The following is a 558,018-nucleotide window of genomic DNA, read 5'->3' on the forward strand; positions in this document are numbered from 1 at the left end:
GTAGTAGACCTTGCACCTCCCACCTGCCCTGCCTTTATACAGATGGTTTCCTCTATCAGGAATGCTCTACCTCTTCAATCTGCCTTTTAGAATTCCCAGCTTCTGTACAAAGCACAGCTTAGGTATCCATTCCTACGACCTCACAGCCTTCTTGAAGTCACTTTCTAAAATTTTATGCAGACTTTATAGAGCTGCTATATCCATCTCCTGCAACAGAATGTAAACTATTTAAGAGTGGGAACTGGTTTTTTTTTTTGGTCTTGGTTTCTCCGTTGCCTAGAACAGTGCCCTGTGTACAACTGAACAGAACTCCCCAGTTGTCAACGCCCTACTATGCCACCCAATCACAATTAGTTTGCATATTTTGTATGCACTTATCTGTCTATATATTGTACTTTCCAATATGATGCAAATTTTTCGAGGCCTGTGAGGCCTGTAACTGTTCCTTTCTGGGTTTTGAGTCCCCAGACGCCAGCCTAGCACATAGTAGGTTGTTCTAAAGAGCAAAGGAGCTGCTGTGGTAGTGTATTAACCTCTGCCTCAGTTTTCTCAGCTGTAAAAGGAGTGTAATAGCATTTGTCTCCCAAGGTTGCTGTGAGAATATTGAGATAATATTTGTAAAAGTTTTTAGCACAGTAGCTGCCACAGAAATGCTTAGGTCCCTCCCACCCCCTGCTCTTCACCTGCTAATCCAGAGAATCATCCCCTTGATTGATAAGGGCCTAAGAATGCTTGCTGAACCAACGAATGAACTGAATGAATGAAAGTACAGAGGAGGAAAGGATGGCAGAGTATATGAAATTACGGTAAATAAGGGCAACAGTGGATAGAGTGGCGGGCCCAGAGTGAGGGAGATCAGTTCAAATCCAGCCTCAGACACTTACAAGCTGTGTGACCCTGGGCAAGTCACTTAACCCAGTTTGCCTCAGTTTCCTCTCCTGTTAAATGAGCTGGAGAAGGAAATCCAGTATCTTTGCCAAGAAAACTCCACATGGGGGGAGAATCAGTCATGACTGAAACGAGTGAATAACGACAACAAAAATAAATGTAAAATAAGCGGGGTTATTGTATCTGCAGCTCTTTAAGGCTAAGGAGCTGTTCTTGCAGGTGTCTGTTAATTTCTGGCTCTGTAAGACTACAAATCCCAGAATTCCGTGCCCCACTTGGTTCTTCTCTCGTTTAAGTGGAAAGAGGCCTGAATACCCACCATTCTTCGCCAAACTACAAATCCCATCACACCCATGGGTTCCGGAAACTTTTCATTTCTGACGAGTTGCCATAGCATCCGGATCCGTGGCCAATTATCCGGGCCCCTGCAAGGAGCTGAGGCGGGTCTTTGGCCCCGCGGACCAATAGAACATCTATTCGCTACTGAGCATGACCGGAAGGATCCTGAGGGGAGAGCCCGGCGCTGTCTCCTTGCCGCTGTCCCTGGGGTGGCCCGTGTCTCACCCGCGGAGAAGGAGCAAGGGCAAGGGGGACCCGGGGCGGCCTCTGCTCCCGGCGGTGGGGGTGCGTGCGTACTGGACGGGAATCGGGGCCGCTCGGCTGCTGCAGGGCCACAGTGCGAGCCGGAGCCATGGGCGGGACGTCCAGCACCCGGCGGGTCACCTTCGAGACGGACGAGAACGAGAACATCACGGTGGTGAAGGGCATCCGGGTGAGTGAGGGGGCGGCGGGGTCGGGTTCCCGGGCCTGTGTCTCTGGAGCGAGGCCCGAGACCAGCCCACGTCAGAGTGGCCGAGGATCCCCGGAAGGGGCTGCGGACTTCAAGAGTTTGGTCTGGAAGGATCTTTAGATCCCAAGTCACCGCACTTAACAGATAAGGAAACTGAGGCTCAGCGAGGGGAAATGGCTGGTCGGAGACCCCTCCTGCCTCTCACTTCTCCTGGGCCTGGCGGAGCAGCCAGAGCCCTGCGTGCCCTCTCCGAGAGGCTCCCAGCCCGGGACCTTGACTGCCAGGCTGGGCCTCTGCAGGCTTCCCGCCCTGCCCCAGCTCCTCCGGGTCACCAGGGTCCCTGGCACCACGTGCCTCCCTTCCCCGCGCCACTTTGTGCCCGTGTCTTTGCGGGTTGGAGGGGTCTGGTTTTTCCTACCTCCTTATAGTCAGAGAACTCTGGAGCTGGAAAGGACCCTGGAGATCCTCCCATCCTGTCGGGCCAGCTCTCTCGTGTTGCTTCCTTTTACTTTCCTTTCTGTCTTATTTAGAGGAGAAAACCGGTCCTTCTTTAGAGAAGTGACTTGTCTAAGCTCCACAGGTGGCAGATCTGCTCGGATTCCTATTCCCCTGCCCTTTTTCTCACCTGGCACCAGCTCGTTCAACCTCTCCCCTCCCTCCCTCCCTCACCTTTTTATAATCACTCTAAGAAGCCCAGGGAGTTAGTTGGTGTGTAATGAGCAAGTGTCTGTTAGTGTAGCGTAAGACTGAATCAGCTTGTTGTGGAAGCATGTTCTTGGTTATAGCTGATCTCACATTTCTTACCTCAGTAGGTGGGGAAGGGGAAGAAGGGAGAAAATTTAGAACTCATAATTTTACAAAAAGGATGTTAAAAATAAACGAAACATTAAATTTGTGTAAAAAATATTGAATCAGCTTCAGATAAATGTTAGAATGGGATTTGTATTATTCCTGTATGAAGGTAAATGGTGTACCAGTCCCTTAGGGTGGGTATAGTCTTGTTAACTTCACCCATTATCCATCACACTTGTTTTTGGAAGTAGGATGTCTAAAACTAACAAATGAAATTATGTTTAAAGAATGTTGTAATAATAGCTATACATGTAAACACACCCTTATTTGTTCTGTTGTTGCAGAACCAGCCAGATTTATTAAAGTGTTATCTTTTAATAAATGATTACCAGAAAATAAGTTATATAAGTAGTTGGATAATTATAAGCTTTATTCTTTGAATGTGTTGCCATACTAAGTGAACCAGAACTATGAAATCGTAGATTGTGAGAGAAGGAAGCGACCTCAGCAGCCATTTAGTTGAAATTATACACAGCTTTATACACACAATCCCACTATAACATCTGATATACTGGTCATCCAACTGGTTTGAAGATTCCCAAGGAGAGGAACCCTGCCACATCTCTAGGGAGGTCATTCCTCTTTTGGATGTTTTAGGAATGTCCAGTTAGGAAGTTTTTATAGTTAATAAGCCTAAATTTATTTCTTTGCAGATTCCACCTATTGCTCCTGGTTTGGTCCTCCAGGTTCAAATAGAAGGTATCTAATTCCTTCTTTACACAACAGCCCTTTAAATACTTAAAGACAGCTATCACATACCTCTCTTCTCTAGGCTAAATGTGACTGGTCCTTCAGTTAATCCTTATATGCCATGGACTCAAGTCTCTTCACCATCCTGGTTCCCCTCCCTTAGACACCACAGTTTATCAATATCTTGTTTAAATATTGTGCTTGCAAAATGAACACAGTACTCCAGATGGTGTTTAATGAGAGCAGAATATAGTGAAACTAACATCTCCTTATATTTGGAAGCTAGGTCCCAGGAGCCTATTAGCTTTTTTGGTTGACACACCACAGCTCACTCTTATTGAACTTTCAGTTCACTAAGACCTCCAGATTATTTTTAGAATAACAGCTCTCTGTTCATGCCTGTTTAGTTCAACTTTTTTAAAAAAATTAATTTATTTAACTTTTAACATTCATTTTCACAAAATTTTGGGTTCCAAATTTTCTCCCCATTTGTCCCCTCCCCCCACCCCAGAACACCAAGCATTCTAATTCCCCTATCACTAATCTGCCCTCTCATCTATCATCTCTCTCTGCCCTTGTCTCCATCTTGTCTTTTGTCCTGTAGGGCCAGGTAACTTTCTATACCCCATTGCCTGTATTTCTTATTTCCTAGTTGTATGCAAGAACAATACTCAACAGTTGTTCCTAAAACTTTTGAGTTCCAACTTCTCTTCATCCCTCTCTCCCCACCCATTCCCTTTGGAAGGCAAGCAATTGAATATAGGCCATATCTGTGTAGTTTTGCAAATGACTTGTGTTCTGTGAGACTAACTATATTTTCCTCCATCCTGTCCTGCCCCACATTGCTTCTATTCTCTCTTTGGATCCTGTCCCTCCCCAAGTGTTGACTTCAGATTGCTCCCTTCTCCCATTGCCCTCCCTTCCATCATCCCCCCCACCCTGCTTAACCCCTTCTCCCCCACTTTCCTGTATTGTAAGATAGGTTTTCATACCAAAATGAGTGTGCATTTTATTCCTTCCTTTAGTCGAATGTGATGAGAGTAAACTTCATGTTTTTCTTTCACCTCCCCTCTTTTTCCCTCCACTGAAAAGTCTTTTGCTTGCCTCTTTTATGAGAGATAATTTGTCCCATACCATTTCTCCCTTTCTCCTCCCAATATATTTCTCTCTCACCCCTTAATTTCATTTTTTTAAGATATGATCCCATCCTATTCAGTTCACTCTGTGCTCTCTGTCTGATGTGTGTGTGTGTATGTGTGTGTGTGTGTGTGTGTGTAATCCCAATAACTACCCAGATATTCAAAAGTTTCAAGAGTTACAAACGTTGTCTTTCCATGTAGGAATGTAAACAGTTCAACTTTAGTAAGTCCCTTATGACTTCTCTTTGCTATTTACCTTTTCATGCTTCTCTTCATTCTTGTGTTTGAAAGTCAAATTTTCTTTTCAGCTCTGGTCTTTTCATCAAGAATGCTTGAAAGTCCTCTGTTTCATTGAAAGACCATTTTTTCCCCTGAAGTATTATACTCAGTTTTGCTGGGTAGGTGATTCTTGGTTTTAGTCCTAGTTCCTTTGACTTCTGGAATATCCTATTCCATACCTTTCGATCCCTTAATGTAGAAGCTGCTAGATCTTATGTTATCCTGATTGTATTCCCACAATACTTGAATTGTTTCTTTCTAGCTGCTTGCAATATTTTCTCCCTGACCAGGGAACTCTGGAATTTGGCCACAATGTTCCTAGGAGTTTCTCTTTTTGGATCTCTTTCAGGCGGTGATCTGTGGATTCCTTGAATACTTATTTTGCCCTCTGGTTCTAGAATCTCAGGGCAGTTTTCCTTGATAATTTCATGAAAGATGATGTCTAGGCTCTTTTTTTTTTTTATCATGGCTTTCAGGTAGTCCCATAATTTTTAAATTTTCTCTCCTGGACCTATTTTCCAGGTCAGTTGTTTTTCCAATGAGATATTTCACATTGTCTTCCATTTTTTCATTCCTTTGGTTTTGCTTTGTGATTTCTTGGTTTCTCATAAAGTCATTGGTCTCCATCTGCTCCATTCTAATTTTGAAAGAACTATTTTCTTCAGTGAGCTTTTGAACCTCCTTTTCCATTTGGCTACTTCTGCTTTTGAAAGCATTCTTCTCCTCATTGGCTTTCTGAACCTCTTTTGCCAGTTGAGTTAGCCTATTTTTCAAGGTGTTATTTTCTTCAGCATTTTTTTGGGTCTCCTTTAGCAAGCTGTTGACCTGCTTTTCATACTTTTCTTTCATCTCTCTCATTTCTCTTCCCAGTTTTTCCTCCACCTCTCTTACTTGATTTTCAAAATCCTTTTTGAGCTCTTCCATGGCCTGAGCCCATGGAATATTTCTTTTGGATGTTTGGGATATAGAAACCTTGATTTCTATGTCTTTCCCTGATGGTAAGCATTGTTCTTCCTCATCAGAAATGAAGGGAGGAGATATCTGTTCACCAAGAAAGAAACCTTCTATGGTCTTATTTTTTTTTTCCTTTTCTGGGCATTTTCCCAGCCAGTGACTTGACTTCTGAATATCCTCTTCACACCCACCTGGCCTCCAGATCCGCCCAGCCAGCACTTGGGGTCTGAGATTCAAATGCTGCTTCCCAGCCTCAGGGCTTTTGGCGGGGGCAGGGCTGCTATTCAGTCTGAGATTAAGTTCAGGTGCACAGGTGGGGGCAGGGCTGCCACACAGGACTCTGTTCCCTCAGGGGGTTTATGCAGAGACCTTCAACAATGGATCTGGGCTCCTGCCTGCTTGGGTACCCCCTGTCCTGCTGCTGCCCCCTGTTGCCTCCCAAGGGGGCCCGACCCCCACTCCCCACTCGGCCACCCAAAAAGACTCTCTCACCGACCGTTGTCACCTGTGGGTGGAGGGACCTGTGAGGCCGCTGGAGATTCTGTCCCTGAAGCCTGCTTGGATCTGCTCCTCTCGGTGCCCCGAGGCAAAGGCAGGGCTGGTCTCTGATCTGTCAGGTGAGGGACCCTTCTGGTCAGTTTTTCAGGGCTCTCTGCAACAGTAATCTCCTCCACTCCGTTGTTCTGTGGCTTCTGCTGCTCCAGAATTTATTGGGAGTTCTTTACAGGTAATTTATGGGCTGTGGGTTTGGAGCTAGTATATGTGTGTCTTTCTACTCTGCCATCTTGGCTCCTCCCCTTAGTTCAACTTTTTATCTATGATCTAGTTTCTTTTTCTTGATATCAATGATAATATCAAGCTTTATATTACAGTTTGAGGTTGACTTTTTTGAGTTGTGTTTATTTTGTTTTAGTCTCTTGGAATCTGTTCATTCAGTAAACATTTATTAGTCATGTCTTATGCTCCATTGTTTAGGATACAAAGATGAATCAGATACAATCTTTGAGAAATAAGGTATACTGTACTAAAGTAGTTTATTTTGTGTAGGTAAGTGATAGGAGACATAGAAGTTAAGTTCTGTGGAAGATCTAAGCAGGAAGAAATGACTTCTGAACTTGGGGATGTAGGGATCAGTGAGCTTGAGGGATAGGTAGGATTTCAAAGCTTCAAGGAGGGAGCGGGGAGATTACATTGTAAATACAGGTTGGACTGAGCAAATGAATGGAGGTGGGAATTTCTTCAGGAAAAAGTGTAGAAGATTTAAAAGGTAAGGTGTGAGTTGTTTCACATCCAGTCATAGGTGGTTGCTTATGGATTTTATTTAATTGTTTTTCTGAAAATGGAAAACTATTAGAATGTGGAGGGCCTATGAAGCAGGGAACTGTAGTATTAAAAAAGGTGCATCAAATAAATTTTACTTCCTTCTTTCCCTGAGAAAAAAAAGAAAAGAAATGTAGAGAGAGGAGTTGATTGTGAAGGTTATTAAGATTAGAACTAAAAAGTAGTTTGGGCTTTTTAAAGTATTCAAGAAAGAACCATTAAAAGTTTGAGCAGGGGAGGCATGGGCTGATCGGAGGTTGATTTAGTTGATGGCAGGTTTGTAGGGGGAGAGCTGAGAGTAGGCAAAAACTGGAATTGAAGAAATGAGGTAGAACGCTGTTGCAGCAGTCCCAATGAAAGAGACTAAGCTTGACCTAAGAAAGTAGCAGTGGAAATGGAAAGGAGTAGAAACATTTAAGAGATATTTTAGAAGTAGCATTGAAAGTACTGGGCAAATGACATGTGGTTTAAGGAAGAGAGGGGAATCAAAGATGATTCTCAGGTTTTGAATCTGAATAAATGCTAGGAGCACCATTGACAGAATTAGGAGAGTTAGGAGGAAGGCAAAGGAGGGGGAAAAATGATGAGTTTGGTTTTAGACCTTCTGGTGCAACATCCAGATAGATGTTTAGCAGAGCCTTGGAGATCAGGAAAAAAGGTCATTTGGAAGTCATTTACATAGACATCAAAGGATCTTCCATCTAGAAGTAGAAGGGATAGATGTTATCTAGATTATTTCCCTCATTTTGAAGATGAGGAAAGTGAGGCCAAAAGAGGAAGGAAGAAAACAAGCATTTATTAAATGCTTACGATGTGCCAAACATAGTGCTGAATACTTGTTTTACCCTCAAATGATTCTCTGAGGTAGGTGCTGTTGTCCCCTTTTTATAGTTGAAGAAACTGAGGCTGACAAAGGTTACGTGACATGCCCAGGATTACACAGGGAGGGAGGTGGGATTTAAACCATGGTCATATCTATTCACGGTTCTTATCTGCTTCCAGTAATAGTTGTAGGACTGAAATAAGATTGTCAAAGAAAATTGTATATAGAGAGAAGAGCAGGACATAGATCATTTGGATGAGAAAGAAGAGTTTAGATCAGGGATTCTTTTTTTCTTTTTTGACTGTTTAATATGGGAGAAATTTTTATTTTTATTTTTTCATTTTTAATATTTTATTTTTTCCTCAATTACATGTAAAACCAAATTTTTGACATTTTTAAAAAAAGTTTTGAGTTCCAAATTCTATTCTTTCCACCCTCCCTACTCCATCCCTGAGATGGTAAGCAATACACTTTAGGTTATGTGTGCTGTAAAATATTTTCATATTAGTTATTTTGTGGAAGAAAGCTCAAATAAAACAAAAAAAGAAAGAAAGTGAAAAATAGTATATTCAGACACCGTCAATTCTTTCTCTGGAGGCAGATAATATTATGTATCATGAGTTCTTTGAATTTGGAGCATTGTATTACTGAGAGTAGCTAAGTCATTCACAGTTGTATATTGTACAATATTGTGTTGCTGTGTATGATGTTCTCCTGGTTCCGCTCACTTCACTCTTTATCAGTTTATATAAGTCTTTCCAGGTTTTTCTGAAATCATCCTGCTCATCATTTCTTATAGCGCAATAATATTCCATCACAGTGATTTACCACAACTTGTTCAGGCATTCCCCAGTTGATGGGCATCTCCTCAATTTCTAATTCTTAGCCACCACAGAAAGAACTGCTATAAATATTTTTGTACACATACGTCCTTTCCCCTTTTTCATCTCTTTTGAGATAGAGACCTAGTAGTGGTATTGCTGGGTCAAAGATTATGTACAATTTAATTGCCTTCTGGGCATAGTTCCAAATTGCTCTCCAGAATGGCTGAATCAATTCACAACTCTATCAAGAGGACCTTAGTGTCCCAGTTTTCCCACATCCCTTCACATATGTATTGGTTTCCTTTTCTGTCATGTTACCAGTTTTAGATTGGGGTTCTTAACCTGGTAAGAATCTGGTTCTTAAACTTGTTTTAAAAACTATTTTGACAACTGTATTCAGTGTAATTGGTTTATGTCCTGTGTTTTTAATTTTATGCATTTAAAAATACTGTGCTGCGTAAGATTCTATAGACTTCACCAAAGAGATCCTCAATAGAAAAAAGTTTTAAGACCCTCCTTATCCAGCTAATACTTGATGTGTGGCCATTTAAGGTTTGCAGGTCCTTTGCACTCAGTCTCATTTAATCCACAAAGTTACTCTGTGATGCAGTGTTCTTATTTCTCTCACTTTATAGTTGAGGAAACTGAGACCCTGAGAAGCAGCTTAGGTGGCACAGTGTATAGAGGACTGGGCCTGGAGTCAAGAAGACCCGAGTTTAAATCCAACTTCTGGCACTGACTTGCTTTGTGAACTTGGGCAAGTCACTTAACCCTTACTTATCTCAGTTTCTTCAGCTGTAAAATAGAAATAATAACTACCTTGTAGGGTGTTGCGAGGATCAGATGATAGCACTTGTAAAATCCCTAGAATTTGTCCTGGTACAAAGTTGATTCTTAGCAAGTGCTGATTTCCTCCCTTAATTAACTTAATCTAGTCCATTAACTGGCATTTTAAATGCCAGATCCTATGTTTGGGGCTGGGGTACAAGGGAAAACATGAATCACTTCCTACCATTGAAGACCTGGCATGCTGCTGGGATAGATAAGATGTATACCTGCAAATATGTGCAAGATAACTGCCAAGTAGTACTTGAGAAGGTGATAGCTTATGGCTGCAGAGCTCAAGAAAGACTTAGGGTGGAGGTGACATTTGAGTGAGCTTTAGAGGAAACTAAGGATTCCAAGCATTAAATTGGGGAAGCATGTTCTAGGGAGTCAGCAAAGGCATGGTGATGGTAAATTGAAACTTGTGTGTGAAGGAAAATGATTGACTTGAAGAATGTGAAGTAATCTATGAAGGTTGAAAAGGTAGGTAAGAAGCAAATTGTGAGAAGCCTTTAATATTTAACAGAGGTGTTTGTATTGGATTTGTTGAGCAGGAGAGTGCCATGATTAGATCTGTGTTTTAGAAATATCTTTTTGGCAGCCAGGCATCAGATGGATTGGATAGGAGAAGGGTTGCTGAAGATTGCTGACAGAAATTAATGATCTAAAATAGTGGATGAACCCAGAAGAAAAAACAGGTTTTGGGGAAAAAGATAAAACTTATTTTTGGACATTTCAGTTTGAGTTGCTGATGGGACTTCCAGCTGGCAGTGTCCTATACAGGAATTTGGTCATGTGGTCTTGAAGCTTGTAATATAGATTTAGTAATAAAATTGATACATAAGTACTTGAAGGGTTATAAAACACTTTCAGAATCATCTGAAATCACCTTAAATTAAAGGAACCAAACGTGAGATTGTTAAAGAGTGTAGAGAGAAGAAAGGCCACATTCAGAACCTTGGGCAGCACTCAACTTAAGGGTTCCAGAAGGGGAATAATAAACTGTGAAGGGATGGTTAACTATGTAGGAAGATAATCAGAAGGCTATGGCATGTCTGCAGTGAAGAAAAGAAAAGACTAACCAGAAAGAGAGAGTAATCAACAGTGCCCACTGCTACAGTAAGGTCAAGGAAAATGAAGACTGAGAAAAAGGCCATTCACTATGGCGATTAGGAGACCTTTCCTCATCCCTGCAGCTGCTAATGCCTTTGCCTCTAATGCCACCATCTGAGGCTTCCATCTATTGTGTATGAGTCTTATATATACTGATTTCTGTATGTGTTGTTTCACCCATTATAATATTATAATATAAGTTCTTTGAGGGTAGGCACTGCCCTAGCAGCAGCCTAGAGTAAATACTTAATAAAGATGTGTTGATTGACAGAGTTGGGGATATTTAATCTGGTGAATACCCACATATGACATTTGAAAGGCTGTTACCTGACAGAAGAATTAGACTTTGTTGTCTTGGCCCCGGAACGCAGAGGAGGTGACTGGTTAGATGCAAGGCAAAGCTTTGTAGCAGTTAGGACTGTTCGAAAGTCAAAAGGGCTGCCTCAGAAGAGGGTGGATTTCTCCTTGTGGGAGACAAAGGCTGCATGACCAGTTTTTGGATACGATTCTCTTAGTTTTGGCTGGGTTAGATGGTTGCTGCAGTCCCTTTTGTGAGGTCATAGGATAAGATATTCATTTTATTAGTTGAGAAACTAGGGCCCAAAGAGGTTAAGTGACTTACCCAGGGATACCACTAGTAACCATTACACCATTTGAGTGACCGTTGAGAGTGCTAGAGGCAGAAGTCAAATTGCAAGAAGTTGACAAGTAGAGGCATTGGATAGACGTTTTCAGATTTGTTGTTTTTATGGATATCTTTTGTTTTTTACATTGCCTCAATTTTTTTTTTAAATTTTATTGCTCCCCACTCCTCTATTGAGTGCACTATCTGTTGTGGTGAAGAGTCAAAAAGAAAGAGGAAAGAAGTAGTTCAGCAGAGCTAGCCAACTTTCACCTAAGATTGGGGAAGAAGAGGTGATGTCGTAATGGGATGGGTAGAGTGTCGTGGGAAGGATTAGGAAGACCTGAGAATGTTTGTAGTAATGTGAAATGCATGAAAGATGAAGTGATAACTGGAATAAAGGTCCTGGAGAGGAGGCAGGATTAAAGAAGACCATAGAGAATTAGTGTTATAGATAATTAGGTATACCTCTTCGTCTGTGACTCAAATGAAGTGGGCGCTGATGATACTGAGAAGTGTGAAGAATTGGATAGAGGGCAGTTGAGGGAAGCCTCCTTTGGATGCCATCAGCTTTTACAGTGCAGTAGTTGTGGCCACATAGTTGGAAAGAGGTTGTCACTTAATTTGAGGCATATATAGAGTATAGAGGAATTTGGTCACGTGGTCTTGGAGCTTGTAATATAGATTTAGTAATAAAATTGATACACAAGTACCTGAAGAGTTATAAAACACTTTCAGAATCATCTGAAATTACCGTAGATTAAGGTGTTCTATAACGAATTTCTGACTTTCTTGGTTTTAGCACAATGACCATATGGTCAGCATTTAGACTTGAACCTTGAATAATTCAGTAAACTTTGCATGAAGAAAAAGGGCTCACTTCTAATCAGTCTTCTGACATGAGAATAGAGTATATTCATGGCTTAGTACTACCCTTCACTGATACAGGAAAATAGACTGAAAATTGATTGATTGAATGAGTTAGCGGTGTCACTAACATAGCATTTCGGTACAACGGGAACACAAGGCTTTCAGCTTTTATTGTAGGATAACCTTAGAATCTGTTCTCAGATTTTTCTTGCTAAGACCCTTTTGACATCTGACATTTTTAGGAATTCTTTCCATTTTTAATTAGTTTTTTTCTCCTTTCGACAAGTATTTAACAGAATTTTCCAGGATCTTGCATTTTCCTTTTACTATTAATGTTTGGGAAGGGGTGGTAAAAGAATAAGAGTTCTTTAAGTTTCAGCTATGTCCTAAAGCAGTGTGCTAAATGCATTACAAATATCTCATTTAAACCCTATGAGTAGTTAGGTACTATTTTTATTCCCATTTTACAGTTGAGGAAATTTAGCCAGACAGATTAAGTCTGCCCAGGGTCATACAGCTGGTAATTGTCTGAGGCTGTACCCAGGTCTTCCTGACTCCAGGGCCAGTGTTCTGTCCATTGTGTCGTCTAGCTGCCTAACATTTACTAGTTTCCTTCTCAAAATGTTACCTGGTCTTCTCATTCATCATCCCCTTTCCATCCTGTTTCCGGGTTCTAATGTGAATCTGGTCCCTTAAAGGGGTCTCTAAATACCCATTTATGTATGATATTTTAGGATGGATTTCCTTCAGTATAAGATGAACTTCTAGTGACAAAATTGTCAAAGCAGATCCAGGGAAGTACTCACATTGTATTTGCTTAATAGGATTTTTGCGAATACCTGCTGTGTGTGTATGGGTAGTTAGCCCACAATAGAGACTTTCACAGGTTTCTCTCAAACATCAAAGCCAGATGATGTCTAAAAGCTAATGTCAAATTCAGTAAGTATGATTTGTGAGTAATACTTTTCATGCTTTCTAAGCATCACCTGATCTCCACAACTGGGCTTCAGAATTGCAAACCAAATTAATAGGCATCAGTTATGAGACACATAAAATATGCTGTGTAAGTTACCAGCAGTGGGAATTTCCATCCCTTATGGTTCTGCCCAGAGTGGGAAGAAATGATGATGTTGGGTGTTACTGGAAGAGAGTCCATTTTATTGGCAGACATTGTTATAATATGATGGAGGGTAGGCAGTCTGCTCAGTTGGTGATATTTATTGAGTAAATAAAAACTGTGATAGTCCTCTATGTGATGAGTACTCCACTTAATAGAGAATGGAGATTTAAAAACCCATAAAATTTGAAAAGACCATCATCTCTGTAATTTATCAATCTGAAAAGATTGTTTTAAGGAGTCATGGAAAATGTGAAGGATAAATCCAAAGTCATTTATTGCATTCTCTTGTGATTGACTGGTTTGGCATACTCCCTCTTTCACTCACATTTTCCTTTGCATTAAAGGAGTGAGTAGCATTGTAACTCCCTTACCCTGGTTTCTGGAGTTTGTAACTGTTGGCAGGGACAGAGATCCTAGTTAATTGGAAGGAATTCCATATGGATGCATGTTTCACTGTGTTCAGAAGAGTCATCATAATGGTGTGGTATAGTAGATAGAATACTGGACTTGGCATCAGAAAGACCTGGGTTCAGATCCCTCCTCAGTCACTTATTGGTGTGATCAGAGCCTCAGTTTCATTTGTAGTATGTCACTTAACCTCTGTTTAGCTTAGTTTCCTCTTCTGTAAAATGGGGATGATAGCATCTATCTCCAGGATTGTTAGGATAAAATGGAGTAAAGTGCTTTGAAAACCTTAACATGCTATATAAGTCATAGTTCTGGTATCTTATTACCCAAGAACTTGAAGAATTTCTCCTGAAATAATATGGTAAACTTCATTTCATTTGGCCAATTCTACTTTTTAAGACATTCTTCTCCTCATTGGCTTTTTGTACCTCTTTTACTATTTTGCCTAGTCTGTTTTTTAAGGTGTTATTTTCTTCAATATTTTTTTGCATCTCCTTTACCAAGCTGTTGTTTCATTTTTCATTATTTTCTTGTATTACTTTCATTTCTTTTCCCAATTTCTCTTCTAACTCTCTTACTTGATTTTTAACATCTTTTTTGAGGTCTTCCATGGCTTGGGACCAATTACTATTGTTCTTGGAGCTTTTGGATATAGGGCTTTGACTTTGTTATCTTCTTCTGAGTGTGTATTTTGATTTTCCTTGTCACCATAGTAACTTTCTGTGGTTAGAATTTTTGTTTTCTGTTGTTTGCTCATTTTCCCAGTCTGTTTCTTTACTTTTAACTCTTTGTTAAATTAGGATTCTGTTTCCAGAGTAGAGGGTACATTGTCCTAAGCTTCAAGATTTTTGTGCACCTATTTTCAGAGATACTTCTAGGGAGCTGTAAGTTTTCTGTTCTTCCATGGTGGTGTGATCTAAGGAGAGGTGTGTTTACTCCTCTTTTGGCATGTGTTCTGATGTGTGAACAGCCACAAGTACTCTTCTGGCCTGGAACTGTGATGTGGGTCCCTACTCCACTGCAGCACCAAACCCTAGTGTTGTGCTTCTCCCCTTCACCCTGAGACTGCCACCCAGGACTGAGACCCAGATCTGAGTATGACCAAAGTAACAGAGTCCTGCTTTAGTGCTAGCAAAAAGACCCCTGTGATCTCCTTCTGAACAGTTTTTTGACCTCTTTACTGTCTGTGGGATGAGAACTCTGGAAGCAGCAGCTGATGTTGCTGATTTAGTCTCCCAAGGTCTGTTCCTGGTATGCTGGATCTGGGTTTTTGCTGGTGTGGTCTGTGCTGGACTGTGCTCCACTCTCACCTAGGCACAAACACATCTTTTCTGCTGACTGTCTAAGTTGTCTTTGACTGGAAAATTGTTTCACCCTGTCCTTTGTGGGTTCTGCTTCTCCAGGAATTGTTTTATGGCATTATTTAAAGGTATTGGGAGGGTTTTAGGGAGAGCTCAAGTGAGTCACTGCCTTTTCTCCACCATCTTGGTGCCTGGTTTTGCTCATTTCACTTTGTATCAGTTTATATGTCTTCCCAGGTTTTTCTGAATCCATCTACTCATCATTTCTTATAGCACAGTAGTATTCCATAATAATCATATACCACAACTTGTTCATTCATTTCCCAGTTGATGGGCGTCCTCAGTTTCTTTGCTGCCACAAAAAGAGCTGCTATAAACATTTTTGTACATATATATAGGTCCCTTTCTCTTTTCTTTGATCCCGTTGAGATACAGACCTGGTAATGATATTACTGGGCCAAAGGGTATTAACAGTTTCATAGCCATTTGGGTGTAGTTCCAAATTGTTCTCCAGAATGATTGGACCAGTTTATAACTGCCCCAACAGTATATTAGTGTCTCCATTTTTTCACATCCCTCCAGCATTTGACATTTTTTTTCTGTCATATTAGCCAATCTTATAGGTAAGAGGTGGTATCTTAGAGTTATTTTATTTATATAATGTACATTTCTTTAATCAGTGTTGATTTAGAGCATTTCTTATATGACTATGATCATATAATCATATAAGTATATATGACTATATATCATTATAAACTATATATTATATATAATTATATTACATATTATATTTTATATTATTTATTATTATATTATTTATACATTATATATTATGAATATATAATGTATAAATTTAAATCTATATTTAAAATTCTATATATAAATATATAGTTTTATATGACTATAAATATATAGTCATATAAATTTATATGACTATAAATAACTTTTATTTCTTCTTCTGAAAATTACCTGGTCATATCCTTTGACCATTTATCAGCTGGAGAATGACTTATATTTTTATAAATTTGACTCAGTTTCCTATATATTTGTGAAATGAGGCTTTTATTGTAGAAACTTACTATAAATTTTTCACCCACTTCTTTTTCTTTTAATTTTGGCTGCCTTAGTTTTGTTTGTTCAAAAGCTTTTTAATTTCATGTAATTAAAATTATCCATTTTACTTCCCAGAGGAACCACTCTTCTTAGAAAGGAGAGATTGGTGTGGGAGACTGGTAGTTCTTAATCAGTTACTGTATCTCTCTTGCAGGTGATATAACTTACTTGGCAAACTCCAGAGAATCACTAAAAATTTAATTGAGACAAGCCTCATTAAAATATCAGTATATGAAAATGAATCAACAAAATTATTGGCATTTCTGTATATTACTAGTAAAGTTAGGAAGCTAAAGTTAAGGAAGAGCTCAGGAGAGAAATTTATTTCAAACAAGTTTTATTAGTTAATTTACAAAGACATGCTCAGGGCAAATGAAGGCCTAAATGACTGAAGATATATTAGCATGCATGTCTGAGTTGTACAAATATAGTAAAAAAAATGTATTTCTCAGTTTGTTTTACAGTTCTGTTCCTGTATCAATCACATATAACCAAAGGCTACTTTATAAAATTAGAAAAATATCTTGGAAGAATGAATACCAAGGTGAAAAATGGTAGAGGATATAGGAAAGAAGTAGGAACCAGGAGTGCTTAGTGCTGCTATCAGAACTCAAACTATGTTACAAAGCAGAATTATGAAAATTATGTGGTACTGGATAAAAATAGAGGGGCCAGAACTCTTTATTCTGTGAGAACAACTAGGCAAACTGGAAAGCAGTCAGACCCAAAATAGGTTTAGATCAATAGTTTATAATATATGATACATTTAATTTCTGCTGTGAGTTTTTCATGGTATTGTAATTTATAATACAAAGATGCTTTGTGTGGATGTGAAGAAATCTTGGTATATACTATATTCAGGAAAATAATTTTCTGTGTGTAAAATTTTAACCACTCTCTATTTGTGACTCCCTTGGATTTGTTCTAGTATCTCATGACAAAATATCTTATCTCTGTAAATTAAATCTGTCTGTGTAAAATGGATTGTTGTTAGCTGATAGTTCCTGACTTTCAAAACTTTTGCTGTTTCTGTTCAGTTGGTAAATTTTTTGCTTTCCATTTCAGCTTCTTTAATCTGACCAAAATCTTTTTCAAAACTTTTGCTTCTCTAAATGTCTTTCTTTTTACTTGATGTTCATTTTCCTCTTTTTAGTTCAGTCATGTTGGACTTCCTTTGAATCATCCTTAAAACTAGCATTTCCAAACCTCATTTTTATATTCTATAAGTTTTTTTCCATCTCAAAAATTAGATAAAATTCAATATATAACATGTGTTATATGTTGTATGAGTGTGTGTATTTGCCATGAGAAATTAATGGAGGATAAGAAGAAATGCAGTACTGCTACTGTGTATTTTCAAAAGCTAATACATTTCTTATTTTTTGCTTAACTTCTTACTCATTCTGATTTTCTGTAGACCAATCTTTATGCACAAAAATGTGTTTGTGTGTGTGTGTGTATGTGTGTGTGTGTGCGTGTGACCATATGACTTGGACTTTTTGTGTCATTTGTATTTCATACTCTTTTCTAATTGATTTTATTGGGTGCTTTTTTTTCAGCTTTCAGAAAATGTTATTGGGCGAATGAAGGAATCTTCTCCATCTGGCTCAAAGTCTCCAAGTACCTCTCGTGATTATGATTCTAAAGGTATTTCCAAACTTTAAATTTTGTGAGTTTTTAACAGAAAAATCACAAGAGGGCAGGTTAGATGTGGGTATATGAAGAATCCGTTTAAAAAGAGAGATTCTTTACTGTTTTGGATTATACCTTCTTCCATTACCTAGTGATATATACACACACTAATCACTTAATAAAATATCTGAATTGAACTGAATTATGTGTGCTTTACCCTTTAACCAATCTTGGGAATTTTAGGTTCTACCTGAAACCAGTAGCAAGATTTATCTTGTAATTTTTATATTTTGGATGAATTTTTTTTCACTTCTTTTCCTTGCATCTAAAAAGTCTTGATTTCTTATCTGTTTTCTGTGCCCTTTCTATGACTTTGTAACTTTCTTTGCCTTTTTCTCTTTTTATTAAGTGAAGTCAATTCAATGTTTTTATCTACCTTACAGGCATATTGTAAGGATTTAGAGATGAATATTTACTAAGAATGTTGAAATTAAAAAGCATTACAAAAATATTTATCTTCTGTTATTTAAATTAATAAAGTACTACTTAAAATGTAAACTTACTTTTTGAATTTCAAAAGTTGGAATTGCTTACTTCTACATCTTACAAAATTCAGTTTAATTTAAAATTACTATAAATCAGTGGTTGAGTAAGTTTCCCCTAATATGCTTTGGATCATTCATGGTAATGTGTGACTAACTTCAGTTTGTATATACTTCCCAACCTCTGTTTCATCCAGTAGCTCCAATTAATTCTATCTTCATTTTACTGGAACTGAGATATAGAAAATATGACATTCTCTTCTCATCCATTTCCTGTCTTTTCTGTTGCTGGAGAAATTCAGAATTTGGATGATCAACATTAAAGAGATATTTCTGTAGTATTTGGAAAGAAGTACTACTGGAGGAAAAACCAGCAGCACAGTGTCATTGTGCTTTTTCTTGTCTGAAAACCTGATGGTGACAACAGTAGACATTGGTTAGCTCTTTTTGTCCCATTGAGGGTCAGAGAGGCTGCTGATCTCTGGAGCAGAAGTAGAGAAATAAGAGCCAGAGCCAGACTGGCACTACATGTAATAGGTGATTCACCACCATTTTTTCCTGTTAACATAAATTGAATTCCATTACAACTAACTCTAGGGGAATTATCAAGCTTCTCTTAGTGTTACTGCACAATAATTTAAGCAATATTTGATAGAAATTATAGTCCATCTTGAAAATTTTGTACTTATATAGCCACTTGGTTATTTCCCACTGCCTTCTGTGTTATGAAGGTCTCATGACTGGGTCATAAAGAGGGTACGCAGTGTTGAAAATGGTGATTGTCTGAAGTTTATGATGGAGATCAGTCAGATGGAAAGATTTGCCTCTTAGCGTTATGCCAGGTCAGCTCAGAAAAGAACTCTCATTCTGTAAATGACTTTCTCCCTTTTCTACTGGTTTTTCTAATAAGTCTCCCTGTCTGATCCTTATGTAAAGGAGACAGTTTGATTCATTTGTGTGAGTTTGTCAGGTTCTGCTTTGTGAAAATGAATGTGTAGGTATAGGGTATAGGTGGCTCAGTGGATAAAGTGCTGGGCCTTAGAGGTGGGAAGATTCATCTTCCTGGGTTAAAATCTGGCCTTGGACACTTACTAGCTCTGTAACCCTGGACAAGTCGTTAACTCCATTTGCCTCAGTTTCTTCATCTGGAAAATGAGCTGGAGAAGGAAATGGCAAACCATTCCAGTGTCTTTACCAAGAAAGCCCCAAATGGAGTTATAAAGAGTCAGACACAACTGAACAACAACAAAAGATAGTGTCTGTAGTTCTAGACTTAAAGTTGAACCTGAAGGACTTTTTTATTAGTCTGCACATAACCAGGAATGTAAAGGTAGGAAAAACCTGACACAGAGTTTGTCTCAGGAGTTCACAGGAGAATATGGGACGTTTGATAAGGACTGACAGAGTTCTCCCTGCTACTGACTCCTAAAAAATGAAAGCCAAAAACCTGTCTGAATGCTTCTTCCTTAAGAGACATACTGTTATTAGCCCATTGTGATGCCAGTGTGATCATGTTGACATTTTGGCACTGTTATTGTGTGCTAATTCACTAAGCTTCTTGGGTGCAAACTCTACATTGTTAAAACCCAGCTCTACATTGTTAAAACCCAGCTCAACATTTCCAACTAACCCTTAGGTCTAAAATTTTAGAGTGCTAACAAGCCCCTGCTGTAACCCTGGTATGCCCTTCGTTGGGATGCCTGCTTGTCTTCCTATTAATTATGTTTCGTTGGCCAGGCCACATAATTTCTCTCAACTTTAGTTTTCCTCATATGTAAAATGGGATAATAGTACTTTTAACATTTAGCTAGAAGGTCTTTGTGAACTTTAAGGTACTATATAAGTGTCAGCTGTTATAGTAGAATTCTGATACATGCATCAGAATATGTAGGCCTGGTTAACAGATAGTGAGATGTGCCTAAGGTGGCTTGTGAAATTAATTTTAGTGACAATGCAGTTAGTTTTGTAGTGAGAATAAATGAGGACAAACCTACTCTCACCCTTCTCCCGAGTGATTATTCTTCTTGCTCTAAGACCTTTAGTTGCTTGGGTCATCTAGGAAGCCAAGACTCGGGGAAGCATTCTTTTGAAATGTACTTTAGATGGTTCACATTACCTTTCTAATGGGTTTGACTTGGCCATTTAAAGCAAAGCAGGTTGTCTTAGTGTTTTGCTAGTATCATTCTGCCTTTCCCTATTTAAGAGGGAGTTAAAAAAGACATGACATATCCATTTGGAAAGGCTATTGACTCCTTCTTTTGATTTTCTTAGGATTGAAAAATTGAAACTAGATACTGATTCTATACAGTTTACATATAATTTTTCTCCTTAGACTTTTAAAAATGGACACCAGAGCTGAAATATTGGCTTCAGTAAAATGTTTCAGACAATAGGGTTAGATAGTATTGTGGGTGGGAAGTGGGAGTGTTTTTATGACCAGGATTTTGGTCAGCCTTTACTGTTTTTCTCAAAGTCAGGCAGATAATAAATATGTTGGATAAGAGTTGAGTTTTAGAATTAATTTATTTTTCCCCTGGCATACTTTTTCATAGGCTCTTGGCCTGTGGTCTGGGGCCACTTTGCATGATTGAACTGTAAGGATAATGCTTTTGAGAAACGGAGAGCCTTAGGCCTTTTATACATGTGAACTAAATATGTCTATAGTAAATTATTTTTGAGAATAGAATTTGTCTTGTAGGAGAGGGTAAATTTCCCCTGAAACTATTTTTTGCTAAACTTTTAACCAGACCAGTGACTCGTTGCAATAAGTACTTTGCATGTTAAGTTGTTTTTAGCAAAATAATGTATTCTGTGATACCCAAAGCAGACTGTGATGCCACTTTAATAAATGAATATACTCTGAAGAATTTCTGTGTCCTTACTGTCTCTTTGCTTTTTTTTTTAAAACACTACACTAGTTTGTCCTTTTACCCCATGCTGTTGCCATCTTAGTTTCTTGTTTAGACTGACATAAAAAGGTAACTTTTTATTGGAATATTTAGTAACATCTTTTATCTGTGATTTTTAACATCCACGTTGGAACGTTGACTTTCTTCCTCTTACATTGATCTGTTTCTCTTGGAACATCTGGTGAATTCAGATGTTCCATATTTGACCCTTCTTCTTGCTAAGGAAATTACACCCCAAAATCAGTATGAAGAAGTAAGTGTAGGATCAGGTAAAGAGATATGAACGAGCTATTTGTTGTTTTCTAAGCCTTTGAGATCTAGAGGAAAATGATGAATCTGAGAAAAGACAAATGAACTCACTTTCACTATTATCTTCACTGTAAGTTTCTCTATAAATTTCTTGTCACTGTGAAAAATAGGAGCAATTTATGCTAACTATATTACAGAGATCACTAAGTATTTGGCAGGCTTAAAATCTGCAGAAAAACAATTTGTATAGGAAATAGCATAGCCCCAATGAAACAGCATTACTTTAGGTAAACAAATTCATGCATACTCTCTAGGTTATTTTCTTCAGGGAACTGATCTTAGTGTACCATTTCAAGACTCATTTAGTCTTAGCTCTACATGAAGAATGAACAGTAAACAAGTCTGTCATTTTTACCCATTTTATAAGATGTGAAAATAGTAACAAAGCAGCATGGTATAGATCATGGCCATGAGAACAAGAATTCCTGAATTTGAACTTTGACTGTATGACACATACTGGCTGTTTTCTTCTAGGGAAGTCATTGAACTGGTCAGGTGGGTGGTGCAGTGAATAGAATGCTGAGCTTGGAATCAGGAAGACCAGAGTTCAAATCTGGCCTCAGACATTTACTAACTGGGTGACCATGGGCAAGTCACTTAACCCTGTTTGCCTCAGTTTCTTCATCTGTAAAATGTACTGGAAATAGAAAAGTATATTTGCCAAGAAAACTCCCAAAAGGGGTTGCAAAGAGTCACACTTGACTGATACAATGAAACTACCACACCAAAGTCATTTAAGCTTGGCTGTGTTCTAGGCAACTCTTAAGATTGTAAGTTACAGAAAGGTGCATATTTGCATTGGTAGAGGGAGTTTCCTATACTTATGAAGTCACAAATCCAGTCCCTTCCCTTTTCCTCTACAGCAAGAGCATATTTTCTTCATATCTGAGATCTTTAGGTATACATGTGAAATTCTATTGGTTAATCAGTTGAATATTTAATTCCTTTAAATTTCATATGATGGCTATTTTTTTTGTCCTAAATTAAGGATATGTACTACTGAATTCAAGGCACAGAATGGAATTTTCAAAGGTCCTGTTATTCAGTTGTTTGTCAGTAGTCATTCTCTTAGGCAAAATAGAATAAGTAGTATAAAATTATAGAATTTGTTAAAGGATGAGAGTCAGTTTAACTTGGTCGAGTGCTGGACATGGAGTCTGGATAACCTAGATTTGAATACGCCTTCAAAACATTGGAAGCCTCAGGTTCTTCATCTATAAAAGAGTGATAATAGGAATACTTAACTGATTTTTAGTGAGGATGACATAAGATAAGGTGAATAAAGTACTTGAAAATCTCAAAAGTGTTATATACCCTATCCACCTCCACCACTCTTATCTTTTTCTTTAACTCTTCTAGGAATTCTTGTTCGGTTTGTGTCTAATTTATATGTTTTGAAGCTTTGTAGCTGTTTTCTTGTTTTTGTCTTCTTCTGAATTTGTGTCTTGATTTTCCTTGTCACAATAGTAGCTTTTCATGGTCAGTTTCTTGTTGTTTACTTATTTTTCCAGCCCATTTCTTTTTTTTTCTTTCCCTAACATCAAACTGAAATTTATTGTCTCCTTTAATTCTGAATATAGGCAACAAATTGTTCTGACAAGGGATTTGTAAGCTTCACCAGATCACCAAAGTTCTGTGACACAAGCAAGGTTAAGAGTCTTTGTACCCAAGATCTTTTCTAGGTTATCTGGGATGAGAGAAGATTTAATAAACAGAACTGAGCATCCCATTTCTTGACTTTGAACTTCATATTCATGTTGTACTTTGTTCACCTGGTCAGGGTTGTGAGTGTCCCAAGCCTGAGGTGTTTTTGTGCTGATGTTTTCAGATAGTTCTGGGGGTCTGTAAGTTTTCAGTGCTCCCAAAGTGGTATGATCTGGGGAGGGGTATGATCACGCCTCTCCTGATCTGTGCTCTGGTCTTTAAGAAATAATGGTCCCTGCTCCCCTGAAGGTACAAGCACTAGTGCTTCTCTCTGCCCTGGAACTCTTACTGGGGTTCCTACTTCCTTGTACCTGTAGGTGTTCTTTTCTGCCCAGAGACCCAGAAGCAGGCATGGGCAATGGAGTTGCCTAAACATTGCCTGTTTCTGTGCCCAGTGCTGGCACGGTGCTCCCTTCTTTCTGACCAGTTGACCAATTCACTTACCACCTCTGGGCTGAGAGCTCCTCAAGCTGCTGTTGACGCCACTGCTGCCTCTGCTGCCTGTTGCGTGTGTTGCTGCTGTGTTCGCTATGGTTTGCTTCTCACCTCTCTGTGCCACAGACCCTCCTCCAGACCTCCTAAACTGTCTTGAGCTAGAAAAAGGTCTTACTCCCGCCATTCCAGAATTCTAATGACATTATTTTAAAGTTATTTTGAGGGGAATGTTAGAAGAGTTTGGTTGGGTTGCTACATCTCCTCTGCCGTCTTTTGTTTTGTTTTAATATTTTATTTTTAAAAAATTACATGTAAAAACAATTTTTAACCTTCATTTTTACAATTTTAAGTTCTAGATTATCTTCTACTCTTCCTCCCCTCTGCATTCATTGAGAAGGCAAGCAGTTTGATAAAAGTTATTCATGTACAGTTATATGAAATATATTTCCATGCTAGTCATGTTTTGAAAGAAGATACAGACAAAACACCCTAAGAAAAATAAAGTTAATAAAACCCCAGTATGTTCAGATCTGCATTCAGATTCCACAGTTCTTTCTGTGGAAGTGGATAGTGTTTTTCATCACAGGTTCTTCAGAATTGACTTGGATCTTTGTATTGCAGAGAATAACTAAGTCATTTGCAGTTCATCATCATGTAGGCAAGAGCATTCTTTTTTTTTTTGATTCTTTTATTTGTTTTCAGTTTTTCTACACTTACTTCCATATATCTTATATTTTTTCCCTTCCCTCCCCACTCCCTTGAGATGGTGTGCGATCTTATATAGGTTCTACATATACACTCTTATTAAATACATTTTCACCTTAGTCATGTTGCATAGAGGAATTAAAATGAATGGGAGAAACCGTAAGAGCATTCTTAAGAGGGAAAATAGCTTTGATGGCAGTCCTTTTGGGAAAGAGAGATGTGCCTCATGACAACAAAAGGTTATAGTGTCATTTTTGTGATGTTTTTTAGAAACAAGTATTTTTGTGTTGGGGAGCATAGGAAACAAATAATAATAATATAATCCTAGTTCCCTCCATCTTTTGGGTAATAACTTAGTTCAGCTCATATTTCTTAAGTATCTACTGTGTGAGAGGCAGTGTTCTCAGTCCTGGAAATAAAAAAAAACAAAACTGAAAGAGATCTTGCCCTGAAGAAGCTTAGAGTCTACTGGGAAAGTATTATAGTACTTAATTATAGTACAGGGACAGTTTAATAGGGAGAGACCACCAAAAATCAAGTATCAGAAAAAGTCTCAGAGATGGGATGGCACCCCACCTGAGCCATAAAGATTTTGATAGGTGGAGATGGGTGACCTTTAGGCATACGAAACAGTTTGTTCCAATGAAGGGATGTGGGAAAAGAATTTGAGTTTGGCAAATAATCTGATTTGACTAGAATGCAGAGTTTGGGAAGGGGACATGTATAAAATAGGGCTGGAAAAGTAAAATGGGAATTGAGTTTGTAATTCCTGAAATGACAGGCTAAGGAGAGAAAGAGAGAGAGAGAGAGAGAGAGAGAGAGAGAGTGTGTGTGTGTGTGTGTGTGTGTGTGTGTGTGTGTGTGTGTGTACTGCAGGTAGAGGAGTAATGTGGTGAGACCTGTGCCTTAGGAAGGTTGTTTTGGCAGTTATTTACAGGAGGGATTGAAGATAGGAGATACTTGGAAACAGGGAGAGCATTAAGTGTATCGAATTAGAGAGTGGTGGCTGTGTGAATATATAGAAGTGGATAGATGAGAGATGCGGAAATAAAATCAGCAAGACTTGGCAACTGGTTGGTTATGTGGGGTGAGGGAGACTGAAGAGTCAAAGTGACTCTGTGCCTACAAAACGAAGTGGCTGCAGGGATGGCAGTTGCTATAGCAGAAGTAGAAAGAAGAGAGACCGTTTTAGGTGTGAGTTAGTGAGTTCTGTTGTGGACATACTGAGTTTGAGATGCCTGTGAAGAGAGGGTTTGGGTTAGAAGGGTATGTGTGTGAGCGTGTGTGTGTGTGAGCGTGTGTATATGTGTGTGTGAGCGTGTGTGTGTGTGGTAGAAGGGAAGGAGGGAGGGATTATAGGAGAAAAAAAGAATTTCTGAGTGTTAAGATCTGAGTGTTAAGTGTTAAGAAAAGGTTCTTAACCTTTTAGTGTGGACAGTTTTTGCATTCTGATAAAAGATCTGAAGCCTTTCTCAGAATGACATTTTAAAATACATAAAACGCTTAGGATGCCTAAGGAAGGCAATTACATTGAAATAGATTTATTAAAATATAAGGGGAGGAGTCACTTTAGAGGGGAAGAGGGAGGGACTATAATGCAACCATGGGAACTCTGATGCTGATGAGGCAGGAGGTCAGCAAGGATCTAGCAGAGACTGAGGAGTAAGTCAGGCAGGAGAGTAAGTAGCATATCTATTGCCTTACACTAAAGTGGTAAATTGAAGCTTGAGACCTTATATGACTTTATTCAGAAACCTGTAATGCATACTTATTAGAATTATGTCTTAAGATCCTCCTGAATGAAGAGTATGGTAACAATTTACAATTCTTTTAAAGTTACAATTTATGCTGAAGTCACAAATACTAGCAACAATGTTTTTCAGTTTGTTGCTTTGTGGCTAACATTACTTAGAGCATGATAGTTTGATGGATACATAGGATTTCTAGACTCTTGCTTTCCTTACATTAACATGCACCAATTCTAATGTCTGCAAGATGTACTAGGAATAGCAAAGAACCCCAAAATATCTTTGAAATATCCTTGCCAATTTTGAGTCAGTTTAATTACATATATTTTATGCTTGAGTTTTTACAGTGTTTCATCTATACACACCAGGAACCCTAAACAAATGCCCTAAAAATTTTGGCTTAAACTCAGTAGATTGCAGATGAAGTAGAAGATGGAGAGTTCAGTAACCATTTAGGAAATTTTAGGGAGTATTCCTGACTGTTTGTCTTATCTATCTATTGTAATTTCATTCTCTGTCAGTAGACTGTTGTAGTTACTTATTTTTGTACCAACAGAATGACTTTCTTGGATATATTTGAACAGTATGTTTTTATTTTTCATGTTCTTAAAGAAGTTATTCTTCAGGGAATAATGGATTACTTTGTTTTATCGAGGGGAAAAAAATGAGCCAGTGGCAAAAAGAGAAGGAATACGGTTTTCAGTCACCTTCTGAGTCAGAGGTATAGGTAATTTTTTTCAGAATGTTAAACACATATTTCATATAATCAACTTTAGTTTTAAAAACTAATATTTGCTAAAATAGCATAAAAATGTCTCTTTGTAAATTGTATAACCTGGAATTTAGTTTGGGGAATTGTAGGAATTAGAAACTGTTTGTATAATAATGACATTGCATTGAAATGATATGCTTGGATAGTAAAGATATAGGCAATTGTCTGACCCCCCTGATGTCAGCCTTTCCTTGGGGGAAATCTGCTACAAATACAGAATGATAATATTCCTTTAAAAAAATTAAATTCATTTTTCCCCCTCAATTATCAAGTATTTCTTTTTCTTCCCTTGTGATACCATAAGCCTAGTACTTCCATAAGGGCCGTATCTAAAAATGTGTGTCTAAATCTCTGTGGGCATCACCTTTGTGTCAAGAGGTAGGTAACAGTCTTCATCAGTGGTACTCTAGAATCATTGCATTGATCAGAATGTTAATGTTCTTTTGGTGTTTTACATTCAAACTTGGAATGTTTTTTTTTTCCCCTATAGAAATAATGTTATGACTAGTGGTTAACTAGAGTTGAAATTCTATGCTCGTATACTTCAGGTGTATTATTATTATTATTATTAAATAAATTTTGTGTACTGGCCTGAGAATTTTAGTACCATTTATAAGTCTACTCACAGTTTTTACCAGTTACTTATGAAACAACCTATTTTTAACGTAAGCATTTCCTATGTAATCTTACTATTCTCTTTGTTTCTTCTTTTGTGAAAATTATATAAAAATAAGTTGAAAACTAAGGAATCATCTGTATGTTAATCTTTATTATGCTTGTGGCTTGTCAGTATATGGAAAATATGCAAGATTTTTGGTAATATATAGTGTAATTTGAAAGGTCAGTTCCCTGCCACAGAATACCATTCCCTTTATCATACTAGTTGCTTTAACTTTCTAACATTACGGTATCAGCTTGGGATTAAAGTATTATATCTCGATATCAAATGTTCATGTTATATGCTATCTGGGAAAGAAATCTGTTATCAGTCATTGACCTAGAATCACTGACTTATTTTTGCAGATCAGTTTTTTCAAATAGTCAAATGAATATGTAATAACATTGATGTGGACATTCCTTTTTTTGATACATTCATTTCTGTCTATCCTTTGAGACTATTGTAAGAATATATCTTCCTGTGTCACTTAGGGGAAATCAAAGCTCTGAGGAATTAGGGGTACCCATCATGAAGAAATTAACATTAAACAGGAGTGTGGAGAGGTCCTAAAGACAAATTTTGGCAGCTTTCTAATTTTGCATGGTGCTGACCATGATGGTTGGAGAATATGAAACAGATACATGAAAACTGTACAATTTTGATTATATAGGGGTTTCTCACTGACCTTTTAATAGTTTCTATAATATAATTTTAATAATTTATCTTATATTTTAGAACATATTTGTAAGATTATTCTGGGAGATTTTATTCTGCCCACTTTATGCTCATTTTGATTAAAAAAATTCAACCCTTTTCCCAAAAGACAGCAATTCTTTTTCCATAAGAAAGCTACCGCCTTATTTTTTAAAGCCAGTTTAGTCTAGCTCATAGGATTTATTTTTGTTTTCATGCTTTGTCAGATCGGTTATGTTCTGTACACGTTTATCTCTATGTAATTTGTCATTAGAGAGGCAGAGAATATAGTAGAGAGAATAGTAGATTGGTATTCAGGAGCCTTGGGTTGTAGCCCTGGCACTGATACTAATTAGTTGTGTGATGCTGGGCAGGCCAGCCATGGGAGGCTTCTGAGCCTCAGTTTTCTCATCTTCCAAGTGAAAAATGTGAGTCTTTAATTCTCTTCTAGACCTGTAGTCTGTGATTCAGAATATAGTGTTAAGCTTTACAAATAAATGTGTGTATACTTACACATGCATGCACACGTATAATACACAGTATATGTACATATATTCAAGCATCATTTTGTATTAACATAGACATGCCTGATTGTAAGAATATTTAATGGTTAGAGATCTTTAAATATACTTCTATGTAACTAGGAACTTGTTATTGATTAATTGTAATATCCAAACAGTTACTCCTATTTAGGTGCTTTGGATTTTAGAAATAGATGCATTTGTTCATATAATGTGTAAAATGAGAAATGAAAATCTATTTAAAAAGTTGGCTCCTAAATTACTATGTATAATGTATAATACACGTAATAAGTATATACTACGTACTAATATAACCTAAGTATGCGTTGTTGTTGAGGCGTTTCAGCCGAGTGTGACTCCCCATTTGAGGTTTCTTGGCAAAGATACTGGTTTTTCATTTTCTTCTCCAGCTTCCTTTACAGTTGAAGAACTGAGGCAGATGGGTTGAGTGGCTTGCCTAGGATCATGCAGCTAGTAAGTGTCCAAGGTTGGATTTGAACTCAGGTCCTCCTGATTGATCCCAGGTTGGCACTCTTACATACTGTGCCTCCTAGCTACGTGTGTGTCCCTAAATATATATGTAATTGTTTTTGTTTTGTTCCAGACCTTTGATATCTTTAGTACAGGGAACTTTCTTGGGATAATCCATGTAATCATGTGGATCAGCACTATAATACAGTATCTACTGTTATGGAACCATCTAGGGGTAGTGAGAGGTTAAGTGTCTTCACCAGAGTCACACAGCCAGTTTGTATCGGAAGTGGGCCAAGAACCCAGATCTTTCTGATTTCAAAACCATTGCCTTTCTCTATGTTGTTGTTCATTTGTGACCCCATTTAGAGTTTTCTTGGTCAAGAATGGGTAGTTTACTTTTTCCTTTTCCATCTCACTTTATAGATGAAGAAATGGAGGCAAACATGGTTAAGTGACTTGCCCAGGGCCACACAGCTAGTAACTCTCTGAGGCAGGATATGATATTAGAAGATGAGTCTTCTTGATTCCAGTCCCAGTACCATCTAGCTGTCAATAATAATAATATTTATAATCTTAGTAATTATTATTAATTCAGTATTGACATATATGTACATAATGTACGAAATGTACATATAAATCTTTCATTTATAAATGTTTTTGCTTTAAAGAGTCTGTTTCTTTAAACTGATCTCATTTAAGTGGTTCACTGTTTGGATACTGTGCTTAGAATAACTTCGCAAACAGAAAAACAGCGATGGCAGCTTCAAGGTAAAAAATAGATTGTAGAGAATTAGGGGAAAACAGTAATTAAAAGAGCACTGTCAGGGTTGGTAGGTCTAAATTTAAATTTGCCAGCTGTGTTTTGGTTTTGGGGGGCACATGCAACTCAGGTGCATACATGTCTCGCTGTCTCCCCATGATGCCTGTTTACTCTGTTATGAGCCCAAAGTATATTAATATTTAGCTGTTTTCTGAAACACTGCCTCAAGAGGTTGAATTCTTGCATATTTTAGTACCCTGCTGGCTTGCAAGAATCTTGTAAGTATTTGGAAAAGTGCAGTCTAAAGGATTTGAAGCTGGCAGTATAATATTAGGCCCACCATCTCAGGTAACCATCTGTCATAAGTAACTTTGCAAGGACTCTATAGAGTCTGTTACTCTGTGCTTGAAGTAGTAGCAAGCCAGCTACAAAAGGGAACTTATCCAGAGGAGCGGTGTTTTTGAAGGGTAAATGGGGTGGGGATAGGGATAGGGGAAGAAGAGCTGTATAGACACATTCTTAGCATTTCAGTTTGCATTCAGTTTTTGTATTATTGATGCTTGACTACTATCACTAGTTTTTACCTACATCCATTTTAAAAATATCAGTGTGATATTCATTTACTAGTGCTCGTGCTGTATTTATGTGACATTGCTTAATCTAAGAGTTGGAAGCAACCTCAGAGGTGTTTGTAGTTGAAGACCTGAACGTGAATCGTCTCTATAGCAAACCTGACAAATAGTTGTCCAGCATCTGCTTGAAGATCTCCAGTGAGGGAGAACCTACTACTTCCCAATACTATTCCATTTTAGCATCTTTCTAATTGTTGGGATATTTTTCTTACATAAAATCTAGATCTGATTTTCTGAACCTTCTCCCCATTCTTGTTAGTAGATCCTGCCCCTCTGGTCCCTGTGACACAGAGCAAGACTTTTCCACATGATGATAACTCTTCTGGTACTTGAACTTATCTATCGTCCTTCCCTTTGGGTCTTCACCCAAGCCTCCTACCCTTAGGAACACAGCGCCAGGGCAGCTAGTTCTGAAAAGGATGATCTTGAAACTATTCACAGTTCTTATCACTGTCCTGTAGATACTTTTTATCGATCAATGTTTGCTTAAATGGACTCCCTCAAATGAACAATAATGCTCTATATTTGATCTGATCAGAACAGGATAGAGAGGAGCTGTCACAGGATGTAGAGATGGAACAGTCCCTGCACATGCAGATATTTAGGTGCATAAAGAACATGCACAAAACAGATACAATGTAAACATATCAAACCACATAATTAAGCCCAATTTTGTAAGAAAGGGAGAGTCTAGAAAAAGCTAAACAGAGCCACAATTTCTCATTTATCAGTGCTTTCCCCCCTTGCTGGAATTCAGTGAGATTAACAGTGCTTTTTAAATAGAAATGAAGTTTTTATTTGAGGAATTTTTCCCTTTTCAGCTCTTTAGGAGTATAACTGAAATTGTTCTTCCATCTAATGTCATAGAGTGATGATTTCTTCTTGAGATCTCTACACATTTATATTCATTTGAAATGACATTAATTTACTATTCCGTTAGTTGAATATGAGTAAGATTAAGAATGAAAAGGAATTTTTTTTAGTAGATTTCCTTTGTTACTTCTGAGGTGAAATACCCAAGTAACTGACAAATAAAACATTACCTTCATTTGGTAGCTATAGAACATATTTTTGTGTATATGTGGATGAGATGGAAGAGAGATAGGTTAAATGGCAGTTTTATGAAATGGAAAGGACATTGACTTTGATGGTAGAAGACCCAGGTTCAGATTCCAGCTTTGTCGTACACTCCCTGGGATGTCTTTTGGGAAGTCACTTTTTCTTTCTGCCTCATTTTCTTTTTCTGTAATATGTGGGGAAAGGGGTAATTAGCCTTCTATAGTCCTTTCCAGGAAGGAAGCGATTCATCACAACCACCAACACATTGACTGTGGCTTATGGTATTTGAAAATTTTACACTAATTGTACCCCATTTCAGCAATGAAAGTTTAAAGGTGTGTTTTCTCTTTTCTAGGCCCAAGTTTAGTCATTATAATTTCAGCATTCGATTTTGATTTTTTTGTTTCAGTTTATATTGTTGTAATCATTGTGTATAATATTCCTGGTCCTGCTTCTTGACTCCATTAATTAATATGTCTTCCAGTGCTTCTTCGAATTCTTCATAGTCATTTCTTTCAGGGAAGTAAGATTTTATTTGCATTCATTCTCCTTAATTTCATTAGTTATGTCTTAGTTGATGGGTACCTTCTTGGTTGCCAGTTCTTTGATATTTTGTTATATGAACCTTTCTTTATGCTTTGACCCTCCCCTTTTCCCCCAAATGCCTAGTAACAGGATAATTCCTGATTTTTTTTTTCCATTTTAGGATTTTTTAGGTTTGGGAGCTTTTATAGAATACACCTGAACTTATTGAGCGTGGAATCCACTAAACCAGCCTTTCCCTTTGACTTTTCCCTTTCTCCTCTCATACTAATCATTTGCCTGGTCTTATTGATTTTTTATCTTTTAGTGTATTTTCATATCCCTCTCCTCTTACTGCTACTACTTTGGCTTAAGCTCTCATTACCACTTCCTAAAATATCTCCTTTGCAACTACTGGACTAGTCTTCCTCATACCTTGGTCATGCAGTAGCATGCTGAAAGCATTTCAATGACTCCCTATTGTCTACTGAATAAAATGTTCAAGCTCTTTAGGCTTTTCAACTGTATTTTTCACTCTAGTTACATAATCACAAAATTTAGAATTTAAAGGGACCTTAGCAGCCATCTAGTCCAAGCTATTCTCCCTGAAATATGTCCCTTTCTCTAGTCAAAATAGAAGTTCTTCTGCCTTTATGTCTGCTTACTATTTCCTTTAGCACTCCCACTCCCTAATCCTAACCCTCTGCCCCCATTTCAGCCTCTTGTTAATCTTATTAGTTCTTTAAAGCTTAGAATAAATGTCTTATTTCCTTAAGTCTTCCTTGGTCTACTTTGTTCTCTCTTTTCTCCTCCCCCCACTCCTGTTGGCCAAGATCTTCTCTTCTTAATCCATTCTATTGTGTTATTTTGGTTCTTTTCTTCTACACTTAGAATGCATTATTTTATATTTTAGTTTGTTTTGGGTAGTCATATCATTGTGCTACTAGATTTATGACTCTGTGTCCTGGGATTGTATTTTATCTTATCTTGTTGTTTAAATTATAGTAATCCTTTGCTCATAATATTTAATAAATATTGCTGAGTTGGATAGTATAATGTTCTTTTCATCTGTTATAGATAATATATTAATGATTTAACCTTTTGTTTCATGTTTTAAAATTGATTCCACGTAAACAAGGATCTTTCCATTTTAATTAGAACAATGGCTTTTGAAGTTTTTAGAATATTATATACATAATATTGGAGTACAAAGAAAATGAGATGGGCAAATAAAGGAAAAGTACATTTCCCCCTAAAATGTCAGTTGTATTCTTTTTCTTCTAGTTAATTCAGCTCAAGCCATATAGCTACTGACAAATGACAAAATCCTGGTAAATATTTCATATAAGGGAAGATAGATAGAGATGTGAAGTAAAAGATATAGTTCACTGGGTTTGGTCCATAACTTAACGTGTCATTTTTATTCCTTTCTGAGTTATCTTTGTTAATACTATGAGGGCAAGGGGCATTTGAAGATTATGAATATCTGTGGAAAGCTCTATCTTTTCTTTGTTTTGCTCTGTGAATAAACTTTTTTATACATAGGTGTCTTTTGACTATTGATTATTTAAATTTTATAGAAGAGCCATATTTTTAAGGAAGATATGCTCATGTTTTGTTCTAAAAATAAGATCATATTAAGTAATTTTTTTTTGGAGAAGAAAATAAATCTGGGTCAAATATGCTATGGCATTATTGGACTGAATTGGAATTCACATTGAATTCACTTAAAGTTATTAGATCAAGCAATCTTAAATTGGGTTTTTAGAAGACCCCAAAATTTTATTGGGTTAAAAAATTTTAGTTTGAAAAATATCCTCTTTGTTACTTTTAGCTTATTTTAATTAATTACTATATTGAGGGCACCTCACAGTATTTATTTCATATAAATAATAACTGACATACCACAAAAAGACCTTAAAATATAATAAAGAGCCTCTTCATGTAGTACTTTATGTAAGCCTGAAAAAATTTGTTTTATTGCCTTTTTCCAGTAGCTATAAGCCTGTAACTAAGTATTTTTAAAACTCATCAAATGTCAGACCAGACAGATTAAGTGTATTACAGTGCTTTCCTTCCTAAAGACTATTAGTTCTTTTGTTAGTTAAATAAGAGATAACTTCTTAAAAGCATTTGATCTCTTATTTTAGGGGGGAAATGGACAAGTATTATCAGTTCGTATTTTTGTATTTCCTGAAAGTAGCTTGCTATATATGTTGTTTTATATTTAAAACAAAGTTGTTTTTTTTTAAATAGAGTGAGAGTACAGAGGCTCTGTGATGGAGTACTAAAAGTATCATACTTGGAGACAGAGAATATGAGTTCACTTCTTGGCTCTGCAACTTACTGCTTCTGCAAGTCATTGAGTCAGTCAAGTAAGCATTTGTTAAAAGCCTACTATGCACCATGCACTTCCCTAAGCACTGGGGATGCAAAGAAAGCTAAAAGACCACCTTATTCTTGAGGCTCTTATAGTCTAATAAAGGAGAAAAAATGCAAAGAACTATGTATAAACAAGATAACATAATAAATAGATTGGAAATAAGCTGTTGAGGGAAGGCGTTCGCTTTAAGAGAGATCTGGAAAGTCTTAATATGCAAGGCCTCATTTGAACTGAGGCTTGAGGGAAGCCAGAGTAGAGTCTTGGACATGAGGAACAGCCAGTGAAAATGCTTGAAATAGGAAGGTGGAGTGTCTTATTTAAGAAACAGCAAAGGTGCCCTTGTCACTGGATTAAAGAGTATAGGGGTAAGGTGTAAGAAGACCTAAGGTGTAAAGAGGGTAGAAGAGGGACAGGTTATGGAAGGCTTTATAATCCAAATGGGGGATTTTGTGTGTTTGTCCTTCGTTGCCGAAGATCATGCCATCAGAGAAATAATGACATGACTTGCACTTGACTTTGTTTTGAGTTAGGGAGGACTGTGCAGGTCACCAGCCTCACTTCTCCTCCAGAACCATCTGAATCCAGTGATCAGATATTCATCAGGATGACTGGAGATGACCCAGGATGAGGCAATTGGGGTTAAGTGACTTGCCCAAGGTCACACAGCTAGTGAGTGTCAAGTGTCTGAGGTGAGATTTGAACTCATGTCCTCCTGACTCCTGCATTCCTCCTCTATCCACTGCACCACCTAGCTGCCCTTGGGGGATTTTGTATTTGATCCCTGAAGCAGTACGGAACCTGTGGAGTTGATTGAATAAAGGGATGACATGGTGAAACTTGTGCTTTAGGAAGATGAATTTGATACCTTGAGTGGAAAATGGACTGAAATGATGGGGAACCTGAGCCAGGGAGACTACCCAGGAGGCTATTTCAATAGCTCAGGTGTGGGGTGATGAGGGCTTAGACCAGGGTGATGGCAGTGTTGAAGGAGAAAAGGAATAGATGCTGTGAAGATGGAAACAACAGAACTTCACAACTGCTTGGATATGGAGAAGTGATAGAGAAGGAGTTGGGGATGACACTTGGGTTTTGAACCTCCAGCTTGGTCACATCCAGTTCACTTACATGTCATGACATCATCTCCCTGATGTCATGGTCCTTTTTGAGAACCCAATTGGAACTGACCAGTTGGGAAACACAGTCCTTACTCCTTCCTTTCCCTCCCTCTCTCCCTTCCTCCATGTCTTCCTGCCTTTTTTCCTTTCTTCCTCCTTCTCTGCCTTTCATTCTTCCTTTCTCCACCCACCCACCTTCCTTCCTTCCTTATTTCTTTTTCACTCTGTCTACATAGGGTATCTACCCTTACCAGTTAGAGATAATGTAGCAAATAGAACATTAGACTGAGACTCTTTGAGACTTTGAATTTGGGTTTGAATCTTGTCTCAGACCGATGAGGGGTAATATTTGACCTCTGAGCTCCTTTCTAGCACTAAGTTCATGTTTCTCAGGTGACCTTGAAAATAAGGTCTGGGTGTGTATCTGCTCACGTGCTCAGATAAAACTAGAAGCTGCTCACAGTAAATGCTAATATATGGATTAGAGGCTGAAGAATCAGTTTTCCTCTTAAGTATTAGTCTGTGAATGAAATTGCAGAATCCCAGTGTTGGGAAGGGACCTCAGAGGCCATGTAGTCCAACCCTTGCCTGAAGGGAACCTCCCTGTGTAGCATACAAGTGGTTTATTAGAGTGTTGGATTTTGACTCAAGGGACTTTTGTTTTTCATTCATTTCATATTCAACTCTTTATGACACCATCTAGGATTTTCTTGGCAAAGATACTGGGGTGTTTGCCATTTCCTTCTACAGCTCATTTTCTAAATGAGGAAACTGAGGCAAACAGGGTTAAGTGACTTGCCCAGGGTCACACAGCTGGGAAGTATCTGAGGCCAGATTTGAACTCAGGAAGATTCATCTTCCTGATTCCAAGCTCAGCACTCTATCCACTGCAACACCTAGTTGCCCATAGTCAGGGACACCTAGGTTCAGTTCTTGCTTGCCTTAGAGAAAGAGAATGGGCTGGATTGTTTTTAGAGAATTGTACAGTGTTTTTAATTACTCCAAATTTCTCTCCAAAATAAAGGTTCAGTTTGCCGAGACAGCATAGCATTATAGATAAGGGAGCCTTTGTTAAAGCCAGGACGAGTTGGCATCAGAGTACTCCCTCTGATATATGCTGGTTGTGTGACTCTAGGCAGGGAAATGGCTTAACCTCCCAATACACGGAGTAATTCCTAAAGACTGTGTATTTCATAGGAAGTGCAAATTTGCATTGATAAAGGTAGTTTTCTCACCTGGAAGTTTCCTGTACCAGTGAGATCATAGATTTGATTCTCTCCATATATTTCCAGATATGTGCCTGCAGATAGTGGATGGTTTTGAGTCATGGAATACCAGAGTCTTTGGAGAATGAAAATTTAGAGGGATATACAGATCAGTGGAGAGATATTTGTTGGCATTTGCAGGCCACAGCATGCAAATGAATTACGTAGGAGAAGCAGTGCAGAGGCTGTTGTCAGAGAGAAATGTGACCGAGGAAAAAATGATATGTTGGTGGCATAGCAAGAATAACTAAGTATTGAACCTCAACACAGACACACACGCACACACACACAGACACACAGACACATACACACACATTGTGAAATTTAGAGAGTGATCTGGAGTATATTGAATTGTTCTTTTGAACATAGTATGAATAGGTATGGATGGTAATTTATATTCTTGGGGAGTAAGAGAAAATACCCTCATGGAGGAGAGGGCAAGAATACATTGATATGCTAGTTATCTATGACACTGGTACTTTTCTTCTGGTTTGTGAAATAGAATGTAGCCAAGATATAAAAAGATATTTGTCATATTCTTGTAGATTAATTATATTGAAAATAGTTTCCCATGCTTATGAGCTGTCTTTATCAGACTACTCTGAGGCAAGTGTGCACGAAGATATTAGTTAGCATAAAGATATTAGTTTGCATAAAGATATTAGACATAAAGCTTAGTGGTTCATATCTCTGGATTCCTGTTTGGGTTTCATTTTTCCTTTTAAGAAAAATCAAAATGAATTCAAAATTGAAAGAGATGATATTTTGCATTTTGTACCCAAGCTGTATAATTCATATTTGATTAATCTTTTGGTACTTTACCAAATACTATTGGTATGAATTTTTCCTTATCCAAATAAATAAAATGAGACCAAGTCACAAGATAAAGATATAGTATCTTTTGGAGTAATCTGTCACTTATCATTGCCAGCCTGTCTCTAAAACTTTGTAACAAGTGATGTTTTTGATACTTGTCAACAAGTTTCAGCTCCCACAAACAGATATTTCATATGGAGATAGCATTAGCTTAGCACTTGCAATGTAGCATGTGCTGTGCATTAAAAAATGAAAATGAAAATATGTTACATGGAATAACATTTTTCGCCAGTAAAGCTTCAGGCCATGAAAATCCCAGTGAGAGGTTGTCATTTTCCATTTTATGGGAGTAAATCTAAATTTTGATATATATTTGTTACCAAGTATAAATCTAATCAGCAAGCAAAGAACATTAAGTGTTTTATTTTGCTAGTGGCAGCACAGAATGTAATGATGGATGTAATACAGTTTAAAGTTACTGTTGAAGCAGCATTTTCCTTTACCCTTTGCCTTTGTAGAATGAAAGAAATAGGTCTTCAGGTCTGTTTCACAGCCAAAATAGGCAGTTTGTATAACACGATTTCCTAGAACACTCAGGAACGTAGTGACTGTTTGGAATGGTGACTAGAATGACATATAGAAAATATATCTCCATAGAGACCCACTATCAGTATGCTGTGGATATTTGTTACATGATATAGAAACTATTATCAGTAGTTATCTTTCATTCTGTTTATCTAGCATAGCTTAACCTCAGAAGATTGCTCACGTTGGTACTAAGGAATTTTTCATCTACTGTCCTTGGTAGCATACCTCATTCATCATATTGGACCGTAAGGTGTTATCCCTTTAAAAATCTAAATGGAAGAAAAAAAATTTGATGCTACTTGCAGAGTGAATTGAAAAGAGATTTTTGTCTCTTTGGGATTCCCCCATCTCTTCCTAGTTTTCTTTCTTTATTAGATGATGAAATTGTGAATTCTTCAGTTAGAACACTACCAGCATTTTGGTTCCTGCTTCCCAACCCTTCAAATGATGAAGCTTTATTTTAGATGTGGGAATATTCATGTCTCCTGAAACAGAATTAAGGAGGTTGCATATTGGAGTGAAAAAGCCCTTAATTTGGGGTCAGTGGACCTGTATTGAAATCTCAGATCAGCCACTTCTCATTTATCTGTATGATTTTGGGCATTTCCCTTTACCTCTCTATGACTCAGTTTGTTTATCTGTAAAATGAGGGATCATAGGATCATAGATATCAAATTGGAAGGGGTCCCAGAGACCATATCTTCCAGCACCTTTTTTTTTTTTCAGATGAGGAAAGGTGGGATGTAAGCCTTGGTACTTTGACTCCAGAGTCTACACTGCTTCCAGTAGAATTAGAAGGTCCCTTCTAGTCCTAAATTTATAATTCTACAGCACACAGTAAAGGTCAATTCCCTCTCCCTCCTCTGAAACAAAACAAAACAAACCATATTTGAAATCAACAAAATGAGGAGAGTGAACTAGCTAGGTCCTTTTCAACTCTAAAATCCTTTCATCATAATTCAAATCATATCAGGATTTTGTACTGACTATCATAGTTTTGTATTTGGGGAAAGATTTTTAAAGTTTCATCTACTTTTGATTGGACTAGAATCTTTTAGGCTACCTACCTGGTCTAGCTTTATGCCCTTGTTCCACTCTGGTACCTAGAGCCTCACTTATTTATCTTGGATAATGTGGTTTTTACTTTCAGGTAATTAGGTTTCAGATAACTGGATTTGGAGTGTGAACTCTAAGGTTTGAACTCAATAAGGGAAGAAAAGTATTTTTCTACTAAGTTTTTTTTCTAGGAAGAATGGTTCCAGTTTTACTGTTTAGGTTATAGTTCCACCCTGGGCATTGTATAAGCTGTGTGAATTTTCCTGCATTTTCAGTATATCTGCTTCTAAAGGCCTCTTTCCTGCCTCTTTATGTTATGGAGGTGATCCTGGGTCCTTAAAGACCATAGCACCAGAGCATAAGCTTTGGTAAGTTGTAACAAGTTTGAAATATTTTAAGTATGGATCCCATGATAGAATTTATATTTGTCAAGTATTGACCTACCTCAGCTTGGAAAGGCTCATCAGCAGATAGACTGCAAAGTGATAAACTTGTCAGCCACAATTAGTCTTGAAGAACATCCCCAAGTTAAAGAGTGCTATCTGTCTGAGTGGATCTGATGCCCATGTTGATTCAATTTCAAAACCTAGAAGAACTGAAATAGTTCATTATATAATTTTGTTGTTGATTGCTCCATCTTTGTTGTTCCTGTAGTTCGTGTTGATACTAAATGGTGAGGTGTTAAAAAAATTTTTTTGAGGAAGGAAATAGAAATTTTTAAAGATGCCTAAGTGTTTAAAAATAGTTTATGTTTAATAAGTAAGTTTTAAAGTAAGTTTTATTTGACTTTGGGTTTACACCAGCTGTTTCTGCAGTAGAAAACAGCTAAGCTAAAACACAATTGATATAGTGATTACATCTGTTGATGTATACTGCCCTCCTAGGTTGCTTTTTCTTGGCAGAAGTGTTTCTTCATCTGTTACATAGTACCATTAATTTTGTTTTGTTGGTTATTCAGTGTGACTTCCTTTTTGTAATCTCCTAATTTCTACTATAGTGTTTGTGCACATTGTTTTTCTGGTTCTGCTTATTGTGTTCTGCAACAGTTTGTACAGATCTTTCCATGTTTTCTTAATTCCTTGTTTAGCATTTCTTAATGGTCACTATTACTCCAGTACATTCTCCAATTGGTGGTGACCAATTTTTTTCCTAGCTTTTTTGGTACCAAGAAGCATTTAATTGAATTTTGAGTCATTTACTTTATTCATTCAAGTGCATTAAAACTGTGATGTGAAACTTAGTATGGTCTTTAAATTCTTATTTTTAGTTTGTAGAGATGTGACTGGATGGGGAAATATGGATAAATTTGGGGAGAAGCAATTTTATCTTCAGTATTTTGGGAGAAAACCCATGGGAAACTTTCCTGAATGAATTTTCTTTAATCATTTCAGGTGATTGTGACAATGAAGTTTTAGTCATAAATGATCATTCTCAATCTTATCCATGTCTTCGCACCATCATAACCTCTAGCAACCTATGGCTTACCTCTGAGACTCTAGCAAGGTTCGAAGACAATGAAAGATATAATAAACTTGTTAGATAAAGCAGTTTTCCAATAAACATATGGACCTTGGAGATCAGAAACTGAAACATTAGGATTGTGCATGGACCTCAAGCCATTTGCTTAATCCTATTGACAATTTTACTTAAAATTCTTTTTGGTACATGATTTATATTGTAATGTTTTAAAATCTTAAATCTTAGCATCCCAACATTCAATATATAATTTAAAACAAGATTTTGCGAAATATAATTTAAACTCAGTGGGAAAGTTGTACATTAGTCAGATTTTCCCCTTCTACAGTATCATCTATTTAAATAATTATGTTCAATTTTTCCTTAAATATTTTTTAAAATGTATTTTTTATGTTGACATTTTACAGTGCTAAAATTTACTTTGTTCTTTGAAAACAAACAAAATAAATTAATAGTGTTGATGCAGTTTTCTTAAAAAGGATACTTAAATTACTTGAGTACAAACTATTTTCTAGCACCTGTGAATACTTAGGAAATACCTGCTTATATACAATAATTTATATGGTACTTGTGAATTACTTTTTAAATTAAAACTATTCATTTAAGGGGTTCTGTTAGGCAGTACTTTGTAGCTTAATTCTAATCACTCTCTGTGCTTGAAATCAACAAATCTGTATTTCCTTGAAAATGATCCAAAATTTAAAATTTTCCCTAGTTCTGACTGTTCTTCCTTTTAATTAGTCTAAAATATTGATTTTAAAAAAATGTATATACTTAAAATGATTTCATATTTAAATATTCAACTCACATAAATTTGGTAAAATGACATACTCCTTTGTATCATTAAACTTTTCAACAATTCTGATTGTCCTTCTATAACAGGACCCTGGCATACAGGAGGCCCTGTTGTCCAGGTTCTTAGATCTGCTTTTCTAAAAAGAGAGCAACTTCCTCACCCATTATTGGGCTTCCTCCTTAAGGGAAGCTTGATTAGGGGAGATTTGTTTTATAGGAAGGCCCACACCTTTTGTTAATTTCTAATGAGGCACTAGTTAATGGTGCGCTCTGGCTCTGAAAAGTGTTTATATACTCTGAGGTGAGGTTTTGTTTTGGGGCTTACTCATTGGAAGCATTTGTTTGGCCAGATGAGACTCTGAGTAGCTGCTAAGGAGCTTCCCTGGCTTTGAGAACCCAATATTGGTACTTCTCTTTCTGGTAACTGTATGTATGTATGTAATGGTGTCTGTTGAATTTGTTGATCTGTGGTGTATGTATTGCTTATGGAAGCCCTGTCCGTTGGTTTTTATTTCTCTGTATTTTCTCTGAAGTTCAGGGTGCTAACTTTTTTGCTTGAACTAAGTGAATGATATATGTGCTTGATTAAAGTAGATTGTTGATCCCTCAAAAGGTGCTTTCCTTTTGAAAATTAGATCTAAAAACCTGTATGGTAGGCCCTCCTGTGTTTGTCAGGGTCCTTGCTGTTACACCTTCTAATTGGTGTAAACTATTGAGTTGATTTTTAAAAAATACAGTAGACTTAAAATGATTTTATGTTTAAATGTTCAACTCATATAAATTTGATAGTTGAAGTGACATGCTTCTTTGTATCACCTCTTTGTCACCTTATATTTAGAATGGGAAGAATGCATATATAGGCAAGATTCTGTAAATTGGTGATACAAATTTCTTATTACCTACACTTTCTCTCACTGAGAGAGATGCCATCTTAATAAGTAAGTCCTACGTAGTTTTCTGAGGCACGTAAAAATTAAATGGCTTGTCCAGGGTCATTAAAGCTAGTAAGTGTCAGAGACTGGATGTGAACCTAGGTTTTCCTGATTCCAAACCCATCATTCTTTTATTCTTTACATAGCTAGCTTTTTTTTCTGTTCTGAATTTAACAAATACCCAAAACCAGAACATCTCCATTTATAAAATAAAACAGACATTACTTTTGAAACTGTGAATCTCTTGCATTTAGCTTGTTTTTAAAAATATATCTAATAACTTTAACATGCTACTTTTAAAGCTACCCTGCTTATTTATTTCCTTCTGAATGTCCTGTTTTCAGCTATATGTATACATATTTTAAAAAATGTTTCAATGATCTCTTCTCCTTTTTGTGAAATAATATCTTTACTTCCCCCTCTTCTTGCCCAAACTTTCCCCTCAAATGAAAAAGAAAGCCGCAGTATTTGTAACAAATAAGCATGTTAAACCAAAACAGGTCCAACCGTGTCATGTCCAAGAATCTCTTTCCTATTTTGTACCTTAAGTTAATCAACCCTCTGTGAGCAAGTGAGCAGCAACCTTCCATCACTGATTTTGTGCAGTCCTTGCTGGTTATTGCATTGATCAGAGTTCTGAGGTCTTTCCAAGTTGTCTGTTTTTATAGTTTTTCTTATAATATAAATTGTTGTCCTGGTTCTTCTCACTTCTGTCTTCAGCAGTTTGTAGGTCTTCCCAGTGTTCTCTGAAACTATCCCTTCCATCATTTCTGTTAATGAAGTGAAATTCCACTGTATTAATGTACGTGTTTAGCTAGCTTTGCCTTGAGGGGTATCCCCTAGTTTGCATGTCTTTGCTATGACAAACAAGAGTGCTATACCTATTATTACACATATAGCTCTTGTTGTATTTTTATCTCTTTGGGTTTTGGCTGGGTCAAAGATACGTGCTTTTAAGAACTTTTTGAGCATAGCTCCTAATTGCGCTCTGGAAGAGCTGTACTAATTCACAGCTCTAATCGACAGTGCATCTGTATGCCTGTGTTTCTGGAGCCCCCTCTAACATTTGCCATTTTCCTATTTTTGTTATTTTTCTTGATGGAACCTTGATAGAATTCTTACTTATTGGTGATTTTAAGTATTTTTTTCTATATAGGTATTGATAACTTGGATTTCTTCCTTTGAAAACTGCCTTTTCATAAATAGATAAATAAAGCCTTTAGTAAGTGCTTAGGCATTGTGCTAAGTGCTGAAGATACAAATACAGGCAAGAAAGATGGTCCCTGCCTTCAAGGATCTTACATCTAATGGATAAACACAGCACCTTAAAGGGAACTGGAAAGTTGAGGGGTGATCACTAGCACTTGCGACTGGCATGCTTTGAGCTGGGGGCAGGGAAGTGAAGTGACAGCCTGGTCCTGGGCAAAATAATGCTAAAGCTTATATGTCAGACCTCAGAGTAGTTCCAGGTTATGCATATTGTTTGACTATTGATCTATTGAGGAATGGCTGTTCTTATACATTTAAATCAGTCCCTAAATATCTTGAATATCAGACTCTCATCAGAGAAACTTAAGCAAAAATTTTTTTTCCTGCAAAGATTTTCACTTTCACTTCTAATTTTAATTGCATTATTCTGTTTGTACGAAATCTGTTCTTTTTATTTATTTATTTTTAGATTACGACATTCATTTCCACAAAATTTTGAGTTCCAATTTTTCTCCTCATCTCTCCCCTCCTCCCACCCCATAACACCTTGCATTCTGATTACCCCTTCCCTCAATGTGCCCTCTCTTCTATCAGACTCCACCCTTCCCTTATCCCCATCTTCTCTCTTTTCTTGTAGGGCAAGATAGATTTCTGTACCCTATTTCCTGTATTTCTTATTTCCCAGTTATGTGCAATAACAATTCGTTTCTAATACTTTGAATTCCAACTTCTCTCCCTTCCTCTCTGTATGAAATCTTTTCAGTTTTATGTAGTCCAAATTGTTCATTTTATCTTTTGTGATCCTTTCTATCCTTTGTTTGGTCGCAAACTTTTATTCATAGATGTGAAAGGTGTTTTCTTTTTTGCTCTAATTTCTTGATGATATGATCTTTTATTTCTAGGTTATCTGTTTTGGATTACTATAAGTATATACTGTGAGATCTTGATCTGAATCTAATCTGTCAAACTACTTTCCAATTTTTCCCAGTTTCTGTTTAACTTCTTGCCCCTAGTAGTTGGGGCAAATTTAAATGATTATAAAACATGATGTTCATTTGCTTTTCTGTTCTGTGTGCCTAATGTGTTCTATTGTTGTATTTATCTTTTTTTAAAGTAAATGCCAAGTAATTTTGATGATTATTGCTTTGTCGAATAGTTTAAAATCTAGTACTTCCAGGAGCCCTTCTTTCCTACTTTTTTTTTCATTATTTTCCTTGATGTGGGACCCTTGATTGTTCAAAGCCCAACATACATAACCTTGTCCTCCTCTACCCCCTCATCTTTTTATACCTTACCCCTCCTGTGCACCCCAACCCCACCCCAATATGTTCTGTAATCCAGCGATTGGCTTTTGTGCTGTTCTTTGAATATTCCATTTCCCTGTTTTGGGCATTTTCAGTAGCTGTCCCCTATGCCTAGAACTCTGTACCTCCTTTTCTCTGCCTTCTAACTTTCCTGGATTCTTTCAAGTATCACCTAAATTTCTTCCTTCTACAGGAAGCCATTCCTGAATCTGTGTTAATGCTTATACCTTCCCTCTATTAATGATCTCCAGTCTATCCAGCATATATCTTTTTTCATAGTTCTTTGTCTTTGCCTTCGCAATGTGGTTTTTTTTGAATGCAGGGCCAGTCTTTTACCTTCTTTTCAAACACAATAGTTAACTTAATAAATGTACATTGACTACTTTGAGTGTTTATAATCTTGATTTTTTTTGTTATTCCTCAAGATGAATTTTCTTACGTTTTCATTTAGTAGTCTTTAAATCATGCTTTTTTTTTTTACCTGTAAAGATGAAAATAGGATATGTAGGTCTATGGTACAATAGAATGTTCACTCTAGTAGTGCCATCTTTGAAACATACAGCTTTAATTGCCTAAGAAGAACCATATCCAGAAGATTGTATAAAGGAAAGAATGTTATTTAACTAAAATAAAATAAATTAATGTTTAGGAAACTTGCTTCTCTTGACTCAGATGCAGTAATATGGAGAGAATAAGGAATGAATCAGTGAAAATGTCAGGTGATTATTCAATAGTAAAAATAGTTGCAGTTGTTTTTGGATAGGCATCTGCATTCCTGTGAATATCATAATCATAATCCCAAGTCTGCAGGCTTTCTGCCCACATCTGTGGCATTTATTTGCATTTCCAATGTCAGCTGTCTAAGCAATATTGTACCCATCATCCTTCCTAGAATTTAGCAAATTTTGGGGCCCAGTCTGTTTCACATGAAGTGAACTAGTCACTGAATCCTAGCAAACTTTGTTCACAAGGAAGGGATGTGCAAGGTAATCAGGCTGAGACATTTAGGAGTCTGGCTATGGAAGAAAACTTACCTTTTAAACTGATATTGATAGAATTATAGGAAAACTGTAATAACTCTTGTCTTTCAACCTAGCCACCACCTGATACTTGCATGCTTTATAGTCTACAAAGCTCTTTGCATAGATGCTCATGATGACTCTTAGGTGGACAGATGAAGATACGTTTTAATAATAATAGTTGCTGGCATTTGTATTGTGTCTTCTATGTCCCAAATACTGTGCTGTTTGCTTTACAAATATTACCTCAGTTGATCCTCACAACAGCACTGGGAAGTAGGTGCTGTTATTAGCCCTATTTTATATTTGAGTCAAACAGGTTGAGTGACTTGCCCAAGATCATCCATGAGTAAGTTGTTGAGGTCATGTTTGAACTCCGGTTTTCCTGACATCAGGTCCACCATTCTTTCCACTGTACCACCTACCTGCCTTTTTAAATAGATACTTTACATCTATCTAATTTACATATTATAAAGAAACTGAGGCTAATCAAATTTAAATGATTTACCCAGGGTTACACTATTTAGTAAGGAGCTATAATGATTTGAATTCATGTCTTCTGACTGTAAATCTGATGCTCTTGACCAGTTCTGATACTTGACCTGATGGGATTATGGTGAGGAAAATGCTACATTAATCACAAAATCTTTTTAAAACGCCTCTATATGTAACTGTGAGACATTTTTGTTTTTATTAAGGGGATATATTTGCCATCAGGCAAACAACAGTAAATGAAGTCTTTTTTTTTTGCTCTCATTAACCATATTTTACAGTTGATTCATTTCTATTTTAGAGCAACGTTGAATATATGACTTTATATAAACTGGAAACTATAGGATGTTTCATTGTGATTTTGGAGACATTGTTCACCTCATTACTTCAATGAGTCACAATTTCCTGTGTGAAATCTCTCCTTTGCCGTGGATTACAACCAGTTTGTGATTTGGTTAACCTTAATCTAGAGTTTACTGTAGCCAAAAGCTTCATTTCCCCTTGGCTAACCTGGTGACGAGTTTCTTGCAACTTTTGTCCTTTGATGTTAGACATATGGTTTATCGGCGGTCCCATACGTCAAAACATTTCCAACTTGGTAAGATATGCCAGAGTTTGGACCCTGCTGGCATAGCTTGGAGATTCTGAGGTCACTTTAATATTATGTTGGGAAATCAGAATATAGTGTAGATTTTAAGTCTTTATATTGAGGAAAGCTGTACTCTTTTAAAATGGTAGAATCATGATAAACTAAGTGACAGAAGTTTCAGAAATGCTTATGAGAGAATATGTTGTTTATTAAAGATTAGGACTACTTATAGATACTTACGAAAATGGTGTTTCTGAACAGTGAGTCAGTTTGTTACTTGAGATGAAGAGGGGGAAATAAGAATTGCAATCATACTTCAAAAAAGGAGAGTGGTTTAATTATCTCATTGTATATTAAATATGAAAAGAAAGTGCAAGTTATATACTATAGCATAGTGACAAATACATAGTGTTTCTGTTTTCTACTATCCCACATGGTCTATATGTTTAAATTAGCATAAATAAAATATGAATTAACTGAGAGGGGGATAATGAAACTTGAATTGGGTTATTTAAAATGTCCCAAGAGAGGCTATTGTTTTGAAATGGTTAGTTTGTTGTATTAACCAGTTTTTCTTTTTTGGTGTCTCATTTTTCTATCCTGCAAAGTAAGACATGGAAACAAGAAATGAATTAATTTCTGTTGTTAAACAATATGCCAATACTTTGGAGTATTTAGTGAGGGTACTACCTTTTCTTTCCTTTTTAGAAGAAGTACTCAAAAGTCTTCTTATAATTTTTATCCCCATTAATTCTACATTAAAAAAAAAAATCTAAGTTTCGTGTTCATTTATTTCACCAAGACCACAGAGAAGTCTAAGGGTAAGTTAATAGACTTAGTCTCTTTTGAGATGTCTTTTGAGATGAGTTCTTTGTGTTCACTTTGATTTTTCTCATTAACTGATAAATAACCTTTCTTGACCAGAGCCAGCTTAGCTGTGTTTCTGGGGGTAGGGGTGGGGGGCATTGAGAGGGGGTGTTAAAATAATGATGATGATGATAAGAGCCAGGATTTATATAATGATTTAAGATTCTCAAAACACTTTACAAGTATTGTCTTATTTAATCCTCATAACAATCCTAGGAGGTAGGTGATATTATTGTTTTCATTTTATAGAATTAAGTGACTTGCTTAGGGGTCACATATCTAGTAAGAATCTGTGGCCAAATCTGAATTTAGTCTTCCTGGCTTTAGGTTCAGTGCTTTATCCAGTGTACTATCTAGCAACCATGTTAAAAGGCTAAAAACATTAAGTTTTCGTTAAACTTTGAAAATTTGTCATTGAAGAAAAGACTTATTAGCATATCATACACCTTGAGCAAGTCACTTAACCCCAGTTGCCTCATCCTGGGTCATCTCCAGTCATCCTAATGAATATCTGGTCACTGTATTCAGATGGCTCTGGAGGAGAAGTGAGGCTGGTGACCTGCACTGCCCTCCCTCACTCAAAACAAAGTCAAGTGCAAGTCATGTCATTATTTCTCTGATGGTATGGTCTTCTTCTTTGGCAGCAAAGGACAAACACACACACATATTAGCATATAGTTTGTCTAAAGGCCAAAGTCAGATTTGTTTATTAGAACTCTGTTTAATTTGCCATTCTTAAGCTAAATTATTTAAGTAAGAACTTGAGCTTTGATCAAGGCTTTTAACAGGGAAAGACACATTTATTTACTGATTTGCTGTTGTGTAATATATTATTTTTGTCAGTCATTCATCAAGCATTTATAAATGCCTGCTATAAACTGTGCACTATACTGGGTGTACAAACATTGGAAAAACACTATCCCCACCTTCAAGGAGTTAACTTTCTAATGGGGCAGACAATATGCAAATAATGATGTACACATAAGATATATGCAGATTCGGTGGAAAACAAAGTGATCTCTGAAGGAAGGTATTGTAAGTGTAGTCTCTGGGAAGGCCTTCTTCAGAAGACTGGTTTTAGATTGAGCCTTGAATGAAGCCATGAAGTGGAGACTAGGAAGGAAAACCTGCTAGGCCTGGGAAGCAGCTGCTTTAGAGGCCTAGAGGAAGCTGCTAGAATGTCCTTGGGGAGGAAGAGCAAGTGGGCTGGTGTTGCTGAATCAGGGAGTAAGTATAGGAGAGTAAAACTTAGGAAAATTGGAAAGACACAGAGGCCAACTTTTAAGTATCAGAGAAAGCCAGAAAAATGAGCTCTTAAAACTTATGGCAAAAATAACAAGATAAATAGTGAAAATATACAAATGGGCATTTTTCAAAGGAAGAAATTGGAACTATCAGCAAGCACGGAAAATGTTCTTAATTACTAATGGAAAAATTCATATTAAAGGAACTCCAAAGATTTGCCTCATACCCATTAGATAAGCAAATTTGATGGAAAAAAAGGCATGATGACAAATATTGGGGGGGAGGGCGTGGAAAAAATAGGTATGTTAATGCATTGTTGATGGAGCTGTGTGTGTACTGTAACCTTTGACCCAGAAATACAGCTAGTAGGCTTGTGCCCCAAAGAGATCAATGAAAGAGGAAAACAACCCATATGTATAAAGATATTTGCAATGGTTCTTTTTTTTTTTTTTTAACATTTTAATTTATTTATTTAACTTTTAACATTTATTTTAACAAAATTTTGGGTTCCAAATTTTCTCCCCTTTTGTCCCCTCCCCCCCAAACACCAAGCATTCTAATTGCCCCTATGACCAATCTGCTCTCTCTTCTATCATCCCTCTCTGCCCTTGTCTCCATCTTCTCTTTTGTCCTGTAGGGCCAGATAACTTTCTGTACCCTTTTACCTGTATTTCTTATTACCTAGTGGCAAGAACATTACTCAACAGTTGTTCCTAACACTTTGAGTTCCAACTTCTTTACTTCCCTCCCTCCCCACCCCTTCCCTTTGGAAGGCAAGCAATTCAATATAGGCCAAATCTGTGTAGTTTTGCAAATGACTTCCATAATAGTTGTGTTGTATAAGACTAACTATATTACCCTCCATCCTATCCTGTCCCCCATTACTTCTATTCTCTTTTGATCCTGTCCCTCCCCATGAGTGTCGACCTCAAATTGCTCCCTCCTCCCCATGTCCCCCCATCCATCATCCCCCCCACCTTCCTTATCCCCTTATCCCCCACTTTCCTGTATTGTAAGATAGGTTTTCATACCAACATGAATGTGCATTTTATTCCTTCCTTTAGTGGAATGTGATGAGAGTAAGCTTCATGTTTTTCTCTCACCTCCCCTCTTTATCCCTCCACTAATAAGTCTTTTGCTTGCCTCTTTTATGAGAGATAATTTGCCCCATTCCATTTCTCCCTTTCTCCTCCCAATATATTTCTCTCTCACTGCTTGATTTCATTTTTTTAAGATATGAGCCCATCCTCTTCAGTTCCCTCTGTGCACTCTGTCTCTATGTGTGTGTGTGTGTGTACATGTGTATGTGTGTAATCCCACCCAGTACCCAGATACTGAAAAGTTTCAAGAGTTACAAATATTGTCTTTTCATGTAGGAATGTAAACAGTTCAACTTTAGTAAGTCCCTTATGACTTCTCTTTGCTGTTCACCTTTTCATGCTTCTCTTCATTCTTATGTTTGAAAGTCAAATTTTCTTTTCAGCTCTGGTCTTTTCATCAAGAATGCTTGAAAGTCCTCTATTTCATTGAAAGACCAATTTTTCCCCTGAAGTATTATACTCAGTTTTGCTGGGTAGGTGATTCTTGGTTTTAGTCCTAATTCCTTTGACTTCTGGAATATCCTATTCCATGCCCTTCCATCCCTTAATGTAGAAGCTGCTAGATCTTGTGTTATCCTGATTGTATTTCCACAATACTTGAATTGTTTCTTTCTAGCTGCTTGCAATATTTTCTCCTTGACCTGGGAACTCTGGAATTTGGCTACAATGTTCCTAGGAGTTTCTCTTTTTGGATCTCTTTTAGGTGGTGTTCTGTGGATTCCTTGAATATTTATTTTGCCCTCTGGTTCTAGAATCTCAGGGCAGTTTTCCTTGATAATTTCATGAAAGATGATGTCTAGGCTCTTTTTTTGATCATGGCTTTCAGGTAGTCCCATAATTTTTAAATTGTCTCTCCTGGATCTATTCTCCAGGTCAGTTGTTTTTCCCATGAGATATTTCACGTCATCTTCCATTTTTTCATTCTTTTGGTTTGTTTTGTGATTTCTTGGTTTCTCATAAAATCATTAACCTCCATCTGTTCCATTCTAATTTTGAAAGAACTATTTTCTTTAGTGAGCTTTTGAATCTCCTTTTCCATTTGGCTAATTCTGCTTTTGAAAGCATTCTTCTCCTCATTGGCTTTTTGAACCTCTTTTGCCAATTGAGTTAGCCTATTTTTCAAGGTGTTATTTTCTTCAGCATTTTTTTGGGTCTCCTTTAGCAGCGTGCTGACCTGCTGTTCATGCTTTGACTGCATGTCTCTCATTTCTCTTCCCAGTTTTTCCTCCACCTCTCTAAATTGATTTTCAAAATCCTTTTTGAGCTCTTCTATGGCCTGAGCCCATTGAGTGTGCTGGGATATAGAAGCCTTGACTTCTGTGTCTTTGCCTGATGGTAAGCATTGTTCTTCCTCATCAGAAAGGAAGGGAGGAAATGCCTGTTCACCAAGAAAGTAACCTTCTATAGTCTTATTTCTTTTTCCTTTTCTGGGCATTTTCCCAGCCAGTGACTTGACCTCTGAATATTCTCCTCACACTCACCTCACCTCCTGATCCTCCCAGCCAGTGCTTGGGGTCTGAGATTCAAATGCTGCTTCCAGCCTCAGGGCTTTTGGCGGGGGCAGGGCTGCTATTCAGTGTGAGATTAAGATCAGGTGCTCAGGTCAGGGCAGGGCTGCCTCTCAGGCCCAGTTCCCTCAGGGGGTTTATGCAGAGACCTTCAACAATGGATCCAGGCTCCTGCCTGCTTTGGGAGCCCCTGTCTGCTCCCACCTCCGCTTCTGCCTCCCGAGGGGGCCTGAGTTATGGGGGCACCCCACTCCCCTCTCGACCCGCCAAAGAGACCCTCTCACCGACCCCTGTCACCTGTGGGTGGAGGGACCTGCGCGGCTGCTGGAGACTCCGTCCCTGAAGCCTGCTCGGATCTGTTTCTCTCGGTGCCGCGACCGCGGCAGGGCTGTACTTGGCTCCCAGTCTGTGGCACAAAGGACCTTTTGCGAGAGGTTTGCAGGTCCCTCTGGAACAGAAATCTCCTTTGCTCCAATGTTCTGTGGCCTCTGGTCCTGTAGAATTCACAGTGAGTTGCTATTTACAGATGTTCTATGGGTTGTGGGTTCGGAGCTATGTGTATGTGCGTCTTTCTACTCCGCCATCTTGGCTCCGCCCTGCAACGGTTCTTTTTGTGGTGTCAAAGAACTGGAAACAAAGAGGGTGCCCACCAGTTGGAAAATGGGGAAGAAGTTATGGTATATGAATGTAGTAGATTATTATTGTGCTGTAAAAAATGATGAAGGGACAGTTTTAGTGAAATCTGGGAAACTGGTATGAATTTATATAGTGAAGTGAGCAGAACCAGGAGAAAAATAATTTATAAATTTAGAACAATATTGTCAAGATAACAACTTTTAAAAAGTGCAGAATTCTGTTCAATACAGTGAGCAGCCATAATTCCAGGAGACCAATGATAATGTCAACTATGCACACCCTCATAGAGATGTTAAGATACAGAATGAGATATATTTTTGGACATGGTCAATATAGAAGTTTGTCTAACTTGACCATATATCTTTGTTAGAAGTGTTTTATTCTCTTGCTCTGTGGTGGGGGTCATTGTGGTGGGGGAGGTGGGGGGAAAGAGAAAAGACGTGGTTATTAATTTTTAAAACACAGTATGAAATAGCTATAAAAAGAGACTGCTGTTGCAATAAACTAACCATGAGATGATGAAGGCCATACCTGTGTAAGTGGAAAGAAGGAAAAGTATATGAGAGATACTGTGAAAGTAGAAGGGCAATATTTGATGACAGACTGAGTATATAGGGTGAATGAGAATGAAGAATTGAAAATGACTCTGAGGTTGCCAGCCTGGATTACTGGGAGGATGAATGGTGGTACCCTCAGCAGTAACAGGAAAAGTGAGGTGAGGAAAGGATTGAGTGGGTGTGATATAATGAATTGTTGTGGGTGTACTGAGTTTGAGATGCCTGTATGATATCTAATTCATGATAAATCAAAAGGCAGTTGGTGTTTTGAGATTAGAGCTCAGGTAAGAGATTAGAGATAGTAGATCTGTGAATAATCTGCATAGAAATGATAGCTAAAGCCATGGGAGCTGATGAGCTATGAAAGGAGAAGAAAAGAGGGTGATCTAAAAGAGGGTGTCAAAGGCTTCTCAAAGGTCAAGGATGATTAAGAAAAGACATTTAGATTTGGTTACTGAGCAGGTTCAGTTGAATTCTGAGCTTGGAGGCCAGATTGCTGGGAGGTTAGACAGAGGAAGTAGAGGAACCAGGAAGAGATGGCCTTCTTAGGGTATTTAGCTGAAAAGGGAAGATAGATAAATAGCCATTTTCAATAGCATAGGAGATTGGATCCAGTAAGGACTTTTTAAGGATAGAGTAGACATGGACATATTTGTGGCAGCAGGGAAGGTGAGGAAAAGTGAGGATGATTATGGGAGCAGTTTTCTGGAGAAGGCTGGAGGGATGGACGGTAGCAAGGTCCCATATAGACGGGTTGACCTTGACAAGAGGAAAGTCCACCTCTTTATGTTTGAAACAAATGAAAGAAATAGCAGGAAAGACAGCTGAACAATGCAAGGTGAACAGAAGAGAAGAGGGACTCTTCTCAGATGGCCTTAGTCTCCGCTGAAATATGAAGAGAGATCTTTAGCTAAGAGGAGAGGGGATGACATTGGAGGCTTTAGGAGAGGTAAAAGGGTTTGGGGGATAGCAAATTGATTAAGGAGACTTAAAAGAATTGCTTTACTTGTAAGAAGGTCCCAGTTGATATCATGTAACATAGATTTGTAGTGGACCTAGTCGGCAGTTTTATGATTTTTTTTCCAGTTCAGATCTTGTAGCACCTGAATGGGCTCCAAAGAATCAGATTGTGGAAGTAAGCCAAGGTTGGAATTTGGCAAGAGGTGATCCATGATTGAGTAAGGAAGCAAGGTTCAGTGTTTCAAAATGTAACATTTTTATATTTTATGTTTCACTTTCCCAAGGATTCAGAGAAAAAGACCTTTGCTCAAGTATAGTGGACAAATAGTTGATAGGTTTTCTCTCACTCAAATAAGCAGTCTTTATCTATATTATATAATGTTTTAACTGATGTAAAATGAAACTATGGAAGTGGGATAGGTTAGGGGCAGTTATGTGGTACAGTGGATAGAGTGCTGGGCCTTCAGTCAAGAAGACTCATCTTCCAGAGTTCAAATCTGGCTTCAGACATTTACTTACCACTGTGACCCTGGGTAAGTCACTTAATCCTCTTTGCCTCAGTTTTCTCTTCTATAAAATGAATTGAAGAAGGATATGGCAAACCACTTCAGTATTTCTGCCAAGAAAACCCCAAATGGGATCATGAAGAGATATGATTGAGTAATAACAACAGCAAAGGTTGGGGTAGGTAGAAAAATATTTTAAAGTTAGCCACAGGAACAGTGTTATGCTTGTTTACTCGTTTCCTATGTGTCTTATATCTTTTATTAATTCCAAACAACAGAGAAGTAATCTGAAAGCCTGTGATTTCTTTGATCCAGTTACCAAAGTAAGCTGTTTTAGGAGTCTAAGGAAAGATTTGATTTGATTTTCTCGAAGGTCCTGTTTACAGCTTGAAAAGTCTGATTTTAAAATTTTTGTTTTAGGTTTGATATCCATAAATGTGTTGATAATAGGCATTTGTTGAGCACCTCATTTGTGCCCAGAGCACGTGTTCTTCTCTGATAAAGGCCAGAAGTAATCATTATTGGTTGGGCAAATAAAACTGAGGAAGAGTGAAGAGAGTGGAGGTAAGGGATCAGGTCTGGCAGCAAAAGCTTCCCTTTATTTTTGGTTTCCTAAATTTCCTAATGCTGTAAGCATTTCTGGGGAGGCTTTTTGCTTTCACTGGATTTCTGATGTCTTGAAGGATGACTCTGTTAAACAAGTCCATGTGACATTGTGCTAAAATGATACTGACATATTCCTTGTATTAAGCTCTAGTGAATTAAATGGAGTCAGCTTTAGGAAGTTGTGGCATCTCATTTAGGGTTCTGAGGGTTTATACTATTTTAATTTATACCTTTACTCTCAGTGGACTAAATACTTTATTTTTTTCTAAAAAGAAAAAAATTAAGCAATGCATCAAAAAGCAATATCCTGAAGTAATTATTACTATTTTTAATTTTAAATTATAGATATTATTTTCCTAGAGGCTTTTTGAGGTCTCATAACCATTATTCCTGTTTTTTAAGGTGCTATTAGACATGAAATAACATGTTAGCTGTTGCACTATTTCAGTACTGATGCTTTAAGCTAACTCTCTGGAAATGTAATCCGTGGAAGGTGAGCTATGGATTTCTTTCTTCCTGGTGTGCAGAGTTTAGCAGCTGGTTGTTGATGTTTGTTTTCACATGGAATGAAATATCTGGCTGTAGCTCTGGAGTGCTTATGAGGTGTCAAACAATAAAATGAAGGTTATTTGCATATTATGTCATTCAAAATTAGAATTTTAAAATGACTTATAAATCCTGAATGAGCAATAAAGCTACATAATAAGCCATTAAGTTGATGTTGTTAATATTAGGTCGCCAAGCTGTTTTTAACACTGTGCTTTCTGATCAGTATTTATGATTTTTAACATGCAGTTAAGGATTTTCATTCTGACATCTTCATTAATGCCTGTATAGTAGTAGCTACCCTGCCAGGTATCTAGACAGATGTCATTTTTCAAAGACAGCCTTAAGATATATTATTCTTATTTGATAGTTAATGCTAAGTGTCAGTTGAATATGTTTATTGTTTGTGTGCATGTCTATCTCAGATTGACAATTATTAGTCTGTAGAGTAGATGGTGTTTGAAACCTGTCTCCCTCTATTTAAATGTGAGCTCTTTGAGAGCAGGGGCTGTCCTGTTTTTCTGTTTGTGTGTCCCCAGTGCCTACTACAGTCTTGAAGAAATACTTTTTCTTTCATTGATTTTTTTTATCACATGAATGTCAAATAATTTCATATTTCCTATAGAATACCAGATGTTTTAGTTATATCTTTGTCCTTTACCCAACCAACTCTTAATAACCTTATAGAAGATAAAGCACCAAAAAAGATTCATTTTGTAATCCATGTAATCACAAGACAAAGCCTCCCTCGTTTTATTGCAACCAGTTTTCTCCCCTACCTTTTAAAAACATCCTTGATTCAACTGTTTTCTTTTTCATTACTGTTATTTTCCCACTGAAAAATGGGCTTTGTCATTTATGCATTTATTATTGTTCTAAGCACTGGGAATACAAATTTTATCAGAAAGAGAGAAATAAAATATGAAAAATTTTGAAAAGGTGAACCTCAAAGAACTTCCATTCAAATGGGGAAGACTGTGTATAAGCATAAAAGGAAGCTGAAGTAGATATTGGGCTTTGTGGCTTGACAAAGAAAGTCCAGAATGTAGAAGAGGATTGAAGATGTGATTAGTCTGTGCCCCCTCCTTAAATGGAAATTCTGGAAGGAATCATTCAAACATAGGGAGGCACTGTGGAGGCAGAGGTACAGTTATCCTTTCCGAGGGGTAGGGGTGTGGAAACCTCCCCCCCACCCCCATCATACTCTGGAAATTTTTTGGCCCTCCTTTCGTACCAGAGAAGGAGTCTGAATTTTTTCTTTTTCTTTTATGGGTTTTTTTACACTAACTTATTGTAAAATTTGATATCATACAGTTATACAATACAAACATTGATATTATACAATACTCTACTTGCATTTTATATATTTCTGAGTTTCTAAACTTTTTCCGTGCTGTCTGCTGGCCTTTGTGGTTTCTGCAAAACTCCCAGACGATTCCCATTTAATTTCTTATGCCAATCTGTGCTATATCAAAACCACAGTGGGGAAAGTTGTGATGTGTAAGGGATAACTGTACTTCCAATGTGTGAATTCCTGGGCTAGATTGAGCTTCTAAAATGAAGAGGTTTCTGGGGCATGTAGAGGAAGTGTGGAGTGCAGCCAGTAGAGGAATGAGAGGCAACATGGTGTAGGGGATGGAACACTGAATTTGAATACAGAAATTGTTGTTCGGTTATTCAGTCGTGTTCAACTCTTTGTGACTGCATGGACCACAGCATGCTAGGCTCCATCTTTCGATATCTTCTGAGGTCTGTCCAAGCTCATTCTTCTTGTTTCTGTGATATTACGTATCCATCTCATACTCTGGCTTCCCCTTTTCCTTTTGCCTTCAATCTTCTCCACCATCAAGTTTTTTTCCAATGAGTTCTGGCTTCTCATTATGTGGCCAAAGTATTGAAGCTTCAACTTTAGTATTTGTCCTTTCAGTGAATAGTCTGAATCAATTTCTTTAAGTATTGACAGATTTGATTTTGCTGTCCCAGGATCTCTCAAAAGTCTTTTCTAGCACCACTGTTCTAACATGTCAGTTCTGTGGCACTTCATCATAGAATAGCTCTCACAGATGTATATCACTGTTGGAAAAAACATGTCTCTGACTATATGGACCTTTGTCTCCGCTTTTTAGTCTGCTGTCCAGATTTGCCATAGCTTGCCTTTCAAGGAGCAAGCATCTTTTAATTTCATGGCTGCAGTTGCCATCTGCAGTGATCTTTGAGCTCAAGAATATAAAAGCCAACACTGCTTTTAAACCAAAGACAGGAATACTTGAGTATAAAGCTCGCCTCTGACTCTCAATAACTATGTAACCCTAAGAATAAAATGAGTACCCTGAGTCTCAGGTGTAACTAACTTTCTGAGGTTGTTGGGAATGGAATGGAGAATTCTCATACCAAGGATATCATTGACCCTTGTCCTACTGACATGCTGATTTTTGTCTTTCAGTGTTTATACAGAATGAAGTTTTTAATCTATAAATGCATTTCTAATAAGTGGTTGTAGTTAAGAATTTAAGTCTAAAAGACTTTATTATTACTATAGTTTTAGACATTATTATTATTACTAATATTTATTAAGACTTTATATGAGTAGCAAAATAAATTTGGTTATATTATATAATTTGATTATAGCTTGCTTTGTTCTACCTTTGGAACAGTCAAGATTTAGAACTGAAATGGACCTCCAAGGCAATCTAGTCCAGGGGTGGGTAACCTGAGGCCTCAAGGCTACATGTAACTTTGTAGGTTCTTGGGTACAGCCTTTTGACTGAATCCAAGTTTTATAGAACAAATCCTTTTATTAGGGGGATTTGTCCTGTAATGTTTGGATTCAGACAAAGGGCCCTGTTTGAAGACTTGGAGGGCCACATTTGACCTGGAGTCCACAGGTTCCCCATCCCCTGACATTTAAAACTTATTGTTTGCAAATTTGTATTGAATTTTATGGTGATAACTTATTTTCCTACTGTAGTTTATTTTTTATGTAGTCGATTTATGACATCAAAATAGGAAGACCAGAAAAATTGAAAGAGCTGCTATGTTTCTTAAGTGCTATAACCTCTAGTTAACCAGTGTCTTTTGATGTAGACCTGGATGTGGAGTCTGAGGACCTCAGGTATGACTTTAAACTTGTCATAATTCATCTCTAATGATTAAATAAATGTCTAATTTATTATAAGAAAGTAAAGAGACAGTTAATAAACATTTATTAAAAAGCTACTGTGTCTCAGGCACTCTTTTGGGGACACAAAGAGAAAGGTAAAAGATAGTTTCTTCCCCTTAGGAGCTTTACACAGGCATATGATATAATTGGTTGTCATTCCCAATCACATTGGGGTACTTGTGTTATCTTTTTAGGAAGAGTTTGAGATCTAGTCTTTTAAGATTTAGAGCTGGAAGTTTATCTTAGAGATCAAATTATCTAAATCTCTCTTTGGAAAGTCAGATGATGGAGGCCTAGAATGGCACCATTTTTGTAACCTGAAAGAGAGGGTCAGGTGATTTGAGAATTTAAGACCATACATACTGAGAGAACCAAATTGAGGCTCAGCTCCAGATCTCCAGTTTCCAAAAATTCTCAGAATTATAGTGTAAGTTTGGGAACCTTGGCATGTTAGTTACCAGTTTGATCTTGAAATCTGAGTTTCAAAATGCATGAGTTTTGTGCCAGTCTAAGGACACTGAAAGAGTTATGAAGTATACATTCATAAATTTTTGTATCAGTAGACTTTGTTTATACCTAGAATAGCTCAAAATATCTTGTTAGTAATTTTAAGCTGCTTTTGCCCAGAGACGGCATTAAAACAATGTATTATTAAGTTGTTAAGGACCATACTTCCTGAAACTAAACTTTAGGTACTTTTTTTAATGTCTTATTTGGTCACTAAAGCCATTTATAAACAGTTGTCAAAATGCCAGTATTTGTGTCCAATTGTCTATATTTGTTTGTTTTAAAAATATATTTTTTGGAGAAATATGAAAAAATGTCCTTTTGTTTTAAAATATTTTAAAAGAAAATTTTCACACATCTTTTAATAACATAGCAAAATACTTAACAGACTTGAAATAACTTTGCTAATTTCCATAACAGATCTGATTTGTGGCATCAATCATTCTTATCTATTTGTCCTTCCCCTCCCCATTTCTCAAACTTTGCTGTTCCCTAAAGAGCATGTGGAAAATCACAGTGTGCTAACAGGGAAAGTTGGCCTTTCCCCTGTTTCTGTTTTAGTAGTCCATCCTGAAACACTGACCTTTTAGTTTTAATAAGTTTTATTTGAGAAAACGTTCAACTGTTGAAAGCTGAAAAGAATGTTTTCAGAAAAGCCATTTTTAAACAGATTTCTCCAAGTGGTAGAGCTTCTTTCTTTCTTATTTTGGATCAGCTTTATCAGCAGGAGACATAGTTTTAAATTTTGTATGATATTAATTTAATGATAAATATATATTTATATTCACTGTTAATGCTGATATACTTCATTATATATGTCTATACTTGATTTACTTTCTTAAATTGTAAACTTTTTTTGTTAGGGCTTTATTTGACTATTTTAAAACTTCTCATGTGTAGCTAATTTTTTTCTCCAGGTTTTGAGAATAAAAAGTTGTAATATGTTCCAATCTCTAGTAACGTTTTAGAAACACTGACTTTTTTCTCAATTGTGCCTGATTTCCGTTCCTTACAGGGATGTATAAACCTTTTCTGCTCTGATATCCTTTATCACTTCATAACTGTTATTTTGTTGGATTTGGAACCTTTCTTTGTGAAGCACCTAATTTTTCAGGCTTCAGTTCTTTGGTTGTAAATTTGTGAAACTTTACATAGAAGTTCGTGATATAGCTAGCTTATACTTGTTTAAGAGGCCTTGTGGTAATATCCATTGTACCATTTTTTAAGCCCTCACACAAAGGTTTGCCATCCCAAAGAAACAAATTTAAAAAAATGTCACATTGGTTTGAACAGATGGCCAAATATTAAAACATTTGATTAATAGTTCCTGTTTCTCTTTAAACTGAGCATTTTAAAGAAAAATATTCATTTATAGTCCTTATATATATTTTCTCCTAGTGTGTTTTTAGAGGAAAACAAGAAAAATTGTTTCAGCCTCACCATTTTGTATTCATTATCCTTATTTTTGAAGTTTCATTGGTAATGATCAAAATGAAAAGTGTCTTGGTTCTGTGATTTTTTAATAAAAGTGGGGGGAAGGGAATAAGCATTTATGTAGCACCTCCTATATTCCAGGTACCTTGTTAAGTGCTTTACAGATGTTATCTCCTTTGATCTTAACCACAATCCTGTCAGGTAGGTAGGTTCATTATGCCCATTTTATAGTTGAGGAAACGGAGTCATTCAGAGGTTGTGACTTTCCTGGGGTCACACAGCTGGTAAATGCATGAGTTTGAACTCAGTTCTTACTGATTCTAGGGCCAGTGCCCTATTCATTGTGCCACCTAACCCCTCAACTGTGCCCCTTAATAAAAGGATATGTTCTGTAAAACTTGTACTCAAGTCAAAAGGTTGCACACAAGGACTTTAAAGGCCACATGTTGCCACAAGCCACAGTTTCCCTACCTCTGGTCCTAGAGAACTCCCAGCTTTTGAAGTCACTAAAATTTCAAAGGAAAGGAAATCCTAAAATGATCTTTTAATCACTTTGAACTGGGTGTTCACTTGTTCTTAACTTTTTTCTTGATTTTTTTTTTTAAACACTCCAAGATAATTGGTTACCTTTGTCATCCTACATATTTTATTTTATGCATTTTAAAACATTATTCAGAGAAGAGGCCCATGGGCTTCACCAGACTGCCAAATGGGTGCGCGATACACCGAAACCCCCCCCCCCCAAACCTTAAGAACTCCTGAATCATCTTTCTCTACTTGTCTTTATTATCTATTCTGTTGGCCTGCCTTAAAATATTTTTTAATACCAACAATTGGCCTACAGCTGAGGAAAAGAAGTATTAGATTATCTAGATTATCACTGATTTTTTCTGACTACTAATAGCTGGCTTGCCCTGTGTTCTGGGTTGAGCCTGACTCAGAGCAAGTCCTCTGGATACAATAGATTTAGTATGGGAACAAAACAAGAGCTCTTCAGTTATTTACAAGTTTATAAAAAGAGAGTTCTTCAACCATAGCCAGAGAGGGATATTAAAAAAATCAGAATAAGGCATTGAGGATACCTCACATTGATTCAGTTGAGTGGAATGCTTTATGATGATGCACCAGTCCAGCTGTTAAGCTACTTCCTGCTTTGTACTCAGCTGATTATGATGTGAGGTCAGCAGCCTAGACTTGGAGTTCCCTGAGCCAACCAGGACTCAAGGATGGTCTTTAGTATCTCTTGAGGAAAAATTAGCCTATTTCAGAGCAGGGGTCAGGATATTGTTTCTACCATATTCTGTGTATATTATCTATTTAGTTCTTCAGTTGTGTCTGACTCTACTCTTCCAGACTCCATTTGGGTTTTTGGGTTTAACTTCTTTCCCGGCAAAGGTACTCAAATGGTTTGCCATTTCCTTCTCCAGCTCACTTTACAGATGAAGAAACAGGGTTATGTGATGCAAGGGTCACACAGCTAAGAGTCTGAGGCCAGATTTGAACTCATAAAGACGAGTCTTCCTGACTTCAAGGCTGGTGCTCTTCCACTGCTCCACCTAGTGTTCCTGTGGTGTGCTACAGTTGTTTATTACATGGGACATTGATGGTGTCAGAGGACTAAGACTCAGACACTAACAATTCTTATTAGAAATACATTAGGGAAAAAAGGGAAAACTTTATTCTTGTAAAATATATCACTAGCACAGTAGAGAATGATTAGGTCTTTGTTACATGAATGTTGTAGGACTTTTTAATGTAGAAAATGTGTAGGTTATTACCCTGAATTTACCCTGATAGTCATCCCCAGACATCCCCTAGAAGTTTCATGCTTATGTTTTTGTACAGTAAATCTCTAAGAGGATTCCTGCTTAAATTTATTTTTTATACATTTATGTGTTTAAATGTTGTATTTTTCCTAATAGAAATATATGGTCCTTAAGGGCAAGAGAATGTTTCTTGGTTTGTCTTTGAATCCCCAGTCTAGCAGGGTATCCTTTGCATAGTAGATAATGAATAAAATTTTAGTGAATTGAATCTTCTGTTTGCATATAAGCTATATGATTGCTTTGATAGCCAAGTGTTTATTGTACTGTATACAATGACAACATTATAAAAACTATAGTAATATATTTTGGTGCCTCTCTGGCTCCTTCATGAAATGACTACAGTTTAACTACAGAGTCATGAGTAATCTTCCACAGTCTATATATGGAAATTATATTCTTTATTTTGTAAATTTACATTCAAATAAAATAAGTTTATTTTTAAGTTCCAAAGCATATTTGAATCATGCCTGGTGAACTATAATGCAATTATGGAAAATTCTTTAGACTGTAAGGGGAAGTAGTATGATTTAACCAGAAGTAAGGCTTCTTATGTTGTAGCTCTTTATAATTAGAATTTGCTGAAGAATGTTATTCTTTGCATTTATTAGTTGTAACTGAAGACCTAAAGATGAGGATTAATTTCAAGTATGGAAATTTCCAATTTGGTGGAAAACTGGAAGTTTGTAACTCTGACTAGAGCACTGTCATTAGTATAGATGACTATTTCCAGAAACTTTGAAACCATAGAATCTGGTCTTTTCTTATAAAAAAAAAGTTTGTGGGGTGGGACTTTGGAGAAAATTGAAATACATGCTTTTTTAAAAGGTCCAGTACTGTCTCTGCATCTAAAGTAGTTTTTTTAGTGTAAGGAAAAAATGTATGTCACATGCTATATTAAATTTAAATTAAAAATTACTTAAAGTAATCACAAGTTTACTAATTAATTGTCCTTTTTAATGTTTTAAAATTTCATTGCTAATGGTACCGCTCTCTAAAAAAGTTGAAGGCATTACTTATGCCTTAGTTTATTAGAATAGTGCCGTTATTTGTATACATTATTCCCCTGGTTCTGCTCTCTTCACTTTCCATAAGTCCTTTCAGGATTCTCTGAAACAATCTTATTCATAATTTATTTGGCTCATTAATATTCCATTACATTTATTTGTTCGACTGTGTCTCAGTTCATGGGTACCCCTTTTATATGTTGTTCTTTTTTTCATTTTCTTTTAATCCTCGCTTTGAGATGTACAATTCCTTTTGCTTTGAAGTATTCCTTCTCCTGTCCTGTGCTTTCCTTTAATCCTCTCTCTCCCTCTCCTTACCTGATTCACTGTAGAGCAACATTTCTTACTTGGGACCCACAGATAGTTTTCAGGGGCCCATGAACTTGGATGAGGAAAAAAAAAATCATCTTTATTTCATCATAACTGATTTCCCTTGGAATCCTATGCATTTTATTTTATGTCTTTAAAAACATGATTCTAAGAAGGGTCAAGGGCCTTCACCAGACTAACAGAGGGATCTATGACATTAGCAAAAAAAGAGAGAAAAGGTTAAGAACACATACTGTAGAATTTCGTGTATCACTACAACCCCAAACTGTGTGCTGTGTGGGCACATGTGTTTAGCTTTCCTTTGTCCAGTTCAGATAAAAGTGAAGCATATCTGATGCCCACTCCCTTTAGCTCTTCAAGTTTATATAACTCTTGGGATATAGTAGGCCTTTTCTCCTTATTCCTCCTTTTTCAAAATAACAGTGTATTCTTTTTAACCTTTCTTTTCTTTCCCCTGTCAAAACCTTGATAACAAAAAAAGTCCTCCACCCCTAGGACCTCTGTTTTTCTTGTTCAGATTTCTCAGTGGCCTTTAAAGACTTACAATTTTGAAAGAAAACTTGTTTCTCCTCTTCCAATTAGGGAATTAGCCCTTCATCATCAAAATTTCCTTCTATGTCTTCATTTACAATTTTTTATTTTTTACCTTTCTATATTTCTCTGGATTTTTGTGTTTACTTAGTCCAGTTCTTTTCATCAGATATGCTTGGAAGTCCTCTTCCATTAAAGGTTCATTGTTTCCCCCTCTTTGCAGGATCATATTTTGATTTGAAGGGTAAGTTATTGTTGGTTTTAAGTCTGTTTCTTTTGCCTTTTGTGATCTCTTCTTATTTATGGCAGAAGACAGTGAGGTGGTGCACTGGACAGAGTGCCTGCCTGTGTTCAACAAAACCTCAGCTCAAATCTAGCCTCACACTCTAAGTCCCAGTATGACCCTGGACAAGTCACTGGACCTCCTCATTTCTCCATCTGTAAAACTGGGATCATACTAATACCTGCTTCCCAGAGTTTTTGTGAGGAGGGCTTTGCAAACCTGAAAGCATTTATATATGAATACATATTATGGTTATGATTATCATTGCTTTTATTATTACTGTTGCTTCTAGGTGTTGAATGAGCCTGACTACCATCCCATAGTATTTGAAATCTTTTTGATTGCTTGCAGTAATTTTCTTTTGACATGGAAGCTCTGATTTTGACTATGACGTTTCTGAGACTTTTCCATTCTTTCTATTTTCACATTGACACATGGTTCTAAATTAGGATTTTTAAAAAAAAATTCCAATTTCTCTTTAAAGATGGTACTTTGTTTCTTTTATTTTTGCTTAATCTCCTTTAAGGCAATGCTATTCCTGCAGGCTTTCTTCCACTTGCCTTGAGGACTTGCCCTCTCCTATTTGTCACCTCTTCTCCCAGTTTTGGAGTATTACTCTAGGACCCGGTTGAGTTTATATAATATAAATTTGTACATTTTAATTTAATCTTTTGTTTTTCCCTAGTTACATATAAAAACTATTTTTAACAGTTTTTAAAACTTTGAGTTCCAAATTCTGTCTGTGTCCTCCCTCCCCAGAAGGCAATTCAATATATGTTATACATGTGTAGTCATATAAAACATTTCCATAATAATCATGTTGTGAAAGAAAACAGGCAAAAAAACTCAAGAAAATTAAGTAAAAAAGTATGCTTTAATCGTATTCAGATACCATTAGTTCTTTCTATGGGGATGAATAGCATTTTTCATCGTAAGTCCTTCAGAGCTGTATTGGTTCATTGTGTTACTGAGAATAGCTAAGTCATTCATAGTTGATCATTTTACAATATTGTTGTTACCTTGTATATAGGACATTTTATTTTTGATAGAGAGAATCCTGCTCATCATTTCTTATAGCATAATAGTATTCTATCATAATCACGTATCACGACTTGTTCTCCAATTGATGGGCATTCCCTCAGTTTCTAATTTTCTGCCCACAGCAAAGAGCTGCTACACATATTTTTTAAAATATAGGTCCTTTTTCACTTTTTCGAGATATAGACCAAGTTGTATTTCTAGGTCAAAGAGTACGCATGGTTTTATAGCCCTTTGGGCATAGTATCATATTTCGCTGGAGAATGATTGAATCAGTTCAGAACTCTGCCAACAATGCACTAATATCTCATTTTCCCCACATCCCCTCCAATACATGTCATTTACCTTTTCTGTCCTATTAGCCAATCTAATTAGGTATGAGGTAGTACCTCAGAATTGTTTTAATATGCACTTCTCTAATCAATAGTAAATTAGAGTATTTTTTAGTATGACTACAGATAACTTTGATTACTTCATCTGAAAACTGATCATATCTTTTGATCATTTATCAGTTGGAGAATGGCTCTTGTTTTTATAAATTTGACTCAGTTCTCTGGATGTTTGAAAATGAGACCTTTATCAGAAAAATTTGCTTCAAAATTTTTTCACAATTTTTCACAATTGCTATTGCTATTACTATTGCAAACTATTTCCATCCATCCTGCTTTCCTTTTTCTTGTTTATTCTATTCTATTCTCTCTTTCCTTTCACCCTGTCCCTCCTCAAAAGTGTTTTGCTTCTGATTATCTCCTCCCCCATAATCCCTTCCCCTCTCCCCATTTCTCTTATCCCTTTCCCCTTCTACTTTTCTGTAGGGTAAGATAGATTTCTATACTCAGTTGAATGTGTGTGTTATTCCCTCTTTGAATCAATTGTGATGAGAGTAAAATTCCCCCTCACTTGCCCACCTTCCTGCCTCTCCCCTCCCTACTGTAAAAGTTTTTCTTCCCTCATTTATGAGAGATAATTTACTCCATTCAACCTCTCCCTTTCTGTTTCTCCTAGTACATTCCTCTCTCTCATTCATTAATTTTATTTTTTAGACATCATCCCTTCATTTTCAACTTACACCAGTGCCCTCTGTCTATATATAGAGGTATATATATCTATATCTATATGTCTATATCTATGTCTGTCTGTCTATCTATCTATCATCTATCTATCTATCTATCTATCTATCTATCTATCTATCTATCTATCTATCTATCTATCTATCTATCTATCTGTCTGTCTGTCTGTCTATCTGTCTATCTGTCTATCTGTCTATCTGTCTATCTATCTAATCTATATTCCTTCTAACTGCCCTAATAATCAAAACGTTCTTTTAAGTTGCAAGTATCATCTTCCCATGTAGGAATGTAAACAGTTTAACTTTTTGTTAAGTCCTTTATGCTTTCTCTTTCTGGTTTACCTTTATGTGATTCTCTTGAGCCTTGTATCTGAAAATCAGATTTTCTATTCAGCTCTGATCTTTTCATCAAAAATGCTTGAAAGTCCTCTATCTCATTGGATGTCCATTTTTTTTTACCTGAAGGATTATACTCCGTTTTGCGGAGTAGGTGATTCTTGTTTGTAATCCCAGCTCCTTTGTCCTCTGGAATATCATATTCCAAGCTCTCCAGTCCTTTAATGTAGAAGATGCTAAATCTTGTGTTATCCTGATTGTGACTCCATGATACTTGAATTGTTTCTTTCTGGCTGCCTACAATATTTTCTCCTTAACCTGGGAACTCTGGAAATTGGCTATAATGTTCCTGCCAGTTTTCATTTTGGGATCTCTTTTAGGAGGTGGTGAATTTTTAAAATTTCTACTTTACCCTCTGACTCTAGAATATCAGGGCAGTTTTCTTTGATAATTTCTTAAACGGTGATGTCTAAGCTCATTTTTTGATCATGACTTTTAGGTAGTCCAGTAATTTTTAAATTATCTCTCCTAAATCTATTTTCCGGGTCATTTGTTTTCCCATGAGATAGTTTACATTGTCTTCTGTTTTTTCATTCTTTTTGTTTTATTGTTTCTTGATTTCTCATAAAGTATTAGCTTCCATTTGCTCCTTTCTAATTTTAAAGGAATTATTTTCTTCAGTGAACTTTTGAACTTCCTTTTCTATTTGATCAATTCTGTTTTTTTAAGACATTCTTTTCTTCATTGAGTTTTTGTACCTCTTTTACCATTTTACCTCATCTGTTTTTAAGGTGTTATTTTCTTCAGTTTTTTTTTGTCTCCTTTATCAAACTATTGACATATTTTTCATATATCACTCTCAGTTCTCTTCTCAATTTTTCCTCTACCTGTCTTACTTGATTTTCAAAATTCCTTTTGAGCTCTTCCATGGCCTGAGACCAATTCATATTTTTCTTAGAGACTTTGAATATAGGAACTTTGACTTTGTTGTCTTCTTCAAAGTGTGTGTTTTGTCACCTTGTCACCATAGTAACTTTCTGTAGTCAGAGCTTTTCCCAGCCTATTACTTGACTTTTAACTCTTTGTTAAAGTAGGACTCAGCTTCCAGGGTGGAGGTTGTACTGTCACAAACTTTAGGGTTTTGTGCAGCTGTTGTCAGAGATGGGTCTAGGGACCTGTAAGTTTTCAGTTCTTCCAAGGTGTTATCATTTAAGGAGAGGTGTTTACTACTCTCCTGGCTTGTGCACTGGTCTGTGAATGACCAGAGCACTGTTTTCTGCTCTGGAACTATGACGTGGGTCCCTGCTCCACTGTAGCAGCAAGCTCTGCTGTGCCAGTGCTCCTCCTTGTCCTAAGACTGCCACCCAGTACTGCTACCAGGATCTGAGGATGGGCAAACAACAGAGTCCTGCCTCAGTGCTAGCAAAATGCCCCCACTAGTGTCCTTCAGACATCCCCCTTTCCCCGTCTGTGGACTGAGAGCTTCTAAAGTAGCTGCTGTTACTGCAGCTGCTAATTAAATCACCCCAAGGCCTGCTCCTGGTTTACTGTCTCTGGGGCTGAGCTAGTGGGACCTGTGCTGCTGCACTGAGCTCTACTCTCATGTAGGTGGGATAGACCTTTCTTGCTGATCTTCTAAGTTGTCTTTGGAATCTCTGGGCTGTGAGGTCTCCAACCTGCTACTGCTACCACTGATTCAGTCTCCCTGAGACCTGTTCCAGATTTGCTGATAGTCTGTGTTCCTCTCTCACCCTGGTGCAACAGACCTTTCCTGCTGACCTTCCAGGTTGTCTTGATCTGGAAATTTGTTTCACTCCTTTTATGGGTTCTGCTGCTCTAAAATTTGTTTATAATCAATTTTTAAAGGTATTTGGAAGAATTTAGGGGAAACCTTGGGCAAGTTTCTGCCTTTACTCTGCCGTCTTGGCTCTGCCCTATAACATAAATTTTTAGTGAACCCAGTCAACATTTTTTCCAGTTTTTCCTCATCCAGACCAACCTGATTAGTTGCAAAAGTGACTTTTGGTTGGAGTAATCCAAGGCATAATTGGCAGATGGATAAGAGGGCCAGAAGCTCACATGTAGAGGACAGTACATGATTATGTACTTATGATTATGTATTACATAATCTGATGATTATGATCAGATACAGAATTTCAGAGTTCTTGAACATGGAATTGGAATATTTTTGGATGACTACAAGATCAAGGTGTACTGGAGGCATACACTGGAATTGGCTGAATTGAGGAACTGGGAAATTAGGGGTTTTTCAAGGTTTGTCAATATGTATGTTACAATCTCGTTTTATGAGTTGTAGGAATTGAGATGGAGAGAAAGACTGTGATCTTGGCCCTGAACTCAATGAGTAAGGAAGAAGAGTGCTCCAGAGTAGATAGAACTACTAGAATTTTGATTGAGTGATAAATTTAATTGAATGAACTTCAAAGGAAAAGAAGTTACTGAGTGGTGGTAATAGAGGAAGAGTCTGGAATGGGCATTGTGGAGGAAAGAGTATTTTGATTTCCCTACTTTCACCAGTTCTGGGGGTTTCAGCGAAAACTGTTAGGAAAGGGAGGCCAGAAAATGTTATATCATTTGAAGGAAACCAGGTCTCAGTGAGGAATGAAGGAATGGGAAAGGAAAAGGAAAATGTTTAAGATAAAACAAGTTTATTGTCTATGAAACTTGCTTTCCAGAAAGTATAGTGGAAGAGGTAGGTAGATCTGGAGTAAGATATTTGGGAGATAGAATTCAGGGGACTGGTAATAAGAGATTGGACCATGGGGAATATGGAATGAGGTTTGTGCACTGAAAACTGGGCATTCTGAAACACTGATATGGGAAGAAGATGATGGTGTAAGAAGAGAATGCTAACCATTAAGGAATGAATCCAGGCAGAATATTAGTAGATTTTGAGAGAGGACCTTTGAAAGGGTGCTCATGATTAAACTATTCAAAACCTCCTTTCAAGGGCCAGGTGGAGATACTGAGTCCTGTGACACCCAGGAGAGCTACATCTTAGCAGAGTAGAGTATGCAAAGATTTGTTCTGGGGGAGTCAGGACTTCCTTTGAGATTCAGAGTACTGGCTCTTTGGGGTCTTCTCTGGCTTTCGGGACTGAGTGCTCTGAATCTGAAAGACCTAGGATTGCATTGTTTGGGCCTTTGTTCTTCCTCCACCACATTGGTCACTGCCCTTCTGCCCCCTTCTGGACCTGCTGTGGGTTCTGATCATCCTGATGCTTTCTCCGAGGAGTCCTCTATTCTAACTGCTCCAGGCTGTAGTTTGTGCTTGGATCTCGTAGAGGACCTTGTCATCAGGAAGGTGATACTGTGACTTTCAGGTGAATTGGATTTAAGTGAGGGGGGACTGTGCAAAGTCACCAGCCTTACCTCTTCTCTGGAGCCATGCGGGTCCAGAGGCTAGGTATAGATCAGAACGACTGGAGACAGCCCCCACCTCCAGGTATGTTGCTTGGCAGGCTCTGAGATTCTCTGTTACCTGGTTGATAACATCTTTTTTGCCCTTGTCCTGGCTTTTCTGGTGGCCTCCTCTCCAGTTGTCCTTGGTCTTCTCGCTAACGGTTTGTCCAGTTTTTCTTTGGAAGAAGTTGCTATAGTTTCTTATTGGATTTCTTTATTACTCAGTTTGGTGAGATTATTAGAATTTTGCTGCAGTAATGATTTAAGAGCTGAGTTGCCTGCCTCAGTTAAGGTCATCTTGGCCAAAAGTCTAAGAGACAGTTTCTTAATCTACTTTACATTTTTTGTGAATAATAGGATAAAAATTTTTGGAATAAAATGAAAAATAGATTTTATTTTTTTGGCCACCCTATTTCCACATTTCCTATTAAAATTTCCATCTTTGGCCCCAAGCCTTTTTTTAAAAAAAATTACCTGACCTTTACTGTTTTTCCTTTCTCATAGTAAAAAATGATTTAAAAACAACCTTAAATTTTTTTTCCTTCCATAATGACATTTGCTCCATCTTAGCTCAGCATAAGCAAACATATTAGGTTGTACTGAAATTCTCTCCCTGTATATGTCAGGAGAGGATTGCCCAAAACTTCTTGGTCTTTGAATGTTTTATTTTTGTATTTCAGAATCTTATGTCATTCTCAAGATTTCCTTGAAGAGTTTTGTCTTTAGTACTTGTCAGCTATCCTTACAGATGTGTTTAGTAGTAATTGACTTCTTTAAATTTTTCAAAAAGTTGTTATCTTAGTCTTTAAATTGCCTAAATTACCCCCACCCTAGGTAATATTGTCTATTTAGATATCTTCTGACATCACAAGACATTTATGGTCTTTTATATTGTCTGCCTTTCTGCCAGATGTGTTTGCTAATAGGATTCTAATGGAGTCAAAGCTTCTTACTCCTGAGGGACTTGACTGAAAAACTCCTATATTTTATGTGAGGGGGTGGGGGTAGGGGAGGCAGGGAAGGTAGAATGCAGAGGAGAGAAACAGTACTTTAATTTGCTGTTAGAACATTTGTTAGGCATCTCTTATAAAGCAGATCCATATGAAATCTCTAATCTGAAAGCCAAATGTTTAGGGTTAAGTCAAGAAGTATTTATTTAGCGTTTACTGTAACTTTAGTACTGGCCTGTGCTACTTTTTTTTTTTTAAAGCTTTTGATACCTAAATTTGAATTTCATATATTTGAAAATATGATTTAAGTGTTTTGTGGTTTTACTTAGTCAATCTGCATGATCACCATAATACCAAAGATAATTTCTCTCTAATAAATATGGAAATTTCAAGATGATAATTTTATTAAGCACCTTCTAAGTGCCAGGCACTATGCTGATACCAGTAGATAAAAAACAAAAATAAGGCTCTGTCACCTTACACTCTATTGAGGAAACAATATGTACACATAGAAACAGATGCAGAATATATAAAAAGTAAATATAATGTAATTGGGTTTTTTTGGAGGCAGCATTTGCAGCTTGGTGGGAGGGTTCAAACAAGGCTTCCTGTGGGATGGGACATATGAGTTTGGCCTTGAAGAGATCTAGAATTCCTAAAAGTCAGAGAGGAGCATGCCGTCTTTGGGGGATGGTCTGTGCCAAGCCAAAGAGGAGGGGTGGAATGTTGGGAGAGGATAAGTAGATAAGTTGGCTGGAGTAGAGAATGCATGGAAGGGAATAATATATGACAAGTCTTGAAAGTTAGGTCAGTGCTGTGTCGTGAAGAGTTTTAAACGCCAAATAGAGGGATTATTTGATTCTAAAGGTAATAGGGAGCCACTGGAGGCTTTTGATCAGGGGAGCAATATGCTTAGACCTACCTTAAGACTGTCATTTTTGTAAATGTGTGGAGTAGAGTAGGTTGGAGAGGGGAGAAGTGTGAGGCAGGAAGACTAATCAGGAGGTAATTACGTCATTATACATGAGAAGTGATTTGGGTTTGAACTAGGAAGTGGGGTAGCTGTATGAGTAGAGAGTAGATTAGGGCTCCTGTGGAGGAAGAAGGGACAAGATTTAGATCTGTGGGTGAAAAAGTGACATTGAATATGTTTGATCTTACACATCGTTGATTATTCCCCATCTCCGTACTTCTAAGACAATTTTAAGAATTGCAAATTATGTTCGCAGTAACTTGATGTAATGGCTCAGGTCCTTTTAGTAGTAAATGGTTTCTTGAGATTGTTAGACATTTTAAAATTGATTGTAGAATCTATTTATTTATAGACTGATGATAAAACTCTCCTAGAATCATTAGCAAGTGTTGATTACATTGCTTCTGTAGTGTTATGATTTCCTGATTCCTGGAACAGACATACTTACTTAGTAGTATTTGATGTGTTGTTTCCTAGTGGTGTCTTTATTTAATTACTTATGCATTATTTTTTCTTAATTCTAGCTAATGAAGAAGAAATAAGAAGAAGAGTAGCTGACGAATTGGCCATGAAAGAGTCTGAAAATCTGAAGAGGTTTGTTTTATGTTGTATGGAAGATATTCTAATGGTATAACCTATCCATTTAATATTTCTGGTGGCAGATTTATTAAGGAGTCTTACTGTTTTTTTGTATTCTGAATTAATTCCACTGGGCTTTAGTTTCCTCTTCTGCAAAATGAGGAGGTAAAGCTGTGTGGGACGTTGGAGGTTCCTTCTGGGAGAAGGAAACATGGCAGAGTGAAAAAGGGCACTACATTTGAAACAGAAATCTTGAGTTTTAATCTTTAGCTTGTTGTTTATTAGCTAGGAGAGTGTGGGTAAGTCAGTTACCCTTTTTGAGCTTGTTTCCTCAAATTTAAAATAATAATAATAATTATGCTAACTACAGGGTGTTTTGAGCTATTGTATAACTGGGCTACTAATACCTAATACCTGAGTCCTAAGTCCTAATACCTAAGATTTCCCAAATTTATTTGTCTCAACAGCAGAGTGTAAGTAGCAAATTGTTACTTGATGCCATAGTGGAAAGTGATGTTTTGGTTAGTCAGATATTCTGGGTAATTCAGATATTCCAGTGTTAATATCTGTTACTTGCAAAATTAGAAGATAATGAAGTATACTTAATAGACAGCATAGTGTAGTGGATTAGAATTGGCCTTGGAGTCAGCCTCAGGTCCTGCTTCTGACACATACTGATACATAACCTGAATTAAATGATTTAAAACTTGTGTCTTAAACTCTCTTAAGAGTTTAAACTGTAACTCTGTAAACTCTTTTAAGACTGTAAGTTATAGGGAAACTGCTGAACTTCTGCGGGAGAAGGATTTCCTGGGCAGAAGTTCCCTACACTAGTGACAATCAGGAATGGACACCCCCCCCCCCCAAAAAAAAATTCTTAATAAAAAAGTAATAGAGACTTGAAATAGAGTTAATGATAATAGGGAGATGATACCAGAAGTAAATAAGTAGATGATAAGAGAGCATTAATTGTACTTGATAATTTTATCAAGATAAACTGTATGGTAGGGGTTAAAAATACTAGAACATGGCATGTAATGCCTTAACTGTCAGTAGTCCAAAAAATTGTGTAGAATAGGAGCCATTTCTTAGGATTGGAAGGGGTACACGTCTCAATTTTCAAACAAAAAAAGAGACAAGAATCTGCAAACTGTATGGCAATGACCTTAACTTGTGTTCCTGAAAGTGTCCTGAAATGTATTATTATTACAAACATGGTTGGTGAAAAATCTAGAAAAGGAAGTTGTGATCACAGAAAAGCCAGCATGACTTCATCTAGAATAGACCACCATTTCACTATGACACTATAGTATTTCTTTTTTTTTTCCACAGGTTTCCTTGATCAGGGTAATGCCTTGGTAAAGTTTACTTGGATTTATATTAGCCAACATTTTGGCTATTATCTCTCATTCTATTCAGGTGGACAAGATAGATATGGGCCAGACAACAGTACAGTTGGGTGGATTTACAAATGTGAAAACGACCAGACCCAGGGAGAAGTCACTAATGATTTGATGTCAGTTTAAGATCTTAGAATCATAATTTAGAGCTAGAAGGAACTTTTCAGGCTCATCTAGTTCAATCTCATTTTAGAACTGAGAAAATTGAATTCCTGAGAAAGGAAACAGCTTGACCAGGATCCCACAGTAAGTGATAGAGATGACAGGTCCTAAGACTCAAATCCATTGCTTGTACCATTGTGCCATGAATACCTTAGGGATTCATGGAACATTTTCATCATCAGATTTGCAGATGTCAGAAGGCTGGAAAGCATAGCTATTGTATTGGATGAAGTATCAACAAAGATTTGAGTGGGTTAGAATGTTGAACTAAAGATCATGTGCTAAAATTTGTTTGAGGCAAGTGTAAAGTTGAATTCAAAAAAATCCATGAGGATGGCATACCTAGTCAGCAGTTCATCTGAAAAAAGTCATTCTAGGGATTTTAGTGACCTTGCAAGATCAATTTTAGTCTGATATGACAAGTATAAAGGCTGTGGAATCTTAGGTTGCTTTAAGAGAGGCCTAGTATCCAGGACTATGTGAGGATAGGCCTTCCTTACTCTGCCCTGGTCAGACATGGTTGTTGGGAGTATTTGTTTGGTTCTGGCAGGCGCATTTGAAGAAGATCATTGATAAACAAGGGGTTGTCTAGAGGAGGTCACTTGGTCGAGAATGGCCTTAGAACTTTACCTTTTGAAATTGAAGAAAGTGTGGATGTTTAGATGAGAGAAAAGAAGACCATGAGCCTAGTACTTTTTGAGACTAAAGGAACTCGGGATGGCAGAAAAGAAGACTTTGTGAATTCTGGACAACAGCATTCAAGCATTTGAAAAGCTGTCCTGTGGAAAAGGGGTTAGGTTTGTTCTGCTTGGCCCTAGGGGACAGAAATTGGCAGCCATAGCTCGGACTGGTAAAGTAGTGAATTTAGGCTTGAGAAGATAAGGAAAGAAGGCACAGTGGTTAGAACCATCCCAAAGTTGCTTGGGCTTTTTTGTGATAAGTTGACTGTTTCTGGCTTATTTGAAGTCTTCTAGGGCTAACGCTGTAGGAAATTCTCTCTCAGGTCTAATTAGAACTGGTTGGCTTCTTTTGGTCTATTTCACTTGAATATTTTATGATACTGAATACATGTAAATCATTCTTTGACTGGGAAAATACAATAGGACCTTAAAGTGTCTTCTAGTTATCACTTGGGTCGTCAGTTATTATTCATTCTAATATATGGAAGTAATTCTTAGCAGTTGTTTATAACAGTGCAAGGTAGCAAATTGTTTAATAAAACAAGATCTGCAGTTTTGTTTCTGTCGTAAAGTTAGTATGGGTTGGTGAAAAGAATATTGGACTTTGAAATCAGAAGACTGAAGTCTCCCAAATACACTCCTCCTTTCCCGCTTGACTGAGGGGAAGGCCTCTTAAACTTTCTGAGGTTAATTTCCCTTATTTGTCAGATAGAAATACTAGTGCTTAACTTGGAATATCTGTGTCATCAAGTTATTGTGAGGAAAGCAATGCATATGTATTCCCCTATAGTGAATTACTAATTTACTTATATCATTTATTAATGATTTGTTAAACTTTTGGTAAGTTTTTTCTTTCAGGGAGCAGAGAGAAAATGTGGCAAGCCCGTTTAGATAAGAATCATCTGTCAGCCTTCGGGTCAAGTGATTTCTGTTTGGATGGTTAAATACAAAATAAAATTTAAAAGGGTTATGGAGACAATTTTTTAAAAAATTTATTTATTTAAGTTTTCAACATTCATTTCCACAAAATTTTGGGTTCCAAATTTTCTCCCCATTTCTCCCCTCCTCCCAGCCCCAAATGCTGAGCATTCTAATTACCCCTATCACCAATCTGCCCTCCCTTCTAATATCCCTCCCTTCTCTTATCCCCATCTTCTCTTTTGTCCTGTAGGGCAAGATAAATTTCTATACCCCATTACCTGTATTTCATATTTCCTAGTTGTAAGAACAATACTCAACAGTTGTTCCTAAAACTTTGAGTTTCAACTTCTCTTCCTCCCTCCCTCCCCACCCATTCCCTTTGGGAAGGCAAGCAATTCAGTAGAGGCCATATCTGTGTAGTTTTGCAAATGACTTCCATAACAGTCATGTTGTGTAAGACTAACTATATTTCCCTCCATCCTATCCTGCCCCTCATTTTTTCTGTTCTCTCTTTTGACCTTGTCCCTCCCCAAGAGTGTTGACTTCTAATTGCTCCCTCCTCCCATTGCCCTTCTTTCCATCCTCCCCCCCACCCTGCTTATCCCCTTCTCCCTCACTCTCCTGTATTATAAGATAGGTTTTCATACCAAAATGAGTGTGTATTTTATTCCTTCTTTAGTTGAATGTGATGAGAGTAAGCTTCATGTTTTTTCTCTTACCTCCCCACTTTTCCCTCCACTGAAAAGTCATTTACTTGCCTTTTTTATGAGAGATAATTTTCCCCATTCCATTTCTCCTTTTCTCTTCCCAATATATTCCTCTCACCCCTTAATTTCATTTTTTTAAGATATGATCCCATCCTATTCAATTCACCCTGTGCTGCGTGCGTGTGTGTGTGCGTGTGTGTGTGTGCGTGCGTGCGTGTGTGTGTGTAATTCCACCAACTACCCAGATACTGAAAAAAGTTTTCAAGAGTCACAAATATTGTCTTTCCATGTAGGAATGTAAATAGTTCAACTTTAGTAAGTCCCTTATGATTTCTCTTTACTGTTTACCTTTTCATGCTTCTCTTGATTCTTATGTTTGAAAGTCAAATTTTCTTTTCAGCTCTGGTCTTTTCATCAAGAATGCTTGAAAGTCCTCTATTTCATTAAAAGACGATTTTTTTCCCCTGAAGTATTATACTCAGTTTTGCTGGGTAGGTGATTCTTGGTTTTAGTCCTAGTTCCTTTGACTTCTGGAATATCATATTCCAAGCCCTTTGATCCCTTAATGTAGAAGCTGCTAGATCTTGTGTTATCCTGATTGTATTTCCACAATACTTGAATTGTTTCTTTCTAGCTGCTTGCAATATTTTCTCCTTGACCTGGGAACTCTGGAATTTGGCCACAATGTTCCTAGGAGTTTCTCTTTTTGGATCTCTTTCAGGAGGTGATCAGTGGATTCTTTCAATATTTATTTTGCCCCCAGTTCTAGAATCTCAGGGCAATTTTCCTTGATAATTTCATGAAAAATGATGTCTAGGCTCTTTTTTTGATCGTGGCATTCAGGTAGTCCCATAATTTTTAAATTGTCTCTCCTGGATCTATTTTCCAAGTCAGTTGTTTTTCCAATGAGATATTTCACATTATCTTCCATTTTTTCATTCTTTTGGTTTTGTTTTGTGATTCTTGGTTTCTCATAAAGTCATTAGCCTCCATCTGTTCCATTCTAATTTTGAAAGAACTATTTTCTTCAGTGAGCTTTTGAACCTCCTTTTCCATTTGGCTAATTCTGGTTTTGAAAGCATTCTTCTCCTCATTGGCTTTCTGAACCTCTTTTGCCAATTGATTTAGCCTATTTTTCAAGGTGTTATTTTCTTCAGCATTTTTTTGGGTCTCCTTAAGTAAGGTGTTGACCTGCTTTTCATGCTTTTCTTGCATCTCTCTCATTTCTCTTCCCAGTTTTCCCCCCACCTCACTAAATTGATTTTCAAAATCCTTTTTGAGCTCTTCCATGGCCTGAGCCCATTGAATATTTATTTTGAATGTTTGGGATACAGAAGCCTTGATTTTTATAGTAAGCATTGACGGTAAGCATTGTTCTTCCTCATCCAAAAGGATGGGAGAAGATATCTGTTCACCAAGAAAGTAACCTTCTATAGTCTTATTTTTTTTCCCCTTTTTTGAGCATTTTCCCAACCAGTTACCCGACTTTTGGGTCCTTTGTCAAGAGTACGGTATATTCTGGGAATCTGTAAGATCTTGGTTCCTCCAGGGTGGCACAATCAAGCATGTACCTGGTCTGGGAGCAGAGAGAGATTTTTGTTCCCAGAATTTCAGCAGTTACCTCTCTACAGCCACCTGGTCTCCAGTTCTGCCAAGTCAGCACTGGGGGCTGATTTTCAGTTAAACTGTGGGGGCAGGGCTGCCATTCAGTTCGTGACAAAGACCAACTCCCTCAGGGCCTCTACACAGGGCTGAGGTAATATTCAGCTCCTCAGTGCCCCCAGGGGTTTTTACGTTCCAACAGTGGATGCAGGTGGTTGTATGGGCTGCTGTGTGGCCTCTGTGGCTGCTGCCTGCTGCCGGAGCCATGGGAAGGCCCTTCTCCCTTCCCAGCCATTTGAAAAAACCCCTGTCACTGACCTTTGGTGCCTGTGGCTTGAGGGATCTGCAGACTGCTGCTGCTGGGACTGGGGATTCACTGCTACTGCAACTGGGGATTCGCTGCTACTGGGACTGGAGATTCGGCCCCTGAGGTGTCCTCCCAGAGTCGAGCTGCACGGCCAAGGCTGGGCTGGGTTGGGTGCTGCTCTGGTCCCGTGCAGTTGACGTTTCCCGTGGACCTGTCTGGTTATCCCGGGCTGGAAATCTCCTCCACTCTGTTGTTCTCCACTTCTGCTGCTCCAAAATTTGTTGAAAGTCCCTCTCTACAGGTATTTTATGGGCTGTGTGGGGAAAGCCTCAGTATGTGTGTCTTTCTACTCCGCCATCTTGGCTATGCCCCCTAATGGAGACAGTTTTAAAATCTGGTTAATGCATTCAAAATTGAAATGTATAGTTTCATGTTATTGGCTATAAATCAAAGGTAATGTGTTCATACTTAACAACACTAGTCCCTTTATGTAAATGAACTATTAGCTAAGCTTTTTAAGTATGTCCCAATAATAATAGTTAAATAATATTTTTATTTCGACATAGTATAGATACCAATAGTGACTGTTAACTAACATCCTGTCGTAAAGCATTATTTGGCATTGTTAGTATACTTACCTCTCAGTATAACTGATTTGCTCCCCCAAGTATCAAAACTTTTAAAGTTTTAGTCATTTTTAGGAGTAAAAATAAATTAGTTATAACAAAAAATAAATAGGAGAAAAAAAGTTCAACGCAACTAACCAATGTAATAGCCAGATCTCATATGGTAGTGCAGAGAATGCTGGGCCTAAAGTCCAAAGGCCTGAGTTTCTAATGCAGCCTCAGACACTTACTACTAGCCTGAGACCCTGAGGAAGTCCCTTACCTTCTGTTTATCTCAATTTCTCCAGCTTAAAAAGGGAATAATAATAGCACCTTCTTGGCAAAGTTGTTGTGGGGAGCAAGTGAGATAATGTTTGCAAGAAGCACTTAGCAGAGTGCCTGGCACCAAGCAGGCTTCATTATAAATCTTTATTCCCTGTTTTCCTCTCTCCCCATTGCTTTGAAGAAGGGATTTGTGTTCTCACATCACTTCTTTGAGACCAAGTTTAGTCATTATACTATTGTAGCATTGTTTTAATTTTTAAAATTCTCCTTTCTGTTTACATTTTTGTAGTGACTGTATTTTGTTTTTCTGGTTCTCTTTTTTCACTCTGCAATAGTTTATGTTGCTTCATATTTGTGGTTTCTTAAAACACAGTAATATTCAGTTACCTTCATTATATTCAGTGTAATATTCACCTGCCACAATTACTTTAACCATTTTCCAGTCTTTTTAAACAATTGAGTATTAAAATGAGCACTAATATCTGTGATATCTTCTAGTAGTAGCTAGGTGTTGCAGTGGGTGGATGACAGGATTTGGAATCTGGAAGACCTGAGTTCAACTCCTGGCTCAGACACTTATTAGCTGTGCAACCTTGGGCAAGTTACTTAATTTCTGTCTGACTCAGTTTCCTCACCAGCGAAGTAGGAACAATAGCACCTACCCATCAATTTTATTGTAGGAATAAAAATGGCATGATATTTGTAAAGCACTTTGCAAACCTTGAAGCACCACATAAATAAATTCTAGCTGTTAAGAATTAATAGCAATAAAAGTGATTATAGATCAGTCCTTTCCTGATGAGACAGTGTGGGTGTTTGGAACATTTACTGTGTTATTATTACTCTTTGATATATAGTAAATACAACGATGCCCTCAAGCTTTTGAGGAGTCTTGGATCTGTTTGGGGTTGGTACAACCTATTCTCCACTGTTATTCACTTAGCATTAGCTATTTCATTCTCTCATCTTTGCTCTTTAATTTTCATTTATTTTTGCTGTCTCTGTGTTGCTGCTTCTGATCTGCTGTCTCATTTGTGCATTTATCTGGGTAAGGGGTTGATGATGGCTCCAGTTTTTTTATGACATAAATTACTGGGATTTTTTTAGAGCTGTGTCTCTCACAAGGTTTTCTGGCTCATGTTCAGTTACTGGATGGTTGAAGTTAATGAAAGTTGAGTTTCTGTTTGGATAGTCTGTTATTGAATGTTTTAAGTGTGTTTTCATTAATATCCATGTATAGGGCTGAGAACTAAGTACCAAGATAATTAGTTAAATATTATAATTAAGGAACTGAGGACTAGGAGTCAGGGAGTATAATTTGAGTTCTACCATCAACTTCCTTGAGACTTTGGACAAGGTACTTATATTTTGTGGCCCTTGGTTTTTTATTTTTAAAATGATGAGGGCATTAGACTAGATATTTTCTCTCTGGCAACTTTAAAAAAAACCTCTTATCTCATTTTAAAACATATTTATTATAACATTTATGAATATTAAACTAATGCCCTCCCATTCTCTTTAGAGTATATAAGGCTCATGGCACTAAATTTCTTAAATCAGCTTGTAATTAGTACTACTAAAATTATCTGCATATATTTCAGTTGTTTCTCATGTATGCTATATAATTATTTAATTGAATTAATTTGATGGAGTATATAATTAGATAACAGAGTTTAAATATTTGTAAAAGACTTCTTTGATTAAGAAGTAAAGCAAACTAATATAATTCTTATCTTTGAAATTTTATTACTATTTTAATTTAATTTAGTTCTAATCATGACTTTTTGTTAGAATAGTATATTTAGTTGTATTGTATTTCATATAGGACTATTATGCTTTCTTTTTATTTCCCGATAATATAGACTCTTTCTCTCCTTTCTGTACTTTAGACCCTCTCCTTTAACTGGAGTAAATTTTCTTGTGTATTGTTTTTTTTCTGTTTCATTATCCAGTTTCTATTTGCTGTGCTTTAGTAAAGAGCAGATGAAGACAGTCATACCTGATGGAGCCAGTTTCATATCTCTTGTGGATCAGGGTCAGCAGCCTAGTAAACTGGACATATTAACATTGACAAAAAATTTTATTTTCTGTGACCCTTTAAGAAAGCAGGAGAGATAGTATAACTTTAAAAAAAATTTGGTTCTCTTGAAGCCATCATGGAAACTCATAGCTGTCAAGTGTTAGTATTGAGATCTGTTCACCTATGTGGTAGGTGTTAGAAGAATCAATAATTTTTTGCTCCCTCTGTCCCACCTCTCCTTTTTTTTGTCCTTGGGAGAAAAACAAAATAAAATTAAATAAGCTTTATGTGAGGTATTTTAAGAATATTTTTAGTACCAAATAGCATTATACCTTACTATATCTCACAACTTAATTGACCCTGGACTTTTAAGTAGTTTTAGAAAGTAGACATTCCTCTCATTTGTATACGCCTGCATACATATTCACTTAGTGTACCTTCTTAGTGTACCCTTGGCACATACCAAAATATACATGGGGAACAGTGAGTAGGCCAGTTTGGTTGGATGATACTGTGCATGGAGCCTGGCAGTGCCAGATCTCAAATATACTGGAGAGTAGTAATTTGTAATATAACTTGGTACTGATTAAAAAAATAGATTTATCAGAGGAACAGATTAAGTCCATGACCCAGGAATGCATGTGTATTCAGTGTTTGATAAACACAAACATTTTAGCTCTTGGAATATTGTAAGGACTCACTAACTGCAGGGAAAATTGGACAGTAGTATAGAAGAAATTAGATTTAAACCATCATACCTTACGTTAAGATAAACTTCAAATGGGCATTTGACTTAAATATAAATGGTCAAATAAAAAACAAATCATAAACAATTTAGAAAAATATGGAAAAACAGTTACCAAAGAAAGAAAAGAGATTTCATGACCAAAGAAAGAATAGAGATTCACAGAAGATAAAATGGATAATTTTCATTATACGAAATTTAAAAGATTTTTTTTTTAATCAAATCTAGGCAACCTAAGATTAGAAGGGAAACAGTAAACTGAAAAAAGAAAATCTTTGGAACAGATTTCTCTGATTAAGGTCACATTTCTAGTCTATATAAAGAACTGATTCACATTTATAAGAGTAAGAGCTATTTCCCAACTGATAAATGGTCTAAGGATATGAATGGGCAGTTATTACGGTAAGACGCCCAGGCTATCTGTAGACATATGAGAGAATTCTCCAAATCACTACTAATTAAAGATATGACTTTAAAGCAGTTTTGAGATTCTGCTTCACCCACAGAGATGCAAAGAGGACCAGAAAAGGAAATGATAAGTATTGTCTCTAGAGGCTGTGGTAAAACAGATGCTTTGATGCACTGTTGGTAGACCTGTGAATCAAAACAACCATTCTGGGAAGCAGTTTGGGATAGTATACAGCAAGTTATTAAATAGTGGATGCCCTTTGATCTTGCTAGGCTTATACTCAAAAAAAAAGATCAGAGAAAGAGAAAAAAAAAGGTTACGTGTATGTATGTGTGCATATTTGTAAGAGCTCTTTTTATGGTAGATGGAAGAAGCCTGGAAACTATGGGGATCGCCATCAATTGAAGAATGTCGAAAAAAAAAGTTGTGGTATGTGAATGTGATAGCATATTGTAAGAAATGAGGAAATAGATTGTTTTAAAGAGACATGGAAAAGACTTCAATGAACTGATACAGAATGAAGTAAGGAGAACCAGAAGAATAATTTATGCTCGTACATCCACGTGATAAAAGTGAATATTTTTAAAGATTTTTATAAACTGATGAAGAACGAAATGAGTAGAACTAGGAGAATATGACATTTCCATTCCAAATGTTCATGTGAACTCTTTGTACCTGACTTGTGGTAGAGTCTTCTGAGTTTGTACAGTCAGATGCCCTGTACATTCACCTCAGCACAGCAATGTCAATTTAGTTTTCTTCAAGTATGAAGGACGACCAATATCATAAAGACAAAGAACTTAGAAAACTGTAAGAACTTGATCAGTACAGTGACGTAATTCCAGAGGACTGATGGTGAAAAATACTATCCCCCTAACATTGAGGTGAAAAATTTAGGAAATAGAATAAGACATATGTATTTTTATATACAGCCAAAAAAGGCATTAGTTTTGTTTGTGCATATTTGTTGCAAAGATTTTCTTTTAAATGAAGCATTTTTTAAAAGAGGTAGTAGAGTACTGCGGACATGTAATGTTGTATGCACTTTCAGATGAAGTCACTATGTTATTAATTTTACTTAGCTGTTTTACTTTGTAGCAGGAGAACTCAGTGGTAATCTAAAAATGTTGGTAATTTAAAAAGAAAACATTTTAAAACTTATAGAATATGAAAAGGAGTGATACCTAATAAGCCTGGAAAAGGTTGACTGGAGCCAACCTTTCGAAGAAGCTTTAATTACCATAGGTTTACCATAAAGTGAAGAGCTTTAATTACCACTGGAGATTATCTTAATCCTACTGACAACAGGGACTTACTGGACACTTTTGAGAAGAAAAGTAACATCATCAGACCTGCTGGGAAATGTCTGGACTGGAGCTCATAGAGAAGAGAGACTTGAGTCCAAGAGACTAATTAGGAAGCTGTTCCATAAAAAGTGATGAAGCTGTAAACTAAGGCAGTAGCTATCCAAGTAGAGAGGATGGAATAAGACATGCCATCACGATAGCATGAACATGACTTGGCAGTTGACTGAATTTGGAGAGTGGAGCAACAACAGTTGAGGATAGCAAAGAGTTTGTAAATCTGTGCTACCAGAAGGATGCTGTTGCCTTTGACAAAAGTGGAGAAGTGGACATAGGAGAATTGGAGTTGCTCCTATTTTGAATTTTTTCATGGGGTCAGAACCATGATGTTCCTGTTACTCTAACATCCAGTTGTCTCCCCATCCCCATTCTCTCCCTTTATAAAGGGAGGGAGACTTCTTTTCCTATCTGAAGAGTAAAGATGGAATATATACTGGGGAATGTAGAGTGACCAGTACAAAGGCAGAAAGAGAGTGTCCTGTGTGAGGAGGAGCAGGGAGACGGCCAGTTTGGTTAGATCACATTGTATAGGAGCAGAGGAGCAGTATTTAGAGAGACTGAAAAGATAACTTGGGAGAGAAAGTTGTGAAAGGCTTTAAAAGCTAAATAGAAGAGTCTTCTTTGTCTTTGGAGAACTTGGATGTTATTGGAGTTGAGTAGGGGAGTGGCACAGTCAGTTCAGTGTTAAAGGAACATTACTTTGGCAGCAGTATGTAAAACAGCCTAAAGACTTGAGGCATGGAGGCTAGTTAGGAGGCTGCTCCAATAATTTTGGGTAGAGATAATGAGGGATTGAGCTAAAGTTAGCCAAGAGATGTTGTGAAGATAGAAACAGTAAGGTTTGTAAACTGGATATATGGAGTGAGAGATAGTGAGGATAGTGGTGAAGTTATCAACCTTGGAGAGCGGAAGAATGTTGTTACCTTAGATAGAAGTAGGAAAGTTTGGAAGAGGGGAGGATTTAGGGGAAAGATAGTGAGTTCACTTTGCTATATGTGAAGTTTAAGATGTCTCTGAGACATTCTGTTTTAAAAATGGTTATGGCAGGTATTTGGTGATCAAGCTTAGTGAAAAGACTAGATATATAAATTTATTAGTCTTTTGCATAGAGATAATACTTAAAACTCATGAGACCTGTTGAGATTTCTGAGAGAGTGAAAAGGGCCTAGGAGCGAAATTTGGGTAGCGTCCATAGTTAGGGGATTTGATATATATCATGATCCAACAACAGAAGCTGAGAAAAATGGGTAAGAGGTGAGTCACGAGGGATTAATATGAAAATCCATTAAAAGAGGAGAGAGTATTCAGGAGAAGAGGGTGGTCTGCAGCGTAAAATGCAGCAGATACTTCAAAAAGGATGAGTTAGAAAAAATTTGACATTCGAGAGATCATTGATAACTTTGGAGAGGATAGTTTTAATTGAATGAGATAGAAACCCAGAATGCAAAGGACTGAGGAGTGAATCAAAAGGAAATAGAGACATGAGTGCTTTCAGTTATTTCCAGGAGTTTGGCTAAGAAAGAGACAAGAATGATGGGATGATAGCTTGAGGGAGTAATAGGTTCTAGGAACGGTTTTTAAGGATAGGGGAGAATTGGACATCTTTGAAGGCAGTTCATTATTAAAGAGTGTGCACGTGTGCATGTATGTGTGCGAGCGTGTGCGTGCATTTGTCTTTGCCTTTGTATGATTATGAGGAGTGAGATCAAATTCACATGTAGTGAGATTGGAGTTGTTAAGGAGACGAGCCACATCCTTGTCAGATACTATGGGAAAGAATCTCAAGAAGTTTTGAGATGAAGAGAATCTAGGAGAGGGAGTCTCATGGGAGGAGACATTTTAAAGTAGGATATGAGGTCCTTAGCTGAGGGAAAAAGGAGTAAGGGAAGTGTGGGAAGCTTGAAGGGGAAAGAAGAGGTTTGGAACAACTTTTGTGCAAACTGATGTAGGGAATCAATTAGGGAGGAATAAAAGGGCCATCTTGTTGCAGTGAGGGCCCAACATGATTTTGTAAACTATCTAGTTAGGAAGATTATGAGACTTCCTCAAATTTATTCAGCTCTCTTACTTTACTTCTGAGTTGGCACTTTTTGCCAGGTCCAGTCATTGCCCCTTGCTGTGCTTTTGGATGGGCATGGTGGTGCTCCATGCTTGATCTTGACTTGAGTTCCCTGGCTTCTTGCTCTGATTTACACTTATTATCATTATTGTTTCCATCTCCTGGGTTTAGGCCCTGGTATATCTTTTGAGATTAATACCACTGAACCTTTGTGGCCTTTTTGCATAGTCTTAGGGAACTGAGAGTTCTTGGGATTGGGTTGTCCCATTTGAGTGTTGTGTCACTATTCTGGACATTGGCCGTTGCTGTTCCTTGGGGCTTCCAAAGTCTTCGCCCTGGACCTTTTGACCACTCTGGGGCTTTCTATTGAAGCTGAGGTTTGCTCAGAGGAGCCTTCCCCACATTGCTGCCTCTGGACTTAGAACTTCGGAGAGTATACATATAGTCCCATAATATCTAGTTGTTTTGGGAAGGTACCCTGTGCTGGTGCTGGCTTTGCTAGTGCCTCCCTTTCCTGTTGTTCATGGACTTCTAGCTAACTTTGGGGGGAAGTATTCACTTACTGGAGTTTCTTCCTAGAATATTTGAGGATTATTCTGTTTTGTGGGAACTTCAGGGACAGACTGCCTACCATCCTATTCAGAAATCCCAAACATGACTATAATTGTAAAACAAACAAAAATCCTCATAGGAACATATTTATACATGTATTCATTCAAATATATAGAAATATAGTAACCTTATAGTTTTCAAAAGCCAGTGAAATTGAAAGAATTTCATAAGTTATCCTCATTTCAGCTATTGAGTCTCCATCCATTTAATGCTGTATTATTAAAGCTTACTTGATATATCTGAAGTCGGATGCTGTATTTTTGGTGCCACAGCAGTTTTTTAACTGGTGGAAATTATATTTTAGTATCTAATAGTGCTGTACGTTTTAAGATTTTAGTTATTAAAGTTCTTAGTACATTTTCTTAGGCCTGGTCCACTTTCATGTTGGCTAGTGTTAAGCAAGATAATACGACACTACAAAATCTTAATAGTGTCTTAGTATGCAAAAATGTTAGTACATGTAGTAAGAAGGGTCATAAAGCTTAGTTTGCATTCTTGATTTTTTTCATTGCAAAGTCTGATAAGGGCATCTACCTTCATTAGTAAATTTTCAAGCAAATGTCTGTATTCTTTCTGTGATTGTGATTTAGTGTAGATTGGATTGTAAGTCACTGATGATATCCCATTGAAATTGTTGGAGACTAATTTAGTCAGAACTAATAGATTTCAGTGTAAGCAGAGAATGTAAAAACTCAGCTTGCTTTTCACCTGCTTCCTCCTTACCCAAACCAAATTGTGACAGCAAGAAAAATGCGAACACTTTAGACCTCTAGCCTTTGACATTTAAATTTCACTTCTTACCTTGTAAAGGCAAGTAAAATTGTTACACTTTTAATAACCTTTTTGAAGATCTCAAGAGGAAAGGGAATATAATATGTTGCAACTAGTATAGTTGTATACCACGATTTCTTATCTCCCTCTAAAAATGAACTAGAGATGAGAATGCTTTTTTGTGCCCTTGAAATTTAAAAGTATACTAATTCTAGACTTAAAATAAATTTGATTCAGTACATAAAATCACATTTTCAGAGCACAGTTCCATTGAAATATTGAAGCTTAATAAGTACCATATAACTTTTTTGAATTTTATTAATTTTGAACAGTAATTGAATTTATATACATTATCTTTAGTGCTATTCTTTATATTATTATCATTAAATAAGTGTTACACTTATTTCTACTTTTTGGTTCTGTAAAGCACCACCTCATGTACAGCTTTTGAGAAGTTTCAGTAACTTAGTCAATTACTTTCTGCCACAATTAATTATGTATGGCAGTTTTATTGTGATATGATTTCTGCTATGGATGGCAGAAATAAAAAAGGAAATGATTTGCTTATGGTTGACTGCCTCAGGCCAGTGAATTTGGTACTTGTTGGCTATCATGTATCATGGTGAGACAGGTAAATCTTGGAAATAGGACTTCTATGGAAGAATTATTCTTTATTATACTGAAAATTAAAAGTGAAAGGAGAAAGGAATAGAATCTTCCCTTGAAACAAGACAGTTCAGTGATTACTGAAGAAACCACAGGTACTTGTCTTATAAATATTTTAATTTAGTATAGTGTTTGAATCCTGCTTCCAGTCACTGATAGAAATTGAAAATGGTTACTTTATGTTTACATATTGCCGCCATCCCCATTGGAACACACCAAATCTATGTAGTGTTTATGAATTAAAAAAAAAAAATAAAAGAAATGAGAAATGTTGATCATGATATTCATTATTAAATATTATTTTAACATTTTAAGGCTGGAAATGACCTTGAAAGATGTTGACAATGGATTTATCCTTTGAGTAGGGGTTAGATTGGATGACCTGTGAGGTCCCTTCCAAGTATGTGGACTAGCATCTCTAACTTTCAGTTTTGTTTCAAGGCAGTGAATAATATGAATGGCAGGATGCTTTTCTATTTTATTTTTTTAAAGACACCAAAAAAAAAAAATACCAGAATATCTGGTTATAACTCTTTTTAATAATTGGATTATTTGGTAAGCATTTATTAAATGCTTACTAGCTGGGTGCTCTTACAAGAAGAAAACTATTTCTAATTTCTATCTAAAACTGCTTACGCTTTAGGTTTAAACACATTTTTCATTGTTCAGTTATGGTGAAGAGTAGCATTCCCCATTCTCTCTGTAATAATGCTTCCTGTACTTAAAACAACCTGTTATGCAAAAATGCCATTTCCTTTAAAATTGTCTTGCTAGCCTGCTTTTCTATTCTTTTTCATGCCCATTGTTTCATGATGTTCTCTTGTGGGTTAAGAATATTCTTTTATTGAGCTTAAAAGTAGGCCTTGACCTGTATATAATAGGAAGATGACTTTATCATCATTCACTAATTTCTTTATAAACTTGCTGAAAACATGGAACTCTGTTATATTTTACTACGTTGCTACTTTTTTCCTCTTTGAGTTCAAGTGGAATATTTGCATTTTTGATAAAAGCACTATATTTTCAATAGCCAACAATTATTAATGATTATTTGTCTATTACATATACTCTTAATATTTTTAAGAATTATAGACATTTTAGAAACTGCACTATTGCTTAAAAAAATTCACCCATTTTAGGCTTATCTTAGTTTCTGTGCATTTTTCAGGACTACCTGAGCTCAAAGAGTTCCTCCTTTTTAAGAAGTTATCTTTACAAAACGTGAATACTAGACCCTGAAAAGACTCAATCAAACATACCCTAATGCACTGTAACTTTTTTTATTTGTTGTAATAGTTGCAGTGATGTGTTCTCTTGTTTAATTATATCTCTGCTGACAGTAATTACTGGGCATTTCTCCGACGTATAATGTTTGAAATGATTTCGTTCAATTTTAGGCTCTCATAAACTAGTTTCTAATTTCTTGTTCTTAAACTTCTGTGATTTTATGGTAATTTATGTTAAGACTTTTTTCTCCCTTTTTCTAGAATAATCTAATTGGTAGTATTTGTGAAGTAATGTATTATACTTTATGATTCACCGTTAAGTATTATTATCAGTATTATTTTGTCTAATGTATACAAGAGGACATTGAGTCAAACTTGTATACTTGCTGTAGATAGCTGACAGTTATTTACATATTGGCCACAAATCTTCAGCCTGTCAAGTAACAAAGACTTACTTCTTCTTAACAAAGAGTATACCACACTCTCTAAGCCCTTTTCTGACTTGAAGCCACTTTATTAGCTCTGTAGCTTTTCCAAACTTGGGATCCAAGGGGAAATATGTAAGGCAGAGTAAGGTAGGAAAGTTCTTTGTGAATTTTTGAAGGTAGACATACTTTTCAATCCCTATGGGAAAATGACCATTGTTGTATCTTTCTCTGGATATTATCCATCTTCTCCATACCTTGGTTAAGGGTAGTAGTCTAGTGCATGTTGGGACTGAACTTCACTAATTATAGTAGTAGGCTTTCCTAATGTACTAGTACAGTGCCTGACGCGTACTAAGTGCTTAATTAATAAGTGCTTGTTGACTAGCAGACTTGACTGTGTTCTTACTCTTAGGTGGCACTGTGGCTAGAGTGCTGGGCCTACAGGTAGAGATGTCTGGCAGGTAATTGGTTATAGAGACTGAGATTTATGGGAGAGCTTAGACTTGGGTTGATATATTTAGTTTGTATACGTAGAGAGGATCGTTGAACCCAGGGGAGTTCACCACCTGAGAAAAGAGTTCAGAGACACTGATGTTTCGAAGGCAGAAGACTGATGAGGAACAGACAAAAGATACTGAAAAGAATCAGGGGAAGGAGGAGAGCCAGGAATGATCAGTATCACAGAAGCCAGGGGTGCAGAGAGCTGTAGGATAGTGGGACAGGGATTGTCAGGAGGGTCAGAAGCTATTTATAATTCCAGAAAGATGAGGATTGAGAGAATCAAACCAAAACAAAACTCATTGAATTTAGTTGTGAAGATTCTGTACTTTTAATTAGAATGGTTGAGTTAGGAACCAACTCATTTGACTTTGCTGGTAGAAGAAGAGTTTGGCTATGAGTCTGCTCTGGGATATCTCATTGTTTTTGAAAAAACTTAGGCAATCCTGTCATGGGTTTAATGGTCTTTGGTAGTGAGTGGCCTTCTTAAAGGATTTAAAAGGAAACATTACTTAAGTGCTTTCTGTAGCTATACATTGTTCTTTTTTTTTTTTAACTTAGTTGGTAAATAGAAGGAAATATTTATGTCTGTTTAAAACTTTAAAGCTTTAGTAAATGAATTGACTCATGAAAGTGATACTGTAGATCTCGGAAGCTGTTTGGTGTTCTTTCCTTTCTTTATCTTTGGCATAAACTTCTTTGGTGATCAGTGTGTGAAGTTGGCATTCTCTTTCTGTTTTGATCCAGGAGTTGTATTAAGAACTTTATGCCTCTTGTGATGATGGCAGTTAGAATTTGCTGTCTTTTCTATTCCTCTTGGTAATATTTATTCAACAACAACAACAAAAACTAGCTAATTTTTGTTTTTACATTGCAATGCCTTCCCTCTCCTAGGCTAGGTGATGCAGTGGAGACAACTCTGGCCCTGGTGTCAGGAAGATCTGAGTTCAGATTTGACCTTAGTGGTGTGACCCTGGGCAAGTTACATAAGTGCTCCTTGCCTCAGTTTCCTCAGCTGTAAAATTGGGATAATAACAGCACCTACCTTAAGTGTTATTGTGAGGATCAAATGAGATAATATTTGTAAAATTCTTTGCACGGTGCCTGGTACATAGTAGGTACTTAATAAGTGCTTTTTACCTTCCCAATAAGCCATTCCATTTAAGAAAGATGGAAAATGGGGGAGGTGGGAGTTGTTCAGGAAACCTAATCAACACATCAGCAGTCTGACAGTATGTACAGTCTTTCATGTCCATAATCTCCCATCTGTCTAGAGAGGGGAGTCTGGCCATTTAGTGACATAGATTCAGTTTAGTTGTATTCTTTCCTTTCGCATTGTTGTAGTTGTCTATATAATGTTCCTGGTTCTGGTTCCTTCATTCTACATCACTTGGTCTTCTTATACTTCTCTTAATTCTCATGTTGGTTATTTCTTAGGCTGCAGTAGTATTCTGTTACATTCATGTGTCATTTTTTTAGCTGATGCTTTAATTTCTAGGGCTATTTTTGCTGCCACAAAAAATGCTGCTATCAGTATTTTAGTGTCCCTGCAACTTTTCTTTCTGATATTCCTGGGGTATTGCTTAGCACTGAGGATCTCTGGATCAAAAGATATTGCTGTTTTAGTCACTTTTCTAGCATATCTTCAAATTGCTTTGCAGAATGGCTGTACCAAAATTTGGCTCTCCCAGCAGTGTATCACTGCTTTTCTTCCCTCAACTCTTCTAAGATTGATTATTATAAGTTTTTGAAGTCTTTTCAGTTTGTTGGAGTGAGGGGAAACTTAGAATTGTTATGGTTTGCATTTCATATTAGTGATTTAGAGTAATATTTCATATGATTGTTAACAGCTTGTTCTTCTTTTGAAACTGTTGGTTCATATGCTTGGACCACTTGTTCTCTGGGGAATGACTCTTGAGCTTATATATTTATGTTAGTTTGCATAGATATCAAGGATATCCAACCTTTATAGAGCGTATTTTATGCAGAGATTTTTTAAGTCATAAGCAGTTTCCTTTTTTAGCTACACAAAAGCAACAGCATTTCTGTATAGAAGCAACAAAATTCAGGAGTGAATAATAGACGGTCCATTAAAAGTAATTGTAACATGCCCAGCACAACTGAAAGTAAATCTATCTTGGCACATTAAAGACTTGTGTAAATAGTTATATGATGGAGTAATTTCAGTATAATAAATTGATTATACTCCCCAAATTAATTTAGAGATGCAGGGTTACTCCAGTCAAACTCTAAAGGAGGAATACTTTATGGAGCTAGACAAAATAGCAACAAAATCTGGAGAAATAATAATTTCAAGGGAAATAGTTAAATAAAAAGAAGAGATGAAAGGAGATGAACATTTCCATACCTCACCTTACATTACAAAGCAGTAATAAATGGTAAAGTAGTAATAAATATTATATAGTATATATGTGTACGTATGTACAAATAACCAAAGTATTGATTAAAATATAATAATGTAAATTAATGGAACCAGAGTTGGGGAAGAATCAGAAAAGTTGAACTCAGTAACTCAGTGTTACTGAGCACATAAATTTTTTGAGAAGTTCTTAAGTGACATAAAGTTTTGGGAAAAGTGGAAAGCATTTTCATAGCGGTTATTTGACACAATTCGCCGTAATTACCTCAGAATGGCTATATGATGTATTAGGCAGAAATAAATCTTAGAAATCTAGCATCTGATACTGGAGGACAATGAAATTAACATCCACAGTAATGAGAGAAAGGATTACGTTTGAACACTTTGCACGATTCTCTGTTGCATGCTGTTAGATAGTTGTGGAACCCTGGGTGCTTATTCCAGATTCTTCTTACGTTACTTATTCTCATGCCCCTTATATTACTTATATTTCATGGTTGTTGATAGTACTATTTATTTTCCTTTTAATCATAATGAGTATATTACTGTTAAGTCATCACATTTTGCCTTTAAACTATGTTTTCAAAAATCACTTTAAACAATTAGCTGTCCTGACATTTTACCTTTGGAGCTAGAATACTGGATTCATCCATTGAAATATGTGTAAATGATAAGGGAACAATGTATTAGTTGTGCACTGTTAACAATTGCTTCCTTGCACTGAAGTTTTTAGCTCTTTCTTTAGTTGGAAATACTTTAGAGTTGTACCTTTTGATATGGTATGGTTTTTTGGCTCTTCACTAGTAGTAAAAAAAGGTTCTTTAACAATATGAATGGATCATTTAATAGCTTAAGTTTTGAAACTTTGATGAAGGAGTGAATTGCATTAATTTTATTTTTGTTTCAAGTTCCTTAGTGTTAGTATGAATTAGATCCAGGGCTTGCTCTAGAACTCTACTTTCCTGAATATATAGATGGGGAAAGGAGACAAAAGATAGCAGAAAATCATTTGTCATTATTGCCATTTTTAGACATAGATTAGAATTATGTAAATTGTACTGTAACACAGGAAATGTTAATATAGGTAAATAATTTTTAGCCCCAGCAATAGCCCCAATAATGTTCCTCTGCACTTACATATGTATAGCTATTGTATTGCTTACCATTTATCTCTGCCATCTCCTCATTTATATTGGTTTAGTTTATTAAAGATAGATTCTAAAATATTTTGCATTACTTAATTCTACATTTTTGATGGAACTGTTAAAAGGTCATTAGTTCTGTGTAGCCTCCACAGATAAAGAACTTTAAAAAAATCACAAGTATGCATTTAAAACTAGTCAGTCTATCAAAATGATGGAAAACAATATAGAAATTGAAAATTAATATGCATTTATTGACTCTAACCTTAAAGGAACTGTCCATTTTATAAATATTTCTGTCAGATTTACCATACAATTTTTAGGAAATTAAAAACAAAAAAGAACAAACATCACCCCCTATCATATCTGATTGATATTTGTTATGAAGCTGGCACGGAAATGTTTCCTGCAAGTGCTTTAGAATGTCTCCATAGCAACCTAGATTTGTAACAAAACCTATTCCTAAAACTTTGAAGAAAGCGGTTGATGTTTGTTGCACAGAAAAGGGAAAGAACAAAAGAACTAAGCTATTGATGAATGAGTGCTTGAATGAAAAAAGTCTATTAAAGAGTTAATATAAATTCTAGGACTATAAATATAAAAGGGAGTTAGTCTTTACCCTCATGAAGCTTATATTCTAATAGGGAGAAAAAATATACATAGGAGAGTGGTGGTCAGCAGAGGTCCATTTTGTTGGACTATGAAATATGGTTGTTTTGGCTAGATATTAGGAGCCATGTGGCATTCACCAGTTAGGACATTGTTGGTCATAGAGCAATTGCTGTATTGTTATTGTGGGTAAGGAGAATAGGAAAGTAGAAAGCATCCATTGTGTGTTTGTCCTTTGTTGCTGAAGAAGACCATGCTATCAGAAATGATGACACGACTTGCACTTGACTTTGTTTTGAGTGAGGGAGGACTGTGCAGGTCACCAGCTTCACTTCTCCAGAGCCATCTGAATCCAGTGACCAGATATTTATCAGGATGAGTGGAGATGACCCAGAATGAGGCAATTGGAGTTAAGTGACTTGCCCAAGGTCACACAGCTAGTGAGTGTCAAGTGTCTGAGGTGAGAATTGAACTCAAGTCCTCCTGACTCCTGCACGGGTGCTCTGTCCCACCTACCTGCCCCAAGATGCATCCAATAGACAGGAATGGGAGAAGTGACAAAACTAAAATTTGCATTCATTTTCCTTATAAAAGATGGATTATGCTTTTTCTTAAGGTGTTCCTGTATCACTGAACTTATTTAATCTTCACCATGTTTCGATTTAGGGACTTGATTAGATTTAGGATAGTGACTTCTTGGCCCTAGTCTTTATTTAAGGGAAGATCTTCCTTTTTTGCTGTCATGTCCATAGGAGCTATTGTTTTAGCTATCCTTCCATCTGAATGATCAAAATGACAGTTTGAGGATCATTAGGACAGAGTCCAATCCGTACTAGCAGTATTTCAGAGGTGGTTTAGGTTTTTAACTTTGTTAAAAATATCTTCAAACTGTGGAAAGGATAATGTCATATATTTGTATTCTAGATTACACTGATACAACATGGTTTTTAATAGGCTTGGTTTTTGTTATAGCTTTGAATTTCATTTTCATAAAACAAATAGTTAGAGTGATAGTCTTCTTACACTTTCCTTCCTACTGCACTGATTCTCTCAGCTCCCCACCTTTGTTCTGGCTGTCCCCCTCCTCTGGAATTCTCTACTCGTCCATCTCTGCCTTTTAATTTCCATGGTAAGTTTTGAGATACAGTAAAGTCACTTTCTACGGAGGCCTTTTCCGATTTCTCCTGGTGCCTTCCTCCTGAGATTGATTCCCTTCTGCCTGCTCTGTCTCCTACCCTCAGCATGCCCTTCCATGAGGGCTGGGACAATGCTTTTGTCTTTTTTTCCATTCCTCAGTGTTTACCATGTCAGGTACATATGAAATGTTTAATGTCACTGTCATCATTGTTGTTTCTGTTTGTCCTTCATTCTCAGACAACCCTGACATCAGGAAGGTGAGGCCATGACTTGTAAGTGAATTAGATTGAAGTGAGGGAGGGCTGTGCAAACTCACCAGGAGCCATCTGGGTCCAGCGGCAAGGGTCTTAAATAGGCCTCAGTTTGACTGAGGTAACTCCTAGTGATTAAATCCAGGCAAAAAATGAGGCAGAGAATGACCTTTTTACCTAATCAAAACAACACCAAAAAAAAATTAATCTGGGAGGGGAAGACCCTCAAAGTTTCTGGCCAAAATAGAACCTGTTGTTATTTACACTCACTCAAAGCCTTTGGGCCTAGATAAAGACCAAGTGCAGTTTTTACTGGGATCTATTGTTGGCCAGTCAATGAGAGTCAGAGAGATTTGTGTTTAAGGCATGGTCCTTAAGACAGAAATCTAGCCTGTGGACCCCAAGATATCTTGCAAGGTTTCAGAGATCAAAATTTACATTCCTTTGGGCAGAGCATGCACAGGTAAGGATATGATATCCTATGTGGACAAAGGGAGAGGAAGGAGGGGAACTGCGTTGCCCAAGTGGAACTGGACAGTTGGGGCCCCAGGGTGGCAGCTCCCACTGCTCGCAGGTGGTTGTTTATCCTTTGTTCTCTAAGATGATCATGGCATCAGGAATTGGATGCCGTGCCTTGCAAGTGATTTAAGTGAGGGAGGGCCGTGCCTCACTCTGTCCTCCCTCTCTCCTCCAATTATTTAATAGAACCTTTTTGTCTGAGGGAAGGACAACTACCTTGTCTAGTACAAGTATATACCACCCTTTTCAGATGATGAAACTGAGACTCAGATCAAGTCATTTCCCCAGTTACATGGTTAGTAATTGTCTAAATCTGTATTCACATTCAGGAGAGATCCTAGCCTTGTGTTCATGATACCATTCTATATCTCTATATACCTTAATATGTATCTCTCTACTAGATCAAGGGATCTCAAGCTTTTCCATTCTTTGATTTAAACATAACTTTGGCAGAGCCCTTATAATAAGAGCTTCTAAAATTGTTATTTTAATGCCTTATTAACAGACAACATAAAATTCATTAAAAAATAAATAGACTCAAAGTATTTCAGGGTTCCTTGAAGCACAATTTTATAAATATTGTGCTAGATTGTGCTGTACTACACTGGGCATTGAGAAACCAATTCCTCTGCATTTAAAATATGTTGCTCTCAGTTTTGGAAGTTGGATTATGTGGTCCTGCTGAGCTCTGTGTTTCTAACATCTCAGTGTCTCTAAATGTCCTTTCCCACACTCCCATTTCCTAGCAGCATGTCACAGGATTGACACACACTCAGCAAACTTCTTTTTGTAGACAGCTCTTTGCAGACAAGAACAACACATTCACCAGTCAGGGAACAAAGTGAAAGAAAAATGAAGAACAATATTAGAGAAGAATCCTTTGGGAAGCTGCACAAAAAATGTTATATTAAAATCAATAGAAGGGCTTGACCTTTTGTGGTACTGTATATTTTAAAGCTTTCTATTGATTCTGTTTTAATAACATGTTTATTCTAGTTTACTGATGTAGGTCTGGTGAGAATACAAAAAGAAAAGATTAAATTCCTTATTATTGTGGTCATCTAATTTTTTTCAAAGAATTTTTATATATTATCATTTTTTTATTTATAATATTTTATTCATATTCTTTGTATAAGGAAAGGATGTCATGATGGTGGTTTTAAGTATTTTCTGTTGTTTTTGAAATATCTGTGGCTTTGCTATGGCATATAACTAAGTGTTGTTTTCTCCAAAGTTAGAATTTTTGTCAAGCATAGATGACAAGAAAGTCCCGTGTGTATTTTAATCCAGAAAACCATTGGTAGCTTAATATGCTGAGTCTGAGAGCAGTGATGACATTTGGATTCATAATGGCAGCTGTCATTTACTGTATCACTAATGGTAGCAATGCAGAACAGGAAATCTTACCTGACAACTTTGATCACTGAATATAATAATTTTTTGTTTGAAAGGCAGAGATACACATTGTCTTTCAGTATATAAGTGCTTTTGTGTCTCCAATTATGAAGGCAATGATTGTAGGGTTCTACCATGGCAGTGAATCAGCTTTACTTTGTGTTCATTTCCTTTCCAGAAAAAGAACAGTGAGGCCGTTGGCCATTAGGAAATAGGATTAATTTTCTCCCTGATCTTTTCAGTCATACAGATATTAAACAAGGTTGTGTATACCAGAAAGGGTAGAGGAATACACCTAGAAAGGTTTATAAAATGAATGATGAACTAAATGAGCTTCTACCTGTAAAACATCAAGTTAATATGCCTGGGGAGAACTAGGATGTGTGCATCTGGTCTTATTTCTTTAATACAATAGTTGCATTGTTTATGGGATACTTTGATAGCCCATCTAAACTACTTAGATAGCTATTAAATGGAATATTTTATGAATTAGATGCCATTTAAAAAAAGAAAATCACTTAATCTGGAAGCTGAAATAATTAGAAGGGTGGGAAGAAATATGGTATAGCCAGGAATCTGCATCAGAAATAACATATGCTCTGGGAGGGGAGGGGCATCTAACTGGCACAGTGGGTAGAGGAAGAGCTGAGTCTTCCGGCCTCAGATACTTACTGTTTGCTTCAGTTTCCTCATCTGGAGAAGGAAATGGCAAACTGCTCCAGTATCTTTGCCAAGAAAACCCCAAGTGGGGTAATGGAGAGTCAGATGCTGCTTGCTGAACCACAACTGGGAGGGTGTTCAGAGACGAGCCCTTCCTTAACCTCTTTTTCCTCTTAAAATGCCTTTGTCATGGAGAAGGACAGAGTGATTGGCCAGCTGTGCAAAGACAGCAGCCACAGTGTTGCCCTACTCTTTATTTTTCTTTGGCACACCCTTCACTTGACCTAAGACTCCTGTCTGTTCTTCTCTGCTGGCATTGACTACTCAGGTATAGGTAGTTGATCAGGAGCTGCCAAGAACTGAAGCCTCATTCTAGCACTGTCATTATTCTTCATATTTTTCTTTACTCTCTTGTTATTTCATCCTTTAATTGTCTTAGCCATCATGTTTTTTTCCTTTTTTTTGGACACTTCCTTTTTATTTTTCATTGCCTCTTCCATAAAACCTGAACTTCATTAGAGTTAGAATAGGAAAAGACCAACTTGAAAAATATTTTGGGGTTTTTCTTGAATGTCTCTGCAATACATGTTGATCTTGTCTTTGCTATCTATCGCTTTAGGTTTTAAGTAAAAACTTGGGACAGATTTTGCCCTTTTGGCATATTATTTAGTTCTTGGTATACTAATCACTTAACCTTTCTGAACTTCAGTTTCCTAATCTACAAAATGGGAATCATGTACACTGCCTACTTCTCAGTTTTGTGAAAGTCAGATCAATGTTTGAAAATGCTTGGTGAACTACAAAGCATTGTAGAACTCTTATTTTGAACTACCATTAAAAACAATAACAGGCACTCAATAAATGCTTGCCAGACTGAACTAGCTATTGTTAGGAATAAGTGGCGAATGTTAACTTAGCTGGTGTTTGGACTTGAGAGAAACTGGTATAAAAACATAAACTAGATAAATTTTAGTGAATTTACACAGAATTTAAAAAAAAAACATTCATTGAGACCTACAGATTAAGCATTGAATGAATAAGCATAAACATTGAAATTTAGTGGTTGTTTAAGAATATGCCAGATGATACAGTAAAATTGCAGTTATTTCCTAAAGTTAAGCCAGTAAATGAGTCAGCTCTGTATTACAAGCATGAACTCAAAAGTGGGACCTGATAAAAATGACCAAAATGCATTTGAAATAGAGAATTCTAGCTTGTACTATTTTTTAGTACAGAGTAGGATGAAATACCATACATCAAGAGAAAGTATGAATTGAAGTATATTAATTAGTTAGGGCATGCCATGGAAAGTAGTCCAAATTTTGCCTCCTGCTTATCAGTATTATCTCTAGCAAATTCTGTATCTCAGTGGGCCTCAATTTCCTCATTTGCAAAATAGGGTTGGACTTGAACTCTGTTGTGGTCGCTTCTAATTCTAGCTTATCATCCTATTATCCTTTCAATTTCATTGTCAAGAATAAATAATTGGTAGGATGTTCCATTTCATATTTCATCTTAAAGTCTTAACTTTAATGCAAAACGCAGAATAATTGCATTTAGGAAGAAATATGCTGGAGAATTTGGATCATAAATAATCATAGAGCTAGAATGTTCATGGACCAACTAGAAATCTCATGCTTATACATTATAAATACTTTATTTGGGAGTAGAATCTGAAGGACCTGGACATAGCGGTGGAGAATTAAATAACATTTTAAAAATGAATTCCATTTTATTTTAATAAATAGGAAATGACTTGTTACTCATTTGGGTGTCATCCCTGAATCACCTATTTGTGTACAGTCAAATTACTGACTTCTTAGAGCAAAGATCAAAATTAGCTAGAAAGATTAAAAATGAGGTTTAAACAGGCTTCCTGTTTAAAGCTGTTTCCTGCTGATCTTCATCATAGGTTGATGAAAATATACAGAAGGAAGGATGCAGAGACAACTATAATTTCATATAGAAGTCAATTGCCATCACAGAGAAACCAAAGAGTTAAGGAAGTACTTTTGTCAGCAATCACTAGACTTCCTAGCTAAGTGGATATAGTTGACAGCCAAGGACAGATCACTAGTTCAGAGTATGTATTCATTTGTATAATCTTACAAAGAAGAATAATTGGACATCATGAACAGTACCACCTTCTAAATGACTCAGAGAAAGGTTAGTGATGGAGTGGATAAAGCACCGGGCCTGGAATGTGGAAGACCTAGGTTCAGTTTCAGCTTCAGACACGTACTGATTGTGTTACCCTGGATAAATCACTTCAGCTCTCTCTACCTTACATTCCTCAACTGTCAAATGGGACTAGTAATAGCACCCACCTCCCAAATGAGATAGTCATTAAGTGCTTTGCACATAGTAGGCACTTAATATTTGGTTGCTTCCTTCCTTCCTTCTTTCCACACAGGCAGTGGTGGGGTAAAAGTAGTTTTTACAAACCTTGCCAAGAGATATTCGCTTCAGGAGCATCATCCTGAGGAGCTTTAATAACGAAAATGGAAGGACAGCAAATAAAAGAAAAATACAGAAGATGTAAAGAGATTGTTATACAAACTTTTGTTTTTAACCGTCATGAGTTGCAGAATTACCTCACTTGAACTCGACTCTTCATTTTCCTAGATGTGCTTGTAGAGCTGATAGAATTTATACCAAAGGGAAAAAAAATAGGCAGAGGAGCTGAATTAGAGCAGTGAGAGCAGCCAGGAGGCTTAGTCTGATAGAGTGCTAGACCTGGAGTCAGGGAGACTCCTCTTCCTGAGTTCAAATTTGATCTCAGACTCTAGATATGTGACCCTGAACAAGTCACTTAATCCTGTTTGCCTCAGTTTCCTCATCTGTAAAATGAACTGAACAAAAAAATGACAAATCCCCCCCAATATCTTTGGCAAGAAAACACCAAATTAGGGTCATGAATAGTCAGATACAACTAAATGACTCAACAAAACATAGAGATAATCTTGATCAGTGCTGGATTTAACAAAAATTTAAGGATATTGAATGACCAATTCACAAGCATCCCAAAGATGGGAAGATAACAAAGATAGGACAATATTCCTATCCCTTACAAAGGCCCCCCCCAAAATGGTGACTGAGAGAGAAGAGCAACTATGTGCGTGCTTTCTCAGCTTCTTGAAATTATTAGCATCATATACACATGCAGTAAAAGGATTCTTGATCAGGCTGTTAGTAGGGAACAGTCAAGGTTTCTGGAGTCATATTCCATAGTAGACCACATATTTACCATTGCACATTGCTTAAAAGATGTGGAGAATGCAAAATACAGCTGTGCTTATTGTTTCTTGATTATAAGAAGCATTTGATTCAATAGAACAAAATACCAGCTGTTAGAGATATAACACTAAGTTGGTTGTTAACCTTAGGTGAAGCACAAAACAGAGAGGGCGACAAATATTGCTGTCATTGAGGTAATCAAGAAAAGGAACAGAATTGAGGAGGGATTACTTAGGAATCTTGTGCTTTCTAGATGTTTTCGTTTGTTAGTAATATTGTGCTATTGGAAAAAATCCTAATTATCCACATAGGTAAAATTAAGTGGATAAAGAATGCCAAATTTCCAGATTATGACATGCATTTAGATGACAACCAATAGAACTCATCCATTCATGTTTATATCTTGGATAGACAACGCAAGCAGATAATGAGTGGAGCCTACAGTTATAGGAGCAGTAAGGATCAGTCTTGGTTGGCTTCAGGAAACTGCAAAGCTCCTTTAATGTCTCTAAACTTCTCTGAGAAATAGTCCCAACTTGTAAAATACAGTATTCTGCCAATGTTGACTGATTGAAATTCATGCAACACTATAATCTGCAAAGAATTAAAAATGAGTATCTTTAGAGTGCAACAGAGAGATACATGGTGGAGGTAGAAGCAAGCAGCAGATAAGAAAAGAAACTTGAAGAAGAGCAGAAAATTTAATGGACTGATGAGGTGGTGAGAATGAGTGATAAAGTGGTCTGGCTGGCTGGCTGGCCACTAGAGTCATTGCACTATGAGGGGAAAATGAGGAAGCCATCCTTTATACTTTGTAACCCTTCTGTGTCTGTAGTCTCACAATCATTTGAGTGTTAGTATAATTAAGAATCTTTTAAAGAAATTGTTTTTGTTAATCATCGTAGTATTCTGTGGCAGCAGCTTGGTGGCTCAGTGGATAGAGTGCTGGATCTGGAGTCAGGAAGACTCATCTTCCTAAGTTCAAATATTGCCTTGGGCGCTTACCAGCAGTGTGACCCTGGTCAAGTCACTTAACCCTGTTTTCCTCAATTTCCTCAAATGTAAGATGAGCTAGAGAAGGAAATGACAAATCACTCCGTATCTCTGCCAAGAAAACCCCAAATGGGGCCACAGAAAAATCAGATGTGACTAAAATAACTCAACAACAACAAATAATATTCTGAAAAATATGAGGAAATTCTTTTTTTTTTAGTCAGATTCTCAAATTAGTGAAAGGCAGTCTGAAAAGTAATACATAGTTAACTTTTGATTTATTGTTATTTTCTGTCTTTGTGATTTTAGGCAAAAAAACATAATTTCTTTAGGTAAGATGAGATTAGGTTAAATGATCTCTAATGCCTGTTTGAGCTTTAACCTTCTGTGATTTTATGATCTGACCTCTGGTCGTTTGATTGTTAGTCCTTTCTCCCTTTCTAAAGGGAATGAACCCTGAGGATTCCCTGAGGTTTGCATATGCTTTACATTTAAGTCGCTGAATTAATTAGCTTTTCAGAAAGTATGATAACACACCCGAGGCATACTTCATGGTTCATATTTGACTAAATACTTAATTTACTTTTTATCTGTTTTACTGTTGTAGCCAATACCAGAAAATCCTCCCACCTAAAATACTTTATCTGAAAGTAAACCACCCAATACCGGTGATTCCCCAAGTCAATTTCTGTTTTTATAGTTTAATTTTTGACAGGTGTGCTTTATCTTCAGTAGAGTTTTGTAGTTTAATTTTTAAGGTGTGGCTTTTCTTTAATAGATTAATATCGACATTTCCTGTTCCATTTACATGTTTTTGTTCTTTTGTCTTTACTTATGTTTTTGTAGTTTTTTGTAAGTTACCCTTTTTGTTGCTTTTTTCATTTCTAATAGGAAAAATGCAAAGATTTAGGAGAAATGAATTGAACATGCAGTTAGGAAAACAAGAATACCAGTAAGTTAAAAGCAAAAAAAAAGCAGAAAAATTAAAGTTTTGAAAGTGAAAGGAGAAATAAAATTGAGAACAAGAAGATTTTAGTTGAAAATCAAAACACAAAGACATTGAAAATGGGAAAAATCTTTAATTACTTTCAGTCAGACTATTATAAATTTTTTTAAAAAAAAGATGAAAATCTAAATGCCAGAATATCAAAAAATCAAGTTAAAAAGATAAAAATGGGAATTCACAATGAATGACAGAAGAAAGTACTGTCTATCTAAATTCCAGCAAAGCTCTAAAATTAAGTAAAAAGGATGAGCAAGCCCAAACAGTTAAAACACTCAATTCAATAGGCAATAGAGAATCCAAACCATCTAGTCTCTGAAAGAGAAATTGAGCAAGCCATAAATTAACTTCCTATGTGTTTATTTAGGAAGGAAGCTTTGTCTAGTTGGATTTGTAAGTGAATTATATTAAAGATTAAATAGTCCCTATGTTGCATAAATTGTTTATTAAAAATATGGAAAGGGGACCCTTTACCAAATCCCACAAAAGACACAGTTCCAATACCCAGACCTTGTCAAGATAAAGTAGAAAAAGAAGATTGTAGACAGCTATCAGTAATAAATAGTTGTAAAAATATAAAATAATATATAAGCAAGAAGCTATAGCACTGTGCTTAAAAATAATTCATTATGACCAAATTGAATTTTTCCATGGGATCCATGGATCATTTAACATTAGGAAACTTATTAGCATGATTAATTATTTTAATAATAACAATGACAAAAATCATTAAATTTGATCAGTAAATGGAAAAAGAAAGTCTTTAACAATATAGCAGTCTTTTATGTTAAGAAAGCTGAAAAGAAAAAATGAATGAATCAATAAATAAATGATTTGTTAAGTGCATACCTATGTGAAAACTACTGCCCTAAGCCATGGGAATAGGAGTAGGGAGAAAAAGAAGATAATTCCCTGTTCTCAAGGAGTTCACATTCATTAGGAGGAGATACACCTATAGAAGGTTTCAGTTACAAGTCAGATTGAAAGGTTCCGTGGTCTTTATGGTATGGCAGCAAAGCAGATAGTGATACCTCTTCTTTTATGTCATTTCCGCTTATAAAATCATGTCAATTTCTGATGTTGAACCATTTGATAGAACCTAGGAATGTGGTGGCAATAAACTTTTTTGGATCTTAAATAGATGTGGCTGTAGCACCTGTAAGAACAGTTGTCACCCTGCATCTTCAGGCTTTGGAAACTAGCATTGCCATTCCTAAGATGGTTCCAGGGTGTTTTGCTCTTTGAATTAGGCTGTCTTGCCTGCTCTGTGGATCGCAGTTAGTTGGCAGTTGTAGGGAATGGCTGTACCTTTCTCCATACTAGTTACTTTCCCCATATGATGACTAGTTACTTTCCCCATATGATGACTGTAAGGGATGATCTGGAATATGAAGTGGTGATTTGGGGGTAGGGTACTGCTGCTCTCAGTTTTCATGTGCCTGTCCAACTTTTTGGTGATAGTTGTTACAGGTTGTAATGAGGAAGGTAGACTTCTTTTTCATAGTGATTTGTTCCTTTCTACGGTGACTGAAGGAGATAGACTGGACGTATACTTGGTGGTTTGGGGGACATTCCAAAACAAAATGGAATAAAAGGACCTTTCTTAAAACTATTATAAACATTTATCTAAAAATAGTACTAGCCAGCATTTGTATTTCTTACAAAACCAGAAGCTTTTGCCTCAAGTTCCAGATATTCCCTGAGAATGCATATAACAGAGCACTGTGAAACTTAAAGCCATATATAATTATGATCTGTTTATTGTCTTTATTGTTATTTCTTATGCAGTTTTCCCACTTATCACATACATGATAGCCTTAGCAAATGACAAGTAAAAGGAACAATTAAAAAAGGGTACAACATTTTTGGGCAGAATAAGTGTTTACTTAGAGAACAGTAGAGAATGAAAAAAAATTTAATGAGAGTAGGTTTTGTGAAGTGGAAGGGTAAAAACTAAGCCTACACAATTTATCACAATTCCTATCTCATTTTCCTGTTTTTTACTAGAAAAACTGCACTTAAAATAGAAATAAAATATATTAACTATCAGGGTATATATATAAGTATATGTATATACCTGTCAAGTTATATACATATCTTCTAAAATTAACTGTACAAAAAAGTTTTTATACAAATATGAATGACCTAAAGAATTGAAGAAAAAATACATTATTATGTTGTCAATAACTTCACATTCTCCAATCTTAATGAGCAGTGAATTCATTGAAACTTTATAGTTATAAAATAGTGTTGATTAAAATATTCTTAATACAGCAACCTGTGTAAAAGTGTTTTTCTCCATTTACCTTCTGACCCACATTAGACATCATCATTCTCTTATAGATCTTAGCAGAGCATTTGAAAGTAATAATTTTGTTCTTGCCAAATATAATTTAACTTTTATTATTATCAGCTTTATTAAATAATCTCAACTGGGCCTGCTTTGCTACTTGGAAGTACCATCATTCTTCGCTAATTGATAATCTGTAATTATAATAATCTTTAGTTAATTCTTTATCACTTGAGTACCAGATTTCATGAGATACAAATGTGTTTCATTGTTTTGTTTTGTTGTGTTTTTAATTCATACTTAAAAATAGATATTACTCAAAATATGTGCATAAGTTGCAGTTCTTAGAGAATATATTTTAGTAAATGTTAGAGATATGGCAACAGCTATTGTTATGATGTTACTCAAAAGATGTGCAAAAGTTTTAGTTCTTAAAGAATATATTTCAGTAAATATTAGAGATATGGCAATAGCTTTTGGTATGAGGAAGTCACATGTTTTCAGGATCATTTAAGTCCATAATGGATCTAATTTCATTGCACTTACACTTAAAGGAATGTGGTCAGAAATGGAAACAAAACAAAACCACCTAGAACTATTGCTTGATCATCAGAAAATGGGAAAAGATCTGAAGGACCTCCCAGCAGGAGAGGTTGTTATTGATTTAGACAGTAGAATGTGAATGAACATGGTGAAAACAAGTAAAAATCAGTTGCCAGCCTTTGATAAAGAAAAAAAAATACGTGGGTATAATAATGCAAATACTGGCATATTGAATATTGGAAAAACGTCATTTTAACCCATGAAAATCTCTTTGCCATTCATGACTGTGCCAGGACTGTCCAGGATTGTCAGAAGTCCAGGTAAGCATCTAAGATTTGGTCAGACAGTAAAACATTTACCCAATCATTTTTTTTCTTTTTGAAGCTTAATGTCATCTTAGAAATCTTGTCCTTTGTGATGGGAATGATGAACTGTGATAAAGATTTTGATACATTGAAAAGCAGAGATGTTCTAGAGTTACAGAAATTCCTAAATGTAGATGGGATAATGCAGCATGACCTTGCATCATGCCACAAAACTTGAAAAGTTAATAAATTTATCTAAGAGATGGAGATAAGAATACTTCTTTGACCTGGAGAGTCTTCTAATTTAAAACTCATTGAAAACTTGTGCAGTAGGAAGGAATGTCAAGGTAGCAGAGTGAGAGGAAGCATTTTTGCTAACTTAACTCAGATTTCACAGCAACCTAGAAAATGCACCAGAAGGAATTTTGTTTGGGAGACTCAAGAAAATGACCCAGTAAGTACTTTTTTCAGTGTAAGATAACTTAAGAAAACAGAGAGGTCTGAAGACACTGGGGTTGTTTGTTTAGACATATTTGTAATAGTTTTTGCTTTTTTTTTTTTAAGAATTAAATTTATTTATTTAACTTTTAACATTCATTTTCACAAAATTTTGGGTTACAAATTTTCTCCCCTTTTATCCCCTCCCCCCCCGCCAAACACCAAGCATTCTAATTGCCCCTGTGACCAATCTGCTCTCTCTTCTATCCTCCCTCTCTGCCCTTGTCTCCATCTTCTCTTTTGTCCTGAAGGGCCAGATAGCTTTCTATACCCCTTCACCTGTATTTCTTATTTCCTAGTGGTAAGAACATTACAGTTGATCCTAACACTTTGAGTTCCAACTTCTTTACCTCCCTCCCTCTCCACCCCTTCCCTTTGGAAGGCAAGCAATTTAATATAGGCCAAATCTGTGTAGTTTTGTAAATGACTTCCATAATAGTTGTGTTGTATAGGACTAACTATATTTCCCTCCATCCTATCCTGTCCCCCATTACTTCTATTCTCTTTTGATCCTATCCCTCCCCATGAGTGTCGACCTCGAATTGCATTCTCCTCCCCATGCCCTCCCTTCTATCATCCCCCCCACCCTGCTTGTCCCCTTGTCCCCCACTTTCCTGTATTGTGAGATAGGTTTTCCTACCAAAATAAGTGTGCATTTTATTCTTTCCTTTAGTGGAATGTGATGAGAGTAGACTTCATGTTTTTCTCTCACCTCCCCTCTTTATCCCTCCACTAATGAGTCTTTTGCTTGCCTCTTTTATGAGAGATAATTTGCTCCATTCAATTTCTCCCTTTCTCCTCCCAACATATTTCTCTCTCACTGCTTGATTTCATTTTTTTTTTTAAGATATGATCCCATCCTCTTCAATTCACTCTGTGCACTCTGTCTCTATGTATGTGTGTGTGTGTGCATGTGTGTGTGTGTAATCCCACCCAGTACCCAGATACTGAAATGTTTCAAGAGTTACAAATATTGTCTTTCCATGTAGGAATGTAAACAGTTCAACTTTAGTAAGTCCCTTATGACTTCTCTTTGCTGTTCACCTTTTCATGGTTCTCTTCATTCTTGTGTTTGAAAGTCAAATTTTCTTTTCAGCTCTGGTCTTTTCATCAAGAATGCTTGAAAGTCCTCTATTTCATTGAAAGACCAATTTTTCCCCTGAAGTATTATACTCAGTTTTGCTGGGTAGGTGATTCTTGGTTTTAGTCCTAGTTCCTTTGACTTCTGGAATATCCTATTCCATTCCCTTCAATCCCTTAATGTAGAGGCTGCTAGATCTTGTGTTATCCTGATTGTATTTCCACAATACTTGAATTGTTTCTTTCTAGCTGCTTGCAATATTTTCTCCTTGACCTGGGAACTCTGGAATTTGGCCACAATGTTCCTAGGAGTTTCTCTTTTTGGATCTCTTTTAGGCGGTGTTCTGCGGATTCCTTGAATATTTATTTTGCCCTCTGGTTCTAGAATCTCAGGGCAGTTTTCCTTGATAATTTCATGAAAGATGATGTCTAGGCTCCTCTTTTGATCATGGCTTTCAGGTGGTCCTAAAATTTTTAAATTGTCTCTCCTGAATCTATTTTCCAGGTCATTTGTTTTTCCAATGAGATATTTCACATTATCTTCCATTTTTCCATTCTTCTCTCTTTGTTCTGTGATATCATGCTTTCTCACAAAGTCCTTAGCCTCCATCTGTGCCATTCTAGTTTTGAAAGAACTATTTTCTTCAGTGAGCTTTTGAATCTCCTTTTCCATTTGGCTAATTCTGCTTTTGAAAGCATTCTTCTCCTCATTGGCTTTTTGAGCCTCTTTTGCCAATTGAGTTAGGCTAGTTTTCAAGGTGTTAATTTCTTCAACATTTTTTTGGGTCTCCTTTAGCAGGGAGCTGATCTGCTTTTCATGCTTTTCTTTCATCTCTCTCATTTCTCTTCCCAGTTTTTCCTCCACCTCTCTAACTTGATTTTCAAAATTCTTTTTGAGCTCTTCCATGGCCTGAGCCCATTGGGTGGGCTGGGGCACAGAAGCCTTGATTTCTGTGTCTTTGCCTGATGGTAAGCATTGCTCTTCCTCATCAGAAAGGAAGGGAGGAAATGCCTGTTCTCCAAGAAAGTAGCCTTCAATAGTCTTATTTCTTTTCCCTTTTCTGGGCATTTTCCCAGCCAGTGAGTTGAGCTCTGAATATTCTCCTCACACCCACCTCGCCTCCTGATCCTCCCAGCCAGTGTTTGGGGACTGAGATTCAAATGCTGCTTCCAGCCTTAGGGCTTTTGGCGGGGGGCAGGGCTGCTATTCAGTGTGAGATTAAGTTCAGGTGGTCAGGTCGGGCAGGGCCGCCTCTCAGGCTCAGTTCCCTCAGGGGGTTTATGCACAGACCTTCAACAATGGATCCAGGCTCCTGCCTGCTTGGGGAGCCCTGGTCTGCTGCTGCCTCTCAGCTTCTATCTCCCGGGGGGGCCCGAGCCATGGGGGCACCCAACTCCCCTCTCGACCCGCCAAAGAGACTCTCTCACAGACCCCTGTCACCTATGGGTGGAGGGACTTGTGCGGCCGCTGGAGATCCCTTCCCTGAAGCCTGCTCAGGTCTGTTACTCTCGGTGCCTTGGCCGCAGCAGGTCTGGGCTGGGCTCCGCGTCTGCAGCGCGACGGCCCTTTTGCGAGAGGTTTGCAGGTCCCTCTGTGGGTGGAGGGACCCGCGTGGCCGCTGGAGATCCTGTTCCTGAAGCCTGCTCGGATCTTTTCCTCTCGGTGCCACGGCCGCGGCAGGGCTGCACTCAGCTCCCAGTCCTGGTGCCCAGTCCGCAGCGCGAAGGACCCCCCGCGAGAGGTTTGTAGGACCCTCCGGAACAGAAATCTCCCTCGCTCCAATATTCCGTGGCCTCTGGGTGCAGAATTCGCCGTGAGTTACTCCCCTGTAGCTGTTCTATGGGTTGTGGGTTCGGAGCTATGTGTATGTGCGTCTTTCTACTCCGCCATCTTGGCTCCGCCTAGTTTTTGCTTTTTTGTGTGTGGTTTTTTTATATTCAGAGCTGAAAGTAAAAAAAACAGAATTTTAAAAATTATATATCATCTGCCTCTCCCTGCTACTTGCCACACGTCTCACACATTTCTTCCCTCTTCCTGCACTCTTCTTCTCTTTCCCTTTCCCCTCTAATACATACAAGAGATTATAGCTTTTGGGCTAGACTTGGAAAAAAGGATTCTTATGCTGCATTTAATATAGTGTCATAAAAATGTAAAATGAAGAATACCTTAATATTCAGAAGAATTAAAGATTATATGTCATTATAAGTTCAGTGCTAAATCATGTAAAACAAGGTATTACAGCAAAAAGAGAACATTACACATTTTAAGATGTTAAAAATCAGGTTTATCATGGAAATCAATGTTTATTTTACCATGTCTGAGCTAATTTGCATAACATCATATAACGTAAAGCATTAATTAAGAAGAAAAGAACAACATTGTAGCCCTACTTTAAAAAGTAAATAGATTTTTGGTGTTTTGTTTTTTTTGAGTTTGTTTGTTTGACTGCTCTGTATTCCATAAAGTACTTCAGGATTTTTTGCTGATCAAATTTAGGACATACAGAGATTTAAACCTTTTTTTTCCTTTTGCCATAAATTATTTGACATAGTTATCTTTTTTAAAGCAACAACAAAAAAGATACTAAACCTTTGTGACAAGATCGTTATGAGGCCATGTTTTTAGAGATGGAAAGGATTTTAGAGGTTATGTAGTGTAATTCCCTCTTCAAATCATACCCCCAATCCCAAGTCATTTTCTAGATGAGGGACTAGAGAGGAATCCTGAAAGAGAAGTAGCATATTAAATATTAACTTGAAGAGGCAGAGATGGTAAGGCTGCAGAGAAGACTTGTATTGGCTCCAGGATGGAACAGCCAATTTCACTCAGATGGAGTGCATGAGGGAGGCTTATGTGAAGTGTTGAAAGGTAGTTTGGAGTCTGATTGTGAAGAGCTTCATGTGCAAAGCAAAGGAGTTTCTGGCACTGGGTAAATATTGGATTGATTTATCCAGGATACTTTAGGACACAACTCATTGTTCTTGAGCATGGGGGTGAAATGTTCAGACCTGTGCTTTATGATGATTACAAGAGATATTTGGAAGTAGGGGGGAAATGTTGGCAACCTGGATAATAAATGGTGAGGTATAAGAATCCGAAATACGGTAGTGGTCTTGTGAATGAGTAGCAGGGTACAGATGGGAATGAGGATGGGATAATGTGTACAAGTTATAAAGGAACAGATTTGAACTTCATGTAAGTGGAAAATTCTTCATTGTTAGAACTAACGAATAGCATAGTTCTTCATAGCATAGACCTTCAGATAGATTTCCCTTCAGAGCTCATTGTGTGTTCATCCTTCGTTGCTGAAGAAGACCATGCCATCAGAGAAATGATGACATGATTTGCACTTGACTTTGCTTTGAGTGAAGGAGGGCTGTGAAGGTCACCAGCCTCACTTCTCCTCCAGAGCTATCTGAATCCAGTGACCAGGTATTCATCAGGGTGACTGGAGATGACCCAGGATGAGGCAGTTGGGGTTAAGTGACTTGCCCAAGGTCACACAGCTAGTGAATGTCAAATGTCTCAGGTGAAATCTGAACTCAGGTCCTCCTGACTCCTGCATTGGTGCTCTCTCCACTGCACCACATAGCTGCCCTTAGGGGCCCATCATTAAGCAACGGCTGGATGACCATTTGTCAGTTATATTGTAGAAGAAATTCTGTTAAGGTGCAATTAAGAATATTTTCACTTAAATCCATCAAGCATTTATTAAGTACCTATTATATGTATGGCAATATATTTGGTAGAAGTTGCCAATACACCTCCTCCCCACCAAAATCAGCCTCTGCCCTGAAGAAATTTGCATTCTTTTGGAGCATAAAATGTGTAAACAGACAGGTCAGTATAAGATAATTTGATACTAGTAATTAGGGACATCAGATATTGTTTTCCTGAAGACCCTTTCAGTTTTGAGTTTTTGCATATTTGGGCAAGATAGGTAATGCTTAAAAACAAAAGGATACTGGCAAGAAAGTCTTTGAAATTATTTGTTCTTAGGTAGGGTTGGCAAATGAAACAGTAAGGGAGTTGATGGAATGAGAATAAGGTGCAGCTAAGGTATTGGAAGTTGAAATTAGGAGAATAGATGCAGTAAGATCAGAGGTCATGGTCTAAGGGAATTACAGTCTTCTGTATTTTGACAGTGGAATAATCTGAATGATCAGATGATCCTTCTACGTCCATTTCTTTGGGTGTTTGAAGTAAAGGATAAAAGTCATTAGAACTTCAAAGAAACTGCAATATCCAGATGTTGAAAGTAATCCGTTTTCACCTTTGTTTATGACTATTTGGAAATAATTAACTCTGGTTTTAATATTGTTTATGTGACTTGTAGATCTAGAGGAGGAAAGCTTCAGACATTGTTCTTATGTTTGAATGAATGATTGATTACTGTGCTTCCACTTATAACATGAGTGATAGTACAGCAGTGGGAAGAATTGAAAGTGGCTGAGTTTTACTTTCTATTAGTTTAAAAGCAATCACAGTATGTCCTGACTATTCAGTAGACTTGTAATGAAAATAAAACAGACTTTGGGCCTTCCTAGTGTTTCCCAAGCCCCTTTATACTTACATTAACTTGCCATTCTCTGGCCCATTGATTAGAATTGTTAACATAAACACCGCCCTCAATACTGTTCTTATTCTTTTTTTGTGCACATAGTACCAGGTTAATTTAAAATGATTGAAGTAATGTGGGCAAAGTGTTTATCTGCTTGGCTAATATCTCTTATAAAATGCAAATGCAGATTGGGAGATGGGAATTAAAACTCATTTTCATACTTTTAATACCTTTTCATTTCGAACTAGTAATTTTAAAATACCTTTAAGGATTTCTTTAAAGTATTTTCCCTACGTCTCTGGAGGGCTTGTCATACTTAATCAGCTTTCACAAAGGCTTGTTCTTGTATTTTCTTACAGATTTTTAAGTTTGGAGGATTACTTTTGAATGAGGTAGATCTCACTTGGGATCATGTTTGCAAGTTATCTACCCTTAGGCTGAAATTAGCAGGAGAAACTAAATTTGTCCTAGGTTCCTTCAGGCACATTTCTTTGCCCCAAATAAGGGACTATTATTTAAGCCTGCTATTCTTTGACAAAATGAAGAGTGGTCTTACTCTTGAATTTGTTTATCCCATAAAAGGGACTTAATCTTGATTTAGTCGCTCTCCCTCCTTAGACTTCATTTTTTCCTTTCTTAGTTCAGATGCAAGTGGGTGAACTTTTATTGATATAAAAATCCTGAAAAATCAAACTTGAGTACATGGTTCCATCCCATGAATAATTATCATTACTAGAAGTTCAGTAGGTGAAGCATCAATTTCACACCTGAGACCATAGCTTAGAGTTTAGGTTAAAGGTTTTCTTACAGTCTGTAGCTTTATTCTCAGGCCCCATGACAACTGCAGTAATTCCAAAACCACATTTTTCTTTTGCATCACATTCAAGCAGCACTCTGAGTCATTAAATATTAAACCTTGTATTCAGGAACATTATTCACTCATTAATATTGCATTTAGACCTTAACTGCATTGTTCAAAACATTTTAGGATGTTATGCAAGTTTGTCAAAATACATTAACAAACTCACTCATGTTGAACTAAGCAAAAAATGACAAACGGTTTGCACCACAAATGTGTCATGCTTAAGTTTTTGTATAGTGTAAGCATTTCAAGTTGAGGAAATGTTAACATTTAGAAACCCTGGAAAAGAGAGGCTGGGAGGGGATGGCAGCAGCGGCCAGATGGAATGAAGATTCATCCTACACATAACATCTGCTGTACCTCTTCATGAAATTTATAGTAATTCTTAGTGTAATTTCTTTTTTTTTAAAATTAAGAGCAAGCAGAGTCAACCTGATCTATGCAAAACTAGTTGTCTATGAAACTGTGGTGTTGCTTATAGGGACCATTTTCAAATATCCACAACTATCTCTCATCTGGACAAATTTGAGTCCATATAGGACTTCCCTTGGCTGCAGTATAGTAGGGAAGCATTTGCTGTTCATCAGAGTATGAGAAAGTAACAGAGTTAAGCCTTGGTCTTTGTGTAAAGATTTTTACTGGGTTGCTGTGAATACATCTGGTTCCTTGATGCTTTCACCTCCCTGTTAGCTGTCATCAAAGGCCGTAAAATTATTTCTGTGTAAAGGTAATAGAAGAAATATTTTGAGTATAAAATATATTTATTTAAAAAAATTTGTTCTTTTGATTAGAAAAAATCATGAGTAGTTAAACTTAAAGTTGAAAATTTTTGTCATTTTATTTCGGGATATATGTAATGTTTTGGTAATTATTGATTTCTAAGTATTTGGAATATATTAAGGCAGACCAGAAGGATAATGTAGGTAGGGTTTTACATTCTTGATCATTTAGACTATTTCAAATGTAGGATGGATTAATTTTTATGAGTGGATTCAGAGTTTCAAAAAAGATAGAAATGGATATTATGAAGTAAATAATGAAGGTGGTAGAGTGAATCCCTGCTGACTGAGAGCTAAATTATTCATTTTGTTAGTTTAGCTAACATGGTTCATGCTGTGTGGGATTTCAGCACTGAGTCAATGACTAATATTGCATAATTAAAAATCCTTTATCTTTCTCCCAGTAATGCAGTTGAAATTTAGAAAGAAGTATTAACCACTTGGAAGTAGAATTTCAAGAGCTTAAGATCATGGCGGATACTATGTGGTTGTTTTTAGGTTTTTACTTCATGAAATCAGTTGTGTAAATGATGGATCATATGCCCGACATGTTTTTATAGAGAACCTTTCAGTTTTAGTCTTTGTACTGCTTGAAACTAAACAATAGCATCTTTACTAAAAATGCTATTTAATAGTCATACCCTACTCCTCAGATGAGCTGTGCTCCCATTCCCTAACCATTGCACTTCAGATTTGTCACTAGAGACAACAATCAGTAAGTATTATTAAGCAGTTGTTTCGTTCCAGGCACAGTGTATAGTAGTGCTGGGGGTACAAAGAAAGGGAAAAGATAGTTTCTACTCTCCAGGAGCTCATGAGGTAATGGAGGAAACAACATAAAAACAATCATGTTTGTGTTGGAGATCACATATGTCGTATATATTCACATATATATATGAGACATATATTCCAATATATATCATATGCAGGAAGAAAAATGGAGATTATTAGCCCAGGGAAGCCAGTAGCATTAAGGAAGATTTGGAAAGGTTTCTTGTAAAAGTTAAGACTTTAGCTGAGACTTGAAGGAATCTGGGGAAGCCAAGAGGTGAACCTGAGGAAGAAGAGAATTTCAGAAATGGGGGAATAGCTAGTAAAATGCTTGGAGTCTGAAGACGGAGTGTCTTGTTTGAGGTATAGCAGGAAGGTCAGGGTACCAGGATTGAAGAGTATGAGGGAGGGGGTAGTAGTGTAGTAAGGGATAAGAAAACTGGTGTGTGTGTGTGTGTGTGTGTGTGTGTGTGTGTGTGTGTGTGTGTGTGTGTGTATGTATACACATGGATGTATGTACAACACGTTCCAGGCCTTGTGCTTTAGGGAGATTAATTTGACAGCAAAGTGGGAATGGGGAAAGACTTGAGTCTTACAGACCAATTAGCAGGCTATTATAATTTTCCATAGAAGAGGTGATAAGTACCTGCACCAAAGGGTGACCGTGACAGTGGAGAATTTTCAAAATTCCCCTGCTTTCTGTGCTTCCGTCTTAACTTCTGTGTATTTAAGAAATTGTTAACAATTGCCCTCTTTTTCAGAATCATTTTTACTTCTGAAACTCCTTTTCCCAAAAAGAGAAACCAAAAAAATTTTAAATCATTTAATAAAAATATTTAGATAAAATCAATATACTTGGTGACCATAACCAAAAATGTGCCTTTATTTCTGTACGTTTCTGCACTTTTCTCATAGGCATTGGCAAGTATGCCTTATCATATTTGGCAACGCTGTGGTTTATCACATTCATCATAGTTCTTCTTAAGTCTTTTAAAGTGATTTTTCTTTTCATTGGTTTTGGTCTTTTATTGATTGTTCTCAGGGTTCTGTTCACTTTAGTATGAACTGCATCATTTCATACTACCCAGGATTCTTTGAAATTTTCTTGTTGTTATATCTTATAGCAAATATTCATTCCTGTAACACATTTTGTCGTCTAAGAAGAAATCTAAGGCAATCCATTAGATTATAGTCTTGTCTTCTCCCTAACACCTATCTTCTACTTCATCTCTTCTTCAGGATCAGAAATATTCTTTTGCAAATGACTCTTTCCCCCTTTAACCTCATATTTCTACACCAAACTGTGGGTATTTCAGATAGGAGTGGGGAAGGGAAGGAAATAAGAATTTATGTGGTTTTCTATGTTTCAGGCACTGTACTAAATGTGCTAAAGAAATACTATCTCATTTGATCCTCAAGCCCTGGGAGTTTGGTGCTTATTGTTATTCCCATTTTTAGTTGAGGAAACTGAGGCAGTCAGAGGTTAAGTGACTTGCCCAGAGTCACACAGCTACTAAGTGTCCCAGTCTGGATTAAATACAGCCTTAGGGACTTCAGATCCACTGCTGTAATCATATCTACTTAGTTTCCTAGATAACGGTGAAGTTCCTCTGTCACATTTGCATGAACAATAAAATCTAACCCTTCTTACTACTTTTTTACGCTAATATAGTTCTCCTTTTATCTCTCTTCTTTCCTCTCTGAAAACACTCAAAATGGAAGCACACTCCTCTCCCCAAATCTCTGCTTTTCTTAACCCTCAATGCCTTCAAAAAGTTTTCCTGATTAAAATGTTAGCACTACTTCTTCTCTGGGCTATTCTGTTTGTATTTTATCCTACTCTTTTCTTTTTTTTATAGTTTTATTTATTTATTTTTAGATTTTGACATTCATTTCCACAAAATTTTGAGTTCCAATTTTTCTCCCCATCTCTCCCTTCCTCTCACCTCATAACACCTTGCATTCTGATTACCCCTTCCCTCAGTGTGCCCTCCCTTCTATCACACCCCATCTTTCCCTTATTCCCATCTTCTCTCTTTTCTTGAAGGGCAAGAGAGATTTCTATACCCCATTACTTGTATTTCTTATTTCCCAGTTATATGCAATGACAATTCTCAACATTCATTTCTAATACTTTGAATTCCAACTTCTCTCCCTCCCTCCCTCCCCACCCATCCCCACTGAGAAGACAAGCAATTCAATACCAGCTATGTGTGTGTGTGTATGTGTGTATATATATATATTATATATATATATTTCCCTCCATCCTACCCTGTTCCCCATTTATTCTATTCTCTCATTTGACCTTGTCCCTTCCCCAAAATGTTTACTTCTAATTACTCCCTTCTCCCATTTGTCCTCCCTTCTATCATCCCCCTCACCTCAATTGTCCCCTTCTCCCCTACTTTCCTGTAGTGCAAGCTAAATTTTCATACCAAATTGAGTGAGCATTTTATTCCCTCCTTAAGCCATATGTGATGACAGTAAGCTTCACTTTCCCCATTCTCACCTCCTCCCTTTTCTCCTCCATTGAAAAAGCTTTTTCTTGCCTCTTTTATGAGTGATAATTTGCACCATTTCATTTCTCCCTTTCTCCTTCTAATATATTCCTCTCTTACGCCTTAATTTTATTTTTTATAGATATCCTTCCTTCTGATTCAACTCAATCTATGCTCTCTATCTGTGTGTGTATGTATGTATGTGTGTGTGTTTGTGTGTGTGTGTGTGTGTGTGTGTGTGTGTGTGTGTGTGTAATCCCTCCATCTACCCAAATACTGAGAAAAGTCTTAAGAGTTACACATATTGTCTTTCCATGTAGGAATAAAAACAGTTCAACTTTAGAAAGTCCTTTGTGAATCCTCTTTCCTGTTTACCTTTTCATGCTTCTCTTGATTCTTATGTTTGAAAGTCACATTTTCTCTTCAGTTCTGGTCTTTTCATCAAGAATGCTTGAAAGCCCTCTGTATCATTAAATGACCATTTTTTTCCCCTGAAGTATTATACTCAGTTTTGCTGGGTTGGTGATTATTGATTTTAATCCCAGTTCCTTTTGACTTCTGGAATATCCTATTCTAAGCCCTTTGATCCCTTAATGTAGAAGCTGCCAGATCCTGTGTTATCCTGATTGTATTTCCACAATACTGGAATTGTTTCTTTCTAGCTGCTTGTAATATTTTCTCCTTGACCTGGGAACTCTGAAATTTGGCCACAGTATTCCTAGGAATTTCTCTTTTTGGGTCTCTTTCAGGAGGTGACTGGTGGATTTTTTCAGTATTTATTTTGCCCTCTGGTTCTAGAATCTCAGGGCAGTTTTCCTTGATAATTTCATGAAAGATGATGTCTAGGCTCTTTTTTTGATCATGGCTTTCAGGTAGGCCCATAATTTTTAAATTGTCTCTCCTGGATCTATTTTCCAGGTCAGTTGTTTTTCCAATGAGATATTTCACATTATCTTCCATTTTTTCATTCTTTTGGTTTTGTTTTGTGATTCTTGGTTTCTCATAAAGTCATTAGCCTCCATCTGTTCCATTCTGACTTTTAAAGAACTATTTTCTTCAATGAGCTTTTGAACCTCCTTTTCCATTAGGCTAATTCTGCTTTTTAACGCCTTCTTCTCCTCATTGGCTTTTTGGACCTCTTTTTCCAATTGAGTTAGCTTATTAAAGTTGTTATTTTCCACAGCATTTTTTTTTGGGTCTCCGTTAGCAAGCTGCTGACTCACTTTTCAAGCTGTCCTATGGTCTGGGCCCATTATATATTCATTTTGGAGGTACTGGATGCAGAAGCCTTGACTTCTTCTGACAGTATACCTTATTCTTCCTCATCTGAAAGGATGGAAGGAAATACCTGTTCACCCAGAAAGTAACCTTCTATGGTCTTATTTTTTTCCTCTTTTTTTGGGCATTTTCTCAGCCAGTTACTTGAATCCTTTGTCAACAGGAGGGTCCTAGTGCTCCTGTTCACCCCAGGACCATGCTCAGGGCTGAGATTCAGATCCACTGCTCAGTTCCTCCAGAGGCTTTCTGGTCAGTGCTCCAACAATGGAACAATGGATGCTGGTTCCAAGGCTCTGGAAGCCTCTCCTGCCCAGCCTCTGCTACCTTGGGCCTGCTCCCTTCTTGCTCAGCTTGAAAAAGCTGTCTCACTGACCTTTGGCACCTGTGGGTTGAGGGATCTGGGAACTGCTGCTTCTTCCAGAGATTTCATCCCTGAAGCCTGCTGTCCCCAAAGCCTGCTTTGGTCCTGCTCCTCCCAGAGTCTTGCGACCCAGGCTGGGCTGGGCTCCGCTCTGCCTCCAGTGCTACAGACCTTTCCCCTTGGCCTTCCAGTTCACCCTGGGCTGGAAATCTCCACTCCATCTTTCTGTGGCTTCTGCTGCTCTAGAATTTGTTGAGAGTCTTTCTTTACAGGCATTTTATGGGCTGTGGGGGAAGAGCTAAAGTATGTACATCTTTCTACTCAGCCATCTTGGTTCCACCCTCAAGTTCCTACTCTTTTCAAAAGAAATATTTGAAAGACATCTATTCCATTTCAAATGCTTGTTTTTCCACCCTACTATGGTATTTAGCTTTGTAGGGCAAGTTATTCTTGGTTGTAAGTCCAATCTCCTACCCTTTTTGAATAATTTTGAATATTCCAAAATTACTTCTCATTTATGGTTCCAAATTTTATTTGATCCTGATTATAGTTCCTTGATACTTGAACTACTTTTTTTCTGCATTCTTGCAATATTTTTTCTTTGACATAGAAGCTCTGAATTTCCTTTATGACATTTCTCAGACTTTTCCTTTTTGGATTCCTTTTGGGAGGTGATTGGTGAATTTTTTTCCATCCTGATTTTGCCCTGTGGTTCTGATAACTCTGGGCAGTTTTCATTTATGATTTCTTGAAATGTAATATCCAGACTTATTATGCCTGTTAAATTATTTCTCTTTGACCTGTGTTCCAGGTCAGTTGTTTTTTCTTATTTTTTTTTTTTGTACTTTAAAGATTTTTTTTGATTTTGTTCTAACACTTCTTATTGTGCCATGAAGTCATTGAATTCTTTTTGATCACTTCTAGGGTTCAGGAAGTTCATTTCTAGAGTGAAGTTTATTATTTTCTCTTTTCAGCTGTGTAGTCTTCATTTCTCTAGGACTTTTATTTCAGTTTTTATCTCTTGCTTCATTTCATCTAGGTCTTCATGAGTTTTTGTGGAAAATACATTTTTTTCCTTTGAGTTTCTGTGGTTCTTACAGAGTTCATTTCCTTTTGGAGGGAGGAATATCTACGTTTGTACTATTTTTTGAAACTAGTTTATGTCTTCTTTTATTTAGTCATTTTTCTTCCTTTAGTTACTGAATCAAGGATTTCTTTTGGGGCAGTTTCTATCCTGTTGCTTTTTGGGTGAAATGGTTGGCCCTACTTGGTCTTTCCACCTTAGTCCCCTGGTTCATGTTATGACCTTTACCTTCCCTTGTTAGCCTCTTCCCCATCCCCATCCCCATCTTGGAGGTTAAGACTGCTGACTCTTTAGGGCTGTGTTTGATATCTCAGGATAGAATTAGGCAATTTACAAATATGAGCCCTAGACACAGTCTGAGGTCTTCTTCACTACTCTGCTCTCTGCTCCATGCCTTTTGCCTGGGTCTCCAAGCCTCTCTGGAACTTTTGGGGGGATAATCCCTCTTTATTACTGTCCCTGCTCTATCTCTTATTCTTTTGGGAGGCCATCCTCTGCAGGAAGTGGCTTTTCTTGATGCCTTATCAGTGATCTCTTTTGCAGTTCTGGGGTAGAAGGAGTTGTTTCACGTTGGATTCCTTGAAAATTATGTGGTTTGTTGCAATCATGATGGATTTGTCAGAATACATGTGTGCCAGCTGGGCAGTCTGCCTGCTGTTCCAGGTAGCTATCTTGATTGGAAATCTCAATTTTTCTACTAAGTAATCTAATTGTTATCTTCTGAAAATATTGGTATTAAATTGAAATAATAGTTACACATTTTATTGCAAGATAACACATGAAAATCTACATTTTCATTTGTATTATTTAGCAGATTTTAAATATGTTTTTAAGAAAAGCACTTTCCTATTCAAAAAACTACATATTGAGTGTGGTTATCCTTAGGCTATGTTTATATAAATGACATTATCTTTAGATAACATTGAATAGGATAAAGAAAATTCTATAGCCATTTTCTACTGGGAGATTGTTTATTACTGAGAGAAATGGGGAGCAAAGTATATTATTCCTTTGGAAATTAAAAAGGAACAAAAGTCTAAATGTTATAGAAAGAACTGAGACCTTGTATGGCAGGATTTCCTTATCTTACATTAAATTACTGAGGTTTTGTGTTTGCTTGAGTTCTGTGTAATTGATGAAGAGTCAACCAATGGGAGAAAAGCTCTGTAATAATATCATATTTTATTTTTCAATGAAGGCTTTAATGTTTACAGCATACTTTGTTTCTTTTAATCCTCAAAACAATATGTCAGGTAGGTAGTAGAGGGAGTCTGTTTTACAGATAAGAAACAGAATTTAATAGTTTAAGCAACTTCTCCATTGTTTTGTAAGTGACAATACCTTGATTTCCAGGAGAGGTCTACTGATTTTTAAGTAAGTTATCTGTCCAGTGTATATTGCTTCTTGGCTTAGGAATAGAGATGTTTGGGAAAAGTTTATAGCTTTGGGGACTCTTAGAATTTGGTAATGATAGTATGATTTCAGGTAAGAGGTGTCAGGAAATAACAGCTATTTTAAAGGAAAGGATAAGTAATGGGGTAATGCAAAAGTGTTAGAGGAAAGAATTCTTAAGGAAAAAAAATTAGCAGTGACTTGGCAGGGTTTTAGTTGTACTGTGGTTTGGTTTTGTTTGGGTTATTTAAATGGCATAAATAATTTGTGCTAAATCAAAATAGGAAGCATTTATTCATATAGTAAAAATTATTTTAGGCTAAATCTTTACCATGTAGTATGTGTACAATGAATGGAAAGAACTTTGGATTTGGAAGCAAGAAACCAGGTTTCAGCTCTTTGTTCTACCTTTCATCACCCTTGTAACCTTGGGCAGGTCACTTGACATTTCTGGACCTCATTTCATCTTTTGTTGGACTTGATTACTTCTGTGTCTTGCAGCTCTAGATTCATGATCTGTGACCTCTTAGGATTCTTCTTGTGGGAGATAAGAATACTTTTGAGGTGAACGTCAAGTGGTGAAATACATTCCCCTCCCCCCAATAGTATTTTGTTTTTTATAATTGCAATTGTAATTACAATTAAAATTTACAATTGTGAAGATAGTTTTCAGCATTCACTTTTATAAGATTTTGAGTCCCAGATGTTTTTCCCTTCCTCCTTCCCCAAGAGAGCAAGCAGTCTGATATAGATTATGCATGTACAATCATATTAAACATACTTCTGCATTAGTCATGTTGTGAAAAAAGAATCAGAAAAAAAGGGAAAAATCACGAGAAAGAAAAAATTTTAAAAGAGAAAATAGTACGCTTCGATCTGCATTTAGACTCCATGATTCTTTCTCTGGATGTGAGTAGCATTTTCTATCATGAGTCTTTTGGAGATGTCTTAGATCATTGTATTACTAAAAAGAGCTAAACCTGCCATAGGTGATCTTTGCACGTTATTGCTGTCACTGAGAACACAGTTTTCTCCTGGTTCTGCTCAATTCACTCAGCATCATTTGATTTAAATTTTTCCAGGTTTTTCTGAAATCCACTTGCCCATCATTTCTTATAGCACAGTACTATTCCATTATATTCATATACTACAACATGTTTAGCCATTTCCCAATTGATGAGCATTCCCTCATTTTCTAATTCTTGGCGACCACAAAAGGAGCTGCTATAAATATATTTTTATACATGTGGCTCCTTTCCCATGTTTTATAATGTCTTTGGGATCCAGACCTAGTAGTGGTAGCCCTGGATCAAGAGGTATGCAGTTTTATAGCCCTTTAGGCATAATTCCAAATCACTCTCCAGAATGATTGGATCAGTTCACAGCTCCACCAGTAATTCATTAGTGTTCCAATTTTCCCACGTCTTCCCCAACATTTATCATTTTCCTTTTCTGTCATATTAACCAGTCTTATAAGTGTGAGGTGATAGCTGAGGGTGGTTTTAATTTGCATTTTTCTGATCAATAGTTATTTAGAGTATTTTCCCATATAACTAGAGATAGCTAATTTCTTCATCTGAAAACTGCCAATTCTTATCCTTTGACCATATATCAGTTGGCAGTTGACTTTTATTCTTATAAATTTGACTCAGTTCTCTGTGTATTTGAGAATTGAAGCCTTTATCAGACTTTATCAGTCTGTAAAAATTGTTTCCTAGATTTGTTTTCCTTTTAATCTTTGTTGGATTGGCTTTGTTTCACAAATTTTTTTAATTTAACAACAAAATTATCCATTTTGCATTTCATAATGTTCTCTATCTCGTTTGATCATAAATTCTTCTCTTCTCCATAGATCTGAGAGATCTAAACAAGTCCTTGCTCTTTTAATTTGCTTATAGTGTCCCCCTTTTTATCTTAATCACATACCAATTTTGACCTTATCTTGGTATATGGTGTGAGATGTTGGTCTGTGTCTAATTTCCAGTTTTCCCAGCAGTTTTGTCAAATAATAAGTTCCTATCCTAGAAGCTGGAGTCTTTGGGTTTATCAAATAATAGATTACTATAGTCATTTACTACTGTGTCTTTTGTACCTAACCTGCCGCCCTATTTCTTATCCAGTACCAAATAGTTTTGATGATTGCCATTTTGTAATATAGTTTTAGATCTGCTAAGGCTAGGCCATCTTTCTTTGCATTTTTTGCATTAATTCCCTTGATATTCTTGACCTTTTGTTCTTCTAGATGAATTTTATTATTTTTTCTAGCTCTGTTAAGTAATTTTTTGGTAGTTTGATTGGTGTGGTATGAATATGTAAATATGTAAATTAATTTAGGTAGAATTGTCATTTTTATTATATTAGTTCATGAACAATTTAGTTTCCCAGTTTTTTAGATCTTACTTTATTTGTGTGAAAACTGTTTTGTAATTGTGTTCATATAGTTCCTGGGTTTGTCTTGGCATCTAGATTCCCAAATATTTTGTATCATCTACAGTTATTTCAAATGGAATTTCTCTTTTTATCTCTTGTTGCTGGACTTTGTTAGTACTATATAGAAATGCTGATGATTTATGGGGGTTTATTTTATATCCTGCAACTTGGCCAAAATTGTTATTTATTTCTAGTACTTTTTTAGTTGGTTCTCTAGGATTCTCTAAATACGCCATCATCTCATCTGCAAGGAATGATAGTTTTGTTTCTTCATTGTCTACTCTAATTCCTTCATTTCTTCTCATATTGCTAAAGCTATCACAATACTGAATAATAGTGGTGATAACAGTTATCCTTGTTTCACCTCCATCTTACTGGGAAAGCTTCTAGCTTATTAAGGAAAACTCCATTTATTCATGTGCTTAGTGTTTTTTTTTTTTGAAGTATTTCATTTATTTATTTTTATTTCACTTTTAACATTCATTTTCATAGAATTTTTGGGCTCCAAATTTTCTCCCCTTTGTCCCCTCCCCCCACCCCAAAACACCGAGCATTCTAATTGCCCCCATCTCCACTCCGCTCTCTTCTCCATCATTCCTCTCTGCCCTTGTCTCCATCCTCTCCTCTGTCCTGTTGGGCCAAATAACTTTCTCTACCCCTTTACCTGTATTTCTTATTTCCTAGCGGCAAGAACAGTACTTGACAGTTATTCCTAAAACTTTGAGTTGCAACTTCTTTTCCTCCCTCCCTGCCCTCCCCCTCCCTTTGGAAGGCAAGCAGTTCAATATCGGCCAAATCTGTGTAGTTTTGCAAATGACTTCCATAATAGTCGTGTTATATAAGACTAACTATATTTCCCTCCATCCTATCCTGCTTCCAATTACTTCTATTCTCTCTTTTGATCCTGTCCCTCGCTGTGAGTGTCGACCTCAAATTGTACCCTCCTCCCCATGCCCTCCCTTCCATCGTCCCCCCGACCCTGTTTATCCCCTTGTCCCCTACCTTCCTGTATTGTAAGATAGGTTTTCATACCAAAATGAGTGTGCATTTTATTCCTTCCTTTAGTGGAATGTGATGAGAGTAAGCTTCATGTTTTTCTCTCACCTCCCCTCTTTTTCCCCAAACTAAAAAAAAATCTTTTACTTGCCTCTTTTATGAGAGATAATTTGCCCCATTCCATTTCTCCCTTTCTCCTCCCATATATTTCTCTCTCACTGCTTGATTTCATTTTTTTTTTTAAGATATGATCCCATCCTATTCAATTTACTCTGTGCTCTCTGTCTGATGTGTGTGTGTGTGTATGTGTGTGTGTGTGTGTAATCCCAATAACTACCCAGATACTGAATAGTTTCAAGAGTTACTAATATTGTCTTTCCATGTAGGGATGTAAACAGTTCAACTTTTATAAGTCCCTTATGACTTCTCTTTGCTCTTTACCTTTTTATGCTTCTCTTCATTCTTGTGTTTGAAAGTCAAATTTTCTTTTCAGCTCTGGTCTTTTCATCAAGAATGCTTGAAAGTCCTCTATTTCATTGAAAGACCATTTTTTCCCTTGAAGTATTATACTCAGTTTTGCTGGGTAGGTGATTCTTGGTTTTAGTCCTAATTCCTTTGACTTCTGGAATATCCTATTCCATGCCCTTCAATCCCTTAATGTAGAAGCTGCTAGATCTTGTGTTATCCTGATTGTATTTCCACAGTACTTGAATTGTTTCTTTCTAGCTGCTTGCAATATTTTCTCCTTGACCTGGGAACTCTGGAATTTGGCCACAATATTCCTAGGAGTTTGTCTTTTTGGATCTCTTTCAGGTGGTGATCTGTGGATTCCTTGAATACTTATTTTGCCCTCTGGTTCTAGAATCTCAGGGCAGTTTTCCTTGATAATTTCATGAAAGATGATGTCTAGGCTCCTCTTTTGATCATGGCTTTCAGGTAGGCCCATAATTTTTAAATTGTCTCTCCTGGATCTATTCTCCAGGTCAGTTGTTTTTCCAATGAGATATTTCACTTTATCTTCCATTTTTTCATTCTTTTGGTTTTGTTTTGTGATTTCTTGGTTTCTCATAAAGTCATTAGCCTCCATCTATTCCATTCTAATTTTGAAAGAACTATTTTCTTCAGTGAGCTTTTGAATCTCCCTTTCCATTTGGCTAATTCTGCTTTTGAAACCATTCTTCTCCTCATTGGCTTCTTGAGCCTCCTTTGCCAATTGAGTTAGCCTATTTTTCAGGGTGTTATTTTCTTCCGCATTTTTTTGGGTCTCCTTTAGCAGGGTGCTGATCTGTTGTTCATACTTTGCTTGCAAGTCTTTTATTACACTTCCCAGTTTTTCCTCCACCTCTCTATCATGATTTTGAAAATTGTTTGGGCTCTTTAAGCCTTTTCCCAGAACTGATCCCATTGAGTGGGCTGGGATGTAGAAGCACTGACTTCCGTGTCTTCCCCTGATGGTGAGCACCTCTCTTCCTCATCAGAAGGGAGGGGAGGAGAAACCTGCTTACCAAGAAAGTAACCCTCAATAGTCTTGGTTTTTTTCCCTTTTCTGGGCATTTTCCCAGCCAGTGAGTTGAGCTCTGAATATTCTCCTCACACCCACCTTGCCTCCTGATCCTCCCAGCCAGGGCTTGGGGTCTGAGATTCAAATACTGCTTCCCAGCCTCAGTGCTTTGGGCAGGGGCAGGGCTGCTATTCAGTGTGAGATTAAGTTCAGGTGCTCAGGTGGGGGCAGGGCCTCCTCACGGGCTCAGTTCCCTCAGGGGGTTTATGCAGAGACCTTCAACAATGGATCTGGGCTCCTGCCTGCTTGGGGAGCCTTGGTCTGCTCCCGCCTCCGCTGTTGCCTTCCGAGGGGGCCTGAGTATGGGGGCACCCCACTCCCCTCTCGACCCACCAAAGAGACCTTCTCACCGACCCCGTCACCTGTGGGTGGAGGTACCCACGCGGCCACTGGAGATCCCGTCCCTGAAGTCCACTCGGATCTTCTGCTCTCAGTGCCGGGGCCGGGGCAGGGCTGGGCTGGGCTTTGCGTCCACAGCGCAACGGACCTTTTGCGAGACGTTTGCAGGTCCCTCTGGAACAGAAATCTTATCCACTCCACTATTATGTGGCTTCTCCTTCTCCCGAATTTATTGGTGGGTCTTTACTACAGATATTTCATGGGCTGTGGGTTCGGAGCTAGCGTATTTGTGTGTTTCTACTCCGCCATCTTCTGCTTAGTGTTTTTAATAGAAATGGATGCTGTATTTTGTCAAAAGCCTTTTCTGCATCTGTTGAGATAATCATATAATTTCTATTAGCTTTGTTATTGATTATGGTAAATTATACTGATAGTTTTCCTAATATTGACCCAGCCCTGCATTCCTGGTATAAATCCCCAACCTGGGCATGGTGTCACCCTGATGATAAATGCTGTTATCTCTTTTGCTAATATTTATTTAAAATTTTTTGCATCAACATTCATTAGGGAAATTGGTCTATCATTTCTTGTCTCTCTTTTGCTCTTCCTGTTTTAGATATCAGCACCATTATTTGTGTTATAAAGAGAATTTGGTAGGACATCTTATTTTCCTGTTTTTCCAAATAATTTATATAGTATTGGAATCAGTTGTTCTCTAAATGTTTGGTAGAATTCACTTGTAAGTCTCTCTAGTCTTGGACAATTTTTTCTTAGCAAATTCAAGTTGGTAGCTTGTTCAATTTCTTTTTCTAAAATGGGATTATTTAAGTATTTTATTTCCTCTTCTGTTAATCTGGGCAATTTATATTTTTGTAAATATGCATCCATTTCATCTAGATTGCCAAATTTATTGGCTTACAGTTGGGCATAATAGCTTCTAATTATCGTTTTAATTTCATCTTCATTGGTGGGGAATTCACCCTTTTCATTTTGATACTTGTAATTTGGTTTTTTTCTTTAAATCAAATTAAGCAAAAGTTTATTTTATTTTTTTCACATAAAATCAGCTTTTGGTTTTATTTCTTGGTTAAGTAATTTTCTTTCGGTTTTATTAATCTCTCCTTTGATTTTCAGAGTTTCTAATTTGGTTTTTAATTGGAGACTTTTAATTTGTTCTTTTTTTTTAATAGTTTTAGTTGCATGTTCAATTTGTTGATCTTTCTCTATTTTACTCATGTAAGCATTTAAGAGATGTAAAATTTCCCCTGAGAACTGCTTGCAGCATCACATATGTTCTGGTATGTTATCTCATTATCATTCTTTTTAATGAAATTATCATTTCCATGATTTGATGTTTGACCCACTCATTTTATAGGATTAGATTATTTCATTTCCAGTTGATTTTTGTCTATCTTTCCATGAACTTTTATCACTTTTTATTGCATTATGATCTAAAAAGGATGCATTTATTATTTCTGCCTTTCTCCATTTGATTGTGTGGTTTTTCTCCAGAGGTTTGTTATATCTAAACTTTTCTAAAATTCTACTTACCTCCTTTTTTCGTAGATTTATCTAGTTCTGTGAATTACATTTTAAATAAAGAATTGATGAAAATTGTGGTCCTATTGATAATATTAGTGGGTGGTTAATTGTTACTGCTTTAATTTGTTTTATTTTACAAAATATTAAATTTCTAGGTAGCATCATTATTATTTTGTTTAATGTTTTTTCCTAAACACAAATTTAGATTCTTAGGTGTTCTTTTTGAATGAAACATTCTAATTTTCTATGAGCTGTTTGAGAATGTAAATATATTTTCCTACATTCTCTGAATATCAATCAATTCACAGAATTTCCTTTAGTACTTTACAGTCAATATGTTTGAAACTGTTTTATGTATGTATGTGTGTATTTATTTATTTATTATTATTTTTTAATGTTTAACAATCACTGCCATACAATTGAGATTTTATCCCCCCCACCTACCCCCCACTCCCCCCCTCCCTCCCCACGACTGCATACAATTCTATATAGGTTCTACATATACTTTCCTATTGAGTGTATTTTCACTATAGGCATGCTATGTAGTCAGACTAAAATAGATGAAAGAAATCATATAACAAATCAAAACATGATACACAAACACATACACATACACAAACATGATCTGCTACATTTTGTGAATGACTTCCATATTTCTTTCTCTGAGTGTGGAAGGCATTTTGCCTTGAGAACCACCTTTGGGATTTTTTTTTTTTATAAGAAGTTCTTGCGTTATTACAAAATTCCAAGTCTACCAGAAAAAACTCTCACACACTGTGGTCGTTGCTGTGCACAAAGTTCTCCTGGTTCTGCTCCTTTCACTCAGCATCAGGTCATATAAGTCCTTCCAGGCCTCTCTGAAGTCTTCTTGTTCATCATTTCTTATGGCACAATAGTACTCCATTACATTCATATACCATAATTTATTCAGCCATTCCCCAATTGATGGACATCCCCTTGACTTCCAGTTTTTGGCAACTACATAGAATGCTGCTATATATATTTTTGTACATTGGGACCCTTTCCCATTTTTATGATGTCTTGGGGATATAGTCCTAGTAGCGATATTGCTGGGTCAAAGGGTATGCACATTTTTGTAGCCCTTTGGGCATAGTTCCAAATTGCTCTCCAGAATGGTTGGATCAGCTCGCAGCTCCACCAACAGTGAATTAGTGTTCCAACTCTCCCACATCCTCTCCAGCATTTATCATTTTCTTGTTCTGTCATGTTTGCCAATCTTATAGGTGTGATGTGGTACCTCAGAGTTGTTTTGATTTGCATCTCTCTAATCAATAGTGATTTAGAGCATTTTTTCATATGATTATAGATAGCTTTAATTTCTTCCTCTGAAAATTGCCTGTTCATGTTCTTTGACCATTTGTCAATTGGGGAATGACTTGTATGATTATACATTTGAGTCAGTTCTCTATATATTCTAGAAATGAGGCCTTTATCCCTGAGCTTAGCTGTAAAAATTCTTTCCCAATTTACTACATCCCTCCGGATTTTGGTTGCATTGGGTTTGGTTGTGCAAAAACTTCTCAGTTTAATGTAATCAAAGTTATCCATTTTGCATTTCATAATGCATTCTATCTCTCCTTTAGTAAAGAATTCTTCCCTTCTCCATAGATCTGATAAATACACTATTCCTTGCTTCTCCAGTTTATTCATGGTATCAATCTTTATACCTAAATCATGTACCCATTTGGACTTTATTCTTGTGTACGGTGTCAGGTATGGGTCTATGCCTAATTTTTGCCACACTGTTATCCAGTTTTCCCAGCAATTTTTGTTAAACAGTGAGTTCTTATCCCAGAAGCTGAGGTCCTTGGGTTTATCAAACAGAAGGTTGCTATATTCCTTGCCTACTGCGTCTTGAATGCCAAGTCTATTCCACTTGTCTACCTCTCTGTTTCTTAGCCAATACCAAGTGGTTTTGATAATTGCTGCTTTATAGTACAGTTTGAGGTCTGGTAGCGCTAGGCCACCTTCCCAAGCATTTCTTTTCATTAGTCCCTTTGATATTCTGGACCTTTTGTTTTTCCAAATGAATTTTGATATTATTTTATCCAGCTCTAGAAAATAATTGTCTGATAGTTTAATTGGTATGGCACTAAATAAGTAAATTAATTTAGGTAGAATTGTCATTTTTATTATATTAGCACGGCCTACCCATGAGCAGCTAATGTTTTTCCACTTACTTAAATCTGACTTTAATTGTGCAAAAAGTGTCTTGTAATTGTGTTCATATAATCCCTGGGTTTGTTTTGGCAGGTAAACTCCTAAGTATTTTATAGTGTCTACCCTAGCTTTAAATGGGATTTCTCTTTCTATCTCTTGCTGTTGGACTTTGTTGCTAATGTATAGGAATGCAGAAGATTTGTGTGGGTTTATTTTGTAACCTGCAACTTTGCCAAAGTTGTTTATTATTTCAAGTAATTTTTTACTTGAATCTCTGGGATTCTCTAAGTAGATCATCATGTCATCTGCAAAGAGTGATAACTTAGTTGAAACTGTTTTAGAACAGAAGTGTTAGTCTTGCTTTTCATTTTCTCAAGTGAGTGATATAAGTTCAAAGTTGTACATTTGTTTAATCAGTATTTTTTTATAGCCTGAAATAGTTGAATTACCTTGTCAGCTTTCCCATTTTAAAATATGTAGCAAACCATATTTTCATTGTTCGTTCAGCATTTTCTCCAACAAAGTATAATACATTAAATTAAAACTTGTGATTAGTATTAATGGTGACCGAAGAGTTTGTAGTAATTCGTTTTTCTTTTTGGGGTACCTGAAGCAGTTTTCTCTGGTCATTAGACAGTTTATGCTTGACCATCTGCCTCCATGATAATCTGTACTCTCTGCTAGTGAGCAGGTAAAATGTTCATGTATTTTGAAGAAATGATGCAGAGGCAGTTGCCTATACAGTTCTTAACTTAATCTTAAATCATTTAAGCCAGTAACCTCATCTCTTGGAGCAACAGTTTCTACTTATTCCCTTTCATGAAATGGAAAGATTATCACTTTTCTGTTGCATTTTAGAATTATGCAATTCCATATTTGTGGAATAGTTTTGTCATATAGTTTTGAAATAAAAATTTGTGGGGTAAGTGCCTTTCCAATTCATAGTTTAAACAGTTGCTGACACTGCAGCCAGTGTGCAGATGGACCACTGTATCTGAGAATGACCTGGCTGATACTGTTCAGTAGTGTTTGACACATAGTGCACAGTTATCATATTAGCTCTAACCTTAGCTCAAATGTGTCCAAGATCTAGCTTATCTGGGTTTTGCCTCCAGTGATATAGATTGAATTCCATCCATTGCATACTCGTCCTGTGTGACCTCTCATAAAGTTGTGGAGGAAAGAGAGATGACCTAATAGACTGAAGGTCTTCCTTGCTTTCTTTCTACATTAGGAAGATAGCATTCTGTCCCTCTGTAATCCTACTTACTCTGCTTATCATTAGCTCATTCTCTTCCTGTCATGCATTTCCCTGATGACATTTTCCTTCTATAAAAACTAAGAATAATAAATTTAAAAGAACAACAAAAAAACTCCTCCCTAACCTCAGGAATGTTCTTCTCAGTCAGGCAGATTACTGTGAAACCAGATAAAGGCACCTCTTTCCCTCCTTGGTTGGGGTTTGTTATTTTGGCTTAGCCCAGTTAAAGCCCCCCTGAAAAATCTGCTAAACAATGTTCTTGATTTAAAATGCCTCTAATGTGTTCGTGATGGGAAATTTTTGCCATTGAAGAGAAGCATATGTAACTTGGTCTGCCTCCTTTAATGACCATAAGAGATCTATATTAATGAGCAGTTTATTTCTTTTTAATTTGGCAGGTTATTTATTACATTTATTATTGCAGACAGTTTGTGTTTAAGAATTCATTTTGCTAGCATATAAAAGTATGCCTCTCACTTGAATGAGAATGTGATGAGGAAAAAAGTTGTTTCAAAAGAGCTTGAGAGATACAAGGGCAAATCTGACTTTTGTTTGTTTCATTAAGCCACCCAATTACATTTTGCAAATAAGAAAAGCTTACACTAAACTCCTACTGCTTTGCTTAAAACTCTAGGGAATTTAAATGAGGAAGGATATGTGTTTAAAAGAGGACAAATTAAATGAAATTCTATCAGGAGCTTAATGTGAGAATGATGGTAGGCCGAGGATTCTGAAATAATGTTTCCTTTCCTCTTCCTTATGTAAACCCTCATATTACTTTGGAAAATACCAAAAAATACCAAGATCCTCAAGAGATATCTTTAATCTTGGGAAACCCTTGTTAATAATAACAAAAACCCTACTTATTTTATAATGTGACTTTTCTTACTAGAAAACTGCTCTTGTATATAAAGTGTTGCTTCATTTGAAACACTGTGTGGCTACATAAAATCAGAGTTTATCTTTTGCCCCTGACAAAGTGGAAATCCAATTTTTGCCAGTCTTTTCTTTATTCACTAAAGGAACCTGATAGCCAGTTGAAAACTCAACCAGAGTATAGTAGTCTTACTATTATGGTTTAGGGAGATATTGAAAGCAAAGATATATTAATTGGTGGTAAATTATTGGTACAAGACACTGGGAATTTAGCCTATCTCATTGAAGTCTTTCTAGCTTGGCAATTAAACATAATGGTGAGAACTGACACACTATGAAGAGGATGAGATTTTGATGTTAGGAGGGACTAAAAAAACTGTAGGTGTACTATAGGGAAGAGGAGATTATGGAGTGATTTTTCCAGAGATAGATATATAGCATTCCAAAATTATGAAGGAAATGCTGAATGAGTTGGGGTAGAAGTGTAGAAACTAGAGGACCTGAGCATCACCCGAAAGTTTAGACCCAAAATGATCAGCATCAAAATTTAGCACCTTTTTTGGTGGAATATTGTTATCTGATATATGATAAACAGGAGCAGCTAAGCCAAGGAAAATGATTAGAAGAAGAATTGCATTTTTGAATAGTTAGTTTTTTCCACAATTATTCTTGATGTTTCTGATGTGCTACTTTCACTTCTGTACTTTCCTTAGGCATTGGTTTAAAACGGTACAGAGACTCTATTTCGCTGGAGATCATATTTCCTTTTTTCTAACCAGAATCTACTAGAACATAATCCTTTGTGTAGAAATGAGCAAAAAAGGTCTCCTAGCAAGTGAAATAGATATGACTAAAGCCCCAAAACTGAAATCATGTGTCTTCTATGAAAGTTTCCTTTGACCCTTCTTCAAGTCTCTGTCCTTTTATTTAACATGTTCTTATCACTTATTAAGAGAAGAAAAATGGAACAGGAGAGAATGAGCCTGTAAATTATAAGACATGGGTAGAAGTAGAAAATAGAGATAAAGAGGTCACAGAACAATTTGGAACAAAGTAGATTCACCAAAATTATCCCTAAAATTATGTATGTTAAAGAGAGAAAGTGTACGTACGTGTGTGTGTGTGTATACACACACGCACACATGCACCCCTATTGATGGAATGAAACATGGAAAATTTTTGCATGTGGAAGATAAATAGACCAGCACAACTGTAAAATCCAAGAACCTTTCTGCCTCCCAGAGCTACTACTATTTTTCTGAGAAGGAAAAAGGATTGTTCAGTGCCTCTTGACTTATGGACTTATTTTTGTTGACTTTGGTTTTGGATGTCTGGATTTGTTTCTCTCCTTCTGACTAGGCCTCTAAGGCCTAGAAGAGGAAAGGGCAGTGATATCAGTCTCCATTTATTCTTATAGATTAGAAACAAGTAGTTTATTGTCCTTACTGAGAAAGGCCTAAGCCATTTGAAAAAAAGCAGTTGAAAAAAATGATGATCTTTTTCTGTGACAAAATTCTGCAATAGAGCCAAAAACAAATTATATGTTTTTTGAAAAGTAAGAATATAAATTTGACTGACTTGTAAATATTTAAATATTTTAGTTTTGTTAATATAATTTTCATATCTTATATAATTTAAAATTGAACTCCTATAAATCTGCTGCTTTGTGGCAGACTGACTTACCCAACTTGAGCAGTGAGGTAAGGTCTATAGGATTTAAAAATTGCTTATATTTCCTACTAAAAGTATGTTATTGTAAAATGTGTGCATTATATAACAATATTTAGAACCAATCATTAAATTAACAAACGTGAACTTTGAAAAGGCTCCGAGAGATAGTGCAGAATAGAAAGGCCTGGCATGCTTATGGTCCATGGGGTCACGAAGAATTGGATATGACTGAACAACTCCACGCTCTCCCCATATTCCTTAATAGTAGGACTAGGATTAAATTCTAGAATACTGGTTTTTTAAATAAAATTATATTTCTAACTTATGAGAAAATAAAAATTACTCAAACACTGGTAAAATAAATTATATATCTAGTAAGGGGAGAAAATCACATTTCTGTAGTTTTTTAAGCTGCCAAACATTCCTGTCAACAATCTCGAGGAAAATATTATTATTCCCATATTTCATATAAAGGAATTGAAACTGTAAGAGTTTGGATGACTAGATGATCACACCGTGTGGTAGGAACTGTATTTATTTTCAATCAGTTAGAATAGTTTCCTGTTAAGGAAGTGGGGATACTTTCTCTGAGACTGGATTGGTTCACAAGACTAGAAAATCCCAGTTTTGTGGAGTTTCTCGAGGTTGGACAGAGATCTTTCTGAAGTGCAGGACATCTTTCTCATTTGATTTTGATGTCATAGCAAATAGAGGTGTAAGTAGAGGAGAACAACTTCTGTTTTTAGTATTCTTTTTAGTTGTAAGGAAGGTGTTTTGTTGCTTTACAATCCTGAGCCAGAATCATTGGATTTACCTGATCTAGGCCTGACCCAGAATTACTCAGCTGTTGTCTCAAGGGGTATTTAACTCCACATCCCCTAAATTGAGTCCAAGTATCCTACCTACATGGCATGCAACATACATGAGAAAGATGTTGGCAAACAATAAAAATAATTCTTTCCCTTGTACTTGTCTTTTAAATTGACCTGCTGTTTGTCTCTGTAAAATTATGATTATCAAAAGGCTGTGCATTCGGCATGCTCATTAGTTGACCATATTTTAAAATAGATTTTATCTTTAAATGAGTCATTTCTCATATTGTTCTAGATTTATAACTAAGGAAAATAAAAGCAAAAAAATCTAAAATAGTGACTGTATTTGACATTGTATGTAATATTCTGTCTATCTAGTCCCCTGTGGAGGTATGTTTCATTATCTTTTTGCAAGGACCTTCACATGTTTTTGATTGAGCAGACCTGGATTTTGTTTTAGGGAACTTTTCATTTACTTTGTTGTGGTTATTAGTGAATATTGCTTTCTTCATTCTGTTTTTCTCTGCATTAGTTCATAGACTTAAGAACTGGAAGAAATCTTAGAAGTCATCTAGTCCAGTTCCCTTATTCCACATATGAGGAATCTGAGGCCCTGAACTTATTTGCCCTAGGCTTTGAACTCAGGCTATTTGGCTTCAGATCTTCAAATCTGTTGTTTTTACACTGTTTTATGAAGGAGTATCTTAGAGTTATTTTAATTTGCATTTTTAAATTTTTTATTTTGAACCAGCTGTTAAAATGGTTGTTGATAGACCACATTTTGTGTTTTGAGTCCATAAATCAACAGATGGGTGGCACTGTGGATAGATATAACCCTGGATTTGAAGTTAGGATGATCTGAATTTTTATTTTTATATTTCATATGAATTTTTATAATATTTATTGTTTTGACAATATTGCACCTACCTGTATTTCTGTTCAAAATGCAACTTGATCATGTTGTATACTCTTGTTGTTATATTGATATAGCTTCCTTGCTAATATTTTATTCAGTGCTTTTGTATCGGTGTATCAGTTTTTTGTATCAGTGTTCATTAAGGTTATTGGTCCTTAGTTTTCTTTCTGTTCTTTTTTCCCTGATTTAGTTATCAGGTGCATATGTATCTTCATACATGGGTATCTTCCCGATGTCAGGCAGAGACATGGAGGACTAATTGGACAGAATGTTACATGGTTAAGTATAGTCACTATTTTAGATGTTTTTGCTTATCTTCCTTTGTCCCAAGGGAGACTTCATTCTGGAAGAATGTTTCATTCCCTATTTTTGTAAACGACTTAATAACTTTAGAACTATGTATTCTTTGAATGTTTGATAGGGTTCACTTGTAAATCTGTCTTGGTTTGAATTTTTCTTTTTACTTTCATTTTTAATTTAAACTTGTTTTAAGTTTTTTTTCTAAGAATGAGTTATTTAAATTCTTTATTTCTACTAACCTGTATATATTTTTATTTTTGTAAATGTTAATCCATTTCATTTATCAGTTTTGTTGTTACATAGCTGAATGAGATAGTTTTTAAATTAACTTTTTTTGCCTCTTTCTTTTTAGTGTGAGTTTTCTTTGGATTTACAATGTCATTCCATTTCCATTGGCAATTTGGTTTTCTGTTCTTAAACCATGATCAGTTTTGTTAATTAAAGGGAACCAGTTCTTAATCTTAATTTTGTCAATTTATTTTTTCTTCTATTTTTTGCTTAGATTGTTTTTGTTTTCTTTTTTTTTGATTCATTGCCTTTCCAGGTTTTTAAAAGTTGTACATTCATTTCATTGCCCTGCTCTTTTTCTCTTGTTGATTTCTCCTAATAACTGCTTTGGTATGTTGTCTTTGTATTTCAGAGTTTCTCCTCAGCCGTCAGTCAGTCAACAGATATTTATTAAATGTTTGTTAAGCCCCATGAGTCAGGCACCATGCTAAATACTAGGGATATAAAAAGAAGTAAAGAAACCAGCCCATGCCCTCAAGTAGCTCACAGTCTAACGGGGGGAGGAAACAAGCAAATGTGTACAAAATAAGCTGCATGGAGGCTAAATAGGAATTAATTAACAGAGGGAAAGAGCTAGAATTAAGAGGGATTGTAAAAGGCTTCTTGAGAAGTTGTGATTTTAGTTTGGACTTTTAAAGGAACCAGAGGCAGTAGGGAAAGCATTCCAGGCATGGGGCACTGCCAGAGAAAATGCCCAGAGCCAACTGATTCAGTGTCATGTTAGTGGAACAGCCAGGAGAGGCCAGTGTTATTGGATTGAAGAGTATTTGTTGGGGAGCAAGGTGTTAGATAAACTGGGAAGATAGGAGAGCCTAGGTTATAAAACACTTTCAGGGCCAAACAGAGGATAAAGCTCTGATCTTACTGTCATGAGTCTTTTCAAATCTTTTATTGCATCATGTTCCTTTTTTCCCTGTAAGGACCACATTCATTTTTATAGAGTAAAATTTTCTTGGTTATAAACTTTTTTCATTTACTTTTTGGAACATCATTCTAATATGTCCTCTTTCCATAAATAGGTCCTGTCCAGTTTTATTGTGATCCTGACTCTGGCTTGTTGGTATTTGAACTTTTTCTTTCCAGTTGCTTACAGTATTTTTTTTTTTTAACCTTGAAGCCCTCAACTTTGTCTATGATGTTCCTGCCAGTTTTAATTTTGAATTATATTTCAGGAGGTGATTGATAGATTTATTTTTCCTCTTCTCTCCCCCCTCCCCCACTTTACCCTTTTGTTCCAGTTGACCTGAGCATTTTGCATTTATGAATTCTTTAAATATTCTATCCAGCTTACCCCCCCCCCCCCTGTCATGGTTTTCAGGGAATTCAGTGATTATTAAATTATCTTTCTTTGTCCAGTGTTCTGGTCAGTCATTTTGGATAATAAATATTCTATTTTTCATCTTTTTTTTTTTTGGTCTTTTTATTTTGTTGCAGTATTTGTTGGCTTCCATTTGCTGCTTAGTATTTTTTAGAGAGCTTGCTGCTTAGGTAAAGTTCTGTTCTAATCTAGTTTATTTCCTAATTCTTTACTTCAGAGCTCATATTTCCCTTGTAATTCATTTTTTTATTTCTTCAGGGTATTATTGTAACCCTTGTGCGAAAGCCATTTTCTTCTCTGAGGCTGTACTTTAGTATTTGTGCAGTTATTGTTTTCTTGAGTTTGCCTCTTAGATATTTCTTGATTCATAATATATTCCCTAATGTTTTGCTATTTTTTTCCTTTTACTCATTTCCCTAGCCTTAGTTCCTTATTTGGGTCTTTGTTCAAGGTTCAGGTTCTTCTATCTCACATACTCTTCCATAGGGTGGTCAGGTCTTGTTTAGTCCTAACCTCAGTTTCTGGGAGACTTGACCTTGGTTTTCACCTACATCGGTATGTCTTTGCCCAGAACATTGGTAGGTTTTTGAGTTCCCTTCATTAGTCACTTGATGAACATTTACTAAGCACCTGTGTTAGTTATGACCTACTGTTGTCTCAGGTGTTGCAAACTCCAGTAGAGGCAAAAGATAGTTCAATCTCCAGGAGCTCACAGTATTATGAGGGAGACATCATACAGACAGCTATGGAAAAACAGGTACTTACAAAATAAATTGAAGGTAATTGAGGAAGGCACTGTCATTTACAGTGTTAATAAAAAAGGTTCTTGTAGAAGGTGGAATTTTAGCTGATATTTGAAGGAATCCAAGGAAGCCAGGAAGCAGAGGTGAGAAGGTTAGCGGAATGCCTGGGGTAGACTTGTGGCAGTGTGCTGCCTGTTGTTGGGCTATGTCTGAGATCAGAGAATTAGGGGCTTCCAACCTGTAGCTTCCCTCTGACCACCAGAAAGGAAGTGCTACAGGCTTCAGGTGGACAGGGAGGTTTTTCACCTACAGCACTGGCAGGTTCCTGGCTTCTTTATCTGAGCTTTTTGCTATCTTCCCTGCCAGAACCACCTTCTCACTCCATGCAGGCTTCTGGCTAGGTTTTTGTGCATTCTTGTGTTGGATGAAGAATCTTATTCTTTTTTTCCCCTTTAGATTGCTTGATCATCATTATTCACTCAGGCAGTCTTTTAGATATTTACTGGAATATATATGGGAAAGGTTGCCTCGTCAATCTTTCATTGTTCCACCATACTCAGGGAAGGGGAAATATTTTAGGTGTTAACCCCCCTTGCCCCGAGACTTTGATGGTTTCATTCAGTTTGTTGACTAAGTAGCAATGTGCACAGAAAAAAAAAATAAAAGCAATATCAATTGTTTTGTGTATTCAAATATAGTACAGTACAACAATGACCTTGATTCAGCAGTAGAAGATAAATTTAGTCACTTTTGTTTAAGAATTCATTGAAGTTTATATTTCACAGATATTTCCACAAACATTTTAAAATGTATGTTTTCTTACTTGACTGGTGAAATCATAATTTCATGGGAAATTCACTATTTTGAATACTTAATTGCTTGATGATAGACGAAATGCTATTGTGATGTAATTTCTCCTGTGACTTCTTAAATAGATTTCAGTATTGCAGAGAGAAAGCACTGAGTAGATAGTCGTTTTTTTTTTTTAATGGACCCATTTAGCAGTCTGACGAAGTTGATGGTTCCTCTCTCAAAGTAGTATTTTTAAATACACAAAATAAAAGTTTCAGAGGAAATCAAATCATATTGAATTGTAGACATCAAAATATTAAAAATCAAGTTTAGGAACCCTAGGTTGAGGACCTCTACAATAGAGAGAAAGCAAAAATATACCTATTGACTATTGGAGATCTTTAAAACTCTTCCCGTACTTATGTTTATTCATTGAATGCTTAGTAAATGGAATTGAATTCTTAGTAGGGTTGATAGTCATGCTGTTGCATTAGTTGAAGGTTTCTTGGGAAATAATTTAGTTGAATTTCAGTCGTATTAGCATAATTATTCTTGTTTAAAAAATTAATCAGTCTGTTCATATTTTTAAAATCGTTCCATTTGTTTACTATATATTGAAGAGGTTAGTGTTTTATATTTCTTCTTCTGGGGTCAACCTGTCATCTGATCTTTTTTGTCACATTATGAGGATATCAGATATTTGAAGACAATTGTTGGTCAGCAACAGTCAACAAGTGCCTTCTATGAGCCAAGCACTGTGCTAAGCCCTGAGGTAATTTAAAGAAGGCCAAAGACAAACCCTGCTCTCAAGAAGTTGTCTCCTATAAGGTTAAATGATTTCCAGTGTGTCACATCTACTGTCAACAGCACTTGATTAAGTTTTTTTGAGTTTGGACCCATTTGCTATATATTGTGATATGTTGCCTCAAATACAAAATTAAAATTTTTACCCAGAATTTGCTTTTAATAGTTTTATGCAATTCTCTTTCATGTACTCTTTTGTTGTTGTTGTTGTTTTTGGAGGCAGTTTTGGGGTTCGGTGACTTGTGCCCATGATCCCCTAGAGAGTGGTAGCATTTGAACTCAGGTCCTCCTGACTCTGGGGCTGGTGCTGTCTCCCCTGGGCCACCTAACAACCCCATGTCCTTGTTGTCTCCTCTCCTCGTTTTATTTCCTTCAAACTTCTGTGTTTTTAATCAACAATATTACATTCTAGGAGAGAACTCTGTCTCCCTCAACTCTGCTTTCAGCCTTTGTTAATGGAATATTCCTTTTTGAGGGCCTAGCTTAAGTGATACTTCTACCATGAATTTTTTCCTTGCTCACCTTTCTCCCACACAGTTGAAAGAGATCCTTCTTATAGCATTTTGTTAGAGTCTCATTAGATAGCCTGTGTGACAGGTGAAATCTGAAATAATAGGAAACAAAGGTTCAAGCTTCCAATCATATTGATGCATTAAGCACAGATTTTTATGCATTAAGAGAAAACAATTAACAGGATATAAACCAGGATACAAGATTAAGTTATCTAATTTCTTACTGGAGGAAAGATTAGGGGCTTTCCAAGTTGAAAGGGGGAGAGCAAATTGGTGCAATTCTCTGAAATCAATAAAAGAAGTGTTCCCTCCACCAGTTGTCTTCATTCAATCAAAGAAACAGTAACTGATTGACTAATATGAGGCTAGTTTTCATATAAGATGTATATGTTGCTTGACATGAACAATTGTGAGGAAACTCCTTGCATCAGTCTTTGGATCTGAATGGGGCTTTGGCAAATCTAACCCTAGGTCCTTAGTCAAGGGTCTCTAAGTGAGAGGTTGAGGTGATCCAGCTTACATTCAACCATGCAAGGCTGGATTCAAACCATGCAATACAATTTTTTTTTTGAAGTAACTTGAGTAAGTTTAGTGTTACAACTGGAACTAGAATAAACATCTGGCTCTTCACTGAAAGTATCTACATGACCACTTGTGAGGAAGGTAGATGGTGTTCTTTTTTTTTTTAATTAAATTATTTTATTTGTTTTCAGTGTTTGATAGTCACTTCCATATAGCTTAGATTTTTTTCCCCTCCCTCCCCACTCCTTCCCTGAGACAGTGTACAGTCTTATATAGGTTCTACACGTACGTTCCTATTAAATACACATTGCATAGAAGAAGTAAATGAATGGGAGAAACCATAAAAGAAAAACAAAACATAACATAATACAAAAGAAAATGGTCTGCTTCTATCTATGATCCAATTCCATAATTCTTTCTCTGGATGTGGAATGCGTTTTGCCTCAAGAGTCCATTGGGAGTTTTTTAAGTCCTTGCATTGCAGTGAAGTAATAAGTCTAAGTCTACCAGAAAAATTCCTCACACACTGTGGTTGTTGCTGTGTACAGAGTGCTCCTGATTCTGCTCCTTTCACTCAGCATCAGTTCGTATAAGTTTTTCAAGGCCTCTCTGAAGTCTTCCTGTTCATTGTTTCTCATAGCACAACAGTGTGTGGGATGGCTCAGGTCCCTACATAAATCAATTACTCAGAGGCCTCTCAAAGTGATGACAGAAAAGTTTATTTACTAGATTCTCAAGAATCGGGACAGTCCTACACCAGTTCATCTGGAGTAGGAAAGCCGAAGACAAAGAAAAGGGCAGTGATTTATATAGACCCTAACGCAAGTCCTTCCTCCTCCCACTGACCATTATCCTCATTAGCTGAGAATATGATCTTACATTCTAGACATGAAATCTAACCAATCCCTTTTGAAATGAAGACATCGAGGAATTATGTAAGTTTTATCCAATCATTGAGACCCTAATACACTACACAGTTTTATATCCTTATATGGAACTATTCTGTTCTAAAAATATTGTAACCTTGAGCCTCTAGGTCTTACCTCACCCCTGGGAGAAGAATTACAATCTGAGAAGTCTTCACTAAACCTATCCCACTCAACAGTATTCTATTACATTTATATACCACAGCTTACAGTTCCCATAATTTAATAAAGTTTTCTTACAAGGCAAAGATTGGACCCACAATTCCCTCACCTGGGTCCTTTCCAGTTCGGTGTTATTTGTTTAAAAATGAGTTTGATGGTAGACCTAACAAATCTGAAAATAATACAAAACTGGAAAGCATAGATAATACATCCTATTAAAGGATGAAAGTTAAAAAAGTTGTTGACATTATAGAACTAGTAATATGAAATTTAAGAGTAGTACATAGAAAGCTCCTTTAAGTTAAAAAAAATATTAACCTAGCATAGCATTGAAAGGGAGGATAACAAAAATAGTTCATTTGGGTGGGGGAGGGACCTTTCAAGTTTTAGTTTTTGAATAGATCCTAGACAGCCCTTATAACTTGAGGGAAAAAAATATATGGATTCAAATAACTATGATTTTGTTGACTCCAAAACCATTAAGACCCAACATTAGGTGAAGAGTTGATACATACTTGGCATGTTAAAAGTATAGTATCCATGGCCAGTGTGTGTATTTTTTTGTGGTCATGTCACTTCTGGAATATTTTTGGTTTTGAGCTCTGCTTTCTGAGGGAAGTAATGTGGCAAGCTTTCAGAGGTGGATAAGAATGCTAGTGGATAGATCTGGAATGGCTGAAGTAATTGAGTGGAAATTTTCAGTTTGTATAAGACTTAGGACATAATTATTTCTTTCAAATGCTTGAATGCCAGTCATGTTGAAGTAGGTAGATTTATTATATGTACTTTGATAAGCAGAACACATTTTAGTTTAGCTTACGGAAGGAAAATTGACAATAACCCTCTTCCATTATTGGAATATTGTCCTTTCTGAGGTAGTGGAAGCAGTGCCTGGATGACCATCTTTTAGTGGCGGGAAAGAAAGGGAAGATAGAGTACATGAAACCTAAAGTCCTGTATGATTCTCTTTTCCTATTAATATTTCATATTTGTTTGATTTCAGTACTTCAGTAAGTCATTCAACTTTAGCATATGAAATTTATCTAATTAGTATTGCTTTTAATCTTGTTGACATTTATACCTATACTGTTTTATTTGGTGACTTTCAATATTATTGTCATGGTTACCACTACTAAAGAGGATAGGAGTTAGTAATTTAAATGCTTAAAATCTAATTTACCAACTGTTGAAATTAACATTGAATAAAGAAGAAATTATTTTTTACATTATGTCCTTTCTTTCTTTGTAGAGTAAAACATGGAAAAATCCAGGATATCAACAAACTTCTGGAAAGAGAGAGGGCTGTCACCAATGAGCAGTTAACTAGAGCCATTCTTCGAGAGAGAGCATCAAGTGAAGAGGAGAAGTCTAAGGTGAAGCATTTGGTGAGTATTGTAGATTTTTCTGTAAATTTGCCAGCTTTCAAAAATTTTAATGTTTATTTTTCCAGTTATTTTTCTCATTTTCGCGTCTTATAGCTAAATTTCTGTGATTAAACAAATTGTTTAATCTCCATGTTAGAACTGTTAAGCTATTTTTGCATTAGGCCAAATGCCACAAGCGCTTCACCTTACCTAAAATAAGTATGTTTGTTGTTTTCTCTGACTGTGTTTTTTTCTACTTAAAATTGGTGGCCAACAGTTTGCTTTGCGTCTCTGTCTATCTGTTGTCATTTCCCACTAGCATAAGCATCAGTCAGTGAGTATGATAAATCACATCTGAACTTGGGAGAGGAAGAACAAAGAACAGATCAGGTGGGCCCTAGGAGATTATAAATATGTTTTTTTACTTTTATCATAGGAAACAAAAGGTAGAGGTGAAGGAAGGCATTGTGAAAAATATTTCTAAATTGGTGAAAAAATTAATACTCAGTACCCCTTATTTCTCCTTGTGCATACTGTTTAATAGTTAAAGGGACCTGTCCATATTCAGAGAACTATTTAACCAGGATCATTTAGCACTATCATAATTTTTCGATTTTACTTAAGCTCAGTCAAATAAAAATACCTCCAGTGGAGTGGAAAGCAGCTTTTTCTCTTGAGTCTCACAAACCTAAAAAATAGCCCAACTTGTTAAAGCTTTCATTGTCTTGTTCTTTTGCTTATCCAAAATGAACTTTTACTTAACATTTGCATTGTCAGATCTTTTCTCAAAGTGTTGTGAATGCTTCATTTTGTTTTGAATGACTTAAAATGGTTTTTTTTTAAAAACTAGGAAAAGTCCTATCTGATCATACTTCAATAACATCACAGTTCTTCCTAAATGATAATATAACAAAGATGTTAACATATCTATCTAGTGCTTTCTTTTATATTGCTACCCCTATAGAAAAGAGAATGATGGAAAGAAAAGGGAAAATAGTGAAGTAGAAAGACAGACCTGTAAAAGCTCTCCCCCATAGCCCATAAAATACCTGTAAAAAATGACTAAACAAATTCTAGAGGAGCAGAAGCCACAAAATGACAATGAAACAGATTTCCAGCCCAAGACAGTCTGGATGGCCAACAGGAAAGGTCTATTGCACCAGGCATGGAGCAGAGTGCAGCCCAGCATGGGCTGCATGGTAGGACAGAGACAGGACCCAGAACAGGCTTCAGAGAGCCACCTGCAGTAGCAGTTCCCAGATAGCTCAACCCACAAATGCCAAAGAGAACTTCAAATGTCAGTGACAAAGCTCTTTCACCCAGGAGAAGGGAACATGGTCTGGACCACCACCAGCAGCAGCCACTGCAGCGTCAGCTTCCATTTTTGGAGCCTTCCTGAAGAAAATAACACCTTTAAAAATATGCTAACTCAATTTGAAAAAGAGGTCCAAAAAGCCAGTGAGGAGAAGAAGGCTTTAAAAAGCAGAATTAGCCAAATGGAAAAGGAGGTTCAAAAGCTCACTGAAGAAAATAGTTCTTTAAAAATTAGAATGGAACAGATGGAGGCTAATGACTTTATGAGAAACCAAGAAATCACAAAACAAAGCCAAAAGAATGAAAAAATGGAAGATAATGTGAAATATCTCATTGGAAAAACAACTGACCTGGAAAATAGATCCAGGAGAGACAATTTAAAAATTATGGGACTGCCTGAAAGCCATGATAAAAAACAAAGCCTAGACATCATCTTTCATGAAATTATCAAGGAAAACTGCCCTGAGATTCTAGAAGCAGAGGGCAAAATAAATACTGAAAAAATCCACCAATCACCTCCTGAAAGAGACCCAAAAAGAGAAACTCCTAGGAATATTGTGGCCAAATTTCAGAGTTCCCAGGTCAAGGAGAAAATATTACAAGCAGCTGGAAAGAAACAATTCGAGTATTGTGGAAATACAATCAGGATAACAGGATCTGGCAGCTTCTACATCAAGGGATTGAAGGGCTTGAAGGGCTTGGAATAGGATATTCCAGAAGTCAAAGGAACTAGGATTAAAACCAAGAAAAACCTACCCAGTAAAACTGAATATAACACTTTAAGGGAAAAAATAGTCATTCAGTAATATAGAGGACTTTCAAGACTTCTTGATGAAAAGACCAGAGCTGAACAGAAAATGTGACTTTCAAAACACAAGAATCAATAGAAGCATGAAAAGGTAAACAGGAAAGAGAAATCATAAAGGACGTACTAAAGTTGAACTGTTTACATTCCTACATGGAAAGATAATATTTGTAACTCTTAAAACTTTTCTCAGTATTTGGGTAGTTGGAGGGATTATACATACACACATACACACACACACACACACGCACACACACATACACATTTATAGACAGAGAGCACAGGATGAGTTGGATAGGAAGGGATGATATCTAAAAAAATAAAATTAAGGGGTGAGAGAGGAATATATTGGGAGGAGAAAAAGAGAAATGGAATGGGGCAAATTATCTCTCATAAAAGAGGCAAGAAAAAGCTTTTTCAGTGGAGGAAAAAAGGGGTGAAGTGAGAGGGAAAAAGTGAAGCTTACTCTCATCACATTTGGCTTAAGGAAGGAATAACATGCTCACTCAGTTTGGTATGAAAATCTATTTTACACTACAGGAATATAGGGGAGAAGGGGATAAGTGGAGTGGGAGGATGATAGAAGGGATGCAAATGGGAGAAGGGAGTAACTAGAAGTAAACATTTTTGGGGAGGGACAAGATCAAAAGAGAGAATAGAATAAATGAGGGACAGGATAGGATGGAGGGAAATATTGTTAGTCTTACACAACATGAGTATTATGAAAGTCTTTTGTAAAACTCCACATATATAACCTATATTGAATTGTTTGCCTTCTCAGTGGGGATGGGTGGGGAGGGAGGAACAGAGAGAAATTGGAACTCATAGTCTTAGAAATGAATGTTGAGAATTGTTTTTACATACAACTGGGAAAAAAGAAATACAGCTAATGGGGTATAGAAATCCATCTTGCACTACAGGAAAAGAGAGAAGATGGGGAGAAGGGAAGGGAGGGATGTGATAGAAAGGAGGGCCAATTGGAGGAAGGGGTAATCAGAATACATGGTATTTTGTTGTGGGGGAAGGGGAGAGATGGCGAGAAAATTTGAAACTCAAAATTTTGTTCAAATGAATGTTAAAAACTAAAAATAAATAAACATTAAAAAATATAAAATTAAAAAAAAAAAGAAAAAAGCATGATGACCCAATATAATGCCCCAGCTATTTGTTGAATTACAGTTATAGTCCTTAATGTATTCTAAAACTATTTGACTATATTAGTGAAACAAGAAGATAAGTGAGATATCTCCATATCATAGCTGCCCCCACCTGATAATTTGTCCATTGGCTTACCATATGGAACACTAGTATTTTTTTCTGAAGATATTTTTTATTTGATACTTGAATCATTCATTGTTCTGGAAGACTTGATTACTGCCCCTCTCTGCTTCTAGTGACAATGACCTTCACTCCAAGGAGATTGAATAGCTATAAACTGGGTAGTCATTTCTTTTGGAAGAGGAAAAAATAATGCTAAATTCGTTTTGACCTTTCACATATGGGAAATGTGCCAAAGAATTTGTAAGCCATTTTTTTTGTAGGAAGAGAACTTGCCTCCTCTTTAATACTATAGTTTAAAATATCTTCATAGTGTTCTTTTATACCCTCTGTATGCCTTTGTATCTCTTATGTACTGCTTATCTCAGAAGAAGCTTTGAAGATATACATTCACTTCTACATAGCAACTCATTCAGTCCGAATTAATCATAGATATGCAAAGATATATATATTTAGAATGATAGTGGAAACTAGATCTTAGGAATTTTTTTTCAGAAGAGGGGGAGGGAGGTAATTAATTGGTGGGAATAAGATTGAGTTGTAGAAGAAAGTAGCTGGTAGATTATGTTTATTGAGTTAGAGTGGGTTCGAATCAAGTAAGATAGGAAAGTAAAGCTAGGAACAAGCAAAGCCCTTACAGAATAAACACAGTTGACAGAGGTAGAGTTCTATAAGTCACAAAGCAAGGGGGACCCTGCATCTATGAGTAAGGAGTAAGGAAAAACAGCAGATTTTTGAAGTTCAAAAAGAGCCACCATTGAAATTAATTAAACATAATGTATGTAAAGATGCCTTCTTAAATGTCAGAAAACTAGAAATGATACCTTTCTTGTTCTTTATAATAGTAAATGAACCATGGATTTGGAATTGTTACACATCCCAAAGACTATGGAATGAAGTTGAAAGTTGAAAGGTGTTGTTTCATTTTGCAGAATGAGAAAAAGTTGTGGAAAAGAATTTTTCAGTATTTGTTTAGCACTGTTCAGAGGTTGTCGTGTTAAAGGATTTTTTATATTGTTTAGAAGTTTTTGAACTATTGATTCTGCAAGAGATGTTATGATGGAGAAGACCTAGATCTATTTTTTGGACAAAAATATCTGTCGAGCAAAGGTTCTTAATTGTGTGTATTCCTTTTGCAGTCTGGTGAAGGTCATGGACCCTTTCTCAGAATAATGTTCTTAACGAAATACATAGGAATAAAATAGAAACCAATTATATTGAAATACAATTAGTTATCAAAATATGTATTTTTTAAAAACCCAAGGTCACAGACCCCAGTTAAAAACCTCTGTTCTATAGGGACAAGGGATCATTTAGTACAGCAGCTTGGCAGAAATTTTCTTCAAGAGTATCTAATTCAATGAATATAGCAATCTACTGTTTGATAAACCGAAGGACCCCAGCTTCTGGGATAAGAACTCACTATTTGACAAAAATTGCTGGGAAAACTGGATAACAGTGTAGTGGAAACTAGGTATAAACCAGTACCTGATATTGTACACAAGAATAAAGTCCAAATGGGTACACAATCTAGGTATAAGAATTGATACTGTGGACAGATTGGTGGAGCATGGAATAGGGTATTTATCAGATTTATGGAGAAGGGAAGAATTTCTGACGAAAGAAGAGATAGAAAGCATTATGAAGTGCAAGATGGATAATTTTGATTACATTAAACTGAAAAGTTTTTGCACAACCAAACCCTATGCAACCAAGATTCAGAGGGATGCAGAAAACTGGGAAAGAATTTTTGCAGCTAGTGTCTGTGATAAAAGTCTCATTTCTAGAATATATAGAGAACTGAGTCAAATGTATGTTACAAGTCAATATGAATAGGCAGTTTTCAGAGGAAAATATTAAGATATCTATAATCATATGAAAAAATGCTTTAAATCACTGTTGATTAGATAGATGCAAATCAAAACAACTCTGAGGTACCACATCGCACCTATCAGATTGGCTAACATGACAGAACAGGAATATGGTAAATGTTGGAGAGGATGTGGGAGAGTTGGAACACTAATTCATTGTTGGTGGAGCTGTGAGCTCATCCAACCATTCTGGAAAGCAATTTGGAACTATGCCCAAATGGCTACAAAAACATGCATACCCTTTGACCCAGAAATATCACTTTTAGGACTGTATCCTGAAGAGATCATAAAAATGGGAAAGGGTTCCACATGTACAAAAATATTTATAGCAGCACTCTTTGTGATGGCCAAAAACTGGAAATCAAGGGGATGCCCATCAATTGGGGAATGGCTGAATAAATTATGGTATATGAATGTAATGGTGTACTATTGTGCTATAAGGAATGATGAACAGGAAGACTTCAGAGAGGCCTGGAAAGACCTATATGATCTGATGCTGAGTGAAAGGAGCAGAACCAGGAGAACTTTGTGCACAGCAATGACCACAGTGTGTGACAGTTTTTTCTGGTAGACTTGGAACTTGATTATAATACAAGGACTTAAAAAAATTCCCAATGGTCTTTGAAATGCCTTCCTCATCCAGAGAAAGAATTATGGAATTCTGCAGAATGTGGCAGATCATTTTCTTTTGTATTATGTTTTGGTTTGTTATGTAATTTCTTCCATTCATTTTAATTCTTCTATGCAGCACAACTATAACGAAAATGTATTTAATAGGAAAGTATGTGTAGAACCTATATAAAATTGTATGCTGTCTTGGGGAGAGATGGAGGAGGGAGGAGAAAAAATCTAAGTTATGTGGTAGTGATTGTAGAACACTGAAAATAAATAAAATTAATATAAAAAAAGAGTATCTAATTCCAATTGATTAAATTATATGGTTGCTTTCCAATTATCTGTTTTGGAATTTGATTTCTTAAATGTGAGTCTACCTAATTGTGTAAGAATATATTTTTAGTGACTTGTAGAGATGATTGATCCTATTCTTAAGTCAAGTATATTTTCATTTCATATTAGTAAATTGGCATTTATGAATCAGTCTCTTAAGAGTTATATTAGTGTCATTCAGTCAGTTTTGACAACCTGCTCACTCTTAATTGAACTGAGTCCACAAGTTTAAGGTCCTCCAATGCTGGCAGGATGAAAAGTCACCAAAATATATCTAGAGATAATGCCATACCATTACATCACAGCAGTACATTACTTATAGGTTGGCAAGACTCTGAGGCTGTGAAGGTATGCTGTGAACTGAGATGCTGTAGAGTAGTTGGGAAAAATTATTCATCTAACCTACCTATAAAATTATGGAGTGTGTGAGTGTGTGTGTGTGTGTGTGTGTGTGTGTGTGTGTGTGTGTGTGTGTGTGTGTCCAGAGAGAAATGGATTTGGAGTCAGGAGACCTGGATTCAGGTTTTATATCTCCTTCCTGCCAGCTCTCTGTTCTTGGGCAAATGACATAACCCTTTCTAGTCTCACTTTGCTTATCTGTAAAAAGGGAAAAATAGTTGTTTTTTTCCCCTGTGTTAAAAGGTGACCATGTAAATCAAATGTGATAATGCAGACCTACTGTACTTTGTAAAATTTAGCCAGCATGTAAATGCAAGCTGTTATTACTATTATTATTTTAGGGTGAAGAAGGTAGGCCTTTATCTAAGGGAATGCTGCATATGGTGGTGAGAAAGTAGTAGCATTTGATTGATTCTTATAGTGTGAAGTTAAGGATATATTATAATATTGGTAATAATATAAAATATTTTCATTATAAGCTTAATAAAAGATCAGATATTATCCTATTTTGAGACAATGTGGTTTACTGGAAAGACGTCTGGATTGGGAGTCAAGAATATTAATATCTGTCTGACCTTGAACAAGTCACCTTAGATCTCCTTGTATTAGTTTCCACCTCATTAAATAAAAAGGGTGGATTAGATGACTACTAAGTTCTTTTTTTTAACTGTGATCCTATGATCCAGGTTTTGAATAAAGAAGAATACAAATCATCTTAAAATGTATATTTAAGAATTTAAGAATTAAGAAAGCATCATATTTAATGAAGATTAATTTCTTCTACAATTATGTCTGACTCTAATTTTCACTGACCACCTATTCTCTGTGAGAGTAAGAATTCAGAATAATTCTGAATTCCTTCCTTAAGTGGTCATGATCTATGGTTTTGTCAGTGTGGCTATTCTATGAGCACAGTTACAGCTCATCTATATAAATGAGCAGCTAAGTCCTAGGGAGTTGTATGTAGTCATTGACGAATGAAAACAAATTGTACTGTCTTATAAGGAGAGGGAAAATAACATGTGCAGAAAATTTGAGGAAAAAGAGAAGTTCTCTGGGAAGTATTATTTTAGGAATACCTATAGTGGAGTTTATAGAATTAGAAATAGCTGATATTTAAAAGAGGTGCTATATTTGTTAATTTTCTTTTTTAAATATCATCTTTCTTTCCTTCTCCCCTCAATCAAAAAAAGAAAAACCTTTGGAATGTACATTGCATGGTCAAGCAAAACTAATTCTCATATTAGCCTTGTTCCATATCATCACCTTTTTTCCAGGGTTGCGTAGCAGTTTTCATCTTGAATTCTTTGACAGTGTTGATTATCGAATTGGACAGAGTTCTGAAGTCTTTCATAGCTGTTTGTCTTTATTATATTGTTGTTATGTAACTGTTCTGGTTCTGCTCACTGCACTCATCAGTTCATAAACATCTTCACAGATTTCTCTAAAATCATCCCCTTCACCATTTCTTTTTTGTTGTTCTTAAAAATTTTAATTTTTTTCCAATTACATGTAAAAATTTTTTTTAACATGTTAAAATTTTGAGTTCCAAATTCTTTCCCTCCTTCCCTTCCCATTCCCTTCATTGAGAAAGGCAAGGTATTTGATATATAGGTCATATATTCATAGTCATGCAAAACTTTTTTCCATATTCTCTTAATTTGTTATGGAGCACTATTCATTAAATGTATACCACATAATTTGTTCAGTCATTCCTCAGTAGGACTCTTTTGATACTACTAAAAGAGCTACTATAAATATTTTTGTTCACATAGACCCATTTCCTCTTTCTTTGATCTCTTTGTGGTATGGGCCTAGCAGTGGCATTACTAGACCAAAGGGTTTGGACATTATAGTAACTTTTTTTAACAAAAATATTTTTTAATTTTTAAAAATTTTTTATATCCTCTTTTTTAATTTATTTTTTAATGTTCTACAATCACTACCAAAAAGCTTAGATTTTTACCCCCCCCGCCTACCATCCAATACCCGCCTCCCTCCCCAAGATGCCATACAATTCGATATATGATCTACATATGCTTTCCTATTGAATACGTTTTCACTATAGTCATGCTGTATAGACGAACTAAAATAAATGGAAGAAATCATACAACAAATCAAAACATAACACACACACACACACAGATACATACAAACATGATCTGCTACATTCTGCGAATGAATTCCATAGTTCTTTCTCTGAGTGTGGAAGGTGTTTTGCCTTAGAAAACCATTGGGAATTATTATTATTATTATTATTATTTTAAGTTTTTGCATTATTAACAAAGTTCCAAGTCTACCAGAAAAAACTCGCACACTGTAGTTGTTGCTGTGCAGAAAGTTCTCCTGGTTCTGCTCCTTTCACTCAGCATCAGTTCATGTAAGTCCTTCCAGGCCTCTCTGAAGTCTTCCTGTTCATCATTTCTTATAGCACAGTAGTATTCCATTACATTCATTTACCATAATTTATTCAGCCATTCCCCAATTGATGAGCATCCCCTTGATTTCTAGTTTTTGGCCACCACAAAGAGAGCTGCTATAAATATTTTTGTACGTGTGGGTCCCTTTCCCATTTTTATGATCTCTTGGGGATACAGTCCTAGAAGGGATATTTCTGGGTCAAAGGGTATGCACATTTTTGTAGCCCTTTGGGCATAGTTCCAAATTGCTCTCCAGAATGGTTGGATGAGCTCACAGCTCCACCAACAATGAATTAGTGTTCCAGCTCTCCCATATCCTCTCCAACATTTATCATATTCCTGTTCTGTCAAGTTTGCCAGTCTTATAGGTGTGATGTGGTCCCTCAGAGTTGTTTTGATTTGCATCTCTCTAATAAAAAGTGATTTAGAGCATTTTTTCATATGATTATAGATATCTTTAATTTCTTCCTCTAAAAATTGCCTATTCATATCCTTTGACAATTTATCAATTGGGGTCATTGTAGTAACTTTTTAAACTTAGTTCCAAATTGCTTTCCAGAATGGATAGATCTCTTCATAGCTCCAGTAGTGCTTTGATATTCCTTTTTTCTTACACCACCTTCAGCATTGCTATTTTTCTTTTTTGGTCAACTTTGCCAATGTGGTGGGTAGAGGTAGAATCTCAGAATTGTTTTGATTTATGTTTTTCTCATGATTAGTGATTTAGACCATTTTTCCATGTGACTATTGATAGTTTGGATTTCTTTCTCTGAAACTGACTATTCATGTCCTTGGATCATTTATCGTTATTGGAGAGTGGATCTTATTCCTATAAATTTGAATCATTTCCTTATATGTCTTGAAAAGGAGTGGGTGCCACATTTATGATGAGTATTTTCCATAGTGGGAAACTATTTTCTCAAGAACATGATTTTATCTTTACAAAGTCAAATATGACATAGGGTCCTGGTTTTTTTCTGGTCTTCCAGTGAAGGGTATTTATGTATTTGCCCAAATTCCATTACCCTCTTAATTCTCTGATATAAATTTGATTCTGATCTGCAGATCTAGATAAAATCATTCCAGGGTCAATTTGGGGGCTTTTAGTTTGTCTTTGGGAAGGATGGTATTGTCCCATGCTGGACACCATGAGTATGAAACATTGGACTTCTTTGCTGTTCCTCACACATGAAATTGTCTTTTGACTCATCTTTTCCCTGGCTTTCCATTGTTCTGGAATTCTTTCCCTCCACACGTCTGTCTTCAAGTTGATCTTAAATCTCACTTTCTGAGGGAAACATTTCTCAGGTTTTCCCACCACCTTCTTAACATCTTCTCCCTGAGATTGCTTGCTAGTTGATCTGCTATATGTTGTATGTATATAGTTGTTTGAATATTTTCTTCCCTGTTAAAATGGAAATCCTTGAAGACACACCCGTTTGCCCCCCTTATTTGTAAGTCTGCATTTGTGTGAGTGTATGCGTGTTGTATTTTTTCAGTTCAATGAAAATTCAATTCAGTATATTTTAATATCTTGCATAGTTTTTGATACTGCCATTTCTGTTTGTGTCAGTTGGTGTGTATTTTATTGTGTTTCCAGATGGCAAGTTTTAGACCTGTAAACTTGGTGCTACGTACAGATAGCATCAAAAGAGCTTTTTTTATTAAATGCTCGGCTCCCAAATTGTTTGTAGGCATTGAAAGTTTTTTTTTAAATTTTTTTGCTGGCAGGAGTTGTTTGAAGCAAAAGCTACAAGTTAATTCAGGAATATATTGTATGCTTGTTCAAGGTCTTAAAAGTCAATTTAGGACCCAAGTTACAGATATAGAGTAGTGAGCATTACTGTCTTTATCACCTATGAAATGATTTCTTCATGTTTTTCTTGTGGACTCAGTAAAACCCTGCCTGGTCTACCTGTGCTTATTACAAACCACCATACATTTAAATTTGACAGGTGCGATAGACTGGCTATATGATAAAATCTGGCATTTTAAAACAGATATATCTGCATCACTAATTCTTGGGATGAACATTAAAATATTTGGAAGATCGTGTTGGAGGCTTTTTTTCTTCCTTCATGTGGTCTTTTTTGTTGTGCTCTAGCTGTTAGTGTTCCCCCTAACAAAAAATTACTGTGTGTTTATTTTGAGTATACTTAGATATGAACAGGCTCTCCCCCCTTATAAGGAGGCCCTTTAGGTAGAGACTGATTTTTATCTTGATAACCCCTTTATGAAACACATTGCTTACCAAAAGGTTAATTTTAATAAATCCCTTTTGATTGATCATTATTGTGATAGATTTCAACCCTCTAAGTTTGATAATACATACTTATTTAAAATATAGAGCATTTTTCCATGTAAATATTGATAGTTTGGATTTCTTTCTCTAAAACTGACTGTTCATTTCCTTGGATTATTTAACTTTTGGAGAGTGAATCTTATTCTTATAAACTTGAATCAGTTTAGAGCAGAGAAGTACTCCATATTGGTTAAGAAATGAAATTTAATTTTTTATTTATGATTAAAGTCCTTTTTTGGGGGGTTCATTCTTGATTCAGGATGTTCCCAAAATCTGTGGGAGTGTTGTATGGAGATGCAACATTCCCCTTAAGAAATTTTTAGTTGATGTTATGGAATTCTCAAGATACTCGAACTCATTGGACACTTGTAGATCTTTTATATTCTTTTGACTCTTGGAATAACTTAGAACCATTCTGAGATCCTTGGGTGTAGGCAAGGATTTCCCAGTAATATGGTCAATTCACAGAAGGATAAACATTACTCTGAAGGTTGTCCAACAGCCCACTGTTTCCACTTTAATTCTTGTGCTGGGGTAAGAAGAATGTTTTTCCCCTCTTTTAATACATTACCAATCACTACATGTGCCTCTCTATTACGATATCCACATTTTTAGCCAGCCAGTAAGTAAAGGTTGGGTTTCACACATTTTATGTAATTAGAAAGCTGTCTTTCAGTAGTTTATATAAAAATTTCTGTGATGATGTTGGTTTTCTGAAATAAAACTGATTTTTAAAATCTCTTCTTCCACCCACTAGCTGTTGACATTTGGATTGCAGTGTTGTTAGATGTGTGTCCAGGCTTCCCTTCCTACAGCTGTTAAAGCAGCTGTCCTCGTTAAAGCTCTCCAAAGGGCAAAGTTACTGTTTTTCTGGCTTTCCTGGTTCAGAAGCTAGATTAACACAAGAACTTCCCTTTGAAGGTAATTTTCTCAGTTGAAGAAGCTGTTAATCCAGAGCTGGAAAATTTTTAGCTTCTGCCTTCTTTTTCACTTTCTGTTTATAGTTGTCACTACAGTATTTTAATCAGCCTTGCCTACCATGAAAAGTTTTGAGTGGGAATTGCATCAAAGAGAAGAAAGTTTGTTTTAATGAGGAAACTTGCTGATAATTTACATCCCTGAAACTGTTAAATCGAAATTACTATTAAAAGTACACTTCTTATGGACTTATATTAACTGCTGCTGATAATGCAGAATAACTGAAAGGGTCAGAATCAGTAAGCTTATAAGAACAAAGTTACTTTGACATTTCTTTTCATGTTATCTCAGATATTAATCTTCAAGTGCTTGATCATGCTGTTACTTTACTGAAAGGCACTAGGTTATTGTAATTTAAATAATAGGAATTTTCCTAATCTCTGCTATATATTTGACTATGAGTTTTTCTTCTGGTCAAGTAAAGTTATAGTTATAGTTTAAACTATTGTCTTTATTTTCCCAGCTTCTCTTTCTTGTGAAAACTAATTGAATGTTTTTAGAACCCGCACAGTTGAGAGGCATTTTATTCAGAATTGCCTGTGGTAGAAAAATCAGCATTTAACTTAAACAATATCCTTAAGTGATCTCTAGGTCATTTTTTGTGTAGTTGTTGCAAATTTGTTCAATCTGTGGTATTATGAAAACTATTTCTTTCTTTGGAATTTTTGTGAATTTCCTGCAAAGGGGACACAGATTCTCCATATTACTAATAATAAGGCAGCTAGATCAATCAGTGGATAGAGCACAAGGCCTGCAATCAGGAAGCCTTGAGTTCAAATCTAGCCTTAGATGCTTCCTAGTGGTATGATCCTCAGTTTCCTCTTTTGTAAAATGAGAATAATAACACCTGCGTCCAAGGGTTGTGCGGGTCAGTTGGAATAATAATTGTAAAGTGCTTGCCATGATGCCTCATGCATAGTAAGCATTGATAAATCTTAGTTATCATTGTTCTCATTGTTTTGGGATATTCTAAATGTTTTGTCAACTGTTGGAGGTCTCTCTTAGAGCACTTGATAGATCCTTTTCTAACTTTGATGATCTTATACAGTCTAAGGGAACTGGTGTTCTACATATGATGGAACAAAAAGGAAAAAGTGGTTGGTGAAGGGAAATGACCTTTCTGTGTTGAGATACATAAGGAAAGGGAACAGTGGGCATAGTGTGATGTCCATCGCAAGATTTTAGGGAGCAGATTTATTTGAAGAATTCAGAGAGAGGATAAGGAGGATCCTGGGGCTGGAAATTCTACAAGGAAAGTTAATTAAAAGCATAGGCAATCAACAACTAAATTGTAAGGCACAGACACAGATGATTCCGCTGAGGAAGAAAATTTAACTGCACAGGAAATTCATTGACCTGTTAGGAATTTTAAAAAGCCACACTCAGATATCGAGTCATATACAAAAGAAATTGCTTGGTACTATAATCATAGGTTCAGGCCTAAAACACAGTGAGTCTTGTGATAAATGTTAAGGAGATGACAGTAGGCTTTTTATACTAAGGGATGGGACTGCTGAGTAGGGTAGATGAACTCAACTTCCTGTCTCCTATTCTCTTCTTTTCTTCTGCCAAGGCATTGTGGTAGAGTGAAAAGAGCATCAGATTTGGAGCTGAAGGCTGATTTTATTTTCATTACCAATAACAACCACTACTAACTGTGTGGCTTGGGCAAGTCCTTTCATGGCTTTGCCCTTACATTTCCTAACTTGTAAAATGGCAACAACATTAATCTTTTATGGAGATTTTTATATATTTGGTGCCTTTCTTGTTTGTTCCTTTTGTTCTCCGTGGGAAATATGTGACCATTTATGGGATTTCAGACTTGTTGGACCAACTCAACAGTTCTGTCAACAGTGTAGTGATAGTGAGCAAGCCTGTTTTCTCAGAGCTCCTCCAACACTGACCATTTGAAATCGTTTTTGCCAAGTTAATGCATATGAGGTAAAACCCTAGACTCATTCTAACTTCCATTTTATCTTATTGGGGAAGCTAGATGGCCCAGTGGATAGAATGTGGGAATCAGAAAGAGTGGTGTTCAAGTCGTGCCACTGACACTTGCTAGCCATGTGCCCCTGGGCAGGTCACTTACCCTCTTAAAGTCTCAGATTCCAAAGTGTGGCAAGTGGAGATAAGAACACCTTTCTCATTTGGCTATTATGAAGTATAATGAGATAACATATACAAAATTATTTTCAAAATTTATCATGCTTTCTAAGTGCTAGCTGCTATTATTATTATTATTATTGATTGGGAGAGTTTTTTCATGTAATTGACCATTTGCATTTCCTTAGAAATTTTCATATTTTTGACTACTTACTGTTACTTTTTGCCTTTGTAGTGTCGCAAAGTTCCTCTGGTAGAATCTTAATATTGGGAAATACTGCAAAAGTCATCCAATCAAAATAGTTTTTCCTTTAAGTATGTATCTCCCCATATGTTAAGATAATTGATCATCTATTTTTTGCTTAGAATGATTGGAAACTGGTCACCTCCTTTATCATCATTCATTTTTGAAATTTGGAAGTTTTTTTCCAGTATAGAGTAGGCATGCCCTTCAGTGTAGTTCAGATGCATCAATTTTAGTTCTATCTCTTGGGGCAAGCAGAAGGTTCATCCCTCTTTGACATGATAGTCCTTCACATATTTGACAACAGCTATGACATCCTTTCTGTCATGTCCCCTTTATTCTCTAGTAATGAACAACATCTCAGTTATGCATTGTTCCTTGGGTAAAGACTGTACTTGTCACTACTTTTTTTCTGGTCTTCACTCCTGACCCTATAGTATTCAAAGCAGATACTAAATATTTGGTCCTGATGAGGTAGATAAATATGTTATTGTGATGATAAAATTGTTTTCACTTAGTAAGTATTTGTTGAGTGCCTACTGTGTGCCAGACACTGTGCTAAGGAGTAGGGATACAAAGAAAGGCAAAAAACCCAAAACAATCCAGAACAACAGTTCCAGCCCTTGGGAAGCACAAAATCTGATAGGGGAGACAGCAAGCAAACGAATATGAACAAAAAAACTCTATACAGGATAAACAGGAAATCATTAATAGTGTGAAGGCACTGAAATTAAGAGGGATTGGGAACGATTTTGTATAGAAGGTGAATTTCTAGTTTGGGTCTTGGGTGAGGCCAAGGAAGTCTAAATTCTACATTTATTTAATGCTTAATACAGCAGTACTGTTTGACTTTTCCATATTTTTATTATCCTCAGTAGGAAAGTCCATTGTTAATACCTGATTTTAAACTACTTAACTAAATATCAGTAAAGACGATGTTTACCGAAGACTTTTTCTTCCTTTCTGTCAGAGGCACAAATTCTGAGCACAGAGTCACACAAAATGGTTGTGGATGGATGAAGGGAGGGCATTATGGGATTTTGGATACACTGACATGTCAGGAGATTGGCAGAATGTTTTCCTAACATTAGGACCATTTTTAGTAGAACTTTGTTTCAGATGTAATTCACTTTATAGGAACTTGTATGGAAGTCCAAAATCATACAAAAGTCTAAAGAGTGATTACTTTAAAGGAGATATTCACAGGATAATTTCTTTAAATAGTAAGTTCCATAAGAGGATTAAATATTACTTGATTTGTAAAAATTATATTTACATACAACCTTTTAAGAATACTTCTCTATATAAAGTGACAGATGTTTTCAGGTGTGACTTCATAAGCTTTCAGCAGCAAAATTTCTGCCAAAGAAATCTTTATTTTCTTGATTCAAAATTCATTTTTTCTTGTCTTGTCATTCCCATACACGTAAAAAAAATTTAATCCCAAAGTTACAGCTAATCCAATTGACTTATGCCAAGTCTTGCTGAATGTTTTTTATATGTGATAATTCTGCCATAAATAGTTCATTGACATTCTGTCACTTGGTGCATTATAGGGATCAGGATTTGGTATGAAGAGCACTGAATTGAAATGCATAGATATTCAAACTACAAAAGGATAAGCATTTTTAAAAGTGCTTAACATAGTACCCAGCACTTATATGATGACCTGATTTTATTGTTAGCATATTTGCTTCATCTCCTGGGATCAAATGAGTCATCCTTAAGACCTTAAGAATTTTTTTTGAATGACTTCCTTCTGAAGAAGCTAAGAAATATTGTTTTCTGTTTGTTCTAACCATAACAAATTAAAAATTCATCATAGTCATCAGAGGCAGCTGGTGATGCAGTAGAGCAAGTTCTCAACTTGGCATCAAGAAGAACCAAGTTCAGATCTAGCCTCAGACACTTAATATAGCTCTGCGACTCTAGACAAATCACTTTCTGCTCACTTTCCTCCATTGTAAAATGGAGATGATAATAGCACTTATCTTGGACTGTTAACATGAGAATCAAATGAGATAGCGTTTGTAAAAGTGCTTAACCCAGCATATAGTAGGTACTATGTAAAAATATTTATTTCCTTGCTTTCCCTTTATCAGAAGCATCATTGCATAGAAAACAAAGATAAATATGTTGCACAATATCTTGTATTTATGATTGTAGCACCTATGCTTTTTCAGTAAGATTTTCATGTTTTCTTAGTAGAAAATTGAAGTCTGGCAGTTGTCTTTTTATATATTTTTTCATGATATATTTTTCATTGTGAATGTAGGCTTGGAGTTTCTCTGAATTCAATAGTAAATTGATCAGCAGCAATGTTTATCCTACAAGGTTTCACTTGAGACATACGTTGCTTCGTTCTTGATCATTGGGCATTCGATTTTGGAACAATAGTGAATATAATTAACCAGATATAGTTGTGTATGACATAGGATTGGGTTTGCTTTGTTTTGTCTGTGTCTTTGTTTAATTGCTTAAACATAATCCTCTGAATAAAACTGAATTATATTCTTTTTTCTTATTGCCTGGTTGTTCTTTCTGAAGTTTACCCTTTTTTGAACTTTAATTTTTATGTGTCTCAAGACTGTTCTATTTACTAAACCTTTTCTCCATTTTCTCCAGACATGGTATGCTGAGTTCTTTTCTTGACTAAGTATATTTTCAGGATGACTTCTCTTGAAAATATCATTGGACAGAATAACCAAGTGAATTAAGGCCTCCACCCTCCAGAGAGAAGGAATCTGTTTACAAACCTGCTGTATTTATTACATACCTCATTTAGCTCATTCATCATTTTAATAGAAAAATGAGTCATTTTTAGATGATTCTGAAATAATTTGAGGTAAGCTACATAGCTCTAGGCAGAATGTGATTTACTGAGGCAATACCAAACTCTTTTAAAGAAAATGCTGGTGTGATCAGCAATAATAATTTTTGATTATTTATGATGTAGTGATTGTATTAGATGGATTTGTTTTCATTGACATTTGCTGATTAGATTGAATATTTAGAGGATCTATCCAGGCCAACTTTAAATCTTTAACACCAAATTGTAAAATTCCATATTTGGGATAGGACTCTCAAATAAATGTCTTCTCTCCATTCAAACCATTAACTATAAATGTAGTTTCAGATTTGTTTTGATTTTTTTGTTGTTGTTGAATTAAAAAGGAGATAATTAGTATCTTGGCCATTTTCATTGGAGACTTACTTAGTTCATCTTTGCTTTACCTCAATACTTTTTATTTCAGCACCTCCAGCTCAAAGATAAAGAATTCTGAAATTCCTTTGCTTATCATGCCTTCCTGTTCTTTTTTTTCTCAAATTGTTTTGTTTTTCCTATCATCATTGTAACCGTTAGGTTCATCTTTCAGTACATTACCCATGATGGAATCTCATATTCTTTTTAGTCTCAACACTATGGTTGACTAAGTCAGTGAAATTAGAATATTTCTTGAATTTGATGCTCTTGCCTTTGTTCTTTTTACCACAAATGCCATGTCAAATCCAAACACTGAATTTCTTCTAATATCTAATTTTTCTATTCATATCTAAATCCTGTTTACCACTTCTAGTAAAAGCTCAACAGCTTTGCTGACTGGATCCACCACAAATATTAGGGACATGATATCTATGACATAAAGGAGGCATGCGGAAATTCTGGAGCAACACAGAGAATGTTAAGCTTATTTTCATACTGCAAACTTGGATATAATATTTTGATACATATTTCATATTCAGCATTTAGATTGGGAAACAGAGCTATTGTTGGTATCATCTCACACTAATCCTATTCATTTCATACAACACATAAGAATTCTGTTAATACATTTTTGGGAAACATTGATTTAATCTAATGTTTATTCAATTTGAGTGATTAAGACTTATTTTAATGGGGAAGAAACTTTCAGTCATAGATGGATCATTGCTGATTTCTGTAAAGACAAAATCACTAGATAGAATTGAATTTTCACTTTAATTATATTGTAAATTTAACAGTTTGTATTTTTTGCACAAAATTCATGTGGAATTTGAAGGTAAACTATTATAGATTTGTCTTTTATAATACAGTTCATCATAAATGTAGTTTGAGTAATATCTACTAAATTAATCATGCACTCTTTCATTTTAGCTGGGTCATTTTGGACAGCTTTGCTTTACACTTCATACTTTTAGCTAATTGCTGGGAAAGTTTTTCTAATTTAAAAGAGGACTTTATATATAATTTAGATTTTCTCCATTTTTACCTTTTTAGTCCAAATGAACCAGCTACTATTGACCTTTGTAAAACAAGCCAGAAAAGCAGAAATAAATATTGTTTGTAATTCTTTTATAATGAACTATCTCTTTTGCAGTTGAACTAACAATTTCTAGTTAACAAATGTAAGATTCCATTTAACTAATAAATCTTTCATTGCCTAGTACATTTGAAAAATTAATTTGAAATTTGAAAAATTAATTCCATTTCTGATATAGAATATTACAATGACGTTGGTAAATACTCTAGAAATATGAGTGTGAATATGAATATAAATGCTAGCCTCTAAAAGAGACCAGTGAAAGATTTGGTTAAGATATTTCTGAAGCAGTGTAACAGATTTGGAGCTGAAGTAGGCATGCTGGAGACCTTGGGGAGGGTGTGTGATAGAGGAAAGGAAAACTGAGCGTAATTGGATATGCACCCTAGATTAGGGAAGAGCACATTTCAAAGGTTTGAGTGAATGATAGCTAATTTTGTGGTGGTCAGCATAAGAAGGATGAGAAACCATCTGGAATGAAATTCTGAAGTCACAAAGTGCAATATTCAATGCGGGGAGGGGAGGAGGAGAAAGGCAGTTGTTTGAATGATTGTTTACATGAGAAACTCATCCCCCAACTTAGATATTTAAATTATATGTACAGAAGAATTAAGTAAGGACAGAAGACAGAAGTGGGAGAAGTTATAAAACTCAAAATAGACTGAACCTAGTTAGGACTCATAAGGAAGTTTTAAAACAAAAAAAAGCTTTGTTTTTTTCCCTTTTCTTCCCACCCTTGGCAACTACCTTGTGGAAAAGAGTAGAATTAAAGAAAATGTAAGACTGCTTAATGGACACATGGTATGGTAGCTCAAAACAGAGAAGGCAGAACTGCTTAATTATTATTTTGTTTTTGTGTTATCTGCCAAAATGATCTTTGCACTGAAAATGACAGATTAAAAATGGCTAACAGAGTTGATAACCCACGGTTGAGGAAGAAGGTTGATAGAGAGCACCTTCATTCCCTTTTGCAATAAAACATAATAAAAATAACAATAAAAACAGTGACATTTACATGGTGCCTGCTCAGTACCAGGCACTGTGCTAAGCGCTTTACAAATATCATCTCATTCGATCCTTACAACAATCTTAGAACGTGTAGGTGCTGTTATTATCCCAGTTTTACAGTTGAGGAAACTTGGGCCGTCAGTGTAAGTGATTTGCTTGAAGATATAAATCTATTAAGTGTCTAAGGTTGGATTTTAATTCAGATGTGACTCCAGTCTTAGTTTTTCTGCTGTGCCACCTAGCTGCCCAAGTCACTGTATCCTGTGGTGCTCAACTGGTAAATGTTTTTGCTGAACCACCATCAGTGACAGATTGTGCATTTCTATTTATTTATTCATTCATTTGTTCATTCACTCATTCATTCTTATTCATCTGTTTATTTGTTTGTTCATTTATTTGTTTATTTTTTTATTTTGAGTTTTTCCTGTTCTCTTCTATGAGATTTTGAGTTCCAAATTTTCTTCCCATCCTTCCCCTCCCCTCACCCAGATGTGGCATACAATTTGATACAGGCTCTACACACACACACACACACACACACACACACACACACACACATTCATATTAAACATATTTTCACATTAGCCATGTTATAAAGAAGAGAGAAAGCAAATAGCATGCTTTGATCTGCATTTAAATCTGCATAGTTCTTTTCTGGATGTGGATAGCATTTTGCATCATGAGTCATTTGGAGTTGTTTTAGATCCCTGCATGGCTAAGCAGAGATAAGTCTGTCAAAGTTAGTCATGGCACAATGTTGCTGTTACTGTGTAAAATGTTCTTCTGGTTCTTTTCATTTCATTCAGCATCAGTTGATCCAAGTCTTTCCAGGTTTTTCTGAAATTTACCTGCTCATCATTTCTTACAGAATAAGCATTCCATCACATTCATATACTGTAACTTGTTCAACCATTCCCCAATTGATGGGCATCCCCTTGATTTCCCCTTCTTGGCCACCACTCAAAAAGCTGCTATACATATTTTTGTACATGTGGCTCCTTTCCCCATTTTTATGATTTCTTTGGGTTACAGACCTAGAAGTTGTATTGCGTCAAAGGGTCAAACTGTATACACAGTTTTATAGCTCTTTGGGCATAGTTCCAAATTACTCTCCAGAATGGTTGGATCAGTTTACAACTTCACCAGCAGTGCATTAGTGTTCCAATTTTTCCACATCTTCTCCAACATTTGTCATTTTCCTGTTTTGTCATGTTAGGCAATCTTTCAGGTGTAATGTGGTACCTCAGAGTTGTTTTGATTTGCATTTTTCTAATTAGTTATTTAGAGCATTTTTTCATATGACTAGAGATAGCTTTAATTTCTTCTTCTGAAAACTGCCTGTTCTATCCTTTGACTAGTTATCAGTTGGGGAATGACTTATAATATTCTTATAAATTTGACTCAATTTTCTATATATTTTAATTTGATATATTTTATATAAAAATATATATTCTGTATATCTTGGAAATGAGGGCTTTATTGTTTCCCAGTTTTCTGCTTCTCTTCTAATCTTGCTTGCAATAGCTTTGTGCAAAAACTTTTGAATTTAATGCAATCAAATGAAATAAAAATTATCCATTTTGCATTTCATAATGTTCTCTACCTCTAGTTTGGTGATAAACTCTTCCATAGTCCATAAATCTCCATAAAAGATATTCCTTGCTCTCCCAGTTTGCTTTATAGTGTTAACTACATTGTGCATTTTTTAAAGCACTTCACATATGCCAGACACTGTACTCAGTGCTGGGGTTACAAACAATAATCACTGCTCTGAAGGAGTTTGTTTTCCAAAAGGGGAGAGGGCAAGAAGAGTAGAGGGCAGGATATGAAATAGGAAGTGACATCTGAGACTGGATCCAAACAAGATAAGGTGAAAGATCACCTGTTAGGGCCCAGAATGGTTCCAGGGAACAGTCTAAGATTTGGGGGGCAAGAGGAAAAAGTGATAATATAAGTGGCCTGATTTAAAATGATAAAGATTGGAAGAGGTACCACAGAACTAGAGAAGGTAAATGTTCTAGTTTTCAAAAACAGGAGGAGACTGGTCTGCAAACCATAAGCCTGTGATACTGACTTTGAATCTTAAAAAATTTCTAGAATGAATTCTTAAAGAAATCATTAGTAAATATTTAGAGAAGGAAGTAGTAGTTGTAAAGTACTTATCTGGTTTCATAAAGAATAGCTTATGGCAGGCTAACTTTATTTCCTTTTTTGTCAGAACTGTTAACCTGGGTGTGCTGCAAATGTAGCTTGCTTAGGTATTGTATGTTGGATGAAAGTATTTCTTTTTTAGTAATGGGTTGGATTACATGGCCACTGCGTTACTTTACAGTTATATAATGCTGTGATTTCAAACAGGATTGTAAATAGTCAGCAGGCGATATGGTTAAGGTTAGTAGTAATAACAATAATAGTAACATATTTCTTAGTTTATACTTCTCTTTAATGTTGGAAAAAGGGAATGTGATAGAGAAAACAAAATAATTTAACAATATTTTTCATAGTATACTGAGGAAGGTGAAAGAATTGTTTTGGGTAGTTCTCTTTTGATTCAAGAGAAGATAAAACTTTTTTCCAAACCTCCCACCAGTTTTTGTACAGGGCTCTAGGCTTTTACAATCTGTTAAGCTGTAGCATTTAAGAAATGTAGTACCTTGGTAAGCTGGGGAATGCTGTCTTCTTTTAAAAACAAAACAGAAACTTCAAGCATAATTAAAAGCTAAGTTGTAATTGATAGTGTTGAATCTATCGTTTTACTGTGGAGCCATCTTAAATATTTTCTGAAGTTTTTGTCATTCGGTTTGTGAGGGAAAAAATGATGTGGAAATAGTTTCATATTTTTTTTAGTAGAAGGGCTGTTTTTTTTGTAATCATGTGAGTTTTTTCTAATGACTAAACATTCTGTAGTGATCTGTGCAAATGAGATTCTTTAGGCATTTCCTGTAGTTAGGTTAAAGAATCAACCAAAGGAAATTATACTATTTGCTTGAAATCTAGTGTTTGTAAGTTTTCCTGCCATATTTTTATTTTTACATTTTTTTATTCCCATTTTAAAAAATAAAATTGCATTTCAGAAATTTATGGTTGTGGTTTGGAATTGAAATCTTGGCCACAGATTGCACAATAAAATTTGTCTTTTTTAGAAAGTTTCATTTAGATTTAACTTTTAAAAAGAAGTTGAATGGTCCCGTTTGACTCTTTTCTAAAATTAATTCATACCTTTTCTTTCCTATACTACATCTCACAATATAAGGATTTTATTTGCAAAGTGCTTTGCAAAATATAAAGCACTGTGTAAATGCTAGCTGTTATTAGCTATTATATTTACTATTTGTGATTTTTGTCATAGAGAATGCCTAGTGTGGAAGTTCCCTCCACCATTCAAGATTTAGATACTTTCCTGTGACTTAATACATCAGTTCTGGGCACTTGCCAGCTATCAGGAAGGGTCAGGTTGCTTGGAGTCAGAGGAGGCCTTTGAACCTGTTTCTTTCTAACTACCCAGCCCTCTCAATTCTGTACTTTAAGCTTCTACTTCTACCTGATGATAAACTGTTAAATGAGTTAAAATGAAGTTAACTTAAGTACTTTTGTTTTCTCCAAGTTCAAAGGGATGACCCCCAGTTTTTGAAACTCACTTTGATTGTATTTCCTTTACCCTAATGAAAAACATGCTAATTTTCAATAATCCTACTGCATAATCATTGGTCTTGCCCATTTGTGAGCTATTTGATGATCATTTTCCCTTCTGGATTATATTTGTTAACCTCACACTAAGGTGTCTTCCCACAGTTCCCCATTCTTCCATTATGCATGGCTTGGGAGAAAATGTATTGGTTCTTCAGACTTTTCCTTTTCTTTTCTTAGAGGACTCAGTGTGTTATAAAGTGACTGAGTCTAATCTAACCCTAAAAGCATTAAAAAGAACAAGTCTTAAATAATATCTTTCTTTTGAATTCCTAGCACATTTTCGTTGTATATCTCCATCTTGTAGATCTTTATCTCCAAGATATATCTATAGTTGTACATATGTCGCGCATGTATGTTTCAATATGTTTTTCTCACACTTCTCTTTCCTTGAAAATTTTTCTGCCTTTGGAGATTCCTGTTGAAATGACATGGCAAAAGTGTACTCTTGAAATAGCTTTTGACCTTGTGAATGATAGAGTACAAATGCTTGTTCACATTGGCTTAAGATGTCTCCCTGACAGAAATATTTTTTAAAGACACCATCAGTTCTAATTTTGGCAAATTTTGTTACTGAATATGAGAGAATCTGCCAAGACTAAAGTTTCTCAAACACTTAAGTTTGGCAATAATTTTTTACTTGATTTTCAGAATTTTGGATTCATTATAATCATCTCTTGGCATGCTGTATTTATCGGTTTTCCTTTTTTTTATCATCAAGATTTCTATAAGGAGGATTTGGCTTTTTTTTTCATCTGGCAAGTGATAAAATCATTTTGAGTTACTGAATCAATAATTAAAAATAACTAGAAATTGAACCTTGCATCTGCAAATTCAGTAATACATTTCTCTTAGGGTTTGTCATCTCAGTGCAACAGGATAAAAACATTTTTGTTTTCTGGAACATTTATTTCCATCTACAGTGGCCAGTTAGAGACCAGTTACACAAACCAAGGTTTAACCTCTGATTTTTCCAGGTAACTCTCTCCTGTTGTGTCACAATTGATCATGGGGCAAAAGACAATGTTGAAATTTGAACCTGTCAATAGAGGAGTGTTCCTAAACTAGTTAAATCAGATTACCAGGTAGATGGAAACTGACAAAAATAGATTAAAAAATAACTTGCAAAAACTTTCACCTTGGCCATTTTGACTGATATCTGAACTGCTTATTGTGTGAGGGAGTTCCTCATCTGGATTCCTTAAGAGACTAGGGAGACTCTTACCTCCAATAGGTCCACATAAGTAGAAGTTAAATAAAGTGAGTCCAACTGAGAACTGTATTAGTGCACCAAGGTATATTGCTCCCTAGCAGCTTCCGATTTTTAGGGTACAGATTGGGTTTTCGTAGCTTTTTGGGCTTAGTTAGAATACACAGTCACTCAGCAGAAAAGACATGAGGCAAGTGTGCAAGTGTTTGGTCACAGGGAGCTGGTAGAAGTCAGGCTTATTGCTGAGTGAGAGTGCGTTTCTCTGTGGTTGGTCTTATCAGAATTCCCTGTGTTGTCAGAAAACTCTAAGATGGTGCAAAATAGAATCATTCTTCTTCATCCTGTTGTTGCCAATAAGGAGGGAAGTCAAGTAAAAAACCCATTATTTTGTTTGCTTGTCTTCAAAAGTTGCTTTATCTGGGGAGTTATTTCCCCAAATTCATAGTACACATGTTCATTTTCCCCCTCCATGCTATCTATTGTCTGTTGTTTGTTGTCTAAATTTATGTTATTTAAGGCATTTTCTTGCGTTATTTTAAACTGGTATAATGTAAGCATCTCTAGTATATTGGTTGTAAACTTTCTAAAGGTAGGCACTAATTTAAAATGTATACAAGCATATATTTTTCTGATAGTTCCCCTAATTACAGCAGAGTAATGTTACTGACATATAAAACAAACTTCTCCAGTCTTGATACTCCTGTCCTTTACAAAGATATAATTTTTGGTCTTATTGTTGAATCCCTTTATTATACTTACTGTTAGCCATATTTATACTGGAAAATTATGAGGTAATGGTGCTGTAACTTACTCTCTCAGCTCAACTTTCTCTTCCCCTTCGATGCAAATGGAAATGTAATAGTATATACTCATTCACTTACCTCTGCCCTAATATCTGTTGCTTTTCTGGAGTATTAGGAAATTACAAGTGGTTCTTTAGTCATTTAATTATAAACTATTTAAAAACTTGACAGTACAAATGCTCAGCTAATGTGTATTTACAGCCTTGCTCAACAGGATGGTATTTTGTTCCTTTGAATGTGTCATCCATGTCATTGGTGAGTATTTGCAATGACCAAGCAGGTTGTCTTAAGCACTTACATTCTCATTAGGAAAGTGAAATTGTGAAATTTTTCTCTCCACTGAACGAACCTATTTCCTAGATCAGTCAGTCCAATTCATTCTTTTTGCTTCTTAATGTTTTTCTCTTATATCATCTACCCTGACTTTTGTATGGTGAATGCTTAACAAATGTTGGTGACTTGACAAGGTTCAGCTGTCTTCTTATAAAATCTTTTTAAAAAAGATTGTTGCTTCCTTCTACCCTACTTGCCCAATTGATTCCTTGAGCCTAGGAAGGCCCAATGTTATCCATGTGGTTTCATTCTTGGGTTATTGTGACTGATGTTCACAGTAATTAACTTTTGATTTTGAACTTAGTATGTTGAACTACTTCCTACCTCATTGACCTTTTAGACAGTTTAATTCCAGTTACACATTGTTAAAACAATATTTCACTACTTCTGATTTTTCCTAATTATCATGTAGGAAACATATATATAACAGTAGGAATCATGACGTTAGGATAAGGGAGGAACCTACGATTTTACCACAGAGAAAGAAACTCTTACTGATTTTTTCTCCGCCTTGAGCTACACAGCAGTAATAAACTGGCTAGTCTAGAGCACTTTATGGTGGATAGGTGCCTGAGCCAACAGGCCTGTCTCCTCAGCATCTGTCACAATTCAGTCATTAGGCATACCTTTAATCGTTTCTTTTCAGAATAATTTCTACTAGGGCATTTAGAATATATCAAGAAAAAATAATGAATTTTGGAGAAGGAAATTCTAAATGCAGACAAATGCTTTTCTTTCCATCATATATAATTTTGATGGAAGTAAGAAACCATATAACAACATACTGTACTATGTACTACTTTCTTTACAATATGTAATGTTCTGTGAACTACTGAGTCCATTTATTTTCAGAAACTCCAGAATAGTTGATATTTACATGAATTCATTGCCATGTAGCATGGTTTCTTCAAATACTGAAAACATTTTGGCTTTTTCTTATAGAGTATGTGGGGCCCATACACATTACTACTGGCTGACTTTCACCATCCTTTTTATAGTCAAACACTGATTAGCATTCTTTTTCACCTCATAGTTATTGATAGGGTTTGTATCATTTATACAGTGTATCCTAAAAGTCTTAGTCCAGTTTTAAGTGTATAAAACTTCTAAAACTTGAAGATACTCTTACTTAAAACTGCATTAACATTTTTGGGAAAGCCTGCATAAGTGGTCAACTTTAGGTTGGTTATGTAATTACTTATGAGGGGGAAAAGTTGCAAGGAAATAAATCTAATTAGTTCTGTTTCTGAAATGCTTTAAGAAGGGAAATAAATATTGTCTATATTGTAGAACAAATGTAGAACAAATCCTTACCTGAACTATAGAGAAAATTTGTTTAACCCAGGGGTGGGGAACCTTCAACCTTGAGGCTACGTATAGCCTTCTAGGTCCTTGGGTGTGGCCTTTTGATTGAGTCCCAAGTTTTGCAGAACAAATCTTTTAATTAAGGGATTGTTCTGTGAAGTTTGGGTTCAGCCAAAGGCCCACTCTTGAGGACCTAACAGGGCCACGTGAGGCCTTGAGGCCGCAGGTTCTCCAGCCTTGGTTTAAACTTCTTCCTTTATGCCCTATTGAAAAAGAAAGTGGATGGTAGGTTTTTTGGGGGGGAAGGGGATGGTTCAGAGGTGGTGCATTCTGAATCACTGAATTGTATTATAAGGGCAAATACATTTCTAAAAGTAACTTATCACCCCTAAATCATCCTTTAACAAAATTATAACACTTCAAATAGTACATCCAAGAGTGACAGACAGACAGAGAGACAGACAGATAGATAGATAGATGGATAGATAGATAGATGGGTAGATAGATAGATGGATAGATAGATAGATGGAAGAGAGGTGATATTGTTAAATGAGTAGAGAGCTAGCCTCAAAACCAGAGGGACCTATGTTCTAAGTCTAGACCCTGATACTTACTGGTGATGTCATCCTCTTCAAATAATAGGCAACTTAATAGGTAATTCTCTTAAGACTTTCTGAGAAGATACTGACCTGCATTGATAGAGTGAATGAGTGAGTCGGTAAACATATATTAAGTACCTGTTATGTACCAGGGGCTGTGCTAATAATAAGCACTGGAGATACAAAGAAAAGTAATAGTCAGCCCTTGGCCTTGAAGAGCTCACAATGTAATGGAGGAAGACAGCAGGTAAGTCACTGTGAATAAAATTATATACAAGTTATATGCAGAATACGTTAGAATACATAGAGAAAAGGCAGTAGAATTAAGAGGGATCAGGAAAGGTGAGATCTTAGCTGGGATTTGAAGAAGCCAGGAGGTATAGATAAGGAGGGAGAGCATTACAGGAGCAAGGGAAAACCATTGGAAGTGCCCAGCATCTAGAAGAATAGCATGGAGGCCAGTGTCAGTGAATTCAAACGTTCATGGTGTCATGTGAGTATAAGAGTATAAAAACTGGGGCAGAAGAGTAGGTTGGGAGGGTCTTTGAATGTTAAACAGAGGTTTCCCAGTCACTTTACTCCCTTTCCTGAGATTATTTCCCCAGCAGCATGTTTCTTGTACGTATCTAATTCTTTACCTCTGTTCCCCTCTAGAGTGTGAGGGGTGATGTTCTGCCTTTCTTTGTATCCTCCCCATTTAACCTAAAGCTTGAAGCTCAATAAATGTTTGTTGTTTGATCGTTGTTGTAGAATGTGGAAAAATTTTGAAAAATCTTCATATTCTTGTGGATGAATGTTAGTTTTGGGTCTCTTTGTGATGGCAATAAGAATGAAAAGTCTCAAAAAGTATTTTAAATTTGTATGACAAGGTGTTTTCAGAAATTCATCTCATCCTCACTGAGCACTATTTCTCTTGCTACAGACGTACTTACAGTTTTAAAAGCAACTAATGAGAAATTTTTTTATTTTTATAGTGCTTGGAAATTTTTGTTGCTCTATTTGGATATTTTAATTTTTTTGTTTTGGGCAGAGGAATAATGTTTTTATCATGAGCAAAGTAAAATTTTTTTATTGCAGAGACACTTTTTGACCTTTTGACTCTGAAAGCCTTCATAAGTTTTTGTGAAAGCAAATTAGGATGCATTAGACATCATGAGGTGTCATTTATGTGGTTTACTCTGCAGATTATATCCAAGATATCAGTCAGATAGTGGCAGAAATTGTGGGGATTTAGGGAAGGAACATCTCCTTTAAGTTTTCTTCTTGAACAGGAATATTTAGTAAATTTGGCATTGATATTATTTGCATGGGGCCCAAAATTGAACTTTGTTTTTATGGTGATATAACTCATTTTTTCTTTAATTTGTGGAATTATGAAATGGCAAAAGCTTGCCTGATTGTTTAGGTAGTCACTGGGAAAGACCATGATGGCAATGGGAAATGAGACTGTAGTCACACTTTAATAAGGGACAGCAGGTGTAGGGGTGAAAGGCATAGGAAGTAAAGAAAGTGGCAGAAATGGGAGAGGGATTCAGAGGCCTACTAGTGTGGACAGGGATAAGATTTTAGTGGAGGGCAGGTGGTGTAGGGAAGAGAATGGGGAGGGAGAGTCATTTCTCGATTAAGATAGCATGTACTAGAAGATTGCTGGGAGTAAGAGTTTGCCGTCTCATAGAGGTTTTTTTTTAATTTTAGACTCAAACACTAGAACTTAAATACAGAATAGAAAAAAAGAAACATCATAAACTTAAATATTGAAACTTAAATACAAAGTAAGAAAAAAAGCATGTCATGTGCATAGCAGAACATAATTGAGGATTCAAAATATATAACAATAAATTTTCATTTCAAGAAAGCCTATATTATAAATATCACATGTTTTGTTGAAAACTGTCCATCTTTTCTTTGTTTCCTTTTAAGTTTTCTTTTGTTCCATACTATATACTTTTACTTTGTTCTTTCCATATCACTACAATTAAGTACAATAGATAGATAGATAGACAGATAGATATATATATGTATCTACAGCTTTTATATATATGTATACACACATATGTATACACATATAGACATATATAGAAATATACTTTCCCTAATATAGTCTACTCCTGATCTTTGTTTTTATGTTTGTGCATATCTGTTATTTCCTGGCCCTCCTGACTCCTCTGCTTTACTTCTACGTGCTACCTTGCCTTCCTATTAAGTGGCCTACACCACCCCTGCCCCCACCAAGATTCCTTCCCTATCCTTCCATTCCCATAAATCTAAGTACCCATCTATAACCCCCTGTAATCTATTCCCTCACCCTCCTCTCCAGAGACCCCTCTTTTATCCTCTCTCCCCTCACTATTCCTTTACCATTTTATTTCTTTTGAATTTAGAAGATTTTTATACTCTTCTAGAGATATATATGTATTGATCCCTCTTCAACCCATTCCTGGTGAAAGTAGGTTACCAGAACTACTACCCCTCCTTCCTCATCTAATTCCTCTGTGTCAATTCTTCTTCTTGGACCTCATTTGTATAAAATAATTAGTCCTTTCAGCTGTTCCTAAATGGTTTTACTTTTTAGTCATATCATACTCCGGTGTAACCCAATCTTATGAACAGCTCAGTTACTAATGACAATCTTAGACATACATTTTACATTTTATATACATAAAAGGTAAATGATCTGTCTTTATTGAATCCTTTTGCACCTTAGATTTCATTGGCTCTTATATGTGAAATCTTCTGTTAAGTTTAGGATGTAGTTTTTTTTAAACAAAGTCTTTAAAGTCTTACAGTTGATCAGAATGTCCCATTTTTTTCCATTCACTATTATGCTTAACTTTGCTTTTTGACCAGATGTTTTTGACCAGAACCTCAGTTCTTTTACTCTTCAGTATATAGTATTCCAAGACCTGTGGTCTTTTCGTGTCTCTGTTACTAGGTCTTGTGTGATTTCTAATTGTGGCATTTTTTCTTGTTGCTCTTAATATTTTATCCTTGAGTTGGGGGTTTCCAAATTTGACTATAATATTCCTGTGAGTTTTCCTCATAGGATCTCTTTCAAGTGGTGATTGATAGATTTTTTCTATTCCTACTTCCTTACTCCCCCACGTTCTAATGCTTCAGGACAATTTTCTTAGTCTCATAGAAGTTTGGGGGGGGAACAGACTAATTCTTATCTGTGCCACCTTGGGGTTAGTTCATTAATGTATCCACATAATCTCAAAGTTTTCGGTAATATTTGCTGTAACTGCTTGTCTGAGGATGGATAGACAGATACATAGATACATACCGTTGTTATCTGGAACTTTTCTAAGATTTACATGTCCTGGGATGAAAAGTTCATGACAGCAAGGGTTTAAATGGCTTTCTCTGATTAGTACATAGTCTAAGGATGGGTAATATATGATAATTTGCAAATTATACACTTTTGATCTTTGGCACAATCTGTACTAATAGGTTCCCCTTTGCAATTTTACTTCTTGCTATTGTTACTTTATACTGTCTACTTATAAAGTTATCATACTGAGTAAAAGGCGGGGAAGTGGGCAGGGGGATCAGAATAAGGTACAGTTTTTAACACAAAAACCCATTTTGCAGAGATTACTTAATGATTTACATAAGTACAGTTAATAACAGCTTTTTGGGGAACACCACTCATTCTTTTCTTAACTAATACTTTTTATTCTAATATTTTATAGGTCTAAAAAGTTGTCAGTGAAACTTTAAAAAATAAGCTTTCTCAGAAATGTGATGATGCAGAAAACAGTGATTGGTTTTCAACACATTGCTCTTACATTATTACTTTACAAGAAAAAAGTGAAAAGAGCAATTATGTTTTAAAAATTCTCTTAGCAAATGAGCAGCTGTTTTAATTACAGTAAATATTCCAAATCTGCTTTGTGAATTAAAGTTTTGGCTCCAGAGAGAACTTTTCTGTGCACTATTTTGGGCAGTCATGTAACAGGAAATATATTAGAGCAAAAAGTGAGTTACATATAAGTATGTATCTATTTATACAAATCCATATATATGCACATATATGTATACAAGTTAATTAGGCATGGCATATTTGGATATTACTAATTAGTTTCCTCTAGCAGTTTTTTCCAAAATTTAGTTGTTAGAGTTGTGAATGCAATGAAGATAAAAATACTGATTATACATTTCTAAAAGGGTAAATCCTCATTCCTGTTCATTGTTGCCTAATTCAAGGTAATTTGTAATTTACCAAGTTATTTCTTTAGTAAACAAATTAAGTAGGTTGTATATAAACAAATTAGTTTTTTCTCTCTACTTTTCCATTTGGAAGGTTATCTACCTATTCCAATACAGTTGCTATTGCTGGAAACATTTTTTTTGAGTCTCCTTAATTACCTCTTGCAGATTACAGGCCATTTCTTTGGAATATTATCCAAAGTAAAAAATCCTTGTGAATGAGTTTTTGGGTTTGTTTTTTTTTAACATAACTAGAAATGTCATCAGTGATTATAATGTGAGACACTAAGTTTGATAGTTAAACTGATCAGTCAAAGCATCTGATATATGCCAGGCACTGTGTGGTCTTGGGGATACAAGAACAAAAAATGAAATAAAGGCTTACATTGCAAGGAACTTATATTCTAATGATAGGAAAGAACAGGCAGTTAAAACATAAGGAGATCAGTTTTCCCATGTGACTTGGAAACATGTTCTACATGCAGTTCCAAAAGTTGTGATCCAAAAATGTTTTGAACAGTGGCAGCATTTCCAGAATAAATGAATAGCTACTCACCTGAACTTCTTTGAAAGGCAGCGTTCATTTGGATACTAGATTGTTTATAAATATCAATAACAAAATAGAAAACCAGTCTAATTACTTTAAAAGTCCCACTGACTGCAGTTGTCTCTTATTTTTGCTGTTTTAAAGCCATCAACTTTTCCCCCTTTACGTTTGTATAGTACTTTTAAATTTTTATATTTTACTCTGTACTTTTGGGTTTGGTATTTTTTTTTTACTGATTTTTGTCTGCAGTATTTATCTTTCCATCATATTTGAATTCTACCAATTCCTCAATGGATGCCATTTTCTCTGATTGCCCTACCTAGTCGTGATATATTCTCCCCACTCCACCTTACCCCTTTCACCCCTTCACTCTTATAGCACTTTTTGCCTTTTAAAAAAACCTCTCATTAGTTTAATTTCTTTTATACTCGTATTTAAATGATTTATCATTGCGTCTAGACTGTGGAAGCTCCTTGAATCAGGAATTTGTTTTGCGTATTTTTTTTTTGTCTTCTAGACTCAAAACTTTTGTTGGTCACTTGCTATCCTACCTTTGTTAAACTGAATCAAGTCATAGTTATCTAGGATTTTAACTTTCTTATCTTGGGAACCATATTTAGTAACATCTGTATATAATTTTATAAATACTTTAATTAGAGTTTTACGCATTAGAAAGTGGAAGTCAGGCTTTGCTGAATGTTTAATGATCCAATTTGACTAGATATTGTATTTTTCTGAAATATAATGGCTGAATAACACTAGAATATTGACAGCATATTTTAATAGCTACTTTAAATAAAATATTCCTATACTTATAATACTAGCTACTTCTATATTTGGTGTACTTACAAAATTTTTATTACTTCAAGAATACAATTTAAAAAATAGAGGTGGCTGTTGACTAGACTAAAAGTAGTTCTTTTCAATATCTCTTAAATGTGATATTTATTTGAAGAGACTATTTAACCATAAAAGGTTGCCTTTGTTCTATATTCCTTTTGAAACTTGTGCAGTCCTTTACTTTGTTTAATGATACAATTTAACATTCTCATTCTCTTAAGAAGGAATTATGTGTTGCATGTATAATTATAGTCAAGTTTCTTTTTCTGTTTTCTTTGAAAAATTAAAAGAATTTGAATGAATTTGTGTTCTTTTTTAAGCTGATCTTATAGATATAGCCTTGGACTTAATATCTTTTTCTTCTGATACTCTCTAGGGCATCATTGCTTTTTTCTATTTTGCATTAATATAATTAAATCCTTTTCATTAGTTCACCTGAGAGTAAAGTTGTTTTACATTTTTAATAAAAAGGTTATCTAAAACATCTATTAACTGTGGTAATTAAGAGCCTATTTTCATACCCTATAGAATTATAATGCCCCTTTGTTTTCTTAAGATCTCTGACAGTTTGAGTTTGCTGGCCTAAATTACACATTTATTTTCTATTTTAAATAGACATATTTTTTGCTTTTGATAAAAATGACCCTTTGTTGAATTGTTTAATAATTTCATGGTGCATTCAGCCTTGCAAATATCCATTTACCTATCTTTCCAAAATAGGTACCAATTTACATTGGATTAGTAAAAATAATACTGAGTCATTAACTTTCCAAACAGTATAACTCCCCAGTGATGATTGCAGTGTTGTATCTTGTAGCACTGCTTTGCACATATTTCTTGCTGTTGTTGTTCAGTCATTTTTCCGTCATATACATTCTTCATGACCCCATTTAGGGTTTTTTTGGTCGATGTGCTGGAGTGGTTTACCATAGCCTTCTCTGACTCATTTGACAGATGAGGAAACTGAGTCAGACAGGGTTAAGTGACTTGCTCAGGATTACGCAGCTAGTATCTGAGGCTGGATTTGAACTGAGGAAGAGGAGCCTTCCTGTTGTTGTTGTTGTAGGCGTGGCACTATATCCACTGTGTCCCTTAGCTGTTTCTATTTCATGCTTAAAGGTTTAATGAATTATATTACAGAATCATAGAATTTAGAGCACAAAGGGACTTGAGCAATCCTCTGTCCAACCCTTTCATTTCATAGGTAACTAGACTAAACCCCCGAAGAGTTCTATTGTGCACATAACCAGTGATCTGAAAGTAGGATCTAGGTCACATGACTATTCGGGATTATGGCTTATCCTATATTTCTATCCAGAAACCACCTAATACTCTGTAATACTGTGGGTAGAAGCTTCAGGGTATTTTCCTGGAAAACTTAGACCCTTTTTACCCCCATTGGCCAGCTCTGTGTTTTTCACACAGAAATTTTGATATTTTCTCTCCCAGAGACCTTCTTCCTGGGCCTTCTTAGATAGGGAATCTTTGGTGAAATGAGCTCATTGATACAGTCATAGATTCCTCTCCTTATCTGTAGGATGAGTGGGTTGGACTAGATGGCCCCTGGTCCCTTTTTCTATAATCCTTGCTTATTTGGTGACATGTTGTTTGAGCTTTGCTCTACACATGTTCCTTTTCATTTGGCCAAGGAGGTAAGTTATTGGTGCACAGACCTCTTCCATATAAATGGGCTTATGTTACATATTTCAGTACTTTATTATTAAAGCGTGTGTGTGGTGTGTGTGTGTCTGTATGTATGTGTTCCCAGCCTTTCATCTTATATTGCTTGCCACTAGGTTGTTTCATAGTAGTACTGTGTAGTTAGTTTAAGACTACTACTTTTTTTCCCCTTATCTTTTATCCTCTTCTTATTCCACAAAACTATATGAAGGTTTCCCTGATCTCTTGGCAGATTATGACTTTCTTCCTCCTCTTTGCATAGTACTTACTTCTTTTTACAATTCTTTAATACATTTGTCTTGTAATTTTTGTATTCATGTGCTTAATGTTTGTTCTCTCCCTCCAGTATTGTATAAGTGTCATGATATGAGGACCATTTCTTGTTTAAAGTTGTTCCTTCCTCATCAGCATAGACTTCATTTCTGAGTGAATTTGTCATCTCTTCAATGTGAGCATTTCCTCCAGCAATGCATCTGCAGCCCATCTTGGTCTGCTCATCTTGTACAGCTCTTGTCCGTTTGCTTCCGTAAGGAATTACCGCAAGGAATTCAGCTAACATGCAGAGGCGTTTCTTAAATCTTCTTTGCACTGCAGGGATATAGTAGATTGTAGAGGCTGCCCATTGATCGTCTTTCCTTTCATGCCTGGTCCATCATTGCTTTTCATTCATACATGTTTCCAGTGATATAGATCCAACATGGTGTGGTGGAAAGAACTCTGGATTTGGAATTATCTCAATCAGAATTTGACAAAAGGGTAAAGTCAGGCAAAACTCCAAGCAAGATAACATTTATTAGCAGGGGTATATTGCCTGTCAAACACCCTGAGCAACATGAGAGTTCTTCTCATATAGATTTTGGGGAATACAGAGCAAAGAGTAGAGTAAGATAGATGACATCATGGAATTGAGAGCAACATTATTGTTCATAGAGCTGAAGTTGGAAGTTTGGTAATGTGGGACTGGCAAGCCCCCTTCTCTCATGAGACCAAGAAGTGCTCGTTATTCGAGTTCAGGTGCAGTATCAAAAGATCAGCAAAGACCAGCTGTTTCTGAATTGCGAACCAGACGTCCTTAAAGGATAGCTTGGTGGCATAAAGATATCAGACTTGACTCCCTTACTTTCTCGCATATTCCCCAAGATCAGTTAAATTCCTTGAGGGAAGAAGAGCTTAATTTTTATCCTTAACCTATTGCAGGCCAGCTCTGAACTAAGTTCCGAGACAAAGAACCATGGCTTCAACTGTTACAAGACCAAAGTAGTTATGAGACAAGATCAATTAGTTGCAAATAAAGTCAATAAATAAATGATAAAGGATCAGTCTTAATCTTCTCAATCAAAGACCTGGGTTCAGATGTTGCCTCTGCTACTTACTTCCTGTGTCACATTGGATATGTTACTTAATCACCTCATCAGTAAAATGTGGGGGCTGGTTTGGTATCATTTTAAGTTCTTTTCACTTTTCAATCTGTGATCCTCTAATCCTGTGCAATTTTCTCTGCTATTTTTGCATAATTCTCCTTGTGTACTGTAGCTTGCTCACATCATGAATGCTTCTTGTCCTGTGAGTGATCTTTAACTTCAGTTATTCAGAGACTGTAGTATTTTATAACGTGCAGCCTTGCAACATCACTGGAGGAACAATGCTGGGGTACAAACCCAAGCTAAGACCTTTGTCCTTTGGACTGGGAGGGCTTTGGTCCCATTTGTCTGAAGGACCCTGGAAAGCCTGGCCTTGGGGGCTCCTTGGATTCTACTTATTTGATTTAGCACTCTTTTGATTTTCCTCCCTTTGATGATGTTACTGTCCGCTATTTAGAATTCTCTTGAGGTCTCAGTCGCCCAGCCCAGATTGTGGATTATCTGGACTACGGGCCACTCCCATCAGGATCCTCCCTGGATTTGATCTACATTCCTGGCTGACCTCCCCTATTAAGACCATTCTTGGACCCCCAGACTACTTGGTAACACCTGGATTCTTCCCTCAGTCTTTTTCTGTATTTAAGTTCCATCTCGCCTCCATGAAGGCGCTCAGATTCATTCCAATTCAGACTCTGACTTCCTCTTTTGACTACTGTGATAGGATTAGGGATTTAGAGATGGAAGAAATCAGTGATGAAATTGAGCCATATAAAGTCTTTAAGTATTTTGCATAAGGTTATACATGTAAGGTAGTAGATACAGAATTTGAGCCTCTGGTTTTCTTACCCTTTCCACCCATGCCCTCTCATGCCATTAATGTTTCAGAAGCAAGTGTTATGGAAAATGTGACCACTTTCTGATTTCTCTCTCTCTGTCTCTGTCTCTCTGTCTCTCTGTCTCTCTCTCTCTCTCTGCTACAAGTTTATTCATAAGTGCTGTTGGGATGATCTGATTTTATTTGTTCTCTCCATAAGCTCTCTGCTAATCCATTTTGCCCTGTACTGCTTTTCCATTGTTTTATTAGATGATAATACACGTAATATTCTACCACTATATTCCAGATCTTAAAAAATATTGCTAACTTTTGTTTTCTATTACCTTCATTTTCAAGTATGTCCCTATTATCCATAGGGATATCTTATAACAAATTTTTTTTTAAAAATGCAATAAGCATTTTAAAATAAGTATTTAATAATGAAAATAAGTAGCATTTATATAATATTTGTCAGTTTATAAAGTACTTTACAAATATTATCTCCTTTAATCCTTATAACAACCATGTAAGGTAGGTGCTGTTCTTATTTCCACCAGGAGGTGAGGTGACTTGGCAAGATCATACAACAAGTATCTGAGTAAGGATTCCCTTTTAGTCGTCCAGCACTCTGTGTACTTCAACCGCCTTGTTGCCCTATAGTATTTGACAGTATATTTCCCATCCAAAAATCTTCATAAAATTTTGCAAGTCATTTTATATTTTAAATAATTGGTGGCTTTGCTGGCTCTTGTTCTCTGTTTCCTAAGAAGAGCACGTCTTTTTTTTTTTCCTTTTTTCTTTATTTCTTTGACTAATGCAATTTCCAGGCTCCTTGGAATTCCGTGTTATGGCAGTTTATAATTAGTCACAGTTCCTTAGGTGACTGGTTGTTTGGGTCCTTGTATATTGTTCAACCTATTTATGAATTTTTATAATCAATAAATCATTTTGGAGTGGTAATTACCTATACTTATATTAGTACTATTTGTTCAAATAAGTTGATGATCAGGTATATATATATTTGAAAATTACTTCTGCCAATCATTTCTTGTGGTATCCTGCTTTTATCAAACATGCTCATACATAACAGAGATAGTTTAGGACTTTTTATTTTACTTCATTTTAATCTATGAGTTTGACTAGCTGTGTACTTTATGCCTTCTACATAGTACACGTTTCTGCCTTGTAGTTTACTTTTTTCCTTTAATAAACAATCTTAATGAGTTAAATTTTGGTAGAATTTCAGTGGAAGTCAAAATTCCTCATTTTCAAAATGTAATTCCTGTACTCTTTACATTTTACTTATTTTCTTTTCTATAGTTATGGAATATATGCATGTACATATAAATACATTTACAGGTATAGCTAAAGGTATCCTATGTATTGCCTTTTAAAAATCCACACAGAACTCAAAGTTTGTCATTCACACCCTTGCATAATTAACTTTTATATGAGTTTGAAATGTTGTTTTGACATGTGATAATCTGAATGCATTTTAAATATTAAATTACCATATATAAAGCTTTGGAATATTACACAACACTTGAATAGATGCAGTCTTGGGAACATTTTCTCCTTTTCACTAGTTGTTTGATTGAAAATTTTAGATTTATGCAGTGTTGCATAAATTTCCTCATCTGAGATGGTCTAAAGCATTACAATATTGGAGTCAGTAGTTGATCCCTTATGAACTGAGATAAGCTTTATACAGTATCTGAAAGGGAATGTATGCGTAAATCAGTATTCTGAGAACCAGATGTTATTTGAGTGTCCAGGGAGAGGTCTCTATTTAAAGGAATCTTTTGTAGTCTCCATGTCCACCTTTCTTTGTGCTTTCCCCTCCTTGTTCCTGTTCTCCTTTTGGTGCCCTAACTGTGTATGTATGCATCACTGGGTAACAAGTGCTTTATGAGTAAAATACCAGGTAGAGCTGTTTGATTGATACATGATGCCTACTTGTTGTCAGAAAGATACTCTGCAATAGCTAATTGCTGTGATGTTTAGACTTGTATATTACTTTTATCTAAAACTAATCTTCCTGTGAAGTTCAGTTAAGTTGTCCCATCCCTTTTTGTTGAGAATGAAAGGGAAAACTTAAAAGTTGAATATTCTTTAGACGGATGGTCATATCTTCTACTTTATTGCTTTAATTTTTATAGATGTTGCCATTGTAGCATTATAGTGCCTATAATGTCACTGCCAGATATCATTGTTATTATTTTCAGCATATGTTTGGCTGGGGGTTCATTCTTACAAGATAAAATCACACAAGAAGAAAAGACTTGCTTTTCTCTTAAACATAAAGCCATAGGATTCAGTGATGTGAAGCTACTCAATGTTCTTTGATGTCTTCATAGAATAACAATTACCTGACATTGTAAGTAATTTTCTTCCTTAACTTGTACTTATTAGAGAACAATTTAGAAAATTGATGCATCTGTCAAAAGTCTGGATGGTTAGGAGGATACACTGCTCAGTCTGGATATGACAACATAAAGAACCCCACAACTTTTACTAATAGTGAAAAAAAAGGAATCCATTTTATACTCCATTAAACTGTTACACATCATAAATTATTTATGCCTAGCCTTGTACTTGTCTGTATCAAGGGTGATAAACTTGTCATTTAAAGAGTATTTTAATGAATATAATGGTATTCCCCCTTTCCTTTACCTCGTGCCCATTTTACTCCCCTCTCCCCCCAATCCCATGTGTGCTTGCAGAGACATACACTTCATACCAAATCCTGTTCTTCATAAAGAGAAGCTGAGCAATTTGTGATTATTTCTAGTGAAGAAATAGTGATCTAGCTCAGTTGTCAAAACCAGGCATTCCTGTCAGATTTGCTATGACATGTGAAGCTATGTCATGTACCATATAAGTGGCAAATCCCATCTTGAATTTTTACTTCTTGTGGCAGACCACATCTACCCCCAGGTCTCGGACTCTTCTGTTTTCCATTAGGTTTTTAGAATGGAAGGGATTTTGGAGGGCAGTTGAGTCCAATCTTAACATTTTGCAGGCTGCACCTATTCAAGCTTTATATTCACATTATCACATGCCTAAACAACATTTCAAGCTCATATATGGATGTTGTAGATTTTCTATGACTAGAAGTCTTCGAATATAGACCACATGACAGTTTGTCAGGAATCTATAAGAAGAGATTTCCTGTGGTTACCACCATGGTAACATACTTTGTCATCTCATGGTAGATTATGCTTTGCTTCCCTATTACCAGTTAAATGAAGCAGAGTAGTCTAAGACATTTTCTTTCCCTAATTTTTCTCTGTAATCATGCTTGAAAATATAGCACAGAATCTAGGAACTGCTGTCACAATGTACTTTTGAGCACATGGCCTCTTTCAGTTTCATAGGCTATCATCTAGTTAAGAAACTTTCAAGAATTGCTGCATGCAAATTCCTTTACTTTAGGAAAAATCATGGATGAGGATCACATTGTTTCAGTCAATATCACACTGTAATGGAAGTAGATCTTGTCAGTAATGCTGCCATTCTATATGAGAGAGGCAGGGTTATACCTGTGTTATCAGATTTGTAGCAAAGTATGAACCAGAGACCCATAAACCCTTAGATTTTCATTTAAAACACAACTAAAACCTGTCACTGAATTCTGCTACTTAGGTAGCATTCTGCCCACTGATGTAGTGATGGACAAAGAAAGTGAGGGAACCAAATCAATAAGGCCAGAATGATGTTCTGATGGAGAATAGTGCTAATGTGACAAAACCATGGAATTTTAGATTTCAAGAGACATCAGAGGGCAGTGAGTCCAATCCATAACTGCACTGTGACTCTTTCTATAATATCCCAAGTAGTAATTCATCCTTTTCCAGTGACAGGGCACTCACTGTCTCTAGAGGAATTCCATTCCACTTTTTGACAACCTTCATTGTTAGAGGAAGTGTTTCTTCACATTGATGCCAAAATCTACTCCCCTATAACTTCTTATTCATTCTGTGTCTGCTGTCTTTGAGGGCAACCAAACAAAAAGAATCTGATCCCTCTTTTATGACTTCCCTAAAATATTTGCAGATTATAATCATGTACATTCTTTCCTGCCTCCCATAAATCTTATGTTCCCTAATGAAAAAATACCTAGAACCTTAAACTAGTCCTTATACAGAGTTTACCAAAAATCTTTGCTCTTACAGCTTAAATCTGCATTAAAACTTTAGGGCCACCTTGTATTTAACTGACTTCATTTGGTTTCCTCACCAACCTAGTTGGTCTTGTAGTATCCTTCAGCTTGTCAAGTCTTTACTAACATATGGCAACTACAACCAAACACATCATATCAATTATGATTTGAGCAGATCAAGAAACACTGGAAATATTACATCCTTTCTTTTTAGACAATATATAAATGCAGACTATGCCTAAATTAGGTTTTGTATGGCTGTGTGTAATCAAACACTAGTCTAGAAATAACTAAGAATTATCCAATAGACAGTGGTTTATGGTAGGTATGAATAGGTTGCTAAGAGCCAAAAGTCCCTTTTTCTGCCAGTAGAGAATTTTGAATAACAACTGCTTACCAATTCCCAGGGTTCTCCTTTACCTTTCACCCCAGCATGTGTCAGCATCAGCCCCTGAACTTTAATCAGCACACTTGGTCCAGTTTTCCCCTGTCTCTACTACACCCCCATCCATTCCTGAGCCATGCAAGAACCCACTAGACCCTATCCCCTACATTGACTATCTTTGTACTCCTCCCACTTGGAATGCCAGTGGGATTTGATTTATGTCCATTTTCCCTGATTGTTTCTTCTAATTTTATTTCTTTTCTATAAATCTAGCTTGTTTTATTTTTTTCTTTGGACTCCTTGTGCTGTTTTGTGCTGTCTTGTCTTGTGGTGCTCTGTCCTTCCTTGTACTGCATTTTGGAATCTTCAGCCTCATTCAAAAGTGACAAAATGAGGAGACTTTCTCTTCTTCCCCTTCCCATCTTCCCCCTGGCCCCAAGTATATTGGGTTGTTTCCCTGTTAGGATATTAACAAGAGACCCATAGAATTGGCTGACATGGATGGTTTGGAACCAGTGTCATTGGAGAGAGAATCAAGATGGGTGACATCACAGATCGATTTGAGAATAAGATTAAATGAATATTTTGGTTGTCACATGACATTGTTTCCTTATCATTTGAGCCACAGTCACTTTGCTAAAACGTCTTGGTCTTTTTCATAGAAAATATTTTTTAGCCAAGCCTTTCCTCACCTATCCTTGTCCCTAAGTGTTGAACTTTGATATTTATCCCTCTTAAGTTTGACCCATTGTTCTCAGTCCATTGAGATTATTATCCATCTTGATCTATTACCTACATTTATATAATAGCTAATCTTCACTTTGTATTTTCTGTGAATTTCTTAATCATGCTATTTATACCTTCATACAAGTCAGAATAATGTAGTTGACTGTGAGAAGGTCAAGGACAGATAGAAGAAGCAGTCCACTAGAAACTTATCTCTAGAATAATAGGGACCATTTAATTAAGGCTTAATAGGCCCATTACTCTTTTTCGTTAGCTTTGAATTCATCTACCTATACAACAATAATCCATCCAAAGCACCAACTTGATCACAAGAATATTATATGAGAATATGTCAAATGCTTTACTGAAATCTGGATATATTATGTCTATTCCCTTCTACTGATCTAGTCTAGTAACCCTGGCAAAAAAGGAAATGAGTTTAATATGGCATGAATTAATCCTAATGATTTCCTGCTGACTCATAATTATTACCATTTCCTTACTACTAAGAAAAATACTCATATAGATCTATGATTTCATTGATTTGGGTGGTAGTTTTAATGATGCAGCTAGCAACTTATCAGTATTTATAAACTGTCCTTTAAAAACACTTTTCTTGAATTTTGCCAGGAATCAGTCATAATATCCCCAGCTGTACTTTGAAGGATTCCTGTATTTCAGCTTTCACATTTAACACCTGCCATGACTTTCACAATTCCATATTAAAGATATATAAAGCAGTAGCAAACTTTAACCATCTTTATAGAAGTGACATCTATTCCCACCAAAAAACTTTTCTTCTAATTCATTGAGCCATCAATGCTATTTTTAAATCTTATTAATTGTTAGATAATGGAACATCACCAGTAAAAGTCCTAGAAAGTAGTCAGTTCAACTTAATGAACCAATATGTACTACAGCACAATGTGTATGTGGACATAGAGAAGAATGTAAAGCAGCAGAGCAGTTGTTATGAGAATAGTTCTCCCATAGTGGGCTGAAGTGAGAATAATCCCAGGAGAACATGTAAGTTGTGATGTCTGTAGCACAGCTAAGGATAACTGGGTAACAAAACAAATTGGTCATTTGTTTCGTTTGTTTTTAAAACTAAAAGCTTCATTGAGCCAAAGAAGCACTATGGTCCATATGCTACAATGCCTTGCCATGCCGTACTGATACCCCTATACATTTATTATGTGCCTACTATGTGCCAGGCACTGTACTGGGTGCTAGAAATACAAATAAGAAAAAGCAATATTTGCTCTCACAGAACTTACAGTCTAATGGGGTAAAACAGTACACAAAACAAAGTTGAAAATCAGGAGGAAAGGGAAAAGGAGCTCAGGGAGGGGGCCAATGAACATGATGGAGTTTAAACCAACCAGTGCATCTGGTGGGAAATGAGGAATTGGCTAGGTTCTGAGTCCTTCTTAATGGGGCTTTGGAAGGTGGTTTTTGGTCTTCAGTCACAGGGGCAGTGGTAACTTAGGGCCTTGAAGTTTGGGTACCATAGGTAGAACTAAACTAAAACTAAAAGCAATTTTTGTGACAATGAGCATCTGATTGGAAGAGCTTGTCAGGGTGAGGAGGAGGAAGATCATGGTGGAGCCAAACCCAAGCAGGGCAGCTGATAGGATAAATTTCAGATAGTGTCTGTCAGATTGAAAACTAACTTCTTGTGTGCTTGTGGAATAGGCTGCTTGACCTTGTTTTGCACTTATATTTGAACTCAGATGATAATGCATGCGTAAGTAACATTTTTTTTTTTAAATAAAGGAAAAAATTTGTGGCTTAAAGCTTCCTGAAATTGAGGATTGTAGAAGAGTGTAGTTATTGTTGTCTAGGATGATTTTGCTTTTCACTTAATGATAAGCTGGAAACTTTTCTTTTAGCGATTTAGGACCCTGACCCCCACATTTAGAATGCGGGTTTTCAGCTTTTTTCAGACTTTTCCACATGGGAGAAAAGAATGATGTGGATTCATCAACATCCCTCCTGTTAGGAAGCCAGACTCCCACCATTCTCAGCTCTCTGAAGTACAGCCTCAGTCCGGAAGTACTGTAAATAAAGTTGAGGTAATTAGGCCTTAGAGATAGTAGTCACAGAGTGTCTTCAGTAAAGCAACAGGACTATATTTTATATAGGTCCTCACTCTAAGACATATTGACTTTCATTTAACAGACTGGCATCTTGACAATAAAAGTCACTGCTGACAGCCAGAAAGGGGATAAAACAGAATAATTAGGAGGTAGTAATTATATTAGCACTTAGTATAAATATAAAAATTCAGAATGTTCCTAGTTTTGACCTTTGGTCATCAGGAAAAAGTAAGATTTGGGTCTTTAAGTATCAGGAAATTGTATCTTGTATTTTAGAAAGTTCCATAAAATAATGGTTAGAATACACAGAAGTTTTGTTAATTAGAAGGATAAGTTTCTTATCTGGAAAATTTATTAGTGTGAAATTCCCAGAGATGCTGGATAATTGAGGCACATTTAGAAATTTGAAAGGGGCCTTGCTTACAAATGTGCATACATATATAGATTCTCTAAAATACTGAGAAGTGTTAAGTGGCTTGAAAACTTTAATTAAATATCTGAATTTGCACTGCATCTACTCTAAGTATTACTTCTTGTGGTATTGAGTGTTAAGTGCTAAAATTTTAGGCAGGAGTCTGTGACTAATCCAGTCTTTATCTGTAGCACATCAAGATTAAAAGGTACATTCTGTTTACATCTTTGCTTTTCTCATTAGCATGAATACTGCTAATGGGAGTCCTGCATGTATTATGTAATTGCACTGCATCTTTTAGGTATTACTTTCTTGGAGGAGGTAATTTCCATGTAATATATTTATGTTGGTATGTATTTAATTGTTTTGCTTATACCCTTAAGATGAGAATATGGCTCTAGGCACTCACTATTATTAGTTGATATGCTCTATAGGAAAGGACTTTGAATTAATCAAATGGACCTTTGAAGAAATTGATATGGTAGTTATTATGTATCATATTTTGTTAATTATTCATAAATTTTGTCATTCATTGGTTCCTCTATGTTATAGAATTCTGACTTTTTTCCTATTTTTTTAAATTTCTTATCTCAGTGAGATTTGTTTGTTTTGTTTTAGTGCGTAAGTATCTGAATGGTTAAAATCTCTTCATTTCTTTCCTTAAACCGCTCTCACCTTTTGAAGAGGATTCTTGAACCTATACGAATATTTTGATTTTTTTGTGAAATGTTCTCGGTAATTAAAATCATGGACAGACAATCTCCTTATTTGCCAACACTTTAGGATTACTTTGTAGATACATTTTAAAAAATCACTGCTATCATTATCTGTTCTCTCCACTACCTCAGCAGTCTTTGGCACACCCATCCCCACAATGACACCACCACCACCAACAGGATGGGGGGAAAAATATTTGAGACATCCCCAGAGTTATTACCTATTCTGTTGCCTTCCTTCCCTAAGCTACTGAATCTTGCTCTCCCACACTCATTATCCCATAAAAGGCAATAGAATTCTTTCCCTTCTTTCACTGTATGTTCTTGAGAATTCTCACTTCAGGATATATGTGAGGAATGTTGTTTCTAGGGCCTGTATAGATGGGATAGGAGAACTGGAAATTAGGTGAGTGTGGTTTCCCATAAAAAGTAATATTTTAAAATTAGGTTTAGTCATATTACATCTTAAGCTTTTGTGGACTTATATATGTAACTGAGTACTCATTACGGCAGCATTGATATGGTTGATAGATTCAGTTAAAATTAGTGCTTTCAAAATGAATTTTTGGAGTGCAACTGGTAGTTGGGGATTGCTAATATTTCTTCCTTATGTTAATGCTCAAAATACTCACTTGGAAATTAATGCTATAAGTAATTTTCAAAATGTCATTTTGAGAAGAATCTAGTTAGTAAAAGGATAATAGTTATGTTATTTTATTAGCATCCAAAATATTATTATATTCAAAGGTATTTTATTAATATTCAAATATTGCTATATTTGGAGGTAATTGTTAGAATTTTCAGAAATGACTGTTTTATAGAGCACCCTAGTGAAATGCATACAATTCTATTTTTCTGGAATATGAATTTTGAAAAATTCATGTTCTTCACTGTAGTTTATCAGTAAAGTTCTTTATAATGGAATGGTCCTTTGACAAATGAAAGATCAGTCCCTTCATGTATTACATTGCAGAAACTCCAACCACCATATTAAATTTTAATCCATAACAGTGTTTCCTTAATTAGAGGAGCTGGTTTATATATTGGGTAAATTGTTGTTTGTAAACGTTGTATTATATTAACTAACCCAGCTAATTGCCAGAAGCAGAATAAACATAAGCTTTGTTAAAAGCTTCCATCAGTAGCTTGAAGTAGTCACTGCTGCCTAATATTTCAGTCAATGTGGAAAGTAAGGTAATGACATTATGAGTACATTTATAATGCTGGCCAATTTCTTCTGAAATGCATGTAAGTATTATTGCTTTACTAAGAGTCTGTGAAATATGATTTATTTAATGCATTTCAGCCCCTGTAATATTAAAATATAATTGAGATGTGAAGTAAAAAAAAAAATCTCATGCAGTTGAAATATGGTACATGAATCAGTCTAAATTGCTTGTAATTTTAAAGGCACTTAGGGGAATTGTGAAATTTATATAATGCATTCTCATGTTTGGAAAAGGTTCTAAGAACAATAGTCTGGTTATTTTAGTATTTCAATCCTCCTTAAAATAGGAGTTTTAGAATTGTTGTGTGAACCTAGAGTTTTTTAAAAATTAGCAAAAATTCAAATTAAAATATGGCAATGGAACATAAATATTTTGCATTTTTCTTCTCATAGTAAAAATCGTTAAGCGGTGTACACTTCACATAAAGCCCAAATCTCTTTTTATAAAGTATGTAACTGGATGAGTGACAACAACATAAATATTGCCAGCATGCTTAGAAGGGAATCAGTTAAATGGCACTTGGAATTTTGATGATTATTGCTTTCACAAGAGAGAAAATCACAGGTCTTGGCTTTATAGTTTAATTACTTGCTTAACAATTGCTAGTGATTTCACTGAATCACAAGGCTTCCGAACAAATAACATCAGAAACTGCTGCCATGCCTGAGCAACTCCAATTTTCTTGACAATGGCTACCAAACTGTGTTTAGCCTAATATAAAATGTTAGTTTAATAGAAAGCAATAGGAGCTTCAAGCATGTCATTTTTGTAAGGTCACCAAATTGGTTTTTAAAATCTATGGCTAGAGTAACTTAACCCCTCAAGAAAAAAAATGATCAAAGGATATGAACAGAGAGTATTTAAAGGAAGAAATCTAAGCTATCAACAATCACACAAAAAATTCTTTAAATTATGAATAAGTAGAGAAATGCAAATTAAAGGAACTCTTAATCGATCTACTTCCTATCCACCAGCTTGGCAAAAATGACTAAAGAGGAAAATGACAAAGGTTAGAAGGGCTGTAGGAAAGCAGATACACTGCTACACTGTTGGTGGAGCTGTAAATTGATGCAGCTATTCTGGAAAGCAGTTTGGAACTATGCCCAGCAAGTTACCAAATTGTTTGTACCCTTTGATCCAACAATATTGTGACTAGACCTGTAACCTAAAGAGACCCAAGAACGAGGAAAAGGATCTGTATGTTCAAAAATATTTATACCATCTCTTTTCATGGGAGCGCTAAACTGGAAACTAAGGGAGCTATCCTCATATTGTGGGATGATTTTTGTGATTTTTAATGGGATGTAATGGAATATTATTGAACCATAAGAAATTCAACATTTTACTTTCAAAGATGTTCTGCTTTAAAAAAAGAGATTGTTCAATGACCCTTTTTTTCGGGTACCTTATTCCCTACTTCCCCTTTCTTTCTTATCCCTTCTTACATTGAGGTGGAAAAAAAAGAAGACAGCTCTTGCAGCAAATATTTAAGGAAAAGAGAACACGTTAAGGAAGAAATTCCAATATTGTACAAGTCTAAAATTATGTCTTTATTCCACATTTTGAATATATTACCTGCTGAGAATTGGTTACTATAAGTTATCCCTTCCACATTGTGGGGCTTGGGGCAATGGTGTCCCCACTATCTGGAAAATCAGTGTAAAACTTTTTGGCCCACTCTTTGTACCAGAAAAGAAATCTGAATTTTTTATTTTTCTTATTTACAGTACATTGCTATAAAATTTGGGCTAATATTATACAATACTATACATATATTTTATACATTTCTGAGTTTCTGAACTTTTTCTGTGTTGTCTCCTGGCCTTTCTGTATTGTCTGTGGCTTCTGCAAAACTCCCCACAAATTCCCATTTTACTTATTATGCCAGCTTCATGATAAATTAAAACTACAGACAGGAAAATTGTGATGTGGAAGCAGTACCTATACTTCGTCGTGAATGAATGAAGCATTTATTAAGTTCTTACCATGTACAAGGATTAAAATAGAAAAGTAAAATTGTCTCTGCTCTTGAGAAGCTCCCATTCTAATGGGGGAAGATAGCACATGTGGAAAGTTTCAGCTGTAACTAAGTTGGAATGGTCCCATGCTCTTTAGGGTATAGTAGAGCAGAGGATAATGCCTTTTCTGTAATGTCAATTCCATTGGTAAAAGGACGTCCATTTGTGATGTTGTACTATTTGACAGTGTCCAGGAACTTGGCGGCAGGAATGTTTTTTTCTGAGTCTTCAAAAGATAGAGCTGTAGTTTCTGTGGGAACAGTTGCCAGGCTGTGTCTACACAGGGGTTGCTCCTAGGGATTGTCTTTCAACACAGAAATGGAATCACTGCTTTTCCCAAGATGGTTCAGGTTATTAGACACATTCAGGGTATGAGGGAAGATGGTGGTTAAGGTGGTGGTGGCTTGAGTTGCTTGGCACATGCCACCTCCTATTTTTCCCTCAGGGTGCCTTGCTCCTTCAGGTGTCTTGTCTGCACTATAGCAAGCAGCTAGTTGGGCAGCTGATGAGGATGGCTGGTGCTTTCCCCACAGGAGTTGCCTCTCCAGTTGATGGCTGTGAAGCTCTACAAGCAGGACTGGTGGTCTGAGGGATATTGCCACTCCTGGGCCTCCTATGTTCTTCTGCCTATTGGTGGCAATTGGTCAGCTGTTGTTGCTAGTGGTGATGAGGAATATGCACCCCTTCCCCATAATGATTTCTCCCCTCAGTGATGGCTATAGGATCTGGGCTGGAAATATGTCTTTTGTTTGGGGAATACTGCTGTTCCCAAAACTCCCTGTTCAGGGTCCTGGGCTGTATCTGTCATCAGTCCTCTAGAATTGTGACCAGTCATTGCTTTGAGCAGAAGTAAATCTTTCCCAAGTTGTATTTCTTTATAATGATAGTATTATAAAAACTGTTCCCTTAGCTCTGCTCACTCTATACTATATCACTTCATAAAAGAGTTTTGAGTGTTTTTTTGATATGTTGGTGGCATCACTAGATCAAAGGCTTTGCACAGTTAGTTACTTTTTTTTTTATCAGTTTCAAATTTTCAGAATGGCTGGACCACTTCATAGCTTAATAACAGTATATTGGTATGACTGTTTTTCCTCTAGCCCCTCTAACATTTGTCTCCTTCCTTTCTTCCCTCCTTCCTTCCTTCCTTCCTTCCTTCCTTCCTTCCTTCCTTCCTTCCTTCCTTCCTTCCTTCCTTCCTTCCTTCCTTCCCTCCTCCCTCCTCCCCTCCTCCCCTCCTCCCCTCCTCCCCTCCTCCCCTCCTCCCCTCCTTCCTTCCTTCCTTCCTTCCTTCCTTCCTTCCTTCCTTCCTTCCTTCCTTCCTTCCTTCCTCCCTTTCTTCCTTTCTTCCCTCCTTCCTTTATCTATTGGTGAATAACTTTTGTTCTTACAGTTTTGAATTATTTTCTTTCATATTATGATCAGAGAAATTTTCAAAGATTCTCTTCCTCCCAGTTTGCTATTTCTCTTCTAATTTTAACTGAAATGGATGTGGGGGTGAGTGGGTACAAATACTTTTAAAATTTGTTTTCAGAATTACTCATTTTTATATTTTTTGTTACTCTTCATCTCTAGTTTGTTCATTAATCTTTCCCTTGTCGAAAGAGCCAAAAGGTAATTTCTCTCCTCCCATTTATGACTTCACTATTTATATCTTAATTTTAATCATCATTTGGAACATAAATATGTCATGTGAGATACTTGTCTCTAATTTCAGCCTTTTTGCATTGTTCAAAGAAGCATATGTTTATTAAAAGAAAACTACCTTGCTTTACTTTCAAAATTATAGAATACCAAAGTATTTTGAAAACCTTAAAATATCGATTGGCAGTTATGCATCATTTGCTCATTGAAATATAATAGCACTGTGCAGAAATATAGAAGATGTTGATTCTACCATTCAAATTAGTCTTGTTTTCTCAATTAATGGAATACTATAGGCCACTGAAACAAGAGTGGAACTAAGAATAGTGTGGACAGATCCTGGGGGCAGTATAGTTAATATCCATGGTACTAAAAAGGCCTTTCTACAGATGTCATTTGATGAATAAATAAATTATTGTATCTTTAAAAAACAACAGTGAATTTTGTGCCATTATTAGCCTGTCAGGTTCAGACTCTTAAGTATTGATTAATATGATTACAAAATATGATCACAAAATTACTATGATTAAAATTATTTTAAAATATGATCTAGACCAAATCTTGTAAAATATTGTCTTATCATTTGAATTTTGCTTTTTCAGGCAGAAAATAACAGGGTTATCACATGCATATTTGACTGGGATAAATTAGATTTCCTTCGTAGTTCAAACCTGGGAATGTTCTGTAGAGAACTGAGTTGGATAGGGCAGTTTGTGAAGAGAAAAGGCATAGTGAAATGCACGTCTGGCTCTGTTAAACATATGAGGGATTAACTCATATTAGGAAATTGATAAAAACTTTCTGAAGCTTGCTACAAAGGATGCTTAGCAGTCCAAAGAACAACTGAGAAACTTAATTTGAAACATCACTTCTTGAAATAGTTTGTTGTATGGGGAATGCTCCCTTTGGGGATTCCTGGGGGGAAATTGATGATGTCCTAAAAGACTTCAATAAAACTTATTTATAAAAAAAAGAAGCATTACTTCTTGGAGGGCTCAGATTTGTATTTATAAGGATACTCTCCCTTTCAAGTTATGGCTCTGTCTGATTCTGCTAACTTGTGAGTTCTGACAAAAAGATAACAGTTGGAAACATCAGGTTTAGTGCTAATGTATGAACATTACTGCTCTTAGGTTGTGCAGGCCAACAGGAGCATCCTTCAGGGATAGCAGTGGTTAGCTGCCTGGCTTTTCATTTTTTCCTTGTCTTGGTGTCTCTTGCTCTTTGACAAGTGAACAATAAAGCATGCCTTTTGATTCTGGACTGTTGGTGCTTTTCTGTATCCCTCCTGCGATCTTTCTTTTTTCATGGCACATTACATGAGGTTCTTTTACCGTCTTATTTCCTGGCCCATAGTTCTAGTCTTCATTGGTAGATCTCACCCAGGCTGTGCTCTAATTGGCACAAATGTAACCTGGTAGCAGCAGTTTGCTATTTCAGCTTCCTAATTGGTGTCAGAGGCTGCTGTTGAAACCTGGGTGACTAGAATTGATTGATAGAGAGTGAGCTGCATCTGCCAAGCCTCCATCTGACCAATAAGTACATTGCTTTTGAATTCTGAAATTTAATGCTAAATATACCCTATAGTGCATGTAGTGGGTCTGAAATAAAAATTACTATTCAGCATTAAGTAACACTTTTCATTGTTACCTGAAGTTCCCTTGGGTTCTCAAACTAAAAATTTTGTACTTTTTCATTCACAGCTGGTTGTTTTCTTGATTTCATAATACAATATAAAGCTGAATTATATTTCACACCAGCTGCTGCACAGTGGTATCTCTCTCCTTTTCAGAAAAGATATAGAAATTGGTAGTCAAGTCCTCTGTGTGTTTACTTTGAATATCTCCTTTTACAGAATTTTATAATTTGTACTCGTTTTTATTAGGTGAATCATAATTTACACAAGCCACCCCACCCCCTGAGCTTTCTACGTTTTAACTGTATTTAAACCTTATGAACTCTTAGGATCATGTAATATAATCTGGTTTCCAATCAGAATGTTGGTGTACTAAAATTAGTGGATTTAAGTTTTAGTTTTTGAATCAACGAACATTTATTTTCTCTTCTCCCCTCCCATTTACCACTCCACTTCTTGTTGTCATTTATTCATTTTCAGTTGTATCTGATTCTGCATGACTCCATTTGGGTTATTCTTGGCAAAGATGCTAAGGTGGTTTGCCATTTCCTTCTCTAGCTCATTTTATAGATGAGGAAACTGAGACAAACAGGGTTAAATGACTTGCCAAGGGTCACACAGCTAATTTGAACTCAGGATGCTGAGTCTTTCCCTCTCCAGGCCCAGCACTCTATCCACTGCATCATGTAACTGCCCTCACAACTCCACTAAGTGGACAAAAAAAGGAAAAGAAAACCCACGTAACAAATATACATGCACATACATATATATGTATACATACATACATGCATGCATACATACATACATTCAAGCAAAACAAATACCCAAATAGGCTCTATCCAAAAATATGTCTCTTTATGCATCTGAGCCTATCATGTCTTTGTCAGGAGATGGGTAGCATTCTTAATCTTTGGTCCCAGACTCAAGATTGTTCATTGCGTCAATCAGACTTAAGTTTGTCAGTGTTGTCGTTATGGTATTGTTTTTATTATATATTCTCCTAGTTCTGCTCACTTCACTCTATATAATTTCATAAAAGTATTTCAAGGCTTTTCTATAATCATTCATTCCCTTTTGTTATTTCTTATGGCACAGTAAATATTGCGTAGATTCGTATAACATAATTTCTTTATTCTCTAATTGATAGGCATCCTTTTAATTTCCAATTATGTCACTTACAAAAAAGAACCCTTGAGTATCTTTGTATGTATGGGTTCTTTTCCTCTTTCTTATCTCTTTAAAATATAGGTGTTAGCATTGTATTATTTTGGGTGAATGGTATGCAAAATTTATTATCTTTTTGCAAGTAGTCCCAAATTGCTTTCCAGAATGGCCAGACTAATTCAGAGCCCTAACACTCAGTGCATTAGTGCTGTAACTCCTCCAACATTTGTTCTTTTTCTTTTTTGTAAATTTTTACCAATCAGATTGAGAGCTTGAATCTTTAGAGTTCCTTTAATTTAGATTTCTCTAATTGTTAGAGATTTGGAGGATTTTTTCACATGGCTATTGATAGCTTGGATTTCTTCCTTTGGAAGCTGCCTATTTATATCTTTTGATCATTTATTATTTGAAGAATGTCTCATAAAATTTGTGTCAGTTTCTACATATGTCTTGGAAGTGAGACCTTTATCAAAAAATCTGGCTACAAAGATTTTTTTTCAATTGTTTCCCTACGTTGGTTTTGTTAATGCAAAAACTTAATTTTATATAATTAAAGTTGTCCATTTTATGCCCTGTGATCTTCTCTTGTATTTGGTCATGAACTCTCCTCCATCTTTCAATCTGAAAGATAATCTTCCTTGCTCCTGTAAATTATTGATGATGTGACTTTTATATCTGAGTCATATATCCATTTGAAACTTATCTTAGTATATAGTGTGAAGTATTATTTGAAATCTAATTTCTGCCATGCTGAATATACTGTCTTTCCTATAGTTTTTGTCAGATAATGAGTCCTTTACCTGTTAGCTAGAGTCTTTCAGTTGAATGTACTCTAGACTATTGGCATCATTAATTTCTTTGTTATGCACAAAATATTTTACTCATCTCTCTAAATTTTAATCAGTAGCAGTTTGCTTTGATGATTACTAATCTGTAGTATAGATTGTAGCATAGGTATTGCCCCGTCCTTCCCCCTTTTTTCTATTTTTTCCTTTGTGATTCTTGCCATTTTGTTCCTCTGGATTAAATGTATTCTTTTTTTTTCTTCTAGTTTTGTAAAGTAATCCTTTGGTAGTTAGATTGGAATAGCATACATAAATATATTAATTTAGATATTATTACCATTTTTATTCTGTTGGGTTGGCCTGTTCATAAACAATTAATATTGACCATTTTTGTCTATTTCCATTTCTGTGTAGAATGTTTCATAGTTTTATTATTATTGAAAGAATAGCTTGCATTTATATACCGCATTAAGATTTGAAAAGCACTTTTCATAGATAGTGAGAGAAGTGGTTATTCTATTATATTAATAACCAGTTATTAAATTAGGATTAAAATTTTTCCTTTCCATTTTCTCATTCAGGTGCCAATCTCTGTAGGTCATTTAGACAGTCTCTGAAGGACTGGGCTGATACATGAAATTGGCCTAATGCTCTGGGTACAATAGCCTCCGTCTTAGACAGGTGGCAGCCCCCCCCCCCCCCCCCCCCCCCCCCAGCTTGCTTCTGTTTAAAGTATAAACAGAATTCAGTCTAGGCAAGTTCTTGCCCTTAGGAAATTAGTTCCTGTCCTGGAAATTCTCCATTAGAATTTAGAGTGAGGCAGTTTATGAAGGAGAAAACCAACCAGAGTAGTCTGGGTAGGGAGGAATTCCTTTTTTTCAAATTGCTGTAGGTAGCTGAGTCTCATGATTGAGTCATGTTCTCAGCAGGAGAAGCTGAAGACTTTTAGCCCACCTCCTCATTAATATGTTCTCCCCCTCAAAGGGGAGTTTTCAACCCACAAATCAGGGTTGATTTTTACTTGGGGCACTCCCTATCTGAAAGGTATTTAAGTATTGAAGGATCATCATGGTTTTGTCATCAATTATTAGCTGGCCTAATTAATAAATTGATTATTAGTTACATAGAAACTCTGCCCCTTGGGATATTCATTGATTACAGCAGTCTGATTTGATCCTCATAACAGCATTTTAAAGGGAAGGTGCTGTTATTAGCCACATTTTACAGAGGAGGAAACTGAAGCTAAGAGAAATTAGTTACTGGCCCGTATATAACTGCCTTGGTTCTTAGGAAACCATGCCACTTCATTGCCTCCTGTAATTCCTATTTTTATCCTCATAGGTAGACTGTCAATTATTTTATATATTCTGTAGTTACAAAGTAGATATTTTAAATTTTAGGTATTATTCAAACTTTTTAATAATCCTACAGTTTAGCATAATGGAATTATGTAATTTCCTCAGAGATAAATATGAGTACATATTATTTTTATAAGGAAAATTAGAATAGTTTATTTTTTCTAGTTTGGCCAGTCTCTATAGGAAAGTCTAAACTTTTACACCACGATGTCTGTTGCAGAAAAGTAATACTTTTGGTTCCTACATATTTGTAGAGTGCTTTTTTGATACCTTTGAAGAAAATAGCATCTTTTGGGAATCAGATTGAGTTAGCAGGATGAAAGAGATGAGAACCAATTTTTATAAAGTTTTTAAACATTTCTTTAGTTTTAAAGCAGCTATCAAAATCAAACCATCCATAGCCCTTTATTATTCAAAAGAATCAAAGTCCAAATTTTTCTTTTTGTTTCAAATTTTTCTTTTTTGAAAAAATAATTTTCTTCAATTACATGTAAAGACAATTTTTAACATTCATTTTTTAAAATTTTGAGTGCTAAATTTTATTTTTCCCTCCCTCCTGAAGACAACAAGCAATTTTATGTTTTATATATGTACAGTCATGCAAAACATATTTCCACATTATATTTCCATGTTGTGAAAGAAGACATGGAGAGAGGAGAGACACACACACAAAATTAAAGTGAAAAACAATATTCTTTGATCTGCATTCAGACTCCTTCAGTTCTTTTTCTGGAGGTGGATAGCAATTTTTATCAATGAGTCTTTTGGAATTGACTTGGATTGTATTGCTCCTAAGAGCTAAGTTATTCAGTTGATCATCATACAGTATTGCTGTTACTACAAACAATGATCTCCTGATTCTGCTCATTTCACTTTGTGTCAATTCATGGAAATCTTACCAGATTTTTCTGAAATCAGCCTTCTTATTTCTTATAGCATAATATTATTTTATGATAATGATATACTCAACTTATTTGGCCATTCCCCATTTGATGAACATCCCCTCAATTTCTAATTCTTGGCCACTATAAAAAGAAGTTGCTCTAAATATTTTTTGGAGAACCTCTTTTTTAAACCAAAATATTTTGTGATGAATGAAATCTTGAAAATATTCTGCTTATTTTTTTTTTTTAAGAAAAAAGTTTTGCTGTTTGTTTCTCCATTGGTGAATCATTTATAACCTTTGGGGTTTATTTTAACTTCTGGTCATTCGAAAAATCAATCGTGAATTCATTTCAGTGGATGTGGATTTTCATTTCCTAAATCCAAGATTGTCAGGTTTGAAAAACTGAATAGTTATTTTAACAGTTGCTTCATTTTAGAGCTTAGGCCATTTTTAATCCATCCTTAGGAAATTCAAAGTCATACCTCTTGGAAATAAAATAATGGTTTATACAAGTAACAAACCATTAAAATTAAATCTAGCAGGTCTCCAAGTGGGTAAATTGCTGTATATTTTTTCACATTATCTTCTTACCCTTAAGCATCCACTTCCAGGGTAATATATGATACTTCCAGTCTAGCAATCAAGATTAAGACATAAATACCTTGTTTAATTCCATCAAAATCATTGAGAAACAAATGTAAGATTTCCTAGTTTTTATGAGTGAATTTAAAGCAAAGGTATATTTATCTTCCTAGTGTGGAAGATAGTGTAGATAGTGGGATAGGAAGATAGTGTAGGATTGCTACATTTCATTGGAAATTTATAATTTTATATTGGAACTTCTTTTGAATGTTGAAATTGCAAAGACTAACATTTGTTTTGAATGAATTAAAGGAAAAAAAAAAAAACATGCCAAACTCTGTGCTAAGCACTGGGGATACAAATAGAAAAAACAAAGTGGAATCATGATTCTTGTTTGCTGAAATAGAAGAGGAGGGTATGCATGTAGTGGTGGCATTATGTTAGGCTCTTATGTAGATAATAGCTGTATTTGAGGAAACATGGTTTTTTACTTTTTTGTCTTAGATGTACAAAAAGATCTATATTTCTGGGTTTTAAATAATCATTTAGAGATAACTTCATATTCTATAACAATCCAGGGCCCTTTATGCCTTGGATTAAGAAAATTTGAGGAAAAGCTCGTTAAAACAAATTATCACTGGTTTTGTTAAATGGCTAAAATCTTATGAACCAATGGTATATTGTGAGCATGATATGTAAAACAGAAATGTTATTAATAAGTTGGGTGCTCACTCCAGAGGTTGTACAATATATGTAAGGTGAGGAGGTAAAGGGAGGAATGGATAGTTGTCTAAATAGTAGAAACTTGAGGGAAGAGAATGGGAAAAGAAAAATAAAGACCTCTTAAGCATTTGAAACATTGCTACCCTGTTATTTTCTAAGAAATTTCTTAGAAAATGTGCCCTCTGTGAACAATATATTTGACGTTTCTACCTTGTGGAATTTAGTAATTTTGAAATAACTCAAAAATTTACAGTTATACAAAATAATTGATGAAATATTAGCATCCTGTTCTTGTTTCCCAAAGTAGAATGAGCAGTGCTTGTTAAAATTATTATACCAAAATTAATAATACCTCCTTTCTCATTTTTAGAAAGTATACAGCTGTCCTTGTGATATGTGCATTTAATTATTTCTTCTGCACCCTTTTCTCCTACTTCCAACTCCTTGACCCCCTATTAGTGATATTACTATTTTACAAGAATTGTTTTGTAGTTGTAAGATTGATTTTTTTTCTCCCCCAGTCCTCTCACCATCTTTCTTCCCAAATAGATCTAATTCAAAGAAACTGTAGACCTTCTTTCATCCATTATAAATGATTTTCATTTGAACATGTCATTTTACTTTTCTGTTACAACAGAGATCAAAGGAACACAATTTCACCACCAGTGTTTAGTGATTCTTTTCACTTGTGGACCTTAAAGAATTAGGATCTAGTTTAATTTGTTGCTTCCTTAGATCTCTTTCAGGGCATGTGCACCCAGATAGCTGAGTATTATTAATACTGAGTGCTTTGTGGTGGTTTTTATTTATTTATTTTTTTGGAGATGAGACAGGGAAAAATGGAAGTTGTGTCTTTACAGGCTTTTTGATTCATACCCCATAAATGTTTTCTATTGATATAAATCTCAAAAGATTATTTTCACATTGAAATATTTGTAGATTCTACTGAAATGAAGTTGTAAGGTCCTTGAAAAATAAAGTACTTTAAAAATTCTCCTTACATTTTGAACTCTCATTATATAATAATTTTGACAATATTCCATGACTCCCCTCCTTTTTTTCAAGAAATTTTTAAGAGTTGAAATAAATTTCAGATCTCTGCTGTAATCAAAACTCAGTAAAACTTTTAGCCTTTTAAATTATTTATTCCTGGTTGTTTTCATTCTCTCACTATTGAAAGATTATAGTGAAGATAGATCTTTCTTAGATTTAAAATGAGAAAAGTTGAAGTGTACATAAATAGTTTTGAGATTGTGAAAAATTCATAAACTAAAACTTTTGATTATCCTCTACCCTATATAGTTTTTGTAATATGCCATATTATATCGGAGATTGTTGCCCAGTGTCCTGCCAGTTGTCATTTTTTGTTTATTCTACTTCTTTTGCACCATCCTCTTTTCCACATTTTATCAATTAGCATGCCTTTATTAGGCACCTTTTATGTGCTAGGTATTGTGTTACATATTATCATTAACTTCGTTAGCTTTCTCTCCACATCTGTTTCTTTTCTAAATTTGGCCATTTCTTTCAGCGATATCACCAACCTTCCAGTCACTCAGGTTCACAATATTTGAGTAATTCTTGCCTCCTCAACTCTTTCTTGTTGTATATATGTGGTGAGTTGCCAAACTTGTTTCCCTGCGTACTACCCCTTGGTCCTCATACCTCTTACACATACTCTTCTCTTTCCATTTTTTTTGCATCCATCACTAATTTCTTGTATTGTTGCATAGTTTACTAATTGATTCCCCTTTTCCCAGGCTCTTCTCTTTCTAATCCATCCTTCCTACAGCTGCCAAAGTGGTTTTCCTAAGGCAGAAATCCCATCGTATCATTCTCCTGCTCAATAAATTCCACTGGCATCCTATTACTGCTAAAATCATATACACACTCTTCTGTTTGGCCTTTAAAGCTCTTCACAACTTGATACCAGCCTACCTTTCCAGAACTAATATACATTATTTCCCTTTGTATTGACCCTTTTGCTGTGAAATACACATGGTTTTCATTTTCTAAAGGCAGCTGATAGAGCATTGGATAGAGTACCGGGCCTGGAGTTAAGAAGACCTGAGTTCAAATTTTGTCACAGACATTGTGTTGTGACTCTCAGAAAGTTATTTAGCCTCATTTTGCCTCAGTTTCCTCAACTATAAAATGAGGATAATAATACTACCTACTTCACAGTGTGAAGATAAAACCCAGTATCTGGCAAATAGATCCTGGAGAGTGCTTATTCCCTTGCCTTCCCCTTTCCTCCTTTCTCCTGCACAGGCTTTCTCCCTAGACTCCATTCCTTCCCACCTCGCTTCTTCCTCCTAGAATTCCTTGCTTCTTTCAAAGCTCAGCTCAGTGACCACCTTCTCAGAGACCCTTCTTAATCCCTGCAATTGCCTTTTCTCCCTCACACCTTCCTAAAATACCTTGTGCTTAATTTGTAAATACTGAATGTGGACCTGTTGTCCCCCCAATTAGAATGTGTGGTCTGTTCATCCAGCTGCTTCCCAAGAGCCTCATGAACCCCCGCTTAGCTGTTACTGTGACATTTCTTCATGTCCCTGCCTCATGTCTTTCCCAGCTCCAGGGCTGCCTTCCTTCAGCTGCCACAGTGTTTTTTTTCTAAAGCATAGATCCACCCCTGTCACCTCCAGATTCCCATATCCTTTTGCTTGCTATCTAAAGCCCTTCATTACCTGGACACTTCTTTTACACTTTATGATGCAGCTTACCTGGGCTTCTTATCCCTTGCACATGGCATTTAGTATCTATGTATATAGCTACTGGCTGCCCTTCATTCTGAGAATGCTTTTTCTCACCTTGGCCATTGAGCTTGCTTTCTTGGCTTCCTTCAAGACTCTTCTCGAATCTCACTTTCTGCAGGAGGCTTTTCATAGGCCCAGCCTCTTCTTCCACCCCAAGTTGTTAGAGCCTCTTTAAAAATTGCGTCCCTTGTATTTTGTCTGTACTGTGTATGTACCTGGTTATTTACATATAATCTCTTCCTTTTCAATATGAACTTCTTGAGGGCAAGGAGAATTTCTTCCTCCCTCCCTTCTTTCCTCCCATCTATCCATCTATCCACCCATCCACCCTCTGGAGCCTTCAGTACATTGGGATATAGTTAGTTTAGGAAAAAAAAACTTATTGAGGACTGCTTGGGTTTTTGTTTTATTTTGCTATCTTTTTCACCTCTTTCAGTTCCTTCTTAGATATTTTCAGTCATTAAATTACTTTGAGCCACAGAGTCTGTTTTTCTCCCCATTATATGTCTGTTAGCAACACAATATGCACATAGTAAACATTCTGCTCATTGTAGACAATACCATAGTTGCTGAATTGTTGAATGTTTAGATCTGATAGTGTTCACTATACGAAATTGCTGGGTGAACAATTTGTTTTCCAGACTGAGAGTTGTGTTCTTTGGCCTTCTATCTTTCCTCACCCTTTATTTTCTAGTCTTATTCTAATCCCCTGTATTTGTCATTCTAACCCAACCTTGGTCAGGTTTCTGTACCCACAGTTTTTATCCGTGATATCAAACCTGTACTATTAACAGTATTTAACTTGATGAAGTTACTCTTAATGCCAGCCATTTCATTGATCAAACACTACAGCTATGTTTCTAAGCTTTAATGTTTAATTATTTAATAGATGGAACTGGCAAATATTTCAGTTATTGTGTTAATTTTTTATTCTATTGTATTTGAAATAATGGCCTTTTATCTTTTAATATTTTACTTTCAATTAATAAGCATTTATTTTAAAGGATATATTATAATTATAGCGTTAATACTATATTAATAATTATACATTTTTCCTCATCAATAATGGAATTTGATATTGGTATCATAAATAAAGCTTACTGAAGTAGGGAAAAGTGAACATGGACAGAGCCATGCTTTCGGAAAAAAAACAAACACCTTGGCAGCTGAGTGAAGGCACAGTAGAACTACAAAGCACATTTTCTTTTTGAAAAATGTCCCCTTCCTCCCAGAATTCTGAAGAAACTTTGTTGTGGCAGTATCCTCATTTCCTCTTCTTGATGACTTCAGAAGGTTTCTAGACCTAGTGTGAGGCAGTTAGGTGGCTCTGGATAGAATGCTGGGAATTCAGATATGGCCTCAGACACTTAATGTATGACCCTGGGCAAGTCACAGCCTCTTTCTCTAAGTTTACGGTAAAAAGGGTATTGGGACTATATCTACCTCCAGGGTTTTGTAAGGATCGAATGCTGTGTTTATAAAGTGCTTAGCATTGTGCCTGGCTCATAGTAGGAACCACATAGTTGCTTATTTCCCTTCCTCTCTCTCCCTGCTTCCCAGCAATACACATTTTATCTGTCTGAAGTGAGGTATATACTGAGAATAAAAAAAGACCTAGCTAGCTAGTGTGTTTGCTGGGTGCCTTAATGCATTTTTTACAATATCAGAGCATTAACTGCCATGGCAACAGTTCCTTCTTTTTCTCTTCATCTAGGATTCTCTAGTCTCTTAAATGATTGTTGTAACTGCCCTTTCTCCTAGGAATTGACACAGTTGTTTGTACCAGGGAGGATAATTTATTAGTTTAGAGAAATTTCCTTGCAGTTACCCATGGAAGAGCCATTGTACATTTTTATGATTTTTTTGATTTATGTATTTTTAAACCTTGAAATTAATTAGAAACAAATAAAATGAGCATTTCCATATACATAGAACTGAAAAAGAGGAACTATACATGAAATTCAGATCTTTTTTTACGAACTGTCCACTTTGATATTGTTTATTATTATTTTGTAATTCACCAACTAAACACTAGAACTCGGACTTTACTTGAATCTCAGTTTTATGACATCAAGTGCAGCACTACATGATATTTGTCATTACTCTTTGTGTGACCTTTGCTCCACTGTCATCAGAACTCAGGAATTTGCAGAGATTACCTGTTAATCTTTGATAGAAACCTTTATTTTTAAAACAGGCCTTCTGTTTCTCTCAAGTCAAATCAAAGCTTGTTGATACAAGCTTTAATTAAGTGCTGCATACCTTTTTCATTACTTATTCAGGATACTCTCATCCTTTTCTTCTAATAATATATTTAGCATCAAAGACTTTATTTGCTGTCAGCCAAAAAACATTTATTAAGTTTCTACTATGTGCCCTGCTAAAACTGGTATGCGGAAAGAGACAAAACACAGGCCCTGCTCTCAAGGAGTTCAGGTTTCAGCTGTCTCAGAGCGAACCTGTTGCTCTCTCTTCTGAGTTAGGATAGATTTAAAGGCATTGTCAACAAACTTTAGTTTGGTTCGACTCAGTCTAAAGTCATTTCTTTCCTTGACCTCATTCCCCATTTCTTTGTGAAGTTTCAGTTCAATTTTTAGAGGTATCCCAGATATTTGATGAGGCTTGTTTTTCTTTTTCAGTCTTCTTTTGACTTCTTTTGACTAAATGATACCATTTATTTTTTACATCACCTTCATTTCGGTGTATTTTTTCCTCCTTCCCCTATATAGCAAGTGGTTCCTTCTGACAAAGATTTCAGTAAAGAAGAAAAAGAAAACACTTCAACAAAGTCTGACAGAATATGGAATGTTACATACCTTTAGTCCCTGCTACCTCTGCAAAATGAATAGATGCAATTTTCAGTTCTTCTCTAGGACCAAGCCTCTTGGTCATTATAATCACAATACATTCAGTTTTATGGATTTTTTTTTTGTTCTCTGCATTTATATTGTCATTACACATATTGTTTACCTGGTTCTACTTCACTCAGCATATTAAATTCATATTAAATTTCTTAAGTTTTTCTTTATTTTTCGTATTTATCATTTCTTGCCACACTGTCATCCATTACATTCATCCTTCACCAGTTCCCCAATTGATAGACATCTAAGTAAGCTTCTTTTTTAAAATCTATGTTTCATAATACAATTTCTTTGATATTCTTTACAGAAAAAAAAGTTTACTAGTCATTAATTTTTTTAATGTTTATTTCAGGGATCCATATGAATACCCCTACTACCCTATCTTTCCCTTCTTCCCTCTCTTATGACACTCCCTGATTTGTCATGTGCAGAGATCAAATTTTGTTTCTTGAAATTGTATGTTTCTGTGAGTACATTTACCCTCCTATGTTACGCTGTTCTCCATTACTCTTCATCCTTTCTCCTAGCTTTAATAGCTTAGTCAAGTCATTGTATATATGCCAGTTTTTATTAAAATACTATGATTTGCTCAATCACTAGATGCAGATGTAGTCATCAAGCTTACTTTGGGTACCTTAACCTAGAAGAACGCAAGCTTCTCCCTTATTCATCGTAGCGAATTTTATGATAATTACTGAATAGTCTCCCTTCTGATACCGTGTGTGTGTGTGTGTGTGTGTGTGTGTCTGTCTGTCTGTCTGTCTTTGTCTTTATGTATGTATGTCTATAATACGTTGAAGGACTAAGGGTTGATTTTTTTTCCTCAGAGCATCCAATTCCCTTCTCTGTATGAAAAGCCTTACATCTCTTACTTAGTTCCAAATGTTCTGTATTGTTTCTTTTTTTCTCTGTTTCATACCTCACCTTTCATCTTCCTGATCATATTCCGTCTCCTTCCTCCCTGTCACCCATCAAACTCTTGTTCCATTTACAAAAGTATGCTTCATTTTCCCTGATAACCTAGAAGGTGGAAAGACATTTTTAAAAGTCTCTTGACCTTGTTCCTTAAGAACATGAATAGCAGTTACCCAACCATGGGAGAAAGTCCTACATTAATGCAGATCCTTGCCAAGGACACTTTTTAGAAGTGTGATCCTCAGTCCTCATTTTTTCTCATTGGTAGTTTTTATGGCAAGATACCTGATACCAACAATAGTTCTCAGTCTTCATGAAGAATTCTGCAGGGTGGTGCTGGTGGTGGAGGTATGTCTTGATCAATTGACAATAAGATGGAGTGTAACCTTAAGTGAAATTTGCCACTTTAGACTGTGTTTCTGAACACTTAGACTCTAAAATGTTTCATTTTTAGTATGCCAGGAATTGCTATCAGCTCCATACTGTCATTGAATATCTTTACTGGATTTGAGGATTTAAATCTTATTTGATCAAGAATAAAATTTTTTTATTCCTAATTAGTCATACTCATCTTGGATTGGCCACATCTAAATCTGTTATGGATGGAGGATGTTCCTGTTCAGATAAAATCTAAATAAAATGTGAAAGCAGGCTACATATCATGCAGATGACATATCATCCCTAACTCCGGGCACATAGACTAAATAAAAAATTGAATGACTTGGAAATTGAATGGATCATCTGTGGCATTTGAAACACTGAATGTGGATAAATTCTTCACATTGATGTGAAATAGTGTAGAATACTGAAGATCCTCTTATTTCAAAAGAAGAAAATAGAGCTGACAGATAAGATAAGGGTCAAATGTTTTATGGACTTAAATTTGTTTATTGAACTATAGTGGTAGGCCACTTTTTAAAAAGGGAGTGGTCCCATCTGTGAATGTGCTGATATAATTCTTTTAAAAAAAATTTGTTGGAGAGAATAGGTGGATAAGTTGGACTGAGAGACTGATAATTGGTTAATGAGTAGGGGTGTTTGCCATTGGTACTCTGGGAGCAGGCTGGACACAGACCGAGTGCCAGATCCTAAAAGTAGGAGGTTAAGCTAGTGGCTTTTCCAGTGTACTTTTCTTTTTTCTTCAGAGGCATCCTGCTTAACTTATCTTTGTCTTTTCCCCCTATCTCAGGGGCATCTAGATAGCTCAGTAGATAGGGCTCTATACCAGGAGTCTGAAAGAGCTGAATTTAAATGTGCTTTCAAACATGAGCTTTGTGACTTGGGCAAGTCATTTTTACTTCGGTTTCCTCATCTGTAAAATGAGCTAGAAAAGGAAATAGTGAACCATTGCACTTTCTCAGCCAAAAAAACTTGAAAAGGAATCATGAAGAAACGACTAAACAAGTCTTACCTCATGGAAACTCTTACTCATATAGGCACATATATACAAGTTCTTATATATACCCTCTTCCCTTACTCCCCCTTAATTTTTCCCCTTAGTTTTTTTCCAACTCTTGCCCAATTAACTTAGGAAAATTTCTCACAGTATAAAAAGTGATCCTGATTATGGCTCAACAACATAAGCATAGTGATATTTATGTCATGGAAAAGAAAAACTTTCAGTTAGAATGGCATTATTATAAAATGAGCCAGTGACATCAGTGACATGAATCCATTTTAAAGATCAGACATCCCATTCTGATTCTCCACAAAAGTAGCAACTTTCATAGTGTCTCTCTCTCTTCCCTCCCCCTTCCCCCCCCATCTATGTTAATGCTTTCTCTGCTTTTTAAAATAACAAATGGACTAGCCTAGGAACCTGTCCATCATTTGTAACATTAAAATCATTGATTATCAGATCTAGAAAAGTCTTTAGAGAACATCTAGTTGTCTCACATGTCTCTCCCTACCCTCCTTTTTCTTTAAAAGTGAGGCAGCCGAGAACTAGAGTGTATTGTTTCTTTTTCAGGAAAATTAGTAATAGGTTCTTAAATAGCATTTTAAAGTAATAAACTCTTAGTGATACAGCCCATTTGTAATTTAGGGACTGTATTTTCTTTTTTTTTCCTTCTTTTTGCCAAATATTTTTCTGATTTGAGTTTAGTGAAGTTATTTAGTTTAACTTCAGTTTATTAATTCATAAAATGAGGTTGATAACTGTGTCAAAGATATGTTGGGTTTGGTTAATATTTGCTTTTATCATGCAACTTAATATTCATAGAAATACAAATTATTAATATATTTTAGAAAAGAGTTGTAAATTTGGCTTGACAGTTGAAACTTACTATGATTTCAGTTTTGCCTGTTTATAAGCAGACAAAAATATTCTTAACATTTACTTAGAGACGACTTGTAAAGAAATAAAAGCTAAAATATTTTTTCAGTTTGGTTATATTAATTTTTCTCTCTTATATGCATTATTTTCTAATGTATGTTCCTGGTTTAAGTCATTTCTTACTAGTTAAAACTTGAAATGATAGCTGAAAAACCTCTACGTCAGCTATCCCAGAGGGGGATTACAAGTTACAGCTGTTTTCATGCAAAAATGTTCGGTGCTCTACATCAGGTGCAGACATTCTTCCCAAGCCAGTGAATGTATTTAAGTGGACAGAAGCTTAAACTTTTGCAGTTAACCCTTCTATAAACATTCAGCCAAAAAGCCAAGCTGTCCTAGAGCATCTTTTTTGCAATTCTGCTTTCATTATAGTGCAAAGGGGACAGATTTCAAAGTTGCATTTGACTGCACCTTCTTCTTGAGTATTCTGTTTTTATGCTGTTGGTTATGTAAATGAAACCATGATTTGGTCAGTTATACCCTTATTCACTAAATGGTAGACACAGATTTCAAAGGTGCTACAAATCTGACTGTGCTGTTGGGCAGTTGATGTGTGGGTGTATTATACATACCAGTAACTTTAATCACCTCAGACCTTGTCTCTGAGATAAAACATAATACAAAATTGTTTTTAAAAACTGGCTGGTTTTAATGTTTTGCACCATTTATAAAACCAACAAGCATTTATTAAATCCTTTCTTTGTCAGGTACTGTGTGCTATGTACCAGGATGTTTAAAAGGGCAAAAATAAAACCACCCTGTACTTCCCACCCATTTGGGGATAATTTTTAGTGAATTGTTTGAATGATCATTGTTAAACTTATGATAAGGTTCCAGGATATCTAAGAAAATCTCTATAAAATGTGACAATACTGAAACACATTCCCTTGTCCATTTTCAGAGGAAAAATATGTACCTGAGACCATGTGTAAATATCAAAAACATGGACACAATGCCAGAAGAAACTTGAAAAATCATCTCCATCCGTTCCTCTGCCTTGTGGAGGCACTTCAGATAACCCATTTTAGTCAGATAATTAGCTGACCTATTTTAAAACTTCTTCACAAAAAAAGATTCTTCATGGTTTCCCCAAAGTGGGACTGACAAATTCAGTTTAGGACTCTTTTAAAGTATTTGGAATAAGGGCCTATAGGTTTTTCTGGAAAGAGATGGCTTATTCCCAGCTGAGGTAAGCAGCAATTTAATTCATCATTTGAATACCAAATAAAGGGGAACCTTTTTCACTTGAAGCTCCTATATAGCCTTACTGTACTCTAAATAAGGACGGTGCCAAACTTCTTAGGAAAGAAAGAGTATCCTATTTCTTGTTTAACTGTGACTGATGGCCGTTGTTTCTAGAGCTGCCACCCGGGAAAAGACTGAGGTGAACACATGTATTTTAGACAGATAACTTTTTAAAAAAGTCTAGACTCCTCTGTTTCCCTAAACAAAGCACAGTGAATGTAATTTAGCCATTTCTTGTTGCCTTAGGGTGAGGCATGTTGTCAGGAGATTTTGGGATTAAGTAAACTCTTTTGAAGGCATCATGCTCTTATCTTCTGTCTTTTTCGTTGCTATTCTTCCCATTGTTTTATTTTCTCACTTTGCCTCTTCCTCTCTTACTTCTCCTGGCCCAAATTTAAGTTATTGAACTTAATTTCTTCTTATTTACAAATCCATTTCTTTTCCTAACATGTTTCCAGACTTGTGCAGAATGAAATGCTTGGATTTTGAAACCCATCACGGTCAAAAACCTTTGTCCTAAAACTTTCATATTGGTAGTTGTGTCCCCAAATCATTGAGATTGCATCACATCTGGCCTCCTGAAGGTAGGGGGTTAAGGCCAAGCTAACTTAATATTTTTCTTAAAAGACTTTTAAGCAAGTAAATGTCTTTCATAATGGGAAAAATGATTCCTGAATTTCGCGAGTATTTTAACCACTCATGGAAAAATTATCCTTTTTTCCCTCATAACATATCTTCAATGACACTATTTATTAGAGAACAGGTATTCACTGTAAACAAAACAGAATTCAACATGAACATATTTCATATGTCTGAAGTTTGCCCCTTTTATTGTATTGAAGCTTTTTAATCACCATTTTGTGTCAGTTTTCCTACAATGTGTTATGTCTCTGCCTCATGAAAAAGCAGGCTGATCATAATTTGGCCTTTTCTTGTTCCTTTAATCAAGTATTGATATATATTCTGGGCTATTTGGATTTGGACAGCATCACCCTGTAATGCAGTGTTTCTGTGTGACTCTTGTTGTCAGCTGTCATTTTCTTGGTCTGTTTTCTGGGAGCCCTATTTGCTAATATACTGTAATTTTCAAAGAACTGAAAGGAAAACTTGATAATCAAGTCCACTTAAATCAGTAAACTTAATTTGCACAAAATTCAAAGTCTGTACTTTGTGGCCTCAGGGCCTGACTGTAGCCTCTCTTGTGGAATAAAGTGCCTGGGTTTATGACAGCAGCTCTTTGCTGTACGTTTCTTGTCTCTTAGTTCCATTATGGAGATTTGAAATTGCTTACGTAAGTAAAGTATAACAGAAGTTTAAATAGTACTTCACATAAAGATTGTTTTCTAATTACTTTGCCTCCTATGGACAGTATCTCTAGAGTCTTTTGCTTTTTGTACGTCTGTTTTTTAAAAGAATATTTTTCTTAATACTTTTGTTCAAAACTACCCACTTAATTTTTTATTGTGATTCACTGCAGGAGCTGCAGTTTCTTCTCAGTAATCAATGGCTTTGCTTCATAATTTTAAATTTATACTTCATTGTCTTTGGCTTTCTTCTGTCCATTTTTGCTGGCCAATTAATTGAACAGCTTAACCTACTGATACTATTTCATGAAACATTATTTCAGTTCTGTGAGATTTGATTATGAGCTATGACCTCATTCCTGTTTTTAAGGAATTTTCCATGTTTTTAAGTTAAATATCACTCATGGATGACACCAGTAAAGTGATCCAGTCAAATATATTATTGACTATACCATGTCCAGATTTTGAGATTATACAGGAAATCATAAGAGCTCAGTAATCTTATTATTTTTATATCTAATTAAAAATTATTCAGTCAATATTTGCTAAATATCTGTTGCTAATGATGAGAGATATAGATATGTAAGAAGAAGGGCCTTTTTTCATATGAGAGGGGAGTAAGGGGAGAAGATGATTTAGGAAGGCGTCTGAATGATGTGAGATGAGTAGGGGACAAAAGAGCTGTAGGCAAATGGCCTCATTTTTTTTTTTCTTTTAGTGAAATAATGAGTCTTGGTTCTCAACTTAGAGAATGGGGGAGGAAAGAGCCAAAGGATGTTTGAGGAGGGGAGATAGTTTAGTGTGTTCATCCTTCATTGCCGAAGAAAACCATGCCATCAGAGAAATAATGACAAGATTTGCACTTGACTTTGTTTTGAGTGAGGGGGCGCTGTGCAGGTCACCAGCCTCACTTCTCCTCCAGAGCCATCTGAATCCAGGGACCAGATATTCATCAGGATGACTGGAGATGACCCAGGATGAGGCAACTGGGGTTAAGTGACTTGCCCAAGGTCACACAGCTAGTGAGTGTCAAGTGTCTGAGGTGAGATTTGAACTCAGATCATCCTGACTCTTGCATTGGTGCTCTATCCACTGCACCACCTAGCTGCCCCAATAGGAGGGAAGAAAAGCTTTGGAAAAGCTACAGTGGTGAGAGAGGGTTGGTGCGTCTATGAATCCTATTAACTCCCTCTGAAGTTTCCTGTGGTTCCACTCAGCTGGAGATAGTAGTTTGTGCTATTCTCATTAGCATCTATAAGATATTTTGAGTTACCTTTATACATATCTTTATACATTTTTTAATTAATTAATTGACCTATTCTGCAACACTCCCACAATATTGTAATCTCCCAGAATTCAGGGATTATGAAGTCCCATCTTTGAAGTCTCTATAGGGCGTATGTAATGTCTTACCTATAGTAGACATTCTGTGTTTGTCCCCCATATGCCACGTTACATTGCCTTACACTGTATTTACACCAAGTTTTCTCCATGCTTCGGCTGCTCACTGTTTGTAGGTCTTCTTGAACCTTTTGGTTTCTTGAAGATTTAACTCAAAATGCTGTCCTTCCCATAAGGCCATTTCTGAACCTCTTGGCTAGTAGCATTCTCTACTATTGCTTTGCATGTACTTATTTTTGTACATATTGTATCTCCACAGTAGAGGGTGGGTCTCTTAAAGGTAGTGACTGTTGTGGTTTTGACTTTGCACAGATTCTTACACATAGTAGGTGCTTAATAGATATTTATCCATTCGAAAGAGTGAATGCTTTAATTTGAACTCTTGGGGTGCAAGTCAAATGGAGGCAGCAGAATACAATGGAAAAAATGCTGATTCTGGAAACAAATCTTACATCTGATACTACTTACATGACCTTGGACTTATCACTTGCCTTCCAGGGCTTCAGTTTTCCCATTTGTAAAGTGAGAGAATTGAACTAGAGGTGGCTTCTTAGTTTCTTTCCAACTCTAAATCTATGACTCTGTGACTACAATTTTAACAGAGAAGTATATCAAAACATGTTAGTGTGTTCGTGGGAACAGAAAAATGCATGCTTCAATGTGAACGTTATTCGTGTCATTACCAGTTCTGGGGCACATTTTAAAAATAAAAAAGCTTGATTTTTGTAGAATTTTTAAACTGTACGTATAGTTTCATTTCAGTCTTTATGTATTTGGTTAAGTGCAGAAATAAAGATGAGCATCTTTGCATGGAGAGTGGGGAAAGTTTTTTAAAGTATTACAGGAACAATTTGCAGAATAGGTTAATTAATATTTTTATGTTCCATTTCATCTCTAGAGGATCTGGGCTACCTCGGGTCATAAAAATCTTCAGTAGCACAAAAGAGACCTTGTTGGTAAGACAGCTTGGCTGTCTTTTTATAGACATGTTCAGCTTTAGTCACTTCTTCCTTGATCATGTCATCATTACCACTGTATTCATCTGACACCAGACAAAAGGAAAAAGGAAAAAAGAGGAGGGGTTGGGGGGAATTCCTTCAGCGCTTAAACCAGACTTGTCGCACTGCAGGAACACAATGTCTGGTTGTAATAATCTCATGTGTCATACACTATGTAATACTGGTAAAGTATAAGTGTATTTCTTAGAACTTAACTTTTAAAAATTTTGCAGATCATAAAATATCATTCTTACTGTTCTTTAAAAAAAAAAGTGGTGGGGGAGGGGAAAGGACAACTTATTTATGAGTGTCGACCTGCTAAATGTCATTATGCTGCTTGTTTTCTGTTTCAGATTAATAGCAGGTGGTAACCATTTTTCAAAGCAAGCTGTCTTTCTTTTTAGCTCTGTTACAAAAAGAACTAATTCACTACTGTGGCCTGGAAATTTTGTACAAGTTGACAAATGATGAGGATCATAAAGCATTCAGTGCTTTATCAAATAGAACACCTGGCTAATATCCTGTGTTTTAGAAGCTAATCAAAAATTTAAAATAAAGTATTGCTTTTATCCTGCTTAGTGAATTGTGACTTACTTTTAACATGTATATCATCGAAGTACTTGTTATTTGACTCCTTTTGCTTATTTTATGGCACACACATTGTGTCTTCCATATGCTTGTGTTCCTCATCATGGTCTACATTAGCTCCTGAACCAGTGTAGGCAGGTCCTAAACACCAGAAGCCCATTTATTGTCCCTTCTATAACACTATAAATGCTCTCTAATGTGTACTGTTAACTTGACCATAGAGCAGCTGAAGAATTATAACCAATTTGAGATTGTTTTCTTTTCCTCCTGATTCATTGTAATCCATGTCTTGGCTTCTATGTCCATGTATGTACCCTGTCAGAAAATTTGTAAGAATTAATGCATTACTGTTAGGTATCGTACTTTGAAAGGGGTCAGTAGTGTAAGCATAGTGCACTGGATAGAATGTGAATGTTAGAGTCAGTAAGTCTTGGGTCTTTTATTTAATGTCTCTGGTTCTCAACTTTCTCTTTTTTTTTTCCATCTAGGAAGCTGAACTGGTTTATACTCATGTTCCTTACAGGACTAAATTTGTTGTTCTTGAGGAGCAATCTATTTTCTAGTTATCTTTTACTGTCCACAATATGTCTTGCTTTATAGGGAAAGTCTTTACTTTCTTTTCCCGTTTCCCATTTCCTCTATTAAATGGGCAATTCATTTTTCACTTTTTTTCCCACTATTTCCTCAGTTGAATTAAAGTTAAGGTGGTCAACCTTGTGGGCTTACTGGGAATTATTTTGTAGCACTGGGAACATTTTTTCCAATTCTCATGCCTTGATATTAATCCTCAGTCAGTCACCTGCTATCATTCTGTTGATTTTTCCTGAAGTTAGCTTGCTTTGTTTATTAAAAAGAATTAGCATTAAAGTAACCTAGTTTGAGTCTCTACTATTGAGCCTTGATGAAATCAATCTGCATTTGACCTCAGGACTTCTGGCTCCAGGGCCAACACTGTGAAACCTAGATGACTAGAAGGATAGTGTGGTTGGGAGACGTCTTTTTAAAAGGCTGGGAGAGGTGAAATTGTTGCCATATAATTATGGTAGGCATGTATTTTCCTGGAAGAAAGGCAGTTCTGGTGGTGGTTCTGAGTTATTGGATGAGGATGAGGGAGAGCCCTTAATTAGCCACTGAACAAGGAAGGCACAACCCTTCAGAGGCCTGTAAGGATTCAAAGATTTTGTATCATTCCCCTGATGAAGCTGTCATGAGAGAGAGATTTTGACAGGTGAGTCAGGGAATATTGACTGAGTGGTGGTACATGCAGAGTCTCGGTATCAACTTAGATTCAAAGACAGTTTGTACGCACGGGTCTTATGACTTCTTAGCCACTTTATTAGAGATAACTTGATGCAGTACTCTGTCAGAAGGGTTCTTGCAAAGGTCCTGGTATTCCTGGAGCTACTTCTATTCCTTCTCACCTCTACATCAGGAGAAGAAATTATCTGTGCTTTGTTTCTCATGTTCTTGGTGTTGCTCTGGTTTAACATCATTACTTTGTGTTAAAAGAGCCACTATGAACTTCAGAGATGTGGCATTACCAGTCTCTCTCTCTCTCTCTCTCTCTCTCTCTCTCTCTCTCTCTGTCTCTCTCTCTCTCTTTCTCTCTCTCTCTCTTACACGCACACACACACACACACACTCACACTCACATTTATTCTGGCTTTCGTATTCTTCCACATTTTTGGTTTTTTACCCTTTCCTCCTTTTTCCCTTCTTAGTATTATTCTTGATATGAGGACTGTCTAGTTATTTAAATTGTGGAAGTTCCTCAAAAATTTCATTAGGATTTTCCCAGCAAGGTGGTATGTGGTAAGACAGCTGTTTCCTGCCTCCCTTACCCTGCCACATATGCCTCCCTATACAGACTGACCCTCACACAATTTGCTTCAGCCCCATCTTGTCTAGCAGCTTCTCTGGTGAAGCTTCCTCACCCCACAAAACAGCTTCCTGATCTAAGATCAATCAAAATCTCAAGCTCTGTGGGCTCTGTGCCTCTCAGACTTGGTGGGTGCCCAAGACCATGTGAGTTACTTATAGCCTGATAACCCCTATGACTGACTGATCAACCAGGAGTGTTTCTAGATGGAGATGATAATGGCCACATCCAGAGATGCTAAGTATCACTATATCCATGTTGCATATCCTTGCTGTGCAAAGTAAACCTCCTCCTTTGTTAAATATTCATTTCATCCCAAGGTTGAACCTGAACTAAGAGTGTGCTGATTAGTCTATGAAGTACTGGTCTTACAATTCTTACAATTGCAGTGTGAGGGACCACTGATGATTAAAAAGTGTGTCACCTCCTCCAATCCTTCTGGCTATTTGAAACTGTTTGTCAGAGATTCCAGGAAACTGGTTTATACCTTGTTCAGACTCATCTAACTTCCACATTCCCTGCAGTCTTTCAGCATGCCAAAAATATCCATAGTTAAATTTTCAGAAAGTGTATTCAGTACCATTCTAAAGCTGATATTTGAAAATAAGAATGCATCAAACAGCCTATTATCCCTCCCCCTCTGCCCAAGAGTGCACATTTAAAGATAAACTGAAAATCTTGTCTTTTTTTCAGTAGCATTTATCAAAGAACAAACTATAGTGAATAAAAACTTTATCAGGGACTGGTATTTCTGTTTTGGTGGGTTTAACTTGAAAAAGATCCTTTACAAAAGACTCTGATAATGATACTTGTTTTTTGTGAAATAGATAGTTGTAAAAATAATTAGTTTAAAAATAATTTTTGTTGGAAATATTATACTAAGGTATAAATTGTTATTTTAAATATTATTTATTGAGTTAGCAATGCAAATAAACCAGAGAATGGAATGTCATTGTTTTTTGAAACCTTATATATAATTCCTCTCTTCCTCAGAATTAAAATAATAATCACTTTGTGTTAAATATAAAAAAACCAAAATTATGGTTTAAGAAAATATTTTAATATAATTCAGTATTAATTTAGAAGAAGGTGTCTACTGGAGTGCCTCATGCATCTGTCTTTGACTCTGTGCTATGTAACATGTTTACCAGTGACTTGAGTAGAGCAAATATTGTATGCTTATTTGTAGATGACATAAAACTGGGAGGGATAGCCAACACACTGTGTCACATTCAGAATTTAGAAGACTTTTGACAGGTTAGGCTGTTGGATTGAATTTAATAAGGTGAAATTTTATGAGAATAAATGTTGTCTTATACAGGCATTCAGAGAGTCAGTTTCATAAATACTAGAAGGTGGTGAAATGTACACAGACAGTAGTTCAGAAAAAGATCTGGAGTTTTTTGTTTGTGTAATACAAATTATTGGTGTGATGTGACAAGGAAGAAAAAGAATGTGATCTTAAGCTACAGCATGCATAAATAAGGAGGTTTTAGTTGTGCTGTACTCTGTCCTAGTCAGGCCATAACTAAAGTATATGTTCAGTTTTAGGTTCTGCATTTTAGGGGTCTATTTCAGAGGAGGGTGGCTGAAATGGTGAGTGAAAGGCCTTATGTTCTTAGATTGTAAGAGTTGGTTGAAGGAACTTGAGATATTTAGCTAGCATGAAGAACAGAAAGAGAGATAGAGACTCTGTGTGTTTGTGTGTGTGCACGTACATGCGTGCCAGAGATAAGGAAAAAATAGAAACAGAGTCCTAACAATATAGGTGGCTTGTTCCAAGTTTCAGGGATGGTAAGTGGTAGAACTAGGCCTTCTGGTCCCAAATCTAGCACTCTGGAAATTATAAAGAGAAAAATTTAGACTTGATGTAAGGGAAAATTTCTTAACAGTTTGAGCCATCTCAAAGTTGAATGGGATGCATTGGAAAATGATAGGATTGTACATGTAGAACAAATTGGAGCCTCAGATGTCATCTCTGAAAACTGAGGCTCATAGGCATTACATGAGTAGTCCAAAGTCATACAGATTCAGACCCTTAAGCACAGGGTGACTGGTCACTTGTCAGATTTGTTGCAGGGAGAACCCTTTTTTATTTATATATCAGACTAAATGACTTCCCAAATCCCTGCCAGTTCTTTAATTTCTAGTTTGAATTTGCATCTGTGGTTAAGTCCCTGAACATTTTTATTTCTTTCGTGCAGGACAAATGAGGACAGGCTGAAATTTAAATTTGATATTATCAGTTGAGCAAACGTGTTTACATAGTATTGTTTAATATTGGAGAGCAACTATTGACACACCATTGTATTTAATAGAATTCACTGTAGTTAAAGGATTTTAACAGAATATTTTCAGTAGCATCCTTTTGGATATGAATGTAAGATAAGGTTTTGGATGATATGCAACTGGTTAGTACTTGGACCTAAAGAGTAGTCATTAATGGGTCAATGTCAGTTGTGAAGATACTTGAGTAGAGTGCTTCAGAGACCTTTCCAAATATTGTTTAACATTTTTAATAGTGGCTTTATATCTGGCAGGAAGCTGGGCATGATAGCTAATATGCTGGATGACAGAATGAGAATCAAAAAATTCTTGACAGGCTAGAATGGTAGACTGAATCAAGTGAGATGAAGTTTAATCATAATATATGCCAAGTTTTACACTTGAAATTTTAAAAAAACATCCATTTCGCAAGTAAGGAAGAGGAGCCATAGACATATGATAGTTTGTGTGAAAGAAATTTGGACATTTTAATGGACTGTTAACCCCTCCCAAACTAGACAAATAGATCTATTTTAAGATAGACCTCTGCTTTAAGATAGGCTGTGGTAAGACGATGATAGAATTCAGAAGAAGAGGAGAAATATCTCCACTATACTGCCTTGTTCATTTGACATCTGGAGGTGTATCATCTTTGAGTACCACATTTTAAGGAAATAGATAAGCTGGAACTCTCAAAATTGTGAGAAAACTGGAGAAAATATCAGAGAAGAAAAGACTTAGGAGAGAATGATATCAGGCTTGAACTGTGCAAAGGACTATGTTGTAAAAAGAGATACAACTTGTTCTGCTTAGCCTCAGAGGGAGAAAAAAGTGAGATATTGGTTAAAGTTGTAAGGTGACAGATTGGGCTTAACATAAGTAGAAACTTCTAACTATTAGAGCTCATCAGAAGTGGAACGGATGATGGCAATGAGCTCTTATTTTCTGGAGATCTTCAAGTAAAAGTTGGATAACCACTTATTAGGAATATTGGAGAAGGAATTCTTATAGAAATAAAAGTGGTCTGCAAGGTTTTTTCCTACTTTTAGATTCTATGATAAAGGTGTAAAGACTCCAAGAGAGCCATCATTCTGTATTGAGTAGAATAGTGGACTGGGAGTCAGGATAGCTAGGACTGTTCAGTGGGTTTAATTGTGATTTATATGACTGGGTAAATTTGAGTAAGTCACTTAACTTCTCTGGAACTTGATTGTGTCATCTTTAATGTATTTATTGGATGTGGGTTTTTTTAAGGTCTTTGACATAAGCTTTGATCTAGGAAAAATAAACAGATTTCAAGAGTAGAAATATTTCACATTTGGTATAACAGTTTTTTCAAAATTTAAATGGAGCAAGTATGAGTAATATTGGTGAAAAGTTAAGAAATTCAGAGCTTGTTTAGTAATTACTTTTCCCTGTTGTTGTCTACTTTGTTAGATCCATGACATGAAAGGCTTCAGCACAAAGTGATACAGTTACATTCTACCCATGTCAGAGTATTTCTGAGCTATCTAACTTTGGTGGTGCAACAGGAATATATGTGTGCTTAGAAATAAAGATTAAATTTCCAAAGTATGGGCAAAATGCCAGTATGGAAAAGGTTGATAAAAACAGTTAGGACTAATTGCTATGTTTGTGTTTTCCTGTACCACAGTAACTGTACACCATCATGCTTTTCACATGATTGCTAGCATTCAGGTGTTATTTGACCCCTTGTGAGTGTAAAGATGCTTCCCACCAATCCATCTTAGAGCAAATAGTTGAGAATGATAAGTAAAGACACCTTTCTTCTCTGTCTTAAGTTACATTGATCAGAGAAGTTCCACTCAATTAGTTTCTTTTTTGTACCTTATACCTTTTTTTACAGTGCAGAATTGAAATTGACTGAACTCCTGTTAGATATTAAATTTTCTAAAGTAAAGCACCTCTGAAATACAATTTATCCAACTGATCAAGAGCTTTGCTTGTTCAATTTTCAGTGCCCAATTTTGGCTTAATGACTACTCTTCCATTATAAATATTTTTTTTATTTGGTGGTAATGTACATTTCTGTGTATTTATTGTCTTTCCTAAGTATGGGTAAGGTTTATTTTGTTAGAGAAGATACTGTGAAAGACTGAGTAGATCCATTTTTAGTAATACTCTTTTTTAAGTGAATAGACAAAAAACCCCTTATATGGAGGAGAGAGAATTATTACATTATTTTTATACCATTAAAACTGTGTAAGCTGGAATTAGAGTCAAGCTCTGTTTAGGTAGAACTAAATAGTTAAGTACCTTGTATATTATTATGAAGATCTTCCTATAGAGGTAATAGAAAGTGATGAAAAAGAGCAGGCAATTGTAACACGTTTGAAATTTTGCTTATTTCCTTGGAAAAGAAATGAAATGCAAAATGCCACATAATTTTCGATATAATACATTTTTAGGTATATGTGAGCTTTTAGTCTTATTTTTAGCATTTTTGCCACTTAGTCTCTTTGAGGCTGGCCCTGACATCCCTGCCTTCCACTCATGCAGGGAGGGAGGGTGTTTAGCCAAACAAAACAGACACAGCAGATCAAAACCAAAATACTCTCTTCCCCTCCCCAAGAAAACTTTTCAGGATCTCCCTGCCATAAATTACCACTGTGCTCTTGGAGTATATTCTCTTCATCTTCATTAGTCATTTCTAGTTAGTATTTTTGTCCCTTCATATCCCAAAACAGCCACATTGAGATTGATTCCTGCCCCCTTAAGAACTGTATAAAAGCTATAACAGAGAATTACTTCAGTGTATATGACCCTTCTGGCTCCTTAGCTGCCTAAAATTTTTCATGTTTAGATCTTGTCCATTTCAGAAAACCTTCAGTTGAGCCCACTGTTCCTTCAAGCTAATGTCCGTATGTCTCTTCATAGCCAAACTTTTTAGAAAAAGCTTTTTATACATGTTGCTTCTGCTTCTCTTCCTGGCTTCTCAGTGCCTTTAAGTTGTACTTAAGGTGTTTTTCAGGTTACAAAGTCATTGCCCAAACCAGCAGCTTTTCCTCCCTCATCCTTCTTCACACCTTTTCAAATGACACCATTTGATGTTGTTGACCTCAGGCAACTTTCCCCTCTTAGTTTTTAGGACACTGCTCACTTGATTTTCCCTGTAACTTTGGCTACTCTTTCTCAGTTTCCATTTTTGAATTATCATCTATTCTCAAATGGTTAAACTCTTAACTTTTCCTGGCCCCTCTTCTTTCTGCATACCCTTACTCTCGCTGATCTCACCAGACCCCATGGATTCAATTGGAATCTTTATGCAAGTGACTCCCACTTCTGTATTTCAAGATCTAGTTTCCCTTCTGAGCACCAGTCCCACATCACTAACTGCTTACTGTCCATTTCACACTGAATATCTTAAAGGCACCTTACGCTCAACATGTCTCAAGCTGGATTTATCTCTTCCTCCAAATCTACTTCACTTTATAACTTGGCCGTTTTTGTTAAGTATATCACCATACGTTGTCATTCTGGTTCACCACCTTGGGTTCATTCTCTTCTCTTCACTTTTCCTCATCTCATGTATCTAATCATTTGTTATGTTTATAGATCTTACTTCCATAATAGATCTTATATTTTCTTACCTTCTCACAGTTCAACCCTTTATCATCTCTCACCTGGAAAGGGGAAAGTAGGGAAGGGAATAAACATTAAGTGCCTCCTCTGTGCCAGACACTAAGAAAAGTGTTTTTATAGTATCATCTCACTTGATCCTCACAGCACCTTGAGGGATGGGTGCTGTTATCCCTATTTTACAGTTGAGGAAACTGAGTGGCAGGTAGAGAAACTTACTCCAGTGTTAGCAAAAACTTTTCTGAGCTTATGTATGAACTCAGGTCTTTCTGATGTCAGGCCCAGTATTGTCCTCTCTAGCTGCTTCTATTGGACTGTTGCAGTAGCCTCATAATTGGTCTCCCTGCTGCAAGTCTCTCTGCTCTCCATTGTGGGGACAGTTAGGTATCATAGTGGCTAGAGCACGGTAAGACTTGAGTTCAAATCTGGCCTCAGACAGTTACTAGTTGTGTGACTTAAGTCACTTAACCTCTGTTTGCCTTAATCCATTGGTGAAGGAGATGGCAAACCGGTTCAGTATCTTTGCCAGGAAAACCCCCCAAAAGGGGTCATGAAGAGTCAGACACAACTAAAAACATCTTCGTTCTGTCCTTCACATAGCTTCCAAAGTGAGATCCCTGCAGCACCAGGTTGACCTTGTCACTCCCGTGCATAAAGCTCAGGTAGCTCCCTGCTACCTCTTAATTGACATTAAAGTACTTTACAAATTGTCTCTATGCTACTTTTCCAGGCTTATTAAACACTCCTTCACATCTCTTTGTTCTGTCCAAATAGCCTCTTGCTGTCTCTCCTGTTTGCCGTTTCACTCCAATCTCAGCGCAGTTACATAGTCTGTCCGAGTTCTTAGAATACATTCCTCTCTCATTTCCACCACTTAAAACCCTTAGTTTCATTCAGAACTCAGCTCAAGGGCCATCTCTTACTGTACTGCATGAGTCCTTTCAAAAGCTCCCTCCTTTCAGCTCCTAAAAGTCTCCTTGACATTTCATTATTTTATTTCTACACACATATATAAACATACAATACACACACATTAAAAATATATAAACAAATGAGAAACAAATGTAAGTATGTATTTATACAAGTGTATATAAAATATATGTACACATACACACGTATTTCTTATATATGTGTTTGCCATTTCCTTGTCCAGCTCATTTAGTAATCCCCTTGAGGACAGAAATTATTTCTTTTTTGTCTTTGTATCCCCAATGCCTGGCATAGTGCCTGGTGTGTGGTGGATTTTTCTTTAATAGTAATGAATAGATTGTTTCTTTGTATTGCCCCCAAACTTCTTTTCTCTTTCCTTTGATCATTCAGATCATTTGCTTTATAGTATATGTTATACATGTATATGTGTACACATTGTAGTTATATTTAAGCTACTTTGGTGGGGAGAGCACTAGTAGCTGGGGGTAGCAGGAACAGCTTCATGCAGAAGGTGGTTCTATCAGAGGAAGTCTGCAAAAGCTGCCTACAATTGAAGCAGAACCAGGAGACCTCAAATGGTGGTCAGAATGAGCTTAGAAAGATTGAGAACAGAGCTCAGACACTGGAAGAGAGAACTGGAAAAGAAGCAGAGTCCACATTATCATGCCATTTCCTTGATGGTCAGGTGGAATTCAGGAAGATACAGACTCAAATTCTGCCTCAGATACTTTGTGGATGTGTGACCATATTTAGTAACTTCTCTTGGCTCTCAGTTTTTCATCTTTAAAATGAGGAGTTGATTACTTCTGAGGTCCCTTCCGGCTCTCAGTCTGTGGACCTGAGACCTTTTTTCTAGGCTGTAATGTGAGTTAAGAACTAGATGAAAAATGAAATGCACCTAAGAAAGACCATTAGGCACACTTAAATTGGAGAATTCTTCGTCATGATAAAGCATTGCAGTGCTTTTCAAGTTGAGTTAAGCTGACTTTACATGAAAGTGTCCTGATTACATTCCTGAATGATAATAATATAACTTGCTTCTACCTCCTTTCACGTTGTAGATGAGTTACATCTGTGCATTTTTTTTTAAAAAAAACCTGCAGCATACAGGATGGAAGTGGATAGTCTATTGAGAGGAGAAACCATTGGAAAATTGTGAGTGAGAAAACTGAGTCCAGCTCTGCATTTAAAAAAATAAATTCTGACCACATAATCATGAGGTTCTGACTTAGAGATTTTCCAATATGTCTTTATAAGAGAACTTGTTTTTCACTACAAAGCCACATAACATACACAGTGATTATAGGGTCATAGAAGAAAAGCTGTTGCAGACCTCAATGGCTATCCAGTCTAGCCATAATTTTACAAATGAGAAAGTTGATGCTCAGGGCTGTTAAGTAACTTGTTCAAGGTAAACATCAGATGTAGCATTTGAACTCAAGACCTCTAACTCTCCAGAGCCATAAATAAAAAGCCAGAGTATAAATTGAATCTTTAAAATGTAATCTATGAAAAAAGAATTACCTTTATTCTCCAGCTTTTAAAATGGCTATAATTATGTGTGTGTGTAAATAAAATATCAAATATAAAACCCACAAACATACACACACTACTTCACAAGGTTGTTCAGTATGTCCCATATATTGTAGTAGGCAAGGATGAAATGAGTATATAGAGTGAAACAATTTCCTATTCTCAATGAGCTTACATTCTAATGAGGGGCAGGGTACACACAAGTATGGGAGTATATATTAATGTATCTGTCTATTTAAAAATATTCTGAGAAGAGAGTCATATATATGTATATATATATATATGCCAATGCATAAAAATAAGTAAAACATTGATATATATGTATGTGTGTGTGTGTGTGTGTGTATATAGGCAGTAGCAGTTATGATTATCAGAGAAAACTTCATGCAGAACATGGTGCCACAGACTGCATCTTAAAGGAAGAGAAAGACTGAGCAGAGGTCAGGAGGGCAAAGTGCATCTCAGGTCTGAGGGATATCTACTGCAAAGGCCTGTTGACAAATGGAGGGCACCATGAATGAGAAACAGAGGAGGTCCATTGGGCTGGATTGGGGAGTCTAGGAGTGGGGAATGAGCAAAGTCCTTTATAAAGCTTCAAGTGCTGTATGAATATGAGCTGTTCATAAAGTGAGGACTTCAGCTCACCCCTAAAGCAGGGACTTTTCATTCCAGTTAGTATATTTTTAAATTCCATACTAAAGAAAGAGAGAACTTTTTGAGTTATTTTTTTTGAAAAAAAATGAACTCAACACTTTCATCTCTAAATTTGTCACTTTTGTGGTTGTGTCATAGACAACTCAGCTCCAGTGACCACTATTTCAATTTGAAATCTTATTCCTGGTCTAATGCTATTATTTTATTCTCAAAATGGTTGACATTTCTTTCCTGGTTGCCTATTTTCCCAGAGAATGCTTTAATAAGAAGTTAATGTGTTAAAATATTAAGGGAAGAGTTTAAATTGTTTTTATCAATACGAAATAACTAATAGAAATTTTTACTGTTAGTACTTCATACTAACCCAGTTCCTACTTGACTGAACTCCTGATGTTTACATCAGAGTTGATTGCAGCAGACCAGCTTTACCTAGATGGAAGGCCCTGTGTCAACCTAAGGCAGAAATTTTTAAGCTTTTTATTCTGTTACAGATACTTCAGGCAGTCTGGTGAAGCCTATGGATCCCTTCTTAGGATAACGTTTTTAAATGCGTTTAATAAAATAGAATTGCAAAGGAAATTGATACACATGTGTATGTATATATTTGTATATGAATGTGTGTATGTTCTTTTTTAAGCTCATATACCTCAGGTTAAAAACATTAGGTCTAAGGGGTTTTTGTATTTCTGTGGTTGTTTAATACATAAAAGATGAGTTTTAACAAAATCAGATTTTGAACCTAACCCTGGTCTGTGAGTTTTGTAGATCCTTAAAAGCTAATGGGCTAATAATAAGTTGCAATTAATTTGTTACTCCTTTGAAGTGACTTTCTGGAGTAGTATAGAATGTAATGCCCAACTATAGTACTTTTGTTAGTACCACTTGAAGCAGTGAACCTCATATAATTGTTTACAACAAAAGTGGAGCATTCAGTTAATTGAATACATGCCTACTGTTAATTATTTTGTTGTGGCTAATTGATAGTCCCAGTGATCATGTTATGCAGCTATGCAGCCAGTTTATATTTTAGCAGTGAATTCATTTAATGAAGTTTGTATCTCTTATATGGATTTTTGTTAAGCTCTTTTTTTGGATATTTGTGCAATTTAAAATACAAATGTTATTTGCCAGTTATTTGATTCTTGTACATTGATTAATTTTGTATACTTGTAGTCCCATCTATGCGGAGCATGCCATTGTTTTTTATCATTTCAACTTCCCATTACAAGCAGTGATGTGTTTCTTCATGCCTTTGATGTATTAAACATATCATTGTGATCATTAACCATATCTCACAGTTATCATATATGTTTCAGATCTGTTCTTAAGATTGGCCAGGCCACGGGGAGAAGGAATTATAATCATTTGGATGTTTTGTTTTAGATTAGCATCTTGAATAATCTGCTTTATCCAAAGTATGACCCTATAAAAATGGAGAAAATACTTATTTTTTCTACTTTGAACTATTATAATTAAAAAATAAAATTTAAAGAAACTCTATCTTATATGGAGCTGGTTAGTTTAAATCTAACAAGGTTTTCCAGAAGACAAAATCTGTGCCTTAACATTTATTATATAGAAATGTAAAATACTGAGAAACAATGACATCGTTTTCATTGATTGCGAAGTCGCTGTATTTAAAAAAATATATATACTATGTACTTTTGGTTAGGCCTGTGCCCTAAAGCATCTGACTGCTAAGAAGATTGAGCTGTCATGTTGGAAACTTGCAATTGTGGTAAAACATCAAAGGAAACAGAGGTAAAGGTAAAGTTTCTATTAGAAAAATGTGTAGATTTTAACCCTAATTGGAGAAATTTGAGTCAGCCAAACAATATTTTGGTTTATTAAAATTTATTTTAATTCATTTGTTAAATTCTTACTTCAGTGTGTCGTGTTGGCAATGTAAAAATAATCTGCATTCTCTAGTCAAGTAAAATCATTTGTCTTTTGTGCCTAACCTTGAAAAGAAGGAATGATGAATTTTGGTTAAAGAAAAAAGATGCAAAAATCAGTCTTACGTGCGTATTTATGTATGTACATTTCTATACAGTTTTGCGTATACACACACACAACCTCCTCTTCAGAATGCTATCATTTAGAAAGGTGTTAATGTGATGTTTTCTCTTTCAAAAAAAAAATCTAAATCTAAAATCTAAATTCTGCTTTAATGCCTTGTTTTAATTTGAACATTATAAATAGCAGTCAGATCCTGACTAAATCAATTGTTTTTAGTCTAGTGAGTTTCCATAATATTGTTTACTATTGCATTTTGTTCCTTAGGTTGAATTAGACTCACTGTCTTCTACAGCTGTCTGCTTCTTACAAATATAAATATCTTAAGTTTAAAGTTATCTCCTGTCACTTTCTCCCCCTGTATCACATTGTTTTTAAAGAAATAGACTGAAGTATGGCTGCAGTGTTCTTTGTTTTCATGTCCCTTACCACACATACATAGAATCATACTCACATGTGCGTGTGCACATAAGCTCGCTTACGTGTATGTGTGCACACACTCTTTGGATCTTAGAATAGCGATTCCGGTATTGAATTCATGTGGTAGCTTTATGATCTTTTCACATGTTTTGTGTTGTCTGATGAAGGTAGCATTCTCTTTGGTCTTTATTATGTATGCATAGCTGACCTTTGAAGTATATTGCTTTTAAATTTTTCAAGGAGTAGATCTTAGGAAGGTGAATGAGGTTATTTCTGTATATCTTTTATGTTCCAATGAACTATTCAAATGATAGTTCATTGGCTGGCTAAGTGCCATCTATAGGATCAAACAATACATTTACAGCATTGAATAATATCACCTAAAGCTTTCTGAATTACAGTGAGCATTATGAATAGATATAATGGAATGCTCCTTACATTTTCTCTTTGCATTTTTTACTTCACTACATAACTATGTATGAACACAAGAAATGTTGTTTAGTTTGCAAGTGTTTTAGTGGCCATGGTGGGTAATCTCAGATGTCTAATGAAGTTCCAGAGAGGGGAGCAGATGATGATACATTAAGGGTTTGGTAGCGGAAATGATTTCCATACTATATAACTCAGGTTGTTATAACTGAATCCTCTTGTACTATTAAAATAATTACACAGTTGTCCACTCTCAGATTCTGTGCTAGTCTACGTCTTCCATTTGAAAGAAATTGAAAGGATTGAGAGGGTAACCCTGGATATGTAATTTGTATTGGCAGCCAAAGAATAATTCTTTTTATAATCTGATAGTTCTTTTGTCATGATGAAAATTTCCTTCTATATCAGAAAAGGAAAGAAAGGTAGTCATTGTAGTAATTATTCAGTCATTCATTCAATAAATGTATGATCCTCTATCTTCTAATTGAATATATTCAGAGATGTGAAGGCTACTGTTTTAAATAAAAAAAGGTATTGGCTAGATAATTAACAGATTTGTGACATCTCTGGTTGATTTTCTTCTTGGTAGCTTAGCAAGATTGCTTGGTCTTTTTTGTGTTTTGTAACTAACTCTATATAAATACATGTGTGTTTATATGCTTTTATATATTTACATTATCTCACTTTTCTAAACTTTCCTTTGACATCTTTAAGCATTTCCCTACTTGTGTGTCCTTTATGTTTTAGTAAGGAAGCATTTTCCCTATTGCCTTCTGTGGTTAGTATTTGGAAAGATATTGGTAAACTATTTCTCAGTAATTTCTTTTTTAAAATATATCCTAATATGGTTTATAAATTTTTATTTTACATGCTTCAGGACCTAGAAATCCAGGTAAGTTGTGAAATAAAGACCTGTAATGTACATAAATGGATTCCAAACTTGGGCATTTACATCACCTTGAGAAGCCTATGTCCGTGTAGCATGGGAAGGAAATCTATTCAGTCAGCCAGCATTTATTAAATGCCTATCATTTGTCAGGCACTATGCTAAGCTCTGGGGATACAAAAAAAGGGGCAAAATTGCCATGTCAGAGAAACTTTTAATCTGTATTAAGATTGACAGGAAGGTATTAAACATTGATTTAATTGTGCTCTTGGTTTAAGTTAATGTGTTATACTTTTCCTCAAAGATAAAAATGGAATTAAGGCATATTCTCTGCCCTTAAACAATTTGGGTCTAGATAGGGAAAAGAAACAGGTACAGATGATTATAAGCCAGTCCATGTGAGGTATGCCTAGGTTCTTAGAAGGTTAGATAGCATGATGAGTTAATCCTTGAAAAGTGAGACTAGATAAGTCATTTCAAGCTAAAGAAACAGGCAGGAAACTGTAAGTTGTATAAAGCTAACGATATGGAACCCTAAAATAAGGGACAGCAACTTGAGAGAAGGAGCAGTGCCAAAAAATACCTATATTTAGAGGGTTGGGATGAAGAAACAATTTTCAAAGTGAGGGCTGGGGTATTATAATGCCCTGTAGTGGGAAAACAAAGATTGTACAATGTCACAGAAGGCAAGAGGACAGAGGAGTATGCAGACAAGGGGCTATTTTAACTGCCTTTTTGTATAAAGACACTTTTCTTTTTGCAGAGGTAGGACTTCTGGTCACTATCATCCAAGTAACCATTTTTCACAGTGGTCTCAGATGAATTTAAATGGGTCATTTGCTGCTTTAAGAATTTCTTGTTAAGAATTTGACAATTTGATCACTTACCTTATGTAGGATGAAGAACTATGTTTGATACTTCAAGTTTTTTGTGTAAAAGCTTTTTTAACCACAAACTTGGATCTATGAGCCAGAAACTGTGGTTTCAGAAAAACAGTTGTAATATACTTTTCCATTTTTTAAGATCCTCAGAATAATTCATCATTCCTATATTTTAATTATTATACTTTTTAAAAGTTTAGAAAGTATTTTATTTTCATTCTTTTTGAAAATGAGATTTAACAAATCAGACTTGTAAAACTACCAGCTTTCCCAAAGTACTCAGCTACCACCATTTCAGGGATTTGCTTTTGTTCTCCCTTCTACTTCCACCTTTATTGCCTGTAACTCTTCCTTAAAAGAATGGTTAGCAGTATGAGGCAAGCAGTTTCATATGTTAATGTCTCCCTTGATTACTTAGAGAGTTCACAAAACATAGAATGCAATAACACAACATAAAATGTCTTGTGTAGAAATCTTTTTATTCAAAGATGAACATTAGTGTAATTTGTATTTTGAATAAAATGTAAGCATAAATGCTTAATAATAATTCTTGAGGTGTCTTTATTCCTAGCAGAGTTCAAAGACACTTTGTCTGGTGCTTAATTTGACATTTCCAAGCAAGTTGGGACAAAGTAGGACACAGCTGTTAGGGGAAAAAACAATGTAGAGTCATTCTTTGCATTTAATACAGCAATCATCTTCCTATTAATGTTTTTCTGAGGCAGTGACCTAATAGACTGCAGAATCTTCTACTGTGTATATTTATTTCTTACAACTTTTATTTGACTTTTACTTTGCTGTTGCTGCTTTTTCTTGATAGGATGTTTTCTTCATTTCTTTTTTTAGGTTAAGCAGCTGGAAGAGAAAGACAGAGTGCTAAAAAAACAGGATGCTTTCTACAAAGAGCAGCTGGCTAGACTGGAAGAGCGGGTATGACCATTTAAAATTATCATTATTTTGTAATTTAAATGGATAACCTTGGGATACTTAAAACTTGGATGCAGTTCACTTGGAAAACATTTGTAATTTCATTCATGTGGGCATTCCCTCCGTTGACATACTCAGGCCCTTGAAAATTCCTATGCTCTAAAATTCATCTGAAAGACTTCTGGTCTCCTCAAGTTGAGTGTCTTTGCACTTAATTAGGTTTATCCCTGGACGACAGACGTTAGTATGATAAGATCTGCTGGAAGTATGTTCTCTTCTGAAGAACTAGAGACACTTACCTCCAGTTTGTGATAAGGTATTATAATAGGTCTTTAGGGATTCTTAGGTAATTTTTAAATTAAATAATTTGAACCTAGAAACTAGGTTAATCTAGAATACATACTCACTTAAAAACAAAACTAAACTGACAAAAAACCTAACTTTTTGGTAAGGAAGTGAGAAATCTGAAGATGAAGTTAAAATCATTTCTTTTATAAAGAATGGCATTTCTGCTTCCACAATTTCCTCTGTAAACACAATATTCACAGAGGATCAGTTTATATTATGACATAGGGGTTGGGTACTAGACCAGTGATTCCATTGATAATATGGATCTTTCACGTGGAGAAACTCCCTTTACCAGTGCAATCTGGCACCTCTGCAACTTATTGTCTTAGCCTTGAGTAGTGATGATGACTCTTGCCAGGGTCACATAGCCAATATGTACCCAATCCTGGACTTGAACCCACCTTCAAGGCCAGCTCTCTGCTATACCATGCTGCCACTTTTACCCCACATTCTAAATTTTTTTTCTTTATGCATGTAAAGTCACATGGCCTCTGACTGATTTAATGTCATTTTAGAAGGCAGCAAATAACTCTTAAATTTGGAGTTGGACAGTAAAAAGGTAGTAGTAAAAAGCAAGTAGATTTTATTCAGTGGGTAACAGACAGTGGTCATAATTGTATTGGCATTTCTTTGTATTCTTAGCCCTTAGCCCAAGGCTTGGCAAACAACAAGCGCCTAAAAAATGCTTAGTGACTATTGACTAATGATTATGTAGCCAGAAATATGTTAAAAAGGCAATGTAGTATAATGCAAAAAGTAATGGATCAATTAATCTTAGCTTCTTCACATACTGATTGTTACTATGTATGAGCAAGTCAGGATAGCTTTCTGAACCTGATAATATTTGTACAGTGTTTTGCCTGGTTCCTGGCACAGAGTCAGCACTATTAAAGGCACATTCTTCTCCCTTTTTCTCTTTCCCCTTCCCTATCTGTACAGTGTAGTTGGGCACACATATATTTCTCTTCCCAGAAGAAAGCATTTCATAGACTTCTTAGGAAGAGAAAGTCATTATTAACTTTTAAATGATATATAAATGTTAGTAGTTGTTATTACCTGTTGCTCTAACAGAAAATATTTTACTGTAGAAGCAAGGTTAATGTAAATGATGACTATTCCCACAAAAGCCTCAACATAAAATCTATGAAACATTTATTGAATTTGCTTTGTTAAGATAAGATTGTACAAATGGACAGGTATGTAAAACTCACAAATGAAACACAATTTGTGGACTACTTTTGTCGTTGATACAATTTTCTTTGTTAATGCTTTTAAGTAAAATTTTTTCTTTTACTTAAATACATTGAAGTATTATAAATGGCAAGAAATAATACTAATGGAATGACATGTTGGACATACGAGCTCCAATAAAATATTCATTGTGTTCTGAATGGCCTCAGACAGCACAGGGAGAAGTTTCTAAAGCAACATTGAGTGGTACTGATGGACAAATGGATAAAAATGTGGGATTCCTGGTTATTCTGTTTTGATTTGCATTATGGTCATCAGTATCCTTAAAGTTTGTTTCCAGTTGTGCTAGAATTGATATCTGCCTTTTGGAATAACTAGCTACTTCTATCCTAGGGACAGGAGGAGGCAATCTGAGGTATTTGATTATTTCCTTTTTCAAAAAAATGTATCAATGTCTTCTCTATTTATATTTCTTAATGGAACCCTCTGCACTCTCCCTCCCAAAGAGATATTAGAAGGAATTTTAAGAGGAAAAAAATTTAAAATTCTGCAGAACATATCAGATTTCTTTGATGTTATATGCAATGCTTTTTCCACACCCATGGACCCTCATCTCTACAAAGAATCAAGAGAAAATGGCTTCTCCTGTCACTTTTTTAAAGCCACGCTTGGTTGTTAGCATTTGGCAATGTTCAATTTCATTTTGTTGGATTTTTCTCTTTTATGTTATAGTTATTATATATGTGTGTATATTGTTTTCCTAGTTTTGCTCCATTTTGAATCAGTTCATATAAGTCTTTTAATGCTTTTCTGTATTCATCACTTCTAATAATAAAGCAATACTTTATTGCATCTATATACCACAATTTGTTTAGCCATTCCCCTACTTATGGATACCTTCTTTGTTTCCAGTTCTTTGATGCCACAGAAAGTGCTACTATAAATATTTTGGTTTATATAAGACCTTTCTTTAATCATTGAGCTCTTTTAATATTTTATTTTAATATTAGAATATTTGTAGTGATATTATTTGGGTGATATTAAACTATTTCTAAGTTATTATTTGGTTTCACAATTTCAATATTTTCCTCTCTTTTCCATTCCCTGCTATTGTCCCTTGAGATTTAAGCAATAATTAATTCTTTCAGTAAACAGGCATTGATTAAATATGTCCTGGTTATAGAAAACCTTCATTGTTGGAGAAAACTTAAAAGTTTAGATAAAGTAATTCCTGCAATTTACAGTCTAGTAGAAGGAAAAGACACAAATCTAGGGCAAAAGGCATAGCACGAAGGATCATACAAAGAATTCATTTATGAAGTATAAGGATCAAGTGCTTTATGAAACCCAAATATGTATATATATGTATAGGAAAGCTGTAGTGATAAGGAGAATCGATTCATGATGTCTCTAAAGAGGAGGAGACATTTAAGTTGGGATTTAAATAAGTACGTATTTAACAGGCATAAAGAAGACACAGAACACAGCATCATCATGGGAGCAGTTCATGGAGTAGAGCAATATGAGAATAAGGCATCTGAATTGGGAGTGCCTTTAAACATCTGGCAAAGGACTTAGAACTTTACTCAGTAGGTAACCTGGAACTCCTAAAAAAATTTTACTGATAGAAGTGCAAAGCCCCCTTTTTTGCAGTGAGTCCAGAAAAAACAGGGTGAAGGGATAGGGAGGGATTCCTGACACCTACATTATGGATTTGAAGACTGCTCTGGAACCTTTCTTTGTAGTGAGTTTAAATGTTCAGTGACCCACAGTTCCCCAATGTAAGTATTCCATGAACATAAAAAAATGTTTAAGAAAAGCTAGTTTAAAACTTGTGGGTGAAATTGCTGTTGTGACCTTCCTGGCTCCTGCAAAGGTAGCAGATCTTGTGACATATCCAACAAAATTGACTGCACACCTTTTAAAAACCCTAGGAGCGAATTGTATTTTATTGAAAAGATCCCTGAAACCACATCAGATATTTTTTGGATCTAGCCTCAACTTCATCATTTATTAGTTTTAAGATCTTAGTTTCTCTGAGCCTTAGTTTCCTCACAGTTCTCTCATCTTTAAAAATGAAGGCAATAATTCCAATAATGAATAACAAGAATGCTTTATTTTCAAGGCAGCCTTGCAAAGTTTTATGAAATTCTACAGAAATGTTAGATGCAAAGAAATTTGACTGGATCTCAGAGCTAGAAGAAATTGGAACTACTCTAGCCCAGTTAAATGCACAGTAAGTAGTCATCTAGTGATAGGGAATTCACCACTTTTTAAGGCAATTTGTTCCACTTTTGAATAACTCTTAATTATTAAGAAATATTTCTGTATACAGTATTTTGTTGACCTGCCTTGCTACAGGTTTCAATCATTCCCTTTAGAGGCTGACCAAATTACTTGGTAAAATAAAATACAGATTTGAAAACTCTTCTTAGAGCTAACTTTCTTCAAAGATATGCTAATGTTGACATTAAAAGAGCTATAAAGCTAGGTGACATTTGTTCACCTAACTTGTACATCAAGTGTTAAAGAATATATTAAAGTTATTCTGTATGAAGTCCAAACAAAAAAGTGTTTCCTTTTTTTGTGTGATTTTTCAAAACGTGTTCTTTTTCACAAATGATTCCCTAATTCCACAGTATTTAAAACGTGGCACATTCTTCTTGATGAGGGGAATCCCATTGCTATGTGAAAGGGACTTGACTATTCAAACTGAAATGACAAAGTGGGTGAAAAATTTCATTCCCCACCTGAACTTCAGATGAGCAATGAACTAAGCCTGGAATTGAGGAAAACAAGATTAGACAGATTTGTATTTGAAAAATTGTAAAATACTTTTGAAAATTGTAGCAAGCAATAGAAATATCTTCTCTTTCTATTAATAATTATTAAGTCTTATCACACTAGCAAAAAGTTTTAATGGTGGAAGGCATATCCTACTTTAGTTGATTTCATTCCCTATCTTAATTATTGACATTTCTGCAAATCTGCTTTCTCTTTTTAGCACTATTTTTGAGTTGTCTGAGTTGAGTTTTGACCAGTTAGGATTTGCCCAGAATCAAATATTTGTTGTACATCTAGGTCATTACAATATAGCATATTCTGAGATTCATGTTGAAGAAATGAAGAAGAGGATTTGCCTACGTAATGATGACACTAAAAGCCAACTAAATGCTTACATTAATTCTATAGATCTCTATTTATTTTATATGGACTCATTGAGTCCGTACTCTTCATTTTACAGATGAGGTAACTAAAGTATACAAAGCAGGGATACTTAAACATTTTTGTGTCATGGACCTTGGCAGTAATATTTTTCATAGTTGAAGAAAATGCTAACTTTTTTTAGAGGATAGTGGAAAATAAAGGTGTAATTTTTTTCCCATCTAAGTTCATGGACCCCCTGTATTCTGTTAATATACCCTTTGAAGATCTATAGACTACATATATTTAGAACCCCTGCTCTATTGCCTTTATAGTAATTCATTGGATGAAAATCAGATGGAAAGAGAAAAAAGGGTCTTATTCTCAGTAAGTCATGAAGACCAGTGTGAGGATTTCTTATGATTTTGAGAAGTTAAGGGTCAAAAGAACTGTGAAAATGGAATTGCAGCATTTAACTTAACAGTAATGTGTGGCATGTTATTTTGACTTTATAAACTCCTATTGACTTTAGCAGATGTTTGCAAATTAACAGCCCACATTCTATAGAGTTAAGGGGAATGCATTCTGGTACAGGCCTGACTCAGAGCACACAGGAAAAACTGGGATAAAGGTAATGTCATTATGAAGAAATTCATGGAACTAGTTCATCACCTACAGAGAGAAATGCTAATTAAATTCTAAGATAATGTTTATATTCAATGAACAGTTTTTAAAAGTCTCTCCCTAGTGAGTAGGTGGTGCATCTATCTGTTGTATCATAAAGTGTTGGGACACATCTCTATGATTAATTGCCTTCCTTTTTGATTGCTTAACTACTTTTTTGTCAGTTAGAAGCTTCATTTCTGTGTGGCTTAGGAAAAAAACCCCAAAACAATGCCAACACTGATAGTAAAAGAAAATGACAACAAAATAGATTATTGTCAACGCAGTGTATGCCTTATGGGGAGAGATTATTTTTCATATTCACCACCAGATGAAGTCTGTCACTTATCAAGTATTTCAGTGAGTGGAGTAGTGTTAGCCTTTTCAGGAAATTAATGTAGGATTTGTCCTGTAATGGGGCACCAGTGACAGGTGTGATACTAAAACAAACAATACTGTTCTTAAGGGGATAGCTGTTCATAAGTTTGATTTATAGGTTAAAATTCCTTTCATTTTTTTGTTCACACCCCCTGCCCCCATCTGGGTCCTAAAGAGCTGTCGGCATTTTTTAAGGCACATTAATAAAATATGGTCTTCAAATTATTGCATTGTCTTTAAAACAAAATATAATGGTTTTATTTAAAGACTTTTTAAAAATCTTTCAGGTAAAGAATATTTCTGGGCAGGTAATCAGCTTATTTAAATTGTACCAGATTAGACTTGTAGATGAATGTCATTCATCAGTGCTAAAGGTTATGTTCTTCTCCTGGCACCTGTGGAGTTTATGTACATTTCTTTCCCATTCATGTTGAAATAAGATCCACTCCCCAGAGGTTTTTGTCGTTACAGAGAGTTGTGGAAAGGAGGGTTGCTCATGTCAGTGAATTTTGATGGGAAAGGCTATAAAAACCAATCTCACTTTTAACTGTCATGCCATTCAGAGCAATCACGAGTACAGTGAAACAAACAGCTTTGAGCTATTACCTTTATTATGCCTCATTCTTTAAGACCTCATAGTTAGGTCATGTTTGTTTAATTACATAGAAGCAGAAAAAAAATTAAATTCCCCATAAAAATACTATCTGCTTTTAATAAAATATATAAAATATTCAGATTCAAGGATTAATCCAATAAAAGAAAGTCTATTCCAGTTTTTCAAAAGCAGTATATGTAATTACATGAACAGAGTGAATAAATCTGTGTCTGACAATGTGGAATGGGGAATAGGGCAGTAACCTGCATCTATTGTCAACAACTCCTATGGATGCATTGACTTTCCTGTGAAACTGTCTGAATTTCTTAGTGGGAAATGTCTGTTGGATAGTCTGGAGATAACTATTTTTAACTAGCATTTGGGACATCAAACTTATATGTTTTTCTGGAGTTAGCTGTTAAAAACACATCCTGTTAAAATGATCTTCTTAACTGGAGCCAGTTTATTCTTCCATGTGTAAGTTTGGAGGAAGGATTTGCAAATCATAGGATCAGCACTTAATTTGGGGCTCTATTTACCATGTATGCCATCAAGAAGTATTAACCTTAAGGTAAAATGAGAACACAGAGTACAAAGCTGTGAGCTGATGGCACACAGTACACCAGGTATTAAATAGCATTATCCATCCTGCTTGCTACAGTAAATAGGATTTCACTATTATGATGTGTCAGGGCTTTCAGTGAAATCAAATTTACAAGACACTAAACTGCCATCCTTTCTGCTGAGCGGCTTTATTCTGGGATCTTGTTTTCATATTAATCCTGTTGGTAGGAAATACTTGTACCAATTGTGCATGGAAATTATAATTTAATGATCTCTTCCCTTTCTCTATTCAGGGCTTAAAATGGACCACTGTGCTTTGCAACGATAGCCCCAGGGCTCTGAAGAAGAGATAATATACAGTTTAGCTTTAGAGCCAAGTGTTGCCTTTTTGTGAGTGCTTGTGATGATCATAAGTACTAAGATGCCCATAATATGGCTTTTGTATTTATACTTTCTCAACTCTTAATATTTCCTTTGCCTTTTGACAGATAATATAATAAAATAATTAGATTTCTTAATTAACACTTTTCCAGTAACTGTGTTCCATTTGCATAGGAAGGTATAGGTTTAAGCTAAGATTGGAAGAGTTGTGAAACAGAGGAGATATTTAGCCTTTAAAGAATTTTACACAGTATGTTTGGATAAACTCAATAGTCTGTCATATTTGAAAGACAAAACATTATTTCTTTTCTTGAGTTTTTCCTCTCACTATCAATAAGAATATTACAGCAGGAATTCGTTTCCTCTGTTTACATTTGGGCCAAAGCCACTGTTTTCTTTGTAAAAGTCAGTAATCCATGCATTTTTTAAAAAAATTAAATAATGATCATTTTGATTCTTGACTTCTCAAATATTTATTACTTTTTACAGTATTCCTTTGAAATAGGCCAATAATTATGGATGTCCCTATTTTTATACCCCCAGTACACAACCTTGTTAGTTTTTAAAGTAAATTTGTGAACTCTTATTTAGAAGAAACATTCTTCAGTCTCTGCTTTGCACTCAAATTTCAAGACATCTGTGCATCCATGAGAATGTTATCCTATTTCCAGACATTGGCCAGGGTCACAGAGAGAGATCATTGATATTATAGTCATTGTCCAATAATACTAAGATTCTATATTATTATCAAGAAGTTGGTGCAGATACCAGTTCTAGTTGCTCTGTAAAATAGATAAAACATGTTTCTGGTTTGGCTAGTAGTAGGCTAGTTAATAGAATATTCAAGATCTCATGAGGAGAAGGTAGATGCCTACAGTTAAATAATAAATAAAGAGGCTGTGATATGACAAAGCCAGGATCCTACCTTCCTAAAACTTAGGAAACCCTTACTGTGCTTCTGACAGGGCACTGGATTGACTACTAAATGTTGGCCTCTCTTAGGAGATAACTAATTGCATTTGCAATTCCAACTAGTAAGCCAAATGACAGATTGTTAATTTGCCATTAGCCTAAGTACTGAATGGGATTTGTTACAAAGGCATTTTCATTTCCCCTGCATCCTTCTCTTCTCTGAACTGAGGGCCAGGAGAGGAGTTGACACTTTCAAGTCCCCAGGGCAAGGGGTACTCCTGTGGCTGCATGCTCCTTCTTGCTTAATATTTAAAATTATTATTTAATTTTGTTCAGACCATTTTGTTAATTTTGTTCAGAAACTTTGGTTTCTGAAAGGAGGGGGAGAAAGGGATGGTTAGCATCATCACAATCCTTTTTGTGCTGGGGCCTCAGGTGCTGGCAGCTGGAGGGTGTAGGGGTCTGGTAGCTTACCTGATGCTGTGCTAGAGTGGGTGTTGGTGGCTGAGAGGAGGTGAGGTGTCTGTGCATTTTTGTGGGGCTATACTGAAGCTTGGTTGGGAGTGTAAAGGAATGTTCTGGTCACTGGAGGATGCTTCATCACTGGGGCTGTGCTAGAGCCACGGTAGATGTGGTGGTTCTCCGAGCTAGAATCTGCCAGTTCCCCTGGCTATGTGAAGGCCCGGGGCGGGGGGGGGGGGGGAGAACAGTATTGGTGCTTGCTTCCTCCAGCACTCTGGGGCTCAGGGTCTCTGCTGGTTTGCTGAGGTGAGGCTTACCCAGGATTCCTCCTGTCCTGTACTGCTGTCCCTTCCACTACAGGGAGAAGAATCTTTCCTGTTAATCCCCCAACCCTCCTAGGCTAAAAGACTACTGCACCCTGTCTTTCTCCTGGTTCTCCTGTTCCAGGATTTTTTCTGGGGTGATATTTTCTGGGTTTTTCGAGGTCAGTAAGTGAGGGCTAGAACGACCCCCTGCTTATTCTGTCATCCTGGCTCCTGGAAGACCAATATACCAGTATTCTTAAAAGAATATTTTTGCACCCAGTGAAAAAAGTTTATTATAGTTGTGGTCAAAATGATGCATCAAGATAATTAATGTTGTAGCATATGGGGTAGATTGATAAGTTAGCTATGTACACTTGACAGCTTTGGGCTTTAGTTATGAGAGTGGTAGAAATGAAGAAAAAGAGAAAAGGTGATAAATATTATGGAGAAGGAGTTGCATGGACCATATATGGTAAAGAGAAATCAAAGATCAACAGTGTCACAATGATACAGGACAGGCAAACCAAGATAGGTATACTGCTAACAAATAGGGCAGGTTATGGAATGAAAAAGAAGGTTCTCAAGCCTCAACTGTCATTTTAGGTAACTTTCTGTCACCACATTTAGCAAGTAAGTAAGAGGATCTTCAAAAGCCTTGTCCCTGAATCCATTGTCCTTTCCTTACTGTACTCATTCTTTAGCACTCTCCTCCAACCATGAAGTCCACTCCAGAACAGTATATTCAAGTAGTCATTTTACTTCAGCACATAGGAATATCGGGATTCAAATTACATGCAAATTAAGTATGTTACAGGTACCTGACTTATGTTTAGCCCTTCTTATTCACCTTTTTTTTTTTTAACTCTCAGTTCTAAGGCCAGCAGTTAATATAAGGAAAAAACTTCCTAGCCATTAGAGCTATCCAGAAATGGAGTAGGTTAAGTATGTAGGTAGTGAGCTTCCCATTTTTGGAGCTCTTCAGCTGAATGCTAAATGACATTAGGTTACTGGAGCAGGATTTTTACCTATGTACAATTTGTACTAGATATCCTCTGAAATGCTTTCCAACTCTGATAATGTTTTCTTGACCTTTTTGTTCAGTTGGAAAGAAAGTTTATTTTCATTCTGTGCCCCAAGTTTACTTCTTTTCTACGAATGGTATATCCTATGGGTCACTCAAATTTGTCTCCGGCTTATCCATTTTCATGAGTTTTGCCTATAGAATTACTCTGAACTAGACATACCAACTTACTTATGTACCAGTCAGCTTTCCTTTCCCTCCCTCCTTCCATTCCTTCCCCCATTCTTTCTTTCCTTCCCTCCCTGTCCCTTCTTTCTTTCTCTCTGTTCTCCTTCCTCCTTTCCTTCTTCTCTATCTCATCTCCATTTCTTGCCCAGCAGAAAGGAAGTCCAATGACTGCTCACAAGTGTGATGCATTTCCGTTTCGACTTTTGCTCTCCTTAGGTAGCCTAGTGACTTTTGCTCTCCGAGGTTCACCTTGTTGGGGTTGTGCTTGAGTGTGCACATTCAGTCTACTTGAGCTCAACTGCAGTTCAGAATTTCTGAGGTCAAACAATCCTCCAGTTTCAGGTTCTCTTAGCAGAAATTACATTTGTGTGTCACCATGCCTGGCTCCTTTTGCATTTTGCTGTCCATGGCTGTGCCTTTGCTGTTTTTTCTGAAATCATAATTTCTCTAAACATTTCAGGTTTCTTAACTTCTCATCACAGTGTTACCATTCAGTGGAATATCATGCTCATTACATAGTCTATTGTTCCTTTTTAGATAAACATGAGTGTATCCACAACCTCATTACGGTTGTTTTTGGTTCACATAGGTTTTCTATATATGAGGGAAGATACTTTTACTGTCCTTGAATCAGTTTAAAGTGGCAACAGGCAAAGTATGAGGTATAGAGAAAAAAGAATAATTAACATTAACAACTAATAAATTTGTGATATCCCCATGTTAACTTTCTGCAGAGTACTTAAATGTAGCTAGAATCACTATTACTATATTTCTGTAGTTATAGAAAAATACCACGTAATAAATTTTGAGCTACTATACTATTTCTTCATGTTGTAGTTTTTTAAAGTATAGAAACTTGGCAGCCATTCCTAGAACTACTTGTCAAAATTCAATAGCATGTAATTAAAAGCAAAGAATGCCATTTCTCTGTTGAATATATTTAAAAGTTATATCATGTATCATTTGAAATTGGCATAGTATTCATTTTCCAAAAGAATTACACCAGAAAACAAAAAGGTAAGTAGTTTTAGTCCAAGTAGAGTAAAACTTTATGCAGTGACTGAATACACAGAAATATCTGTTATATTCCAACTGCTTAACAGGTCAGTTATGGAAAAGCTAATTATTAAGTGATTGTTCCTTTAGAAATAGCCAAATGAAGCAAGAGAATATCATAAAGTTGGGAGATATTTGGAGTCTTGCCGGTCAGAGTAATAAAATTGCCTTGGACACTTAAAACCTGGGTTAATTTTCCTCTTAATGTACCTTTGTGTCATCTTTTCATTTAGCTGCAGATTCCTTCTTTCTTCTAGCACTTGGAACTAATATTAATATGTCAACATGGATAATATAGGGATAAAGGTGACACTTTTATAAAAGCATAGACTTACAGGTTGAATTGATACTGTTAGTAATCATGTATTCCAATCCCTTCTTTATACAGGTGAGGAAACTCTTTTCTTTAGTGTAAGTTTTAGAATTCTTCTAATAGTAGCTATGACTATTGACTCATATAGTCGGGTTCAAGCTATAACCTCACCTGTTAAAAAACATAGGATTTATTGGGATGGCCATCCCGAATTTTGTGAAGATAATTTCCGTATCTTGGGTGCCTCCAGCATTCTTTGCCTCTCCTAGATTCTCAGTGAACAAAAACCAGTACTAACATTGCCTCAACCCAGCTGGTATTATTCCAGGAAAAGAATTGTCATTCTGATCTAGGAGCATAGACTTAGTTTTGGAAGGAGATGTAGAAATCACATACTTCAGTCCTCTTTCATTTTACAGAATATCAAACTGAAGCCAAACAATGTTTAACTCCCAACTATATTTCAATTCCAGCTGAGTAGTACTTGTATTTAAAAATTAAAACTAAACTAAAACTTAAACTAAAAGCTTTCTGGTGATCTAATAGGCATCTTGTCCATTTGAATAGCCCATATCTAAGTTTATTATAGACCTCAGTAGAAAAAAGTGATAAATTTTCAGAAAAACTTTTGCCTACTTTGGTAATATTGCTCTATTCTATAGAAGTTATAGATTTTGATGTAACACAGTTATAATTATTAATAACTCACTCTTAGCTTCATAGTTTACAAGGTGCTTTCCTTACAGTAATTCTATAGAGTAGATAATGTTTTATTATCCTTCAAATTTTGCATATGAAATTTCATTCCACTGATGTCCTCCACTGATCCCTCATCCTGTTATGAATGTGACCCTTGGTGTTCTTCAAGGTTCTCTCAGTGGAACTGAAATCCCAACTGCTTATATCAAACTAGGAAAGCTTAAATGATGGCACAGCAGTGGGTTAAAGTTCCGTTTCTACCACAATATTTTAGTTTACAGATAAGGAAACTGACTGAAATGAATGGAGATTAAGCAACTTGTCTGTATTCACACAGCCTACGAAGTATAGGCATAGAGGGACCTTTTAAAATTATTATAAAAAGCATTTATCTAAAATTATAAGTAGGCGTTATATGCAATGGGGCTGCCCTGGAATCTTTTTCCAGTGAATACAGGAATATTCATAGCAGAGCTAAGACTTGAGAACAGGTTTTTATGACCTTCCATGTATAGGGTTTTTAATGTTATATGTCATATAAATCCTTAATGAATCTTTTGGTGAAATGACCCCAGTTATTGGAATAGTGATAAAATCTTGATACTTTGCTTTCCTCATTAATTTTTCTTTTTTTAGTATAATGATAATGAAAACATGTAGGTTATAGGGGATAACCTGTTGAAAAGAAAGAAAAAAAGAATAAAAATATACTTTAGGTTCAAGAGCTGAAGAATTTCAGACAAAGGTGAAAAAGGTACGGAAAACCTGGAACTGGGGGGAGAGAGAGTGATATGATAGCTTTGTGGTTCAGATTTAAAAGGGCCCATTCTAGCTAGGAGTTTGGAAGACAAGATTAGGTCGGGAATCAGCCAATCTGTTGAGGATGTGGTATTCAAAGATAATTTACTTAGAGTAGGAGGAAAGCATGTAACTAAGCCCCAGGTTCCCATGCTGTATAACTAAAATCTAGGGAACAGTATTGCAGAGGGCTGAGAACTTAGTTCAGTTCAGTAGAACTGAGTTACTATCAAGGATGGTAAAGAACAAAAAAGAAAGAGCTAAGTTATCAGGTGGCTCAGTAGATGGAGCACTAGACCTGAAGTCTGGAAAACCTAAGTTCAAATCCAGCTTCCAGACACTTAAGTTATGTGACCCCGGACAAGTCACTTAACTTTTCTTATTTTCAATTTTATCACCTGCAAAATGAGGATAATAATAATGCCTGCCTTCCAGGTTTGTTGTGAGGATCAAACAAATTAATATTTATAAAGTACTTTGGAAACCACACAGCACTACATTAATGCTAGCACTAAGAAAGCAAGACCCATTCTTTTTTCCCCCCACTTAATAGTATTTTATTTTTTCTAATTACATGTAAAGATAGTTTTCAGCATTCACTTTTATAAGATTTTGAGTTCCAAATTTTTTTCTCCCTCGCTCCTTTCCCTCCCTCTCCCCAGGATGTCAAGCAATCTGATATAGGCTATACATGTACAATCATATTAAACATATTTCTACATTAGTCATGTTGTGGAAGAAGAATCAGAAAAAAAGGGAAAAACCACAAGAAAGGAAAAAAAAGAGAGAGAAAAAATATGCTTTAATCTGCAATCAGACTCCATAGTTCTCTCTGGATATGAATAGCATTTTCCATCTTTTGGAATTGGCTTAGGTCGTTGTATTGCTGAGAAGAGGTAAGTCTATCAAAGTTGGTCATCATACAATGTTGCTGTTACTGTGTACAATGTTCTCCTGCTTCTGCTCTCTTCACTTGGCATCAGTTCATGTAACTCCAGGATTTTCTGAAATCCTTCTGCTCATAATTTCTTATAGTACAATAGTACTCCATTACATTCATATACTACAATTTTTTTCAGCCATTTCCCATTTGATGGACATCCCCTCAATTTCTAATTCTTTGACATCACAAAAAAAGCTAGAGCCATTCTTAAATTGATAAATGGTGGAAGGATATGAACAGAGAGTTTCTCTGTTTTTTAGATAAATTTCTCTGTTTCTTACATCACCATAAATATCTTAAGTATCCTTCTTCCTCTCCTTCTAGAAGTGTTTCCCACATGACAAATAGGTGTTTTTTTAGAGGATTAAAAAAGCAGTACAATTGAAAAAGTCCAGAAATATGTGAAGTGTGTAATATCAGTAAACCTTTCACCTTCATAAAGGAATAGGTTGGGGATGTCTTCTCATATTTCATCATCCAATGCCTGCTTGATCTTTGTTGTTTTGTTACATTTACTGTGTGTGTGTGTGTGTGTGTGTGTGTGTGTGTGTGTTTTCTTTAAGGAGCAGGTTGTAATTGAATCTATAAAAGGATTTTTTGTGTGTCCTGAGACAGATGCCCACATATTTTGTTGTTATTCAGTATGGGAGTTCACTTTCTATTATTGCTTCTTGTGTTTTGTTATTATCATATAGAAATGCTGTTGATTTTTGAGGATTTATTTTGTAGTCTATAATTTTTCTGTAGCTCTGAATTTTCTCAATTAATGTCTTTGCTGATTCCTTAGAGTTTTCTAAGTAAACCATCATACCATTAGCAAACATGTATCTTTATATCTTTTTACCTATTTGTGTTCCTGTAATTTCTTTCTCTTATTTTACTACTGTTGCTAGCATTTCCAGAGTTATGTCAAATAATAGTGGAAAGAGTGGGAATCTCTGCTTTACTCCTGTATACATTCAAAAAGATTCCAGTACTTCCCCATTGCATATAATGCTTGCTTGTGATTTCAGATAAATACTTTTTATAATAATTGAAGAGGTCCCTCTATGCCTGTACTTTGTAGGGGTTTTAGCATAAAAGAGTTCTCTGCTTTGTCAGAGGCTTTTTTTCTGCATTTATTGAGATGATCTTGTGGTGTTCAGTGTTTTGATTTTTAATAGGATTATGTTTATATTTTTCTAATGTTGAATCATCTTTGCATTCCTAAGGAAAATCCTGCTTTAGCATAGCTTTCTTGGATAAGTCTCTTTAGTATGTTTGATAAGATTTTGTTTAAAATTTTTGAATCAGTGTTCGTTAATGATATTAGCCTGTAGTTTCCTATGTTTATCTTTACCTGATTAAGATATTATGACTATGCTTGTCTACTAAACGGAATCTTAGAGGGATCTTTGTCATTTTTTGAGAATAATTTGTGAGATATAGGTGCTGGAGTTTTTTATTTTTGGTTAAAAAAAAAGTTTGATAGAATTCTCCAGGACCAGGAGTTTATCTTTATTAATTCCTTTATAGCTAGATCTATTTCCCTTTCTGCAAGTGAGTTATTTAAAATCTCTATCTCATGTTCTGATGGTTTGGGTATTTTTTTTTTTTTTATTTCTGAAAGACTTCCTCAGTTGGTTTTGTTTTCTCTGTTTTGTTAGCATATAACTATGCCTAATATATTTTTATTTATTCTTTGTATATCTTCTTGTTTTGCTCTAATCTCACCTTGTTCATTTGCTATTTTATTAATTTAATTTTCTGCCCTCTTCTTTTTAAGCAGATTAGCTGAGGTTTATCAGTCATAGTAGTCTTCAAAGAATCACCTTTTAATTTAAAAAAAAAATTCTATAATTTTTTTGTTTCCAATTTATTTCATCTCTAATTTTTGATATCTCCTCTTGTGTTTTTTTAAAGTTTGTTTATTTGTTGGTTTTCTAATTTCTAAAATGAATATTCAGTTCATTAACCAATCTCTTTTTTCTATTTTAATATATGTTTTTAGGGATATGATTTCCCTGCAGACCTTATGTAACGTTATTACAGAAATTTATATATGTTGTTTCACTAGTACATTTTTCTTTTACATAACTATTATTTCTGTGATTTGTTCTTTGATTTGCTCATTATTTGGAATTTCATTATTGGATCTCCATTTGAGTCTGTATCTTTTATATATGGTCCCCTGAGCTACCGTCCATTTTATTGCATAATGGTCTATAAAGGATGTATTAACAATTTCTCCCTTTTTTATATTTGTTTACAGTTTCTCTGTACCCTAGTACGTTGTCAGTTTTTGTAAAAATTCTCCATGGTGCTGAAAAATAACATCTGTGCACACACATATATGTATATTTTCTTTGGCTGTCCTCTTTTTTCTTTGTTAAACTTATGCAAAACTGAAACAGTGATATTGAAGTCTTCTTTCACTGTTGTATCCAGTTCAGATATTGTTTCCTTTATAAATTTGTGTTGTAAGGTATTTGGAGTGTATAAGTTGACTGCTGATATTAGTTTGTAGTCTGGTTTCTTTCAACATACTCTAATTTCATTGTTATCCCTTTTTGATTTTTGAATGTTTCTTTTTGCTTGGTCAGATAGCAAGATTACAACTCGTGCTTATTTGGACTTGATACATAGTAAATTTTTTCCATTCCTTCATTTTTATTTTTATTTTTATTTTGTGTTTGATTTAGTTTTTTAAGTGTTTCTTGTATGCAACAGATTGTGAGGTTTTATTTTCTTACCAATTTATCACCTTTCTATTTTTTTGGATTAATTTAAAGTTATAAGATTTTGGTTTTTATTTTCCTCTCTCTATCTCTAATATTGTTTTTTCATTTGTGATATTTTCCCTGTTCTGTTGTAAACACAGTATTATATTCCTTCAGCTATCTTACTTTAATCTTGTTCTCCCTTACCCTCTGATCTTTTCCTCTTATTTGTTATCCCTTTCCCTTTGGAGTATTGTTTATTGGTTCCTTTTTCATCCTTACTTTTATCTGTTCAATGTTCCCTATCTTTCTTCTCAGTTAGTTTGTACTTTAAAGTCTTCTGATCATTTTAGGAACTTGTTAAATTTAACTACTATGTGTCTTGAAGTTTGGAGCCTTGGGGTTTTTTTGTTTGTTTGTTTTTTAGAGGCACTCTGTTAATTCTTTCAATTGCTATTTCATTTTCTACGTTCACAAATTCAAGATCGTTCTTTTCTTTTTCCTTGATTTTAAATTAAGGTCTTTTTGTCTTGTCATGTTCTTCTCTTCTTCTAGATTGTTGTTCACTTCTGTACATTTGCATTCCCAACCTGTTCTCTCTTTTTTTGAGGCTTGCCATTGCAGACTCCATTTCTTTGTCTTCCGCCCATTGTTTTTGCCCTGTAGGCCATAAATTCTGCACTCATAATTCTCCTTTCTCTTTTGAAGAACTCAAGAACAGCGTATTTTGATTCCATCTTCTCCACAAATTCCACAGTGTCTTCTGTCTCATAGGTTATTGAATTGTTTTGCTTTATTTTGCAGTATTTATTCATAGATGCTCTAATTTTACTAGATCTAGAGGTCATATTTCCTCTTGTTACTGTTTCTGATATGTTATTTGCTTATTTTTAGTGTCTGAGTTTTCTTCTTCTTGAAGTCTTTGATAATTTCAAGTTTTTTCCCTCTTATTTTCCCCTAAGACACACTTTCTGACTCTGTCCCCTCTAATAGTGTTTTCCTTGGGTGTCTGGATCTCCAAATATCTTAGCCCCTTACCATTTTGAGGACCTTGAGATGAACTAAAAATCTTTCTGATTTGCTAAACTATTAACTTCTTCAGCTCTTCTCATAATTGACTCCCTTCATCGTTGTATGTACTATAGTAGCAAGATTTAGTCAGTAGTGGAATATGAGAGAGTTATTAGAGAGTTAACTGAGGCACAGAGATGTTCAATAGCTTGTATAGTGTCTGACTATTAAGTATCCAAAGTAAGATTTGAACTTAATTCATCCTGGCTCCTTGGCCAGCACTGTATCTACCATACTAGGCTGTCTCATAATTGTCTTTAAATCATCCAACAGGTTTGTTATAATACTTAACAGGCATGTGAGAGGTTAGGGGTGATTAAAACTCCTTCAGAATACCTGGGGCTTAGGGAACATAGGAAGGGCTGATGGTATTGTCATTACCCGAAGGGGGTATTAGTGATTCACTGGTCTTGCCAGTGGTTTAAACCAAAGGTGTCAAACATGCTGCCCCACTTGCTACCCACACTACTCCTAAACACTGCATGAACCAGATTAAAATGTAATTAAGGAAATATTTAGCAAAATAAATAAAAATACATTACAATATGAATAGTGTTAAATTTATGGTTTTCTAAGTCAGTGTGCCAGTTTAAGTTAAACACTCACATGCACACGCACACACATGCAAGTTCATGCGCAAATTATAAAATATAGGCCTATTGCATCCTCAGGACACAAGTATCTTAATAGGTATTATCCATCAAGTTGAATTGAGAGATCCAGGGAGAGAAATCTAAGAGTGTAAGAGAGAAGAGATCATTCCATCAAGTGCATATTGTGTTCCCAAAGGGGTTGCAGGGAAGGGTATTCTGACAATGAGGGTAAAGATGTATTATCGTTTCATAGAAATTGCTCATATAGTAAAGTGGCTAAGGGTATTCCAAATTTAAAAGAGGTATAAGTGTAGTTCTTGAGAATGAGAACGAAGGCTTATGACATGTTTCAGAGATACAGAGCCCTAGGATCCAAGTCCTAGGGAAAATTGCAGTACTCAGGACAGGCTGGGGACAAGAACATGAACTAACTTCCTTCCTCCCTCCCTCCCTCCCTCCCTCCTGCCTTCCCTCCCTCCCTCCTTCTCCTCCTTCTCCTTCCTTCCTTCCTCTGTCCCTCCCTCCCTCCTTCTCCTCCTTCCTTCTTTCCTCCCTCTCTCCCTCCCTCCCTTCCTTGTATTTGGGATTTGGAATATATCTTCATATAGTTTAGAACAGTAACGTGAAGAACTTACAATAGTAAAAGTCATTAAAGTACTAATTTTTACAAAACTTTGTGTTCTTAGCACCATTGGCTATCCCATAAAAATTACTCCCAATTATTACCTTTCTTAATAATGGTTCTTTGTTGATTAGATTCCTTGTATAACATGCTGAGATTAGAGATTTTTCATACAATTAAAGTGACTAAAACTGCTACCCCAGTGACAAAAAAAATTAAGTGAACTAAAGCCTTTTGAGAATATAGCCTTTCCTATGTTTGAACCTCTGACATCTTCTTGATGTGATTTTAATTTGTGTTTGATATTGCTACAACTACCTCTTTGCCTTTCTTGCCATGCTTAAAAAACTGATCTTAGTTGGACCCATTAAGCTTTTCTCCTTCTTATTCATACACATATTTTAAAAATTGTTTCTCTAATCAGTAATGCTGTTAAAAGATAAATGACCAGAATATCTGTTGCTTTTCCCTACTCAATAGAGTGAATGAACTTTGTATGATAAGCAAAAGTTCTGCAGTTGCGGGTAAATATTCTTTTTACATATAGTATGTAATTCAAGATAAAAGGGTAAATAATGATTTGACATATTATATGTAATATGACATTTTTTCATTAGTTTTTCAGTATGTGTAATGTGTTAAATATCTACTGTCAACACATCTTGAATATATTTTGATTTTTTTAAATTGAATGATTATTTTCCTACTGTTTTTATATTATCTATTTCCCAGGTCTATGTATTAGCCAAAGAAGTATTTTTCATTGTGAAAATTACTTTATTTACTATTTAGCAAAACATAGCACTTGTTGGATAATCCCATTATACATTTATATTTTAAAAAAATGAAAGCATTATGACTATAAAATATTTTATGGACATAGTATAAAATTTAAAGAACTGAAATAATGGGCTCCAAGTTAGAATGCCATTCCCTTCAGTAAGTTGACTTTTTTCTGAAAAACTTCAGGATAAATATGTGTAGTAATACTTATCAGAGATTAAAGCATAAATCTACACATATAATGTATGTATATATGTTTTAGAAATTCCTCTAGCTACACTCCAATTATTTCTGTTATTTTTCCTTTTAATTATTTACAGCCTGATTTATATATTTAATACTCAGACCATGGTCTTGCCAGAGTCAGATAAGATGGAAAATATATCTTTTTGGTCAAGAATTTCATTATAACCAATTTGACCAGGCTGGCTTATTAAGTTAGCTCTGGCCTTTAAGGCTTCTCCTTCCCAACTTCCTGGTTCCCATTTTGATTTGGAGTAGTTCTAAGAGATTAATAAATTTAATTTAATTTTCATATTATTATCCCATAATATTTCAGAACCCCTTTTTGGTAGTTACTTTCTTTTTGTCCCCTTTTATTTTCCTCTTTGTCCTTCCTTTCTAAATCATCAGCTGTTGAATAGAACTTGACTTTATGTAAGACTTAACTTTCCTATCTTGACCCAATGCTATTACCGCCATTCTTTATAATTAGTTCATTTGGTGCCCTAGGATACTTTGCACTTTCCTATTATGTTTCCCTTTTGCACTTTTTTTTTAAACCACATGTAGACTGTCTTGAATCAGGAGAAACTTCTTGGTTTACTCTCTTTGTTCTACCCCATGTCTGTACTTTGTCAATACTGAAAGTATTGAAGCTCTCTGTAAGACTTTAGAAGTGGATTTTAAACTGTTACAGCTAAATGTACCACCAATTGCTATTAAAAAAAAAAAAACTAGTATGGAAAAATGATCAACTCACCTTTATGTAGGACTTGAAATTTCACAAAACCTTTGAAAATAGAGGCTGTTGGAAGAATTTGTAGATGCAAATCCATTCTTCTCTCCACCCCCCAACCCCATCCCACACAAAATACAAATCCATGCCACTGATACTACCCAGCTATGTTTTGATCAGTTCCTGAGAAGTTGGAGCTGGATTAGAGCTGAACTTGGTATTGGGAGTTTATGTGAATTTGTTTTGGGGATGTAGCTGTGTTCCTGGGAATTTACCTCTATATTCCAAAATAAAATATAAGTTATCTGGAGTTTGTTCTTTGTTTTTTTTTCTGTTTCTCGGTTTATGCGTGATATACTATTACAGATGGAAATTTAGAGTGGTAATTTATAACTTATAACTATGCTCCAGAAGTCACTAAACTCTCTATAGCCTTTGACTCAGCAATGCTACTACCTGGTTTATCCCCTCCAAAAGGTCCAACAAAGCTATGAAGAATCCATATATACAAAATCATTTATAGAATCTTCTTGTTATAACAAAGACCTGGAAACCAAGTTATCCTCTTTAGGTGAACAAATAATTATTTGTGAGTGTAATAAAATATTTCTACACTCTAAGAAATAAAGAAGGGGATAGTTTCAGATAAACCTGGGGAAATTTGTATGAACTGGTACAGAGTGAAATGAGAACTAGAAGAATTTGTAGAATGACAATGGAGTGGCAGCTGTATGGATTTGTATTTCTAAAGAACAGAGCACTGTTGATGAAGCCTTTCTGCCTACCTCCTATCAGAGAGGGGATGGACTCAAGGTTCAGAAATGAAACACATTAATGTGTGGACTTGCTTTTACGTGATGGTGATTATTTGTTATGAGGTTCTCCCCTGCTTTTTCCAGTTTGTGGAAGGATTTGGAAAGGAGACTAGCTGTAGTATACATAACTATAGTGTTTGTAAGTATATAGTATATAGACATACCCCCCCACCCCCAAAATGAACAAAATGAATCATTGAAGCATTTTAAAATGCACTTTAGAGAAGAAAAGGAAGTTTAAAAGAGATAGACAAACAGGACAACTTTTAAAATTAATGGGTTACATTTGTTATACTATTAAAAAAAAGTAAACTGTATGTAGAAGAGATTCATGGTTTCATATACAACTCTCTTATACTTTCTATATGGAAATCCGTGTCTTTGGTGTGATTTAAATTCAGAATAAAAGTAGACAGTTATTGCTTGTTATATGTGAGAACAATGACTCTCTTGATAAGAAAGTCTGTGTTGCTTTAAAAATAAATAAGCCCTACATTATAGCTCAATAGTTAGTTTCCATTAATCTCTTCCTTTGTACAATGGTCTATAACAGCATACCTCACATTGCTTCAGTTGTCTGAAGTTAGTTGCCAAAATTATTAAATAAATTTCATCAGGAATATCTGACTTCTCCTTTATGTACCCTTTCCTTCTTGGTAGTGCTTCTGTCAGAACAGGATAGCATCTGATGTTCCCCATTTTTTCTTATCTTTATCTGAAACCTATTCTTTCTCGTTCCATCCCTCCACCTTCACCAGGGATAACTCTTCTTCATCCCCCTAGTACTTTTCTCTCAAAATAGGAAAGGCTCTGTTTGCCTGACCCAGAGGTCTATTCTTAGTTATCGCTTCTCTCTTTCCCTTGTCACGTTAGGCCCCCGGGGCTTTATTAACAATAATTGAACACAAGTATATAAACACTTTAAAATTTGCAAAGCACTTGATGTATAATGTCACATTCTTTCCTTATGACAATCCTAGGAGGGTAGGTAGAATTATTATCCCCATTTTACAAATAAGCTGTCAGACTCAGTAAGGTTGTAACTTGGCCAGGGTCATGTAACTAATAAGTGTTGGAGGCACAAGTCAGACACAGCTCTTTCTGATTCCCACGTCTAATGTTCTATCCACTTGACCATGTGACTTGTGCAGATAGCCCCCACATCTTTATCGCCAGCCTCACCTGTGTTTTGATTTATCTTCTGAATATCTCAGACCAGCATTTCTTGCACATTCATTCATAAGTGTTTATTTTAGGTGTGCTCTGTTCTAGGTATCATTTTAGACTGTGAGAAAGGTAGAAGGGAAAATAAGAGCCAGAGTCAGTATCATTAAAATTTTATTAGGTACCTACTGTGTGCCAGGCACTGTGCTCAGAGCTGGAGATACAAAGGAAAGCATAAAACAGTCCATACCCTGAGTGAGCCTATGATTTAATGGAAGAAGATAACACTTAAGTGATGAAGTTCTACAGCCCAAATGGGAAATGATCTGAAGAAGTGTATGTTACAGAGTTTATTTCATCTTGCAGAATAATGAACTTCTAGAGATCATGAAGCCAAATAACAAAATAAATCAAATAAATTAATGAACTTTTATTAAGCACCTACTGTGTGCTTATAGGTACTATGCTAAGCACTGGGGATACAAAAAGAGCCTAAAGACAGTCCCTGCACTCACAGAGTTCACTGTCTAATGGGAGAGACAACATGCAAACAAATATATGCAAAGCAATCTATATACAAGGTAAGTAGGAAATCATTAACACATAGTAATGAGCCCTAGACTTAAGCATTGGAAGAACGTTCCCAATGGGATTTTATTTGGGTCTTAAAGGAATCCAGGGAGGTCAGTAATCAGAGAGGAGGAAGGAGGAGAATTCCAGGCATGGAAGACAGCTGTAGAAAATGCTTAGAGCGGAGATGTCTTGTCTTGTTTACACAACTGTCAGGAGGCCAGGCTCACCAAATCAAAAGGTATGTGTTGGAAATTGAGGTGTAAAAAGACTGGATAGATAGGAAGGATCTAGATTGTTAAGGGCTTGGAATGTCAAGCAAAGAGTTTATATTCTAAAGACAGAGCCTATACTTAATGGTGGTTGGGAAAGGGAGTTATAGCTTGGCAAGTCACAAAGTTAATGAGTGGAACAATAAGGTGGTCCACAGTAAATCCTTTATAGAAGCTATGTAATATGGTGACTTGATTAAAGTTGAGCAAGAAAAGAAGGGAGAATGTGTTGGAAGCTTGGGAAATGGCCAGTATGTAGATGATACCTACATGGAATAGTGGAGTGCTCAGATACTCTTCCCCTTCTCTTTCTCTTTTCCCTCCCACTTTGTCTTCCCTTTTCTCATCTCTTTCCTGTCTTTCTTTCCCAGACTAAGTCTGCCTTCCTCACCCAGGCTTGAGGTACAATCGCTAATCACAAGTCTGATCCCACTGTTGATTTGCAGCAGAACTTTGAACCTGCTCCATTTCTGACCTGAGTAGGTTTGACCCACAATAGGAAATCTAATAGTAAATCCCTGCTCCTGGGATTTACTGTATTCATGCTGGACTTAATGCGGATGCCTAGCCATCATAGTCCAACACAGCTCCAAAGATTGCTCCCCCTGACTCTTGATAGCTCAGGTTACAAATATGGGCAGCCTCACCCATCTCCTGGCATATTTGTGACTTACTGTATAATAGTTTCTTGACATTAACTGTGTCTGGGCGGGGAAAGATATGCAGCGGAGTTGGTGAAAGTCAGTTGGCCCTGTTAGATGGACTTGCAGCCTTCTTATTTCACAAATTAAAGAAACTTTGGATGAATTTACTAATTGCATTGATGCCTTATTTCTTTCCTTGTTCATTGACTTTAATAAGCAATAAATGAAGCTTTACTCTCTTTTGTCTCCATAATTAGAGAAATTTTCCAAGTTGATAAACTGAGATTCCAGGGGATTATATGAACCTATTTTGTAATGCAGGTTAATAGTGTCAGTGAAATGAACTCCATGAAGTACTATTTCTTAGATTTAACAAGTAGGCAGACAGCAATCCCTCTCTGGCTGTTTATAGAAATGAACCTTTAAAGTGCTTTTCTTAGTTGTATTTTCTATTTAAAACAGCAATTAGCTTTTCATCTCAGGTGCTTTCTAGCATACCTTGTATCTTTCATTTGGAATATTTATCTGGCTAATAGCCAGCAATTTTAGTTTTATATGAAGAGGGTTGATTCATGAAATAGCATTGCATCCTTTCACTAAATGGCATTTCAGACCTAAAGCTTAAGTCTTCACAAATAGACTTTAATTTTCACTGCTGTCACCCTGAATGATATTTTAATTTTTCTGCTCCTTAGAAAACTTCAGTCTCTTATCCAACAGATAAATGAGTGAACCCCCAGGAAATGTTGCAGAATGTTTCTTTTTGCCAATGCAATAAATGTGGGAGCTAATAAATGTCTTCTCCCATCATGAGCAGGCGTGTAATGAGTAAATGATGGGAAAAAGAATTCAGGGAAACAAATGATCAGTCCAATCTAAGATGACAAACAATTTCTTGATAACTTGGTCTCCAGTTGGACAGAGGACCTTTTTCACCAGGAAAAGGAATGACTGTTGAAACTAAGTTTAGCACATGACCATTTACATATAACAGCAGATGGATTTTGTCAAGTCGTATTTTGAGCAGTAAACTGAGATTCAAATATCACCTCATACAAGGTTTTGTTGCATTTTAATTTCTGTAAATATATGTTAGAAACAGGAATCATTTTGAGGTTAAATTCACAGTACTTTATTCTAAATTGTGAACCAAATTTCTATACTTTACACTTGTCCTGTTTTAGAGGCCCCTTCAAAGCAATAAAGATAGGGGTCTACATAATCCAAGGCAAAGATTTCATTTGTTCTGAATATTTGTCCTCTTGAGGACTTAGAAGAGAGGTACTTTACCTTGTTGGGGGTGCAACTTTATGTTTGCTCTTGCCTTACAACATTGTTTAGAGTTATCTTGGTTTGGAATAAGAAATACAGTGTTAGCTGAAGTGTAGAGGCAGCCCAGATGGGAGGGGGAATCAAAATCCATTATGAAAGAATGCAAAGGGGGTCACCCCTAAGATGGAGAGAATACTTGAAAGTGCTTATTTTATTATTACAGTGAAACCCAACCAGGAAAACTTTATAGGAGTCACTCTGAAAAGATTGGCCATCAAATACCTGCAATTTGCAAAAACAGATTTTCATGAATATTTCTTGAAGTAAGTTGCCCAATTATCATCGTTGCTTTGTGCTGCCTTCTATAATTATCTTGGCTTTCCTCTCCCCCTCCCAATATAAATTAAGTCCTACTCTGCTGTGTTTCAATGCTACATGAAAAAGATTGAAACTAGTAGTTGAGGGGTGAAATTCTTAGGCACAAAACAAGTTTTGTACCGCAATTGAGCAAATGTTAATGAAGCATCAGATAAAGAGAAGCTGGACAGAGGTGATAATGGAGAGCTCCACAGTGTTCTCTGCTATGTAGAAAATGTATCTTAGAGAGTCAGGGATTCTAGCATAGTGCTTTCTCACTGAGAACCATTATATCTGAAAGCTAAGACTTTTCAGTGTGCTTCTATTCACATGCATATTTCTGTGACAAATTTTTCAAAAAGGCCTTTCCCTTGAAATACAGAAAGGTAAACATGACTTTGAAATGGATAGGTGATCTGTGGCTATTTTTAAACTCCTAACAGTTTAACCCTTAAATTAAGAATCACTCTCCTATTTGGCCAGGTACTTTTGTGGTGTTATGCTAACTCAAAAAACTGTGTCAATTATGTGTATTTGGTGCTCTTACTGAAGAAAGGAAATTAAAACTTGAGATATATATTTCATCATTCATCCCATTTTGCTTACATGTTGTAACATCATTTTGTGAATCTTGTGTAATAAATTTAAGAGCCCTTAGCCTAAAGAAAAACAATCTATTAGCATAGTGGTCTACAAGGTCTCTTTATCCATTACTTTTGATTGAAGAAAATTTAGATTTACTGTCATTAAAATGAGGGACTAGATATTTACAGCTGGTTCCCCTTTATCCGCAAAGAGTAGCAAGGTATTATTTCACATACTGCAAAACTGAATTGAAGAAAAGGGTCATTGGAGTTTGTTCCCAAAGCCTCATTGGCTTTCCAGAGAAATTAGTAACAACCAGGGTGCTGGAAAGGTATTTTTCAAGTGAAGTACCGAGTGCATTTTTTCCATTTCTTTTGTTGTCAGACTTTTTTTTCTTTTTTTTCCCATATTTGTATGTTAAGTAGGGAGGAGCATAAAAGATACCTGGGAAGAGACAACTGCCTTCTTTTAATTAAGAAACACAAAGCAAAATAAGGCCAAAGGAACCAGCAAAGCCCATGTGGGAAGATCACACATATAGAAATAGATTGGGGGGGGCGGGGCGCAGTGAGGGGGTAAGCGGTATGGCTGGCTAGTGTGGAGTAAACAGTATTACCAGAATATGGACAAATGGCCTGTCAACTACCTATTTTGAATTCTTCTAAAACTTGTGACCTCCTGCATGTTTTCTCTACCATCCAACTCTCCTCTAAGGCTGCTTCTCCCTCTCTCGATGTTGGTTCGTGGATGCCAGGGCGCTTGGGGGAAGAGGGAGGGATTCAAACCAGTAAAGCATAATTAAGAAAGTGAATCTACGTTATTCATTCGAAGATCAAATATAAATGTTGTTCATGTTAATTTTCATTATTCCTCTCTTCCATTAGTGAATAGTGAAGACAGTCTTGTGCTCACCATTTTGATTTTAGTAGGACTCCCAGATACAGCCTTACCTTGGGTCAAATTGAGTACTTCATAGGCTCTTAGATTTAGAGTTAGAGGAGACCTTCGAAATCATCTAAAGCACAGGTGTCAAACACAGATTTTCTAAGTGGACCTGAACCAGATTAAAATGTAATTGGGAAATACTTAACAAACAAATAAAATACTACAAAATATAGATAATGTTACATTTTAAAACTTAGTCTATATGTGGTCTGCTGGGCTTTTTAATGTATGCATTAGTGGACCGTGTTTATATCCAAGTTTGGCACCGCTGATCTCAAGCAATCCTTTCTTTGTACAGATGACGAAACCACAGGAAATTACTTTTATTTGTCCAAGATCACACTAGTAGTAAACAATGATATTGGGATTCAAATCCAGTGACTTTAGCCCCAAATCCAGTACTGTTTTCATTATGCCACCAGACTTTAATTGTCTTTAATGTGTCTAGAACAGAATTTCCCATTCCCTCTTCCTATCTTCTTGAAGCTCCCCCTCCTGCTTTTGTCCATAAATATCATGATTCTTCCAATTACTCACACAGGCTTCACTCAGTATTATTATAAATTCTTCTTTGAAAGATCTCCAATAGCTGTCTTTTCTAGCTGCTTAGAACAGGATAAAATCTATACTCCTAAGAGAGATATTTAAGGCCCTTCATGATTATCTGACCCTTCTGCCTGTGTATCTAGCTATTCCCATTGTTACCTAAGAAACATAACTTATCCATGCTCCTGTCTGTCACCAGTTATGCCACAGTCATACCAAGATTATTTTCAGCTCCATTTTCCTGTTTCCTTGCTTGAAGTGCCTTTCTCATTCTTAGATCCAAGTCTTACTCATCTTTCAGATATTGTTAAGTTCTACTTCTTCTGGCATATAGTAAGCACTTAATATATGCTTGTTGAGTTGTCTTGAATTCAGATATTTCCACTTGTTTTCTTAACATTTCTCCTTTTTCTTTTTAAATTTATATTGAAAGTAACAAACATGAACAAGTACTAACATTGACTTATAAGAAACATTAACATTTCTCTATACAAAGAATAAGGATGATCATGTGTGAAATCATGTGACTCTATTATGTGGTTTGTTTTATATGTATTTATGCATATTTACATATGCTTGTGTATATATATTCACATATTTATATGTATAAAACATAAATGGTTTATTGTAGAAGTACACTCCCCTGCTCATCTGTGTCCTTTATTGAACTTTCTTCCTTTCTCTTTTAAAATGTTTCATTGATATTATTCTTCTATTTTGGCATCATTAATGGTATTCTTTGTCTCTCCTTCCTGTCTCCCATCCCACCTCCAGCATAAGCAAAATCAAATGCTTACCCTTGCCACATACAAGTCAAACACCACAAAAGCAAATGCTCCCCCTGACTGAAAATGTAAACTACATTCTTCACCTACAGGCATCACTTTTTTGTTTTCTAATTATAGTTTTGTTTTGTTTTGTTATAACTGGTTGACACCATTTAAGGGTTTTAGTTCATTAGAGACTACCAATAAGAGGTACATCTCCAAATATAGAAAGAATTCTTTTCCCTTTTAGATTCATTCATCCTTAATCAGGAAATCACTTGATCACTTAGAAATCGAATGAGCCGAAAATCCGTATAGTCTTTCCAATCTGAATAATTTAAATGGGAAGATGTAAATGCTGTCTTGATCGCATGACCTATTATTTTAAGTTCATAATTTTAAACTAGATGAAATAGTTGTTGTTGTCCTTTTTTTAAAACTTTAGGCTTTTTGCTTATTATGAGTGAATACATAGTTATATATTGTTTCATAATGGATGAAATGCTGGACTTGGGAATCAGAAAGACTTGTGTTCAAATCCCATTTGTGGCATTGACAGTGGACAAGTCACTTAACCTTTTTGAGTTAATAGAGAGAAAATGTGTAGTCCTGCCTCACAGGATGATTGTGAGACTCAGAGGACATATTTAAATCTTTTAATCAAATGTAAAGCACTATATAATTTTCAATTATATTATTAAATTAAATTGGTTTTATAATAGAATGTTTGTCTCTCTTGAAAAAGGCCTTTAGTATAAAATGGGCAGTTCAGCAGATATTTAGCTCAGCTTAGAAAAAATGAACAATCTCTCTCTAGAGATCTATTCAGAGAGGAGCCCAAAGAAAGAGGTCACTCTCAGAAGGAAGAATTTCAAATGGGAAGTTTTGCTTCAGCAAATTGCTTTATTTATTTGAATCATAACATTGCAGAATTGGAAAGACCTTTGAGGCCCTCTATTCCATTTTGAATAGCTCTAATTGTTAGGAATTTTTTTATTTTGTTAAGCTAAAAAGGCTTCCTTCCTATGACATCTATTTGTTGCTACTGGTTATGTCCTTCAGGTCAAAGTAGCTTAAGTTGAATCCCTCTTACACCTGATTCCTACATTTAGCAGAGTGAGTGAAATGTAATAGGAGCTTAATAAATGCTTGTTAATTAATACAACTTCAGGTACTTGAGGACAATTATAATGTTCCTTTGTTATTTTAAAGGATTTTTTTGAGATTTTTTTGAAATTTGAAATTTTGTTTTGAAATAAAACATACTATGGACATTTCCATTTATACTGTAGAACAGAAAAAAAGAGATTTGTACATGAAACTGGGAGTCTCCATATAGCTTACTTTTCCATTAAAGGAAATTAAATTAAATTACATAATTTTCTTGTATATTTAAAAGGAATATCATGTAGTGCGTAGCAGATTTGCAGTTTCATGTGCAATCATCTTTTTATTGTACTATATTATGAAAATGTTTGTCTTATTCCATAAAACAAATTTTAACAACATAATGAAATGTATAATGAATGAAGCATATAATTTTCAAAGTTGTCCTGCTTTGTATATGACCCTCTTTTTAATTTCTTTTCTTTTGGGGGGCACTGTTCCTGGCCCAGTTTTTCCCACCTTACCCACGTTAGAAAATAACAAAATCATTTTAACAAATACACATAGTCAAGTAAAGCAGATGCCCACATTGTCCATACCTGGTGATTCCTCCTTAATTCTGTATCTTGACATCTGTCAAGATGGTGACTGTTCTTCTCACTGGTGGCTGGATGACATGGTTTCAAGCCTTCTTGTCATGCTCATGCCCTTCTAGTCAAACGCCAGTGTCAGTATCCCTTCTAACGTGCAATACCCAAAGCTGTGCACATGATCTCAGATGCGGTCTGGCCAGGGCAAAATAACCACAGGATTATCATCTCTTCATCCTTCTCTGGATTTAATGTATAATTGCATTACTTCTTTTTGGCTGCCACCTCCCAATTCTGGCAGTTAAGTTTGCAGTTTACTAAAGTCTTAGAGGGTTTTTTTTTTCATGTAGATTGCTTTCAAGCCATGTTTTCATCATCCTGTACTTAAAATGTTGATTTTTTTAAAAATAAAGTATAGTATTTTATTTTTGCTGCATTGTGTTTCATTTTCTTAGCTTTTGCTTCAACACATAGTTTTGCTTTGCAGACATGTTATGTATTAGTTATTCCTCTGAGCATTCTGTCACTCTCAAATTTCACAACCATGCTGCTTCTTTCTTTCATCCAGAACATTAACATGGAGAAGGAAAGGACATTTCTCCAAGTCTTCCCAATCAACCTAGGGAAATTCATGTCTCCAGAATCATAGAAGTAATCCGTTTTTCTCCAAATTGGGGGAAATTTGTTTTCCACGGTAGTCACTACTGTAAACAGATGCCATATATAGATGACTGATGTCTGATCCTTAAATCCAGAAATAATTCTATGAAGGCCTTTACTACTACCAAGCATTCTGTGGTAGAACAACAGGGTTATCAAATGGCATTTGCCAGCCAAAACTTAACTCACTTGACCAATCCCTGTCACAGCTACTCACAAGTGTGTGTTAGGCCTGAGCTTTCTCCATGCCTGAAACATTTATTTAGTCTCCCATCCAAACATCCTACTGTCCCCACGTGGACTCCTTGAGCAGTTCTCCAGGAAGACCTTACTACAACTCAGCCAACTTTAAACTATGATAAAATGTGATTTCTTGTTCACTAGAATTCTATAACAGGAAGTCATCATTAGGATTCATTCCTCTACTCATTCTCAAGGTGGTGTCTGATTTGTACAAAATGTATTTTTACACCCTTTCTTCCTTTCCTAACCCTTTCTTTTCTGAGGGAAGTCACCCTAGGCATGATTATGTCTTTGTGTTTCTACTTGATAATAATAATAATAACAATATTATAGCTAACATGGCTTTTGAAAGTTTGCAAAGGACATTACAAATACTTCATTTTATCCTCACGACAACCCTAGGAGGTCAGTACTGTTATCCCCGTTTTTATAAGTGAAGAAGCTGAGGGCAAATAGGTTAAGTGACTTAACCAAGGTCACACAGCTATACTGAAAGGACATTAGATAGGAGCTCTTCTTTGTCATTTGTCAGAAATTATATAGATCAAATCTGTCTTCCAACCTCTGATCTTCCCTTGACTCTCCCTGCCCCCCAGAAAAACCCACAAAACACAAAACTTTGCAGATGACTGACTATAAGACTCTTTTGTTTTTTAAATAAAGAGTGGTACTATTCTGTGTCCACTCAGGTTGTCCGCTGCTAGGTCAGGAATAAGAAAACTGGCACAGGAGCTTTGAGGAATATTTCCCTTCCTCACATCTGCAAGGTGGATCCCTGGTACTCCTCACACATCTTCATAAAATTCTTTATTACTTGAAGCTAGCCTTTTGCCAAAAATCAAAATATGGATCTATGATCTTATATTGACTTTTCTCAGCTTAGTTATTTGTCCCTACTTCCAGCTATATTATCATCTACTGCTGACTAAGATGAATCTGCTTATCTTTGGAGAAATCTCAGTTATTTTCCATTAAATTTGCCATTTCTTTGAAGATTTGATCTCTTCTGTTCTAGCAAAGGGGCCTAGTCCAGGGTCTCCTCTAATCCCTTGCTTCCTTATCTTCTCCTTAAGTAGTATCCAGAAAAATTATTATAATCCCAGTTTGCTATGTTAGCTCTTCTAGACAGGCAAATTGAGAACTAAGTCATCTGGTGAACTAAATGATCTTATGCTATTTGCATAGACTAGAAAAAACCTATCTCAAGTTACACCTATCCACATTTCATATTCACAACTAAAATTCTTAAAAGACTGAAAAGTACTTAGACTTATTTTGTTGCCATTATACCTATTTTCTCTTTTTATAAAAATGATATATATACATATACACACTGATACACAGCTCAGATTTTCCAGAGCAGCCTCCAGTTAAAAAAAAGAAAATTAATGTACTTATTTTAAAAATGCAAATGGCTATTTTTTTTTTGTCAGACTAGGGTATCCCAATTTTGGGATGATGGTGATAGACTCCCCACCTTGGTGTCCATAAATATGCATGAGATTGTTTTCTATGCCTGGTGCTTTTGTACATAGCCATACTTCCCAGTGGAGATGGCAAAAACAGATCGTTAAAGTTTTACACCGCAGATCATTCACCTCGCAGTGATCTATTTCAAGTAGCTTTGGGGAAGAAAACCAAGCCAACAGTAGGTTTGGGTTATTGTTGTTGCTTCTGCTGCTTTAAATGTAGCTCAAATTACCCCCATCCCTCCTTCTCCCAGTCACCATATCAGTGCTTTTACAGCTATTATGTTTACCCTCCAAAAGGAAAACTTTTAATCTGTATGAATTGAGAAAAATATGTATTAAGGTTATTTCAGACAAGAATCTTTTCGTAGAAAAAATTATTAAATCTGGTTTTTATGACTAGTGATTTAAATCAAAATCACATTAACAAAAAATCACCACAACTGGAAAAACAAAATAAAGAACACATCCTAGTCTTGATAGTGATTCAGTGACATCATGTCTGTACATGAAGAACAATATATATTTTTATTTTCCTTTGGAAAGGATTTGTAAATATGAAATACAATGTATTTATACTTGTACTTTATTATTAATAATGTGTTGAAAGACTAGATTAGTTATATCATTAGCATCTCATTAACTGTTCCCTATTGACATTTGTTTAGGGTTTTCTCATCAGAGTGTTTCCCCATGAATACAGTATCAATAAGAGAAGGATCTTGAATCTTTTCTGTTCCTTTTAAAGAAATCAGAGGGGTTCCTGGCTTTGAATCCCTTAGGGAAAAAATGTCATTTTCTCTTTATTCTTACTCTTCATTTATTCCACATATCAGAGGCTTTCAATAAAAACCAAATCCCCTTGTTTTGCGTCTTGCTTTTTTTAAAGGGCATTCTCTTTTTTTAACATTGTTCTTTGTAAAATAAGTCATTAGCCACATGACAGTTAACTAGGTACCTTCCATTAGATCGCATGAACTGTATGTTAAGACAACATTTGATCAGGTGGTAAAGCTGAGATGTTTTAAAAAAAAATTTTAATAACAAAAGGAGAGGCTGGTTCACTGTGCAGCTAAACCAGTGTTAGTACATTTTAAAGCAGTGATGCAGAAAGGTTAAGTTTATCTCAATTTTTGAATAATAAAATGATATTTCAAGTTATTCAATTGTTATTTATTAGTGTATCAATAGGTATCCATCAGCTATGTCTTTCTAAATGGGAACTTTCACGAAAAGTTTAAATGGAAGTTGCTAAATGATTGTGCTAAATAGTATTTAGTAATATTAATTTAAATAGTAATCATTTGAAAATACTGATTTTACTTGCTTTGGATAGCAAAAAGTGTCCAAGGTTAATAGGCATTCAAGAGGTTCATTCAGTGATAAGTCTGAAAGCACAAATGGTGCCTGTAGTTTTTGTGTAGAAAATATATTTTCTTTTTTCTCCCCTTTTCCAATGTAGGCTTAGGTGGTAATATTCAAGTTTCCATTATTCAGGAGCTAAACCTTCAATTTGTTAGTAATCATCCTTCATCCTCTCCCCTTTTTTGCTCTTTTACCTCTAGTAGTCTCAGGAGTGGAGGAGAGCTTGTTATGTTGTGTTACTTATTGGGCAGGAAGATTGAGAATATTCCCCAAGGTTAAATATTGGTTTTATTAAATATTGGTTTTAGTTATAGATTTTATAAATACATATTTATCTCTTTCTATAGCAGTTTAGTTTCCCCATCTTACCGTTTTGTTCACCTCCAACTTGTTCCTCATTTTTTACCAAGAAAAGACAGATTGATTAGACTGCATGGAAGTTTGGGATTTAGAATAAGAGGGAGTGGCTTTGAGTAATGAGTGGCTCTGCTGCCCCATTTGATGTTTGGATGACTTCTTCACCTTTTTTGCTTTTCCGTTCCTTTATATGTATCTAAGGAGGTTGGTCTGATTTTTGCAATCCTTCTAAGCTCAAAATCTTACATTCTGTTGATTCCGAGCACTATCTTGAAGATACCTCTCCTGTTTTTAAGCATCTTTTCAGATTAAAAAAACTAATTAAAGCGTTACCCAAAGGAATACCCAAACAATGTCTGGGTTTTGAAGACCTTCTCTAAGTGGGCTATAGTGCTCTGGGAAATGAAGGGTACGCAAAGATAACAGTCATGTCAGTAAAGTGTTTTAGTAAGTACAGCAGTGTAGATAAATATTGGGGAATAACAAACAAAATTTGCCACTTAGATGACTGTGATGAGCAATCTACCATGGACAAGATAGGAATTTTGGCAAAAATAGCACTTGTCTTTCAGCTGTTTTCATGTGTTATCTAAATTCTAAGATGAATGCTAACTTTATTATATCTGATTAACTTATTTAATATCACAAAGTATGTTTATATGAAAACAGATATCCTAAATTTTATGTCTTTAAATGTTATATTAAATATGAGGACATGATCCTCTTGCTTCCTGCTCTACTTTTCCACTTATCCTCTCGAGGGTGTTTTGATATTCTGCCTTCTTTTTCCAATTATCAGGATGCCTAATTGTTCACTGGGAGACTCAAAGAGATCAGTTCAGATCTTAACCATGCTACTTCTCTGTGACCTTGCACAAGTTACATCTTTCCTCAGGTCCTCAGTTTCCTGAAGTATGAGGAAACTGGATTAAATTAATGGTTTTCATTTAGTGGTTTATGAACTCTTTGGGAGATTGATGATAATGTTCCAAGTAGTTCATGCTAAAAAAATTTGTTAATGGCATTAACATTAAATTATTATTAATTATTAAATTATTGAAAAAATAATATTAGTGTATTAAATAAGTCTGAAGGTTCGCAGTACATCTTTTTTTTTTAAAACGTTTCTAGGGAACTGCTAGATTAGATGATAGCTAAATTTGCTTTCAGCTCTAAATATAAATAAGTCATAAGGTGATGTAACTGTGAACTGTTGTTAGGAATAATAAGCAGGTTGATAGTTTCAAGTATGAACTTTATGAAAAGTCCAGCTTTTTCCAGCTTATTATATATCTCTCTAATACCTATTAGTGGTTGATAGTTCTGTTCCATCGCCTGAATCCTAGCCAATTACAAAATCGGATTCTTCTGTCCCTGGCTTTCTAAGAAGTCTCTCTTCTCTGTGTTATTGTCTCTGATTCTGTCCCATGGTCTAAGCTGAGCTCTTCTTGAGCCCCCTGGCAATGTAAACTCTCTTCTAGCTTTAGTCTGAACTATGTATCACATCTTATTCTCTGAGCCTTCTTGTTGCCATCTCTACAAACTCTCCAAGTTTTTTGCCTTCTCTTGTGTATTATCTGATATTTCCTACCTGGACACATAGGTTTTTCTTTCCTCTATTGCAGAACTGGGTCTTTGTGCTCATCAGTCAAATTGCACTAATTTTGAGCTGTAATTTTAGTCTGGGGAGGAATTTGATCCAGTCTTTAGCTTAATTTCACCCATTCCAAAGGACAGATGCTACAGTGCTTTGTATGTGCACTTATTTGTAAAAATGCAACTTGGCTTTTAAAGACTTTCAAGTAGCTTAAAAACCTTAAGTAAAATATTATTCTAAAGTGGTACGAGTATTAAGTATTGATGGCAAGTGTTGTCATAAAAAATTCCACTGATGTGAAAAATCTTGAATGTAGCAATTATGTTTGTGTATGTGCATATGTGTAATATGTTTGTTGAGCACAGTTTTTGTTCTTTCCCTCTGAGTTTCCTCATTTGTAAAATAATAGGATTGATTTGATGGTTGCCCAAGAGCCCTTCCTCTTTTATTCTAACTTTCTGTCACTTGTCCAGGTAAGGTCTGGTAAGTGAAAAGCAGAACTAGAGTCCAGATCTTCTCATTTGTCTAGTCTAGGTTTATTTTCACTATGCCAAACTTTTACCTCAAAATCAGAGAAAAAATTTTGAACCAGAAGCTGTTGTTTGCCAGCATATTGATGGATGTTATAATAATGTAATGTTTTAATTGACAGTGATTTTCAATGGCTCTTATCAGTTTTTAGTGCTGATTTATGAACTAGTCATTGTTATTCCCTCTAGAATTTAGGGATTCCCAAACTTATTTGGCCTACTGCCTCCTCCTGGAAATTCTACTTTCTTTAACCTCTTAACAGTTTTTTTTTTTAATTTTCCATCATTTCAAACTGCTACCAGCCCTCTGAATTGTGTTAGAGAGGCATATAGCAAGTTGGAAAAAGCTAGACTTTCCCAGAGTGGGAACCTACATAACAAGGGTTTTTTTAAAGTGTTACAACTATTTAGCAAAAACCATGAGTGAATGTGTTATTTTTACTTTAAAAAGAGGAAAATATTTTGAAGGGACATTGGTATGAAGGTGTAACATAAACAGAGAAGGTAATCTGCTTAGAAAAAACATAGCTTTTTTAATACTTCTGACCTCCAGTTGAATTAAAACCCTTTTACTTATAGAACTATTCAGTTGATCCCTCATATTGCAGTTTTTAAAAAATGCAGAAGTAGTACACTTCAAATATTGTCTTTGTGTCACAAATGTACCTTCATGCTTGAAAATGATAAAAAATTACAATCGATCCTAACAACTGTTCTGTTCATCTTTATTGATCAGGTGCAAGAAAGATAAATCGTAGCCCAAATAACATCATAGTAAATGTTAGTGTCATAGGGGACTAGAGTTTGATAGAGAACCATTCATCATCTCAAATGGTGACCTGTCCATGTCTCCAACCATACTCACTCTGCTATCTAATCACACACCTATTGATTTTATCTACAGCCAAGAAATCTGGATGTGACTGTCATTGGACAACCCAGATTGCTAAATGCAAAAGGATCATTGATGTGAAGAGGATTTCATTTTCATTTTCTTCCTGACCAACAATGATGTATTAAAAAATAAACTACCTCAAGTCATGCATGTGAAACCTCTTTTACTATACCAATAAATAATTGTCTGGATAAGGGTTGTGAGTAGACAGTGGAGCTCTTTGATCTAGTCACACCTTTTCGTTTGTCTTGTTGTATGGTTCTCAGGATATTTCCTAAGCTCTTAGAACTAGAAGAGAATTCTAGAGGTCATTTATGCCACAGCTCTGTGGGAAGGCTGCTTCTTAACCTGTGTTCCTATTCTCATTCGTATTCTTCAGGAAAAGAGAGGCTTTCAACATTTTAGGCCCTTACCCCAAAGAGATCAAAGAAGGATGATAAGGTCTTGTAAATATAAAAATATTTATAGCAGTCCTTTTTGTAGTGTTGAAGAACTGTAAACTAAGAGGTGTCCATCAATTGGTGAATGTAATGTATACTATTGTACTATAAGAAATGGAAAAAGATCATTTTAGAGAAACTTGAGAATATTCCTTTGAACTGATGAAACTGAAGTGAGCAGAATAAGAGCAATTTATGCTATATCAGTTGTAAAAATGAACATTTCTAAAAGACCTAAGCACTAATCACCCATAATTCCAGAGAACCAATGAACACTGCTGCCTGCTTCATGACAGAGAGGTGATAGACTAACATACAAAATGAGAAATACATTTTTGAACGTTGCCAATGTGAAGATTTGTTTTCACTATGTTTATTTGTTACCAGGGTTTTATTTTTTTTTCTTCATGGTACAAGGAGTAAGGGTTAATGTGGGAGAGAGGAAGAAAATGCTTGCTAATTGAAAAAAATAAATTAATAAAAAATAAAAGGGAAACTTTAAATTTTAAGCTCAATTTGAACATATAGAGTTGACAGCAAGAAGCTTAATTACATACTGACCCACTTTAATTTGATTTTCAAATCTTAAAAGTTGCTTGTTGGCTCTGTTATAATATAGTAATCTCTATTTTATCGAAATGTCTGGTGCACTTGAAAACCAAATCTACATATTACCTACAGAAGCCATGATCTGTCCATATCTAGTTTAATATACGAATGAATTAACTGAAAAAGTTGAATATTTATGATAAATTTGAACCTTTGATCTTAGACAGCACCTATTTCCAGGTCTCATAAAAGGTTTGCTAAATATGCCTATAGATGATATATTTACACAAGTTTATCCTTCACTTATAAGTGGTATATCATTTTTAATAATGAGTAGTTAAAACTGTGATTTAACTCCAAAACCATAATTAAAAATTTTTTTTCCTTTGAATGGGTATACATTTTGGGTGTGTATGTGTGTGTATGTGTATACAGACTCGTGGATATCAGGGCCTTCTGTTATGAACAAAAAACTTTATGTTATTCAGTGCTTTTATATAGTAAAGATGTGACTCTTGATATTTTCTTTGTAGAGTGCAGAGTTTTACAAAGTTACCACAGAACAGTACCAGAGGGCGGCTGAGGAAGTGGAATCTAAGTTCAAGTAAGATTTTATTATTATACTTTAAGAAGAATAGAATTATAATTGTATTCCTTTTCAGAAGTGGGAAAGTCATTTGGTACTTTAACACTGAGGAGTACTAAGAAGAAAGCTAGTGATAGAAGTATATTATCTACTTCTTCTGGAGTTCAACTGAACACATGCTGTCAGCCAAGCAAAATTTATTTTGTGAGCTACAGGGAAATTGAAGACAATGGTAATAAAAGTTTTGTTTGGATTATTATGTTAGGCAGATTGAGAACAGAGCAATTTTACATTTTTTATATATTACCATGTAGATCTTGTCCGAATTTGGTTGTCAGTCCTCTTCATATATGTCATTCTCATCCCTTCATATGTACTTCAGGCACATTTAAATCAGTGACTTAACTTTGCCCTTGCTAATTTTGTTAATCCTTAGAATACTTAAATGAATGTTCAGTAATCGATAAACCAAAGTGGCTCTGACCCATAACCAAGGACTTTTCTCTTTTCTGCCAGAGCTCACATTAAGCAAGACATCATTCATAATTTCTCTTTGTATAAATAGTCCTATTGTGTATTCCGTATAAATGAGAAATTGCTAACCAAAAAAATATGATATCATGACATATTTGGTTGGAAGATTACTTTTGACTCTGACCTTTTTCTTTGTGTCTCTGTTAATATGTGTGTGATAAAATAAGTAAATCTTAAGGTGAAATCATTATTTTCACATAATGTGAATTTTGTATAGTATACTTTTTTGGTGTTCTTTTTGTTAATAACTGTTCTCTCCAGATATTAGGAAGTTTTAAAAAACAAAAAAACCAAAACCTCCTTCCCCCAGGGGCTTAATATATATTTTATGGAAGAGATGATAGTGGGAAAGAATTATCTGCCTTAAAATATAAATGTGTGTACAACTTTGTTTTAATATAAAGGAGCAATAATAGCTGTTTTGAAAATGTTGGTGTACATGAATGGTATAGCTATGAAGATGTTATTATTAATTTTTTAAAAAAGTTGCCAGAGATGCAGATAGGCAGCTGTGGATGGATGATACCTAGGAGCCAAGCTAGTGAACTTTCTAAAAAAAAAAAAAGAAAGAAAGAAATAAAACATAAGAGAAAGTGAACTGGTATGTGTGTGTGTGTGTGTGTGTGTGTGTTAAAAAGTTAATGGGGACATGAGGGCTAGTGAGTTGGCTGCAAGGTGGCTGAGAAAATCATTGTTGATTGATAAAATTATTACCATCTATGCCTCACCCCTTCTGTTAGCTGCCACATACACCATCCATCCCCAAAAGAATCATATTTTAATGTGATAGTCTCTGAGTTGATAAGGATTATGTATTTATTTGTTAGTTAAAATCGTTTAATAGGAACCATCTTGGACAAGCAGAAGTAGTTTTGATTTTGATGGTTAGAGCAACATACAACTGGGAGAGAATCCACAGGGACAGCTGGAGTTGACAGTTCATATCTCCTCTAGAGATCTTTGCTTTAAGAAAGATGGCCACATTAGACACACTGTCTCATTTGAGCCACTTGCCATTTCTTAAAATTGTTGCCTTTCCACACAAGGTTTGGGATAGTGTTCTGTTTACATTTAAAAATACTTGTTTTTTTCCTCTTCAGCGTAGTAGAAATGTCCATAAATCTGCCAGTGGAATCTCTCCCTAACATAAGTGTAGAACAGCTTTATTGATCTCTGGATTTGTCCAGTTATTTCGGATGTCATCCAGGTGGTTATCAAAATCAACAGTGATTTCATAGGACCTGCTGTCCAAGAGAGATGCTGGGATCCTTTGGGCTTCCAGCCAGTCTTCACAGCAATCATAGTATGGATTTCTGCACTGACTGTTTGTTTTCATGGTGCTCATCCCCATGAATGGTGGGTTCTCTGCACTCCATTGTAAACTTCATGTTATCTGCCATGATGAGTGTGGTGTCATTGAAGCCCTCGGCAATTCTGGAAGCTACCTTCTCAGCAACCTGATTTGGACTAGCATCTTTTATGCTTTCATTAGCTTGATAATAACCAGCAATCACATAGCTATAATCTTTGCACCATCAATGAATCAAGGTGAGGGCCACCTCCAGCATGGGGGCCAGTGCCAGAGTGCTGTGGAAGAGGGGGATAAAGTCCACAAAGAGGTTCTGGTGGAGGTTTGGGCCACCATGGAATGGCTGCTCCTTATGGGGCTTCTGCTTCTTGGCCAGCAGAAGCCCATTGACAGCACAGTGAGGATAGTTGGCCTTGTGCAGCACCATCTTACAGTAGGCCTGGGTGGTCAGCTTCATGCTAGGAATGGTGAGGACTGGGCTCCAAGGCCTTTGATGATGACAGCTTCCCATGTCTGGCATGGCTTGGCCCTTGCAGCATTGCTCCACTCTGGCCCTGCCTCCCTTCAGCATAGATGGACAGGTGCTGCAGCCCGGCCCCCTGAGGCTCTCTGCTGCCTCTTCTCATCTGCTGAGCTCTGTCAGACCACAGGCCTTCAGCTCCTGTACAGGCATTGAGAAGCACCAAGTGCCTGCAGCCTGCTTGGGAGGCCAAACGCTCAATAAGGAATTTTGCCAAGCACTGTGCTTAAGTGTTGGTGATAGAGCTGTTAATACTTTATTCCCCTTGTATATTCCTTTGTTTTTTATTCCTTACTCCACAGCCAGTCTAACATTATTGACATCAGTTCCTTACACCACTCAGAAATTTATTAAATGCCTGCTAAGTGCCAGAAACTATGAAGATGTTTGACTGTCGTGAATTCTGATTCAGCATTCCCCAGCAGGCAGCAGCTCTAAATGACTTTGAAAAGCATCTCGTTTATCATTTAGTCTTTTGGATGAGCATATTACAGTGGATGGAAAACTGACTCTAAAGTCAGAGAACTTGAGTTCAAATTCTGACTTGACCCACCTTTATGACCTTGGACAAATCACTTTCTCCTCAGGCTTGGGTTCCTTGATTTTACAATGAGAGGATTACATTAGGTGGCCTCTGAGGTTCTTTTCAGTTCTAGGTCTATGATCTGTTGCCTTTATCTGAGGGAAATTTTGTAAGGGTTTTAATAGAGATGGAAAGCTTCCGAAAGCACCTTTTCAGCATTGTATAAAAAGAGATGAATTTTCTTCATAACGGTTGGAATGCGAGTGAAGTTTATTTAGGCTGTAAGTGATTAAACACCAGTTTTATCGACATTCCACCATAATGGCTAATAGATATTATTCTGAGAATTCTTACATATTCACTCAAATCTCAGCCCTCTGGGTGTCTGCTGTTAGTTCAGTAAACCATAAAACAAAGAATAAAACACGCAGGAGAAGATGGAAGTGCCCATGGATATTAGACTAGTAGCTTGGTACAGCCGTGATAAAGCCAGGCACACTTTGATAGTATGTCACAGGCATTCTGTGAGAACTGAGGCTTCAGACTGGATGAAAGATGTTTTTCTTTTTTTAAAGAGCTTTTTAACTTGCAACCACGAAATCATTCTTTTAAAATAAAGCATTTTGTCACAATTATTCAAAACAAAACCCTAAAATATTACATTTGAAAGGTGAATTGTTATATCTACACCTTTTATTGGCAGCTGCTTGCCTAGGATCAAAATTGGATCTCTCCCTCTGTGGGGTTTTGTTTACAAGCTACATCTAGAATTGTCATCAAAATATGTACAGAAATGAATTTTAATCTATAACTCACACATGTCCTGTACACTAGATGAACTTTTAAGAGAGTTGGATTCTGTTAGTGCAAGTATTCTATAAATGTTGAGGGGATGGGGAGCTATTGGAGTACATGACTAATACTAGTTAAGTTGTTTTTCTTTTCTCTGCTTCAGTTTCCTGATCTATAACATGAAGGGTTAGCCTAGATGATTTTTAAGATACTTTATAATTCTACAAAGCATTGAAATTGCCTATGAACAGAAGTTGTATGGTGGTACACAGGATGTTAATAAGGATTTTAGGGTTTTGTTCTTGAATAAAGTTGCTGAAATCTAGCTTATAAATTTTGTCTCCTGAAAGAAGCCTGCGTTATCCCTATGAATTACTAATAGATTAGTTACCTTGTAAAAGTCAAGGTGATTTTCTAATAACAGGGGCTTTCTGCAAAGCACTTGAAAGGTAAAAGGGATTTTGCATATATTGCTGTATATTTTAAGGTTCTCTATACAAATTTTTTCACTTTAAAATGTCCCTGGTCATTAGGAGCTCACTGTGACATATTACTTAGGTTTCCTCTTGGTGCTTTAATAACTGTATCACCAATGAATTAGTGAAGCCTAAAGGTGATGCTCCAGTGGTATCAGCAGGTGTTTCTCATGTTCCCTGTAATTACACATGTGGATTGTGGACAGTTTTAAGCAACAGTGTTTAAAGATCCTGCTTAATTGGCTGTAAAAGAATTAAATAAGGTTTTGACTGCTAGATTTATAATTCTGTTAGTTGGAAAAGCCACTGTGCCTGAATGTCAATGTGACTTCAATTTGGAATATTAGATTAATAGAACTAATGGTTCTCTGATTCCAAAGTTGCTCTGTTAAATAGACCCAGAGCTCCTCTTGAATTTGAGTCAGTTGATTCATATTACTTAACATTTGTACTTAAACTTCTAATTAAAATTTTTTTTCTTCCATCTCTTGAAAGTTCAGCTTTTGCAGTTTTCAGTGATTTCAGCTGCTTTATTAAATGACTTCTTATCACTAAGATTAAAATTATACACTGCTGTACATGTATTTGTATCTGCAAGCTGACAGGTCCTCTGTACATTGTAACACTTATTGATGCCTGCTTATAACCTACTTTAGTTCTGTGTGAATGAGTCTGATATGCCAAATGTGCATGATAAATGTTTTATCTCTGATTCTCATTGATCAAATTCTAAATGATCAAATGATTTATTTCAGTGAGACACTAATTCACATTGATCATGTTCTAAATGATCAAGTTGGGTTGGTTTCTGCTGTACGTAAATTGTATTAAAGCAACATTACTTGAACATGCTGCCTTTTCTAATGCAGGAGTTATGTTACCAGCAGTTACATTATGACCAGAATTATTGTATTATAAAGATGTCTCCTTTATAATGAAAAGTTTACACAAGAAGAAAAGAATGTGATATTACAGGAAGAACAGAGCTTCAGGCAAGGATTTGGGCTTTAACTAAGTAATTAACTTCTGCATTTGTATTGAGCCTTTCTTCCCCACCCCTGTAACCCCCCTTTTTTTAATTTTGAGGGATGGTAGCAGCTGCACAGGTGACATTTTATTCCCTCTGGTCACTGGATCCTACTGACATCTTGATTGTATACAGTTAGGGGCACAGTAATTGTAGAGGCAAAGTCTTAGTTATAGTAACTATTTTAACCTCTACCTTTTGAGCTTATGTTTCTTGGTTGTCAGCAGTTTGTATCTCTCAGAAGTCTCCTGACTGGCCCCTCTGCTTCAATCTCTGTCATGCTTTATCTGTTTCTTTGCGTGGGGTATCAGGGGAATGTTTATGGTAAAATGCCAACCTGAAATTGGACAAGGGTTTTTATAGACATGGACTGTGTGTGTGTGTAAGTAAAATAAGTGGACACATTATCTGACACATAGTAGGTACTTGATCAGTTCTTAGTCATTAGTTGGTGTGTTTGAAACAAGACTGACTACATGTGAAAACCCCCTTTATCAGGTAATTTAAAATGTCTTTGACTTGCTTATTTCATTGGTAAAATGCAAACTGTAACTGCTTCCTCCTTAAAATTCATTCTTGGAAGAGGGAAAACTATAAGATATCCTTTCAATCACTCTTTAGAGCAGATCATCATCTAGCTAGAGACCTTAAAAGTTGGCTCATTCTTCTGTAACGGTCATCCTTTCAGGTGTAGTACTTTTAAATTGCAAATATTATAGAAACTGGTCGGACGGGATCACCATGTCCTGGAACAACCCGCATTCTCTAAAGCGTGCTTTGGAGCACAAAGTGGAAGAGGCAGTACAAGTAATACAGTGATTAACTATAGGAGCCGATACGTAGCCAGTATTATTTGTTTCTATATCATAGGATAGGTGTACGCCCTAGGCTCTGGAATTGTTAGTCTTTTACTTTTCATAAATGAACAAATTTATTTCAAGAAGATTTGAGTTGCAGCGCTCTGTTGACAATAGATGCTGGTGGAAAATGTAATCAGAAACAATTGAGTCCAGAAAGAAACCTGGTATTTACCTAAGGATTAGAATTATTTCATCAACATCATCTGATGCATTATTCAGTCTTTTCTATTCTTTCGATCTTTTCACTTTCAGACAACATGCTTTTTTTAAGGTAATAGGGGAAATGTCAATAAAAGTGAGGAAGCATGCTTATTTATTTTTCTCCTAAAAATTCATCATTTACCCTTTTAGCAATGGTCCCTGTTACACACTACTTTGCCAGGAAAGTCTTTTAAAAGGCAGTGTGGACGAGGTTTCTATTAAAATGTGGTGCTAAGGAGGACAATAGTAAAGGTTTGATCCCTGAATAGATTATTTTGCCTCATGGAACATGATACTTTCAAAGGACACCAAATCCAAGAAAGCTGCCTCACAAATATTTGCTGTTGGTCACAGAAGCAAAAATGTGATTTCATTTCAATTCAGTCACCAGTCTTAGAAGAACAATTTGAATTGTGACAGCAGTGGATGTGTTAGCATTTCTTTCCAAAATAAAAAGAGGTAGTAAGAGTAGTAGATAGAGTGCTGGACTGAATCATATATAGATTCAGATTCCACCTCTGACGTTTAATAGCTTTGCAATTTAGCTTCTCTGAGTCTAAATGCAATATCTGTACTACCTACTTATAGGGTTATTATGTGGCTTAAGCAAAAGCTGTGAAAAGTGATTTACCTTACAAATGTTAGTGTGCCATATAAATAGTGTCAGCTATTATTTCTAAAAGATGGTTAATTTTACTAGGTAGAAGCAAAAAATAAAAGTGGGAGCAGAGTGGGATAAGGAACTGGTCAATGACTTAAAAAGTCCAGGCTAAAAAATTAGTTGTTTTTTTGTTTTGCTTATGGAGATAGCCACATTTCTTCACATATGATGAAGGATGATGAAGGAGCTTTCCCCAGCCTCCCAATTCAGAGTTGTTCACATGTGTTTCTTTGTAAGCATTATCTACCTACCATACACTCAATATTTCTGTTACTAAAAATCAGATTTGATATTTGTGCATATTGCTTCCTTGTAGGAGTTTGTGTGCCTGTGCTCACAAAATCATGATTTACTTCATGTGAGAAAACTGATGATGCTGCTCTTTTCCTCTGGGAATAAGCATTGAACTTTCTTCTTTTGATCAATATGATCCATTAAGAATAGAGTATGGCTCATACTGTCCTATGAAATATTAATTACATAGTTTAGTTAGACTAATAATGGTTTTGAATGAATGAATGAAAACAAAAGCACTTGTGAAGCACTTATCATTTGTGAAGCACTAGGATCACAAGGAGAAAAAGGAAGAAAGCACCTGCTCTGCTTGAGGGAAACAATGCATAAAAAAAACGTGCAGCTGTAAGACTTGTGGAAGAGCCAGGAAATGCAAAGGGGACCACAGAAGGGCAGATGGCAAGACCTAGGATCCTTAGAGAACACTAGATAGAGCACTGGACCTGGTGTCAGGAGGAACTGAATTCAAATTCTGCCTAGACACGTAGTAGCTGTCTGCCTCCTTTTCCTCACTTGTAAGTCAGGGGGTGATAATAACACCCACCACCCAGTTTTGTTGTGAATATTAAATGGGATTATATTTGTGAAGCATTTTATAAACTTTGAAGAGCTATATAATTATATATTAGAGATCATTAGTGGTAGCAGTAGATCGTATGTATGACATCATCATGGATCATCAGGATGAAAACCAGGATAGATGATAAGGCCTATATGACCTTAGGAGTCGGTGACAAAGCAAATAAGATCTAATGCTCCTCCATCTCCTCAGGACAGACTGCTCACTCCACAGCCCAGAAGGGCAATGAGTCTAGAGAAAGAAGCAACAGGAAAGGGGAGCACTGAGTGATTGCAAGTCTTCCATTGACTCTAGTACAGACTTGGTCTGAGACCTCTTTTAACTGGATGCAAACCTTTAGTTTGTGTGTTATCTCATAAAGTTAAAGTTTGGCTGGCATCTTGGAATTTGTATCTACTGAAACCTGCTTTTGTTTTTACTCAAAATTTCTCACTGAGTTTTTCTTTTACTCATTCTGACCATTAAGACATTCACTTTAGGATCCAGCCAGTAAAAATTTCTTTGATTTTCTTTTGATCTTTTCAAAGGTAAAAAGATTATTTACCTTTTTGAATGCCATTCATTGATAGGTAGATACCATTGAAGCTGGTAGGAGGGCCAATTAGAGTTAATTATTGTCAGAATGACCTGTCACATCTCTGAAATGTCCATGAAGATTTCTATGATGTAGCTTTTTATTTCTCTTCTCATGTCATATTTGGAAAACTAGACATTTTAAAGACTTCCACAACCTTAGAAATTATATTAAAGGAGTTATTCCACATAAGAATGATAATACTCAACATGATTTCCCCCAAAACCTATGTATTCTTCCATTTTTAAAAAGTCTTTCCATATTTAAAATAATATCCCATTAGTTTTTAAAAGCATCTCAAAGATTTGTTTGCTATTGATGAGCTCAGTCTAAACTATCTGTCCTGCCTTAATTTGACCTAAATGATATGATTGCAGATACATTTGTAAATGAGTACAGGAATCATGGAGAAACTAGAACTTCAAGAAGGATCCTAGAAATTATATTATCTCAGCCATAAGTAATCTAGCTCTAATAACTATCAGAGTGCTTTGTTTCTCCCTCATTAAACTTTACTACACTTTTATAATCTATCTTCTATTACAGTTATTTGTGAGCTTGTCTTATTTCTCCTTTTAAAACATACATTTCATGAGTGAAAGACACCATTTTTTATATTTGCCATACATGTTAGGTTTGTGAATTTCAAGGAACAAAATCTCATTCACATTAAACTATGTACAGAGTTTATCAAATGATATACAAATGACATTAAGAAAAAAAAGGATGCAAAATACATGAACCTCCATTTCACTGCCAGCCTGGTTTCCACTTTGGCCTGATTTGGAAAAATAAAGTTGCATGTGTATATTTCTGGATCCCTGACAACTGCCTCAGTTTAGACCACCAACTGATTGTGGATGTTTACTGTGGGATTTTATACTGAAGTAAACAAAAAGGAGGCACCTAAATTGGCTCATTGGATAGAGCATTGAGCCTTGAGTCAGGAAGACCTGAGTTCAAATATGATCTCAGACACTCATTAGCTGTGTGACCCTGGGCAAGTCACTTAACATCTTTTTGCCTAATCCATTGGAGATGAAACAACAAAGCACTCCAGTGCCAAGAAAACCCTATCCAGGTTTGCAAAGAGTCAGACCTGACAACAACAGCAGCAAACAGAGATGGCTAACAGACAGAACTAACGTCAGTCACTTACTGACATGAAGAGAAGAGTGGGGGATATGCTTCTCTCCTCTATTACTTTCCCTGGCCAGGGACATGTTCACAGCCTGACTTACCTGCTTCTTTGCTAAATTCATTCTCATCTCGGAATTCTTCCCCCTAATCTCATACCCATTTGAACTTCCTGGCTTTTCATTTCCTCAGCTTCCTCAACTCCCACCACATTTGTCTCTATTCCACCTCAGTTCCAAACAAGAGTCACCATACCCTAAATAGTCTACTCCCTTCTGTACCCAATTAGAAAAAAGAAAAGAAACTTAATTTATCTTAGGCACCAAAGTTCCTAGTTATAGTTCTGTTGGATGCTCTGATCACCATGGTAGGTAAACCCTAGCCAACTTTGAATATTCAAATCATTAGTAGATCAGATAAGATTAAACCTAGGGATTGGTAAACTTCTCTACTTCACTCAAAGATATTCATCACTATATGATTCTCTGTAATTGCCTGTTTTCCCTGTCTTGGACAAAAGAGGCTTTTTCTAATTGACCTTTTTTTTTTTTTTTTTATTTAACAGACAAGCAGGAAAGTCTATTACTTCCATGTTAAATTTATTATACACCTTCTAAAAACCTCAAACTTTACATAAATTCACAGTTTCATAAGAAATTCTCTTTTCTCTCTTCGTCAAGTCAGCAAGCAATTATTAAGTTCCTAGTGTATGTCAGGCATTGTTTATTGAAATGTTCACATTTCTTGATCATTAAGTTCAAAAGAAAATTTTTTAAATTTAAAATATTATCATAAACCCTACTTCAGACACTAAGTTCTTTTTTTTTAAATTTAAAAAAAATTAATTTATTTGTTTTCAGTTTTCAACAGTCACTTCCATAAGTCTTAAATTTTTCTCCCCGTCCCGTGCAATCTTATATGGGTTCTACACATACATTCTTATTGAATATATTTCCACATTACTCATGTTGCATAGAAGAATTAAAACAAATGAGAGAAACCATGAGAAAAACCAAAACAAAACATAACACAAGAGAAAAATAGTCTGCTTCATTCTGCATTCCAATTCCATAGTTCTTGCTCTGGATCTGGAAGGCATTTTGCCTCAAGTCCTTTGGGAATGTTTTAGGTCCTTGCATTGCTGTGAAGGGCGAAGTCTATCAGAAATAGCCTTCACACACTGTGGCTATTACCGTGTATAATGTTCTCCTGGTTCTGCTCATTTCACTCAGCATCAGTTTGTATAAGTCTTTCCAGGCCTCTCTGAAGTCTTCCTGCCATCATTTCTTACAGCACAATAGTAGTCTATTACATTCATATACCACAACTTGTTCAGCCATTCCCCAATTGATAGGCATCTCCTCTATTTTCAGTCCTTGGCCACCACAAAGAGAGCTGCTATAAATATTTTTGTGCATGTGGGACCTTTTCCCATTTTTATGATCTCTTCGGAATACAGTCCTAGAAGTGGTATTGCTGAGTCAAAGCATATGCACATTTTTGTAGCCCTTACTTACCCTGTATTACTATGCAAAATACAATAGTTCCCAATAAGTTCACAAGATATATTTGTCAAATGAAAGAACAAGTTGGTCACTTAATCATAATACTCCTCAATTTTGCATCATTGTAAATTGTTGTAAAACTCTTATTTCAAGCTTTTCAGAATATTTCTGGAGTTATTAAAAGCAGTTTAATGGAAAGAATATGAGAATCTCTATGTTCTTGGGTAACTTATTTGGTTTCTCTGGATCTTGCTTTCTTCATCTATAAAAATAGGGTAATTGGGCTCTCTGTACAATTCATTCCAGTTCTAAATGTTATAATCCCATATGACAAAATTCCTTTTTCATTTCATCTTAAATTGATTAAATGATAATACCACAATCTATACATGTGTATAAGTATGTCATCAAGAACTTTGGGTAGTGGTTGTGGCATTGTTTACTCAAACCAGTCTTGATGGCACATTCTCACTTGAAATCAGGGGCATATTTTCAAGTACAATATTAATAGTAATTTGTCCCACATAAAGTAGTTATATCCAGTTATTATTTTTAATCACAAGATAAATTCATTCAAGTTTGCATTTCCTAATACTGTCTATGATCAATGCTTGCATCAAAGTATATTCTTTCTTTTCTTCAATATCAGACTGCTCATTCACTACATGTATCATTTCCATACAAGGGCATGGAAAGTAAGAAGGTTGCCATTTTACTTTAAAAACCTTTGCATGTTATATATTTCCACATTGATTATTTGAGAGCTTTTGACAGAGTGCTGATAGCTTTGAAAATGATTGTTTTCTAAGATTTATGTAGGATATTTGCAAGTAAGGAATTTAAGGAAGGAATAGTAGTGCATTTTAATGAAACAGGCCGTATACAGTGAGCTATTTATGCTTAGTATTTATTGAGTTTTTGGCAGTATGCTTGAACATGTGTAAAGTTTACATCTTGGCCCTTCCCTGCATGTTGAAATGAAAGCACACATGCTCATATGTTAAAATGTCAGTAACATCCCACACTTGCTCACATTGCTGCCCTACTTTGCTTGTGAAATGGGATGAGTGACTACTCATTCAGTAGCCATCAGTGAAATTGGCATGTTTCTTTTTTCTATATGTTTATTGTTGTCAACTAAGTCCCTTGGAAATTGATACAGGCACTCATTAAGGGCCGTCCTTGCAGTTTGGCTGCAATTTCAGGAGTCACCTCAAAGCTGGCAAATAATACTCTACAGTGATACATCTGGTTTCACATTCCCTTTTCAAGGACTAAAACCTCTTGTTTTAATATGTTAAACATGCTTAGTGGGGATTTTACAAGCACAAAGAAGTCAGCTATTTCCCAATTACTATATTAACAAAGAAAGGCTAAAGGCTCTATTATTTTTTAGTACCACTGCCATTTGCTTTGATTTTGTTCTCTTGGTGCCGCTGAGATTACACAAATACCCATTTATTTTTGAGACAGTGCTATCGCTGAAGTCAAAGTCTACAAGTCTTCCAGAGCATTGTTGGCATAAGCCCCAACAAAGCCACTTATGTGAAAGATCTGTTCTGCCCAGTTTATGATATGGGTTTTTAAAGTAGCATGCACCTGTTTCTGCTTACAGGATGAAGAATGAATTGTCAACTACTCTAGACATGTTCAAACATGACACTTCATACTGCACAGGCTTGTATAGTCTGCTTTATCCTAGGCCCCCAACTATGAAACCATCAGTCCTCCAAAAGAAGATATGTTGTGAGGAGGGAAAGGGAGAAAAAGGGGATCAGTTGCTATTATTTGTGCGTGTGCAAGCTGCAGGAAGGAAGGTCAGCTCCTCTAACCTTTGTTTTCCCAGCAGAGCTCTTGAACAAGATGAAGTGATCAAAGCAGGATGCCAGTACATCATCACAATCTCATTACTTTGCAAGCTGCATGCACAGATGCTGCTGTTCTCTGCATCAGGCTTCACTGATTTACATTCACAACACCTCCATTAGAACTCATTTGGTACAACTCATAATTAACCAGTTCTTTTCTTTTCATAATAGTGTTGTTCTAATGCAAGAGAAACCAAAGCAAAGAAGAAAATAGTATAGTTGTATGAATCATCAGAACTCAGATATGTTGGTTTGGTGAATAGAAGTATGGGTTTAAATGCTTTGCTGTAATTTAGATCATTTCTGGATCAGGGTTTTGGGGAGGTGGGGGTAGAAATCTTTTAAATCCTTGTGCAGTAGACACTTTCTTTTTTAGATATCATGAGTTAGACTAAGTCATAGGATCAAAGTTAAGGACCTTAGCCCTTAAAAAGACCCTTCATTTTATAGATGAGGCCAGTAGAGCTAAAGATTTAGAACTGTAAGGGATTTCAGAGACCAGATAACCTCTTATTCTAGAAGTGAAGAAATGAAGAGAAGAGAAAAATTTGGTAGTAGTAATAGTAGTAGGCAGCATCAGCATCATGACTGTAGCTGACACTTAGGGACTAGTTTTGTGTGAGGCACTATGCTAAGCACTTCTAAATTATTACCGCATTTTACCCTTCCAACAACCCTGAGAGATAGACGCTGTTATTATCCTCATTTCACAGAAGAGGAAACTCAAGCAAATAGAGATTCACTGACTTGCCTGGGGTCACACAACTAGTAAGTATCTGAGGCTGGATTTGAACTCAGATGTTCTTCAGTTCAGGTCAGGCACTCTATCTGCTATGCCACCAGCTGACCTATAACAGATAGAATTTTAATTCTGGGAGTTTTTCCATCTCCTCATGCTGAGTATTGATACCTCTTCTTTCATATCATTCCCCATCCAAACAGTGTTATCATATACATATATATATACGTTTGTGTGTAACTTTATAGATATGTGTGTATATGTATGCACAAAGCAGTGTATATGTGTTTGTGTGTGTGTGTATTTTTTCAAATATCAAAACTCCTGTATACCTTAGTATATAGATACTGTTTATATGTATATAGGTCTTTCTGGGTTGCTATGGCCAATCTGATAGGGAGTCTTAAAACAGAATGGTACAATGGAAAAAGCACTGCCTCTGAATTCAGAATACCTGAGTTCAAACTAGGCCTGTGATCTTTAGCATCTGTGGGACATTGGACAAGTCACTTCACTTTCCTAGGTCTCTGTGTAAATGAGAGGGTTAGACTAGGTGCTTCTGAGGGTTCATCTGGTTCATCCAGTTTAATGATTCTATCACATAGGCTGCCAGAAAACCCAAACTTTACATTAGACTTTCACCTCATTTAGAAAATGCCCAATTTCACTTTCTTCAAGGCATAGTCTTTGAAAACTTAGGGTCATTTTCATGCCACAAAGAAGTATCTAATTTAGACTTCAAGTGTTGGCTCAAAATTACATGTGTGTTTGAATCCTGACTTTGCCATTTAATCGATTTCTTAGGATCTATGTTCAGTTTTCACACTAAGAAATAAGGGAATTTGACTAGATTATTTCTAAGGTCTTTTCTGACACTAGCATTCTATGATTCTACCTGGAATCAATAGGATTTAGTTAGTGATTGAAAGTGGGAAAGGGTTCCTATCAGTGTTTTAAACATATGTGACAAAGTGAATGGTGGTGTTATTAACATAAATCTCGAAGTCAGAGGAGTTGGTTTTGTACAAAAGATAAAACTTGTTTTGAACATGTTTAAGGCACATCTGGAACATGTTTATGTGAGTATATATCCACTCAGCAAATAAAAATATGAGTCTAAAACTGATAGAGTTTGGGGCAAAATATAAAGATCTGGGACATTTATTTGGGGATATAGGAATGGTGAAGGGGCAGGGGGAGAAAAAGATCAAAGGACAAAACCTTGGACACAATTCCAAGTTTGGAGTAGAACTTGATGTAAAGGGTCAGGGAATTCCAAGAAACAAAGAATATCAAAAGGACATGGTCAATGGTGCTACGTGATCAAAATAGAGCAAGGAGAGTGCACCGTAGATAAACAAGTTGTCATTTAGCAGAAGAAATAAAACACAAAGATAGTCTTTAAAGATGATATATTTTGATTTGCAGGAGAAGATGTAAGATCTAACATATATGATGCTCTCCAAGGAGGGTAGGTCATGGAGAGAATCCTTGGCAGTTAAGGGGATAGAATTGGGATATTGTAAACTAGAAGCTGAGTGTTGAATAAAATGCTAATGCAGGCATTATCTGTAACTGTCCCTGAGGGATTATATTCAATATGGTTAAAATATAGTGCTTCCTGTAGGTGTCCTCTTAGATAATATACCAAGGAATTAGATTTATTCTTCTTGACATCAGAAGGCTAAACTTGGACCAATGGTTAGAAAGATGCTAGAAGGAGGCAGATTTTGGCTCAGTTCAGGAATTATTTCATAACAGTTCAACACGAGTAACCTTAAAACAGACTTCTTGAGATGGTGAGTTTGCCATCACTGATACTGTTTAAGCTGAGGTTAAATGACTATCAAAGATCTTGTAAAAGTGGATTCCTGTAATTGATAGGGGTTAGACTAAAAATTCTGAGGTCCTGTGATATTCTTAGGTATAGCTAGTGGCATTGTGAAATTTTAGTGCAGAATATATTGATGGCAACAGAGTTGTTTTCATGAGTGAATGTGGGTCCGACAGATTTCTCTCTCTAACTCAGGTATCTAACATTCAGTGTAACTAAAAATTCTAGTGGAATTTCCCAATCTTTTGAGGTTGTTCCTAATACAGTATCCCTTCCACACTGCATCTTTTCTCATTGCTGTTTCTCTACATTGTGGGTCAGCATAAAAAATTAAATGGAAATTTGGGGGGAGTTTTGCAGGAGCCACAGATGACCTGCAAAGGTCAGTACATGACAAAAGAAAAAGTTTAGAAATTCAGAAAGGCATAAAATATATATATAGTATTGTATAATATCAATATATTCTATCTTTTAATACCATAATAATTCAGACTTCTTCTCTGGTATGAAGGGAAGGCCAAAAAATTTTACATGAATTTTCCAGATCATGAGCTTTGCACCCTAACCCCCTGCGATGTGGAAGGGATAACTGTATTAAATGAACTTTCTCTTCCTCTCTATTAAATTTGAGGTTTTCACTCTTCTATCTACATAAATTCCTTTTCTAGTATATGAATCCAAGATGGCCCTAGTTTGAAATGCCAAGTTTCTTGAATTCTTATGGTAAAAATCCCAAAAGTAAATATAAATCTAATTCTGGTTTTCTACTGATTTTTTTCTCCCTGAGAAGAAAAATAATCATTTAAAAATACTTCGAGAAATTTCCTCAATTATTTTTTCTTATATAATTTTTGATTATTACTTTTTGACACTTAAAAAAGTTTCTACTATTGATCTCATATTTCCTAAAAGTAAATTGAAAAAATAAGCTGTTAAACTTTTTGCCGGTAGCTCCGGAAGACTACAAAGTCTAAAAAAAAAAAAATAATCCTTTGACTGAAATGTCAATTCATTTCTCTTTGGGATCATTTGAAAGGAGTGCACTTATGCATTAGGAAACTACTGTAGAAGGAGACTTGAAAATCAAAATGTGTAGATGTCTTTGCCTTCCTTTATTGATGACAAGACAACTGAAATATATTTTCAAAATTTAATGCAGAAAAAAATAGGATTGATTCTCCAGAAAGCTCATTTTTTTTAACGTATGTTTTGAAGAAGACTTTTTCCTCTTCTGTCCTTGCTATTTAAAAGACTGATCGTTTCTTATTAATGATACATCTGTTTGCACTATGTGCCATAAAATTGTCTCTTGGTATAACATGGTGGCTAAGAAAGGGGTCTAAGAAAAATGGAATGTGTTAAGTGCTACAGGTCAGGCTTTGCCAAATAGCCACCAGTTAAGATCTGTGACTGCAGTCAGTCATGTTACCTAGTTCATAGCTGTCAGTCAGCTTCTCTTACTTTCATTATGCCTTCCCTTTCCTCCCTACAAGATATATCTGTAAAAAAACAAGCAAATACATATACCAAAGAGCATATTTACCATTAAGTATTGGAATGTGTAATTTACAAGCCAGAATCATAACATCTTAGTATTAAAAGTTACCCATCAGAGATTGTATTCACACCCTGCCTGATTAATTATGATTATAGTTATCCCTTAAATAGTTTTTGCCATAGCACAAATTTCTGTTTTCCTGTTTATTTCCATTATATAGCCAGAGGTGTGCTCTATTGACTAATGCATTTAAAGGAACAATTGGTTTATTTTTCACACCATGTTAACCATTAATAGTCAAAATACTGTCAGTGTTATTTAAAACATCAATATTTTAACCAACTAATATTTAGCAACCAAAAATACAGAATTATTTAGAAAAGTGTGAGACAAATTGTAGTATAGTTGTAATGCCAATGTGATACCCACAGTAGCCACTGTGGATCATACATGCATATATCCAGGGTAAATTCAGAAAGTATAAAGTCTTTTCCTCAAAAATGAAACCAAAATATTTATTCAGATACCAGAAAGTCAGTTCTACCATGGTAACAATGAAGTTTGTACACATTACCAATAAAGGGAGCACTGCGGTCCCCAAGCCTTCCCTCCGTTAGGCCTCCCTACAAACAAGCTCCACTAGGCAAAATTCCCCCCTCTCTCACTCATGCTAGCTGCTCTGCCTCAGCTCTGCCTCACTGTCTCCTAGCTGTGCCTCAACTCTTTCAACTCTACCTCACTCTCTCTGCTCCGCCCTTTCTGCTCCACCTGCTCAGGAAGCTCCTCTCACTATCAACTCCATGTGACTCAAGCTGTGACTGGGTCAAAGCTCAAAGCAGGTCATATGGGCCTATTGAGGGGTGAGGAAGATCTTCAAATTCCCTTAATATTGCAGAATACTATATAAATGGGAATAAAACACTGTGAAACAATCAACACTGTCAAACAATCATTCATTAGGCAACTTCTGTGTGCCAGGCACTGTTGTAGGTGCTTTAGATGCAAAGAAAAAGTGAAGCAACCTTTACCATTATATAACTTGCATTCTTTCAAAGGGAGGCAACCTGTTCATATATGATTATGTACAGAACAATGGATTCTGGGTAATTAAATATGTAGTTTTAGGTAAGATGTGTACTAACAGTTGTGATCAGGAAAGGTTTTGTATTTGAGTCTTAAGTAAAGAAGTCTATGAGGCAGAGGTGGAGGGGTACATTCAGTCTAGAGGTGGGAGACAGCAGTTGGTTAAGTGATGAAGATTCAGATTTGAGGAAGTGTGGCCAAGTATAGACAGTTTTTACAAGTTCAGCTGACAAAAGACACAAGATATGTGATGATAACTTGAGTAGATAGTAAGGTCGAGTAGTGAAAGGTTTTGTTTTTTTTTTTGGTGGTTGTTGTTGTTTTAATGAGGGAAATTGGAGTATTTTTGAAGGCAATAAGGAAAGAATTCTTAGATTGAAAGAAAATGAAGATTCAAGAGAGGGAGGAAATGATTGAGGGGGGAAAACCACTGGAGTAGACTGGGGACGTAATTAAGGGCAACTGGATATAAGTAACAGCCTTGGTAAGAAGGGCAATTTTATTATCACACTGGAGGAAAATAGAAGAGAATGGGACATGATCCTAAGGACTTTTGAGATTAAAAATAGAAGAGAGATAGTTCCGCCTCAATTTTCTCCAAACAGTAAGAGGAGAGGTTCTTAATTGAGAAGTGTGGAAAGCTTGAGAATAAAAGGTTTTGAACACTTTTGTGAAAGAATCAGGGTGGAGTAAAATGATTGCTCTACTACAGTGAGGGTTTGTTGTGTAACCAGTCAGCTTGATATCTTCAGTTCCATTCAGCAGAATGAAGGGAGTGGAGAAGATAGAGTCTGGCAGTAGATAAGCACAGGATGCACAGTTAGGACATAGAATCAAAAGGGTTCAATAATAAAAAATATTGTGAAGTTGAATTGTTTAGCCTCAAGACTGGGGAGGGAGAAAAAGAAATCAGTACAGGTAACATCGTTGCCTAAGAAAGTACTGATAAATGGGGCAATTAGAAGTCACAAAGTTGGTGAAGGTTTAGGAAGGGTGACACAGAAATGGAATGATATCTGATGACCATCAGATCTAGGAGCTTCAGAGGGTTTAATCATAGAAGAAAATACATATTGGTGAGATCTGGGATGTGGCTGAGATGGAGTGGAAGAGGAGATTGGGGAACTGGGGGATTATGTTGTTTGAGAGAATGGCAATAATATTGAAATTCTCTACTATAAGAATAGGAGTTGGGTCCAGAAGACTCATGATGGAAAATGCTATCCATATCCAGAGAAAGAACTATGGAGTCTGAATGCAGATTAAAGCATACTATTTGCTCTCCTTTTGTTTTGTTTCTTCTTTCTTGTGGTTCCCCCATTCGTTCTAATTCTTAACAGCATGACTAACGTGACAATATGTTTAATAAGAATGTGTGTGTAGAGCCTATATCAGATTGCACACTGTCTTGGGGGACAGAGAGGGAGGCGGAAAAAATTTAAAACTCAAAAGCTTATGGAGGTAAATGTTGAAAACTAAAAATCAGTTAATTAATTAATTGATAGAACAAACAAACCAAAAAGAATAGAAGTTGGTGCTAATAGAAAGATTGTAATGTCAGGTGGTGAGCAGTACACAATTTTCAAAATCCAACCCAGACTGCTCTCCTCTCCCTATCAAATTCTGAGACCAGTTCATTGACTGTAGTATTTCTTCAAGACACACACACACATGCACACACACATGCACACGCACGCACACACGCACACACACACACATGCACACACCCAGAGCTCTCTTGCCTTTATATCATGAATTAGACATTCATTTGCCTTCTTGTATGTCACTTAGGTTGAATTAACCTGAATGATAATGGAATTTGTTTTAGGAAGCTTTGAAGTGCCCTAGGGCTTGGTGTGTAGATGACAGAGTATCCTCAACAAAAGAGAAGTATCTAGAACATTGCTATAGGGCATCCCTCTTCTATTTGGACTCTGTACTGTAAATTTTCCATAACAATGACAAATAGTTTTGAGCCTTTATCTTGCTTCATGCCTACCTCTTTATAATCATTGGAACATGGAACAAAAATGACCCAGAAGTCATTGGAGAGATACATGATAGATACAGGTAAGCCAAAGCATATCATCAAGGAAGAATCATAAAAAAGTTATGTCCTAAAAGGTATTATCAGTGATACATAAAGCCAGGAAAATAGATGGAACAGCCATGTAGTTACAGCAAGAGATATCCATGCAATGTCAAGGGCTCTAGAGTAAGTCACCCAATGTATTTAATGGGTCATTTGTGGGCTGACCTAGACTGAATAATAGAGCATTTGCTGAATCTTGATATTTGTATTTGTTTCTCTGATACTTAGTTCTGTGCCTTATCTATAGTGATTTATAAATGCCAATTGAATAAATTAATCACAGATACATTGAAATATCTTCAGTTCAATAATAGACTTTTCCCTTAAAATAGTTTTAGTATTTTTGGATTTCACCAGCAAGTAATTCCCACGTTGCAGATTTGTATTCTGTAAATTTGTATTCTGTAAAAATTCCTGAAATTTTAGGACATTTCTCCGTAGATATGTTGGAATTCCCTCATTAGTCCATCAAAGTATTTACAACATTGTTTAGTTGAGATGCTCATACAATTATCCCTTCCACATCGTAGGGGTTAGGGCACAACCTTCTCACACCCTAACATGGAAAATCCACCTAAGAATTTTTTTGACCTCTCCTTTGCACCAGAGAACAAGTCTGAATTATTATGCTATTAAAAGATAAAATATGTTGATATTATACAATACCATACATATATTTTATGCATTTCTGAGTTTCTAAACTTCTTCTGTGTCATCTGCTGTCTTTCATGTATTGTCTGTGGCTTCTGCAAAACTTCCCAGAAATTCTCACATAATTTCATATGCTGACCAACAATATATAGAAGCAGTGATGGGGAAAGGTACAATGTGGAAGGGATAACTATATATGTGCAATGGAAAATCGTAGAATTTCAAATGTACATTCTAACAAAATTGATTTCTAGGTTAACTTAATAAAGTAATGTCATTTATAATGTTGTTCTTTTGTGTTCTGTAGGTGCGTCAAGGGTGAGGAAGTAGGTATATGTATATAGACTTAGTAGGGGTGAATTGAAGAAAGGTCTGGGACAAAAACTACCTCCACCTTGTGCCAGACCTAAAGATGGGGATGCATTCTCTTTCCCCACAGCCTTAATGACTTTAGATGCTCTGTTTTTATTATGCCTGTGTTAGAAAGTTTCCTATTATCTTGCCTAGAGTCATATAATATTTCCTAGCATAAAATTTCAGAGTTTTTCATTGGAAAAATTTTTTTTCTGAAGTTCTTACTATATGCCAGGCCCTGAGTTAATCACTGGAAATACAAAGAGCTCACATTGTAATAGGGGATACAACCTGTAAATAACTAGATCCATGCAAAACACATACAATCAGGAGGAGGTCATCTCAGAGGGGAAGATCTGTAGAAAATGGGATTTGAATTGAGTCTTGAAAGATGCTGGGAAAACAGAGTCAGTAGGTGAAGGAGGAGAAGATTGTGTGCATTTGGCAAAAGCTAGCACAAAGGCTTGGGGAAGGTGGAAGAGGGACTTTCATGTGTGAGGAACATCAAGAAGGCCAGTGTAGCTCATTTGTAGAGTAAAGTGTGAAAAGGGATTAGAGTAAGAAGAACTTTGAATGGCAGATGACTTTATGTTTGATTTTCAAGTCAATAAAGACTCACCTGAGTTTGTCCAATAGGGAAATCACATTGTTAGACCTCTACTTTAGCAAAATACCTTTGATAGCTGAGTAGAAGGTGGACAGAATTAAAGAGAGACTTGAGGCAAAGAAACCAGTTCAAAGATTATTTCAGTGGTATAAATGAAAAATGATGAAGGCTTTAACTTGGGTGGTGGTCATGTGAGTGAAGATAAAGGATCAAATGCTAGAGATAATGTGAAGCTAAAAATGATAAAATATATGGCAATGGATTGGATATCTGTGCTGTAGTCCAACTTTCTCACTTGATGAGTCCTGATGTTACTCTTACAGGACTATACCACTCATATTCATCCATACCTCCTCTTGCTTTCATCTTCTGTAAATTCTTTTTCTTCAAAATTACTATCACTGAGTTTCCCATGTACTCACATCAATTTTTAGAGAGTTCTCATTTTTCTTTTTCACTTGAATCTTTTATGAATTTTATTCTTGAGAATATCCTATCCTCTCAGGATGACTTCCTCCATAAAGTTTTAGCCTATCAGTTCTTACTGTCCTTTCTCTGGACTCTTTGGAATATACTATGCCAAAATCTGAAATAACCTTCCTTGAATTTTCCCTTTTTATCTGTCATAACTAGGAAAGAGAAAAATGGTCATTTCGTCTGAAGAGTCCTATCACCTTCACTTTGGCAGCCAGTCCTTCCTTATTTGTTAGAAAAAGGTTAAGGATAGCAATTCTTCTACTCACCTCTTTTAGTTTTAGAAAAATTGAATTAGCTTTAAGACTAGTCAAGATCATGTCAGTTGCTCTGGGTTTGTTTATTTGTTTTTTAGCAGTTATCTATGTAGTCAGAGTCCCACTATATGTAATGGTACTCTGATTTTATCTAATAAATTTTCTCTGAGTGAGTTACTCTCTTCTATAACTATATTCGAGACTTGATTCATAGCCTTACCAAGTCTTTGTTAACTCCTGGGTCAAATTAACTTCTTGCATTTAGAGAATCTAGTTCATCATTTTTATGACAGTGCTTTGCAAACCCTACAACACTATATAAAAATTAAGCCATTAGATTACTATCTGTGCTTTGCATATTTGTGTATAAACATACTCATAGGATTACAAGTATTACTATTACTTATTTTGGTTATTGGCTCCTGAACACTAGTTCTCTACTTTAGAGCAATTAGGTGCCCCAATGAATTAACTACTAGGCTTGGAATCATAAAGACTCATCTACATGAGTTCAAATATGCCCTCAAACTAGTTGTGTGACCATGGGCAAGTCACTTACCCCTGTTTGCCTCAGTTCCTCATCTATAAAATGAGCTAGAGAAGGAAATGCAAATGACTCTAATATCTTTGCCCAGAAAATCCCCAGAATGGCATCACAGAGAATCAGACATGCCTGAAATAAGTGAACACCGCTACCTTAAGGTAAAGTCTTTAACTCCTTGCCCAATATTTCACAATTCCTAGCAATTCTTTTCAGTTCCTTCTGGCAATTCTATTTGTCCTCACATAAATCACCAAAAGTGGTCATCAGGTTTGATAGGTCAACAAGAATTTTTAAAGTACCTACTATGTACTAAGCACTATGTTAAGTGCTAGTGATAAATAAATAGAAAAAGACAAAAAAAAAATACTTGCTTTCAAGAGCTCGTAGCCTAATGAAGGCGAGAACAAGAAAACAACTATGTAGAAGTAAGATAGATGCAAGATAAATTAAAGATAATTACAAAGAGAAGGTACTAGCATTAAGGAGAATTGGGAAAGGCTTTTTGCTGGAGGAAAAAAAATGGCATTTTAGTTGTGATTTGAAGGAAGCCAGGGAATCCAAGTGGTGGTAATGAGGATACAGAACTTTCCAGGCCTGGGTTACTGCTATGCATAAATTCAGAGATGGAATGTCCTGTGTAAGGAATAGCAAGGAGATATAGATTACTGGATCGCAGAGTCTGTGGGGGGAAATAAGATGTGAGAAGACTGGAAAGGTCGGAAGGGGCCAGGTTGGGAAGAGCTTTAAGCCTCCTGAGGCCTTCTCTCATCTCCTAGATACATGTTCCAGGAAAATAGCATCCCTCATGTCAGGACCCATCTTCAAGAAGTCACTAACCACCATGACATTTGTCTTCTTCCTCTTCCCAATACTTCTTAGTTTTTTTCCAATGATACCTGTGAATCTTCATCATCATTTCTTGAAGCCCCAAAAGCTAGCCCTAAATAGCCCTAAAAGGCTCAGTGGTCCTTTTTCTTCTCTTAATTTCACATTTTTCTACACTCTGATCCCTGACCTTTTGCCACCTTTGATTCTTTTCCCTTTGAAGGACTTTTCCATTCCTTCGAACAAAAAGCATAATCATTCTCTTTCGAGATGAATCATGAGTGAACATTCACCCAAAGGACTTTCAGCCTTCTCCTTTAGTAGGAACACAAATTTGTATACCGTGGATACTTCTAGGTTTTACTTGGTACTACAAGAAGTGCAAACATAGTGTACTCTACAGCTCATTGGAAAATACCTATTGTCATCCATAGTTGCCTCCGTTTTTTGGCTGTCTAACTGCTGAACTTTCCCAGCTTCCTCTTATTCTCTACCACCAGCTCACTGCACTGGACTCTCCTGTGCAGAAAACCTGCCTTTTTCCAGCTGTTTTGCTTTTCTTGCAATATTTACAGCTACTCGCTCAGTTTAATTTGTTCTGTGTTTCATAGATCAGTGCCAGCACTCGAGCCAATAAGGCTTGTCCTCATCATTTGTCTGTGCCTCATCTCATCATTTCCCTTCTCTTTTTACCACTGTGGACTTCAGATGCTGTCTGCTTAGGTCTTGTTTTCATGCTGCCTCAGTTTCCTATCAGCATGCAGTACACTGATGGGGCCTAAGCTACTTTCCATGTTGTATAAATTTAAGTAGTTTTGTGTGCTTTCTTATAGTCCAGTCCATTAATATTTTTCCATTGAATTTAGAGACTTGTAGATGTCCACCAAAGAAAGTTAAAGTCTGTACTGACAAGTCCTTCATATTAAAGGAACCTAAACTTTCCCTACAAGGTCATTCTCTTATATGTGCATGCATATATACACACACATATATATTTGAATCCATATTAAGCTTGGTTATAAACCATTTTATGAACAAGGCAGTGATAAAACAGAGGTACAGAGGAAGAATAATCTCACATGCTTTAAGGAAAGAAAAATAGTTTTTCCTCTTTCTGGCTCAATTAAAATTATACTGTTTTTCAAGTCCCATTAACACAGTGGGTTGCTTCTATGCATGCATTAGTGGCAGTATCACTGTAATATGGAGCAGGCTCACTGTATTGTGGACACATTTATGAAGATTGATAACAGCTAGGGTTCAGTGTTAACTTTTATTATCAGACAGGCTGCAGGAAAAACTGCCTGGTATTGGCTTTTGCTTTGATTTATGAAAAGGTTGCCACATGAAAAAGACATCACATAAAATAGCGTGGCTGGCAGCTATGTTATTAAATACAATTGTAAGCGTACCAAACAATAACTAGCCCTAATTATGTTCATTATCTTCTCTTGATGTTCTTTGTACTTCTGCTGTGGTATGCTGAGGCTACTCAGTCCTAATGGCAATCTAGCACCTTCCTATCCAAGTAGGTCACCTCCAACAACTTTCTAGTACATGCTCGTCCCATTTGCAGTTCTGGCTTGGGAGTCTGTGCTGGCTCCTACTCCTGGCTTTACCACTAGCCAGCTGTTTGACTTGAGGCAAGTTGCTTGGCTCTATGGGCTCTAGTTGTTTAAAATAGGAAGGAAGGGAGTAGATTGAATGATCTCTGTTATTTCTTCTAGTTCTAACATTTTGTGATTTTGTATTCACTTTTACTTCACATCCATATTTTTTAAGACATCAAAATATTTAATTAGAATTTAGAATGCCACCATGCTGATCATGTGACTCCTAGGCAAGTCACTTAATCCCTCAGTGCCTCAGGCAACCTTCTATACTGGTAAATTGTACAACATACCAAATTTGCATTGCCAGAGGGAGCATTTCCACACCACCTCTCCCCAATAATATAAAATGAAAGTAGGACTTTCAGGTTTAAAAAATAGGCATTTGTATATCTGTAATAGTTTCTACAACAGCAGTTGGACCTTCTTAATATGGATGCCAAAACTTCTTGGCCCACAGAATTTTTTGTCCCAGCAGCATTTATCATTTTGCCTCCCTTTTGAAGCCCTCACCATGATACAGTATCATTTATGTCATAAAAGCTATGTCATAAAAATCCACTTTGTATCTTTTGTCTCACTAGTTTCATTTGCTTTTTTAATATGCAAGAAAAGCAGCTGTTTTTCCTTAAATAAATGTAATTGTGAGAAACTGCCTTTGTTTTTTCCAAGGACAGATATTATGGGTAATGGTAGGACAAATATATGGCCTTAGGAAAATTATACAAATTGAATCTACTTTTTGAAAATCAGATGGGTGTTACTACCCTCACAAGGCTGCCACTAGCAGTGACATTTTTCTTTAATGCTATCAGCTCTGGGGCCCAGGCAAGAGGGCAAGCATAATGCAAACATATTTTCCATTTTGTACCTCATGGTTAAACTCTTCATGAGGTAGGCAAAGAGAAAAAGGGCAAATGTGCCCTTCACTATGTCTTCTTGTTAGTATTTAAGTTTTTTTCACAGGCAGCCAAAGTTATGATTTTTTTTTTTTAGCCCTTTCCAAAGTTAACATCCTTCTGAGATTTAGATGTGACAAAAGCGGAGGCCATATGGTGCTATGGGAAGAGCACTGGGTGGGCAGTCAGAAGAACTGGCTTCCAAACTCCCTTGTATACCTAATTTTAGATCGTTAAGTTTGCTTTTCCTGGTCCCTTTTTTTCCTTGCTTGGACACTGACTCTGGGTGACTGTTGTGAGGGCCAGTATTTCAAAGTAGCAGTAGAGAGGAAAACCTTCTGAAATCAATGGCATCATTGGAGAAGAATATGCCACAGACATAGGGTAGGTCCCCACCCAATGTAATGCCTTGGTGTTGTCTGGAAGGCTCTCTGTTCCTGGAAAGGTCAGAACAATCATTCAGGCCCCTTCTAGAAAAATAAGAAGCTGGGACAAATCACATTTGACCTAAAATAACCATAATTGCGTGCCTCTGAAATACATTTTATATGAACAAGAGGTCAGGGGAGAGGGGGAAGCAAGGTAAACCAAATTAGGAGGGATTATATAGGATATGCTGTCATTAAAAGCTTTGGGAGGAAAGATTGCCATTAAATGCTGAACCAATCCAAAGTATATAACATATAGTCAGTGTGCCATTAAATCTTAATGAGGGTTATTTGTTAATAATCATAGAACTGTTATATATACAGGGTGTTCCAAACGTTTTGATTTGTGCACTTTTAAGCTTTAATAGCAAAATCTTAATGCAGGTTTAAGCTCTAACAGCCTAAAACTACACTAAGACTTCTAAAATACTCTGTGTGTGTGTATGTGTATGTATCTTTAAAACATAACTTTTGATGGGCCCAAGTGCTACATCTAAAACTCACTTGTACTTTAAAAGTAGGCATAATTAAATTTTAATGCCCTTAATATTGTTAAAACTCTCCCCTCAAGGAAGCAGAGGAATATGGACAACTGTACATCACATAATTCTTGGCTTTGCTCTCTTTCTCTCCTTGAGGGACAGCATTTTCCAGTTATTTCTTAACTTTCAGAAACTTTGAATTTGTGATAAGAGAAATTTCTGGAGAATATCTAGGCTTCTGAGGCTTCCATGGAGGTAAAACTTCACCCTTAATTCAATTCAATCAGCATTATTACTTCTAGTGTAAGGCACTGTGCTTTGACTCTGAGGAAAATGCAGAGGTAAGACATGAATTATTACCTCCAGGAGGTTACAGTTTAGTAGGGGAGATAAGATGTTTGTGAATAAATATAATACAATAGAATGTGAGTCATGCATACAAATGGTTTAGAATCCCATGAAACTTTCAAGAGAGATGACTTCCAGCTAGGAAATCGAGGAAGTGTACTGAAAGAGGGAACAGAGACTAGAGAAAGAGGCTAAGAGATTTAAAAGCTTGCATGGAGGCTACCTTCACCCCTGATTAACCCGATAGTCAAATTTGAAGGGTGGCAGGGAGAGTGCTCTCCCTCTCCTCTTCCTTTTAGACACAGCTCAGATACCCCTTCATCAGGAGGTCTTTTCTAGTTATCATGTGCCCCCCACTAATGCCTTTCGAAGTATAAGTGAAATAAATAAAGCAAAAACAGAGAAGAACAAAGTAGCATTTTGTTGAGGGGGGGTTCTCCCATATCATCCTTTCTTTTTGTCTTGTACTAATAGATCCAAAAGGCCTGAACACCCCAAATTTAATTAAATTAATTTCAGCAAGCATTGAAGCACCCATTATGTGTCAAACACTGTGTCAGATGAAGATGAAGACAAAGATGAAGATGAAATAGCTCTTGCCCACCAAGGAGTTCGTGTTGTACTGGAGAGAAACACTATGTACACAGATAAACAAAAAATATAAAGAATAAAGAAAAGCAATGTTTCAGTGGGATTATGATAGGGAGGGAAAAGCACCAACAATAGTAGACTCTTCCTGATCTTGCTGTCTTTCTGGCTTTAGTAAGGAAAAAGGTCACTCTGATAAGCCCTAGATTATAGCAATTATGCATGGTACACATTCAGGAAATGCGCAAAATGCAAATAATTTGGCTCTTGGTGAGGATTTACTTAATCTGTAGTCTCATGTGCCTTTAATTAAGAGAAAGAAAATCTGGTCATTTAGAACAAGACCAATGAGAGTTCAGTCCTGGAAGCACATTCAGAGGGATCCACATAGATATTGGATGAGTCTGCTCTGGACATGCATGAAGAAGTGGAATGGAGAGACTTGACTGTTCATTTCAGAGTACTCTGCCTGGAATTCTGTGACTCTTTCCTACTGAGTAGTGAAGAAAAGCCTTTTGATGGTCTGTTCAGCCAGAAGGGCAATGCATTCAAAAGGCACTAAGCAGCCAAATTGCAAAGTGGAAGAAAGTCTATATAGATTCTGGGGTCCTTAGCTCAACTCCCACTTGGACCACCCCTCCATTCCACATCCTTCTAGCCAACCAAAGCAAGATTATCAGACATCCACATTGGTCTGCTTACGCTCCCAGAACTAGTCTCTCATTGGCTACTCACCCATTTAATAAAAAACATACATAGTGCTTTTTATAACCTACAGTTCATTAAAACTTAGGACATCTCTAAAGTAGATGTCCTTAATGAAGTTTACAAGTCAAGACTTGTATTAAAATGATGACTTCCTTCAAATCACTAATGTTGACCAGTTGCCATGTTCAGACAAATGATATGTCTCTACCATTAGCATCAATAGCTGTTGTCTTCCCATTTAAGATAATGAAAGTTTCAGCTGACCTTAAAGAACTAAAAAGGGTAAGACTCATTATTAGCCTACTGCTTTTTAGATCCTTTAGCATTTTCTCAAACATTGGCCATCATTACCCAATCTGACAGTTTACATCAATTTCAGTAAGCTAATTAATTCCAAAATTTATAAGCTTCTAAGTGAAAGATCATAGTATCATAGATTAATAGCTTAGAAATTATCTAATCCAGTTTCCTCATTTTACAGATGAGGAAACTGACATCCAGTGTCATGCACCATTGCAGAGTCTGGATCTGAACTCAAGTCTAGAACCTTTTGATGTGCCCTGAGAGGCAAGGTTACTTCACTCTCCATGATAAAAATATTCAAAAGCCAGCAGATATTTTAAATAAGACTGGCCTTTTACACTGACACATTGATTTTAGGTAATTAAATGATGAGCGTTATTGAATCAAATATTTATTGTATGACTAATGTGTATAAGATCTAGCTAGGGAAGTTTTGTGGCAAGTATAGAGGGATCTGTCACCCAGTCCACCCTTAGAAAATCCAGCCCTTTGGGCAGGATTAGATCTTACTCATTTAAATGAAAATCCTCAGAACCTTTTAGCTGGTAGGGTTTTTTTACATATATGACCAAAAAAGAAAAATCTATGTTTCATGAAGAAGCTATCCATAAACTTAGAAAGACTCCTAATCAATAAAATAATATTGATTAATACATCTTAAGCTATTTAAAAAATAACATATGAATGAGTTTTTTACATTTCACTTCAGTCTTCCTAAATGTCTTTCAGTGGTATAAATGTTGAGGGTGGGATTGAGAAAGGTACAAGCCTCACAGCATGAATAAACTGAAATGTTATCAGACATTTTTAATTAACATTGGCACTTCTAGGCCTCCTGCTGGAGGCAGCCAGCTTGACTTTACAGAGTGACATTTGTGACACTGACAATAGATAAACCTACTGAGAGAAACGGAAAACCCGTTTCTGGCCTGTTTGAATACTGTTTTAATGGCGATATAACTTCAACCATGTGGTGATTATTATTCTTCAAATGTTCAACCTGTTTTAGAATGGATTTTGCCACTATTAAAGCAAATTATAAAGTGGCTTACCATCCTTCCCATTGAGCTTCCTCTTACTGCCTTAGTAAAGCCCTTACTGCACAAATAATGTCCCTACTGCTAGCAGTAGCAAAATCCATGCCAAGTGCAATTATTTCAAATACAATTCCATTTATTCCCAGTGAAGACTACTGCTCCCCATGAGAACTTTGTTAGGTTGAGGAAAGAAAAAAATATATATATATATGTATGTTTGTGTTCATTTCCTTTCCCATACTAAAGATTTGACTTTAACATGAGCAAAGGCTTTTAGTCTCTCAAACACACTGTGGCCACTGGTAACACAATACTATATACAAGCTTCACCACCTACTAATTTTGTATGTCATCAGATTGCATGGAAATACAGTCAGGACCCAGCTCACCAGAAGTTCCTTTATAAATCACTCATTTGGGACTGAGAATGCAATTTTTTATAGAGTATGGCAAATTGTGGTTAATGTCTATCCCATTTAACCCAGAATATAGCTGAATTGCAGATAGTACTGTGCTGTATATAATTGAGCCACCATTTATAATATTGTTTTTTGGGAAAAACTACTTTGCATTTCCATCTTATATACTGAAAGCACATCTCTCCTCATGCTGCTTTAACAGCAGGAATGAGAATATACTTTCCCTTGTTCCTCACATAGTCCACTTCAGAGGAGCAAGGAGGGTAGTGGAAAAGGGAAGGAGTAGTCCCTGTTAGCAGTTGGGAGCTCCCAGAGATGTATCTGAGATAGGGAATTCCATGGTTACAGCAGGGTGTTTGGTCCCTGTCAGGTCAATCATCTGTAGTTTGGGGATTTCATGTAAGGAGCCTTATTAACATCAACTGGTTGACAAAACTATTGAAGTTGTTCAGGTGGACCCATTGCAGTGGGAGAGGTATTGCTTGGTCTCATAGTGATGTTCTGATGCCTATTTTAAATTTTGCCATTTGAGACCAATCACAATCATTTAGAGAATGTCTAATATTTCTTCTGCTACAACCAGGCAATCATGGTTTCTTTCATCTCCATGTCAGCAATAGCCTAGAGGTTAAGCCAATTTGCTTAATCTCCACTGTCCTCATGAAATATACTTAAATTCATGTGCAGTACAAGGGGATGAGATTATGTGATGTGCTAGAATTTAATGCCTTATACTTATAGCATTAGTGTGGATCCCTTTAATCTTAACAAAAGAGAAAATGTTTATCCGAATGTCATTTTTAAAAATGTATATATTGGGAATGAGAGGAATGTCTTGTTGCATAAACTTACAGATAATAACAGCTCCCATTTACATAGTACTTTAAGCTTCCAAAAACCTCCAACATTACTTCTTGTGGTCTTTATAATAGTCCTGAGAAGTAAGCACTGCTTGTCTTAACTATCTCCTTTTTATAAAGGAGGACCCCGAAGCTCACGTACATGAGGTTATTTGCCCATCATCACACAATTAGCATCAAAGGCTGTATTTGAATTTACTTATCTCCTGATTGACATACTTTTCATTTCAAAACAGACTCCAATACCTAAGTACAGGAACGCTAACTGCTGTGCGGCCACTGTGTGCGTATCTATGAGTGTGTGTATATATTTCTATTTTTCCTTAATTCCCACATAAAAGCATTGCATCACAAGATAGACCATGAGAAAGTACCTGACCATCCCTAAGTTAGTCAGCAAGCATTTGTTAAGTGCATGCTGTGCATTTGATATAAGCAGTAACAAATAGAGTCAAAAATAAATATAGTTCTTGCCCACTAGAAGCTTGTATTTTAATATGGAAGACCATATAAAAGGAAGCTGAGAAGGGGGATACAGAGGAAGGTGATTTGATGAATTAAGTCACCAGACCCATTAAATATATATCATCATGATTTTCAAATAGAAAAAAAGATAAAAGCCATTTAGTCATTATTACCCACCAGTTAGCAAAACTGGTGACTTTGCACAGCCCTCCCTCAGTTAAATCCAATTCACTTGCATGTCATGGCATCACCTCCCTGATCTCATGAGAATAAAGGACAAACAATAGCCTCTGTTAGTAGAAAAGGAGCTGCCCCACTGGGGACCCAGCTGGAATTGACCAGTTGGGAAACACAGCCCTTCCTCCCTTCTTTCCTCCTTTCTGTTCACATAGGGTATCATACCCTTACCTGTGAGTGCCCTGCCCAAAGGGAATGTCAATTACTGATAAATAGTGGAAAGAACAATATCAGTTGAATGATGATGTTGGAATCCAGACTACAGCCATTTAGAAAACAGTGAAAGAAGGGAAAGTTAAAGCACAGAGTATAGATAGTTTCTTCATGCAGTTTAGCTGAGGAGGGGAGGAGAGAAACAGGATAGTAACTAGTGAAGATATTCTGATCAATTAAAGTTTTTTAATGATGGAAGAGACATAACCCTGTTTTATTTTTTTGGGTTTTTTTTTTTGACAGCAGGAAAGAACCATGAATAATGAGAGACTGCAGTGGGGGTGGGGAATGATAGTGAGAACATACTGTTAGAGAAGACAGGAGGCAATGAGGAGTTAGCCTGGGCAGAGAGAAGGGGGCCACCTCTTCATCAGAGACTAGAATAAAGGAAGAATTAAGGACTGAAGGAACTGAGGCTATTTAGCATGGAGACTAGAATATTTAAAAGAGGATATACTAGCTGTCTTCAAGTATTTGAAAAGCTGTGCTGAGGAAGAGGAATGAAACTTGTTCTTCTTGGCCTAGGAGGACAGAAATAGGAACAACAGATGGAAGTATCAAAAGGGAAAATGCGACCTAATGAAAAGAAAAACTTCCTGTTGAAGTAAAAAGTGCCCCAAAGTAGAATGATCCTGTTTGGGAAGTGGTGGTATGGTTTGAACTAAATAACTTCCAGCCTAGTGGATTTATAGAAGGACATAGTCAAGAACTATACAGAGATGGGAAGATATGAATTGGTTGTCCTAGGCTGGAGTGGAGAAAATAACCACAAATCAATCCAAGAGTTAATCAGATAGCAAGACAATCATGGACATATGCTGTATGGATATGACTGCTTGTAGGTTGGGTTTTAGTTGGGATTCTTGTTCAAATATTAATTTAACTAGATGGCCCCTGACAACTCTTTGAACCCTGAGATTCTGTGATCCTCCTAATAAAACAGTGAAGTGCCTCCCTGTTGAAAACCCCTCGCTGACACTAAATTCTCTTTTACATTTCTCATAGTTCTTTCCCTCGAACTCTCTTTTGCACTTATATTCTACCTTGACATAGTTATTTATGTACCTTATTAAATTATAAGCTGCTTTAGGGCAGAATTTGTGTCATATTTCATATTGTATCTCTAGCACAGAGTACAGAGCCTCACATATAGTGGGCAATTATTAAATGTTAATTGAATTGAAAATATCCTAGCGTTCTATCTTTTTTACATACGTCAATACTTCAAAAGATCCATGGTGTCACTATTATGGATGTTCTGTCCATAAAGGACTTTTTATCTCGTGTAGTTCTTTTCTTGTCCATATTGTCTTGTAAATCCTCCACAGAAAATTTACCTAAGGTGCTAAAAGCATTATAAGGACCTTGTAGAGTATTATAATTATTATTTGACAAAATTAGCAAGTTAATTTAATTAACTTGTTATTTCATCACATTTTTGTCTTAATTTCAGACACACAAAATATTCTTGACTAAATGAGTGTAGTTTATCAGACTTAGGAGAAATTATGACTAGAATGGTTAGAAAAGATTGATTAGCAATCATATCAATATCTTGAATATATATCACTTTTTAAAACTATGTCCTAAATACCTGTAGGGTTGTTATCTAATTTCTGATTGATTTCAGAGAAATTCAAAGGTTAATATTGTAATGTTCTTTGAGCTGTTTGGATGAAAGATATCCAAAGAACAAAAGTGTTATGATGTTCAAATGTGGATTTTTGGTCTGCATTTGTTTTTCAAATCTCTTCATATTTCTAGTCTTTTGAAGTGAATTTAGTTCCTATGGAAACTATTGTTGGTGAAGTTTCCTTATCAGCTCAGTGAAAAAATAGATCAATCCAAGGGATAATTTTAATTTATAACATGGTTTAGAGAAAAATAATAGCAAAATAATAAAAATGTAATAGTTAGCATTTATGTAGTGCTATAAGGTTTACAAGGCATTTTACATGTATTATTTCCTTACAATAACCCTGAGAGGTAAGCGCTATTATTATTCCCATTTTACGGATGGGAACATTGAGCCAGAATAAGATTAAGGGACTTGCTGAAGGTCACCTAGCTGTAAAGTGTCTGTATTCTGACCCAAGTTTCCTTACTCCAAGTCCAAAACTCTATGCACCACACCATCTAAGAGCCTGAACAATAAATTAATCATAGAGTTTTACAGTTGCAAATCATTTTATATAAGATTGCATATAGTGACTCTTAGTAGCCTATCAGATTAGTTTATGTAACAGACAATTTTGCAGGTGTGACTCTGTGCCCATATGACTCTGAGTGGCACCTAAAACAGTTTCTGAGTAGTACTTTTATATCTATTCAAGTGAACTTCAGTTTATTTCTTTTTTTTCACTCCTCTGTTTCATGTTATTACTTAGTATCATGGTTTAATAGAACACCAAAGTTTGAGTCAGAATATGGGGGACATCATGCTCGCTACTCTGCCATCACATTGGTCAAATATCACTAACCTTTTGTCTGTAAAAATGAGAGGGTTGGATGAGATTGATTCTTGTCTTCTAGCTCTAAAATTCTAAATTTATTCAGCCAATATTTAAGATTATCTTTATATGTAAGGTACCATAACTTTTCACCATGTAGGTACAAATAATAAAATGTTGGGCCTTTTTGTCTTTGCTCTTTATTGGTGTCCCCTCATCTACTGCTAAGGGACTACAGTGACACGTAAAAACTCAGCCCTGTTCCCATACTCAATCAGAGAGGTTACTGGTGAATGGAGTTGTCATTGCTATCTTCATCATTGTCATCATTGTTGCTGCTGCAAGAAAATCCTTTTCTTCCCCTGGGGGAGGTGCTTTGGAAGTAGTAGTAGTGGTAACATGAATTTTTTTTTTTTTTTGCTTTAACAGACATAAAATTACTCCACTGATAAGAGTCATTCCTGAATCTGTAAAATGGTTAGACTGCCTGTATATTCTTAGATCACATTAGAGCAAGAATCAGAATTAACACATATTTAGAGGACAGAACTAAAATTATATAAAGCAATGGCATACAAAGTAGTTTCAACCCAATCTGTTTAAGTGAGTTATTGGTACCTCCAAATGAAAATTAGATAGAGGAAAAAAAATGATACTAGTCATGATAATTTGAAACAAGTTAAACAATGTTAAGTTAGTTACCATAACTAACAAAACCAAAAGAACTTACAGACTACCAGTTAGCAAACATTTGATTTCCTTGCCAACTGGAAAGCTATGGAAAGCAAAGTCACAGGTGAAAGATGTATGAGACTGTGAACCGAGTCACCTCATAAAACAATGAAAAGCACAGTGGAAAGACAAATAAGAAAGCTTAAAAGATCTAGCTAAGGCATGTGATTCCAGGGGCATTAAAGGATGAAACTGGAAGGGAGGGATAGAACAATCTAAAGTAGTTTTTTTTTTATATAACAAGCTTTTTTCATCATCAAGAGAAATGGAGCTCCACATTACAGTTCTATTGCAGGAAATTGCACTGAAGAAAACAAAGACAGGGAAAACAATTATATTATGCCAAGAACACACTGAGGTACATGCTGGAAGGAAGACAGTTTTTGCGAGCATTAAAGGATTGATTTTCAAGATATATGAAAGAGAGAAGAGTAGCAAAGATGTAAACAAAGCAAAACAAAACAAAAAGTCTTCAGACCTTATTTTACCACCAAAAAATGAATCAGGAGAATATCAATAATTCCTGACCTGTACAGCTATTACTAAGTTGTAAGAGATCTTTGCTTCTCTTAATGAAGCCAAAGAGCACCTTAACTTTTTTAGCCTACCAAGTCACAGTGTTGGCTCATACTAAGCTTATAGTGTAATAAAATCTCCAGATTCATTTTAGACAAAGTTAATTTTTTATGCAAGTTGAAGATTTAATATTTTTATCTACTGAATTTCTTCATATTAGAGTTAACCCAATGTTCAGACATACCAGCATCTTTTTTTAAAGAATATTTCTTTAAATACATTATGATCAGGTAGGATTTATACCAAGAATGCAGGACTGGTTCAATATTAGGAAAACAATAAGCATTATTGATCATATCAAAAACAAAACTAACAGAAACCACATGAGTATCTCAATAGATGCAGAGAAAAGCTTTTGACAAAATAGAACATCCATTCCTATTGAAAACACTGGAGAGCATAGGAATAAATGGAACTTACCACAAAATAATAAACAGTACTTACCTAAAACCATCAGCAAGTTTTATATGCAATGGGGATAAGCTAGATGCATTTCCAGTAAGATTAGGGGTGAAACAAGGATGTCTATTATCACCACTGTTATTCAATGTGGTACTAGAAATGTTACCTTGAGCAATAAGAGAAGAAAAAGAAATGGAAGGAATTAGAATAGACAAAGAACAAACAAAGTTATTACTCTTTGCACGTGATATGATGTTATACTTAGAGAATCCCAGAGAATCAAGTAAAAAATTACTTGAAATAATAAGCAACTTTGGCAAAATTGTAGGTTACAGAATAAACCCAGATAAATCATCTGCATTTCTATATGTTACTAACAAAGCCCAACAGCACAAGATAGAGAAATCCCATTTAAAGCTATGGTAGGCACTATAAAATACCTAACAAAACAAAACCAGGGGCTATATGAACGTGGTTACAAAACACTTTTTGTACAAATAAAGTCAGATGTAAATAACTGGAAAAAACATCAGTTGCTCATGGGTAAGCTGAGCTAATATAATAAAAATGACAATTCTACCTAAATCAATGTACTTATTCAGTGCCATACCAATCAAACTACAAGATAATTATTTTCTAGAGCTAGAAAAAATGTCAAAATTCATTTGGAAGAACAGAAGATCCAGAATATCAAGGGAACTAGAAATGCTAGGGAAGGGTGCCAGGCCTAGAGGCCTGTGTGGGCTACCCGAGTCTTCTTACCTCACCTCCGAGGTCTTCGGTTGGCCAAAACCGGATGCTCATATGAGAGAAAGGACGTTCCAGAGTCGAACAAGGGTTGAGCTTTATTTCAGGGTCTCGGTTACAAGTGCAGGGGGGGTCTTCCTTAGGAGGAAGAGGGGGAGATTTCCTAAGGAGGCTAAGATCTTAAGGGATTGGAAGTAGAAGTACAAGCGGGGAGAGAGGGGGAGGGGAGAGAGGAAAGAAGAAAAGCGGAGCCTACTGTCCTCTTGGCTCCTCACGTGCTAAGAGAGCTTTCAGGCTTCCTCAATCCTACTTAACCTTCAGCCGCTTAGTTTGCATCTGAATACCGTGCTGTTAGGTAACTAGGTGTGCCCAGATCCGGGACAATCTCGAGGGCGGGGAGATCTCTCTCCCATCACGTTTCTCACGGGAAGAGGCGGAATTACTCGAGATAGCTCGGTTCACCTCGATTCCCTGCCATTTCCTGGGGGGGGTCTCGTGAGAGCTCTAAGATTTAGAAGCTCCCACCTTTACCCGCCCGAGACTGTCCACACGGAATTGAGCTTCCAATCCCAACAGAAGGGAGCTTAGCCCTACCAGATGTCATATTGTATTGTAAAGCAGCAATCATCAAAACCACTTGGTACTGGCTAAGAAATAGAGGGGTAGACCAGTGGAATAGGTTAGGTACTCAAGACACAGTAGTCAATAAACATAGCAGTCTACTGTTTCATAAACTCAAGGACCTCAACTTCTGGGATAAGAACTCACTGTTTGTCAAAAATTGCTGGGAAAGGGGGCAGAGCCAAGATGGCGGAGTAGAAACACACAAATACGCTAGCTCTGAACCCACAGCCCATGAAATATCTCTAGTAAAGAGCTGCCAATAAATTCGGGAGCAGGAGAAGCCACATAATAGTGGAGCGGATAAGATTTCTGTTCCAGAGGGACCTGCAAACCTCTCGCAAAAGGTCCGTCACGCTACGGACGCGAAGCCCAGCCCTGCCCCGGCCCCGGCACCGAGAGGAACAGATCCAAGCGGACTTCAGGGACGGGATCTCCAGCGGCCGCGCGGGTCCCTCCACCCACAGGTGACGGGGTCAGTGAGAAGGTCTCTTTGGTGGGTCGAGAGGGGAGTGCGGTGCCCCCATACTCAGGCCCCCTCGGGAGGCAACAGCTGAGGCGGGAGCAGACCAAGGCTCCCCAAGCAGGCAGGAGCCTGAATACATTGTTGAAGGTCTCTGCATAAACCCCCTGAGGGAACTGAGCCCGTGAGGCGGCCCTGCCCCCACCTGAGCACCTGAACATAATCTCACACTGAATAGCAGCCCTGCCCCTGCCCAAAGCCCTGAGGCTGGGAAGCAGCATTTGAATCTCAGACCCCAAGCACTGGCTGGGAGGATCAGGAGGCAAGGTGGGTGTGAGAATATTCAGAGCTCAACTCACTGGCTGGGAAAATGCCCAGAAAAGGGAAAAAACCAAGACTATAGAGGGTTACTTTCTTGGTGAGCAGGTTTCTCCTCCCCTCCCTTCTGATGAGGAAGAGAGGTGCTCACCATCAGGGGAAGACACGGAAGTCAGTGCTTCTACATCCCAGCCCACTCAATGGGATCAGTTCTGGGAAAAGGTCATAAAGAGCCCAAACAATTTTTAAAATCATGTTAGAGAGGTGGAGGAAAAACTGGGAAGAGCAATAAAAGACTTGCAAGCAAAGTATGAACAACAAATCAGCACCCTGCTAAAGGAGACCCAAAAAAATGCGGAAGAAAATAACACCCTGAAAAATAGGCTAACTCAATTGGCAAAGGAGGTTCAAGAAGCCAATGAGGAGAAGAATGCTTTCAAAAGCAGAATTAGCCAAATGGAAAAGGAGATTCAAAAGCTCACTGAAGAAAATAGTTCTTTCAAAATTAGAATGGAACAGATGGAGGCTAATGACTTTATGAGAAGCCAAGAAATCACAAAACAAAACCAAAAGAATGAAAAAATGGAAGACAATGTGAAATTTCTCATTGGAAAAACAACTGACCTGGAGAATAGATCCAGGAGAGACAATTTAAAAATTATGGGCCTACCTGAAAGCCATGATCAAAAAAAGAGCCTAGACATCATCTTTCATGAAATTATCAATGAAAGCTGCCCTGATATTCTAGAACCAGAAGGCAAAATAAATATTGCAAGAATCCACTGATCACCACCTGAAAAAGATTCAAAAAGAGAAACTCCTAGGAATATTGTGGCCAAATTCCAGAATTCCCAGGTCAAGGACAAAATATTGCAAGCAGCTAGAAAGAAACAATTCAAGTACTGTGGAAATACAATCAGAATAACACAAGATCTAGCAGCTTCTACATTAAGGGATCAAAGGGCATGGAATAGGATATTCCAGAAGTCAAAGGGATTAGGACTAAAACCAAGAATCACCTACCCAGCAAAACTGAGTATAATACTTCAGGGGAAAAAATGGTCTTTCAATGAAATAGAGGACTTTCAAGCATTCTTGATGAAAAGACCAGAGCTGAAAAGAAAATTTGACTTTCAAACACAAGAATGAAGAGAAGCATGAAAAGGTGAACAGCAAAGAGAAGTCATAAGGGACTTAAAAAAGTTGAACTGTTTACATCCCTACATGGAAAGACAATATTAGTAACTCTTGAAACTATTCAGTATCTGGGTACTGGGTGGGATTACACACACACACATGCACACGCACACACTCATAGAGACAGAGTGCACAGAGTGAATTGAATAGGATGGGATCATATCTTAAAAAAAAATGAAATCAAGCAGTGAGAGAGAAATATATGGGAGGAGAAAGGGAGAAATGCAATGGGGCAAATTATCTCATAAAAGAGGCAAGCAAAAGATTTTTTTTAGTTTGGGGAAAAAGAGGGGAGGTGAGAGAAAAACATGAAGTTTACTCTCATCACATTCCACTAAAGGAAGGAATAAAATGCACACTCATTTTGGTATGAAAACCTATCTTACAATACAGGAAGGTGGGGGACAAGGGGATAAACAGGGTGGGGGGGATGATGGAAGGGAGGGCATGGGGAGGAGGGTACAATTTGAGGTCGACACTCACAGGGAGGGACAGGATCAAAAGAGAGAATAGAAGCAATTGGAAGCAGGATAGGATGGAGGGAAATATAGTTAGTCTTATATAACATGACTATTATGGAAGTCATTTGCAAAACTACTCAGATTTGGCCGATATTGAATTGCTTGCCTTCCAAAGGGAGGGGGAGGGGAGGGAGGAAAAGAAGTTGCAACTCAAAGTTTTAGGAATAACTGTCAAGTACTGTTCTTGCCGCTAGGAAATAAGAAATGCAGGTAAAGGGGTATAGAAAGTTATTTGGCCCAACAGGACAGAGGAGAGGATGGAGACAAGGGCAGAGAGGAATGATGGAGAAGAGAGCGGAGTGGAGATGGGGGCAATTAGAATGCTCAGTGTTTTGGGGTAGGGGGAGGGGACAAGGGGGGAGAAAATTTGCAGCCCAAAAATTCTGTGAAAATGAATGTTAAAAGTGAAATAAAAAAAAAAAATTGCTGGCAAAACTGGATTACAGTATGGTGGAAACTGGACATATACCAATGCCTGATACCATACACAAGAATAAAGTCCAAATGGATACATGATCTAGGTATAAAGACTGATACTATAAACAAATTAGGGGAGCAAGGAATAGTGTATTTGTCAGATTTATGGAGAATGGAGAAATTTTTGACCAAACGAGACAGAGAACATTATGAAGTGCAAAATGAATGATTTTGATTACATTAAATTGAAAAGTTTTTGCACAAACAAAACCAATGCAGCCAAGATTAGGAGGGAAGCAGAAAACTGGGGAACAATTTTTCCAACTAGTGTCTATGATAAAGGCCTCATTTCTGAAATGTATAGAGAACTGAGTCAAATTTACAAGAATACAAGTCATTCCTCAATTGATAAATGGTCAAAGGATATGAAGAGACAGTTTTCACAGGAAAAAATTAAAAGTATCTATAGTCATATGAAAAAGTTCTCTAAATCACTGTTGATTAGAGAGATGCAAATCAAAACAATTCTGAAGTACCACATCACACCTATCAGTTTGGCTAACATGACAAAACAGGAAGATGATAAATGTTGGAGAAGATGTGGGAGAGCTGGAACTCTAATTCATTGTTGGTGAAGCTATGAACTGATCCAACCATTCTGGAGACTGCCCAAAGGGCTACGAAAATGCTCATACCCTTTGACCCAGCAATATCGCTTCTAGGACTCTGTCCTCAAGAGATCATAAAAATGGGAATGAGTCCCACATGTACAAATATTTATAGCAGCTTTCTTTGTGCTGGCCAAAAACTGGAAATCAGGAGGATGCCCATCAACTGAGGAATGGCTGAATGAGTTGTGTTGTATGAATGTAATGGAATACTATTGTGCTATAAGAAATGATGAACAGGAAGACTTCAGAGAGGCCTAGACGAATTTATATGAACTGATGCTGAGTGAGAAGAGCAAAACTAGGAGAACTTTGTACACAGCAACAACCATAGCGTGTAAGGAATTTTTCTGGTAAACTTAGTCTTTCATAGCAATGCAAGGACCTAAAAAATTCCCAATGGACTCTTGAGGCAAAATACCATCCTCATCAAGAGAAAGAGCTATGGAATTGGATCGCAGAATGAAGCAGGCCATTTTCTCGTGTTATGTTTTCTTTTGTTTTGTTTTATGGTTTCTCTTGTTCATTTTAATTCTTCTGTGCAGCATGACTAAGGTGAAAATGTATTTAATAGCAATGTATGTGTAGAACCTATATAAGATTGTATGCCATCTTGGGGAGGGAGGGGAGAGGAGGGAGAGGGAAGGAAAAGTTCTAAGATATATGGAAGTGATTGCAGAAAACTGAAAACAGATAAAATAATTTTTTAAAAAAGATGAGTAAACTGAAAAAAATATTTCTTTAGAATATTTTTTTAAAGAATATTTCATTTGTTTTTACATCATCTACATATCCCACTGTTTTTCTTCCACAGCCCTCCAAGAAAACTATCCTTCACAATAAATAATTCTTTTCAAAGGAAAAGAAATAAAATTGCAATACTTACCGGTATATTAAGGAAATTCTGTTATATATAGTATTCCTACATCCATATTCACTTCTGAAAAGAATCTAGTACAGCATAGGGGTGAGCTTCTTATCACTACTTTGTGGTCATATTGGTCATTATAATTTTAAAGTATTCATTTTCAGCTGTTTGGTTGTGATAGTTGTTTACATTTGTATTAATACAGTCATTGTCGTTATTGTTTTCCTGACACTACTTATTTCACTTTGCAGACCCTGCATGTCTTCTCATGTTTCTGTGTATTGTAATATTCATTGTTATATATGTATATTTATTTTGAATTTATTGTAGTATATAGTATGAGATACTGATCTAAGCCTAATTTTTGCCAGACTACTTTCCAGTTTACTGAGCGATTTTTGTCAGTAGGGAGCTCTATTCCAGATAATTTGTTTTAGATTTATCAAACACTGAGTTATTAAGTTGAGTTATTTCTGATACTTCCTTAACTTCTGTTTCATTGATTTTTTTCATTTTTTTTTTTAACCAGTACCAAATGACCTTGATGATTATTGTCTTGTTGTAGAGTTTCAGGTCTGAAAGTGCTTTTCTTGCAGTCCTAGCTTTTTCCTATTGATCTTTTTCCCTTGTTTTTTTGTTTCTCTCATTGAATTTTGTTGCTCTTTTATCTGGTCTCTATGGTAGTTTGTTATTGCCACAGCCCAACCATGAGCATTGAATTTTCCTCTAGCTATTTAAAGTGCTCATTTCTTTAAGAAGCGTTTTATAATTCTATACCTATACATGTCTTGAATATGCTTTGGTATTTGATTCCTAGATAATTTATGCAATTTTAATTGTTTCGAATGAGTCTTGTCTGTTATTTACTCCTGAATTTTGTTATTGCTAAATAGAAATGAAATTGATTTTTGTTAGTTTATTTTATAGCCTGGAATTTTACTGAAGCTGTTGTCTCAGTTTCTTTACTCATTCTCTTGGATTAAAAAAGAAAAATAAACAATCATTTCATCAGGAAGTAGGGATAGTTTTGGCTTCCCTTTGCCTATACTCATGCTATTAATTTTTCTTTTGTTCTAGTTCTGGAAATTCTAACAATAGCAATGTCAAATAGCAGGAGAAAGGAAGCATTCTTGCTTTACTTCAGTATTTATTGTGAAAACTTCTAGTATATCTCCATTGCATATAGTACTGGCTTTTGGTTTTACATACTCTCTCTTCCTATACTTTGTAGAGTTTTTTTGATATACTTGAATGTCATATTTCATCAGAGGCATCGATTTGTGCAGTCATGTCTTTGATGTTTTTGTTTGTTTTTTTAACAAGATTAATTATATTAATTGTTTTCCTAACTTTAAGCCATCTATTATGTATGCCTGGTCATATTGAATCCCTTGATCAAAATAAATGTTGTCGTTGATGTTGTTATTTTCCTATAAATTGATGCATTTGCCAAAGTTTTCTTTTAAACTTCTGAATAGACATTAATATGCATTATTGCTGGTAGTCAACAGCAGTCTTTGATTTATCCTTCTGTGGTTTAGGTACTAGAACAATTTGTTTCTCATAAAAAGAGCTCGGTAGATGCTTTCTCAAATTTGAAAATAGTTATGTAGTGCATGTATTCTTTAAAAGTGTTAGAGAATTCTTCTGCAGATTCATCTGGATTAAAGGGATTTTTTTCTTTTGTAGTTCCCTTTGAACTAAATTCAGTTTCATTTTCTAAGATTGAATTATTTTAAGATCTGTATTTAGTGTTCTGTCCATATGGATATATTTTTGTAGATAATACTGTTTCTTTTGAATTCTTCAATTTTGTTGGCTTATAAACTGTATAACAAATTCTTTTTTTCTAAGTTTCTTGTGATTTTATATTCATTTTTCATTTTGTTAATTTTATTTTCCTCCCTCTTTAAAATTGGCTAAAGACATCGATTGTATAGGGTTTTTTTTTCGAAAGAAATATCTTTTTAGGGTTTTAAAAATCAGTTTTATGGGTTTTTTTGGTTTCCAATTTATTTTCCATCTAATTTTCAAGGTTTCCTCTCTTGTGCTTATTTTGTTTTTGTGTTGTTATTATTGTTGGCATTCTTATTTTTACTTAAAAATTCAGCTCATCAATCCTTTTTTGTTGCATATGTTTTTAAGGAGATAATTTTTCCTCTAAAATTTGTTTTAGGTTCATATCAGAGATTTTGGTATGTTTTCTCATCATCAGTCTTTTACATTGTTATTTCTTTGATTTATTCTTTGATCATTATTAAGTTTCCATTTATACTTGTATCTTTTGCTTATGCTCCTTAAATTAATCACAGTTTTTACTGTGTTATGGTCTATAAAAATGTGTTCTATATTTTTGCTTTTTTCCATTTCTTTGAAACTTCTTTATTCCCTAGTACATGACATTTTTGTAAAAGTGCTCTGTAGTGATAAGAAATAATATATGCATATACATATACATGCATACATATATCATAAACATACACATGTATACATGCATATATACATATGTGTATATATGTTATTTTTTTTTGCGCTCACAGATCCCCCCCCCCCAAAAAAAGGTCTTGGGGAACCACAGATTCCCCAGAACACAATTCTAGAACCATTGGACCACACAAATAATATAGAGAGGAGGGAAAGAGTGGGACAAAATCAAGAGATAGCCAGTTTAGTTCAGCTATGCCCAGAGTATATGATAGAGTGTAGATGAAAGGTACTGTTATATGATCTTTCATTTACAGTCTTTAAATGCACTTGTCTCTACCACTTATCATAAACAGACTATGTCACCTCCCATGAAGCCTCCCCCAAGGACTCTGGCTGGTGGACAGCCCAGGATAGTGAAAAAATGTCAATTTTGGAACCAGAGTACATGGACCAAAAACTAGTCACTTGTTTACCTGTATTACCTTGGGTAAATCCCTTAACCTTTCTGGAACTTTGTTCCTTTGTCTGTAAAGTTTGAGATCGAACCTCATGACCCCTGAAGTCCTTTCCACTTTTAAATCTATAAGCCATGAATTTTACTCTGGTCTCCACAACTCATAATAGTTTATAGGCATATAGTGTTTGTGTAGTTCTCAGATGACCCTCAGAATCAGATTGTGAGTTGGGTAATACAAGTGCTATTTTCATTTTACTGTTGAATAAACAATGCAAGCTTAATGTGAAGCAGAGGGCCCAGCAGCATCATTCATCCTGTCCTGTAAGTGTGGCTCAGTGCATACAGCCTTACTGCAGGAGACAACCGTGCTCGCATCTTACGTCCTACTTCACCACAGCTACATTTGGTGGACTCACTGTTTTCTCCTTCAGAGACTTAGAGAATATGGAGAACACAGACGAAGCTCAACTCCACTCTCCCACTCCCTTGTCTTGAGAGTACTTAGCACCCTCTTGGTACCAGAAAGGGGAACCTGGATGATTTTTTCCTTTCAACTTGTCACAGAAATCAACCAGTTCGAATTTCAATAAGCAGAGATGCCCATCCGTGTGCTCTTTTATTTACCTAGTATTAAAAACTTACTTTTAAGATGCAGTAGAAAGAATGTCAGGCAAAGTTATGTAACGTTCACTACAGCTCTTTAAAATGCTTAAAATTTAGCATTAACCTCATTTTTTGGAATGTCATAGTCCTCCTTGAGATATGTGACAGTTTTGAAATTTTTAAAATTAAGTTATTTTTCACTTATTTGAGTAATAAAAGTACTTTCTTAAATTTTATCTCAGCAGCGAAAAGGATGTATTTTTATGCTTGATTAACTCAAATGGAATTTCACTAAACTTCTACCCTCCTCTGGGCTACTTCCTCCCTCACCTCACCCCCATCTGAGTAAATCAGCTCTGAGCTAAGTATGAGAAATTTGTCCCAAAAGTTAATTCTCCTAAGAAAAAACATTATAAGCACCTGAAAATAGGATCTGGTCATGAAGGTGCTTCCTGGACCCTAACTCATCATAGACTCTAACAACCGCACAGTTCAGGTTACAACTTTAAGATTCCATCTTATTTACACTAGCTAATTCTCAGTGAGTTTCATTGGTGATGATTATATGTAATAATGAAGAATGGCAAAATTTATTTTTAAGTGCATCTTAGAGATTTTATCTCGTTCATATATCAGGCATAGTAGGGAGAAATGAAAATAGCAATGAAGAGGAATAATCCACTTAGAACTACTTTATGAGTACATGAGTAATGTTATAATTCTTTGCTGATCACTGCAACATATAATGTCTGTATATCCATACACATCATTTATTTTAAGAAAAAAGTTCCTAGGATTTGATTTACTCTTAAGTTCAGTGTTAATATTCTCTAGGCATTCCAGGCGAATAGTTAACCTAACCAGTCAGGTGGGATTAAATGCCATACTTTCACTAATAAATTGCCCCATCTCAGACTAAAAACCTTATAGAGATGTCTCAAATGACAACATTTTGACTTGTCAAATTACTTGCTTTTGCTCAAACATTGATTTCATATCCATTGGGATGTCAAATTTGACATTTTGGGCTCTGGACATCTGTTCATTCCACTACTCATTTATTTGCTGAAAGGACAAGAATGGTGCTTCTTCACTTACTGTCATCATTTTTTGACTCAGGGTTGGTTTTCCAGACATTTAAATATTTCTAATCTCGAATTTGCTTGAACAAAATTTTGAGAAGCTATGTTCGAGAAACTATCATGTGCAAGGCACCCTGCCTTCTTTTTTTGTGCATAACACGTTTTCGTGAATGAAGTGTGCCCTAGATTATAGACTCTTTAAAAACTATATTTTTATCCTATTGAATGCTGATTTTTATTATAGCATTATTATCTAACATTTGTTAAGCAATAACAGTATTGTTAGTATTTTTTAAAATTTATAATCCATACTCAGAAAATTTATTATCTCTGAACCAGAATAAAGCTAGTTCATAATATGCAGTGTTTATAGTTTGTTTTATATTTATTTTCTTCTTTGAGTTAAAACTTCACCCTCAGTTTAAAATGCTGTATTTTAGCTGTTTGATTTTATTTACTGATGTTTTATGAGGCTGGGGAAATGTTTTACGGAACTCTTATTTTTGTGTTAATTTTGAGTAGTTAGTAAATCTTAACGTATATCTATTAAACATTAGCCACCCATCCTTCTTTGCCCTTAAACCACTTTATGATTATTAGTTCATACTTCCAAATATACTCTATGCAATCTCATACTCATCAAAGATGAGAAGTCTAATATACAGGGTTTAGGATGGTAGCCATTTGAAAACTGAAATAAAAACAGTCTACAATAAAAGAGTTGTTTTATTTATATTATATCAAGTGACTGATAGAAGAGATTTTTGTAAAAGTGAATTGATAGTTTCTTTATGCCTAGCTACATTCAGTTATGGCTAGGATTCTTTTGATTAATATTTTATACCAACATTGAACTTATTGTTCAAGAACATTAGATTTTTAAGGGATTATTCCTCTTTTTTTAGTGGGGGGGGGGGAGTATTTTGTTCTTATGTTTGGAAGGAACAGCAGATTAACTCCCTTTTTCCCAGTAGATGCATGTGAACAGGCTGTATCAGTCCTTCCCAGATAAGATTCTGTACGAACCCATCATGGAAGCTTTTTGTATCCCTTTAGTTGGTGCGATGGGGAATATATTCTGGGAGAATCCGGCCTACCTACCTAGAAGCAGGAGTGACGAATGGATTTACTTTAGAACCGTTATACTCAGAATGTCCTCAAAGTCTCAGTGCAGTTTTAAGCTTAATAAATAACTTAGTGGTTTAAAGCTATTAAGCTTAAAACTACGCTAATACTTTTGAGATTTCTGTATTAATTTCCTTCTTCTACATCCGCTATGAAAAGATAGAGGTGGGGAGCCCCAAATACAGCTTTTGGTCCTTTTTTCCCCAACTTCTTCGTTGCACACGTTTCCCCAAGCCTTTCACAATTCCCTTCATCTTTGAATTATAAGAGAGAATGTAGCAATATTAGCAAACTTTTCAAATAAATGCATTTCTTTCTCTTTTTCCCCTTAAACACCGTACTTTTAAGGGGAAACATATGTGAGTACAAAGGTAGTGTAACTTTATGTTTAATGCACTATACAAATTATTCATTAAAAACATTCATAAATATGTACATCGGAACATTGCTTGACCACATATCTAATTTTTGCAATATTATTCTGGTTTTAAGACTTTTCTTTCATATCCTTTTAAAAAATTGAAGATTTGGGTATGTTTTCTTGTTTGTGGGTGTCATTCTGATCACCTTTGTCCCATGGCATCTAGCCGCTCCAGGGGTTTTGTTTCTCTGTCAAAAGTAAAGAGTTGCTGTTTGCGCAGGTGTTTATACAAAACACTTTGCATACATTATTTCCTTATTACTTACACAAAACTTTGCATGTTATCTCATTTGACCACAATGACCTAGGAAATAAAAGAATGTGAATATTCTTATCTCCATTTTAAAGGAAGGAAAAGGTCTGAAGTTACCTGCCCCAGGTCATACAGCTAGTAAACAGGTGCCAGATTGGAATCTCTGAGTCCTCTGACTCCAAATGCAGTGCTCTTTCCACTGTACCACAGTTGCATCTGATGTTATTCCTTCAAGGATTGTGATTTATGGAATGAAAGTATGCATAATCTGTTGTCCCTTCGGTCAGAGCTGAGTTTCTTACTAAATATGCAACTGGGTGGCTTTTTCTACTCCATTGCTTTAGAATCACAATCATTGGGGTAACAGTTTAAGAGCCTTAAGTGAGTGATTCATTTGACGGTGAAGCTGAGTGAATTTTATTCAGGGTCACCACAACAAGCCCTGAAATGTGCTTCTTTCCGTTTTGATATAATGACAAAAAATAATTTTGACTTTCATGATTTAGTAGCTGGCTTTTATTGGGAAAACTTCTTTCATTTTCATTTATCAGAATGAACTTACAGACTACAAAAGAATGTAGGTGGAAACAAGAAAGCAGTCCATTTGTACACCTCCTTTTCTGAAATATATGGCCTCTGAAGTACAATTGTGAAATTGGATTTTGGTCCACATAGAAGAAATTGTTACCAACTGTTAAAATATTTTTGAAAAAAATATATCAGAGTTGAATTTGTTTGCTTGTTTCCAGACTTGAGATTGTTTAGAATGAAATTATTGTTATTACTTTTTTTAAAAAAAGAGTATAGATATATCCTCAAATTTGAAGATGATTGAATGTGGATTTTTGGTGTATGTGCTCATAGAAAATTATAGATCTTTGATGTTACTGAAATATAGTTTCTTCCATTCCATCTGTGACATAAATTTTATGGAATTCACTGCCCCTGTGGAGACAGTTCACCTACTGTCATGTTTTCATGGAATCAGCTAATGACACCAGGGAGATTACTCCTGCGTTGTGTCCATAAAACTGTAGGTAGGTTTGCACTGTCAGTGAGTCCTGCTTTGGAGCTTAGCTGCTTTGCATTTCTTACCCTAGCAGATAGGATAGATGTAACAAGTATATTATCACCCACTTCACAATGCTGGCTACTGATAGTTCTTTTCACATACATACACCTTGTTCGCTGAGCTTGCAATCTAATGAAAAGGTCACCGACATGTAAAGTGAGTAGACATTTACATTGCTCAGGAAATGAGTTCAAACTAAGATTAAATTCCATGACTTGAAAAAAAAATCTGATTACCCTGTATAACTGCAAGGCCTTCTATCTGTGTGTGCCTGCTTTTCATATGTTAGGTAGAGTTGTATTAGAAAGCCTAATCCTCAAGAATCTCATATTGTTGGACCCTGAATCAGAACATGAGATTTCTCCATTCAGTCGGTCATTTTCATTTCTTTTTCTGTCATTGTAGTGTCTATAGAACTCTTCACTGTGGTCTAGATATAAGAAAAGGATCCTTTTTTGTGAACCTACGCTTCTTTTGAATAGTTTTTGTGTTCTCAAGAGGAGAGACTTGGGTGCTCTTTGAAAATTGTGACTACTAACTCATTCACATTAAATGTGTTCTTTGGAGCTCTAAATAGAGTGTTGTTAAAGAATAGCTATCTACATATTTTTTCCTCCTTTCAAACTCACCATGTTATTCTTGCTGTTTGCCATTTGTGTTAGCTGTACTAAAAAGATAGGTAAGTAGTTTCCTCAAAAAGCAATGTTCAAATGCACTCCAAAAACTTTTCTGAGATAAAAGATATGAAAGTACACAGGGAAAACAGCAGTGAGCACTAAAACTGATCAGCAGAGTATAACTTTATCATAGGAGTATTTTAGAAAAGAGATTAGAAGCACAACTCTCTTATATAGCTTGATCTATACCAAGAAATACCAAAGAATAAAAAGAAATACTTGGATATATATATTCTCATATGTTCTTCCCTTCAAATGACCATGCACAATTGACATCACCTCATAACCCCCAACCTTTGACCAAATCAGGGCTACCGCTTGATAATGTATTTTAGTTGGTTGTACCCTTTGGGGCCCAACACTTCCCTTGGGAAGCCTCTTCTGCCATCACATAGAGAAGACTCCAATCTAAGCTATGAATTTTACCTGTATAGTGAAGCAGTACCTGTGAGTGCCATTTATAGTCAAAAGGTAGAATAGGAAAGTAGGAAGTGGGATTGTATTAAAAAAAAATACAAAAAAAAAGACAAGAAGGAGAAGAGGAGATATTTAGATATACATATACAATGCACTTAGAGTAGATTAGGTTTGTCTACCACTAGTTCAATAGTTTTTTTACCTATAGAAGTTTTGAGTGATATTTTAGGTAAAATTCTACTATTTTTATATTAGTTGTAAGATTTAGAGCTTTAGAGGTCATCTAGTTCAGAGTTTCTTACCCCTGAAGTCCATGAAGTTGTTTTACAAACATACATATATGTGTGTGTGTGTGTGTATGTATATGTATATATATATATACATATACACGTGTGTAGTTTATATTACCTGTTATAAATATATAAATATTCTGTATGACAAATATATTATGGATATATTTCCACATAGTCCAATTCCTCTGCAAACCTATGTTTTATTTTTGCGTTTCAGAAAAGCTCCACAGGCATCTCTATATTGCCCACAGGGTACATGACACAATAAAAATGTTCAGAACCCCTGATGTAGTTAGTCTACCTTCCATTTTTGCAAATGAAGAAATTGAGGCCCAGAAACTTAATTGGTTACGCCAAGCACCAGTGTCCTTTTTATTAAATACTGCATTTTCTGAACGTCTTTTTTTATGTATTCTGCCCTTCTTTAGCATGAAGCTAATTTCTCTAAATTTGTGTTTCATCTCTTTTTCTCTTACATTTTATCTTACATTTATTGCTTTATCAATGTCAAATCTTTTTTAACCTTAACAGAAACTACATTTTGTGTCCCTGATACCCTCCCTATTATTATTTTTCTCTAGTAGTAGTTTTATATTTCAGCAAGAATGAAAGCATTCAATAAAAATCAATTGCTGATGGTATGGAGAGTTTACCATAGTGCATATTGGAAGCTTCTTTGAAACTCTCCGTTGAATGGAAGGTGCCATGGCCTGTGTTTTATGGCCTTCTAATGTTAGACTGTAATCTCATTTAGCATTTTCCCAAAGTGAAAACAGTGCATTAGAGTAGTATAACAGGCATCCCAGATCAATACTAAAGCAGAGCCTTTTCCTCACGCACTAAGCCAGGCAGATGTCCAGCATGTACTCCAGCCACTGGGGGACATTTATGTTAGTTTCCACCCTTTGTGCCTCACTCCATCCCTACTTCCAGTCATCAATACCTGATTGAAGTATCCAAAGAGACTAGTGTATGTGTAAATACTTAGAATGTAAGTGATCAACAAACAGGAAATTCAGAGACCTGAAAGAGAAACATAATTGATTTGTAGATAATAAAAATGCATTTTGACATGTTTGATATTAGAACTAACACATGACTGCTAATAGCACAACTCAGTAAATACTTGCTTCTAGGCTAAATGTACCTTTATTCAAAGACCTTTTTTGTTATTAAATGAGTTATGGTGAATATGTGAATGATGTATATCTCCTCTGTGATATCTAATTATATGGCAGCATCTCCATGTGATGATAGAGGGGATAAATAGCACATTTTCCAGCATTCTTTATTTCATTTTTTCCCTTAATCTAATTTATAGACTGGTGAGATTACCAAGTTACATCACTGAGTTAAAAATGGACTGGTTTTCTTGTTGTGAGTTCTCAGAGCAGTTAGTTACATATTTGCAACATAGTTACACTGTTGTTCATCATAACTTATTTATTATAGTGGAGAGGATGTTGGACTTGGGGGGTCGGAATACCTTAAGTTTGAGCCTGAGTTCCGATACTAACAGTTTAATTATTGGGAAGCCAAGGGATCTCAGAATTCAGAGTCTAACACAGAAGAATCCCCTCTACATTACTATGGTGAGTGGTTATCTTGGGCAGCCTTGGCTTAAAGTTCTGCACCAAAGGCAAACCCACTTTCTCTTAAGGTTTTTCCGCTCTACTTTTGGATAATTCTAATAAATAGGGTGGTCTTTTTCTTCCTTTGGGGAGTTTAAATTTACCTCTGAGCACCTGTCCTCTCAGTTTTTAGAATGTCTAATATTTTTTCCACCTTAAAGTCCTTTGAATATATGAAGACTGCTTTCATGCCTGCCTTCCTCCTACTCCACTCTCAGTTCTCTTGCAGAATAAACACCCCCAATCCCTTCAACCATGAAAGAGAGAGAGAAAAGGGGAGAGGGATGAAGAAAGGAGAGTTAAATGCTTGCTAAGTGCTGGGGAGTCAAATACAAACAAGCAAAACACTGTCCACAAGGAACTTAAGTTCTCCTCAGAGAAGATACACACAAAGGAACACAGGGAAAGGGGCGGCAGCCCAAGGGTGGTCATGGTGAAGAGGCTGAAGGAAGTTTGTGTGAAGATCTGGACCATAGAAAGAAAAGGCAAAAAGGCTCATCTATCAGAGTTGAGGAGCCAGGCATAGAGTCCAGGTACACAAAATGAAGCAGTATTCCAGATGTAGAGTGTAGGCAGAATACTGTAGTATTGTCGCCATTCTGGATACCATGCATCTCTAGATGTAGCCTAAAATCACCATTGTGGTTTTGGTGGCCCTGTTACATTGGTGATGCGCATATTGAGATTGTTTGTAATCCATTAAAGACCCTGGGTCCTTTTCACAGAAATGGTTGCCTAGCCATACCTCTCCTATCCTGTGTTTATGAAATTAAGTTTATTGAGCCCAAGGAATTTACATTAAACTCATTTAAAAGTTGAATAAATTTCATCTTTAATCTGTCATTCCAGAGTGTTGAAGTTGTTTTGGTATCTGATTATCTTGTCTAACAGGCTCATAAACCCTTCTGTTGTTGCAAATTTGACAAGAAACATGTTCTATGTGTTTATCCAAATCATTGATGAAAAGTTTAGTGGCAAAGTGCTATTATAGGGACCACACATGAGATACCTCTCTCAAGTTGACGTTGAACTACTGACCCATCTTTATATCTGATCTTTCTAGCTGTTCAAAATTCACCCAATTGTATTATTGTCTAGCCACCACCTTTCCATCTTGTCTGCAAATATAACATGAGAAATTCTAGAAAATGCTTTTTGTTAAATTCTAAAGTAAACTTGGGTTATTTCAACTTGCCTTGCAAATGCTCAAAACCCATATTTTAATAATATGTTCTAGAATTTTTTAGGAATAGAAGTCAGTCTCATTCACTCCCAGTTCACAGAATGTGACCTTTATGCCTTTCTTGAAAATCAGGACCTTTACCCTTCACCGGTCCTGTATTGCATTCCTCTTCTCCAAGATCTCTTGAACATAGCAAAAAACAGCTTGGCAACTATGTTTACAAGTTCTCTAAGCGTGCCATGAGGTGTAGTTTATTTGGTTTTGGTGACTAGCAAGCATTTAGAAGTAGGTGCGCTGTTCCTCTCTTCAGTTTGTCTTCAGTTTCAATTTTGTTCTGTCCCTCCAATCCAGAGATCACCTTCATAAGAAGAAAAAGAGGAGCAAAATAAGAGTTTAGTCATTTAGCATTCTTAACATCAGCTGTTGTCACTACCTTCCCTTCTCCAAGTAGCAATTTTATTTCCTCCACTGGGCCTCTTTGTGCTCCAGAGTACCTTCTGAAAGTTCTTTTTGTGGTCCTTCGCATAGTGCAAGCCTTAGTATCATTGATACTATTTTTACCTGACTCTTTTATATTTATGAAGTTACCTCACCTTACTTCCATCCTCCATACATGCCTTTAAAGAAAAATCTAAGTTGACCACTTAGATTTCCGTGGAGCTACAATGTTTTCTTTACATAGTTCTTCCCTTTCCTTCTCCATCAGAATAATTTCTATTTATGTCATTAGAATTTCATTCTTAAGGATTCCTGTCCCTTTTGACTGACTTCCTCTGCAGAATATTAGGCTATTAGCTCCTTCCTACCTGTCATTTTGTGTATCTTCAGTTGCCTTGTCTGCTTAAAAAAAAGGCAGAAGCAGGAGGAAGATGCCTCAACGGGCGATAGTAATACTTTTGTATTGCCTACCTCACAGGATTGTTGTGAGGAAAGCACTCCAAAAAATGAAAAATATTTCATATAATTATTGATTATTAATGGAGAAATAAGCGGTAAGCATGATCCTGTTCTGTAGTTCAACACTTTAAAGCACAGCTGACTTCTTTTAAATGCTGATTTTCTTGATAGGGGATTAGTGAAATCCATATCCAAAAGAAGTCACAGGTATTTGAACTTTGAAATCTCAAAGAAGATAAACTCCATGAATGAGATTTAAATTCATGTTTAAGTAATTGCCAAAGCCGAATAATAGGATTATTGGTAATGTTGCATAAAATTTTGGAAGCTTCCCCCAGTTCTAGCTACATATCTAATATCTGCAGAAAGTGTCTTGGAATGCATTCCTTAAAGAAACAGTAGTATGGTTTGCATTTCACTTTTCTTTTCTAGGAAAAATGTAATAGCATAGTGCATTGGATAAAAGTAATTGGGGATACAAATTATTGCCTAAGGATTTTCTTGTTGATGAAAAAGTTTTTTCTCTCCATGTTCTCTAGGGGGTTTTTTTGAACCCATTAAATTGGAAATAATGTTATTTGGAAATTATGTTTGGAGAAACCAGTTTTAGATTCCAGAAGAAGAATAACATTTTTTTAAAAAGATAAGCTTTCTACATATAGAACAAAAGCCAATTTGAAAATAATACAAATGCATACATTATGTGGCAGCATAATATAATGTGTGTATGTGTGTGTCTGTGTGCAAGGTAATTCAAACAAACATCTGCTGTACTATACTATACAGTACTATACTATACACCATATCATGCCATACCATACTATACACAGCTGTATTAAATGCTGGGGATAGATAATCCACATAGCCTTGTTCTATCACTTTACTCAGGAAATGTGACTTCAGTTTATGCAGTACATTTTAATTTACTGGGCAGTTTTTCTGTTTATGTATGTATGTATGTTCCCTTTATATACTACGTATAAATTATTAGGAAGGGAAAACCCTCTTGTGTATTGTAATACAATTTATATACTCAAGACTAAAAAACATATCCTTTGTCAAAGATAACTTGTGTTATTTGGTTTTAGTTTGGCATTTTTTCCATTTCTGTGATCACAGAAGTTAATATGAGTCTCTAATATCCAAAGTAGCTCGTAAGTAGTAGAGTAATTAACCCTCATTACTTACCAGTACAAGTTTAAATTCATGGGATCGAAGATCTAAAGTTAGAAGGACCTCAAAGGACTTTGAATTTAGCCTCCTCATTTTTCAGATGAAGAAACTAAAACCCATTAAGTGACTTACTTAAGGTTAAGCAAGTAGTAAGTAGCAGTGTCTTAGATGGTGTCAGTAGGATTTATTTAGTGGAAATTATCTAACTTATTTCCACTTTGATCTATGGAGAAACATCATCAATTTGAATAGCTGTTTTTCTCTGAAGATAGAATTGTCTCTTTCTAACTTTAAAACATTCACTCACTTCAGTTCAATTTTTTAATTTTTGTCTCCCAATTTATGATCAATTCATTAGTCTCTGATTTCTTTTTCAGGCGTTATGAGACCCATCCAATCTGTGCTGATTTGCAAGCTAAAATTCTCCAATGTTACCGGGAAAACCCTCAGCAAACACTCAGTTGCTCTGCCCTGGCCAACCAATACCAGCACTGTGTCAATCATGCCAAACAGGTGAGTGTACAGGCCTGGTCAACTTGGACATCACAAAAATTAGGATGGAAAATATATTTTAGATTATCATAAAGTTTCATCCACATATTGGTAAGAGTTGTACACTCTGTGTTTAGACCACTCTGCTTTTCTTATAAAGGGTTTCAGGCTAAAGTTTGATTTTTTTTTTTGACATGTTTGTGTGCTTTGTGGCTGTCATTCCCCTTTTATTGAATTATGGTAGAAATATGTCCTTGGCATGTTCATGCAGTGCTCTGCATGCAGTATGCACTTAACACATGTTTGTGGAATGAATAGACAAGGATATGCTCTTGGGACATCATCCAGGACCCATGGATGTTGTCTGTTGCTACCTGGCAGTCGGAGGAAGAGTCTTATGAAGCTGTGTTCTCTGTTCAAATTGTTCCACCAATGTAGAGGTCACTACAGAAGTGTAGGATCTAGATATGTGATATGAGGAGGACTTACACAATCTTAAAGGCATCCTATAAGCAATATTCTCTCACTAAACCTTCATATATTAGTTGTGATATTCACTACATGTTTTCTCCAATTTAGTGAAGTTAATAATAAACCACCTATCTTAATGGACCCCATAATTGCTTATCATGTAACTGATTTATTTGGATTTAGATTACACTCAGCTGTTGAAATTATAGGAAATCTCATTGTCTGTCAGGTAAAAAATTCGTGATAGCTGACCTTCCAATCCAAACATCTTTAGCATTTGAGCTACACAGCATGTCTTTCTGCAGCCTAATTTGCCAGGGTTATAATAATACCACTTAGTGTAAATTTCTAACACTCTCTTTATATTTAATAGGAGGAGCTGGCGGTTATGATTGGGTAGTTGAGTAGTAGTAGGGAAAAAAATATGATCAGGATTTTTTAGAATGACTGTGTGATGCCTTTAAAGGTCTCACTTAATTCCCATTTCTGTCTCTTATTTATAGTAGTACTTGTATTACCTTTAGCAATATATGAGGGATTCTTATATTAAAAGGTCTTTAGTGGAAACTATTAATATGAAGTTTGTATATTTTATATGTTGGAAACAGATTCTGATAAGCTTTTAATAAAATCAGCCTTTCATAGTAATATAAACTCAAGTACTTGAGACCTGTGATTTGAGTGATGAAGCCTTTCTAACTTGTTATTAGAGCCATAAAATGGACAAGTTATTCGTTGGAAAAAAGTAGCTATGGAAAATTGTGTTCCAGTCCAATATATAAACTGTATGTGCTTGTGTCCACTGAGTATAATTTTTAACATGGATGAAGTGGTAACTGGAAGGAAAATGTTAATGTTGGCTCAGTCCATCCTCCTCTAATTTTGTGGTTTTTAGAATTACTTTGGAACTTTTTAATTCCTTTATCCAGTCATAATCTTCCATTATTCCATCTCTCCTAAGACCTTATCATTCCTAAAACTGTTCTTCATGCACCCCATGATCTCCAGCCTCTCCACCCCTCACTAGTTTCCCAGGCTGTCTCCCATGCTCTAGTACAATCTCTTCTTCAGTCTCAAGGCCTTGGTGAATCACTTATGCTCTCCTGTCCCCTGCTCTCAAATCTCTTGCTCCTTTGTCCAGTCACTGCTCATGCCTTACTAAATCCCAACCCTGGAACTCCCCCATCCACGTCCTTCATTCCTACTCACTTTGCTACTGGAGGGAGCTGGAAAAAGTCACAGAACCTTGATGACTAGGTTCCTAACAGATTTAAGTTGTCTAATGTCATCTGAGTCGTCAGTGCAACAAGGCACTCCTCCTATTCCTTCCAAATGGATTCTCTATCCCTCTTGCCACAGCATTTGTTTCTTAGCCTTAGCCTCAGCCCTTCCATAGTACCCCCTTCCCCACCTTTAGCATCTTCACTTCTCCTCTCAGTCTCTTCTAAAACTCTGAAGTTTGACTTCCAGCCTCCTCAGATAACCAATAGTGTTCTCTGCAGTTATCAGTATAATGGTCAAATTAATGGTTTTTTTGACTTCTCTACAGCATCTGACATTATTGACCACTTACTCTTCTGGGCTGCTGTCTTCTCTAGGTTTTCATGATCCCTTGGTTCTCCTATTTGCCTAATCACTTGTTTCTAGTCCCAGTTGCTGGGTCTTCATCTGTATCAAGTACCTTCTGTGGGTACTCCCAGGCCACTGCTCCAGGCCCTCTTGTCTTTTGTCTTTATACTCTCTCATTGGTGTTATCAGTTTCCGTAGGTTCGGTCATCGTCTTTATACATATGACTCCCAGAACTACATAGGAAAGAAAGAAAAGGAGGGAGTCTTGAATATATCATATAAGCCATATTCTCTCATGAAACCTTCTATAGCAGTAAAGTGATACTCACTAGCACATTTGTTTTCTCCAATTTAGGTTCTTTTTAAAATTTCTTCCAAAAGGAAGGAAAGGAGATTTATTAGGTGATTATTAGGAGCAAAGCTCTGTGCAAAGTTCTGAGGATAAAAATGGTGGGGGAGAAGAAAAACAAAAACAAGATAAGCTCTGCTGTAAAGGAACTCACTTTCTAACAGAGGGAGACAACACATTGAAGAGGTTTTAGCTACAAATTGATGGAAAGGCCCAGTGGCCCTTAGGGTGCAGAGGCAAAGCAGATGGTGCTACATCTTCTTTAATGTTATTTCCACTCGTAAAACCATATTCATTTCTGAAGTTCAGTCATTTGTAACTGCCAAGACTTTTCTTGGATCTTCTGTTAGGGAGAAGAGGCAGCGGCCACAGCTCCTGCAAAAGCAGTTGTCAGGTAGCACATCTACAGTAACACATCTGTCTGGATGATGGCTTCAGGGCTTGAGCTGGAATCAGGGCTGGTGGTCTGAGGCCATTGTTATTCCCCGGAGGAATGACCTAGAAGAGCATCTCAAAATCCACATGAACAAAACAGAACTCATCTTTTCCCCAAAACCTTTCCCTCAACATAACATTCTTCCATCTTCTTTGATTTCCTCACTCACATATCTGATCGCTTGCCATATCTTGTTTTTATCTCCACCGCATTTCACATATACATCCCCTTCTCTCCACTTACACAGCTACCTCCCTAGCTCAAGCCCCCATTTTATCTCTTGCTCAGACAATTGTAATAATTCTTAATTGGTCTCCCCTCTCCAATCTGTCCTCTATTCAACTGCCAAAGTATTTTTCCTAAGGTACAAAGGTCTGGCCATGCCATTCATCTGCTCACTAAATTCCAATGATTCCTTATCTTGAGCAGCACTGGAAATCAAGGGGATGCTCATCAATTGGGGAATGACTGAATAAATTATGGTATATGAATGTAATGGAGTACTATTGTGCTATGAGAAATGATGAACAGGAACACTTCAGAGAGTCCTGGAAAGACTTATATGAACCGATGCTGAGTGAAAGGAGCAGAACCAGGAGAACTTTGTGCACAGCAACGACCACAGTGTGTGACAGTTTTTTCTGGTGGACTTGAAACTTCATTGAAAATTCACAACGGTCATTTAAGGCAAAATGCCTTCCACATCCAGAGAAAGAACTATGGAATTCAATTGCAGAATGTAGCTGATCATTTTTTTTGTATGTATTACGTTTTGGTTTGTTATGATTTCTTCCATTCATTTTAATTCTTCTATGCAGCGTGACTATAGTGAAAATGTATTTAATGGGAATGTATGTGTAGAACCTATATAAAATTGTATGCCATCTCAGGGAGGGAGGTGGCAGGGAGGGGGAAAAAATCTAAGTTATATGGTAGTGATTGTAGAACACTGAAAATAAATAAAATTAATTTAAAAAAAAGAATGAGCTCAGATACCACATTTTCTGTAGGAGGCCTTTCTAGTTCCCTTAACTGGTAATGCCTTCTCCTCTGACTTTACCTTCTATATCTCCTATAGCCTTATCATATACATGCATACATACATACATACACATTCACACACTATGCACATCTTTTCTCTCCTATTAGAATAGAAATTTTTTGAGGATGTGGACTGTTACCTTTTTCCCTTTGCATTTGTTTCCCCAGCACTTAGCACAGTACCTGACACAATAAGTATTTAGCATAATTGGTCATGAATTAATTGGTATTTGTAATACCTAGTTTCCAGTATCTTTCACTTTGTCCTTTTACTTTTATTTCATAGTGCTTTTTGGTGGAGTGTTTTTTGTCGTTGCTTCTGTATTTGCTTTGGGTTGTTCTGAACCAGCTATTCTCTCCTTTCAGATGACAAATACTCTTCATTTGTAGGACAGGGCTTGTGAAAATGGAGTCTGTGGCTATGGAATTAAACAAAGCTACCTGTCCATGTGGAGGTCACACGTAATCATAGCTTTATTTACACCATACTCAGACTAAGTATGACAGCCAAAGACATGTAGTTATCATCAGTGGCAATGAAAGGGACCATGGCTCTCTGGATCTCTCTTGTGAAGTATATTTTTTATTACCTTCTGTTAGTATTTTTGAATGCCTTCTATTGCTTGCTTGGGATATATATTAGGTGGAATACACGCTTACTGTATGTTAATCAAAGAGATACTTACTTGCCCATAAAGATGTTGTCTTTTTGGATGATCACCATTGAAATGGACAGGTGCCTGGGGTAGGTGTAATAACCAGGCACAGACTCAGAACTGGCCGTTTGTGATCAAGCACTGGCCACTTGTGACACATAGAATTTGATTTTAAATGAAAAGGAGCACTTGTGAATGGTTGTCTTGAAAGTAGCAGAGGTCTCTTTCTTATCCACTAATCTAAACTTTTGTGGAAAGTAACTGAAATAAGAAGATGGGAAAAAATGGTTAAAACAGAATGAGAAGAAATAGAATTGAAGACCAAGTTAAACAGTGATGAGAGGTGAGGGTGATTGGGAAATGAGTATAAGAGAGAGGGAGAACAAAGCACTTTATCAGAGATGACAGCCCAGTAAGGCACCAGTTTATGGCTATGCTAAAATGACTGGTCTGATGGAAGAAATGCTTCATTAATGGTTGCTCTTTTCAGAAGAGAATTAATTACCTAGTATTTTCAGTCTTCTCTTTTGTAAAGAGACAGTCATTCCTGGAAGCTGGACTTCAACCTTGTGACCTCAACACTTTGGCCCTTCTTGTTAGAAAAGGATTTAGTATTCTACCAGTCACTCTTGTTCCCTGAGGCAGTTCCTCATGGGGCACACTGTCCATCTTACATTTCCTGTGGAAACATGGACAATACTCAACAGCGAAACAACAACCAAACATGAAAACAGGCCATTAGCTTGTCTTGTCCATTTCTCTACCATTGTAAGAGCATTCCCCATAGGATAATCTCAAATGCTAAATCCATTCCTTGGATTTATCAGTCATGCAATGACTCGCATGATTGGGCTTTCACTAGTTCCCTTGAGGCACTATCCAGTTGTCTAATAGATTTTACTGATTGGAAAATTTCTGGGTATTCCTCAGCCTTAGTTTTCTTTTATTCTCTTTCATCCACTTATTCGCATTTATCCTTTCTGAACCTTCCTTAAACAATTCCTCATGGGTTATCATGGAAAATTTAGATTATTCTTTCCAGTGTGTTAATTCTGTGTGATCATCATAAGAGTAAAAGGATTTTAAAAGATAATTATTATCTCTAGGACTGAAAACTACAGGCTAACTAAAAATGATACCTCATTAAAAAATGAATGCGAACATTTATATATACTGGAACATATTAGGCACATTTACTCTTTAGCCATCAGCTTCATAGCTTTCTTAGAGCTACCAGAATCAATCTTTTTTCTTTTTGCCATTGACACATATTACCATGCTCCCATTCTATGTTACACACACACACACACACACACACACACACACACACACACACACACCACCATTCTTCTTATTCCTTTAGTTGTCATAGAGTTGAGAAACAATTGTAGAGATCCTCTAATTCGGCTGCCTCCTTTTACAGAAGTGAAAACTGAATCCCAGAGAGGATAAATTCATTTGCCCAAGATCACACTGGTGGTAGCCAACATTTTTCCCTTTTGTAGACTGCAGTCTTGAGACCTTGAACTAGAAAGAGTTAAAAGAGTATGAACCCAAGTTTATACTGCCTTCTGTAACTTGAAACATGCCCACTTTCCCACTATTTATCTCTTACTCACACACAGAATAAGGTTATTTGTTGAGATAATGATTGTAGATATTCTGTCCAGAGGGATAACTTGGGGATTTTTTCACCCAGTTGCCAGATTGAGACATAGCACAGAGGACAGTCCAGGTATAGAGAGTGGACCCCGGGGAAAGAGCACCACAGTGCTGAGATCCTCAGGGTGGTGGCATGGACCAGCAGAGCCTTCAAGATCAGCTTCCAGACTGGCAGTAACTGTGAATCTGAAGCATATCTTTCTTTCCCTGTTCACCTTGTGCTACTAACAGCTCTGATTGTGACCTGTTTTCATCACTTGCCACCGGCTAGAAGACTTAAAAAAAAAAGCCAGGTAGACTCCTGGAGCATATTATGTGTATTGGACTGTAGTCTTTATATTTTAAGGTGGTTTTTCTCTCTGTGACTGTAGGCAGAAGAATTGTGCACATCCAGTAGTCTTTTCCATACCCTTATTTGTACTTTCATGTTCTTCGGTTTGAGGCAGTAGTCCAGTTGTAGAATCTTTTATTTTTGTGACTGGCTTCATTTTACTGCTAAGTCCTTTGCTCAGAAGAAACATCCCATTGTTTTATGCCAGCTAAATCTACCTGGCATAGTTGCAGCCATACCATGTTGTTGTTCCTGTTTCTTAAAGATCATAGGCCCTGATTTTACATTTTACTGACAATCCTGTGTGAGTCTGTTCTGTAGAATGAAAGTGAGGCCAGTTTGGAGAAGAAAGTAGAGAATAATAGCTTCCCAGGTCTCCTGTAGGAAGTAATAGGGATAGGGACTGAACCTGTGATTTCATTTGTAGAGAAAACTCCCTCTACCAATGCAAGTTGTCATCTTCTCTGCAACTTATAGAATTCAGGAGTTGCTTAGAACACTAAGAGGTTAAGTGACTTGCCCAAGATCATACAGCTAGAGTTGCTCTGAGCTGGGATTTGAGCTTAGATCTCTAATTGGTTCTATGGCCAGGTATTTTTCTGCTACATCATACTTTTCATCTTTGTTTCCCATGCTCAGAGAGATGAAAAAACACTGATCTCTCTGCCCCATGTTAACTAGTTAAAAAGAGTAGTAAATCTATGGTAATCTAATACCCTTCCACAACAAAATGCAGGTTGCCAACCAACTCTTCTTGGAGATACAGGCCTATGGATTGCTTATGGCAAGATTGTTCAAATTCGGTTATCATGCTACAGCCATAGATATCAAGTGGATCTCAAAATGGATGGGAAGTCAGGAGAAAAGATCACACAAGTATGGGACATTACATCAGAATGGCATGTTCAGTCATCAGGCAGTGTGTCAAGCCAGCTGACATGAGGGAGCAGCAGTAATAAACTTGAAACAGGTATTCCCTGTTCTGGGTAGGAAGCCCCTTAAAGGCTTCCTGCTGGGACTGAAACCTTCTAAGGTTTGGCCAGGTTAGGACCTGCAGATAAGAGCAGATGAGCCACTTTAGGGAGAGAGTAAATAAGTAACTTGACTGATGTAAAGAACGACAGGTCAGAAATAAGGACAGAACTTGATGTCTTTAAAGCTTTTTCCTAAGTATATCCCTCATTTCTCTCTTTTCTAAGATATAAATGAAACCTCCAGGATATGGTTAGCCTCTGAAATAAAAGACACTGAGATCAGAGTACATGGAGGAATTTGCCTGAGGCAGAGTTTCTTCCAAGTTTCTTAGGGCCCTGTATTTCATCTTCACTGTAACTTGAATCCTTGAAAGACCAGAACTTCACTGCTCCCTCTCTTGAGTGCTAATATAGTCAACATAGCTACTGGTAACTCTGCTTTTAGAATTTAGGCTTCCTGAAAAACATTTCATCAGATTAAGCTTTAGAGTTAGAGGGGAATTTCCAGCTGCATGGAGAAGCCAGGCCCCATCATTTAATGGATGGGAAACATAATCCAAGAGGTGGAGTAAGTTTCCCAAGGTCATAAAGTTTTTTAGTAGCAGAGGCAACACTAGAACATGTCTTCTAATTCTTTGACTGATACTCTACTTTGTCATTTATCTTAGTTATCTCAGACATCTATCTACAACCTTTCAGATGCCAAGTCTTCATTTTTTCATTCTCTCCTGAAGGGAGAGAAAGAAAAGATTATGGTAACTGCTCAAAGGTCATGGGATCTTTGGATTTGGAGCTGCAAAGGACACTAAAGGTCATTTAGCTCTACCTGTTTAGGAGGTGACTAAGGCCCCATAAGTCATGGTGACTGATCTTAGACTTGAAACCAAGGCCTTTGACTACAACTCCAGGGTTCTTTCAGGTCCACCACAGCCAGCCACCCCTCTCAGCCTCATGGAGGCCCTTAGGATGAGATATTTAGTAGCAATCCAACAGGGGATCTAACCTGATTTACAACTTCCCCATATAAAATGCCAATGCCTCTCCCAAGTATCAAGCTAACACAGTAGCTTGATGCTCAGGAGATTGATTCATGGATTCCTTATTGCCTAGTGCTGATGAGCCTCAGCAGTGGTCACTGTGCTGTCTTTTCCCCTGCAGGCACATGCTTTCCTGGGACCCGACTCAAAGCCTTTTCAACAAGGTAGAAGTTACCAAAGTTACCTTTGTTGCATAGAGCCTTTGAGGTTTGAATCTACATTGATGGAAAGAATACGAACATTGATGAGATAATAAATCCATTGAAATATTAGTATTTACCTTAATAGTATAGGATTAGTTCACAGTCCGCTGCAAGCAAATATGGAATACACTGAGGGTTAGAGGAGAGGAGTTACTAGTGGAGGGGGACAAGAGATGTGTAAGTACACCATACATAAACTTGGACAGGAGTCAATACATGCCTAGATTGCAGAGCCATAATATGTGCCTTCACATTGCATGTTAATTCATTATTGACAAGGTTAACTTTTTCAGGTATGTTTTTAAATTATATTTATAATAAAGCTTCTTTATCATCATCCAGTAGAATTTGTTAATTGCTTATCTATACTTATACTCAGTGATTGTCTGTCTTTAACTTTTAAAATTAGATCAGATTCAAAATTTTGAATTTGACCACCCACCATCCCCAGGAAACTTTTTCAGAAACCATTTCCTGAGAATACTTGTCTTGTAACTTTTCTCTCCACTGCTAACTGATTGATTAGAGAAAGTAATGCCGTTGAAATACATTTTTGTTCTACATAATGAATATTGCTACCCACAGGCTCATCCTTCAGAAGTCACAAGTGTGAAATGTTATAGTGCTTTACTTATTATCGTGGCAAACTGTAAGAAGTGAATGTAGAGACTGGGGGTGTTAAATGTCCTTTGAGACATACAACATTAGCTAGAGTCATAAAATTGGAGCACAGCATCCTGGCATGAAAAGAATTAACTAATTTTCCCCCCAAAGCAAGAAGAACAAAGAACAGTAGTTGCTGGGGCGAGTAGGACTGATATTGAAAACAAAATAAGTTAACTAATCTGATGTTCAGGTAGTAAGAAGCAGTATTTTGTGCCCAAACCAGGCACTCATGCTTTTCATAAATTGAATTTATTGATTACTTTTTCTTCCTATCTCCCTTATAATCTTCTCATTCTGTCTTCTATACTCTTCCTATTTCTTACTGTGGCTCTTTTTTTTTCTCCCCTTTTAGTAAAACATATAGTCTATAGAAGCTCTAAGAGCTTTGATGGGGTCAGGGTGGAAGGATCAGTTCTATTAGGTTTTTGGGCTAATAAATACATGTCAAGTTCATTAGAGGAAAGTTAGTAGCATCACCAAAAAACAAATAGCCCTCCCTTCCTTCCCCACCCCAAAAAGAGAAACAACGTTACTTTCCCCTAAATGGTGATTTTGTAGCACAAAGTTGCTCTAATTTCTTTTAAATAGATTGAGACCTCCAGGCAACTGACGGTGCAGTGATTCAACCCAGCTGAGAAGGCTGTAATTCAAAAATCAGTAGAATAGATCATTATCTAGCAAAAATATTTGAGAGAAATTGTTTAGATCATTTTAATAAAGGGAAATTTTTCAATTTTCCATCTCCAGGGGCATTGTTCTTGTCTTACAATCAGAGCTGCCAGTCTTTCCACAGAAGGGGGAAGAGAGAGAGGAGTCAGATAGGAGGGTGAGAAGGAATGGGGAAGGGGTAGGAAGCCCAAACTCCTCTTTCTGATATTGGGTGATTCCGCTGGCTTTTTGGAAAGGGAGTTTCTGGAGGCCAAAATGATGAGCACTTGCTAGGAATTTCTTTCCCCACATGACGATTAAGTGTTAGCAGTTCTCTAAATGAAGGAAGCAATTTTTTATAACTTGCAAAGCTTTTCGCTCATTCTTTGGGGAATTTCCTATGTTAATTTATGCAGTGTTAAATTTATGCAGTGTTAAAATTCAGTCCAGCAGCAGCTACTTACAAAAACTATACAGTGGTAGTATGAAGACTCTTAAGGTAAGCTCATTGTGAAAATAGCCTTAGTCAGCCTTGAGAAATATTGAAAGCCTGAATTTTTGTGCCAGGGTTGCAGAAGGTTTTTTATTGTGTGGTTTTAATATTAATATTACAAAACATTTTACAAAGTAATTTGTCTCCTTTAATTCAACCTGACATTTTGTTGTCGGTGTCTTTGACGGTAAAGAAGACAGCTTTGTCCTGCTTCTGCCACCTTTTGGTAGCAGATGAGCCCATTTTGAGAACCTATTGATAAACTAGGCCCAAAGCTTTCCAGTAATTTTTGTTTTTAAGGAGCAAAGTTTGATACATCTTAGCTGCTGCTGTGTCTTGGGAGATTAGAATTGTAATACATGCATTAGAGTATTATGTGAGTGGAGTTAAAGAGATTATTAAAACAGTCTGTTTCCCTGTCTTTGTTTTATAGTCTTCATATGTGTTCATGTATTGCATGTGTAATGGCATAGCCTGCTTAGTAAGTACTCTGCTCCTGGTTGTCAAACCATCCAGCCTTCCTCAGCTTTCCAAGGGACTATTCCTTGCACCTGGCAGGGGAAGCAGGGAAAAAACATACCTAGATTTGGTTGATTCATTTGGGCTCCAGGGGAAGATTGGGTGGTTGAAAACAACTTCAGCCTAGTGCTTTATTTTGATTGCAGTAAAGGCAGATTCTTTTGCAGAATTTAAAAGCAGGTACCATTGCTTCATAGCTGCAGAATGTTGCCCCTGACAAAGGGAAGGTACAAATTTGCATTCTTGACCTCAACTGGTAAAGGCCATAGTACTACAAATAACCCATATACGTTGGGACCTCATTGCAATGCTGTTGTCAGGATCCATGCCATGGGATTGTTTATAGGGAGGTAATTTCAGCTCCCTAGAAATTATATGTCCTAAGAGAAGTCTTGGGATGGTTCTGCTTTGTGGTGGATTCACTTTTGTAGCCATTAATGAGGTTATTGTGTCTTTGAGTTTATATAAAGGGTACCTCCCAAAGAGATCAGAAGTTCTGTTCCTATAGGGCACACCACCTGTGATGGCCCAACATCTTGAGGAGATACCTATTCTAACATTATTATAAAATTTCCCTTTTCCATGGGACATCTACAGTCTTTCAGATTAACCTCCAGCTTGACTAAATCATCATCTCTTCTTCCCATTTTTGGATGCCTCCTTTTATATAACCCTTACCTTTTTGGTTTTCTGTAGCCAAAGAATCTGGAAAATGTATAATCATAGAATCTTACATTAATCTGTCCTCTGTTGGTTTCCAAGTCATATGATTTAGGCGCACCTCTCTTGCTAGGAATGTTCTTTCAATTGCCTCCGCAAGATCATCTTCTTCTTCTTCCTGAGTGCTAGCTGCCAGCTTCCCTCACGAGTCAGTTCTTGTCCCATTTATTTTTGGTACTTATTCATCTGTTGCTTTTATATATTCCACAGTATTTAGTACTTAGTAAATACTTGCTGGAGGAAGAGCCTTTGTGCTAAATGGTAGATGTACAAAGACAAATGCAAAACTGTCCCTGCCCTCAAGGAGCTTACATTCTGCTGGAGAGATACCACTACCCTCTTCTGTGTGGTGTATTCTGGTCTTTATCTTCCTGGTGGTCAAGATATTTCTCCTTATATCTGTTATTTCCATAACTAAATGGGGAAGTTACTTAAGGAGTCAGTCCTGGAATGGATATGCATCTTGGATGGAGCTCATTAAACCATTACTGAGCATCTTAGCACCCCTTCTCTTTCAATGGCAAGCTACAGTTTTTGAGAGTGATTTGTACCACGTAACCCAGGGATCCTTGATCATCCTGCAGCCCTTGAGCTTTAAGGATCAGGATTATACAATCAGATTTAGAACTGGGAGGGACATCTTTGCTCCAGAATGTTATGATGCTTGCCAGAACCAGAAAAGCCCTATGTCCTATCCCTTGTATATTTGGAAGTGAGCATTAAGAAAGCTGCCAACATGGCGTGAAATTGTTGCTGTTACTTTTTTTTCCCTGATGTTAAAACTTTTCCTTTTGATTTCTCTGCAGAGCATGCTTGAAAAGGGAGGATAAAGCTGACTTCCAAAGCAAGCAAAAGCCTATCAACTTTAATTCCAGCAGTGGAGCATTTTTTCCCCCAACAATACAAAACCTATTTAAAGGGCAGACCACTAAGGAGAAGAACTGGGAGAGTCAATTCAACAGCAACAAACATCACAAGTCAATCAGCAGACACTTGAAAAACCAAGACCAATATCTTATTACATCAGAAATCTGACCTGTAAAAGCTCAAGGCTGAAATCAAATGTTTTGTGGGTGGGTCAGGAGAAGAGAGGTACAAGGTGAAAGGGAGGGCAGTGTCTGAGAGAGTGGGGAAGGAGGAAGAGCCCCATGAACCCCAGGGAACTAAATTGTCTGAGCTTCCTAGAATGCTGACTTTGTCTTTTTTCTTTTCTCCTTTGACATGAGAGAGATTTTTGTTTCTAATTTATTATGGATCATGTAACTAAGAAAAGGAAAAAAATGTCTTTCTTTTGCTGGAATAATGTCTATGATCATAGGTGAAATATGGCCTTCTTATCAATGTAAAAGCATCTTTTGAAGTGTGTATATATGTGTGTCTGTATGTATGTATGTACATACACACACACACACACATATATATATCAGTTCCTTTACCATGAATACTGACAACCACGCCTCACTCAGTATCAATAATAAATATATTTTATGAACAAGACTGGCATTGCAGCCTGTGGCCTGGCATCTTCTTGTTCCCAGTTAGTGGTCATACGTAGAGAATTACTGCATTGTTATTACTGTTTCCTTTACTGAAATCCTATTCTAATGCCTCATCACAGTGTGGCAGTCACTATGGGTTCTTGAAGGCTGTGCCAACAGAGAACCAGCTCTGGCAGGTCCTATCGAGGTGGAGAGCGCTTCAGGTGTGTCTGCCATCTGAGGTCTAGCCTGGCCAAGTTTGCAGAGGCCTATAGCCAGATGGTTACCTACCAGGTACTGCTTTTGTTTTTTTTAAAGCTACAATATCTCATGAAACCTTCTGCCTTCTAAAGGAAACTATGGTCTGCAGCATTCAAGATAATACTCACATTAATAAAGTCACTGATCTTTCAGAGTACTGAAGATATATTATTTGTTAATTTGCATTTTATGTGTTATCTTTCATCCGTAATTAATGTACTTTACAAAGCCTAATTATGAACTTTTCATGTCCCTCCGGTAAAATTCAGAAAGATCCTAAATCATCAGTGAAATTCCTATCCCCTTGGGAGAACCCCCTCTCACCACCTCCAGCAAAAAAATGGACTTAACCTTTTGGGGCTCTTAGCAAACCTACCTTCTTTGAAAATGGTAGCAAACAACAGTTGGGGAATAAGGTGTCTCTAATCTTGTCATAACTACTTGGGTACAATTCTGTTTTTATGACCCAGTTGTCTGGTTTCCACTCAACCAACAAGTGGTTCTCAGTTTCAGAAAGGACCATGATATTGTGCATTTACTTTTTTATTTGGAGGAAGAAGATAACCTGTTTCTGATTATGGGAAAAGTTCAAGCAGTCCATATAAATTAAACTTTCTGCGACTTATTCACTTTGATTTCCTAATTGGCTCCATTTGAACTGCATCCTACTGTACACTTGTGAACACACCTGCAGATCTGATTTGTATTCTGAGTGCTACTGGTGACTCTCCCACCATAATTATCAAGATGCTTTGTGATTACAGTTTAATTGAAGGTTAAAAAAAAAGTGGTGCTAAGGCAAGCTGTGTTCTTTTAAGTGTAAAGGAACCATTGGTAACTTGAGGAGCAGCAAATTTTGGCACCATCAGAGTGGGATCCAGGTAACTGCCTGGGAGAAATAATAGGTACACAAAAGCAAAATGTTTACACGGTGACTTGCTGTAGTGTTTACAAATCAGCTAACTCACAAATTCTCTTCTATAGTGTTTTGTTTTGTAATTGAGAGCCAAGAACTTGGCACATCCCAGTCTGCCAGTCTTGTAGCTGGCAGAGAAATACAGCACTGGAGAAGCACACATTTAAAGCTGGTTAATTCTTTGAAAATGGAAGAGTCATCTGTCAAAGCAGCACACTCTCATTGCCAGTTTATTAATTCACCACACTGAAGAACATGACGGGTGGCAGGAGAAAGGGATGGATCCCTCCTGCCAGCATTTTTATAGTGTAGAGTGAGACAATGCATTGTTTTTACCTTTGTGAGGCCTTTCTCAGCCTTTGTTTCAGGGCTTCTTTTAGGTTCCTTTTGGGTCTTAGGAGACTGCTTATGAACAATATAGTGGTTTATATGAGGTTCAAGGGAACCATTTTCATATACTTTCAAATCAGTTACTGTTTCTCTGGAGTGAGATAGAGGACAATAGACAACAATTTTGTCCATCGAGCCAAGAAGAATGAGTATCATCTCAAAACTGTGCAGGTATGATCACACTAGACAAGTTAGGTTTAAATTATGGAAGAGAAACTTGACTAGACTGAACCACTAGAATTCAATCTTCATCCATACCCTTTCAGCCTCCTTCCTAGATTTGGTGGAAGTCAAGTTATGCAACTCATCTTTAAACTTTGGCAAGAGTTTCAAGTTCTTAAATGTTCAAGTTAAATGTTCAAGTTCTTACTAGACCTGGGGAAACGGTAAAATGCTCTGAAGTTCTCTAGTACCAAAGGAACCAGAATCTCTGGTCTTGGTATCTCTTGCTTTGATAATGCAGATTGAAGAATAATTTCCCCTGAGGGGGGCTTCCATTGTTAAACTATTGAAAGTTTTGGGATTAGAGGTGTGAATAGCTAATTTCACTTTCAAATGATAACTTGCCCATTTTCCAAGCAAACAAAAGGATATGATAGCTAATGAGCTTCTATATTAGGCCCACTGGCTGGCTTATCTTAGAAATACACCTTTAGAAGGAATACCTACTGAAGTACAAATACTGTCCAGAACCACCCAGTCTCTGCTTAAAGAATTCTAGAAAGCCCATTGTGTTTTCAAATTGCTCTGAGTGTTAGGGTGTTTTTTATTTGTATACTGAACCAAAAATTTGTTTCCCTGTAATTTCCACCAAATTACCCAAAGTCTGTGATCTGAATGTGAGCAAAGGACATCTAATCTCACTTCTACAAAATAATTTTTCAGATATCTTAGGACAGCTATCCATATCTTCCGGTTTTCTCTTTTGTGGGTTAGACATACTTAGTTCCTTCAACCAATCCTCAAATGGTATGTCTCCAGTCTCATCATCCTTGTAAAAATGTGGCTCCCAACTGTGCTGCAGATACAGAAGATAGGGTCTGACCAGAGAAGAGTTCAGCAGGACTGTCACCTCTCTTCCCTACTACTTTGTTTTTATTAGTGCAATTTAACTAACTGTATGGTGACACAGACTGAAATTAACAGTTAAGTATTTGCTATATGCAAAGCACCATGGTAGGCGTTAGGTGATATTCATGGGGCCTGTGGTCTGGTACTGGATATGTTACATGTAATTATAATGCAGAATTACATATTATATGTACATCACAGAGTTATGTTAAGTCCAAAGAGGGTATGTAATTACTGATCATGGGAATCAGGAAAGGTGTCTGAGCTGAACTTCAAAACAAAGATTAGAACTTGTAGTTTATAGAAAAAACAGCCTAATTCTTTTTTCAGATGAACTGCTTTCTACTCATAGCTTTCCCTGTACATGACTTTACTTTCCCTATTAAATTCCATCTTGTTAGCTTTAGTTTATTATTTTCCAGCCTGCCTAGTTCTTTCTGGATTTTGATTCTGTCATCCAATATGTTAGCCAGTTCAGCTTTCTGAGCCACACACTTGATATGTTTGGTCACACCATCAATGATAATCTTGAAGTGATTTTCCCAAAGCACACATCTGATCATATTACCTCCCTGCCCTTTCTTAATAAATTCTAATTTTTTTGCAGTATTTTTAGATCAAGTATAAGCTCTGCTTGACATGTAAAGTTCTTCACATCCTAGCACTTCCCTCCTTGAACTCAATGATTGAGCCATACTGACCTACTCACTGTTTGGCACCCATGATGCTCATTTCATCTAGATGTTGTCTAGACTGGAAGGCATTCCTCAATTCCTCAGAGATCACTAGCAGGGGCAGCTAGGTGGTGCAGTGAATAGAGCACTGGCCCTGGAGTCAGGAGGACCTGAGTTCCAATCCAGACACTTACTAGCTGTGTGACTTGGGCAAGTCACTTAACCCCAATTGTCTTGCTTTCTCCTCCACCCTCCACCAAAAAAAAAAAAAAAACCAAAGATCACTAGCAATTGAATAAAGAACATCTGTCCATACCCTAATATACAGTTTTCCAGGACAAATGACTTGGTTCCATTGAGAGTGCCTAAGTGCTTTCTTATCCTCTCACCAATTTTGTATTTGAGTTCCATTGTTGTCCATGATGTTCCATCATTTCCAGTCTCAAAGTTGTTCTTGATAGAGAAAACAATAAAAATGGGAGTAGTACTACCATTTCCCATTTGTCTTCCCATGCACCCTGAGCAGTGGTCCTATCCCTTGATCTTCCCCTTTACTCCCATATAGCTTTTTTAAAGGCCCTTTTTATTTTTATTTTATTCTGACATTTGTCTGCCCATTTCTTTCTCCCTTGGTATGACTGTCTCTTCCTTTACGTTTGTCATTTTTCTGTCTCTCTCTTTTCTGTCTCTTCCACCTAATCCAACACTTCAATTACCCTTTTAAAAAAATTTGCAGATTTAGAGCTGAGAGATGCATTGGAGACCACATAGTCCACTCTTTCTTTCCCCACCCTCATCCCCATTTTACAGATGATGAAAGAGACATCCAGAAATATTTAATTATTTGCCCAAGGTCACCCAGAGGCAAGATTTGGTCCCAGGTCTTGCCACTATACCATGGTGCCCCAATGTTCTTGTTAGTTACCCTAAATTCCCAAGTCTTTTATTATTTCTTTATAATTTAAAAGAAGTTGATTATCTTAAAACTTATTAAACCTTTTTTTAGTTGATTTTTCTTCCCTCTGTGGGTAAATACATATGTATAATTATACAAAGACACATATTTCTCACCGTCCTACAAAATCCTGTGAAGATATGGACTGAGAGCACTAGCCTGATTTGTGTGCTTCAGTCATGTGTTCTAAACCACTAGAAGAATATATGTAAATATATATGCATGTATGTGTGTGTTATCAGTTTTCTTCACTTTTATACATCTGTATCACTCTCCTGCTGCATCGTCCTTTGAGGGAAGAGGACTTCTTTCTCCTACTATTCAAGTTTGACCTCCCATGTCTCACTACACCTTTTTCTTCCCTAATCTCCACCCTTCAGAGAAGAAAAGTGGTGAAGCAAGGCCTCCCATCTGACTATTTAACCACCTGACCCTGTTCCTCCTATTTCATATCGCACTTACCTCAGCCCAATCTTTAACCTCCATTGGGTAGAGTAGTACCCTCCATTCATTGATGAATCTTATCACACCTGGTGGCTTCACATCCCAGTGATTCTGAACTCCTGGAGATCATCCTCCAAAACCTATTCCCCACACCTACCACCCAATCCTTTATTCCCATCGCCTTCGGCCCTCCCACGCCAGAGTTTCAACCAAATACAATCTAGCCTTTCCATGGTGCCCTTTGGAATGTCTTCCATAAGCAACAAACTTCCTTTCGTCCTTAATCTTTTCCTCTCTTACTCTTTCCATTTCGTGGCTCTTACTGAAACCTGCCTTCCTACAGGTGGCAGCCTCTCTGGCCACATTTTCCAATAGTGTCTTTATCTTCATTTATTTCCCTTGGCTCATCAGTGGGAGAGTTGGAATACTCCTTGCTCGCCATTGCCACTTTCAAGTTCTCCCCCTACTTTCATCGTTCAGTAACCTCTGTTCCTTTGAGATCCATGTTACTCATATCTGCCACTCAGTCAAAATCCTGGCAAGCTGTTGTCCACAGACCTGGTCACTCCCCTTCCTCAGTAAATGACCCACAATTTTTCCCTCCTCCCCAACTCAATGCTTTCATACTAGGAGGCTTCAGCTACACACACACACATGCACACACATGCACACACGCAGTTTCTCAGCCTCACTTTCCATAAGCTACTTCAGCCACACACACAAAGATGGTCATACGCTTGATCTTGCCTTCGCTACAAATGTACCACCTCCATGTTCAAGAATTCCAAAATCCCTTCATCAAAAGCCATAGACTGTTTCCCTTTTCCTTCCCTTCTTTGTCTGTATCATGACCTACAGTCTTTTGATCCTTTTATTCTCTTCCTGGCCATCTCCTATACACTAGCCACTCTCTTTTCTTGACCATCTTTACCCTTTACCTTTACCCTTTGGTGAACCAATTCAACTCCACATTGTCCTCCTGTCTTGAATTCCTAAGTTCCTTATCATATCATTGATTATTCCCTGCTAAGTTTCAGCAATGGATCGTTGTCTCACTGCCCTCACTCTACACACATGCTGTGAATGAAGATGGAGAAAATCACACATGTTCTGACTGGATCCAGTACAAATTTATGTTACACAACCCTCATGACTGCTAGGCAGTCCTACTTAAAACTCCTTTATCAACTCTGCCCCATCTCTACAGTGGCTTTTCCAAACTTTTTCATCCCGTATCAAATCTCCCATGATTTCCCCCCCTTCCAACCTCTCAGCTGAGAAAAAAATCGGGGCTATTTGCCATGAATTCCCTGTTCTCTCCTCTTCCCCATTTCATATCACTCATATACCTTCTGCCGCTCTCTCTTCCTTCACCCCAGTTTCACGTGATGGAAAAGACCTTAGTCCTTAGCATGGCTAACCCCTTTCCTATTCAAGCAATTTCATTGCATTCTATCTCCTCCAATAGTTTGCCCCCTCTTTCATTCCTACCCTGTCATTGATTTTCAATCTCTTCTTGTCTACTGGTTCATTTCCTACTGCCTACAAACGTACCTTTGTCTCCCCCATCCTGAAAAACCCCTTGGTTGATCCCTACTATCATCCTGTATCACTTCTGCCCTTTGTAGCTAAATTCCTTGAAAAGGTCATCTACAAATGGTGCCTCTACCTTCTCTCCCTCTCTTAACTCTCTTCTGACTGTATGCAAAGCACTATGCTAGGGACTAGGGTGATATTCATAGTTTAGATAAGTTAGTGTCCACTTCGAACATTATGTCACTGAATTCCCTTTCTCAAAAATTGCCATTAATTTCTTAGTTGCCAAATCTAATGACCTTTTCTCAGTCTCCATTTGCCTTTAACACTGTTGATTCCCCTTTCTTCCTTGATGCTGTCTTCTTTCTAGGTTTTTGGGATACTTCCTCTTTGCCTGTCTGATTCTGATCTCTCCTCAGGCTCCATTGCTTATGAATCCTTATCCAGATCATACCCTCTAATGGTAGGTGTCCCTCAGATTCTGTCCTAGGTCCTCTTCTCCCTCTGTACTACTTCATTTGAAGATCTCATCAGCAGACATGGATTTAATTAACACTTCTATGCAGATTATTCTCAAATCTATCTATCCTGCTCCAACCTCTTTGCTGACCTCCAATTTCATATCTCCATCTGCCTCCAGTAGGCATCTTAAACTAAACATGTCCAAAACAAAACTCATTCTCTTTCCCCCAAACCCTCCCCTTCTCCTGTCTTGCCTGTTACCCTTACCCTTACTGTTAAGGGTCACACCATCCTCCCTGTCCCTCAGGCTCACAACCAAGGAGTCATCCTGAATTCCTCACTGTCTCTCCCCTGCCATATCTATGCTGTTCCAAAGGCTTGTCAGTTCCACCTTTTCAACATCTCTCAAATATGTCTCCTTCTCTGCTTTGACACTGCCACCACTCTGGTGCAAGACCACAGCACTTCATGGCTTGATTACTACAGCAGCCTGCTGGTGAGTCTGTCTGCCTCAAGAATCCCCCCACCCCAATCCATCCTCCATTCAGCCACCAAAGTGATTTTCCTAAAGTGTAGGTCTGACCACATGACTTCCCTACTCCATAAACTCCAGTGGCTTCCTCTAGGATCAAATACAAAATACTCTGGCATTCAAAGCCCTTCATAACCTACCACCCTTTTACCTTTCCAGTCTTCTTACATCTTAGTCCCTGCCATGTACTTTGATCCAGCAATACTGGCCTCCAGTCTGTTCCTCGAACATGACAATTCGTCTCCTGACACTGGTCCTTTTCATTGACTGTCCCCCGTGTCCGAAATGCTCTCCCTCCTCACCTCTGCCTACTGTCTTCCCTGGCTTCTTTTAAGTCTCAACTAAAATCCCATCTTTTACAGGAAACCTTTCCCAACTCAACTCTAGTGCCTCTGTAAATTATTGCCATAGATAGATAGATAGATAGATAGATAGATAGATAGATAGATAGATAGATAGATAGATGGATGGATGGAGAGATAGATAATAGATGGATAATAGATAATGTATGTATGTGTAGATATGTACACATATACATATCTGTGTGTGTATGTATATACAGACACATATAGATTTGTTTGCATGTTGTCTCTACCATTAGATTGTTCGCTTGAGAACAGAGACTGTCTTGCCTCTTTTTGTAACCCCAGGACTTAGCACAGTACCTGGCACGTAGTAGGTACTTAATAAATGTTTATTGATTGAATAATTAACTCTAGCTGAGAACCTGTGATTTTATAATACTCTCCAACCCCAGAATTGCACAATTGCTCTCCCCTCCCTCACGCACACAGTCGTCTTTGTGAGGTATGGGGTAAAAGCATCACCTGGTAGCCATCCTTCTGTTGGCTTCTTCTCTAAATTTAACTAAGCTGGAACTCAGACCACGCTGTCCCTGGGGTAGCACCCAGATCTGTCCTTGCTTTATAAGAGCCTCTCCAAACCTATGTTTTGCTTACATAAATCTTTGAGAGTCCAAATGCACCTTCATACTTTGATATGAAAAATTAGAAAAGGAAGGGGAGTTCACACACATACACACACACACACACACACACATCTACAGATAAGCTTTTTTTCTTGGCCCCATAGAGTATAAGTTTTTTTAAAATTTTCTCCAAATAACAGAAAACTATTTTGTCTGCGCATTTCCTCTCATTAGAGAAAGAAAGAAAAAAGAAAACACTTGTTACAAGAATGCTTTGTCAAACAAAAAAAATCTGCATTGACACAAATCACTTCAAAAACTTTGTTAGAATTTAATTTTTTTCCCCTTCCATCCAATATCCTATATAGGTGTACAGAACTGGATGAATTTGAATTTTACCTTCTCCCTTCCCTTGAGGAGGTAAGGAGGCAAGTGGGGAAAAAAGACTGACAACCCATAGACTTTAAGATCTGACTCTTAAAGTCCACAAACTGTAAGATCTTGAAAATACACGTAAGGGTACATTAGCTATCCTGTTTGGTATTTTTCCTTTCCACTTTCTGTCATTTACTGAAATTACCAGAAGTAAAACCATATCTTCAGCATCCTGCCTTCATTTTTAATTCCTCCAGTTCTTTTTCTATTCCAAGACAAACTGAATTTTGGAAAAAAAAACAAACCAACTAATATATGTATCATCCCTCCCAATCTAGTTTTGACCTGGGGAAAAGGATGAAACAAGCTGTAAGTTCACATATGAAATGGAATACCTTTAAAACCAGAGAAGTTACTTCCTTGCAGCTAATGAAGTCCAGGGGTTAGAAGTACCTGGCCTAGCATTACTGAGGAGAGCCCAGTTGTACTTTCTAGCACCCCCTTTGAAAATGAGGGAGAGTTGCCTTTGATAAAGACTCTGTTAAAGGAAGAAGCAAGGCACTTCTTCCCGGACCCAGAGATCCTGAGTTATTTCATCACTTAGCAAGATTCTCACTGGAATCCTATACTGAGATCCCTCTCCCATGTCTCTATGCAGCATCATTTACTCAATTCCACCCACACATCCCCAGCTCATTGAGTCCTAAGACTGTGAGAACCTGGAGAGGCCAGCAGCCCATCCCCCAACTGCTGAGCCAATATTCCAATTAAAATGATGAAAACTTTTGGTTTCTCTTTGCTTTGTCACCACCTAGTGCCTCCAGTCTCTGTGTCCCGGGTGTGGTCCTTAAAATATAGACCGATAGAATGAGAAGGGAACATAGAGGTCCCCTGGTCCATATCTTAATTGATTAGTGGGAGAAGAATGGGGGAGGTATCACCAAACTTTCCCAGAGTTGATCTTAAGGCCTTTGTCTTGATCCCGAGCGTACTCTGTACTACTCAGTTGAGGGAGCAAGAAACAAATTGAAATTGTGTCTTTAAGGAAAAGTCTGGTCTCTGAAACTCCCTCAAACCAAGTTGAGTCAAAGTAGAAAACAGCCATGTTTCAACTTAATGAAGTGTTTGAAACCTTTGTGATCTTTTGAAGCCAATTTGATCAGGCAAGGCCTCCCTAGACTTCAAAGATTTTCCCATGCAGAAAGACTTGCCTTGCCTCACCTCCACTGCTCCCCCTCGATATCTTCTCCTTTGGTGGAATGATGCCTGGTGCTGGTTGCTGTCACCTTGTGGAAAGGATAGCCTGCTTTGAATATAACCCTGCCATCCAAGTAAATGAATGCATTTACATAATAGCTTTAATATGCAAATGAGAAAGTGAGGGGGTCAGTTCCCAGGGTCACCTGGGGCTCCTCTAAGCTCTGTTAGTTTCTTTGCTTACAGTACTCGGCTGAATTCTATCCATTTCCAGTGATGTACTGTAAGAAATTGGGCAGAAGGTGCCCCCAGCTAAGGGTGGTCAGCAGCAGCTGCAGCATGCTCTTCTCCATTATCCTGCTTGCCAATCTAGAGCAGTACCACTGCATCATTTCTCTCCATGCCCCCAAGCGCCCCAAGTAGGAAGGCTCACTGGCTCTCTCTTCTTTTGTGGAATATATAAAATAAGGCCATAGGATGGTGGAGGGCAACTATTTATTATTAGATGTCCATGCAGTCTGAGAGGCAGACTGTCTTTACTTTATGGCCTGAGGCTACATTCTTTCCAGAACCAGATGGCGGGGGGAGGGCAGGAGAGATGGTGGCCTGCAAAATCTTCCTCCTGCCTGGCATTTCCCTAGGCTAACATGCTCTCGGGTCCCAAAGACATGACCAGAAAACGATCGGACGTATCATAACAGATCGAGATGACACCTCATTTTCATTTTACGTCAAACCTGGTGGGCAAACTGCAAGAGCAGACAAGGGTGCTGCTTCAGCAGCGAGGGAGAGAGTGCTCCGTCCACTGCTGTCCAGTCCTTTAGTCAGTTTTCTATCCCTTTCTGTTCTTTGAATGACCACACCAGCCCAGTCAGTTAGTGATCCTAAAGTAAGAGCCCCAATTCCTCTTCAGACCACCAGGGTCCCAAACTCAGTCCAGAAAAAGTGGCTAAAGGCAGAAGGCATTCTCCTTCAGTAGCAAAAGCACTTATCAGGGTGCTTAGAACAATGCTACTGTCTAGTCGTGGTGACGGAGGAGTGAATAACCATTAAATTATGATGATTTTTGGGAGGCATCTGACATCGTTGTAGTTGTTTTTTTAAAAAAAATATAATCACTTCTCTGTCTTTACAAGGGTTAATGGCAGGGATTCCTCAGTCACCTTTGGGGTGAACTGATACTCCTCAGCAGCTCTCTCTGCTTCCGCCTTCTATTCTCTAAATTATTACCTCTTTTAGGATTTCATCTCACAGCCAGACCCCATTGTCTGTAATCCAATGAACACTTTTCTAAAGTTAAGGCTGTCTTTTTATAACACCCTTTTCCTATCTTGCTCACAGTCATTTCTTGACCACCTCTGACACTACCTGTGTGATCTTAGGCAAGTCACAACCTCCCTGAGCTTTTCTCATTTGTAAAAGGAGGGGAGTTGGCACAGATGGCCTCTGAGGGCCCTTCTGGTTCTTCAGCTATGACCTTGTCTTCCTCACTAACTTGAGCAGTCTTCCCTTCCATCCCATCTTTTTCCAACATTTTTAGTGACTTCCATATCGTGTGTTGATGGCCTTTCTAACACCCTGGCCTCAGTTTCTCCATTCCCTTGATTTCTTTATTATCCATCTCTGCACTACTGAAACCACCCCTTGGGTGTCATACTAGGGGTTATGCCTTAGACAATGTCATGCCTGGGGCTATTGCACCTGTCACCTCTTCATCACTCCAATGTCACACCTCCGACTTGACCATCTCTACAAACTGGTTCACTCCTAAGATTCTGACCCCTCTTGAATCACAGTCTCCTGTCCTTCCACTCTTCCCATGGCCTGACTCTTAGGTATCTATTTGTTCTTATTGTGACTGACTCTTTCTTATTCTCTTGATATACAAGACCACTTCCATCTTCATTTGACTTCCTGCTGTCTTGATGACTATAAGAACATTAGAGATTTTCAAGAAGAAACTCATTATGCCACTCATGGTTAGCAGTAGGATAGATTTATTGCAAGGAGAGGCAGAACAGTTCAGCCATTCAGCAACTCCTACTAAGGTGGTCAGCTACCTTCTTAGCTACTCTCCTTCCTCCCTCAGGATTACTTGGTTAATTAAAGTACAATTTAAACCAATGTCAGGTCATAACTTCTTCCTTGTACATGATCTGTCTTCCTGGTGCTTAGTTTTGTACTCCTAGAGACCCCAAGATAGAAAAATGAGGGACATGACCTTAACTGGGGGCATTATTACTGTCTTACATCCTAGCTGGAGAAGCACCTGGGAGAGGCAGAAATTGGCCCATGGGAGAGGCAAGGATTGGGGATCATGAAATCTTAACTTTAAGAGGGACTTGGGAAAGGTAAAGACCTGTGTCTGTCACAAGATATTTACAGTGAGAATATAGGACAATTGTCCTCCACGTTTACCTATGGTCAGCTATAGGGGATTTGTTGACTTCACATGTTTGTGGAGTTGTAATTCCATGAGGATAAATCATAACCCAGGAGAATAAGGGCCTCCACTTTTGTAGGCTGTCCTTTGGAATTGAAGAAAGTAACTATACCAAAAGGGTAAGATTAGTGTATTCATTCAATCCACAAACATTGATTTATTAAGCATCTACTTCTAACAACAACCACGAGCGTTTTAGTGCTTTATGGTTTGGAAAGCACTTTACAGATATGTTTTTATCCTCACCACAATCCTGGGAGGTAAGCGCTATTGTTATTCCTATTTTACAGGTAAGAGAACCTCGGCCCACCAGGGTTAAGTGACTTGCCTAGGGTCATATATCTAATTAACATCGGCTTCAGTTTTTTCATTTGTAAAATGAGAATAATAGTAGCCCCCCCTTCCCAGGGTGTTGTGAAGAAAAAATGAGCTCATGTTTATAAGGCACGTTGCAAACCTTCCAAGTGCTGTGTAAATGGGAGCTCTTACAATCAGAGGATGCCTGCATGACCTCGGCAGATCTGCTGAGCCCGTACAAAGTGGTGCTCTTGGAGCAACATGGCCAATTCAAGACATATGTCACCTCATGGGGGTGGGGAGGAGAGAAAAGAATGTGAGCATAAGCAGATTCTCCCCAAAAGGGGAACCTCCTGCCTTTGTATTTGTACTGGAAACAGCATTTCAGGGGAAAGGGGAGTGTTGCTATAGATGGGTGGTTCAAGGAGTGTTCAAGGGATTTTCTTGAATAGATGTACTCACCTGGAGTGAGCTAGTCAAACCTTTCCAATCTCAGGGCCAAGCTGTCAGTCACCTTTTGGTACTTAATCAGTCTTCCAAATTTACCATTAAATCCTGTCCCCTGTCCAGGACCTTGCTCCATCCATCAGTCAACCCTCTTGTGGTTTCTCTCTGCATTACCATTCATGGTCCTGTTCTCTCTATATATATTTATCATCATTTTTTTTCATCCACTGTGTGGATAGCCATCTTCTGTGTGAATTACTCTTCAATCATGATCTCCAACCCTAATCTCATAAACTTAGACTGTTAGAGCTGGAAGGGACCATCAAAGTAATCGAGATCCTCCCTTCATTTTAAAAAAGAGGAAACTGAGGAGTGAAGACAAGAGAAGCTATGAGTCGTCTCCAACGTCCCACAAATCACTCTTAAGGGGTAGACGCTGCCTGACCTTCTTCATGTGCCACTCTCCATGTTCCATATCCAATAAGTCCTGTTGAGTCTACCTTCTGCCTCAGTTCCCTCTGTATCTGCCCCCTGCTCCATTCCCTCCTCTTGCCAGGCTACTGCAATAGCCCCTCTCAGTAGGCTCCCATCCCAAGGTCTGGTTTCCTGACCTGGCCCACCAGCTACATTCCATGTTCCCCACAATTGTCAGAATAATCTTCCAAAGTCATAGATCTGGTCACAGGAACATAGATTTAGAGTTAGAAGGGATGTTGGAGGCCATGTGGACCAACCTTCTCATTTTCACATAACAAATGAGGCTCAGAAAGGATGAGTGACTTGCCCAATGTCACAAAGTCACCCAAGGTGAGATTAGAACATAGATCTAAGGACCTAGGAGCCCATGCTCTTTCCACTGTGACATCAGTTTCTTCCCATTCAGTCTTCTTAATGCCTTGGTCCATGAATTCATTTTTTAATATTTTGATGACTTTTTCAATATAATTGATTTCCTTTATAATCTAATGTATTTTATTTTTATGCATTTAAAGACATTATTATGAAAAGGAGTCTGGAGGCTTCACTAGACTGTCCAAGGGGATCCCTGACACAAAAAAGTTTAAGAATGCCTCTCTTCAACACTTAACTATTGCTAACTGAGTTCTGTCTAGAATTCTTATACCACATCCAAGGCTCCCCATCATCTTTCCTCAGTCTACTTTATCTCTTACCACTCCCCTACACACATTCTTTTCTCTAGCCAAACTCGTTTTTATGCTCCACTCCCCTATGCAGCTTCTCTTGAGCTCATAATTATCCCTCCAGGCCTTTGCTTAGGCCATTCCCTCCACTTGATATTCCCTCCTTTGATCTCAGCCTGTCCATCTGTAAAGGGTTTGTTCAACTGCAACCTCTTCCATGAAGTCTTCCTTCATCACTCCAGGTGGAAGAGATATTTCATTCTTCTAAACACCCTTAGCTTTTTGTGACCTTCATAGGGTACTTATCATATACAGTCCCATAATGTTGCATCTCTCCTATTAATGCACAAGCTCCTGGAGCACATCCCTGTTCTCCTATCTTATTCTTCTTGAAAGGAAGTGAGACATAACAAAAGAGGGCTGGATTTAGAGTCAAAATATCTGAGTTCAAATCTAGCACTACCACTTGCTATTCATTCATGTGACCTTGGACAAGTCACTTACAGTCTCTGGGCCTCAGTTTCCTTATCTGTAAAATGAGGTGGTGTGGATTAGATGACCTTTAAGGTACCTTCCAGCTCAAAAATCTGTGCCCTTATGATTTTTTTAATCTTTCAAAGCAAAGCATCTAGGCCAGGGTACTGCTTATTGTAAGCACTCAACAAGTTTGTTGAATGGACCATTGAAAATGAAAATTTCTTTTTCTTCTACATCCCCTTCTTATCCATCAAAGACAGGAAATTGCTGGACTGTGGCCTAATGCTAGTTCTCTGTCTCATCTCCATAAAACACACTCCTCTCCCTTGATTTCCTTTCCCACTCATCCAGAGCACCCTGAAATCCTCATTTGATCCTACCTCCCTCCTCCTGACAGGGCACATGCCTTCTAGGAGCAAGAGAATGTTACAAAGTTTGGCTCTCTAGACAGATGGTTCTTTCTTCAGAATGATTGCCATTGTGGAAATGCTCCATAGGGCCAGTGCTGGTGCAGGAGACAGCATTCAGACACTCCAAACAGGACCCCAAACTCCCCTCCTTCCTGGCTTCTGGTTCCAGTACTGGAACATCTTCTGGTTCCAGACCCAAGTCTAGCTTCAACAGAATCCAGCCCAAGGTCACAGAGATTATAAAGGGGAGCCTAACATTGGAAAAACTTATTTCCTGTGTTCAAATCTGGCCTCAGACACTATGTGACATTAGGCAAATCATGTAACTTTGTTTGCCTCAGTTTCTTCATTTGTAAAATGAGCTAGAAAAGAGAATGGCAAACCACTCCAATATCTTTGCCAAGAAAATCCCAGATGAGGTCATAAAGAGTTGGACACAGCTAAACAGCCAAATTTATTTTATATTAGATTTTGATTTTAATTTAACATTCTTAACATTAATCCTACCTTTCTCTTGTTGGACAGTCAGAAGTTCTTTCCAACATTAAACTGAAATCAAGTTCCCTATAACCTCCAGATCATAGATTTGGACTTGGAAGGGACCATAGTTGTTTAATCCAGTCCCTGTATTTTACAGATGAGCAAACTGAGGACTAGTGTGGTGAAGTAACCTCCTCAAGGTGGAAAAAATAAAATGTGAACCTATGTAAGAGAGAATTCTGAAGCCCTCTAGCATCAAATATTAGAATTGAATCTTAGAAACCATTTCTGTGTAGAACTGTAGCAACATGTTTGGTGAATCAAGTAGAGGTGACAGCAGTCCTCTGCCTCCAAACCCATTATCCTTTCCAGCACACCATGGCTCCTGGGTCTTATTGTAGACCCCACTCCACTGCAAGTAAATGGCCTAAGTTAAATCCCTCTTCCAGGTAAAAATGCTCAAACTATTTGAAGGGAATATATATATGTACTGTACTCAGTACACTCAGAATACTTCCCTCACTTCAACAACACCACCTTGAGTCCTTCACCGCCTGCTGACTGTCCTCTGATCATCCTGTCAGAGCTGAATACTAGATTCTGGCCAAAAGCCCTAAGGGACCTCAGGCCCTCCAGAGTGACCCCAAATCTCATTGGTTGTCTCTGGACCAGCTTCTACCTTGCCATCCAGTCTCAGGCCGGAGCCATCCTCAGGGACTGGCCCGGATGCTCCCTTTCCCCAGCCCACTCTATTCATTAGCTGCCTCTGTTTTTCCAACAAGCCTCATTTGGTTATCACTCTTGGATTTCTAACCTCTCCCCTCCAGCATCTCTGGCTCCTCTCTTCTCACTAGTGTTTCCAGCACCTCCCAAATTAGTATCATCTGTGAATTTCATTACTAAGATGTTTACCCGTTTTCTCCTGGCTCATTAGCGGAGGTGGAAGTGTAAGAGGCGCTCACTCTATTACGGCCTCGAGATAGACACAGAGCCTGTAACGGCCTCGGACTTAATGGAAACCCTACCAGACACAGGGCTATAGCTCTTCTGCAGAGACAGTAATGGCCTCTAGCTCAATAAAAATGTAGGGGGCCTAAGTAGACTTTAAAGTAGACAATTCTGGTGTATTTCCCAAAGGTGAGCTAGAGATAACTCAGATATAACCCCATACTGAGGAAGTGTAGCTAGGGCAGCTTCCCGTCCTATCAAGGCACAGCTGGACTTGTGTCCTTGGGGAGAACCTATGGAGGACCCTGGAAAGTAGCCTCATGTTTATATAAATGGACTCAAATGACAATTCTTCCTGCCATGGTAAGAAGTCGTATCTCTTCTGGAGGCCTCACTATGAAAAGGTCTTCTGCTTCTTCCCTGGGCTTTTATTAAGTACCTAGTGTGTACTAGGTACCATGCTAAGCAGTGGTTCAATTGGAGGGACGTATGTAAAGTGCTACAGACTCAAAACTGAGTTCTAAACCCTGACTGTGGCATTCATGGACCATGTCACCATAGGTAAAGTCGCTAAATGGCTCTTAACTTCAGTTTTCTCATCTGTAAAATGAGGGTGAGGTTAATAATGAATAACATCGTTTACTTCCCAGGGTTGTTAGACAGGTGAATCAATCCACAAGAATTTAAAGCATCACCTACCTATGTGCCAAACATTGTGCCAGGAGCTACAGAAGGAGAGGTAAGAACGAACCCTGTCTGTGAAGGGCTTCCATTCTGTTTGGGAGATATATATGTATGTATATACATACATACATATGTATGCATATATATATGTATGTATGTATGCCCAAAATGCATATGAATTAAATACAAGGCAATGGGGACTGGAGGGACAGCTAACAGCAGCAGGAGGGAATCAGGAAGGCCTTATATGGAAGGTGGTGTTTAAGCTGTGCTTTGAGGAAAACTAGAATTCCAAGAGATGGAGGTGTGCTCCAGGCATGGAGCACAGCCAGTGCAAAGGCATGGAGACTGGAGATAAGATTGTTATGGATGAGATCAGTTTAGTTGGACCACAGAGTGCATAGAGTTGTTGTTATTGTTTGTCCTTCATTCTCAAAGAGGACCAATGACATCACAAGGGTGATGTCTGTATAAAAGACTGGAAAAATACATTCAAGGCAAGTTATGAAGAGCTTTAAATGTCAAGTGGGGGAGTTTGTATTTGATCCTAGAGGGTGTGAGATAACCCACATAATGCCGGTGTTGTTGTCCAATGCTATATAAACGTCAGCCACGATGGTCATTGTGGTTTTTATTACAGGTGCCCTGGTTAAAGCATGGGATGGCTGAGGATAAATAGATTTTACTTGTCTGATGAACCTGGCAACGTGAGGTCAGCAGGGGCTTTTTGCCTTTTCGTTAATAATTCACCTACAATCAACTGCCTTGAGCAAGTTGTTCAGCATCTCTGAACCTCATTTTCCTAATCTGTAAAATGAGTGTGATACATACGGTAACTACCTCACAGGTTTGCTACGGGGGAAACTACAAGAGCACAGACCTTGGAGTTTGAATCCTGCCTCCAACACTGTGTGAACTTGGGCAAGACTTAGATCAGGAAGGGACCTTAGAATTCATGTAGCCCAACCTTCTCATTTTTCAATGAGGAAATTGAAATCCAGAGAAGTTGTGACTCATCTGAGGTCATATAGGTGACTTCTAGCAAGTGGCAGACCAGGCTTTAAACCCAACGTCTCTAACTACAACCCTAGCACTCTTTCTACTGTACCATAATGAGTGCTCTAAGCTTTAATTTCCTCGTTTGGAAAGTGAAGATTATAATACCTGTAGTACCTAATTTCACAGACTTATTGTAAGTTTGAAATAAGAGAGTGCATATAAAATCCTTTGCCAATTTTAAGGAAAATTCAGCTACTATTGGTAGTAGTAGTAGTAGTAGTAGTAGTAGTAGTAGTAGTAGTACTAGTACTAGTAGTACTAGTGCTAGTAGTAGTACTAGTAGCAGTAGTAACACTAACAAATGTTAAAGGTTAGTTGGTTGGTTGGTTTATTTCACAGACATACAAAAATGAGCTCAGTACAATAGCTTTGTAGACCTTCGATTTGGTAGACAGTCTAATACCTCTTCTCTCCCACACTTTTCTTCGAAGTCTGAACTAATTCTGGCAATGCATGCATCGACATCATCATCTTTGTGTACATCCCTGGAATATATACTATCAAGGTAAGTGAATGAACTTATTATCCACCAGCATTCAGAATTTCTCCATTTGTTGTAACTTACTGTTCCATGTATAGATGGTATGGTGCTGACTGGTAGAGAACATGTGCTTTCTTGGTGTTAAATATTAGGCCAAAATTAGGAAAAGCAGCAGAGAATCAATCCATTAACGGAAAAAAAAAAATATACATATATATATATATACACACACATATATATTTGTATCTGTCTCTTTCCATGAAGAGAGATTGTGATAGATTACATATAGATTGATAGATAGGTAGGTAGATGGATGGATAGACAGACAGACAGCATATTGCAAAAATCTTAGAATGGTCTGCACTAAAAATTTTGGAATACACTGTATATGATATCCTCAAGTCAAATCAACTACATTTATTAAGAATTTACTGTGTTCCAGGCATTGTGTTAAATCCTGAGGATTAAAAAGAAAGATGAAAACAGTCTCATCCCCCACCCAACCCCCCCAAGGATCTCACGATCTAATAGGGGATATTGTTAATACTGGAGCAGACCTAGTGGTTGTCAGTGGACACTGCCAACAAAATGGGCACCTACAAGCTGGTCATTATCTCTAGGCACCAGGGCAACCAAGTTTCTTGTTCTGGTCTAGATTTAGAACTAGACCAGGAAATGTTATTTAGGAAAGACTGGACCGGGATTGTTCCTTCAGTGTTTGACCTTGGATGTCACCTACCCATGAAATCATCATAGAACATGGCATTCTGTCTCCCAGAGAGCCTGAGGCAGCCCTTACCTCTCAGCATTAATGAGGTCCTGATTCTTTTCCCCTCAGTAGATTGTAAATTCATCAAGATCAAGGCCTGTGTCATTTTTATTGTATCTATTATAGAATCAAAGTATCTCAGAGTTGGAAGGGACCTTAGAGGCCATCTTGTATGTCCTACCACAAACCATCCATCCAGCCTCCTCCTAAGAACCATCTATCATGTCCTGAGGCAACAGCTCATTCTACCTTTACTTCAGAGAATCAGAGCTGTCGAGCTGGAAGAGTCCATCTAGCTCAGTCCTACCATTTCATAGATGAGGAAACTGAGGTTCTGAAAAGTGAAGTGATTTGCTGAAACTCATACAGGGCATGAGCGACATACAGGACAGCTCCAGTCTTTGGGAAATGTTTCTTCACATTAAGTTGAAATCTGCCCCCCTGAAAACGTTCTCTCATTGTTCTCAGTTCTGCTCTTTGGGGCCAAGTGGAACAAGACTCTTCTGTCTTCCACACCACAGCCCTTCAAACATTTGGAGATGGCTCTCGTTCCCCAGTGCCCCTTTGCTTCTTTAGCATCGCTGAACAGCTCCAAGTCCTTCAGCTGCTCTCCCTATGGCATGAGGTCAAGGTCCTTCATCATTCTGAAGGTCCTTCCCTGGATACTGTCCCCTAATAAATATCCTTCCTAAAAGTCTCCCTGGCCTCCCAGCACAAAGCCTTGAATACCCAAGGTGTCCCAAAAGTCAAAGTGTGGTTTTAAACTTCGTTTTGGAAAATAAAGTATATATGCTTTACAAAAGTACATAAGCTTGACTTAAAATAGCGCCAAGACTTTTGAGACACCATGTATTTCAATGCCTAATAGATATTTATTTAATTGGATTAGATTGGTTTTTTAATGTAGCTCTTAATCCTCTTACCTAAAGGAGAGAGTATTGTGGGAATATGAAGACCCTCTCTGAATTCAAATCTGGTCTCAGGTACTTACTAGCTGTGTGACTCAAGCAAAGTTACTTAACCTCTACCTGCCTCAATTTCCTCATCTGTAAAGTGAGGTTAATAACAGCACTTATCCTCCAAAGTTATTGTGAAGATCCAATGAGATATTTGTAAAAACTCTTTGCAAATCTTAAACGTGCTAATAAATGCTAGTAATTACTGTGATGGTGATTATTACTGCTACATAAAATTCAAAGCTCTTATGCCAATATTCAAGACTCTCCCCAATCAAAATCCAACCGAAATTTCCAGTTTTATTTCATGTTAATCCCTTTCATAGATTTTTCCCATTTTACTTTGCCCCCTTTGTTAAGCTCTCTCTCTCATCCTTGTTCCTACAACAGGCTCCCACTCATCTCTAACTGTTGGAAGATAGGGCAGGAGGGAACAGAGGAGTGATTGTAACTTGGAATCACTTGGAGATGGAAGAGCTAGGAGGCTATTACAGTGATCCAAGGGAGAAGTAATGAAAGCCTGAACTAGAGTGGTGGCCTTGTGAGTGAAGGAAGAGATAGTCATGAAAAATATGGCAGGAGACTAGACAAAACTGTCCAGTTGATTCTCTTTGGGAAGTAAAGAAGAGAATGATTTGAGAGAGTTATTCCTGGATGACTGGGAGGGTGATCCTCCTATCTATAGAAATATGATACTTGGGAGGAAAGGCAGGTTTGTGGGGAAAGATAGAGAATCCAGTTTGAGATGTGCTGGGTTAAAGGCTCTAGCGCAGGAGTGATTAACCTAAGATTCATCAACTTGTTTTTAAATGTTGAGACAACTATTTTAATGTAATATGGACATGTAATAAGTATTTATAAGTATTAATATACTCTGGATTTATAACAGATTCTCAGGTCTCTGTAGTATTACGTATTTTATTTTATGTATCTATAAATATTATTCTGAGAAGAGGTCCATATGATTCAACAGATTTCCAAAAGGGTCCGTGACACTAAAAAGATTAAGAACCCTTGGTCTAGTGAGACATCCAATAGCCAGTTGAAACTGTGGACTTGGAGCTCAAGTAAGAGATTGACGCAGGTGATAGGAAGGGAAAGGAGTGCCTAATACTGGGGAAGGGGAAATATTCTTTCTCAAATGTCTGTTAAGATGTGATCCCATTGGGCATGCCAGGAGTTACCAGTGGGATGCATGTGAAATACATCTGAGTGACAACATGGTGTATTGGAAAGAAGTCTGGGTTTAACTTTATGGCATATGGGTACTAATCTTGCCTCTACCACTTGTTACATGTGTGCACACGTTACAGTTATCTTCCACATTGCAACTTTCTCCATCACAGTTTTGATATATTGTGGGTTGACAAAGAAATTAAATGGGAATCTTGGAGGAGTTTTGCAAAAGCTGCAGATGATACACAAAGTCCAGAAGACAGAAAAAGTTTAGAAACTCAGAAATGCATAAAATATATATATGGTATTATATAGTATCAACCTATTTTATCTTTTAATATCATAATAATTCAGACTTTTTCTCTAGTACAGAGGGAAGGTCAACAAATTGTACATAGATTTTCTGGATCATGGGGTCCTGCATCCCTAACTTCTGCGATGTGGAAAGGATAACTGTACTCCCCTTTTAGTCAAACTGGCCTTTTTGCCATTTCTCGTACACACCATTCCATTACCAGCATCCATGCCTTTGCGCAAACTCTTTCTTCTGCCTGGAATTTACTGCCTCCTCACTCTCCTTAGATTCCTTAGTTTCATTCAAAGTCCAGCTTTTGGATCATCCAACTCTACCCTCCAAGCTCCCACCTGCTACTGCCTCTTGTATTTTCTGTTTCATTCACTTATGCATGCAAATACTATCTCCCATGACACATGTAAACTCCTTGAAGGGAGAGATAATTTTCTTTGTCTTGGTTCCTAAAACATAGTAGAAACTTGATAAATGCTTGTTGATTGATAAGTTCATCAACTGACCTAGAGCAAATGAATTAATCTTTCTTCTTTCTTTCCCTCCATGGACTTTCTTCTCCATCTGTAAGATGAAGGGGTAGAAGGAAGGTCCCTTCCAGTTCTATATCTACAGGATAATTGGCTGAAAACTGTGCACTTGCAGCGATGATTGATTGTAAATGCATCTATGGGGAATGGACCTGAACCAAGTGTTGACTGGGACCAAAGAGACCAGGGTGAGGGATAGGGAATGTCAGAGGACCTTCTAAAGTAGGGGCATATGTGAATGAGAAGTTAGGGAGATGCAAAAGAGAAAAGATAATCTGATTGAGGGGACGTGGGCTGTGGCAGAAATGTACTGGAGGAACTCCAACGGACTTGCAACAGCAAATTGTTCAGTTTTCAATGTGATCATTTACATCTGGGAAATTGGCAGACATTACAAATCAGGGCTTGATTTTTTGTTTAGTTGATTGCCTGGATGTAAGAAAGTGATGAAGAAAATGTTAGTAATGGAAAGTAAGCTTTAAAATGTATCTTGGATCCAATTTCCCTACCCTCTCAGAGAACTAGTTGTTAAACACTTACCAGTACACTCCTGGCTGTGAGCCAAGGAATAGGTAGTGTTTGTGGATGGTGTTTAATCTTATATAATTATCTGTAAGGAATTCCAGAACCAGCTCAGGTTCTGAGGACATGATACTGCTTCACACTGAATATCAAGTTGTAACCAAATACTTATATCCTTAACCTTTCAAATGACTGCCTTGGAGGAAGGGGCAGAGATGATTACAGGGAAGGAGAGGTGGATTAACAGAGGCCACTACAGCTTATCTCTTTTAGTCCAGCATGGAAATCCAACATGGAAGTCTCCTTTAAATCCTAAAGGGGCTAAGAGAAAGGAAAAAATAAGACATTCCAACAAGTATGTACTAGTCAGTATTTGACAATTGATTCTCCCCCTAAAATGCAAGCTTGACACACTTTAAATTTAATATGGATTATTAACATCTTCTTCTTCACTTTTTAAAGTCTAGACAATCAACAAAGCCATAAATCAAGACCTGGTTTTCAGTGATCACTGATCTCTGAGATGTAAATGCTCACACTGAAAATTTAATAATTGGCTTTTCAGAATCAGTTTGAGCTGCTCCAGCTAATGATGCTAATTTGTGGTCACTCAGTGTCCAGTAGGAGAAGGAGGCTGGATTTAAGGTCAGGACCTGAGTTTGAATCCTGGCACTAGTATTTACTACCCTATGAACTTAAGCAAGTCTCTTCCTTAGTTTCCTCATCTGTAAAATGAGAGGGTTGGACCAGGTGACCTCTAAGGTCCCATCCCGCTCTGAGTTCTACTGTATGATTCAGGAAAGGTATTTTTGCCAACACACCCCTTTCTAACTGATCAGTGACTTTATTGTCTGAAAGTGATCAGTAGTTTTATTGTCACTTTTGTCGTAGAAACCAGTTCTTTAACTTGGGCACATCAACCCCACCTTTGGCTGAAACAACAAGTCGTATTTTGGCTTTTGTGAAGCTTTAGATCAAATGTAAGAGACGTGGTAAGAAAGCAAACTGTATTCCAGTGTGTAGCCAGTAATAAAAGACTGCTGACATTTATCTGAGGCTTGAGGGCTTACAAAGCACTTGCCATACATTTTCCTGTTTGGTCTTCATGAGACCCTGGGAAGTGGAGGAACACAGACCCAGGATTTCCCTAACATGGACACTGCCCTCAACAATGCAGAGAGCACCAGGGGTATGCCTCCTCATCCTTGGGAATCCGTACCTGTGTCCTTCCATGAATCCAGTACAGGAGATCTCCCCTCTAAGTCTTTTCCAATTTCACGGATATCAATTTTATACCTGGTCTATATGTTGATGTATTTGTACAAGCCTCCAAACACCTTTCACCCATGTCCTCTTCTCTCCACTCACCCTAATCCAGGCCCTCATTCCCTATTGCCTTAGACTCCAAATTGGTCAGCTCTCTTCCCACTCCAGTCCATCTTCCTCAAGGGTGACTGAGTGACATTCTGAAAGTCTAGCTCTGACCCTGTCACTACCCCTCCCCACCCAAGAAATTCCAGTGACTTCCTTTTCCTTCTAGGATCAAATAGAAACTCCTCTAGCATTTAAAACCCTTCAAATCTGGTTACTTCCTATCTTTCTAGTCTTCTTCCATATCACTCTTCTCCAAGTACTCTGTGGTTCAGGTATACGGGCCTCCTGGCTGTTCCTCACACTCTGCTCCATTTCCCACCTCCATGCTTTTGTACTGACTGAGCTTTTCTTTTTCCTCACCTCTGCCTCTTAATGCCCTTGGCTTCTTCAAGGCTCAGTTTAAATGCCATACCTTTTACAGGAGACCTTTCCTAGACTCTGACCTGTTAATGCTTTCCTTTCCATCCACCCTATATATCTTGTTTATACCCATTTATTCAAGTCTACCCCTACAAGAATGTTAGCTCCTTCAGGGCAGACTCTATTTTTACTACCTTAGTCTTAGCAGCTACCTTAGAGAGGTGGTACAGTAGACAGAACATGCGACCTGAACTCAGGAAGACTTGAGTTAAAGTTTAGCCTCAGACACTTACTAGTAAGCTTCGTGACCCTGGGCAAGTCGCTTAACTTCTTTTTGCCTCAGTATTCTCAACTAAAAATGGGGACAATAGTAGCACCTACCTCCTGAGGTGGGGTGGGAGTTGTGAGGATCAAATGAGATAGTAATTATAATATGATAATTATAAAGTACTGTGTAAAACTTAATGTGCTATAGAAATGCTGGCTATCATGATTATTGTGATCACCTGGTGCTGAATAAATATTTAATGAATGCTTATTGACCGACTGAATTTTTTCAGATGAGAAAGCTGAGACTCCGGGAGAAGTGAGTGAGCCAAGGAGAGCTGGTTATAGAATCTAGGTCTTCCGGCTCCAAATCCTGTCTTCTATCTACTACGACAGGGTTGTCACATTCAAGTAGAAACAGGGCCAGTAATCCATATGGAAGGGTCCCAGATGGTTGCTTAATTTAGTTTTACAATGAATTATGCTTAAATTATAAAATAAAATTATTTATTAATTTAGTTTTAAAATGTGATATTATCTATGTTTTATTGTATTTTTATTTATTTTATAAATATTTCCCAATTACATTTTGATCAGGATTGAGGTGAACTAGGAATGTTGTAGGCCTCATGAGATCTGAGGGCTGTGTGTTTGACACCTCTGCATTGTCATATTATATCCTGTATTATCCATGCTGAAGAGGAGAATCTGAAAAATAATGATAATAACAATAATCGCTAGCACGAATATAATGCTTACTACGTGACAGACACTGTGCTGAGTGCTTTACAAAAATTATCTCATTTGATTGTTTGATGCTTCTGAAGTAGGTGGTATTATTATCTCCATTTTATAGTTGAGGAAACTGAGGCAAATAGAGGTTAAGTGACTTGCCCAGGGTCACAGAGCTAGTAAGTATCTGAGGCTGGATTTGAATTCAAATCTTCCTGACTCCAGACCCAATACTCTATCCACTGCACCACCTAATTAAAATAATAATAAAAATTGTCAGTATTAATACAGCACTTTTAATTTTCAAAGTGCTTCATATATATATATTATCACATACAATCCTCATAAGAACCCTACCAGAGGTAGATGCTGTTACCATTCCCATTTTTCAAATAAGGAAACTGAGGCTAAGAGCTGTTAAATGACTTGTCCATAACCACACAGCTAATAGGTGTTGAAAGCAGAATTTGAACCCAGGTCTTTCTCACTTTAAGTTCAGTGCTCTTTCCACTATTCCACACTGCCTCTAATTAGCTACACATATGTGGAAAGTGCTAGATGGGAAAATAAGTTCTGTTTTAGAGAAAATAAATGTGGAGATTATAAGAACATTTCTCTCTTTGTTTTTTACATTGTTTCTTAGCTGGCTCATGCTAGAACAAATATAACACATTTTCTGTTTATAGGTGACAATACTTTCACTGTTCACTTTTGGAAGCTGTCCTTGGGAATAAATGCATCACCTTGGAATGACTCCGAGAGTATTAAAGCCCAATTCCACTTATAAATATCCAATGGAACCCTGGCAAGCTTGCATAGGATCCTGGGGTTCCAGGGAATATAGTTTGAAAAAAGCCTGCTCTAATCCAAAGGAGCAATAATAATGCTAGGAATTAATTCCAGGGCATTAGGGTGGAGGATCAGACCAGGTCAGTGGGAGTTATTCTGAGACAGAGCCCCATAACTGGCTCCCTGGGAGAGAGGCCCTTTCAAATGCTCTGCAGAATTTCATCCATCCCCTAGGGGAATTTGACCTTTGCTGTCAGAACTTTTTTAGCCTAGGTTGAAGGAAATGAGCCCCATGCTATGTGTATGTCTAGTCATCTGGTAGGGGAAAGTGAGAGGAGCTAGGGTTTGGAGGAAGTGGGAGAGGAGGTCAGAGGTTAGGAGGGGGAGGGCAGGGAGGAAGGAATGGCAGATGCCAATGTAGATGAGAGCAGTGACTAAAATTAAACCTGACTGCTCAAATACCTAACGCCTAGTGAAAGGGGGATTTAGTTGGGTACTTAGGGGTAGGAGGGAAAGATAGGAAGTACGTCCAGGAGAAGAGAGTTTTGAAGTGTCTTTAGAATTAATCTAGTCCCTCCCCTGTCTCCCTGCCCCTACACACTCACACCCATGTATAAATGCCCTCTAGCACGTCTTTACAAAGCCATCACAGCCTTTGCTGGAGTACATCCAGTTATAGAAAACTCAGTGCCTCTGGAGGCAGCTCCTTCCGTTGTTGGACAGCGACTAAGAAGTTCATCCTTATACTGAGCTGAAATCTGCTTCCCTGTAACTTCCATCCACTGGTGTTAGTTCTGCCCTCTAGAGTTGTACAAAGTAAATCTTATCCCTCTGGAAGAAGGAGGAAAATAGTGGGTAAGATAAGAGCAACCTATCCATCTCTGGTATGATCTGTCTGTCGGGTGCTTTGAGATATGGCTTCTCCTTTTGCACTGATCTCAAAAGGTAAATAATATGTAAGCTCCTTAAAGGCAGGGACAGTTATTTATCACCTATCAGTAGATATGTCAGGGGAAGGGGAAGGGGAAGGGAATAAGCATCTCTATAGCCCCAACTACACTTCAGGTACTGGTTTAAGTGCTTTATAAATAGTATCTCATTTAATCAAACAAATGCTTGCAGAATTAACTTAAATGTATGAATAAGGCAGCTAACCAACAGAGACCCCAGATTCTGTCTACAGTCTTCTATGAGGTTAGTTATTCCAGAACACAAAAGGGAAAAGCCATCTTGGCTCGGGGAGCCATTCCCCACAACCTGGAAGTATTCTGTGGAAGTATTTACTCCCTGCCTCTTCACTATACTTAGATATCAACTGCACCAAAACACACCAACCAAGTCCAGCAGTCCTGCAGTGGCCAATTTCCATTCAAATGATGAATATATAGCAATTGGAGCATCCTTCATCTTTTACATGGGGTCCCAGAATGGCTAGCCCAGGGCTTCAAAGTATTCTATGCCTCTATTTCCTCTCAAAACCTTAATTTATGAGCCCTAACTGGTGTGTGTGTGTGTGTGTGTGTGCATGTGCGCCCACGCGTGTGTGTGTGTGTGTGTGTGTGTGTGTTAGTAATCAGCCACAGGAAACAATTAGCTCAAAGTAAAGGCATTTAATGAAGAAACTAACGAGAAAAGTCACAGGAGAACATTACCCTCATCCACAGAAACCTGGGACATGATCCTCCACCAAAAACTACAGAGCAGAGAGAGTATTTGGGAGATCAAGAGTGAGGAATATACATTTAGGGAGTATGTATACATAGGCACAAGTATGGAAGACCAGAATTAAACCCTTTGATAATCTATGGCCATCAATGTCTTCTAGTGATGTCACATTGAACTCAATGGGCCGGATCCTTCACAGTGTCTTGTTTCTCTGTTCTCTGGGCAGTTCTGTGGTAAAGTGGTAAAGGTGCCTGAGGGCTCTCACCTCCATTGTCCTTGCATAATGGTTAGAACCTCTTCCTCTTAAACACAGGTTGGTAGCTCTCTAGTGCCACCAGACTCTGCTAATGAAGCCAAGCACAGTGCCCCCAGCCTAAGACTGTCTTTTCTTTCTAACTCCCAGCTCTAGAAGGAGATCCTCAAACCCCACCATTCCAGAACACTACCTTCATTAGGATTAGACATTGCCAGGATCTTCCCTGGTTTAGCATGGAGATGAATTTGCATCAGACAGGAACATAAGTGAAAGGTAGGCTATGGAGGCAAAACCCCTGGGTTCCCAGTCCAACTGTCTGCCATTCCAAACCTCAATACTGTATGTCTTTCAGCAGCTGCTTTGGTGCTGCATTTTGAAAACCAAAGGGAAAATCTCATAATCTCACAACAAACATAGTTGTGTTGAACAATAACTTTTGTGGATCTCCTTTCTTCATCAGGGACAATTTCAGTCCTGTCTCCCCATATGAGGTGCACTTATGGGGTCCCAGTGGCATTACAGGTCCTCACCTTGGAGGAAGCCAAAGAGCATATTACTCCCTGAGACCTTCAATCTAATCTTTCAGTGGCATTGCATCATCCACCTTATGGATCCTTGGCTTTTGTCAAAAACTAGAGGGCAATGAATAGGATTTATTCAAGCTAGACGAGAGTGTTACCCCTTATCGCATCAATCCCAAAAGCTGTGCGTGAATTCCTATAGGCAGAACATATCCAGAAAAAGAAGAAAAAAAAAACCAATAGGTGCAAACAGGTGATCTCACTAATTATCACCATCTGGATAAATAAAAAGACTTTTTTTAAAAAAAAAGAATGTGACAGAAATGATTTTCCCTCTTCTTTGTTATGTTTTTATTTCTGGTGACTTAAATATTGTATTTGGATTGGGTTAAATACAGACGCTCTCCAACCACAAACATTATGGGTGGGAAAACTAGCATGATGGGATTTGTGGGTGAAGACTGATGCATCTAGGTAGGAATTAAAAAGAATGTGCATGTTAAGTACCCAGAAGCACTTTACTACTTCAGAGCGCAGTTAAGTCCCCCTCTTCTCCCATTGAATAAAAGGGAAAACAGAGGGAAAGAAGTGGGATGACTTGTCCAAGATCATGCAGCCCTTCAGAAATGAAGTTGATGGGAGAACCTGTGTCTCCTACTTTAATCATAACAAGTCCAAATCTCCATATGGGAGAGTCTGTGGCTGCAGTCCACGTTAGGGTGAATGGTTGGATGATGGCTCCTAGATTTCCTTTTTATCAGACAGTGGAAGTCAGGAGCATAAGGAACAACCTGGGACAGCATAGCAGGATCTTCCCCAATATGGCTTGACTTTCTCAGACAAGCCCCTTTTTTCCCTTCTTCAACGCATTCTCCCAGTGAATGCATGTTCGGGCTTACACCTTCATCTCATCTTCCAGATAAATTAAAGTCCCAGGAGGCTTTGTTTTTGTCCTCTGAGTATGAACCACCACCTGATCTTTTGAGGATCTGGCTCCAGGGCAGGGACTAATTCTGTCTTCAAGTCCTATGATAAAGGGCTGAGTATCCATTCTCTGTGACCAGAGGATGTTGATAACTCTGGGAAGGGAACAATTATATGGTCAAACTTTTCAAAGAAAAGCTTGGAGAGGTAGTGGAGGACTTGGATGATCTCTGGGGGTGATTTGCCCACAGGGAGCCTGTGGGAAACCTAATTGTCATCTCACAATAGTATCTACATTGCCTTGGAAAGGACCTTAGAGACCAACACCTTGTCTCATCTATATCTGATAAGGAATCCTATCTTCAAGATCCCCTGCAAGGGATCTGGCAGCCTCCACCCGAAGGCTTCCAAGTAATGAGAAAGTCCCTTCTCATTCTGCATAGTCCATTTCATTGTTAGGAAGTTTTTGTTTTTTGTTTTTCATATCCTGAACCAAAATCTACCTTATGAAAGTTTTACCTCTTGTTTCTGGTTCTCCCCTATGGAGTTAAGCAGAAGAATTCTAATACCTTTTGCACATAACAAGATTTTGAATACTTTAAATGCCACACAGGTCAATTTTCATGTTTATCTTATAATTGGGAACCACAGAAATTTACTGAGCAGGGTAGTATAATAGTCAGAGGGAGGGTTTTAGGAATGGCATGTTGATAGGTGTATAAAGGGTAGATTGAAGAGGGCCAAAGACTGGAGGCAAGAAGACCACTTAAGGAGGTTATCTCCAGGAAAGAAGTGATGAGGGCATGAAGTAGGGTGGTAGATAAAAGAGGATAGATGTGAGAGGATGTGGAGATAGAATGAACGAAGTCTGGCAACTGATCGAATATGGAAATAAAGGAAAGTATTGACTTGAGGAAGATGCAAAGATTGGGAATCTGAATAACTGGATGAATGTAATAGGAAGGTTAGGAAGAGAGATGGGTTTGGTGGAAAAGATAATGAGTTCTCTTTGGGGAATGTTGAGTTTCAGATGCCTATGGGACATCCATTTGGGAATATTCAACAGGCACTTAATTGGTGATGTGGAACTAGAGCTCAGGAGAGAGGCAAGGGCAGGATATATAGATCTAGGAATTATTAATAGTAATTGAACTCATGGCAGCTGATGAGAATACTATTTGAGAGAACATAGAGAGAAAAGATATGAAGGCCAAAGCCTTGGGGGCCACTCCATAGTTAGTGGTGTGATCTTGATAAAGACCTAGCAAAGAAGATTAAGAAGGAATGGCCAGATTAATATCAGGAGAAGTAAAAGAGTCTTGAAAATCCAGAGAGGAGAGGGTATACATGCGAATAATTTAAAGGTGTCAGATGCTACATAGAGGTCAAGCAAAGATGAGAAAAGATTATTGGATTTAACAGTTGAGATCACTAAAGAAGGAGGAGGAGAAAGGTTAGTAGCAACGATGATTTTTAACCAGGTCTTCCAACTAGCTTAAGAGACATTGTGATCTGGAAACTGGGCAGACTGGAAGCATAATGAGACTCCTGGATGGCATTCCTGTCTCAAGAGATTCAGCAGGTGATACTGATAAAGTCCTTTCCCTTCTCTGGGCTTCTAGGAACCTACTAATCTTAGAGGATTAATTACTTTCAGAGCTTATATTAGGAATGGTTACTAGACCTTTAGGTCACAGACTGGAGGGAAATCTTCATGTTACATAAATTGAGGTTTGGTTTTTGCCTGAATTAACCACCCACAGCTTTCATCACTGTAAAGGTCTATGCCATCAAGTTCTCATCAGAAAGAGGTGCTAGAGGGTTCAAAGGGCAGCTTCATTGACCAATTCTTCCAAAATTCACCAGGTCATTCAAGAAACCCAGACTGATCCTCTCCACTTTTCAGATGGGGAAACTGAACCACAAAGAAGCGAAGGATTTTAATTTGGGATGATGACAAAGCTTACTCAGAGTTGCTGAGGCTATTTTCATTCCATGTTTAATGATAGACCTTTGATTATGTATCATTTCCTCCTGATACAAAAACTGCTAATAGTGCCTGAGACTCCAGGCCAAGGTTGGGAGAGGCTGCAAATTCAGCTAATAGGGTATCCCTGGGAACAGGTGTCTACAATCAGTTTGACCCTAGATCAGTCAGTGAAGGTGTAACTATTTCCTGGCGACTAGCCACAAAGACTGGCAGTTAATTGTCCCCTTCCCCGCCATAAGCTTATGCACATGCTTCTCCAGCTCACTCCCCTGTTCTTTTCACTCTAGAAGAACTTTGGGAGAAAGAGAATGTAGGACAGCTTCAGTCATGGAAAGAGGAATTGTCTGAAAGTCAAGAGTCCAGGGTGCTCGTAAATGGGAAAGTTATTTTGTCCTTCTCTGACTACACTTCCTTACCTGTAAAATGAGGGGATTTAACTAGAATAATCTATAAAGGTTCCTTCCTGCTGTAACAATTTTTATGAGGGACTGAGTTAGAGTCAAACTGTATTGCTTTCCTTCTCTCACTCCCAGGTAGAGCTGCTCGGATATTTCAAGGAGATGAGAGGTATGATTCTCAGCTGAGAGGAGAGGATGAGGAGGAACTAGGGGAGTTCTGAGAAAAGTTAGAAAGGTGGGGAGTGAGGTGGTGAGTTAATTAGGGAAGTATAGAAGAATTGCCTTTTCCCCGAAGATCAAAGGACATGAACAAACAAGTCTCAAAAGAAAAATCGAAAAGTTCTACCACACCTACAACATTTTTTCATATTAAAAATACTGCAACTCACTAAGAGTAAAAAATGCAAATCAAAACAACCCTGAGGTTTCACCTGCAAATTGGAAGAAATGAAAAAAGTGGGCAACAGTCAATGTTGGAGAGGTTGTAGAAAGTACATGGAAATATTGTTGGTGGAGTGTGACATGGTACAACCATTTTGGAAAGCAATTTGGAATTATGCAAAGAAAGTGTCCATACCCTTTGAACCAGAGACTCTATTACTGGATTTATACTCTAAGTAAGTCATAAATAAGAAGAATATCCCCATTTAATCCAAAAATATTCATAATAGCACTTTTTGTGAAAGCAAAGAATTCGAAGTAAAATTGGGGAATGGCTAAACAAACTGTGGTAATAAGTATAATGAAATATTACCGTGCTATAAGAAATGATGCATGTGTGGGAAAATTGGAACACTAATGCAGTATTGGTGGAGTTGTGAACTGATCCAACCATTCTGGAGAACGATTTGGAACTATGTCCAAAAGGCTATAAAACTGTGCATACTCTTTGATCCAGCAATACCACTGCTGTGAGACCACTTTGAGACCACTGTGTCTCAAAGAGATCATAAAAAAGAGAAAAGGACCTACATGTGCAAAAATATCTTATCAGTCTTATATCCAAAGGTTACTAGGAAGTGGTGACCATAGATACGTAAGTTACAAGCTCTCTGATCTTGAATTTTCTCATTTATAAAATAAGAATAAAAATACTTTTAGACAATAAACATTTATTAAATGCTTACCATATGCCAGGTACTGTGTTAAGTACTGAGGACACAGAGAAAGAAAACACAGCCCCTATCCCCGGGAGCTCACAGTAAAATGGGAGAGACAACATCCAAACAAGCTACATATAAGCTATATGCAGTACAAAATGAGAGGCAGTACTTCCTTCCTTCCTTCCTTCCTTCCTTCCTTCCTTCCTTCCTTCCTTCCTTCCTTCCTTCCTTCCTTCCTTCCATCTTTCCTTTCTTTTTTCTTTTCTTTTATTCAAGTCTTCTTGTACAAAATGACTAATATGGAAATGTCTTGCATGATTGTACATGTATAAACTACATTGGATTGCTTACCATCTCAGGGAGGGGAGAGGGGAGGAAGGGAAGGAGGGATAGAATTTGGAACTCAAAACTTAAACAATTTTAAAAGTTGTTTTAATGTATAATTGGGGGAAAATAAAATATCATATATATGATATTTTTATATATATAAACAAATGACTTTAAAAGCCAAACAGAAGAGTTTATATTTTATAATATTATTTATATTAATATTATATATAACTAAATATTATAAACAATAATATTTAAATATAAACTATTTCATATTTAATCCTAGAAGTAGGGGATGACATAGCTCCAACCTCACAGGGCTATTGTGAAGCTGAAATGAGATCATTTATGTAAAAGGCTTTCCAGACTTTGAAGTTCTAGACAAATGTCACTGAACATTATTAATGCAATCTAGCATTGCTTTAGCTCTTTTGGCATCCATATCACATTACTGGCTCATATTGAGTTTATATTTAATTCAAACTGCCCATGTTTTGGTTTTTTTTAAGTGTGAACTGCTATTAAGCCAGGTCACCTCTACCCTATGGTTGTGAAATTTGTTCTTTTTGGTCTAAAGGCAGGATATCCCATTCATTCTTTTTTTTGAGAGGCACAGTTATGTCCAGTGGAGTACAATGCACTCTACTATACTCCTCAGTGGCTTAGGGGCTAGTTTTGGAAGGACAGGGTCTGAGTTTGAATCCTGCCTCTCCCGCTTACTATCTGTGTGAGCCTTCAACAAACCTTTTCACTCCTCTGGGCCTCAATTTCCTCATATGAAAGAAGAAGGTGTTGGACTATGTACTCTTCAAAGTCCTTTCCAGTGCCAGGTCTGTGATCCTTGTTAAAATTTCATCTTGTTATTTTGGACTTATCATCCCAAGCTATCAAGATGTTTTAGAACCTTGACTCCGTCATGTATTAGCAATCTCTCCCTGCTTCTTGTCATCTGCAAATTTTATAAGCATGCCTTCTATAACTTCATCTAAGTCCTTGATTAAAATTTGAACAGGACAGGACCAAGGACAGAGCCTTTCCATAAACTGCTGGAGCTCTCCTTCACTCCAGTGTGAGGCATCCTGAACCACTGCAACTGAGCCAGCAAGAACTAGCTGTGGTAACAATGGCAGTCCAAGATAAGGTTTCCTCAGAGTTTGGGTTTGAGCTGAGAAAGGAGTCCACAATCACTGCCTGTGTGACAGTGACGGGGAACGATTGCACCTGCAACCAGAGAGACCTGGGTTTGAATCCTGCCTCCAGTACTTACTGTATGACCTCAGGCAAATGCTTTTAGCCTCAATTTCCTCTGCTTTAAAATAGGAATTATAGCAGCGCCTGCCTTGCAGGAGAGTTGTAAGGATCAAAAGAGATAACGTATGGAAAGCATTTTGCAAATCCTAAAGTCCTATATAAATAGAAATTGTTGTTGTTGTTTTGGATCAAGTCTGTGATTTCATTGGTAGAGAGAACTTGATAAAGAAACGCCCTCTGCTAATGCATATCAACAACCTCCTCTGTAATTTGTCATGTTAGAGAGTCATTATTCATTTCAAGACTGTTTGTTGAGCACGGGTGCTCAGCAGAGGTAGGGAAGGTGCTGGACAATGTACCCTCTAAGATCCTTTCCAGTGGAAAGTCTATGATCCTTGTTCAAATTTCATCTTCTTATTTTGGGTCCATCCTCCCAGGGTCACCCTGAGTCACCTTTGTTCCTCAGATTTCTTACCACTATAAGGCAAGTAGCACTTTGACATCTGCTTCTGAAAGGGGATGATGGTTTTCCCCAGAATGTCCGGATGCTTAGTTGGATGGATGGCAGAAACTACCTCAGTATGGTTGTTCAGTTTGGATTCTTAAGCCACTGAGGAGTATTCCCTGATCGTGGTCATTAGCTGCCCACAGCAAGATGATATTGGGCTAATGAGTTAAATATATAGGGGCTTTTTTTTTGTTTTAATACCAAGTATCTATTGATGGATTGAAGAATACAATTTCATGGAATAGTAAGGCACAATGGTGGATTAAAACAGTTTTCTATGCAGCCAAAGGGGAAAATGCATTTTCCCCCTTAAAAACCTTAAATATGCAAGTTGTGAAGTCACTAAAGTACCTCTCTAACAGATCAATTTGGACAATTCTTTCCTTTTATTACAATTCCCATATTCCATCATATGAGCAGTAATCTAGGTTCTTTCCTTCATGAGAAAGTCACTGGCAATTTGCATCTATATTGCCCCACCTGACCAGCTTCTTACCCTACCTCACTTTTCCTACTGGCATTCTGATTCAGGATAGGTCAGCAAGATACCTTCCCAAAGACTCTCATGTATACCTTGATCAGTCTTCTGTTACAAATAGGCAGGTAAGGAAAATGCCAGTCCAGGGCAGATGCAGAAATGAATCAACTCATACAACAGCTAGCATGGCACAGCCTGATTCAGGGAAGTCTCAGTTCAGCTGACTTTGGCAGGGACATTGCCCTGGCTTTTTTCAAAGGCCTAAAAACCCCCCTCAGGATGTGCAATCAGCGCCAGACCCCTGGTTTCTGAAGAATCAGCAGCAGTATATAGGAGGATTTAGGAAGCTAGTTATCCAGGAGGCTAACTTTGCAATACATTCTTGGACCTGTGACATGAGCTGACTACGAATTCCAGTATAATCATTTGCAAATGTCAATTTTAAAGAGAATATGAAAACTTCAAGCTACTGAGGGCAATGTTAAAATCTCTTGGTCTGGGGTAAGTCAGGCATTTCTTTAACACTAGTTTGTCTGCTTGGACACTCAAAGTATAAGATACTTTAGTGTAGTAATATCAAAGTCTAAACCATGCTGTAGGTGTCAATACCAAGGATTGCAGAGGGCACTCAGCCTACCTCCCTTTCCAAGGAGCTGTGAGAAATCTCACATACATATTGCCACAGATGCCATCCTATTAATACCTGCCCCAAAATCAAGCATGCTTCTAGGTGGATGTCCAGTTTCTGAAGGGTAAATACTGTACTAACAAGAGTAATCTTACAGGTCAGAGACCAGAGGCGAGGTGACCAAAGCAAGCATACCCAGAGGGCTTGATCTCCACCTCTCACCTTGGCCAATCAATTTCAGGAAGGATACCTCCATCCTATAGTCTTTCAACTCCAACACTGAGTGTTGAGTCCACAGATGTTCCCATTCTTTGAGGAAGAGTGGTAGGTACCCAGAAGTTCGTAGGGAGACAATGTCCTAGAGTCCTAGTGAAGAGTAGAAGGTGATTAAAAACCATCAAGCCAGAACAAATCAGAGAAGTGAAAATGTGGTAGGCGTAGTAGAAAAGAAGAGCAAGATATGGTGCCTCTCAATGAAAAGGAACACTGAGACTCAAGAATGGGCTGTGCAATTACATATGTGGGGGTGGAGACATTAAAGAAAGTCAAGGAGGCATGCTAAACCCTGACTAGGACATGTGCATGGCTCCAGTTTCCATCCACAGAAGAGGCTTTGCTGGCACTTTGGGGATGGGGGATGGGTGGGAGTGCTTCCCTCCCTCCCTTTCTCAAACTGATGGATTTAGAGCTGACAGCAGCACAAAAAGGAAAGGCAATATTGATAAATGGAGAACTGCTGGAGGGAAAAACTGAAGCGAGCAGGAGAACGCAGGTGTACCATTCATTCCTTAGAGCCCTGCTTCTCACACCAAGACTGGCAGGTGTGTGCTCCCACAAACAGGGCAGGGTTTGTCATGCAACAGCAGCAGCTCTTGGGGAGAGAAGGTGCTCTGAAGGGAGAGAGGAAAGGATTCAACTTCTGCTGAACTGAATGTAGGGGGAGGGACTTTGGGGGGGAGATGTGGGTTGGATTAGATGATCTTTGAGAGCTTTTCTAACTGGGATTTTGTGGGCCACTCTGTATATCAAAGACAAATTCAAGGTCTGAATTCCATGTTATAGCGTACATAACAACCACCACCACCAATTACCATCAACAACAACCACAAGAAGTGACATTTATATAGTGCTATGAAGGTCTGCAAAACACTTTATATCTGCTAACTAACTCATTTGGTCGTCAGGACAGCCTGTGAGATAAGTGCTATTATTTACCCATTTTACAGATGAGGAACCAGAGGTTGGGAGAGGTTAAGCAACTTTCCCAGGGTCAAACAGCTAGTAAATATTTGAGGCAAGATTCAAGCTCACCTCTTACTGATTTCCTCTCTGCCACCTGGGTGTTACAAAACTTAGATGCTGCCATATAATTACAGCACAATGAGTCCTTGGTATAATTTTGTATTGACTGGGAATGTTTTATTTCAGTATGGAAAAAAAGTTTCATTAATGATTTCATTTTTGTTTTTATATTAGTAATTTCCCAATACACTCTCCCTATTCCTATCCTCCAGTGAGTCTTACCTAATGAAAAAGAAAACCAGTTAAGCATACTCAAACTACACAACTATCATTACTGAGAACGTACACAACATTGTGCACTCATTGTCCCCCCCCCTTAAAAGGACAGAGGTGCAATTCATCTTGTCTTAGATGCTGTGACTTGTTACTATAATTTTGTTGTGATGTCTTCATTTTATTATTCTTTCTATGTATAGTGGGGGTTTTGGGTTTAATTATTTTTTAATGAACCCCTTTTGTTTTGCCACTGCAGACAAACTTAAACAAACATGTCACCAACAAAGTGTCTCTCCCCCCCCCCCCAAGAAAAACTCAGTTAAGAAGAACAGTAGAAGAGAGAGATTATGCCTGTAACTTTGTGTTTCTACAATTTACCATTTGTTAAAAGAAGGGAGATTATGGGCTTGAGTATCAGTGTTGTACCTGAGTTTTGTGGACTTATAATACTGTTTTCCTTTATCTTTTGGTGATTAGCATTTTGGGCAGGTAGGTGGCACAGCAGATAGAGTGCTAAGCCTGCAGTCAGGAAGACTCCTCTTCCTGAATTTAAATCTGGCTTTAGTCACTTAGCATCTGTGTTACCCTGGACAAGTCACTTCACCATGTTTGCCTCAGTTTCCTCATCTGTAAAATGAGCTGGAGAAGGAAATGGCAAAGCACTCCAGTATCTGCCAAGAAAACCCCAAATGGGGGGTCATGAAGAGTCTGACATGATGGAAAATGACTGAACAACAACACAATCAGTGTATCCATTCTTTTGGCTCTTTTTTCACCCTGAATTAATTCATACAAGTCTTTCTATATTTCTTTGAATTTTTCATATTTGCAAATCCTCCATATTCATAAGAGCATGGATTTAGGTCCCTTCTAAGGAAGGAACTTTAAAATATCTGATCTCCTCTAATTTTTAAAAATTCTTTTTGATTATGAACTTAATAATCAACAACATAAATGATCATTTCTGTGTACAAAAAGTGGATCACCTATGACACTTGGGAATGTATGTATGTATTTATATGTATGTGTGTGTGTAGACATACATACACATATATACACATGCAGTACTATCTATCATTTTATAGGCAAAGAAATTGAAGACCAGAGAGGTGACTTGTTCCACGGGGAGTGTGTAGCACAGGGGGGATCTGAACACAGGTCCTCTGAATCCAAATCTAATCCTCTTTCTGTAGTGTTCACTATAATACACTAGGAACATTTGTACTCATGATATAACTTTTATTATGGAGTCTCAGCTGGAAAAGTCCTTAGATCATTTATTCCAACTATCTTATGCATTTTACAGATGAGGAAACTGAGGTTCTTAAAAGTGAAGTGGCTTGACTAAGGTCACACAGTAGCCACCAGCATATCTTAAGATCAATATGTTCTGTGATTAAGAATAGCCCCAATGAGTGGCAGTAGCTAGTCTGAAGAATTTCTATAGGCAGCTAGGTATAGCACCATGAGCTCAAGTGTATATATAATAAATGTAATTTGAGCTTTATGCTGAGAGTATGTACCATATTTACTCAGTTGATTAGAGTCTAATGCTAATGAAATGGAGACCTGCAATTCAGATTTTGTTCAGACCAGTTCTACTCCTAGAGAGAAAAACTCTGTTCCACAGATAGACGGCACTCATAGCCTGTTTTCAAGTAAATTGATGCCATCAGTCACAAGGTGGGAGAGTCATCAAGAGAATGTGAATGACTCAGCCCAGGTACTCTCCACTCCTAGAAAGCCACTCAAAGCATAGATTACTTAGATCAGATGTATCACAGCACTATGCCAATGGGCAGAAGAGAATGAGAAGTATGGGAGAACTCTTCACTCTCCTTCAGTAGCTCAGCTTGATCTTGACTCTGGGGAACATGATGCTTTCCCCCAGGATAAGCTGGGCATCTGAAATCTCTTCACCACCCCGATTGACTCAGTTTTTGATGCTCAACACTTTTAACATCCTCAGTGTTGCTCCTTCTGATTGCAGTGCTAGAGGGTGGAGCAGTAAACTCTCCAAACTCTCCTTTATAGAGGACTCTGAACATTTTTCAGGTAATTCTCAATTCTCCATCAGCAGCTTGGCTTGGTTTCCGCTCCATGGAACAGCATACTCCTGATGACATTCCCCCCTTTCTTTTTGTGTGTTATCCCCCTTAGCCTGTAAGCTCCTTGAGGGCAGGGACTATTTATTTTTTATTTGAAGTGCTGGGTACATAGTAGGTACTTAACGAGTATTTATTGAATTGAAGTGAGGAGAGCCCAGAATAGAAGTGGCCAATCCTGGGTACCATTCCTAGCTTATTTTCTGTCCTTGAAACATTAGGCTAGAGCTGAGTACAGACGAGCAAATCTTGGCTTACTGAATTCTGATGAAAGCCCTGGACTCTTACTGGCCATTCTAGCTGAAAAGAGGGGAGGAATCCGTGTGGAGCCATCTTTTTCCTGCTAATTTCCCTCCTGTAGGCCTCTGTTTCCTCTTCTGATAATAAAAGTTCACCATTTCTATGGTATGGTAAGGTTTTTGAAGCTCTTCTATTATAAAGCATAGGACTTACAGATCAACGGGTCTTGGAGACTGGATAGTCCCGAGAGCTTGTGACTTGTCTAAGGTCATAGAGTAGAGCTGGTGTTTGAACACAGGCCTTCTGATTTCGAATCCAGCACTCTTTCTACTTCACCATTAGTGGATAGAGCACTGAGCCTGGGGTCAAGGAAGAGCTGAGCTTTCATCTGGCCTTAGCTACATACTAACTGTATGAACCTGGGCAAGTCACTTAACCTCTGCCTGCCTCAGTTTCCTCAACTGTAAATGAGAATAATAAATAGCATCTATTTCACAGGTTGTGGGGATCAAATGAGGTAATATTTGTACAGTGTTTTGTTTATCTTAAAGCACTGTATAAATGTGATGATGATGATGATGATGGTGATGGTGGTGATGATGATGATGATGATGATGATGGTGATGGTGATGATGATGATGATGGTGGTGATGATGATGGTGATGATGATGATGATGATGATGGTGATGGTGGTGGTGATGATGATGGTGATGATGATGATGATGATGGTGATGGTGGTGGTGATGATGATGGTGATGGTGATGATGATGATGGTGATGATGATGGTGATGGTAATGATGATAATGGTGATGGTGATGATGATAATGATGATGATGATGGTGATGATGATGATGATGATGGTGATGATGATGATGGTGATGATGATGGTGATGGTGGTGGTAATGATGATGACGATATTGATGTTGTGCTTCAAGCAGCCTCCCAAGTATGGGGAAGAGGGCCGAAGTTGGAGCCACAAGACCTGTGTTCACAAGACCTGAGCTTAACACAGTGTCTGGCATGTAGCAGGCTCTTAGTAAATGCTTGTTTGATTAATTGAATTAGAATTCTGGCTCCGGCACTTACTCCCTGTGTGATCTTGGGCAAGTCTGTGGACCTCAGTTTTCTCATTTGCAAAATGAGGGGGTTGGACTCAGTGACCTCTGAGGTTTCTTCCCAGATTAGATCTTTGAGCCTATGATTTTCAAGTCATAGATGCCTGGTAAAGGGAGTTTTCCCTGAGCTAATGATATCATGGAGTTTCTTGTGTATTTTTCACAATGACCCATTGGAGTAGGTACAGTGAGTATTATTACCTCCATTTTACAGTGAAGAAACTGAGGCTCCAGTAGGTTAAGTGTTTGGCCTTCATTCACACTGCTGTTCTATTTCAGAAAGGAGATTCATACTCAGATTATCTGACTCCACTGCTCCCCCTCTTGGTACATTCGGGTTTTGGAGGTGACTTCCTTGCCTGTTCCTTGGGGGTAGCTAGGTAGTCCAGTGGATAGATTGCTGAGTCTGGAGTTGGGAAGACCTGAGTTCAAATCTGATCTCACTTACTAACTTCATGACCCTGGGCAAGTCACTTATCTGTTGGCCTTTCCCACTGGAGAAAGAAATGGCAAATCATTCCAGTATCCTTGCCAAGAAAACTCCATGATCCCTGGGGTGTAAAAGATTAAACATGCTTGAACATATTCTTGCCCCTAGATGATCTTCCTTCATTGAATTCTCTACTATGTTGTTTCCCCACAAACTCAACTTCCTTTAGCACTGGGCACAGATAAGTTTGAGCCAAATTGAAGAAAAGAGGTTTTAATAGTTATAGGCCAGGTGATGATTGGAGAGAGGCAAGATGTGACACTAATTGGATCCATAACCTTGAGCGAGTTCAGATTCCATCTGACTAAGGACATTTGAGGCCCCAGGCAGGCATTTAGAACTCTCTCCTGAACCTTCCTGTCAACCTTCCCCAACCTTCCACAATGGGGCAGACATCTCTGTCTGTCTCTTATGCTTTCCTCTGCCCAGATCTAGGAAAGGATCACCAAGGCAGGAGCAGAAAAACGTTAATGCCCAGGATGGCAACAACCATTTCTGGGTCATGTTCTCTCCTCCATCCTTTTCCCCCAGTCCCTCTTAGGGGGATCCTTCAGACTTGGAGTCAAGATGAAATGAGTTCAAATCCTGTCACATACATTTTCTGGCTGTGTGACTCTGAGCACACAGTTTCTTTTCTTAGCCTCAGTTTCCTTATCTGTAAAAATGGGGATAATAATAGCACCTACTTCACAGGGTTATCAGGAGGATCAAGTAAGATAGCACATGTAAAATGCTTTAGAAACCTTAGAACACTCTCTCAAGGCCAGGTATTATTGCTGTATATCCTGTGTCATTATTAATGACATCCCTACTCCTCAGCTTCTGCATTTATAAGTAGAGAAAATAACATTCATTCCTCCCTACTTTACATCTGCTAGGAAAGGAGAATAAAAATGAGAATAAGAAAGGAAACACGCAGAAAGGAAAGAAAGAAAGGAAAAAGCTCCTTCTACCCCGGGGTTCGTCCCCTCACCCGTGCTGCTCACCCTTCCCACCTCACTTAGAACATATTTCTTAGTCATTTCCTTGTACCCGATGAACGCAGTGGTTGGGATCCATTCATTATCAGCCGGATTGCAGGCAGCTGATGTTGATTTGATAGAATCCAATTTAGCATCACACTCTGGGCTCCGTTCCATAAGCATTTGGGTTTAGCATGTTCAGGCAGTTTGATTCTGTCTTGATGGCCTTTTAAGCGGCTGAGAAAATTGCTGGTATGGCAGTTTGGGGGCAGAAGACTAGAGGGTGGGGGTGGTGAGAGAGAGGGAACATCTCTGGCCTGTGTCTAGAAAAGGCAGCTCTCTGAGGGGTGTTGGGGGATCTGGAATTTAAAATAGTACAAGAAGACAAAGATGCCAGGTGATACAAGGGCCAGGTGTCTGCCATCTACCCTGACTGTACCTCAATGACCATCTTTCTTCTCTGCATGTCATCTAGGGAATGACTCCCTTCCCAAGCATTTGAATATGTCTAGTATTTACTGAGCCTGATATGATCATGTTTTCGGAGGGGGGCAATGGAGGGAGAGGAGATTGAACATTACATGTCAACAAAAATTTTGAAACATTTGTTTTTTTAAAATATTGATGTCCAAATTCTCTTCCCCTTTTCCTCCTCTCACAGCACCTCTTGAGATAACAAGCAATTTGATATAGATTGCACATGAACATTGCATATATTTTCATACCCTTCCCCAATATATTAATGGAGTTTTGCTGATTTTTTTCTTTTATTTCTCTTATATCATTTTTCTTTAAAATATTATTCGTTATATGGGAGAGCTGTCTGAGAAAGGAAGGGAGAAAGAAATTGGGAAAAATTTTGGTGACATAAAAAATAAAAGATATTAATAAAAAAATTTTTTTAGGTGAGCGCTATTGCTCATGCCCTCTATTCTGAAGTTCTGAAATCTTGTATTCCTCCAGGAAAATGTAAAATCCTCAAGAGCAGAGACTATTTTGGTGTTGTATCTCTAGCCCCCAGGATATATCACCTAGAACACAGGAAACCGATGCCATGTTTGTTGAATAGAATTTTAAAAAGAAAATAAAAGAAATTGAATGCTGTGAAATTATGGCCAAATTTGGCACCAAGGAAGAAATATAAGGAGGCTCTTCTCCCCTACCCTCCTCTGCAGAGGTGGGGGACTACGGGTGTGGAACACTGTATAGGTTTCAGACTTTTTATTTTGCTCTGTTGGTTAATTTTACTAAACTGCTTTTCCTACCATACCCCCTTGTTTTGATTCTTTGTTATGAGAGATGGTGCTGGGTTTGGAAGGAGAGGTTTTGTTAGGAGGGATATAATGGAAAAATCAATCAATAAACATTTATTAGTCACCTACTGTGTGCCAGTCACTCTATGAAGAGCTGGAGAAACAAAAAGTAGTCCCTGCCCACAAGGAGCTTACAATCTAATGATTGTAATGTAGGTGAAAGTGTAGGTGATTGAAGAGCAAAAGATATCCATGAAATTGTTATTAAAAAAACAAATTGAAATTCCCTCTGGAAAAGTCCAGTCCTAGCCACAGGTGAAGAGCCAGATTTCCAAGGCCTCTTCCCATTTCCCCAAACATATACCCCCTTTCCTTTGGAGCCTTTGTCCTGGGTCATCCCAATAAACAGGCTTTTAGCAGTCCTATAATTTATCGTCGTGGTCATCACCTAGGTTGCAACAGATCGATAATCCTCAGTTTGTGGTGTGGCATCATTGGTCCTCCCTGGTCCCCTACCCACTCTCAACACCAGCTAAATTTACTAGAGCCTTGTCAGGGATGGGGACAGGGCAGCTGCTAAGCAGGAGGGAGGTCTGAGGGAGCTCTTCATTCTGATGCATCTGCTGCTCGGCCTTTGGAGAATTCTGCACCATCATGAAACAAGCTCTCTTTTACCTTCTCACCTGACTCCTTTTGCTCTCGGTTTACTCAGGGCTGCAGAAAGTCACCAGCTGGAAACTCTTCCCTCCCGAGTGTCTCTTGCTCTCTGCCTCTCTTTCTCAAACCCTCCCCCTCAACTGATGCCCAGGGCTCTTTTCCTCAGAAGTTTGTCCTCTTGATTGACGACACAGTTTGGCTACCACACATTATGGCTTGCCCTGACAGAAGTCTCACCAGAAGTTTCTCTCCCTCTGCCCAGGAGGACAGGCTGCCCTGTAGCTGGCAGCTACAGCCAGGGCTTGCTGGGCCTGGCACTGCTGGGTATAGCTTGGCAGACTTTCAGAAGTCAGCCAGAATTCTTGCTGGAGAACAGGGAAACACCAGATTAGCAGCAAACCCCCCAGAGCCTTCCCTCTCTAAGGTGAAAGTGAGCCCCCCTAAGAGACTTTATTCTTACATGTGAATCATCGACTTTTCAGACTCCTCAGGCTGCATGTCAGGGTTCCTAAAACTGCCCTTCTCCCCACTATTCCCCTTCTTAAAACTGCCCTTCTCCCCACTGTTCCCCTTCTACCACAGAACAGCTTAGGGAAGTAGAAAGAATTCTGCTCTCAGAAAGTCCCAGACTGGAGGCTTGGCTCTGACACATAATAACTTGGTCACCCTAAGGCAAGCAGTTGAAAGTCTTGAGTTTGTTTCCTCCTCTGTAAAATGGGAACATTAATGCAGGTCCTGCTCCTCTCACAAGGTGGTTTCCAGGAAAGTGCTCTGTTAATCTTAAAGTGCTATAGAAAGGAGAAGCAGTTTTCGATCTAGTGGGATGATGGCTTTGGTGGCTAAGGAGCTTGCCACTTACTGCCTAGGTGACCCTGGGCAAATTATGTAACCCTTCTGCGCCTCAGTTTCCTCATCTGTAAAGTGAGGGGGCTATATGATTTCTGATATCCCTTCCACCTCGAAGTTGATGTCTTATGATTTTAATGGGTATGATCTTAATGGGTAGAGAGCTGGTCTCAGAGTCAAAAAGATCTGGGTCCAAGTTCTGCTTCTGATGCATCCTGGCTATGTGGCTCTGACAAGTCACAATTTCTCAGTGTCCCCAGTCAGTCAATAAGCACTTATTAAGTGCCTACTGTATACCAGAGGCTCCATACTAAGCACTGGGATACATTTCTCATTAAAACAATTATCTGTTATTTCTTGGGAAATCCATAAGGAAAGAAAAGTTTAAAAGATGTCATGGGTCAGAAAAGAGAGAGGAAGGATCTTAGGAACTGTGAATTACAGGTTCTACACATACATAAACACATACACTAATGGATGTTCATAATGGTATATGGTCAGAATGACTACAAATGTGGATCAGATGCAGACAAAGAGCTCTCTGGAGATACTATGTGGGGCTTGAGGTCTATAGGACATCTCAGAGGGAGTAAATACATATTCATCATGATTATCTTACTAAATCAGCTGCTGCCCCTCAGTCACAGCTCTATGTATGACTTATAGTTTTAGTAATAAACTTCTCTCTAATCCCACAAGAAGATGGATCCTAAGTTTGGCCAACTTCTGTCTAAACCACCATTATTCTTTACCCTAATTGGGACCATGGGCAGCATGGAAAGAAAGCTAAGTAGGGATAGACAGGAGACCTGAATTCTGATCCCTGCCTAGATTGGCAGCAACTTACAAAGAGTCAGCCAAGTGTTCTGTGCCTTACTTTACTCCCAGATGAGTAAAATTGTCCCTGATGGCTTTAAAAACATTTAATTTGTTCCAGTGAAGAAAAAATCCATTTTCTCTCCCTGCCATTTCCTCTCTTTAAAAAATGGAAAAAAAAAATCCTTGTCATAAATATGCACACTAATATGCAAGTAAAATAAATTTCTACATTCATCAAGTTGAAAAAAAAGATCTTGTTCTGCCTCCTGAGGCCCTCACTTCTCTGTCAGGGGGCAGGATGCTTCATTATCAGATTTTGGAAGCATAGCTGGTCATCGTGTTCATCAGAGCTCTGAAGTCTCTGACTTTTTTGATCTTCCAGGAGAATCGGAAGAAATGTCATTATTTATAATTAACTTTTGTTTCTTAGAAGAAAGATACAATGACAAAACCACAGGTTTTTTTAGGGGGATTATAGTGCTCAGCTCTGCATCACTTCCCCTGCTCTGTGCCTCCATTTCCTCATCTTTATCATTCAATCAATTAATCAATAAGCATTTATTAATCACTCTGAGCCAGGCACTGTGGATATAAAGAAAGGCAAGAAAGAGTCCCTGTCCTCAAGAAGTTCATATGCTAATTGGGGAGAGAATTTTCAAACAATTCTGGACTTAGAAGTTATAGACAGTGGAAAGGGGAGGTAATCCAAGCATAGGTCCTAGCACTGTGTGTGTGTGCGTGTGTGTGTGTGTGTGTGTGTTAAGGGAATTGGAGTGCCCAGGAAAGACATCTTGAAGAAGATGGGATTTGAGGTAAGTCTTGAAGAAAGCCAGGGAAAACATGAAGGAGAACATTCCAAGCAGGGGACAAACAGTAAAAAGGCATCAAGTTGAGAGATGGAGTGTTGTGTGAAAAGAATAGGTAAGAAGTCCAGGACTGATGAACCACAGAACACATGCTATTGTTCATGTGTTTTCAGTTATGTCTGACTCTTTGTGATTCCATTTGGGGTTATTTTAGCAAAGATACTGGAGTCGTTTGCCCTTTCCTTCTCCAGCTCATTTTACAGATAAGGAAACTGAGGCAAACAGGGTTAAGTGACTTGCCCAGGGACACACAGCTAGGCAGTGTCTGAGGATGGATTCAAACTCAGGTCTTCCTGACTCCAGGCCTGGCACTCTATTCACTATGCCACTTAGTTGCCCTGTAGAACACAAGAGGAGAATAAAATGAAAGAAACCCGAAAAGATAGGAAGGTTGTAAAAGGTTTAAATGCCAAATAGAGGATTTTAAAATGAAGAGGCTGAACTAGATGGTTTGTAAACTACCTTCTAACTCATAGCCCTCTGAGCCTGTGAAAGCTGTTCTATGGTTCAGAGCAAAGAGGGACATGAGCATCCAATGGCCAGGGCAAGTCAGGTCCAATCTGGCCGTGGCGCTTGGTACTCAGCTTGGCTGGGGTGGACTGGGAGTGGTGGTGCAGAAGTAGGCTGAACTAGATACTGAGTCTTTTTTGGCTTCCCTTCAAGAGATTTTCCTTTGGGACCCCACACTCTTAATGGAATCTCCATTAGCAAATCCATGATTCAATTAGTTCAAAATGTGCTGGGCCTGGGGGAGAGAAAGGTAAGGCCCTGGTTGGAGGTGGGGTGTGGTGTGGTGATGGGGTGCAGATTGCTGACTTTTCTGTTTGCGGGAAGAGGTTTCCCAAGACAATGGAAAGGCAATTTGAAATCCCACTCCTCCCATGCCTTTCTCCATCCAAGAACCCAAGGGACCTCAATCTACCAATTCTTTTCTTTGTAAGAAAGACTTCTGGGCTCTACCAACACCCTTTAGCTCATCTCTGGCAGTGAGGAGGAGATGGTTGGGGGTGGAGAAAGGGGGAGGAAAGAGATGTGAAAGAAGAGCCAGGGGCCAGGAGGGCTCTAGATGAGGCCTGAGACCAAACCACAAAGAATCCCATAGCTGGCTGTTTTTCACATCTTCTCACATTGTAAATGCTATTCCTATCTTTTGCAGTGAGCTCCTACTCATGCCTTGTGTTAGCTCTGACTCAGTACTCTGGCATTATAAGGGGAGGGGGGAGGAGGAGGGAAGGTTTGTATTGCTCATCTGGACACTTGTCTTATATAGTTACATTTTCTATATATAGTTCCATTTTCTAGTCTGATCTCCCCAAGAATATTGAGAACAATATGGGGGCAGAAATCTTGTGTGTCCATCTCAGCCCATGGACATTGGTTTGGCTCCACAGTAGGCTGTTCCCTAAATCCTTGTTGAATCGAACACAATGAAATAAAATGGATAAGGGGTAGTGGTACAGAGGAAGAGAAACACAAGATCTGAAGTTGGAAGGAATCTTTGAGACATCTAGCCTAATTCCATTAATTTTCAGATGAGGACATGGAGGATAAGAGAAGATGGAGGTCACATAGTCACTATTTAAACCCAGATGCTCTGATTCTAGTGTTCGTTTTACTAGCTGAGGAAGGAAAAGAAAAGGGGGAGGAAAAGAAAGAAAAAAAGAAGGAGAAATCAAAGATCAGAAAATGGGAAGAGGAGGAAAATGAGCAGTGGAAAACAATTCCCAGTGGGAGGTAGGAAACTTAAGTTCAAAATGTAATCCTTCCATTAACCTAGATGACCTCTGATAGTCTATGAGGAGATGCGAGATTCAGGAAGAATTATTGATATTCTCATCAGACAAAGTAGTTCAGAGGCAGCTTCTGCAGTTTGGGCGAAGAGGTTCCTTTCTGCAGAATAAGTGATTTATCTCTCTGATTCTCTATTCCAACAATTCTAGGTAGGTGCCTTTCCTTAGGGAACATCAATTTATGCAAAATAATTTAACTGAGACTAGGACACAACCACATTTAGAGGGCAAGAGAAGGAAGAAATCAGAAATATCATAGAAATAATAGAATGATAAACTTGGAAAGGACGTGCAGAGTCAGTTAATCAATATTTATTAAGTGCCTGCTATGAGCCAGAGATATCACTAAATGCTGGGGATACAAAGAAAGATAAAAGGCAGTCCATATTCTCAAGTAACTCAACTATATGAAAACATCTATATAGAGAATAAATTGGAGCTAATCAACAGAGGGAAGGCACTAGAATTAAGGGCAATCAGGACAGGCTTCCTGTTGAAGATGAGATTTTAGCTGGGACTTAGCAGGAATGAGGAAGGAGAGCATTGTAGGGATGCAGGCAGCCAGTAGAATGCCTGTAGTCAGGAGATGGTGTGTCTTTTTCAATGGGAAATTGACCGGAGGACCAGAACAGATCTCTGGGGCAGAATCCCCAGCAAGAAGGGTCTCAGATCCCTCAACCCACAAGCTCCAAAGAAAGCTTCAAAGGTCAGTGAGAGGGCCTTCCTAACTGGGCAAGAGGGGAGCAGGGACACTTCCCCCAGCACTGGCCCCAGGCTGTGGTGGTAGCAGTGGCAGTGGTGGTGGTATCTGCAGTGTCCATCTGTGAAGTGCTTGGCCTAAAGCCCCTGGGGAAATTGAGTAGCTGATCTGAATCTCAGTCCTCAGTATGGTCCTGGGGGGGGGGGGGAGGAGCACTACTACCCTCCTCTTGACAAAGAATTCAGAAGTCAAATAACTGGCTGGGAAAATGACCAAAAAAGGGGGGAAAAAATAAGACCATGGAAGGTTACTTTCTTGGTGAAAAGGTGTTTTCTTCCATTCTTTCAGATGAGGAAGAACAATGCACATCATCAGAGGAAGTCAAGGCTTCTTCATCCAGTACCTTCAAAATGAATATGCAATGGGCTCAGGCCATAGAAGAGCTTGAAAAGCAAGTCAACAACTTACTAAAGGAGATGCAAAAAAAAGGTGAAGAAAATAATCCTTTAAAAATAGGCTAACTCAATTTGAAAAAGAGGTTCAAAAAGCCAATGAAGAGAAGACTTTAAAAAGCAGAATTAGCCAAATGGAAAAGGAGGTTCAAAAGCTCACTGAAGAAGATAGTTCTTTAAAAATGAGAGTGAACTTAAGGGAAGCTAATGACTTTATGATAAACCAAGAAATTAAAAAACAAAACCAAAAGAATGAAAAAATAGAAAATAATGTGAAATATCTCATTGGAAAAACAACTGACATGGAAAATAGATACAGGAGAGACAATTTTAAAATTATGGGACTACGTGAAAGCCATGATCAAAAAAGAGCCTAGATATCATCTTTCATGAAATTATCAAGGAAAACTGCCCTCATATTCAAGAACCAGAGGACAAAATAAATATTGAAAGAATACACAGATCACCTCCTGAAAGACACCCAAAAAGAGAAACTCCTAGGAATATTGTGGCCAAATTTTAGAGTTCCCAGGTGAAGGAGAAAATATTGCAAGTGGCTACAAGGAAACAATTTGAGTATTGTGGAAATACAATCAGGATAACACAGGATCTGGCAGCTTCTACATTAAGGGATTGAAGGGCTTGGAATAGAATATTCCAGAAGTCAAAGGAACTGGGATTAAAACCAAGAATAACCTACTCAGCAAAACTGAGTATAATACTTCAAGGGAAAAAAATGGTCATTCAATAATATAGAGGACTTTCAAGCATTCTTGATGAAAAGATCAGAACTGAAAAGAAAATTTGACTTTCAAATACAAGAATCAAGAGAAGCATGAAAAGGTAAACAGGAAAGAGAAATCATAAAGGACTTTCTAAAGCTGAACTGTTTTTATTCCTACATGGAAAGATTATATTTGTAACTCTTGAGACTTTTCTCAGTATTTGGGTAGGTGGAGAGATTATATACACACACACACACACACACAAACACAAACACACACACACACCACACACACATAGACAGAGAGCACAGGTTGAGTTGAATTAGAAGGGATGATATCTATAAAAAATAAAATTAAAGGGTGAGAGGGGAATATATTGGGAGGAGAAAGGGAGAAATGGAATGGGGCGAATTATCACTCATAAAAGAGGCAAGAAAAAGCTTTTTTAATGCAGGTGAAAAGGGAGGCGGTGAGAGGGGAAAAGTGAAGTTTACTCTCTTCACATATGGCTTAAGGAGGAAATAACATGCTCACTCAATTAGGTATGAAAATCTATCTTACACTGTAGAAAAGTGGGGGAGAAGGGAACAAGTAGGGTGAGGGGGACAATAGAAGGGAGGGCAAATGGAAGAAGCAAGCAACTAGAAGTAAACACTTTTGGGAAGGGATAAGGTCAAATGAGAAAATAGAATAAAGGAGGCACAGGGTAGGATGGAGGGCAATATAGTTAGTCTTACATAACATGACTATTATGGAAGTCTTGTGCAAAACAACACATATATAGCCTATATTGAATTGCTTGCCTTCTCAGTGGGGATGGGTGGGGAGGGAGGAAAGAAAAGAAGTTGGAATTCAAAGTATTAGAAATAAAAGTTGAGAATTGTTGTTGCATGTTACTGGGAAATAAGAATACAGGTAATAGGGTATAGAAATCTATCTTGCCCTTCAAGAAAAGAGAAAAGATGGGGATAAGGGAAAGGTGGGGTGTGATAGAAGGGAGGGCACATTGAGGGAAGGGGTAATCAGAATGCAAGGTGTTATGGGGTAGAGGAAGGGGAGAGATGGGGAGAAAAATTGGAACTCAAAATTTTGTGGAAATGAGAGTCATAATCTAAAAATAAAAAAAAAGAAAATTGACTGGATTTGATGTCAGAAGATCTGGGATCGAGAGTTGACTCAGCTGTTTACTACTGGTATTATTTTTGTTTGGACCTTGGTTTTCTAATCTGTATGATGAGGGAACTGAGATAATCTCTAAGGCCTCTAAAGCTATGATCCTGTATTCCACTTTAACCTTCCCACTTTACAAAATGAGGAAACAGAGGGCAAGAGGAAGTGACTTGTCATCCCCTATTAACCCACAGGCAGAGCTAGGTCTCAGTCTTGGTGTATGACAGAGATACTCACAGTTGGAGTTGAAGTTCTTAGCCTTCACCTTCTTAGTTCAGGTTCAGTCTGCGGACAAAAGAAGGCACTCAATCATTGAACATTTACCAAGGGAAGTTTTCTGTGGCTTAGCACAGCAAGTATATTCAATTCAATAAATATTTATTAAGCACTTACTATGTGCCAGGTATTTGTATCCCCACTGAGATACACAAAGGGGCAGAAAGACAGTCTCTGACCTCAAGGAGCTTGAAATGTAACGAAGGAGATGACATGAAGACTAATATACACAAAACAAGCTATATACAGGATAAACAGGAAATAATAGCAAGAAGGCAAAGGAAATAAGAGGGGTTGAGGAAGGCTTTCTGTAGAAGGTGGAATTTTAGATGGGATTCAAAGGCAGCCAGAAAGGTCAATAATCAGAGCAGAAGAGGGGGAGCATTCCAAGCATGGGGTTTAGCCAAAGGAAATGCCCAGAGCCAAGTTGCAACAAGGATTTGGTGGCACTTGGCTTTTCTGGCTGCAGTACTCCATTCATCTCCATCTGAAAATGGGCCTGGTCACTAGCTCATCAGGGTGGTCCCAAGCAAAAACACCTACCAAGTCTGAGGCCCAGATTCCACATGGCTGAGATTGTGTTTATGCATCTAGGATTATATGAACAGGAACCATCAAGGCAGTTGGGACTAATCAGGTCCTAGGAGCAGCAGCTTTAACTGCTTTTACGTAAAGCCTCCCCAAGTTGTGAGTGAGAGAAAAAACTGGTGTCCAGTCCTATCACATACACCCAAGAGTCTAAGTATTATCACCAAGGAGACAAGACAGAGAAATGGACTAGCTGCAAAAAGATAGACTGAAAGACAATGGTAATAATGCCATTCAGCATGTGGATGGGGAGAAAAAAAATGACTGAGTATTAGCTGAGGCCTGGGTCAGTGGAGGATGGAGAGAGAAAATTGTGAATGAGGAAGGAATGGGGAATGGCTCCACAGAGCAAGATGAAGTAAGTGAAGTATGAAATCAACCCTCCTTGGTTGTATTTGCCAAGTCTTGAAACATAGTGTTCCCTAATGTCTCTGGGCCTCAAGGAGGAAATAGCTTCTTATACACAGTGACTACCACACCAGAAGAGAGCCTCTGGGGATGGAGAGAGTCAACTAGAAGGCAGCCTGGCTTCCAGAGCCCAAAGGGTTAAACCTATGACAAGCAAATGAATTGAGACCTTAACCACTGGTGCGACTCCACTCAGGCTGAGGCAAAACTGCAGTCTTTACATTTGTTTATTATGCTGAACTGATTGAGCTGGGAGCCTGGGCTTCTCTCTCAGATATACCTCTAGTTTCTTTATAATAATAATAATAACTCATATTCCTATAGCACCTTAAAGTTTACAAAAGACCTCACAATCACCCTTTGAGGTCCATTGTTCAAAGTATCATTATCTACTTTTGAATGAGGAGGTAAAAAAGTTTGGAAATGGTAAATGATCTACCCAGGATCATAAAGATAGTCTATGCTGTGCTCCAATGGGGATGGGAGAAGAGGAAAGAAAACTACCATAGTTTCATGTCTTAGAGCTGATCCTACATGTAAAGCTTCTGAAGGGAGGCATAAATAGGAAAATTGCCAAAGGGCTGGGGTTTAATCAATTGTAGGATTTGGTCTAGCGAATATTTGAGGAATGAAGGACTAGAGAGAAGAATGGCAGGCCTAGGAGGAGTCACTGTTAGTGCCAGAGCCTGCCCTGGCTGACTTACTCCATTGCTCTACTAGCAAGAAGAAGGAGTGATTGGGGGCCCCACATGACCCAGCAGTTGACTCAACTCTGACAAAAAGTAGTTGGAAGGCAGAATCAGAGGCCCCAATTAGCAACAGAAGACTGATTGAAGAAAAGTAGCCAAAGGAGAAATCAGTGCCCCAGATCCCACTGCTTTCAACATAACCCCTCTGGAAGGTTGTGAGTAGAGTGGCACAGGGAGCAATTGCTAGTTCCTGCACTGAGAGTAGCTGTAGACTGGAAAATGAGCGTAAGCACTTGAAATGTGTTCCCAGAACTCCTGGGTTTGGTATGTATCCAACTAGTTAGGGGCCATCTGAGATGGGCAAGAGTCATGGGCCCATGCTAGTTGTTTTTAATATATTTGATTTTATTCCATTTGTTTTTATCACAAGGAATAAAGCATTGTATATAGTCAAATCATGGCCCGCCAGCTCCATTATGCTTTGCTTTTGTGATTAGGGTCCATCGAAACTCAGCATCAAGGGAAATAGGCAGTGTCTCAGAGGGACTAAGACAATAGACTATTGGATTTGGAATAATAGGGGCTAATCCATGACTCAATTAGTTCATTACTCTAGGGGTGTTGTCTTGCAGATTTCTCCAATGATTTGCAGAGGGGCAGAGCTAGGAGATAGAGATAGATGGCTCTGAGAATCCTAGAAAAACTTGAGTATTTCCCTAAACACCCTCTGCTCTTGGGTAGAGTGTAAAACTGCCAGAACAAATGCAGAATTGAACATGCCTGGTCCTTAGAATTGATCAGGATTAGGGAAATAGCCAACAGAGCTCTCTTATGGTTAAACTTCTAAGTATCAGATCCAAGACTCAAGACCCCTTCTGACTACAGAAGGTTGCAGGTTCTCCATCCCTGGTACTATCAGTGCTTCTCATTAATGTCCCTGGGTTTTGTGTCCAAGTCATAACAGGAGGGAAGAGAAAACCATCTTTATTTTAAGTGTAGTGTTCACATATGTACACTGTATCCTTACTCCTAATACTGCTCTCATGCTATGAAATCACCTGGTATGTGAAATGGCTTCATGAGGAGTTCTTTTGTATGAGAAAAAAGCTGTCAGACCTAGTCTTCTACCTCTTTATCTTTTTGCTCTGTGTTCCTTAGGTTCAGTGTCTTGGCACATAGCAGACAATAAATCCTTGCTTACCTGCAGGGTGCTAAGTATTTAATTCACCAAACACTTGCTAAGCACCTACTGAATGTATAACTCTACTGGATACTGGGGAAGAGATATGTTTAAATAAAAGATAAAAGGCAGGGTTCTTGACCTTATAGAGTCTAAAATCTGATAGGGGGCATGTGACACATTCAAATAACAACAGTATATCATGATTAGTACATTAGAGAAGAATACAGAAAGTGCCATATGACATCTGAGGTAGGAAAGGTCATTACTAGTTCAGGTGTTGGTCAGAGAAGACTGGGGGGCTATACTTAAGTTTGGCTTTCAACAGTGGATGGAGAATGAAAAGTGCAGACCCAAAAGAATAATATTGGCAATGACTACTCCACTTGTGGCCAGATACACATTCTTGGGTCTTTCTCCTTTAAAACAAACATTTATCTTATTGTTATATCTCCCTCCCTTCCTTCCAACCCTGCACTAAAGAAAGCTACCATGACATAAATTTATATGTGAAGGCATACAATGCATCCGTATATTAGTTCTTTTTCTGGTTGTGGATAGCATATTCCTTCATAAGTCCTCTGTAGTTGATTTGAATATTCATATTACTCAGAATAGCTTAGTCATTCACAGTTACTCTTTGAATAATATTACTGTTACTGGATACATTGCCTGTTTCACTCTTCATTATTTCATGCAAGTTTTTCCATGTTTTTCTAAAATCAATCAGCTCATTATTTCTTACAGCACAGTAGTATTCCATCACAATCATATACCACAACTTATTCAGCCATTCCCCAATTGATGAGCATCTTCTCAGTTTCCAGTTCATTGCCTCCATAAAGAAAGATGCTATAAATATTTAAGATCATCTTCTTCTTTTCTCCTGATCTCCTTGGAAAATAGACCTAATAGTGGTATTGCTGAGTCAAAGTGTATATACACAGTTTTATAACTCTTTGGGCATGATCCCAGATTACTCTCCAAAATGGTTAGATGAGTTCACAGTTCCACCAACAATGTATTAGAATTCCAATTTTTCCTCATTCCCTCCAACATTTGTCATTTTTCCCTTCTTTCATTTTAGCCAATTTGATAGGTATAAGATGGAACCTCAAAGTCATGTGAATTTGTGTTTCTCTAATCAATAATGATTTAGAGCATTTTTTCATATGCCTACTATATATAGTTTTGATTTCTTCTTCCAATAACTGCCTATTAATATCTTTTGAACATTCATCAGTTGGGGAAAGACTCATATTCTTTAAAAATTAACTCAGTTCTTCATATATTTGAGATGTGAGGATTTATTCAAGAAATTGTTTATAAGGGGGGGAAGAGTCAAGATGGCAGAGTAGAAGGATGGGCCTGTAGAAGCTCCCCACCCATAGCTCATAAAATATCTGTAAAAAATGACTCTAAACAAATTTTAGAGCAGCAGAAGCCACAAAATGACAGAGTAAGAGAGATTTTTTTTGGTAGTTTAATTGGAATGACACTGAATAAGTAGATTAGTTTAGGTAGAATTGTCATTTTTATCATATTGACTTGGCCCATCCATTAACAATGAATATTTCTCCAATTATTTAAATCTGACTTTATTTGTATAAAGAGTATTTTCTAATTACGTTTGTATAGTTCTTGGGTTTTTCCTGGCAGGTATGCTCCCAGGTTTTGTTTTGTTTTTTAGAAATATTATCTATGGTTATTTTAAATGAACTATCCCATACTATCTATTCTTGCAGAGTTTTGTTGGTAATATATAAAAATGCTGATGATTTATGTAGGTTTATTTTATATCCTGATCATTTTCTAGAATTATTCATTGTTTACTGATTTGTTTAGTTGAATCTCTAGGATTTTGCAAGTACACCATAATATTGTCTGCAATAAAGAGATAGTTTTATTTCCTCATTGCCCATTATGATTTTTTCAATTTCTTTTTTTTCTCTTATTGCTATTGCTAGAATTTCTAGTATAATATTGAGTAATATTGGTGATAATGGGCACCCTTGTTTCACTTCTAATCTTATTGGAAAGGCTTCTAGCTTATCCCCATTACAGAGAGTGCTTGCTGATGGTTTTAGGTAGATGCTTCTTAGGATTTTAAGGAAAAATCCATTTATACCGATGTTTACAAATTTTTTAATGGAAACAAGTGTTGTGTTTTGTCAAAAGTTTTTTTCTGCATCTATTAATATAATCATATGATTTTTGTTGCTTTTGTTATTGATATAGTCAATTATGTTAATTTCTTTATATTGAACCAACTCAGTATGTCTGGTACAAATCCTTCTTACTGAGATATTGTTGTAGCTTCCAAGATTGTATTTTATTTGTGATTTTTGCATCAATATTCATTAGTAAAATTGGTCTATAATTTTCTTTCTCCGTTTTTGCTCTTTCTGTTTTAGGTATCAGCACCATATTTGTTTTATGAAAGGAGGTTAGTAGAATTCCTCTGTCTATTATTCTAAATAATTTATTTAATGTTGGAATTAGTTGATCTGTAAATGTTTGGTCTGTCTGTCAGACAGACAGATGTTTTTTTCTTAGAAAGCTCATTTATTGCCTGTTCAATTTCTTTCTCTAAAACAGGTTTATTTAGATATTCTATTGCATCTTCTATTAATCTGGACAATTCATGTTTTTGTAAGTATTTTTCTATTTCACTTAAATTGTTAAATATATTGACATATAATTGGGCAAAATAACTCATAATAATTGTTTTTATTTCATCTTCATTAGTGGTATATTCACCCTTTTCATTTTTGATACTAGTGATTTGGTTTTCTTCTTTTAAAAAACCAAATTAACCAATAATTTATCTATTTTATTGGTATATCTATTTTATAAAACCAGTTCCTAGTTTTATTTATTAATTAAATTATTTTCTTACATTCAACTTTATTAATCGCATCATTAATTTTCAGGATTTCCAATTTGGTGTTTAATGTGGAATATTTAATTTGTATATCAGATTCATTGATCTACTCTTTCTCAATTTTATTGATGTAAATTTTCCTCTGATTACTGCTTTTGCTGTGTTCCATAAGTCTTAATATGTTTTCTTATTATTATAATTTTCTTTAAGAAAATTATTTATTTGTTTCTGTGACTTGTTCTTTGACCTACTTATTCTTTAAGATTAGGTTATTTAGTTTCCAATTAATTTTAATTTGTGTTTCATGGCCCTTTTTAAATGTAATTTCTATTGCATTATGATCTAAAAAGGATGCATTTAGTATTTCTGCTTTTCTGCATTTGACTAAAAGTTTTATGCCTTAATGTATGGTCAGTTTTTGTAAAGGTGCCATGTGTTGTTGTTGTTCCATTATTTCAGTCCTGTCTGACTCTTTATGACCTCGTTTGGGGCTTTCCTGGCAATGATTATAGAATGGTTTGCCATTTCTGTCTCCAGTTTATTTTACAGATGAGGAAATTGGGACAAACAGGTTTAAGTGACTTGCCAAGGGTTATTCAGATAGTAAGTGTCTGAGGCTAGATATGAACTCAGGAAGATAAGTCTTCCTGAATCCAAGCCAGGCACTCTATGTACTAAGCCACATTGCTTCTCTAAAGGTGCCATTTACCACTGAGAAAAAAAAAGCTATATTTCTTTCTATTTGCATTCAATTCTCTTCAGTTGTCTATCATATCTGGCTTATCTAAGATTCTATTCATATCCTTGAGTTCTTTCTTATTTTTTTTTTTTTGGTTAGATTTATCTAGTTCCGAGAAGGGGAGGCAGAAGTCCCCCACTATTATACTTTTGCTATTTCCTTTGGTGCATACACACATTTGCATACATACACATATAGTATTGATATAACTTTATTATCTATGGTGTCTTTTGACATAATGTAGTTTCCTTGCTTATCTCTTTTATTTAAATTTATTTTAACTTTAACTTTGAGATCATGTTTGCTCCTCCTGCTTTTTTTTTTACATCAGTTAAAGCATAATAAATTCTACTTTGATCCTTTATTTTTAATCTGTGTGTATCTCTTATTTTTAAATATGTTTTTCATAAACAACATAGTATCAGTTTCTGTTTTTTTATCCTGCTGTTTCTGTTTTATGACTGAGTTCATCCCATTCACATTCAAAGTTATGATTACTTGTTGTATATATTCCTTCATTCTATTTCCTCCCACTGTTTATCCTTCTCTGTCTCTCCTATTCCTCCTCAGAAACCTAATTTACTTCTGGCCACTGCCTTCCAAATCCACACACCCTTCTAATCCCTCCCTTAACACTTTACCCTTCCATTTCTCTGTAAGTTAAGATCTTTGTACCGAACTAGATGTACATGTTCTTGCCTCTTTAACCCAGTTCTGATGATTATAAGTCCTGTCCATTGTAACAGTTCTTCCATTGATACTTCTTATGTATGAGACAATTTGCTCCATTTCACCTCTCCCTACCCAATTTTATTTTTTAGAATCATCTCATTTAATAATCAACTTGACCCCAAGCCCTCTATTTATGTATACTCTATTGAGTAATTATGAACTATACTAGTAATGATAAACACTCTTATGTTACAAATATCATTTTTCCATATAAGAAGTAAACAGTTTAATCTTACTAAATCCTTTATGATAAGTCCTTCATGTTTACCTTTTTACATTTCTCCTGATTCTTGTATTTATAAGTCAAATTTTCTGTTCAGTTCTGGTCTTTTCTTCAAGAATGCCTGAAAGCCCTTTAATTCATTAAATTTCCATTTTTTCCCCTTGCAGGATTTCATTCAGCTTTGCTGGGTAGGTTGTTATTAGTTGCAAACGAACTCCTTTGCTCTTTGGAATATCATATTCTATACCCTTCAGTCTTGTAATGTAGTACCTGCTTACTGTGTTATCTGAACTGTAGTTCCACAACATTTAAACTGTTTCTTTCTAGTTGCTTGTAATACTTTCTCCTTGACCTGGAGCTTAGAAATTTAGTTATAATGTTCCTGCGAGCTTTCATTTTGGGATCTCTTTCAGGTGGTGATTAAAGGATTTTTTCAATTTCTATTTTACCCTGTGGTTCTAAGATTTCGGGGCAATTTTCCTTAATAATTTCTTGAAGTATAGTGTCTAGATTCTTTTTTTTTTATCAGGACTTTCAAATAGTTAAACAATTCTTACATTATCTCTCCTCAATCTGTTTTTCTAGTAAGATATTTCATGTTCTATTTTGTTTTTTCTTTCTCTGGATTTTGTTGTATTATTTCTTCAGGTCTTATTTTTAAAGTCTTATTTTCTTCAGTAAGTTTTTGGATCTCTTTTTCTAATTGGTTTACTTTCTTTTATATTTGTCTTGATATTCTTGCATGACTCATTTCTTTACCTAATTTTTCCTTTACCTCTCTTATTTGACTTTAAAGTCCTTTTTAAGCTCTGTCAGGAACTCTTTTTGGGTTTCTGACCATTTGACATTTTCCTTGGAAGTTTTACAAGTAGCTAGTGTTCTACGGAGTTCTGCCGATCTTCTCCATCACCATAGTAACTATCTGTGGTCACGTTATTTCTCTGTTGATTATTCATTTTTTTAATGGCCTGCTTCTTGGCTATTAACCTTATGTTAGGGTCGGGCTCTGCACTCAGGGTGAGGGGATAATGTCTCAGACTTCTAGTTCCTCTCCCTGTTGTTTTCAGGGCTCCATCTGGAGGCCTTTGAGCTCTTCATTCTTCCAACGTTCTGTGATCGAAGGCCAGGTGTGATCACCACTCCTAAAGCTCACCTTGCTCTAGGAGTGACTTCAGGTACTCCTCTCTGGCCCCTGAGCTGTGACCAGAGTCTCTGGCACCTGCAACAGCAGTGTAGAGACTCTGCCCTGGAACTGAAACCAGGGTCTCTGTTCTCCTTCAAGTGACCCCCACTAGCAGGGGCCCGCCCTGGGCTATCACACCGCTCAGCTTGTTCGTGCTCCTCCTCCTCCGCAGCCACAGCTTGTCGGGTCTGTGAGCTTGAGTGCTATGTGAAGTGCCAGCAGAAGCCCCGCCCCGAATCTTTCCCTTTGCCCTGCTGGACCCCCAACACCACCTGTGGAATGAAAGCTACCACCAGCTGCCCCCCGGACTTGCAGTTTGTTGAAGCTTCTCTCCAGCCCGACCACCTGGATCAGATCTTTCCTGAGGTCCCCCCAAATTGTCTTAGGCTGAATAACTGCTTTACTTTTAATTATTTGTCACTCCGAAATTCACTTTGGAGTGAGTTTGGAGGAAGAGCCAGGTAACTTGCCTTCCTTATTCCATCATCTTCCCATAATTCCCTGTGGTCTTTTGTGGAAGGACTCGTTTGACTAGAGACTGCTAGTTAGTCCCGTGCTTCTTGTGATGGGGCTGAGCGAGGGGAGAGACACCGCCAAAGAAGACTGACTGCTGGGTCAGGAGGAACTGCCCATTCTAAGTTTAAAAGGAAAAACAACTTGTGTTCTTGTTCTGTCTTCTTCGAACGTGTGTTTGGGACCCTGATGGTTATCCGCTAGACCCTAGTGAAGGTGAGAGGAGAGCCTTCTCTCTTCCTCTCTCCATAGCAGCCGCTAAGGTGGATAAGTGCACCTAGCAGCATTGCTGGAGCGTGGGGATCAAGCCCTCTCCCCCTTCAGCCCCCCTTTCCCCCCCGCCCACCAGCCCCCGCTCGCTTTGGCTTTCTGTCTATGAGCAAAGAAGGTTCTGAGACTCGAATGCGTGAATACTTGTCAGGTGCATACTTATTAGTCTCTTGTATTTTAACATTTATTTTGTGAGAGGAAATAAAAAGTGGTGTTATTCCATATGTCTACTAATTTGTACGGTAAATAACTTTTCTAGAAGGGGACTCTGAAGCTCTACGGGGAAACCCTAGACAGAAGCCAATGTAACCTGTGTTTAAGAAAGTTTTCTGAGAGTAAATATATGTGGGTACATAATAAATAGGAGAGTGTAAACACAGCCTGGTTTCCCTATCTCTAAGACTCCCCAGGACTGAACTTGGATCTCTTTGAGCTGAGGACCAGGGCCCCTTGATGGTGTGAGGGTGAAACCTCTCTGGTCCCATAGGTGACATTTTTTGTTTAAAGCTGTGATGCATGAATTCATTAGGACATTCTGACCTCACTCAATATGCCTGCAATCTGACCCTAACTAATGTTAGAATAGAATAACTAAAGTTATACCTAGCCAGACTTTAAGGATTGTTTATGATGTCTGCTACCAGGGAGGACTGGCCACCCCTCCTGGAATCAGACATTCCTAAACAGAAACGCTCTCAAGGATGTTTTTGATCATAGCTCCTTTCCCATCAATCATGCATTTAATGGGCAAAATGCCTTCTTGCTTAAAAGGAACTACTACAGGCGGGTAGTGCTGAGCCATCTTTGGGAGTCCGCCCTGTGGTACAGCCTAGTTCAGGACCTCCTTGTGGGGATTCTGGAGGCTGACCTGGGATTCCCCAGCCTTGGGATCCAGATGTAGATAATTCCCCCATCAGTGCTGATCAAGTATGGGAATATTGTGACATACTGTTGAGACTTCCTGATTGTGACATACTTGTTGAGACTTCTTGATTGTGCCATAACTGTTGGAATTTACTGATTGATTGTGACATGTATTGGGATTTACTGATTGTGACATGTATTGGGATTTACTGATTGTGACACGTATTGGGATTTACTGATTGTGACATGTACTGGGATTTACTGATTGAGATCTAAAGTTCACTTACTGATTGAGACTTTTATTATTATTATTGTTGTTACTATTATTTTAATAAATACTAGTGATATGTGTATATGGATATAAAACTTGAGACTCTATGTCATTTCTGAACCAATATGAATCGAAATTAAGTTAAACTGCAACAAATAAGGTTGCTTTGCAACACAAAAGCATAGATGTTTAAGAGTTTGATGTGTGAGGTTGGGAATGAGATACTGTTTAGGGAAGTTTCAGAACTGATAGAAACTAAGTTGCAGCTCATAGTGAAATGTTTAAGAGCAAATAGGTATTAATTATTCCTGAGCAAAGACATCTTATTCAGCACCTTTTCTGGAAGAAGAATTAAGAAGAAAGGAAAAGGAGAGATAACTTGGAACCATGGGTTAGTGGTATCTCTCTGTCTATATTTATCTGAGCCAATTTTTAGGACCTGGATTTTATGGTATACTGCAACCTGTGTCTAGGATGCATTTCCTTACTGATTTGAAGAATGTATTTTGTTAATTTAGCTGTAACCTGCTAACATTCTATCTCTCACAACCTTCCCTTTGCACAAGTGGTCCCCCATGTTTAGAATGCATGCTTCCCTCACTGCCACTGCCATTACCATCACTGCCACCCATCACCACAACTCTTCACAGAATCCCTAACTTCCTTAAAAGCATAATGCAGGTACCATCCTCAGCATGAAGCTTTCCCTAATCCTACCTCTGTCCTGGAGTCCAGCTGGCCGTGGAATTGGAAAGACTGTGTTCAAATCTGGCCTTGGACGTTTATTAGTTACATGTCCCTGGGCAAGTCTTTTAATTTCTGTCCTGGTGTCTTCCTCTGTAAAAATCACAGTACCTTTCTCCCATGGTTGTTATGAAGATAAAATGAGATATTTATAAGGAATTTTTCAAATCTCAAAGTATATGTATTATATACACATATATACAATATATAGAATATACATGGTAGGATAGAAAGTCATTATATATGTGTGTGCATGCTAGCTATATATAAAATATATATGTGTGTATATTATACACATATGGCTAGCAATATATTAGTGTATATATAAATGTGTATCTATGAATATATAAAGTTGACATAATATCTATATCACACACATATATGCATATATGTTTACTTTTCATGGTGCCATGGACAATGGATAATGTTGGTTCTGTGCTCTCTCTCTGTGTATGTTATAGCCTCTATACATATCATATGCCTCACCTTGAATTGAATAAAGCTCCCTGAGGGCAGGGCTTGTCTTATTTTTGTCTTTATTTCCCCAGAACCTAGACTAACACCTTGCACATAGTAGCCACTCTATAGATATTTGCTGCATTGAATTGAGAAGAGACCTGGGGGATTCCAGGTAGAATTCCACTCCCTAGCCAATAGGAGCAAAGACATTGGGGAATGTGATGGAAAGGGCATCCTGGACAGGGGGTGAGGTCCCCATTCTGCTCTCCATAGGATTGCGCACATGAGATTGCCAGCCAGCTGGTATTTGATTAGCTTGGCCTGCATTTTATCACAGGAGCCAGTTGCCAATAAGAATACATGATTCAAATGCAACAGTCTTTGGGTTAGGCCATCCTCCAAAGTTTAGAGTCTGAATGATGTTCCAAGCTGAAGGGTAGCAACCGTTCTGGGTTTTGTCTTCAAATCCCCAGAACCAAGCTCAGTACCTTGCAAACGGTGTTTAATAATTAATGTTTGTTGAATTGAATGGGAGGGAGAATAGAATGACATGGCAATTACAGTGCCAAATAACTGTTCTGACTCTGCTGCTTACTGCTTGTGTAACTTTGATGTGAGGCAGCATGCAGTAGTGCAGAGGGTGCTGGTCTTGGAGTCCTGCCTCAGAACCTTACTAGCAGTATGAACTAGGGCAGGTCACTTTATGCTCTCTGTGCCCCAGTTCCTTCATTTGTAAATAATGAGGGTTTTGGACTGAATGTCCTCTAAGGGAAGGGTTCTTAACTTGGGGTCTGTGAACCTGCTAAAAAATTTTTTGATAACTATATTTCAATATAATTGATTTCCTTTGTTATTGTATACATTTTATTTTATGCATTTAAAAATATTGTTCTGAGAAAGGTCTATAGGCTTCATTAGATTGCCAGTAAGGTCCATGACACACAAAAAAGTGAAGTAGCCTTGCTTAACATTAAGATTCTGTGATGGGCCTCTCCAGGGCCCCCAGTTTCCTCATCTGTATGTAGCAGGATTGGAGTATAGCCTATGGAACATATGTGGGGTTGGGCCTGTGGGGACCATGCATTATTGAGATGAGCTTCCCTGTCCACTTCTGGGTGATGTGTATCATCTTCTTAGTGCTGAAGGACTTGGTGCTTTGGGGTGGTGAAGAAATCCCTTGGTCCCTGTGGTGGTGGTGGTGTTTGTCCTTCATTCTTGAAGAGGACCATGACATCAGGAAGGTGATTCCAAGACTTGCAAGTGAACTGCCAGCATGCAGCAAAGAGGGAGATCTGGGTCAGGAAGAGCAGCCCATTCCACAGACTGTAGAAGGAAGGCTTCTACTTTCTGGTGCTCTCTTTTCCTGTCTGCTGGGTATGTGAGGGCTCTGAAGCTCACCACAGCACCTACACACACACACACACACACACACACACACACACACGAGCCTAGTCCCCCTGGCTGTCCCTTCTGCTTTGGGATTTCTTTCCCTGAGCACAGGTGATCAAACAGCAATTATGAGAGGTGGGCTTTTTGGAAATGACTGTCTTGGGAGTTTGGGAGTGCCTGGATCCTTCAGTGGAAATTGACTACCAGCACACAGTTTTCTTGGAAAATATGTCCATACACTGGAGGAGGAACTTAAGGCTTGAATTGGCTTGCTAGAAGATAGAGGCTTCAAGGGAGTTGTTTGGACAATGCAGAGCCAAGGTGAAGGTGAAATCCCTGTACAACAATCTACCAAGTCCTCCATGTTTTAATGTTTAAGTATCAATCTCCTGGGAAAGTATAATAGGAATCATAGGTTAATATTTCACATTTTATGTCTACCAATGCATTTCATTTTTAGCATTTCTTTTATGTAGAGAAAATAAATCGTTTTCTTATACCTATATATTGTACATTGTGTACCTTTCTATTTCGTTTTGAGAAGACCCTAGACTTGAGGAAAAACTAAGCATTTCTTAAATGATTTTCCCTTAGGGTCTGGGGTAGAAAGAGAGTCACACACAGAGAATTTGAGAAAAAAGAGCCTGATTTCTCTCTAGAGAGGCACTGAACCTGATCTGTGAGTGAGCCAAAAGTTGGGGCCTCTCATTGGGCAGGGTGATCTCTAGCCCCTGGGTCCAGTTACATGTTAAATGTTACATTTAAAATGAGGGAGTTGACTAGAATCAACTCTAAGATCTTAACTCATTCTCCTTATGGGCCTCAGCTTCTTTCAAGCCAACATTCTGTGAAATGGTGCATTGGAAGGTTCTGGGATACTTATTTTGCCTTCCTTTTCCTTTAATGCTTTAAAAATTCTTTCTTGTCCTGAGCATTTGTAGGACTCTGAAAAGGAAAGAGTCAGCTTGGTTTTTTGCTTTTGCTGATGTCTGGTTCTATTTGTCAGATTCCATCAACCTCTCAACTACCCAGATGTACCCAGAACAGACTGGGATTGGTTCCAGGGAAGTCATTCCTTGGTAAGGATGCTGGAACTGATGTCATTAGAATAGGGGAGGCAGAGCTTCTGCCTAGGACAGGAACAGATTCAAACTCAAAGTACCTCAGGACCTAAAAGTGAACCTTGGTGTAATCAAAGTACATCCTGAGATTTCATGGTCTCCCTAAGCTGGTATCATCCTTTGCTCCTGTTCCATTTTGCTACTTACAGAGCACTTTCTCTCTCATGGGCCTCATCATAGGAGGAAGGGGAGACATCTGAGAAAACCTTCAAAGATACTCCTGGGTCAAATGAAAGAAACACTGAATGGGGCCTTAGTAGATCTAGGCTCTGGTCTTGGTTCAGTCACAAGATTGCTGTAGGGTTTGAGGAAGGTCACTTAATCTCCCTGAACTTCAGTTTGCTCATCTGTGAAATGGACATAACACCTGACTACTTAATATGGTCATTATGAAGATCACGTATATGCATACACATCCATATATGTGAATATAAACTTAAAATGCTGTGGAAACACAAGTTGTCATTTTCCCTCTGACTTGCCTAATGATAGCTAACAGTTATATAGCGCTTGCTTTGTGCCAGCTCTGTGCTAAGCACTTTATGATTACTATCTCATTTGATCCTCACAGCAACCTTGGGAGGTAGGACCTTTTTCTATCTCCATTTTACAGTTGAGGAAACTGAGGCAGAAGAGGTTAAGAGATTTGCCCTAAGGAATTTTCACTCAGATCTTCCTAACTCCAGGCTCAGTCTTCTCTTCACTGACAGTATCTAACCCCATAAACACACGACTCTCACCCTGTTCCTGAAGGATGCAATGGGAGGAGGGTCCACAATGGGTTCACAGTGGGATGAAGTTTAGCATAATAACAGCTATCTAGAAACAGCAGGCATGTAGATAGGGAGTGCAAGGCTTGGAGTCAGAAACATGATTATGATTATATGGCATTCCCATTAATAGGGAGGGGATATAGGGAAAGCATAGGCAACTAGGTGGCACAGTAGATAGAGTGGCAGGCCTGGAGTCAGGAAGACCTAAGTTCAAATCCGTCCACAGATGCTAGCTGTGTGGCCCTGGGTAAGTCACTTAACCCTGTTTACTTCAGTTTCCTCATCTATAAAATGAGCTGAAGAAGGAAATGGCAAACCACTTCAGAAGAAGACCAAGAAGACCCCAAATGGGGTCTTTATATTGAGTTAACATCTGCTGCCTGCAATTTCTACCCACTACTTCTACTTCTTTTTGAGGCCAGGCATAGAAATTTTGCCCTTTCCCCACATGATAGGCTATCAAGAACTTGAAAATGGTTATCATTTTTTCCCCTCTCCCTGCTCTGACCCGCCCCCTCTACCTCCTTCTCTGAGCTAAACATCCCCAATTCCTTCTTCCTTCAAGTAATACTCATCACATGATTTTAAGTTTTTGTACTTTGCTGGTTTTCCTTCTTTTGATGTGCTCCATTTTGCCCTGGAATGCATTGCACCAAGCTGATCATAGTATTCTAGATGTGGTCTGACTCCCACACAATAGTAGACCCCCTCCCTCTATGGTTCTAGACTTGGTCTGTCAGTCTAAAATTTTGATTAACCATCTACTGAATGTCAGGCACTTTGAAGTGCTGCAAATACAAAGAAAAGCAGAAACAAAAGGTCCCTGTCCTCAAGGAGCTCCCATTCCTGGGGTGGAGACAATATTGAAAACTACATTCATACCAGATACAGGGCGTTCCCAAAGTCTGTAAGTTATTAAAGCTTAAAACTGCTCCAAGACTTTTGGGATCCCCTATACATGCAGCACAAGTGGAGGTAATCCCTGAAGAAAGACACCAGCCGCAGAGGGGACAGGGAAAGACTTCTTGCAGAAGGTGGGATTTAAGCTGAGACTTTAAGGAAGTCAGGGAAGGGAGGGGGAGGTTAAGTAAGGCAGGAGAACATTCCTTGGGGGTTAGACAATGAAACTGCTGAATCAAGAGATGAAGCTGACAATAACAACAATGTTGTCAGATTATGGAGTATGATGAGGGGAGTGAGTGTCAAAATACTGGATATGTAGGAAGGGGCCACGTTGTAAAGGGCTTCAGAAGCTAAACAGAGGGTTTTGTATTTGATCCTAAAAGTATTAGGGAGTCACTGGAGTTTACTGATTAGGGGAGTGGTCGCTTTGGCTTCTGAGTGGAGGAAGGGTGGGAGTAGTGAGAGATGAGGCAGGGAGGCTAGCAGGTGATTGATCTGATGAAGGTCCAGGTGAGGTGATAAAGGTGTGGATCAGGGTGGTGACTATGTAAATGGAGAGAAGAGAGCATATTCATGGTACTTTTACTAATGGAATATAAGACTACATTTTCTTTCTTTTTTTCTTTTGGTACCAACCACTTTTCAGTTGGCATGGTGCTTGAGGATGGGAGGGGAGAAATTAAAAGAGCTCCTGGTGGCTGGCCAATTATTGATGGGAGATCAGGGTGGGTCAGGCATAGGGTCTAAGCAAATACCATATGCAGACGTCTGAGGTGGGTACTGGTTACCCACTCTCCAGCAGAGTGCCTTTTTGCAATTGGCAGTGAATGATGATGATAACGGAACCTTACAATCACTTCATACTTAACAGTTCATAAAGTTCTTTTCTCCCCACTCCCCAGCAAGAAAGGTTATACAAGCATTATGTTCTTCTTTTATAGATGAGGAACACTAGGGCTCAGAGAAGTTATAAACCTTATTGTTAGTAAATGTCAGAGACAGAATTTGCATGGTATCAGTGGGTAGGAAGATCATGACAACACCAACTCAGTAATGGGCCAAAAAAAATCAGGCATTCTGTTGGCTTTGGCACTTGTACTCTGTGGTTTCCAAATGTCTCCCATTCTATAAGACTTCAAGGTGTACAGAGCACTTAAAAAATAATTTAAAAAAAATGAAGATCTGCACTCTCTTCCCTCTCCCCTCCACATCGAGAATGCAAGAAAAACAAAATCCCTTGTTGCAAACATATAGTCAAGCAAAATGAATTGTCTGATTGGCTATATCCAAAAAATGTCGTTTCATTCTCCACTCTGAGTTTTTCACCTCGCTATTAGGAGGCTGGTAGCCTGTTTCATCACGAGTCTTCTGGAATCAGAGTTTGTCTTTGAGTTGATCAGAGTTCCTAAGACTTTCAAAGTTGATTGTCTTCACAGAATTTTTGTTTTTGCATAAACAGTTCTCCTGGTTTCAGTATAAATTGACACTTTAAATCAGTTCATATAATTCTTCCCAAATTTCTCTGAAATTATCCCCTTCATCCTTTCTTATAGAACAGTACTATTCCATCATATTCATATACCATAACTTACTCAGTCATTTCCTGGTGGATGCAGCTTGATTTAGTTATTTTTTTCTTTTGTTCATTAAAAGGGTCATTCCCTCACTAGTTCTTAAAGAGGCCTATTCACTCAATGGGCATTACCTCCCTCTAAGTGAATACCTGAAAAGGCCAGCCTAAAAAGGCCAAGGTCTTCCACTGCATCCTAGGCCATTTCCAGTCATTCTAATGAATATCTGGTCACTGGACCCAGATGGCTCAGGAGGAGAAAGTGAGGTTGGTGACCCTGCACAGCCCTCCCTCACTCATAATAAAGTCAAGTGCAAGTCATGTCATCATCTCTCTGATGTCATGGTCTTCTTTGAAAATGAAGGACAAACACACACAACACCACAAAAGGAGCTGCTGTAAATATTGCTGTATACATGCATCCTTTTCCTCTTTCTTTAACTCCTTTGGAATATAGACCTGATAGAGGCATTGCTAAGTTAAAGAATATGCCCAATTTAGAAGATTTTTTTGGATATAGTTCCAAATTACTTTCTAGAATGACTGGACCATTTCACAGTCTCACCAATAGTGGATTAATATATCTGTTTACCCTGTGTCCCCTCTAGCTTTTGTCATTTGCCTTTTTAAAAAAATCAGTTTTGCCAATCTGATGGGTGTAAGGCACTACCTCAGAGTTTCAGTTTGCATTTCTCTAATTATTATTGCAAACAGTTTCCATGTGGCTATTGATCATTTGGATTTCTTCTGACAATTTTCTGTTCATAATCTTTGACCATTCATCAGCTGAGGAAAGGTACAGAGCAGTTTCCTCACAACAATGTGAAGTAAGAGTACAAATCTTATCCTTATTTTGCATATGAGAAAACAAGCTCATTAGGGGCTAAGTGGTTTGCTTGGGAGCGCACTGCCAGTAAGTACAGGATCTGGCTCTAGGCTTCAACTTCCTTTGAGTCCAAGTCCATCATGCTTTTTCCAGAAAACTTACTCAATTTCTGACCTGGGTGGATTCACCTTTTCTTAGGTAGCCTAATGGCCCCAGCTTACAGGATCTCATTATAGCACTGTTAAATTTCATATGAATGCCCACTTGGCTTTGTCCCTACTGTGAACTCAAGTGATTCACAAGTCTTTAGCCTTCCCAGGAGCAGGGCTTACAGGTCGACCCCATCATGTCCTCTCTAGAGTCACCATTTTGTATGGGGACCTTTAGAAGGATGTCTTCACAGTTTGGAACTATGCCCTCAAGTCACCCAGTGTTACCACTACCAGTAAGTTTATGTTCCAAAGAAATCAAAGAAAGAGGAAAAGGACCTATATGTGCAAAAAAAAAATTTATTGCAGCTCTTTTTGTAGTGGTAAAGAGTTGGAAAATAAGGTCATTGCATTGATCAGTGTTCTAAATCTTTCCAAGCTGTTTGTCTTTATAATGCTGTTGTCGTTGAATCAATTGTTCTCCCAATAGGTGGAGCCCCTTTAGTTTATTTATTAAGAAAAACAACTCTGAAAGACTATAGAAATCTGATCAATGCAATGGCCATCCATGACTCCAGAGGACATGATGAAGCATGCTATCCGCTTCTTGAGACAGAGAGGTGGGGGGCTTAAGATGCAGAATGACACATACTTTTTTGCCCATGCGCAATGTGAGAATTTATTTTGTTTGGCTATGTGTATTTGTTATAAAGGGTTTTCACTTTCTTAAAACATTTTTTTCCAATGGGAAGGGTCAGATGGGATAGAGAGAAAATAAATATTTGTTAATAAAAGTTTGAGATAAAATCACAGAGAATGAAAAAAATAAATAGGAGTCTGTTGCAAAGTGGGCACTTTCTCCCTTTTTGGAAGGATCGCGTCCTTGTAGTATTGCCTTCAGTAATTACACAGGTACCGAAGAGCCTTTTACCTACATCTGGGGAGACCTAGACTTTGCCATATTCTATGATTTCTCAGAGAAAATTCTGCAGAGGGAAAAAATGAGTCGTAGAGATATAATTTTTGGAGCCATTTGAAAGATGAATGTTGTCCATGGAAGCCCAGAGCTTGAATGTGGACCATAGATTAAATAGAATTGGAGGGGATTTTAAAGACCATCATCTTGAAATCTCATTTCACAGATGAGGAAACTGGGGCCAAGAAAGGGAAAATCAAAACCCAAATCATCTATGCATTAGGGATTATACCCCAAGCCTCTGATTTGAAATTAAGCCCTCTTTTTTTGCGATATTACAATATCTGGATGGGGCATGGGGTGGAGGGAATACCCTCTTCTCTTTTTCCTGGTCTTCATTCAAAGGGAAGGAGCCCTAGGGGAACACCACCCCTCCTTAGTGTTTGCATAGGACAGTGAATAAACCATTCTTCATTAGTCCTCAGTCAGAAGCTAATAGGAAGTTCTTGGGGGAAACCCTCAGTCTTGTTGATCCTCTGGGAGACCTACAACCTCTCAAGTTTCCTGAGAATAATTTCCACCAGATGACTCCTGCCTTCCCTCATGGTAATCACAGCCCCTGATGGCCAGAAGCCTGAACAGAAGAGCCCCCATATATACAAATTATTCTTGATGGTTTCAATGGAGTCTGTAGTGTTCTGGCTAAAATGAAATATGAAGATTGGGCAATGGAGGATGACTTAACCTGACATGTGGAAAGCAATGATTGAATACAATGCATGAGCTGCATTCAATACCTATTGAAGGATAAAGATGAGGTTATGAGCCCACTGAGTTTCCTCTCCTCAGGTTTTCTGATGCTCTCTGTCTCTAGTGTCACTTTATGAGAATGCTGCTTCTTCTCCCTCCTGTCTTTCTCTTACATATGGTTCCAAGTCTGATGGTTCCTAAAGAATATGAATTCCCTTAGGACTCTGGCCATCTTATGACAGTTCTGGGCTGTTTACTTTACTTAAGCAATAGAGGCTACAGGAAGGAGAGGATCCTGGAACATTTAGAAGAGGTTTAGGACATAGCTCTAGCCTGAGAGTCACTGGACCTGGGTTCAAATTCTGACTCTTCTTCAGCTAGCTATGTGACGTCAGGCTAGTCATTTACCCTCATTGTATTTTCATTTCTTCATCAGAAAAACATGATCTTCACCTCTAGGCACCAAGATAATAATGCCCTGTTGTACCTTGAGTGACAATCCAGAGGTCAAAGAGCTAGCTTTGGAGCCAAGAAGACCTACAGGCATATCCTGCCTCTGATACCTACTGGCTTTGTGACCTTAGGCAAATCACTTAACATCTCAGTGCTCTGAGCAACTCTGTAAGACTATAGATTTCAGAGAAGGCACTAACCTGAATTATTAGCAGAGGGAGTTTCCTCATCTTGGAATCAGTTCTCTATATCAGTAACATCATAAGGTCCAGTCCCTATCCCTATGCCCACTATGCTGACTTAAGAAACTGATGGAGAAAATGATAATTCAGATTAAACTGAAAAGTGTGTCACGAATTTTATTTTCAGGCAAGCCAGTTAAAACATTTACCAGCATGCCCCTGGCTATGAGACACCTAAAAAAAGAGTAATTTCCCTCCAATTAGTGGCTTATAATGTCGATGTTAAGGGGGAACTACAGATGTAGAAAGGGTTTTCTGAATTGGAGTCTGGTTCTTTTCAGCTATCTTTTTAAAATATATTGTTTAAAAATTTACAATTCATTTGAGTTTCTGTTACTTTTGATGTTTTGATTTTTAAAAGTAAAATATATTCATTTTAATTTAAGTTATTCAGACAATAAATATTTTGCTTACAAAATAGAAATGACTTTAATTTAAACAAAATTAATCTCAGGAACATTTTACTGAGATGGACATTCTCTTTTTTTGTCCTTTTCTTCTCAGCTACAAGCCAAGCATGAACCCTGGCTCTGAATTTGGGAGCTTTTGTGTGTTAAAAATGGAGAAGCCCTTTACCTAATGAAAAACTCTTAATAGGTGTTGTTTTTCCTAAATTATCATATTAAGCACAGACAATTAACAAGCGTATCCTTGATGCCGCAGGATACTGACAAACTCACTGGAACGGATCTCATTGTCCATAAATTATCGTCATGCTGTAAGCCAGCTGTTTAATTACTCTCCGGGCTTGAGATCTGGATTGGGGCTTTCTGTGATGCTGGTTGCCAATGAAAATAAAGGAAGGAGCATTTCAGATCTTTCCCTGTCTTCTTGAGCAGCTGCTGTTGCTGCTGCTACTGGAGACTCGGCATGACAAATAGGATAAAGTGCTAGACCTGCAGTCAAGAAGACCAGGGTCCACACCTGACTTCAGCACCACTAGTTGTGTGACTTTGGGCAAGTTGCTCAGACTCTTTCTTCATCTGTAAAATGGAGATAACAGCGTTTGTAGTTTCTAGCCCAAATGAGATCATAGATATAAAGTGACTACTTAAAGGTCAACTGTTAATGCTGGTTTGCTAAAAGCATGGCTAATAAGAACTTCTCCTGGTGCTGACAGTGTTGGGATTGGTGTGTACGGCATGGACCACATTCCCTTGTATTTCCCTTGCAAGCAGGATGATCATCCACTGCATCTGTGTGGTCTGATACTAACACAGAAATTAACAGTTAATTTTTCTATGTCACTGTTCTAAGTATGTATGTATGTCTTGGGTAATGAATGAGTATTAAGTACCTACTATGCACCAGGCACAATGCTAAGTCCTGGTCATACATATACAGGGAAAAAGAAAGTCCCTGTCCTCAAGGAGCTTCTATTCGCATGGGAAAGACAGGACATAAAAGGATGCTGAAAAGGGGGTGAGGGAAAGGGGCCAGCATGATGGAGGGATTCTGCAGGATGGAAAAACACCTGAATACTAGAGAATCAGAAGTACAGGAGGGGAATAGGATCTTGTTCTCAACAAATAATTTTGCCCCAGTCTTCTCTGTACCCCTTTTACCAGAGGTCTTTCCTGATCACCACGTGCCACCCCTCTGGCTGCTAGCACCTTTTCTTCTAAGGTCACCTTTCATCTGCTCCATGCACCTCAAGATGTACCTATTTGTAGTTACAAATAGTAGTTTGTCCCTTGCACTGTGACGTGAACATCTCCAGGTCAAGAATTGATTTTCCCATTCTTCCAATCCCCAGTACTTAGCACACTATCTGATGCATGGTAAGTGTCTAATAAGTGCTTTTTGACTGATTGATAGAACTTTAATATAGTGTAGTGCTAGATGTGAAATGATTAGGCTTTGGTTCGGATCTTAGCTCTGATACTTACTACCTGTGTGACCCTGGGCAAATCAAGAGAGGTTACTTTCTGAGACTCTGTTTCCTATTTTTTAAAATAGAGATGATACTTTTGTACTACCTCATTTAGCAGTGCTGTGGGAAGTCCTTGGAGGACTTAAAATTGCTAATAGGATATATTATTTTTATTATTCCACTTCGGGACAGAAATTGCTATCCCACAGTGGAAGATCATACATGGCTGTTGGCCCTGTCACTGATTTGTCTCTAAAGACAGCACAGAAGTTGATGGATAAGGAGGAAGAGACCACTGGAGAGATCATGAGAGGACTCATTTGAGTGCACTGCTTGTAAAACAAAGGAGGGAAATAGGCCTGGAATGAAATATCATATGCTCTCACCAGAAACCTGAGAAAGACTTCTCTCTGAAAGCTTACAAGAGCTGGGTCTCATCTTTTCTTTAACAACTGTCCCCTTCTTTCAAGTGCAGTTTATGCTTTTCCATTGCGGGTTGTTTGCCATGATGGAAATCAGAGGGATGGAGGGGAGAGGATGCATCACCAAGGAACAGAAAGGGAAAACTAGGAGAGAAATCCGCACTCCCTGCCAGGTTGACCTTGACTTCCTCCAAGTTTTCCTGGGTTATGATTCTTTGCCTTCCTTGCTTAAATGGTTTGGCTTAGACACTGTTCCCAATGTTCACAAGACAAAGGAATAAGAAAAAGAAAATCATGGGGGACAGGTGCTGTGAAGAGGGAAATACAGAGAATGTAGGTGTCTGTCTGTCCCTGTCATTGACAGCACCTTCCCCTGGAGCCCTTTAGGTGAAGGAAGTGGAGTTGTAGAACCTCCATAGTTGGGGAGAGCCATGACCTGTCTGAGTGGTGACCTGACCTTGTTCACACACAGAAAATTTGAAAACAACTGTCTTGGGGATCTTGGCCAGTAGGTGATGGGCACCTTCTACCATCCTTCACACATCACAGAATAGATTCTACCCTATTTTCTTCTCTTATCTCAATCTTCCAATCAGCCTCATGTTCCGTGAGCTGTCTAGCACTTATGCCTGCCTGCTGGCTACCTCCCACTTCCAGTTTAAAAATTACACATCAAGTTCTAATCGATATAAGTAGTGTGGGTAATAAAATCCTGCCCTGACACAGTTCATTCTCTTATTCACTTTTTTCTCTTTTTGCCTGTAACCTAACAGAAGACATTTGAACCTGAACATTCGCTGTTTCCCCTTTGCCCCTCAGCAAAGACCCCTGACCAAGATCCATCTAAACACAGATAGGATTTTTACTTCATATTCCTCTTAGAGGGCATAATGTTATATATCTCTCCCATAAGAAGAGGACTGTGACAGTCATTGTCTCAATTAAATCTGATCCCAGACACTTCCTGCCTGGGTAATTCCAGACAAAATCACTTAACTTCTGTCTGCCTCAGTTTCCTCAGCTATAAAATGGGGCTAATAACAGTATCTACCTCCACCGTGAGTGCTTAACAAACCCTTATTGCTTTCCCTTCTCCCTATAGGAAAATGGATAACAGAATATACAATAAATGATTTAAAAGGAGATTGAACAAAGGGTAACAAAAAAAGCAGGAAGGAATGAAGGATCTTCTCTGAAAGGAGTCTCTACACAAAGAGCAATCAGGAATACTGTCAAGGCACTGGAAAGGAGCATAACATTATCTCTTTACTCATTGTGAAGTCTAGAAGAAGAGGAATTGGAGAGAAATTTTTCAGCATCTATCTGATATTTTAGAAGAGAGAGAGCCTTTGATTCTTTAGATAAACAAACCCTTACATGCCTCTTAGATTAGGCTGTTAAATAAGTTTTTGGAGCTATTTTTTAAAATAATATTTTATTTCCCCCTAGTTACATGTAAAGACAATTTTTAACATTTATTTAAAAAATTGAGTTCCAAATTTTCTCTCTCCATCCTTTTCTGAGACAGTAAGCAATTTGATATAAGTTATACATGTTCAGTCATGCAAAACATATTACCATATTAGTCATGTAAAAGAAGACACAGGCCCAAAGGAAAAATACCCACAAAGAATACAGGAAGTGAAAAATAGTATCCTTCAATTTACATTCAGACTCCATCGGTTCTTTCTTTGGAGATGGATAGCATTTTTCATCATCAGTCCTTTGGAATTGTTTTGGATCATTGCATTGATGAGAGGAGCTACGTCTGTCCCAGCCAATCATCACACAGTGTTGCAGTTGCTGTGTACAGTGATCTCCTGGTTCTACTCACTTCACTTAGCATCGGTTCATGTAAGTCTTTCCAGATTTTTCTGAAATTGTCCTACTTGTCATTTCTTATAGCACAGTAATCATTCATTACAATCACATATATCACAACTTGTTCAGCCATTCCAATTTTTTGCTCCTACAAAAAGAGCTGCTATAAATATTTTTGTATAAATAGGTCCTTTCTCTCTATTTTAAAAAATGTCTCGGATACAGACCTAGTGGTGGTATGGCTGGATCAAAAGGTATGCACAGTTTTATAGCCCTCTGGGCATAGTTTTGGGAGCTATTTGTGAAAACATCCCTTAAAACCATAAAGTCCTCTTTTGCTCTACGCTTGTCAAATAGGCTTCTCATCAATAATTTGGTCTTCCTTGAGACCCTACTCATCAGCGACAGAGGCCTTGGAGCAAGTGAATGGTGTCAGGTTCTTAGGCCAGGTTATTTAAATGGATAAATTGGCTCTCTGGTTGACCAAGCAATCTCCTGTGACACTCTCCTATGACAGCCTTCTGTGACTTTGAGTGATTCAGGGTAGTTTTCTTGGGACCAATTGCCCCTAGCTGAGATGATCATCAAATCTCCAGTTTCACAGACCAGTTGGGATTTATCATAACCTTACTGAAGCCCAGCAAGGCTTTAAAGTTAGCCAACAGTTTCCTAAAACAGCCCACCCATCACTATTTTATCCCCACAGAGGGGACAATAGGGAAGAATTCTAACCAGGAAATTAAAAAAAGTAGTGAAGTCATCAGTGCATCTTGATACCATGTACCATTTCCTCTCTTGTTTCTCTGATTAAACAGCTCTAGCCACCGCTGCTCAAAACCAACCTCTTCCACTTATCCCATGATGTTCACTTTCAAGCCCCTTTTCAAGCCCTGAGATTTATATGGAGTATCCTTCTAAACCAGTCTGCCAGTCCATTTCTCTCAAATCATCCTTCAGGTAGCTCCTGAAAGCCTTCTTGTCCACGAAGCCTGGTACATAGAGTATGGGCTTAATACATATTTATTGATTAACATACAAGGAGAACCAGCAGCTTCCATTTGTCCTTGCACTTTGACATCTCTCTCTGAATCTCTTTCATCTTTAGCAATGTGACTAAGCTCACCCTTCCCATATGGGGGTCCCCTAATGTCTGTTAATATTTTTATATCACAAGACAGGAGAAGGGATGCAAGCCTAGCCCAATGTATGTAGATGGCTTAATTCCTCCTAGGTACTGTAACTGCATGCAACATATTCAATTACATTCGCGAACATTTTAAAATTGCCTACTATGTGTCGTCAGGAACTGGAGAAAACAAAACAGTATTTACTTGCCTTTAGGGAACTTACTGGGAAGCTCAGTGGCACAGTGAATAAAGAACAGGGTATGGACTCAGGAGGACAGGAGTTCAAATCTGGCCTCAGACACTTACTAGATTTATGACTCTGGGCAAGTCACTTAACCCTGTTTGCCTGAGTTTCTTCATCTGTAAAAATGAGCTAGAGAAGGAAATGAGAAACCATGCCAGTGTCTTTGCCAAGAAAACCCCTAAAAGGGGTCTAAAGAGTTAGGCATGACTGAAAAATAATTAAGTGGCAGCAGCAACCACAGGGAACTTACATTCTTCTGGTTGGATTAAGGTTGGAATGATTTGTAGCTTGTGGAAAGCCCTATTTGGCTCCGCCCTTTGGGCTGCCAGGGTCCCTCTGAGTTTTGCAAATGAGGAGCTGGAATGGACTGGGGGTCTCTAGGAAACTACAGTTCAGCCCAAGGGTCATCTTCGAGTTAACAATTATGTTTATATTTACATAGATATAGATAATTACACTTTAAAATACAATAAAACTTTATTTAAAAATATGAAGAAAAACATTTATAGTAGTCTTAGAGAAATATTTGGAAGCTTGAGATTTGGCCAGGGGCTCCTTAAATGATCACTAAGTTCCCTTCCATCTCTATTTCTGTAGTTCCATGTTCTAACAGGGGTGGGTGGGAACTTGAGGCCACATGTGGCCCTCTAGGTCCTCAAGTGTGGCCCTTTGACTGAATCCAGGCATGTTCCCCACCCTTGTAAGCTGTCTTCCAGTTCTGTCATTGAATGTTCAAAGGTATCTGCCACTAGATGAACAGTATTGTTTCTCTTCAGGATAGCTTATACCTAGTAGGCAGGCCCTCTTTGGATATAGATAACTGAGAGAATCAGGGAAAGTATAAATAAGCCAATTAACCTGTATTTGTTTCCCAGTAAAAATACAATCCTTAATTAGGACAGCACACATTAAATTTCTCTCACTTGTAGACCTGCCTCAGGTTGTTTTTATAACTCTTGACCCTCTGTTCCCACCTGTTTCTGGCGATTATGCATAAGAAAGGCACTGAATACTCACTAATTCCTCCCATTCACTTGGTGACCACTAACTGCTCTTAATATCTCTCCCCCAAAGTAAATCCTTGGACTGTCATTCCCTCACTTCACTCCCCACCCCACATCTTTGTAAATCGAAGTCCACACCTTCCTACAACTCAAATTATTTTCCTGATACTTCTAGGTGAAAGTGACCTTTTTCTATTCAAAATTCTCATAGCACTTTGTGTGATTCCCTACTTAGAATTTATCTCGCCTTCCCTTGTATCACAATTGTTTGCATATGTCTCCCCTTTCACTTCACCCTCCTGTTTAAGATTACAGAATTTTGAGAGCTGGAAGAGACCTCCCAGTGATCTAGTCCACTCCCTTCCGTAAAAGTAATCCCCACCCTAGCAAGTGATTATTCAGCATCAGCTGGAAAAGGTCCCAAATAGTGCCCCCTACCCCCACAGCCCCACCCCCTCTAGGCAGCTTATTCTGCTTTTCTAGTTTTTAGGAAGCTTTTCCTGACGTCAGACCTGTGACCTCCACCCCAGTTTGAGGACAGAGTTTTTTGTCTGTATGCTCAGTGCCTAACAGGAGGTCTTCCATTAAGTAGGTGCTTACTGGATGTTCATAATGCCTTCAGATTTAAAAACTGGAAGCAATCCTCTAGATTCTGCCCTACCCACTCATTTCATAGGCAAGAAAATGATGACCGGTGAGATTAACATGATTTGTCAAAGATCACACAGGTAAGAAACAGCAGAGTAACAAATTCAGCTAGTTGTCACAGTGGGTAGAGCAGGGAGACCTGAGTTCAGATCCTGCCTCACGTTCTTACTGATTGCATGACCCTGGGCAAATGGTTGTGCCTCTTTCAGCCTCGATTTCTTTATCTGCAAAATGAGAATAAGGGCACCAACCTCACAGGATTATTGTGAGGAACAAATGAGACGTAAAGTGTTTTTGCAAACCTTAAAGCACAATATGAATGATGGTGACTATAATAATATTGTGAATATTTGCATCAAACAAAGGAGCACCAGTTTTAAGCAGTGATACAGGTCTGTATCTAGAAATGTGCACCTAGATACCCCCCAAATGTGTGTGCATATACATAGATGTATGTACGCATGCAAACATGAACACATTTACCTACACATCCACATATATAGACATATGTATGTACATATCATGTATGTGTATACATATACATGTATATACTGACTTGATTGAGATTTTATTCCTACTGTCCCTAGCTCTTGAATACTTCTCAGGACTTTCAGTTCCCTGGGGGTAGGGTTGGGGGGCAAGGTGCAGGTCCGTATTGTTTTATCTGTTCTGTGTCTAGTAGAATGCCCCAGGTATGATAAATGCTTCATGTTATTGTTGTCTCTGCTGCTTTTTATTTCTCAGAGAGCCTTGGCACTGCCAGAAGCTCAGCCTCACGGTCTCACCTGCTCAGTACCAGAGCATTTATGGGATTGAGGGTTTTGTGGGTTAAAGATTTTTTTTCCTTAACTGCAGGCATCTTACAAGCTTTCAGGGAAAGGAGAAAAAAAAAAGACATGAAACCTCAGATTGCTTTTCTTTGTTTGTCTAAGAAATATTAGATTTTTTAAAAAGCTATACGCTTAAGAATTTTGTTGGGAGTTGGGGGGGGGGCGGGAGGAGGAGTGAAGAAAGCAGCTTGGAATCTAATCGCTCCATTACCTCCTTGTAGGTACAGAAACCCTTTGTGCTTTGGCACTCCTCCTCCTCTCCCACTCCCACCAAGAGCCCTGGGAAAATGTCTCCCTGCTTTCCAATTACATACTACTGCTGGTGCCTGGGGCCCCCGAAGCCTCTGCCATCAGTGGGCTAGCCTCCCTCCCACACAGGTCTCAGAGAAAAGATGTCCTTTATTCACCTAAGCAGGAGCATCTCTGGATCACAGATATGGGCATTCAGTTAAGCAGTCAGCAAGACTTTATTAAGTGCCCGGCACTGTGCTGGGCACTTCAGATACAAAGAAAGCCAAAAGCAAAAGATCAAAGAGTTCATATTCCCATGGCACAGACAACATGTAGATCACTATATATGTATATGATATAATCTCCATATATAAACATATATACATATAATATATGTATATGATGTATACAAGATTGAAATATGTGAGTGTGTATGTGTACGTGTATAGCATAGTGTAAATGGAGGGTCATCTCAGGGGGAAGGGACTGGGTGGGAGGAGGGGATTGGGAAAGCTCTCTTGTATAAACTAAGATTTGAATGAAGATTTGAAGTAAGCCTGGGGAGCCAGGAGTCCAGGTGAGGATGGAGAGCATTCCAGACATGGGGGTGGGGGGGGACTGCCAGTAAAAAGCACAGGGTGGGGAGAGGGACTGTCTTGTGTATTTTTTAAATTACATTTTTTCTAACTAAAAAAGCATTTATTTTCTCTCTCTTCCATCTTCCTTTCCCCCTACTGAAAAAAACCAAACCTATTCTACTTTGTACCAGTGTATCTGGAACATAGAGGGTGTAGAGAGGAGTACATTTTGGACCAGAGTGTGAAGGACTTTAAATGCACTTTATATTTGATTCTGGAGATGATGGGGAGCCACTGGACATTACTGAATGGGGAGGGGGAGATAGCATGATCAGACCTGTGTTTGAGGAAGATCACGTTGGCAGATGAGGGGAGAATGGATTGGAGTGGAGGGAGGCAATTAGAGCCTGCACCAGAGTAGTAGTTATGTGAGTGGAGAGAAAGGGCCCTAGATGAGAGATATTGTGAAGGCAGAAATTACAAGACTGAACACAGACTGGATACATGGAGTATGAGCTGAGCATGACGCCAAGTTTGTAAGCCTGTGTGAGTGGGAGGGGGGTGGTGGTCAGCCCTCATCAGTAACAGAAACATTCAGAAGAGGGAGGGCTTCAAGAGGAAAGATGATGACTTCTGGTTGCACATAGTGCATTGGAGATGCTTATGGGACATCTAATCTGAGATGTCTAAAAGGCAATTGGCAATGAGATTGGAGCTTAAGAAAGGAATTATGGCTGGGTGTATCATTCTGGAAATCGTATGCATAGAGATGATAATTAGACTCATGGAAACTGATGAAAAAAGTCAAGTGAGAAAGTACAGAAAGACAAAGGGGGTGGGGAATAGTAATATTGCCTCTGCTATATGCCTGGCACTATACTAAGTGCTTCACAAATATTATCTCCTTCAGTCCTCACAACAGCCCTTGCAAGGGCAGGTGCCGTTATTATTACCATTTTAGAGTTAAGGAAACTGAAGCAAACAGCAGCTAAGTCATTTGTCCAAGGTCTCACTGTTAAGTAAATATTTGGTTTGTGCTCAGGTCTGACTGACTCCAGGCCCCTCACTGGAGTCTAAGCACTGCACCATCTAGCTGCCTCTAAATTGAAGTGGGAGTTTTTGTACTCAGGGCAAGTACCACAAAGTACACCATGGGTAAGCCAGTACAAAGGATATGCTCTTTCGGAGTAAGGAAGGATAATGACGCTGAGACAGAGACCCTGGGATGCCAGATTGAGGCCAAATTCTGGAGAGTCTGAGGTGGGAGGTGAATTATAGGGCAGGGCAGAGCAGGGAAGGAAGAGCTAGTTCTCTCCTACCCACCATCTTCTAGCTTCCTATTTTAACCAGTTATTCTTTGAAAAAATTAATAGCTTTTGTTTTAATATCATCTTCATTTTCAAGTATGTCCCTCCCCCTTCCTTGAAAGAATAAAAAAAAATTAGCTCAGTAAATTAGCCAACACATCAATTAACCAATTATTCTTGCTAAATATAAATTCTTTTGTATCTTTGCTTCTGGAGGAATGTAAATGGCACCGGCATCCTCCAAATTCAATGCCCCGGGAGACTGCCTTGGGATGGGGAAGAACACAGTCTTATGAAATGGGGAACTGAGAAGTCTAAGATGTTTAATGTGTCTGATTCCCTTAAAATGCTGGAAATCTGGACATGCTCCAAAAGCCAGCCACACCGGGGGCCTCCGTGTTTCCCAAACTGGGCAGGCCCCGGCAAGCCGCACTTACATGTGTTTTTAAGAGGATGCTTTGAAAGGAAAAGTCTTTAAGATCCAAAGCAACAAAACTGTGAGTGAGTCAGAGAGTGGATGCTTTGGGAGAAGGCAGAGCACGCTTGGGTTTTATCATTTGGGGGGTAACCCCAGCATTATTCTTGCTTCCTTACTTTCCCTCACCCCACGTAGACACTTAGGTGCCAAATCTTGCTATTTCTTCCTTTAGGACATCGAATAATAATGATGATGATGGCGATGATGACTGGTATTTATTTAGACCTACTAGGTGCCTGGCACCATCGTGAACTCATTACAAATATTATTTCGTTTGATCCTGACAACAACACTAGGAGGTAGGTACTGTCATTATTCCCATTTTGCACTTGAGGAAATTGAGGTAAACAGAGTTTAAGTGACTTGCCCAGGGTCACAAAGTGAGTAAGTGTCTGAGGCTACATTTGAACTCGAGTCTCCCAGAGGCCAGGTTCAGCACTCTATCTGTGTAAATGCCACTTAACTGCTTATTGGTTGTATCTGACAGGCCCTCACCACCCCTCACTTAGATTCTTGCGCAGCCCCCTAATTGATCTTAGTACCTCAAGTTTCTCCTCCCTACAGGCTGCCCTAGCCACAGCTGACAAAGTAACTTTTCTCAAGTGCAGATCTGACCTGTGTCTCCTCCATTTAAACTCCAGCACCTTCACTTTCCTATTGACTCCTCAGACAGGGCCCATAGAAACTTGGCTCCCACCTTGGTTTTCAGTTTCCTTGGACAATCCTCCAATCTGTGATTCAGTCCAAATGGCCTTCCCTCTGCCCTCACACGAAACCTTCCACCTTTTCTCTGTGCTACCAGCCTTATCAGGTCCACCTGCCTGGAGTGTCCTCCCTTCTTACAATCTTATACAATCTCTGCCCTCTATTAAAATGTAGCCCAAGAATTATCCTCTCTTTACTATTTAAACATTTTTTAAATTCAGTTTTAGTTTTTGAATTCTCTCCTTCCTTCCACCCATGGAAAGGGGGAGGAAACAAAAGAAAACAAAACCCCTTATGTGGTGTTCATTTGTTTCAGAGTCCCACTCTTCAGGGCCGTATTTGGGGTTTTCTAGACAGAGATACTGGACTGGTTTGACATTTCCTTCTCTAGTTCATTTTACAGATGAATCAACTGAGACAAACAGGGTTAAGTGACTTGCCCAGGGTCACAGAGCTAGTGTCTAAGTCTGAATTTGAACTCAGACCTTCCTGACTCTGAACCTGGCACTCTAACCATTACACCCCCTTGCCGCCTTTACAAATATGCAATAAGCAAAACAAATTCTTGCGTTTGCCAAGGTTTGTTTGTTTGTTTAGGTTTAAAAAAAAGCTTCAGTCTGCACACTGAGTTCATCACTTATTTGGAGGTAGAAAGTTTCATCACTAGTCCTTTGGAACTATGGCTGGTTCTGTTGACAAGAACTACTGTCTGAGTAAAGCGTTTTCTGATGTGGTAGAACTAGTTAGTTCTGTCTCTGTCTCTGTCTCTGACTTTCTCTTTGTGTTTGTCTCTCCCTCTCTCACCCCACCCTCTCTCTCCCTCTCCTCTCTCCTTTTCTCCCTCTCTTTCTCTTTCTCTCTCCCTTTCTCCCTTCCCCTTCTATCTCTTCCTCCCTCTCCTTCCCCTTCCCTCCCCTCCCCCTTCTCTTCCCTTCCCCTTCCCTTCTCTTCCCTTCCTCTTCCTTTCCCTTCTCCTTCCCTCCCTTCTTCTTCCTCCTTTCTCCTTCCTTCCCTTCTTTTCTCTTCCCTTCCCTTCCTTCTCTTCTCCTCCCCTCTCTTCCCCTCCCCTTCACTCCTTTCCCTTTGTCTCTGTCTTTCTTTCTGAATCTCTTTCCTCTGTATATTTGTACTTATTCACTTTATATTTATTCAGTATAAATTTATATATGTGCTTGTGCTTCTTGTCTCTCCCCATTAGAAAGTAAATTCCTATTGAGTAGGGACTGGTCAGGAGTGTACTGTAACAGCTGGGTGTACAGGAAAAATGTATACGGGACATACTTTTTAGTAACCTTTTATTCACTTTTAAGTTTAATCTCTGTCGTTAACATTTTCTCCATCACTTTCCAAAGTTTAGACAATCAATAAAATAATAAATCAAGCCCTGATTTGGAGCAGTTCCTAATTTTTGAGGTGCAAAATGCTGACATCGATAATGTAACAACTGGTTCTTGGGATCTCGATCCAGCATACCCCTAGATTGTTATTTCATTTTACTTTTATGCCTAGCACATGGTAGGTCCTTAATAAATGCTTATATATTGGTTGATCAATTGATTGTAAGCTCCTTGAAGGCAGAGACAATCTTTTGCCTCTTCCCGGATCCCCAGTGCTTTGCACAGTTTCCAGCAGATAGTAGTTGCTTAATACATGTTTGCTGATTGATTGGTTGACTGCCCACTGCCTCTGATCCCAAAGACTAACCCTGTACAACACACACCCCAAAATAGGAACTCAGCTAACAGTCTGCAAAGAGACAAGGCAATACGCAGTTCATCTAGTAGACCATGCTGCCTATTCCTAGTTCATCCCTTTTATCATTCTCCTTATTTATTTCTCCAATTGAAATGATCTTCAAATTAACCACTTTCCCCTTTTCCTTCTCACTTTAAGCAGAGGTCAGGCACATTCTTTGGGAGAAAAGCGAAAGACTTCAGTTTTTTCTGCTTGTCTTAGAGAATGGTAATAATACTAATAGCTTGCATTTATGTAGTTACAAAACCCTTTGCCTCCATTATCTCATTTGCTCCTCATAACAACATTGTAAGATGGTGGAGGGGAAAGAGTTCTGGGTGTAATTACAGGACCAGAGTTCAAATCCCAGGACTGTCAATTATTCTCTATATGGTCTTGGGGGTAAGTTTATTTCTATGGGTCTGTATCCTTAGCTATAAAAACAAAACAAACATTTACCGAATGCTTACTGTATGCCAGACACTGTGAAAAATGCTGGTGATACAAAAAAAAAAGGTGAAAGACAGTCTGTGCTCTCAAGGAGCCTGTAGCCTAATGGTGGACAGAACATGTAAACACTTATGTACAAAATAGATAAATATAAGATAAATTAGAGATATTCAACTGATTATTAAATGAATGGGTTGAATTAAATTACTTAAATATATGATTCTTATTGTAATGCCTTTTTGTATGAGAGGCCTCATGCCAACGCAGACATAGAATGACCTTGGATCCTAGGTGATCTAGGTTGAGTCCAGCAAACTTCTGTCACAAGCGTGCACTCAGCCTTTAGCTCCTGGCAGGACGGTACAAGGGGAAGAGTCTTGGATTTATGGTCAGAGGACCTGCGTTCTTGCCCCTACTCTGTCACTTACTGGGTGACTTTGGCCAAATCATTTAATTTCTCTGAGACTCGGTTTCCTGACCTCAGTTAAGTTCATCTGGATCAAGGGTTATTAACCTTTTTTTCTTTTTGTCTTTTTAGTAGTCTGATGAAGCCTTTGAACCCCTTCTCAGAATCATGTTTTTGAATGTGTAAAATAAAATACATTGGATCACAAAGGAAACCAATTATAATGATAATTATCTATCTATCTCTATCTCTGTATTTTGTTGTTGTTTAGTCATTTTCATTCTTGTCTGATTCTTTTTGACCCCTTTTTTTGTGATTTTCTTGGCAAAAATACTAGAGTGGTTTGCCATTTCCTTTTCTAGGTCATTTTACAGGTGAGGAAACTAAGGCAAATAGGGATAAGTGACTTGCCCAGGGTCATACAACTAGTAAGTGTCTGAAATCAGATTTGAATTCAGTCCTTCCTGACACTGGGGGCTGGCACTCAATCACTGACCCACCTAGCTACTCTCTGTCTATCTGTCTGTCTGTCTGTCTCTGTCTCTCTCTCCTCTCCTCTTCCCCTCTCCCTCCCAGTATCCCTCCACCCCCTACCCCCCAAGTTCAAGGACCTTGACCCTGAAGAATCTAACTAGGTTAAGGTCCTGTGATCTAGATAACCTTTAAGGTTCATTACAATTCTAAATCTATGATCCTAAAATCCCCAAAACAGAGGCTCTCAGAGATATAGTTATCTTTCCTGTGTTTATAGTCTAAAAGAAATGAGATGAAACCACCTTGCTCCCCAAGTCACTTTGGTCTGTCTGAATTGTTCCAATAGTTGTTCATTGTTTCTTTTGCTTTGTTTTTCTTTTCTTTTTTTTAATTGCATATTTCACTATACAGTGAAGAAGACCAAACTCCTTCCTCATAGAGCCTAGAACCAAAGTCAGAATGACCTAAAGTAATATCTCTATAGTGTCATGGACAGAAAGTCAAGAGGCAGCATCTAGCCCTGAATCTATCATTAAGGAGCTTTGTTCCTTTGGATAAGTGACTTGACCTCTTGGGGTCTTAATTTTTCTCATCTGTAAAGTGAGGGGGGTTGAAAGCCATCCTCTTCTCTGCAATTTTTAATCCTCCATGATGCTGACAAACACCTCTGATGAACGTGTCTATGTTTTATGTGTCACTTGATGTCAATATTGACTACATCCCTGGAAAAAGGCATCCTTGGGGTTATGTGAGTCATGGAACTGTGAATGATTTTAACAGATGGACCAGAGATAATCTGAAGAGAAACTTTAAGGCTTCATTTTGCCCCAAGTTAAATGCTTATTTGTAATTAACTAACCATAGGTATGAAGGATTTATATTCTCAAGTCCTCTTAGTCAGTCATGTGATTATGAAGATATGATTTGCTGTTGAAAATTTTCTTCAAAAGTCTGATATCTTCTCATATTTTCACCAAGCATACTATTATTTTATACATAGATTATTTCCATCAAGATTTTGTAGGTGTGAATAAAGCAGGAACATGGTTAGTAATTGTTGATGTAGTCTTGATCATTTTTTAAATTGGCTTTTTCATTTGGGAGGAACTTCTTTTCTTATTGAAATATCTTGGAAATCCAACCCTCATGGCCTTTAATATAATATCCATTGTCCAATCATTGTCCTTTCAGAGTGGCTAATATGACAATAAAGGAGGGGATGTGGGAAAACTGGGACACTAATGCACTGTTGGTAGAATTGTGAATTGATTCAGCCATTCTGGAGAGCAATTTGGAACTATGCCCGAAGGGGTATGAAACTGTGCATACCCATTGATCCAATAATATCACCTAGATCAATATCACAAAGACAACCAAAAAGAAGGGGAAAGGACCTGTTCTTGCAAAAATATTCATAGCTACTCTTTCTGAGTTGGCTAAGAATTGGAAATCCAAGGAATGTCCATCAATTGGGGTTTGTCTGAACAGACTATGGTATATGATTGTAATGGAATTGTGTTCGTCCTTGGTTCACGAAGAAGACCATGCCATCAGAAAAATAATGACATGATTTGCACTTGACTCTGTTTTGAGTGAGGGAGGGCTGTGCAAGTCACCAGCCTCATTTCTCCTCCAGAGTCATCTGAATCCAGTGACCAGATATTCATCAAGATGACTGGAGATGGCCCAGGATGCACTGGAAGACCTTAGGCCCTTTAGGCCAAGGTCTTTGCTGGTACTCACTTAGAGTGAGGCAAGACCTGTTCATTGAATAGACCTGTTTAAGAAGTAGGCAGGCCATGGCCCCTTTAATGAGGTCAAGAAAAAAAAAAGACATCAGAGTGGGAGGGAAACAGCAGCAGTTACTATTGATAATCACTGTAAAGCTAGGAGGGTCCAACTCACTAGCTGTGTGACCTTGGGCAAGTCACTACCCCAATTGCCTCATCCTGGCTCATCTCCAGTCATCCTGATGAATATCTGGTCACTGGATTCAGGTGGCTCTGGAGGAGAAATGAGGCTGGTGACCTGCACAGCCCTCCCTCACTCAAAACAGAGTCAAGTGCAAGTCATGTCATTATTATTCTGATGGCATGGTCTTCTTTGGCAACAAAGGACGAACACAGAGGAGGGTCCAGAGAAGCCCTTAGGCAGGGGCCTATTGATGTCCCAGCTTCAGAGTGCAGTACATTTAAGGTTTTGGGAGAGGACAGGACAGGACAGGACAAGGGAAAGGAAAGGAATATTATTGTTCTGTAAGAAATGATGAGCAGGATGATTTCAGAAAAACCTAGAAAGACTTACGTGAACTAATACATAATGAGGTGAGCAGAACCATTGTACAAAGGAACAACAAGATTGTTTGATGAAGAACTGGGAAGGACTTAGCTATTCTGAGTACTATAATGATCCAAGACAATCCCAAAGGACTGATGATGAAGCATACTATCCACCTCCAGAGAAAGGACTGATATTGTTTGAATACAGACTGAATCATGCCATTTTTCCTTTTTTTATTTCACTTTTTCTCTTATTCAAGTCTTGTACAAAAAAACTAATGTGGAAATGTTTTGCTTAATTTCACATGTATAACATATATCTGATTGCTTACTGTCTCAGGGAGGGAGCAAGGGGCAGGGGAGGGAGGGAGAGAGAGAATTTGGAACTCAAAACTTTAAATAAAAAATGTTAAAGTTGTTTTGTTTTGTTTTTTAAAAGAAGTCTTTAAGTCTTCTCGTTTCTTACATCCAATTCCTGGTTACCTTGGTACCAGTATCCAGGTACCTTAGACTTACTTATGCTTTACTTCTGTTTTCTATCTACAGTGTTTTTCTGTAGATTATTTTCTCTGTCCCCTTTGGGTCTTTCCTGTTTTTCCATCAGAATGTCAATCAACCATGGTTATTGCACCCACCACATAGAAAGCCCTTTATGCACAGTCTTTAAAGGATGACTATTTCATTAAATCCCATAACTTGCTCTGGGAGGCACTTAGGGAAAACATTAGTCATATTTTAGAAATGGAAAAACTGACATACAGAAAAGAAATGACTTGCTCAAAGTCATGGGGTGAGTCACTGGAGAATGAAACATCCAAAATGACTTTTTAGAGGATACTGGAACTTGAAAGGCTATTAGAGATCAATCCAATCATCCATCCCACTCCCTTCCCCCACCTCCATTTCATTTCAATCTTCAATTTTCTCTTTCATTATAAACTTTAATAATTCTTCTATTTTATAGGTGAAGAAACTGAAGCCCACAGAGGGTGAGGGATTTGCCCAAAGTTACATAGTATGGGACAGAATTACAATTAGCATGGGGAGACCAGGGTGCTGAATTTAGAGGTTTTTGACATTTATATGTTATTTTACATTACAGCTTTATTTGTATTATAGCTTCATCTCATGTTATTCACAAGGGCTACTACCTTGCTGAGTTCATGTTTACAGTACTATCTTAATTTAGCTCTTGATGGAAGGCTAACTGCAGCTGTAGAATCTTTGTGCCTGTTGGTAGAGTTAGTCCACAGGTGGATGAGAGATTCACTAAGTATAAGATATCTTATTTCTGTCTTTGTTAAAGCACTTCTTCTTTACTATGGACTTATGACAATTTCTTGTATGAAATCCTGTTCTTTAAACCTTCTCAGTAGCTTCATGAAGTTGCCAGTCTTATCCAGCAGCATCTCCCATCAACTACAAGTTATAGCCTAGTGTACCTTTCAGATTCCATTTTTACTAAAACCATATGGTAGGCACCATGCAACTCCTTTGATCTCCAAGTTCATCCCGGCTATTAGATTGCTTGGAGCTACATAATGCTAGAGTCAGTATGTATGGATGTAAAACTGGATATTGGTGACTGGCAGTACGGCAAAGGGAAAAGAGCATAGGACTAGGAGGCAAGAGACCTGGGTTCCCATGCCAGCTTTGTCATTAATTAGTTGTGTGATCTCGAGTAATTCACTTCATTCTTGTCCTTGGGTTTTTAATTTCTTTCTTCCATAAATGCAACTCACGTTTCACTTCATACTCCCCAAATTGCCAAACATGATAAAAGCTGGATATGGTCAGTGTTGGAGGGGTTGTGGGAAGACAGGCATACTTACCTTACCCAATTGAAGAAACTGTGTGCTGTTCAACCATTTTGGAAAATAATTTGGAACCCCACAATGCCCAAAATGTAACCTTTGACACAGAGATCCTCCTGCCTGTCTTTTCTCCCTGAGAAACGTCCCATTTGCAGTAGTACTTTTTTGTGGCAGTAAAGGATGGGAAACAAAGTAGGTGCCTTTTGGGGACTGGTGAAAAGGAATGTGGTATGTGAATGCAAAGAAATCAGAGAAATTTGGGAATATTTTAATAAATTGATACAAAAGCAAATAAGCAGAATGAGTAAAATAATATACACAATATCCTCAGCAAAGTAAACTGAAAGAACAATAAAAAAACCCCAAATGGTTTTTAATTATAATGACCATGCTTGAACTTTGAGAAAAGTTAAGAAATGCACTTCCCTCTTTGTGCTGGAAAGGTGGGGGATTCTGCACATGGATGTTTGTTTCCTATGCTGTCATATACAGTTGATGTGTCAGTTGGTTTAGCTTAACTATTTTTTCTCTATCTTTTTACAATTCTTTGCTACAAGGAAGCCTTACAAGGTAGGGAAGGAGGAGGAAGGAGATAGATTTGGAATTGAAGATTTGGAGATTGAAAAGCAGATTTGGACATTTTTTTGAATAAAAATCGATAAGACAAAACAAAAACAAACAAAATGCGTGATTTGAAATAGATGACCTTTTAAAAAAATTATCAGTGTTTTTTATTTCTACATCACCTACATTTCCCTCCCACTCCCAGAGGAGCTGTCCCTTATTATAAAAAAATTAAAAAAAAAACAGTTCAGCAAAACTAACATACACCATTCAAGTTTAACTCTATACAGAGTGCTAAACGCATATTTCTCACTCCCACCCCACAACCAGTGAAGAGGAGGAGCTGTATTCTCATATCTCTTTGGAGCAGGCTGGACAGATGCTTTCGAAGTCCTTTTCTGCTCCGACATTCTATGATGCTGGTGCTTCTTCTCCCTGTCACTCAGCTGCCTTTAATTTCATCAGTGATCCCCTGGCTTAAGGATAGAGGAAAGCTTTGAGGCTTTGCACACCATTGCTCACACTCCATCCATAACAAAGTCATAATAAATGATGCTCTTTTTCGTCTTACGGGTAAAGAATCTTTATGCAGTATATACATTGTATGCACACCTCCCCCATCCCCTTAGAGACTTGCGCGCGCGCGCGCGCGCGCGCACACACACACACACACACTCACCATCTCTGCAACCATTCCAGGGGGAACACTTACTTTCTCTACAATGTCCTTCCATTGCGAGTGGTGATGGGTAACAGAGATGATGTAATAATAGTTTTATTGGATCAATATATCATTTAGAAAATAAAAGCTCTCCCCTTTATCGGGTGATGGCCAGGAGGGGAAATGCCTGGGCTTGGCCGGTAGTTTATGTCTGTCTAAGAGAGGGGAGAGTATCTCACCATCTCAATGAGCTTGTGTCTTTGTTTTTTATTAGCTTCCTGATAAGCAGCACCCATAAAAACATCCCTGGGAAGGCTTCTTTGAACAATAAACTGCTAGCTTTGATAGCCATCAGTCAGTAGTGGAGTCCAGACAGGTCTTTTCTTTGGCCAAGTGGACTACAAGATCAATTTAATGGGGAGGATTTTAGGCCCTTCATTTCCTTCCCTGCCTCCCCCTAAAACCACCCCAAATATTTGGATTCCCATTTTACAGACAAGAAAAACTGAGTACTGAGGAAGTAAGTGATTTTAACCAGTCACTATGGACAAAAAAGACAGTTTTCCTCTAGATTCAAAACACTGGTGCATCTATACCTTCTGTTTTCATTGAGGTATAAGCCTACTATCAGTTAAGAAATTGCATGCACAGGCAATCCCAGGGTGGGAAAAATTAGGATGGGCCCAGTAGGAATCAGGCTGACTAGGCAAGAATTTATCCTGAAGACATAAAATCATAGCACTAACACAGTATTTGTAGCTGCTGACGTTCACTGTCATCAGAACCATTTTATTTATGACACAGAATGCAAGTTAGGGTGTTGGAAGAGCTGGGAAACATTTTGCAGACTGGAGAAAAAGAAAGTATGCTGATTCAATTCAATTTAACAAGTAGTTGCTGATAGATTTCCTTTCTTCTGAGGCATACAAAGCATTTTCTCAAAGATCTCCTGCAAAGCAGAGAGTGAGAGAATGATCTTTTATTTTGTAGATGAGGGCACTGGGGACCAAGGATGAGTGACTTACCCAAAGACATGCAGCTTGATTCCTGAGCTTGCTGCCTATCCTTAGTCTTTAAGTCTAGGAGACCTTCAGCTCTGGTGGGGAGTAGTATGAAGGTTAAAGATTTGTTTTTTCAGGTCAGGTCAGTTCAATTCAATGCAATACAATGCAATTCAGCACACATTTATATATTTACTTTGAGTAAGGCACTATACATGAGTACTTCACAATTGAAGGGCAAGGTGAGAGCTGAGCAATGAGCTTTGAGGGCAGAGACTGAGGGAGACTCTTATGACAGGAGAGATCAGGGAAGGCTTCATGGAGAGGCCTCACTCTGAAGGAAGAGAAAGATTTCATCTGACAGGCAGGGGAAGGAAGAGTGCTTCACAAATCAGGGAGGAGTATACATGGATCTGGGGAAGTATAGCATGAGAACAGGGAGCAGAAGGTAGTCCAGACTGTCTGGGGCATAGAGAACATGAAAGAAGTCATATGAAATCAGGCTGGAAAAGGTGATGTGAAACGTATTTTTTTTTCCATTTGCTACAAAGACAGGAAATTAAGCCAATTTCTACATGGAGCAGACCAAAATATGGCAGACAAGCACTGACCTAGCTCTCTCTCTTCACTGTAGAAGTTCTTCACTGTCTCAGGGTAATTCACCCTGGCCTTCTTTCTGCTTGCCCTGTCCTTGAGATCTGTCTGCTCAACAGAAGCTCAGAGCCAGGGTCAGTGACCAAAAGGATCTTGGAGCCCATGTGGTGACCTTTGGCTTCAGCTCCTCATTGCCTGGACACCGGCTGTGTTGGCCTGTTTGTCTTAGTTTAAGCCTCTCTCATGCACATTGGGAATAGGAAGGAGAGATTGGTGGAGGACCGATGGAGTTGAAAAATCAAAGCTTTGGTTAGAGGAAAAAGGATGTAAGGAAAAGACAGATTGTTGAAGTCTTATCTCAGCTCAGAGAAAATGGAGGAAGGAAAAACCGGACTGCTGAATTACAAATCTATGAGATTCCTAGGTAAAACCTTAAAGGAAGGCGACTCTGTATTACAGTAATATTATTTCTTTAATGTTTCAAGATATGTTTTGAGTGGTGGTCTTGATTCTCTGATTGGTGGAGTCTAGTCTGCTTGACAAGTATCACAGGCTGTAAGAGTGCATTCTTTCAGATTTGGAATGGCCCCTATGTATCTTGTAAGGGTGGCACACTTTTGAGTATTCCATTTATACTTTGTAATAGAGCAGTGAGAGCATCTATTAAGCTTACCATGTGGTAGGCACTGTTCTAAGTGCTGGGCATAGAAATGCAAGAAACACAAAGACCCCTGCCCTCCAGGAGCTTAGTTGCAAATCAAGGAGAACAACACATGAAGAGGAGTGCACAATTAAAACTGTAGGGAAAACTATTTCCTGGTAAGGTAAGGCAAAAGTTCATCTCTCAGAGCTGGGAAGGCAGCTGATGATTTAAGGTTCATGAAATGCTTTCCTCACAACAACCTTTTAGGGTAGGAGGTATAATATTGTTCCTGCTTTATAGATGAAGAAACTGGGGTTCATAGGAGTTAAGTGACTTGCTCATATTCCAACATTTTATCAAAGAAGGGATTCCAATTCAGGTCAGCTGACTCTTAGTCTGGTCTCAGCATCCTTATCTGGTGACCATATTTGGGTGACCAGTCTTTTGCATTTATCTTGTCTTTGGATGGAAGGCATAGAGATGGAATTGAATTGGAATTCAATCCTTAGGCTTCATGGTTCCATGGCTATAGAAACACAGACCTTGAGTATTGACTTAGAGGAGTCTCCAGCATAGGAAATGTCTGCTCCTAGCGAAGGGGAAATAGAGAATTTAAGGCAGATTTAAGATATACCTTAAAGAACCCCAAGTTTATAAGATGTCACCAATATTTGACACTTCCCTTAAGTTCAACTGCAGGGAAGCCCAGCACACTCAAGAACATCCCAGCTCCTGCTGCGTGGACCAAAGTCCAGGCGCTGACATCCAAGAGCTAGAGCAGCAGAACAGCACTGCACCAGGTGCAAGGGAATAGATACAAGACAAAAAAAAATCAAACAGTTCCTGCTCTCAAGGAGCTGACATTCCATCATGAGACAATATGTGCATATATAATTATATGCAGAAGAAACATGCTTATAAAAACAAAGACAAGGTAGTTAAATGCAAGGGAATTCAGGAAAGAAAGGCACTAGCAGTTGGGAGGATCAAGAAAGCCTCCCATTTCTGGGGAGCAACTGGCTTCAGTGTTCAGTTCAAGCCCTCCATAATTTGACGCTTACCTCCCCTTTCAGTCTTCTATTATACTGTTCCTCATCACTTCCTCTAAATTCTAGTCAAACTAAATTATTTGTTGTTCCACATTTTCTGCTTTTGCTCATGTTGTCCCCCTGCTGTGCCTGGAATGTTCTTTTCCTGTTCCTCCCTCCTATGATTTCCTCCTCCTGAAATCTGATTCAGTCTTCAAGACTTAGTTGAGATGCTACCTTCTCTATGAAGTTTTCCATAATTCCGCCCATCTATCTCTCATCTGATCTCATAGGCACATGTTTTGTTTATATTACATTTATCTGTCTATAGATTCTGTCTCCCCTACTGTATTGTAAAGTCCTTGAGGATAAGGGCCATTTAAAATTATATGTTTCTCTTCTAGCACCTAGCATAAAATATTATAACCATAAATGCTTACTGAATAGTTGTTGAATAAGTAAGTGAATGAATGAATTTTTTTCTCTTGAAGTTAAGGACTCCAGTTGTGAAATAGGGATGTTGGCACATCTTATTGCCTAACCCTCTACATGTCCCTACTTTCAGAAGTATCAGGTTGAATAGGAACAAATTTTCTTTGAGATTTTCAATGGAAAAAGTATTATTTAAATAATATTTTTCAAAATGCTTCCTCACAAAAACCTTGAAGTAGGTACTATTTTTGTCCCCATTTTAGAGTTGAGAAAACTGAGGCTGAGAGCAGTTCAAGGACTTGCTTGTGTTCACCAAGCTAAGCAAACATCTGAGGCTAGATGCCAACTCAGGTCTTCTTGACTCAACATCCAGCACTCTAACAATCAGACACTATTTGTCCCTATGCCTTGAAAATATTTAGGAAAATATAATGGTGAACTTTTAAATTTGAGATTCTCTGAAGCTGGACCAAAAGTTTTTTGAGTATGAGCTGAGTGTGAGATTCCACAGGCCCCCATCTATCCCTGGACTTGTAAGTAAGCAATAGCTTGGTACAGGCTTCAGTTACATCCCCAGTATGGCTATCAATCTGCATCCTCACCTCAGATGGTTGTCCTCTAGCTTGTAAGTGTTTTATAAAACTCCATGGGGGACCTGATTGGACCTCGCACTGGGGGTTATGCTATACAACTATGCCCTCATGGCTGGGAAGGGGAATTTGAAACCTTCAAGGCAGAGCCACTCTACCTCAATGACTTTCCTGGGACATATTTTATTCCCCTTTATTACCCAGCTTCGAAAATAACAAGGCTTTTCAGGGAAACTTGTATTCTTTCTTTCACCAGGTTGTTTCTTCTTTCTGCAGACCAGGGCAAGAGAATAGCTGGCCCCTCTGTGGTGTGAACATCTTCAGGAAAGAGGTTGTTGTTCATCCTTCAAGTCAGCTTGAACACCAGACTAGGCACACACTTAGGATGAGAGGGCTTGAAAGGCTAGCTCCTTGCTCATGTGCAGAAGGGATATTGAGGCTTTTACATTTTCTCTAATGTCTGTTTCTATAGCCTTGACTGGCCTGGACTGGGCTGGACTAGGCCCAGTGCAGAGAAAGGCCTCCCCTTTACTGATATCTGGGGTTGAGGAGCAGATAATGGGCAAAACCACATATTTCAGAGTGCCTTGGAAAGCATAGCCTGTAGGTCAGCATTTTAGTGCTATGGCAATCTTCTTGGTATGAACAGTTCCTTATGAGTGCAGATTGCAACCCACCCCTGCTTTCTCTTCATGCATGGACTCTTTATTGAAAAATTAATTTTTTTTGTTCCATTTTAAGTTCCAAACCATCTTCCTCCCCACCCCACCCCATTTGACAGATACACACACACACACACACACACACACACATTCACACCCTAAAACCATACTATGTTTACTTCTATTTATCACTTTTTCCTCTGGAGGTGGATAGCATTCTTCCTTCATAGATACTTTGTAGTTGGTTTGAGTATTTACAATACTCAGAATAACTTAGTTGTTCACAGTTATTCTAACAGTATGGCTGTCATTGTATACAATGTTCTCTTGATTCTGTTTACTTCACTTTTCATTATTTCATTCAAGTCTTTCCATATTTTGCTCATCATTTCTTACAGCACAGTAGTATTCCATCACAACATGCATGGTCCCTTCACCACATCTTCTTGTATATAGGATATCCCAAAAATGCAGTTTTGAGCTGTTAGTCGTGTAAGACTTTTCATTTAACCTTTTAATAGCTCCAAACTGCGCTAAGAATTTTGAGAAACTCCATTATTTATAGAGGGTCCATGCAATGCACTTTTCCTAGTTCAGTGCTCAAGGTGTCCATTTTTAATTCCTTGATCTTTCTGTCCATTGGCTTACCTCCTGTTTTCGTCATATGACACTTTTCACTTGCATATCACCTTCCAAAACATGCTCTAGTCTACTTATGCCCATCATGGGACCCAAGCAAAGGCTCTTTCTTGCATCAGAGGGGAGCTGTTGGTTCTTTCCAGGTCATTCATTGCACCTCTGGATCTTTACCTTGGATGTAGAAGGGAGTTAAGGCTCTAGATCAGTTTAATATCTTATAAGTGAATTAGAGGGGCAGCAGCTAAGTGACACAGTGGATAGAGCACTGGCCCTGAAGTCAGGAGGACCTGATTTCAAGTCTGGCTTCAGACATTTACCAGCTGTGTGACCCTGGGCAACTCACTTAACCCCAGTTGCCTCAAAAATGGATTAGAGATGGGTGATATGTATGCACACACACATTTATGTATATATACATAAATAAGGAGAGATAAAGAAAGAGAGATAGAGAAAGAGAGATAGAGACACACAGAGAGATAGAAACACAAAAAGATACACAAAGAGAAGGAAAGAGATACAGAAAGAAACAGAGAAAGAGAGATTAGAGACAGAGAGGAAGAGAGAAACACACTTGCCCAGATATAGAAAGGCAGAGAGAGAGAGAGAGAGAGATGGAGGGAGGGAAGGGGAAGGAGAGAGAGAGGGAGGAAGGGAGAGCGAACACTTTTCTTAGGACTTGTCCTCCCTCATCCCTTCACCAAATAAGCAGGAAAACTATCAGAGGTGGCTTGGCCTAGTGGTTAAAAATCTAGTCCTTTCCTCTAGTTCTTTCCTCTGCCTCATATTGATCATGGGTCCCTGGGTTAGGTGCCCCAGGCAACTCTCTAAAGCTCTAAATCATAGAGAAGGTACTGTTCTACTTGGAATTCTCTCTCTGGCTTCCAGTAGGTCCCAGGTAAGAGCCCCTCCCCCCGCCCAAGAAGCCTTTCCTAGCCCTCCTACTGCCTTCCTTCTAAGATCACCTCCAAGTGAGCCTCAAGTCTAGTCAGCTGGTATTTATGAAGTGTTCACTATTTGCCAAACATGGTGCTATTTGTACAGATACAAGCTAAGACAAAGATGGCTCCTATCCTCTTGGAGCTTATGTTCGATCGGAGGAAGATTAAAAGTAACAGGTAGCTGACAAATGTGCCTGGGACAGAGAGAGCCATGATGGTGAAGTCTAGAGAGCTGCCCCAGACCCTTCCTCAATGTGGAGGCCCTGAGAGGAATCCACCATTAGGAAAAGGAACTTTCCAAGGTGAGAAGGTGACTGAGGCATGGCGGTAGTGAAGTCTGAAATCCTATGGGGAAGGGGAAAGGAGGGAACAAGCATTGAGTAAGTGCTGAGGGCTTTATAAAAATCAAAATTTTTTTCCCCACAAGAATCCTTTGAAACAGGAAGGATAAACATTATTATCTTGCAAGTATCAATTGTTTCACAATTATTGTCAGAGGTGCAATTGGAATCCAGGTCACTTCTGACTCCATATCCACTGTTTTTCCTATCTCTTATAATGCCACCTCTCATAATGCAACTTAGAACTAGGAAAGAAGTAAGGAAAAGAGCTATCCTCTGTACTAAATGTAGAGAAACTAGGACCCTGGGAACCTCAATGTATAGCCCTGTTACTTATTTGTTAAGAGACCCTGGACAAATTGCTTAACCTCTTTTAGACCTCCGTTTCCCTATCTGAAAAATGAGGATAACATTGAAACTAACTAAAAAGGATATTGGTCTTCAAGAGCTCTGGATTTCTGTTCTGTTCTGTCATCTACTAGTCATGTGACCCTGGGGAAGTCACTTCATTTATCTGAGTCTTAATTTCTTTATTTGTTAAACTGAAGAGACTGGATAAAACGTTCTCTAAGTTTCTTCCAACCACTTAAAAATAAGTCTCCCAGAAGTAATCATAACTCATATTTGTTAATGACCTCAAAATTTGAACTTTCCTTGCAATGAACATGTTAGTATTATCATATACTCATTGTGGTATGGAGATGACCCAGAATTCTCAAACTCTGTGCCAGCAGAACACAGGTTCTTATATGCCCTACAAAGCTGGACAGGTTCATTTGAGAATGGATTGGATGACAAATAGTGAATTATCCAAGGATCAACTCTAGTAAGACCAGCTCAGAGTGCTCATTACTGAGTTGACTGGAGGGTGTTGAATTTTTGGCCACAAGAGCTTTGGAAGACCATCTACTAAGTCACAGAAGATTTGTTACTGGCTTCTATAATGGGAGTATCCCATGTGGAATCCCATTCTTCCTTTAAGACCAAGATCAATTACTACCTACACAACTGGAGATACAACACCCCTCCCTGCAATGAAACCATTCCTACCCTCAAGGAGCTTACATTCCAGCCTAAAGCTGTCTGAGCAGCACTGCCCTGGATTTGAAGTCAGAGAACACTTAACGCCTGTTGGATCTAGGTGAGTCTTCATCTCTCTGGCCCTCTAATCTCTCATATAAAATGAGCAGGGCAGTTTGATGGCCTTACAGGTCTCTTCCACCTCTATATCCTATGGTTCTAAGGGAAACTGTGACGTTAATGTCAGGATGTGAACTTAAAGAGACTCCTAGAATTCCTTTCACTGACACTCAACAGCTATGGTCTAAGGGTCTTATAGCTTTTATTATCGCTGGATAGCACACTATAGCCCTTTGCTTCTGAATTCAGGATTTAGCAGTACAAGGGTAGGAGGAACATGCCAGAGGCTTCCCTCCAATGCTACTGCCCAATGAGGGAGGAGGATGATTTTCCATCTTAGCTGTTTCACAAGGTACTGGAAATTGTGCCCAGCAGGGAGAATCTGTGTGGGCTGCTGGTTCCTAGAGGCAATGCGTTCCCCTCTCCGGAGGACTCCAGGGACTCAGGCAATCTCCCAATACCCACAAAGGTTTTGAACTTCATGGGGCCCACTTCCCCTTAAGTGTGATAGATGGGCTGGCTTTTCCTGGTAGTTCAGATGCTTTGCATTGATTTGTGTATTAGTTTGTATATTGTTTTGAGAGGCCAGTTTAAAGGGAAGCTCTGCCTATCGTCCATCAAAGCTCTCTGGTGCTTTATCTTCATTTTGACTTGGCTCTCATCAGGGTCTCTGGCAGGCTTCTGCCAAAAGAGAATAAGGACTCTCTATCCATCACCCAGAGAGAAAACGTCATCCCAGATTTGTTCAGTCTGAAGCTGAAAGGTGCATCCAATGGGAAAGAATGCTCAGTGTTCACCAAGTGTCCTCTTTTGAAGGAGATAGGAACCAGTCACTTTTTGGTTGGTACATTATCTTAGAAGGTGGGGACATTATGGGAAAGTCATCACTTCTATTTTACAGATGAGTAAAACTGAGACATAGTGACAATACCATGGAGTAGAAGCTAATATAAACTGTCCTCTTTTCTCACAAAGCAGGTAAAATGGAGGCAACCAATCGATAACCATTGAAAAAAAAAAACCAGTTACACTTGCATCTCCTTAGAAGGCAGGGACATAACTGAGTGGAGCAATGAAGAGGGAGCACAGAGTTCGGTCATGGGGTACAGGTGGCGTCTCTATGACTATATTCCTTTTTCTGTATTCTTACCCTAGAGTCAAATATCTTTCCTCTCTATCCACTTTCTCTTCAACTCTAAATAACCCTCAATAATCTGCCTTCTTCTTGCCCAGATGAAATAAAAAGTAATACCTCGATCAAACTCATGCTATAAGGTTATAGCGGTAGACTGAATATCACTCTTTGGGTCTTCATATTTTGGGGATGGGGAATAATAATGCTATGAGAACCAGGACACTTTTGGAGCTGTTCATCGTACGCAGTAGATTGTGGGCTGCTTTCTTCAAGGCTACAAAAGGATGATGCTCCACTGTATTATTTATCCAGAAAAGAGGTGCAGTATCTGTGTTGTTCACCAGGTAGCATTCTACTTGGGCCTCTAGCCCAGTGAGCTGGTCAGAATTCTTCTGAAGTATAAGCAAGGGCATCTTCCTAAGAGGTTTCATTTTCCCTGCTGGCCACAAGAAGATATCTAGCCTGTAGATCCCTAGGTTGTTTTCCTTATGCTAAACCGAAGGCTTCAAATGGCAATGTTGCCAGTTTAGAATTTAAGGGATGAAATGGGGGCAGCTAGGTGGAGCTGTGAAGTGTTGGGCCAGGAGTCAGGAAGACTCATCTTCTTGAGTTCAAATGTGGCTTCAGACACTTACTAGCTGTGTGACACTGAGATGGCAAACTAGAAGATGGCAAACTACTCCAAAACCCAAACGGGATCATGAAGAGTCAAATATGACTGAACAGGAACAATAAAATACATGAACATGTATCACTTAATATAGAAAAATATGAAATCTGTACACATCTCTAGACACTGCTACCCCCTCCCCCCAAATGCCCACTCCATTTTTGGATTGGCTTTCCTTTGGTCACAACTCCCTCATGCTCATAAACTCCTAGCAATGACCACATAGTCTATTGAATAAAGTGAACAAAAAAAAGAAATGGGTTACACACTTTGAACAGATCCACCCACATGCATTCATTTCACAAACCTCCTCCTCCTTGCCTTAATAGACCTTTAAGGGCAGTGGAAGGAAGTTCCTGAACCACCTGGGTTCAAATCTCAGCTCAGATAATTACTACTCAGGATAATTCACTGATCCTCAGTTTCCTTTTCTGTAAAATGAAGATAAAAAGTACTTATACTCCTTATCTCACATGACTGTTGCTATGAAACCATTTTGTAAACTTTAAAGTGCTATATAAATATGGGCTACAATTCTTCCATAATAGCTGAGATTTATTCTCAGATTGGCCAACTGCATTCCTGCTATTGCATCATATTAGTATTTTTCTAAACATACTGATGTGACTCAAGAGGACTCCATGAATGTACATTAACTTGATTTAGAGAGATATTTTACTAAAAATATCCATTTTTGTCTCTCATATTTATTGACCATTTCAAGTAGGTTTCTAGGTCAGTATTTCTTGGCCCCAATATTTCAGATAATCAAAAGATCTCAATTCTCTGCTTAAGATTGATCCACTCTCATCAGTTTGGTACAACAACTCTCTGGGGACTCAGGAACAAGGAGGGAGGTCAGTAGGAGCAGAAATAAAGAAAGAGGTATAAGGATTTTTTTCTAAGTGTAAAAGTTTTGAAGACCAGTGAAAATTTGCTGCAAATCAATGTGTTTCCCAGGTGTACAACTGGGAAACCCTGTCCTGGATTTATATTTTTCTACTCCAGGACTGACTTCTAAGGATGTGTAACTTAATAGGTTAACCATGTTACATCTAACATTTTTTTGCCCCAAATTACTCTGTTTCTCAGAAATTTCATAGACTGAAAGACCTGAAAGTGATCGTAAAGATTATTATGGTAAGGGACAGCTAGATAGTACAGTGAATGGAGCACTGGCCCTGGAGTTCAAATCTAGCCTCAGACACTTGACACTTATTAGCTGTGTGACCCTGGACAAGTCACTTAACCCTGATTGCCTCACAAAGAAAAAAAGATTATTATTTTAACTCTGGTTGTTAACATAATAGACTGGTCCGGTTTCAGGGACCTACATATAATAATTCTCTTAGTGGCTCTTGTATCATCCTAGCATATTTCTTGGGAACAACAAAGACTGGCTTATGTCTCTCACAGGGTCCTCAGCTACCCTGAAAGCACTGAAGTCAACAAAGGGATTAAATATAGAACAGAATTTTTTATTTAAGTTAATTTATTTATTTTTAGTTTTCAACATTCACTTGCATAAGTTTTAAATTTTCTCCCCCTTCCTCCTCTCAAAGATGGCATGCAATCTGATATAGACTCTACATATGCATTACTGTTAAATACATTATTAGCTATGTTGTATAGAAGAATTAGAACAATTGGGAGGAACCATGAGAATGAAAATAAAACAAAACAAAAAATGAAAACAGTCTGCCTCACTCTGCATTTATACTCCATAGTTCTTTCTCTGGATGTGGATGGAATTTTGCATCATGAGTCCCTTGGAATTGTTTTAGGTCCTTGCATTGCTGAGAAGGGCTAAGTCTATCAAAAACAGTCCTCACACACTGTAGCTGTTACTGTGTACAATGTTCTCCTGGTTCTGCTCACTTCACTCAGCATCAGTTCATATAAGTCTTTCTAGCTTTTTATGAAGTCTACCTGTTCATCATTTCTTTTTTTAAATTTCTTCCCTCACAATTTATCAATTTATTTGTTTTCAGTTTTCAGCAGTCACTTCCTTAAGTTTCAAGATTTCTCCCTCTCTTTCCTCCCTCCCTCCCCAAGACAATGTGCAATCTTATATGGGCTCTCCACATACATTCCTATTAAACACATTTTCACATTAGTCATGTTGCATAGAATTAAAACGAATGGGAGAAACCATGAGAAAAACAAAAGAAAACATAACAAAAAAGAAAATAGTCTGCTTCATTCCGCTTCCCAACTCCACTGTTCCTTCTCTGGATGTGGATGTCATTTTACAACATGAGTCGTTTGGAAATGTTTTAGGTTCTTGCATCGCTATGAAGGGCTAAGTCTATCAAAAACAGTTCTCTCACACTATTAGGTTGTACAGTGTTCTCCTGGTTCTGCTCACTTCACTCAGCATCAGTTCATGTAAGTCTTTCCAGGTTTTTCTGAAGTTTGCCTGTTCTTTATTTCTTATAGAAAAATAGTATTCCATTACATTCATATACCACAAATTGTTCAGCCATTGCCCAATTGATGGACATCCTCTCAATTTGTAGTTCTGGATCACCAGAAACACAGCTGCTATAAATATTTTTGTATATATGGGTCTTCTCCCCATTTTTATGATCTCTTTGGGATACAGCCCTAGAAGTGGTATTGCTGGGTCAAAGAGTATGCAGAGTTTTGTAGCTCTTTGGGCATAGTTCCAAATTGCTCTCCAGAATGGTTGAATCAGTTCACAATTCCACCAACAATGAATTAGTGTTCTAATTTTCCCACTTCTCCAACATTTATCATTTTTCTGTTTTGTCATGTTTGCTAATCTGATAGGAGGGATGTAGAACATGAGAGTTGTTTTGATTTGCATTTCTTTAATCAATAGTGACTTAGAGCATTTTTCATATGACTATAGATAGCTTTAATTTTTTCCTCTGAAAACTGCCTGTTTATATCCTTTGGCCATTTATCAATTGAGGAATGATTTGCATTCTTGTAATTTGACTCAGTTCTCCATATATTTTAGAAATGAGGCCTTTGTCACAGACACTGGTTGTAAAAATTCTTTCCCAGTTTTCTGCTTCCCTCCTAATTTTGGTTGCGTTGACGTTGTGCAAAAATTTTCCAATTTAATGTAATCAGAATTATCTATTTTCCACTTCATAATGTTCTCTATCTTTTGTTTGGTCATAAATTCCTCCATTCTCCATAGATCTGACAGCTAAATTATTCAATGCTCCCCTAATCTGCTTATAGTATCAGTCTTTATACCTAAATCATGTATTTAGATTTTATTTTGGTATACAATGTCAGATGTTGGTCTATGTCCAATTTCTGCCATACTTACTATTTTCCTGTTTTTCTAGCAGTTTTTGTCAAAAAGTGAATTCGTATCCCAGAAGCTGGGGTGTTTTTACTCTTAACAGCAAAGCTGGGAAAGCATCTCTTGAGCTCCACTTCCCTAGTTCATTGTCTTCATAATGTGATGGAACCATAGAGTGAAGTCCTTATACCTCAAGAGGAAATGGTAGATCTTGAGTCCATCACAGCCTTCATTCTGGTTCTTCTTCTTAGTTTTTGGTAGGTCTTTGTAGCTGGTGGATAGCAACTTTTTGACCAGGAGTCAGGCTCAACCACTTACCTTGCCTTACCTCCATACCCTCCTGGTACCATGCTAGCAGTTTGCGTTGGGCACCTGTCCCTCTCTCATATGGTTTCTAGTTACTTGTTTCCCTCATGTTCACATACCCAGAATTTCTTGCTGAGTCCTTCTTTACATACTCTTGACCTTCCTGTTTGCTTTATATATAGGTTGGCAGAAGAGAGACTGTTATTAACTCCCACGAGTGCATTCCTACTACATAATATTAATCCAACCTCCTTATTTAATAGATGAGGACACTGAGGTTCAGAATGGTTGAGTGTCTTGCCCAGATTATGCAATTCTTCAATGGTAGGGCTGGCACTTGAACCCAGGTCTTCTGAATCTAAACTCAATGCTCTTTTGATTCTACCATATTGTGAGAAAATATGACTTGATTCTAGATATATTTGGATCCACATAATGATGGGCTGCATTATAAGAGGGTCCTTAAAAAGCCACTTACCCAGACATTTGTACAACTGCCAGGAGTATGTGTATGTGCACTATATAGCTGAAAGGCTATAAAACTAGATGTTAGATGATCCAGTTCTTTTCCTAGTTGTATCACTAATTTACTGTGTATAAATTCCTTTCCTCTCTGAGCCTTGGTTTCCTCATCTATAAAACAAAGGGGTTGGACTGGGTTATCTTGTAAATTCCTTCTAGCTTCACAAAAGTTCTGTCCATGATCCTCAGTAGGCATAGCATCATTTACTATTCTATCATCACCTTTTCAAGGACAGGGACTCTGTCAAGAGTTTCTTTTGCATCTTCCAGGCACAAGTGGGGCTAAATTCTGCACATGATGGGGGTTCAATTAATGCCAGTGACTGAGTGCCTAGATGCCTCCTCCTGATTTATTAATGGCAACAGTGATGATTAGATTAAAAAAATCTCTCCCCAAAGAGAGAGGATGCAGTTGCTTTGCCACCATTTTGCTCTCCCAAGGGGACAGGCTCTGGCCTCTCATTTGGTGGCCTGTCAAAGAGTTCTGTCCTGCTGGGAGTAGGCATGTGACAATTCAGGAGGAGCGATGGGGAATCCCCTCCTGGGGACAGCTTGCCTGTAGAGCCCTGGCTGTCAGGCCTGTCACCTACACGCCACAAGGACAAGACAAAGGCGCAAGGCCATCAACTGCCTCTCCTCTCCTGATGATTGTCGGCAGCACATTCTGGTCTGAGGGGCTCCTGAACATAAATCAATCTGTAGCCGTACTAGCTGACAGAGCACAGTACAGCCAGGAATGGATTATATTCCTTCCTTTTTTCCCCTCTTTTTTTCCCCTTCCCCTTTTCACTGTTACAAGGAGAAGTGAGCTACATTGATTATTCTCCTCCTACACTGAGCCATGCGCCAGACCAGCCAGAAACTGCTCAGAGCCACAAACAGCATCACTTTCCCAGCTGGATCAATGTCTCTTCTGGCATAGTCTCACCCTCCTCCTCCATCCCTCCTGCTCTCTCCCACTTCATATACTCATTAGAATCAATCAGATCGGAAATGCTCTATTATAGAAAGAGCTCTATTCCACAAGATTTGGGTTTTAATCCTGATTCTGACACTTACTTTCTCTGTGTTCTTGTGTCAATCAGTCAGCAAAAATTTATTGAGTATTTGCTATGTGCCAAATACTGTTTTAAGCTCTGGAGATTCAAAGAAAGACAAAAGCACTGTCTCTGCCCTCAAAGAGCTGCCACTTCTCTCTCAGCCTCCATTTCCTCATCTGTAAAACAAGGGGATTGGACTAAATGATTTTTAAAGTCTCTTTCACTTTTAACATTCTTAAATTCTGGATAATTCAGATATGGAATTCAGCTCTTAAATTCCACATAATTTCAAATTACCCTCCAAGCACACATTCCCTATTCTTCCACCTTGTGCCTTTGCTTATACTGTTCATAGAGTTATGGATTTTGAGTAGGAACCACAGTAATGATTGCTAGCATTTATACAGTGTTTTAATGCTTGCAAAGTGATTTGTTTGCAAAGTCATTTAATTCTTACAACAGCTGTGAGAGGGAGGCGCTATTATTATCTCTGTTTTAGAAGGTAATAATGATGAGGAAACTGAGATCCAAAGAGGTTAGGAACTTGCTCAGGATCCCACCACTAATAAATGCTTAAAGAAGATCTGAACTCAGTTGTACCTCATTTCCAGCCCAACACTCTCTATATTCCACTAGTGTTTCCTCATCTTATTCCCTGCTTCCTTTCTCCTTATTGCCAACCCATCTCTCCAGATCCCATTCAAAAACCACCCCCTAACAACCTTCACTGTCACCCCACCTCCCAAGGTGAAAGGATTTCTTCCTCATCTGATCTCATTGCCCTTGGTCCTTTTCTCATACTTTGTTATACTCTAACATTGATTATATTTTCCTGTGCGTATGTGAAATTTCCCCCATTTGGTCTTAATCTCTTTGAGAACAGGGACCTTATCTTATTTATCTCTGTGTCCCTAGAGCCTAGAGCCATTCTCTGCACATGCTCATTTTTTTCTTTGAAAAATCTGTGATTTTATCAATGTAGGTACAACCACCACTGACACAGATTGCAGCCTTATAAGAGTTGCCATGGTAGAAAAATTTATTGCCTTGTGGCCAGCCTTCCAGTGATGAGCTTCTATGAATTTAGCTGATGAAAGACTCTGTCACTGGGTTGTTATCAAAGCCTTTCCACCTTGGGAGGACCCTCCATAGTTTGTGTTTGATGGTTACTCTTCGACATCCTAGGGTTGCTATCACACAAAACAGTAGGTGTTTAATGTTTGCTGAATGAAAGGATGAAAGAACAAATAAAAAAGTCAAAGAGAGAAAGAAGAAGAAGAGAGAAAGGAAGACAAAAGAAAAAGGGAGAAAGGGAGAGTAAGAAAGGAATAGGGAGAAAATAAGAATGAGAGAGAAGGGAGAAAGAAAGTGCAAAGGAGGAAGAGAGAAAAAAGGGAAGAGAGAAAGAAATAGAACAAGCAAGAGACTAAGAAGGGGAGAGAGAGAAAGAAGTAGAGGAAGGAAGGGAGAGGGAAAAAGAAAGATGAAGATGGAAAGGAAAGAGAAAGAAAAGGGAAGGAAGGAAGGAAGGAAGGGAGAGGGAGAGAAAGTCAAAATGAAGACTGACACTAGGTCAGGTCTAGAGCTCTAATGGCACCAGTCCTTGAGATTAACTAGCAAAATCATCATTGGGATTGGCTTTTTGTCTCAAGGCATTGAATTTAGAAAGTACTGAAAGCATTTGTAGTCCTCTCCTTTCAGCAGCAGAAAATGTTCAACTGGGTACCATAGTTAGCAAAAGGAATTATTTAAAATGGGAAATGACTAAGTGGTCCACTTCTTTACTCCTATAGCTGTAGTCTATGTGGGCTTTTGCTTGGCCCAGCTCCACTCTGCTACCCTACCCCAGAACTTGGCAGCCTTCTTGGCAGTGGTCTAGTGGTGTCCTGACATCTCCACCCATGGGGGTCAACACCACAGTTTGAGGGCTTGCCGCTTGATCTGGGCACTGTTTGTGTTGCCCCAGGGACAAAAGTGGAGAGTGGCAGTTCTGCTCCTTAGCAGGTCTGAGGACCAAGCAATACTCAATCAAGTCTAGAAGAGCAAGGATTCAATGCATAGGAAACATTGGGACCTGTTTGCTATCAAGACTGTCTCTGTTGGTGCCACTGTTAATATGGTAACATCTCTCAAAGGGGACATCTCTATTGGGACCATGATAGTATTCTCTATATAATAACAGCTCACACTTATGTACTAATTTTAGGTTAGAGTGCTTTCCTGATAAAAACTCTATGTGGTATAAGCATTATTCTCTCTGTGATAGGACCAATATCCTTAAAGGTCTTTCCCCCTTCCCCCGCTAATTGCTAGACAGGAATTAGTTTTTCATAAAAGTCAAAGAAAGTTATCCAAAGAAAGTCAAAAGGGGCCAAAGATTGGCCCCTGCCCTGGTTGATGCAGCTTGCTGGTCATGTAAGGGCATAAAAGTCCCACCCATGCCAGGGTCTTTCAGATGCCTCCCCCTCACGCCCTGTGTGTCTTTCTGAAGGCCATATGAATCTCCATACCCTTCTCTGCTGAGCAGATGACATCTCCCATGTGTAGATGGGGGTAACTGTTTATATAGGGTATCCAGAAAGTTCTAGTGCAGTAATCTATTAGACCTATTATTGTTATCACTAGTCTTGGTGAAGTTTTAAACTATAAAAGTGATTATTCTTATTAAGCTATCAAAGCTTAAAGTTCCACTAATACTTTTGGGACACCTTATAGCTAAGGTCCATCATATCCTTGTTTTATATTCTTGCTATGCTAGGGCTAAATAAACCTTTTGTCAGATGTTCGGTGACTTAGAAAGTCTCATTTTGTCTCTAAATTGAACCTGAACAAATAGGGTACTGGCCTCAAGTTTACCCCCAGCTCTTCCCCATTTGATATATGTGGGAACTGAGGCAACAAGAGATTAATTAAATGACTGCCCAAAGTCCTTTAGCTGCTTAGTGACAGTGTTAGGATTTGAATTCAGTTCTTTTGGATCAAGCTATTACACTGTAGCTGCTTTACTTTAGTTTTTTTCTGCAATAATATTTTATTTTTCTCCCCAGTTACATATTAAAAAACAATTTTAACATTTAAAAAATTTTGAGTTCCAAATTCTACCCCTTCCCTCCCACCTTCCCGAGATGATATGCAATCTGATATAGGCTCTACATGACTGCTTTACCTTAGATAGAATAATATATACCAACAGTTTTGGGCTGATACCGAATGAGGCAACATTAGGGTCCAGTGTCATCTTTCTTTCTCTTGGGACCTTCCTTCTAATTTTTGGGGTCTCCTCTTACCTTCAGTGTCCCCATTAAAAGCCTGCTTTCCCCCCTACCTCTTATCTCTCAAACTTGCCTACTGATCCCTTTTATCCGATTCTTTCCCCAAGCCCTCTTCTCCACCCCTCCAAAAAAGAAAAAACAAATAACGTTTGCTCAGTAATAGAATATCAGAGTAGAAAGGGATGAGAAATTATCCAGTGTCAGAGTTGGAAGGTTTCATCTCATCCAGCCTGTGCTTCATCAGGAATTTTGCCCATAATTCTCCTGACATGGGATCATTCAGTTTCAATCAATCAATCAACAAATATTTATTAAGAGCCTCCTGCATTCTGGGTACTACGTTTGTCACTTCTACTTGAAGACTTCTAGGAATATCGAGTTTATTACTTCCTGAGGCCGTATGTTTGGTTAAACTGTGAAGGATGCAACGTTTGGGAGTGTCACCCATTATTCTCTTGGGGCTTTCCTTTGGACGCTCAGTGACATCCCTTCTCCCCGCTTATCTTTTTTGGGTGATTCTAATTGTTAGGCTTCAATCACTAGGAAGACATTCCTCAGAACAAGCTAAGATCTAGATCTTAGATCTAAGATCTTTTTTTTTTGGTTTGTTTTTATAAATTTCATCCATTGTTTTAAGTTGTGAGTTTTGGAGCTCAGCAAAAAGTCTCTTCCCTCTTCCATATGATGGTTCTTCAAACAGTTGGACAGCTGCCATATCTGTTTTAAGTCTTCTTTTCCACAATCTAAACATCATTCCTTCTTCAGTTGATTCTTGTAAAGCTTGGTTCTGAGTCCTCTTGTCATGCTGGCTAACTTTAGACATTGCCAATTTCCATCTTCTCATTTTACAGATGAGGAAAATCAGGTCTAGGGATACCAAATGACTTCCTCAGCCTCATATCATCATACATGTATGTCATTTTGAAGTTGGGGAAACTAAGACATGAGTGATTTGTCCAAGGTCAGGCAAGGTAGATATAGTACGCAGGCCATAGGTATTACCTGCTTTGGGGATGTCAAGACTCCATCTGGAAGTTATTTCCACCTGCCCTTTTCCCCAGTTAACTTTTATTTCTATGGGTCCCATAAAAATATAGAAAATTTCCCCAATATGTCAATGACTGGAACAAGAACTCAGGTCTCTGTTCTTCCATCCCATCATTCCTTCCATTATGCCTGGGGTGGAGGAAGCTCTGTATGTTCTACTCCCTCAGGGCTCTGTACTTTGTAAGGGTTGATCTGATCAACTAATTTATGGTAATCAAATAATGGCTTAATGCTTTATCCCTCTCAGATAATTTACTTACATTTTAACAAGGACCTGTCAATGTCCCTCTAGGGGGCAGTAACTTCGGACCTTTTATCAGCACTCCGGAGAAAATATTCTTAGAAAAGGGGGTCTTTTGGGGCCTCCAAGGTGAGAGTAGTAGCTCACCTTTATGTAATTCTTTACAGTTTACAAAATGCTTTTCTCACAACACTATGTGAGGTAGAATCACACAAGTACCTTTCCCACTCCTGCCCGCCATGATGCCCTGTAGAGTATTAGATGTAGGGGCACAAGATCTGGGTTCACAGCAAGGCCTTGTGACTTAGTGCCTATGCGACTCTAGCTAAAACACTTTACTTCCCTTGAACCTCAGCCTCCTTATCCTTGCAATGAGTGGGATGGACTCGACAACCCAAGGTTCCTTCTAGTCCCTTCTAAGACTGATTTGCATAAGATAAAGGAACAATACTGTAGATATAGCAGGTGGGGTGATTAGGACCAAAACATTCTGTTCCTCCTTTGTTCTGTGTTTGAGAAGATGATGTTAGAAACAGAAAGCTGGAAGGGCTTGGTCTTTTGGGCTGTTTTTCCAGTTGTGATTCACCATTCTGGGTTAGACACGTTCCCTTTTCTTCTAAAGTCCCCTTGCTAAAAAGCATCCATTTGCAGGGTGGCTAATAGACATTCCTATGTCCAGAATCAGCTAGCCCACACAGGGATCAGTCCCACTAAGGGAGAGCCTCATTAGCATTGGACTCTAACCAGCTGAGCAGACCAGCCACAGGCAGATATAGAACTTCTATCAGGCAGATGGGAAAACGAAGAACACTCCAAGAATATCATCATTTATCATATGAAATATGTGATAAATGAGTGATGTGCCTAAACAATCTGGAGCAGTTCAGAGTGAGAGATAAGCTAAGTAAGAACATAAACACCTCGGAAGGCAGCTCAGAAAGGTCGTTAATGATGGATGAGTGTGGATAAATTGAAGAGATCTCCAGGCAGAGAGGAGGTCCATGCCAGATCCCTCTTTGACACACACCAGGGATGTGTGTTCTAGTATGTAAGTTTGAATCCTTATCTCCGCTGCTTACTACTCATGTGACCTTGGGCAAATCATATTACTTTTCTGGGCCTCAGTTTCCTCATTTGTAAGATGAGGCAGTTGTACTACATGGTTTCTAACCTCCCTTCTCTAAATCCTATAATACTATGAGACTGGGCACAGACCAATCAGTAAACCTTAGTGTTGCCATGTGGCAAGGCAGGTAAAGTAATGGAAGGGAGACATGTACAAATCAAAGGCTATCATGTCTAATGCAATCGTACCCCAAATCTCATCAGAACAAAAATATGGCTCATAGTAGTCACATTTTGTATAGCTTGCTACAGTGACAAGTGTTGCTACGATATAAATCAGCACCAAATCATGTTTTCCTTCCTGGTTCTTGTATACATAATAGTTACCCTCCCTAAATACCTGATATCTGATTATTTGCAAAGTCAATCCATCATCTATGTTCTATAGATGGCAGCCCCCTCCTTTTATACTGGCCTTAGGTGAAATGACTTATTGAAGAATTTTAATAATTCCTAAGGAACTGCATGGGGGTGACCATAATCTCCAGGCAAATATATCATAGTTTTCTGTGAGTGAGCCCAGACTACAGATAATAAATCAACCAGTCAATTAGTAAACATTTTTTCTTTTTTCCCCCTTTATTCTTTATATTTTATTTATTTTTAACATTCTTTTAAAAATTTCTAAGTTCCAAATTCTCTTTCTCCGTCCTGCCCCTTCCCTACCTATTGAGAAGACAAGCACCGTCATTATACATATGAAATCATGCACAACTTATTTCTACATTATTCATGTAACAAAAAAGTAAAAAAAAAAAAGTGAAAAAAATGTTTCAATTTGTACTCCAAGTTCATCACTTTTCTCTCTGGAGGTGGATAACATTTTTTCATCATGAGTCCTTAGGAATTATCTTAGATCATCATATTTACCAGAATAGCTAAATCTTTCACAGTTGATCATTGTTACAATATTACAGTTATAATCAGTAAACATTGATTAAACATCTATTATACGCCAGGTACCGTGTTAAGCACTAGAGATAAAAAAAGAGGCAAAACAGAATCCCTGCTCTCAACAAGTTCACCATCTAATGGGGATTAACAGCATGCAAACAAATATATACAAAATGAGTTATATACAGGATAGGATGTAATTAACAGGAAGGCACTAGAATTAAAAGGGGCTGGGGAAAGCTCCTTATCAGTCGGTGGGAGGTGCAGATAGAGCCCCTGGAGTAACTGATGATATTGCCACATCATGGGCTCCAACTGAAATGACTGATGTGCAGAGCAGCCATGACAAGGTTTACAGCATTAACACATGGGAGCTGAAGACGCTGGAGGAGAAAGAGATGACACCTAGGACTACAGCAAACATACCTGTTCTTTGTCCTTTATTGGTGTTAAATTTGTGATAGGTAGTGCCCCATGAAGCACTGGGCTTTGAGACATTTGAGTAGCGCCTCTTTTTAGGCACAGACACATTAGATAGACTAGGTGGTATGGTGGATAGAGCTCTTGACCTGGAGTCAGGAAGACCTGAGTTCAAATTTGATCTATCTTTGGACATGTACTGCTGTATGACCCTTGGACAAGTGACTTTACCTTTTCCTGCCTCAGGATGATAGTAATAGTATCTACCTTCCAGGGTTTTGTGGGGATAAAACAAGATAATGTTTCCAAAGAGATTTGCAAACCTAAAGTGCCATGTAAATGCTATTATTATTAATATTAATTATTATTATTATTGGGCTCTGGAGCTAGTTGCCTTGTCTGGTTCACACATGCATTTATAACCAAGAAAATTCCCATATGGCAACCTGTTCTGAGATAAATTGCCTGTATCCCATCCCAACTCATTTGGGAGAGAAGAGGCTTACGATAAAATAATAAACTTTCAGGTTGGTTCTCATGAACTTTGGGGACCTGAAGATGAAATAAATAGACTTCAACCTCAAAGCAGGGGAGGCTTACTTTGGTGGCTGGAATTGTAGAGTGATTGGAATCTTGTATTTTACAATATGTAGGTCTGATGTTTATTTTAGTATGATTTTGCTAATTTAATTGAGCTGCTTAACTATACATTGGATATCTGAGTGAAAGTTAACTCCTTGGTTCTATGAGAGGAAGTAGCTGGTGGGATTGGGGTTATATATGCCAGTGAATAGATGATTAACCCTATGTATAGAGCCTGTGATGATTTAATAGTCTGCCCCACAAAGCACCTTGATTCTGGGATCATCTTCTGGGGCTCTACATCTCAAAGGGACATTGACGGTTATTTCTGTGGTGGATCCTATTATAAGTGAGATATAGTAGGACGACTGTTAGTTACATAAGGAAAGAAAACAGAGAAAAAATGGTAGGAAGGAAAGAAGGAAGCAAGAAAGTGAGAAAGTGGGAGGGAGAAAGGAAGGAAAAGAGAACTGTGTTTATAGCAATGAAAGATTTTGAAGATTTTGCATATTTTCTGGTTCTCCATGACATCATAAGGATTTTTCTCCTTTCCCTCCTCCTCTGGAAAAAAAAGAGTGGAAGCAGGAAGAAAAAGAGTAGGTTTCTGAACAAACAAAAGAACTGTGAGTGAGGTAGAGTAGCCTATCAAGGGAAAAATTACTTTTTTTGGGCTACAACTGTAGAGACTTGAGCAATAAAATATTATTTCAAAGGGGTGAAATAAGTCCTGCTCCCTTCCATCCCTGTTGAATTCTTACCCATCTTTCAAAGCCCATCTTAATCTCCTCCATTGCGTCCTTCCTCATCCTCTCCCCATTCCAATTTCCCTCAGTCAGAATGATGATTCTTTGGGTCTTTATTGCATGTTGATTGTACATTTTCAATACACTCATCTTGTTCTATTTAGTATCATATAGTACGTATTTGTGTATATGTCTATTTTCTCTTCTAGAATTTGAGCTCCATGAGGGCAGAGTTTATGTCTTCTTAATCTTTGCATCATCCCCAGTGCCATATAACATAGCAAATACAAAAAATATTGAATTGACTAAACTTTTCTTTAGAGAAAAATGAATACCTTTCATTGCTTGTCCCTTTTCTCCCTGCCTCATCAAAGAATGCTTCTTTCTAAAAAGAAAGGAAACATTTCTTCCTGAAGAAAAAGACATTTCCTAAATAGAAACCCATATATTTTCTCTTCCTAAGTAGACACTAGTCGGAATGTTGGAAGGCATAACTAATTTGAATAAAGAATGTTTCTTTTGAATTCATCTCTAGTAATATTCAATATGATGAAATCTTAGTATTTAGAATAACACAGAATATCTGAATGCTACCATGAAATAACTAGATGCCCCCATGAATTCATTCTAACAAGTAATTTTGAACTTATAAGTGGACAGAATAGAGGATCACCTACATGATATGGTTTAAGAAGTGATGCCAGTAAATTATCTCTGCCAAATATCACTCCCCTGAAATTCTGGTTATCACGTCTGCTTTATATGCAAAATGTCTTGAGATAAACCTCACTGGAAATTTTACCACAATGACTTGGGAAAAAAAGAGAAAAATCTGTGTATTTTTTCAATAGTAGTCCACATGATCAGAAATACTTATGAGTGCAACTATATGTATCTATTCTGATAATACTGATGAATTAGCTATTTAAAAATATAGGACATAACTTGTTTTTAATTCAATAATTTAGTCAATTAATTTAAAATCAAGAATTTTTAATTAATTAATAAATTACTTTTAATTTTTAATAATTAATTTTAATTAATTAATTTTTTAGTTTTTTAATTTAATTTTTTAATTTTCAACATTCATTTCCACAAGATTTTAAGTTCCAAATTTTCTCCCCATCTCTCCCCTCTCCACCCCAAGATGGCATGCATTCTGATCACCCCTTCCCCCAGTCTGCCCTCCTTTCTATCATCCCCTCTTATCCCCTTCCCCCTTACTTTCTTGTAGGGCAAGATAGATTTCTATAACCCACTGACTATATATCTTATTTTCTATTGTGTGTAAAAACAATTTTTAGCATTTGTTTTTAAAACTCTGAGTTTCAACTTCTCTCTCTTCTTCCCTCCCCACTCAACCTCATTGAGAAGGCAAGAAATTCAGCATGGGTTATACATGTGTAGTTATGCAAAACACTTTCATAATAGTCATGTTGTGAAACACTATATTTCCCTCCATTCTATCCTACCTCCCCCTAATTATTCTATTTTCTCCTTTGACCCAGTTCTTTTTCAAAAGTATTTGCTATACTCCCTCATCCAATCTGCCTCCCCTCCCATCCCCTTACCTGTTACTTTCCTGTAGGCTAAGATAGCCCAATTAAATGTATTATGTTATTCCCTCTTTAAGCCAAATCCAATAAGAGTAAGGCTCACTCATTCCCTCTCATCTTCTCCCTCTTCCCCTCCATTGTGAAACCATTTTCTTGCCTTTTTTATGAGGTAATCTACCCCATTCTATCTTTTCCTTTCTCTTTCTCCCAATATATTCCTCTTTCATTCCTTAATTTTATTTTTTAGATGCCATCCCTTCATATTCAACTCACCTTGTGCCATCTATCTATCTATCTATCTATCTATCTATCTATCTATCTATCTATCTATCTATCTATCTATGTATCTATCATCTATCTATCTTTCTATCTGTCTGTCTGTCTACCTATCTTTCCTCCAACTACCCTAACACTGAGAAAGGTCTCATGAGTTAAAAATATCTTTCTACATAGGAATGCAAACAGTTCAACTTTTATAAGCCCCTTATGATTTCTCTTTCTTGTTTACCTTGTCTTGTTTCTTTTGATTCTTGTATCTGAAAATCAAATTTTCTATTCAGCTCTGGGCTTTTCATCAAGAATGCTTGAAAGTATTCTATTTCATTGAATGTCCATTTCCCCCCCACCCGAAGTATTATATTCAGTTTTGCTGGGTATATGGGTCATAATTTAGAGGGGAAGGGGGTATTAGAGATCTCTTAGTCCAACTTCTTCTTTTTGCAGAAAAGGAAACTGAGTTCCTAAGGAATGATGTGACAGCAAAAGATACACAAGTACTAAGCATATAGTATATTGTCAAAAAATACACAGGTACTAGCAAAACTGGGATATGAACCCAGGAGAACTCTGTCTCCAAATTGAGGGATTATTATATGATACCATTCCATGTTCTCAAAGGTTTTTAGCAGTAACATGAAATCAGTAAAAATAAAAGGTTGTTATTCATATAAAAATTTGCAGTTAAATTTCTAATGCTAATCAGTGGTTTGGGGGCAGCCAGGTGGCACAATGCATAAGAGTGCTAGACCTGGAGTCAGGACTTAAAATCTGGCCTCAGATTACCAGCTGTATGACCCTGGGTGAGTACCTTAATCTTGCTTGTCTCAGTTTCCTTATCTGTAAAATGATCCGGAGAGGGAAATGGCAAACCACTCTAGTATTTTTATGAAGGAAACCCCAAATTGGTTCATGAAGAATCAGACATGACTGCATAACAACAACTGATGATCACTCTTCATCATCAGTATGTAATAGACAAATATATTTGAGAACTGAATGTCATCCATTCAGGGCACAAATATCTAACTTCAAATTTATATTATTAAGGGTGTTTTTCAGCTTTGATTTCAGTAGTTTGATGAAAGAGAATGTTTCCACATAGCTAGGTGTATGCAAGTCTTGCCCAGAGTTTGGTCACATAGCCCAGAATTTTTGTTAGTTAGGACTGTCCTACAAATTTATGTGTGCTGGCTAAATATTTCAGCATGCCAACATATCTGTGATCTCATAGATGTATGAGATCATATGAATGAAGAGCCCAACTCATTCATTCACCAAACCATAGAATTTCAGAGTTGTAAGAGACCAGAGTAGACACTAGTCCAACTCATATCCTAAAAAGAATCCTCCCATACAACCTAATCCATACGTTGTCATTCTCCAGAAGCTACTACCTCCTGAGGTAAGCAATTCCACTTTGAATACCTGTGATTATTAGGAAGTTCTTCCTTGCATTAAGTGTGATTTCACTTCTTTACAACTTTTGTCTATCAGGGTTACATGATACCTGAATATACTATTATGTCCTCTCATTTGGCTTGTCTCCTGACTACACACCTCCATTTCCTTGAATCAATTACCATATCGTATGGACTCAAGAAACTGAAGTCCTGAGAGGTTGTGATTTGCCCAAAGGTCTCACAGGTATTTAAGAATAGAACCTACCTTTAAACTCAAGTCCTTTGACTCTAAATTAAATTTTTTTTGCTTTTGAACCAAGCAGAGTAGTCTTCCAAGATGATAGTACTTAGTTCTTTATCCTGTTAAAATTATCTTAGGAGCCACTGAAACTTATAACTCAAAAGTGAAAGAAACAAAAATGAATTTGACATAGATAAATAAAAAGCCATATCATATTGTTGTACCATCTGGCATAAAGCATAAGAGGTATAATATATTAAACAACTATCACCTTTTAATAGTTTTACTATGCCTTTGTTTTCAGAAGCATTCCAGCTTCTACTTTCATGTCTCATCATAGTTGAGTAATCTTACACAAAAGCAGATTAATGCTTTCTCATATGTGATTTATGAATTATTTCTTTCTGGCTGCCTTAAGAAGCCTCAAAGTGCATACGAATCAGTGACAGATATATGGAAGTTCTATATCTTTAAGTTTGGAAATAAGATCGCTAAGGGAAGAATTCAAGGGAATAAACATGAGAAAATGCTGGAAATTCACAATGAGACTTTGAATTCTCTGAGGAGCCCAATGACTTTGGCAAAAAATGAAAGGTGATTGTTCTTAACAAACAGAACAAAATTTAAGTAGGATAAAACTGTAAGGTTTTGGATTCCTACTATTCAAATTAACAGCACTAAGAGACAAAACTTGACACAAGGGTTACTGTATGGATATCTTTGATTCAATTCAATTCATTTGAATTCATGTCATAGAACTCCAGAGGTAGAAGTGACCCTCTAGTCTAACCCATATCAATTCCAAATGGAATTCCAATTGGAGAGCTGGGTGGGAGTTGGGAGAGACTACATGAAACTGACATCAGGTACTTGAGACTATATCAGTCTTCTATATCAGAAGAGGAATCAAACTGTTCTGTTTTTTCTCAGATGGCAGAACTAGGAACAATGGATGAAAATTCCAAAGAGATATACTTAGGCTTGATGTTGGAAAAAGCTTACAAACAATTAGGGCTAACCTAAAACTGCAATGAGCTGCCTAGGAAGCTGATGGGAATTTGGAAAGGACCTTGGAGGTCATTTCTCTTAACTCTCTCATTTTACAGATAACACACACAATCTTCTCTCCAAGCTAAAAATCTCCAGTTCCTTCAATTTGTGGCCTTCATCCATCCTAGTTGCCTTCATCTACATTCTATTCTACTTCTCAATACACTTTATAAATTTTAGTATCTAGAACTGTCCACAACACTATAATGTGGTCTGACTATGGCAGAGTACAGTGGGATCATCACTTTCTTATTTCTGGGAGCTGGGCCACTCTAAGCACAGCCCAAGACTGAATTAGTTTATTTTTTTTTAACATTTCTTATCATACTATTAACTAATTTTCCGCTTGTAGTCCAGTAAGACACTCATATTGTTCCCACACAAACAGCTGTTCAATCACTTTCTCCAGCCTTATACTTGTGAAGTTTAAATTTTGATGGTAGCAGTGCATTTTAAGTATACAGAGAAACTTACCTCAATACCCTGCAGTATATATAGCTTGTAGTCACAGTCTTGTTACATGAAACCAAGAATAGACTATAAGCTCCTGAAAACAGGGTTTGCTTCTTCACTCTATATAAATTCCACAGCCTTCCCTGCTCTCCTCCCACCTCATTGCCTCTAGAACCAAAGCCTTATTACTTGCTTCTCTAGGGGCTCTAGAAATATCCTGATTATTATTTTTTCTTTTTGTGGGCACAGAAATTCTCATTTCCAATGTCTTCTGGCTGGGTCCGAGATCTGAGCCATTGCTTACAAAAACAGACCTAGTAGACTCTAAAGTTCCCACAGTCCCAGGCATACATAGAGTGACAGCCTCCGTATTTAGATGTTGACTCATCCTTTCAAATGTCACTGGGCTCAGTTACATGTTGGAAGGGAAAGAAGGAAGATGATGTTGAACTCTGAGTAGAATGTGTTGATGAAAATCTGCTTCTACTTATAAAAGACAGAAATTGACTTCTCACTTTCTCTTTCTTCTCTTTGTGGCTATTATCGAAAAAGTTTAAGAAACCAGGAATTGACTCAACTATAGAGGAGTGGGAAGCTTGGAATGTAGCTTCAGAGCTGATTTGTCAATGCAGAATGATGTCTGCAAACATCGCAAGCTTGGCCATTTCATTAGGATTACATGGAGGAAAATCTGGAGATGATCAAAGATAGCTGTACATGGGAGTGATTCAAATCGATGGATGGACTCTCCACGTTTCAACCTCAACTTTGACAAATATTTCTCAAGTGGTTATTGTGCAGAGAACTATGCTGGTTTCTGGGGCAGATAAAAAGAAGATTGTATTTACAAATCTGGGTACATGTTACATCCTGTTACCCCTTTAAATGAAGGCTTTTTGAAGGAAAGGACTTTCCAATTTTTTTTTTTTTGGTACCATAGCACTCAGCATAGTGCCTGGCATATAGTAAGAATTAACAAATATTTGTTTCTTGTTAATTGATTGCTTCACTTTTCCTTTTCTATCTCACACATAGTAGGCACTTCTGTAAGAAGATGTTTGTTGAATTGAATTGAATATGCTCATGATCTCCTTGCTGTTCTTTGAACAAGACACTCCATTTCTCAGCTCTGGTCATTTTCTGTGGCTGTCCTCCATTCCTGGAATGTTTCCTTTCCTTGTCAATGCTTATTGACTTCCTTGAAGTCTCAACTAAAATCCCATCTTCTGCAAGAAGCCTTTCCCAACCCCACTTAATTCTACTGCTTTCCCTTTTTTATTTAATTTTAAATTTATGGAATAAAATAAGTATTTGCATAATATGATGTAGTAAAAAAGATGATTGTACATGAAACTGCAAATCTACTATGCACTACATGCTATTCCTTTCAAATATGCAACAAAATTATCATGTAAATTTCTCTTTATCATTCTTTCCCCCCCCCCCCAGCCCTATAGGGTTTAGACACAAATATATATATATGCATATATACACATACATATACATACATATATAGTAAAATTATGTACAATATACATACATATATGCATATAAAATATGTAAAATTATATATATTCTTCTATTTATCAATTCTTTCTCTGGTGCAGATAACGTCATCTTCATTTGTCCTTTGAAAATTATTTTTTATTTTTCTCATATATAGCTTGTTTGTACGTATTTGTTTGCTCATTGTCTCCCCCATTAGACTGTGAATTCCTTGAGAGCATGCTCTGTCTCTTGCCTCTTTTTGTATCCATGATACTTAGCACAGTGCTTGGCACAAAGTAAGTGTTTAATAAAATGTTCATTGACTGACAAACTGACTGGCCTACTTGCTAATGGAGTGGTTAATCAGCCATGAAAACAATCAACAATGAACACAAGTAAGAGGGAGGAAACTGAATAGCTGGGGATATATACTTTCTACCACCTTTACACAGTGATACCTCCATTAACAAATCCTCTGGAAACAAAACCCATTCTTAACAAAGTCAAGCTAGGCATTAGAGGAGTTAGAAGGAATTTCTGCCTCCTCAATGTTGTGTTGTTGGCTAAGGGGAAAGAGGAGTAAGAAGATGAAGAGGAGGGTGCATTGTTTGAACTACAATCTCCTTGATATGAGATCAGCACTGCTTAGAGTCAGTGGGGTTTGGCAGAAGGAGTTTGGAAGTAGAGTCAAAGGATATGGATTCAGATTCCTGTTCTGACCTTGGCTATGTGTATGACCTTAGATAAGTCACTTTATTTTCCTGGGTCTCAGCTTCCTTATCTGCAAAATATCATCCCACGTAAAAATATTCTTTGTCATTTAGTCATTGTCTTCCCATTGACCCAGTCTAATTGTATGTAGGAGTCAGCTATTTGTCTCTATTTGTCTTAATCCACTGGAGAACAAAATGGCAAACTACTCCAGTACTTTTGCCAAGAAAACCCCATGGACCATGCACGGTCCATGGGGTCATGAAGTGTCAGACATGACTGAACAACTGAATGACTAACAAATTATATGTGGGCTGCTGTGCTAGGCAGTCTGGGGGATAAAAAAGGGTGAAGACATAGTTCTTTTCCTCAAGTACAAAAGGGTGATGAGAGAGAGGGAGAGAGAAAGGGAGGAGAGAGAGAGAGAGAGAGAGAGAGAGAGAGAGAGAGAGAGAGAGAGACAGAGAGAGACAGAGAGAGAGACAGAGAGAGAATGATCTCAACTTGGAGTCAAAATCCTTGGATTCCAATCTTTTTTTCTCCCACTGTTTGGCCATGAACAAATCACTTAGCCCACTTGGAGCCTCAGTTTCCTCATCTATAAAATGAGAATCACTGCACTCCCTACCTATTAGGATTGTTGTGAAAAAAGCTAAATAAATGTGCTATACTATAATCTGGCAGGTATGTGAATTACAATAGAATTAAGAGCATTCTGGGAGAAACATAAAAGGAAGTGCAGACTGACAGACCACAAAAAGAGGTCATCATACTCAGCAATTAAAGGTCTATGGAATAAATGGTGAAAGTGACATGGAGTCTATCAGGGAAGCCTTCTTGAAGAAGGTGATGTTAACATCAGATTTTGAAGGAAAGCAAAGATATGGATCAGTGAGAAGAGAGAGGACAAATTTCAGCGCAGGGGTTTGGTCTGTGCGAAGACATAGAAGTCAGAACAAGTAAGAGTGAGTAGATGACAACCCAATTTACTTGTCTGGAATGGAGGGTCCATGTTGGAGAGTATTAAGTAATGAGGTCAGTGACACAGAAAGCCTGAGTTCCTTGGAGGATGTAAATAGTCAGGGATGGAAGTGTCCGCTATGTGAGTATTTTTAAAAGAACTAAGGAAAAGAATTCTCTTTCAGCTGTATGTATTAGCAAGTGTTCAATGGTTATTAAAATTTCAATGTATCTGATTTCCTCTCCTTTCTTGACTTGTCAGCCACGAGGACATTTCCCAACCCCTAATTATACAGAAAAGAGCAGGTTTGAAATCTTGGGATTTGGGGCTAGAAGGGCCCTTAGAGACCACCTGTTCCAATCTCCTCACTTTTACAGGGGACCTTGTGACTTGCTCAAGGTCATGCCCATAGTAAATAGCAGAGGAGAGATTTTAAATTTGGGTCCTCTGACTCCAAAGCCGGTTTTCTTTCTACAACGTTGTTTCTATGGTCAAATCCCATCTGGTTCAGATCCTATGCCTCCTTAATGAATTCATTTGATGAATTCATTCATAAACTATTAAGTACCTACCACATATGACATATTATGTTTGTATCTTTCATCTATCTAGACTAGTTAGCTCGATTGGTTAGTCTTGGATTTCCTACACTTAAAGAGGTAGGACTAATACATATTGTGACTAAGGATAATTATTCATATATAATTATCAACATGTCATCAATATAAATGTTAACTATTATTTGTGGAGCTCTCTATTAAAGTATTCTTCCAATACCTCATCATGATGTGAAGGTGAGTCTTGGTAAAGAAGTAACTAGGGTGGATCAGCTAGCACTTTGTACCAGGTGAATGACATCAGGCTGTGGGTGAACTTTGTTGGGAATATACTTTTTTCCCCTTAATGGTCCCAAGACCATGGTGTCTATCCTGTCTTATACTCTTCTGGTATCTACTCTCCTTTGGGAGTAAGTGATGGTGGGTTCTTGAAGAGGACAAGGGAGCAGAGCTTCAATCCAGAGAAGGTTAGACCCTATCATTGAAGCTCTTGTGGGTTTTTCTCCCTAGTTGGAGTAACTTACACAGAATAATATCTATAATGATAATAACTAGCATTTAAGGTTTTCGAAGTGCTTTGCAAGTGTTTTCTGATTTTAGCTTCATAACAATTCAATGAGATATCTTTACATCCATTATTATAAATGAAGAAACTGAGATATAGAGAGATTAAGTGACTTGCCCAAGGACACATGGGATTTGAACCCAGGTCTTTCTCAGTCCAAGATTGGCACTCTGTTCACTGGGCCACCTGGCTGCCCCCCAAGACCATCCTATTTCCAAAAAAATTCTAGGACCTGCACCATTTACACTTATCTTGTATGTATATGGTTGTATATCTTGTATGTGCATAGTTGTACTTTCTTGTAAGTACATGTATCTTGCATATACAGAGTCTCCCCCTTTGGAATGGGAGCTCCTTGAAGGAAGGCATTATGTTTTTGTCTGTGGTCTCTTCAGTGTTTAATGCAGTGCCTGGAACGTAGTAGGCTTTTTGATAAATGCTCTTTTAGTGACTGACTTTTCCAGGAGGAAAGTGCTGTCTTTTTGTGGGCAGCTTCTTGACTATGGTAGTACTTCAGCATGCCTGAGAAGCCTGTCCCATGTTCACAAAGGGTTTAAGACCTCTCTTTCTCTACCAGCCTCTTTTATCCCACTCTCCCTCTTCTAGTCTCTCCTCATGAGAAGGGCAACTTTGGAGGAGATTCTGTTGTTTTTATTCAGGTGAAAAAAGAAACTCTAGTAGGTTGTATCATCTGGGAAGAATTTTGTGTGTGGGGGTGGTGATGGACTCTATTTTTGTTGGCTAAGGACCTGCTTAGCCTGGAGAGATGCTTCACCAGTTCAGTAGGTAGGTGGTAGTGTGGGTTTGGGGAGAGAAAAGCAAAGAACTAGAATCTAGGTGTAAGTGGGAGCCCTTAGATTGCCTCTTAGACCATTGGGGAATGACTGAACAAATTGTGATACATGAATATTGTGGAACATTGTTGTACTGTAAGAAATGTTGAAAAAGAAATTTTCCAAGCTACCTGGCCAGTATGAACTAGCCCAAAGGGAAATGAGCCAAATGAGGAGAACAATTTATAGAAGAATAACATTCAAGAAGAGCAACTTTAAAAGACTGAAGACTAAGATGCAGAATGAAATGGGCCCAAGGAGGTTGGAGAATTAGCAATAGCAATGAACGCAAAAATGGGACCAATGAAACATTTTAATTTATTATTATTTTAGTAGTATTTTTAAAAAATTATGTGTAAAGATAGTTTCCAACATTCACCTTTATTAGATTTTGAGTTCCAGATCTTTTCTCCCTTCCTTCCTCCTCTCCCCCTCCCTAAGACAGCAAGCAATCTGATATGTTATACATGTACAATCATAGTAAACATATTTCCACATTAGTCATGTTGTGAAAGAAGAATCAGAACATAAGGGGGAAAAAAGGAGAAAGAAAAAACAAGAAAAAAGTGAAAATAATATACTTTGATTTGTATTCAGACTCCACAGTTCTTTGGATATGAATAGTATCTTCTATCATGAATCCTCTGGAATTGTCTTAGATCCTTGTATTACTGAGAAGAGCTGAGCCTATCACAGTTGATCATTGCACAATGTTGCTGTTGCTGTCTACAATGTTCTCCTGATTCTGCTCACTTCCCTCAGCACCAGTTAATGTATGTCCTTCCAGGTGTTTCCTGAATTCACCTGCTCATCATTTGTTATAGCACAATAGTATTCCATTACATTCATATATCATAACTTGTTTAGCCATTCACCAATTGATGGGCATCCCCTCAATTTCCAGTTCTTGGCTACCACAAAAAGAGCTGTTATGAATATTTTTGTACATTAGGATCCTTTTCCCTTTTTTATGATCTCTTTGGGGTGCAGCCCTGGAAGTGGTATTGCTGGGTCAAAGGGGATGTACAGTTTTATAGCCCTTTAGGCAAAGTTCCAAATTGCTCTCCAGAATGGTTGGATCAGTTCATGACTGCACCAATAACACATTAGTGTTTGGAACACTAATTTTCCCATGTCTTCTACAACATTTATCATTTACTGGTTTGTCATGCTAGCTAATCTGTTAGGTATGAAGTGACACCCCAGAGTTGTTTTGATTTGCATTTTTGTAACCAATAGTGACTTGGAGCATTTTTTCATATGACTATAGATAACTTCAATTCATCTGAAAACTGCCTCTTCATATCCTTTGGCCATTTTTCAATTGGAGAATGACTTGTATTCTTATAAATTTGACTCAGTTCTCTACATATTGGAGAAATGAGGCCTTTATCAGAAACATTCATTGTAAAGATTCTTTCCCAGCTTTCTGCTTTCCTTCTAATCTTGGTTTCATTGGCTTTGTTTATGAAAGATCTTTTTAATTTAATGTAATCAAAATTAGCCATTTTGCATTTCATGATGTTCTCCATCTCTTGTTTGATCATAAATTCTTGCTTTCCCCATAGACTTGACAGGTAAACCATTCCTTGCTTTCCTAATTTGCTTATAATTTCAACCTTTATGTCTAAATCATGTATGCATTTTGACCTTATCTTAGTACATAGTGTGAGAGGTTGGTCTATGCCTAATTTCTGCCATGCTATTTTCCAGTATTCTGAGCAGTTTTTTCAAGCTAGTGAGTTCTTATCCCAGAAACTGGAGTCTTTGAGTTTATCCAACAGTTAATTACTATAGTCATTTACTACTGTCTTATGCACCTAACCTATTCCACTGATCCACCACTCTGTTTCTTAGACAGTACCAAATAGTTTTGATGATTCCTAATATAGTTTTAGAACTGGTGTGACTAGGCCACCTTCCTTTGTATTTCCCCCATTAATACCCTTGATACTCTTGACTTTGTGTTCTTTCAGATAAATTTTGTTATTATTTTTTCTAGCTCTACAAAATAAGTTTTGGTAGTTTGATTGTCATGGCACTGAATAAATCAATTAATTTGGGTTGAATTGCCCTTTTTATTATATTATCTTGGCCTACCCATGAGCAATTGATATTTTTCTAATGAAATCTTTTTAGAAAGGTCCTTGAGAATTGAAGGGATTTCAGGAATTACACCTATATATATGTGCAATATGAAGTTTCATACAGATTTCATATAGATTCAGTTTCATGTAGAATGTTTAGTGCTGTTCTCTATGTATGGAAATATGCTTTTTTGTATATTTAAGTTAAAAACAAAACAACAAATTGAAAAGCAAAGAAAAAGAATCAGGGCCCAAGCAGACCCTCTCTTCTCCCCGTCTCCATCCCATGAGAAAAAGGATATAATCCAAGTTAGGATCTGCAAGTTAAATCAAATTCTATCCTAGGTTAAGCCAGAATGGTATAACCAAATACAAATTGGGTAACTAAATGAGAAAGGAGCTGGAAGCAGTTTGTAGTGACTGGATCAGTCAATAAAGACTAGGACAGAAAAATACCACAGAAGTGGGAAGGAGGCATTAGCGAAATTGAAATGGTATTTAAGATCATAGGATCATAGACTTAGAGTTGGAAGGGATCTTAGAGATCATCAATTCTAACACCCTCATTTTAAAAATGAGGAAACTGAGTTGCAGGTTAAGTGACTCACCCAGGGTTACATACCTACTAAGTGAATGAAGTAGGATTTGAAACCAGGAATTCCTAATTCCAAGTTCAATGGAACTATACCCTGTTGTGTTTCTCAACTTCTCTAGAATTTTTTTAAATGGTAGCAAAGTGCTAGCTATTTCCTCATTCATTGATGATATGATAACAGATATGATAACTCCATGTATGCATGAGGATGAAGGGGTGGTGTGTTTATTTTTCTCCATCACTTTATTTTCAATATTGCTGAATTAAATTTCTTTTGAACTGACATATCCTATGGCTGATTGGTAAAGATTCAGAATAGTCTTGTGTTACTTGAATTTCCTTTCTCTTATATTTGCAGGCCTTTTTTCCCGATTACTGGAAGCATTTGTTATCATTGGAATTGTTACATTTAACCACTACATGTCTTAGAGTTTGCAGTATAGGGTTTCTCTCTGTACGTAATCTGTGTATTTTTTATTGGAACTTTGTGTTCTGGGCAGTTTTATTGTATTATTTATGTTATTATAGTGTTCAGGTTTTTTTGACTTGTCACGTTCTTTTAGGAGGTCTGTGATTTCTAAGTTGTCTTTATACATCCTATCTTGCTTGTATAAAGATCATATGTTCTTTCAACATTATTTACTTTTGCTTCTCTCAGATTGTCTTTCCCTTCAGTATATTTATATTTTCCAATAAATCTTTCAAGAGGTTTGTCACAGTGGATTCAAGATTTTCAATTCTTCCAATTATTTCTTCTGTGAAGGCCATAAATTCTGTTTTTATGATTTCTATTTCTCTTTTAAGCTCTTCAGGAACATCCTGCCATGATTCCAAGTTTTCTTGCGAATCTATAGCCTTTTCTTTGACATAAGGTGTTGGTTCAATTTCCTTTCTCTCACAGTATTTATTTTGATATATTTGGATTCATTTAGATATTCTGTTGATCATCTTTCCTTCTGATTTAACAACTTTTCTGTGGATTAATCTGCTTGTGCTCAAGGTTTTTAACTGAATTTTCTTTTTTTTTTATTATTTTTTATTTTTTTATTATGTTTAAAAATCACTGCCATACAATTGTGATTTTATCCCCCCCACCTACCCCCCACTACCCCCCTCCCTCCCCACGACTGCATACAATTCTGTATAGATTCTACATATACTTTCCTATTGAGTATATTTTCACTATAGTCATGCTATGTAGTCAGACTAAGATAAATGAAAGAAATTGTATAACAAATCAGAACATGATACACAAACACATACACATACACAAACATGATCTATTACATTATGTGAGTGACTTCCATATTTCTCTCTCTGAGTGTGGAAGGCATTTTGCCTTGAGAACCACCATTGGGATTTTTTTTTTTTTTGTAAGAAGTTCTTGTGTTATTACAAAAATCTAAGTCTACCAGAAAAAACTCTCACACACTGTGGTCGTTGCTGTGCATAAAGTTCTCCTGGTTCTGCTCCTTTCACTCAGCATCAGGTCATATAAGTCCTTCCAGGCCTCTCTGAAGTCTTGTTGTTCATCATTTCTTATGGCACAATAGTACTCCATTACATTCATATACCATAATTTATTCAGCCATTCCCCAATTGATGGACATCCCCTTGACTTCCAGTTTTTGGCAACTACATAGAGTGCTGCTATAAATATTTTTGTACATGTGGGACCCTTTCCCATTTTTATGATCTCTTGGGGATATAGTCCTAGTAGCGATATTGCTGGGTCAAAGGGTATGCACATTTTTATAGCCCTTTGGGCATAGTTCCAAATTGCTCTCCAGAATGGTTGGATGAGCTCGCAGCTCCACCAACAGTGAATTAGTGTTCCAACTCTCCCACATCCTCTCCAGCATTTATCATTTTCTTGTTCTGTCATGTTTGCCAATCTTATAGGTGTGATGTGGTACCTCAGAGTTGTTTTGATTTGCATCTCTCTAACCAATAGTGATTTAGAGCATTTTTTCATATGATTATAGATAGCTTTAATTTCTTCTTCTGAAAATTGCCTGTTCATATCCTTTGACCATTTATCAATTGGGGAATGACTTGTATGATTATACATATGGGTCAGTTCTCTATATATTCTAGAAATGAGGCCTTTATCCCCGAGCTTAGCTGTAAAAATTCTTTCCCAATTTACTACATCCCTCTGGATTTTGGTTGCATTGGGTTTGGTTGTGCAAAAACTTCTCAGTTTAATGTAATCAAAGTTATCCATTTTGCATTTCATAATGCTTTCTATCTCTCCTTTAGTAAAGAATTCTTCCCTTCTCCATAGATCTGATAAATACACTATTCCTTGCTTCTCCAGTTTATTCATGGTATCAATCTTTATACCTAAATCATGTACCCATTTGGACTTTATTCTTGTGTACGGTGTCAGGTATGGGTCTATGCCTAATTTCTGCCACACTGTTATCCAGTTTTCCCAGCAATTTTTGTCAAACAATGAGTTTTTATCCCAGAAGCTGGGGTCCTTGGGTTTATCAAACAGAAGGTTGCTATATTGCTTGCCTACTGCGTCTTGAGTGCCAAGTCTATTCCACTTGTCTACCTCTCTGTTTCTTAGCCAGTACCAAGTGGTTTTGATAATTGCTGCTTTATAGTAGAGTTTGAGGTCTGGTAGCGCTAAGCCACCTTCCCAAGCATTTCTTTTCATTAGTCCCTTTGATATTCTGGACCTTTTGTTTTTCCAAATGAATTTTGATATTATTTTATCCAGCTCTATAAAGTAATTGTCTGATAGTTTAATTGGTATGGCACTAAATAAGTATATTAATTTGGGTAGGATTGTCATTTTTATTATATTAGCACGGCCTATCCATGAGCAACTAATGTTTTTCCACTTACTTAAATCTGACTTTATTTGTGCAAAAAGTGTCTTGTAATTGTGTTCATATAATCCCTGGGTTTGTTTTGGCAGGTAGACTCCTAAGTATTTTATAGTGTCTACCCTAGCTTTAAATGGGATTTCTCTTTCTATCTCTTGCTGTTGGACTTTGTTGCTAATATATAGGAACGCAGAAGATTTGTGTGGGTTTATTTTGTAACCTGCAACTTTGCCAAAGTTGTTTATTAATTCAAGTAATTTTTTACTTGAATCTCTGGGATTCTCTAGGTAAATCATCATATTGTCTGCAAAGAGTGATAACTTAGTTTCTTCTTTGGCTATTCTTATTCCTTCAATATCTTTATTTTGTCTAATTGCTACAGCTAACATTTCTAGTACCATATTGAATAATAGTGGTGATAATGGACAACCTTGTTTCACCCCTGATCTTATTGGGAATGCATCTAGCTTATCCCCATTGCATATAATGCTTGCTGAAGGTTTTAGATAGATACTGCTTATTATTTTATGGAAAGTTCCCTTTATTCCTACGTTCTCCAATGTTTTTAGTAGGAATGGATGTTGTATTTTGTCAAAAGCTTTTTCTGCATCTATTGAGATAATCATGTGGTTTTTGTTAGCTTTGTTGTTGATGTGATCAATAATGCTAATAGTTTTCCTAATATTGAACCAGCCCTGTAGTCCTGGTATGAATCCTACCTGATCATAATGTATTAATCTCATGATAAGATGCTGTATTCGTTTTGCTAAAATCTTATTTAAAATTTTTGCATCTATATTCATTAGGGAAATTGGTCTATAATTTTCTTTCTCTGTTTTGTCTCTTCCTGGTTTGGGTATCAAAACCATATTTGTATCATAGAAAGAATTTGGGAGGACTCCTTCTTCCCTGATTTTCAAAAATAGTGTATGTAGTATTGGAATTAACTGTTCTTTAAATGTTTGATAGAATTCACTTGTGAATCCATCTGGCCCTGGAGATTTTTTCCTAGAGAGTTCATTGATGGCTTGTTCAATTTCTTTTTCTGAGATGGGGTTGTTTAAGTATTCAACTTCCTCTTCTGTTAATCTGGGCAATTTGTATTTTTTAAAATATTCATCCATCTCATTTAGATTATCGAATTTGTGAGCATAAAGTTGGGCAAAGTAGTTTCGAATTATTGTTTTAATTTCCTCCTCATTGGAGGTGAGTTCACCTTTTTCATTTTTAATATTAGTAATTTGGTTTTCTTCTTTCTTTTTTTTAATCAGATTGACCAAAGGTTTATCAATTTTATTAGTTTTTTCATAAAACCAACTATTGGTTTTATTTATTAATTCAATAGTTTTCTTAATTTCAATTTTATTAATCTCTCCTTTGGTTTTCATTATTTCTAATTTGGTATTTACTTGGGGATTTTCAATTTGTTCTTTTTCTAGCTTTTTCAACTGCAAGCCCAAGTCATTGATCTCCTCTTTCTCTATTTTATTTATGTAAGCATTCAAAGATATAAAACTTCCCCTAATAACTGCTTTTGCAGTATCCCAAAAGTTTTGGTATGTTGTCTCATTATTGTCATTCTCTTGAATGAAATTGTTGATTGTTTCTATGATTTCTTCTTTAACCCAACCCTTCTTTAGAATTAAATTATTTAGTTTCCAATTGATTTTTGATTTCTCTTTCCATGGCCTTTTATTACATGTAATTTTTAATGCATTATGATCTGAAAAGGATGCATTGATTATCTCTACCTTTCTGCACTGGATTGTGAGATTTTTATGTCCTAGTACATGGTCAATTTTTGTAAATGTTCCATGTACCGCTGAGAAAAAGGTATATTCCTTTCTATTCCCATTTAATTTTCTCCAAAGATCTATCATATCTACCTTATCCAGAGTTTTATTTACCTCCTTAACCTCTTTCTTGTTTATTTTGAGGTTGGATTTATCGAGTTCAGAGAGGGGGAGGTTGAGGTCCCCCACTAGTATAGTTTTGCTATCAATTTCTTCCTTCAACTCCCCCAACCTCTCCTCTAAGAATCTGGATGCTATACCGCTTGGAGCATACATGTTTAGTAATGAAATTGCTTCATTGTCTATGGTGCCTTTTAGTAGGATATAGTTTCCATCCTTCTCCCTTTTGATTAGATCTATTTCTGCTTTCACTTTGTCTGAGATTAGGATTGCTACTCCTGCCTTTCTTACATGAGCTGAAGCACAATATATTCTGCTCCATCCTTTGATCTTTATCCTATGTGTATCCCCCCATTTCAAATGTGTTTCTTGTAAGCAGCATATTGTTGGATTATGGCTTTTAATCCATTCTGCTATCCGTCTCTGTTTTATGGGAGAGTTCATTCCATTCGCATTCACAGTTATGAATGCAATCTGTGTATTTCCCTCCAACCTCTTTCCCACCATTTGTGCTTTTTGCTCTCCCGTCTCCCTTCCCCTCCTCAATAGTATTCACTTTTCTCCCCCTCCTCCTGCAGCCTTCCCCTCCTTCTTTTAGCCCCCCTCCCTTTTACTCCCCTTTACTCTTATTGCTTCTTTCCTCCCTTTTAGCCACCCTCCCCTTTCTTCCCCCTTCCCCTCCTACTACCTATAGAGCTAGTTAGGCTTATCTACTTAAGATTATTGTTCCCTCCTTTGAACAAATCAGATGAGAGTACCTCTCAAACAATGCTCATCTCCCTCCCCTCCTTCCCTCTACTATAGTTTTGTACTTCTTCCTGTGATATAATTTGCCATTTTCTGCTTCCCCCTTTCCACACCTCCTATTACATTCCCTTCTCATACTTAAATCATATTTTTGACATGGCATCATTTACTTTATGCCCGTTCCCTCTACATATATCCCTTTTATCATAATAGCTGCACAGTTCTCAAGATTAACAGGTATCATCTTCCCTTATAGGGAGGTAAACAGTTTGCCCTAATTGAGTAGCAAGTTTTTGTTTTTGTTTTTTCCCCTCTGTTTACCTTTTTATGATTCTCTGGAGACCTGCATTTGAAGATCAAATTGTCTATTGAGTTCTGGTGTTTTGGTCAGGAAGCTCTGGAAATCCCTTATTTCGTTGAATGACTTTCTCCTTGCCTGAAATGTTATGCTGAACTTTGCTGGGTAGTTGATCCTTGATTGAAGTCCCAACTCCTTTGCCTTGTGGAATATTGGGTTCCAGTTCTTTTGATCTTTTAATGTAGAAGCTGCAAGGTCCTGTGTGATCCTGACTGTGTGTCCTTGATATTTGAATTGTTTCTTTCTGGCTGCTTGTAGTATTTTCTCCTTCATTTGATAGCTCTGGAATTTGGCAACTATATTTCTTGGGGTTTTGAGTTTGGGATCCCTTTCGGGAGGGGAACGGTGGATTCTTTCGATGACTATTTTGCCCTCTGAGTCTAGTACTTCTGGACAGTTTTCCTTGATGATTTCCTGGAAGATGTTGTCCAGACTCTTTTCTTCATCATGGGTTTCTGGCAGGCCAATAATTCTTAAATTTTCTCTCCTGGATCTATTTTCCAGGTCAGTTGTTTTTACAATTAAATATTTTACATTTTCTTCTATCTTTTCATTCTTTAGATTTTGTTTGACTGATTCTTGTTGCCTCATTGAATCATTAGTTTCTACTTGCCCAACTCTAATCTTCATCGTATTGTTTTCTTCCGTTAGCTTTTGCATTTCCTTTTCCATCTGACCAATTTTTCCCTTTAAGGAGCTATTTTCTCCATTTAATTTTTGTATTTCTTTTTCCATTCGACCAATTTTCCCAGTTAGGTTTTGGGTTTCCTTTTCCATCTGTTCAATTTTTCCAATTAGGTTTTGGGTTTCCTTTTCCATTTGATTAACTCTTCCTTTTAGGGAGTTATTCTCTCCAGTTAATTTTTGAACTTCCTTTTCTATTTCTTCAATTTTCTTTTTCAGAGTGATGTTCTCATCAGTGAATTCTTTTTTTATAATTTTAAAATCATTGGACAGTTTTTCTTTTATATCTATCTTCAGACGTTCCAGGTAATCTAGTTGTGCTTGCAAAAAATTCATAGTCCCATTTAAGGTTTCAGATGGAAGTACAGTCTCAGCTCTGACCTCTTTGGTGTTTGTGTTTTGGTCCTTATCCCCATAGAAAGATTCTATGGTTTTTTCACTTTTCGTCTGCTTTTTCCGATTCATGATGTTGGCTGAGTGTTGTAGCTTTTGGTTCTTTCAGTCAGAAGATACAGATCTTTTAAGTTGGGCTGCTGTGTGTCTAGGCTGAAAGCAGGCTTTTTTTTGTTTTTGTTTTTTTGTTGTTGTTGTTTCCCTGATCAACCCTGGGGTTAGCTTGTTAGGTGTGTGGGAGGGGTGGTCTGGTCTCAGGAGATCTCCTCAGCTGACTTGAGGCAAAGGCAAGGTCAGGGGATGGTGATCCCAGCTTCCCTATTGTCTTCCCTTTTCCCCTGGAGGGCTGGGGTACGCCTAGAAGTTAATGCGTGTTCCCGCCCCTCCTGGGGCTTGTCTCCCGGCTCTGAGGCTTGCCTGGGTCTCAGTGTGAATTTTCTCTGCCCTGGGTCGTCTGTCCCTCCAGATCACTTCCGCCACAGTAGGAAGAATCCCCCCTTGCCACTTTTCCAGCCTCTGGTGTTGTGAGACCACTCGCCCCCTTCTACTGTTCCCGCTGATCCAGGATTAATCTGGGAAGGAATTTTATGGTTCCCTCACGGTCATCAGGGGGGAGGAGAGAGCACTTACTGATCACTCCGCCATCCCAACTCCTGGAAGTTCAAGTAGCTGACCCACCGAAGTCCAGTCTTCAGGCTGAAGGTTTTAAGGGCTGCTGCGCTGATATCTAGCGCTCAACAGCTCTCATCAGCTCGGCCTGGCTTATCTCCTGCTCCGCTGGTCTCGCCCACCACTCTCGGGCCCCTCAGGTCCCCTCCACCTGTTGTGCTGACCTGAATTTTCTTTCTTCTGAGATCTTTGATAATTGCAGTCTTTTTTCCTCTTATATTTCCCCTTCATACATTTTCAGACTCTTCCTATTTTGACAGTAGAACCCTGAGGGTTGAAACTCAAAGGTGTTAGCCTCCTAAGTTGGGAAATTCACTTTTCACTGGTCTCACTCCTTGCCCTATGTGAGTTTTGTGGGGATAGAACTAGTCCTAGTTATATGTCAGCTCCCATTCCTTTAGCCTAGTGCAGCCCTAAATACATGCTTGCACCCTGCCTCAATTCCCTATGTTTACTTCTGTGACTGAGTGCTGTTTCCATTTTCCTATGCTTCTCCTTCTCCAAATGGGTACAGGTAGGTAGACAGAATGGAAATCTGCTTCTTGTTGTCATGGAATATTGGGGTAAGAGCACAGGTAGGGTTTGCTAGCAGAGATATCCACAGAAGCAAAAAAATTGTTGATTAGATCCTGGAGCACAAGCCTTTATAGAGATGAGGTTGTACTGCCCTGCCAGAGTGTGGGGTTTGATGATAGAGTGGGTTCTGAGTGAGCCCTGTAGAGATTAAGGATTAGCTTTATCTGTTTTAAGTCATTAGGTTCGTATTTTGCTTTGGAGCTTGCAGCTGTTACTTTACTTCTTCCACATAATTGTTTTTTTTTGGGGGGGGGAAGGTAGGGAAGGGGTTGGATTTGAGAGTTTCTGATGGCTGGAGAAAAATGTCTTGACTGAATGAACCACAGAGTTTCAAACTGAGGGTAGTTTTTCTGGTGTCTTACTTGTGAGGGAGCTGTCCCCTCATGCGACAAAGAATAGAACATTATCATCATTCATTTTTCACTTACTCTTTCCCCCGAGACCAATTATATTTAGAAACATCTAGCTGAAATCCAGGCGCACCTCTGTACATCCCCATCATCTACATTTTAAAGAGTATCAGATCTAAACTTTGCTTAATTTTTTTCTCTTAAAATCTCACAGAAGATCTCTATGAACTGCAGGTCTATTTAAGTGTGGTTTCCCCGCAAAATAAATCAACATGTTAAACTTTGATATCAAAATTCTGAATTGATATTCTAATATTTAAACCATTCTGTATGAAGTTGAGTGCTGGTGGGTATGTTGTCTCATCAGATCTAAATCCAAAGAAGTCAAAGAATCAGCTGTAGACCTTCTTTCCTTCTCAGAGTGAGAGAATTACACTTACCACCCAATCTCATTCCAACAACAAATTTTTTTAAAGGAAACAAGCATTTATTAAGTGCCTTCTCTATGCTATGTGCTTTACAAATGGTCAGTTGGTTGTTGTCCTCTGTGCTTGAAGAAGCCCCAAAGGACATCACTATGTTGGGGTCAGTGTGTAGTGTGTCAGAATGTGATTGATCAAACCAACATGAGCTTCCCCATGAGCTACAATAGGTCAGGTGCAAATCATTCGTATATACATTTGGAGTGGAGATGTCTCTAATTTTGTGCATCTCATGTTTCTTTTAAGCTACTATCTCATTTGATCCTCACAACAGTCCTGGGTGGTAGGGAGCTATTATTACCTCAATTTTATACTTGAAGGAACTGAGATAGAAGTTAAGTGACTTGTTCAAGGTCACACAGCTAGTGTCTGAAGCTAGATTAGAACTGAGGTCTTCCAGGATTGAGTCTCAGTACTTATTAATAGCATTTACATATCACCTACTATGTGTTGGGTACTTTACAAGTATTATTATCTTGTTTGATCCTCGCAATAACCCTGGGAAGTAGATATTGTTATTATCACCCTTTTACAGTCTAGTAAACTGAAGCAAACAGGGGTTAAGTCACTTGTCCAATCAAGGTCACAGAGCTATTTGATTTGAACTCTGTTTTTCTGACTCTAGCCCCAGCTCTTGATTATCACCTAGCTGCAGTATGATCAGCCAACAAAACCTCTCTTCACAGGCACTGTCACTCAATGGTGGAGGCAAGAAGGACACTTGACATGATATCTACAATCTTCTATCTATAGAACATCATCACATCCTCAAACATTACAATCCTCTCATTCTCCTAACAGATAGTCTATGCACATATCTACATCCTCAGAGTTGTTCTTATATATGATACCCTGAAATCTTTCCCTACCTAGGATCATAGGATTTTGAATGAGAAGGAATCTTAGGATCGTATAGTTCAAACCAACAGACGAAGAAATTTGACACTCAGAGAGGGAGAACAAATTGCCCAAGACCATACAGGTAGTAACAGAGCTTAGAATGATGACCATTGTCCTGGGACTCCAAATATAGTACTCTCCAATAAGTCATGCTGCCTTCTAGAAAGTATCTCCTCTTTTAAAAAATTCATGTATTTTATTAATGTTTTCTGTTTTTGATGTCACCATGGTATCCCATATATCCCTCCCAGTTCTCCTCCAGAGAGCCATCCCATGTGACAAATAGTATTTTTTTCAGAAGGGGAGAAAAAGTTAGCCCAACCAATTGAAAAAGTCTGGCAACATGCACCTGTGGACCTCCCATCTCCATGAAGGAGATATGTCTTCTCATGTCTCTTCATTGAAGTCCCACTTGATCTTTATAATTTTGTTAAAGTATTTGCTCTTAAGGCAGCTAGAGGGTGGAGGGAATCAGGTCTGGAATCAGCAAGACCTCTCTGAGTTCAAAACTGACTTCAAACACTTACTAGCTGTGTGACCCTGGGTAAGTCACTTAACCCTCTTTGCCTCAGTTTCTTTATCTGTAAAATGAGTTGAAAAAGGAAAGGGCAAACCACTCCAGTATCTTTGCCAAGAAAACTCCAAATGGGGTCCTGAAGTGACACACACGAAATGGACAACAAAACTCCCTCTTAAGGGATTTTTTTTGATAGTTGGTAATGTTGCCCCTGATCAATTGATCCAGTGAGTTTTATTTCAACATATTACTTTATCTGAATACACAAATGAAGTCTTTGGACTTTTTCCTTCTTTCTTCTTTATTTCACATCCAACAAGGCATTATTCTGAAGAAATCTCTGCAAAGGATAATACCTTGCACAGAGTATGAGCACTTAATAGATGTCTGTTGAATTGAAGTCAATGGAATCTTCCTTACCTGGGGATCAGAGCCCATGTCGGGATTGTGGGAATGTCAGTAGTGATGGGGAGGCTGCAGCTGTGGGAATCAGAACATCTCTTTGGTTGTGACATTGGCAGATTCAGAGCCACGGGAACAGAGGGAGCCCTCCCCTCCTAGTATTGTAAAGCAGCTGCATATCTGAGAGTACAATGCAGCCAAGTCTCCGCAAGGCAAATCACAAAGCTTTACTCTCAGATGCAGAAGTGATTTGAGGATTGGCATAGTGTATGTATATGTGCAGGGGTGGGTATATACAGAGAGGAGCATTACAAATCTTAACTGGGAGTCATGTATGAAAAGTTTGATAACTTTAAAAAATATCAAATCAGAGAACTGGCTTTATTGTCAAAAGACCTGAGTTTGAGTCTGACCCAATCTAGAGCAGTTTTACTAATGTAAAAAATGTATACTATGATTAAATAATAATGATGAGACTATTTCTCATTTTCATAGAATAGAAAGAATTGCATAGAGGACAGAGAGATGGGCTTAAATCCAGAGATACCAAGGTACAAGCTCTGATTCACATTAGCTGTGTGAGCCTGGGAAATCACAACTCCTCAGTGATTTGGACAACTCTCCAAGACCATAAATTGCAGAGAAGTTGCTGACCTGCACTGGTCAATCAATCAACAAATATTTATTTATTTATTAAGCACCTACTATGTTCCAGGCCCTGTGCTAAGTATATAAAAAGTAGCAAAAGACAGTCCCTGCCCTCATAGACCTTATAATCTAATACAGGAGACAACCTAGTGAACGTCATTAATAAAAGGAATTTCTTTATCTCAAGACTTCCCTATATCAGTAAAATCACAGTTTTAGTCCTTGTCCTTTTCTTATAACAACCTTGTGAGGTGAGCTGCATTTCACAGATGAGGAACCTGAAGCTTAGAGATGTTTATTGGCTGATCCATAGTCACACAGGTAGAAGCAAAACTGGGGACCATTGTGCTTGGGCTGGGAAACTGTCTCTATCTTGGTGTGTGACTGTGAGTCAGGTAATGAATATCTCAAACCTCAGTTTGTTCACCTATAAAATGGGAACAATGATATTTACGTTGCTACACAATGATATAGACCAATCTCATAGGATGTCATAAGGAGAATACTTTTAGAACTATAAAATGCAGTATAAATGGGAGACACCATTATGATTTAATTTTAGTGGACCTTTGTAAAAATGAGTAGAAATGCTCTAGATTGCTTTCCCAGAGATGAAAAAAGCTAATATCTATCACTGTTTCTTTCTAGTGACTTAGCATGTGGAAAGAATTGCTTTGAACCCACTTGGAGCTAGGGAAGGGCTCCTGTACACCCCATGGCTACCTTTCCTGAGAGCCTACATCTCTGTGTGCTTTCTGTTCCATCAAGTGAGAGCAGCTGAAAGTTAATTGCTACCTGATGACAGGGACACAAAAGGATAAGAAGTATAAAGAACTCAGCTTTCTCAAGAGGGAAGAAGGGAGGGAGCCCATGAGGTCAGTTAATCCCATTAAAATGTAGCCAATATCAGCTCTGTGTCACGATCATTAAAGAGCTGTTTGGATCCCCAAAGTCTTGGTCACCATGATTGCCCATCCCCTAGGGATGTTGACCCACATACTGCTTGTACCTAAGGCATTTCTGCTACCTCCATTTTAAACTTTTTTCAATTAACAAGTATTTATTTTCTCTCCTCCTCATCCTCCCCCATGCCCCCACCTCCCTGCCACTGAAAAGACAAAGAAAAAACTCTAGTTGCAAATATGCATAGTCAAGAAACACAAATTCCTGCCTGGTTCATGTCCAAAAATATATGCTTCACTCTGTGCCCTGAGCCCCTAAACTTTCTGTCAGGATGTGAGCAGTGTATTCCATGACTGGTCCATCCTGAGCCCTTCTTTAAGAAACATTCAAGCCAGCAATCATATAGCTTCTGCACTTTAGCAATCTGTCTGCCTTGGTGCATGTTTCTGAGGTTTTAGTGAGTTAGTCAGTCAACAGACACTTATTAAGTACTAACTGCGTGAAGAGCTTTGTGCTAAGTGCTGGGAATGCAAAGAAAGACGTAAGACAGAAACTCACAGTCTAACGAGGGAGAGGCCATGTACATAATTATGTACGTACAAGATGGATATAAGAGAGATGGAAAGCAATCCTGGAGGGGAGGTACTTTGCAGGGAGTGAGGATAAGGAAGGAACAGCAAAGGTCTCCTGCAGAAGCTCTTCCTCTTGGGGGCACATTAGGCCAGGGACATGATGGAATTTAAACCACCCTTAAACAGTTCAAATGTTGTTTTGGCTGCTAACTGCCTACATTTATAAACAATGGCCATACTGACTGCAAACGTTTACTAAGTGCCTACTAGATGCACAGCACATCTCAAAGCACTATGGAATTTATAAAGAAATATAAGATCAAGTCCCCACTCTCAAGGAACTCATGATCTGTACTAAAAAAGATGAGAATATGAATGCAAAAAATGAAATCGCAACAAAAGATTAAGCAGTCAAGATAACAATAAAAGAGCTGTCATAAGGTAGTGCATGATTAATTGCCAAATTAATTATGAAGACAGTAATTGCTACAGGAGTTCAGAGGAGGGAGAAAGCACTTCAGGCTGGGGGTGGTCAAGGAAGACTGGGGAAGACGTAGGATTTAATTGGGGTCTTGAAGAAGGGATAAAATTTGGGGAGGAAAAGAAAAGAGGGCATTCCAAGGAAAGAGAGCAAAAGGAGCCATAAGGCAAAAAGGCAAGAATTCATGAGGAGGTTTGGGGAAAATGAGGAAATTAGTTGGACTGGAGTGGAGGGCTCCTATGGGGGAAGGTAAAAGTGGAGAGGAAGCTTAGGGTCAGATGGTGGAAGGCCTTGAATGACATCCCGGAGAGTTCAGACTTTGTCCCGTAGGCTGTGGGAAGTCCCAGACTATGTCTGATGAGATAAAAAGGCTGCCTGTCTCACAAGGAATTCCTTGTTCTGTTTATTCTTCTTAACTCAAGTCAGAGAAAATGGGATTCTAACATTATTCTTTATCCTCTTCAAAGTCGTATTGAAAAACATAGTTTATTCTTAATGCTCCTAAAATGTTCTCAAAACTGGAGTGGGGATTATTTGGTCATTTCTTAATAAATAGACCTAATTATGAATAGAAAGGTTTATACATATGGGCCTTAAAACATGCGCGCACACACACACATACACACACACACAGAGGAGTGGAGATAAGCATTGTGTAAGTGTATTGTGACTGTATATCAACATATACATAATGTATGTGTACAGACACTACACAAGTGTATTGTGACTGTATATGTACATAGTCATGTATGTATATACATATGCACCCACACATTTTTCTCTATATGTGTATATGTGTGTGTAGTCACAATATTCTTATGTAATGCCTGTATACATTCATAAGCCACACGTACACATCCCTATTCAGTGAGACATAATGCAATGCAATGTAGCCTACCAGAGAGAGTGTTGGATTGGGAGTCAGGGAGCCCTGGGTTCGAATCTCTTCTCAAGTGTTTGCTAGCTATGTGACCCCCTGCAAGTCATTTAATATCTCCTGGCCTCATATGTCCTCATCTATAAAACAAGGATCACAATAATATTGCCTATAGCTTGCACTTCATAGGACTATTGTGTGGATCATATGAGATAATCCACGTAAAGCATTTTGTAAACTTTCAAGGGTTGTATAAATATCAGTTATTATTATGAACTTCTGTCATAGGGTTATTTTAAAGATCAAATAAGATGATATTTGTAAAGCACTTAGCATAGTTCCTGGCATATAATGGGTGTTTAATAAGTGGATTCCCCTTTAAACTGTGATGTCTCAGACAATATCGGAGACAATATTGGATAATAGATTTAGAGAAGATAGCTGCTTTTAGAGGTCCACTGGACTAATGCTTTTCTTTTTTCCTGACCCAGACCTAACTTCCTTTAAAAAAAATTTCTTCCAATATATTTTTCATTATTTGTCTGCCTATCTATCTATCTATCTATCTATCTATCTATCTATCTATCTATCTATCTATCTATCTATCTATCTATGTATCTATCTATCTATCATCTATCTATCTATCTATCTATCTATCTATCTATCTATCTATCTGTCTGTCTGTTTCCATCCATCCATCCATTCATCTGTCCATTCATCTGTCCATCTGTCTGTCTATATCTCTCTCCATCGATCCATCCATCCATCCATCCATCCATGTATCTATCGCCTGTCTATCTATCTGTCTGTATCTATCTCTATCTATCTAACTATCTATCATCTATTTTTTCAGGTCTGACTTCCAAAGTTAGGAAGCTAGGTGGTGCAGTGGATAGAGTACTCGCCCTAGAGTCAGGAGGACTTGAGTTCAAATGTGACCTCAGACACTTACTATCTGTGTGGCCCTGGACAGGTCACTTAACTTCTTGCCTCAGTTTCCTTATCTATAAAACAGGTTGGAGAAGTTATGGTAAACCACTCTAGTATCTTTACCAAAAGAAAAACCCAGTGGGGTCACAAAGAATTGGACACAGGTAATCAACTAAACAACAACTTCCAAAGAGAAATTTCCCTCTTCCAGTGGAGATCAGGACCTGCTCTGCAACATATAATCTTAGAGAGGTCATTCAAGTGAGTCACCCAGACTGACACAGCCAATTTAAGTCAGAGGCAAAATGGAATCAAGACTTCCTGACTTCAAGGACAGCTCTCCAGACATGTGTCACACTACTTCCCATCCCCTCCTTTTATAGAGGTTAAGTGACCAAACCTAGGTCATACAGTTCATAAATCACAAAACTGGGAGTTGAACCCAGGTCCTGACATTCTGGCTTCAGTTCTTTCCACCATGCCACTGTGCCAATTAAAGAGCACAGTATGTGATGAAACCAAGATTGGCAGTCGTTATTCCATGCAAATGGAACTCCAATTAGCTAACATACGTATAGATGTATTGCCCAAACAGGCATAGGGATGTTCCATTGTTCCCTTTGACAGTTCAGTGACAGAGGAGAGGCCCTGAAAACAGAAATCTTTCAGGAAAGATCATGACAGTGGCTTTGAGGTAATTCTGCAGCCTGGGAAGGCCATCCTGGAGAGAGCTGCAACCTTATTAAAATTAAAATTGAGAAACAATGGAGGTGGGAGCAGAGACCTACATGGTATTATAGTTACAAATATTGGACAAGATTGCCTATCCATCCTCCTAGCCATTACAGACAATACATATAGTGATTTATTTGTACCAGGTCAGTAGCTCTGAACTTTATTCAACATGAGAAAGCAGGCACAGGCTTGCTTCCACAATGGGTGTCTGATTAAAAACTGAAAGGTATGTTAGAGATCATAGACTTTTAGGCTTCTAAATCTATAGCTGTAAGGGACCTTAAGGACCATCTGGTCCATCCTCTTCCCATGTTATAGATGAGGAAACTGAGGCCCACACAGTTCAAGTGACTCACCCAAAATTAAATAAATCTTATTATTGGCATATCCATAGGTATAATTTGAATCATTTAATAGCTGCTTCTGCAGCTGATGATGAGGATGATGATAACTAGCATTTGGATCGTTTGTGAAGTGTTTTGCCAGTATCGTTTCATTTCATCCTCACCACAGCCCTGGGAGGTAGGTGCCATGGTTACCTTCATTTTACAGATGAGGAAACTGAGCCAAATAGATGTGAAATGATTTGCTTAGAGTCACACAGCTAGTGAGTATTTGAGGCCAAATTTGAACTCAAAAATCTCTTTCTGATTCCAGGCCCAGTTCTCTAACCATTGCATCACCTGTCTCATTTGATGTCAGTTAAGCACATTTTAGGACAACATAGTTCTTTGGTCACCTCCCCTCAGCTGACGCTGCTCTCTGGGAAATGAAAAGTTTCTGATTTCTTACAATGTGTCCTTGACAAAGAGAGCCAGTTGTGGCATAGAGAGCTGGGCTTGGAACCAGGAAGACCTGGGTTCAAATCCTGCCTCTGACATGTACTGGTTGTGTGATTCTGGGTGAATCACGTAACTGCTCCATGGTCTAGGTGACTCTAAGACCAAAAGCGACAGAGGAGGTATGACCTACATTGGTGAAGGAGGGTTCATTATCTGGGCATTCTATCTTAGGGGGAGACAGAACCTTGGACCTGGATTCAGATTCAGCCTTGGGAAAGTTGCTTAACTTCTGTTTGCCTCAGTTTCCTCGACTCTAAAATGAGAATAATACCAGCACCTACCTGATGGTATTCTTGTGAGGATCTAATGAGATAATATTTGAAAAGTGCCTGTTCAGTGTCTGGCACATAGTTGGTGCTCTATAAATGCTTATGCCCTTCCCTTTCCCTTATTGCAGTAGAGCCACAGGTCCCGTTCTTACACCTACCCTTTCTTATCGCAAACCTAAATTGTGTCAGTCACTGCCACCATTGTCACTGCTTTATACATCGAACAGAATAATTTTTCATCCATGACCCACAACGGAAAAAAAAGCACTGGCCCTTAGTTGTGTGATCCTGGGCCAGTCACTTCACTCAGATGATCTTGAATCTCTGAACTGTCTTCTTGGCTCTAAATCCTACAATTCTCTGCCCTATCTCAGCTTTAGTTTTCCTGGTCAGTAAAACAAGGGAGTTGGAGTCTATAATCTCTAAGCTCTGACATTTTATAGTTCTGTGATTCTGTTGCTTTATCTTTCTCATTTAATAACCTAAGTCTTCTTCCTCTCTCCTTCAGTCCAGGACTTCCCTGATTCTGGAACAATCTCTTCTCTGTTCTCTAACGCATCTTGACACTAGAACACATGCCAAAATTTTTCCTATTCTGTTTCTCCTGGATGATTCCATTATCTATCCTCTCTTAAGTGAAGGACTCTTCCTCTGTGATTATATGACATTAAAAAAATTCTTTGCACAGGGTGGCATAGTGGATTATAGGCCAGTGTTAGAGTAAAAAGGACCCGGGTCCATCCTACACCTGATGAAAGCTGGAGGCAAGACAATGGGCAAGTCATATAAGGATATGGTAGTAAGGGTGCTGAATTTGATCCTGTCTCTAGTACTACCTATGGACCCTGGGGAAGTCACTTTCCTCCCTGGGTCTTAGTTTATACCTCTTTAAAGTGAGGGGGTTGAGGCAGAAGGCTTCTAAGGTTCTCTCTTTGTTCAGTCACTTCAGTCATGTTGGGGTTTTCTTGGCAAAGACCCTGGAGTGGTTTGCCATCTCCTCCTCCAGCCCATTTTACCAACGAGGAGACTGAGGCAAACAGGGTTAAATGATTTACCCAGGGTCACACAGCTAGTGTCTGAGGCCAGATTTGAACTCGGCTCTTCCTGAGTCCAGGGTTGGCATCCTGTCTACTGCACCGCTTTGCTGCCCAAGGTTCTTTCCGGCTCTACATTTGGGATCTCATGACTTCATCTCTCAGCGTCTTAGGCAGCTCGCTAAGACAATAAATTACAGATGAGTTGCTGACTTGAATCAGAGGAGAATGTTTCCACGCTGGGAGTTCCCTGAAATGGCAGGTCTTGCCCAAATCACATATAAGCATGCATAAATACATAGGCACACACCCTTAGCAATTGAGATTGAAATCAAGTGAGATTATGTGGCATCGACTTGAACTGGGCAGAGTTGGAATAACCTAATGATTTAAACTCGAGTGTAGCTATATTAGTCTAGAGAGATGGCACAAAGTTAGTATCTTCTCAAATTTTATTTTTCAAGTAGTGCATAGTTGACTCATATTTCTGCAACAAAATACTCAGGGATTGAGCATAAATGAAGAGATGAGTGTGGTAATCAAGTAAAACCTATAACAAATTAATCTGATACTTACTGAATGAAAGGCATTTATGGGATAGTGGATGGCAGGCTGATTCAGAGTCAGGAAAATCCCACCTCTGACTCATATTAGCTATGTGACCTTGGGCAAGTCACTTAACCTCTTAATATTCTAGTTAACTTTGTAAGACTCCAAGTGCAAAGCAGGTGTCCAATCTGCATTGGTGGAGGAGTTTCTTCACTTAAAATTCCTTCCATCAATGAAATCTCAGATATGGTATAAAAATAATCCTTTTTATACTACAAAGGTCTTTGAATCCCATCTTCCACATCTTCCTTCATCCTTCCCACCCTGTTACAGACTAGTATTGTGACACCCTATACCCCTTTCCCCAATGTCTTTCCATTCTCCCAAACTTCTCCCATACTCTTGCCTCCTGAGGGGTGACTGGGTAACAAATCCAGATGGTCTCTGCTCCCAGGAGGACTTCAGACATCATCATCATCATCAGTAGCTTGAGTTGGTTTAATCAAAGGGTCACTGCAGGATCTTGCTTAGTGCAGTATCTGACACATAGTAGTCACTTAACTGATGTTGGTTGATTGGTCATTGTACTTCAGGAATAGAAGACAGTAGCACCAGGTAACTGCACAAGGGAAGGGGGAGAGAGTGAAGTGCAAATGGGATGTGGAGACTTTGGTAAGAGAGTGAAAGGCAGAGGAGAAATTAGGGAAAGAGGAAGAAAGTATGAAAAGACAGGTGGATAAGCTAGTGACTTAGCTTCCTTAGGTCTTCAGAAATCTAGGGATTTACCCATAGACATACAACAAAATTAAGTGTCAGATCTGGTAATTGAATCAAGATCTCTGGACTATAAGTTAAGTGTTTTTTCCCCTTGACACCAAGCTGCCTCTCATAAGGCAAGTGTTTTATTTAGAAAGCTTATGGCACTAGTATATAGAAAGTATCAGAGATAGGAAGAATTGAATTTCCCTCAAGTCAGGGACTATGCAAATGAGATAATATTTTTCAGTTACTAGGCACATACTATATAAATGCTAGATATTAGTAGTGTCACCAATAATAGTCATTATTATTATCAATATAGTAATGATTATTAATAATAAATATTAATGTTAATCTTTATAACTCCCTCAATATCCTCCATAATGCCTCCTACAAACATTCAATAAATATTTGATAATTGAATGGAGAGAGATAGGTCAATTAGGAATCAAATGCAATAATCTATATATAATGTGAGGAGAACCTCTACTCAAGTCAAGGTAGGTGGGAAAAGGGGCACATTTAAGAATATTGAAAGAAGAATTGGTGGGACTTAATGACTAATTAGATAAATTAGATCGAGGTGACTCTGCAGCACTTGGCACATGCTAAGCACTTAATAAATGTTTTCCATTTATTCATTTGATCTGCAGTTTCAGATCCAAGGAAGTGAAAAAATGGTGGTGCCACTGATCAGTTAATTAGCAAGCATTTGTTAAGTGCCTATTAACTATCAGACACTGCGCTGGATGCTAGGGATACAGATACCAAAAATGCAAAGGTCCTTACCCTCAAGTATCTTATTTTCTACTGGGTGAGACCAAGACACACATAAGCATACACAGAATAAATAGAAAAAAGAATAAATACAAAGTGGTTAAAGAGAGAAGGCACTAATAACTGGGGGATCAGGAAAGACTTCCTGTTGAAGGTGGTACCTGAGCAGTGTCTTAAAGGCAACTAAGCAGTGAAAGTGAAGAGGGTGGTCAGGTTGAGCTGTAATTTCGAGGAAGGGAGCAAAGATTCTAGTCCCAGACCTGGAGAAACACTTGAAAATGTGTTGGAGGATTTATTCCAAAGCTTCTATTACTCAATTAAAGAAGTTTAATGTGCCCTGAATACCAGGGAGAAGGGATGCTGGGATTTTGTATCTGGCCACAGACTCAGCAATACTTAAGTATGAGTCTGGAGGGTAGGGTAGCTTATTCTTTAGCAAATAGCCTATTCCAGGTCAGGTTGGATGGATTGCACTAGATCGCCACCAATGTCCCCTCCACTCTCCAGTTCTGTGATTCTGTGAAGCTGAGCAGCAAGGGAGAGAGGGAGGGAGAGAAGGGGAGAAGGCAGGGAGTTGTATAGACAGTTTAAGAGGGTGTTTGGGCAAGAGGTATTCTTTGAAGTGAGAATTGGAGGGGAGAAAACAGTGCAACTCTGTGTTTCTGAGCCTAGCCCTTTTGTGAAACAGCCCCAGTTAGACTGTGGACTTGCTTTTCAGGAAGCCTCCTCCTGTTTCAAGCTGGCTCCTGTCATTTGGCTCCGAGTGTTTCATTTTTGGCACCTCCCACCGGGAGGAGACATTCATGAGTGACATAGAGGTCTAAGAGGAGGAGAGTCAACAGGTCCTGAGCTCACGCTGCTGGCAGTTGCTATGGCAATTCCCTTCTCCTGAGCACCCCCTGCATCCTCACTCATGTCTGGCTCACGTTACCAGCCACTCCCAGAGCTGCACAGACTATAAGGGGAAAGAAATAATGAAAGGTGGGGAAGGATGGGAGGAGGATGGGGATGGAAGTCATTAAGTTTCTATTTGTTTTTATTTACCATGCCTGTTGTGCCCAGCACTCTGCAGGATCTCACCTGGGCTCAGAAACATCTTCCAGATTGTGATGACAGGCTCTTGGCAGGACCCAGCTTGATCTGTACCACCCTCCTTTTCCTTCCCACTCAAATCATGTCACAGCCAGGCTGCGGCTAGGGAACAGAAAGGGAATTGTTTAGACTTCCAAGAGGAACTTGAGATGGGGAGGCATCTGCGTTGCCACTGACCATTCACTTCCTTGATGCCTCCGTTTCTTTTGATTCTATCAAATGTAGACAATAGCTTAATATTGCAAAGGGCTTTAAGATCCTTCTTGGACACTCTAAAATGAAAAAGTAGAGAAAGGCATTGTTAGTGGAAGACAATTGTCCATGTCAGTGCCTGATAGAATTTTAAAGCAGGAAAGAAGCTCAGACGTCATCTAGTCCAAGACTCTCATTTTATAGAAAAATGGTCCCAAAGAGATCAATCAGTAGATTTTTCTATCAGCATTTATTGAATGCCTACTGTGTATGTGCCAGGTAAGTAGTAAATTAAGTGACTTATCAAGGCCACACAGAATTACTGATAGAACTGGTAGTTCTTTTGGTCAGAGGTATAACTGGGATGAGGCAATCAGAAATTTGCCACAAGGTATAAAATTTTAGAGGGTACTGACAGTGTATTTAACTTTTTAACTGGCAAAAATAGGAGACTATGACATGGCATTCTCCTGATTCTTCCCCCTCCACAGTTACATTATAAGTAAAGTTCTCCTTGTCCTGCGCGGTCACATTCCCTTTTCTGAGAGCATATCTTTTTAGGTTCCTCTTTGACTCGAGTCTCTTCCCATTTCTTGCGTCCTGAGGTCTTCCTGTAATTAAAATTGTTTTTAAAAGGTCTGCTTGAAAGTACCTTTGTCATTGCTTGACCCAGGCTCCAGAAATAGTCCTAAGTTAAGTGCCCTTTCTGCCACGCTGTGTAGTCTCTCTTTATTACAGGAGTCTGGGCTAGCACATAATACTTCATCCCGACTCCCGAGGCCTTCTTCTTCCTCTCTATTTCTTCCCATCCCCATCTTACCATCAAAGTAGTGGTTAACCTTTCTACTCCCCGATACTATGGATAATTGAGAATAAGATTAATACTAACTACACCAACAGTTTGTTCAGAAAGTACTCAGTATGTTGGGGTGGGGAAAGGTGTGTGTGTGTGTGTGTGTGTGTGTGTGTGTGTGTGTTGTAAAGGTAGGACAGACAAATGTCATGAGAACTTCTGGGTTCCATTTTAATAATACCATTTCCTGCCCCTAATCCACCACCTGATGGGGGTGCCCATGTTGCATCCAGGGAGAGCCAGACTCTACTCGTCGGGGACACTTTCATGCTTTGAACTTATCCCCTGGGATTCTTTCTCAACCAGACTGCAGAAAGCAATTTTAGTAAGTGCTTAGCATAATCAGGTTAGATCACTATAGAGACCTCTAGGGGTCTGCTTACATATCCCACCCTGAAATGACCCGCTTTAATTTCTCTCTTAAGGAGTGTATCTCTCTGACATCTGCTCCTGGCTTCCGCATTAGCACACAGCTATATAGCACTCCGGATGTTATGAAGCACTTTCGTTGCAATAACCTTGTGAAGCAATCAGAGCCAGTGTTACAGACAGAGAAACTGAGTCTCAGTGAGGTCAAGTGATTTGCATGCAGTTAGTAAGTGGCTCAAATGTAGGTCCTCTTGTTTATGGTCCAGTATTTTTTACAGTATATCATGCTGACTTACAAGCCAACTCAAACCATTCATTCAACAAATGTTAGGTGCTTGCTGTTTGTCAGAATCTCAGCTAGGTTCTGGCAATACAAAGATAAAAATGAAAGTTTCTTCCCTTAGGGAACTTATGTTCTACTAGAGGAAACAAGAGGGACATGGATAATTCAGCATCAAATGTATAGAAAGGAATGCAAAGCAATTAGTGAGAGATAGGGGCAGGTACGTGCTGGCAAATGTTTGACAACTGACTTTCCAGGAGGAAGAAATACATATAGTTATACATGTATATACATATTGTGCATATATGTATATATTTATATGGGTGTATGTATATTAGGAAGAGCTTTAATATATATATATATGTGTATATACATACATACTATATTACCTGCCTTGGTAGTGTACTTTCCAGGGATATACAAATTGATCATGAGATTGACATATGCGTTACCAGAGCTAGCTCAGTGTGTGGGATGCTCTGAAGAAAAGTTTGGGAGAGAAGAGGTATTAGACTGACTACCAAGAGTTGTTGTGCAGACCTCATTGTTGTATGCCTGTGACACCTGGACAGCATGCCAGCGCCATGTCAGGAAATTGAATCACTTCTATTGGATTGTCTTAGGAAGATTCTGAAGATCACCTGGCAGGATAAGATATTAGATACTGGGGTTCTTTCTGGAACTAAACTGCCAAGCATACAAATTCTGCTTCAGAGAGTGCACCTCCGATGGGCTGGCCACGTTTGAATGCAAAACATGCACTTGCCTAGAAGACTATTTTATGGAGAACTCACAGAGGACAAGTGCTCACATGGTGGTCAGAAAAAGCAATATAAGGACACTCTCATGTTCTCTCTTAAGGATTTTGGAATTGATTGCATGACATGGGAGACACTAGCACAGGACCACTCAGCATGGCATGTCCACATCAGAGAAAGTGCTCTATGAGCAAAGCAGAACTGAAGGAGCTCAAAAGAAACACAAGATGCGCAAATTCAGAGAATCCACCCCAAATGTTCATATTGATTATTTGTGCCCAGCCTGTGGTAGGTCATTCTGAGCTTGTATTGGTCTGATCAGCAGTAGTCGGATGCGCTGAAACCGAACTCTAACATAGTGAGGTCATTTTGGTCCTCTGAGAACAAAGAACAACAACTGTATATGTAATACTGGCAAATAAAGTATATATAGTGCCTATACATATGCACTATATATACAGTGCTCGGAAATATTTTAAAGTACATATATGTATATACATATATACTATATATAATACCAGTAAATACTTCAAAGTATGTGTGTGTGTATGTGTACATATACACACATACACACATAGTGCCAGGAAATACTTTGAAATATGTATGTAAATACATACACACAATATATATACAGTACCAGGAAATACTTTAAATTATATATGAACACACATACACACACACAGTGCCAGGAAATACTTTAAAGTTTAATTGACATCGTTAACATTTTCTCCATGACTTTCATAAGTCTAGACAGTCAATGAAACAATAAATCAAGTCCTGATGTGCAGCATTTTCCTATTTCCAGATGTAAATGCTCACAATGAAAATTTAATAATTGGTTCAAGCACGTTCAAACTTGCTCTAGCACACCCCTGGGTGGGGAATAAGGAAAGGACTCTTGTAGGAGGTGACATTGACCCCAGCCTTGAAGGGAGCTAGGCAGAGAATCCAAGAACAGGAGATTTGCAAAGGTAGGGAGGTGAGATAGAGAATATTGTATTTGAGGAATGACAGATAGACCATTTGGGCTGGAAGGTGGAGTAGGTGGGGGAGTAATGTGAAATCAGCCTGGAAACATACCCTAGAATCAGACTGTAAGAAGACCGTTCTACCAGAACTGTCTGTTGCTGGTAGAACATAATGAGACCAAGCATCCCTGTAGTCTGATTAAGTTTGCTCTGCCTCCTCTGTGCTCTGTCCACAGATGTCAGGGTTAGCCAGGCCAGTCATTTTGTTTTTGCCTGCTGGTAGCTACTGGGAAGTCCAGACAAAAGGGTGTGGATGAATCAGTACAACTCATCCCCACTACTTGGAAAAGCTATGATTATAAAAAAAAGTCGTGATTGTAGGGTTCTAATAATTAGAACTGCCTAAAGATTGAATGGGTTATATATAGTAGTGGCCTCCCAGTTTCTAGAAGTGTTCAAGCAGAGGATGGAACACCATCCATCAGGGGTATTGTGGCATTGATTCCTGCTGTGGGAAGGGTTTGGACTAAATGACCTCAAAGGTCCTTTTTGTCAAATTCCTTCCCCTTTCAGTGATGAGGATCAACTTGATGGAGGTGCTGGTGATTAGGAGCAATTAGCAGGACCCCAGGGAAGGAATCCTTCTAGGGAGAGAAGGCATATTTTAAGTCATGATTCCAGGAGTAAACAGAATGCTTTGCAGGGTCAAGCTAGAGTTCATGGGGTTGGGCAGTTGTCCAGAGGAATTGGTAGCAGTGGTCTAACAGTCAACACAGAGCACATCACAAAAATGCTTCAAAGGGAGGAATAAGTGCCTATGAATTGGCAAAATTTTCCATGTAACTTCTTGTCCTGGGAGTCTCCTTTTATGGTGCTGATAAGAGAGCTGTACTCCCTCCTTACTGATCTGTGAGCCCAGCCACCTTTTGAATTCTTAGACTGTCTGATTTTTTTCTTCTGTTTTGGGATTGGTCAGTGCTATGTTTGCCCTTGCTGCCCTATCTTCTGCCTCCTAGGAACACTTATAGCTGCTTCTCCTTGGTCCAATGTCAAGGGCATGTCTGGCAGAAAGGAGAGTAGGGGAGCACAGCAGCTGGAGAGCAGCAGCAAGTTTCAGCAGCTGGAGAGAGCTGCTGCTGCTATACCCTCTTCTTTCCGATTAATCCTGGCAGAGAGATGGGGGAGAGTCGCCTTGGAGGACCAGGCTGGCAGTCTGGGATGAGACTAGATGCAGGCAAGAGTTGGGTGGAAGGAATGGCTGCAATAGCCTTCTCATTTATCATGAGGCAGTTCAACAGAGATTCCTAAGACCCCCAGTGTGTTTCTGTTTTCTCTCAGCTGTCATTAAGAGTCTGATGTAGCCCTGCTTGAGGACTGCATTTCATGGCTCCCACCTTCTGTCTGTGGCTGGCTTGGCTGCCTGACCACCCAGTAGGCAGCAGGGAAAGAAGGGGGTTAACGATGAGCTCGGATACATAGGGGAATAGAGGGTGATGTCAGCCAGGCCTAGCACAGCCCAGACAAAAGCCCCTAATTGCTATTTTCCTCTTTGTTGGAAAGTGCAGGGCTGACTCTGCTCCATAGCTACTGTAATAAAAAGGTTGGAGGATTGGAGAAGGAGAGAGACTAATGAGAGAGCCATTGTCCTGCTGGTGATAAAGGAAAAATCAGGAAATGAGAGAAGGGAGACAGCCCCAGGGACTGGGATCTGAAAATCCTAAAGACCAGAAGAGATTGTCTAGGTCCTATGATAGAGGCTGGCTCCATACATAGGGTTTGTCTTATGGGATTGTGGTCAAGTTGAGTTTTAAAAATCTATAGTGATGGAGCATCTGGTCTTGCTTGTGGGCTGTCTGAACCTCATAGGGTCTCAATGGAAAGAAAGATGTGTGGGAAATCTGTCTGTAACCACTGGTGGTTCTTAAAGGTCTTTCCTCATAAAAGCAGTGTGATATAATGAGGAGGGCACTGAATTAAGAGTGAGGAAACCTGAATTAACCTCTCTGGGGCTTTCCATAAGGGGGGTTGGCTAGATGACCTTTGAGCTCCCTTTTTGCTCTAAATCTATGATCTGGTCTGAACCACAGATAAAAGTTTTAGAATCAGCAAGGGACCTCAGAGGTCACCTAGTTTGTATTGAAGTCTGACCTTAAAGTCACACTGGAAATGAGTAGCAGAGCCAGGATGACTTGAGTCCTGCTTCTGACTCTAGCTTTGCATTGGCAAGTCTTAATTTCTCTAGGTCTCAGTTTCCTAATTTGTAAGGTGGACCTATTTTTAAATATATGTGTATATATTTCATCAAATATTTCCCAGTTACATGTAAAATTAAAAAAATTTTAAATATTGAGTTCCAAATTTTCTCTTTCCTTCCCACCCTACCTCCATCCTTTGAGAAGGCAAGTAATTGCCTTGTAATATTGATACAAATGTGGAGTCAGGAAAAGCATATTTCCACATTAGCCATGTTGCAAAAGAAAACATACAAACAAACCCCCAAGAAACATGAAAAAAGTTAAAAAAATATGTTTCAATCTGCACTTAGAGTTCATCAGTTCTCTCTCTGGAAGTACATAGCATTTTTCACCATAGATTCTTTGGAATTCCCTTGGATCATTGTCTTCGATCAAAATAGCTAAGTCTTACATAGTTGATCATCCTTACAATAATGCTGTTACTGTGTACAATATTCTCCTGGTAGGGCTCACTTTGCATCAGTTCATATAAGTCTTCCCAGGCTTTTCTGAAATCATCTTGTTTGTCATTTCTTATAGCACAATAACATTCTATCACAATCATATTCCACAACTGTTTTAGCCATTTCCCAATTGATGGGCATTCCCTAGATTTTCAATTCTTTGCCATCACAAGAAGAGCTACTATGAATATTTTTGTACAAATAGGTCCTTTTTCCTTTTGTGTGATCTCTTTGGGGAGCAGATCTAGTAGTGTTGCATTGCTGGGTCAAAGGGTATGTACAGTGTTATAGTCCTTTGGGCAGGTGGATCAGTTCATAACTCCACCAATAGCGCCTTAGTGTCCCGATTTTTTCACATTCCCTCCAGCATTTTTCACAATGACCTACTTCTTAGGGTTGTAGTAAGTGAAGCTCTATGTAAAATACCAAGGTCATCTAGAAATGGCATCTACTATTACTCTTACTAACCAGTCAAGGTGGTTTACTGCGGACCTGGGAAAACCTTGATAAGTAATTTGGTTGGAATAGTGATATGATCATAGGATCATAGATCTGGGGCTAGGAAGAACCTCAGAAAGAATATAGCCCAACCTTCTTATTATATAAATGAGGAAAGTGAGCCCCAAGGAGATTAACTCTCCAAGGTCCCACAGGTGGTAAGTATTAGAGGTCAAATTTGAACCAAGGTTCTCTGAGTCTTTGAACACATTCCTTTGGGCAGCTTTCCTTCTGAGTCTGTCTTACTACCAGATATTTGGGAAGGAATTTTAATCCATTCCTTGACCACTGGGCAGGACTGTATTTCTCTTCTAGTGGGATATAAACCATTTATGCCTTTGGGTTATTCTAGGAAGGAAAACTTTTCAGCTTCCCTTAGTAGCTAGCCACTTTCATGTTTCAGGGACTTTCACCGTCTTATAGACATACTTCTCTTGAACTCTCTGGTGTCCTTTAAGTCCCACCTACAGTTCTACATTCTATAGGAAGCCTTCCCCAATCCCTCTTAATTCCTACAGCTTTCTTTCCCCAACCCCCTCTTAATTCTAGTGCTCTCCCTCTGTCAATTTCCCCTATTTATCTTGTATATCAATTGCTTTGTAGATATTTGTTAGCATGCTGTCTCCATAATTAAATTGTAAGTTCCATGAAGGAAGTGACTGTCTTTAGCCTTTTTTTTTTGTATCCATAAGCACTTAGCACAGTATCTGGCACATAAATAAATAATAAATTAATAAATGTTAATTAATTAATGCTTAATAAATGTTGATTGATTGATTCATTGACCTCACTTCAAACTGGTGCCCCACACAGATTCTGTATTCTAGAGAGGCCAGGTTCCTCACTCTATACTCATTCCTGCTTCCACCCTTTTACTTGTGGTGTTTCTCTTTGTCCAGAACGCCCTGTGCTGTCACTTTCCTCTGTCTCCTCTCCTATTTTCAAAGCCCTACTCAAATGTCATCTCTTCCTAGAAGCCTTCGCTGACTACTGCAGTCCTGGTGGTCCGTCTTGGCAGATCTTGGCACGGAAAAGGAAACTGATTTGCATTAATCTATTTTATATCTATAAGTTTTGTTTTCCCAATTCTAAGCTCCTTAATTTGGCACTGACTACCCACTATGTGCAAATCCCAATGCTCTTAAAGGCTAAAGTTCTCTTAAATTCATCTGTGTGTGCTTGGCCTGAAAAAAATGGGGTTAATACCAATCTCATTTACATCAGGATTATTGTAAATGTCAAATAAGGCAATAGAGGTGAGACAATGTGGTATGGCAGAACTGCCAAGACATGGTGCCAAAAGTGACGTGGGTTCAGATCTGTCCTTCCTACACTTCCTAGTTGTATGGTTCTGAGGAAGTCATGCAATGTCCCTGAGCATCAGTTTTCTCATTTGTAAAATGAAAGGGTTGGGTTGGATGACCTCTACCCTCTCAGTTCTCAGTCTTTGATCCTCAGAACCTTTACTTCCCTGTTCCTGGGCTGGCTTGTCTCACAGACAGGCTGCCCGAGCCTTTGTCCACAGATCACTGATCATTTGTTCTTTCCTCAACTCTCTGAGGACTCAGAGTCGGGGGCTCTGTGCCCTCCTCTGGAGCTCTGCTTATGCACTCCAGGCTTTGCCTGCTGTCCCCTTCAATTTGAAGGGTTGCGTATCTTGTCTCCTTTTCCTCTGCTCCTCAGTGGATCACTCTGGCCTGAGCTCTATAATTCATTCACAATTACTGCTATCTGCCACTGATTCCATCCATATTCAGCCTTGCATTATTTAAATTTATAAAATGTTCTGAGGATTCAATGAAGAGGAGAGACTCATTAATATAATACTTATTTTAGCATTTTGCAACCTCAGAGGCTTTGGAAACCATTGTCCAAGCTACTCTTTCTCTCTGTGGAAGGGGCTGATTTGGAACAGTTTAAGGAAACAAAGGCCAAGGAGAAGTTTGGGTACTGTTTCGAGGCATGGGTAAGTGATGATAATAACTACTCTTTATAGAGGAATTTTAAGATGTGCAAAATGGTTTATATGCATGACTTCATTCAATTTTTACCACCAGTCTGTGAGGTAAGGACTGCAGATTATTGTCCCCATTTTACAGATGAGAAAACTGAAACTCAGAGAAGTGATTTTCGAGTGGCCATATTGAAAGCATCACAGGCACTAATGAAACCTACTTCTCTCTCAGTTCTGGGCCCAATACATTTTCTGCAATTAAACCCTGACTCACTAAATGAGACACTTGTCTAGAGTGTCATGGCTAGTGATGAGGGCATAGAGGAATAGGAAAGGAAGACGATGTAGTGTGGGGCAAAAGTCATGTCTAGCAGTTTGGAGACATAGGTTCTCTTCCAGGATCTGCCATCCCAGCTTTGTGACCTTTGAGACAGCAAGGTGGTATAGTTCAAATATGACCTTGTACACTTACTAGCTATGTAATCCTGGGCAAGTCATTTGACCTTACCACTTAAGTAGGCGAGGAAGGAAGGGAGAGAAGGAAGGAGGAAGGAAAGATAGGAGGAAGGGAGAAACAGATGGAAGGAGGAAAGAAGGGAAGGCAGAAGGGAGGAAGGAATACATATTTAAGAAGCGTCTGCTAGCCAGACACTGCTAAGCCCTTTACAAATACTATCTCATTTGATCCTTACTACAACTGTGCAGTTAGGTACTATATACCTGGTTTAGAAAACCAGCTTTTTTAAGGCACGGTGTGCTCAGAGGGCCTCTTTCTTTTGGGCCCCTGTTCACCAGCAAGCCTCCCATTTTTCAGATGACTCAGTGACAGCTGGAGATATTTAAGTGGATCAAGTGATTATCTGCAGTGTGATCTTAGCTCTAATACTATATCTATGCCTCCTCCATCTTTGGACATGTCTTCATTTTCCTAGGCTGTCTCTGACAGGTAGGGAGCTAAGGGTCTGGGTGGGGCCACAGAGCTGGGGTGAGGCCTCTAAGGTTCATTGCTCTATATCCCCTACCCCTCAGATTGATCTGCATGCGCAGTATTCCACTGCACTGTTGCCATGGAGAACAATGAGGACTTGAGAACTAACTGGAGGGTGGGCCCAGCAAACATTGGCTGGCTGGGCATAGAAACATGAATGTTCTGATGAAAAAACCAGGATTGCACTTTCTCCTGTTTGCCTGCTCCTGGATCTTGTACTTTATCTTTTGTTAGTCTCCACCTAAATCTTTTTGTGATTCTTAGTTTTGGCACTGCTTCTGGACCTTTCTGCTTCTCATCAGCTTGTGTTCCTGAGTGTTGCTTATTCATACAGCAAATTCTGACTCCAGTCTATGCTAGAACCCCATGAAGGAAACTCCGCCCCCCCCCAGCTCCCCAGTCTGTGGAAAGAGGTCAATCAGAACCATGGACCCTTGAAGGACCTTGATTATGACTCTTCCCTGAGTTAGTGGGCACCAGAGCAAGATGAGATAGGGGAAAGAAATATGCCCAACTGCTCCATATCTACATACCTGGTTGGTCAGTGTGCTCACACCCTCAGCGTTGAAGTAGAAAGGCTATATAAGTGAAAAAGAAATGCTCACATTGAGGAACCTTTCTAGAGATAGGAGGTCATGATGGAAATGACACTGTACCTACAAATCAGGAAGAGTTGGGTTTGAGTCCTGCTCCAGTGACTCACTAGCTAGATGACCCTGGGCATCTTTACTTTTTTTAAAGTGAGGGGCTAGACTTAATGACCTCAAAGCTCCCTTTTCCAGTTCTAAATCTATGACTCTATGACTCTAGAATGGATCTTATTGAAGCCAGAGCAGTGACCTGGAAAATGGTGAAGACTCTGTCTAGTTATGGCAGCCTGGCTTAGTGGAAAGAGTGCTGATCTGGGATCTGAGCACCTGGATTTCAATCTTGGATTTGCTAGTTAAGCCTGTGAAACCTTTACTTCCCAGGGTAACAGGTTTCTTGTCTGTAAAATGAGGGAATTAGGCTAGGTGATCTCTAAGCACCAAATCCTATGATCCTAAGGAAGTATGTCACTCTTGTGTCAATACTCTCAGGGTTTCCTTTTGCTTTGAAATGTAAAATGTCAGGCCCGTGTCTGCTGAGCAGAAGGGAACTGGATATGATGAAGTCATCTTGCTCTGTTCCTCTAGGCGCTGTCTCAATAGCCTTTAAAATCCATTTGAAAGAAGTACAGGTTGACAAGTACAGCTTACTAGGACCTTTTTCTTTTGCATTTAGTGGAGTTTGAAAAATAAACCCACAGATCTCTAGTTTTTGTGTTAGAAAATGTTTGAAAACTGAGGAGTTGGGAAGTTAGGCCTTCCTTCTGTACAAGGTCTAAATGGGGGTTGTGGGAGGCATTATCTAGGCTGGCAGGATCATCTAATCCAGGGGTTCTTTACCTGAGATCTATGAAGTTGTTTCTTTTTTTTAAATATTATACCTGTATTTCAATATAATTGGTTTCCTTTGTAATTCTATGTATTTTATTTCCTTTGTAACCTTTATGCACTTAAAAACATTATTTGGAGAAGAGGTCTATTGGCTTAAACAGACTGACAAAAGGTTTCATGATACACAAAAGTTAAGAATCTCTACTGCAGTGTAATCCCCTCATTTTATAGATGGGACAGGTGAGATTCTTCTTTTTTTGTCCCCTTGTCCTTCTAGTACCATCCTACCTTTGCCCTGTCCTGAAAGGAACCATAGCTAAATAAGGCAGAATGGTTATATCTGGATTATGGGTCTCAGTGCGGTGCCACATATAAGGAAGGAAACTGACAAACTGGAGCATGCCCAGAGGAAGGGGACCAAGATGGTAAGAGGAGTAAGGACCATGTCATAGTAGAGTCTGCTGAAGAAATTGGGCATATTTATCCTAGAGAAGAGAAGACTTAGAAGGAGTCCCAGATAATTGTTTACAAGCATTTGAAAGACTTTACAAGGACTTTTCTTTTCCAATTAAGAGGCAATGGGATGGACAGATAACACCTTTTTGTTAATAACATATATATGTACATACGTACACACATACATATATACACATATGTATATATATATGTATATATATATATATAAATGAAAAAGAAAAGGTTGTTATATGGAATGGGAGGAAGCTCACTGAGACAGAGACTGGTTCATTTTTGTCTTTGTTTTCCAGGTGCCTGCCATCACCTAGTGCATAGTAGGTACTTAGTTCTTGCTCTGCTTGGCCCTAGAGAGTGTCCAAGAAACAATGAATACAAGCTATAGGAACACAGATTTTGTTTTGGATGCAAGAAAAAACTGAGAGCTGTCTCAAAATGGAATAAGCTGCCTCAGAAGGTAGTGGGGTCCTCCTTGCTGGAAATCTTCAAGCAGAGGCTGAATGACTACTGGTCAGATGCTCTAGAGGGGATTCCTGGTCAAGCATGGGTCAGACTAGTTGGACTCTGGGGTCTATGATCCTAAATAACCAGTGGATGTGGCACATGGTTCTTTGCATTTGTCTTGATCGCTGAGAACAGAAGACTTCAGCTTATCAGTCAGTCTCCATCCCTGAGCTTTATTCCCCATCCCCACCCCAAAGTCCAGCTAAATTGCAACATTTATTCATGGCCAACATCTGAGCTCACAGCTCCATCACCTTTGACTGTGACCAAGAGAAGGAAGGTCAGACTTTGGGAAATGTAGTCATTAGTCAAAACACTAGGTTCCTCCCATCTGATCCCACTCTGCACAGACTCCCTTTGGCTTTGGACTCATTGTATTTAAAACCAGACTGCAGTTTTCCACCTCCCCTTGGATCTGGTATCTCTAGGAGTTCTGTCCTATATGAATATGAATAATATGAAGTTTTTGGTTGTTCCTTTGATCCCTGGAATAGGGCATGTGCTTGGACCACCACCAGCTCTGTCTTCCTGGGGGTTATTAATTATTACTTATTAATTTCCAGAAAACAAAGTCGCTTTCCTTAACCTCTCTCCTCCCCTTCTTCCCCTCACTATGCTGAGGTAGAGGCCAGGAATATGAAGGGATCTGACCACCATTTACTGTGTATAGTGAGGAAATCAAAGACCAGAGGACAGCAGAAGGATCACAGATGCAGAAAAGGAAAGGACTTTAGGTGCCATCTAGTCTCATTTCCTTCATTTTATACATGACAAAACTAGGCCCAGAGGGATCAAGTGAATTACATAAGCAACAGAGCTGGCATTTGAACTCAGGTCCTCTAACCAAAATCTATCACTCTTTCCACTGTACCACATCTTTGAAGTGCTGATATATAAGAACTCAATTCAATAAAATTTAATAAGCATTTGTTAAGTGCCTAGCATATGCAAGATACCATGCTATGAGATGAAGTGACTCCCAGGGTCACACGGACAAGATCTATCGGGGGCAGGATTTGAATTCAGTTCTTCCTGACTTTAAGGTCCCTTATTTAACCATGATGACAAGCAACCTGTCTCTTTCTAAATAGGAAAAGCAAAACAAATTTCTCTTTCCCAGCCACAAATTGTAACCCTCATTCCAGAGCTGCCTTGTAAATAAATTCCACTGGTCAGAAAGGGGACCAAGTAAGAAATTGAGTGTGGATGAATGTATGTATACCTACTACAGGGAGTGGGAGTTTGGAAGGGAAAGTCTTAAAGTATGTATTAAATTTTAGAAAAAGGAAGCCCAGCATGGTGGACGGTGGTGGGGTGGGTTGATACAGATTCCAGGAGGAATAATTACTTTTGTGTATCAAGGTTATTTCTTAGTGAAGGCAAGTCGATATGGATGCAGAGCCCAGAGGCAGGGGAGGTCAGAAGAAGCCAGGATTGCTCTTCCCTCTCCAAGGATACTTCATCCCTGAGCCTTTCATTTAGAGTCAAAGAACCTGGCTTCATATTCTGACTCTATGATCTGTGTGACCTTGGACACCTCACAGCTCCTTTGAATCCTAGTTGCTTCATCTGTAAAATGTAGGAGTTTAAATATGAAACCTCTAAGGTTCCTTTAAGCTCCAAACCCTATGATTCTACTGTCAGAACCCTTAATTCAATTACTGAATTATTTCTTGGAGCCGGGGAGATGTGTGCCCTTTGCTCAATTCTGTACTAAAGGGGCTAGAATTTACCCACTCCATCTTGTCCCTGGCATTTCCAGTTTAGAGTTTAAGTGGAAGAAATCTCAGCTGTCTTCTTGCTGTGGGCATCAAAGCGACCTTGGGCCTCCATTCACTGCCTGGGGGTTGATGCAGCCATCCATAAACTGCAATATCTACTCATTTATTCTTTTTCATTCAGTTGGCTCCAAATTAACTTCCAATGAGTTCCTTGGTGGCTGGAGAGGAAGCCTTGCTGCCTTATTCTCATTAAGAGGGACATAGATTGGAGACAGATCCAACATTTAGCTGACAGGACTTTTTCTTTTCCTTCCTTTCTCTTATTCCTTGTCCTAAGAGAAACTGCCCCTAGAGTAGCTTTTCCATGCTCATTTTTACCATAGAATGGAAATAAGGCATTCTTTCTGACTGCAGTGTTTTCTCCTGGGCATCCTGGTCTTGTTGCTCTAAAAGACTTGTCTACCCTCCATTGCTTAACTATCTAGACCATGAGAGTGACAAGGAAACAGCCTGGAGGAGGAGAGACATGAATTTTGGCTGCCTGATCAAAGAATAGGAGTATAATACCTAGAAAGGAACCTTAGAGGTCATCATTTTATAGATGAGGAACATGAGGAAGGGAGAGAGAGAGAGAGAGGGAGAGAGAGGGAATATATGGAGGTAACTTCCCTATGGTTATATATATAGTGAGTGGGAGAGTTTGGGTTTGAACTCAGTCTCCTGGCTCCAAATCCAATGAGAATGGAAGGAAAAAGTTTGGGAGATGGTGTGTAGAAGTTTAATGATAGCTGTAGAAGACTGCAGACCCAAATCCACCTTTGTCTTCAGACCTTTATCTTATCTTTGTGACCACTATCTTTGTCTTTGCTTTTGCAAGTTTCCTGAGTCAAAGGGTCCTGGAGCTAGAAAAGGCCTTCACCAGACGGAGCATTCAAACTGGCCATGGCATTTATCCCCTTGTGTCCCATCAGAGCTATAACTAGGGATTTTTGCACCTGGGAAAGAGGCAAAAAAGGTGCCTTCAATTGAGGAGTGGGACAAGGCACAGAGACACTGGGATATTGGTGTAAAGGGGAAGAGTTTGCCACTGTGGATTATCTGGTTGGCAGATTATTGGGAGGCAACTGGGTGGTATAATGGAGAGAGCATTGGACCTAGGACTCAAGAAGACTTCAAATCTAGTCCTGGACATTGAGGAGCTATGTGACCCTGGGCAAGTTACTTAAGATCAGTTTCCTCATTTATAAAATGGGGATAAGGGATAAGAATTGCCTCCTAGGGTTGTTGTGGGGATGAAATAAAATAATATTTGTAAAGTGCTTTGCAAATCTTGAAGCACTATGTAAATGCTAGTCATTGTTATTATTACTTCAATATCAATCTAATGTATTTATTAAAAGCCTACTTTGTGTGAAATACTGTGATGGATACTGAGGAGATGAAGACAAAATGAAAAACAGTGCCTTCCCTCATGAAGCTAACATTCTCTTGTGGGGGGAGGAATACAACACAAAAAGAGATAAGAATCTATGGGATAACTGGAGGAGGGAGTGAACTTTAACAACTGAGAGGGGAGGAGATCAGGACCCCATTTTGTTGAAGATGGTACATAAACTGAACCTTGGAGGAATCTAGGAATTCTAAGAGTTAGAAGTAAGCAATTTCAATAAATGTCAACTGGGTGACAAGGCAGCCCTCTCCCCTATCTTCCCCCTCCCCCATAAAAATAAAGCTAATGGGACCTTAGACTGCATAAAGGAAGACATAGACTCCAGGAATCTATGAGGTGAGTTGCTGGCACAGAAAATAGACTTGGAGTTAAGAAGACCTGTGTTTAAATTCCTTCCTTAGACATTTATTAGCTATGTAAATCACTTAATATCTCAACACTCAAGTCAGTTTCTATATCTGTAAAATGGGAATAATTATAACATTCACCTCATAGAATTGTGAGGATCAAATGAAATAATGTGTGTAGCTGTGTTGTCAAATAAAGCAGAAAGGAACACTTATGGGCAGCATATTGACTTAGAAAACTACAAATGAATATTATCTGTGTTTTATTGTATTTTAATTTTATTTTTTAAGCATTTCCCAAGTACATTTTAATTTGGTTCTGGCCCCACAGTTTTCTTGGCCTTAAGTTTGACATGCCTGATATAAAGGACTTTGAAAAACTGTAAGAACCATGTTAAAGCTAGCTACGACTAAAATGCTTAGCACAGTGCCTGGAATATAGTCTGTGCTACATAAATGCTCTTATTCCCTTCCTTTCCCTCTACCCTTCCCTCCACTGGGTAGGGTTATTCATTTGTTCATTCATTCATATAAGGTCTTATTCCCAGGACCTCCTTTCTAGTCCTTGACTTTTTTTTCCCCCTCCTCTGGATCTTTTCCAAATTCTCAACAAATTATGCATCACAAGCTTCTCTCTTCTGAGGTTTCACTGAGTGTTGTGCTGGCTGAAGTCCTGAACACTCAAGTGTGATTTCTCCCCTCAGGGAGTTTCTTTTCTGAGGCAGGTAAGGCTGACAAAATTGACTCATCTTTTTCTCCACTCCTCTCCTCCTACCCCGATCCTGTTCCTTAATGAGGAGATATGGAGACTTTGGTGGTGGTAGGATATTATAAGAATCCTTTCTCCAGCTTCTACCTAACCAGGGAAGACTTCCCAAGAAAGAAGCATTTTCAAGGTAGAGACAAATGACTTGGAAGACAGGGAGTGGGATGTCTGATGGATGATGGGGTAAAGATTTCAGGGCTGGCATTTGCTGAGCAAAGCTGGAAACAAGATTGAAACTGGTTCAAGGGGAAGAGAATTAGGCAGCTAGGATAGAGCCCCAGACCTGGAGTCAAGAAGACTCATCTTCCTGAGTTCAAATCTGACCTCAGACACTTACTGGCTGTGTGACTTTAGACAAGTCACTTAACTCTCTTAGCCTCAGTTTCCTTATCTGTAAAATTAGCTGGAGAATGAAGCGGCAAAACTACTCTAATATCTCTGCCAAGAAAACCCCAATGGGATCACAAAGAGAAGGATATGACTGAACAACAACAACCAAGGGGAAATAATGGTTCTGGGAGATGGTCTGCATTGAGGGGAGACCCCTGAAGATATTAGAAATCTCAAATCTGAAGCATGTTGGAATGAGGTCCTTAACCCTTAACATCCCTAACCCTATAAAATAATAATAAGAGCATAGGATTTTAGATTTGAGAAGGTCCTTTAGAGATTATTTAATTCTAACTCATTTTTATAAAGAAACTGAGAAGTAGGGCTGAAGGGATTTGCCTGGGGTTGTAATGCAGGACTCCTTCCTCCTTCTCTTGTTGATCAGAGATCCCCAGGAGTCATCTAGCTCAACTTGACCAACACTATTTGATGCACAGCTCATGTCTTTCTCTAATACCAAGAGTTAATATATAAAGAAATTGCTCTTGATTTCCTGCAGCACTGAGGGGCTGCTATGTCACTGAGGTCCCTTTTCCATCTGGTCAAACAGCGGGCTAGGAAGACTGAATGAAAGTGAGAGTTAGCTTTGCCTTACAGATCAGTTAAAAAAAATCAACAGCCTGGAGAAAAGAATGCTTCTAACAGAAGGCTATAAAAACAAAACTTTCCGTAGCCCTTCCTTGTCCTGCCAATGTCATAGGAACAACATATATACCAGTAGTTAACCTTGGGGTGCAGGGAGAATTTTACTTTCTTTTTTAACAAAAATTCTTCCGTACGGTCCAGTTTTCCTAGAATCACCAAATGTTAGTGCTAGAAACGACCTTAGAAGTCACTTTGTCCATCCCCTTATTTTACAAATAGGGCCTAGATATGTCAAATAACTACTTCAAGGTCACATAGAAAAGAACTGGCAAAGATAGTACTTGAACCCATCTCTACTGTTCCTATCCCTTTTTCATCCTGTCTCATTTGTTTAGGGCCTCCAAGGCCTGTGGGCCCAGACCCAAGCAAGCTCTTGGCCAAATCCCTGGTCAATTTGCTTGCCTCTGCCACTCTCTCTGGCTTGCTCATCTCTCTGAGAAAATGCTGCATTGCACCAGACGCAAAGGGAGAGGCTGGGTTTGCAGCCGGGCAACCTGCTGCCGATCTCTCATGATTAAGAACATGCAAAATAAAACAAAACAGAGGCAGAGAAACTAGGCTTGAGGTGTCTCATGACATTTCTTAGGAGCTGTGGGTTTCCACAGCAGCATGGCCCACCGTAGCGGCTGGTGGTGGGTGAGTTCCCTTACCCTCAGTAGAATTCTTAATACAGGGTGTCTGCCTCTTTCCCAGACGTTTTGTTTAAGGGGCTTAGACAAATGTTTCATTTCCCTCTGGCCCGACAGTTTTTTAAATTCTTTTTTCTTTCATTCTTCCTCCAGCTCTCTGTGCTATTTACTAAACCTCCACCTCCTTGGGGCCGTATGAGGGAAGAAAGACCCAATCACAAGACTGGTAAATGGAGTCATTAGGTATGACTAAGGGATTAAGCTGTTGAATCCAAGACCAGTGAGTGCCTAAGAGCCATGAGCTCTTCATTTGAATCCTGATGTTTTAACTTCTGTGTTCCTTTGGTCAATTAAACTTTGATCAACTTTTCGCCCCATTTCAAAGGTGAATTGTCTATGTTCAAATACATTCTGGCCAGGCCATGTGGACCAGGGAAAAGAGCAGTGGTGTGAGAGTCTTAAAGATTTGAGTTCTAATCTAAGTAAGTTCTGATGTGGATTCATTGTATGTGACCTCGAGTGAGACATTTAATTCCTTTCTACAAAGGCCACCTGATCTTCGAAGTAGTGATAAAGCTCCTCTCCTTTCCCCTTCTTTCAGAAATACTGGGAAGATGGAGAGAATTTATGGAATATTTTCAGTTCTTTAGGACAAAGGTAATATAGAAGGCTAATATATGCCTTTCTGTTATTTAGAAGTGTGTTTAACAAGGAAATGAATATCTCATGCAACTAGAGTTAACCACAGGCAGCCATAGCCAGTCTAGGTCAGCCACTGATAGCCATAGTCAACCATGGTCAGCCATACATTAGCCACAGACAGCCACAGTCTGCCAGGGTCAAAAGTTATCCATGTGGCATGAAGACAACAGTTGCAATGATGATGGTTGTATGTTGGTGATAATGGGGAGGGACAGATCCCTATCATTTGGGGGATGACAGAAAAAGGGGGAAAAATGAGGCATAACAAGGAGAGATGGTTTGCTTAGGACCATACAGATTCTATCTGGTCTAGTTTCTGTTTTTTGGAGAAAGTATAGCACCAGCTAAATCCTTCTGTTGTTCTGACCACTCCCTGTTTTTGGATTTCTAGAACTTGAGGACTGTCCAGTCAATCTTACAGAGGCTATAGTGCCTTTAAGAAGTAGAATAGCATTGTGGGAGACCTTTATACTTCAGGCAACCTAGCATATGCAAGGCAATACACTGAGGGAGAGTTGCCCGGATATTTGTTGGAAGACCTTGTAGGAAGAGTGAATAAGTTCGTTATCCAGCATGACCATAATTTGGAATGAGTCTGATCTGTATGTGAATATTGAGTTTACAGACACCATCTTTCTGCTTACGTACATGATTTGCACCTAGTCCATCCTGGTCAGATAGTTGTGATTTTTGTTTCTATATTTGTTTCGCTCCTCATTTCCCCATTTCCCCTTGCTCCATGTCTGGCCCTTAGTAGGTACTTGATACATGCTTATTGTTGGTTTGATTGGTTGGTAGATACCTGAGTTAATTTTATAAATCCCTGGAAAGGGATTTTGTAAGTCAACAGATTCCCTACAAGTGAAACATGCGCTGATGCCTTTCCAGATCTATAACCCTGGACAAGTCATTTAACCCTGTTTGCCTCAGTTTCCTCATCTGTAAAATGGGCTGGAGAATGAAGTGATGCCCCAGTATCTTTGTCAAGAAAACCCCAAATGAAGTCATTCCCCAATTGATAAATGGTCAAAGGATATGAACAGGCAATTTTCAGAGGAAGAAATTAAAGCTATCTATAATCATATGAAAAAATGCTCTAAATCACTATTGATTAGAGAGATGCAAATCAAAACAACTCTGAGGTACCACATCACACCTATAAGATTGGCAAACATGACAGAACAAGAAAATGATAAATGCTGGAGAGGATGTGGGAGAGTTGGAACACTAATTCATTGTTGGTGGAGCTGCGAGTGCATCCAACCATTCTGGAGAGCAATTTGGAACTATGCCCAAAGGGCTACAAAAATGTGCATACCCTTTGACCCAGCAATATCGCTACTAGGACTATATCCCCAAGAGATCATAAAAATGGGAAAGGGTCCCACATGTACAAAAATATTTATAGCAGCACTCTATGTAGTTGCCAAAAACTGGAAGTCAAGGGATGTCCATCAATTGGGGAATGGCTGAATAAATTATGGTATATGAATGTAATGGAGTACTATTGTGCCATAAGAAATGATGAACAAGAAGACTTCAGAGAGGCCTGGAAGGACTTATATGACCTGATGCTGAGTGAAAGGAGCAGAACCAGGAGAACTTTGTGCACAGCAACGACCACAGTGTGCGAGAGTTTTTTCTGGTAGACTTGGAATTTTGTAATAACACAAGAACTTCTTATAAAAAAAAAAAAATCCCAAAGGTGGTTCTCAAGGCAAAATGCCTTCCACACTCAGAGAGAGAAATATGGAAGTCATTCGCAAAATGTAGCAGATCATGTTTGTGTATGTGTATGTGTTTGTGTATCATGTTCTGATTTGTTATACGATTTCTTTCATTTATTTTAGTCTGACTACATAGCATGACTATAGTGAAAATATACTCAATAGGAAAGTATATGTAGAATCTATACAGAATTGTATGCAGTCGTGGGGAGGGAGGGGGGTAGTGGGGGGTAGGTGGGGGGGATAAAATCGCAATTGTATGGCAGTGATTGTTAAACATTAAAAAAGAAAAAAAAAAAGAAAAAAAAAAAAAGAAAACCCCAAATGGAGTCACAAAGAGTCAGACACAGCTGAAATACTAAACAACAACAACAATTCCAAGAGCTAATGTGAACCAGAGACTGTGCCAGGTCAAATCCCAGAACTGCTTGAGAATTCCAAATCAATTGAGATATGGCAGGAAGCTTGAGATGGTTGAGTGGAGGTCTGTATGGAAATGGGAAGTGTGCTACCACGTGCATCACCCAAATTGTTGTTTTAGGTGATGTCATCTGCCTCCTAAAAGCTCTTTCCTCTCATCATGAAGTAATTTGGGAGTTTTAGTGGACTGCAAGCTTAATACCAGTTAACAGTGTGAGAGCAAGAAAAGCTAATGTAATCTTGGGCTACATTAAAAGAGGCATGGCTTCCAGGAATAAGGAAGTGATTAACCCTCTGTACTCTCTTCAGGTGAGAGCACATTTGGGGTATTGGATGATTTCTGGATTCCACACTTTACAAAAGACATTGATAAGGTGGACAACATACAGAGGAGGGCCTGGAGTCCATGTTATATGAGAAAGTGCCAGTGTGCATTAGTAAAGGGAGTTTACTTACTAGGAGTCCCCTTTGCCCATGCAGGGGGGAGGGAAATACATACACATATATACATACACACACACATATATATGTATATATATATATACACACACACACACATACACATACACACAAATATGCATATACAATATATCTATTTCCTGATAATTTCTACAAAAGTTTTGAATAACTGATATTTCTTGCCTGGTGATTTTCAAGTGGGGAGAATTACTTTTAGCTGACAGGTAGTAATAGACATGACAGATGACTGAGGAGTTCAAGGGACCCTCAGAGCCATCAAAGAAATCTCACCAACCACAGGAATTGGTAGTAGAATGTGCTAAAGTGGTTGTGGCTCACAGAGGAAGTGTTTGCAGACCATGCCCTGAGGAAAGGGATAGCTTCAGGGATTGGGTCCCTTTGTGATGGAGAGAATTCTGGGTATGGGTTCTAGAAAGACTAATCCCTAATGCTCATCAGAGAATCAAATCTAAGGAAAAACTCATGAGGACTTCACAAAGGGAGAAAAGGACTTCTGGGCTCAGGATTCAGGAGGCATCCCTTGGCCGCAGATGTTTCCTCCACATCTTCATCTTCATTGTATTTTAAGTTTGACCCCATTCTACCCAGGGACTCTGAGTGCATACCTACATGTATGTATATGCAAGGAGAGAGAGCATGCCCTAGGTTAGGAGGTAGGAGTGGGAATAGAAGGGGATTGAGAAAGCTTTGTTACTCTTGTTCTTATTATAACTTCTAAATAAATACCTTTTTCTAAAAGGTGAGTTCTACCAATTGATTGATATTCATATTAATGGAGGTTGATGAGAAACACCGATAAAAGTCACAGTGACTCAGGATTACCCCTAGAATCCTAAGGAACGGAGTAGTACATTCACCCCTTCTATGAACCTAAAGTACTTCTGCAATGTGAATGGCTCACAGAACATGCTATGTCTAGATATGTCTTTATTTGGAGATGACATCTTTCAATCGACAAACATTTATTAAGCACCTAGTACGTTCCAGGCACTGTGCTACAGCACACTATACGTGACAAAGGATTTCATAGAGGATTCCTTAATGGAGAGAATTGTGGAATCAAGAAGGGCTATCAGCACTGGGGCTTAGAAGAACTAGGAAGGAATAGTACTGGGAGCTCAGTATGGTCATTAGTCAAGATTTAGTCTAAGTAGTAAGCACTGGATTTCAGAAAAGACAGGGGACAGTGGGTATGATTGAGGAACTTCCTTAAGCTAAGTTGACACCTAGGGAACCACATGAATATAAGTTCTAATTTCAGATTCAACACTTGACAGCAAGTTGACTGTTTCTCATGCCTCTGTTCATCAGTCTATAAAATGGAGACAGTGCTATAATGTCCAATGATCATTTCTTCCCACTGCCTTGGACATATTCATGTGATTTTCAATCAGAGGGGTATAATTTGCATCCATAGCAAAGCCCCCTAGTGCCAGGACTCACTTTCCCCCTACCCATCCCCCTGATGTCTGTCACTTCTCTTGAGCACAACCATGCATATGCAATGTTTTTCATCTTTACCTAGCTTCATCCTTAATCACCCACAGTTATTCTTCTTCCAAACTGCCTACAATTTGTCTTCATTTTTCTTGAACTTGAAGCGGCAACAGCAAAGCAGTGTTCCAGGTGTGCTTTTATTCAAGCCTTTTGAGCCAGGAGCTGATCCTCTCTCCCTTTACATTCTGTGGGTCAGGCTCTTGGCATAGCCTTGTGGCCAGTGTGGCATTCCCCCTGCCTGAGAGAGATGTGGAGAGCTTAGAGAGGGCCCAGGGGAGAGCAATTCAAATAATGAAAGGGTTATGAAATTGACCTTAGGTGGAAAGCTTAAAGAAATTGGAATTATCTAACGTGGGGATTATTAAATCAAGAGTGAACTTGAAAATAAGCCCTCATATAAATAGAGGCAGATCTGACGAGGACAGTGACAGTATGTCGCTTGTCCTCCTCTTGGGGATGGTCCATATGGAAATGAATGTGGGGAAGACAGTCAGTACATGTTAGAGGTAGGACTCTAAAGTCTTAGAGATTTTCCTGAAGCACTGAGAGGTTAAGAGTCAACATAGTCAGAACGCATCAGAGGACTTAAATCTGACTCAGTTATCCTAAATTCAAGGTCAGTTCTCTAACAACTATATAATGTTAACTCTCTATTTACAACCAATGTAGGGATAGCTCCCAAGAGGCAGTATGGCTTAGTGCATATAGAACTAGTGTCATTCATCAGTTCTGTTGAGGACACCACCTTCTTTCTAGTTACCTAGCTTATTAACCTTAGAGTCATCTGAACTCTTCTCTCTCATCCAATCTGTTGTCAGTTCTACACCTATAAATGTATCTTTCATCTTCCTGGAGGAGTACTTAAAAGCCATCCAGTCTAACTTTCTCACTGATAGATGTGGACACTGAGTTCTAAGGAGAGTAGGTGATTTGAACATTTACGCAGGTAGCAGTTGTCAGATTTGAACCAGATTCGTCAATGGCAGAGCCAGCAAGCACTTTCTTCATGGTATCATGTGTCTCCACTCACATCTATTACCTAGTTCAGATCCTCATCACTTCTCAAATGGACTATTGAAATAGATTTCTAATTGGTCTCCCTCTTTCCAGTCTCTTCCTTCTCCAATTCATTTACTACATAAATGCCAGACTAACGTTCCTAAAGCACATGCTTAACCGTGCCACTCTCCTGCCCATGAAGTTCCAGGGGCTCTCTCTTTCCTCTAGGGCAAACTCAAATGCTGCACCTAATCCAGCTTCTGCCTTCTCCAAGTTCCTGTCCTTCATGTACCCTATGGGTCAATCAGATTGATCTACTTGCTGTTTCCTTATTCTTAACATTTGATCTTCTATCTCCCAGGTTTTGCACAGCCTCTCATACTTGAAATGGACTCTCCCATTGATTCATAATCCACAGCATCTTTCCAAGTTCTGCTCAGTGCCACCTTCTCCAGGCATCCTAATCTGATTTCCCTTGGTATTAGTATCCTCCCCACCCTTTCATTCTCTGCCTGGAAATTACATCAGACTTTGTATAGAATTTTTTGTTCAATATATCAAATATGTTGTTTTTCTCCTATAGAATGGTATCTCTTTAAGGGCAGAGACTATATTGGGCACATAGCAGGATGAATATATACTTGTTGAATGAAGGTTAAATATGTAAAATGAAGAATTATCAATAGGTGATCTCTAAGGTGTCTTCCAACTTGCAATTCTTTCTTCTAAAGACTCATAGCTTTGTGCTACTCTAATCAAAGATGATAATGAACCATTTTACTCTTCTAAGGATAAGGTCCATCTTTGGGGATGTGGAGAGCAATCTGGCTATGTCCTGGGGCATTCTGTCACCCCTGGAGCAGTCCTAGTGTCCTTGGGACAGGTTGAGGCTTTGATGGGAGTGAGAGGCTCCATATTGGAGTGGGGGAGGGGCAGAAGACTGGGAAACACTAAGATAGGGTGAATGAGAAATGGCACCTTAACAGGCAATACCATCTCCTGCCGAGTTGATAAACACAGAGGAAAGTACCCAGGGGGAGGAGGAGACTATCAGAGTGGCTGGGGAGAAAGGGAGAGAGAGCCTCATGTCTCAATGGGAAAGCTGCAGCATTTCCTCTTTGGTTTGATTCTGGTTAGGTATGTCAGAAACAGAATCGTTCAGCAAATAGCGTGTTGGGGGTGGATGGGGTGAGGGAATGGAGGAAAGGAGGAAATCAATTGGTTTTCATATCTATTGATTTCTTTCAATGAATCACTGTGGAAATGGAAAGGGAAGGGAAAGGAGGAGAAAGGAAAGACTTCAAAGGATGAGTTAGTGGGAGGGGGAGGAGAGTGATGGCAGGAATTCAGGCTGAGGTTCAAATCCAGGATAAAGAACAGTGTCAGCTGATGCTTAATTAACCCCTAGGAGCATAGGAAGGGCATTAGAGTCTATTTTCTGAAGAGGCCCCCTTGGTGAGAAAAGGACTCTCTATACATGGATTAGAGCACATTTTAGAGTCAAATTGTCATTCCTTCTTCTGGGAAAGATGATATAAACCACCTAGGATGTGCAAATTAGACTCTGGTCATTTTAAGCCTTCCCAACTCCTGTTAATATTTTTGTGAGCATAGATCATACACCATGGAATGTTAGAGCCCATTCATAGAATCAAAGGATGATTGTTACAGTTCAATGCACAAAGTCAAAGGATGTTGGTCACATCTTGTGACTCTTTGGTAAGAAGTAAAGGGTTAATAGTCAGGGAGTGTGAGGAGAAAGAGAATGGCTAAGTCCTAGGTGGCGTTGCTTTGGGTAAGTAGACAAAGAATTAAGGGAGAAGAGTTGTGGAGTGTACAGATTATTCAAGGGATGGTTTGTAAGCATTTGAAAAGGGAAGTCACATGTACTATCATACAACATGGGTTTGTCAAGAATAAATCATGTTAAGCTAACTTAATTTCCTTGTTGATAGGGTTACTGAGTGGTTGGTCAGGAGAGTGTTATAGATATGCTGCTGTTTAGTCATTTTTAGTCGTATCTGACTCTTTGTGACCCATTTGGAGTTTTCTTGGCAAAGATACTGGAGTGGTCTGCCATTTTCTTCTCCAGTTCATTTTGCACATGAGGAACTGAGTGACTTCCCCAAGGTCACACATAATCTGAATACATATCTGAGGCTGGATTTGAATATACTCAGTAAGAAAAGAGAATAAATTTCTATCTGAGTCCATGGCAAGTCAAGAGATCCCACATACTCACTTTGGTGGGCTACTGTCTTTTTCCAAAGTCCTCAGTGGTTCTTGTGTCTTACAATGGTAAACTGGTTGGGTTCCCAGAAAGCAAGAAAGAATTGGAGATCTCCCTTTCAAATGAGTGATCACTTGCTAGAAGATCCTCCTAGAGATTCTATGAGGCAACTAGGAGATGCAGTAGCTAGAGTGGATAAAATGCTTGGCCTGGAGTCAGGAAGACCTGAGCTCAAGTCTAACATTAGACACTTACTAGCTGTGTGACCTTGGAAAAGTTACTCAACCTCTGTTTGGCTCAGTTTCCTTAAATGTAGAGTAAGGATAACAATAGCACTTTCTAGAGTTGTTGTGAAGGACAAATGAAATAATATTTGTAAATCACATTTCCTGGAAATATTTTATGGGTTTTTCAAGGTCAACAAGGGGAAGGGTAGAGCATTCACTGATCACTCTTACATCTTGGCTTAAGGAAGTTCAAGTAGGTGATTTACAGACATTTAATTTTTGGGTTGATAGTCTCAGGAGCAGCTGCGGCAGTTACCTGGGGCTCCGGGTTCTCTCTGTCTCGGTTCTGCTGTGCTCCCATCCTGGGCTGATATGCCCAATATTCTGCAATGCAACTGCTGCCTCAGACTGTCCAGGGCTTCCTGCTTGGCTCTGCCATGGCGGACCACACTGGTACAACCTGTGCGCTATGCACTCTTCCAGCCCTGTCAGTCAAAACTCCTTACTGAGTCTTTTTGGGTTTGAAAAGACATCCCTAATCGTTTCCCATTTTGCCTTTCTGTCTCCCGTCTTCTTCTGGGAGCATCTGGGCCAGGTTATGCAAATTATCCCCAGGCTGCTACCCCAAGTTCTCCAGAAAGGAGGTGGAGGCATAGCACTAACTCCTCTAAACAAAAATGCCTGTTCTGAGGCTGAACAGTCTGGCCTAAGCAAGTAGGAGATTTTTGTTTTCCCTGTTATGGCATAGTTAGGATGATTCAAAATTGTTGAATATGAATGACTAAGCCCAAAGAGTATTGATTAATAGATGAATGACAGTTGAGAAGAAGGCTTCTAGTGGAAATTCACAAAAATCTGTCTTTAGCCCTTTTCTGTTTGACATTTTTTTTCAGTGACTTAGATGGAGGCATAGATAGCAGGCTCATCAAATTTGCAGACGACAGAAACTAGCAAATACATTGGATGACAGAACTGGGAACCAAAAAGACTACAGAAGGCTGTATTAAGGGCATGAATCTAAAAGAGATCAAATATAATAGAGATAAATGGGGAGTCTTTATACTTTGATTAGAAAAATTAGCTTCACAAATCAAGATGGGGATGGTATAGCTAGACAACAACTGATGTAGAAAAGATCTGGAGCTTTGAGTAGACTGTACATTCAGGGTAATATGGCAGCCCCAAATAGCTAACACATAGTGAGGCTGTATTAATAGAAGCCCAGTTTTAAAAGGATATTGACTGACAAGAGGGGCATGCCAGGGAATGGTTTTGGCATAACAGGGAGTCTCAATACCATTTAACGATCTGTTATTGAAAGTGAGGTTGTATATCTGAAGAAGAGAAGACTTTGGCTGGGCCCTGACAGCTGGCTTCACATTTTTGAAGATCTATCTGTAGGGAAGGGAAATCTGACTTTGGTGCTGACTTTCTCATTTCTGGAGGTCATCCAGTAGAGGTGGGATGGCCATTTATTTGATGCTGTTGCAGAAGGGTATTCATGCTTCAGGTTAGATTAGATGATCTTTGAAGTCCCCACCTTTGAGATGCTATGATTCTAAGTGGGTTGGAGAGAGACAAAGAAGCCAGTGTAGATAAGCTGACTCAGAAACCCTTAGTGTGATTTATCAGGAATCTGGCAGAAGTGCTGGATGGTCAAGAACAGAATCTGGGCCACTTGCCCACTTGACTTTCTTTTAACAGAGAAGAAGCCACCTTGTTCCTTACCTTGTTCTATAGCTAATTTCAAAGCCAGAAAGAGCTGGGTTCAAATCTTGCCCTCACACATATGGGTTATGTAATAGGAAGTTACTTCACCTCTAGGAAATGCTTTATGACTACTAATTGTAGAGAAAGTGCCAAGCTGCATTGGTAGAGGGAGTTTTCCCACCTGGGGGTTCTTGGTACTAATATAATCAGTTTCTATCTGTGTCCCTACAGGAAAATAATGACTCCTGGGGATATAAGGGAGATAGTATTCTGGGTATAAATTTGCCAGATTTTGGGTGAATTAACAACAGTTAAGGTTTCTTGCTGCTCTTAAACTTTATCATACTGGTTGAAGATATTAAATAATTTTCCCCCCAGATTGTGCTTGTTTTTATCCTTTTAGCTCCTGCCCCTCACTCTAATCTTGACCCTTGGGGGGAATCTGTCTTCCCTGCAAGTTCACCCTATATTCCCCTTAAATTCCAGTCTGAGCTCTTTCTCTCATCTTCCTTGGTCCCTTGAGAAACAAGAACCTTTTCTAACCTGGACCCATGTCTACCTTTTAACCTCAGGCTGAAACACATCTTCTCTCCTCAGTGCTACTTGAAGACTGACTAGACATTTCCAAACTCAGTCCACAGAAATCCCTGAACTAACTGTTCCTGTGCTCTGAGCATACTGTTTCTAACCTTTCATGGTGGTATCCCTCCCAACAGAGGTACTCAATAAATATTTGTTGAAGGAATACATCAATGAGCATTCAGCTCCTTTGGTTTCACTTTTCTTGTGGACTGATTTTCCTGGTCTCTCTCATCTCCATTAGCTCATCTTGAGTTTTCCCCAGCTCCCAGCCAAGGCACTTCATAACCCTGCCATTTTGCCATCTTCCTTGACTTTGCCTCTCTTTCCCTACCAGTATTAGTATCTTGTAGATCAGAGCTGCAGAGAGTTCCCTCCTGCCCTGGGTAGTTAATCCACACAGCTTTGGGGCTGAGCAGTCTTGATTAATAGTCAGCTTACCTAATTCACAATACCCAGTTGGCACCAGACCATGCTTCATGCCATCCACCTTGGATATTTTGACATCTTACCCTTACCCCACATATGCAGTTGCCAAATTCTGCCGTTTCTATCTTCAAAACATCTGTCTGATATTAATTCTTTCTATCCACACAACTACCACCTTATTTCCATCCCTTATCACCTCTTCTTTTAAGGAGTTCTATCTCTGTACTCAGGTGGATTGGGTTTGGTCCTGGCAGCACCAGGCTATGAAAGAAGACTCATCATATCCCCACCACTTTCTTTAACAAAGCTTAGTTTTGTCTCATGTCTAAGGCTCCCTCAAAAGGAATTATTAATGATGTCACTGCTAGAAAACCAGATCAGATACAGGACAGTTATTTATTTCCTCTGGAGCAGCTAGGTTGAGCAGTGGAGAGAGCGCTGGGCCTGAAGACAGGAAGACTTAAGTTCAAATCCAGCCTCAGATACTGCCTAGCTATGTGACCCTGGACAAGTCACCTAACCCTGTTTCTCTCAGCTTCCTCATCTATAAAATGAGCTGGAGAAGGAAATGTAAACCACTCCAGTATCTTTGCCAAAAAAATGCTAAATAGGATCACAAAGAGTTGAACATGACTGAAAAATGACTGAACTGAATATGTTTCCTGTAACACAAAAAAAATGCTTAAACATAAGAGACTCATGAGCACACATTGCTAAATACTTAGAGTACTATACAAATGCTTAAAGCATGAATAGTCATTTCCTATTCATCTTTGATCTGCCATCTGAACAGCTCACTCATATTCCATATCTCCTGGAAAACCTGCCATATATATATGGCTCATTCTCTGCCAGTGATCATCTTGTCTTCCAAGAAGTTATAGCTTCAAGGAGCGTCTCTTGTAGGGTAGACTGAAGGACTCAGAAGAGTTCCTGACCTCACAAACTCATGTGGCTGCTGCCAAGGTCAGCCGTGCCCAACTCAGGGTTGGTTCACCTGTGCTCGGGGAAAGAAGCAAAAAGCTGAGCTATATATTAACAAGAAGTCCCTGGTTCTGAGGGCTTCACAGGATGACCATTGTTATACCTATATAGACATTTTAAGAAGCTGGCTATATACTAGAAAATTTGATCAGTAGAAGACCTAGGTCCGAATCTTGATTATGTTATTTACTATTTATATGACCTTATATAAGTCATTTAACTTCTCTGGGTCTCAGTTTCCTCATCTGTAAAGAGAAGGGATTGGACTCAGTAATAATAATGGTGAACATTTATATAGTGCTTATTATGTGACTAGCTCTGTGCTACACATTTTCGAATAATTCTTTCATTTGGTCCTTGCAACAACCCTGGGAAGTAGGTATCATTATTATCCCTATTTTACAGATGAGGCAACTGAAGTAAACAGAGGTTAAGTACTTGTCCAGGGTCACACTGTAGGAAGGATCTGAGGCTAGATTTAAACTCAGGTCTTCCTGACTCCAGACCGAGTTCTCCATTTGCTGTGCTATCTCACTGCCTTAGATGACCTCTAAGTTCCCTCCCACAGCTATACCTGTTATTGTATGATTACATTATATTTCTTGAAGTTGTGGATGGTTCCAGAGTTCTCAGTTCTCAGTTCCAAGGTCTAGTCACTCTTCCAGTCAGGTGTAAAGTTTGCTTACAATAGATGCTCTGTGATTCAGGAGCACTGACAAAAATATTTCTCCATGACTCTGAGGTCTCATATTCAATCTGTGAAGTTCTTCTGAATCCATTTTTATCCCTGGGGCATGGCAGTGCTTTGAAATGCTAGCAGAGAAGTTTTCTCAGTTTTGAAGCCCTGAATTCCAATAGACAGACATGCTGTCTGATGCAAGCATTTGAGTTTTCCATGAAAATCTTTGGGTGGGGCAACTAGATTTGTAATAACAGATTTGTAAACTTGTGTGCATTGGATGTGGAAGGCTTGCAGACCAAGGCAATTTGCTTCCACACTTTAAGGGTGGAAAGTGACACAGAAAGCCCTGATTCAGGTGTTCCCTGCTCAATTACTTTCTCTTTGAAGACTCTGTCTCTTAAACAGATCTAAAGATATGGCTAATGAATTTCATTGCAGTCAGAAAACCAGTGATGGGAGTCATAATAGTATGGGGTAATTCTAACAAAATCACAAAAATCTCAGCCTTGGAATGGGCCTTAGGGTAACCTCATCTAACCTGAATAGGAACTCCCTGCACTACATCTGATAATGAGTGAAAAACCTTCCATTTTAGCCAAACAAGGACACTCCCACTGAACAGTTACTTGAACTGTCAACTTCCAGATTAAAAGTTTGACACATTCATTCTATCCACTCAGTAAGAGTTTTAAAGTACTAACTCACCAGCCCCTGTGCCAGATGGTCAGCAAGACCATGTAGAATAGCATTTATCAGGCTTTTTGGTCTCAGGACTCCTTTATACTCTTAAAAATTATTGAGTCCCTATGTGGGAAAGTTAAGATATTAGTGCATTGTTGGTGCAGTGGAGAGCTGATTTAGCCGTTCTATATAGCAATGTGGAACTATGTCCAAAGATCTATAAGACCATGCATACCCTTTGACCCCACAGTACTACTATTAGGTCTGTATCCCAAAGAGATAAAAACAAAGAGGAAAAGGACCTATGTGTAAGAAATGTTTTTATAGCAGCTCTTTCCTGGCAGCAAAGAATGGGAAATTTAAAGGATGCCCATCCATTGAGGAATGGCTGAACTAGTTGTGGTATATGATTGTGATAGAACACTATTGTGCTAGAAGAAATAATGAGCAAGATGTTCTCAGACAGATCTGGAAAGACATACATGAACTGATGCAAAGTAGAGTGAGTAGAACCAGAACATTGTACGCAGTAACGGCAATATTCTAGTATGATCAATTGTGAATGACTTAAGTGTTCTCAGCAAAGCAGCAATGCATGACAACTCTGATGAAAAATGTCATCCATTCCCAGAGAAAGAACTGATGGAGTCGGAATGCAGATCGAAGTGTACTTTTAAAAATTGTCTTCATGTTTCTTGTTTTTTTTTTGGGGGGGGAAGGGACTATGTTTTCTTCCATAACATAACTAATATGGAAATGTGTTTTGCATAACTATACAGGTATAACCTATATCAAATAGCTTGCCTTCTCAATGAGGGGGAAGGGGAAGAAGGGAGAAAATTTGGAACTCAAAATGAAAAATAAAAGAATGTTAAAAATTGTTTTTATATGTAATGGGGAAAGATAAAATATTAAATAAAGTTTTAAAAATTGTTGAGCCCTAAAGAACTTTTATTCATGTGGGTTATATTGGAAGCTAGGGATACTAGAATTATAAAGATGAGTAGGGAGAGCATTGCAGGTATGAGAGACAGCCTATGCCAAGCCACTATTGATTGAGCAGTTCTCTGAGTCTGAAGACTCAGAGTTGGAAAAAGCCTTGGGGTCCCTTGGAGGAGAGACTGGCCCCCCTTCCCTTCACAACTTCTGTTGCTGCTGCAGCTACTTCTACCCCTAGCACTATCTTTAATATTGCTAATACTCACATCAGCTAGCTCCAATGAAGAATGCTAGACTTGGAGTCAGGGGACCTGACCTAGGCAACTGCTGTGCTCTAGGCAAGTCACAGCCTTTCTGGGCCAGTTACCTCTCTCATGGTTATTGCTTTCCTCTGAGAGTACCTCCTATTTACTATAGACACACACGTGTGTGTATGTATACGTACATATATATATGTGTGTGTGTGTATATACATATAGTCAGTTGGACATTTCTAACCTGTTGTCATGTGGGCATCTTGAACTCATTGTGTCAAAAAACAATTAAACTTATCTTACTTTATCATAAATTTTATTACTCAAATATCTTTCTAACTTCTCTATTTCTGTTGAGGGTCTCTCTCTCTTGAAACACACACACACTATATATATATGTATATAAGTGTGTATATATGTATATATATGCATATAGGTGTATATATGTATAGACGTACGTAGATATATATATGTGTATATATATAATATATGTATATATTCTGTGAATGGATGCACATGTATAAGCTAATGTGCACATGTAACACATAATATTTACATGTGCACACACGCACACTATATATGTACATATTTGTGTATTGTAGCTACATAGTTGTTTGCATAGTGTATCGCCCATTTGAATGTGATCTCTTTGAGAAGAGGTACTGTTTTTGTTTTTCTTTGTATCTCCAGCATGTAGCACAGTACCTGGTATATAGTAAGTGCTTAATAAATGTTCGTTGTGGGACTAAACGACCCCTCATATTTCTTCTAGTTCTAAATCTGTGGCTGTATGACCGTTACTACTACTACCATGTGTACTATTGCTGCTACCACCTGGATCATGCTTTATTGTTTACAGGTACAGTCCAATACATTGTGAGGCATGACAGCTCAGTCTTCTAGGAGGGCTTGGATATGGGAATGATAAGGACTGACATTTATGTAACAAACTGGTGTGAAACTTGGGTGGAGATCTGGGAGGAGACATAAATTTGACCCAATCCCAGAAGACCTTGGTTGAAGCATCTCCTGCCTAAAGGCAGTACAGATTGGGGAGGCATTATAAACCTCAGAGTTTAGTTGTAAGGCTGGTGTACAACTGGGAATCATACCAGTATGTCCAGGATGTATATCCAGAATGCTTAGGATGGACAGGAACAGTGACCATCATTCTACCCCTTTGCTGTCAGGTTGGACTGCATAGCTTATAGCCTATTCTTAAAGCTCCCAGAGCAAGGAGCTTCCCATTTTTGTCCATATCAATGCCATCTGTACAGTTTGTTGTTGCTGCTGTTGAGTTGTTTCCAGCAGTGTCCAACTCTTCATGACCTCATTTGGGGTTTTCTTGGCAAAGGTACTGGAGTACCAGTTTGCATTTCCTTCTCCAGTTCATTTTATAGATGAGGAAACTGAGACAAATAGGGTTAAGTGACTTGCCCAGGGTCACACAGCTAGTAAGTGTCTGAGGCTAGATTTGAACTCAGGTCTTCCTGACTCCAGGCTCAGTGCTCTATCTTCTATGGTGCCTGATAAATATTAATTAATGATAATATTGATGACAACTGTGATGACGATAACTGTTCCTTCTCGGTCTCCTTTAGTGGATTATCATCTATGTCATACCTCTTATATGTGTGTTCTCCAAGGCTCTGTCTTAGGTCCTCTTTTCTTCTCTTTCTATACTTTATCTTTGAATACTTTCATTAACTCCCTGTGATGCATAAATTCATTTAGGACATTCTGACCTCACTCAGCATGCCTCCAATCTGACTCTAATTAGTCTTATTCCTAGTTAGACATTGAAGGACTGTTTATGATGTCCGCTAATGGGGAGGACTGGCCATCCCTCCTGGAATCAGACATTCCTAAACAGAAATGCTCTCAAGGATGTTTTAAGAACAGCTCCTTTTCCACTGATCAGGCATTTAATTGGCAAAATGCCTTTTTGGTTAGAAGGAACTACTAAAGGTGGGTTGTCCTGAGCTATCTTTGGGAGCACGACACTCCCCTCCACCCCTTGGTATGGATGTGTAGCCTGGGATTGTCCCCTTGGGACTCTGGAGGCTGACCTGAGACTCTCTAGCCGTATGTTCCAGATGTAGATAGTTCCCAATTGTGGTACTATTGGATACCTATTGAGACTTACTGATTGTGGCCTAACTGTTGAGATCTACTGATTGAGATCTATGTTATTGTTCACTTACTGATTGAGACCTTTATTATTATTTCATTAATAAATATTAGTACTACATATATGTATCAAACTTGAGACTCGGTGTCATTGCTAAACCAATCTGAACTGAAACTAAATTAAGCTGCAGCAAAGAAGTTTGCTTCACAATACACTCCCAAAGATATGATTCCCAGATGTATGTATCTGTCATGAGTCTCTCTTCTGAATTCTAGTTCCTCCTCACCAGTTGTCAGTTGGACATTTCCAACTTGATGTTATAGGGACATCTGAAACTCAACATATTCAAAACACAACTCATTATCTTAAAAATTCTTAACTTTATTAACTTTCTCTCTCTGTCTCTGTCTCTCTCTTTCTCTCTCACTAACTTCTCTGTTTTTGCTGAGGGCACAACCATCCTTCCAGTAACTCAGGCTCACAACCTGTCAGTCTTTGACTCTTACCTCTCGTTCACCCCTTCTGCCCAATCAAGTATCAAGTCTTGCTGGTCCTATTTCTGCAATAACTCTCACATCTGTCACGTTATTGGCTACTGCCCTCATTCTGAACTTCTTCATCTTTTACCTGGATGATTTCAATAGCTTTCTCATTCGTCTCCCTGTTTCCGCTCTATTTTTTTCTCCAATCTGTCTTCTCTGGAGCAGCCATGGTGATATTTTTAAAGCTCAGCTCTGAGCTGGTCACTCCCCCTTTCAACAAGGAGTTCCTTTCATTCCCTTTTGCCTCTAGGATAAAATACAAATTCTTCTGTTTGGCATTTAAAGTCTTCCACAATGTGAATCTAATCTACTTTTCCAGGCTTGTTAAATATTATCCCCTACTTATGCTCTTTACATTTCAGTCAGATTGACCTATTCGCTGATCCTGCTACTTCATATTCTATCTCCCATCTCCACACCTTTGTACAGGTTATTCTACTGTGCCTGGAATGCTCCGGCTCCTCATCTCTGCTTCCTAGAATCCCTTGCCTCCTTCAAAGCAGGACTCAGATGTCACCAGGTCCTAGGTGAGCCTTTTTAATAATAACCTCTCTTGCCAGTACCTTCCCTAGAAGTTACTTTCTATTTTCCCTATGCACACGCTCCATGTATGGCTGCCCTGGCTTCCTCCTAGTCCTAGCTAAAAATCCAACTTTCTATAGGAAGCCTTTTCCAACCCCTCTTAATTCTAGTGCCTTCTCTCTGCTGACCATTTCCTATTTATCTTATGTAAAGCTTGTTTGTATGTGGTTATTTGCATCTTGTCTCCCTTACCTGATTGAGAGCTGCTCCAGAGCAGGGACTATCATGTCTTATCCTTCTCATTTAGCAGAGTGCATGTAGGAGGCACTTAATAAATGTTATTGACTAACTCACATAGAATTCTAGTTCCTTGATGATAGGGATGGTTTCATTTTTACCATTGTATCCTCGCTGCTCAGCATAGTTCTTGCCCATTAAGTAGCATGTACTTAATAAATGAATATTTTTTGATTGATTTATTGATCTCTTTCTCTTGGGTATTAGTGTGAGTCAATCCTGCCAAATCTCCACAGCTCCAACAGCGTATTTTATTGTGGTTGTTCTGACACTGACCGCCTAGTTTGAATTAGTGGAAATTGAATAAAGGGCCTTGAGATCAAATCCAACTCTGTTATATTGTATTTATATAATGCTGAGAAAGTTACTTTGTTTCATTTTCCTCAGCTATAAAATAGCTGGTAGGTGATACTGTATCTCTAGTTCCTTCTAAGGGCTAAATCCCATGCTTTTACAAAGAGGCAGTGAGATAGAGTAGAAAGAATACCGGTTTGGGTTCAAATCTTAGTCCTGAAGGATCTGACCTATGAGACCATGGGTAAGTCACCTACTCTCTCTAAGCCTCAGTTTCCTGACCTGGAAAATGAGAGAATTGGGCTAGATGATGTCTTGGTCCCTTCCCACTCTAAATATATGCTCATCAACCCAACACATCTAAAACCAAACTAATCATTTTCCTCCCTACGTTGGCTCTCCCTCCTACTTCCCTATTTCTGTTAATGGCACCATTGCCTTTATTGTGCTTCATGGCAATTTGGAATAAATGGTAAGCTGTTTAAGTAAATGACTGTAATTACTATTACTTTCACACAGCCAAATTAAGCATTTCTAGGGTTAGCTAGAGAAGAGGAAGAAGGAGAGAGAAGGAGGCCCGGGCATAACAGATGTTATTCTCAAGCTCTTCTCAAGGTTCCTGAATCCTTAGGTTGAGGGGATTCAGGTGTCAGGGGGCTCTCCATTTCTTCCGCTTATCATATCCCCAATCCACACTTTGGTGAGGGGCAGGATGAACACTGTGCTTTTACATCCTGATTGGTTAAATACTATATGCCCCTCCCCTTTCTGCCCTGGGAATCATCTCCCATTCCCTCAAAAGGAGCCAATATTGGAATAATGGGGGAAGATACCTTGGACTCCATGCAGGAAATCAGTGGAAGAATGGGAAATAAAAAAATGATGTCTGTGCCCCTTCTGGCAGGGAGGCATAAACTCTCCCTTCTCCTTCACCCTCTAGGGTAATTTCTCAGCTCCCCAATTATAATACGAATCCAGGGACTTTCAGGAGAGCATCATAACATCCTTCACTTCTCTTATTAGCTTTCACAAATAAACATATCCATGTACAAATATAAGCAAAAATAATTTCAAGTTCACTGCCAACTCCTATATCTGATGTGCCTTGGGCAGCTGTTTGCTCCTTCTGGCAGGGGTTAGTGTAGCTCTATGCAACTGCTCACTTCATACATGCCATAGACTTTTCTCCCAACCCTTGTAGCTGTCCATAGGACTGATCTTCCTGAGCAGAGCAGTAAAGAAGAGCCGCAGGTTCCCCCAGGGATCATTGAATTCTCCATCTATCTGGTTTTGTCACTAATTACCTGTGTGCATTAAAAGACAAGGGAAGGAGCTGGGAAGGAAATAAGCATCTGTATAGTACTTATCAAGTGCCTGGTGACTGCATTAGGTGCTATTTTACAAATATCTTTTCATTTGATCTTCACAGCAACCTTGGAAGGTAGTTGCTGTTATTATTCCCATTTTTATAGATGAGGAAACTGAGGCAAAGAGGTTAAGTGACTTACTCACGGTCAGACAGCGTCTGAGACCAGATTTGAACTCACTTCCTGACTCTATGTCCAGTGCTTTATTCATTGTATCACAATGTCTCCATTTTCCTCATCTGTAAAATGGGAATCAATGAAAATTGGAAATATTTATTGAGCATATTTATTATCTGCAAGGCAGTGTGGGAAATACAAAGACTAAGACATATTCTTTGCCTTCAGGGATCTTCTAGTCAAGTAATGCCTTCTCTACCAATAACAATTTACATTTAGATAGGTTTTAAGGCTTACAGAATCATTCTTCATAAACAGAACCACACAACAAGCCTGTGAGGTAGATGCTACTATTACCCTCATTTTAAAAAAAGATGGAAATTGAGGTCCCCAGAGACTACCTCTTACCTACAGCCACACAGCTAATTGATTCAAACTCAGATCTTCTTGACTTTAAGTCTAGCATACTTTCTGCAACACTAAATTGTCTCTCTACCTGCCATGCCCAGTTGTTTTGAGAATTAAATATGATTAATACACGTGGCTGTGCTTTGAAAGTTGTGCTACCCATATATTAGGTATTTTTATTAGCACTTTATTTTCAAAGTGTTTGACTGTCCCATCATGGAAAAAATAAGGAAAAAAATCCCACAAAATAAAAAAAATATTCAAAATAAATTTTTTAAATTGCCTTCAGTGCCAAGAAAGACAAGAACAATTAAAGTATTTCATGGTTCCTAGTGTCAGTGTAGCAGAACAGATAGAAAGCTGACCCTGGAGGCAGACACTTAGGGTCAAATTTTAATTCTGTTACTTCCCAGCTCCATGATGATGGCTAAAGGAAATCAATGGCCCCAAACTTCAAGTAACTTTTTAAGACTAGGAGTTATAAACAGGTTGTTGTCAGTACTAGGTTTATCTACTGCTGACACATAGTAAATGTTTAATAAAGACTGGTGGATTTATTGATCAGGATAGGGAGACCCTTTATGGATAAAGTCATCATTCCTAAGAATATCTGTAGCACATAGAGTTGAACAAAGCTTCTTTGGTCACTTCTGGGGACCCATGTGCTCAGTAATCCTTTGGTCCTGCTGATGGCAGCAGGAGGAGGATGCATGCATAAAAGAGGATTGACCAGGAAGCCAAAAAGAGTGACTCCCTCAGTTGACCTTAAAAGTATTGACTCTATTTTCTGGTACTCTCTTATATGGGGACTCTGAGACTGGCTTTTGGGTTTTCTTTTGCTCTGGCAGCTGTAACACCTACTTGTACTAGGCAACCAGTATATCTTCTGCCGAGACAAGTTTGAGCCTGAACCTTGGGTTCCTGGCTACCTCTTGTGCTTTGTGTTACTTTCTCTAAGCATAGGTGACTGAAGAGCAACTCTGAGATGGAAGTCTAGGCTTAGAGAAACTCTTGGGAGTTTGGGAGTTTGGTATCACCTAGGTTCCTTAGAGTGGAGGGCAGTAGCATTTTTTTGCAGCTACATTCTTCTCTGAGAAGATAACTACGATCTGGAGGATATGACCAAATCATACCTTGACTTGCCAGAAGACCTGGTTCTTGAGGGAGTTATTTACTCAGACAATGAATAGCCAAAATGAAGGTGAAGTGGCTGTCTTAGCAGTCCCATAAAACTGTTTCATGTTTTGATGCTTTAAGTCTCAACTTTTTGAGAGAGTATAATAGAAGTTATGGACTATTGTTTCGTATTTTAAGTCTTTGTCAATGCACAATTATGAGCCTTTTGTGTAGTAAGTATTTCTTTGTTGTAAAAGAAATAAAAGCTTGTATTTTATCTACTTCATACTGCACATTGCATGCATGTCTTTCTATTTCATTTCTGGGAGATCTTAGACATTAGTCAACTTAATATTTCTTTAAATGATTTTACCTGGTCAGGCTTAAAGAACAAGAGAGTTTGAGAAAGAGATAGATCCCTCTTTTTATAGGCCAGGCTCACCCCTGGTCTATGTGATCCCAGGCAGAGGGGCCTCTTAATGGGAGAGGGTAGCTCACAGCCCCCTGAGCCAACACCAGTCTGTTATTATATGTTGATGGAATGATTAAAGATATGAACTACTAGGAGATACTCAACTAAGTTTCAAAGGCATAATTATCCCATCATTGAACCTGAACTGATTCAAACTTGCTCAAACATTGAAAAGAACTGAGAATAAAAGGGAACAAACATCTAGAGATGGAAAGGATGCTATAGGTCCTCTGGTTCCAACCTCTCATTTTACAGAGGAGGAAACTGAGACCCTGGAAGTTGTGACTTGTCCAAGATCACATAGGTAGTAAGTTTCACAGGTGGGATATAAAAACAGGGATATTCATTGTACCACCCAGCCTCCTTGCAAATATTTTTGTAATATGATCGAGGAAGTAAGGCATTTGTCTATACTTGAGGCAGACTTTCCTCTTCATTTCAGCCTCAATTTTAGCCTCATGGTCAAAACATAGAATGTGTGGTTTTAGCCTCAACATTGAAGCATGTACTTAGAATAATAATAGCTCATTTATATAGTCTTTAAGATTTTGAAAGATTGTTCTGCAAATGTTTCCCCCAAGTCATAGACCTACAAATTTTGATTTCTTCTGTCAGTTGTTCCCAGGACCTTAAAAAAAGGGCTAGAAGTATTTTTTCCTAAATCAGAGCAGACTAAAAGGATGGATTTATCTTCTGGGAGCAAACATTCTCCTGTGATGTAGAGTCTGTGGAATATATTTCTGTAAATGAAAGAATGTAAAAAAGTAAAACTTGGAAATTCATCACATCATTATTTCAACACATGCTTCCCTACAAAAATCTACCTTTTAGTTTCTCCCAATAGCAGTCTGTCCATCTCTGCTTTCCTTCTATGTTACTGCAGGGCCATCCTCCCACGGCCTGACTTGTCTTTGGATTTTGCCTTAAATCTCTAGCCATTGATATTTTTTCCTTTCCCTTTGTGCAGATGATACTCCAGCTGATAACTTATCCCTTCAACAAGATCTTGGTCAATACAAGCAGCTGGGCTCAGCTGTCAGTTTCCTGGTGCCTTATCCTGTGGTTGGGTTGGAGATTTCTTTGGAACTCTCACAGAAGGACTTTTCCTCCCTGGCTGCCTCATCCCTTTGCCCCTTCTTACTGTCCTCCTGCCAGCCACAGTGACCTTGTTAAGAAGGCTGCCTGAAATTCTCCCTACCTGTGTCCCAAACTCAGCCCCTAGGGCCATCTGGGAAATCATCTCTTGCTCTTACTTAGTGCACATCAGCTAGGCTGAAATCAGAAGCTTTGCTGAATTGGGCAGATGCTGAGTCTGCAACTTGCTATGGGACAAATTCCACAAAGCAGTTTTCCTTACTGATCTTGAAATCAAATTACCTGTGTAAAGCTAGGAGTGGGGAAAAGGGGTCCCCTAAGAAAGAAGGCTCTTTACTCAAGTCCCAGATGCACCAAACATTATTTCGTAGAATCCCAGGATTTGGAGTAGGAAGAGGCCTAAGAGATTGTCTAATCCAATTCCATCATTTTATAGTTGAGGAAACTGAGGTCCAGACAGGTGGTTTGATTTGCCAAAGTCAATCTGTTGGTAAATAAAAGAGTCGGAATCAGAACGTTAACAGAACAATGTAACTAGTGTTTTACACAGGACACTAAAATTCAGAGGATTCTGGCAGCAGGTGCTACTTTGGCAGGTTAAAACAACTGAGCAAAATAAACTAGTTAAAACAGGAAGGTACTCAATGCTGAGAATTCCTCCCTACATTCTTACCAGGCTCCTTCCCAGACCAATTCCCCCCTTTTCTTTTCATTGCAGCAGCCTTTCACACAGTGATGTTGTGATTTACAGGAGTCTGTGTTCTAGGATCTTTGTCTAACCCCAGTGGGGTGGTATTACCAGGCCTCTACCTCCTCTACTTCCCAGAATCTTATATTCTGAGGTTTAAGATATTTTTCTGTGATCTCTCCGTTATCTTTTTTCTTTGCCGCCTTCTTTGTGGTTCTCCCAATTGCAATTTGTGCTTCTTTTGCCCTGGGTATCAGAATTACTAGTTTTTGCTCCAGCCAGCGTTAAAACCCAGATTCTTTTAACCAAAAGTTCAGAGTTCTATCCACTCACTGGCTGTTTCTCACATAAGGATTATGTTACAGGATTTAGGTTGAATACACTAGTCAGGCTATGAGATGGAACTGACAGGCTATTGTCCTTAATTAGCAATAAGCAAGATAAGTCAGGATTGTAGATACTGGGAATGACTAATTAGATTATGGATATTACAAATGGAAGTCTCCAAATGCAGGTGACATTTCTGCTGTGTTGTATGGTTCTTAGATGAAGAATGGGAGCAGGTATAACAGGGAGGGAACTGTCTGTCAGTAGATGCCCCTTCATATTATCTCATATTACTAGTTGTACTCATTTATGGCACAAACTTTAGGTTTCCTTGTGTGTCACCCCCTATCTCTAGCACTCTCTCTACTCCTGTAGGGACTACAGGATATTCAAGAACTTACCATTCAAATAGATAGACTGATTATACTTTCTTATTATTACTCCCTAATGCTGATGATGCTGTATGAAGGGAGGAGAATTAACATCTAGGCTCTGGACAGCTCCTTGTAGACCAGGGGCCCTCTCATGCTATTAAGGTAGAGAATATTAGAGAGATGTGAGCTAGACAATTGCATAATTAGTTCAATTTGAAACTGGTTGAATGAACCCAAAGAAAAGTAATAATGGTTCAATGTCAACCTGGAAGGAGGGCTCCAGGGGATTTTTGCTTGGCCATATGCCATTTACCATTTTAATACATGATTTGAATGAATGTATATATGGACTGCTTATTAAATCTGTAGATGACTCAGAATTATGAAGGATAGCTAATATACTCAATCAAAGCTGGGATTCAGAAAGATCTTGGTGGCTTAGAATCCTGGGCTAAATCTAATAAGGTAACATTTAATAGGGGTAAATGTGCATTCTTATACTTGGATTTCAAAAATCAGCTTCATAAGTTCAAGGTGAGAGAGGCATAGCTAGATAGCAGTTCCCCTGAAAAACATCTGAGGGCTGTAGTGGACTTCAACCTCACTATGTGTTTATAGTGAGACATGGAAGCCAAGACAGTTAATGAAATATTAGGCTATGTTTAAGGAGGCCCCATATATAGGATTAAGGAGGAAATAGTAATGCAGTATTCTGTTCAGAGCAGACCCCCTCTGGGATCTTGTGATCATTTCTGAGTACCAGATTTTAGGGTGACATAAGTTGGAAAGCTTCCAAGGAAGGGCAGTCAGGATGATGGGGGGCTCCAGGTACATCCTGTCATGTGGAAAAGGAATGACAACTATTCTTGAAGGAACTTGGAAGCAATGAATGGAATTTCAAAAAGATCCATTTGTGGTTTGGTGTAAAAAGAAACTTCCTGACAATGAGCTCTATCCAAAAGTGAAATGATCTGCCTTAGGAGTGGGGTCTCCCTCATGGAAGGTCTTCAAGCAGGCTGAATACGCACTTGTGTGTGTTGTAGAGAGACTTTTTGTTCAGGAATAGGTTAAGACTAACTGGCCTTTGAGGTCCCTTTGATTCTGTGATCTCTCTCTTCTCCTGTCCTCTCCATTTGTCTGTTCTATGTCTGTCTCATTCTCTTTCAGTATAGGCTCACTCTTCCTTTTTATTCACTTCTTTTTCTGTCTCTCTTTTTTCCTTCCATTCTCTCTTTCCATATTATACTACACACACTCTACTCCTTTCTTCCTTGAACACTCTTTGCTTCTTGATCCTCTTTCCATACACCCAGCGATTGACCTCTTTCATCATGCCTCTCATACCAGCATTGAGGAAATATCCTATTGTCTCTTGAATAGATCTATGAAACTGAAGGCATCTATATCTAGGCATGATCTCTGGAGTTCTGTTGTTCCACCTTTCAATCTCCAGCCCCTCTCTGGTATTGTCATAATTGAGTGGGGGTTCCCAGCATTCATGTATCTGAGCCAGAGAGCACTTGTTTATTTCTCTTTTGAAATGTTTTTAAAAATGCAAGGCATGCTATAGATATAAGGTATTTTGGTCAGATTCAAAAGGGAAAGGAGTAAGAATTGTCATTTATTTGTGGGTGGGAAATAAATGAGAGGAAAATGATTAAAGAGTGTGAGCCATCTTCTCTATACACAAATGTGTATATTGTGGTATGTTGGAAATAATACTGGGCTGGAAGATGAAAGACCTGAGTTCTCATCCTAACTAGCTGTGTGATTTTAGGTGAGTCAAATCACCTGTTTCCTCAATTGTAAAGTGAGGGGGTTGGAGTAGGTGACCTAACATCCCTTCTAGATCTAACATTCTGTGATTCTTTAAAGATGAAGAAAGTCAGATTTCAGGGCAGGAGAGGCTGGGTAACCTGACTCTAAAAACAGTGCCACGGTTTTGGAATTTAATTCCAAGGTCCAAAAGGAATCATGGGTGAAGAGTTGAGGAGCCACTGAAGGAGTACTTTGTCAAGAGCTTTATAATGTGCCCGATGGTTATCTTGCCAGTTGCAGGTCTGCTTTCCATTCCCAACAGTGGCATTTGATGCCTCTGTACGGTATATTATAGACTAATTAAGTCTGTTAATGATAACGACACTCCAGTAAGCAATCTAAAGGATTCTCCTGCTCTATCTCTGTCACCTTCCTTTCATCAGGCCATTAAGGTGACGGGCTTAATGGAACATAGCAATCTCCCCCTCTGCCAGCCCTTTGCTTTCTCTTCCTTGTGGAGCTGGGAGTCTCTGGGGGGGATAAGCCAGATGGAGATGTAACTGCAAAGCTGGTCCAAATAAGTTCTCACTCTCCTGCCCTACATTCACAGCTTGGTCACCTGACATTCTTAGGAGGAATTCTTTTCCTTTCCATGTCATGATATAGAGAAGCCAGTCCAATGAAGGGATGTGGTTACTTAGGGACTGGATGCTCAGTTATCATAGGGTTCCCAAGGGGATATTGCAGCTAAAGGCAAGGTGGGGTAGGGGACAAAATACTCATCTAGAAAGCAGCAGACTTGACTTTTGTTCCTAGCTTTGCTTCTAAGAAGGAGTTTACTGGCCTTGGAATCAGGAAAACCTCAGTTCAAATCCTTCCTTAGACACTTATGATTGTTTGATTCTTGGCAAGTCACTTAATCTCTTAGGCTCGGTTTCCTCATCTGGAAAGTGGGGATAATAATAGCATCTGCTTCATAAGGTTGCTATGAGGATCAATTGAGATAATATCTATGTAAAGTGCTTTGCAAACCTGTTAGCTATTATTAAGTGGCTAGCTATGTGACCTCAGGCAGATTGCTTTACCTCTCTGGGCCTCAAATACTGTCTCTATAAAATGAAGAGATTAGACTCTTTGCTTCGAGCTTTATTATTCTATATACTGTGATCCTAGGCAAGGTATATTTCCAGTGCCCTGACCCAGGACAGCTCGGCATTCCATCTACTCTCTCTAGGCTCTAATTGACCAAAGATACATTGCAGAAGAAACTAGGGCAAGATTTGGACAGGCCCAGGGACAAAGTACCTTTTGTTGTTCCAAGCATCATCCTTTCCTCTGAGCTAATCAATGCCATTCTGGTCCTGCTATTTCTCAGTGCCCCAGCTTCAGAGATGCTCACAAGGAAATGACTAGGCTGGGGGTAGGAAGTATCAGACAGCCCCTTCTCCTGTCAGAGAAAGGACCCGGAATAAGCCCTATGGACCTGTGCAAAGGCTGAAGCCTGGGTGGGAGGTGGTTTGGTGGAGGAGGATAGTGGGGGAGGGGAGAATAGTCTCCATCAGTCCAAATATAATGCACATCCTTTAGCTCTTAGACATTGATCTGTCATCTTTAATTTTGGATGGAGACATACATATTGTGCATTCCTTCAAACCACAAATCAACCACTTTTTTTTTTGTCTTCCTCCTCTTTAAATCTACCATGAAGGAATTATGGTGGCTGGGGACCATCCATTTTACTGGCACCAGAGCTGAAGAGGGGCTGGGATAACAAATGTTCCATTAGAGGAAAGTAATGTACTACACTGAATGGAGATGTGCTTTCCAGGTCACCCAGTTTCTTTAATGTTGGAGAGGCAGGAAGCATTCGAGCTGATCAGAGGGGGAGGAAACTGTCAAGGGGGTGGATGTCACCCAGAGCTACATGGAGGGCATCCAGTGACTGAGCCAACCCTGGACTTCCTCAGGAACAGGGTCCGCCTGTCTGTTGCTACCTCAACACCAAACTACAGTTTCCAAGTCTGGCTTGAAACTCCCAGGCTTGTTGTTCATTCTAGAGGAACGTAAAGCAAATAGTTTATTGGTGTCTGGAAGTGTTATTTCAAAACAAGGAATCAGCATGGTGCATGAAGCATTCAGCCGTTCTACTCATTTGCTGTGTGATCTTGGTTAATGTGCTTAAATTCTCGGGGCCTCACTTTGTCACTTATAAAATGAGAAAGATGGAAAGATAACCTCAGAAAATTGCTTATAATTCTAATGATATCATTCTATTAAAGAGTTGTTTTAGGGGTCCCAGAAATAACTTGCAGGGCACTCAATAAGTAACTAGCAATTGGAAGGGGATTTCTAGCCAGGCATCCCTAAATGATCCAATGCTCCAATGTGGTTATAGCAGTGGTGGAAAGTTCCTTAATAAAGATCTTTCTGCTGGAGTCTTGGCCCTGGGACTGGGCTGGCATAAGCCAAGGGAGAGATGGCTTTTGTATATTTGCCTGCTGTGAGGAGTCAATATGCAGATTTGACTTGTGACTGGGAGGAAAGTTTGTCAAGGAACATTAGTGATTATGACATACCCATTGTTGTTTTATGGTTTGTGGGGCATATAGATGTCATGTTAAGGCATAGTCCTTGACTTTATGGAGCTCATGATAATTGTGGTGGGATGTCTCTGAGTCTCAGTTACCCCACCTGTAAAATGTGGGGGTTGGACTAGGTGGCATCATGGTTCTTTCCATCTGTAAGTCTAGGATCCATTGTGAAATCGTCCCATGATCCTAAGTCATTTCACCTGTTCACTCCTGAGGTTCCTCACCTGTAAAGTGAAGCAGATGGACTGGAATGTTTCTAAGATCTCTTCCAACTCCAAACCCTACAAACCCTACAAATGATTCTCAACACTACAAGGCAGTAGAAGAAGCATGGCACAGTGAAAAGACTAGTCTTAAGAGTCAAGGTGACTGGGTTTGAAATTCTCTTTTATATGTATACTAGATATATGATCAGGTAGCTAGGTGGTGCAGAACACCAGTGCAAGAGTCAGGAGGACCTGAGTTCAAATCTCACCTCAGACCCTCGACACTTACTAGTTGTGTGCCCTTAGGCAAGTCACTTAACCCCAATTGCCTCATCCTGGGTCATCTCTAGTCATCCTGATAAATATCTGGTCACTGGATTCAGATGGCTCTGGAGGAGAAGTGAGGCTGGTGACCTGCACAGCCCTCCCTCACTCAAAAACAAAGTCAAGTGCAAGTCATGTCATTATTTCTCTGATGGCATAGTCTTCTTTGGCAACGAAGGACGAACACACATAGATGTATGACCATGTGCAAGTCATTTAGCCTTCTAAGACTGTAAGTTACAAAATCATTAATTTAATCAATCTTCAAGCATTTATTAAGCACCTACTATGTACCAGGAACTGTGCCGAGTTCTGGGGCTACACAGACAAATATGGAATAGCACCTATTCTCAAGAAGTTTACATTCCCTCAGAAGAGGCAATGTGTAGGTAGAGAAAGAAGAAATACAAATAAACACAAGGTAGTTATACAGAGAGGGCATTAGCCACAGAGGGCCATAGACTCCGAAAGATCTTTATTAAAAAGTCATTTCTCCCAATCACTGCTAAAACCACACTGGGGCATTGGATCATTTAGGGATGCCTGGCAGGAAATCCCCCTTCCATTTCCTAGTTCCTTACATTTAAGTATTTCTGGGACCCCTAAAAAACACTCCTATTTAGAATAACATTAGAGCTGGAAACAATTGTAGAGGTTATCTTTCCATCCTTCTCATTTCATAAGTGCTAAAGAGAGGACACTAGCATTTGTAGGGGAGATCAGAAAAGCCTTAATATGGCAACTGAGCCAAGTCTTGAAAGTGGTAAGAGATTCTATGAGGTGAAGGAAACACAACCTAGGCATGGAAGGCAAACAGTACAAAGTCACCAAGTTGGGAGATGGAGTGTAATGTGTGTAGAACAGTAAGAATCCTGATTTGGAGAGACTGTACTGGGCAGAAAGGAAGTAATGTAAAATAAGGCTGGAAGGGCAGGTTTTGGCCAGGTTGGGAAAGTAAGACAAATTTGTGATATACATACTGGAAATTCCCAATGAAATCCTTCTGGGCTTGCCTCACAAATATATCATTACCTATCATATCTACACTTGCATTTATACCTACATCTTTATCTATACCTACATCTGTATCATTTATATCTATTGCTATCTATATTTATTCAGTGTCTATATTGCTGTATCTAAATATAATGATTTTGATATTATTCTCAATAAAGAGATATACCATCATTCATTTCTCTACCTATAATCTCTTCAAATGTTTGGTTCAGATCTTTTGGGCTAAAGAAATTCAGAGAGGATGGCGGAGTAGAAAGACACACATATGCTACCTCCGAACCCACTGCCCATAAAATATCTGTAAAAAAAGAACCACCGGTGAATTCTGGAGCAGCAGAAGCCACAGAACAACAGAGCGGAGGAGATTTCTGCTCCAGAGAGCCTGAAAACCTCTCGCAAAAGGTCCCTCGTGCCCTGGACCCGGAGCAGAGCCCAGCCCTGCCTTGGCGGCGCGGCGTGGAAAGGAGTGGATCCGAGCGGGCTTCAGGGACGGGATCTCTAGAGGCTGCACGGGTCCCCCACCCACAGGTGACAAGGGTTGGTGAGAGGGTCTCTTCAGCGGGTCGAGAGGGGTGTGGGGTGCCCCCATAACTCAGGCCCCCTCAGGAGGCAGCAGCGGAGGTGGGAGCAGACTGGGGCTCCCCAAGCAGGCAGGAGCCTGGATCCATTGTTGAAGGTCTCTGCATAAACCCCCTGAGGGAACTGAGCCCGTGAGGTGGCCCTGCTCCCACCTGAGCAGCTGAACTTAATCTCACACTGACTAGCAGCCCTGCCCCCACCCAAAGCCCTGAGGCTGGGGAGCAGCATTTGAATCTCAGACCCCAAGTGCTGGCTGGGCAGATCTGGAGGCAAGGTGGGGGTGGAGAGGACACTCAGAAGTCAAGTCACTGGCTGGGAAAATGCCTAGAAAAGGGGAAAAAAATAAGACTATAGAAGGTTACTTTCTTGGTGAACAGGCATTTCCTCCCTTCCTTTCTGATGAGGAAGAACAATGCTTACCATCAAGGAAAGACACAGAAGTCAAGGCTTCTGTATCCCAGCCCACTCAATGGGCTCAGGCCATGGAAGAGCTCAAAAAGAATTTTGAAAACCAAGTTAGAGAGGTGAAGGAAAAACTGGGAAGAGAAATGAGTGACATGCAAGCAAAGCATGAAAAACAAGTAAACACCCTGCTAAAGGAGACCCAAAAAAATGCTGAAGAAAATGACACCTTGAAAAATAGGCTAACTCAATTGGCAAAAGAGGTTCAAAAAGCCAATGAGGAGAAGAATGCTTTCAAAAGTAGAATTAGCCAAATGGAAAAGGAGATTCAAAAGCTCACTGAAGAAAACAGTTCTTTCAAAATTAGAATGGAACAGATGGAGGCTAATGACTTTATGAGAAACCAAGAAATCACAAAACAAAACCAAAAGAATGAAAAAATGGAAGATAATGTGAAATATCTCATTGGAAAAACAACTGACCTGGAAAATAGATCCAGGAGAGACAATTTAAAAATTATGGGCCTACCTGAAAGCCATGATCAAAAAAAAGAGCCTAGACATCATCTTTCATGAAATTATCAAGGAAAACTGCCCTGAGATTCTAGAACCAGAGGGCAAAATAAGTATTCAAGGAATCCACAGATCACCACCTGAAAGAGATCCAAAAAGACAAACTCCTAGGAACATTGTGGCCAAATCCCAGAGTTCCCAGGTCAAGGAGAAAATATTGCAAGCAGCTAGAAAGAAACAATTCAAGTATTGTGGAAATACAATCAGGATAATACAAGATCTAGCAGCTTCCACATTAAGGGATCGAAGGGTGTGGAATAGGATATTCCAGAAGTCAAAGGAACTAGGACTAAAACCAAGAATCACCTACCCAGCAAAACTGAGTATAATACTTCAGGGGGAAAAATTGGTCTTTCAATGAAATAGAGGACTTTCAAGCATTCTTGATGAAAAGACCAGAGCTGAAAAGAAAATTTGACTTTCAAACACAAGAATGAAGAGAAGCATGAAAAAGTAAATAGCAAAGAGAAGTCATAAGGGACTTTACTAAAGTTGAACTGTTTACATTCCTACATGGAAAGACAATATTAGTAACTCTTGAAACTATTCAGTATCTGGGTACTGGGTGGGATTACACACACACACATGCACATGCGCACACACACATAGAGACAGAGTGCACAGAGTGAATTGAAGAGGATGGGATCATATCTTAAAAAAATGAAATCAAGCAGTGAGAGAGAAATATATTGGGAGGAGAAAGGGAGAAATGGAATGGGGCAAATTATCTCTCATAAAAGAGGCAAGCAAAAGACTTATTAGTGGAGGGATGAAGAGGGGAGGTGAGAGAAAAACGTGAAGTTAACTGTCATCACATTCCACTAAAGGAAGGAATAAAATGCACACTCATTTTGGCATGAAAACCTATCTTACAATACAGGAAAGTGGGGGATAAGGGGATAAGCAGGGTGGGGGGGATGATGGAAGGGAGGGCATGGGGAGGAGGGAGCAATTTGAGGTCAACACTCATGGGGAGGGACAGGATCAAAAGAAAGAACAAAAGTAATGGGGGACAGGATAGGATGGAGGGAAATATAATTAGTTCTTACACAACATTACTATTATGGAAGTCATTTGCAAAACTACACGGATTTGGCCTATATTGAATAGCTTGCCTTCCAAAGGGAAGGGGTGGGGAGGGAGGGAGGAAGAGAAGTTGGAACTCAAAGTTTTAGGAACAACTGTTGAGTACTGTTCTTGCCACTAGGAAATAAGAAATACAGGTAAAGGGGTATAGGATGGAGACAAGGGCAGAGAGGGATGATAGAAGAGAAGGCAGATTGGCAGACAGGGGCAATTAGAATGCTCGGTGTTTTGGGGTGGGGGAGGGGACAAAAGGTGAGAAAATTTGGAGCCCAAAATTTTGTGAAAATGAATGTTAAAAGTTAAATAAATAAATAAATAAATAAAGAAGGGGGGGGGGGGGAGGAAAGAAATTCAGAGAGAGTCTCTATACTGTTCTCTACTTTTTCCATCCATAGAAACAACTTTGCATGCCCATAGGCAGTTACCTGAGAAGACAGCAACAGCCTCTGAGAGTCTGCCTTTATATGTTCTTGTGTGACTTTTCATGAATTTCCTGCTACCCTGGGAGAAGAAAATGCTACAAGGGGGACTCTGGAGATCTCTCATCTATGCCTAGAGACTCCTTTACCTTGGCACAAATAGAAAAATTTGTTAGATTTGATGAATAACAAGAGAGCTGTAGAATTTTAGGGCTGGGAGAAATCATAAAGATCATTCATTCCAACCTCCACATTTTGCAGATGAGGAAACTGAGGCCCAGAGAAATTAAGTGATTCATTCAAGATCACAAAGCTCATTAGTGGAAGCACTAAGCATAGAGCCCAGGTGTCCTAACTCTCAGCCCAGCTCTAAATCAATAAAAATATTCATCAAGTGACCAATGAATGTAAGGAACCATGCCAGTTGTTAGAGATAAAAATGATAATGACAAAATGATAGTTAAAATGATAGTTTGTGACAAAAATGATACAGCCATGGACCTCAGGAGAATTATGTTCTATTGGTAGATACATTATGAACATAAGCAGGATTTAAGTTAGGAGGTGAAAAGAATAAAGGAATAAATTACTCTACAAATATTTGAGTATAGAGGGTAAATTAATGACTAGGGTGATTAGGGAAGACTTCATGGAGGAGGTGGTATCTTGTCTGAGCCTTGAAGGAGAAACAAAATTCTGAAAAGTAGAGAAGAAGAGGCATCTTGGGCAAATTCAGAGGATAGAGATGGCTTGTTAGATGGGGAGCAGATAGTAGTCCATTTTAACTGGAGCAGAGCACATTAAGGAATATAAAGTGAAATAAACTTGGAAAAGTAGTTTGGAGCCAGACTGCTAGATGAAAGAGTTTGCATTTCATTTTAAATGTAGTGGGGAGCTAAACTAAAGGCTTCTGAGCAGGTGGGTTACATGGTCAGATTTGTGTTTTAGGAAGATTATTTTGGTAATCTATGAGGAGGATGATTTGGGGAGGGATGAGCCTACAAGCAAAACCAATTAGGAAAATGCTATTTTGCTAGTCCAGGTAAAGGATGATGAAGACCTTCAGTAATGGTCCTGAGAGTGGAGGGGATAGATGCAAACTGCATTCCTTAGTCAGTTTTACATTTGAATTGAAAATCCAGCACAGGCCATCTCCATCTTTGTCTTAATAGCTGGGTCATTGGCTTGTCCCATTGACTTCTTAGTCTCCCGGTTGGCCTGTGGTGGTCTCCTGGGATCCAATCTGTTCACTTAGTGGTACATCTCACTAATGTGATTATGTAAACTTATACTCTAGGAATACTATGTAGTATAGCATCTCCTCTGCTCCCAAGAAATTTAAGCAATCTACTAATAGTATCTATTTCCTCCTTACATTTTCCTTTAAGGAAGGACAAAGGAATAATGAACATTTAGTGTTAATAATCCCACAGTCATATGTTTCCCTCTTTTGGCCCTTTGCCCATTCTGCCTTGAAATTATTTGTGTCCAAATCTTATTTTCCTAGGTCAAATTTTAAGTGCTGTGAGGGAATGGACCTCTTTGTGTTCTTGGTAGTGTCTAGCACAGAGCTTTGCATGAAGTAGGTTTCAGAACTGTAACTAATACAGGGTGAAGAGGACTTTCTTGATGGCCCCAGTTTCCAAGAGGAATGTTTTCTCTCTCATGCTTCATGGCCCTCTATTATCCTGTACTGGGAAGCAGCAACAGCAGGAACTCAACAGCAGGAACTATGCCAGGCACTGGGCTAAACACTGGAGATAAAACAAGAAAGGCAAGTAACAATGACAAAACAGTTCGTGCCCTCACCATCCAATGGGAGAGACAGGATGTAAACAATTAGGTACAGAAAAGATGTATACCTGATAAATTAGAGATTAACCACCGAGGGATGGCACTAGCATTAAGGGGGATCAGGATAGGCTTACTGAGTAGGTGAGATTTTAGCTAGGATCTGAAGCAAAACAGAGGGCAGCTAGGTGTCGGAATAAATAGAGCACCAGGCCTTGAGTCAGAAAAGCTCATATCCCTGAGTTCAAATCCAGCCTCAGACACTTACTAGCTATGTGACCCTCGGCAAGTTGCTTCGCTTTGTTTGCCTCAGCTTCCTCATCTGTAAAATCAGCTGGAGAAAGAAATGAATAACCACTCCAATGCCTTTGTTAAGAAAACCCCAAACTGGATCACAAAGAGTTAGCTATGATTGAACAACAACTAAACAACAACAGAAGAGAGGCAAGATGAGGTTGTAAATTGCAGGCTTGGGGAATAGTTCATGAAAATGCATGGAGTTGAGAGTAGTACTCTGTGAACCTCCAAAACAGAGGTTTTTAATTTTTGTGTGTGTGTGTGTGTGTGTGTGTGTGTGTGTGTGCGTGCGCGTGCATGTGTGTGATAGACCCCTTTGGCAGTCTGGTGAAAATTAATACTACTGTGGTTTATTGCCTACACTCATAATTCAGGGAAAAGCTAAGTTTTTGTTAGAAGTTCACAAAAATAAAGATGTAATTTTTTTTCCCATCCAAGTTGACAGACTTCCTGAAATCTACTCACAGAAATGTGAGGATGAGAACTTCTGATTCAAAGCATTATCTAAATTAGAGTTATTATTTCTGGCACAGAAACCATGTATATAGGGGATGGGGGTGGGGGTGGGGAGAAATGAGGTCCAGAGCAAGCAAAGGCCAGCTCCCTCTCAGACACGGAAAGGACTGAATCAGATGAGCCCCAGCCCGGAGCATTCCCTTGATTTGTATGCTTGTGTGGACTTGGCTCTATCTGTGGCAGGAACTGTGAGTGGGGAGGGGGAGCCGGTAGGCTTTTTTGATAATTGATGCCCCCAGATAAAGGACACAAATAGCATCTGGGAACATTGTGTGGCTCTCCCTTTACATAGGACATGGGAAATTTCATGCTAGTGGACTGTGGGTAGACAAGGAGTGCTTGGTTTGACGCTGGTCCCTGTTCCCTTCTCTTTGTCAATTTCTACGTGACAGCTATAGACTTGGAGACCACACTTCAATTACACACGCAGCAGGTGAAGGATGCGTGAACTGAGGCCATCACGTTGAGATCAAGGAGGTAATTCATCCTCTTTACACCAGCTAGGTCTGAGGGGTAGGTGGGGAGGTGGGGGGCGACTGTGCATATAGATTGTGACTCTGGACTAGGAGGAGAGGGCGGCAAGCAGAGAGGAGAGCAAAGCCAATGATAAAAGGCTTTGTAGGAATGGACTCCCAGGGCAATCTATCTCTGCATTTTCTAGCACCTGTCTTTGTCATTCCAGGCTATTTCAGCACCAAACAATAACACCCATGAACAGAACACTCCTGCTTGATCCCCTGGTTTCTTAGGGTCTGAATCAATGGATTTTTTTGTTTGTTTTTTGATTTTATTTTGCAGCACTATTCAAACACTGAGCAAGAGGACTGAGTCTTTACCCCTGTTTAACATCCATGGTCACTTGGAGATTTAAGGGCAGTGAGTGAATGAGCTACCTGGATCTCTTGGCTGATAAACCTGCTCTGTGTCTGAGCAGGGGCATTAGGGAGGAAGGAGTGTACATGAAATAAAGGGACAAGTATTTTTCAGTTATCTAGCATTGATATCATTAAGACTTCTAGTGATAATCAGAACCTTGAGTTAGACAAGGGGATAAATATATTATGGAGAGTGTAAGCTCCTTGAGGGAAAGGATGGTTTCATTTTTCTTTGTCTTCCTTAGCACCCAGTACTGTGCCTCCCATATAAAAGTCTATTTGTAAGTGTGTAAACTGATTTATTATAGCAAAGTGTAAAACAGCTGGACTTGGAATCAGGAAGGTCTGGGACTGGGCTTAAATTTTACTTCGGATAGTTGTTCATCCTCTCTCAGCCTCAGTTTCCTTATCTACAAAAATAGAGATAATAATAACATCTGCCTCACAAGGTGGTTGGGAGGCATAACTGAGATAACACATGAAAGGCATTGACAAACCTGAAAGCCCTATACAAATGGGAGTGGTTAATGTTATCTGAAGTAGTCAGGTGGCACAACGGATAGACTCATCTTCCTGAATTCAAATCCAGCCTCAGACACTTGCCAGCTTTTTTACCCTGGACAAGTCACTTAATCCTGTTTGCCTCAGTTTCCTCATATGTAAAATGAGCTGTACAAGGAAATGTAAACTCCTCCAGTATCTCTGCCAAGAAAAACCTAAATAGACTCACAGAGTCAGACACTACTGAAAAAATGACTGAACAATGTTATCTGAAACCAGAGTAAGGAGTAGAAGGTAGAAGGCAGCTTCTGCACATAGTATTGTAGTCCCTTGATATACACTAGTTGTATTACATTGAATTGAATCAGATTGGAGGGGAGAATAATATGATCTCTGAATCTCAGTTTTATCAATAAGTGACCTGTTATGTATCAGCTTTGGCCCCTCTTTTTTACACTTTTGAAGTGAGACAAGGTTGACTTAAAAAAAAAGTCTGACAAGATCAAAATCAGGTTTGGAACTGGAAAGAATGCTGGATCTGGGTTCAAATCTCAGCTCTACCACTTGTCATCTGTGTGACCTTTGGCAAACTTTAACCTTCCCTGGGCTCTAGCTTCTTTGCAGGTTAATAAGGGCTTCTTCACTTGGGTTTGTGAACTTATATTTTAAAAAAAAAACATATTTTGATTACTGTATTTCTATATAATTTATTTTTGCAATCCTATGTATTTTATACATAGAAAAACATTTTTCTGAGGAGTCCATAGGGCTTATAACTGCCCAAGGAGTCCATGACACAAAAAAATTAAGAGCCTCTTGTCATTCAAGTGAAGGGACTGGACCAGATGATAATAATAGCTAATTGCTAACATTTATATAGCACCTGCTATGTGTCAGACACTATGCTAAGCACTTTACAATTTTTAGATCATTTGGTCCTCACAACAAGCCTGGGAGTAGGTGCTGTTATTATCCCCATTGTACAATTAAGAAAACGGAGGCCAACAGGTTACACAATTAGTAAGTGTCTAAGGTCAGATTTGAACTCAGGTGTTCCTGACTACCCACCTAGCTGTCCTAAATGATCCCTAAGCTTTCTTTTCTTTCCAAAGCCAATCATGGCATATCAAAATGACTACAGGGTCTCTACTTACATTTACCCACTTGATTGTATAGTTCTTAAGGGAGAAAGGGAGAGACTGAATGGTCAAGGGCTCCTAAGGGCTCCTTTCAGCCTACCACTAACTCAATGACATTACCAAAGGTCACCCGCTCCTGGAAGACCTGTCTCTCAGAGAACCACCAGTTTAGTGAAATTCACTTGCTTGGGGAGGAGAGACAGTCATGTCTATTCAGTCCCTCAATAACTCTTTCCAGTCTGACTCTGGGATTTCTCCTCTTCTCTGCTCAAATTCAGTTGGCTTCTTTTGACCTGCTGGCTGCTCCTTCCACTCTCAGAAGACTCAAATGGTTGCTGGCTTTGGAAGAAATACTTCTGAAAACCCAGTTTGCTCCCCAAGCCTTTTGGTCACAGAGCTGCTGCAGATATCATCTTATTGTGTACTTGCAGGCTGATCCTGCCCTAATCTTGAATATGAGTCATTTGGCAGGAGCTTTCATTCCCCTCTTTCCCCACCATCAAATAATGCAAGAGGTGAGATAGCTAAGTTAAATTAGAAGAATCCTCTACAAAAAGAGTTTCTAGGGGAGAAGTGGGGGCGGAGCCAAGATGGCAGAGTCTCAGTACGCACTTTCTAAAGCACTGCCCCCAAACCCAGTCAAATACCTGTAAAAAATGACTCTAAATAAATTCTGGAGCTGTAGAGCCCACAGAATGATGGAGTGAAGCAAATATCCAGCCCAACACAGCCTGAAAGGTCGCTGGCAAGACTCTATCATGCCACAGTGGGGCAAGATGCAGTCCAGTGTGCACTGTGAGTGCACAGAGAGGACCTTTGCAGGCCTCAGGGGGACTGAATCTCTCATACCTGAGGCAGTTTCCAGACTTCAGGACCCCAAAACACTGAGTACAAATTGGAAGGTCAGTGGAAAAAGCCTGTGGGACCAGTGTAGTAGAGTGGAGTGGTCCACCCCCATCTGCAGGGCAGCAGAGGGGGCAGGGAGCGGAGGAACCCTCAGAAGCCATAGCAGCAGCAGGGGCAGCTGCAGCCACTGCTTCTGGAATTCTAAGCCCACAGACTGTGGGGGAATTGAGAGGCTGATGGTATACACTCCACCCTCACTAGAAGCCAAGATCTACCTTGACAAAGAGCTCAAAAGTCAAGTAAATGGCTGGGGAAATGAGCAAAAACTGAAAAAAGAATCAGATTATAGAATCTCACTTTGGTGACAAGGAAGACTAAAACATGTAAACAGAAGACAACAAAGTCAAAACTCCTTCATCCAAAGCCTCCAAGAAAAGTATGAATTGGTCTCAGACCATGGAAGAGCTCAAAAAGGATTTTGAAAATCAAGTAAGAGAAGTAGAGCAAAAATTGGGAAGAGAAATGAGACCGATGCAAGAAAAGTATGAAAAACTAATCAACTGCTTGCTAAAGGAGACCCCAAAATGCTGAAGAAAATAACACTTTTAAAAATAGACTAACTGAAATGACAAAAGAGATTCAAAAAGCCAATGAAGAGTAGAATGTCCTAAAAAGCAGAATTTGCCACATGGAAAAGGAGATCCAAAAGCTCGATGAAGAAAATAATTCCTTAAAGATGAGAATAGAGCAGATGGAAGCTAATGACTTTATGAAAAATCAAGAAATTGTAAAACAAAACCAAAGAAATGAAAAAAATAGCAGACAATGTGAAATATCTCATTGGAAAAACAACTGACCTGGAAAATAGATCCAGGAGAGACAATTTAAAAATTATGGGACTACCTGAAAGCCATGATAAAAAAAAAGAGCCTAGACATCATCTTTCAAGATATTATTGAGGAAAATTACCCTGATATTCTAGAATCAGAAGATAAAATATATATTGAAAGAATCCACCAATCACCTACTGAAAGAGATCTCCAAAGGAAAACTCCTTGGAATACTGAAGCAAAATTTCAGAGTTCCCAGGTCAAGGAGAAAATATTGCAAGCAGCCAGGAAGAAACAATTTGAGTACTGTGAAAATACAATCAGGATAACACAGGATCTGGCAGCTTCTACATTAAGGGATTGAAGGGCTTGGAATAAGATATTCCAGAAGTCAAAGGAACTGGAATTAAAACCAAGAATCATCTACCCAGAAAAACTGAGTATAACACTTAAGGGGAAAAATGGTCAATCAATGAAATAGAGGACTTTCAAGCATTCTTGATGAAAAGACCAGAGCTGAATAGAAAATCTGATTTTCAAACACAAGAATCAAGAGAATATGAATAGGTAAACAGGAAAGAGAAATCATAAGGGAATTACTAAAGTTGAATTGTTTACATTCCTACATGGAAAGATAATATTTGTAACTCTTGAAACTTTCCACAGTACTAGGGTAGTTGAAGGGATTATATCTATATCTATATCTATATCTATATCTATATCTATATCTATATCTATCTATCTCTCTCTATATATATATACACACACACACAGAGGGCACAGGATGAGTTGAATAGGAAAGGATGATATCTAAAAAACATAAAATTAAGGGATAAGAGAGGACCGTACTGAGAGGAGAAAGGGAAAAACAGAATGGGGCAAATTATCTCTCACATAAAAGAGGCAAGGAAAAACTTTTTCAATGGAAGGAAAGAAAGTAGAGGTGAGAGGGAAAAACCTTACTCTCATCACATTTGGATTAAGGAGGGAATGACACATGCATATTCAATTTGCTATGAAACTATCTTACACAACAGAAAACTAGGGGAGAAAGGAATATGTAGGGTGTGGGGGATGATAGAAGGGAGGGCTAATGGGAGGAGGGTGTAATTAGAAGTAAATACTTTTGAGAAGGGATAGGGTCAAAAGAGGGAACAGAATAAATAGAGAGCAGAATAGGATGGAGAGAAATATAGTTAGTCTTCCACAACATGACTTTTATGGAAGTTTTTTGCATAACTACATATGTATAACATATTGAATTCCTTGCCTTCTCAGTGGGGATGGGTGGGGAGGGAGGAAGGGAGAAAAGTTGGAACTCAAAGTTTTAAAAATGAATGTTAAAAATTATTTCTACATTCAACTGGGAAATAAGATATACAGGAATGAGGTATAGAAATCTATCTTGTCCATCAAGAAAATAGAGGGAATGGGGATAAGAGAAGGGAGGGGTGTGATAAAAAGGAGGGCAGTTTGGGGGAAGGGGTAATCAGAAAGCATGCTGTCTTGAGGTGGAGGGAGGGGAGAGATGGGGAGAAAATTTTGAACTCAAAATCTTGTAGAAATGAATGTTGAAAACTAAAAATAAATAAACAGAATTTAAAAACAACAGTTTCTGAGGGCTTCCAGTCCAGACTCCTGCCTCTAGCCAGGAATGCATTTCTCTACCCTCCCATAGATACCTTTCCAGATCATTTAAAAATGTCCCAAAAATGTACTTCAAAGTCTCCTTTTAATCATAGCTTCTAAGTCTGATGACTTGGTACATGAAAATTGTAAGATCATAGAACATAGAAAGAGAAGAAAGCTTAGCTTTTCTTTAGTCTAACCATTTTATAAATAAGGAAACCAAAGCCTAGAGAGATTAACTGATTTGCCTATACAGGCAGTAAGTGGAAGAGTCAATACTGAAACTCATGTCCTCTGAGCCTTTTTGACTTCCCAAACCCAGTGGTCTTTCCCCAACATCACACCTGCACACTCATATTTATTAACATGGCACTTCTAAATTTATAAGACACTTTCCTTGTAACAAACCTCTGATGTGATTAGGGTAAACTATTATTATTTATTTATCCATTTTGCAGATGAGGAAATGAAGGATCATAGAGGCTAAAGGGATAGTCTAGGAAGGGCTGTTTCTGAATCCAGGTGTCCCTATTCCAAGTTTGGTGTTCTTCCATAGCCTCCTGCTGCCTTCCTTCTGAAAGGCATCCAGGCATAATAAATAGATTGCTGGACTTAGAGTGAGGAAGTCCTGGCTTTAAATCTTGCTTTACTTACTAGTTGTGTGACCCTTGCAAGTCACTTAACCTCTGTGGGCCTTAGCACCCCATCTGCAAACTGAGGAGGATTGGACTAGATTCTCCTCTAAGGTCCAGTGCTAAATCTATGATCTTATGATGTCAAACCTAAAACAGAAGTACAGTAAGTCGTGTGTGTGTGTGTGTGTGTGTGTGTGTGACCCATGGTTCAGAATTGAAGCTCACATAGTCTAAGTTCAGTCTTGAGAGTTTCACAACAATTATGCACTTCAGCTCATGTCCCTACCAGAGATTTTCTCTGAGAAATGACAGAACTTGGTTTATGATTAGGTTTCCATAACAAAAGGAAAAGGCCCATGCAGTCACTAAGGCTAATATAGTATTGAATATAGGACAGGCCTTATTTAAATCCACAAAAATGTGAATGGTTCATGCTTAAGTCCATATACAGTCAAGATAACTCTCCCTTTATGGGGGGGGGGGGGCTTTGCTTTCCCTGGGGAATTGTATATTCCCTACATTTATAGTACTACGATGTGTGGGCCATTCTTCCTCTTCCTCTCCCTGTACACCAAAAATGACTTCAGAGTTGCTAGATATTCAATCAACTTACCCTTCTGGTAAACCCCAAGTCCCAGAGACCTGTATAGTCCTCTGGGTTCATAAGACATATAGATAGCTCTTTAGCTGCACCCTGGGTACCCTTTCCTCCCCACTCTACCAACACACACACACACACACACAAACACACACTTGCATACATACATGGAGCAAAGAACTTAGAGCTATTACATAGTTGATTCCTTTTTTCAGTGCTGCATAGTCCACTTAACTCACAGTACTCGTGAAAGGCAAAATTACAATCTTCTCCACAATGGGATTCTTTCCCTCTCAGTTCCTCAGCTACAGTTGTCCCTTGGTCCAGGGGTTCTTCCCTGACTGGGGAAGGAGGCAAAGTCTAGGCACTCCAGCACTGCGTTTCTCCTACTATAGTTACTCTACTGTACAGTTCCTGAAGCTTCTGATTTGTTCTAGAGATAACCTATTCCTTTGCTACTCCTCTCTCTGGGGCCAGGTAATCCCTTGGAAGTGATATGTCATTTTATGGTCCTCTACCCATTGAAATGAATTCAGACTTTCTCTCTTTTGTTTCCCAACTGTCCATTTTTCTTTTAAATTTCAAGTCCAAGGATGTAATTCCAAATCATCTATTAATTACTTTTAATGTGATATCAAGGGGTTAACAAGTACTTTGGGTAAGGCAAGGAATATGTGATCAAGGATATATCAGAACAAAGGTCTCATCATTGAGGCAACATAGATCCAAGATAGTGCCCGTGTACCCATCATATTTTGTTTTTTTTTTTTTTTTTTTTTTATTCTTTTTTTTTTTTTTATTAAATTTATTTATTTAACTTTTAACATTCATTTTCACAAAATTTTGGGTTACAAATTTTCTCCCCTTTTATCCCCTCCCCCCCCAAACACCAAGCATTCTAATTGCCCCTATGACCAATCTGCTCTCTCTTCTATCATCCCTCTCTGCCCTTGTCTCCATCTTCTCTTTTGTCCTGTAGGGGCAGATAGCTTTCTATACCCCTTTACCTGTTTTTCTTATTTCCTAGTGGCAAGAACATTACTCGACAGTTGATCCTAACACTTTGAGTTCCAACTTCTCTTCCTCCCTCCCTCCCCACCCCTTCCCTTTGGAAGGCAAGCAATTCAATATAGGCCATATCTGTGTAGTTTTGCAAATGACTTCCATAATAGTTGTGTTGTATAGGACTAACTATATTTCCTTCCATCCTATCCTGTCCCCCATTACTTCTATTCTCTTTTGATCCTATCCCTCCCCATGAGTGTCGACCTCGAATTGCACTCTCCTCCTCATGCCCTCCCTTCTATCATCCCCCCCACCCTGCTTGTCCCCTTATCCCCCACTTTCCTGTATTGTGAGATAGGTTTTCCTACCAAAATGAGTGTGCACTTTATTCTTTTCTTTAGTGGAATGTGATGAGAGTAGACTTCATGTTTTTCTCTCACCTCCCCTCTTTATCCCTCCACTAATGAGTCTTTTGATTGCCTCTTTTATGAGAGATAATTTGCCCCATTCAATTTCTCCCTTTCTCTTCCCAATATATTTCTCTCTCACTGCTTGATTTCATTTTGTTTTAAAGATATGATCCCATCCTATTCAATTCACTCTGTGCACTCTGTCTCTGTGTATGTGAGCGTGTGTGCATGTGTAATCCCACCCAGTACCCAGATACTGAAATGTTTCAAGAGTTACAAATATTGTCTTTCCATGTAGGAATGTAAACAGCTCAGCTTTAGTAAGTCCCTTATGACTTCACTTTGCTGTTCACCTTTTCATGGTTCTCTTCATTCTTGTGTTTGAAAGTCAAATTTTCTTTTCAGCTCTGGTCTTTTCATCAAGAATACTTGAAAATCCTCTATTTCATTGAAAGACCATTTTTTCCCCTGAAGTATTATACTCAGTTTTGCTGGGTAGGTGATTCTTGGTTTTAGTCCTAGTTCCTTTGACTTCTGGAATATACTGTTCCATGCCCTTCGATCCCTTAATGTAGAGGCTGCTAGATCTTGTGTTATCCTGATTGTATTTCCACAATACTTGAATTGTTTCTTTCTAGCTGCCTGCAGCATTTTCTCCTTGACCTGGGAACTCTGGAATTTGGCCACAATGTTCCTAGGAGTTTCTCTTTTTGGATCTCTTTCAGGCGGTGTTCTGTGGATTCCTTGAATATTTATTTTGCCCTCTGGTTCTAGAATCTCAGGGCAGTTTTCCTTGATAATTTCATGAAAGATGATGTCTAGGCTCTTCTTTTGATCATGGCTTTCAGGTAGTCCCATAATTTTTAAATTGTCTCTCCTGGATCTATTTTCCAGGTCTGTTGTTTTTCCAATGAGATATTTCACATTATCTTCCATTTTTCCATTCTTCTCTCTTTGTTCTGTGATTTCTTGGTTTTGCATAAAGTCATTAGCCTCCATCTGTGCCATTCTAATTTTGAAAGAACTATTTTCTTCAGTGAGCTTTTGAATCTCCTTTTCCATTTGGCTAATTCTGCTTTTGAAAGCATTCTTCTCCTCATTGGCTTTTTGAACCTCTTTTGCCAATTGAGTTAGGCTAGTTTTCAAGGTGTTAATTTCTTCAACATTTTTTTGGGTCTCCCTTAGCAGGGAGCTGATCTGCTGTTCATGCTTTGACTTCATGTCTCTCATTTCTCTTCCCAGCTTTTCCTCCACCTCTCTAACTTGATTTTCAAAATTCTTTTTGAGCTCTTCCATGGCCTGAGCCCATTGGGTGGGCTGGGACACAGAAGCCTTGATTTCTGTGTCTTTGCCTGATGGTAAGCATTGTTCTTCCTCATCAGAAAGGAAGGGAGGAAATGCCTGTTCGCCAAGAAAGTAACCTTCTATAGTCTTATTTCTTTTCCCTTTTCTGGGCATTTTCCCAGCCAGTGACTTGACCTCTGAATATTTTCCTCACACCCACCTCACCTCCTGATCCTCCCAGCCAGTGTTTGTGGTCTGAGATTCAAATGCTGCTTCCAGCCTCAGGGCTTTTGGCGGGGGCAGGGCTGCTATTCAGTATGAGATTATGTTCTGGTGCTGAGGTCGGGGCAGGGCCACCTCTCAGGCTCAGTTCCCTCAGGGGGTTTATGCACAGACCTTCCGCAATGGATTCAGGCTCCCTCCCGCTTGGGGAGCCCCTGTCTGCAGCCGCCTCTCAGCTTCTACCTCCCGGGGGGGGGCCTGAATTATGGGGGCACCCCACTCCCCTCTCGACCCGCCAAAGAGACTCTCTCACCCACCCCTGTCACCTGTGGGTGGAGGGACTTGTGCGGCCGCTGGAGATCCCGTCCCTGAAGCCTGCTCGGATCTGTTTCTCTCGGTGAAGCAGCCGTGGCCGCAGCAGGTCTGGGCTGGGCTTTGTGTCTGCAGTGCGACGGACCTTTTGCGAGAGGTTTGCAGATCCCTCTGTGGGTGGAGGGACCCGCGTGGCCGCTGGAGATCCTGTCTGTGAAGCCTGCTCGGATCTTTTCCTCTCGGTGCCGCGGCCGCGGCAGGGCTGCACTCAGCTCCCAGTCCCGGCGCCCAGTCCGCAGTGCGAAGGACCCCCCCGCGAGAGGTTTGCAGGTCTCTCTGGAACAGAAATCTCCCTTGCTCCAATGTTCCGTGGCCTCTGGGTGCGGAATTCGCCGTGAGTTACTTCCCTGTAGCCATTCTATGGGTTGTGGGTTCAGAGCTATGTGTATGTGCGTCTTTCTACTCCGCCATCTTGGCTCCGCCCCCCATATTTTGTTTTTGAGTCCAAATCACAGAGCCATAATGAGGGTAGGATAACAAGGGCTTAGTCTATAGGTCCTAAAATGGATAAAGAGATGATAGCCCTTGGAATTAATAAATAATATAACTACTTAATTAAAAAATAAACAAATAATAAAATTATATTACTACATTAGAAACAACTGAGATTAGCAGCTATATGTCTTAGCTAGATTAGTTAAAATAGGAAGCTACTAGAAAGCATACTTTTCTCCCTATATATTTCCAGAGTCTCGCTGGCAATTGCCTGAGGGTATCCCAGTGTTTTCTCTGTCAATTGCATTTGTATCAAGAAGTTGACTTGAAGGCATATTGTGTGCTTCTTGCCCTCGGTGCAAAAATTCTTGGTTATGGCTCTCCCAAATCTTTTTGAGAAGGCCCATGGTTTTAAAATAGCTTGCCAAAAGTAAAGTCTGAAGTAAAATCAACCTTGAATTGAAATGAATAGATCTTAGAGGTTCTCTTGTCCAAGCCTTTCACTTTTTAAAGATGGAGAAACTGAGACTCAGAGACATCGAATTATTAGCTCAAAGTCACACAACTAGCAGGTAACCTAGGTCTGTGGGGCTCCAAGTTCCACGCTCTACCCCCTGAATTTGCTCATTGTGCTACTTGGCCTCCCTTTTCTCCGAGCTCAAGGAGCTCTCAAATAACTCCAGCCAACACTTTCATCTTCTCTTCTTAACCACTTTTTGTAGCAGATATTTTTATATGTAATCGATTAATTTATTAAATACTAATCTACTATATTTATTAATGCTACCTTGCTTTGTTTTCTAATTGGCTCATGTGTACTTATATTATCTTCATGACTAAATTGTAAGTTCCTTGAGGAAGGAGACCACATTTTCTTCTTTGTATCCCTCTCTCTCCTCATGCCTGCCCCTCACCCACAGCACCTAGCTCAGGGCTTTTCACGTCTCTGGTAGGTGCTCAGGAAGTCTTTGCTGGCTTTAAGGGAACTGAAGAATAATGAAAGTAAGAATCTGAGCATCCAGTCCCCATCTACTGCTTTTTCAATCCCCTTGAGCAAATTGTATTTGTCCTTCTGTGTCTTGGGCAATTAACTGTCCCATTTCATTTAGACCCTTGATCTCTGCAACCTAGCCAGAATACTGACTTCATTTATTGGACTTT

At 37.8% G+C, this 558,018-nt stretch overlaps 1 protein-coding gene, 1 long non-coding RNA gene and 1 pseudogene across 2 annotated transcripts; 2 read left to right on the plus strand and 1 right to left on the minus strand.

Annotated features, from left to right (window-relative positions):
• Window positions 1–1,354: 1,354 nt before the first annotated feature.
• On the plus strand, window positions 1,355–342,063 carry CHCHD3 (coiled-coil-helix-coiled-coil-helix domain containing 3). Its single transcript, XM_072652712.1, has 8 exons — window positions 1,355–1,660; window positions 17,491–17,578; window positions 72,964–73,033; window positions 144,316–144,451; window positions 233,060–233,143; window positions 272,140–272,210; window positions 328,677–328,812; window positions 341,373–342,063. The coding sequence occupies exons 1-8, from the start codon at window positions 1,580–1,582 to the stop codon at window positions 341,394–341,396; spliced, it is 690 nt and encodes a 229-aa protein (XP_072508813.1). The 5' UTR covers window positions 1,355–1,579; the 3' UTR covers window positions 341,397–342,063.
• LOC140531042 (ER membrane protein complex subunit 8 pseudogene) lies at window positions 273,858–274,546 on the minus strand (annotated as a pseudogene).
• Window positions 342,064–356,612: 14,549 nt separating the features above from the next.
• LOC140531251 (uncharacterized) lies at window positions 356,613–362,117 on the plus strand. The gene is made up of 3 exons (XR_011976305.1): window positions 356,613–359,168; window positions 359,754–359,825; window positions 360,604–362,117. It is a non-coding gene; the product is annotated as an uncharacterized lncRNA (long non-coding RNA).
• Window positions 362,118–558,018: the final 195,901 nt, after the last annotated feature.

This window comes from Notamacropus eugenii, chromosome 3 (genome assembly GCF_028372415.1).
Source record: "Notamacropus eugenii isolate mMacEug1 chromosome 3, mMacEug1.pri_v2, whole genome shotgun sequence".
NCBI classification, from domain to species: Eukaryota; Metazoa; Chordata; class Mammalia; order Diprotodontia; family Macropodidae; genus Notamacropus; species Notamacropus eugenii.

Excerpts from the sequence above, each read along its gene's own strand:
- CHCHD3 (XM_072652712.1), top strand. The coding sequence starts at position 1,580 with ATGGGCGGGACGTCCAGCACCCGGCGGGTCACCTTCGAGACGGACGAG. Across the intron at positions 144,452-233,059 it reads AGTCTAAGGTGAAGCATTTG|GTTAAGCAGCTGGAAGAGAA; the intron begins GTGAGTATTGTA and ends TTCTTTTTTTAG. Across the intron at positions 272,211-328,676 it reads GAAGTGGAATCTAAGTTCAA|GCGTTATGAGACCCATCCAA; the intron begins GTAAGATTTTAT and ends TTTCTTTTTCAG.